General features: G+C 38.7%; 1 protein-coding gene across 7 annotated transcripts; it reads left to right on the top strand.

The window, feature by feature from the left end:
* Positions 1 to 191,798: 191,798 nt before the first annotated feature.
* On the top strand, positions 191,799 to 550,197 carry fbrsl1 (fibrosin-like 1). Of its 7 annotated transcripts, none has more exons than XM_051921559.1 (19): positions 191,799 to 191,943; positions 263,047 to 263,152; positions 281,606 to 281,641; positions 404,553 to 404,582; positions 487,915 to 487,963; positions 520,033 to 520,405; positions 523,306 to 523,571; positions 524,959 to 525,167; positions 529,289 to 529,339; positions 529,585 to 529,680; positions 530,248 to 530,319; positions 531,121 to 531,150; positions 531,452 to 531,523; positions 531,916 to 532,048; positions 535,142 to 535,201; positions 535,717 to 535,794; positions 536,369 to 536,452; positions 538,149 to 538,395; positions 547,776 to 550,197. In XM_051921559.1, the coding sequence occupies exons 2-19, from the start codon at positions 263,087 to 263,089 to the stop codon at positions 548,980 to 548,982; spliced, it is 3,159 nt and encodes a 1,052-aa protein (XP_051777519.1). In that variant the 5' UTR covers positions 191,799 to 191,943; positions 263,047 to 263,086; the 3' UTR covers positions 548,983 to 550,197. The 7 variants fall into 7 exon arrangements, with proteins under 7 accessions (XP_051777519.1, XP_051777518.1, XP_051777522.1 ...); XM_051921558.1 differs by having other exon boundaries at positions 524,959 to 525,188; XM_051921562.1 differs by lacking the exon at positions 524,959 to 525,167 and adding an exon at positions 524,656 to 524,816.
* The last annotated feature ends 26,519 nt before the right edge of the window (positions 550,198 to 576,716 follow it).

Here is a 576,716-nt window from a genome sequence, read left to right as displayed (position 1 = left end):
ACTGGATGACACACAGATAGTGAAGGACATCAAGGATGCAATAGCAGATCTGGGAAAAAGATATGCCAATGAGAGGAAGACACAGAGCATGGCATCAGCTCTTGATCCTAGGTTTAAGGATCTACCTTTTCTTTCTGAAGCAGAGATTAATGAGATCTACTCCAAAATGACTGATTCTGTGGTGGTTACTATAAAAAAGCAACATAATGTAAATATATAAATTAATAAATTAGGCTGTTTGTTTTTATTACAAACAGTACAATTTAGTTTTAATAGTTGGACTTGGATAATTATGTTCAAAAGTAGAAATGTATTCAGGGCTCGCAAAATCGCTAGCCCGACGTCCCGGGGCTATTGTGTCTTCCATTCGGGCTACCAAAATCTATCTCAGCCCTGCCCGTCGGGCTATCATACGAAGGAAAAATATATGTCAGTGCTTTTGCATTCTTTCGCAAATGTAGCTGGGTAATTATGTCATTTTCGGGCATCAATGAGCCACTGTCAATATGTGAAATATTGAAATTGCGTTTGAATTCGCACTTGTTTTTTACTTTCACTTTGCGATCACGCGAACTCTGTATAGAGAGCGGCAGTACTGATTGGTCAGTAACGGATTAATTGCACACCAATTCCTCTGACATCATCTTATCACTCATTAGCTTACTATTCAAACGTGACAAGTGAAATCTCCCGCAGCAAGCTTAAACATGTGATAGAGGTTGATTGCGCAGAGAATTTAAAAATCGCTGACCGTTATGTGTGTGCGTGTGTAAAAATAGATGGATTTACGCAGGTATTTTAGTTCTGCTGAGCCAAATAAGACAGGTCAGGGTGAAGAAGGGACAGCCAAAGAAAAGCCTACCACAAAGCGGAAGCGTTATGACAAATCAAACTATGAGGCAAAAAGAAAGCGCAGCTTTTTGGTTTCATAGACAAAAGAATTTCTGTGGCTGGAATATGACAAGCTAAATAACATAATGTTCTGCCGGGTGTGTCGTGAGTTTCCCTCGATTTCTGACTGGACAAGCGCCTTTGTTACTGGGACCAGTAATTTTAGGAAAAACCCCATCAAAACCCATGAGAAATCTCTGCATCACAAGAAATGCATTGGTGCTCAGTCTGCAGCATCTTTCCCAGAACAAACACCAATTGCAAAAAACATACTAAAAATAAACCAAGCACAACAAGAAGTCCTGAAAAAGCTGTTTAGAACAACGTACTCTGTTGCAAAGAGTGAACTACCATTGGCAAAATTTAGCAGTCTTTGCAAACTTCAAAAAGCAAATGGCCTAGACCATGCTTGCAGAGAGTTTATTGGAGCAATAGCACAAACTTCAAGAGACCAGATCGAAAAGGAAATTCAAGAAAGCAGGTTCTTATCCATTCTTGCAGATGGCAGTACAGACACTGGTATAATAGAACAGGAGTTGGTTCATGTCAGGTATGTGAGAGATAATGGTGACATATCCACATACATGACCAAATGTCAGCCAGTCAAGAGTGCAAATGCTGCAGGTATTTTAGAGGCTATTGATGAAGCAGTGAACACCATGGGTATCAGAGAAGACACATGGAAAAAGAAAGTAGTGTGTGCAAATTTTGATGGTGCTGCAGTGATGATGGGTGAGAAAACAGGAGTAGCTGGGAGTCTGAAACAGAGGATACCCCACATCATAACAATCCACTGTGTGGCACACAAGTTAGAGCTAGCCGTGCTGGATAGTGTGAAAGGCTGTGAGTACCTGGTGAAATTTGAAGATACACTGAAAACCATCTTTAAGATGTACTACTATTCCCCAAAGAAGCGAAGAGAACTGACAGAAATAAGTGAACTGCTAAATGAGAAACTGGCACATTTCAGTGGCCTGAAGAGCACACGGTGGCTTCCAAGCCGGCTGAAATGTCTGAAGGCTGTGGAAAAAAATTACACTCCCACTGTTGTTCATATTCAGAACATGGCAGGAGGAAGTGATGTCAAGTCTGAGGATGCAGCCAAGGCTAAGGGGGTGGTGCAGGAGATGAAGACTGAGAAATTTGTTCGCTTCCTGCATTTCATGTTGGACTACAGTACCATCTTATCCAAGTGCTGTACTGATTTTCAGCATGATAACCTAAACATCACACAAACAAATCAGTTAGTTGAGAGCACCACATCACTCTTACTCAGCCTAAAAACAAAACCAGGAGAATACCAGAAAACCTTGGACACAAAGTTAACAGCAAACGAGGATGGTAGCATTTGCTACTGTGGAACTCAGCTCACAAAAAGTCAGCGACCTGCTAGAAGAGGTGAGGGCACAGACAAAGACACCTTTGGTGCAGAGATTCAGAAGATTATTGACAACACAGTCAAGTACATGGACAACAGATTTAAAAATCTGTGTGAAAAGCCTCTCTCTTGTTTCAAGGTTTTTGACCCTTCCACTCTTCCCTACCCCAGAGAAGAACTGGCAAATTATGGGGATGAAGAGGTGGATTATCTTGTCACACATTTTGCCAGTTTGCTAGATGAGGAAGAGAAAGAGAAAATTCCACAAGAATGGATGGATCTAAAAATGTGGCTTGCAGAACACCGGGGTAGCAAGGTAGATAATTGCTTGTACAGAGATCTCCTCTCTGAGAATCCAGAACACCTCTCTCATATCTTGTTGCTGGAGAGAGGATTTTCTTGCATGAACCGAGTGAAGACAACGCATCATACCTCTCTACACCCTGAAACACTGAATGACTGCATGCAACTCTCCATTAATGGGGAAACAGTTGAATCTTTTTGCCCTGACAAGTCAATTCGTTTCTGGATATTTTCTGGTAAAGGTTCAAGACACCTGGATCATAAAACCCCCGACAAGAACAAAGAGCAGTGAAATGGAGGCTGATGCACAGGAAGAGAAAGCTGATGAAGGAGATGCTATGCCCTCAACGTCGAGTGGCATTTTCTCATCCGTGACTTCAGTGGAAATTTCAGATTTAGAATCTTACACAGACTGATTCATGTTCTACACAGTTCTTACAAGTTCATAGAAATTTCTGTTCAATTAGAACCAAATATTTGAGTTGATGATTGTAATTTTTATACAGTTGTAATTTGTGTTTTAACAATTTTTGATTGATGTTTTGTTTCCTTTACAATATTATACATTAAAAATAATCTCTTTTTTATTCGGGCTAGTTAAATTTTTTTTGGGCTACCAAAAACTGAAGAGTGCCTGCCTGAAGGGATACCAGGGATTTTGAAATTTTGCGAGCCCTGTTACTAGGATGAATTTGGGTTCAGAAATTAATTTTGATTTTGATATACTTTATTAATCCCTCAGGATAAATGGTCTTTTCTCATGACCTTTGGTGGTCAGAGCACCGGGTTAGCCATTGTACAGCTCCCTGGAGCAGTTTTCAAGTTAAGGGCTTTGCTCAAGGGCCCATCAGAGTAGACCCCTTCTGGCAGTAATGGGATTTGAACCAGTAACCTTCCAGATGCCACAGCAGAACTATAGACACAAAGCTGCCACTCTGCCAATACTAGTTTGATTTGATGCTGTGATGCTTTTCATCAGCAAGTCTGGTGGAGGAGATTGACCAGTCACAGGAGGCTGATCGCCCACCTTACTACAAGTATGGCTGTTCCTCCATGCCACAGCCAACTATTAAAAAACCAAGGAGCTCATGTGCACTGGCTGAGTTGTTTGGAGCTATATTTGCTCCTGCCAAAGATAGTGCTGCACCAAAATCTGCACATGATACAGCTGCAGCTGAGATCAAGAGGTTTAGAGAAGAAACACCTTTACCACTCCAAGAAAACCCTCTCAGTTGGTAGAAGGATCATGAGCATGAGTACCCTCAGTTATCCAGAGTAGCAAAGCGTTTCCTGGTACAAGCGTCTCCACGGAGAGAGTTTTCTCCACCGCAGGAGACATTGTTACCACACAGAGAAGTGTTCTGAAAGCTGGGTATGTTGACCAGCTCATCTTCCTCTACAAAAACCTTGACCTTAAAAAATAAGCACTGACCTACATACAAACTGTAATAACATGTGCAGTTCAAGTTTAAGATCTGAAAATGGTCACTAGCAATACATACGTTATTTCTTAATTTGTTTAATATTTTCTTTAGGAATCCTGCAAGCACTTTTAATTTTCACTGATATAGGCAGATGTAGTTCCTTTATTCAGATTGCAGAAAATATAGTGTTATGATGTTGGATGTTACAGGGATAATGCAAAAAATAGAAGGTGAACTTTTAAGCCGAATTTAATATATATAGGTAGTACTGTTTGATTTTTTTTTTCATTTTCTTAGTTTTTTTACCTAAAGATTCCTGTAAGCACTTTTATTTTTTACTGATATACTGTTAATAAATGTTAATTCCTTTGTTCAGATCACAGCGCTATGATGTTATGCATTTTCTTATAAACTATTTGAAACAAAGTGTGGCATACTGTAAACCTTTAATGCAGGATCAAAAAGTACAGTGATTTTTAGTGATATAGGAACATGTTAATTCTTTGCCTCAGATTGCACAGAAGGTATTGCTGTGATGTCTGAAGTTATGTGGACTGTGATAAATGCAGTTGTAGATCCCACTGTTCTGATTGCATAAAAACGTAAACTTTTTTTTACTCAGATTTTATGAATATGGTGGTGTGTATTCTTTATTCTATGAAAGCTTTCCTAAAATTAGATTTAAAAAAAATTACAGTATATCACCTTACTTACAGTATTGCAATATATTGAATCGTAACCCCTTTATTATGATACATATCGTATTGCAAAATTCTTGCCATTGCATCATTTTTGGTTTCCTTCAACATGCTCAGATTTTCATCTGTACTCCAAAGAAAAGTGTAGTTTCAAGTCCATTGGGTGATCTGAATTGTCTCAGGTGTGAGTGTAGTTTTGATTTTTCCCTTAAACAGACTAGAATCCCTTCCAGAAGTTTATGCTATACACCCAGGATAGGCTTTGTCTACCTATAACCTTCAAATTGAAAAAGTCTTTTAGGATATGGATAGATGGATGACAAAAGGCCTCCACTATCTTTACTTTGCAACCTGTGTTCTTTCTTTGTTTTTGGATGTACTGGTTGATTCATATTAAAATCATTATAGTTTGCTTTATAATACTTCTTAAATTAGAGCATAATTCTAACTCTAACTGGCAGTGTGGCCTTACATTCTAATGCTCACATTGTATAAGAAGAGAAACAATTGTACTATATAATGTCTTGGAGTGGTTTGCTTGGTGAAGTGCCAAACCGCACCTTATATTTGCCTCACTTGAATTATGCTGAACAAACATGAAAATATCTGGGGTGTGGATTTGTTAATCTTTTGTTATTTTGTTTTCCCTGTAAAGTTTCTTTTTACAGAGCATGCTGTCATTGGTGCTATATGAAATAAACATTGATAAATGGCTTTAGGGTGCTGTTGTTCCTTATGGATAAGTGCCATTTAAGATCAAAAGGATAGCGGATACAGTTCTATGAGCAAGAGCTACTTAACTATTAAATAAACATGGGAATGATTTCACAGCATATTGAAAGAACTTTCTAAAGTTTTTTTTTACATTGAGAGCAGTGGTTCTCAACTCTTTTTGCCTCTGGACCCAGTTGTATCTGCATTTGTTCAGTGATGACTCTTGGCAACATTTTCCCCCATAGCATTTTATAACAATGTGTACTGAATATGCTGCTCTGTGTTTGTATGCTTCTTTGTGCTGTTTGTGATAAGGTCAGGTTGTGGAGCTTGCATTGGTACAGCATGTTGCCGCACCCACCCCACAACGAAACACCTTGGTGTCCTGGTTGGCAACCCCCCAGGCAGACGCATGGTCTAGTCCCACCCTCCGGAAACGACCATCTATCTGCCACAGCCAGGTGTTACGTGGGTGTCCCCTTGGCCTGGTCCAGCCACTCAGATCCTCAACAGAGTGGATCCTGCAAGCCGGATCACCCACAGGGAATTGCGCCACATGGCAACTGATGCTCCCTCACAATGCAGGAAATGTGCCTCATTTGGGACTCCATAAGCAAACCAGTGGTACCAAAGGATTCTCTGAAGAACCACAGTACCAAAGAAGTCCAGTCTTAAGCTCAGTTCACTGGATAGCATCCATGTCTCACAACCATATAGCAAATCAGGAAGTACCAGGACTCTACAAACTTGGACCTTCGTGCTTTTGCAAAGATTTTGGGAGTGCCACACAACCCTTTCCAGTGACCTCATAAACTCACCCCCCTACCCACTTTCTCAATCCGTCTACTGACTTCATAGGAAGAGTCACCAGAGACATGAATGTCCCTGCTGAGTAAGTAAACCTCTGGATAAGGTCGAAACTCTCTCCACAGACAGACACACTGCTGATGGCTGTGCCCAAGAGGTCACTGAAGGCCTGGATCTTTGTTTTTATCCAGGACACTCACAAGCCCAGACGCTCAGATTCCTTACTCAGTCTCTCGAAAGCCCTGATTAGAGCCTCCATTGACTTTGCAAAGATTACAACATCTTCGGCAAAATCAAGATTAGTGAATCTCGCCTCACCAACAAATACCCCACAGCTACATGGAAGCAAAGATTGCTTGCAATGCCAGGAGGACAGCCTTATCACCAGCCTGAAGTAGTTCACCCTGGATACCACAGATCCCTGCAGCCTTCCCTACCCTCAGCTGGTTCACTCCCTGTGGAATCTCAGTGAAATTGGGTGGTTCACAGCTTACTTCAGGATCAGTGCCAAGCACTATGTACCCAGAGATGTCCGACGTCTAAACCAGAGGATCAGTGTTAAACAGCTGCGCAAAGTAGCCAGCCCAGCAGGTCACAACTGCATTTTCATCTATAAGGACTATTTCATCAGTCCTTGTGATGTTTTTATTCCTCTCTAAGCAGGACGTGGGTCACTAGCTCACAGATTCCTCTAACAAACGCCTCCTTTTCTATCTTCCGAGCCCTCACAGCTGTCCTTCTCAGTTCCCGGATCAGACTGGAGTTGCCATCAAACTGTCTGCTGTGATTCTTCTCAATGATATCCAGGGTGCCCGGTGAGATGAAACACCTTCTTCTGTGAAAATTGGCAGCATCAACACAACCCTTGGCAACCTTCAGAGTTTTGTCACAGAAGGTCTCCCATATCACATTCGGATCAGCAGTCGCACCCAAGACTGTAAGTTCTTCACACAAACTGCTTTCAAACTTGTTAGAAACAGCCTGATCTTGAAGTCTGGCCAGGTACAGCTGTATTTTCCTAATAGGTTGTAGCCTGCTGGATCTTCAGAGTGGCAAAAACAAGTCAGAATTCAGAAACTGGGCACTTCTCTAGACCCTGCAATTTTGTAAGAGTCTCCAGTGTCTGCCCATGAGGATGTGATCAATCTTCTTCACTGCACCATCAGTACTGGAATACCAAGTCCAACAATGCGGCTCAGGGTGGTAGAACCAGGACCCAGTGATCTTCAGCCCCTGACTTTTTGCAAGTCAAGTAACATGGAGCTACTTTCACCAACTTCGCCAGACCTGTGTGGTCCAACACAATCCTCATAGTCAGCCCTATCAGTGCCAGTGGTTGAAGTCACCCATGTCCAGAGGAGTGTCGCCTCGCAGGCACCCATCAACCACTGAGCGTAGTTGAGAATAAAATGTCTTACACACTGAGACATCACTTACAGCAGTCGGAGCATACTCTGAGACAACAGACAAGGCACCCAGAGAGTTTCTTAATTTGAGTCTCATAATACGTTTGTTGAAAGGAGTGACATCAGACACTATCGGAAGGAGTCGATCCACCACAGCAACAGCTACTCCCTGAGTTTGACAGCCTTCAGAGCAACCAGACCAATAAAAGGTGTACCCACCTACAGAGAACTGGCAAGACTCAGGTCTGCATACCTCAGAGAGTGCTGCCACTGAAATGTGGAGTTTATGAAGATTTTGATGGTGCCTTGGAAGTGATTTACTTATTTTGTTTAAATAAACCTTGAGGTTGTGATAATTAGTGAATTGGTTCAGTTTTGATGACTAGTTCACCCTCTCTCATCCTCTGTAGTATTCTCATCATTTTTGATTATACCAGTAATTCAGAGTTCTATATCACAAAAGGCCTTGCATACTTACAGTATATACACCTGAAGCTAAATTTTCCCCCCGAAAAAGTGATCACCCATTCTCACACCCTCAGGTCATGTATTTGACCAGTGAAGTGGCAGGTGATTATAACTTCTGGATCATGAATGTGTGAGAAGGAAAAGATTCAAGCTGCTATTTCACTGCACAGCAGGAGTTCTGGCTGTTGATACAGATCCTCAGCAGGATGCAGACGACTTTTGGAAGGTTGCACAGCAGTTGGGAGGAACAACATGAAAATCTTTTCAAGCTTCAGCTTCCCACAGCGAAAGAAGGACAGACGGAATGATTGGCAGTACTGAATGGCCCTGCAATTGACTCCATGCTGTGGTCACATGCATTTTTGCTGATGCATGAAATAAAATCTTGAGGGGTGCTTTTTTAACAATGTATTTTTGTAATTTGTTTTAAATATCCCATTAATATCTCCCATATTGCTTTAAGTAGAGTCGAGATTTCAGCACTGCATTGTCCTAATTGCCTGTTCCTTTTCGCGCAGACTGACCCCAGGACTCTATTTGAAGTACTACATTGTTCTACTCTTTTAGCTAAAGCCTTTCTTTCACAAAATGGTGCTAGCCATATAGTTGAAGAGGAGGTAATGTGACTTTAAACCTGAGAAATATTAATTTATTCATTTTCAGACTTGCTTGTGTGATATGTGGCCGGCCTTTCATCCCGGCCAATACCCCCAGGCTGCCAGGTGGAGCCCTTCCTGCAGCATGGAGGTGCCCCGAATGCCAGCAGGGAATACTAGACAATGTAGTTTTATTCTCAGCCCTGTTGGATACCTTGGGGCCCACTAGAAGACGCTGCAGGGAGGCACAGAGACTATTTGCCTTACGCCCAGGAAGTACATCAGAGTCACATGGACAAAGGGAGCGATGTGCTTCCTGGGTGAAGAAAAGAAGGATTTTTATCTGACCCAGAAGTGTTCCAGGTCACATGGACAGAGAGGGTGAAACGCTTCCGGATCAAGGACTATAAAAAGGACAGTGAAACACCAGAACATTGAGCTGAGCTGGGTGGAAGGGTGGCAACGCGTCTGGGAGTGGAGGATTGTATTGATTGTTTATTATTGATTATTGATTTATTATATGAGTATTGTGGAGTGTAGGTGCTTTGTGCACTTTATTATTGTCCAAATAAATAATTATTGGACTTTTACCTGGTGTCTGAAGAGTGGTCAGAGGGTTCAAGGGGTCGAGAGGACCTCAGACTGTCACACTTGAACAAATGCAAGATACCTTTATTTTCACTGTACAATGCACTGCAATTTGAAGCAAGTCTATAGATGCCTTAGATAAAAGTATATATGAGTAGATAATAAACTAAGTAAACTTTAAACTATGAGATGCACTATTTCTATTAACAGTTCTAAATATACACATAGTAAAGGTAAACATGTAAGCATAAATTGATAAATAATCAGGGAAGTCACAAAGATTAAAGTCAATGTAATGGTCATGAGTTCTACATGGGTCATGCATAAGTGTGTGACTATGTGTGGTTGATTCAGATGTTCAGTTCAGTCAGTGTTGCTTTCTGTTATAGGAAGAGGCAGTGATCGCTGTGCATTTAATAGGTTGATTGCTTTGTGATAAAAGCTGTTCTTCAGCCTGGTAGTGCAGGTATGGAAGGATTTGAAGCACCTGCAGAGGGCATAGGAGTAAAAATGTTATGGCTGTGGTTGGTTGGATCTTTACAAATGTTCTTTGCTTTTATGATGCAGCAGGTAGTGAAGACATCTTTCAGTGATGGTACCTGAGTTCCGGTAATTATTTGAACTGTTTTGATAATGCATAGTAGGGCCTTCCTGTTCTCAGATGTTCTGCCAGAGTACCATGCTGTAATGCAGTACGTGATGACAGTCTCTGTGGTACACCTGTAGAAGTTAACCAGAAGGTGTTGTAGGAGTTGTGCTTTCTTCAGGCTCCCCAGAAAGTGAAGCCTCTGAAGACTTTTCTTGGCATTGCTGTTGTGTTTGCTGTCCATGACAGGTCCTGTCTAATGTGGACTTTAAAGAGTCTGAAAGTTTGGACTGTCTCAACCCTCTTGGCATTAATTCTTATGGGATGGTGTCCACTGTAGTTCAGTCTCCTGAAGTCCAGTATCAATTTCTTTGTTTTCTTAGAATTGAGTGCAAGGTTGTTGTTCTGGCTGCAACTCTCCAGATTTTTGACCTCTTCTCTGTAGGCTGCTTCATCATTATTGTAGATCAGGCCTATCACTGTGGTGTTGTCTGCAAACTTTATTTTGATGTTAGTATCATGGGTAGGTTTGCAGTTGTTTGTGAAGAGGGAGTAAAGGATAGGGCTCAGTACATAGTCCTGCGGTGCCTCAGTGTTATTGATGAAGAAAAGTGCTTACCTCATGTGCATTCAGCACCAGAGTGCATAATGGGGCCTTTTGCTGGTTTAGTTTGGTTGCTGTCCTTGTCAAACCGTGCAAAGAAGCGATTGAGGTCATCAGGCCGAAACGAGTTTCAAATATTGGTTGAATAGGTATTACACTTCTAGTCTGTGATGGACCTAATGCACTGCCAAAGGCGTTGTGAGTCATAGCTGTTACAATGCTCCTCTTTTTTTTTGCTTTGTAGCAGCACTTTTCCTCCTTAATGCCTTTCCTCAGATTGGACCTAGCTGTTTTGTAGGCATCTGAGTCTCCCATACAGAAAGCAATGTCACATGCCTTCAATAGGTAACAATAGGTATCCATGGTAACAGATGTCAGAGCCTATCCTGACAGGATTGGATGAGAAACAGGAACCATCCTCTGTTGGAGCAATAGTCAAGGTTTCCCACAATATCATTTTTTTTTCCTGTTCTTTATGTGGAAGAGACAGATAGAGGTGCTTAACTAGTTGTGATATTATGACTCAAGCTCCAGTTACTTATAGAGATGAGCTCAGTTCTTTTTCCCCATCCATATGAAAGATGTGGAAATGCTTTTTTGTGATCATAGACAAACTCATGAAGCAATTTCGTCTTCCCCAGTTTATATCCAGTTGAGCCATAACTGCAGCAATTATGATTGCATCTGCAGCCGTGCTATTACCATATTGGAAATCTGTCCCCTTTGTTCTTTCCAAATTTTCGACCCTGTCTTTGTATATAGTTGATAAGACTTCACCTGAAGTATGGTGTTCGGTAATAAACTATTGTTTTATGGTAAGGCTTCATTATGTGGAGACTGAAGACTTTGTCAGACAGACTTTTGCAAGTCAGTGAAAGTATTAATAAAAACCCAGGTTGTAGCATTAGATGTTAAAGTGCAAGATTGCTGATTCAGTTCCTGCCTTCAGCTCTCCATGCAATTATGAGCAAGTCACTCAACCCACTTGTGATTAAGTAAAAAACAAATGCTTGTAATCAGATATTTTTACATTTTTTGCCAAGTATATATATTTAATATTAATCAAACAAAAGGAACAAGGGTGTGAGTTGGAATCTGTAGCATAAACACATTCCTGGAGCATAGAAGTACAAATTACAAGTTAACATTGTAACTTTTTAGTGTGTGTCTCAGCTATGGTGGAAACAGATAAGACACTCTGCAGTAGCAGAGTTTCTTTCTTCATAGCTGCTACTCCTACTATACCAGCAGACAGAATGATCTGCTTTCATTTCTTTTCCTCTCATATGCTAGTTACCGCTTTAACTCTCAACAGCAGACCTCATCTTACAGAAGCTCCTCTACTTTAGTAAAAGTTACCCTATTTCAGTCTTTTTTGTTTCAACTGCATCACTGTAACTGTAGTTCATAATGTATGTATCTGCCAAGAAGTAACAGGCAGAGTAGCCTTTTACTGACTATTGGTGTTCAGATGGTACTAAAATTTTGACTTTGGTATTGATACCAGCTTTCGGAACCTCATTACCAGTGCCCAAATAGTACTAAAGCAATTAATGGATAAGCTCAATAACTCAATAGACAGCAGAGTCCCATGGTGCACTGCATCAAAACAAGGGGCAGTTTCCTCTTGGAGTCTTGGAGGTAGAGTCCCCTGTGGAGACTTCAGCCTTTTGAATAGCAGTCGGGAGTTTTACCATGTTCAGTCTCTAGCACAGGGAACAGCAGTTTCCCTTGGGGTTTGCAGTATGTTTAAAGAGTCATTCAAAATCATATGAAGATTAACTACCTGCTTGTACAAAAACAACTGGTGATGGTAGGCCTTTGTCTGTTCATAATATGATTAAATCTTGTCAGATGTATTTGTATACACTGTTTGTTTTTGCCAGGAAAATGTGAATGAGTGCATATACCGCTAGCATTTTGGATTTGAAAGCAGCTTGAGTAATCACCTGAAAAGTAAAAAGCATGTGCAAAATAAGACATTTCCCAGAGTACTTTGCACTGAAGAATTCTGTGAGGCCGCCTGCAGCCTATGTTTGTGGATCATTATCAGCAGGCAAACAGCATTAATCTCTGAACTCCTACTTGCTGAAACACTTCCAGGCCATTGTCACTAATCTTTAATCTTTTTACAGATTGATTAGATTTGTGAGCCAAGAGTTATGGGCCAAGGAAGGGAGAAGGGGAGTTGACAGGAAATGCTCAAGTGCTGTTGGTTACAGATACAGGTAATGACTGCTTATGGGATACAAAAGTAGTAACATCACTGTACTTGGCATTTGGCATTGCTCCAGGATTATTTGAGATTTTTTTTTTTAATATCTCCCATCTACAGACACAACCATGGCTAATGTCATGTTTAGGGAACAGAATCCCTGTGTTGCACTAATTCTTCATGGATCATTATTCATTATGACCACAACATCCCTCATCCCACTTATACTCTCAACATGGCCCAGGTGCCGCCCAGAAGGCTGTATAAGTTTTCCAGTTCTTCTACTGGTTATCAGTCGGTAACTTTACTTTATATAGCACCTATCACAGAGTTGTCAATACATAGCAGAAGTATCCAACTGTGATCCTGGAGGACAACAGTGGCTATTGGGTTTCCTTCCTGTGACTTTCTTAATCAGTGGACAGTTTCTGCTGTTAATTCACTGCTTTTCCCTTCACTTTAATTGCTTTGTTTTTAGACCCTCATTTCTCCTAATTGCTTCTTTTTCCCTTAAATGACAGATAAACAAAAATGAAATGTGAAGTAATCCATCAGATGACCAGCTAAGTCTGGGCAACAAATTTCACTCCAACCGGTTTCTTAATTAGAAGATAATTTTTGTTGTTAATTACACTCTTTATTTAATTCCATAGCTTGTTAGTACTTCCGTTCTGTCATACCAGACATTTCCATATCTTCAAGATGATTTGTGGACCTGAACAGATCAACATTACTATTGATTTGTTCACTTTTTTTAATAATTTTATTTCAAGAAAGTAATATAGTATACAATCAAGCAGATAAAATTTGTATAACTTTTACAACAAATAACTTCAAAATCAATCTAAAAAACACCATAAGAATTAAAAAAAAAAATAAACAAAAAACAGGGAAAAAATAAAACCTCAGAATACAAGAGTTCAGTTTCCTCCAGAGAGAAAGAGATAGGATCCAAGAGAATAAGAAAATAAATTAACAAATAAAAATAAAAAAGCAAAACATCCTTTTCCTTTTATATGAATAGTTATTCAAAAACATTAAGTGTTGCCATGCTTTAAATACATTCTGGACAGGTTGTCTAAGCTAGATTTAGATTGCTATGTGCTAGTATTGTGGTACACCAAACATAGCTGTTAATGGGTTGGGAGTCATCAAACAAGGCTCTTTGATAAGTATTCAAAGATTAGTTCAAAATGATATTAATTTGGTGCACTCCCAAAACATGTGGCCCAGTGAGGCTGGAGCTTGATTGCGACGTTTGCAGGTTGGATCCTGCCCTTAATAAATTTTTCACACTTTTAAATGGGATTAATGTGATCAGTTAAAGATTTTAAGTGGAATTACTGAATGCTTTGCACATATAGAGCTAGAGTGTATTCTGTGTATGGCTGACTTCCACTCCTTTTCTGAGATATTAATTGAAAGGCCCTTTTCCCACCGTACTCTATGACTGTTGAAGGGAAGATTCTTTGAGATGTTTTTATAAATTGTTAAGATGCTGTCTGAATCTTCAAGACTAATCTGTATTTCCTCTGGAATAGAAATAGGTGAAAGGTTTCGAACATTGGTTAAGTTTCTTTTTACAAAATTTGTAATTTGGAAATAATGGAAAAATTGTGCTGCCTGGAAATTAACTTTGAAGAGGAATTGTTCACAAGATGCAAAAACGGTATCTATATGCCGTTTTCCAAGTAATTTATTAACAAAAGTTTTCCAGCTGTCAAATTCAGTGTAGGGTTGAGAAGGTTGAAAAATATGATCATTGTGTAGAGAAACAACAGATAAAAGCTTCTCTGCCTTGAAGTGTGTACTGGTTCCATATTCTGAGTGATTAGTAGAACACTGGATTATTGGTTTATTGATAAAAGTTAGTATTTACTGGGACTGCTAGCTGGGCGTATAAATAAGCACAGCAAGATATAATTTACATTGATGACTACGCCAGTGTAGATTCATTAATCTGTGCGGATTTTCTGGTCTTTATAGTGTGTATTGCTCAGTAATAAAATTGAAGGTTGGGTACTGCCATGTCATCTTCTGCTTTAGGTCTTTGTAGAGTTGCCTTTTGAATGCGTGGATGTTTTGAATTCCAGATAAGTGAGGTTAGAATTGAGCGTAGTTCCTTAACTCTTTCAGGGCTGTTTTTGGCCCAAATCTAAATATTTTTTCCCAAAACACTAATTTTCCTGAAAAGTACACAAAGCAATGGCTCATAAAATATTTTTTATTTATGAAAAATTTCTCTTGTGTTTTATATTCCATGAGCTGCTACACTATGTGAATTCACATACCTGTTACCTAGTAAGGTATAGTAATGTTAGAAGCAGCCAATGGCATGCTTTGCCACATTACACTGCAGTATGTGTTACACTGGTGCCATTGTTTCAGGCATCTGTTTCTGCATACTGTGACAGCTCTGGCAGCTGGGCCAGCCGTCTTCATACAGCCAGCGGCATCCATCTTTGATCGGCCATCTTTGCGCAGCTGTAAGCAGCCGAGGAGCTAGTGGTGATATTGGTCACAGTATGCAGCAACAGACACCTGAAACAGCAGCACCAGTGTAACACATAATGTAAGCAGCATATTGCTAGCAAATAGAGCCGAACTATAACTTAACAGGGGCTTTTACAGCTGATTACCATCCTCTAGCCCTGGATGTGGATTAATGTTACGATTTTTTAATTTATATAGGAATACATTTAAAAAGAAGTACAAGCTTATGAAAGATGTTTATCTTGACAATACTGGTTCTCCTTGCTAATGTGAGGTGACGGGAAGACCATCAATTCCATCTTGTTTGATTGTTTTCCATGCTGTTACCAAATTGTATTAAAAAAAATCTTTTTATTTGTTTGTGGTGTTTACCCCTAGATACTTAAAATGTTTTGATAGAATGAAAAGCTAGATGTTCAATATAGTATGGTGTACTAGAGAGTTCACTGGGAAAAGCTCACTTTTTATTCAAGTTAATTTTGAGTCCAGATGACTTTTGAAATTCTGCTAATGGGTTAAGTACTAATGGTAAAGATATTTTTAGATTTGATATACAGTAATCCCTCCTTCATCGCGGGGGTTGCGTTCCAGAGCCACCCACGAAATAAGAAAATCCGCGAAGTAGAAACCATATGTTTATATGGTTATTTTTATATTGTCATGCTTGGGTCACAGATTTGCGCAGAAACACAGGAGGTTGTAGAGAGACAGGAACGTTATTCAAACACTGCAAACAAACATTTGTCTCTTTTTCAAAAGTTTAAACTGTGCTCCATGACAAGACAGAGATGACAGTTCTGTCTCACAATTAAAAGAATGCAAACATATCTTCCTCTTCAAAGGAGTGCGCGTCAGGAGCAGAGAATGTCAGAGAGATAGAGAAAAGCAAACGAATCAATAGGGCTGTTTGGCTTTTAAGTATGCGAAGCACCGCGGCACAAAGCTGTTGAAGGCGGCAGCTCACACCCCCTCCGTCAGGAGCAGAGAGAGAGAGAGAGACAGAGAAAAAAAACAAGCAAAAATCAATACGTGCCCTTCGAGCTTTTAAGTATGCGAAGCACCGTGCAGCATGTCGCTTCAGGAAGCAGCTGCACAGAAGGTAGCAACGTGAAGATAATCTTTCAGCATTTTTAGACGAGCGTCCATATCGTCTAGGTGTGCGAACAGCCCCCCTGCTCAATCCTCCTACGTCAGGATCAGAGAAAGTCAGCGCGAGAGAGAGAGAGAAAAGTAAGTTGGGTAGCTTCTCAGCCATCTGCCAATAGCGTCCCTTGTATGAAATCAACTGGGCAAACCAACTGAGGAAGCATGTACCAGAAATTAAAAGACCCATTGTCCGCAGAAATCCGCGAACCACCAAAAAATCCGCGATATATATTTAAATATGCTTACATATAAAATCTGCAATGGAGTGAAGCCGCGAAAGGCGAAGCGCGATATAGCGAGGGATTACTGTATACAGTACTATATCATCTGCGTATAGTGATATTTTTGGTTCAAGTCCTCCTCTGATAATCCCCTTTATCTCTGATGCATTTCTAAAATGAATGGCCAATGGCTGTTGCAAAAAGCAATGGTGATAGAGGACAGCCTTGATAAGTACCACGTTCTAGTTTGAACTAGGCTGAGTTCATGATGTTAGTACGAACTGAGGCTTCTGGACTGGTATCAATTAATTTTATCCGTGTGTATACATTTGGGCCAAATTCAAATTTATGAAACATGGTGAATAGACTATATAGTCTTGTTCAAAGGCTTTTTCTATGTATAAAGATAATGAGGTCTCTGGTGTGTTCGATTTTGTGGGTGAAGAGTATATTACATTTAACAAACACAGCTTAGTGTATGCCTTTTATAAATCTTGTTTGGTCTTGTGATAATAGAGAAGGAAGCACTTTCTCTGTCCTTCTAGCTAAAACTTTGGAGAATATTTCAACATCATTATTCAGATTTGAAATTGGTCTGTATGATGCACATTGCAGTAAATCTTCATGTTTTCTTTAGACAAATAGTAATTGATGCTTGGTCAAAAGTTTGAGGTAAAATCTGTATGAATGTTGCTAATAATAATGGAGCTAACTTATTTGAATTTTGTTGTAATAAAATTACACTGAAAAGCCATCAGGGCCTGTTGGTTTCCACTTTGGAGTGAGTTTATAGCATCCAGTAGTACTGAAAGTGTCAGAGGTTTGTCAGGTCCTTCTGCACTAAGAGTATTGAGCTCTAGTATTTGTAATACATGTCTCATTTTCTTTAAACTGAGTGAAATAAAAAAAAAAAACTCCTTAAATGTGCAAGTTATATTTTAATGGACAAAACTTTTGTCTCATGGTAATTTATGTTACTGCGTTGCAAACTTCCTGTTTGTGGATTTTTAAGCTAAGTTAGTAGGCCTGTGAAAATTAACACATTAATATTTATGATTAATATGGCTTGTTTATCGCATTAAAAATATTGTCCCATTGCCTCAGCTAGAGCTTTGGTCAGGAAGGCATTATCAAAAATTTTTTTTTAAGTTTACAGTTAAGAAAGAATAAAACAAATAAGTGTATACCTAAAAAATGTAATACTTATCCTGTACCGTATTTTATATATTACCTTTAAAATTTTCTGAAATAAAAATTTCATTTAAAGGTTTTTAAACCATTTTGTATGACGTGGTTTACAACGATAACGCCATATGTCAGTATGTAGCACTGATTTTCTTTTTCTTGCTATATAAATACTAACATAGGTGCATGGGTGGGGATATCTCTAGTGTCAGATTTTAAGTCTATTATTATTTTGCAAAATAATTTGACTACAAATTTTACTGGGTCAGGACTTTCATGGTTTTCAGAAAGTTCTTCAATTCCGATGTTGTTCCTTCTCTATCTATCTATCTATCTATCTATCTATCTATCTATCTATCTATCTATCTATCTATCTATCTATCTATCTATCTATCTATCTATCTATCTATCTATCTATCTATCTATCTATCTATCTATCTATCTATCTATCTATCTTCAAATGCTACTTATTTATCCCAGAGCACTTTGCATTCAGATTCTACAGCAGTTATTTTTATTTTTATCAATGCCAGATGTCAGTTATACTGTTAATTCAATGCTAGTCATAAGCATCTGCTTAATGTCTGCTAGATGTTCACCTTTCTTTATTTTCAAATATTGCATAATGGGCAAAGGTTAGCTGGTCATGTGGTGGCTCATTTTGTAACTCATTATTGTTTGGCTGCTAATCAAGAAAACTACATCTTAAATACTAAGTCAGTTAATGCAAATGAGAGCAAAATCTTAATTAGCAGCAATAAATGATCACTAAGAAAATGGTTCAAATGAAAACCGGCAGCTGCCGCCGTTCAGGATCAGAGTTGGATACTTCTGTTATTTAGCAATATGACAAAGTTGAATTGAAGATAAAAAGCTCAGGGAAATACAGTAAGTAAATAATAAAAAAAATTAAGGAGTGTAGAATGTTCATTGGACTAGCATCCTGTCCAAGGCTGGTTCCAAGTCAACTTCAGAAAATTAACAGATGGATAGATAACAAATATATAGCTTTTGTCCTTGCTTTGAGCAGTAAGTTGTTGTTTGGACGCACTGTGTTACTTCAAAACTGTGTAAACTTAGTATTATGTTTTACAAACCAGACATCATTTTTTCAGGAAATCTCATATTTCTATTATACGAGGATCAAGCAGTGTCCAGCACAAACTGCTGTCCTATATTTGTAACTTGCATTTCCCAGTTCAAAAGTTAAAAAAAACATATCTATGAAATAAAGTGTTTAAAAAAAAAAAACACTTCAGTGAGAGAAATGAAGGTTCAAAGTTAATGCTTGTCTTCTGCATGATGATACCAACATAGTCACTGCCACCCCATTGAGCCTTACCAGAGTCATACAAGCTTTATGAATCATATATGAGGCAGGAATAAAACACATCGATACATTTCACAGTTGGTTTCAGGAGCCTTTGGGAAAAAAAGCAGTGAAGCAAAACAAGAAACAGGCTTAGCCTAGTTCTGTATGGTTTCCAGTAACGGTGTCACTAGTCTGTCAGTGAGTTGGTAATATCTTGGTTTCTCCTGAAGACTGTTCTATGTTGCAATATGATATTCAGCATCTCTGGGGCTCAGTGTGTCATTCTGAATGGCAGGTGTCCAGTCTTCCAAAACCAGCCCATCTTCTGCCAGCTAATGATTTTGTTTCTGTTTAATTGCTTATGCAGTGAGAGGAAGGTGTTCTTAAGTCTAGACAGTCAGTTCCTCATTAGCTGTTTTGATTCTTTCCAGTAGCTTGACTTTAGAGGATGCAGTTGTCTGTTTTTGTTGGTGGCCACACCATTCATAATAACTATGCCTTACTTGTCTGTCTAGCTGCTGAACAAGGTAAATGATGGCGTCCTGCCACTGTTTTATTTGTGCTGTCAGAGTTTCCCAATTGGGTGCTGCTGCTTTTTTGGATGACAAATGTTTGTCTCTGCATAAAGAAAGAAATATTTTTATTTTTACTCAGCCAGGTGGATCATGTATTTCAGAGATTACATGTAGGAGAATGTGCCCTTTGTAAAATGCTGGTTGTCATGTACATTTCTAAAACTTCTTCGCCCCCTGCTTGCTTCGCTCGCCAACCCCCGTGTTTGGTTTTCCAGATACACACTTTTAAGATTTTTTTTTCTTTGAATTGCTGCTATTTCATTAGTTTCACTTTTATTTCAGAACTTTGCTAAAAACAAAATTTTGGAATCTTTCAAGTCCCAACATGCTGAATCTTTTAAATGAGGTCCGTGAGACATGTGTTTAATGACTTTGTACCATCATTCAGGATAGGTTTCTCCGTTTGGAATTTCAGCACAGACAAAGCGATCTACATCATCAGCAGTTAATAATTTTTTTTGCAAAGTAACCAATAAATGAATGTGAGGTAAACCCCGTTTTGAAATTCTCTGACTTAAACTTCAAAGCCTTACAATATTTACGTACTTCTGACATATCACCTATGTCCTTATATTCGATCTCTATTCGCCTTTTCGTTATTTCTCCGAGTAATGATTTCTCTTTGTTTGCACTAATGCGATGTTTACTTTCTTTCTTTTGACACTTTCGTTTTTTTTCTGCTTTCATATTCTGTATCTTGCTCTGCATTTGTTTCGCACCAATGTTTTTTTTGAGTCTTTTAAATTCCAGTTTTCATTATCTCTAACCTGCTCTGCATGTGTTTGGCCCCCTTGTTTTTTAACCTCTTTATGACGTTTTACTTTGTTTTCTACTCTTTGTCTTCTATTTCTGACCTTGCTTTGTCCTGCTAATTTTTCAATTACACCTGGTCCGTGCTGATTATTTTCCCTTTTTTCAAGTAATAATTTCCTTGTTTGTGCTAATACGATCTTTACTATCTTTTTTTGATACTGTAGCGACCTCCGTGTCCGGCTCAAAAAGAGAAGAAGTAAAAAATAAAAACAGACAGACATAGTAAAGTCTCACAAAAGTTTTACTTGAACAATCAAGAAAAAGAACGCCGACTTTGTAACCCCAAACACAACCTTCTAGCACCCTCTCCAACTCCCCCTTACCGCATCAATCAATACCCCGCTATCAGTCTTCCATGTTGTACTCCGCCCTCCCTCAATTGAACCTAACAGTCACTCCGAAAAAAAAGGCTTCAACTTGCCTGGGACACTACAATACTTTCGAATCTTCCTGCTTTCATATTCTTTACCTTTCTCTGGATGTGTATTGCGCCATTGTTTTTTTTTTTTTTGAGCCTTTCCAATTCCACTGCTTTCATAATCTCTAACCTGCTCTGCATGTGTATAGCACCAACATTTTTGAACGTCTTTATGGAGTTCTACTTGGTCTTTTACTCTTTGTCTTTTAATTCTGAGCCCGATTGGACGTGCTTTTTTTCAATTCCACTTGTTCTGGGCTAATTATTACTTTCCTTATTTTCTGAATTTGCACCTCGACTATTCTTTTTATTTTTTGCATTTTTTTGTCTCCATCACTTTTGAATCTCTTTTCTCCACGCTGCTCTTTCTTATTCACTTAGTCGTTGTCTTTTTCATCTGTAACGTATTATCCTTATACGCTTTATATGTGTTGAGAGCCCTTGATCGGTGTGTGCTCAAAACCTTGACATGACTGAGTGTTTTGCTGCCCGTGGTCTTATTTGATATTGGTTGTAAGTAGGGTGTGTCTTGCAAGAATCTCATGTACTACGTCCCCGTGAGACGGTCTTGGGTCAATCTCTTGACACACAGTCTCATGTTTAAGGTCCCTGCGAGATGCTCCATGGCCAATCTCTTTCGTCTCACGAGTCTTTTAAGTGTCTTCTGTGAAGATCATGTCTTGTCTCCCCTAGTCATTCTCTCCCAAGATTTTTTTTTTATAATAGAGAGTTAGGTCAATGAAAAGGGGACAGACAGGGCCAGGCACTGGAATGACCTCATGTTGGACAACAACCAGTGAGATAGAGCATTGTGTAATCATAACTTAAACAACAGACTAGTAGCAGTAAACTGTAGAGTCACCAAAACCTAGAATACATAAAACTGGCTTCAAGACTAAGTGATTTGTCATATCTTGGTGGTTCCTTAGACTCCCCAGTAGATAAGTGAAAGTGATGTGTTACTAAGTAACAGAGTCGCTGACCTGAGGCTGTAAATCTGCTGCTTCGCAGTTGTGAGACCTGACATTGCAGTGGTTGAATAGAACTGCTGAATTTAGGCTTAGTATATTGTCAGAAGTCTAACATCCTGATGGCTCATATGACCAGTGTTGTGCTTGTCTGCTTTCTTATCTTTAAAATGTTTTCAGGATTTCAGACTAAGTTTGTTTATGTAACAGTAAATTTTATCTGAAGCACTTTACAAATTAAAAAGAATAACACATCTATTTATATAGTCAAGTGAAAAAATAAGTACACCCCATATAAAGAGTTCATCTTAATTTAAATAGTATCTTTAGATAAAGGTAATGCAATGTAACAATCATCATACATCACTTGCATTTTATAGTCACCAATAAATAAAAAATAGCTTTCTGAGAACTATAAATAGAAGATTATAGATGCCAAGAGTTTGGGAAGATATTTCAAAAGATCTCCAAACAATTGGAAATCTACCATGTCTCTGTCCAGAAGATCATCTACCAGTGGAGAATATTTCAAATAACATTCAACTTGTGTAGTCCAGGCCTCCCCTGGAACTTTGACCCAAGAGCAGAATGCAGGATGTTGTAAGAAGTCTTTAAGAACTTAAGAATCTAATCATGGGACCTCCAGGTATCTGTGGCCACTGTTCATGCCAAAATGCATGAGTCTACCATTAGAAAACAGCTGCACAAATTAGATCTAAATGAGAGGTATATCAGAAGAAATAGGACCAGGGAAAGACTAAAGTCTGCCCATGAATACCCAGGCAAAGAGTAGGACTTCTGGAAAAATGTGATCTAGACAGACGAGTCAGAGATAGAGTAATCTGGCCACAGTACTAGAGGACATCTGTATTATCCTGAAGTTGACTTCCCAGGAATGTCTATGGGTTCATTAACTTATACACAGATGCACATATACAAATAGCAATCCTATTCAGACAACGTCTTGGGTGGAGCCAGTTGCCCCTCACCCTGCAATACTCCACATAGAGTTCTCTCCACACACATACTTATAAAGATCCTAGCCAGACAAAGTCTTGAGTGGTGTCATTTGCCTGTCACTCTTCAATATTCCACATAGAATTCTCTACATAGGGATTTGCTAACACCAGTACTAACGAACATGCAGAGTTAATCGCGACACACATAAAAGTAAAACTCTTTTGGTTGTATACCACTTATTAACCAAACAGTGTCTTTTTTAACTGCAGTTGTTCTAGTTATTGTGGAGCAACCTCAATAGCCTTGATAAACCGTGTAGGAAAGAAAGTGGCAATTTTGCCCAACACTTGCCTCCCTGTTATTATTTCAATCACTCTAGATTAAAGACAATGTATAGAAACTATTAAAGCAATGTGGTAATTATTAACATATAACAATATCTAATAGAGAAAATAGATAGCAAAAAATTGATAATAACAGATTTTAAAAAGAAATCCAAGACCCATATGTTGTGACTTTCATCTTATTTTAAAATTCCTTGTGCTCTGAAACACTTGGTTTCTCTGATTCCCTTTGGCTGCTTCAGTGACTTCGGTAAGTAATATCTATGTATTTGTCGCCAGGCAAGTAAAGTATATGTGGACTGCCAAGTATCCTTATTTATGGAGGAGCACCAATCTTACCTTTTGTTATGGAACTACCCTAGTCATGAATAGGAACATTTGGAATTCGAGGGACACTGAATAGACAGGAAGGTCTTTGGTTAATATGGAGTGACTACTAAAGGCACAGTTTATTGCTGTGCTGTAATGCAAGTTAGCAGGTGAAGCCTGTCTGGTGACGATCACAAAACCATGAGAAAATGGAAAGCAGTCAATGAGCTTATACAGAATGACACAGGACGAAAGGGCATAGTTGAGAAAATGTCATAATAGCCAACTAAAGAAGGTTTAAAAAGTTAAATATTAAAAAAAACAAGACTCCATGTTAACTCAGTACCGGAATGCCTGTAAACACTGGAGCCTATATGTGCAAATGACAAGAGAATAAATGCAATTACATGGGAAGTTTGTACTTCCTATTCTGATCATGTTAATTTCTTCCAGTTACTACTAGCATCAGTATAGACCATCTCCTTTCATTGCTCCAGTAAGTCTTCTGTTCTCTGTACCATAATAGCCAGCCCTCTGTCAAAGCCACTGGACTAGTATTCTAGGCATGCTCTCCAGATTACAGGGCTGAAGAAAACACCAGTAGTTTCATGAGCCTTGGCATGCTGGAATGTGTAGTGCTTTCTTACCTTAAAAAGATCCTCCTTCTTGTCAATACTTTTCTGTGAATAAATTATAATTTGTTATCGTGGTAGTTGTAGTATTATATGATTATACAACAAGGAGACATTGCACGCTGCCATTATACACTGACTTTGTTGTGGAACACATCCAGTTTACAGAGCGATTACATCCTGGAGTGTGCAGACAGTGAACAGACTTTAAAATAACCTTGAATGTTCTAATTGTAAAAATGAGGTGAACTGCAAATGGTGCTTGAAGCAGACTGAAGGCGCCTGTATCTTGGGGGATGATTGGGTGATGCAGCACAGAGAAGAAAAAAAAATCAGTTTTCAGATGTTTCTGCAGCAGAAAGAATAATAGTCTGGCACACAGGCTACTCTTGCTTCATGTAATATATGTAATGCCGTCATACTGCTGTCCTAATGTCAGCAAGGTGTGCCACTGTACAATGTGATTTACTTTGTGAATAAGGAATATGCTAGCTGTCCAAAAGATCTGGTGGCTTTCTTCTTTGCAAGATCAACAAAGGATTCCTTGGTTTTGAATAAGTTAGCTGCTTTAGCCTTCCAGCAACAATATATGCAATTTATATTTCTCAATAATAAAAAAATATATCTAAAGCTTAAATCCCTAAATGGTTTTGATAAAAAAGGATTTAAGACCCATAATTGTCAAATTTCTTGGACTTGTACACTTTTTCTTTTAGGTTTAACACATGATTTTCTCCTAGGTAAATTACAACACTCACTCCAAATTCTCCCGAACAATTTAAAGTAAGCTGCTGTTGGTCAAAATTGAGGATATTGGAAGCAACCAGTACACCTAGATAAAGAAAGACTCCAATTGTGATATGAAATACAGTTTTTCATGTGGTGTCCGTGTAATGAAAGGTTGTCCTTGAAAGTAGAATTCATCAGCGTCAGTTCACTCAATCACAAGAAAGCATAAATTGAAGTTATTTTTCACATGTGATAATACAAGCCACTTTACTTCTGCATGAAATTTGGCACTACAGCGCTCTTGATGCCAAGATTCATGAAAACACATTGTTCTGTTCTCACAGATACACGACAACTCTAAAATTTTCATGATATAAATGAATTATGGGCATAAGTTCACTTCAGATACAATAAATTAATTTCAGTTCTGCATAGACATGAAATAATTTTAATTCCACCTTTCCCAGATTTAAGGCAGTACAAAATCCAGTTCTATCTTAAGCACGCACTGAATACGGAACAGAAGAATATACAAAAGGAGCATTAGGCTTCCAGGCAGGGTGAAAAAAGGTCAAAATAAACAGCACTTGAGGATTCCAATACAAATAAAGAAAAGTCAAGCTGAAGATAGTTGAGTGCTCTTAGATGTCTCAATTGCTTGGCCCAACCTAAATACTCACTTCCAGTGGAGTTGTTGGTCATATATCAGAGTCCCAGAACGGACAGGGCTTCAGGGTAGTGGTTGAAATGGATCACTACTGCTCACTTGAGTGTGCATTGGGAGCTGTGGGTGATAAAGGAGATGTGGTTAGTGACAGCATGTCTTTTTTCCCAACTCAGGGTGGTCTTTCTGGGTGGCTTTAAGATTTCCCCAAAAATTATGTGTATGACAGGGTAAACACAATATCCCCTTTTATGACTTGAGAATAAATTATAAAGGTATACTTGTTTATAACACAAGACAACATGAATTTCTTTTCTTTTAAACAAAGAAAACCCAAAGACTAGGTGATTTGATAAAGAGGTATTATTCATCTTTTGATCAATTTTATAAACAGTGTGAAGTCAGGATGAACTGGCCTTGATGCAGGGTCGTGCCGCATCTGGCTAAGCGAGCACACAAACATGTCCTTAATCATAAATATGCTCTAAGCAAGCTGAATTAAAGTAAGCCCAATTTTGTGAACGTAAATACATAAACTTAAAAGCCAGGTGGCAACAATAATTCCAGAAGATTTTTTTTATATAGATACAATAGTTGGGCATGAAACAATATATAGCGCTCTTTGTGATCTTATCAACACAACTAAGCAGGCTTTATTTTTTTTGTTCTGGATGTGTTATCCTGCTAATTATTTTATGTAATTATTTACTGTGAACTGTTTTTATATCCATTAATTTCATATACCTTTTTTGTGAGTATTGCATGGATCATCTTTATATGCAACACATTTTCAGTCTTTTGTCAGAATCTCAGTATCTGCTTTGGAAGTTACCTTGTAGAAGAATATGTAGCATGAAATGTAATGCTCAAAACAGAGATTAATTGTTGAGCTAAAATCGTTGGCAGCATTTTTACACTGGCCATTTTTTGTGGGACAGCAATTTTGTTTGTACAGTTGTAATACTGTACATGTTGTAATTTGGTTAATATGGAAATAGTCAACCCTCACATATTTTAAAATGGTATACCTAACCAATCTCCTGTTATCGACAGCCCTGAACAAACACCACTCTAGGCCAACAGCTACATGGGCATCAGCAGTATCTAAAAGCAACCACTAAACCACTGAAGGTACCACATCCTAAAGCCAGTTGCCATAAAATGATGCAAGAATTGCTGATGCACTCTACCACAGGATCCCAGCAGATGTAGCTGACTGTCTCTCATTTCCATGTTGTCAATGTTTCATATGGTATGTGAAAGATGGTGTCACATCATGTATACTGAAAGAAATTGATGAGGCTCTGTACACATCTCTCACATCTTCAGAAATTGACAACATGCCATAAGACATCATACAAAAACTTTTTTTTTTATCATTTAGCTGACACTTATGTCTAAAATCATTCACAAATCACTAGTACTTAGCAAAACTGCTTCAATATTTGTACTGTTGGATTTGCTAGGACAGTAATATAAGACAGTGAAGGGGATTTAACTTGCAGCCATGTGGTTTTAAGTCCATCACTTTAATTCATTTAACTATAATACCCATTTCTTTCTTTATCTCCTTTGTCCTTTTTGGAACAGCAGTTGCCTGCCATGGTAGCCATGTTTGCACAGCAACCGTAAGTGTCTTACTCTACCAATCTGCTAGGTTGCCACCATGAAAATGAGCCCCAGCTCAGATGCACTCAGGCATCTTTTTTTTCTACATTTCCAAAACTAGCTACAGTGATGGCGCTACATAGAAAGGGAAAGTGTGATTAGTGATCAATGTTATAAAATGTCTTTCTCTTTTTGTAATGGAATCAAGACAGATTTCTCCAACTAAAATAAAGAATTGCCAAAGTTAGCCATTGGAAGAGAAGAACTGCAGCATTATCCAGTGCTGCCAGAATAGGTTCACCCTACTATCATAGTGACCTTGGTAAAGTGTGAATTGTGTGAAGTGACATTTCAAAATGGAATATTAATATGCCATTTGTGTGAAAACCATTGAAAATTCTCTTAAAAGTCGTCCAGTTTCACTTTCATAAAGGTGAAATATACTGCTGACATGTTACAATGGAAATTGCAGCAGAGAGAGATGGCATTGCTATAGAAATGTCTAGGTAATGGATCCACATAAAGTAATGGTTCATTTAGTATGTTTCCACACCTTCTTTGTTTGAGAGGAAAAAAAAAATGCTAAAAAGTGAGAGGGTGTTGATGTGTTGCCCTGAAGCCATTTCGTACAGTACAGTCTTTGTGCTAACTGTTGAAATTCTGAAATTGTTGCAGCCCTGCAACCTTCTTGTACAGTTTCCAGGGCTGACCAAAATTCTGATAATCTTAAAAGAATATGGTTTTCTGTTAGTGCAGTAGCGTCCAAGTTCATTGTGCTATTTTGTTTTCTGTTTTTATGTACGCTAACACTGCATGCAAGCAGCCCACTCTGAACTGTAAGGTGTCCATAGATAGAGTCACTATATTGTGGTGATGTGAATCTCGCTCCGTAAGTTATGTAAAATATAATAACACACAATGAAACAAGCAAAAGAGCCAGCTAGTGATCCTGACATGCATCATAAAGCAATTTTTTATAATTGATTGCCACATTTTCTCTCTCTTTTTGTCTCTTACTCATTTACTATGACCCCTTAATTCAGTATCATGGTCATTATCAGGACTAGAAGCAGGACTGTCCTAGCAGCATATGGCACAAGGCAGGAACTAAAAACCTAAACTCCGGTTTTTCATTTTTAATCCATCCAGTACTTTAATATAAAAGCAGTTATGAATACTGCTCCACTTTTAACAGATGTCTTTATCTAAAACCAACTCACTTTGGTGCTCTTTACCTGGGCCAAACATTTCTGTCCGACTTCCTCATATACTACAGATGGTGAAATTGCTTCCAGATTGCTTTCTCTGCAGTGGTTTCATTTCAGTAAGCCTTTAATAGTGTCAGGACTAAAGTGGGAATACAAGACCGCTGTCTCCATCTTAGGTAAACAATAAAGCCCGTTTGGGGATCTTACTGAAGATCTGTGCTAGAAACGTGCTGACCACAAATATTCTTAAAATGCAAGAAGCTACGGCTGAACTGGTTCAAGCTTACGGAAAGATAACGCAGCCTTAGGCTTCTAGCACTGCCCTTCAGTATGTGGTATGGTGAGAGTTTAGTAACAACAGAAATGGCTGTAAATTCAAAAAGAAGCCCTTCAAGATAGATAAACAAATAATCGATAGTTTATATTTATTATTAAAATATCAGTATTACAATTTGTGAATTTCTAGCATGCACTTCACATCCATGTTGTCTTGGAGTCCATACAGGGTCTGGCAGTTCTATATGAGGAAGTCAGTTATTTGACCATTAGCACACACAGCTGCCTTTGGCCCTTACGCATGCTGTATTTCATACACTGCGTATTATTGTGCTACCTTGAAACTCATTGCCCATGCCAAAAATATGACTGACAGAATAAAAGCCTTAGTAGCCTACCCTGCATCTGCAGCAGTGCTGTCTAGAAGAAACTTATCATGGCCTTGTGTGTTTTCACTTTTGCCATTCATGCCCAATTGTTTAACATGGAGCAGGCAAGAGAAGGACCTGTGCTGAAAACAGACTAATCCTAGTCCTAACACTTTCCTTGTCATAGGCATCCTCTCCAGTAGGCACCCTATTGCCTTTCCACTGGAGCATGTCTACACAAGGAAGTGCTTTGATTTTATATCAATGACTATTCTTATTTGCAGGAATATAAAATAAAAATATATTCACAACAGAAAGACAAGATGTTCTGCTTTTTGATGCTAAAAGCGAAATGAGCGATATAAAATAGCCCCAGTGTGCAGTCTGCACAAATTGTGTGAAATAAATTTAGATTTCCAAGTGTAAGGACTGCTTACTTTCAGGATCAGGGAAGGCTCATTATTGAACATTTGGCCTAAGTGTTAGTTCACAATATTTTTACTAAAATAATTGAAAATACAATATTGTTCAGTGTGGACAGCCCACAATGATATGTGATGCATGGACCAGGATTCTGTCCTATTAGCAAGATCTGGAAGGAATGCCAATCTTCTTGCACAAGCTAAAATGCACTTATATCAGGACAGTTTAGATTGGCACATTAAACTATATTGGAGGACTTTGGGAAGCACTAAAGGAAGAAAAGAGTGCCCAGAGAAATCCACACTGAGATAGGGAGAAATGAACACCACAGAGTCAATGACTAGGCTCGGAAAAAAATTCATGTCTCTTGAGCTTTGAGGCAGCGGTAATACTAGCTGCTAGCCAATGGAATATGATCATTTTAAAGAAGAAACTGAAATGTAAGCCATTTTGTTTGCATTGTAATACCTTTTGCTTCACACAAATGATAGTTTAATGATGGGAAGAAAGCACAAAATGCACACAGAAGACAAGCCAGCTAGACTCTGAACCATATTTCATTGTGTGTTGCATAGTACTACTCATCTAACCATCTATCCATCCATCTTTGGTGTTTTTTTCAACCTGATTATCCCACTTTAAGTTACAAGGAGCCCGAGTAACAGAATGCAGGGTGAGAAAAAAATTGTGAACTTCATCCTAAAAAAAAAAAATCATATGAAATGTGTGCAATTTTTTTCTTCAAAAACACACAAAAAAATTAATAGTTGAAGGTTTATAATAAGCATTTAAAGGAGGATAACTTGAGAAGGCTGACTGAGTGACTCTATAAGCTCAACACTTTCTAAGAGTATTTCATTTGCTTTTTTGTCGCTGAATGTAAGTTGGAGAACTTGTGTTCATAAACACTCTCTTGGAACTCAGTTATGAACATCCATCCATCCATCCATTTTCCAACCCGCTGAATCCGAACACAGGGTCACGGGGGTCTGCTGGAGCCAATCCCAGCCAACACAGGGCACAAGGCAGGGAACCAATCCTGGGCAGGGTGCCAACCCACCGCAGGACACAGTTATGAACAGTTTTTGTATAAAATTGGTTTATGTAGACGTTAGAGGGGTACCATAGGTGACAATTCTTTCCCAAAATGCCTAGACCTCAGGTTACCCTCGGTTTGGAGTATGCAAGTTTTTTTCTGTGTTCATATGGGTTTCTTTTTACAAGCCAAAAAAATTCTGTTAGATTAAGTGATATCTGTAAATGATCTTGTTTTGAGTGTGTGTGCCCTGTGACGAACTGTTAAGAAGGGCACTGGCAATACTGTCAGAAAAATTAATGAGTAGTGTATGAGGTTTCATATTTACAAGGGACAAATTATAAAAGCAAATATCTGTTATTCTGTAAAGTGTAGATTTAAAACAAGGTGAACTGTCAATAGGATTTCTTTCTGAACTGATAGCCATACTGTATGTGTGGTGCAGTATACAGTATTTTTGGGACAATGAACTCATGTCTCACTTCATTCAAGGTGTAGTATCAAAGCTGCATCCATTAGCAATGTACAACGTAAAAGGCCAAAATAAATCAAGTCATTAAGAATGAATCTTTGTGTGGCAGAGCCAAGGTTCTGACAGGATACACACAACCAGGATTTATTTCCAAAGCAGGCTGACAGTATTGAATGTGCTGTAAGAGCTGTGGAACTGGAGAAAGCTGCCTGACAGAAGAATGGCTTCACAGTAAAATATGTGCAATGGTGGATATGTTTTAAATGATGCATGTTTTAAACAAAAATCTGCAGTTAGGTAGTTTGCTGAGATTTACTTGAAAATTCTACCAAAATTACAAATTTCATTTTATGACTTGGGGAGCATCAGTCGGTTCAGCCAGCAACTTGAATAAGGAAACAACTGATTAAGGGTGAGGCATTTGTTTATCATAATGAAGATTTGTGTACAGTACACACTCACCCACACTAGGTCAGTATCAACTCACAAAGCACAACTTTGGACTACGGGTGAATAAACTGCATGTAAATCACAGGGACAACATCTAAACTTCACTAAAAGTGAAAATTAATTGAAAAATGAACAACATCTTCTCAAGTGGGATGAAAATGTGGGATAACCAGCAGATCGTGTTGTTCCTACATTAGTGTTTTATTTTGTCCGTAAAGATATAGCACCATTCATAGATCACCTGGTATAACCTGAACAAATATTTTATGACTAGCAGAGCTGGAACCCAGCCTGACCTTTGCTCTGTGTAGGAATCCCATGAGAATGCAAACTTGATAGTGGAGGAGCACTAATGTTGATGAAAGCTTAATTCTGTGGTACTACACAAGTGTTTTGGTTTTATCATAAAATCTTTTGTAATTTTTTTTTTTCTTCATTATGTGGTCAACGTGGTGGCCAAGTGGTTAGCTCTACTGCTTTACTGCTTCCAGTAATACCCTGTGTGTAGTTTTCATGCTGCTCCCATATTTTCAAGGATAAAAAAGACAAATCTTTAATACAGCACAATATGGGTGATATTGCATTGCAGTGGTTATAACTGCTTCCTCTTGTGCATCATGAGGTTGAATATTGTGAATGGTTGCTGGCAATGTGGAATCTGCATGTTCTCCTCATTTCTCTGTTTCCCCACCCCTCGGATGCTCAGGGTTTGTTGTCACTTGCCCCAGAGATGCATTTTACATTAACTGGCAAGTCTAAATTATCCTTTGTTAGTGTGCTTGTATTTTACCCAGGATGGGTTCTAGTCCTCCACGATTCAGCTCTGAATAGTGTTAAATGTGTAGTGTTACAGTATAATAGTGAGCGGTATTGCAGATTGTATATTGATATTGGAAATATTTTGCTTTTTTCTTCTGCCAAAAACCTACATTAACATGAGCAAGTTTTTGGAGTTCTGTCCTTGAAATTCTCCAGTTTATTTGTGCCATATTTAGTCTTCTGACTTTTTGAAAATAATGTTTGTGAAACTCGGTACCAATTCCGGGCTTAAGCAGCATTATACATACATTTACTGTTTCATTGCATGCCTCACTTCATGGACTAAAATGATTTGCAAAGTGAAAGTGATGCCTGGTTTTTCTTGTGGTACTCTGTGATTTACATAGACACTTTTGGTCATATGCTTCACATATACAGTAGATGTGCACCCATGATACTTGGACCTTGTATTTTTTTATAACCAGCGTAATACTATAAGTAATTTGCTTATAGATGGAAGGTTTCTTATTAAATAATACTTTAACACAGCTATAGTGCTTCGGTCTTAGTTACAACTTGTTTACATATAAATCTATAAGTAGCATTTCTCTCTAGGCTCAGTTGTCTGTAAGAACGTAAAATCTATCATGCTTCATTGAGCCACTGTCCTGTTTTGTTAACAACCTAGTTGTTCACAGGCAAATGCTGTCTTTTGTAGTTTACAAGTCATTGTACTGTTTGCCTCCATGAAGACTTGATTAGGTTCTGTTACTTCTACATAGTGCATTATGCAGAGATCAAGGGCAAAACTCCATTAATTCTGCCTTCCTGCAGAATCAAAAAGTAAATGGTCTATCCAGTTGATAAAGCTTTCAACTCATGGCCAAAAATTGTTTTACAGTATTTTACACATTTTTGTATTTTTTTTCTTTTCATTTAAAACATGTACTCCCAACCTGTGTTGTCAGTTTATGCAGAACACTTGCCAAATTGCTTCAGGCAATGCATCTATGATAGAATGAATACTACAAATCACATGTGTGGCAAGATAGAAAGTAATAATATATATTGTAACTTGTATTTTATGCTTGTAATAATAAATTATTCATGTCTTTGAAGCTGCATGTCTACCATTCAGAGTTGCGGGCAACATTCTTTATCAATGTTTTACCTGTAAGTGTTGTGTAAAGTCGGTTAATCAGGTGTTATTTTATGTAAACCTCTAACTTCTTAAAAGTAGTTACTCTTCTATTCTCTGAACCGATTTATTCTAATTCAAGGTTGTGGGAAGTTGTAGCCTATCCTGGCAGCACTAGACACAAGGCAAAAACAAATTTTGGACAGTATGCCATTCTGTTGTCGAGCATACTTACACACCACAGCAACAGTGAGCCAGTTTAGACCTGCCAATTAATCTAATTTGCATGACTTTGTGATGTAACGAAAGAGAGGCTATCACGAGAAAAGGAAACAAGATACCGAGAGAATGTGCAAACTCCTTGCAGACTACCAATGACTCTGTATTTGAACTTGATCTCATGCAATGGTGAAGGAGAAGTGTCTACCACTGTGCTGCCCATACAAAAAGATATAGTATAAAAAGTCATGTAAACCCATTAAAGAGCTTATATTCTATACAACACCCAAGTCAAATACTATGTATTGTTATTAATTTTGTAATAGTACCTTTTAAAAGACACAGTAAAAAGGTCCAAGAGCAGTAGTATGACAAAATGAAAATAGTGCAAAAAACTTAAAAATGGTTTCATTATGTTGTTTTCCTTTTGAAATACTAGGGAGCTTCGCTCACCAACCCACCGGCCTGTGCTTCGCGTCTCTGCTGCTCGCGTATGTGGATTTCATTTTCACCAAACAACAAATCTTTTTATTCTTGTGGATATGCCTCTTCATTGGGAAGAAACACTACTTTTCCCTGATGGCAACACGAATTACACAATCTACAAGTCTCTCCGACTTAAAGTTTAAATTCAAACAATATATTTGATCTCTTTTTGTTGTTCCGTTATTTCACAGAGTAATACAGTAATTTCTGTTTGCGCTGATGCAATCTTTACTATCACTTTTTTGAGACTTTCGAAATTTCATACTTTCATTATCTCTAACCTGCTCTGCATGTGTATCGCGCCAACGTTTTTGAATTTTTACGACGTTCTACTTTGTCATCTACTCTGTCTTTTATTTCCTTCCCTGGGCATGGCTAAATCTCTTGTCACAAAGTCTCGTCTTGCGGGACTTGAAAGTATCTCTCTGAAAAAGTCACATCTTGTCCCAGGCTAAAAAGTCTTGTCTCGTCCCAAGATTTTTTTATATAATAGAGAGATAAATGTATTGAATGCCTGAGTCTCTTAACTACAACAACTGAATGTTTTTATGTGGTATAGATGGTGATGCCACTTAAAGCAACTGCTGGTTAAGTCATTAAAATGGTTATAAAAGAGGTTATAAAAGCCATTAATATGTGTTATTTAGGGGACTCTCTGGTTTCAGTTCTTCTTGCATTCCTCAAACTATTATCCACCCCAGCCTCAACTCTACTGTTCATGCCAGAAATTTGATTTTCCTGTGACTGTCCACTGTATTAAGGATCTAAAGCTGACACATTGTGTTGCAAAGATCTGACAATGTAGGAATGTGCAAAAATGATATTTATTCATCGTCTGCTGCATACTGTGGCTACAAACACTTCAAGAAATTACAGGCTCTTTAATTTACTACAGCATATTTATTATTCTGGAAATACTGTATATAAATGCCACCTGCTAGATATTTAACACAATTATAGTGTACTACATAAACCAAATTACAATAAGCATCTGATCTGAATATTTGAAGCACATAATATCTGCCTAAAGCTGTAAATCACCAACCCTGTCAGCATCCTACATTTGCAAGGTCAGCAGGGGCTTGTTTTTGGAATCAACGATCATGTGCTATCATGTGGAATAATACGCTTTGCATTTGTGTGTGTTGTGGTTCACTGAGAGACTTTGTGACCTCTAAAATTATAGAGCAAAGGCATTTGCACGAACAGACGAGACTGTTTAGGGCTTCAAACATGACGAGATGGTGCAATCATTAGCATAATGTACAATGTTTGCATGTAATCAGGAGCATCAAATTATACAAATATAGGAAAAAATACAGGTTTTATAAAATTCCAAACCTAAATCTTTAAAACGAACAACATGTAGAATACAGAGTGTTCTTTAAGGATAACCTTATGTTAAGAATAATACTCCAGTGCAGAGTAAGTATTCTTTTGTAACAATACATACAGTAAATATGCTACTTTAAATAAATGTATTCAATTTGCCTATGATTCTCAGTTAAGTGTACCATGGCTTACTTTGTACTCGTTATTTATTAGCTTCTTTTATGTGTGTTGAGATAACTAAGCGCTAACTTTTATTTATTTATTTTTTGTTTTTAATTCATATCCAGTCTGATGAGCAATTTGGCCATAGCGGAGGAGACTCCCAGGATTTCTCTTTTGGCAAACAACATGGTACTTCTGGATTTGGCTGTGATATAGCTTGGCCTTGTCTGGCTGTAAGCAGAGCCATTCCCTGTCTATTTTTTATGCATTATAATTTTTTTAAAATTGTGCCCACTCTAGCACTGCCAGGATAGGTTCAGGCCCCTTGAATTGTTCTAAGTGGGTTTAAGAATGTGGCTTTATGTTATGTTATCATCAGGATTTACTCCCTGTCTAACATTAGTTCTTACCTTGCACCTTGTGTTGCAGGGGTAGGCTCCAGTTCCCATGACACTGAACTTGATAAACAGTTTTAAAAGTGGAAACTTTACATGCAGTGTTTTTGTGCCGTCTCTTTTTATTTTAATTCACTGTCGATCATATACTAAACGCATGTACTATACCATATATTCCATTTATTTTTCTATTTAATAAATTTGCATTGCATTGTAACGCTTTCAGTTGCATTTTTCTGTGATTTATGATATTGCTCACTATGAAATGAATTCATCTATGCCTATCCAGTGAACACTGAGCATAAGAGAGAAGTCAGTCCTGGGAGTGACATCAGTCCACCGTAGAGGACAGTCATCTACACTAACTCATCAAGCATACCAGAAGATGAAAGGCAAAACTCAGACATAGAAAGAATGTGCATGTGACAGAGTTAATTCTGGGAGAACCTGGTATTTGAACCCAGGTCTCAAAAGCTGTGAGGCAAAAAGTGGTAACTAACCCCTGCGACTTTACTCCCCCCTGCTCCGTACATTATGTTTAAGAAAAACACAGTCATTGTTGTAAAAGGCGCTACATAAAATGCATATAATGCACTGTAATTTGTAAAGTGATTCACTGTAAAGGCACACTGTACAAAACCAAGCAGTTTATTTTCAGTGCACATTATGCAAGTTCCCCTACCAGAACCGACAGGAACCTTAAGTCATATATTCGTCATTCGGGTCGATTCGGTTACTTGGCTGCCGGTCCGGTTCGGTGTCTCTTGACACCCAGTAACAGGGTCACTTCTAAACCCTGTGTCCACCTAGGACATTGTCATTGCTATTAGATTGGGTGTCTCCTCGTGGTTTCATCCGTTTCGCGCTCCAGCGGGGTTGTACCTATTTCGTTCTGCACAGTTGACATTCTTCGCCAGCTCTCACTACTTCGTGCTTTCTCAGTTATGCGCGTGCATGCTTCTTACAGTGAGAGCCGCTCTGGCGGAAGTACGTCATCGGAGCGGCTTTAGTTTTTTTTCCCCTCTCTCTTACCGCACTGACTCTTCAGTTCGATAGAGAGAGAGAGAGACGCGAAACGAGAAGGTTGGAATTACCCCTGTCTCTTTAAGAGCACTCATCCTTAGTGGCAAAAAGAAGAGAAAGGCAAAGCGTCCGATGACAGCAGCGGACTGACACCGGGCTACACGAAGGGATTTAACACCATCGCAAACTTGAGGGCCCTGGAATTATCGTTTTCCTCGTCTTCTGTTTTTTTTTTTTTTTTTTTTTTTTTTTAATTTTGAGAGATAGACAGGCTTGTTTTGACGGGAACGCGCTCAGCAATAAATCAAGATGGGAATTAAAGCCTGGGACGTGTCTGCGTGATTGTCACTCAAGGGGGGCGTCCTCTGGACTGTTCGCGCGGCCGCTGACAGTTGAAGTTCGGCGCGAGCGGCCGTGAGATGAGCAAACGATAAAACTTGGAAAAAATCACCTGAAGGAAAGCGCGACGGCGGGAGCGACGCGGACTCCACTCTCGGACTGAAGGAGGGCGTTGAGTCCGCACGGATGTGCTTGCTTTCCTAGTGCCTGGAGAGAGTAGATCTTAAACAGCGGAAATGTGATTTTTTTTTCTCACAACCATGTTTTGTCCATTTTTACTAATGCGATGATGTCTAACCGGGGTCTTGTTGTCAAAACAAAGTTGCGGGTTGTGTGACAGACGGCGAACACACCACTCCGGCACCTGTCTGCGGCTGCTCAGCTTGGGAGACGGCATCACCTCGCCTTTCTTGGATTACTTGGAATATTTTGGCATTGTGTGTTTTCGGCTTTTGTCTCTGTGGCTTTTCCTTGTTTATTCCAATACTTGAAGGTCATCAGTGGATCTACTGGCGTGCATCTGTTTATGTACACACATAGTGGAATTACGCGCTGTTTCTGGTTCATCTTGTTTTTTAATTAGATTTCTTTCAGGGGGGCGGTTTGGGAAAATACGGCGGGAGTAGGGTGGCTGCTGGAACAGCCATCCACGATTTAAAAAGAAAAAAAAACTCTTCCTTGGTGTTTTTTGTTTGTTTTCCGTGGTGTGCAAAGCCTTTGGAAATGGATGCCAAAATGAGGCAAAGCCGGAGATCTAGGTCCCAGAGGGACAGGGTACGGAGGAGGGAGGCAGCTGGCAGAGATGCCCACAATCAGAGTCCGTCGTCTGGCTCTGATAGGGAGTGCAGCCCCGGCACTGATCGGGCTGCCCACGAAGGGAGTCTAGCCGCCTCTGCCCGCACCCCTCGTCCCCCCCGGAGAAAGAGACGGGAGTCCAGCTCCCAGGAGGAAGACATCATTGATGGCTTCGCGATCGCCAGCTTCATCACGCTGGACTCCCTGCAGGTAAGAATCAAACTTTGGGGTGGGTTCTTCTTTATTGTCTTTTTCTTGGTTTCACTTGCTGCTAAGCCAAAAACAATCATGCACGACGCAGGCAGATCTTTTGGTAACACTTGTGCGTTTTGGACACGGTCTAGTGGACGTTACTCGGCTGCTTATTTTCCTTACTGGTTTTGATTTTTATTTTGCTCATTTCCATAATAATTGAACCCTTGCAAATCGTCCGGATGAACAGGTGTACACAGTTTTGTGGTCCATGCCTCAGGGCAGGCCTTGAGTGGCTTTTTCATTGGACAGGTCTTTTTTCCAGTCTCTGCAACCAGCATTGCTTTTCATTTTTTCATTATTATTCATATAACAGGTGTGTATGTTTATGCATGACATAATGATAAATATTATTGTAGTCCTCCAGTGATAAACTGAATTGCTTTTTTGAACTGATGTTCATCAAGAAGCTTCTTGTGAATACACTTGTGATAGAAGTACCCACATCACTTTTATGGTTTATTGGTTATTGTTGGTGCGTAATTGGTTTGCTTATGCCATGTGTGTCCACATTCACTTTAAAGGATTGAATATTGTCTTTTTGTTTATTACAAAATAGTTTTGAGTATTTTATGTGTTCTCTGATTACAAGCAAACTAAATTAATATTAACCTGAAATATGTTATGGCAAAGGCATTTTGGGACTTTGTCAGGTGTAACATTAGTATATTGACAAAGCAGTTTATTTGCTTTTTCCTGTAATTGACATTTACACACTTCCACTCTTCTTTTTTCACTTAGATATATGTTCAAATTTTCCATTACTTTATATACTGATATTGACAGCAGTCTTTGAAATATTTGTAGAATCGCAGTAGTACTTGGCTACTTAACCATCTGTAGGTATAAGTTAATGTAAAAATCTATTAAACATTTTTATTTTTTGGACCTTAATTTACTTCTGTAAGCAAGTGGATTGTTTGGATCCACCAACTCATATGAATGACTTTCATAATCAAAATGTAAGCTGTTTAAGTAGTTACTGGTTGTTGTTTAATATGTTGTTACAAAGACACCTAAATTCTTTCCTCATGTATACCCTCAGAAAACCACATAAATTTAAAATAAGTTAACATAGCACAACATCCGTAACATACATTTAACAATAAAAAGTGCAGCTTAAATTATTAAGTGCAATAATGAATAAAATGTATTTTATTCAGCAGCTCTTCATTTTTAAGTTTAGTGTTTGTGTCAGGCAAGATCCACATGAAAATCATAGGGTTTTATGCAACAGCTTGGTTCATTGAGCTTCTCTAACCAGGGAGCCCAAATGTAGAAGCCAAAGATCCGGGAGAAATTACATACCTTTTGGTTAAGCCAGTTGTCATCATTACAATGTACCTCTTCATTCCAGTAAGAGTTTAAGCTGATTATCCTAACAGTGTGATCCACAGTGCAGTCCAGTATTTTTTGAATTAACTGGAACTTAAAATTTAGTTTTTTGGCCATACTTCATTTAAGATTAATTCCATTGGTGATGATTGCGTAGACTACTTGTTTAAATATGCTCTGAGCAAATGACTAATATTTTGCCTTGAGGTCTTGCTGAGTTTAAAAGTACACACTTAATGTTGTTTTCTCAAGGGGAGTAAAATTATTTTTTTATCCGTTGGGTAACCTTTCCTCTACACAAAATGCATGCTCACATGTCTCTTAGATCTAATCTAGTTTACTTCCCATTACTTATGAGAGAGTACAAATCTACATAAATTTGACTAGCGTTAAACTGAACAAAATCCCACTTGGAAAAAGACAAGTCAAAAGATAACTTCAGAACTGCAGATAATTCTGCTGGATGACATGTCTCTGAATTGCACACCCTAGGATTTGTCTCCCACTTCTGCACCGACAATGTCTTGTCCAAAGTTTTGGTTTGCAAACTTGTGACCATGGGTATTTTTTACACTCATGCAAAACTGCTTGCTTATATAGTAATTTGTGCTCATTTGCTCCTGCCTTTGCACCTTAGATGGATGGATGTTGGTTTAAATGGCCCATTCTCCTTGTCAGAGGCTGCATTGGATTCTTACCAGTTTTCATTGGTGCTGTTGATCTGTCATATAAAAGAAATCATCTGGTGTACCATTGTACTTGTTTGGAAATTAATGACTTTGGCCAACAATGTTTCAGAAGAGCTGAGGTGGAGGATGTTTCAAGGATCAGCAATTTGACAGATGTCAAGTTTTCTTAGATGTAGATTCTACATTCCTTTCCAGTTTCTGATCCAAACCTTTTATAAATAAACTTCAGTTTTCATGGTGGTTTGTTTAGGTAAGGAACAAGAGAAGCTATGTCAGATTTCAGAACATTTATAGTTCTGAGATTAAAATAAAAATATTATTGCATACTTTATCTTTCATTCCATTCTTATTACCTTATAGCCATTTTAGTTTTGACGAGAAACGCAAGTTGAACAGATTTTTGTTTTTATGTTCTACTTTATTTGATGGTTTTATACAGCCCTTTGTGATGATGTTTGGGTGGGAATAAACTGTTTTCTGAATTGTTATATGTGGCTTATACTAGTCTAGTTTTAAAAAGACTTGCAGAAAAAGCTTTTTGCTAGATACAATTTTAATTAGTTTTGCTGAACAAGTTAGTGGTAGGTACAAGGCTTTTTAATTAGTTGCTGTTGGTTAATATTGTGTGATGACTTGGTGCCCAGTTCCAATGGACTGATGTCTATCCAGGAATTTTTTCTGCCTGGCACTCTATGCTTGCTCGGATAGGCTCCAGCTTCCCCTCAGGCCTGCCCAGGGCAAAGTAGGTTTTGAAGATGGAGGGATGGATGGTTAATGGTTTTTTTTATGGAAGTAATTCCTGAAAGTAGGGAGTACTTGAAATTGTTTTATGGTGAGAGAGTTTATTGAGTGAAGACATAAGTCCCTTATAACACTACATTATTATAATCGAACATAGCTATTGCAGTTTACAGTATGTGCACTAAAGAGGACATTGAAGTTTGCACATTGTCTTTGTGATAAAATTTTTGCATTTCTAAGAAAAATTGAACCCTACTATGCATATTAGGTTAACTGGTAACTCTGAATTGTACCAGTATTTGTGTGTTGTGCATGGGTTCTGCAATAGTCTTGCACTGTTTAAATCATCTCCTCCCTTGTGCCCAGTTCTACAGGTTTGAGATTCATGTTATGTAGTTTTATGTAATTTGAGTCATTTCCTGCACGCAATAAAAACTGAATAGGAATGGAATAGATGATTTAAAAACTTTGTTATCACTCGCTTCAGCTATAGAGAGTCACCCATTGTCTTTACAGTTTTCCTACCACATGCCAGAAATCATATTAAGGTAATAGACAACTATGAATATAGCTATTAAAAATTATGATACAATTTTGTGCTAGTTTACTGCCTTGAATCTTTTACTGCCCATACTGGATTTATCATATATGAAAACATAGTAATAAATGAATTACTCATTATTATTTTTTTGCAGCTTTTTTCAATAATCTCAGTTTTTTGCCAGTTACAATGCTTTTCATCTTGCTTCCCAAAGTTGCACCTTTTGGTTTAATTAGTGATTCCAAGTTTGTCCTTTGTGAGTGAGCAGAGACGTGTGCTTTGCAGTGGATTGGTGCCCAATGCAAGGCTGTCCCTGCTTGTGCTTACTACTCAGCAAGTTAATTAGCAAGTTAAAAATGGAAAGCTGGATGGGTAGATGTAATATACGTTAACACATCACAAGAATGAGTTGATGAGTAATTGTAATAATTTGATGTAATAGCAGTTGGCTATGCCACATTGTCAAAAATAGGGATTTATTTCCTTTTCTAGAACTAGCCGAGTTGGAGTTGCTTTTTTTTTTTTTTTTTTTTTTTGTAAAATACGTGTTTCATTGCAATTTAAAGTCTATATGAAATGGCTCAGAATTACTCTCATTGTGTTGTATATTATTGTAGTTTGTCATCTCCTATGTTACTCTTGCTCTAAGACCTCTCGGGTACATGTATTCACTTAGATATTATTTGTTTTACATGTAATGTTCCATATCAGCTTTACAACTGATATTTTTTGTTCTTTAATTTGGAAGGATTAATGATGCAGTTGTAGAAAGAACAGGCAAACTTAAAAGGTCAGTCAGCATTTTCATTTGTGCTTCATGGTAAAAGTGTCAATCTTCAGAAGACTAACAAACACTAAAAAATGATATGTAATTCTACACAGCCTTTTACATGGTTTTCTGTTCTCATGTCCAAAAGACAAAATGCTACTCTGTGCATCACTTTGGTGTGTCTTTAGGTGTTCTTTTGAACTTACTTTCAAGTAGTTCACAAGGACTTCAAACTTCTGCTTTGATTCTGCTTCAGGTGTTAGCAAAAAAACAGTCATGGTGGTTTGTGGAAGTTGAGTCGCTTTCCAGGAGATGACAAGACATACTTAGACTGTTGTTCTTGGTTCCAGGAGGATGAATGGTTTATAACACTTAACTGAAGAATTAATCTTTATTAGATCATTCTCATGATTAGTATTAACATTGTCTTGTTTTGTGGAATAAGTAATGATTTTAAGGAGAACCTCTGAATGGATGTTATATTCTTTGTTTTGCTAGGCATATTTTGAAAAGATTTAGCAGTCCACATAGATGTGAAATTTGCGTGTATGAAATCCCCAAAAGTTATAACTGCGTAAATTTCAGAATAGTCCCTGATTTACTGTCACATTGCTAAATGCTTACTCATAGCTCCGGCCCACACAGTATCTGAATCGTGAAAGTTCACAGAGAGCTAGTGACACGTTTTTGTGATAACCACCCACCATGATGCACCAGCTGTTTCAGGACAGGAAGAGAGAGTGTAATACAGGCACAGATCTTGATGTTCAAGCTGGATTTTTCCATATGTTGCTAGTGCTTTGGATTGGTTTTTTTTATTAACAATATATCAATAAACTCATATATACTGTATTCCTGGAACATTTAGTATACATATCTGCAACTGATGCATGTTATAGCACTTCTCGTGACCTTTTTGTCTCATTATGTTACCAAAGCACATGGTGATGCTACCAGTCAGAACATGTTCTGTTCAGAAATAAATTATTCCTCTGGTAGCACAGTGGGTACTGCTGCCACTTATGGATCCAGCATCCTGGGTTTGAATCCTGCAGCAGGATGTAGTCTTTTAGGTTTTCATCTGGGTGCTCCAGGTTTTGTTCCACATTCACTAAGACTTGCACACTGGGTGAATAGATGATTCCAAATTCTAGTTGTGTGCATATCCCATTCCTAGATCATCTTCCTCCTTACTTCAGGTGCTTCTGAGAAGGCTCAGGCACGCACCTCTGCACATAATGCTATTGTGCATCCAACATTTCTTTAGGTTTTTTAAAGTGAACACAAAACTCCTTTTAATGTTACCTCAGCGTTGCTTTTGTAAACCGAAGGAATGTGATAGTTGATAGTTTGCACAGTTACCAGTGGTTCTCACTGTTTCAGCTAAAGTCCATAATTCACATCATTATAGCTAGGATCCCTTTTACAGTTCCATATGTCTATTTATTTATATAACAGAGAAACAAAACAATAATCGGTGTCAAGAACTTGGTCTGATGGACCTGGAAGAATAGCTGTAACCTTTTTTTCAAGATTATCTTAAGGGGAACAGTGTTGTTACATTACATATTGACATTGAACATCTTGTTTGTCTAAACAAGACATTCAAGGGCAATGCGAAAGATCAGATATTGTCATCCATTGACATGTTACTAATACAAAAACTAAGTGGGAGTTGGGGGCCTGAATTAATGTTGATGATGTGAGCCATTATCAGTCATTCCAGGAATTTTGTAGCTAGTGTTTTGAAGTATGTTTTGGCAGTGGCACTGTGTTTGCTGTCCTACAGCATATAGGTACACTACTGTACTTTTAAACAGTGTGAGCTTTTAAAGTTTTGTTCATATACAAGTTAGGCAACCAGTAGTAGATTTGAGAATTGGGGTGAAGCCCTGTCTAGTCTAGCTGCTTTGCAGATTCTTATCTTCTTAAAAGTCTTGAAAGTTGCATTCATGTGGTTCATTAGGAACTAATATTCAGCCAACAAAGAAGATAATCTAGGGTCTCTTCTGACACAGCCTGGTAGTTAGTTATCATTATTTCTGTAAGTCATAGTCACTGCCATTTTGCTGAAAAAGTCAGTGCTAGTGACTGAAAAGATGCAGAAGATCAGGAAATCACCCACCAAAAATACTTATTCATTTCTTTCACTTCTGCACACCTGCTCACTACTATAAGATTTGAGCAGTGGTGTTTTCTTAGGTTTTTGAAATAGCAATTAAGTGCTACCTAATATTGTAGCTTGAATTTGAACGTGAATCTTAGTTTTTAAATACCTGCCAGCAGAGTTTGGTAGTAAGGGAAAAGAAACTTATGTGAATAGTAGTATCAGCTTGTCTGTGTGTAATTTATACCTGGAATTTTAGCAAGCAATTAGAAGCAAATTGTTAACTTCATATCTGAAATTTCTCTCGGCTTCTAGGATGTTTAGCAAGCTATGCTGCCATTAAGCATGTGTTGATTTCTCCTTATTCACCACAGGAGGTGAAGTTAGAGGTTCATTGGGCTGCTTCAGAGCACAGATGTCTTGATTGCAAAGTGTGGGCAGCCCCCACACTCCCTGCCAAGAGAATATGACTGCTTCCTTGCTATCCTGTCACATCATTGTGTGGCCTCTGATTAAGTTAATGCAACCTTTTCCCATTGTATAATTAAATGTTCAATAAAGAAGACTTGGACTGCTAAAGGGCTTTGTAGTGTAACCAAAAGCAAATTTTACATAAAATAATAACCCTGTAGCCAGTGCCCACCCCCAAATGATCTTTGTGAAGATCAGAATTCTAAATAGCAACAAATAAGGATCCTGTGTGATCTACCAAGTGAATTCATCACAGTGTCATTCCTGTTACCAGTGTGAAAAGCTAAGGGACAGGACTGCATCACAACGGGTACCCCTCAGAAAGAAAAAAATGTCACATGAACTAAATGATCATTGAAGGAACCAGATGACCCATCAATCCTTTCTAATGAACATTCATAAACTGTCAGATTGAAAAAGGTTATATTTCTAGATAGATGAAGAGCGAGACCTTTAGCAACAGTTGTCTTTAAGGCCTGCGGTGGGTTGGCACCCTGCCTGGGATTGGTTCCTGCCTTGTGCCCTGTGTTGGCTGGGATTGGCTCCAGCAGACCCCCATGACCCTGTGTTCGGATTCAGCGGGTTGGAAAATGGATGGATGGATGGGTCTTTAAGGCAAAAGTCCTATGCTTGATATCAGAAAGATGAAGCAAACATATGTCTAGTAGTTGAAACATGTCACTAGTTTCCTGAAAAAAATCTAATTCCAATTCCTTACTTTGTAAATTTGGAAATTATTTAGTTTTTGACTTTTGTTCAGTTCAAACCACATTCTAGTTTGATGTTAATGTTTTAGTAGTGTATATATGATACTTACTGAAATATATTTTTGCTATTTTCCTTTATTTTTTAAATCCTTTTTCTCTGTATTTCCACTTGGGAGTCATTAGGCACAAGCTCTAGTTTAACACATAAAATGAGTACAGTCAGCAATCAGAAACTTTTTAGGTTTTAATTGTCAATAGAAACTAAATTAATATTTTACAACTTTTAGCAAGTGAGAAGAAGAATATGCACAGAAGATATCCCAGCACTAATATAAATCCATAGACCCAAGGATATTGAAAGAGACTGTCAGGCTAATGTAATATCATTTGGCTTAAACTGACTTTTGCCATACTTGATGGGAATCTCCTGCCCTGTGCAAACAGCAGGGATTTCCTGTAACCTTTTTTTTGTTATATGCATTATCTTTGTGGCCTGTGGTTTCTGATAAAATACTCCTTCGCTTTTAATCTGGTTGACTAACCAATGTTAAAGGTTCCTTGAATGTTTTGTGTTTGAGTGAGATGTACTGATCTGTTTTAGCTTGACGATTGGTGACTCCATTGCTACTGAATGACTGGAAAGTCCTTTGTTGTTTAGGACTGATTTTCAGTTATACAAGAGGAAAGTACCTTTGTAGGTGGTAGTGATATATTCGTTGAGTAATTTTTTTTTGTTTTAAATCTTCAGGTCAGTGTATATGTTTCTTTTGACAGTTGAAAAGAGAAGAAGTTGACATATTCTCCTCCTCTGTCCCAGAAGGTATCTTTTATAGTGGGGTGAGTTGTCCAATTTGGGATGGCTTGTACAGCCTCATGTTTGTATCGTGGGTCTTCTGTCCAGGTGCTCAGAACAACGTTCACAGAGATCTAAAATTTGGCATGACAAGATCCTTTTGTGTATATAGTTTTCCATATGGAAAAAGACTTGCAGGTTATGATTATTACAATAGCTTTATTAACTTCATTAACTAAAACAGTGTCGCACAATATGTTAAGATATAGGTTGTGTGTAACAAATAATTAAATAAGAATACAAATTAATAAATAAGAATACAAGAATAAACTCTGTGTTTCACATACTCACAACTCACAAATTAGAATTCACAAAGTGGAATTTTTGATGGAAGAAGCTTATGAATGTATGACCACTTCACATTCTCTGGTATCTTGCGAATTCCTGTGTTCTCGCATCCTCTTCTGATGTTTTTAGTAGAGTAGGATGATTACTTATGGGGTTTGTTTTTCACTTATTGGAGCTACATGAAACCTACATTAATTGAGTTTGTATAATTGGAATAAAGTTTTAATTGAATGTTCTTTTCAGAGTAAGGATTTACTTCATAATCTGAATGTTTACATTGTTCTGCAAACCATTCTGACATTTATCAACGCTTAATTGTGCTCTGCCAGTTTATTTTATTGGACTAATCACAAGTAAACACTGTAGCTTGTACATAAGCTACCACTGTAATCTACTTTGTGATACTAGCTGGTGGATGCATCATCCTGCCTATACCCTTATGATTAATTCTGACCTCTAACAGGGTTGGTTTATATGAATTTTTGAATCCAGACAACCATGACTGGCAAGTAACATCCTGTCTTAAGTTTTCAGGTCATATCAAATTTTGTGAATATTTACATTGGTTTATAAAGGCTCCTTCTTTATAGCTTCGGTTTTTAATTGTTCCTATTCTTACGTTTGTGTTCATTTTTGTGAAGTTTTTCTCCTGCCTTACTGCATTTTGTCCCTGTCTCTCCTTTTAGCTGAGCTGTTGGAGTGCTGTATTTAAAGATTCAATGAAATGTTGTTAGTGATGAGGCTTTATTGCAAGTTGTGATTTCTGATGGTGTTCTCTTAATATGAGCTCGCCTTGCACATGTGACGGCCACCATGGTCAGTGATAGGCTACATCTGTTGCAATATGTAGTGCTTTAAAATACAAAGACTACATACTGTAGTATGTACTTTCTCTGGTCCTGTTCAGCCTATATACATCGGACTTCCAATACAACTCGGAGTCCTGCCACGTACAAAAGTTCGCTATTGACACTGCTATCGTGGGCTGCATCAGGAGTGGGCAGGAGGAGGAGTATAGGAACCTCATCAAGGACTTTGTTAAATGGTGCGACTCAAACCACCTAAAACTGAACACCAGCAAAACCAAAGAGCTGGTGGTGGATTTTAGGAGGCCCAGGACCCTCCTGGATCCCATGATCATCAGAAGTGACTGTGTGCAGAGGGTACAGACCTATAAATACCTGGGAGTGCAGCTGGATGATAAACTGGACTGGACTGCCAATACTGATGCTCTATGCAAGAGAGGACAGAGCCGACTCTACTTCCTTAGAAGGCTGGCGTCCTTCAACATCTGCAATAAGATACTGCAGATGTCCTATCAGACGGTTGTGGCCAGCGCCCTCTTCTACACGGTGGTGTGCTGGGGAGGCAGCATAAACAAGAGGGATGCCTCACACCTGGACAAACTGGTGAGGAAGGCAGGCTCTATTGTAGGCACGGAGCTGGACAGTTTGACATCTGTGGCGGAGTGACGGGCGCTGAGCAGACTCCTGTTAATCATGGAGAATCCACTGAACAGTATCATCTCCAGACAGAAGAGCAGTTTCAGTGACAGACTGCTGTCACCGTCCTGCTCCACTGACAGACTGAGGAGATCGTTCCTCCCCCACACTATGCGACTCCATACCCTTGGGGTATGGTAAACGGTAACATTATACAATGTTGTTGACTCTCTCCACCTTGCACTTTTTAACTTGCACTGTGTTTTTATCAATCTTTAATTAATATTGTTTTTATCAGTATGCTGCTGCTGGAGTATGTGAATTTCCCCTTGGGGATTAATAAAGTATCCATTTGTCTGTCTGTCTCTTCATAGTTAGTGTACTCATGTTTTGTCTAGAGGTTAGCATATCATTTCTGTTTATTTTGACTGGCCTGTAATCCATCTGAAAGTTATATTCTCATGTGTTCTTTTCATTTTGTCTTGTAATCTCACAATTTCCCTGTACAATTTTGCTTGAAATATACACTGCCAATCATGAGTGAGCTTTGCATGACGCTGCATTTTTATAGTTAATTTAAAATAGATTTTTAACAGTCACAGTGAGTTGCCCGTTTGCTCAGATAAACAAAATATTTCTGAAAAGGTATACATTGTGCTTATTTAAACCTATTTCTCCCAAGGATATCCTGGACATCCTTTTATGGCATTAACAAAACAATACAAAAACTGTATTGTGATTGAAGTATCTTGCCCACATTTGTTAAGTAAAAATATAATGAAGAAAGGAACCAAGTATTTCACTGGATTACACCATACTGGTAAAGGTGCTTTTTTTCCAGTTCACAGACTTCTTGTTTAGTGGTAGAAGAGTCTCACTTTGGGTGCAGCATTAAGTAACTTTCAGATGGCTCCTCTGAATCGTGCTGTTGGCTCCTGGGTAAACAGACTAATTTTGACTAACAGTCTTTCCCACTATGTGCATTGTCATGACACCCCTTCCACTTCATCATCTGTCACATGACAGGCTTTTATTTATGTATTTATTTATTTAATGTTTTAATGGCAATGAGCCAAGGAAAACAATACTGTGCCCCTAGCTTGTGCATATTAAACCATGATGATATACTATTTGCTGTCCTTGTAAACGGGAACTCGTTGGTTATATAAAAGCTCGAATTCTGATTTTCCCACTAGTGTTATTAAATATTCTATTATTCTAAATTGGTCCCAGATATTTATAATACCCGTTTTTCTTAGTTTAAACCTTTATTATTATTAGTGAGAATGCTGTGATCTATTTTGCCATTGTAGAGCAGCTTTGTAGTGAATGTAGTGTATAAGGTACTCAGCTGATTATGTCTGAAAATGCCCCCTGTCAAAAGTATACCAGCAACACCTGTAGTAGTTTTTAAATAAAAGTACACTTTGCCTCAAGTTTAGATACATGTGATTAGAACTAATTTTCTTAGATTAATGATTTTGGCATAAAACATGAAAACTGTCCTGTTCTGTTTTGAGTCATTTGTTCCCCTTTAACGGTTTTTCTTCAGTTTAAATGCGTCAGACTTGTGTTATATTTTCAATAGTCTTTAGCAACATTTTTAGAAGCTTTGATATCATATCTAAAAGAGTGCTGAGTCTCCAGCAATACAACTGTCTTTAGGGTTTTCTGAGAGTCCTGCTTCAGAATAGTGTGACATGTTATCGCTGATGAATTTGTAAGTGGGTATTATGGTGCTTAAAGTCTTACTTGCAAGTGCTAACCAAATAATAGCATAGCTGGAAATATGACGTCATGCTTGTAATCAACAGACAGTTTGGAAGATGATTTTTGTTTAAGAAAATACGGCTTTAAAGAACTGCTCAACAACCGTTTCTTAGATAGTGTAATATACGTGGCCTTTGCAAGAGGTCAGTTTGCAAACACATTTCTAACTAACAGATTTCATGACAATGATGTCTTGTGATTAGCTGGCTATTGTGACAGCATTTGAAGGAAAGTTGACAATTGCTGAGTTTTATTAAAGACAAGCATCTGTACTTATATCATAGCCACGTGGGCTTCTGGCTTCACATGCTTCTTCTTAATAAGTCATGCTTGTGATCTTGGCAAGTCGACCTGTTTAAAACAATCCTGACTAATAAATATATTGGGCATCTCTCTGCTTCTCATACAAATAAACTTGAACACTTAAGCCTGTCAGGTTTGGTCTACCTGACACCCCAGGTCAGACAAGCAGATCACAACAGGCAGTGCTAACTTCAACCTGCTTGTCTTTCATTGATTTATCTTTTTTGTGTAATGCTGTGTTAAAACACTTTAGTTAAAGTCATTTCATACACTAAACAGCACATAAATTAGTACATTACAAAGGCACAGAATAAGTTGAAATATAGTGGAAAAAGTAGAATACATTTAAGGAAATAGACTTCTGGATTTCCATGAGTAGCTTGCTATTCATCATTCCCATTTTTTATGCTTACTTCTACTTGTCTTGTGTGTTGCAGCAATATTTAGTCAGGGTCCAAGCTAACAGAAATTAACTGTCAGGAATTCTCCAACCAGGTTTGCTCATTGGATGTTTCCTTTTTTAATTTGCTCTATATGTGTAACATATTCTGGTGAGTTTTCTTACCCAATAAAATGCCGGCAGATGGCGTTAACATGAGACATTTTCACACCTTTTTTGACTGCTTTGGTTGAGTGACTGATAAATTTGTGGTTTTGAGTTTTTTATGTTAAATTCACTTTCACATTGTTGATTTTTTAGCAGTTTTAACCGGTCTTCAAGAGCTGCTTACTTCTTCTGTGTATGTTGATGAAGTAAAGAGAAATGAGAGTCACCACAGAAACCATAAAAAGTTGCCAGATGTTTCTGTTCTGAAACAGTAATAGTATCAATAATATGGGTGAAAATGTTAGAATTTGAAAAAAATATATGAATATCCTACTTTATAGTTTTTAATATAGTCATGAACTAAAAATGTGTATTTTTATCATTTTCTAAAATGAACATGTAATGAAATAAGATGATCTGCTGTGGCAACCCCTAACAGAAGTAGCCGAAAGATGAAGAAGAAGTGCATAGTGGAAAATGTTATATTGCATTTACTTATGAATTGTGCATCTAAATAGTGAGTGGTGGACAAGTACAAATCTAGCAGAAGATAAAAGAAGTTGCTTCGTTTCAGAGTTTCAACACATTTTGTGACCAGCAAAGCTTCTTTGTGGCACATGCAATAAATATACTTTATGTGAATTACGCTTTTGAGATAAAGTTTGATTCCTTGGTAATTTTCAGGATATCTGCATGTATTGCTTCTGGAAAAGCACAAGACCTGCAGTTAAATCATAATATAGTCATGTCATGTTTTACCCTGTCATGCCTTTATCAAACATGGAATTGAAATTCAGGGTCAGGATGAAAGAATGTTCAGTGTTCTTTAAGGATGGTTAGAACAGTTGGCCTTAAATATTTAGTGCATTTTCTACATCTGTGTTGAAACTGGTCCAAGGGTTTGTTTTTTAGTCGGTATGTTTTTGGTGATCACAGCAGTTTGAGTGAATCATTTATGGCAGAATTTACTGAAATTTGGACTTATCCGTATCTAATTTTGCGACGATGTGTTCAAAGTAAGTACAGGGTAAGCCAAAAAAGAAGTACCACGTTTCAAATGTTTTTTTCTACAAAACCACTACAAGATAAAATACATTTCATTATGACACAGGAAAGGGTTTACAAAATAGATTTTATTCATTGTGTTTTAAAAATGATGGCCACCACGTAGAAGAATTATCGATACACTCTTTGAGACAATTTCTGAATGCTTGTGTGACTCTTTTGACCATTTCAAGGGGAATAGCGGCGATTTCGTGGTGAATAGCATCCTTGAGGGTTTTGAGGTTGGTGTGTGTATACCTTCGACTTCAGATAGCCCCACAAGAAGAAATCGCAAGGAGCGAGATCAGGTGAATGTGAAGGCCACCCGACATCACATCACAAGGAGATCAGCTTCCCCGGAAATATCTCCCGCAAAACTTGCATGGATCTCTGTGCTGTATGAGCTGTTGCTCCATCCTGTTTACACCAGGCATCCACCACATCCATTTCTTCCAGTTTGGGCCTCAAAAAGTTCTCTAGCATTTCAATGTAACGTTCTGAAGTGACGATGACAGTTGCTCTCCCCACCTCAAAAAAGTAAGTGCCTACAATCCGATGTTCTGCAACAGCGCACCAAACAGTAACACGCTTCCTGTGCAGGGGTTGGTTTCAGCCCAATAGAAAATTTTGCTTATTTACACAACCATTGATGCACATGAAGATGGCATCTCGATGAACGGTTTGCAGAATGTTCGCACACACCTCTCTACAGCTCTCCCAGTCTCTCTCAGTGAGTCCCTGCACTACCATAGTTTTTTTTGGTTGGAAATTAAGGTCTTCATGCAAAATCCTCCTCAAAGACGTGTTGGAAATGCGTAAGGTAGAAGCAGGTTTGCAGGCTGAACGTTTAGTAGTCTTCAAAATTGATGCCCTTACAGCTTGAATGTTTTCAGGTATTCTTAGAGTCTGAGGACGGCCTGGAGATTTTCTGTTCAATGTTTTACCCGTCTGTCTAAATTTAGCCACCCACTGAAGAATTGTTTTCCGACTTGGGACGTCACCATTGGGAGGAATGCTGAAGTGCATTTGGAGGGCACGTTGTGTAGTAATGACAGATTCGTTGGTTTTGAAGAACGCTTCGACAGTGAAAGCATTGGTGCTCACTGGACCAAGGCATGTTGCTGACTGAAACTACAAGGGATCGCCTATCAAAGGACCCCCACCACAACCCACTCAGCTTTCTCTACCTCACACAATGACCTTGAGAAATGTGGTAGCTAATTTTGGCTCACCCTGCATAAGCAAAAGCTTCCGTAATCATGGTAGCTTTGTAGCTCTGAGTCATTAGTAGGTAAACTTTAAGTAATCATTCTTAGGTCTGCTGGATAGGTCCACTGATGAAACCTGTTTGAAACAGACACCTTTTTTCTGTCCAAATATATATTTTATAAATACATCTTGTCTGAAATATGCAGTGCTTAAAGTGAAGCATTGATGGCCCTGGTAAAGAGTGCTGTGTCACCCCAGGGTGTTAGCTGAGGAGATCTTTTTAAACAGGCCATTGAAGAAACAAGTTGACAGTGGGATTGTTTATTGGTTTGGGAACCAGATACGAGTAGGAAACCCTGCCAGGCTGCTCAAGGGACAGGGCCTCACTGCAAGAATAGAATGCATTGTTCACCGGAAAATGCACAATGGGTTTTCTGTATAGATGGGCCTGAAAAGCACTATGTGAAGATCTGATGACTTACGTTGTTCTGTTCAGGGCGCCACCCAATGTTAATCCAGACAGTGTCTACCTGGCAGGCCCTGGGTGCAGCCTCTATTAGCCTGAAGGTTTTACCTTTGTTTATTTGGCAATAGTGCTGCAGTCCACATAAATGTCCTTGAACATAGCCATAGATTGGCATTGCAAATTTAATAGAATAAGACATGAAGCCATTCTGGGTATTCCATGTGTATCCCTTGCAAGCATCTTTTTGTATTTATGTCATATGAATTTCTTTATTTAGCATTTCAAATCAGAAATGCAATTATATGTGGAAATTATCTACTTTTGTTATTTTTTTTTCATTTTATTGTGTTTGATAGATAGCCAAAATCTGAAATTGGCAGGCTTTCCCAGAGAATTGGGAAAGCCAGTCAGTTTGAGATGGTTTCATTAAACATGTTACTAAAATTGAATCAAGCTGTTGAAAATACCAGAGGGAGAATACATAAAGAGATATGCTTGCATTATAATTTAGTTGCAGATTAATGTAAACGGCAAGGTATTGAAGAATATTTCCAGAGTTTACAGCATGCAGGAATGGTTTCTGTATGTAGGCTCAAATTGCTGCATTTAGAATTACTCCCACTAGGGCTTCTCTTATGAAAAATGTAAAGACACCTGGCTCACACTAGCTTTGAGTTGTGGTGGAAAAAGACTGGCTGGCTGTGGAAGTCTTAGTTGTAATTTTAATTTATTCATGTTAATCAAAACAATTTTATATATATATATATATATATATATATATATATATATATATATATATATATATATATATATATATATATATATATATATATATTTGTAGCTAGAGATCCACAAAAGGAGAAAATGATTCCCGTATCTTAAAATAGTTTTTTATTTCTAAGCTTTTCACAACCCACCAGGTGTTATCATCAGAGGAAAATGATTAGACATACAAGAATCAAAGGCAATATATAGCAGGTGTATGCTATGGGTGGAGAGGGAGGTTGTAAGGTGGTGTTTGGAAGGTGTTGGTCACAAAGTCATTTTTATTATTTAGATGTTCTTCTTTTTAAGCCTGCATATGCTGGGTTCAAATCCAAGTGTCTGTTAATGGCGTTTTCATTAGAGAGCCACGATTCAGCCAGCTCTCTGGCACTCTTAGTATTGGCCCTGAGTTTTACTTTCACAGTGCCCTAAAAATATGTGTCTGGTGGAATTTGTATGTGTATATATCAGAGACCACAGGTCTTTCCTTCAGACAGCATTGCAATTTTCCTGTATACATGTTACGAGTCTGTTTGTCCCACGTATTCCACTGGGCATGCATTGAAAGGAACGTTATAAACTGTGTTTCTCATTCCTTTGGTTGATTTTTTTTTTTTTTTTTGCTTTTGGTAGGACAGGCTAGTATAATTGTATTATTAGTACTTCAATTCACTGTGGTTTCCTTTGTGATGAGATACTGTAAATACAACTTTCCTGGTGGCATTGAACCCAACATTTAAAAGCAGAGGTTGTTCCAGAGTGTTTCCATAAAACTGTATGTGAGCTCACATTTAGCCCCTGTCAGTATATTCTGAGGCACATTTATTCAAATACATTCAAATTTATTCTGTGATTTTTGCTGTGAAATATTACTCTACATTGAGATAAACTTTTTTGATAGGCTGCCCCTTAGTATACTTTTTAATGCCTACACCCATTTTAGGTCTGTAAAGAAAATGATGTTGGTTACTTTAAAAATGGTGCTATAGCAACAATAGAAAACAGCCATTTTGTCACTGACACCCATGTCTTAATGATTTCATTGAATGTAATCTCATCATCATTCAAACTACGGCACCGTGACTCACAAATAGAAGCACCTCTCTAATCTTGTGTGGCCACTCGCCCGTCTGTCCATCCCCTCTGGAGTTTCAGAAGGCAATAGCAGACCCTGACTCCCAAGATGTGCTCCCCTTCACCTTCATGCTTTCACATTGTCGTTTTACCAACATATGTTTTGCCCTTGATTGTGGTTGTTTTTTTTTTGTTTTTTTTAATGCACGTCACATTACCTTGAAATTATCAGGTTTATATCTTGTGCTGCTGTAAGATTCAGATTGTTTCCTTAGTAACTAATCTAAACAAAACATTCAATTGTATGTCCTTTTCAGCTGGAAGAAACCATTTTTAAGTGAGATTGCATATAATGTGAAAAGCATAAACTGTAGTTACCATGCTGCCTGTCTGTGTGTTCACATAAAACAGTTCATCTCCCAGTGGTCTAATTTTGTTGAAATTTGGCACACATATTGTTGAATGAAAGGTTGTAAGGACAGTTCAGTTTTCACTGGTAGATCTCATATAGAGTGTACTGTGCACAGTTTTGAAATTTCTTAACTTTCATTTTTCTTTTTGTTAAAACAGAGAAAAATTCCATGCAACTTCAATTAGAGTTTAGTAATTGAAATTTACCTTGACAGAGGTCACTTCAACTTGTATATTTGTGTATGTTTTACTCTTTTATTTGACCAACAGCTGCTTCTGGTGGCTCAACAGGTATCTTAAATAAGATATGCTGGAATAGGGAGCACATGTGCAAGTTGCAACTCTAGTATAACCTCACAAATGCACAATACATACATTACAGTGATTCACTGTATCTCAGGTACCATACTTCATCGGAAGAGCTTCAGACCCGCGTTCTATCATGGTTTGAAGGAGTCAACAATTTTACCTTAAGCCCTCCATTGGGTACTATTTTTAAAACTGTTATCTTTAAGAAATTAGAGCTGCAGTTAGACATAGATCATCCACAACCAACAACTAACATTAGGACATCAAAATTTTACATCACTTGGTTTGGAGTCTACTGTGTGTAAAAGCTACTGAGCTTCCATGAGACTTTGTGGGCCCATTTTACACTGCAAGGTACTGTTAAAAAGAATGCATTTAATGTACCTAATAATGCATGTAATTGCATTTGGTTATCACTGTTATTTTTAATTTGACTCATTGGTAGAAAAATATTTAACAAACAAAAATGTGATAACTCTTGGAAGGAAGTAAAAAAAATGTAAATGCCTCTGCTTCTAATCAGTTCAGCAGTCTCTGAATGCACGTTAATGTATATAGATAGATACGTAGACAGATGTGCCATATCTATCTTGTCTAAAGTTTCCCATTAATGTTTTGGACATGTTAAGTGTGAGTTCACTTTCAAATATCTCCTTGCATTTGATAGGTACCTTCAGTCTCTAGCCGCAATGCTTCTTTTTTTGATACATTCAGATAAATTAGCAAAAATATAAGTTATAACTTAACATCCCTGAGCTGTTTTAAAATGTAGTCATGTCTTAATTTTTTTTTATTTTCCATGAAACCTTTGCTTTTTTGTACATTTTCCTACAATACGTAATAACCATTTGAGAGAATAACCTGACAGTCAAGGGAGAGCATGAATGTGACTGAGAGAATAAAACTGAAAAAAAAGCTAACTTTTAGAAATGCCATACATTTACAGCTGATCTGACGCTGTTCGTTTTCAAATAATATTACACCAGTGCGACAATGTTTTCTGATTGGTACAGTTATTCCCTGTTTCAGATAATAAGTAACCGCGTCAGATCTGGGGCGGGTGGGTGTTGTATCGTGACTGTGACTGAGAGAATAAAAGTGAAAAAAAAAAGCTAACTTTTACAAGTCCTATAAATTTACAGTGGCTGTTACAGACACAAATCAAATGTATGTTTTTATTGTGTAATATTAACAACCAGCAAGCCCGTGAATCGCAAATCCAAGAATGGCAATCACTTTCTGTTCCATCCGATACTTGGAGGGATGAAATATCATGGAGGGTGGATGCGTCCTGGGAAAGTTCATTTAATTAAATAAACATATTTGTACTAAAGCGATTTCTTTGTGTGGGCGCCTTCGTTCATTGTTTTTATCAATACGGGCTCGTTTACAGGTCGTAGCCATACAGGCTCGTGTTTGTATTACTAATCGTTGAGCTCCTTCCATTTGGGGGCGTGACTCCTTTGCCTCTGCTGTGTCAGAAGCGCGTTGTGGGCGCGTTCGTTCATTGTGTTTATCCATACGGGCTTGTTTTGTATTTCCATTAGTTGAGCTCTTTCATTGTGGAGCCGTGACGTCTTTGCTTCTGGTGTGTCTGAAGCGCGTCGTATGAGCCTCCGTGTATTGTTTTTATCCATGCAGTCTCGTCTTTGTTGTTCTGTGGCTGTGTCGTTAGGTAGAAGTCGTTTACTGTTAGGAAGCATACTCCAACTTACACACACTGACTGCTGGCACAGTGGATTAGAGCAGGTGTAGTTTACAGGTCGTGGTGTTTGGGCGCCACGAACTGACTCTGGGAACTACAGGCTCGGCTTTGTATTACAAATCGTTGAGCTCTTTCCATTTGGAGCTGTGACTCCTTTGCCTCTGCTGACACTGACTGCTGGCACAGTGGATTAGAGCAAGTTTAGTTTACAGGTTGTGTTGTTTGGGCGCCACCTACTGACTCTGGGAAGCCACTGGGTTTGACTCTGGGGCGCAGTGTGCATGCGCTTCGGTGCGTCCGCCGTGCATAAATTAAACTGTCGTTTAGTAATATAGATAAGAGCAGCTCACAACTCAAAACGGTAAATTTGCCGTGGAGCTGGTTTCGAACTCACGACCTCCAGATTATAAGTCAGCAGATCTTACCGCTACATCATGGAAGCTGGCATATTGTACTTGCACCTTTTATGAAAGTGTTTTTTTGATATTTGGCCTTCACACATTATACAGTTCATGACTACATTTTGTTATTTATTACTAAAACATGAAAAACGTTTCTGTTTTAACGATGTGTTTACACAGATTGTTTTAGACAAAACACACATCAAATTATTTCCCCTTACAATTCTGGGTAGCTCATTCCCAGATAATCAATCAAGGCAGGAACTGGGAGAACTTCTTGCCCGTTCTGAGGCAGTGGGGGGGATGGTATAGCAGGCTGCTTGGGCTTATCGACACATTTAGAAGACAAAAGAGACTGACAGAGAGGTGCGAAGGGATTTAAGGTGGGCCGGATTTATGAGTTTTTTCATTGGCTCTGGTAATTCTAGTGTCTTATCTGGTGTTTGGCTGTCTCTTGTTCCTCTTGGAGCAGCATAGAGAAAGAATTCCTGTTATGTTGTGGATGATGGAAGAGCAACCAATTAACTTGCAATAAAGTAAAGCTGCTATTTTAGAAGAGAATCTTCTGTTAGAACAATTAGTAATTAATATTAGCACTTATGTGCATCCTAGTGCTGAGGAGAGTGTAATGAATAAACTTTATCTAAACAGTGTACTATATTATGTTGTCCAAAGTGAGGTTGTTCAGGCTAACTTTTTTTTAATATATAATTTCTCTTTATTGCTGCTGTGTTTCACTTTCCTTGTGGCGAGACAGTACTGTCCAGCAGAACTGAAACTGTTGACTTGCAAAGCTTTATGCTGCAGTACAGAGAGGGAGAGAGAGATTGCATCACTATTTAAATATTAGTCTAAATAGTGCAATAGGAGAATTAAGAGAGTACCCAGTCTGAAGTTGCATGTTTCAACACTGTGTTTGTTTGAAAAATGGAGTTGAAAGTGATGTAAACATTTATGTGATATACCGTATATACTGACGTTTAAGTTCTCCCGCACATAAATTGGGGCTTGATTTTACAGTATAATTTCTGGTATTTTATGTCGGTCTAATAAGTCGAATGTGGAAAACTCACGCTATTGGTCCAAGAGATTATGATATGCTAACGCCCACCTGATAGAGTAACCACAGAGCACACTGCCTTTTTTTTTTTCTATGTATTGTGCTTACATGACCTCACAATAATACCCAAACTATTCCAAAGTGACATTTGTACAGTTCTGTGTTTTTTGTATCTCACACCCTCATACACCTTTATCATAAGAGCATCCCTTATCTACGATGGAGCGTTCGATCAGAAGAAAATATGAAGCTGGTTTTAAATTAAAAGTCATTGAAGTGGCGAAAGAAATTGGAAACTGTGCTGCTATATCAAAGTTTGATATGTGTGAGAAATTGTTGCGAGATTGGAGGAAGCAGGAAGATGTAAAAAAAAATTAAAATAAAATTTAAGTGTCGTATTTTTGAATGGGCATATAAGTCGGGGTCTGATTTTATGATCAATTTTTGGGGCTTCAAAACCCAACTTATATGCGAGTATATACAGTAGTGATGGCATTAATCATCACTGAGTAATGGCATTGGCTCTCTTATGACTGTTGGAACTCTGCTAACAATGCAAATAAAGACAGGGAGAGGAAAGGCTCATTGGAGACTGAGACTTGCTGACATCATCCTTGCAAATGAAGAAGAAGTAGCCTAGAATTTTTGTTTTCTGTGCTGTTCAAATTTAGCTAAAAAATACATTTTGTCCCTTAAAAATTGTTTGCCACTAAGGAGCTGTGCGCTAATTTTTAAAGTTTTTTTCCCCCTTTAGAAGGTAGCATTTGAAAAAGTTACTTGATCTTGTACGTGTGTTATTTGTATTCAAACTAGCACCGGTGAGACAGGGCAGGGCAGTAAGTAGCAGTAGTAAGTAAATAAACCTGCACTGTACTAAATATCAGAAACAATGATTCCTTAGTGGGGGGAAAAAAGGCAACAGCTGACTTCAGATGAGTGATAAGGTGCTGATTAGGCAGAAGCAGCTGTAGGAACAGATAAGACAATACAATTCAAGACAATACAAAATTAAATAGCAGATATTCAGTAAGAAAGTTTTCTAGATTGAACAGTTCTTAATGTTCAGAAAAGTACGCAGTCACCCTCTTAACTGCTCTAAAGGTTCATTAATACGACGGAGCACAAATGGTCTCAGTGGAGAGCTTTTAAGTAAGGGCCAGTTTATACTTCATGCTCAGAACATGCACGCATCATGGGTTCTCCATGTTCCCAGAGTTCATTTGACGAGTCCTCTGAGTACTTCCTCAGAAATTAATGCAACACGTGCGCGAGTTGCAGTACCAGCAGAAAGTTGGTAGGCGTAGTATAATCAAGTTGGAACATGATGTCAGAGTCTCTATTTACTGTCTACATGTGACAGAAAGCTGGTTTGCTGATCCCACAGGATCGATGTGCGTGCTTCGATTTTTGATGAATATTCTGTGACATTTTTTTTTTTTTTTTTTTGCATCTTCACAACAGCTTCAGAATGTACGGTGGCGTATTTGAGCCATAGGGGATAAAAAAAGTTAGGAACACAATGAAAAGGTATATTTTGTGATTAAATTGGAAATTTCGGCTTAAATCTTGAAATGTCCACTTTAATGTCATAATTTATTTTATCATTAAAGTAGACCGTCGTAAATGTCACCTTAAAACTGACCCAGTTGTTAATTGCTACATGCTTCTGGGGCTTCCTCCTGAACTCACAGCAGCAGCAAGCAGCATTGCCACACAGAACACATTATAATCTATATATATAATTCACTAAGCAGCCGACCAGGGCACGCAAGACAACCATGGGATACACACAACATAGCCGCGCCCGCCAACTCATAGAGCCACGCTCACCAACTCTAAGACCATGGGATGAGAATGCCTGTCTGTCACCAGCATTCACCGCAATGTACTAGAGTGTAAAAGTCGCAGCTGCTAACTCACAAACTGTCCTTATTCCCTGGCCCCCGTCCACCCTCGCTCTCTAGGCATTCACACTGCCTGCTCATGTACAGTATTTTGCGCACTGTAAGGCGCACTTAAAAGCCTTTAATTTTCTCAAAAATCCACGGTGCGCCTTTAAATTCGGTGCGCCTTATGTGTGGACTGAGTTCCAAAATCTGTAAAAATGTTGTTGTGCATTTTAGTAAGCGCTCTGCTTGATTGACTGTCAGACCATTTCCTGCCGACATAGGGACGTAGTAATACGTACACTATGAACGCTGGCAGCGATAAACCAATTGCAGAACATTACGTAAAGCCACGTACACTTACCTCCGCCACGCCTACGGCAGGTAGGTATATTGTACTACTGGTGCACTGCGAAACCACATTTGTTTGGCTAAGGACCCTGAAAATGGCATCAGAGAAGAGACATGCTTACGATGCACAATTCAAACTACAGGCTATCAGTTACGCGGTTGTAAATGGGAATAGAGCAGCAGCGAGAGAATTTAAAATCAATGAATCTATGGTTCGGAAGTGGAGGAAGCAGGAGAATGAATTGCGCCAAGTTAAAAAGACAAAAAAGAGTTTCCGCGGGAACAAGGCGAGGTGGCCAGAGTTGGAAGACCAACTTGAACAATGGATTCTTGAACAAAGAGCAGCCGGGAGAAGCGTCTCTACAGTCACCATTCGACTGAAGGCAATAACGATAGCACAAGACATGAAGCTCGAGCACTTTCAAGGAGGTCCGTCTTGGTGCTTTCATTTTATGAAAAGGCGCCATCTCGCCATCCGCGCACGAACTACCGTGGCGCAGCAACTGCCAGCGGATTACAAAGAAAAGCTGACCATCTTCCGCACCTACTGCAGCAACAAGATTACCGACAAAAAAATCCAGCCCAACCACATCACCAACATGGACGAGGTCCCTCTCACTTTTACATCCCCGTGAACCATACTGTGGAGAAAAAGGGGACCAGCACGGTATCCATACGCACCACGGGGCATGAGAAATCGGCTTTCACTGTTGTTCTTGGTTGCCACGGTAATGGACAGAAACTACCACCTATGGTCATTTTTAAGAGGAAGACGCTGCCAAAAGAAAAGTTTCCAGCCGGAGTCATCGTTAAGGCCAATCCAAAGGGCTGGATGGACGAGGAGAAAATGAGAGAGTGGCTGAGAGAGGTGTATGTGAAGAGACCGGGTGGGTTTTTCCATGCATCACCGTCTTTGTTGATCTGCGACTCCATGCGTGCCCATATCACCGCTACTGTGAAAAAACAAGTGAAGCAAATGAATACGGTGCTTGCCATCATTCCAGGAGGATTAACAAAAGAACTCCAACCGCTGGACATCGGTGTAAACAGGGCGATCAAAGTGAAGATGCGAGCGTCATGGGAGCGATGGATGAGAGACGGCGAACACACCTTTACTAAGACTGGAAGGCAGCGCCGGGTGAGTTACGCCACCATATGTGAATGGATTGTGGATGCCTGGGCTAAGGTGTCTGCTTCGACTGTTGTCCGAGCTTACGCGAAAGCTGGAATCATTGCTGAACAGCCACCCGGCAACGAGACTGATTCCGACAATGACGAGAGGGAACCCGGCATGTTTGATGGCGAACTTGCCCATCTGTTCAATTCAGATACAGAAGGTGAGGACTTCGATGGATTTGTGACAACAAACTGATCAAAAAACAATGTGAGTGTATTTTTAAATACGTAGTAGAATAAGGTTTAACTAAACTCATTGTTTTGCTTCTGTTACCTTGTTTTTGCATGCGCCGAATAATACGGTGCGCCTTATGTATGGCTTAAGTACAGAAATAAGCCCCGCAATTGAGAGTGCGCCTTTCAATCCAGTGCGCCTTATGGTGCGCAAAATACTGTACCCGGACGCAGCAACTCCCCGAACACCGCCTCATTCGCTTTCGTCTCTGCTATAGTCCATACGTACCTCTGAGCCACGTTGATTTCCGCACGTGTTCAGTCTCTCCCTGTGCATTCCCTGTGCAGCGAGCGAGCGAGAGAGAGAGCGACACACACACACACACACACACATACGGCAGAGAAGGCAGTTAAAGAATGCACCAGGCTTGATTTTGTTTTCACTTCTGTTTACTGCGATCGGTTCGTAGCGTGCGTTGTTGCAATGTTACTTTTCTTGGTGGTTTATTAAATTACGTTTTTTTCAAATGTTCATTTTTCTCCCTGTGCTTAAAACTCATTAAAAAAAGTGTTTTTACCGAGCAGTACGTAGCGCTGTAGTGGGAACTCTTGCAGTGTTAAGTTTTCTCTGTTGTTCAAGGTTTTCTCGGTGTTATTCAATCTTTTTACATTTAGTTTACTATTACGCTGTGCATTCTATGGTATAATCTTCTATCTATATATATAATTCACTAAGGCGGCCGACCATGGCAGGCAAGACGCAAGACAGAGCCAGTTTTCAGTCATGGACAATTGTATGTTGCTCTCTCCAGAGTTCCATCTTTTCATTCACTCACAGTCGTATCCTCAAACCCACCCCATTTGGACAACTGTGTCTTTCAGGAAGTGTTCACCCATCAATAAATAATTATGTGGCGTATGCTACACTGCGGGATGGCTAGTAAAATGATATTCCTGCTCTCTGCACATTTAGAATCCTTAGATTTGGTGTACATGGCCCAAGTGTCCTTTAGAGAGATCATGAGCATGCCTAAGGTGGCACGGGAGGAGATTTCTGACGAGACAGGTAGAGATAGGTGGGTCACAAGGCTCAAGGTAAAGGGTGCACAGTATCTGGGAGCATCAACCCCAGAATTGGAAGTGTCAAACCATTTTCTTGCGGATCTGGACAGTGTCTATGAAGATTCCGAGGTGGTAAACAGGCATGAGGAACCCCAATGGGCCTCCTCAAAACCAGCTCCTAAAAAGAGAGAAGTAGTGATAGTTGGGGACTCAGTCATAAGGGGATGGAGCACAGCTTTGCTCTAGAGACAGAGAATCTCACATGGTTTGTTTCCTTCTGGCTGCACAGGTGGGAGCTCCTTGGAGGGTAGACTCTTTGCCAAAGCAGTGGTGGATCCAGTGGTCATTGTCCATGTTGGAACAAATGACATGTCAGTTCTGCGATCCAAATTTAAACAGTTAGGTGCCAGGTTGAGGAGCAGAACTAACAAGGTAGTCTTCTCCAAAGTTCTTCCTTTTTCCACACCCCAGTCCAGGAAAGATTGATGAAATTAGAAGGCTTAGTGTGTGGCTCAAATATTGGTGTACTGTAGAATGATATAAGTTTAAGGGCATCGGGACTTCTTTTGGGACAGATGGGGGCTGTTCTGCCACAGCATGTAACATCTGAACCGGAGAGGCACTAATGTGTTGGGGAGGTTTATGAGTAGATTAGCTGAGGATTTTTAAAGTAGAGCATGGTGAGGGGCAGGGGGTTTAGGACGGGCCAGGTTTAGAACTGTACATAAAGGAAATCTGAAAATGCATAGTAATGTAAATTTGTTCAAATGTTAAAGTAAAATGAGTATCACATTAAAAATAGTTTGCCTTGATGCTGTAAGTATTAAAATAGAACAAGTGAATTGGAGTTGTATGTAGCAGATCATAATTATGATATTATAGCAGTAACAGAAACCTGTCTAAATAACAAAGCTGGGGATGAGTATAACATAAAGGGATACATTTTTTAGGAAGGATAGACAGAACAGAAACGGAGGTGGGGTTGTTTTTTTATGCCAAGCAGAATTTAAATGCAAGTCCTATTCATTTTGACAATGAGCCCTATCTTAGGACATGTGGCTTCATATGGAAAGCATTAGGAAAAGAGGCCTTATTTTAGAAGTGTGTTATAGACCGCCTAATGCAGACAATAATTTCAATGCACATTTTTTTTGGTAATATTAGAAAGGCAAGTTTACAGGGGGATGTTATAGTCATGGAGGACTTTAACTACTGGGATAACCTTGCAAACAGAGAAGCACAGGAGCAGGAATTTTTAGGAGAAATCAGTGATTTTTATACAGTATGTTAAAGCATCATTACAGGGTGAAACTTGTCTAGATTTAGTATTTGAATGATTAAGATAAAAGTGAGGGTGTAGAACTGATGGAACCACTAGGGTCAAGTGACCATAATATAATACATTTGTCTTTGTGGGAGAGTATGAATGCTTAGACTAAAACTGTTAAGTTTAACTTTGGTAGGGCAAATTTTGAGCAGATGCGGCAAAGTGTGAAGAGAATAGACTGAGATAAGATTTTTGGTGCAGAGACGGTTGAGGAGCAGTAGAACAGGTTTAGAAATGTTTCACATATAATGCAGGACAGGTACATACCTAAATATAGAATTAGTAGAAAATAAAAAAAAAAAATGCAGTGGCTTAATAAAGAGTTGAAAAAGAAGGTACCAAAGAAAAAACAGCTGTATAAGGCATGTAAGAGTAATAACTCCAATGTTTGAGAACATGAGAGCAACCATTAAGAAGGATATTATGGAGGCTAAAAGACAGTTGGATAGGAATATAGCAGATAAGGCAAAACTCTTTTTCAGTATGATTTTTTTCATTTTTTCAATAGTAAAAGAACAGTCAAGGAGGTGACATGAATCAAGAATAGTAAAGATGAATTAAAAAATAAAGACCGTGAAATAGCGGATGCTCTAAATTTGCATTTTTCCAACCTGTGAAAGGGACTACTAAGGAGGTACTGAGCGATTTGTAAATTGTAGAGGGAGAAGTACTGCTCAGATTAAATAGGCTAAAATCAATCAAATCATCAGGACCACATAATATTTGCATTTCAGTTTTTAAGGAGGTTAGCAAGTAAATTCTTGACACATACTTTTAGGAAGTAACTGTGCACTGGTGAAATTCTGAAGGACTAGAAATTGTCAAATATTAACTGATATTAAAATTGTGACAGGGCAGATCCAAGTAACTGTAGGTCAGTAAGCGTAACATACATCACATGTAAATTAATGGAAATAATTATTAAGAGAATGATGAAACAGAAGCTTTACTGAAGAAACAGAAGCTTTACTGAACAGTCATATGTTCAGAAGAGGCAGGTCATGTTTTACCAACATTCAGGTTGTTGTTTGTTGATGGATGGAAAATTGGCTGAGACACAGGAAGCAGAGGGTTATGGTGTGAGGAACCCTATCAGAATTGGCTGACGGTAAGAGTGGTGTTCCTCAGGAATGCAGCTATTTTTAATATACAGTTAGGTCCATAAATATTTGGACAGAGACAACTTTTTTCTAATTTTGGTTCTGTACATTACCACAATGAATTTTAAATGAAACAACTCAGATGCAGTTGAAGTGCAGACTTTCAGCTTTAATTCAGTGGGGTGAACAAAACGATTGCATAAAAATGTGAGGCAACTAAAGCATTTTTTTAACACAATCCATTCATTTCAGGTGCTGAAAAGTAATTTGACAAATTAAATAACTGGAAATAAAATGTTCATTTCTAATACTTGGTTGAAAACCCTTTGCTGGCAATGACAGCCTGAAGTCTTGAACTCATGGACATCACCAGATGCTGGGTTTCCTCCTTTTTAATGCTCTGCCAGGCCTTTACTGCAGCGGCTTTCAGTTGCTGTGTGTTTGTGGGCCTTTCTATCTGAAGTGTCGTCTTCAACAAGTGAAATGCATGCTCAGTTGGGATAAGATCAGGTGACTGACTTGGCCATTCAAGAATTTTCCACTTCTTTGCTTTAATAAACTCCTGGGTTGCTTTGGCTGTATGTTTTGGGTCATTGTCCATCTGTATCATGAAACGCCGCCCAATCAATTTGACTGCATTTAGCTGGATTTGAGCAGACAGTATGTCTCTGAACACCTCAGAATTAATTCAGCTGCTTCTGTTCTGTGTCACATCATCAATAAACACTAGTGTCCCAGTGCCACTGGCAGCCATGAATGCCCAAGCCTTCACACTGCCTCCACCGTGTTTTACAGATGATGTGGTATGCTTTTGATAATGACCTGTTCCACGCCTTCTCCATACTTTTTTCTTGCCATCATTGTGGTAGAGGTTGATCTTGGTTTCATCTGTCCAAAGAATGTTTTTCCAGAAATGTGCTGGCTTTTTTAGATGTTCTTTAGCAAAGTCCAATCTAGCCTTTATATTCTTGAGGCTTATGAGTGGCTTGCACCTTGCAGTGCACCCTCTGTATTTACTTTCATGCAGTCTTCTCTTTATGGTAGACTTGGATATCGATACACCTACCCCCTGGAGAGTGTTGTTCACTTGGTTGGCTGTTGTGAAGGGTTTTCTCTTCACCATGGAAATGATTCTGCGATCATCCACCACTGTTGTCTTCCGTGGACATCCAGGGGCCTCATGTATAAACGGTGCATATGCACAGAAATGTTGCGAACTCCCGTTTCCACGCTCAAATCGTGATGTATAAAACCTAAACTTGGCGTAAAGCCACGCACATTTCCACGGTAACTCATACCTTGGCGTACGCAATTTCTCCGCTCGGTTTTGCAGACTGGCGGCACCCAGCGTCAAAGCAGTGCTACTGTTCCTGCGTGGTCACCCTTGCTTTCTTAGCTCCACATTCCTGACGCAGCTTTATAAATACACTGAAATATTATTAGTGTAATGTATCTGATTGTAATTAACCTGCAGCAATAATAATAATGGTCCAGGGAATAGCCATAGTATTCCAAATACCATAACTGCTTTAGCATTGTAACTCTCACTGCATCTTCTTCTTCTTTTAGCTGCTCCCATTAAGGGTTGCCACAGCAGATCATCTTTTTCCATATTACTCTCACTGTACCACTCGGAGTATTTATATCACTGTATCTGAGTGATGAAACACAGCAGCAGCCGATCGGAAAGAGAAATATCGGTATACAGCATGAAGCAGACGCTGCCTGAGCCACGGCAAAATGCTTTAGAGACTTCCCAGTACGGACTTTGCGGTTTAGAAAAGGTTTCATCCCAAGAACTATAAACGCACTCAATCAGTCCATCAAGTGCTCCTTGTAGAACTGTTTGTACTTATAAGTACAATTACCCCACTGTAAACTTGCACTACAGTTATAATATTGCACAACCTGCGCCACTTAATAAAGCGCGAATTTACATATGATGACGATATTCATTTTTAAGATGAAATGCAGTAAAATATGTTGATTTTATTATACAGATAAAACTTTAACTTCATTTAAATAATCTGTATTGTTAATAATTTCACATGTGAGGACACGGTGCCGCAGTGCTAGCTAGTTCAGGGATTGTTCCTGCATTGCGTTGTATTCTTGCTGATGCTGACGCGACACTGGAATGCTAGACGGATAGAATAATTAAACACTTACTACGAAGATATTTCAATGTTCCTTAAAAGTTTTGAAGAATCGGCGTTTTAAGCTTACAGATGGCTTCACGTCTATATAGCTGATTGTGTGGCGATTGGGTTTTTGGAGAAAGAAAAGTAAGGACAGGAATTGGAGGTTAGTATGTTTGAAAGAGACAGTACTTCTGTAGTAAATTATTTCATCGAAGGTCGCGCATGGCACCGCAAGCCTCTTGCGTGAGACATGAACAAGCACTGCGCCACCGTGTCCCCATGTTTAATAACATGCTTTCATTCCTATCATCATGAAAAAGATATCACGTATACATCTCAGTATTTTAATTATTCAGAGAGCTGTAATATCACGAATGTAATGGATTATGTGTCCTGTCGGAGAAAGAGAAAGCCCGTTTAAGAAGCAGGTAGTGATTCATACATGTAGAGCACATAGAAGATCAAATACAGAACAAAGCATTTTATGTGCCACTTTAGTTACAATGGCATTTGAGAAACTAGTAAATTAAACGATTTTAAGATGAAGTTTATGATGTTCTACTTTAATGGCAAAATAAACTACGTAATTAAAGTGGAAATTTCAAGATTAAAGTTGACATTTCATGCTTTTTTCCCACTGTGTGCCTATTTTTTGGTCTGTACCCTAATAAGCTTTCATATGACACTCAGACGGTGGGCTACGACTCGCCTTTTCACGGCGACTTTGATATGTAATTTCTTTTTTATTTCGGGCACTGAGCGACTTTGTGAACTTGAGCCTTTGAGTTTCTCTGACACTCTGTCACTCGATCAACTTCCTTTTGTTGATTATACCACTGTTTAAACCAACAAATAGTACGTTTTTCTTTTGCCTCCAACAACAACAACAACAACATTTATTTATATAGCACATTTTCATACAAAAAGTAGCTCAAAGTGCTTTACATAATGGAGAGAAGAAAAATAAAAGACAAAATAAGAAATTAAAATAAGACAACATTAATTAACATAGAAAGGAGTAAGGTCCGATGGCCAGGGTGGACAGAAAAAACAAAAAAAAACTCCAGAAGGCTGGAGAAAAAAATAAAATCTGTAGGGGTTCCAGGCCACGAGACCGCCCAGTCCCCTTTGGGCATTCTACCTAACATAAATGAAATAGTCCTCTTTGTAGTTCAGATTTTTCACGGAGTCACTTGATGCTGATGGTCATACAGATTTCTGGCTTTTAATCCATCCATCATTGTTGGAACATCATGGTGCTTTGGGTAGATGGTGGTGGCGCATGCCACCACCAACAGGACACCGGAAAAGGAAACAGAAGAGAGAGTAGGGGTTAGTACAGATTTTGAATGAATAGTTATTATAATGAATTGGACATACAGAGTATCAGGAATAAATTACAGTGAAGTTATGAGAAGGCCATGTTAAAATAATGTGTTTTCAGTAGTTTTTTAAGTGCTCCACTGTATTAGCCTGGCGAATTCCTACTGGCAGGCTATTCCAGATTTTAGGTGCATAACAGCAGAAGGCCGCCTCACCACTTCTTTTAAGTTTTGCTCTTGGAATTCTAAGGAGACACTCAGTTGAGGATCTGAGGTTACGATTTGGAATATAAGGTGTCAGACATTCCGATATATAAGCCGGGGCGAGATTATTTAAAGCTTTATAAACCATAAGCAGAATTTTAAAGTCAATTCTGAATGACACAGGTAACCAGTGTAGTGACATCAAAACTGGAGAAATGTGTTCGGATTTTCTTTTCCTGGTAAGGATTCTAGCAGCTGCATTCTGCACTAGTTGCAAACGATTGCGTTACAGTAATCTAGCCGACTGAAAACAAACGCATGAACTAATTTCTCTGCATCTTTCGATGATATAGGAGGTCTAACTTTTGCTATGTTTCTTAGGTGAAAAAATGCTGTCCTAGTGATCTGATTAATATGCGATTTAAAATTCAGATTACAATCAACGGTTACCCCTAAGCTTTTTACCTCCGATTTGACTTTTAATCCTAATGCATCCAGTTTATTTCTAATAGCCTCATTGTATCCATTATTGCCAATCACTAAGATTTCGGTTTTTTCTTTATTTAATTTGAGAAAGTTACTATTCATCCATTCTGAGATACAAGTTAGACATTGTGTTAGCGAATCAAGAGATTTGGGGTCATCAGGTGCTATTGATAAATACAGCTGTGTGTCATCAGCATAGCTGTGGTAGCTCACGTTGTGCCCTGAGATAATCTGACCTAATGGAAGCATGTAGATTGAGAAGAGCAGTGGACCCAGGATAGAGCCTTGTGGAACACCATATAGAATATCATGTGTCTTTGAGTTATAATTACCACAACTAACAAAGAATTTTCTCCCTGCCAAGTAGGATTCAAACCAATTTAAGACACTGCCAGAGAGGCCCACCCATTGACTAAGGCGATTCTTAAGAATATTATGATCAATGGTGTCAAATGCGGCACTCAGATCTAAGAGGATGAGAACAGATAAATGGCCTCTGTCTGCATTTACCCGCAAGTCATTTACTACTTTAACGAGTGCAGTTTCTGTGCTGTGATTTGTTCTAAAACCTGACTGAAATTTATCAAGAATAGCATGTTTATTGAGGTGCTCATTTAACTGTATAATGACTGCCTTCTCTAGAATTTTACTTAAGAAAGGCAGGTTAGAGATGGGTCTATAATTTTCAAGAGCAGAGGGATCGAGATTATTTTTCTTAAGTAGGGGTTTAACTACCGCAGTCTTAAGACAGTCTGGGAAGACCCCCGTATCTAATGACGAGTTTACTATGTCAAGAACATTATCACTAAGCATGCCCGATACTTCTTTGAAAAAATTTGTTGGTATTGGGTCAAGGGCACAGGTGGAGGGTTTAATTTGAGAAATTATTTTATGTAAATCAGGTAAATCTATCCTAGTGAAAGACTTTAATTTGTTTATTATGGGGTACTGGGGTTTAGGAGGATCCTTAGTGTTGGGGAGATATACTATGTTATTTCTAATATCATTAATTTTTTAATTGAAAAATACAACGATAGCCTCACAGGTTTTACTGGAAGTACTTAGGAGGCATTCCTTTGAGTTACCTGGGTTTAACAGATGATCAATTGTTGAGAATAAGACTCTGGGATTACTAGCATTGTTATTTATAATCTTAGAGAAATAGCAGCGCCTCTCAAGACGGACTGTGTTATTGTATTCTGTTATTTTAACTTTTAATATTTCATAGTCAATAGTTAGTTTAGTTTTCCTCCATTTACGCTCAGCTCTACGGCATGTTCTCTTTAAATCAGACACTCTTTGGGTCTTCCATGGTATAACAATGCTAGAAGATTTTTTAACTGTCTTTTCAGGTGCAACTAAGTCAACAGCAGCCCTCACTTTAGTATTAAATCTTTCCACCTTACTATTTACATTCTCCTCGCTATTATAGTTGGCACTATAAACGGACTGATTGGTTAGAATGTTTGAAAGTTTTAAAGCTGCTGATGAGTCAAAGAAGCGTTTTTTAACAATATGCTTCTCATGAGTGTTTTCTATCATTATTTCTATATTAAATAGTAGAAGAAAATGGTCTGATAGACCCGTATCAATGACCTGCTTTATATCAACTTTTAGTCCTTTAGTAATTACTAAGTCTAACGTATGACCTGCTTTATGTGTAGGCTGATTAACGAGCTGTCTCAAATCAAAAGAGTCCAGGAGGTTCATAAATTCTTTTACTTTCTGGTCACATTGATTATCTATATGAAAATTAAAGTCGCCGACTATTAAGAGTGTGTCATAGTTCGTAATTAAGATTGACATCAAGTCAGAGAATTCCTCAAAGAAAGACGCGTTGAATTTTGGAGGTCTATACACGGATAATACTAAAACGTGAGAATCTCCCTGAATAATAATGGCGAGATACTCAAAAGACTTGAATTTACCAAAACTGATATTTTTACATTTTAACCTGCTTGAGTAAATGTTTGCTAGTCCTCCACCCCTCTTTCCTTGGCGATCAGCACGAGTAAAACTGTAATCCGGAGGCGCAGATTGGTATTTGCTGAAATTCTGATATTTCCCCCCGTGCTTTTCCCATTGTCTTTTCACAGAAGGCTATTTATATTGATTTGCATATTCAAAGAGGCGTAATTCTGGGAGGAGTTGGGGTGGGACAGAAGGTGCGTGCACGTACGTTACTTTTCACGCTGATTGGGATTTATGTAGTGGAAGAACGTGAAAGTTTGCGTACGTACAGATTCCAGCATCTGGATTTTTCTGTGCGTACGCACATTCCCGCTTTTGTGCTTACGCCATGTTATAGTGTGAGTTCTACGCACGGCGTTATACATGAGGCCCCAGGTCTTTTTGCGTTGCTGAGTTCACCAGTGCTTGCTTTCTTTCTCAGGATGTACCAAACTGTAGATTTTTCCACTCGTAATATTGTAGCAATTTCTCAGATGGACTTTTTCTGTTTTCGCAGCTTAAGGATGGCTTCTTTCACCTGCCTGGAGTGCTCCTTTGACCGCATGTTGTCTGTTCACAGCAGAATCTTCCACATGCAAGCACCACACCTCAAATCAACTCCAGGCCTTCTATCTGCTTAACTGATAATGACATAACGACAGACTTGCCCACTCCTGTCCATGAAACAGCCTTTGAGTCAATTGCCCAATTACTTTTGAGCCCCTGAAATGAAGGGATTGTGTTAAAAAAATACTTTAGTTGGCTCACATTTTTATGCAATCGTTTTGTTCACCCCACTGAATTAAAGCTGAAAGTCTGCACTTCAACTGCATCTGAGTTGTTTAATTTAAAATTCATTGTGGTAATGTACAGAACCAAAATTAGAAAAAAGTTGTCTCTGTCCAAATATTTATGGACCTAATTGTATATATGTGTATATATAAATAATTTGGATAGGAATATAAGTAACAAGCTGGTTGAGTTTGCTGATGATACCAAACTTGTTGGATTGACAAATAATCTAATATCTGTTGAATCATTACAGAGGGACTTGAACAGCATATAGGCTTGACATATTTGTGGCAGATAAAATTAAATGCAAGTAAAGGTAAAATGTTATATGTAATGAAAATGTTGAGTTTGAACACACAATGGGAGATCTGAAAATCTAAAGTTCACTTTATGAGAAGGATTTAGGAGTTGCAGTGGACTCGACACTATCAAGATAGAATCAACTGCCAGATAGTGTTCAGAATGTTAGGTTATATAGCACGATGTGTAGAGTAAACCAGTCCAAGGACGTTATATTCAAGCTTTACAACGTACTGGTGAGGCCTCATTTGGAGTTCTGCGTACAGTTTTGTTCTCCAGACTACAAAAAGGACAGAGCACAGCACTAGAAAAAGTCCAGAAGAGAGTGAGTAGGCTGATTCGAGGAATGTAGGAAATGGAGTTTTGAGGAAAGATTAAAGAAGTTGAACCATTTCAGTTTAGGCAAAAGAAGATTTAGAGGATACATGATTGAAGTGTTTCCAATTATGAAAGAAATTAGTGCAGTGGATTGAAACTATTATTTTAAATTAGTTCATCAAGAACACAGGGGTGTCAACAGTTGGAAACTTGTTATGGTTAAATTTTGCACAGAGAACTGTAGGCACATTGAATAATCTACCAAGTATTGTGGTAGACCATAAGACTTTAGAGACTCTCAAAACTATACTTGATATTATTTTAGAAAAATTAAGTGGATACTAATGGCGAGCTTTGTTGGGCTGAATGGCTTGTTCTTGTCTAGATTATTCTAAAACTCTAAAAAGAAGCTATCTTTAACATTTATCAGAGTAGCTCAGGTGAGAGCTCCAGTGGATCTTTTTCAGATACTACTATTGCAGTTTTGTCCAGGGCCTTATTTATTTTCTTTCTTTAAATGGATCCTCTGGTGATGATTTTTTTTTCTTTTTTGGCAACATTTTACATTTTGTTAGGTAAACTCAAAAACACACAGCAATATCTGAGTAACCAAACATTCAATCTGTTGATAACATTTATAATTCAAAACAGTCTTTGAAGACGTATGACAAATATTTCAGTAGAATGGTGGCAAAAGCTTATACCAATGACTATATTCAACATGCATTTTTTTTACCTACCGTTAAAATAATTATTCAGTGTTATCTTTTGTAACAGTTATTGGCCAGATATCCATCCTGCCTTTGTTGATACCTGATTTTCACCATTTTAGGCCTAAGCTCTGTGTTGAATTGTACAGAATTAATACATTTAGTTTGGTCTTTTAACAGATTTTGACCTTTTTGGATTTCAATTTTTTTAATTGCATTATATAGCATTAGTTAAAATAAGCTCCTTTACAGGTAAAACATTACTGTTTTTTCTCTCATTTGAATATAAAATGCAGTTCCTCTTATTTTGTTGTTTCCATTAGTACAGCTGAGCAAGTGAAATCCTGCAGGGAAAGGGGCACGTGATCAGTATAATTTAAAAATGCTGAGATGCATTGCAGCAGAAATGTTATCACTTAAGCACATAATCAAGTTCAGATTATACAATCACAAGTATGAAAAGCTGGAAATTCTGTAAAAGAGCATTCATTATTGAGCTGTATTTACAAGCATAGTTAGGAATAATTTTACCAGTGCTACTTTATTATTTTTTTTTTATGATAAAAGAAAAATATCCAATTATGTTTTTGTGAAGATTTTTGTAATATATAGTCTAACACAAGTTCTTGCATTGCCATATTTGCTAGTCAGTTGTTTTTCCACATAAGGTGTTTAGAGTGTGCATGCAGTGCATGAAAGAAAAAAGAAAGACGAGACCCTTTTCATATTTAATTGGCTCCCTGTCTTGTTTTTGTAAATGGATTCTCATACTTCAGCTATGCTGTCATAGATTTGCAGGAAGCATTTGCTATTGTCTTAATGGTATTTTGAACAGTAGTATTATAATGTGTTGTTAGCTGACAACTCAATAGCATGGTTCCAAATACTTAACTGTTCCAATTTTTCAATTAACAGCTTTCCAATCTACTTAGCTGTATATTTCTAGGAAATCATTCATTAAACTTCTATTCAGATGCTAAAAACATTATTTTTATACATTTTACATATTAATCAAAATTGGAAATATTTACAGAAGCTTTGTTTTTAATATTGCTTCTACTGCTCAAACATTTTGTGAGCATTTGTGTGTAGAAAAAGTGCTATGTAAAATATATTTTTTGCATTAAGAGCCCGTGTGAGTGTTACTAATTCTGGAGAGTGTATTTTTACCCACAGTCAGATCCAAAGCACATGCAATGGTTTAAAGTTACTGAAGGTTTAGCTTTTTAATATGTGTGAAGTGACTGGCATTTGGAGGTTAATTGTTTCTGGTTTTGTGGATGTGTGTTTGTGAATTTTGCTGAGTAATGTTCTGTACTCTTTTTTTTTTTTTTTTTTTTTGACAGATGTTCTTGACTAAAAATTCAGCTTTTAGCTTTGCAAGGCGATACTATCTCTAAAACATTAAGGTGTGCAAAATGTGGTTTTAGTGTAGCTTTCTCATCTCTTCCATACAGTTGCAGATGGGGTTGCTGAGTGAAGAACAGGCTGACTGGTTTTACTTTCTTTCTGCATGCCTCTAATGAAGCAAAAACAAACTTTTACTTTTCACTAAATGGTCAAGCAAGGTTGGCTGGTTTTTGTGAGTTCAGAGCTTTTAGCACACTCTGGAAACAAACCAACTGACTACACTTTGGTTCTTTCCACCATCTAAACATTAGGAGGAAATGCTTTACTCAGAAGGATGCACATATGTGATACATAACTTTTAAGACTACTTTTTCTGCCTCAGGCATATCACAGACTTCTGTTTATTGTTAAAGTCTAAAGCATCTATGATAATTAAATGTGTCTCTTCCATTATTTTCTGTCGTTCCAAGACTTCAAATGCTATTGCCAGTTTTGACCGGCCTTATTTTTGTTCATTATTGCTAATTCAGTAGACTTTTAAAGTTCTCTCAGGGCAGTGCTTTGTTTTTATAATTGTACACTTAGGAAATTTTGTATACAAGACTTTAGGGGTGTGTGATATTGACAAAAAAAAAAATATGGAACTTCAAGGATAACAATAATTAGATAATATTTTGCATCCTTTAAAAATGTGTTTGTAGAAGTCTTATTGATCCCGCTTGGTCTTGATAATAGGATATTATTTGTACCTTACTAATAAGATTGATGAAAACTAGGGATGCTCCGAACAGATTTTTTTAAAGCCAATTAGATCACCAATTTCATGTTACTTGATCTGATTTTTTTTTTTTATTATTTCGTTATGTCACTTTATAAACTTTTTACACTAATCTCCTGCATATCCAGACAAATAGAAGTCTTATGTTGTATATTAAAGTGTATTTTTATAAATAAACTATATATACTACAAGAATTAACTGTTCATTTTTTATTAACAAAATGAAATAATGTAGGATTATTGCTCAGTGAAATAAAATATTAAAATTAATACAATTTCCTTAATATACATAGAAAAATATTTATTCATAATGTATATGACATAAAAGAAAATACTTCTTATAATTACAAGCTTTAATATCGTTTAGATTTTCTGTAATGTACCTTTCTGAAACAAGGCCTAATTTAAAAAAAAAAGTAGTTTTCACCTTTTCTCTAACAAAAATTATATCAAATAATTGATTTTGTGGGAATCAGTTAATTGATATTGGTAATTAAATGTTACTTAAATGTAAATATACATGCACTTATATGCTTTAATCATTTTAAATCATTAATTGCACTGCAGCATTTTGCTGTTAAAATATGCATCTACGATATTTATACAGGTGTTTTTTTTTTTTTCTTCAACTAGACATTCCTAATTCTGGAGGTGTAATTATAAAATATGGATTACCATTTTAATTATGTAGTACTTGTTTCCAACCAAAATATAACTTGCAGCAACAAATAATAAACAGAGTACAAATATTTTTTAAAAGCCTGTTGTTTACTAAGCTGCAGTTTCAAATGTGTCTTTGTCTTTAATTTTTCCAATGAAAAGTTAATGCTGCTGCAATTTTATACACGCTCGCTGTCCAAAGTCACGTGGTATCCGTTTTAATTTAAAGAACTAAATAAAAGTACCTTTTTTTGTCATTTGTCTAGTTGCACAGGATGACTTCTTCAATTACTTTTTTTTCAGTTTATTTCTCCAGTTCCTTTAACAAGAAGGCTAATATACCAATTACCTCTTGTTCACTGACAAAACAAGCTTCCACTAGCTGCTCTTTGTTTACACTCTAGGAAGTTTGCTTTAAAAGAAAAAAAGAAGAACCCGTGCTGGTTCAGCTACTACAATACCTTGCATAAAAGAGCACTGTCACTAAATTACTGTAAATCTTAAAAAAGTAAAACAGCAGGTCTGAAAAATATCGTTTTGCCAGTCATCGATAGTTTTTTTTTTTTTTCCAGCAGCTGATTGATCACAGCATCCATAATGAAAACAGCAATTAAGGAAAACAGGTCTTGTTTATTTACATAAAAATGAAGTAAAATAACATAAAAACATTAACATCACTAGTTGAAGTACTATTGAGATCAATCAGTGCAAGTATGAGTAAACAGTTTCAAAGTGGCCTACAAGATTTACACAAATAAATTGCACTAAGACCAACAAAACTATTATAATGAGAGCATTTTAAACATACACTTGCACTTAATATAAACAAGATATGAATCTAAGCGGAATATCACAATTGAAATATAGGGCATGAGCATTACAATCTGGGGAAACATAAACTACTCTGCTATCAGGTGATTTGTGCAGCATACAAGCAAGAACAGAAATCTAACATACTGTGCTACAGTGTAAAAATCCAAAGTCCTCCCTAGTACTGCATAGGAAAAAAACTACAGCATTTGTAAATAAGTTCTGTCATATATTGCACAAAGATATCAGAAAAAAATAAAACAATTGTAAAAGTGTACTGTGGAAACTTCAAGTTGTATGACAGTAACACCAGTCCCTATCAAAGCCATTGCAAAAGGGCTGCTTGAGTCAGAGATGCAAAGATACTTTTTTTGCAAGTTTCTCCAATTTTGTTTTCCACCAATCAAGTGGGTTTGCATCACTGTCCACTTCAGGTATCATCAAGTGTCTCTTGATCTCTTTTTCAATGGCAATGTGCAGAGAGTAACATTTTTTAATTCCTGTATTGTTTTTGAAATAGCTGCCAAACGTCTTTTTTCTTTTTTGCTCCCTTCCTTGTGTCATCACCTTCTCCAACCTCTACTGTCATAGCAGTTGAGGAGCCTGGGGTAGGGCTGTTTTCCTCTGTTGACATTTCCATGAGTTCTGTGGTAGCTGCTGTTGTAATGGCTTAGATCATGTCATCATTATTTTAATGGTTGTTGAGGTGTGGGTCAAGTGTGGATGTCAGACTCAACAGCTCGTCTGCATAGGACTTGTTTGTTGAACTAGGACCATACAGGTTTTAAGTAAAAAAAACAAAAAATTGATACAAGTCGCTGACCTGAGAGAGCATCTGTGAAATTCAGAAGAGGGTCAAGTGCTTTACTTACTGCCTTCAGCACCTCAACATTTTGCTATGTTGGAACAAGATAACCTGTGCTTTTTGTCTTCAGTCAATATATGAAGAATGGCCTTTTCCTGTTCAATAAATCTCTCTATCATGCAGTGTCTTAAGCCCTGTGTTGTTGGTGACTTTGTGATGAGACTATGCTCTACAAGTTCCAGCTGCTTTTATTCATCAGCAAGTGTTTTATTATTTTTCCAGCTATTGGGAAAAGCTCCCACCACCTTTTTATGCAAACTCCAAGGGTGCTGTCTATACTTAGATCTGTCATGCTCCTGTCTGGAAAACATTTAATTTAAAAAGAAAAACATTATGAGTCAGTTGAACATTCAAAATGTGCCGGTATGTAATAATTTCATAATGTAATGTATTATTTTATTTTACATTTATATTTAGTTATATTATTTTGTCATTAACAGCTTTACTTATTATCACTGGTGCTTTTTGTATTTGTAAACTCCCTAATAAATACAAGATCAGCTTTAGTTAAATTCCATTTTTTAGAGAAACCCAAATTAGTCCCCAATGGCAATATGACACTTATGTCCAAAACAAGGAAATCTCTTCCACGTGTTAATCTGTAGTGCACTGACAACGTTAGCCCCGCTGTCTGTTGTCATGCAAACTATGTAGTGTTCTTGCAGCGGCCATGATGCCAACGCATCTTTCAGACTTTGTGCAATGATGTTGCCTGTGTGGTCTTCTGGGAAGTAGGATGTTTGCAAACAGCTGCTTTGTAATTGCCAGTCTTCGTCATTGAAATGCACTGTCAAGGAGTGGTATGGTTTATATGTTCGGCGTGACTATAAATCCGTTGTTGTGGCAAAATGTGAAACCTTCTGCAGTTTATGTGTCAGAGTTTGCCAACATGAATCATGCAATTTAGGCAGAGCTGTTTGACTGAAATGTTTTCGGCCAGGCAGTATTTATCTTGGGTCTGAAGAATTCAAAAATTGTTTGAAACCATCCCTCTCAACCACTTGAATTGGCACCATAATTGGTGAAAGCATTTGTTATGTCATGCCATCTGTTACTTTTCTTGTTGTAGAGCACTTTTTTGCAGAATTGATTCTGCTAAAGTTTGCTGAGTACTGTTTTTGTGTTTGTACCTAGGCTGATGTAGACTTGTCATATTCTTCATATTCTTTGAGGTGGTTTTTTTGCAGATGGTGAAACAAGTTAGTTGTCTAGCTGTCTTAAATAACAACCAATTTCCGATACAGTTTACAGATTGATGTCTTTTGAGCAACATCAGTATTTTCAAAGCCAAACCACCTCCACACTAGTGAGTGTGATCCATGTCTTACAACTAAATCTAACAGCAGAGAATGTGAAGCTGTTTCCTCCCCTGACACTGTTTCCTCATTCATTTTTATGCAGCTACGCTAGCTTAACTTGTGGTGCACTAACTGTGCACGCCTATGCGCGCACTTTACGCACTTGCAGTAGTCGGTCTGTTTGGATTACATGAAACACTGAATGCATGGAATCTCAAGGCATGTTTTTTATTGTGTTTTGCAAAGTGAGTGACATATTTGATCATTTCAGCTTGCACATTGTTAAAACAACAATTAAGATATTATTGTAGATGACCCATATTGTACATTCTTAGGAGATGTATTCTTAAGTGAGTTCACCAAGTCAAGTGAGCTTTCAGGAACTGTTACTAGTACAGGTCATCATTTATCATACGTGGATCTGTCTGTTTACAGTTGTGTCTTCAATAATTAAATGTAAATTATTTTGCAAGATTTTGCAATTTGCTGCAGAAAACTGCAGACAACGCTGTAGCGCTACTTAAACGGACTGCAAATCCCAACAACCTTGGAAATACTCTTGTCATTCTGCAGCTTCAGCAGTTTGTACAAGGGCTGCTGGTGAAGCAAGTTGAAAACTCTAGCTTTAAAAGTGAGTCAAAAAAAGCCGGTAGGTTTCAACTCTTAACTACGTAATTGGTTTACAATTATGCCCGTTGCATTACAGTTTTCTAGGGAATTTGTTCTTCTCCTGTGCACACTTGTTCGAGTGATTTCATTTGGGTTAGAAAACATCTTTGACTGGGGAGCATTCTCAGCTTATACAAATCTTCACTTATTTCGATATAACAATAGGACAAAACTTTACATAACTTTCAGGAGGCTATTCACAGAGGATTTCATTTTATAAATACACCACCATTATCTGCATTTGCAAAACTGGACTGTGTCGTGAGTGTCATTTGTTTTGTGCTTAGTGTTTAGTTGAATTTCATTTATATCTGCAATATGAATCATTCTTTTGTTGTTTACTACCGTACATATAAACACAACTTAATTATAATATGTTGAATTTTGTAAAAAATTAGTTTAGTACAGAGCTGCTGAATTACGCACTTCGTCTCGGCACCCAGGCTCACACAAATGAGTTGTTTGCACACTTTTTGTCTCTTATTTAGTGCAGTAAACTTAGAATATGCAGTAGTCATGGGCCCAAAAGATAATCATGAATTTTCACTGAACACCCGTGAATCACAAAGGGATGACAGCCCTTATTTTACAAGTAATTTATTATATATATTGCACAGCTGCTCTCAGTAAAATCAGTGCAGCTTCACATGTTTTGTTTGACAGAAGGATTTCTTTAGCCTCTTTAGTTGATTTAGGATAAAATATCATTTTTTACGTTACTATCCTGTATTTCTGTTACACCAGATGTTTCACTGAAGTTTATACTTTAAGTAATACAGAGGTAATTTAAAAAAAAAAAAAAAAACTTGCCCAGACTCTAATGATAGCGTTTGACCCATGTGCATTTCCAGAATCTGGACATTGGAAAGAAGTTCTGTAACTCTGTGGAACCTTCCACACATTATTTAGCCTTAGTGATCTGATGTCTTACTATTTCTTTTTTCTGTATATTAATCAACTATAGTGGTTGTGTTTTAGCACTTCTTGCTTCAAGTTTACATTTTTATTCTTGATGTTTATAACTTATTAATATATAATGAATTATGATTAAGTGAGTGTATCAACGTGTTGCCATTTGTCTTAATTCACCTGTGATTTATAAATTGCTTTGGGAAAAGTGATTGTTATAGACATGGTGGAAAGTTCATGTTTAGGGTCAATTTTTGTTCCCACTGATTGAAATCCATGGGCATTTTGGAAGCAATTAACACATTTTACAAAATATACAAAATAAAATATTACCTTATCAGAATATTGAAAGCAGCTATGTAGTATCATCAGTATGAAAGCAATTACACATTTAACATTGTGTAGATTCATTTGATTTTCATTTTTATTAAAAGAAATTGCCAAGAAAAAGAAATAGGCAAATATTCATCCAATCAAAAGATGACATTTCTTATACTATCAGTCATTGTTACTTAAAGTTTTCAAGCTGTTCACCACTTAAATCCAGCAGTCACTTGTTAGTATAATTCTACATTACACTAACCACATTTATTTTACTAAAGACATTTACATGAAAACACTAAAATTCCAATACATTCTGATGGATTTCTCTTTTAGCCAATGATTAATAATAATCTGTGGTCAATGAAGACAGCATAAAAGGCAGGCAGCCTGACAGTAATAATGCAGGAGAAGCTGTGCATGTCACTGGCTGTATGAAATTGAAGGATTGCAGTAACCACAGGTCAGCTCTGCATGCTGACGTCAAAATGATACTTGCGTTGATGCTGGAGAAAGAAAGGAGGCGATCACAGTAAGAGAAAAGAGAGGAGCAAGGATGAAAAACAATAAAGTAAAATATATTGCTGTAACTATTTCAATAAGTTGTATGCTTCTCTGTTACTAGTAGTATGAATGACTGTAGCCCCATGTACTCTCATGTGGGCCCTCAAGTTCAGTCCCATAGGGCTGCAGTAGCTGCAGGTTTTTGTTCTAGCCCAGTAATTAAAAGCCAGTCTTTACCAATAACTGAAGTTGTTATTTAACTTAAAGGCTTGTTAGGTCTTTTCTGAGAGTATGATCCAATTGACTTGCGTACCAAAGCAGATTAGCAGTTATCATCCCTTCACATTTTTATTCTCTTACTCACCGTTCCAATTATTTTATTAAAACAGATCCTTCCTGATGAGCATGTACACTGTTGTAAACTGGACCAATTTAGATAATCTTTTCTCTACTTCAGTTATGAGGGGCTCCGTATAGCTTCAGATTTCTGTTTCAGCAACTTTCATAACCAGTGATTCATTTTACTTCTAACTGATATAATTTTTAGTTAGCTTTTTTTTCCCCACTTACTCTGCTCCATTTATAAGACATTTATAAATCTTTGTGTTTTTGACATTTTTTTTTTCTTTTTTATTAATTTATCTTTTTTTCAGTGACATTTTCTCTCTTGATTTGTAATCTAACAGTGACAGTTAACAAGGAGCAGAGATAACACCAACAACCCAAACAGCATTAGCACCACGAAAATTATGAAGGTGACAAATTTAAAAAATAACAAAGACAAAGTTAACGTCAAATAGCATCAATAAATGCTTGATACATTTCAATAAAAATTTTGTCAATCCATCTTGTAAATTTTATGAATTAATAACAAGCATATCACAACTATAAAATAACAGCTTGTTTAATTAAGTTGGTTGGGACAAAACCAGTGGCCCCTAGGGCCAAAGATACGGACCCTGTCTATTATATATGGCACGGCATGCACATAGTCGATCAGAAAAACTGCAGTGTATAGATGATAAAAAAAATAATTGTGGTAACTTGGAATGGTATTAGAAGAGAGCAAAGAACTATGAACGTGGTTTTGCTTTTATATATTAACTAGTAAACCCGTGATTCGCCAGCGAATTGGATATCCAAGAATGGCAATCAGTTTCTGTTCAGTCCGATATCTGGATGGATGACATATCATGGAGGGTGGGTGCGTCTGGGGAAATGTCATTTAATTACATACGCATATCTGTAGTAAAGCGGTCTCGTTTTGTGGAGACGTGATTCCGTTGCCTTTGCTGACACCGACTGCTGGCAGAGTGGAGCACAGCAAGTTCAGCCCTGCGTCCATATCCGGTTTACGCCGTGTAGTTTGGACGTCTGGGAATTCCGTACTGTAATACTGTAATGTGATTCACATATGCGCTGAATCCTCTCGTTTTTGTTTTCTCTGTGGCGGGCTCGTTGCAGTGCGAGTGCGCCTCGATGCGCCCTGCGTCCATATCCGGTTTACAACCTTTTTTGTTTTCTCTGTGGCGGGCTCTTAGCAGTGCGCCTGCGCCTCAATGCGCCCTGTGGCCATATCCGGTTTACAACCTTCGGTTAGTAAGATGGATAATGTTCTCACTTGTTCTTTTTCATTAATTCTGTTGGCTCATTTTGATTCTTTCCATATACCCACATGCCAGAAAGATTTTGAATCACTACAGCTACTGTTCGCAAGAATATCAGATTAGTAACTAGCTGTCTTACCCGGCTTTGCTCAGGAGATTTCTTAAGACAACTGGCCTTGTTTATAATGCTGTTAGTTAATTGGATATATCAGAAGTAGTATGTGACTAACTAATTACTTCTCTGTATTATGTTTCTGGTAGTTGTTGTGTGGTTTTTTTTTTTTGTTTTTAGCCAGGAGCTAATAATATTAGGATTTCCTAAGTCTTGAATATGCTACATGTAATTGGCTATGAGTAATACATTCCTGCTAAGAGTCAAATCTTGCTTTTCTTAGCAAATCAACATTGGCTTTTCCTGATGGTCATTGGAATACGCAATTTTATGTGAGACTGTACTTTCTTGAATTCAAATAGGTAAATGTATAAATATAGTTTCTCCTGTAGCACATCCTGTAAGTATGGTAACTTCAGTCAGATTTGATTGTAATGCAGTGATCTATAATGTGCCATTACAAAGTTTTGGAGGGCCTACCTCAGGAGCAGTATACACTGAATCGTGGTTTAGTTTAGCTTATTACATGCAGCATTGACATTTGCAGGCTGCACATTTCTGTTGCTAATAGAATGAATTCTGTCCATGGGGAACCCCATTACAGAGCTGCGCAAAATTTTAAACTTTCCAAGGCCTGCCGTTGCTTCTCCTGGCTTGTGTTGTACAAAGGTCTCAAAGTGGGTCAATGCGCAGACCCATGTGCAACAACACATCACAGTCTGACCTCTAAGGGGATGTCACCATCCAAGAGCCTTTCGTTCACCACTCTGTTTTTCAAAGTACATGTATATACTCAACAATACATAGGGGACATAAGCCTTCCTTCAGTTTTGTATGTATTTTATACCACATCATAAGGAGTACAAAGAAGCCGACAGAACAAAGAGTACTGCCTGTTACCCAATAACACAACTCGCTAAACTTGTCTTCTAGGAGCTTTACCAAACTTTCTTCCAGTTTGCTTCTGGTAGCTGTAGTTCAATTGCAGAAAGCAGCAGCCCCCTCCCTCTGCACAATTTTAGCCTCAGCCTAATCAGCATTTCTTTTCTGCTGGAGGCATTCATTTGTATGAAATGCATGCCCCAGTTCTCTGCACTGACGAGGAAAAATGATGTGGTGCCTAAGAATAGCCCACTCGCTACAACATTATCACCAACAAATATTGACAAATATAAAAAAAATCTTGTCAACAAATTTCTTTTTCCCTTTACAAGTTTCAATTAAATCAATTTGAGTGTTTATGAGAATTTGGGGTATTTAGTTTTTCTGTTATGTTGGAGTTTTTCTTACCCCAAAATACTTTTTTTTAAAGTGCCCTTTTTTAGTAGAGACCTGCAGCCCCACATGTACCATCTGGGCAAATTTCAGCTTTTTAAATAATGTAATAGTGTGTTTGTTTATCAGTCAACTTTGCATCTCATTCTCATATAATATGAGAGAGAGGGTTATTATTCCATTAAGGAGTTCATCTGATAACTTTGATCATACATTATCAAATAACCCATTAATTGGTCCATGGTTAGTTAGAAAGTGAAGAATATTTGTTTATTCTGCAATATGGAGCATTTCCATCTGAAAGTAACAAAGGAGTTTGCATGTACCTTAAGAAAATGGAGCATACGTTTGTAATATCTGGGCTGTCACCTTGAAGAGTTTCCACACATAGTCACTATTGGTGAAGATTAGGCTGAGTGGCAATTCTGAATTATGTGTGGTGATTGTCTTGGCATTCCATTCAGGGACCGTTTTTGCACAAACCCTTTGTCCCTGAGAAAGTCTTCATTTGCTTGTGAACCAGTAGTGGCAATAAAATGATCAGAAAATTGGTGGAGTAATCCTGAAATCATTACATTTAGCTGTATTCTTCCCTAAACATGACCCCAGTTAGAGATCTGCTTTGGTAGCTGAGCTCTGCTGTGAAGTTTTATGCAGTGAAGAGGCATAATTCAGTTTATGTCATTCAAACATTTTTTGAATTAATCATTTTAATTATCACATGGCTGACACATTCTTTATACTAAAAGACTCTGTAAAATGATTAGTTAAAATGCAGCAGTAGGTCAGTCACTTCTAGCCAGTGATCCTGTACTGATCTTCACTGTGTAATAATGCAATGGCTGTCTGCCTCTGCTGAATCACTGAAGTCTCATGTGGGGACTGTTGTTAAAGAAGCTTGGAATATTCCCCCATTATCTTGCCCTTTCTTGTTTGTATTTTAAGTGTAGCATGATTTGGTCTATGTTTTTCTGTGATCATTTTTGTTTTAGTTAGTAACTGTTGGATTTTTATATAAAAAATAAAGTATTGCTTTTAATTGTACTTTCCTATGCTGAAGATTCTATAATATTGGCTGTAATTAATTTACGTAGCTGACCATTCATTACACATTAAAAGGGACTCTAAAATAACTAAACTTTTCTAAAATGATATATGTCATAAATGGTGATGATTTTCAGATGTACTAGAGCACTAGGCATACTTTTGGTGCATTGCACTAGAGGTTTTTGAGTGATTAACACAGCTTCTTCACTGACAAGCATTTTTTGATTTTTGCAGAAGAGTTTACACATCTTCATGTGGTGGGTCCCTCCAGGGTTTGGAGATGGTACACACTTAGTTGTTTTTAACTTAGAGCATGCAATTAACACTTTTCAGGAATATAACACCTACAGAACAGGTTGTGTTGCCCTCAGGGCATATAGAGACTCAGCTGTGTTGTTAGCTTCTTGAGATAATGATTTCCTTTATTTTTGTTTTTGGTGGTATTCAGTTTATACTCTTCGTCATCAGCTATGATCTTTCTAGAAATAACAAAAGATTGAATGGTGAGGGTTGAACTTTAATATTTATGTAATATAATGAAATTCTGAAACTTCGCACACACGGCAGAAATGTACCTTTCTTGGAGAGCAGCATGTTTTTTTGCAGTGTAGTGCTTTGTAGCACAAAGTGAAGGGTTAATTTATTTTTTTGGTATTAACTAATCCTTATTGATCTGTTTGCATTCACCTGTGTTGTTCTATGTGCTCCTGCTTTTTAAATGAGTTACACAGCAGTTTGGTGTGTCAACTCACAAGCCACCAAAGCTGATTTATAATGTAATGTATCGTTGGAACCTGAAATGCTTCTTTGCTGAGAAATCACTGCAAATTTGTGAGTCTTAATGCTGAAGCCACTTTAATTTCAAATACAAATGGTCTCTGCATATAACTGCAATGCCATGCTCAAGTTAACAAGCATGACTGCTAATTTATTAAACTAGGTGTATTTAAAAGATGTTTTGTATCTTTGTTGCTTTAATGATGACTAATTTGGAAAACAAAATGCTATTTTTAAAATTGTCACAAGGTCCAGGATTATAGGTTTGAACCTGACACCAAAAGAAGAAAATTTAAAAATGGAGGCTATACACGAGTTAATTTGCCAGAGAGGGTGTTGCACATTTAAAGTCTGCCATAACAAGGTTCAGGCATTTTTTTCCTATCCATGTCAGCAAAGTTTGATGACTTTATTTAGGCATTTTTCAGAACAATAGGTTGAAACTGAATGCAATTAATCTGGGTTCCAAAGTAGCACCATAATAGCCGAGTAGTGCAGTAGTTTAATGTGTATAATTATTTCTCTAATAATCCACAATAACTTAGTGAACTCTAGTTTTTTTGTTGTCCAGTATAGCATAACACTGGCTAATAATCTGCAAGCTATTGCATTAAACTTGCAACTGTTTATTACTTTCAATGGCAAATTTAAAGACACAGTTACCTGAGAAATACTGCTAATACAAACACACACACACATGTGCACAAATGTGTTCTAACCTCCTTAATCTATTCTGTGGTCACAGGACTGGAGCCTTTTCTAACAGCACCAAATACAATATTGCAAACTCCTTGAATAGGGTTCCCGTCCATCACAGACAACACATACACAAACACTTATTCATGCAGAGGTTGATTTACATTGGCAGATTAATCGAAATACAATTCTGGAGGAAAACTCATACAGATAGAGGAAGAGCAAATAAACTTCACACAGATGGCGACTAGATGTAGGATTCGAACCCTGGACACTGGATCTGTGAGATGGCAGCACTTGCCACTGCACAAGCATGATGCTCTTCTTATGATTCTGTTAAGTCGTAATAAACTGGGTGTGTTTTGCTGTGTATGTTCCAAGAATTGCTTATAATCCAGAATTATTTATACAAATTGATAAACTATATTGCACATTTATAGCAAACCCAGGCATTCCTGTTAGAAACAATTAGCTCTGATATTTTTATTTAATTAATTGTTTAGGAATGTGAAGTGCCCTGTGTACCAGTTCTGTGGATGTTCTCTCATTGTCCATCCATGTCTCCTGAGCAGTCTCAGCAATATGTACAGTGATCCCTCGCTATATCGCGCTTCGCATTTCGCGGCTTCACTCCATCGCGGATTTTATATGTAAGCATATTTAAATATATATCGCGGATTTTTTGCTGGTTCGCGGATTTCTGCGGACAATGGGTCTTTTAATTTCTGGTACATGCTTCCTCAGTTGGTTTGCCCAGTTGATTTCATACAAGGGAAGCTATTGGCAGATGGCTGAGAAGCTAGATTGCTTACTCTTCTCTCTCTCTTGCGCTGACTTTCTCTGATCCTGACGTATGGGGATTGAGCAGGGGGGCTGTTCGCACACCTAGACGATACGGACGCTCGTCTAAAAATGCTGAAAGATTATCTTCACGTTGCTATCTTTTGTGCAGCTGCTTCCTGAAACGACATGCTGCAGGGTGCTTCGCATACTTAAAAGCTCGAAGGGCACGCATTGATTTTTGACTGAAAAACAAACTCTCTCTCTCTCTCTCTGCTCCTGACGGAGGGGGTGTGAGCTGCCACCTTCAACAGCTTTGTGCTGCGGTGCTTCGCATACTTAAAAGCCAAACAGCCCTATAGATTTGTTTGCTAGAGATTGTTTTCTCTATTTATGTGACATTCTGTGCTCCTGACACGCACTCCTTTGAAGAGGAAGATATGTTTGCATTCTTTTAATTGTGAGACGGAACTGTCATCTCTGTCTTGTCATGGAGCACAGTTTAAACTTTTGAAAAAGAGACAAATGTTTGTTTGCAGTGTTTGAATAACGTTCCTGTCTCTCTACAACCTCCTGTGTTTCTGCGCAAATCTGTGACCCAAGCATGACAATATAAAAATAACCATATAAACATGTGGTTTCTACTTCGCGGATTTTCTTATTTCGCGGGTGGCTCTGGAACGCAACCCCCGCGATGAAGGAGGGATTACTGTATTCATTTTCTAGCAAATCCATAGCATGTTAAATGTGGTGGTTTTTATGCTATGAATTAGGCCGTTTTGTTGCTGATATTGAATCTTTTTGGTGATTGCATATATTATTCGCATTATTAGAAAGACATTCCCAATTCTTATCCAAATCCAGCAGTGCAGCCAATAAAGCTTCATAACGAGTCATTTAAATATGACAGCAAGTCAAGTGCAGTAAAAATTATTATACAGTACATATGCTAAAGGCATGAACTGAAAATGTATCCCATTCGTGGACTGACACACTTGTGAATGCAGGTTGAGCCAGTGCACTGTCCTATATTAGAGAATCAAAGTGTAGAAGTTATTTATTCCTTTACTGTAGTTCCTGGCATTATATCTTGTAGTTAATCTGTTCACTGGACTACTGTACATGCTAAGCATATACTTCCTTGCAGGCTCACACTAGATGATGAGAGCATGTGTGTGCACGATGTCACACCAACTGCAGCAAGCAATATCTTTTCAAAATAATGCTTTTTTTTCAATGCTGAGAATAAACTTCTGTAAATATCATGAAGACCCTTTCACTTATCACTGTATTTATATGCTTGTACACATCTGTATGTAGTCCTGGAAATTTTCACAATGTTACTCAAGTTCTTAATACAAATTCCAGAATTGTCCTCAAGACTCTCTTTGCTGCAGATTAGGGAGAACCAAATATATGTGTTGACAAGAGTAAAAACACTAAAGTCATTCAAGACATTCTGGAGACCAAAATGGTGACAGGAAGTGCTGTCAAACATTTTTCCTGCACAACACTTGAGAAATATTTGTAAAATGTCAGTAGTGATCTTGGAAATTTAAAATGCTCTAGTTTGAATGGGCCATTAAGTATGCCACTATGCCCAGATTTTTGTATTAAATACCAATCCCAGTGAAATTTCATGATACTCTGTCTGTTTGATATAATGGCAAAAAAAATATCATTCAGCTTCTTTTTATTAAAGGTACCTCCATTACTCAAGTAGTAGAAAGTAAAATATATAAATACTAGCTGTTACAGCAGCTTTATAATATCATGAAGTTACCTGATTATCATGTAAGTAAACCAGTGTTGGCATTCATGAGTGCAGAACTGTAATGCAGGGATTGACTTTTAATTTCATTATCTTAGGGAGATTCCAACCTAGGATCCCCTTAAGAAGGATATCATCATGGACTGCCTGATTTATCTTACAATGTGTACATTGGAAATTTATTCTTGAACATCTTCTCTCCAGTAACTAACAGATACTATTTACAGTACTAATAACAAAAAGCTAGTCATTGTTATACTGTATCTGTACTGATGAATTAGTGAATTGCAAGATAATATTTTCATTTAAACAAACTCTTTAAAGATGCTTTTCTAACAACATACTTTTTTAAATCGTCCCATTCGGTTTGTAGCATGTCAAAAACTCCTGGTGCTTTAGTTGTCTAAATCAGACCCTTTAACATTCTCCAAAATTTACTTTGTGAAATCAATCTTGTCAGCTTTACATGAATCCATTACTTCAGAACTCTTGGAAAACGACCTTTGTATTGTTGTCCTCAGAGTCTCTTACAACAGACAATTTGATATTACTTAGACTGCATTAAAATCCAGAATTTGGAAATTAACTGGACTGATGTTACTATAGTCAATTAATTGCAACAATTTAGCATGTGTTTTCACGATTTCCGTCACATTTTAGGGGTTGTACTCATGAACATTAGTTTGTCTTCAACAAAACAAATGAATGGCACAGATTTAGCATTTGCATATTTGTATTAGGCAATGAAGTATGCCGTTCTGCCCATTTTATTAACTATTACACATTTCTGTTAATACGGCCCTTGTCATATATTGATAGGTACATGTGCTTTGTTCTTTGAAGCATTGGCAAATGGATACATCGTCAAATAGCCACTTTGATCAAAACGTGTCTTAATTTTCATTAGCTGCAATGGGTGTTAGGGCTGCCAGTGTGCAGTTTCCTCTCAAACACACAGTTCCTTATGCATAATTGTGGATGCATATGCATTCTCCCACATTCCCATTAATTGTATACAGCAGTTAGAAAATGAATGCATGCTTGGACGGCCATCTGTCGATGTTATCATTGCATTCAGAGAATGCGTGCAAAGCCTCTGTTCGTTTGTTGGGACTGTGTAGAACACTGTAAAAAAGCTATTAATTTTGCACTCATATCATCTCATTTTACAAGTTTCTGACAGTATAAGATAAAAAGTTACATCTGATCAGTTACATCATTTTGCTGTCAAAGCATGCCCAAATCTGTTTCTGAACTAAGATTGTAATGAAATAAAAATGGCAATAACAAAAGCCTATGTGTGTGTTTTGGGTTTTTCTTTTATTAATTCTGGGGTTTTTTTGTTGTTTCTTTGGGATTGACTCCAACAGACCCCCATGACCCTGTAGTTAGGATACAACGGGTTGGATAATGGATGGATGGATGTTTTTTTTTTTTTTTTAGTAAATAATGGACACAGTTTCCGCAATCATGCTCTGAAATTCCCTTAGTTCGATAGCAAAGGATTTCCAGACATGGCTTCAGCTGCTTTTCTTTACAGTATGTGTTAATGCAGTGCTATAGTGTTACCATATACTGTAAGCCATTTTTATACGTAGTTTTAACTCACGCTCTTTTCATGTATTACTTCAACTTCCCAGTACTGTTATTACTATAAAAAAATAGTATTGTTACATTTTCAGAATTGTGGTATCAAAGTATTGGCTTTTGTGACACCTCAAGCTTTAAAGAGCCAGGACCGTATGACTGCCTCTTAGCTGCTCTTCCCTTATTAACACAGCTGAGACCAAGAGCACATTGGTGTATTGGATGTGAAGATGGCTTTTACTTTTTGGAATTGATGACCTATAACTTAAAGGTCATTGTGGGAACAAGTTTAGTAGTTCTTTTAGTTTCAGAGTACCTAATGGCTTTCGTAGTATATTTTAATAGCTTGTTAAGTTTACAAGTAGACTGCCTATCGGGATTCAGTAAATTGCAGAAGGGGTTCAAGTGAAACCGGTCATTCACGGAGAGCCACGAGTGGTAGATATGGAGTGTTTAGCTAAGTTTCATTTAAAGTTTATAGGTTTAATTTCATTAAGCATAGTAATTTTGTGTATCACTGCTAAAATACTGCATGTTTCAGAATTTACCATGCTGGTCAGCATCTCTTTGAGGTAGATACATTTCTGACAGTAAAGGGCACTCACATCTGTCATCATGAAGTGCTTTGAGAAACTGGTGCGGAGTCGTATCATCACCTGCCTGCCAGCAGACCTGGACCCATTTCAATTTTCTTACAAAGCAAAGAGATCTACGGAGGACGCTGTAGCCACAGTCCTTCATGCTGCCCTGACCCACTTGGAGCAACAGGGGAGTGACGCCAGACTTCTCCTTGTGGACTTCAGCTCGGCGTTTAACACCATCCTCCCACAATTACTGGTGTCCAAACTGGCAGATCTGAGACTTCCATCACTCACCTGCAGTTGGATACTGGACTTCCATGTCTGGTCGCTCCCAGAGGATCAGGCTGGGTCCCCACACCTCCACTGCTCTCAGTCTCAACACCAGGATGCCGCAGAGTTGTGTGCTCAGCCCGCTTCTCTACACATATGACTGTTTCTGGGCATTGAGTTGAAGGATGACCTGACCTGGAGCGCCAACACCAAGGAGCTGCTGAAAAAGGTGCAGCAGAGACTGTATTTTCTGAGAATCCTCAGAAAGAACCGTCTCCCCAAAAATCTGCTCCTTGCCTTTTATCACTGTTCCATTGAGAGTGTGCTTATGTACGGAATGTGTATGTGGTACGGCAGCTGCACTTCCTCAGAAAGGAAAGTGCTCCACAGGGTCGTCAGAACAGCAGAAAGAACAATTGGTTGTACCCTCCCCACTCTGGAACAAATCTACACCTCTCGATGCCGCAAAAAAGCAATAGACATTTCATAGGATTCATCACATCCCGGTCATTGCCTCTTCCAGTTTTTGCCATCGGGCAAGAGATACAGAGCTATGAAAACCAGGACAAACCACCTTAAAGACAGCTTTTATCCAAAAGCAATCATGGCCCTGAACTCAGAATAAAACTGCTCCATATCATTCACCCAAAGTGCAATATAGACCTTAAGTCAACCAGTGCAATTTGTACATTTAACAAGTGAAATTTGTATATTTTGTAAAGTACTTTTATTGCTATTCGGTTTGTTATTATTTTCTCTCTTCTTGTCTTTTTAACTGTTATGCCTCACACTGAGTCAACTGCACCTTCAATTTCATTGTTCCTTTGTAAAAGTGACAATGACAATAAATATCTATCTGTCTGTCTGTCTATCTATCTTATCTATCTATCTAAAGCAACTTTAATATCTTTTTTGTCAGACATTTTTCCAAGATGAGAAATCAGGTGTCCCATCTTCAGATAGCTGTTTTTCTCTGTCAGCTTCTGAATCAGTTCACTTATTCTCTAACATACCACTATCAATTGGGTTCCAAAGTTATTAACTTACAGGTCTCACTGCTACCAGTGTTAAGGTTTGTAGTCTACTCAACGGTTATTAAGAAGCGCTCCAAATAAGCAGTTGCAGTCATTTTCAGGTATATTTCAGTTTGTTCAGATTGATATTTTGGTTGCTTTTTGCATATTGGGAACACCCAGAGGCCCAATTTCCTTTCTGATTGTTTTGTAGTTATTTGTTTGTGTTATAACAATTCCAAACAGACTGATGGCAGTCAAAATTAAGTTACTTCTGTGATAATAAATGCAAAACAGTCATCTCAAAAGGTTATGGCACTCAACCAAATACATTGTTTGTTATTTGAACTTATTTTTGAGAGGCAAGTAAAAGTGCTTCTCTGTTTCTTAATTTTGAAGTAGTGTATCTCTCTGTGCCAAAACTTTTTCAGTACAGTTTCACTATGTACAGTTGTACAAAGCCTCTAGTATTTGGCTCTCATTGTGCTGAAGATAGTGACAGCATGCAGTTATCTGAAACATGTCTCAATGTGCCTATGTTTCTGCTGACTGCTTTGCATTGATATCTTTTACCGTACCTACCTGCTACCTGTTTACTGAAATAAATCTTGGATTGTGTCTGAATATATTAACTGTCTACAGTCTTGATATTTTCTAGTCTTCAAATGCCATTTTTCAAGAAAATATTCCTTGTCTTATCACAGGAAACTGCCCTTTAACTATGGTCAGCTTTTGAAAGCAGATTGATTTTGTACTTTAAAAATATATTTTAATGCTAATGAGTATTAAAAAATGATTCTGACATTCTTCAGAATGTTAAATAGTAAAGCTTACTTTTTTCTGCTTCATATGCACCTTGCACAGTTACATCATATTTTTGTACATCCACAACATTTGAAACAAATTTATGTATTAGGTAAATCCATCCGCTACTGAATCCACATTATCCAGTTTAGATAGATAAATAGATAGATAGATATATCTTTATTGTTATTGTCACTTTTACAAAGGAACAACAAAATTGAAGGATCAGTCGACTCAGTGTGAGGCATATAAGACTTAAAAAGACAAGAAGAGAAAAACTAATATCAAACTGAACAGTAATGGAAGTGCTTTACAAAATATACAAATTGCACTGGTTAAATGTACAAATTGCCCTGGTTAAATGTACAAATTGCACTGGTTGACTTAAGGTCTATATTGCACATTGGGAGAATGATAAGGAGGAGTTTTATTCTGAGTTCAGGGCCATGATTGCTTTTGGATTTAGTTGCTCCAAGTCCGGGACAAACCCTAATGTAGCATCAATCTGTAGCAGGTCACAGTTATATCTACACACATTTAGACAAGGACAAATTAGAGGAAACAGTTAAACTGAGACACAAGTCTGTGGGATGTCAGGGGGAAATCCTTAGCAAAAAATGAGACATGCAGTGGAACCTTGGTTCACGACCATAATTCGTTCCAAAACTCTGGTCGTAAACCGATTTGGTCATGAACCGAAGCAATTTCCCCCCATAGGATTGTATGTAAATACAATTAATCCGTTCCAGACCGTACAAACTGTATGTAAATATATATTTTTTTAGTTTTTAAGCACAAATATAGTTAATATTACCATAGAATGCACAGCATAATAGTAAACTAAATGTAAAAACATTGAATAACACAGAAAACTTTGAAGAACAGAGAAAACTTACACTGCAATATTTTGCGCTATAGTGCTAGGAACCACTGGCTAAAAACACTTTTTTTTTAATGAGTTATAAGCACAGGGAAAACATGAACATTTGAAAAATCCGTAATTTAATAAACCACTAAGAAAAGTAACATTGCAACAATGCACGCTATGAACCAATCGCTGTCAACAGAACTGAAAACAAAAACAAGCCTTCTCTACCTTATGCGTCCAGTCCTCCCTCTCTCTCTCACTCGCTCACTCTCTCTTTCGTGTGTGCGTGTGTCTCTCTCGCGTGCGCCTGTGTGTGTGTATGTGTGTGTGTGTGTATCCCTCTTTCACGAGCCTGGAGCACCTGTGTGTGTGTGTGTTTCTCTCTCTAGCGTGCTCCTGTGTGTGTGCGCCTCTCTCTCTTGCGCGCCTGTGTGTGTGTGTCGCGCTGTCTCTCTCTTGCTCACTCGTTCGCTGCACAGGAAATGCACAAGGAAAGACTGAACATGTACAAACCGAAAGGGAAACTGGCTTGTTTGTATACTGAGTGTATGGTCATGAACTGAGGCAAAAGTTTGGCGAACTTTTTGGTCGTAAACCGATTTGTACGTGTACCAAGACGTTTGTGAACCGAGGTTCCACTGTATATAAAATACAGTTTATGGTTATTAACAGGAATAAGACAGAGAAATGTTATTCAAAAAGTGAAGTCTAATTTAGAAAATCACAAACAACTTTGACCAACAGCCATGTGCTTACCAAAAATGTATTATGTTTGCATTTAAAATGTGTGGCAAAGTGGAATTGTGGTTAGCAGTATTTACTGCCTTAGGAGAGCAGTGTTTTGGTTTTGAATCCCACATTTTCTGTGCATGCAGTGCTTAAACATTCTGCCCGTTGTTTTTTTCCCTTCTATGTTCTTGATTTGTTTCTTTAGTTGTTCTCAAAGACGTTAAGGTTTCCTGTTATTATAATACCATACTATCTTCAGGCCCACTAAATCCAATCTTTGGCCATGGATATTTGTGGCCTTTACTGTATGTATAATATATATAGGGTGGTCCAGATCTAATTATGCAATTTTCATTATGCTATAACCTATTATGTTTATTACTATAGAGAATTCACAGCACCTGCCCTGCACATAGAGATTTCACTTAAAATTCCTTTTGTTGCTGTTAGATGGCAGCACCTGCCCTGCATTCCAAAATGGCGGGGAGACGGCTGTCAGTCGAACAGTTGCATAATTAGATCTGGACCACCATCTTAAAGGGAAAAATATTTTTACGTTATTTTTACATTTGTATAGCCTGACACACTTGAGTTAAGTAAGGAGTTTGAAGGGCATAGATCTAAAAGTGTGGGTGAAGTAATAAAAAACTGACAGAAGAATAACTGCTCAATCAAAAGCATGCTATCTATGTGGATGACATGCCCCCCCTACATATTGTGCAGTTTTATGGAAATTATACTAAAGTGAAAAGTGGCCTTATATCATATGCCTACTTTATAAAAACCAAAAACAAATAGTAATATGCATTGGTAGTAGTACAGCACTTACATCACTTTTCCTTATTTACTAAGAAATCCTTTTATGCAGGTCTTTAAAGAAAGAACAGAATAAAACAGTTCCCAAATTACTAAACATGCTGCATGAAGCAAAATAAACAAATTGTTGCTTTAGCCTTCTCAATTTGTGATCTTTTCTTTTTGTTGGCCTGCCTGGGTTTGCTTTCACTAAGTTGATAAAGATTTAGATTCAGAAGCATTTGTTTGGCCATACAGCGTCATCTCTTCTGCCTATGCCCCACTTTTTTTTTTAAACGAGCATGTAGTAATGTGGTTAATTTCACTAGTATGTAGTTGTGCTGTCCTAAGTAGGGACATATCAATTAAACACCAGTTCTGAAATTTTGAAACAGTTCAATACTTGTGTTCTGTGGTATTGATTCTGTCCGTATCAGATGCATTTTCCTTTTCTTTTGCCCCACATTCTTCTAGACACACATACCCACATCTCTCCTCGCATGGAGCAGCAGACCTGTCTCCCCTTACTCACTGTGCTGTTTTTCACTGTTAACAGTGAAAATTGCAGCTTCCAGTCAAAAGAGTCCTGTGGCATTCAATGCCTGTCTTGATTTAGCACAGACATGATTTTATGCTTGTTTAAATTTGGTCATCATTTTCCTTTTTGATTTGATACATGCTCTGTTTATATAGTGAATGCACAACTTCCTTTGCTATATGCACAATCTGTATTCTTAAAATAAAAATAACACAAAACACCTGCAAATTAACTAGGTGCTGTTTCTTTGAAAGCTGACAATACACTTTATTCAAAGTGTGTCCAATAATTCAGCTTTGTTCAGAGTATTTGTTTTTATCTTTAACCAGACTGGTGCACATATTGTATTCTGTTAGCAATAAAGAAGAATAATTTGTTTCTTGACACTCAATATCTCTATACTAAAACATCTAAAAGACAAACCAGAAATGGACTCTTCCACTTTCTTTAGCTGTTCTTGAAGCATTTTCTCAGGTAGTTCAATTACATGTTATGCTGGTGTGTCAATCAAAATTTTAAAAGTTCTTTGACGGTTGCTGTTGAACAACATTGGCCAAATACTGCTTTGGGCTACAATAATAATTACCGAGGATTGCACTACTTGCGTTTTACTGACTTGAATGCGTAACAATGTCTCTTGAGCATGTGCACTACTTCAAGAGCAGTATTACTTGAACATTAAACTGTTGTTAATGTTTGCAGAAGAGTGCACTACGGTTGTTTTTTTTGTCAATTTAATTGACGTGTTGAATGTGTGAACTCCTCTTAATCTTTATATTGTGGGTTTTTTTTTTATTATAAATCATAAAAATAATTGATCTTCAGTTTTCCCTTTGCCCCCTTTTTTTACCACCTGTGGTACTGAAAATAATACTAAAATCAATATGTTTCCAAGTATTGTATTGAAGTTATGGATTTCCAGTGTTACGATAACCATCGTAGGTATATGAAACTGACATGTTGTTGATAGTTTTTTTTGCCTCACTAGAATAGATTGATGTCTTGATATTTACTGTTATGTGGGGCCACTCAAATGTGTTCCTAGAGAAGACAGAAAGCTTAGAACAAACTCCATGTTCAATACAGTGGGCTGAATCTCTATCTGAGACAGAAATTTTGCTTTTCACTCCTCCAGTTCCTGCTAACATTTTTATGTTATCTGTTGCATGTTTCCTAATATTCTGTCCTCCGAGGTGAAAGAATTTATTTGCTTGTCATCTTAGTTCATAGGTGACAGAAGCAATTGAAAATGCAAATACAATATTAGGTAATATTTTAAAAACAATCAGTATAAATCAATGGAAATCATGTTCAGACTCCATAATGCATTAGTTGAGCAAAATCTGGTTAAAGTTGATAGTCCTTTAGCATATTGCCCTGCTAATAATTATGCTAAGTTTCAGTTAGAGTGAATGATTTATGTACATGTTATCATGTCCACTCACTTTCATCCACATACAGGGGCACCTAATATTTTTATTGAAAGGAATGGAAGCTGCTTGTGTTTTTTGAAAGTAATCTTCCATTTAAGAAAAGGTTTAAGTAATAATTCAAATTAAAATACCAGTAGGATTTTTTCCAATGTTAAAAGACTCACAATAGTCTGTTAGTGTGAAGAAATTATGCCAACCATTGCTATCCTCATCTACTGCATAAATTAATTTTGGATAGTAGACTGTTCTCCATAACCCAGTTTTGGGGATCACTATTCTAAATGGATATCTATCTTTGATTTCTGATTACTTATCCCAATTCTTCTGGCAATAGCTAACATGATTTATTCAATATGTGTTAAAAATATAGTCCTGCCAGCTTTCTTCCCTCTGGTTTGTTTAAATATGTTATCTTAAATAGCTGGTTTAAACAGTATTGTCTGCACATTTTCTTTGCTAAACTGATGATATGCTCGAGGGGCCAGTGGGCCTAATAAAGTGGAGCAAGCTAAATTGCTCAAGACTGATTAATTGATTATTGTAGATAAAAAACACCTGAACTATTGTAACCAACTTAAACTTATTTCACATTGAGGCTTTCTCATATAGTAAAAATACAGCTTCTTAGATCCAGTCTATATTGTCCTTTAGCCACCTCAGCCCTTTTACTTAGAAAGGTTGAGTGGAATAATTGAGTTTGCATCCAAATAGATTTTTGCAAGCAGACAGCATGTACATGGAGGTTATAACTCAGGTTATTAACTTGCCAGCATGCTTTCATGTAAGAAAAAATGGTCATTTGGAGGAGAAATGTTTTTTGACCCACAGAATTGGTCAATCAGCACAGGAATGATTAGCAATTGCTGTGAACCCTAGATGATATAAAGAAGATGACATGAGGCAGGTAGGGATAGGAGGTTCTTAGATAGACCTGTCTGGATCTGGTGCAAATGCTAGAGAGCTGAAGCATACATGTAATAAATGAAAGAATTAGATCAAACATGGAAAGTTGGATCTAAGGTTTTGTGTCAAACAAATGTGCTTTGTTTTTCACTCTGTAACTGGCATTCCTGTAGCCTGGATGCAATAGTAAAATATGTATACAATGTTAGACCCCCCTTTAAATTTTCCCAAGGCTTATAATCAGAGCGGCAGCTGTGAATGACAAGCTTCTTTATGACTGCCAGTCAGCATTCCCTGTGGAACCCCAATACCTCTCCCTCTACCTTAGGAGATTCAGCATAACTGATAATGTACAGCCTTTTCTTCAGTCCCATGTGATTTTTGGAATAACTACAACAAGTTGTGAAGAAAATGCCTGTATTAGTAAGGAAAATGGTTATAAAGAATGTGAAAAATTAAGTTCAGATGCATTAATATTGATTAAGAGGAATACATTTGCTCAAACATGAGTGTTTAAGTAACACCAGACAAAGCATTTGGAGCAAATTAGGGTGCATAACCCATGAGGGAGTGATGAAAATTCAGAGTGGAGCAGTCAGTGTTTTGTGGTCTAACAAAGCCAGAGTCTGACAGCACTGTGTGACGCCAGCGTCCCATGGTCTGCTCTTAGACCCTTGATGTACTGCCAGACAACTGTAAACTAGTCCTAGTAAATGTAAGCTTCAGGCAGCTGTGTAATAGTAACCATTTAATGGACTGAAGACTTGGTGTGACAGTCATTAGACCGGACAGATGCTGCCGCACACATAGATGTAAGCTGTTACACTGTCTTTGAGGTGAATGCTGTTTTGGGAAACCTGTGGAAATTTAACGAGACATTTATCAGTAAATGCTGGGCAAAGAAGAAATAGCTTTTGGATGTTTCAGTTCAAGTTTCTTGGACCCAGTTACTTGGACTGAATTAGGAGAGGCTTGTTTGAGTGCCCACCTGAAACAGGCTCTGTTTCACCTTTTGTTGAAGTGTCTAAGGGTTTTACAGGTCCTGGCATATTGCAAGTGACGCAATTGTCACTGATAACTGTGAGGGAGAAGTGATGAGCATCACTGAGCAGAGAGTCTGAAAACTCAAATAGTTTTTGAGTTAGTAATACCAGATTAAAATGAACTGGTTCAAAGGTTGGTGTTATTACAAATATTTCAGACAGACTTAATGGACTCAAGTAGTGGCAGTTATCCTCTTACCCACTAACACTTATACTTAATATATGTTGTCCATTTTACTGATACTGATACTCAGGAACTTGTAGAAAACTTTAAAAAGGCTGGCACATTCTGAACCATACATATTAACAAACTTCAATTCATGACATTGTGTGATGATTACGATTGCCAAGCTTTTGAGGGTTATCTCTGATATTATCTAGAGGTGTTTGATGTAGCTCTTACTTGTGACATTGTAAAAATTTACACAGGATTCTCTACGTGTTCTGGTTGCCACCCTTTTGAGACTGCCACATAACTGGACGTGCTAATTGCTGCTTTATTTGGGCTGGCATATAAAATGGATATTCTGGTTGATTTCTTGCTGAGGGTGATACATGTCCTTTGGAGGTTCACATGCTATTGGCGTATGATGAAAGGATCCAGTTGCTACCTTGATTGAAGTGTATATTCTGTGTGTCATCTATTGGTAAGCTGCTTAGGACATTACACATATTGACTGATGCATAGTATAATATGGATAACTCTTAAAGCAATTTAGTGCAGCTTGTTCATTTAGGCATACCAGTATGATGGTATTTTTTAGCGCATGCTTTTCAGCAGTGGTGTACTGCCATTTTTTTTTTTAAAGTGGTTGAAAGTTGTAATCATCTTCAGCTTATATGGATAGTAGTTGTAGGGTCTTTATTTTACAATCTTTCTAATTTCTAGACAGTTTGAAACAGCTTGAAAACCTGCAGATAAGCTTTACATTTGTGCTTATATTTGAAAAGTCTTGAGCTATTGATAAGTTGATATATTATTTCCATAGTCTCCACAACATGCTGGTCTGGTGACACATCCTGCTTGTTAATGTTTTTGGATAACATTATGTACAGATAACAAAATAACATAACAGATAAGTCAATGTTTGAATGATCATAGGGAAATAAACTTGTAAGCAATACTTGGTTAACTAAGAACAAGGATAATCGTGGAGATCAAGATTGTTTTAATATTCCTTAGAAATACCTAGGCTTTAGACCAAGAATATTTAAAGATTGTTAGATTTATGATACATTTTCAAATATTTTTCCTTTATTAGGAGTTTTCTCTAAACACTTCTGAATACTGCACTCTATTTAAGTATAATAACATAATTCTAACAATTTCTTTGATTACTAAGTTGGAACCATCAGAATAGGTTTTATACATGAGAAAAGCCTCCTGTCTCCATTTATTTATTTATTTATTTATTTTGTCTCCAAAACATGTTCACGTTTCTAGCTAAAGAGTGTAATAATGGGTCAGGTAACATTGTTAGGAGCCCTTAAAGTTTGTTCCATCGCTGAGCCTTTAAACTTTGAATATTCCATTTTCTGTTTCTCTGCACAGTATGATGCATAAATACAAACTCTTTTCCAGTAGAACTTCCTAAATTGTTGTTTTTCCCCAAACATTTCCACAGTACCATTATAAACGTTTTTCATGCTTTAGTAATACTCAGTCATACCTATAACTTCCATTTGCTGCTATTTTACCTGAAATGCTACTTACACAGTAACATTTTGCAACCAGTATTTTGACATACTGCATACTGGAACACGATTTCTGAGCTCACCTAGGATTGCTTGTTCTTTTCTATTTTTTCTGTTACATTTTTAGTTTCACATATTTAATCAGAGCAAGTCAGAGCTATGTTCACAGTTATACAGGGCAAGCTTGGCTTTTTGCTTGAAATTGTATGTTGCTGTGGTTCTAAGATAGAAAGGACATTTTGCATTAGTAAAACAACTTTAGTCTTGGGCATTGCAATAAAATTTGGAAATTGTGCTTGTGATTTTTTTTTTTAAAGACAGAAATCTCTACATTTTTTGGCTTTAACTTTTTATGTGTCCATATCCAACCTGCACAATAACTTGCTTTGTCCCTCCTATTGTATGTTCGTTAATTCCAATACCAACGTCTACAGGGTTATTTCTCTACAATCATGGTATATATTAAGTGCCAACCCTGTTCTTGTGTTTTAAAATGGTTGATTGATTGTTTGATTTCATCTTAAAATAAATTTTAAAAACTTCACTTCAGAATACAACATAATATGGGAAGTTAATATATATACAATGATTGTGGACAAAAGTTGAAACATTCAGAGTTTATCTTTAGAATTTGTACAGCAGAGCTGTCACTTTAACAATATTGCTCTGGAGGAAATGACTTCCATTTCCTAAGGGTAAATATTTTTACACCTCTCAAGCGGTGCTGACAAGTATGCATCTATTTAGCATGGGCTTACATGATATAGGATTTAAATGATGGACAGATAGAGAGCTGCCATCTTCTGTGATGACTTAGCTTGTGTTCTGATTTGGAAAGCATTAGTAGAAGAGCTTTACAGGACAGTGTTAGGTAATTAAAAGGTTCTGCTGACCCTTTATGCACATGTTCAAAAGTCAGAAATGCAATTGAATTTATTAACAAATGAAAGCAGAGAAGTAAGATTTAGTGAAATGATTGTGTGCTGTCAAAGTATTTTTGTCCTGAGGCGTTCTCTGAAACAAAGCTACAGCAAGTTGTCTGTTAGACTCCCTTGCTTTCTGTGAGTAGGATACTACTGTATTTCTAACAAAGCTTTTCAGCAGTTAGTGTAAGTGTGTTAATGTGGGGGCTGCTGTTTCTCTGTCTGCATGTTTTACAGAGGGTTGCTATGCTACTGGGAGTAGATTGTCTGTTTGACTGAAGCTTATGCTTGCTAGTCATTTGTAGCTGATGAAGACTGATATTTATAAAAACAGCCAAACTGATGTGCTTGTTTTTCTTTTTGTGCTTCTCAGCTTAGATGTTGTGTTTTCACATCAATCAAATGCCATCTTGGCCTTTTTCAGGATCCCTGTGATAAAATCACATCCTTAATGATGATTGACGGCTGTGCACCCAGTGGCTTGTATTACTTTTTAGTTGATTGCTACTTAATGGCTGGAGATTAGGAGGCTTGTGTCTGAAGTCAGGTGGCTCTGATGAAGCAAGCTTAACACGCAGATGGAAGACTATGTGCTGTTCATAGTTTACAAGATAATGGCAGCTAGTATTTTTTTTTCTATTTTCTTAAAGCACTTGCACACCTTAAATTAAGTGGCATCAGATGTTTTTTGTCCTGTTTTTTTAATTAAATTTCAAAGCATCTCTCCCTGTTTCTCATTTTGTTTCATGAATTAAGTTAAAGTCCACACACTCCAGGGGCCTCATGTGTGAACGGTGCGTACTCTCAAAAATGTTATGTTCACCCGTTTTCCACACTCACTTTGAGATGTATAAAAACTAACCTGCCATAAAGCTGCACACATTTTTATGGCAGCCTCAGAGCATGCGTTTGCACGTTTCTGCTCTGTTTTGCAAACTGCCTACACTCAACGTCAAAGCAGTGCTACTCATTCTGTATGGTTTCCCATTCTTTTTCATATTCGTATCCATGACATGGGCTTTATCAAATATACCGAAATGAATTGCATATCGTTTACAGATTTAAAGCACTTGATTGTAATCAGTCTGTAACAATGTAATGGTGCACAAAATGGCCAAACTGTTCCAAGTGCCACGGCTGCTTTAGCGTTGTAAGAATACATCGCAAGTAGAAAAATTAAAAGAGAGCACTACTGTCGGTGTTTGAGAAAGCCCGTTTAAGAAGCACTTAGCAATTAATGACTGGGTCGGGGAAAACTTAGAATACGAAGCATTTAATGTGCTACTTTAGTTACAATGGGTTTGAGAACCTCTAGTAAATAAAACATCAAGTTTAAGATGAAGTTTATGACGTTTATGAGATTAAAATGAAATTTTCGATTGTAAAGTTGATATTTCGACTTCAATCTTGACATAGTAATTTATTTATTTATTTATTTACATACGGTGGGCTGCGATTTGCCTTTACCCATTGACTTTGATATGCGAGCACTTCTTTTTTTTTGTTATTTCAAGCATTGTGAGACTTTCTGTACTTGAACTTTTGAGTGCCTCCGCCACATTGTACCACTCCATCTGTTACCTTTTGTTGCTTATACCACTGCTTAAGCCACTAACTAGTATGTTTTTCTGTGCCTTCATTTCACTGAGTGTTTTGTCAGTGTTTGTCTTTTAACAAAACACTGAACAGAAGGGGCTGTTTGCATTGAAATATTTTGCTGTTTATTTGTTTTGGTACATTGACCTTGGGTTTCAGAAGGTGCTTACTTAATAACAATAATAATAATACTGTTATTCTATTTACTGCACTGTATTATTGTTGCTTGCTTAACATTCCAGATTTTTAACTGTACAGGTTTAAATAGAAGACATTCTGTTGCTATTTGATTGCCTAATTGATTGACATGTGTTGTTAGCATACACTACTGGTGCTTCATGCATTGAAATATGTGTGTTCTCCCTATGTCATTGTTGGTTATTCTCCTGATGTTCAAGTTTTCTTCCATGCCCAAATATTGTGTGGGTTAAATGGTTATTGTAAGTTCTGCAAGTATGAATCTATTTGGGCAATGTGACTTGTACTAAACTGGTGTTGAGGTGCCACAATCCAGAAGTATGAAATGGGCCTGGAAAATAATTAAACCTTTCAAGTATAGGACATATTAGTTATGATTGTGCAGTGTTTCAGAAGTTGCCACCATCTTAAAAACTGCATAACCTTATGTGCAGAAGTGTTGTTTGGGTTCCACCTTGTTTTCAACAGATTTTACATTTTGAAATAGTGTTAACTTTTTAACGGAGTTAACATACACATTCAGTTATATTAAGCTTGAATATACTCTTCAACTGTCCACATTTATTTAGTATTTTTGAATATCTAAACATCACATTGCAGTGTATTTTTACATTTAGCAGATGCTGCTTAACTAAACACTTGGCTGACTTCAGTTGTGTACGTGTCTGGTATTTTTACTTTATACACCTGTCTATCTGTTGATATTTACACAATAAAAGATGAACTTTGTCTGCTTGGTGCTTCTAATTTTCACTCCCTTCTTTGTCTTCACCTGGGTGACAAAGTAACATTAATGGCAAAATGATTAGATCATTATTTACATAAACTGAATCTTTTAAAACCCAACAACATTCTGAGGCTGAAATAATGTTTGGTGTTTTCAAATTCTCTTAGGGTTAGAGTGCTGGCCAAAAGTAGTTGCATATTTTCAATTACAGTAATCCCTCGCTATATCGTGCTTCGCCTTTCGCGGCTTCACTCCATTGCGGATTTTATATGTAAGCATATTTAAATATATATCGCAGATTTTTCGCTGCTTCGCGGGTTTCTGCGGACAATGGGTCTTTTAATTTCTGGTACATGCTTCTTCAGTTGGTTTGCCCAGTTGATTTCATACAAGGGACGCTATTGGCAGATGGCTGAGAAGCTACCCAACTTACTTTCTCTCTCTCTCTCTTGCGCTGACGTAGGGGGCTGTTCGCACACCTAGACGATACAGACGCTCGTCTAAAAATGCTGAAAGATTATCTTCACGTTGCTATCTTTTGTGCAGCTGCAGCTGCTTCCTGAAACGACATGCTGAATGGTGCTTCGCATACTTAAAAGCACGAAGGGCACGTATTGATTTTTTTATCTGTCTCTCTCTCTCTCTCTGCTCCTGACGGAGGGGGTGTGAGCTGCCGCCTTCAACAGCTTTGTGCCGTGGTGCTTCGCATACTTAAGCCAAACAGCCCTATTGATTTGTTTGCTCCTTTGAAGAGGAAGATATGTTTGCATTCTTTTAATTGTGAGACGGAACTGTCATCTCTGTCTTGTCATGGAGCACAGTTTAAACTTTTGAAAAAGAGACAAATGTTTGTTTGCAGTGTTTGAATAACGTTCCTGTCTCTCTACAACCTCCTGTGTTTCTGCGCAAATCTGTGACCCAAGCATGACAATATAAAAATAACCATATAAACATATGGTTTCTACTTCGCGGATTTTCTTATTTCGCGGGTGGCTCTGGAACGCAACCCCCGCGATGGAGGAGGGATTACTGTATGTCACTGTTTTTCTGACATGCACAATTCAAAGGTAATGCTTTGTTCAAAACTTAAAAGTTTGAATGAGTAAATGATGTAAATAAAGCTCATTTTTATATATATTCCACAATGCTGTGATTTTTTTTAAATATGTTATAGTGTACTAATATTTATTAATAGTTTGTATTTTCATTATACTTTTTAATTGCTATCAAAAGTTATTGTACTTCCTCTAGTCGTAAAAGTTTACTAGAAATAGTTAAAAATAATAAATTGTTTAAGTCATGTTGGTGACTATAAACATTTTTCAAGAGCCACATTCTGTAATATGTCTTCATTTGTTTTTGATAAATCACACTCACATATGCTTATCAGACGGTTTTACAAGACTTATACTGCATTTAAATGATCTCTGATAGTATTTATCAGATCAGTGGATTTGCTAAACCTTTACCAAAAACTGGTAAATGTGAATAATAGAGTGGGTGAGAAGCATTACATGTATGTGCTCAGAAATATTTCTAGAGTCTTGTTTGAAGAGGAGCAATTCAAGTTCAGCTCCGTCATTGTTGACTTTGCGGCAGCCTATAAAGGCTTGGCGGCGGCTACTGCCGTCCTGGCTCATGTTTAACTTCATTACTTCCCACTAAGTGGAAACATCTGTTTGGTTTGGAAAAAGCAAACTACTTCTGAGGTACTGTATGTGTTTAACCAATGCCACATGGATAACTGATGTCTGTGAGGGTTTCCAGCAGTCTTTTTTTTTTTTTGTTTTTTTAGTTTCTTCCCAGATTTTTGGAAGCAACAGGACAGGTTTTTTATGTATGTCCATAGTGAGATAGTATAAACGTTTATTTTATAAAATTTCATTCTTCTACTTTTTCTAGAACTGGACTATGTATTTTTAGTTACTTTAACTATTTCTTATTATGGTATATTGTTCAGTGTATAATGCATTTTAGTTTAGAAGGGATGGGAATCAGACCAAGAGATTTTTTTTAGGCTAACAAGGTGTTTTGGGTAACAAGCTTTTTATAAGCTTGTTTGTAACTTTGTGTGCAATTGTAAATTGTAAACGGTTGAAGTCTGTTGCGTTATAGTTGACTGCACAGTGTTTTCAAAAATCATGTTGCGGTTAATTTGGCACACATTGCAATTGTAATTTAAACTGTAAAATACAAGTTTTAAAGTTGGCATTTTATGTTGTAGCTTCAAGGCTTAAAGGGAATAATGGCATAAATTATCACACCAAGATGATACTTGCTAATATAATTACTTGCCCAGTAAGACAGGAGGAGGGCTCATTCCTTCTCCAGACTTCGAGGGGGCGACCGCCCTGGGGACCGCGGGTACAGAGCTGGAAAGCTCGACCCTGTAGGGGCCTGTGGTCACCGCCAGGGGGACCCCAATACCTGGAAGACCCTGGACCGCAGCACTTCAGCCACACCAGGAAGTGCTCAGGAAATGGAAGGCCACAGGCACAGTTGCTGTTAAACCCAGCCGGTCTGGCAGGCCAAGAAAAATACAGGAGCGGCATCTACGCAGGATTGTGAGAATGGTTACAGACAACCCACAGATCATCTCCAAAGACCTGCAAGAACATCTTGCTGCAGATGGTATATCTGTACATCGTTCTACAATTCAGTGCAGTTTGCACAAAGAACATCTGTATGGCAGGGTGATGAGAAAGAAGCCCTTTCTGCACTCACACCACAAACAGAGTCACTTGTTCTATGCAAATGCTCATTTAGACAAGCAAGATTCATTTTGGAGCAAAGTGCTTTGGACTGATGAGACAAAAATTGTTTTATGTGGTTATAACAAAAAGTGCTTTGCATGGTGGAAGAAGAACACCGCATTCCAAGAAAAACACCTGCTACCTACTGTTAAATGTGGTGGAGGTTCAATCATGCTGTTGGGCTAGTTCAGGGACTGGGACCCTTGTTAAAGATGAGGGTCGGATGAATTCAACCCAATATCAACAAATTCTTCAGGATAATGTTCAAGCATCAGTCACAAAGTTGAAGTTACGCAGGGATTGGATATTCCAACAAGACAATGACCCAAAACACAGTTCGAAATCTACAAAGGCATTCATGCAGAGGGACAAGTACAATGTTCTGGAATGGCCGTCACAGGACCCTTACTTGAATATCATCGAAAATCTGTGGGATGATTTGAAGTAGGCTGTCCGTGCTCGACAGCCATCAAATTTAACTGAACTAGAGAGATTTTGTATGGAAGAATGGTCAAAAATACCTCCATGCAGAATCCAGACACTCATCAAAGGTTATAAGAGGTGTCTAGAGGCTGTTATATTTGCAAAAGAAGGCTCAACTAAGTATTGATGTAATATCTCTGTTGGGGTGCCCAAATTTATGCACCTGTCTAATTTTGTTATGATGCATATTGCATATTTTCTGTTATTTCAATAAACTTAATGTCACTGCTGAAATACTACTGTTTCCATAAGGCATGTCATATATGAAAAGGAAGTTGCTACTCTGAAAGCTCAGCCAATGATAAACAAAAATCCAAAGAATTAAGAGGGGTTCCCAAACTTTTTTATATGACTGTATACTCAAAGGTTTTTCAGATAATAAAAAAAGCTTACATTTTATCTTGTATGATGTATTTTCTAAATAAAATAAATGGATTAATTAGTTAAAATACTGCGGTGGGTTGGCACCCTGCCCGGGATTGGTTCCTGCCTTGTGCCCTGTGTTGGCTGGGATTGGCTCCAGCAGACCCCCGTGACCCTGTGTTTGGATTCAGCAGGTTGGAAAATGGATGGATGGATGAATTAGTTAAAATAAGTAAAATAATAAAAGACGTGGACCACTATTTTCTTTCACATCTCTTCTTCCCACTCCTTTTGTGCATCATCTGTTAAAGAATTATCTTGTTAATTAAAATGGAGTAAAGAAATCCTTGTAAATGTATTTAAAGTAAAGTTTTGTTTGTTTAATAATGTGTACACACTGCACAGTAAAAATTTCATTGTCATCTTTCTAGTACTGAGAAGGTAAATTACATATGGCTATCACATTTCAGTTTACTATAATGTATAGAATGTAAATGTTCACAAATGTTATGGATGCCATTTAATATAAAGAATAATAAGTTAGATTACATTCTGCTTAAACTGTCCGATTGGAAGGTGAAACCTGTGGCCAAAGCACAGGAATCTGGTCCACCTATTCAGTTCCCCTTCTTTGTCTGTATTAGATGTGTTGTTTGTGGTGTTGGCAATTAGATGCTTCTTATGCAGCCCCCTTTGATACCCAAGGTTTCTTTTTAGCCTAGAGCAATGCTTTCACCTCTATGATCTGCTGGGAAATGCAGTGCTTACAAACATCAACTATTCAGTTTAAATTTGTCACTTTTGTGGTGCACTGTTAAGCTGATATAAGGCTTGGTTTTTCCTGCTTTAGCACAGGTCCGTGGCTGATGAGTTGTATTCTAGTTGTCATAGTTATTTTTACCTTTTCATTTTATGTACAGTTTAGGGATGTTTGTGAGAAGTAATTGCACAAAGACAACTTGTATCTCCAATCAGTTGGTTGGTTAGTTTTCGAACCCCGTTTGTTGATGCCACACAAGGGCAGCATGTCAATGTATGACAGTGTCTGTGAATTTAATGTATGGCTCAACCTAGTTTTTGGCTATGGAGTGTTTTCTGGGTTGCAGGTTTCCACTGTAGGGTTGTGAGTTACTGTTTTATTTAATGGTAGTGGATCGCAGTGAGTTGATTAAGTGATTGACAATGCTCTGACAATTGTCCTCAATTACCCACCCATGCACTTAAAATCATCGGGGTATTTAACAAGGAATGGGTCTCCACGCCACTTTAAAGGGCAAGATTGTGTCACAGCCAAAAAAAAAAAAAACTTTAAGAAACCCTAGGCTATGGCATTATTACTTGGACTTACCTTTTTTGCAATGCAAAAAGATTTCCGTGATAGTAATAGAGTTCCATGGGTTGTCTGCAATGCTGATTTAAAGTACAATAGTTGTGTTTCAATGTGACACAGCAAGTTTAACTTTATGTATTTTGCACAATACCATGATCTGATTGATATCTCTCCAGAAAAAAATCCAAACTAATGCCAAATGACAGAAGTGTATTTTTTCTCAGTGCCTAGTTGCCAACCCTTTCCACTTTTGTACTCATTTTGTCAGAATAAACAGCAGATTAGATTATACTGTCCTCTCCAAAATGTCTTGCCATGTGTTCCATTCGTGCATTAAACATGTTCAGTACACTGAAAGCAAAACTACCTACAAATGTGTGCAGCAACTGGAGACACAGTGGGTATATTACTGGTAATAAGTCATATTTTTTTTGCAGTTTATTAATCGCACACATCCAGATTACCATTTCAATTTTCATTCAATCAGTCTTGTAGCACTAGTTACAACACTGATAGCACTTTGCATGCATGCAGAGGATATCATCTGACATATGCTGTGGCTTGTTACCCCATATACAGCAAGACTTTGATTTACAATGTATTCCCTAGTTTTGTTTCCATTTAGTCACAAAACAATTACTGGTAGTGTGTGAAATGATGAGCTTGAGACATTTAAGTGACAAATATTAATGTGTTTGTTATGCTCGCCACTGTATATTTACAGTGCCTTCAGAAGGAATTCAGACCCTTTCATGTTGTTCACCTTTTGCTGTTTTCAGTCTAAATGTTGAAATCATTTAAATTCATTTTTTTCCCATCAATACCCTAGAAAAAGAAGCAATAACAGGATTTTCAGTTTTTGTAGAAACTCGATGACAGACGGCTCTTTATTCGTGTTCTGTGAGCAGTGGTGCATCCCTTTCTGGTGTATAAAATGTGTTACATATGTGCAGGATCAAGGTACTTCAGCTATAAGTCTGGTATTATGATTTGTGAACTTTCTAAATTGACATTTAATTGGGAGAAAAAAACAATGAAGGATATAAAATATGTAATTCCAAAATGAATAGAAGTTGCTTGCTTTCTTGTTAAAATTACCTTTTTGAACTTAATTCTCATGCTTGAGCGTGGGAAAGGTGCTATATAAATAAAATGCATCACTATTATTATTATTATTATTACAATAAATCTGGGCTTCTTTTTCAAGTACCCTTGACCAGTCCTTGCCTTCATACTTTATTGAATATCAGAAGTCATTCTGAAAAGCTTCATTGCCTAGTATCCTGCTGCTTCTGTTCTTCATTTTACACGCAATATTTTCTCACCCAAATTTCAAAGGGGATTCTAAAAAGAGACATTGAGTTTTCTAAGTATAGTACTTGAAAAAGGCTGCATAACCCTGTGTACTGTAGATATTGAAGATCCCTAAGCATTCCTTGCTTATAATGATATTTGGCTTGGGCAAAACTAATATAATATGCTTTCTTAAAGATGTCTTTAGTGCCATCCTTGTCAGTCTATTTCCTGTGTTATCATTCCATGGCAACAGGAGGGAACTGCATTATATTATCTTTGTAACTTTAATGATTTAGTCAGTTCTGAAGTTTAGCTGTTTGTCTAGCAATATAAAATGGTACCTTTGGTTCAGTTCTGACTTGTCTATCTGCTCATTTTGTAGGCGTAAAGTGTGGCAGGCCTAGCTTAATGGCTTCCCAGGTTAAGCCAGTTGCCATTTACAGGTTATAGTCTAATTTACAGTACTGCTGACTTACTCATTTAGGTGCTGCCAGCCAATTCAATGTATGTCCATTACATTGTTGAAAATAATCAATCGAGCTTTGAAGAGAACTCTGTATTGAGTGTGATCACAGTTTACACAGCTTTTTGAATTGATTGTTACCGCACAGAGAAGTGTTCTGAAAGCTGGGCCTGTTGACCAGTTCATCTTCCTCCACAAAAACACTTGACATTCAAAAATTAGCACAGACATACATACAAACTGTAATAACATATGCAATCCAAGTTTAAGATCTGAAAATGTTCACATTCAATCTGTATGTATTTTCTTAATTTGATTAATATTTTCTTTAGGAATCCTTCAAGCACTTTTAATTTTCACTGATATAGGCAGATGCAGTTCCTTTTTTCAGATTGTAGAAAATATAGTGTTATGATGTTGGATGTTACAGGAACAATGCAAAAAATAGAATGTGAACCTTTAAAGCAAAATTTAATATATATACTGTCTGTATGTGTGTGTGTGTGTATATATATATATATATATATATATATATATATATATATATATATATATATATATATATATATATATATATATATATATATGTAACACTGTTTGATTTTTCTTAAATTTTCATAATTTGTTTACCTAATCATTCCTGCAAGCCCTTTTTTTTTACTGATATAATATAAACAAATGTTAATTCGTTTGTTCAGATCACAGTGCTATGATGTTAAGCATTTTCTTATAAACTACTTGAAACAAAGTGTGGCATACTGTGAACCTTTAATGCAGGATCAAAAAGTACAGTGATTTTTCAGTGATACAGGAACATGTTAATTCCTTTCCTCAGATTGCACAAAAGGCATTGCTATGATGTCTGAAGTTATATGGACTGTGATAAATGCAGTTGCAGCTCACACTGTTCTGATTGCAGATTTTATACATATGGTGATGTGCTCTTTATACTCAGTTTTCATAAAATTAGATTATAAAAAATTGCAGTATATCACCATGCTTACAGTATTGCAATATATTGAATCGTAACCTTTTTATTATGATACATATCGTATTGCAAAATTCTTGCCAATACATAGCCCTTGCTTTTAGAAGTAAGATGGTGCCATTTTGCTCAATTTATATGAAAAAGTAGCAGGCACTCTTTTTTTGTGTGTAAAATTCACTGCTGCATTTGTGTACTCTTGCTTACTTTTATGGTAATAATGATAATAATAAATGTTATTTATATAGCGCCTTTCCTATGGTAGCGCTTGATTTCAGAGAGCTGCATCTGGGTTACAAGCTGATGAGGCATGGTTATTTGGAGAGCACTTTTCTTTTATTTATAGTGGATTCAACATATTCTGTAGCTCAGTTGGTTGTGTTTTTAGTCCAATCTATGTAAGTATTATGAGAGCTGTAATGGGCTTGGATTTTAAAAGAAGGATGAGTTACAGTTGCTCTTAAATTAGATGTTACATTGAACCAATTTAAAATAATTAGAATGTTGTATTTTACTGCTTGGTTTGATGTAATTTTTAAATTCACAAAGTCGTCTGAGATAGGAACACTGAAGGATAAAGTCAGAAACTAGTGATAATAAATTAGGATTCCAGTCTAAGATAAGTAAATGCTGCTGTATCTTGGTGTTTTAGCCAGGGTTTCCCCTGCCTTTTTCCTAATTCTGAAAGATAGTATTGCAAACATGTAAAAGAAGAGATGGAGAAGCTGTTATAATCTGGGTGGAATTCTGTTTTTTTTCTGCAGGGTAACCTTAAGACTTCCTATAATTTGTTATTTCATCAACCAAACCATTTTGTCACTGCTTAAATGTAGCCAGTCTGATTGTGTTTAATTAGTATATGTCTGTTAAAGTGTCTAATGATCTTACATTTTATGGCACGTTTAATATCATACAGTATTATAAGTATTAAATACATTTAGAGGTTGTATCTTGGGGAAAATTATGAAACTTTATGCATTTGATTTCATATTAATTATTTAACATATGCAATTGATTTTGTGTAAGTTTTTAATTGACTTTCTGTTTGAGTTAGTAACAGTAAATCTGTACTACACTCATTTTATTTTGCGTTTTTCTTCTAGAAAGTCATTTATAATATTTTTATGGCAATATGTCTAATATTTGATTAATATGCTGATACAGCTCTTGTCATTTCTCAACATGAACTCAATTTTATTCAAGAACAAAATCATATTAATATGTTACTCTTGTTTCTAATGGCAAAACTGGTACCTCAAAAACCTATTTTCTCTGCCTTGAATATGTTGTTTTGATGAGGCTGTATTCATTGACAGACTGTACTTGAAGTGTTGGGTTGTGGTTTAGCATTTGTTTTGCTGTGCTCAGTGTAGCAAGTATTGCAAGTTTAGCTTGTACACTCAACTTTGGAGCCCCCACCCCTCGCCACACTGGAGATTCAATAGGGAGCATTAAACCTCATTTGCAGTTCCCTTCAATACACTTTAAAATTCAAATAGGGAACCTGTGGAGTGTAGCAAGACAGGGAGATATGCAATTGTGTGGCACAACGGGGGATGCTGTTGTGAGATAGGGAAGATATCTGTTATTTGGGTTTGAACAGTTTTAGTACTGGTATTGAGGTCTGAAAGCCGGTAGTGGTACCGGTTACTACTCAGTGTGGTTTATGCTGACTTCATTATAAAGGAGCTTTGTTCTCAGATGATTTGTTAACTGATGTATTACTATATATAATTTTGTTAATATATTGCTTTCCTTTTCATATCATCCTCATTATTTTTTCTGAGGTTTGTTGGTTGTAACTATATCTTTTTCTTATATCCTACTACACTGGCACTTGGCAATTTAAACAAATATTTTATATCAAATAGAACTTATAATGTCACAGTCATCTTCAGGTCATATGCTTAGCTTAGTTTGCTCGGCAGATTCCCCTGTAAATATTTTATTGTCTGTTGTGTTAAACAGGTAGTTGTAATGCACAATGTTCACTTTTACAACCATACTAAAGTACTTTTTAAATAACATTTTTAAAAGATTTTCAAGATTTAGCTGAGAGCTCAAACATAGGCATTTCTTATCAGTGTGAATGCTTTTGCATTTACTGTGTTTGCCTCTTGATATGATTAAGTTTAAAAAAGAATTCCCCCCTCTTAGTGGAACAATATGATAGCAAAGGGCTGATCGTACCCCCAATGCCTGGGCAAGGGAAAATAGTCATTGTTAAGGTAATTATTTAGTTGAATATCAAATTACAGCTGTTCATACTGCAACACTTTTGGATACCCTGCTGAGGGAAGCGCGGGCTTCTGTAATTCCCTCTGTCTGGCATAGCTGCGTGAAATCAACTGACTCTAATTTTCCTTGTTGCTTTCTGAACACTTAGCATCCAGGTCTCCCTGCTGATTTTATATTACTAAGCCGTTTCATTTCATCAGCCGTATGTTGTTGTGGAGATCAGAACAGGGGAGACAAATAAAAGTGTGAATTACCATAATGCACACAACGAGCGATGCATAAAAGCCAAGGTGACACCTCAGCAGAGTTGACTTTCCTGCAGCTGTGGCCTGCTGTCTCTTTAGTGAAGACTGTAGCAGTAACCAAGACAAAGCAATTATTTCTCCATTCAAAAATAAATACAATAACTAAGCCAGCAAATGATTAAGCTTTTAAAAAATACAAATCAGTGAAGTACCAGATTAAACAGTAGTTTATTAAAATGCACTCTGAGTTTCTACCCTTTGGCACTAAAAAAGTGGCAAGACCTATGACAGATAATACAGAATAATTGTGCAACTCATATTTAATTCTTGCACCAATGTACCAATTTACTCCAAAATTTGTAACAGATGTTTTGTTTGCTGTGACAAAATTGTGGCATTAGTAACGGTTCACAAACCATTTCCTGGATTACCACAGCAGCTTTAAGTTATTGTCGCTGCCACTTTGAGCCATTGATTGAATAGCTTGCCTAATTGTACTACTTGTTTGCTTGTTACAGCAATTAAAGGAATTTGGTAGGATGGACTTTAGCTTTATCCAAAATATTTCAGGTTTGTATTACTGTTGAGATCATGAAGCTATATTTATTCTACCTAGTTCATTATTATTTACTGAAAAGTAGGCAACCTTTAACTTCCAGATGCCTTTGTGATCGATGGGTGCAAATTACTACTGTCCACTCATTGAAATTCACTGTTTAATTGGAACAGTTTAAAAAGAAGCAATGATTGAACTTAAAACATTAGTGGTATTAACAAGAGTGGTCATAGCGTCTTGTGATTGTTGAACTGTAATGAAACTCTGACGTCTCTACATCTTTCTTGTGATGCAGCACTCGTTTAATTACCATTGTAAGGTTTCCTTGAAGTTTGTGAAACACACTGGCTCACTGCCCAAAAATAAAATGCAAGTCTAAAAAAAGTTAAAGATAAGAAGCTGTTGCAATTCACATATATTTTCTAAATATTTACTTGTTTCAGTTCCTATAGAAGTTATAAGGCTCATATAGATCAAGCTGAAAATGGGCTTCTCGGGATCAAGCAAGTTAAAAATTATATAATCATTTCATTGAAAATATATATAATACATTTGTTATTCCTTGCTTGTCTGTATGCTTCACTCTGCTTTCTTCTTATTGTTTCTTGATGTTTGTCACTTTAGCTCCTTTTTGCTTGACATTCTGCAGCAGGGCTATGAAGTCAGAGTAGTGGAGTAGGAATTGGAAGCAATTTTTCGTTTCCAGAGTCAAAGTTGGTAAAAGCATTCCCACTCCAACTAAATGTAAACTGAAATATAATGTGTTAAAATATGCTAATATTCATGAAGACTAATTCAATTAAAACATTTTTCTTTTGTTAAGTATTATTTTATAAATAATATAAATAAGCCACAGCGGCATCGCTACAGCCTTTAAACCCAAAGTTTCATAGGTTAGGGTGGTAACAAGTAGCCTGATAATTCACGAGGGCAGTGATGAAATGCATTGTATATTGTATGTTTTATGCTTTTAATCCACATAGTAAATATATTGGTCTAAATACAAATAAAAGAGTTGGAATTGGTAGTACTGTAAATTTGATGTCAGAGATGAATGTTGTGTGTACCAACTCCACAGTCCTGCTCAGTAGATGTTGCTGCTCTTTTTCTTCTTCCTTCCATTATGGTAGTTATCACTTTGCCATAACTACATGACCACAGGTCACTTTCCAGTGTTTTATGTACATTTAGGATGTTGTTTTTAGAAAGTAAAGTAAGGAGTTTTTCAAGTTATAGTAGATCTTGTGTGGCACATAAAATGGCTCGACATAAACTACATTAAACTCTCCACCAGTTGTTTACACACTTAAGCGTGATTCTGAATATTGCGCAAGCACACACACACATACATATATATATATATGTGTGTGTGTGTGTGTGTGTGTGTGTGTGTGTATATATATATATATATATATATGTATATATATATATATATATATATATATATATATATATATATGTGTGTGTATATATATATATATATATAGATATATGTGTATATATATATATTATACATATATATATATGTGTATATATATATATATACAGTGGTGTGAAAAACTATTTGCCCCCTTCCTGATTTCTTATTCTTTTGCATGTTTGTCACACAAAATGTTTCTGATCATCAACCACATTTAACCATTAGTCAAATATAACACAAGTAAACACAAAATGCAGTTTGTAAATGGTGGTTTTTATTATTTAGGGAGAAAAAAAAATCCAAACCTACATGGCCCTGTGTGAAAAAGTAATTGCCCCCTGAACCTAATAACTGGTTGGGCCACCCTTAGCAGCAATAACTACAATCAAGCGTTTGCAATAACTTGCAATGAGTCTTTTACAGCGCTCTGGAGGAATTTTGGCCCACTCATCTTTGTAAAATTGTTGTAATTCAGCTTTATTTGAGGGTTTTCTAGCATGAACCACCTTTTTAAGGTCATGCCATAGCATCTCAATTGGATTCAGGTCAGGACTTTGACTAGGCCACTCCAAAGTCTTCATTTTGTTTTTCTTCAGCCATTCAGAGGTGGATTTGCTGGTGTGTTTTGGGTCATTGTCCTGTTGCAGCACCCAAGATCGTTTCAGCTTGAGTTGACGAACAGATGGCCGGACATTCTCCTTCAGGATTTTTTGGTAGACAGTAGAATTCATGGTTCCATCTATCACAGCAAGCCTTCCAGGTCCTGAAGCAGCAAAACAACCCCAGACCATCACACTACCACCACCATATTTTACTGTTGGTATGATGTTCTTTTTCTGAAATGCTGTGTTCCTTTTACGCCAGATGTAACGGGACATTTGCCTTCCAAAAAGTTCAACTTTTGACTCATCAGTCCACAAGGTATTTTCCCAAAAGTCTTGGCAATCATTGAGATGTTTCTTAGCAAAATTGAGACGAGCCCTAATGTTCTTTTTGCTTAACAGTGGTTTGCGTCTTGGAAATCTGCCATGCAGGCCGTTTTTGCCCAGTCTCTTTCTTATGGTGGAGTCGTGAACACTGACCTTAATTGAGGCAAGTGAGGCCTGCAGTTCTTTAGACGTTGTCCTGGGGTCTTTTGTGACCTCTCGGATGAGTCGTCTCTGCGCTGTTGGGGTAATTTTGGTCAGCCGGCCACTCCTGGGAAGGTTCACCACTGTTCCATGTTTTTGCCATTTGTGGATAATGGCTCTCACTGTGGTTCGCTGGAGTCCCAAAGCTTTAGAAATGGCTTTATAACCTTTACCAGACTGATAGATCTCAATTACTTCTGTTCTCATTTGTTCCTGAATTTCTTTGGATCTTGGCATGATGTCTAGCTTTTGAGGTGCTTTTGGTCTACTTCTCTGTGTCAGGCAGCTCCTATTTAAGTGATTTCTTGATTGAAACAGGTGTGGCAGTAATCAGGCCTGGGGGTGGTTACGGAAATTGAACTCAGGTGTGATACACCACAGTTAGATTATTTTTTAACAAGGGGGCAATTACTTTTTCACACAGGGCCATGTAGGTTTGGATTTTTTTTCTCCCTAAATAATAAAAACCATCATTTAAAAACTGCATTTTGTGTTTACTTGTGTTATATTTGACTAATGGTTAAATGTGTTTGATGATCAGAAACATTTTGTGTGACAAACATGCAAAAGAATAAGAAATCAGGAAGGGGGCAAATAGTTTTTCACACCACTGTATGTGTATATATATATATATATATATATGTGTATATATATATATATATATATATATGTGTATATATATATATATATATATATATGTGTATATATATATATGTGTATATATATATATATATATATATATGTGTATATATATATATATATATATATATATGTGTATATATATATATATGTGTATATATATATATATGTGTGTATATATATATATATGTATGTGTGTGTGTTTTAAACGGTGAGATAATGTAAGAATTCTGATCAGAACATTAAAGTGAGCTGAGAGGCTGCCGTTTAGTGTCTACACACTTTATTATTTACTAATTTATTTCTTACACATATAACTATTGTGGTTTTCATTCTTTTGTCTAAATTTTGGTTATTTCTTCCTCTTGTACACTTTTTTCTTCATAGCGTGTGCACTTACTAGGAGTTCATCCAGTATTCTTTAAGGATATGATTCAATAGAGTATTGCATTTCCTATGATTGAACTTGAAGGTTAACCGGTCTCAGAGTTTACTAATACAAGAATTAACTTTGTCTGCTTGTGCACATCATTATGATCTTTCTAGATCCTGGCCTGTTACTAATGGATAACCACATTTCTTTGTGTTAAAACAGTAATAGTGTAGATTTGTACTCAGTTGACCTGCTATTTTATAACAGTTTGAAGTAGTAAACAATAAGTACTTTAAAGCATTTTTAGTATTATTTAGTTTTAAAGGGTCAACAAAAGGAGAGTATGGATTTAAAGCATGAGTGAGACACCAACTCCTAATAAAGTCCACCTTAATTGCATGTATGTTTGTAGTTTATGTGGTGAGAATTTAGGTAAAAAGTCTAAATGATATATTTTCATTTCTAAAACTAACATGATCTGTGTTTTTGGAATTAATGGAACCTGTCTTTTGGAAAGAAGTTGTGTTGGGGGCTAATGTATTTTAGATTGGGATTTATAATATTTTGTTATTCAGGAAAAGCCAGAAATATGCAGTCATAACCCTGCAGTGCAGACCCCATCAGACAGAATTGGAAGGGGTTATTACTGATAGTAATACAGTGCCTATATAAGGTACAACCGCCTTTTGACTTTGTCATTTGTTATAGTTTTGTAATATGGAATCACATTGGATTTAATATGGCTTTTTGACAGTGTTTAACAGAATATATTTTATTAGACTCTTTAATATCAAAGTGAAAACAAATCTCTGTAAAGTTGACTAAATTTGTTACTATTTTCAAACAAAAAATAACCGATTTCATAAGTATTTACTTCCTTTACTCTGACGCATGTTAATCATCACCTGTGTAGCCAATTGGTCGGGACGTCACATAATAAGTTCAGTGGCCATTACCTGTGTGCAGCGGTGTTTTAACACTAGAATCCTTGAAGCCTATGGAGAAAGTCGTAATTCCGGGCCACTTTATATTCGCTTGCACCTCATTAGCAGCGTCTTTGTTTTGCAAATGTGCCAATCAGCAAGCAGCCTGTTATCCCATCCCCCGCCCTCGCAGCTGAAGTTCTCCCAGCTCAAGTGTCTTTTTCTGGGTGTGATGTGCCTGGAGTTGTATAGGTTATACCACAAAAGGTATAACAAAAACAAGTGCACCTTTATTCAAGAATATTACCAAAGACAAAAAGACAAAGAAATTATTCAATTTACTTGTTGCTGTTAGTCCATTTATCAAAAGTATTGGGTGGGTTAGAGGTAACAATGACTGTCAGAGGTTGTATGTTCGATCCCAGGTTTTCCCTGCATTTTCCGTTTTGAGTTGTGAGCTGCTATTAGTATCATATAATAAAAACATACATTTGATTTAAGTCTGTAACACCTGGTGTAAATTTTTGCTACTTGTAAAAGTTAATGTTTTTTTTATTCTGTCAGTGACGTTCGCATGGTTCAACGAACTTGCCCTTCCTCTCTGAGTTGATGGTGTTTATCTCCATTCTTTTCACAAGAGCAGCGATGACCACAGTTGGTGCAGTGATTGATGCCTGGTCAGAAGTATTTTGTTGTACCGGCAATCAAAGATACGATGCCCAGTGACCTCTATCTGACTATCATGTGGTGTTTGTGCCTTGACAACAAAAACACCCATGAAGAACATGTGATAAATGACAAATTTGCATGTGCATGTGCAATGCTACTCCTTATTTAGGAAAAGATCCCAGTCGTCCCACGGGAGAAGGATTTTTCAAGACTGGTTATAAAGCCATTTCTGGACAAAGGCAGAACCATAACAACGGACAACTTTTTTACGTTGCTTTTGGTGGCTAAGAAACTGCTGCACCGTAACACAACTCTGCTTGGCACCATGTACTGGGATGGGAACTTGCACCTGCAGCTAAACTCACTTAAGTACGTGTGCAATTCTCCACGCTAGTGTATAGATCTGGCAGTGCTATGCTGACGGAATATGCACCCTAAAAGAAGTCTGTCTGCATTCCCAGTACCATGCACCATGATGCAGAGATTTTTTTTTTTCCCCGATCTTGTCTAATGTTTAAATGACAAATCATGGTCAAATGAGATAGCGTTCTCATGCATGGATGTGTGTGTGCGTGCATGAGAGGGGCAGAGGCAGATTTGATATCATTCAAGTTGTTACTGGAATATAAAATAAACACTTTTGCAAAGGTATAACAAAACAAATGTGCTTTTAATCAGGAATAAAACTGAGTTTTAAAAATTCAGTTAACCAATATACCAAGATGACATGATTCTCCAGCGTTTGTGTGTCTGCTTATATCCCTTCAGCGATATCTTTTACAAGTTGTAAAATTTTACACAGGCTGTTACAGACTCAAAGAAAATGTATGTTTTATCATATAATAGTAATAATAACAGCAGCTCACTACTCATAATGGTAAATGCGGGGAAGACCTGGGCTAGAACCCGCAACCTCTTGATTTAGAACCAGCTGCTTACCTCTACACCAACCGGTTTTTACATATTGACAGCAATGTGTAAATTGATAATTTCTTTTTTTTCCTGTTATATTCTTGAACAAAGGCCACTTGTTTTATATCTTTTGTGAAAAAGTTTTTTTGATATTTAGACTTCAGTCTTCACACATAAATTTTTACTATAACATTGAAAAAAATCGTTGTAGACACGGAAGACACATGAAATGTATGTATTCCAAATAACGATATATTATTTTCCCTGTACAATTCCAGACACTTCACTGCCAGATAAAGAGACTAGAGTTGGGAGAATTTCAGCTGTATCTGTGGGGGATGGGATAGCAGGCTGCTTGCTTCTTATGCTGATTGACGCATTTGCAAAACAAAGATGCTGACGGAGAGATACAAGGCAATTTAAGGTGGCCCTGAATTATGACTTTTTTCGTAGGTTTCAGGGATTCTAGTGTTAAGTGATTGTAGTATAAATGCTCTTCTGTATCTGGAACACCCATCTGCTGGTGAGTCAGTTTCCTGGGAGAAACTGAAGCATGAAGACAAATGAACATTCCAAACAAATTTGTGTCAAGGTTATTGAAAAGTACCAGTTAGGGCATGGATACAAAAAATTTCCAAATCTCTGAATATTCCTCAGAGTACAATTAAGTCAGTCAATTAAAAATGTGAAAAATTTGAAACCACTCTTAATGTGCCTAGAGCAGGCTATTCTCGAAAGCTTTGTGATAGTGATGGGCAATACCACTGATTTTGTTTTTGATCCAATACCAGGTGATAATGAGGCCAGTACTGTCTATACTGATAACAGTACTGATGCAGCCAGAGTGTTGTCTTGTGAGAATGGTTAATCTTCTGTAAAATCTTTGATGTGTGGACATCAAAAAAAATCAGTTTTTAAAGACTTCACTTTAGTAGAATATTACATATAGTACCAAAGATCAGACTTCTTTGCTTATTTATTAATAAAAATCATTAAACATGTTCAGTTCTTGCAAATGATTTGTGGAGCAACATCAAATTAAATTAATGGAAAGTAAAACTAATATCGAGTAATACTTTTTTTTAACAAATTCGACATAACAAAACAATAAAGTTTGAAACTTTGCTCGTTTATTAAAAGAAATTATTAAACATGTTTGCAAGATTTGAACAACAATTGTTATCAGACTCACTTCCGGTTTCACTGTATGTTTCAATTTCGCTGCCTGAAGACAGATTCACTTTGTTTTCACTTGCAGATGAGAGGCTCCTCAACATCACTGCTCGTATCACTGTCAAGAGCATGCAATACTTGTGCTGCTGAAAAATGTTTTTTAAGAGACGCCATTATTACTAGGCACACGCACGGGGAAGAAGAGAAGATGCTTCTATACCGTTGCCCGGGTAATTTTCGGAACTGCCACATTTAGCATTGTTTATACTGCTTGAGTGACTCTTGGATCTAACGCTAGGGAATGGGAAGTAAAGCTTTGAAAATGTGTTCTAAGTATGTCCATTCATCAAGCTATGTACTGTATGTAATATACTCCTCCCTAAAAACAGACATTGATTATTTTCTGCTCAAACAAATAAAACAACCTTAACATCAGTTTAAAGTACAAATGTTACATGGGTATTACCTGCCTTTCTGGAAGGCTTCTTTAAGAGTAGACTGCAGCCCTTTGCTAACCGTGCTAGGTTTTTTAACCATGAGTGTCTGTGCTCACTACCGATCACCTCCGTTGTAACTCCTTGTTTCTTGCAGCGTGACTGACTTTCATGTGTTTTACCTTCTGACATGTTGCTTCATTATTGTTCAGTGGAGTAAAATAACTCCAAATTACGCTTCACTTTCTTTCTGCCATTGCATCACATACACAGTCCCACCACTTTTGCTGGGGGAGTACAGAACTGCCAGTGTGAATGCAGAATGATGAAAAGCATGGAAGGAAAAGCAGCTCGCATTTTGCACAGTATGACACATTTAATTTAATCATGTTCTCAACATCAAATGCTTTTTAAAAATAATTTCTAATACTGTTACATGTTATAGAAAATATGTAATGTTGATACTTTTAATATGAACATTGATGATTAAATTTAAAGTATCAGAAGCATTGATTCTTTAGTATTGATCTTCCCATCTGTACTCTGTGACCATGCAAGGAGGGCTCTAGTGAGGGAGATGACCAAGAGACCATCGACAACCCTGAAGCTTCTGCCTGAGGTGAGTGAGGCTGCATACAGCAACTGTTGCCTGAATGTTTCACCAGTTGTAGGGAGAGTACTAGAAAGAAAGCCACCGTTGATATAAATCTCGTAAGACATCATGGTTAAAGTTTGCCGGAAGGCATGTGGGAGACTTTGATAACAAATAGAGGAAGGTTATGTGTTATGATAACACCAGAATTGAGCTTTTTCGCCTTCATACCAAATTTCTTTTTTAGCATAAGGTATACAGCATATCATCAGAAATGCCATCGTCAAAGTCATGCTGTTTGGGATGCTTCTCTGAGGCAGGCCCTGGCAAGGTTGTGTTGGCAGAGAGTAAAATGAGCAGAGTAAAATACAGGGAATTCCTTTAGTCTCCAAGAAAAACTCAACTTAAGAGAAATTTAGTTTCTACAAAATGACGACCCCAAGCATAAAGCCAAAGCTACTCAGGAATGGCCTAAAAACAGCAATGTGAATGTTGGGAGTTCAGTTCTCAGTCCAATTGCAAATTTACGGCTGGACTTAAAAATCATTTATGATCTCCCATGCAGTTTGACAGAGCTTCAGTAGTTTCACAAAGTAGGATGGAGAAACAATACAGTGTCCACAAGTGCAAAGCTGATAGAGAGAAAGGGAGACATGTGCACACAGACTCAAGGCTGTCAGCTCTGCCAAATGTTCCTCTTCAGATACTGACATCAGGGAGTAAATAGTTAGGCATTCATATTGGATTTGGCAAATTATTGTTTATTGGCACTGTAACAAGGAGGAGATAAAGTCAAGGTGAACATAACGGTACATTGGCTTCTTTTACTTGAGGTTTGGAAGACGTTGCCTTTTATGAGACGGGAAAAAAAGGCTCTTTCACAGTGCACATTGTTGCCTTCTAATAAATTTGAGCATTTAACAATTCAACTTTTTCATGCAGCTTTTTAACTTGCTTGTGGTTTTAACACTGGAATTACCACAGCCTATGAAAAAACTCGTAAATCCGGCCCACCTTAAATCCCTTTGCACCTCTCCGTCAGCGTCTTTTGTCCTGTAAATGTGCCGATAAAGACAAGCAGCAAGAAGCCTGTTATTCCATCCCCCACCGCCGTAGAATGTGCACAAAGTCAAAGTGAACTGTATTGTCATCTCAACCATATACAAGTATACAGACAGACAAAATTGCGAAGCTCAGGGTCCACAGTGTAACAACATGAAGTGCAAATAATAAATTAAAAATAGAATTAAAATTAAGATTTAAATTTAAAATTAAAACACAAACAAGACAAGACATTGTGCAAAGACAAGACAAAGAAGTAGCAGCAATATTGACGTGTAGTTAGCAATATGAACATTGATGCAATGTATGGTATTTGCAATCTAGATACATAAAGATAGTCAATAGATATGTAATATAATAAATAATAGATATAGTTCTCCCAGCTCATGACTTGATTATCTGGGAGTGAAGTGCTGAAGTTTTAGAGTGGAAATAATAGATCATTATTTGGAACACATGCATTTCATGTGTGTTCCGTTTCTACAATAATCTGTGTAAACACATTTTTTAAACAGAAAATTTTTTCATATTTTAGTAATAAATGACAAAATGTAGGCCTAAACTATATAATGTGTGAAGTCCAAAGATCCAATAAACACTTTTACAAAAGGTTCAAGGACGATACAACAGCTTCCGTGGCGTAGCGGTAAGATTTGCTGACTTGTACTCAAGAGTCCCCGGTTCAATTCTCACTACCTCCTATATTTACCGTTTTCAGTAGTGAGCTGCTCTTATTGTTAATATTATACAATAAACACATTCATTTGGTTTGCCAATGTAACAGCCGGTGTACATTTATAGGACTTGTAAAAGTTAGCTTTTTTTCTCATTTTTATTTTCTCAGTCACGATCATGATACATACTACTGCCAGGACATGCAGAGGAAAGAATAGTACAGAGAGGTCAGTTCAACGCTATATGCAATCATCAGATTCAAATGTTAACAGTTCACACACACAGGCAAGGACCGTCCTTCATTCATTTATGACATATGTACCTGTTGCAATGTACACACTTCTCTCTTTGCTGTGGTTTCTATTATACACCTGAAAGAAAGAGACAATATATGTGACATTTTGAAGAAATCATTTTATGACCTGAATAGTACCTATCAGAAAACATCATCGCACTAACGCAGTATTATTTAAAAGCGAATAGCATCAGATTGGGTGTGAAGGTGTAAATTTATACTGGTGCTGTTAGTTAAGAGTCAGATCAGAAATGTGTGTGTGTGGGGGGGGGGGGTTTGGGGGGTGCAATGGAGAGCTTGAACATGACTGAGAGAATAAGACTGAAAAAAAAGTTAACTTTTAGAAATGCCAAACATTTACTGCTGAGGCGGTGGGGGGGAATGGTATAGCAGGCTGCTTGGGCTTATCGACACATTTACAAGACAAAAAATGCTGACGGAGAGGTGCAAAGGGATTTAAGGTGGGCTCTGGTAATTCTAGTGTTAAGTGTAAATATATCACTAACTTTCTGTAGCATTATTTTTTATTTTTAAAAATGAAGATGAATTTTATTTTGAACATCATCTGATAACAAAAAGTACTGTCATTGTGTGCCACTGCCAAGAAAACAGCCGGTTCTACTAATGTGTTTTAGATGCTTGCAGAATTTGCTCATTTTCAGTTTTTTTGCCTAAATATAAATGCCTCACTGCAGTACACAAAAACTGTGGCTAAATTTCTAAATTGATATTGCCATTATAATAAAATAGTTTTCAAAAGTACCTTGGGGGTTGTATAGCATATAAAACAATTTATATTTTCAAAGAAGCAGAGGAGGGTTAAATATATACTGTTATGTACACAAACATATTTTATTCATTAGTTAACATAAGTCATAAATGGTTGAATGTTGTATCTTCATCTCATCTTTTCTGTGTTGTAAGGTTTGTTGTTTTAAATTTTTTCATTTATGTTAATAATTATGCAAAGTAAATGAAGATCAAGAGTCTTTTATGATTTTTCAGATGTATACAACTATAATAGAGTATGAGTTACTTACTGAAGCTCACATGAGTTGCATTAGTGCTCAGAAAGAGATTCCTGCGTTACATAAACTTCTATCATTCTGTTTTTACTTGGTGAGTTATGAATAAAAGCTCATTTCAGGTGACTGATACGGTTGAGGGAATAGTTGTACGCCCAAAGTATGCAGATACATGATGCCTTCTCAGTCAGTACTAAATGACAAAGCAAATGATCATCACTGTAGATGATGTATGAAGTGATTTATAAGTTACTGCAGAATAACAAATCTATTTACAACTATTTAAACAAAGTAAGCTTCCATCTCTGATAAACAGACTTGGGGGTAAAAAAAGCTGACATGAAGTTAAAGGAACAAGAGGAAGGTAGTTCAGGTCAGTTATTATTGCTTATTCCTAAAAAATATTCTGACACTAATAAGTCTCTCCATCTATTAGTCTAGCACTGAACGTTTCTCTACAAACATTGTCAACCTTAGATGAGTTCAGAGGGCAAGTAAATCTGCTCAGCTATCACCTCTGATGCAAACATAAGGACTTTTTTTATTTTAAGAACAGCAACTAAACAACATGAGAAGGTGGATGTTGACTCCAGGTCAGTATTTAAAAAGGCCAATCTAAATTCAGCATTGAACTGTCAAAAAGTTGTGCTTTATTATGAAGGAAATGAGCAAATACCTAGCTCATCACACATCATGGGATAATGTAGTCTCTGTCCTCATTAGTACCGTCACTCCTTGAAACATTTGTCATTTCCATACTAAAGAACACAGGGATATCTACCAAGTCTGCTCACAGTAGTGTTGGTAGAGTGTGTTAACACTAGTTCATTGTCAGTGGGCATGAAACCCATCTTTTGCTCATTGGCAAGTGACATTTTTATGACTAATGTGATTATGTATAAAGAGGAGCTTTATTTTTAAAGGAAACTATTGTATAAGTAGAGCTTTTCTTGAAAAATATAAATCTTTTTGTATTTCTATTCCTCCATAAAATGGCATCAGATTCCAAATGGTGGTTAGTTGTTCACTGCTTGTGACATTGAAATCATTTTATATAGAGCTCTATTTGTAAATGCAAGGGTAGAATTCATGTACCTCATTAGTTACCTATAAAAGTGATGAAGTAAATTAATTCAAGTGTTCTTGATGCAAGGAATGGAAAATATAGTGGTCAGAGATCAGACTGCCATTGCCACACTTGTGAGTATCATGCCACGAGCTTCCCAGACCTGCACTTGACATATCCCTGTCACTAGCTACTGAAGGTTGTTGCAGCCTTGTCTTTTAGAGGTGGCTTCTGTACACAGTGGATCACTTCTGAGTTATTCCTTGTCTTTGCTTGGCAGCTCCATTAGTTTACAAAATAGCCTTGCATCTGACATTTCACAAGGCTGTATGCAGGCCTAATCTCCAGGGGCTGGATGAAACAAGGGAGTTCATTGTTGACAGGCAGTACGGTCTGGTAGTTTCAGCTGAGGCCTTTGAGTAGTGGAGCACTGTTTTATAAAGCTCCATGGACTGCAGAGCATGTCTTCCAGCCTCTAGGTACATTTAGCCAGTATGTTTGATTTATTTTGTTATTTGTCTTGCAGTGCATATCTTAACGTTTCCCCCTAAGTGTCCCTTTGCAGCTGTTAAACTGCCGTTTCTAATCACATACTGTCCCTTTTCGCCTTGGGCAAGCCCGTTTCCTTCTGTTGTGATTAGGGAATACACATACAGTGATTTGGATCAATTTAATGTGCACAATTGTTTGCAGAGCAGAATTGGGACCGATAGATACTAGGATCCATCCAGCAAGTTTAATGATGGTAACATAAATGGAGAGGTGTGTTGGGAATTTGTGTGCCAATTATTTAGGAGCGGTTCAGACGCCCATTGAGAGGTGTAACAGTTGTAACAAACATGCACTGGAATGTGAGATGCAATGTGTTTTTATTCTAGCTAGTTCATGTTGCTTGAAGTGATTGTAATTGGTCAAATACCAGTAGATTCCAGTAAAAATTTTCAGTAACTATGTTCATCTACATTTTTGAAATTATAATTCAGGCAAGCATAAAATTGTGTCAAAACAGATAGAAGAGACAAAGTACATGGTAACATACTGGCTATAAACAAGGAAGCATGATTTAAACATTCTCCCTTCCTGGTTACATACCTTTCCTTTCATTTTCTTCATGCCTGTTCGAAATGTTTCCTTGCTTGCCAATTTCCCTCTTAGTATAGTGGTGAATATTATTTTGGGGACATTTAAATTATAGCTCAGTTTCCTCTATGACAGTATTTAATTTATTTTGGGAGCAGTTAGATGTTATTCTATCATTTTCTTTTCCTTAATCTTTCCTTCAGTTTACTAAAGCATCATTGGATTTTCTATGTTTATCTATACAGGTAACTTTTTAAAAATTTCTTTGTAAAAATGGTCATTGTCAAGACACTTGCTTCTAACAAGTGGTCATTGAGCTCAAGCCTGAAGTTCTTTGGTCCTGTGTTTCTGTCATTGTATCCATTAAGATCTCAATTCAGTGAGATTTCATAGGAAGTGCAAAGGTTATATTAGAGGCCATACACTAAAACAGGTAAACTGTACGGTGGAATAGTCTATGTGTGGAGGGCCTGAAGATCACCCTCTGATTGAACAATGCTGGCCTTTGATTTAATCCTCACAATTGTTATCGGAGTATTGATGTGGTTGCGTAATTGTGTGATGATGAGGTTAATTACAGGCATGATTAATTTATCAGGCTGCAGTGGCCCAGCTGCTCCTGTCAAAATGTCCCTGTTCTTGTGGATTTATTCAAAGTCAGCAGTGTGAGAAGATGACATTAGATGATTCTACTGAGATTTTAAAACAGCTGTTTTTTTTTTTTGTGGTAGCTTGCTTTATTATTTAGGACTACACTTAAAGAGATGATAAAAGGCTTGCAGTGTGGAATAAAGGAGAGTATAAATAGATCATCTGATATTTGTGTGTTAAATGCTGCTAGACATCCAGTCTCCTGAGTGTTCCATTTACTGGATGTTAAAAAATCAGTCCTCAGTTTTGTTTGCATAAATTGAACTTTCATTTAAATGCTCATTTTCCACAGATGAGAGCACCACAGGTTACAGTGATCGCTTTATTTCACTTATTTTCTGGTCAGGAAGAATCTGATCCCTAGTGTATTCTCTGAATGTCTGCATCACAGAGCATATTAACATTCAGAAAATCAAATAAAGGCACCTCCTCTTTAATTTGCTGAACTTGCTCTCTATTTATATTTAACACATTATTTCTTAAATTATGCTGATATGTTGCTTGTGCATGGGAAGTCCATTTTAGAGGGGCATCTATATAAAGTAAGGATATACTTTTTGTTAATGTTTGAAAGAAAATCAGAATTTGTTTAGTGTTTTACTCGAAGTTTGACTTTGAAAGTTGCTATATAAAATAATCTTATTTTACGAAGTTAACAAATATGTTCTCTGTGAAAGGAATGTGGAAAGACCTTAAGAATGGTCCTGTTTGCTTAAAGATGCACATTATTTGGGCCATTAGCTCAGGTAACACAGGCAAGGACAGTAACATGAAGCATTAATTAATAGTTATTGTGATTTTATGAAGATGCTGTTTGTATCCCAATTTGTGTTCTCTTAGGAACAAATAGAAAAGCGTGCTGAGTGTGTCTGATGTTTTCATGTTTCTCTGAGCAGTGCGATTTTATGGCTAATGTGTTGGACTGTGAATTACATTATAAAAGATTCTTGCAGCATCAGATACTACATGTTAAACTAGTTTAATTTTTTGAGTACTTTAAGATAGGTTGAAATGGTCATAACGTAACACAAAAGGTGAAATACAGACACATTAGATTCAGATGTGGTTATGTTATGTGGTTACGTTTTTAATATTTTCTGGATGTTTTTTATTTTTGACTAGTTGAACTGGCATGTGAGGTTTAGCTGCCTTTCCTTGCTAGTGGCTCTACATGACTACGTGTTTAGAGGGCTGATAGTGAAGTGAAGGGTACTACATTCCAAGAAGTAAAAGAACTACTGAAATAGAGATCTCCTTACTGCACTGCTAACTCAAAGGTGAAAGGGACGCTATTGTTGGCTCAGAATTGATTTTCTTTTCAGAGTCATTTGTTTGTATGTTTTTAGGTTTATCACTATCAGTGGTATGAAGTTTTCTACCGTGTTAATGACTTACCTGGTAATGTTCCATACCACCTGAAAGATCAGCAGTCAGTGTCATTTGTAAAGGCTATCCTTTATGCATTAGGTTTCATAATCTGAATGTGCTTAAAGGTCTTTACACTTTTTATCACAGCTTAAGACTGGAGTAACTACAGGAATAACTCTTACTGTGTCTTCTCTGTAAACAATACCCAAAATCAAATCTTCTTTAAATACTACTTATCTTATTTTTTACATAGAAAAGTTCTTCAGTCGTTGCTGGAAACTGACACAAATGACCTTTGTTTGGTCCTCTCTGCCAGATGGATTGTTGACCAAGCTAGGAGCCCAAGAACATTGTCATGGTTGCATAGGACCTCAATGTGTATGTATGGTGTAATGGGCATTTTCTGAACTTGCTTCTACCAGCACATAAAACCATTTGTATAATAAATTCAGAGTATTTTATTTCGGTAAACACAAAACTAAAAATTTTTATTTTTCTCTGGAATAACAGTAATTCCAGCTCCTTCTCAAGAGGCTTGTTATCAGCTCAATTTAAGGAAGTTTTAGATCCAGTTTCCCGGTATTGGTGTGCTGTGGAGAAAGAGCAAAATGATGGCTATCTCAGAAATGGCAAGGATCCCACAAACACAGTAATCACAGCTTGATGTTTAATTGCCCCACTGCTGCTTTGCAAAGCAGACAACTGTTGCACTTGGTGGTACCTCCTTCACAGGTCAGGTTGGATGTCAGCTTTCCTTATTAAATCCATGGATGGCATCAACTTTTCTGTAGGAAATGGATTGCTACTCTCTGCAGAATTATCAATAAAAGCCTGCATGATCAAAAACAAGAATACGCTCTCTCTCTATATATGTGGGTGCGTATTTAAATTTATAATTTGGTATTTGGCATGACCTTTATATATTTATTTAGTTGTTTTTATCAACTCTGCATTGGATGTGCACATGACTTTGTCATATGAAAGACTGGACCATGCTCAGGGCTGATTCTTGCCTTGTACCTGATGTTGTTATAGTAGGCTCCAATATTGTGTGACTGTGAAATGGACAAGGTAAAGTAGTTGATGTCTGTTTTTTTTATTGATATTGAACTGATTTTATCATTTAATATGTTTTACTATCATTTTTAAGATGGTTGATTGCCCTTCCTCTGTGTACTGCACTATAAAGAACTACTCTTATCACCTAACCTCTATTCCTTGTTACGGGTCTCTTCCAGCTGTAGTTCTAAATCCAAAGTCAATATTTACTCTACTGTGAGGCAACTTTAAATTTCTTCCTGGGATCACTGTTGAATCAAGCCCCAGAATTATTTATGAGATAAGGAACAGTCCACGTTGGCTTTGGGAACACTGGCCTTGATCCATATTTAGGTCTTAGAGGACATCTCCCAAGCTGCCCATTATTTTGATGCTTTTTAGTGAACCCTTTTGATTTTACCACTTAATAATTCCCCAGCTTTAGTCCCCATAGTGGCTTTACTTTTGTGACACCACACACACATTAGGATCTAACAGTTCCCTTTATTCACCACAGAACTGTTAAGTTTGAGGTGGGCCTGTACCATGCCTTGTGTGATATTAGTGGTGACATTGCTCTCAACATCCACAAGATTGCAGCTGATTGCCACACCACTTAGTTTTGCCTTATCACAGTGCTATGTGAGCCATACTGTGGATAGGTGACTCTTTAAGAAAAAAATAATAATAAAACAAGCTGGAAATGTTAACATCCATAAGTCTGCTGGAAATGACAACAGAAAAACAAGGGCAACATGTTATCATCACCCTCTGACATGTTTTCAGTTTGTGGGTTTTAGGATTTTGACATTAGAGTACAGTAGATTGCTGATACATTGAATAGCTGACTCGAAACCACTCTGGATTCTAGTCAGTAACTGCATTTGTCAGCACTTAGGGACACTTGTAACAAAAGAAAAAAAGAAGGCTAAAAAATTAGGAAGGTTGAATTCTTGTTGGAAAGGACTGTGTACCTTTGTCAAAGTTGTTAAAACAAAGGTAAGCGTGGAAATTGGTTGAGCCACGTCTGACTGTTATTTTCATGATTTCTTCAATACATGAATCCGTTAAAATAAATCTTAATTGGTCACATTACCAGGGTCATGAAGGAGGAAGCACTTCAGTACATATTTAACAGATCCCTAACTGTCCAAAGTAATGTCAGGAGCACACATCTTCTGAGGGGCTGTTAGGATCCAACATGAGAATAATTTTGTTGAGAACTAGCAATTGACCTAGAATAATAATCTTTTTAGAGCATGTCAAACATTTTAAATATCTGTCAGATTTGGGGAAAAAACTGTTATAAAGATCACACGAGATTAAAAATAAAAAGCTCAAAAAAAAAAAATACCAAAAGCGGGTCAGCAATTCATCTGTTACCTCCTAATAAACCATACAAGTTTGACAAATAAAGTTGTGAAAGTCAAAAGTCTGTATAAATTGCTTTATCTTATGTTGATTCAAGAAGGTCTTACTTCTAACTTGTAGTGTCAGACACCACACACAATGTTCAGGTCCCTGGTGGTTTCTTGTTCCACAAGTGCCATCTCAGTCAGATGGTAGCAAAATAATCAAATCCCACAACACTTGTCAGTACTGGATTTCCAAGAGTTCCTGTCTGCAGTTGGATGACTCTTGCGGTTTAGGGAGCAGTGCAATTTCATTAATTGAAGTTGGCCATTATTGTAACAGATTTTGTAATTTTGTCCACACCCATGGAGCTCCTCTTCTCCGTTAATTACAGGGCAGTAGCAGCTCTTTTCTGGAGTAGTAGCCTTTTCCTCCTCTCTTTTTCCCCTCAGCAACAAAGCTTCCATCTACTTCATTACCCAAGTCCTAAGTACAAATTAACCGTATCCATGTTTTTTTTCCCCTGCTTGTATGGTTCAGAGTTATTTGTGGATGTTTAAAAATGTTGTTTATAGCTTTCATTGCCATTATTATGTTATTTTCTCCCCTTTTATAATTATCTTGAAATGCATAGTATTATAATGATAATTAAGATCCACATAATCAGTGATGGCTAAGTATAGAATGGTAGGAAGTGTTCTAGTCCTTGTGCACAATTTATATGGCAGGAACAGTGTTACAGACATCTCAGTAGTTCTGGTGACTCCTATTACAGTATGTCTTTTTAGTTGTTCTTTCTCTAAATTGTTTTGGGTGTGCTCACCTTGTAAGGAGTTGTACACAGTAAAGTTCAGTTGGCACCTAATCAGAGCAAAATTTGTCATTCAGATTCTCTTTCATCCTCTTGTGGTTTTTAAATGCAAATTCTTTTCTTTTATCTTCTCGTGGTTTTTAAAATAAGACTCCTTTGAAACCAAAAAACATTGACTCCTAACATGATATTAACTGAACATTTGTAGTTTTGTCTTATTTTTACATCATTCATCTCTAATTTCCATTTGGAGACAGAATATAATTTAATGAGTGACATTATGCAGTTCCACTGCCCTTATTTCAAACACCTGCAGTTTGAAAGCGAATTAAATGTATGATATGTTTCTTTGTTATTAGAACTGCTGGCTTGGTTAGTGAAGGAGCAGTGTCTGTGCCACTATTCAGAACACAGTGTAAATGTAGCATTTGAAGGGGGTGTACTGTGCCCTGATGCTTAACTCAGTTTTGTTGTCTTCCTTGCTAAATAAGCTACATGATGGATACTTTTTGTGTCCACAGCTGTGTGACCAATTATATTACTGTCCCTCCTCGTTTTTATTATTTTTAAATATTGTCTGGGTCATGTGAAGTGAATGTCAAAATATGTACTGTTCTGTTGGAAGATGAATGATGGCTGACTATTTAAATGAGGCATATGCCTCTCACCTACTCTATCACGTAGTAGCCATTAGTTGGGAATTTCCAAACCTTATATGCTTTTAATACAATAATAACGTTTCTCAGGAAAATAACAAACTATTTTTATATGCTAAATATTGTAATGATCAGTTATGTTATTAATGTACCTTTTGGCTTTCATGTGAAAAATTTAAAAAATTAGTAGCATTTTGTCATTTTTTTCCTAAGTAATTTTGCTTTTAAAAAAGTATTTTATTTAAAACCTGTTATTTTCCTTGATATTGACTGCCATTCCAACCAGCACAGGTTTTTGTTATACGCCCAAAGCTGCTTGGATACATTGTAAACCTTTAGTGCAATTTTTGTTCTTACAAAAAAAATCTTTTACCCTATTTATTTACAGTGCTACATATTTAAAGGTAGTATTTTTTGTAACTACTGGTTTACATGTTACAGTGTTTAACCTTTATTAATGCACAATTGTTTTCATAAACTGCATTACCTCACCCAGTCTGTCCTGGAAGCTTTTAGGTCTAGTTAACTTTAAACCTGTTAATTTTTTTGGGAAGTACGTAAGTTTCTGACATATGGATCTTTTTTGTTTTGTTTCTGTATTGATTATAGTCCCTGTTTTATTTATTTTAGCACAAAGACATAAATTCTTACTGTAGGAAATGAAAAAAACACATTTGTTAACAAGTAAGAAACTATAGGCATGGCATAACATTCCATTTCATTTTGGGACTTATTTAACAGTTTTATAAGTTAGGAGCATTTTTTAATTTTAATTGGTTTACTTTATCAAAGACAGAGATGTCATATTTAGTTATTTTTTACAATATTTAAATATAGCAGTGATAATAGAGTGTGTTAATATAGTACATAAAATACTTGTTTTTAACAAAATTTTGGAATGTTATGTTGCTAAAAGTTGGGCCCAAGCTGACTTTCATAGCTTTCCAAATTTCAACTTAAGTACTGTAAAAATTGCATTTGTTTGATATGCCATTGTTAGATTTTGGTCATAAATAGCTTTTGGCTAATTGTGCTTGATATTTCTACAAAACATTTTTTTGAAAGTAACGCTTGATGAAGAATTAAAATATAAGATCCACCATGTGACTATGTTGGTAGCCATTGAAGGTGTAAAAAAGGAAATATACGTACTAATTGAAATAAGGACCCTCTATGTAAATTTGAAAGGAAAATAAATCATTAATTGAGCTTGCAAAGAATATTTCTCTTATTTTATAATGCATGATTTTGAAAATGTGCCAATGACAGTTTTTTAATTTTAGAAATTTACATGGTACACACTATAATCTGTTATGTCAAGAGAAATGTCAAAGGTTAATAAAACTTTCAAACCACCTCTGTAAATTCATGGAACAGACAATGATGTGCATTCCCTGTACTGGCACTTTTCTCAATTATTTTAATTTCTCTTGACTTTTAGAGAACATAACAGTTGTTATGGCAGAACTCTGTGTGTGTTTTGTTTGACTAAACTGTTGCTTGGCAGCGGTACTCTCACCTTCATTCCCAAGGGAGTAAATAAGGCAATGTCCCCATTCATTGTCATCCTCCTCATCATCCACACAATTGTTAATGCTTCTGAAGGCTGCACTTTTTTCTAGAGCTGCAAAGAGAGGAAAAAGAAAAAAAATCATTTTCGAGTCTGTCTTTCCATTAGGGAGTTATTCCCAGTGTTTCTAACCTCTGTTAAAAGGAAGGGGAAAAACTGCTGGTTTAATAACAGCCCTTGGAGCATGTTTGATGCTTGGTAGCACCTGAAAATTTCATCAGGAATAGTCACTCAATATAAATGCAATAGGGTGTATGACAATCAACTTTTTGTAAGTGCATCTGTTGACATAGTCATTCAGTCAGTTTGTGAAGTATATTCTTAAACAGAACAACGATGCTCTTAATATAGAGCAGTGTCAATGGCAGATATTTGTTTTGTTATGTCTTCTGGTCACATCCCAAAAGAAATAAAAGATAATACTGAAAGGTAAATCATTTCTTATCATTGTTTCATTATATATCCACATAGGAAGGGAATGAAATGCAGGCATCCTATTCACATGTTTTACATTTGGACGAGACCTGCTTATTGATCACATCCATCATCATCAACAAAGAGAAATAATATATATATGGACATTAAATTGCTTTTTTCTCTTGCACACTGTTACTGCATCAAGGTGGCTAGTCACTCCATACAAGAGAACAACTTCCTGATTTATGAAACACACAGCTCCTGGGAAATAGTATCTTATTGGGTGTTGCTTGGTTTGTTTTTCTTTTTCCATTGTTAGGGATTGAGTACCCCAGAGGGAGAGAAAGAGAGGCGTGAAGTAAGAATATTTTCCCATTCATCTGGAGATCCCGTTGGAGAAGCGCTAATGTCCCCAAAGTGCAGGGGTTGTTAAGGTTTATGCTCCATGATCCAAAAGGGAATATGCACAGGAGCTGATGTTATACATTCCCTTGACTGTTAATAAAGAGTTTTTTATTTGCATATGCAAGTATGAAGAAGAAGAACGGCTTTGGTTGCTAATTTCAGTTTGGATTTGAAAACAAGTCAAAAATAGTGAATTACATCAGACTCTCTGAAAAGATCGCTTTGACCCCAGATCCTCCTAATCCTCTGTATAAAGAAGCATGCCTTGTGTAAAAGCTTCCTGCTGCTGACTGTATATCTTTTTATGATGCTCTGTGACCAAGGCAGAGAGTATATTAAAATTCAGAGAGACCTCCAACAGGACTGGTTGTTAAATATTATCTCTTCCTGAGAAAGCATCCATATGCAGTATACAATATCACTGTGACTAAACAGGTTTCTGTACAATAACAGTGTTAACCCCACTACCTCCTCCTAATGCAGGTTAAGATTTATTTATTACATATCTGTCTGTCTCCCTAGATATACAATACTTTCTTCTTTGAATAAGAGGATGTTGTGGAAAAAATCTGCAATATTCAGCTCATAAGAACATATCTGTACTATTTTATTGTCATTTTTGTTTCAGGTCTCACACCTGCTGTAAATGGTACTATCCTTTTTGTGGCAAACTGGGAGCACTTTGATGTAGTACTAGTTGTTATGGTCTCTGTGTGTTTTCCGACATTAGATAAAATTCACCTTTATAACATTAACAATTTATGTCCATATTGTAATCCCCATTGTAGAGGGATTTCTATTATTCTCATTTCTTGAATACAGAGCTTAAGTCCAATGCCGTATGTATGTTTTTCCAAGATTTATTACTTTATGAAAATGAATGTCTGAATCCCACCAGTGACTTTTAAACCCTGTTTATTTGGTGCGAAGGAGCAGCATACAACAAAGGAAGGCCTGGAATGCCTTAGAGGTATGTGTTATACCAGTATTGAAAAAGTACCAAAAAAAAAATTTTTTTTAAACAGTTAGGTTCCAGCATTTCCCTCAACAACTCCTTCACTTTACATTCAATAGTGTATACATGTAAATACATCTGTTCTGTAAGCACGTTATTTCTTCTCCTGGGAGGCTAGATTAAAACTAAGTGGTTTTGGATTTATCCATTATTTGCTTTGAAACTGTTTTGGTACCAGTGCTGGGCAGTGAACCTACTCTTTATATTGCTAAATTATTTTGAAAATTTTGAAGATTAATAACTAAATAGAACAAAAGAAACTCCATATATTGCTGAAATTGACAATATTTGTGTCAGACAGTTTAAAAAGTCATTCATCAGCAGTGTTTCTTGGGGGGTGGGGGGGGGGGTGGATCATGAGGGAAATACTAAGGAGTGGCTAGAGTGGCTTGATTCTTCTGTAGTAGCATGATGCAACAGCCCACTTTTAGTCAGTAGTACTGTAGTCCGTAGTCTGCCAGCTTGTAGATAGCAGTGTTTCGTTCATTGTAGACGTTTGTTTCTTCAAATTCGTGCCTTCAGTCATTCTTACAACAGTTCTTTAATATGTACTATGTAATCAAGATGAAATGGTAGCTCATGTTAATCAAGAACCAACCCAAACAAAAAAAAGTTAATGTCATATTTAAGTGTGTAATCTAATAGATATGGGGTTATTAAACTTTTTAATACTAGGACCCAATTAAGAAGATCGATGCCATACTCGGATCCAAGAAGAGGATTATAATCGTAATGACAGCAGAGTCATAAATAAACAAATAACAATGGCCTTATAATAATAATAATTAATAATAAAAAACAGAAAATGTTTGTTTTATTTCAAGAATTTTTCTCTAAAAAGGTGAAAAGTAAATAAATTGTTAAATGAAACCGTAATTCTCATACTAAACAGGGAATGGATTCCTGAGGTCTATAACAGCCAGTAAATGCTTAGTGTAAGTTTTAGTAAAACTTAGAGAGAAACTCTTGGGGTGCAGGTGTGATGATTATTGTAAGGACAGTATGAATGGTCGGTTAACTTGGTGATTTGGTTAATGGCGCTGGATAAGGAATTAAACAGTCATAAAATAATTAGTCCATTCAGTTTTTTTACTTTACACCACCATTAACCATACATAGATTTTTTTCTAAATGAGTTTGTAAATAGTTCAGCATATCCTGGTTTTCATTTAATAATTCAATAAACTGATTTTAAAAAATAGTTAAATTATTCCTAAAAATAATATAGTATTTTAAGTGGGAGATAGGATAAATCTTGATGAATAATGTAAATGGTCCCCTTTTAAATTTTTAATTACTGCAGACTGGCATTGTGCTGAACATCTACACCTTTTCCCAGCCTTTTGATATTTATTGTTGTTAGTACACTTTTTAGTGGACTTGACCTTCACACTACTAGTAGACTGAAATTTATAGAAGCATTTTAGAATAGTTTGATGAGGTGATATTCCTTTTAAATTTAATGCAGAACCTTCTTTGCACCTCTGCTACATAGATTTTTGTTCCAGCATATGCCTGAACAGTAAGCACCCAATAAACTATCGACCATGGCCACTGAAACTGCTTTTAGTATACAACATATATTCCCCAATCCAATTTCACTCACTCTTCATAACACTCTAATAATTGTCACATTTTTGTGCTGCACCAGTTAATTTTAGTTTGACTTTTCAGATTAGTGGCGTGGTTCCCTCACCTTGCAGTTTCTTTGGTCATTCCATCCTCTCAGCTCTTTGTTATTCATATTTTTGCTTGTCATGTATTCACAGTTTGATTGTTTCATAAATGCTTGATGAGTGACTGTGTCGTTGGGAGTATATTTTTTAATTTTGTGCCATAGAAACAAAATTTCTCAGTGATTAATTAATGGTGTTGTTTCACACGCTAAATAGAGGGTGGTATATAATTCGCAATTGAATAACTTTGCTGACTTAACAACACAGTCATGTGGCAACCCATCCCAAACATCTTCAATCCAATGTTTAAGAAACAGTGTAATAGATTATTTGAAATGGTTTACTGAAGAAGATTATAGTAAAGATAAGGCAAATGGTAAGAACTTGTTGAATCAGGAAATGAAAATCCCAGATATCAAGCTGATTTTTGGCAGCATGGAGTTTCATGCTTGTTTACTGAAGGTGAGCCTTTATCAACTGTTTGTGTTGTGCTTAGAAATCTTTGCATATGACAGCTTAAAACCTGTTAAGCTCAAAACAGATTTAGAAGCAACACATTACACACATCCTCAAAAGACATTTGGTTAGTTGAAAATCACAACTAAAGAAAGGAAAATTTATGATCAAAAAATAGCATACTTAATATTCAAATTCAAGAAGCCTTACAAAGATGGTGCAAACCTTGTTTATTCAGCTGCTGTTGCAATAAATGCAGTTGCGCTGAGTGAGAAGTGTGCTTACGAGCCTGAAAAACAAAATCCACTTTCTGTGATATGGTTATAAGATGCCTTGATGACCTGACATTAGACATTTCCCCTTGGGATTAATAAAGTATCTATCTATCTATCTATCTATCTATCTATCTATCTATCTATCTATCTATCTATCTATCTATCTATCTATCTATCTATCTATCTATCAATCAATCATCATAGGTCCATTAACTGTTCTTTCATTTACACTCCAGCTTACTGAACTACTGACAGAAGTTTGTCTGCTAAGCAACTTGCATTTGTAATACGCTGCTTTGAGAAATTCAGTCAGTCATTTGTGAAAAAAAAACTTTCTTTTTCCCTTCAGGTTCTGGTTGTGCTATTTGTGACCTTCATATTACCAGTTTTGATGATCCTTAATGTTTATTAGAAATTTGATGCGTTCAAAAAATAGTAATCCTCATTACAGTGTATACTGACCCCTGATTTCAATTTGCTTTGTACATGCCAACATAAGCAAAGAATGAACCACCTCAATGCATGATTTTGACAGAGTTTTTGCGCATGAGAATTGCACTGTGGAGAAATTTGTAGAAAGCCAGGAATGAACATGAGGAGTGTAATTAGTCATTTAATAGATGGTAGTGAAGAACAAAGGATGATAGTTAATGCAACTTTAAATGTAAGTCTATTTGGGAAGCCTGTATTTTCACTTTGACTTAAATCAGTCTTTCATGATTAATCAGAATTCAAAGCCTAATGTTTAAAGTTGTGGTGTCATGCTAATGATTTCGTTTTATTTTGCTGCATCTGTACCTCCTATGCTAATCATTTTTTAGTATAATTATTATTATTATTACTACTATTGTCATCACATTAATTTTCATTTGCAGACTTTAAAGTGGCCTATACAACCAATGAAAAACAGAAATACTTGAGTGCACAATGTATACAAATGAAAATTGTGGGCATTTAGTAATGATAATAATTTCACATAATTCCTACTTGTTACCTGTTTCATTTCAAACAATTAAGAGTTTTCTGCGAAAACAAATGTTTTGCATTGACCAAGAAAAGTAGTATTGATTCAATGTAGGAATGTTTTCCTCATGGACAGTTAGGAGTAAGTGGCTTCAGTGACCTAGTAATCTTCTTATATAATATGCTACCGTTGCTTTCCATTTGTCTATCCAGGATTTTAAATCACCTCTGTAACTCGCAAACCGTTTGACTTATTGACCTGAAATTTGGTACACATATACTACGTGACCTCTACTCTCTGCTTTCAGGGTGATAATTTTTTATTACTCTTTTTATTTTTATTTTATTTTATTGTAGAATCAACTCTCGGCAGCATGCACCAGGGTGAATGTGCGGTGCGTGCGTACGAGCGCCGTTCTCATTCCCTACCACCTTCGTTGTCACTTCCCCTACCTCTTCATATTTTAAATCATTCTTGAGGCAGATTGAAGATTTAAGTGCCAGCTTAAGTGAAAAATTAAGAAAAATGTACTAAGTAATTGCAACACAAAAACAGACTTAATCAGTTTTAACGCGAAGAGATGCTGACAGAAGAAGAGAAGAAGCAGGCCGCTAGAGTGGAGTAAAGAAGAGCTGCTCAGGAAGCAGCAAACGCATCAACTTCTGAGCAGACGAATGCTAAACGTACAGAGAAAGAGTCTGAAAACTAGGAATGCTCAAGTCAAGTGTATTCACTGGACGTTATTGTGCAGTGCGCCGTTACTGGTATTATTATAAATTATTATTTGGTTAACACCTTTATCAAAGGTAACTTAAACATTTAAGATTCAATTGATTATACAGTGGAACCTCAAGTCACGAACGTCTCAGACCACTTACAAATCGGGTTACAACCAAAAAGTTTACCAAAGTTTTGCATCTGTTCATGACCACACACTCGGGTGACGAACAAGCCGGTTTCCCTTCCATTTCATACGTGCCGATGATTTCTGCACGTGTTCAGTCTCTCCCTGTGCATTCTCTGTGCAGCGAGTGAGCGAACGAGAGAGTCCAAGCAGAAGAAGTAAACATTACAGAAGAATTAAGTAAACATTTAGTTTACTATTACACTGTGCATTATATGGTATAATTAACTATTTTTGTGCTTAAAAATCTTTATATTTACATACAGCTTGTACTGTCCGGAATTAATTGTATTTACATACAATCCTATGGGGGAAATTACTTCGGGTCACGACCAAATCAGGTTGCGACCAGAGTTTTGGAATGAATTACGGTCGTGACCCAAGGTTCCACTGTATTACTTTTGTTTTTCAAGTGGGAGCACAGGCAGGTGAAGTTCTTGCTCATGGTCACACAATGTCAGTAGTGAGATTTGAACCCACAAACTCAGAATTTGAAGTCTTAGTTCCAGAACCTTAACCACTATACCACACTGCCTGACTATATTACCAGCTCTTGTTAAAAGAAAAAAAACATACAAAAATTGTATACATAAAAGCACCCAATTATGTGCATGGCACTACTGATCCATCCAATTAAGTGGCAGCACTATAACTGATGATCATTGTCTTCTCAATTTCCCAGTTAGAATCAAATTTGGAAAATTCGAAAACAAATTCCAAAATAGTCTGAAACAAGCAACAAGTACTCATAAACTGTGCTTTGTTGTGTATCAAATACCAGGCTCCTGGAGCACATTGCAGTTTTTAATGCTTTCTTTAAATAAAGCGTTGTATCTTTCAGTATCATTGACAAATCCTTAAACTAAAGCAAGAAGTATTGTCAATGGTAAGATGTTGAATGTAACTAAATTAAATTATTATTAATAATGTTACAATTTATAATATATGTTCCATCCCCTCTAATTCCAAAGGGTTTACAATGAAATCTGTTTTAAAATGTGACCCTTGTGGACTGACTGAAGTTTCCATCTGTCAGCCTGGCAGAGGTGGGGCTTGGGAAAGGACATGGATGGGACATGATCACAGTTAGCCATGGCTTCAAACTGTTGTTTGTTGAAATCTTTTACACCTCAGTGGTGTATGTGTAATCTAACATATTTGGATAAGCAGATCTGTTCCTGATTGTTGTGAACTGAACTGCAGCATACACATATTGTGAACAAGGCTCAAAAATTTCTTATTGTAGTTTATTTAGTTTCTAGGTGAATGTTTAGTAGTAAAGCAGCTTTTACTTTGACTACTTTGAGCTGTTTGTAGAAAGTATAGTACATTCTAGCACTGCACTACATATTTCTATAAAACAGTTTTCAGAGCTTTGATATGTAAATATGAGCCTAGGCTAATTACCATATTGAAAATCAGCCTGTGCTGCTGAACAGCATAGTGAATACAATGCATTCATAGCACCTGCATATAATATATCATTTCAACTCTTTAAGGGTCATCTTAAGCATTAATAAGTTATTTCTGTCAGTGCCTGACCTCTGAATGTATTCAAGACAAGTGGATTAAGTGACCTCTTCATTGAGCAGTGAAGGCATTAAAGTTCATTTTGCCTCTCGTTAAGTGACTGGCAGGGCTCTTTAATGCGGTGATTAATACTGGCTCAGCAAATGTGATTGAGAAGCAGGGAGGTCACAGTGGATAGGAAGTAATCATTATCTGGCAAGCTTTCCTGTGACTAGAACTGCCATGAGGGTGGCAGCTTTTCTGGTTTGAGTCCAGAAACATTTAGGTGTAGTGCAAATTGTGTTTTCTTTCCTCAAGCAGCCACCACCTCATTCTGAATTCTATATCAATATATACAGTATGGCCTGAATAGATATTTTCCTCAGTTTTGCTTGCAGGATTCAATTTTCTTTACATATATGTGGTACTGCATAATCCAAGTGCTTTATGTGGAATTGTACAGATGAACAACCAGTCTTTGTTTTGTATAATTCATTTGGGGTAGGTGACCATGAATTGGATTAAGTGGTTTTGAGAATGTTATGACTTTGTATAGTGAACATAATCCTAAGACACTTTACAAGTATAGATGTATGGTAGAACTGTTTCCATCATTTAACAGCTGGAGCACAAGTAGGTTAAACATCTTGCTCTGGATAGAATGCTGAAAATGCTGAGTTTATGGTTCAAAGTCCACTTTACTGCACCTCTGTGCTCTGCCTTTGATCCCACAACTTTTTTTCTTAACAAATTACCATGCTTTAACTATAGCTGTCATTTTTTTTTTTCCTGGCACATCAGCTCGAGGTTTAGCTCTTTAGTTTTGGGTTCTGGTAAAAAAAATATTTGGCTTTCCGAGTATGTATACACATGTGTTTACAGCATGTTTTAAATAAGCATTAAATGCTTTATGGTATTAGAGTTCATTTGTAAGACCAGAAAAGTATCTGATAGAGATGCATAGATTTGGATTTTTAAACAACAACTTCATTTATTTATCTAGCTCAAAATGCTTTACAAGATGAAGAAGGAAATGTTTTTATGAAACAAAAAAGGGGTTCCAAAGCCAAGGGACCACCCAGCCCCACTGAGCATTCTACGTACTATAAATGATCTAAATCAGTTCTCATAGCTTTCAGGCTTCACTTGACAGAATTTAATGATGATGGCCGTGTGGACGTCTGGGGTACTGCCTTCAATCCATCAATGTAGGGACTGCATGGTGCCTTGATCAGGTGGTGGTGGCGCAGATTGGAAAAAGAACAGTAGAGAATATTAGGGATTAGTTTGAATTGTGGTGCCTTGAAGAAAATGATCATTTAATGCACATATAGCTTAACAGGCATACACTAAAATATAGCTATGAGACTGCCATGTTAAAATAATGGGGTTTTAGCAGTTTTTTAAAAATTCTCCACTATATTAGCCCGGCAAATTTCTATTGGTAAACTATTCCATATTTAAAGCCAGTTCTTGCTGTTGCTCTCTCAGTCCCTGCCTGAAGCCAATTTAAGAACCTGCTCCATCCACAAGTGTTGTGTTGATGATTCAGTCTAATTCAGCCATTACAGATAATCCTTATCCTCAGGTTATGGATTTCTTTTGCCAGGTTTTTTTACTTTCTTTGTTTTCACATGCCAGAGCGACCTGATGATATTATTCTTGGTATTTGTGTATGGATTGTTTAAATGTAGGACAGAAAGCAATTCCTCAGTCACTGCTGCATTTAGTTGGCACTTTTGTTTTTTTATTGTTGCAGTTACAGTTATTTGTAATATCTAGTGTACAAATACTGAGATAATGCTGATACTTTTTACTCTTTTAAAATCTGTACATTCACAGCTGGTTGAGTAAGTTGTGTTGTGCAAAAGAAATAAGAGAAAGCGCTTTTTTTAACTCTTACTGCAGTACTTGCTAAGAATAGTTTTTTTTTTGCTTATGTTTTCAGTTAATAAGATAAAAAAGATAACCACGTTCCAAGAATATACATGCAAAAAAACAGCTAGTTTTGTTAAGGCAAAACTCTTCCACCAATTCTTCAATCATAATGTTTGACCTGATCCTTACATTATTAGTACACAATAAAGTAAGAGGTTCAGAAAATGTTAATGAAAAGATTTCAACATCAAGAAGTTTCTTCCAACTGAAAGAGAACCTGAAGTATGTTTTGCCCAACACATGTTTGAAATTTGTTCTCTTTTTGTCAAGCATCTCTTGAAATCTCTCTATTATAAAAAAAAATCTTGGAAGGAGACGAGACATGATTTTCTCGGAAAGACACTTGTACGTCCCGCGATAAAGAGATTTAACCATGCTCGGGGCCAGAAATAAAGGACAAAGAGTAGATGACAAAGTGGAACGTCATAAAGAATTCAATAATGTTGGCGCAGTACACATGCAGAGTAGGTTAGAGATAATAAGTACGAAAATTTAAAAGTCTCAAAAAAATGACAGTAAAGATCACAGCGCAAACAAACGGAAATTATTACTCCGTGAAATAACGGAACAACAAAAAGAAATCGAATTTAAACTTTTAAGTTGGAGACTTGTAGATCATCTAATTCGTGTTGCCGTCAGGGAAGAAGAAATGTAGTGTTTCTTCCCAATGAAAAGGCATATCCGCGAGAATTAAAAGATTCCAAAAATGTTGGTGCGGTATTTAGTCCCGTGAGACAGAGACTTTTAACATGAGATTCTTTCAAGTCACACCCTACTTAAAACTATTTTCAAACAAGACCACAGTCATCTAACCTCAGTCGTGTGAATGTTTTTGTCAGACACAGTTCCTGTGCTCTCAGCTCTTGTCGTGTGAATGCTTTTGGCAGACACACTTCTTGCACTCTCAGCTCTTATAAATTTTATCAGGACAATAATGTTATACATTCTAGGTGACATGTCAACAACAAAGTGAAGAAGAAAGAGCATGGACAAACATTTGAGAAAGTCATTTTATTTATTAGAGAGAAAGAAACGATATTCACTCACAGGCAGTTATACGTTACATTGTCATGATGCAAGTGCAAATACGGAATCAAAATTCAATGTAATCTTGAAGAAAAGTTAATTCCAAGTATTGTTTTTACTAAAGTTTTAAAGTAAAAGTGAAAATAATGCATATTTAACAATTCCCCATGAAAATAACAATCTCTTTAAATTGTATATCTGGTAAACCAAACCCGGGGGTGGGCAAGCAAAGGGAGCAGGGGGCAGAGCCTCCTAGTAAATAAATTAAAATTATTCTTGGCTTATTCTTAGTTTGCTTAAACAAAAATTATTACTTGCAGATCATATAATGCAGGTGTATTCAAACTTTTGCATAACCCAAAGAAACCAATGTACCTAAATCTAAGCTTAACATGATTCAGTTCCCATTCTTCTTTTTTATGGGCTATGAACAAAAACTATCATTGTTTATATAGACATAATATTTCTCTTTACATCTTTAGAGATAGAACATCACAAAATGCAAGAATTCTTGGTTAGTGAATTAGTTACTTTCTAATATGAAACATGTCATGCAAAATTACCACCATTACTTTGAAGAGCACACAATAGTACATATTATGGATATAAAACAAGTTTTAATTTTTTTTTTTGCTGCCTAGTGTAGCAGTTACATCAGTGATATACATATGTATCACAATATTGTTCTCTCAGGCAGGATTTTTGACACAAGCAATATCAGAAACAAGACAGCATCTATTGGTTAAAAATTATGCTGAATTTAACCTTCTGAATATGGTAATTATCAGCATTATAGTAGATAAAGACCAAGATGGCAAATATTCTTTGTACAGTGTACATATTGGTGAGTCGACTGCTTTCACAATGTAATGAAACTCCCTGAATACTGTTTAGGATGTAGTTTGATTTATAGATAGATAATCTGCTGTTTTCCTGCACATCTCTCATTGAAGAATTTCTTCATATCACATGTAATGTAATATAGTAACTTTATTGATCTCTAAATTTGATTAAAATGTTGAAGAAGATAGCTAGAAAGTATTTTTTATTTCCCTGTAATAATACGTAAATGTGAATGTCTGTATGATTGTAAAATTGACTACAAATTGTGTGTTCCTCATACGAACTGTGCTGAATTCTGCAGGGACCTGATCTGAACAGCAGCTTGTTCAATTATGTGGCTACATAGAGTTTGCCAATGGATCCATCCCAAACTGTCCCTAATGACTCCCAAGCTTAGTAATCCCAAGGCACTCATTAGTGAGCAGATTTACTATCCATTCCCTGACCTTCGATCACACCCCTAGGTGTGATGATGTGCCCGTAAATAACAAGTATTTTGTTTTCTTTTTATTATTATTTCTTTAATGTCATTCCCATATTATTAACATATGCCGTGAGCTAAAAAATGGCTTTCTGTGATGAGCAGTAAGATAATAATGTATATTTTAATAAAACTGATATATAAAATGATTTGCATTATTGATATGTGTTATAATGAGCTCAAATGTGAAAAGTTGTACTTTATCTTTCATGTTGTAGCAGGAGGGCCTTATGAACAGTAGTAGAGGTTCAATGTGAGGAAGTTTTTTTTTTGTTTTATTTTCTAAAATATTTGTTTGCAAGCATATTTAATGTTGTGAGTTGTACTTTGAGAGTAGAATTTCAGCCACTGCAGAGCAGTTGCTTCACTTAAAATTAAGATACCTTACAGTCTAGAACAGCAAATGATCTAGTTATCGACTGAGTGTGCATACTCTTATTATTCCAGCCTTGCTCTCTGAGAACTTGCATATTCCTTGACCTTGTTTGGCTTGTTTTAGGTTGAAAATGCTTTACTGGACAGAATTAATAATGCTCGTTTTGCTTAATTAATCAGGGAAGTGTTCTTTGTTCAGTGTTTATTCTGTCTTTTGTCCAGCTAATTGAAATCTTTTAATGTTTTTAATTGTCTTTATGCATGTGCAGTTAAGGTTGTGTGAGAAGACACCATCATTTCTAAATCCTTATTAGATAAGGCAAATGAGAAGGATGCACTTTGACGAGTTTTGGAAATTGAGAGAGAGTGCAGAAAATCTGAGTACATTAAGAGAATTCTGTATTAGAAAGTTGTTTTACATTCCTTGGGGAGCATCACTTAACTTTGAGTTTTGATAGATAGCTGTGATTGATTGGCTAAAGTATATTATCCCAAAGGGAAATTCAAAAGCATACAGCACCAAAAACAAAAAACAATTATATACATTCATAGGACAGATTCTACATCCAATAAATTAATCAATAAATAGTTAGATAAAGAAAAATAAATTTAACAAGTACGTTGGAGAGAAGAATTGAATTGCCTGATGACAGTGAGCAGAAAAAACACACTATCCCCCAACCCCCCCCCCCCGCCCCACCAGGGCAGTTCTTAGCACACTGTGGTGCAATGAGCCTGAGGGTAAGAGAGCGCCTCCTGTAGAGGATGGAGGGGATCTTTCATGATGATGTCCAGTTTTGCTGTCATTGTCTTTTTCATTGTGTCCAGGGTTTTCCTTGTGGTGGAACAGGCGTTCTTGATAAGTTTGTTCAGGCATTGTGCTTCTTTTGTGCTCCGGTTGCCTCCCCAGGAGACTACAGTGTAGAACACCACATTGGCTGCTATGAGCTGGTAGAACATTTTGAGCAGCTTGCTGCACACATCAGCAGAACTGAGGCTCCTTAGCAAGTACAGTCTTTTCTGGCCCTTATTGTACGCCACTGTGTTGTCAGACCAGTCCAGTTTGTTGTTTATGTGAATTGCCAGGTACTTATAGCTCTGCACCGCTTCCGCCTCCTCACCCTGAATGGTGACTGGTCCCTGAGGCTTCTTGGTACATTGGAAGTCCACCACTACTTTTTTTATCTTGCTGATGTTGAGTTTCAGGATGTTGTCAGCCCTGTACCACAAGGCACAGTCCTCTACTAATTTCCTGTGCTCTGACTTTTCTCCATTATTAAAGCAGCCTATGATGGATGAGTCATCTGAAAATTTCTTTTGATGGAAAGTGCTGGAATTCTGTTGTGTAGAGGGTAAACAGGAAAGGAGGCAGGACAGTTCTCTGAGGTGCTCCAGTATTACACACCACCATTTCTGACACACAGTCCCTTAGTCTCACAAACTGCTGTCTGTTGGTCAGTAAGTCCATGATCTGGGAGGTTTTGGGGTCATCGAGGTTCAAAGCTTTGAGCTTTTCCCCAGTGCAGAAGCTTCCTCATCCTCAGTTGTCCATATCTTTACAGTCCTGGTGGTATCTGGCAATCCCTGGAGAATGGATTTACTAGTAATATGCAAGTATGTATCAAATTAGGGTCCGTTCAGCTTAAAGATGGCATAGTAACTGAGTTATATGCCTTTTTATCACTGGCATACAACAAATCCAGGGGCTTGTTTTCTTTTGTTGTACAGTGCACAAACTGGTAAAAATTGGTGAGGGTGGAGGAAAGTAGACTTGGTTAAAGTCCCCAGAAATTGTGATGAAAGTACGGGGATGGGCAGTAGAGTTTACTGATTATAGTATATACTGTGTCTGATACAATTGTTGCGTGCGCCGAGGGGGTTCTGTAAACTGCCAGCACAATGGCTTGTGAAAGCTCTGTTGTCATATAGTAAGGTCGTAAGCCCACAGCGAGCAGCTCAACATTTGTGTTGCATACCTGTGCTTTAATTATAATATGTCTGGGGTTATACCATTTCATTCACAAAAACGCAAGTGCACCTTCTTTCCTCTTGCCTCTTTCCATCCTGCTTCTGTCCACCAGCAGAATTTTAAATCCATCCATTGCAACTGTGGAGACCAGTGTTTCAGTTCTAAACTATGTCTCAGTGAAGCACATGAGACTGCTAAGTTTGTATTCCCTTTGACTCCTGAACAGCGTTGAGAGCTCATCCATTTTATTCACCAGTGATCTTACATTTCCCATGATGATCGAAGGCAGATACATTCTGTACCACCTTCTCTTATTATGAAGTCAAAAAACTGCTTTGTTTCTCCCAACATTTATGCTTATATCGTAGCTCTACTGGCAGCCATCAGTTAGATCCAGTGCTCTACTAGACAAAGGGCACAAGTCCAGCATTTGCTGTCGCATATAAATGCTGTCGGAATATAAATATAACCTCAGGTCATGTCACTTGCAGAAATTCTCTGATGAATCTGCACTAACGGGGTGTATTGATAGAGGGAAATGAGAAAGAGTATAGAAGATAGGTGTTGAAAACCCAGGAACTGGCACTACACCTAAACTCTTGCTAGAAGTTATTGGGGGTCCACATCAATGACACGCTGGACTTGTCAGTAACACAGAGGAACTATATACTGTAAGAAAGGGCGGGCATGTTTTACAATTCTTCAGCGGTGAGTGTGATTTTCTGCACCTGTGGCATTATGGGCCAGTAGCATCACTTCAAGAGAAGCTCACCAAATCCACAAGCTAATTGAAAAGGCAGAGTCAGTAATGGGATGCACACTCGACACGTTGGAGTTACTACTGTATGGGATAATGAAGACAACACTGAGCGCCATTGTTAACAATGCTGCACATCCATTTTCTGACACAATTTAAGACAGTGAATTATTCTTCAGAAGTGTGGTAAGAAACATTACTGGGGCACCTTTATAATTCCTCACTGTCACTGCTTTCTTATCATTTGCCAAATCAGAAGCTTTATTCTTTTATTATAATTCTTTGTGTGGATTTTGGGGGTTGTGGTGGGGGTTGTAAAAAGCTAAATTTCACTCTTGACAAATAAAGTACTATCAATCCATCCATCCATGCAACACAAGAGCTTATCACTGCAATTCAGCAGATTAATAAATTTAAGGGAGGCCACAAGTTTTTTTGTATGTTAAGGCCAAATCAGTTATCTGGGATGAAAAGTCACAAATGCAAATGAAAAGACTCTATTGCTCCATTATAATTGGGAATGATGTCACTGTAACGGCAGTCTGTAGTCTTTAATTCACGAAGGAGAGTTCCAAATTACCTTTATAAGATAATTTGTAAAAGGCATCAGCTTATAACATAAACTATGTTTAGATAAGTGATGTTATTTTAAAGATACAAAAACTACTTTTGTCATCGTGCTTCCTGCATGCTATCTTTGTTCCTGCGCCTCATGTCATAGGTGTTAGTCCTTGTTGGTGTTAATGGTAGAAACAAGTAATCCCAATCTCTGGAAGGCTTTGCATTACATTTGCAAGTACCTACTTACTGAACACTTATTTACTTTTAGTTATTCTTTCCCACTGCAATAAAACACTGTTTTGGTAGGTCACACGCCATCTTTTTTTCAATCGAGCATTTCTATTGCTTGCTCTTTTACAAGGCCTAAGAACAGTGCAGGGGGGTCGAAAGTGAATTCACTTTGCAGCTTTACTGGGTTTAGAGAGGTCAGCTGTGAAGCAAACTCATTAAGTCAGCTTTACAAAATTAAACCAGGAAGGAGATGCCACTGTAGGCAATAGAACTTTTGGCCTTACAGTACTGAAATTCCAAAGAAATGACTCCATCTGTAGTCTGAAGTGGACAAAAACCCAGACAATATGTTTTTAGAATGACTTTTGCGTCCAATAGCTGATTTGATTATTCTCCAACAGAAGGGCATTAATGGAATTGTGTTTTACTTGTTACTAAAACATTAATAAAACAAAAAAAACTTTGAAGCAAGTTGAACAATACTTATTTTGCACAAGTAGTCAATGAGTGCTATGAAGATAAAAAAAAAAACCCAAAAACATTCAATTTACATTGAGTACTAAGAGGTTAAAAGAGGACAAGAAAGCAAAACTTAACTGTCCAAAGAAAACAAACCTTCTAGTGGCAAAGGCCCATAGACATAATAATCCTATGGATTTAAAGGTCAGTTGGCTCCCAAACTCTCCTTAAGCATTGAATCATTCATTGTCCAGTACTAAAAAAGGTAAAAGTTAGTTAGAAAAGTCAGTTAATAAGCCTTTCCGAAAAGGGAAGATTGTGAGATGCCCTTTTTGCCAGTTCTTGTTCATACAGTATATCAGGGCTGTAGCATTGCCAATACCAGCATCCAAATCTGTAGAGGAATACATAAAGGCAAACTCTGTCTTCAGTATCTTTGCTAATAGCTCAGTGACAGACACTTGTACAGGTTTCTTCAGGGAGCTGTGGTTTTGGTACCCAGAGTTTTTGTTTCTGCCATGATAGTCTCCTAATCTACTGAATTAATTGGGTGGGGGTGCTTCTAGGAAGAGATTTTGCATGTCACACAGAAGTGAAGTATCGAAATAATCCCATTAGTCTCGTACTTAGCATTTAGATATGAGGAAACCATTAATCTTCTGTTTTGGTTTTGTTGTAATATGATTACTGTATTTAGTGAGAGAGCCTTTTTCTTTCTTTTTATTACTGTGGCACAGAGGATATGATTCTCTGTATTGATGTGGAATCTTAAAGGAATAAAGCCAGTTATGCATATGAGCTTTTGGATGGTTTACAGTTGATGATGATCCATTTTAGTACATTAAATATGACCTCTGAGGCTTTCTGTTATTTTTTGTCTTTTCGAGCATTCTAATTTGAAAAGTTAGTAGCAAGTTCAGTACTCTACCCGTTTGTTTTTTGTTTTGGTTGTGTAACTTCAAAACAGCTCATTGCAAAATGGTTCATATTATTATTTAACACTTTTAAATACAGCGATTTGTAAATGGTTAGTCAATTAACTCATTCTATTCCCATCCCTCTCATTCTGTTTATGCATGGCATGAAACAGCAGCCTGTGGGTTTCCATCCTTATTTGTCAGAAAGCTGCAGTATTTCCAGAGACCACTCTGGTTGCCCTCTTTGTCAGTTAAGCATGTTGGTGAAGGCTCCAGTGCTGCTGATATCGCCATCTTATTAACTCTTGTAAGTGGATGGAAATGGGCATGCAAGTCGAGGCATAGTAAATTAGAAGTGCATTCATAATGTAGGCTGTTAAATCGATATCATAAAAAAATAAGTATACAGGTAATTTTACTATGTTAAAACCAATATTTTCCCATATTCTGATACTCTCGATAACCGTAGTCTGCATTTATTCATGATATACTGTACATGCTTCATACAGTGAAAGGATATGTTAAATGTACACCCATATTGGCTTTCATTTTGCACTCTCTTTACATATGGAAACTACTGATGGTAGTGACTTTGACCTCCACTCCCACACCCCATTCTGTGCTTCTCTCTCCCTCTATATTTTGTTGAGGAGCTAATGTTGCTGTTCCAGGCCTTCCAGTTAAGTTTTCAACCATTGTGGAATCTGTTCTAGTTGCTATAGTTGATATTTTGGGTTTAGTTTCCACCACTTTCATCTCTTCTTTTTTCTTTGATTATATTTAAGTGACATTCTGATGAGCGGGTATTTTAACAAGACTATCCTGCCTCCCAAATCCAGACCACTGCTTACAGTGTTCTGTCTATTGTTCCTTGGTAGTGGCTATTAGGGTGCCCTCTTTCTGATACCCTGAGAACTGCTTTCCCAGTACCCTGTGTTTTTTTTTGACTCTTGCACTTTTTTCTTTTTAATGTTTCTGCTCTTGCCAGATTTGTGCACTGTTGTTTAAGAGATTATTTTTTCCATTCCCTCCAGCCAACAATCTTCTTAAAATGTCTTTTCTAAACAATGTCATTCTCATGCTTTGTTGAACAAGCCATTAACACTATACTCGTGTTCAGTGGTGGACGGTCATAGAGCTCTGTGACAGAAGAGTTTAACTTTTAACATGACTGTGCTGGCAATATCACTAACATTTTTTTAAATCAGTCATTTTTCAATTTTGTTTGTGCACATCACAATGAATTCTGAAACAGCATGTCTGTCACTGTTACTATAATATAGTAGGCGATGTATTATTTTATATAGAACGTACAAATTACAATTAATAATTAATATAATTCTCAAATATTTAAATGTTTACAGCTTTGACTGGCTGGCTGACAAATCAAGAATGTTACTTTGTTTTACCCAGCTTTTCAGATTCCAGATGGTTATCATATTAATTGAACAGACCAGTTATTCTGTACACATTAGACTTTTGAACATGGCTGATGTCCCTGAGGTTCAGCTGGCCATTGTGTTTCACTCCCAGCCCGATTGTTAGTTTGAGCTCAGGGATGTGCTTTAAGATAGAACTTCTCCATAGCTGCTACTTTTTGCTATTCGATTGTGGCTTTACACCTGGTAAGTTAGTGAATGTAAGTTTTGTGGTTTCTGAAAAATAAACTTGACACGCTGTGCGTAGGTTGCAAGAAGGCTTAAGAAGGTTTTCACACGCAATTTATAAGACCTCTGTCTCACAGTGAAATGACCCAGGTTGGTTCTTTACCTATCAGTCTCCAAATTCTGGCAAGCTGCGAAAATATTTGACATCCAGCTTATCTGATGAAGTGTATGTTAACATTAAGGGTCACTCTTCAGCACTCTCCATGAATGTGTGTATTATTTACCAAACTCTGTCAACATATACTACACCACTAATGAAAAGCATACTGTAGCCATACCCATAGTTATATTCTTGAATAACCAGAGTGTTTAATGATCATCTGCTTTCCTCTTTTGTTTCGATAGACAGTCTGAACCCATGATGGTTGGGAGGTCTCATTAAAAATGTGCTTTACATTTGTTAGACCAAAAATAACTGAGCTTCTTGATCTGGTACATGGCAGTTTAGCAAATTAAGTATATTCAAATCTCTCAAGCTGCTGTATACAATATTTATTATTTTTTTCCTTTAGCCAAGAATATACATAATATATTTGTTATACTCTTTCCCTGCATTAGAAGAGGTGTCAGTACTTATTTTGTTCTGGCAATGTTATTGTTCTTATCATTGAATGTATTTTCTGTGAATGTAAAATGTCACTAATTTCCTGGCAAGCTAGCAACGCCTGCTACATTTTTTCACTCCCAAGATTGTGAAATAGAATTATAGTAGGTCTGCAGGAGTCAATTTAATTAGGTTTAATATTATATGTACTGTAGTTCAGGAAGCAAACGAAAGCGCTACTGCTTACATCAATATTAGATCATAAAAATGACATGGTTGTGAAAACTGAAAATGCTTGCAGGGCACAGTGTACTCTTTATTTAATGTTAATATGTACTTCAATAAATAAATACAATAAATACAGTATAAGGCACATATTAGGTAGAGTTTGAGTTTTGTTATTGTCCAAATCCTTTTTGCCCATTGTTACTCTTGAACCATACAGCCTACAGTTGAAATAGCCTTCAATAATTCAAATGATATAAGCTACATAATAAAGTTAAGTTCCTTTTTAGCTTAAATATGCTCGGTGAGGTTTGCTCTTCATCACAGTTTACTTACCTAAATATTAAATGGGTGAAGATTTTTCTGAATGTTAAATAATGAAGGACTATTTGCTGTCTAAAAGGGGACTCAAACCCCAGTGTATCAGCACCCATTGCCACCCACAAATCACAGTTTTCCTGGCAAAATACTGCATATGCAAACTTGAACCTGGGCCATTTGTGAGGTAATATTATAAACTGAGATGCCACTATTCTCTCCCATGTAAGAATGTGAAATGCATTAAACGTTCAGTGTGTAGTAAAGTTTAGTGAAATTTCCACAATTCATCATTGTGTCTTTATGGCAGCTGGATTTTATAAAAAGCCTTAGAGTGACTTAATTAGACGTGTTCATTTGTTCCAGGAAGGTATTATACTCATTATTTCACCATTAAATGGTTTTAATATTCTCCTTAACTAAATTTTGGGAACATATAAGGACAGTACAGTTGTCTTTGTTCTTAAAGTACTAGCTTTAGGTGTGTGACTGGTGTTTAAAACATTTGCTTCAGGTGTGTATATGGATCTAGTGGAGCCCAGCAGCCAGTTATTAGCACAACACAAAGTGCTAGAGTGAAAGAGCTTAGTTCAAGGTCTTTTGTGCCAGATAATCTGTTGCTGTGCCTGTTGTTGAATCCCTGTGATTGAGTTAAGCAGAAATTGTAAGGGGATGAGTCTCGGTCATAGGCATTATTATCAAGGCCACCCTTATCTCTAACTTGTGTGGCCTTTGTTAGAAGATCATTAATCAGCAGGTTTAAGTTTGGACATACTGTTCATTAGTACTTTAAAAAGCCATCTCTAAATCAGGGGTCTGACTTTTAGTTTTGTACTTCTTTGAGTCAATATGGCTTGTTTTGGGAATCAGAATGCTGATTATGTTTTCATCCTAAGAATATCTGCTTTTAAAGTCTTTGCACTTTGGGTTTTGTGGCCTCCTGTCTACTATGACAATATTTCAGCATTCTCCATAATTGTGATACAAAGTAGATATGTTCATTTGCAGAAATATTTTTTCTTCTTTTATAATCTGTGCAACCATTTTGAACTTGAATGCTTTCCATGTTCTTTTCATTTTCACTGTCGAACTTGATCTACCTGTTTAGTGGAAGTGAGAGGAGGCACATGCTGTATTTAACAATGTCAGACGATTAAGGCCTGTGATTGAAGGATTAGGTGACGACTGATCTGGGTTAAATTTAACACCTCCTCAAAGCTCCATTAAAGTATGCCTCCCAAGACGCTCTTTCTCCGTCTCTCTTGCTCACGCGCACTTTCCTAAGTACTGTTTCATTAATTTGCCTAATGAATCACTCGGTGCAGAAAAGGGGCTTTGTAGATCTAAGGGGAATTGTAGACGCTGCTCACACATTTCTTCTTATTAATGAAAACCACAGCTTTTAGTCTTTTACTTCTAGGCCTCTAGCCTCCAAAAGTGGTCACTGATAATGTAGTTCGATAAACAAACGATTCAAAAGCTATAGTTTTCGTGTCATGATTCCTCTAATTTATATTGTAGATATCACTTTCCCTCAGTGATCGAAAGATATAATTCATTTAGTTTCACATATTCAGTGGGGCTGTTTTATGATGTGATATTTAATGACTTGCACAAAGCAGCTAACAGAGTTTGGCCTAATAATAGTCTGATAGATTAACTAGTACTGGACATTATTTGTGTTGCATTCCAGATAAAAAAATATTAAGGCCTGTTACTTCTGTAACCTTATGGAACTTGGTATAATAAGAATTGTTTATTAAAAGAGGTTTACCCAGTAGTTACCCAGTGTCATTTAGTTACACGTCAGTGTTAGCTACAAAAAATAAACAATATGAAAGAAAAAAGTGAATAAAGAGTTCATCAGCATAGCCCTTCTTCTGTCTAAGAGTTTCTGAAGACTACAGTGGTGCTTGAAAGTTTGTGAACCCTTTAGAATTTTCCATATTTCTGCATAAATATGACCTAAAACATCATCAGATTTTCACTCAAGTCCTAAAAGTAGATAAAGAGAAACCAGTTAAACAAATGAGACAAAAATATTATACTTGGTCATTTATTTATTGAGAAAAATGATCGAATATTACATATTTGTGAGTGGCAAAAGTATGTGAACCTCCAGGATTAGCAGTTAGTTTGAAGGTGAAATTCGAGTCAGGTGTTTTCAATCAATGGGATGACAATCAGGTTTGAGTGGGCACCCTGTGTTATTTAAAGATCAGGGATCTATCAAAGGCTGCTCTTCACAACACATGTTTGTTGAAGCATATCATGGCACGAACAAAGGAGATTTCTGAGGGCCTCAGAAAAAGAGTTGTTGATGCTCATCAGGCTGGAAAAGGTTACAAAACCATCTCTAAAGAGTTTGGACTCCACCAATCCACAGTCAGACAGATTATGTACAAATGGAGGAAATTCAAGACTATTGTTACCCTCCCCAGGAGTGGTCGACCAACAAAGATCACTCCAAGAGCAAGGCGTGTAATAGTCAGCGAGGTCACAAAGGACCCCAGGGTAACTTCTAAGCCACTGAAGGCCTCTCTCACATTGGCTAATGTTCATGTTCATGAGTCCACCATCAGGAGAACACTGAACAACAATGGTGTGCATGGCAGGGTTGCAAGGAGAAAGCCACTGCTCTCCAAAAAAAAACATTGCTGCTCGTCTGTAGTTTGCTAAAGATCACGTGGACAAACCAGAAGGCTATTGGAAGAATGTTTTGTGGACAGATGAGACCAAAATAGAACTTTTTGGTTTAAATGAAAAGCGTTATGTATGGAGAAAGGAAAACACTGCGTTCCAGCATAAGAACCTTATCCCATGGTTTGGGCCTGTTTTGCTGCATCTGGGCCAGGACGGCTTGCCTTCATTGATGGAACAATGAATTCTGAATTATATCAGAGAATTCTAAAGGAAAATGTCAGGACATCTGTCCATGAACTGAATCTCAAGAGAAGGTGGGTCATGCAGCAAGACAACGACCCTAGGCACACAAGTCGTTCTACCAAAGAATGGTTAAAGAAGAATAAAGTTAATGTTTTGGAATGGCCAAGACAAAGTCCTGACCTTAATCCAATCAAAATGTTGTGGAAGGACCTGAAGTGAGCAGTTAATGTGAGGAAACCCACCAACATCCCAGAGTTGAAGCTGTTCTGTACGGAGGAAAGGGCTAAAATTCCTCCAAGCCGGTGTGCAGGACTGATCAACAGTTACTGGAAACGTTTAGTTGCAGTTATTGCTGCAAAGTGGGGTCACACCAGATACTGAAAACAAAGGTTCACATACTTTTGCCACTCACAAATATGTAATATTCAATCATTTTCCTTAATAAATAAATGACCAAGTATAATATTTTTGTATCATTTGGTTTCTCTTTATCTACTTTTAGGACTTGAGTGAAAATCTGATGATGTTTTAGGTCATATTTATGCAGAAATATAGAAAATTCTAAGGGATTCACAAACTTTCAAGCACCACTGTATGTAGTGGTGTGAATCAGGGGCCTTATGTATAAAGCCATGTGTAGAGTTAAGACTAAAACGTGGCGTATGGACAAAAACAGAAAAGTGTGTAGACACAAAAAAATCCAGATGCATAAATCTTTGCATACGCTCACATGACTATGCCTAATTCATTTTTTTTTTTTGTGTTTTGGATATAAATATTTTTAATTTGCAAGAGTAACTGCTCTAACTGGAAAACCTGTAAAAGTAGTTGATGTAATGCAAGCAAATGGTGCAGTTTTCTTACTTTTTTATTATATTCTTAATATGGCACACATTCATTTAGAATTCCAGTGTGTATAATGCATTTTTAAAATACAATTGAGACCTAAACATGCCTTAGTATCCATATGGTTACAATAAGATGAGCTGGCATCAAATATGGCAATAGTAAAACAAATCTTCCTCACAACACCATTAACTTTTGCCAAACTTGTTGTAATACACAGTCAATCAATCAAGCTCATAGGAATTAATATTACAATCACAATTTGCAACACTTTCTTCATGTCTTGAATGGGTATAAGGTAATCACTTTGTTGCAGTCATCAGGTGGGCACCATGCTTCATCTGTTTTTCGTTGATAGGCCCAAAACACCTTCATAGGGCTCAACAGTACCACCTCGTGTCTTATGTGCTCACCCTTCCACTGTTACCCAGTGCTTGTCATTTTGCTGCCCAGTTGGGATCCTTCCTCTTCAGTCATATCCAGTTGCTGCTTCGTTCAGCAGCTTCTGAAAGCTACTTGACGGCCTGTTGGAAGGCCTGCCCTCATACTCCCATCCCTTTCAGAAGCCTTTTTGTTGGTGAGCCCTTTACACCCTACCACTGTCCGGAGCACCTGGGTACACCAGCCACATTGTTCTGCCTCAACTGCTGTGTCTGCCTACATAAGAATTTTGAAACAAGGGAGGGAGGGCATTGGTGGTACATCTCCTTTCTTCCACGGCAATCGCTGGTTATTGTAGAACCTGGTTATACCTGGTGCAGCGACCTTGGAACATTACTGATTTTACAGCCAATGATGATGTCTCTCTGCCTCCTCTTGCTGCTGAACCTTAGCAACCTCAAGCTGTCTTCTCTGGGTAGATGTTGCCCTATGCCATGCGGGTTGACTTGTTCCTAACCCAAAACCACTTCTTCCTTGTTGCACCTGACCCACAATGTCTTTTGTGTCTAAGAGCAAATATTGCTAGCTGTACAGCATCAGGCGGAGTCTACTTCCACACTGTTGCCTGTCTAGGAGCAGTCACTCATATTGCAGCATCTTGAGACTCTGTCAGAGTCGAGTCCAGCCTTACTTTGGTGCATTTGTACTCCTCCGTTAGGCTTGAGACATGCAGCTCCAGTGCACCATGTCATTATAAGCCGATACTGCTAAGACATAGCAGGGGACCTAGCCCCTTCTTGATAAGTCTTCTCCAGCTTCTTGATTTTGGAAATGGGGACCTTGTAGACTGTTAGAGGCTACCTTAGATGAGGGAGCAAACTGAACTGCAGACATCACAGGTTCAGCTTGCCAGATAGTGAGTTCTTGTCTATAATAGCAAGACCCTTGATGGTTTCTTCCCTTAGTTTGTCACTCTGTTCTGAGTCTTTGAGACTTGCGTTGGTACGTGAGACGGTTGACGTCAGGGTGGTGATGTCATCCATGTAAGTAGAAATGGGAGGTAATCACTGTCCAGACTGCAGACGCTCTCCTCCTACAACCCATTTTGAGGCTTGGACGATTACCTCCTTTGCCATAATGAAAGCTAATGGGGAAATTATACCCACTTAGTCATTGCCATGGTGTTGTGAACTCTGTGGTTGTAATACAGAATTGCAAATCATGGAAGTAGTTCCTGACCAAGTTTATGATGGTCCTTGGCACATGAAAGAAGTCAAAGGATCTCCACAGGAGAGTATGGAGGACTGATCCAAAAGCATTGGCTAGGTCCAGGAATAAGACCTGTAGATCTCTTCCTTCCCTTCTAGCAGACTGGGAGTTGATGCTATATCATGCTTGTGTGTTCCAAGCATCCCAAGAAGTCTGGTATACCACCTTTCTGTACCAATGTGTCAATCAGATTGTTCTGTTTCAGGTAGGTGGTTATTCTTTGAGTAACAATACTAACGAATATCTGACGTTCAACATTCAAGAGATTGATTTGTCTGAATTGGTTGATGTTCAAGGCATCCTTTACCTTGATGATTACTACTCCCCCTGCTCTTCACCAATCTTTTGGGATGGTTTGATTCTTCCATGCCACCTTCATTAGCCTCCACAGGAACAACAGAACATTTAGAGCAGTTTTGTACAGTTGGAAAGGAGCTCCATTTGTTCCTAGAGCTGAAGCTGCTCTTGTCGTCCTCACCACTCTCTCTACATTGCTCAAGTTTGAGAGGCTATCATCCAAATGATGTTCTGGTTAAGAAATGAATGGCATATCTGGAGGTATCCCCTCCTGCTCAATTCTTCGGTTGTCTGTGAGTCTTGTTTTCAGATGGTCTTCCAGCTTCCTCTTTGGCACCTTAACTGTCCCACTGTTTTCCCTTGTAAAAAGTCCTTTCACAAATCTGAAGGGATTCTTGTAGAAGGATGCTGTTGTCCTCTCATTCTTCTTACGTCAAGTTCTAATGTTTTCTGCTCTCTGCAGTTTTTATAGGCATTCTTTTAGGTCTGCCTGCGTGAGGTTGATGCCTTCTTTATCCTCCACCAGGGATTTCTTCCATCATTTCCTCAATTCCCTTCTCTCTTTCATGAGGTGCTCGATTTCTTGCTGCCTTCTGGACTCAGGATTGTTTTTCCTTCTTTCCTGGCTCTTTTTTCCAGACTTTTCTGCACCATAAGAGTATCTCTGTCCCAATTGTCCCTGTTACCTCTCCACTGTTCCTCAGAGATTGCTCAGGTCTGAGTCGACTGATATCCATTCTTCTTTGCTGCTGGATATTGGCCATTTCACTTGCAGTCTTTGGCCTTGGATATTCTTAGACGTGTCCCGCAGCTGATGTTATAAGTTCCTTGCTGGTTTTCTGATTTGCCATAGAATTCATGCCAGAGTTGGTTAGTGTGTTGTCAGATGATGAGTCTTCTTCTGCACCTGCATTGTAGACTCATGGGATGTTTTCTTCTTTGGACTTTTCGTAGCCATGTTGTATTTCCTGGATTCAACATAAAAAGGTATAAAATTTTCAATATTTCCTGTTGATACATAGGTTGCATTTTTGAAGTGCATAAATATAGATATGGATCTTTTCTTGTTTCTGTCTGTCAAGCTTTATCCTTCATAAGCAGTGCACCCTGTCCTGTAATGAGACTTTATTAAAACTGGGCTATACCAAAACTCTATTCCAGGTACTTCTCATTTCATGGGTAACAACAGTTTGAGAAGACTGTTGAAGACTATAGTATAAATGATACTTAAGATTTTAATGTGAGTTTGGTGCCTTGAACCTATGGCTGAATGTTTAATATTAACTCCTTGCATTTTACTTGCAGTTTGCTAACCCTTTACCACTTATATAAAGTATAGGCCTTTTGAAATTGTAGTCTTGAAGAATAATAGTGACAGGGTATCTTGAAAATAATAAAGGACACTTCATTCTAGCTCTTCCTTTATTATTTTTTTTACATTTCATGACATATAAGCAAGAAGACTATTGACTTTCTTATTTAAACAATAAACCCTAAAAAAATCATTTCTGTCTAATGTTAATGCATGTGAAAACGAACAGTAGAAGGTACTGTGTGTGGGAACGATGAAGGCATCTTTTTTTTTTTTCCATTTCCTAAAACATTTACAACTATGGCTCATCTAAAATAGAAGCTGATACAACCACATCCTTTTGGAGAGTAACAGTTAGTGACAGTGAAACAACAAAAAGCAGTTCAGTAGATTACCTAGGACAGCATTTTATTGTGAAATTAGTAGCCAAAAACAATTGGTGAGCCAATATAGGCACAAGGAAGGTGCACTTTTTAGTTAACATGATTTATTAAATGGAATTTAGTAAGCACTGGGAAGCTCATTGCAAGATGCATCAGTGAATTTCCAACTCCTAAAATGTACTGTAGCTCTAGCTAATCAAAAATAAATGCTGGTATATGATTTTCTTTTTTGGTTACTTCTAAAGTCAAATGAAAGTTTGTATTATTAGACATATGTATGTCATAACACCACGTAATTTTTGTGTTTGATACCAATACCAGTGAAATTTCCCTATACTCAGTACCTACTTAATGCCATAGCAAAAACAGAAAACCCTTTTACTGGCTTTTAATTAAAACTACCTCCATTGTTCAGGTGGACAATATTGTACATTTTTTGTAATAAAACATAAAATATATAAATACTAATTGCAACAGTAAATTTAAAATGATGGTATACCTGTCAAGTAGTTACCCAACTGTCATTTAAGTAAACTAGTAATGGCATTCATCAATATCAAATTACAGTGCAAAACTTGAATTTAATTTGTGATAGACATGGGGATTCCTCCTGTGTAACAGCAAATTGGATGGGATATTTTAATCTGGGGGGACTTCAGCATAGGGCTAATAAAGAAAGATATCATGATGCACTACCTGATTTATCTTATGTGCATACTGTGATTATTTTCTGAGGTTTTCATTCCTGCAACTATAAAATACTGATAATTTCTATCTATCTATCTATCTATCTATCTATCTATCTATCTATCTATCTATCTATCTATCTATCTATCTATCTATCTATCTATCTATCTATCTATCTTATTCTTCAGATGGTGCTCAGATACTAACTGGACGACCTCCATATCTTTGTGCACAAATTAATAGTTGATTGACTAGATACTTAAAGAACCCACAACATTAACATGGTAGATATTTTTGGAATTTCTGGAATTAGCTGGTTCCATATATGCTGTAACAGTTTACTAAAGTAAGTTTTACAAGAGGGGTATTTGATTTCACTTATTTAAATAGGTTTTACTGGTTTTGCTTTTGTTTTTATTTTAAACATGGTGCCTTCTCCCATTTTACCAAACACATTTACGGCCTTGCTAAGTTGGTCGTATATCACTAACTCTTTTACTATTCCTTACAGTTACTTTACATCTTTCAAATAAATTTGCAGCACTTCTTGACCTGCTGGCTACCTTAGTTTGTTTAAGAAGCATGTGTAGAATCATGATCTATGAATTTCAGTTTAGCTGATAATGATTTCAATAGGTTCATGTAAATGAGAAGTGCAACTAGCTTGTATTTTGTTCAGAACTCTTCACTTATGAAAATAATTTTGAAATTTTATCCTGCAAATAATTGTTTACCAAATTGTCCCCCAGACTGATGTTACTCAAGTATGTTGACCTATTTTTTAGTCACTTTGGATGAAAGTATCTGTTTAGCATATAAATAAATGTAAATATCTAATAAGGGAAAATAAAATTTTATGGAAACTCTTGAACTAGTTGTCGAAATGAGCATTTCTTGTTTATTTGTGTTTTGATTGGTTAATTCATATCAAATTCAGTGTGACTTACTGTATGTACTAGTGGTATTAACAGTTAACTGTAAACTGTTTTCACTTTTTACATGTTGGCCCATTCATGTTTATAGCATTTTACACACAAAGTGAACTGGTGGACTTCTGGGGAAAATTTCCTGAAATAGGACTCTTCCCAGTTAGATCTCTGTAGGTATATTGCACTCTTTCACACATGAGTTTGACTTGATAACTTGACTTTAAATTCTGGGATAGACCGCATACAGTACTATGAAAGAAGCTAGTGTGAAACAGCAGCAGGTAAATAATGTAAGTGTTTAAGCATGGATAAGGACAGTGGCCTCCTTAGGAAATTGAATGTTAGTTAATTATAGGATTTAAGCCAAGTGGTGTATTTATTTAAATTTCATTAAAAATCAGGATTAGTTTTCCTAAAAATGGTGTAATTTCCGGCTTACCTCCAAGCCTGCCTGGATACTCCTTCTTCCACAATGTCCTTTACTTAACAGGGGCATAGTTATTTGCCTCATTGTTTAGACTCCTAGTATTCTTTGTGTAAAGAAATGCTTCTTTTGTGTATTTTCTTTTGTACTGACATACAGGACATACATAGGTAAGTATGTCGCAAATTCGAAGAACCAAATTCTTCTTACACCTTACTAATTCTTTTGCAAATATGTGATGTGCATGTGTGATATCTAAATCAGTGTTCTCTTTTTGTGTGTCTTATTTCTGTATTTTTGATCCTGTTTTATAAGATCTTTTTATACCTATAGAGCCTTTCTTCATGTGTTTTCTTCGACCTGTATCAATGCAGGGTATAATTCAGAGGTGGGAAACTTAAGTCTTAATTTTTCTGACTTGTGACTTACTTGACAATATCTACAAATTGACTTGACTTACACTTGCTTTTTGATGACTTTGGACTTGACTTGGACTTTAGATACATGATTTACAAAAGTCATAGTGCCACAATTATTATTATTATTTCAAATTGCATTTCTTTGATTTACTTCCTATTAATATACTATGAGTACTCAATACCTGAATAAATTATCAGGTCTAATCTGCATGTTGTATTTAATTTGCAAATAATGAAGTAGCAGGATTTGAGGGTCAAAAATCGCTGACACAAGAATATCTTCAAACTTTGTCATTTCAAGATTCAAAAAGAAAGAGAATTGCCCCCAACTGTAATTTATGTGTGATTATTCCAACCAATGTACCACTTCAGCCTCAGAACCCTCTTCCTATATCCTCGACTTCATATCAATTCCACTGAACCTATTTCATGGTGCACCTTTCCAATTCCAATCCATGCTCTGCTGTGCTGATTCAAGTCACTCACTGCTTACAATGGATGTGAGTGTGAGGCATGCTGTCATAAATAATATAAAGCTGACTGGCAGACTCGCTCACTTGTCAACAAAACACTATTTCCTTAAATTTGGCCGGCTACGGCTGTATGTATCCGCTAAGAAAGGATATTTTGATATACATTAGTTAGGAGTAGCATCCCCCCAAATATAGAAAAACTAAATAATCCTAAATCTCAATAACACTTTGACTGATTTAATAGAGTCTTGGTGATGTTATAGAAAATTAGCTGACACATGTTCTTTTTAGTCAGTATTTTTTGGTTAATAAAGTTGTAGCAGGTTTTTTCACCGCAGCTATGATCGCTTGGAAAACAGCTCCATTATATAAGCTGAGGCTTTACAGAAGTGCACTGGATAAATATCTGGGTTGGCTGAAGCAGTCTAACTGGCTCTCCCCATTGTTTGAAGTGGCAGTGATAACACTGGCAGTTCCTTTATCCAGTACACTTGCAGTCATGAAAGGGTAATAATGCAGCCGCTTTGTTCATAAATACTGTAAGAGATAATAATACATTTTATTTATATAGCATAAAACTTAATTTTCTGCAAGTACAAAGCATTCTAAGTTATGGGGATTGTTAAAATGAGTTAAATAAATAAATTGGAAACTATGGAAAATCCATATTAAAGTAAAACATTTATTTTAAATACCAGTTGCTGTTATTTCTTACTAGGAATTGTTTTTTCTGAGAAGAGTCTATTCTCAGTTTACATTTGAATATATGTTGCATTGTGATAATTACATTTTTTGCAGATATTTGTGAAAAGTTATTATTATGCTTAACATTATACAGTAAATGTGAGATATGATTTTAAAATTGCACATTGTAAAATAAAAACGTAATGCATTGCACCATAGTTAACATCAAGGGTTTAAAAATCAAGGGAGCGATAGTTTGGCTACATTGGTTTTGTTTGCCCCTTTCGTAATATTTTGCAGCAGCAAATCTTGTATATAGGCTTAAAGGTGTCTTGTGGTTTTCTGCTCCCATTTTGCATAATGTTGAAGTATTTCCAGACTGCACTCCAGCTGAACTCTTCGCTAGTTCAATATGTTGGGTGAAGGCTCCAACGATGCTAAAGTTGCCATTCTATTAACACCTGTGAGTGGCTGGAAACAGAGCTGCTCAGTGCTAGCGTTTTTCATATATTTGGCACTGTGATTTAATAGGTCTGCGGCTCTAATCAGATAGCCAGTTTTTAAATAAATAATCACTGCACTTGTGGCTTAAGGAGGGGGCGTGGTAGTGTGGCGGGAGCGGTTCCTGGGCACAATGCAGGCATGGGCATTTCCGCACTGAAATGCACAGGTGTGGGATCCCAAGCATCCGGAATTGATTATCGCATAGATCTTGACTCAATCTTGTGGGTGGCTTAGTGAAGAATAGTGATCCTGATGTGCTATTCAACTTGATCTCATAGTGGAAGCTTTTATGTAAAAGTCACCGTATAAAGTCAACTAATCTACCAGCGCTTATATCACAAAAAGTAAATACACTATTTTTTTTGGTTTAAACTACTGGACACATGTAGGTTAGTTGACTTGCTTAGGGTCACACAGTTAGACAGAGATAAATTGCCACTACACCATATTACCATTTCCATTATCTTAAGATTGCATTGTCCATACTATTATAATTTGATGTCATCTAGTACACTCTCTTTACTGAAAGTCTGAGTAATTTCTTACTTACTTGGATTCATCATTCTTGTAATATGTAAAGGCATCAAGCAATTTTACTTTTTAGTATCATTTGCAGCTGTAGAAAGACCATTGAGTGAATCTTCTTTGTTAAATAACTATTTTCAGTGATTTTGAAGTTGAATTTGTTTTTAGATCAAGTATATTTAGCTGTAAGCTTACAGGAGAAACTAATAGTAAACTGTGAGCCAGTTACCTTCAATGTAGCATATTTTTCAGATTAAAGCACTGTATGTGCTCATTTGCCATTGAGGTGTGGCTTTACTGTTTGACCCGTTTAGTTTCTTTTTAAAGATCCTATTTTTAATGCTGAAAATTTTATAGAACCATTGCAGGGTATTACCTAAGTACCTCTGTTCAAAAATGAGTAATTTTTTTCTGAACCTTTTTTTTAAAAGTCCTTTTCAACTTGCACGTCTTTATGTTGCATCTCCCAGTTTCTCCCTGTTCAATAAGTATGTTTACATGTATGAGTATTTTATATATATTTTTTTTTTCTAGCTTTCCTTCAGTCATTTCACTTTTAAACGTTATAACATGTTTAAACCATTTTTTATTTTAGTAAAGTAAGTTATTCCAAAGAGTTTTATTGAATATAGACAAGGCATTAGTCTGTTTGGGTCGTATATAAGCACAGTATTTTTCCTTTTTATTATTGAGTTAGACTCTTCCTGAAATGTTATTTGGAACTTGACCCAACTATGTACCCATTTAACAGCAACAACCTGGACCTGCTGTATTTCAATGCTAATGTCTTTGGATATATATCTGGACAGATCTGACCATCTTACTGCCTCCTAGAAGCCTGTTATTGACAGCAGCAGCTGTGTTTAAGGTTTTGTTGTGTGTTATATCATTTATATATACAGTGTATATTTTTTTTTTCTATGTCTCTCTGGAGCTTTTGCAAAGTTTTAAATATCTATCTACCTAAAGTTCATTGTAATTCTAACTCATGTGTTTTCTCAGAACAATAACAATAATACAATATCAACAAAAATACATACACAAAAATAAGTACATTCCATTCATTCCCAGACATATGATTTATAATGCACATTGCTTTTTACACATGAACATGGCCTATATTACTACAACTTGGCTTTTTACTTTACTTACTTTCAAAAGTGTATTCCTCAAGGAAGGTACAACACAAATTCTTGAACGCTATGCAAAGTGGGATTCATCTCTATACTTTGTGAGCTACATTACAAGCTAGAGTACATAACCAAACAAAAAACAACAGTGCTACATTAGGGCTATGAGAGGAGTGTCCCTCAGTTCAAATGAGAATGCTGTGTTGTCTTTTTATTTTCTAAGTTAAATTTACCAAAAAACTTGAATGGTTGATTCAGATAACATTGGATGTCAAGCTTTTCTGCTGTTTGCTTGTATTGTGTTGCTAAGCCATGACTGCTGTTTTAGGACATTCAGCTTAAGTGCATTAATCCCAGCAATCCATTGTTGCAATGCGTATTGTGGTAGAGAGTCAAGCCACTTGTCAGTATGCAATGATTCAGATAAAGCATTGGGTGTAATTTTTGCTTAAAACATATAAATTTGTACAGTATGGAGAAGCCCTACACAGTTTTAAGTGTGTAAATGGCTTTCAGCCCAAGTTTGCTTACAGTTTATTACCCATTTTCCTTGGCAGCCAATCAAGTAACAAAGTCCTGGCAGATCATGTTGTGAAGAACTCTCCAAAATGTTTTAACATTGCTTGGCAAATGTTCAGGTTTGTTGTCCTTTTTTCCATAAAGTTTGTTGTATATATATTCTGCCAACTGTATTTTTTTTACAGTCTAAAGTTTTCCTATTGATCCAGACAATAGTGAGTTAAAAAAATAAAAATAAAAACAAAGTTCAGTTTACCTTAAACTGAAAAATAACGTAGTTTTCAGAATTATACTTAAAAGGCCCTTTTTAGGGAACAAGTAATGGAATAGCAACATAAGCAGCTATTCTGCACCGATGGAAGTTAATGAAACCTTGGAAGCTGATGCAGACCGTTCCTACAGGTGTCCTAATTTTTGCTGATTACTTAAAAACCCTCTGCCTGTGTAAAAGCAGTGTTGGCACATGCTGTGTTGCTACACTATCTGAAGCATTATTTGGACAATATTGCACTGTATGTTACTTTCATAATTGCAAGAAAGAGGCAATTAACAAAGGAAGACAAGCAGACCATTTTAAATTTTAAAAATGTAGGTCTTTCCCCAATAGGAAGTGAGAGCTCATCAAGTCAATGTTGACTTAAATGTAATAATCAATTCTGGATAGGATAATTGACGGTTGTATTCTTCACATGCACATTCAATCGTATTTGCACTGGGCAAGTTTAAAGACCACTTTTATCCTAATATAGACAGAACAGCCATAGAAAGCCTATGTAAACATGGAGAGAGCAGATTCCAAACAGACTTTGGTGACGCTGAGTATTAAATCTAGGCCTCTGCAGCTATGAGGCAGTAGTGATCCACCTGATCTAACATGCCTTCATGTTTGGAAATTCTGGCATGACAAATGCAGCTTGCAAAAGTTGATTATTGAATATAAATATTTACTGTAGGTCTGCTACATGTCTGACAGTTGATCACTGCATCAAAAACTTAATGTGCTGAACTTGACAAACTAATGTAATATATTCATCTTCCACAGAGGCAAGTTGCTTCAACTTTTCACTACCCTTTTTACAATTTGGTTAATGAGATTTAAGTGCTGACCTGCTTATGGGACAAGACAAATTAGGCTTGCGGCAAACACAGTAATATCTACGTTCCAAGTGTGTTTTTAATATTTAACATATACTTTCTTTGTTTATTCAGCTGACACTTATTCAAAGCACAGGCAAGGTGTACATCTGTATTCATATTTTTTAGTTCAGTATAGTCGGTTGAAGAGACTACTTTAGTGCTATGTAGAGTGATGACTAATCTTGGCAGCCTTATATGTAGTTGCTTTTATTCATTGGGTCAGCCTAATAGTGGACCTGAACGATGTTACTATGCAGACTAACCTAAACACTTTCTGTCCTGAATACATTTTTTTTCTAGAATACTCATTATTAAATTTAGACGTTTGGAGCATCAGAGATAATTTCAGAGTAGTTATTTTGGTTCTAGTAGGCTTTTGGAAGTCTGTTATTCTTGTGTAAATGTTATTATTACAGCATTTTCACTTTACTTTTTTGTACTGCCATTTTGTGGTACCATTTTGGTAATCTTTTGGGTGCCAGGGCAGTAATTCTGGAAGTTACATTGCATGATGTCACCAGCACAACACTTTAAATAGATAGTAACATGTGCCTGATGTAGCCAAGATTGTGAATAGTAAAATTTAAGTGTGGTGATTTTTCTGAGTGTTTTATGGTTTAATATCTCTTCTCAGTACAAGTTTGCTTAGCATTTTGATTTAGGTGTCTGAATTTTTGGAATCCCTTTATTGATTCATGCTATATTTTTGATTATGATCCATCTGATAAATACTCTGCCATGTCCTGCAACAAGCAAAAGACTGTAAGTGAATGAAGTCTTACAATTATTTAACAAACTGTAAGTCCTTGTTGACGTTTGACATGTGTTGGCTTCAAAAAGTGACATTAGGTTATGTTTACCTTTATAAACTGAAATTCTTTAAGCTGCAGTTGAGGTGGTTGGTCTTCACATCTGACTGTATCTTTTGCTATTTCCACAGTTTTCTATTTGGCAGCACAGATAGTCATCAATCTGGACATCTGTTTTGGATTTTCTATCTTTTTTTTTTTTTTTTTTTTTGTAAATTATTTTTTTTATTATTTTGTTTCATTACAACTGTTTCTCACATGGGTGCCGAACCTTTAACAGCTTCACGAATCCTTTCTTTGTCCATGTTAGGTTACGTGATCAGTGTGAGCCTCTTCCAGTATTCATTATGAGAGGAGTAATTGTACTGGCAGAGTTTGAGCACTCGTGTTTTTTCTGTTTCAACATTTCAGCCTGTTAATAATAAACATTGACAGAAAAAGGAGTTCAGTGTGGTTTCATCACTCCTTTGTGGCAGTTCGTACAAAGCAGCACATCGTGAGTCACAACGCAGAGGCTTCGGAGGTTAATTGGATCCAAAGCCAGCGCGCAGCAGTACAGCACCTGCAGTGAATACCAGTTACAATGGTATAACTTAAAGTCGCATGTGATCGCATTCCCTTTCTTTTGTCCCTCATACTGCTTGATCACCTTCATTTTTGTGTTGAGATCATTTGCCTTTTGTTCCTTTAATTATAAGACAAATGTAACAGAATGTCGTCAAATCTGCTGCAGGTAATAATCTGAGACAGAGATGAATGAGTCACAGCGAATTATTATTATTACAGAGCATGTGTGGTGAAAACTGTTATTTGCCTGGGAGACAAGGTAGCTGTCGTAAGTTGAATGCTCATAAAGCGCATAGGTTGTAAGTCGATGACTATCTGTAATCGAATTTTGTACAAGTTAAATGAAGGCCCGGTTTTGCTTGGAACATTCATCATCAAGAAATTGCTTTGATTAAAGTGAGAATCATGTAGACCCTCATGGCATACTGGCACTGAAACTGATGAACAACCTGTCATATTACATAGGTCATGAGAAAGATTGATTTTATATGATTGATTTTAAAAGCAAAGTAGGATCCTAGGGCTCATGCCAAACAAGTCATTGTTCCAAATGTCCCATTGGATTCTGATGTCCTTTTTTATTTACTTGCTTGTTTGTTTTTTCCGTTTTAATTGCTCCCTAGAACACAATCATTTATTGTGCACCCTTCACTGCCCCCCACATTACTCTCAGTAAGTTCTTGACCTTGTTAACACCTGTATATGGACATTTCTTCAGTTGATTAGCTGTTGGATTGTGGTCTAAAGTGTTTTTCTCTTTAATGAGGTCAGTAAGGTGGTTGTGTTTTTCAGGGCAGTCGAGCCTTATTCAGTGCATGTCTCATCCCTGCAGACACTTTTTTTTTCTCCCCCTCCTTTTCATATACTTTACTGATAGTGTCATCAGACATTTCATGTCCATGAGTCTCCATCCGTTGGCTGGCAGTTGTTAAGCACAATACCAGCATTCATTAGCCAATTAGTACAGGCTGGTGCGGTTGCCAGTGCTTTCGAACTCGCAGCAGGTTGAGGAAGTCTATTCAACATAATTGCCTCATTGGTTTGTGCTTGCTTTACTGTGGTAATGAGATACTCTCAGCAAGCACTGTTTGCCCCAGTTGTTTTTTTTTTTTTAACAGATTGGGGTGATGACAGCTATATGAAGGTGTGTAGGATGCCAACTGCTAGCACCTTTTAAGATTCTTTGCTGCTTTCATTTAGGGGTTACTGAGGTTAAGAGGCTTATGAGATCAGCAGCCTCTTTTGCTCCCTTCCACTATGAGAAAAGAAGCATTGCAAACATTTTTTGGCCCGGGACTCTGAGAGTTTCAATAGAAAAGCTGCTGATCTGTCCCCTGTCTATTGTCACATGTACTGGGTACATTACGTTATCTCTAATGCAGCGCCACCCATGGTATAAAAAAAAGCTTGTTTTACCAAGGATATGGGGCTTTGCATTGAGAAAGCACACAGCTGCTCTTTGGCTTTCTCAGTTTGTCAGGTAAAGACACCAAAACACTATGGGTCTTTGTTGTTGTGTCTGGCAAAGAGCTGTCTAACAGTTACTGAGATGAAGTGCAATTGACGAAGGAGCCCTTTTGCAGAGTAGACTAGTTTAACAAGTTCATGACTTTCATCTGGCTGCTGAAAGGCACTCAGGTGTGCAATTTATAAGCAGACAATATTTCTAGGGAACTTTGGCAAGCTTTCAGGGTTGTACATGATGTCACTCAGGTGCATAAACAATATTAAAATGATCAAACTCTGAATGTCTTTGTAACTTTAGAAATATTTTATATGATGCCAGTTCCTCTTTAGATTTTGGTTCAAAGAAAAACTAACAGAGAGAATTAAGATCATGTGTGAAAGAGAGCAAAATCCATTTTTTACTTTCAGGTTTTGTTCCCCTTTTCTCAAAATGGGTGTCATTGATCTTTGCCCACATCCACTCAGACCCACAATTTCTCCAAGCACCTTATTTTATTTGCTAGTGAGTGTTTCCTCCAAGCTTAATTTCCACTTTCATGTTCAATGGAGACCTGAGAGTGTAACTCTTCTTTTAATTGCATGTGGATTCAGCACAAGCAAGTAATGCTAGTCCAAGCCTACTCATCTTGTCCCTTTTAAATGTACCAGCTCCCTACTGTTTCCTGTGTGTTGAATAAGCCACCAGTACTTATCAATGATAATGTGTCTCTGCTGCAGCTTAATCTTGTACTTAATCCTGTTACCTTCTTGTTATTGAAACCTTTTTTTAGATCTAGAAACTAGTCAGCTGCCCTGTGAATCTTTGGGTAAATACAAAAAGATTTGCTTGTACTGTTCAAATGAAAAGTTTATTCATAAAATTTAAGCACTGCATTAACTTAATTGATTACAGTTGTCTTGTAAATTTGCTAGAAAAATTGTTCTGAATATATAAAGGAAGTAAATGCACATTAAAATTACTTTTTTTTTTTTCTTCCCCATATACTTGAATGTCAGTTGCTCAGTTTTCCATATGTTCAATGAAAAGCACTTGCATATTACAAATGAACACTTCTATCAAGGGTGATTTTTTTCTTTCCAGTTTTTATGAAACAAAACTATCATTTGTAAATATATAATATAGATATCAAAGTTTTAATTTCAATATTTTTCATTTCAGCCTCTGTGACTTAAGTCAACGGTATGCACTGCATCTGCCAATTTTATATTGCCTGCCATACAAGCTTCTAGTTTCATCCTAATGGCCCTAGAGCAATGATTGATTTTCCCTCAAAATTTCCTTTGTGTTATCAAGGCCAATCCCTCAGCTTAAATGGCATCCTTTAACAAAACACAAGAGATAATTACAACTTTACTACAGCTATCTATTTAATTGGCTGACACGCCAGTGATTGATTGCATTGGCTCACCTTTTTTTGTTGTGGGACTGCACACCCTAAGCTGCTTTTACACTTGTGCATCTACCTTAAGTCACATCAGATATTAATAACCAGGCTAGATGTGTGTGTTGTCAACACTGTGCATGTATAGAGAGCTGGTACTTGAGACCTGTCTTTTAAATAAACAGAGTGTGGATTCTGAAGTGACCAATCACCAATTGGTTTTTAATGGCTTTTTGATGTATCATCACTACATGGGCAATTCATGCACTGCTGCTTTGCTTATCACATAATCTCTTCCATGTTCACCCTAGCTTTTTATGTCAAGTATTCCAAATTAGTTTGCATCTCAAAATACATAGACTGTCTTCCACCCTGGTTAATCACTTTCATGCTACATGGGTTACCACTTAGGCAGCCTTGTGATTTTAAAATAGCTCTCAAGGACAGTTGTTTAAACTAAGGTAATTTCTTATGTACTTTGTAATGAATAAACTTTCTCATGAGGTTTTTAGGGCACCAGAGGCAATTGATTAATCAATGCATCATGACTCTTAGTTATAAGAGTACAATTTACAGCTGGTGTCACTGTAGAAAAAGTCAGCTTCATTGGCTGGAGCGTCATACTCACATCCTGGAAGGCCACAGATTTCTGTACAAGTTGATTTTGTAATCTGATGCTCATTCTACCCTCTGATCAAATTCTGCTACTTTTAGATAGATAGATACTTTATTAATCCCCAAGGGGAAATTCACATACTCCAGCAGCAGCATACTGATAAAAACAATATTAATTAAAGAGTGATTAAAAACACAGTGCAAGTTAAAAAAAAAAGAAATTATTCTCTTTTTTCAAACATAACTGCGGTTTTAAAGCCACTCACTATAAGTTTTAGCTGTCTGAGATTTTTGGTGTCAGCATAAATAGAAATAATAGAATACCTCCCCGAAGAGACAGGATATAAATCTGTTAGGTCGCATGTTTAAAGGTTTCTTACTGCCATTTTTTATGCTGTATTTAGAGATCATTAATGATAAATTGGTTATTTATCTAAGGATCTCAACATTATGATTAAAACTTACTTATAGCACATCCACTGTCATCAATACAGATGTGTTTGCGCCTCCATTAAGCTGGATTACATGATTTTCTAAAAAGCCATATAGGGCTTCCTGGTACAGCAGGGTGGTACTTCCATTTTACTTTGGCAGGACTGACTAAGGGTCTAATCAGGAGACATTCCTTTCCTGCTGACTCCAGCATTACTGGGTGATGTTTTCTATGGTTTTCCTGGACTCTGCTAATAAACTGCAGTTCACAACTTGATATATTTCCGTGTTGGTTTTTGGTGGACTTTCTAATTTGTCCAAGCTCTGTCTCAGTTAAAACTTCAGAATAAAGCAGTTGTTATCAGGTTTAGCTTTTGCTGAGTGTGGATTTCAAGCTGTTTTCACACCTCAGATGTGCTGACTGGGGGACAATACTGAGCAGGTTTATGGTTTTGATTGAGAAGGTTTACTCTGATGTATTGGCAATCGGATGGTTGCCGGTTCGAATCCCATAAATGCCAATAGGGACTCTGCTTTGTTGGGCCCTTGACCAAGGCCCTTAACCTGCAATTGCTGAGCGCTTTGAATAGTGAGAAAAGCGCTATATAAATGCAAAGAATTATTATTTTGTAAGATTGCTAATTTTCTTGTTCTATATAAAACTTGACACTTTACCTGTTCCCTGTCCACCACTCCCCACAGGATCTGGAAACATTTACCATTGTGTGCAATAACCTCTGGCAATCTAGACCGCGTTTTGAACATCTGCAGTTTTGCTCAACATCCTTTTGCCAGTAAACCACAAAAATAAAAAAGACAAAGGAAAACGTATCTTGCAGAATCTTTTGTATTTACTTGTTTTGTTTTACTGACAATAACCACGTCTTTGGCTTATGTACTTTGTGGAAGTTTCAGTAACCTTTGGAAGATAGCAGTGACTTTATGTTGTTAAATTCTTTAGTCGTTCCAGAGTGGACCAACTGTCTGGCTAGATGTTGTTTAGAATAAGCATAGGGCTGTAGCCATACCACTGCTGAGTTTGTTTGTCATATCCAATGATTTGTTCAGCTCGCGGAGAAGTGAACCTAATGACTTTTGTTTTCTGAGAAGCTTGTGGACTTTATGTAGCAAGTCAATGAATTAACATTTCACCTTTAGTATGAACTGCTGTGTTTGACTGGTGGCACGTGACCCGTTGTTTGCTGCCTCATTTACCAAAGCAGTAACAGCTTGTTCTGTTGAATATTCTTTGAGCTGTTTGACCTTGCTTTATATATTAAAATGAAGGATGGCAATAGTTATTAAAAATGCATATCTTTTGCAGAATATGTGGTCCAAGGCTGTTAAAAAAAATATATCTTTTAAATTTACAGCAACCTTGTGTGTGGGAATGTCAAGTCTGGCTCAGCTTTCAGATTTTACAGAATGCCCTTCTGTATCTTAAGTCGTTCTCTCTCGGGGTTCTTTTTTGTGTGTGTGTGTGTGTGTATGGAGTTCTTAAGAGTACAAGGGTTAGCATTTGTGTCTGCTTGGTGCTTTTTAATGTCACTTATTTTTTTTATTTTTATTTTTTTTCTATAAAGCTATGAGGTGCTTTTGTCATGGCACTCCTGCTGAGCTTCCCCAGAGTTCTCTGCTGGCCAGATGGTGTTGAGCTGGGATGCCATCCAAAACTCACATATTCAAAAATGTGTTACAGTTAATTGGCTGGGGGTTGAAGATTAGGCCCCAGGCCGACCTGAAATCTGCTTCCTTGGAAATGTCATTCTTGTTTACCATTGGCACTCTCTTTGGCTTGTTCTGCCCTCACCCCAGCCATGGTCACGATTTCTATCTCTGGAGGCTGTGGAATGTAGAGATCAAATTATTCTGTACAAGAGAGCTTTGAAAAACTCAAACGGAGTTAATCCAGGTCCAGTTAATCCGGCTGAAAGGCCTCTCCCCCTGTCAAGACACACTGTTTGACTGGTGCCTGTCAGACGGAAATGGTTCCTTATAAAATATTAATAGAGCGGTATTACACGCTGCTTCAGGCTTACAGTTTGAGCTTCGTCGTGATGTGTGACAGATCTAAAGACAGATCAAATAGTCACTGCAGACAGCGAAATACACTCTTTGGGATGGCTCTGGGTATAGATGACAGAGCATGCACTTGCTCATCATTGGCAGCAAAGGAAAGCTGTGCTTCAGCAAGACGAATTTTTGATTCATTAGAGCTGAATGAAGCGAGCAGCTGCTTCTCGTGTTGCATGCAGTGGCATCACTCTGGAGAAAAGGCTCCTGCGCCTTGCCTGGCTGTCACACGTTCACTGATGCTTCATTACCAGTCGTCCCAGACAGGTTTACAGTCCAATTTGTTCTTTTGTTGTGTTTTTTTCAGTCTTGATGAAGTAATTTGGTTTGGAGAGAGGTGAATGCAGCCAGTGCTGCAACTGTCCTCAGAGGAGGGGTTTCCAATGTATAGTGGTTCCTTGGCTGTGCTTAGAAATTCTGTCAATAAAACTTATGAACAGAATCGGTGACAAAGGGCAGCCCTGGTAGAGTCCAACTTCAACAGGAAATGAGTTCAACTTATTACTGGCAATGCGGACCAAGCTGCTGCTCCTCCTGTACAGGGACTGGATGGCTCGTAACAAAGAGCCTTATACCCCGTACTCTTGGAGCACACCCCACAGGTTGCTTCAAGGGACACGGTCCAATGCCTTCTCCAAATCCACAAAACACATGTGGACTGGTTGGGCAAACTCCCAAGCCCCCTCCAGGATCCTGGCCAGGGAGTAGAGCTGGTCCAGTGTTCCACGGCCGGGACGGAATCCGCATTGTTCCTCTTGAATCCGAGATTCGACTAACGACCGAACTCTCTTCTCCAGCACCCCTGAATAGACCTTACCGTGGAGGCTGAGGAGTGTGATCCCCCTATAGTTGGAGCACATCCTCCGGTCACCCTTTTTAAAATGGGGACCACCACCCCAGTTTGCCAATCCAGAGGCACTGCCCCCGATGTCCATGTGATGCTGCAGAGACGTGTCAACCAGGACAGCCCCACAACATCCATAGCCTTGAGGAACCTAGGGTGAACCTCGTCCACTCCAAGGGCCCTGCCACCTCGGAGCTTTTTAACTACCTCGGCGACCTCAGCCCCTGTTATGGACAGCCACCCCCACCCCCACCCCCCCCCCCCCCCCCCCCGGAGTCCTTCAGCTCTGCTTCCTCTAAGGAAGACATGCTGGTGGGATTGAAAAGATCCTCGAAGTATTCCTTCCACCGGTCAGTAACGTCTGCAGTTGAAGTCAGCAGGGCCCCATCTCCACTATACACAGTGTTGGTGGAGCACCGCTTTCCCCTCCTGAGGCGCTTGACGGTTTGCCAGAACCTTCTTGGTGCCGACCGAAAGTTGTTTTCCATGGCTTCCCCAAACTCCTCCCATGCCCGAGTTTTTGCCTCTGCTGCAGCCGATGCCGCCACACACTTGGCCTGCTGATACCCCTCAGCTGCCTCTGGAGTCCCACTGGTCAACCAGACCCAATAGGATTCTTTCTTCAACTTGACTGCCTCTCGAACCTTAGGTGCCCACCACCGGGTTCATGGATTGCCGCCACGAGAGGCACCGACAACCTTGCGGCCACAGCTCCGTTCTGCTGCTTCGACAATGGAGGCTTGGAACATGGCCCATTCAGACTCAATGTCCTTTGCCTCCCTCAGAATGAGATTGAAGTTCTGCTAGAGGTGGCAGTTAAAGATCTTTCTGACCGGTTCCTCTGCCAGACGTTCCCAGCAGACCATCACTATACGTTTGGGTCTGCCTGGTCTGTCCGGCAGCCTCTCCCACCATCTGATCCAACTTAACACCAGGTGGTGATCAGTTGACAGCTCAGCCCCTCTCTTCACCCGAGTGTCCAAGACATAAGGGCGCAGATCCGATGACACAATTACAAAGTTGATCATACTACAGACAACAGTCAGACTCCTTCCCCCAACTCAAAGGCGCAGGGAAGCAACTCTCTCGTCCATCGGGGAGAACCCCAACGTGCAGGCTTCGAGCCGGGTGGCGAGAAGCAAGCCCACTCCTGCCGGACGCCTTTCACCCACAGCAACTCCAGAGTGGAACAAAGTTCAGCCTCTTTTAAGAGGAATGGTTCCAGAGCCCAGACCATGCGTAGAGGTGAGCTGGTACCTCTCAACCTCACGCACCAGTTCAGGCTCCTTCCCCGCCAGAGAGGTAACATTCCATGTCCCAAGAGCCAGTTTCGGTAACCGAGGGTCGGAACGCCAGGGCTCCCGCCTTCGGCCACCACCCATTTTACATTGCACCCGACCCCTATGGCCTCTCTTGCAGGTGGTGGGCCCACAAGAGAGTGGAACCACGTTGCTCCTTCGGGCTTAGCCCGGCTGGGCCCCGTGGTCAAAGGTCTAGCCACTAGGCACATCGCCAGCGAGCCCCTCCCCCAGGCCTGGCTCAAGGGTGGGGCACTGGGTACCCTGTCCCGAGCAAGGGAAATGCTGATCCTTGATTTAAATCCATATGGGGTCTCAGGATCAAATTAGTCTGGATCTTCACCTCAGACCTGTTTGCCTTAGGAAACCCAACCAGGAGCATGTAGCTCCCAACAACATAGCTCCAAGGATCACTAGACTGCGCAAGGCCTCGATCCAAAAAATGATGGGACAAGTTACACCTGAAATACTCAGTAAATAAATTGGTATCTTTATTACCTAAATTTTGTAGGTGTATTTGCATATAATCCACAAAGCACCTTGTGATAGCTACAGTATGTCTGTCTGTCCATCATTACGAATAAAACAACTTGGCCCCCCATGGACCAATTTTGTTGAAACATGGCCCAGTGTTGTTGAGACCGTTCCATTTTCACAGATCACGCTGTACACAGTTTTATATTTCAAAATCTCCCATTGAAATGGATTTCCAAGTTTTGACCTCGTCAGTCTTAAAATGGAGGTACATTCTGTGCGACTCCAACTACAAACTAGTGTTTCAATTTTATCTTGACAGCAGTTACACCAACTTGTACAGTAATCCCTCGCTATATCGCGCTTTGACTTTCGCGGCTTCACTCTATCGCGGATTTTATATGTAAGCATATTTAAATATATATCGCGGATTTTTTGCTGGTTCGCGGATTTCTGCGGACAGTGGGTCTTTTAATTTCTGGTACATGCTTCCTCAGTTGGTTTGCCCAGTTGATTTCATACAAGGGACGCTATTGGCAGATGGCTGAGAAGCTACCCAACTTACTTTTCTCTCTCTCTCTCTTGCGCTGACATTCTCTGCTCCTGACGGAGGGGGTGTGAGCAGGGGGGCTGTTCGCACACCTAGACGATACGGACGCTTGTCTAAAAATGCTGAAAGGTTACCTTCACGTTGCTCCCTTCTGTGCAGCTGCTTCGTGAACCGACATGCTGCACGGTGCTTCGCATACTCGAAGGGCATGTATTGATTTTTGATTGTTTGTTTTTATCTCTCTCTCTCTCTCTCTGACATTCTCTGCTCCTGACGGAGGGGGTGAGAGCTGCTGCCTTCATTGCAACTGCTTTATATGGTGGTGCTTCGCCAAACAGCCCTATTGATTTGTTTGCTTTTCTCTCTCTCTCTGGCATTCTCTGCTCCTGACGTGCACTCCTTTGAAGAGGAAGATATGTTTGCATTCTTTTAATTGTGAGACGGAACTGTCATCTCTGTCTTGTCATGGAGCACAGTTTAAACTTTTGAAAAAGAGACAAATGTTTGTTTGCAGTGTTTGAATAAAGTTCCTGTCTCTCTACAACTGGAACGTAACCCCCGCGATCAAGGAGGGATTACTGTATATAACTTTTTCACCTCCGACTACTTCTACTTACATCAAAAGCTTCCCAGTACAAGTTTATGAGACACGAGCAGACTGCTTGTGCAGGTTAGAATGTCACTGACCACTTGAGCACACACTGGATGCCAATCCCATTTTGTAAAACCCAGCTTGCTGCACACAGACATCGAACTGTGACAACAAAGACCCCATAGTCCTGCACACCTTAATTTTTTTGTGTAAAGAATGGGACAAAGTTACACCTGAAATATTCAATAAATAAATTGGTATCTTCATTACCTTCATACATCTTCATCGTATGTATGCATCTCCCTTCACCTGCTTTAATAGGTCATAACAGGTAAGTAGAATGATCTTACTAACTGAGAAATGTATAAATCTGAAGCAAGGACAACAAACTGTTAGCTACTGTAGATTTTTCTGTGGTTAATAATTAGTAAGATACCACCCAAGAGGATGCAATTATAATCTGGGGTTTGAAAATTTTAAGTTGCTTTATTAATTATCAGTTTTGCCTTCATCAATACCGGTAATTAATAAGATAATTTGACAAGGCTCCTGTTTTCTTTACCTTATCTTTCTCTGTTGTAGGAGGCAGGTGTCCGGCCTTTAGACTTGATATCAAGGTAACTGCAGCCCACTCATTTTAAGAATCAGAATAATTCAATTTATTGACAAACACAAGGATTATAGAAATATGATAACTGCATATATATGTTGACACATAAGACTGGACACAGACTAGACAGACAAACCTATAACATAGGCTGGCTGTTTACTGTTATTTATAGTTCTATTTTTTCTTTGCACAGATCAGTAGTTTTGATACCAAGTTTTTAAAGGTGATGTCCAATGTTGTGTGGAGTTGTTGTTTTGTTGTTGCTCTGGGTTCAAGTGGGGGATTCTTCATGCATTGGAGGGCACTCTTTCTTTCTCTTTGCTGCATGATCCTTGTCAGTGCTGTACTTCTACTTCTTCAGCTTGCCTTCTGCTGTCTTTTGCCACTGCGCAGAGAAAAGGCATTACTCATTCTGGCCCAAGAGTTTACATGCTAAAGTTTCCTTCTGAAAGTCTTGGCTTCTCAACCTTGTCAGGCATTGGGCAAACAGATGTGGCTTGACAGAGTGGGGTCTCATCTTCTGGCTCACAAAGAGAAGAGTTTGTCAGATTTGGTTCTCCAAGGAGGACCAGCTCATAACATCTTAGGTTTCAGAAGGTCATTTTGCATATTTCCCCCTACCTGAGAAAATCCCCAGAGTGTTCAGTAAAGATCCCAGAGAACGTCTTCAGGTTAGTGCAGAGTCTTTTAAAGGAATGTTGAACCTTCTCCTGTTTGGGTTAAAGTCGTCTCCAGTTACATAATCAGTTTCTTCTAATAGGGAGTTCTTCTCTCCATCTTAGTTGTCATCCCTTGAATTATAAGTCTTTGTCCTTGCTCAAGTCCATTTCAAGAGGTCTCCAGAGGGGCCTTTGGAGTGATGTCAGTGTAACTCTGACTTGCATCTTTGTTATCAGAGGAAATAAAGACAGATCTTGATACAAACTGGAGTTCAGTCACTTAGTTTGGAATGTAAATGGGGAAGGTGCAGCTGAATGCTTGCATTCCTGTTGATTTTTTAAAAGGCCTAGTGTGCCACTAAAGCTGGTCAGAATGGGCAGTGCCCACTTTGTCCTGCACTAGTTTTGAATGAAGTACAATGTTGCATGTAAGCCATTGTACACAGAGCAAATAAGCTTTACTTAGTACTATTTACCTTACAGTAGCCCAAGCTCACAGCTCTATTAACTGCAGATTGTAACAATCTACTATTTCACTGTCACTATAATTTTCTAGGGTGGTAAGATGTTCAGGTGACAGAGGAAGTCCCAATTTAAGGCTATGCATCTTGATAAATAACTGAAGAATATCAAATTGTTTTAACAGGCTGCCAATCTAATAAAACATTGCTCCACTAAAACCGACATCCTCACAATATATTTAGAACAGCACATATGAAATTTTAACCCATCTCCCAGTTCGATGTAATAACTGACTGGAAAAGCTTGATGAAGAACTTGTGCTAAATTTGAACAACATTCTGAGGTCAACCAAGAAGCAGACAAAAACAGACAGGGCTGTCAGTTATGAGTTTCCACTTCAAGTCCTATGTGGAATTATGTGTTTATTTATGAAAGTGTTTTTTCCTTTGCCCTGATCTATAATGTGTAGTGATGATAAGAAAAGCATGCATTGAACAAATGAGGATAGGTTTTATATATGAGCACACGTGCTCCACAACTGTCCTAGTTTGGGACTTCGAAAGTTTCTTCACCCAATAATTTACCATCAGTGTTCCACATTCATCTAATGTCCGTAATGGTCACTCATTGTAATAAAGTTTACTTTTCAGCTTCCTGTTTTCCTTAACATTTGTCAAAACTGAGTACTTTTCCCATTTCATGAAAATTATTGCTGCCAGACAAGCGCAAGCAAAGAAGGAATTAATCACTTATTTTTTTATTTTTTTATTTAGATTATGTTAATTGGTAATTGCAAATTGTCTGTGCGTGTTTGTTGTGTGTGAGTAAGGTTGGTTCCTGTGATGGACTAACCATGGCCAGTTGTTTTTAGCCTTTTTGCCCAATCTGGATGGTATGGTCATTGCCAACCCCCAAACCTGAAATACATTAAGAAGGTTCTAGAACCTGCCGGTTCAAATCAGTCCATTCAGAGCCACTGTACTTACACAGGCTGGATGAATGTACTGAGGAACTTATGTTTACATGACATGGTTGCCTGGAACACAAAATCATTTTGAAACATGTAATGTAAATTTTGAAATACACAGAAATAAAAGTGATATTCTGAAATAACTTATTTTAATATTTTCATTTCAAATTTTAATTGGTGGCATTTTTTGCAGTTTAAATATTGTTGTGTTAGGACACTGGAGACCTTAAAAATGAACATTTGTTATTAAAGCATTTTCAGTGGAACTTCCCCCTTGTATTGCCTATTAAATAAACTGTAAACATACAGTAAGTCTGATTTTCATGATAAAATTCAAAATTGGCACCTTCTATCTTTGTATGTGGTGATTTTCTTTAGACAGGTCTGTAATTGATTTGTTCAGCTCCAGTTTGGCTTATATGCACTTCTAGGTTGTCTGGATTCAGCATTCACTAGGTGCTGTGAGGTTGGATAAGCTTTCTAGAAAATGGGAGCTACCTTGTGAAAGAGGCTATGGAAATGAAAAATACACAGGGATATAATTCAGAACTCTCAGGCTAAATTCTGAAACTGAATCAAGCTGGCCAATGTAACAATGTTTTCAACAGGATAAATAAGTTAAGTAAAACCACTAGCTCTCATTGTTACTTCTCTTTATGGCTTCTTTATAATATTATATTATTATTATTAATATTGTTATATAAAAACTAAAATAAAATATGCTCATATTCTGTCAATATGAGAGGGTAGCACTGGTGTATAAAGGCTGCCATGCTTAATAGAGCATCTGTTGTAAAGCTGTCAAGTGTTCTTGCTAATTAAACAGCCTGCAGTCATCTCTGTGCAGTTGTGGGCCCCCACTGCTGTATTGTTCCCGGGGCAATTATTTTCTCACACTAAACAGCTGTAAGCAGGACTCTGTATCATATATCCATTGGGAAGGCATTAATAGAAAAGAGGCTGTTGGCGAGTAGATACTAATGGCATCCTTCTGTCACAGAAGTTACCTTAAGGAACCCCATAAATGCAGAGATGTTAAAAACCATTGAAAGCCTCTCATGATTTATGTCACGGCTTTCTGATGCAAGTGCTGGCTTTAAAAAAATGGTTCTGCAGTATTTGCTTCAAAATAGTAAAAATGTGTTTGCAATCAAAGTTAGGGATGGGGCAATGGGATTTCCTCATCACAATTTAAAGCAGAGATCTCTTTCTGTCTGTTCTGTATATTCCTTTACAGGTATTTTGTTAATATGTAGTTGGATTTGATTACATATGTCTAGCTATGTAACACCTGTTGAATGGTCCCCCCAACCCAGACACTAATTTACCGGTAGCATAAGAGTCACTCTCCTCTTCTGGCTCAGAAGGCTTGTTTGCTTTCTAGTCAGAGTTCACTTTTTTGTAAAAGAGCTCAAGAAGTTTGTAACAGAGGATTAGTTGTTTAACAAGACTTAAAATAGCAGTAGCATTTCATATTGAAGGGCAGGGTAGTTTAGAGTAGTGGTTCTCAACCTTTTTCACCTCGGGACCCAGTTGTATCTATTTTTGTTTAGTTATAACTCTTTAGTAGCAGTAATAATAATGTAAAATAGTTAACATTTTCACCTGAATGTCACATACTTACAAATAACAGTAAATACATATTCAGCATTTAAATACAGTGTACATAATAGATGAAATATGCATGTTTTTCATCCAAAAATAACTCAACACACTGATATGTAATACTGAATCAAATTCAGTGTCTATTTGTATTGTTATTAGGTAACCTGTGGTTACCTGAGTTTGTTGGAATTAGGGGTAGTTGAAGAGAGTGCTGAGAGAAATGTATGTTTTAGTTTGCTGGCATCTGACTTGAATTTCTGTCTACATATCTATGGCAAAAGGCAGTTCCTTAGATTTGTCAATTTAGGGTGCAAAGAGACAACGTCATGAGTGCCTACTGGCTTGTTGTACAAACACGCTAGAATGGTTTTTGTGAAGCCTCAGTATTTTCATTTTTTTATTTTAAAAAGTGTAAAGATTTATTTCTGTTAGTAGCATTCTTTGTTCCCAGATATGTTTATAGTTTGGAAGGTTTCGTGCTTTTTGTTTAGTAGTTCCTTCTTGCATATAAACATTAATTTATACCCCATAAAATCTGGGTTGCATATTATTTTGTCATTCCTGTATTTTTTTCAGGTTTTAGGGATGAATCTTGTGAGGGTAATATGGACTTGGAGGAGTTTGGAGTAGTTGATGCTACATGGCCTTAGAGTAACTTCCCCATGATGGTTAACTTTGTTAATAAAGTGTGTGGTGTATAACAAGTTTCTCTCTGCTCTTAACCAGGTTTAAGTCATTCAGTTTGATTCCCCAACTTGTAAATTTAAGTTGATGGCCTATCTTGGGTGTCTAGTGACCTATAGGTTGAGAAACTGGTTTAGAGTAAGTGCAACTTACTAAACCTGACAATTTCTGGTAATTTGGTTGGTTGGGTGGTTGAAATATACAGCCTCAAACTCAGGTCTGATTCTGTGGTTTACTTTGATCCTTGGTCAGCAATTTTTTTCCTTGATTCTTTTGCTCCTTTTGAAGATCATCAGTCATTTTTGTGTTGTAGTAGCTCTCCGAGTAACACCAGCTCCACACCCATGGTTGGTTTGTTATTCATTTGGTTATCCTGTTACCTATCATTTGAGTTATTGGCTTAGGACTGAGAGGATTTACAGTTTTCCCATTTAGGTGTATTCTAAGATGCATAGATTGAAAAAAGTAGATTTAAAGGCTGTTTTCACGTTAGCACCTAACCCTGATATATTAGCATTTCATTTATATACTGTGATTATATAGCTTTCAGTACTGCTTGTGGACTCATGGTTGGTCTTAGTCATGCCTACCTTTAGGCTTGTGTGAATCCAGCAGTGTGCCATCTTTTAATAAATGAAGTGGAACAGTTTTCTAAAGAACAAGCATGAATCTGTTAATGCTTATTCTAGGTTTCCATGTTGAGCGCGTTGGCACCTAAAGATGCATGAAAACAACATTTACTGTGTAATATCCACCACTACATTACCAGTCCCACTTAGTCCAGGTCAGTATGGGGGCTGGGGGGTGTTCAACTAATTCTGGCTGTACTGGATTAAAAGCAAGGACCAGCTCTGCACATTAGTGAAAGATTAAGTATATACTGTAGTATTGATTCTTCTATGGCCAAAAAAGAAAATTCAGATTGCCTGGTTATTTTGATGTGCTTGCAAATAAAGTAAAAAATGAAAAAAATATCTTTTTGATTTTGGGTCTGAAATTGAAAACAAAATGAATATTCACATATCATTTCATATTCCTTACAGCTGTTAAACTAGATATTGCAGTCATGTACTGTAAGTGAGCTCCTTTATTAAAAAAAAAAAAACCTCATAGGCAATAGTTTTGACTTCAAAGGAAGTGGTTTTGTTCACTGAACAAAAATTCATTTGACAAGCATTTACAAAATATGTGTGTCATCTGTGTGTCTCTACTAAGATTATAATGTCAAGTTCCTGTTTTAGACTAGACATTAGATAGATAGATAGATAGATAGATAGATAGATAGATAGATAGATAGATAGATAGATAGATAGATAGATAGATAGATAGATAGATAGATAGATAGATAGATAGATAGATACTTTATGAAGATACTTAAGTTAGTCTGGACAGAAGTCTTAATTCTGATACTTATTATTTTGTAACTCTGTGTGTAATTATACTGCAGGGTCTGTGCAATAAATGTAAAACAAAAGTTGATAAACTGATTTGGTGCTCCAGGAGGTTGAGGTCTGGTCCAGTTTGTTTGGACTTTGATCATTTTCCCAGTGTCTGTGTGAGTGTTTTCTCCAGTTAGTCATCATAAGCACTTGTAGATGAGAAGGATTGAAAGCTTGTGCATTTTCAGTATTCATGAGTGTGTGGGTGGATGTGTGAGTGTGTCCAGTGGTGAACTGCCATCTTCTTCAGGTTTTGTTCCAGCTTTGCTATCATTCCTGTTGAGATAGGTTATGGCTTGTGTTACTTTAAGTTGAAACTGGGAGAATCAAATAATTCATAGATTTCATCTATATTATAGCATTTCCTTGATCTTTTATTCAAAAGGTTAATTTTTTATTCTTATGTGTTCAAATTTTGAAATGAGGAGTTTGACCTGCAGCTGCATAAACTAAATTAAGACTGCACAGTAGATCTTGATGCATGAGGGTCTCTTAAAATAATGCAGTACATTTCAGTGGACCACATAGCATGGTGTACTATGTGTTAGAAAACAAACATTTAGAATATGCTGTGTCTGCAGATGCTTGCCCCAAATCCATATATGTGTCTTTGAAACCACTTCAATAGTGACATGAAAGAACTGAGCACCATGTTATAGAAGATGTGCTTCTCTGCTAGACTAATACTTAAACTAGAAACAAGGAGAGTTTTTGACAAGGACCAAGCTAAATAACTTCCAGAAGGATGTGCCAAAATAAATGATGATGGATGTTCGACTAATATTTATGTAAGACTTAGGACGTGTAAGGCATGTAAAATTTGATATTGTATAAAATTGAAAAGCTTAACGAGCGCGATATGAAATACTTGTGCTTGAAATTTAAAGGAAGCTGGTTTAAGCATTAACTGTGATAAATTCATTTTTGATTCATGACAGTGTTCTGCTAATTGTGACAGGTTGGCTAAATAAAAGTGGGTATACGAAGAATGAAGAGCAATGCCATGTCTTTAATTACTGAGTATACAGTGAAATATATACCGTAGTATCCTTTGTGAGAAGGCCTCTGTATATAATGTTAAGGTTTGCCAGAAATTGAAACATGCTTATCACATATTAAGTAACATTTAACCTTTTCCTGAGTGTGTAACATATGAACGTTTGATATAATGCGATAGTAGCATGTTATTCATTTATATTGCTTTTTTCATTATAAATGAGCTCATTCTTCGAGCTTATAGTTAAATGATCAAGGCATGATCTGCGGTATAGGGTCCCAAGTGCGTGTCTCCAAATTTGGACAAGTATTATTTTTATAGTAAGAGAAAAATGAGATTCATGAAAGTACTTGTCAACCTTTTTATGTTAATGATGTTAATTTTTTGTTTTGTTTTTTTTTTTTTGCCTGTTACGTTTTAAAGAAGGATCTTGCACTGAAGCCTCAAGATCGTAAGGAGAAATGGCAGAAGCACGCTATAAAGAGGCGGCGGGAGCCAGAGTATGAAGTAGCATCTGAGCTTGCAGAGAACGGACGTAATGATGAACATGGCAGCTCAGAAAGAGAACAGGAGCGAGGCAAAGAGAGAATGAAGAGCAAGGTGATGCAGAAGAAGTCTGCACAGGTCAGTCTTTTCTTTTTTCCTTCTTGCCCTCACTGGCTTTGTTGTAATGCTTTGAATCAGTGGGTTTTTGAGTTCAGCTTCAAAAGTCATTTGCTGAATATTTTGTTATGGTGTGTGGAAATAAACACAAGATACCACTGTGATGGTTGTGGGGGAATACCAACGTGGTACCCCCATAAACTTGAAAGCTTAGCAACAAAAGTAAACATGTTGTCTTCTCAGACGGAGCTCAAAAATTGAACTGAAAATGATAAACAAAATGGTGGTTTTGTAGTGGTGAGGCAGGAAGGGGCCAGTCCAGGAGAGCCAGAGCTGGAAGTGAAGTCATCAAGCGACATTTCCTTCTGTCAGTCTGCAGGGGAAGAAAGAGAGGACATGTTAGCCGGCAGTGCCAACCCCTGGCCTGGTGATGAATTACAATTATTCAAGCTCATAAGCTGCCTTCCATGAGCATGTGTGCGACAGGTAATATGCCTGAATCATAAAACCCTCTCCAGGGAATGCCGATTGCATCATCTGTAAGACAAGTAATATATGAAAAGCTCATAGGATCCTGACCTGTAGCAGTAGCAGAGGGCAGATAAGCAGCTTATCAGGAAGGTGAATGAGTTCATTGAGTTAACAAGGAGTTTGCGACAGTGTTCCTTCAAATCTGTTGTTTAATATAATATGGTGTAAATTTGCAGGCACTGGACTTTAAACCACAGAGTTACTGATTTAATATATGGTTTCAATGACCCTGAGCAAGCCATTTAATCTACCTGCTCTGCAAATCTGGAAAAAAAAACTATAGATAATATGAATGCAGGATATTTAGTAATGGGCGGCATGGTGGCGCAGTGGTAGCACTGCTGCCTCGCAGTTAGGAGACCCGGTTTCGCTTCCCGGGTCCTCCCTGCGTGGAGTTTGCATGTTCTCTCAGTGTCTGCGTGGGTTTCCTCCGGGCGCTCCGGTTTCCTCCCACAGTCCAAAGACATGCAGGCTAGGTGGATTGGCGATTCTAAATTGGCCCTAGTGTGTGCTTGTTGTGTTTGTGTGTGTCCTGCGGTGGGTTGGCACCCTGCCCAGTATTGGTTCCTGCCTTGTGCCCTGTGTTGGCTGGGATTGGTTCCAGCAGACCCCCGTGACCCTGTGTTCGGATTCAGCGGGTTGAAAAATTAATGGATGGATGAATATTTAGTAATAAAAATTTGTCAACCATCATTAGAGCTTGATTGGCTAAAGTAAGAATTTACAACATGCAGATGGATTATCTTATCGTTACTACAGACTCAGATAGAGAGCTTCACTTGTGCCCATTTGCTCAACAATAAATACATTGTGTTTCTTTGTGTGCAAGTATGATGTAAGATCTCGTAACTGAGTGAAATAAAGTTTTTCTAGTTTCTCTTATCATAACCATTAAATAATATATGGCCTGAAGTATCAAATATGTGTTTTAAATCATTTTTAAAAATATTTTTATCATACTTTTTCAATTGAAATCTAAAACTTTTTTCTTTCAGTATATATCCTGATTCTTTAGTCTTAACTTTCAGGTGCTAAGGAAGGCTAAGCTTTTCTCATTAATTAATATGGTCTATTAGACAAGTCTGTGCCCAGTAAATATGCTGTCATGGTGCCTTTAGAGTAATGTCTGTGTTCCCTCTCATCATTTTGCATTAATTTAGTGATTTCTCATATGCTGCAAAAATGCCACTTTTTTGCAATGAGCCTTAAGATTATGGTAGCTTTGGGAGACATTGCTTAAAATCTAAACTGAATGGCAGTGTACGCATGATTAAATTGTCTTACAGCACAGATTTCTGTAACATTCTCTTGAGTGATGTCCTTTTACTCTCAGTTTAGTTCAGTTAGGAGAATTTCATAATACATTGGTAATGTCACCAGTTTTCTATTTGAAGTATTTTCCTTTAAATCTACAGTATGTGTTCAGGCCTTATGTTTTTATTATTGTGGCATATTGAAATATATAGTAAAATTCGGTGTCGTCTTTTCATAATGTTTGTTATTTGTGCGTGCAATGTCCTGTGATAAGGTTTATGTGCTTTTCTTGTCATGGCACAGATGTACTGCTACTGCCAGCTTGTTTTATTTGCTTGTTTCAACACCTTCTGTTTTCAGCCAAGAATTATCATGAAAGTGGGCTTTCAGAGAAGTAGGGGGTGTCGTTTGCCTTGGCAGAAGGTTCATGGAGGAATGCAAGCCTGTCAGACTTTGTTGAACAGTTCCCTTTGAAAGCCCTCAATTCAGTGCTGTCCAGGCCTTGCATCCACCACCCTAATGAGCTAGCTGCACTGCAATGCAATACGCTGCTTCCTTGCTTTACCTTCACAAACGGGAACTGTCTGCTTTCATTATTCTATATCTTTTTGACATGACAGGTCTGACACAGATTCTGGTAATATTGATAGGAGCATAGAAGTGCCAACATACCTTACAAAGCTTTATCTGCCAATGTGTAACAGGCCCCAGTGTCAACTCATTGACTGGATCCAATTATGGCTCATGGGGAAACACTTAAATAGGCTTGTCTATTTTTGGAATTTTTCTGGAGCTAGCAACAGTTAATGTAGAGATTCTCTTTCACTCCTTCGTGAAGCTGTTTCCTTATTATTGCAAGGCAGTTTGACAGCAGAGGCACAAAATAACAATGCTCAGGGTCCATACCATTTACTGAATGGCTGTTCTCAGTCTGAAGATTGTTGTTGGCATGCTGCCATGAGGAGAGTGAAACGCTGCGTGCCAGTCCTGCTTAAAGGCAGTGTCATAAGTGACATAGTGAAACTGACATCAGATACTGTGTGAGTAGTGGCAGTTTGAGGGTCTAGTAGATTTAGCCAGAGTTCATGGAAAATACTGTATGATGGACCTCAGCAATGATTAATAGGTAGCACTCACTGAGGCCTTTATAAAGATGGCCATTTGTTACTGAGCTGTTTTGTTAGCAAAATGATAATCATGAAAATTTTAATGAATTAGTTTTTTACCTGGCTTAACTGTAATAGAGGTTTCATTATTAGTATTATTCATCTTATGTAAACTTCTCATGGCCACTGTGGTGAAACAGTCATTCATAGGCAAGAAAGTTTCTCTAAAATAAATGCATAAAAATAAAAAATAAATGCATAAAAATAAACTTGATGGAAGTTCAGGTCAATTGAGCAACTAGAACAGCTATATAGAGTGTTTTCTGTTGATACTTTCTCTCAGAAATTCATCTTTAAACAAAGCTTGTCTTTTATATTGTTAACCCCAGCCCTATTTTATTACCTATTCACCTACTGCTCCTCGCAGTTAGTATTGATGACTTAGCCCAGTACTACCACATTTGTCCTCCAGACCTGTTCGGCTCCTTGCTTTATTTGGAACTTTGTATTGGGAGATGCATCATGAAATAACAGACCATACATTGAGCTTTATAGATCAAACCCCTAAAACTCAGACTGTTCTGGTTTAACGGTGGTAGTCCGTACAGCCCAGTGTGGCTTAGTGGTTAATATGTTATACTATAAATCTCAAGATTATGGCTGAGCACCATGAGCAAGTAGTTTACCCTAATACTGCTTTCCAGTAATCTATATCTTGTGCAAAAAAGCACTCTTAACTAGACTTTGGGAGTTTGAGAGTTTAATGTTGAAGTAGTGGTGACCAGTCCCAGACTATTGTAATATTGGTGTTCTCAAATTTTGTGTGTGGGTACCTGAGGCTGCTTTTTTTATCCCAGTGAATCCCTGCAATAACCCAAAGATTTCTCAATATGATTTTTTTCACTATTGATGCAGAAATTTAATAAGTGTTTGGATTTTAAAATTATTGCAACTGTATGCTGTTGTTTGAAATGTTAATTTAACAGTATTTCTTTCTTTAAACTACTCCTTTCACTTAATTAGACTGTTGTCCCGTATCAATACACACATTTAACTAATATATAATTTTTTACTGAAATTACCTTTAGAAGTCAGACGTTTTAATTGATAAATACAGCTCTGTTGGTATATGATTGTATCCACTCAGTTGCTATGAACTGAGACTATCTCCTGAACCTCGCTTTTTTTTTTTTTTATCCTTGTCCACCGGGGGGGGGGGGGGGTATTGGGAACTTATACTGCAGAGATATTTTAAATCTACCAGGGAATTTCAGAAACAAGTAAATTAGAAGTCCGTAAAATCTGGAGATCAATGGAAAAATATAAAGTGGCCACTGGTTGAAGGATTCCTTGCAGTAAAAACCCTGAGCTGAGATCCCCTGACTAAGAGTGACACATGAAAAAGAACTCTGGTTTAAATGTTTTAAGGAACAGTGTATCAGGGGCATTGTTCAGCCCTACTGTTATGACTTGACAAGCTAATGTTTCATTTACTTTCTCTCAGGTATCACAGGTTTCTTGAGAATTCTTTTCTAGTGTGCCTTCATTGTGCTGTATCAGTTTGTGCTCCCAACCTCCTCCTCCTCCTCCTCCTCTCTTTGCACTCTTACAGTGTATTGGTGTTGCTGAACATGAACTAAATGTGTAATATCCTTTAAAGTTTTCTTTTGTGGTGCTAACCTGTGTTTGACTTTTCAGACTCATCATAATCTTTAGTATCTTGATCATCTCTATTATTGGTCCAACATAGTAAACAGGACGCACTAATGATCTAAAGAAGAGTACAAATGCTTTACTTGGAGGCTTTATGTTGTGTATGTGGCTGAGTTAATGTGAGTCCTAATGTAATTCACTGACCTGCTAGGTAATTTTCTAGCCTTGTTCACCCATCTCATTTTATGATTTCTCCTTGTATTAGCTTTTCAGAATCTTCAAGAAACAGATTTCAGATTTTGTGTCATTTTCCTTAAATACTCTGGTGAGGTGGTCGCCCTATTACAGAGACTGAAATTCCTGTGTCAAGGGGGAAAATCAAAGCATTAATATGTAAAGATCCTGAAGGGTCAGATCTACTTTAATAAAAAGGTGATGATGAAAAAGCTGATTCAGATTGACTCGAGTGTTGAATTTTGTCAGTGTTTTGGGCTGAGTGTTGTTAGCTAAAACCATATTCTCAAAGGAAGCGCCCCTTGGCTTTAAAACACAGGAGACAATTGTGTTTCAAAATAATCAGGGTTAACCACAAGTATGGTAATGAAAGGAAATCTTCTCTCTCCTCTCCACCTTGAACACAAGCATGAACTCCATCTTTAATGAGCCCTGTTTGAAAAGGAGTTTTATCTCCTCTCCTCAAATGCTTCACTAAAAGCCTTTGATATATTTTAGTAAACTGAAAATTAAAAGCAGGCTGGTGGTCAGGGCAGCACTTCAGCCGTCTCAAGGAGAAAGAGAAAAGCATTAATCATGGCATCATTTTAGTGTCGTTAGGCAGAGCTGTGCTCTTCTCTGAGAGTCTTTTTAAGATGCGGTCCAAATAACGCATCCTGGTAACCTCCCGCATTCCTGAATGATTAAAAAAAGACTTTTTATAGTTAGCTGAAGTGGAAGGTGTTCAACACTACAGTAAATGGTTTTTGCTGGCTAGCAGAGATCTCAGATAAAAATTAAAGGCAGTAATGTTCTGGTAGCATTGGGCTGGAGCAGAACAAACTGCGGCCAAATGGAATATTGCCATTTTGCTTTCCACTTGTGTAGTGAGTCCTCGTGTATGTAATGGAGTACTTGAAGGCTGGGAAACTTTCTGAGATGTTCTACTGCCATTTTGTTAAAAAGAAGGCAAAAATCTGTGCAAATAAATATGAAAGACTTTCAAGGCTGGCAGGTCAGTTATAGTTGAAGAACACTAATCAATAGAAATAAGCCAAATAAATGCACTTGAAAACCTGAATAAAAAAGAACACTTACCTGTTTAGTGCTCAGAAGAGTATTTTCAAAGGCAATCTGGGGTCTAATTAGAACTTTCAGGACTCATTTCCAGCATAGATATTTCCACATTCACATAACAGTTCTATTCCTCTACTCCTTATTTGTTCCTCCAATTCAGCAAGGGTTATTTCAAGTTTGTGAGGTTTCCCCACAGAGCCAACAAGAATAGAAATGCTTAAAACTAGCAAAAGCATTATGCATTTAGTGTATATTTTGAGACCTGCACTCTGTGCAGTGCTAATGAGCCATCACTTGTTCATGTTTGAGTTTCACTGCATAAATTATGAGTTAGCAATCAATTCATAAGTGACATCTTTCTTAAAGCACCTGTTTCATATCAAGCACCATAATAAGACACTTTTAAAAGTAATAAACTACAAACTATTAACAAAATTGATGCAGTATATGTATTGCTGTGAACAGCTGGGACCCTTGCCCGGAGGGGACACCTGCAGAACAGAAAAACCTTGTGAGAGAGGCAATATCTCCCCCGGGACGTAAGAGGGCAGCCCCCCTGGATTACATCAGAGTCACAGCATTGGACCTTGGAAGCTCAACCGTGTTGGGGCCCATGACCACTGCCAGGGGGCGCCTGGACAGTTCCAGAGTCATGTACTGTAGCACTTCCGCCACACCAGGAAGTGCTGCTGGAAGAGAACAATTCTGGGAGCTGGAGTTGGGAGGCAGAGGGCAGAGCTTGGGGGAGAGGAGTGGAGGCAGCATTAAAAGTGAAGAAAAGAAAGAAGGAAAAGGACTGAGCATTGTGGGGTTTGTGCACTGTGTGCATTGTGCTGTGTATAAAGAAGAAGCTAAGTAAAGTGTGTGCTTTTGGACATTGTGAGTCTGTGGTACAGGCTGGCGTCTTCACAGTATACATGAAGAGAAAAAATTCAGAAGCATAGTGGTACTTACAGATTGGTGGTAAAAAGTAGAAATAAAAACTTTTTTAAAAAAAAGGTCAAAAGATCAGGCTATTTGGCCTTGTTTTTAGGTAGAAATTGAGTGCAGATGAGTTCATTGAAGACTAATGTGGTTATTGTATAGCAGCAACAATTGTAAACTTTCTGTGCTGCATTAGATAATGTAGATAAAAGTATGAGAAATATCAAATTCATGTGAAAGCATATGAAGTGTGCATTTCAACTGTAGTCATGTTTTCTAGATGGTACATTGATGATTAGAAGGCAGCAGAGAGATTCAGTAAAAACTTTGGGGATTAGAGGCAAATATTTTTTTTTACTTCTTAGTTCAGGTCTGTGGCTCCTCAGTCATATGACCTAAACATGGCATAATGTGGATGGTAATAGAATTTTTTGGCATTTGGGCATAGCCTACATTTACTCTTATTTATGCAATTAAGGGGGGCAGCTTATCACATCTTTAGCAACACAAGAATATAGATGAGAAGAGGCATATCATTTTGCTGCTGCTCCCTGTTCTGTTACCTAAGGAGAGTCCTGCATGTTATGAACATTTAATAGTTCCAAGGTAAGCATGTCTTCATGTTTAAGCATGGAGTTTAAGATGCTGGTTACTTTGTGAAAGTTGAAACTTGCTTAAAGAAATAGAAAGAACAAAGTTTTGCTTTTTGTAATGTTACTATGTAATAAAACACTAAGGTCTGTGTGTGTAGTCCATCAGAGCAGTTTGGCTTTGGTGGTGCAACGAAAGAGGAATTGTGAATGTGAGACACACAAGGAGAAGTAAAGACAAATAAAGCACATAGAGAGAGTCGTCTTCAAAGGCGGTAAGTATAAAACCAGATATGAGGTTAAAAAGGTGGCTGGAAAATAATGACTGAGTCTGACAGTGTGGCTGTACAGGAATGCACTCTAGAGATGCAAGACTGGTGAAGAGACGTTCTCACACACACAGTTATAGAGGACAGGTGCCAAAGGAACATATAAGGCGAGAGATAGCAAATATTTTTAATTTCTCAATTACATGTGTTTGATAGGTACCACAGCTAGTCTAAAGTAATCCCCAATATTCGTAGGCCACATTGCACACTTCTTGGAGAACATACATTCAAATTTGGGGCACTTACTCCTAGAATCACACAAACTTTAAGTAGTGCCAATTAAACCTGGAGTAAAGGCTCACCTCTTTTCACTTTCATTCTGAAATTATATTCTTGATGATAATCTTAACAGTTGTACAAATTCTTACATTGAGTTGAGTATTTGGTGCTCAGTTTTATTTAGTACAGTTTTATAATCTGTCTTAATTTTATACAGCTTGTTTCACAATGTACATTTGCCAAAGTCATTGATATTGCTGAATGAAATTGTCACTCTTGCTGTACTTCATAATGATTTTTTTCTTAAAAAGTGTTAAGTGTAGCGCATTATATTTAAAGTCATCATTTGAGGCTTGTTGTGTTGACAAGCATTTTGGTATTCCAGGTGCTATACGATTACACTCTTTAGTGTGAAAGATGCTGTATGATTGATTATTCTTATCAGTAGCTGGAATTTAAAAATATTCTGTTTCTGAGGGAACTGTGACTGGCTTTTGCGTTCTGTGTGTAGAACCCAGGAGTGCTGCTGTTGTAGAATACTATTTACTATGAAGCTTTGATATGCCTTTATTACCAATTATGACCTGCCTATGTGTTAATGTTTTTCAGACACAGAATTTGTATGCAGGCCCACTCCTAATCATAACTAAATGAGCTTACTACTGTTTTGTTCTAACAGTCAGCCTTTGCAGCAATATGTCCTCTTTGTAATTTCATCTTTGATTTCACTTGCCTAATGTACCGTAACATAAAGGTTCAGGGAGCAAAATTGTCTTTCAGTTTCTAATTGTTCCTATAATTAAAAGATATTCTCAGTGAAATATATATCCCATCATTTGTCATAGCAGAATTCAGCAATGCTACAGAGTTCACCTTGTTTATTTAGTCCCTGTAATTATTATGGAACTGCAAAATTCCTAACAATGCTGAATCACATGGCCACAAGCTGCTCACTTCACGGATAGATAACAAAAGCTGTTAGTGTGCACTAAAAGTACTGCCTGCAGGGTTCAAGTCAATGTGAAGGTTCAGCCAGACACAAAGTGGGACCACTTTTGTTCTTACAGCAGCGCGCATGCTTAAGTTAAAACATGCCATTACTTGCTGAAAGTCGTTGCTTGGCTGTGAGATTTTTCCTTTTCAGAAGTTGTTTATTACCTCATGGTTAATTTTATTTATAAATATTAAGCTGTGATTCATTGACTTAAATTGTAACATCAACTGTTGCTCATAATTCAGTTAGTATAACTAAAATTTTCCAAAGAGAACAGATTCCTTTAAATATTCTTGACAAGTTAATTGCACAGTGTTGAGGTCTGTTTAACCCTTCGTTACTCGGATATCGTGAACTCTCATAAGTGCTCAGCTGGGGTGTATTGCACCCCACTGTTTATGGAGAAACGATAGTAAGAAATATTTAAAATGCAATTTAATTAATCTTTACTAGGACATGTAGTGTTCTCTGGCTTTTCATGTTTACAAAATCACTGTCTAAAATTTCCTTTTCAATAATTACAGGTGGGAATAAAAAAAGAAGTTTCATGTCTCCATACCATATACATTCATTCTGTCCGTTTCAAAAAGTGGTCACAGTTCACAACTTCATGGAAAGTTCCACTATTCCTGTGTTTGTTTTGAACTTGTGGTGCACTGATTGCAGGTTGGAACCAAATGTTCCATGCATATGTATTTACTGCAGGAATGGCACTGAAATCTTGTTTTTCTGTCTTTACTCCCTGGACATTCCTCACACCTTGCCTGTTTTGGTTTCTTTGCTGGTGGTGGGTTCACAGCAGAACTTTCTCCGGTTGTTCTTTTGAGCTTCAGTTGCATCTCTTTTCTGAGATGAGAACTTCTGGCCTGTCTTCGGCAAAGTTGTTCTTGAACAAGGTCCAAGGCAAGCTTTTTCAGGAAAAGTCTGCGCCGCAATGCATGACCTGTGTTTTCGTGGTACACCACATGAGCATTTATTCCGCCGACATTCACCAGTGAAAAGAATATAGTAAGAGGCCATCTTCTGCTATTTCGGAAATACCAACGATACTCTGCGGGATTACTCTGGTGGGGTGCTAAACACCCATAACTACGTAATACGACGTTATCAGCTCAAGGGTCCACCTCCAACTGACGCACGCTTTTGCATGCACAGTACGTTACTCAGCTTGCAGCTACTCAAGGCATCAAAGCTCCATGTCGCACCATCTATGAGAAATACGCATAACTTTGGCAACTGGGGTGTGCAACACCCCACCCGAGTAACGAAGGGTTAATAGGTGGCTGGTTTTCCCAGAATCTCACCAAAATATGCTTTTCATCTGTGAGTGACATTGTTCATTTTTCTATGTATGTATTACTTTGATTTACACTGTCTTGTAACGTAATATGAGTAAAGGAAAGGAAAGGAGCAAAGGTAAAGTCGACTCTGCTAAAGACAGACCCTGGAGGCCAGTGTCAATAGAGAATTGTCTGTGACTCAAGTACAAGACTTGGGGTGTACCAGACTGTTGTCCCTTACTTGGCATCCCAGTGGTAGACAGATTAGGAAGGCCTGATTTAACTTGTGGAATGAATATGTGCCGGCTTCTCCTAACAAAAACAGTTTTAATTAAACTAAAAAACTGAAATACTCACACACTCCCATCCCCATTTGTAATACAGGTTCATGATTTTTAAGACAAATGCTAGAAATGAATTAACTTAGTGGCAGTCAGCTTTGGGGCTGTGTTTTAATGACGTTCAACAGACATGTCTGTTAAATTATATTTATTTGTAGTCTTTCTGGGATAGGAGATTTTGATGCTCCTTGAAAGAAGACCTGGTATGAAACCATAGAGAGTATTCCATGGCAAGATTGGTTTGGTATGGTGTGTGTTAGGGCAGAGTGAAGTTTGAGTGCCAAAGGAGCTGGAACTCCATGAAATAGTAGGCTGGTTTAATAGAGTTCTAACTATATTGCAGATGTTGTGTATTGCACTTTGCACATTTTTAGGGCAAAGAACGTAAACAAGAGTATTTTACATCTCTTGTAATTGAGATAAAATCTTTTAAGAAAATACCTCATTCTTGGAAGCTGCCAAGCCATGTAGCTAGTTAGGAAGTATTCAGAAAGGCTGAGGATTAATGCATTATGTCTTCTGATGCTTTTCTTCTGTACCTCTGGTAACCTTATGTAGGTTTTGCTTATTGAAAGCCTGTGTTGTTTTGTCTTAACTTCTAACTTAAATGTATCTCTAAAACAAGATGATATCCTTAAGGCCATCACTTACAAAATGCAGCTATCCTGGAAATTGCTATTTTATTATTCAATGAAAATCTTTGCAAGTAGTTAATTAAATAGCAATGAGTAGAAAGTGATGCCCAGGACTGCATCAGACTAATGGAAACCACTTACAACTTTCAGTCACAGCATTGAACATGGCCCACCACTGAGACCTCTCTTGGTGTAAAAGAAACAAAAAACAGATTGTGTGCATACTCACAGAGGGAGAAAGCTAAAGCCCAAAGGGTTAAGCTGACCTCTGTTCTCAGCAAGGCAAACATGAGGAGAAGGCTTCAATTAATAATCCATTTTAAAATATGCAGTGCTCTAGATGGAAAAAAGAGAACATTGAATTAGAGCAGTTACAAGACCCGCTTTTATGTAATTTCTGATTCATTATTCAGGTCATTCAGGGCATTGGTCAACAGAGCAGAATTGTGTCAGGAGTATGGCTCAGGGACAGGCTGACTAATTGAGATTTCAATAACCCTGCTCATGTATTGACTGCGGCTGTAAAGCAGATCCACAAATAGGAGCTGAAACAACGTTATGAAAGAGAAATGTCACAAAGAGACAATTAGTTCAGCCAAGCACTATGCTTTGGATATAAGCTGTAGCACATAATTTGCTTACTCAGAGGAAAAAAGGCTTCAGATATGATTACTGAGCAAACTTATCTGATCACAATGTTAAATACAATTGGGACCTTTCAGAAGAAGCTTGTTTTGTGCTGTAAGGGAGATTCCAGATTTACGTTCTGACACATATTTCTTCACTTTGAATTTGGGCAGTTGAAGATAATATGCTAAAGATTCTTCTGTATATGCAGTAAATATATCCATTGATTGGAGTCTTTCTGTCTCTTTACCTCCTTTATTCTGCCAACCTTGTCTAAATGCTTGTGTTTAGACATAAGTATCAGCAGCCTGTAGGCACTAATGTTTTTTGCGACCAATCTCTGTCCTGTTCACCCTCTGCGTTTAGTCTACCTAAACTTGTTACACTGATTTTCTATTCCAGTATCTCTTCTTATGTTGTATATATTTTGATTAGTAACTTATAGCCCCTTTGCACAATTCAAATACTGTATATTGCAAGAATTGTTCAGTGATACTCACTTTTCAGAGGCTGGTAGTCCAACAAGAAAACATGCCATTAGATTTCTGTTGTACACGTTTCTTCCCCCTTTACAGCTACCACACACTGTTCACTGTGTGCTGTTCATTGCACTACCTGTATGCTTAAACTTTCTTTTGTAATATTCAGCCTTTGTTCTGAGAAAGTGGTATAGAACAAGAGTCATACAATTTATTTACTCAAGGGCCATTTACGGTGTTGAATGTTGCCAATTTAAGGCAGCATCATTCATTTTAAGTCAAGAAAATGAATGGTCTACAAAAATAACTAGTGCCCTCTTCTGGTTTCATTCCTGCCATGTGCTTGATGCTGTTGGGGTACACTTTGACTCCATACGTATGTGTGAGTCAGTTGAGCAACTGAGTGGATAAATTGTTGGATCTTTGAGTCATTTAATCATGTTCTGTGGTTGAAGAACAGTGAATAACAAAGAGGTCTTGGACTTAATTATGCTTTTTAGAAGCCGATAAATTAATTTCTTAGCGCAGTAAGGCAATAGGTTAATCAAAGTGGCATCAAGGAGAAACTGCTTTAGGAAAAAGTAGAGCAAAAGTAAAATATTTCATGATAGAATTTAAAATTTGACTATGTTAGTGTAATGTCATATTTTGGGATGTTTGTGTGTAAAGTAGGCTTTTGGGGTATACCAATACTAGAAAGTGTTGAGAAACCCACATTTTAAACTGGTATGGTACCAGCAATTCAGGATTTTCAGTATAGATCAGCTTTCCTCTTAATACCCACCCTGACACCTTCTTTTGACAGTTGCTTTTGCTATTGGAGGGGTACATTTTGGGGTCCACTTACTTGCTCATTTTCAGGCTTTCTGTCAGTTAGATTATTCCCTGTATCTCTTATCATGACTCATGAGAATCGTTATGCTTTTAATATGTTTATGCCTCACACTGCTCTGTTCTTTTGACTCTGAATCATCTCTTTTTCTTCAGGTTTTCATACTACATTCACAAGAATTCGGCTCCACTCCTTTTTCTTCTCAAACCAATTTTCCTATTGTGGATTCATTGGGTCTCCATTTGTGCTTATTTTCCTGTGTTCCCATCTTTTCTAAGTATTTCTTGTATTTGTTCTGCGTAACTTGTGTTTTTAACTTCTTGCTTTTTATTTGTTTACTTTTTCATATGAACTATGGCAGAAATATGGTTAGTCTGCCCCACAATGCCTATATGCTCACACAGCTTCCTCCTACAGTTAACCTAGCACCTATGACCATCAAGCTATTGTCAAGGATCTTAAACGTAGATTGTCCTGCTCTTACGCTGGTATCAAGCTGAATTGTTTTGCTCAAGCAATATTTGTCTTGGCTCTGTATAGACTCTGTCAGTTTTGTATCTACAGAATGCATTGTTGATGGATATAGGTAAAGAAAAAAGTGGCACATAACAGACCTAAAGTAAAAAAAGGAAGTGAGACAGATGTGGTAATGATAACCAGTGCTCAACCCAAAAGATGGTTTGCCTGCAGGATATCAGAAGCATGGCCAGATGTGCATTTAGATTAATTTAAAATGACACAGAAGTTGTTTCCAGCATGACAATAGTACATGCTACAAATGTTGGCAAACTGCAGTTTTCTTGTTTTGATACGTTGACTTTAACACTTGGACAGATGCACCTCTACGTGACTTCTTAATGAATTCTCCTTTTGCTGATTAAGTAATCAGAAGCTGTAGGCTTAGTATTTTATATGTATAGTGCAATTGGCTAACGTTTTGCTAGAATCGCATCATGGGGAAGCAACTGAAATGGCCTGCTTACAGACACACTACTTAGATTTTGAACATTTCCAGTTAACCTGTTTGGCACACTGGCTACCAGAATGTATCACTTTAACTACTAAACTTTTATTCTAACTTATCTTAACATCATGCTCTCAAGTCCTGTGCTTTGCTCTTGGATGGCCAGTAGTGATCCTAATGGCTGCCTGGATCATAAATTGTTTAACCACACACTCCACAAATCTTAGTACAAATACTTGGAGTTCACAGGTGACAGTGTCACATTCATGCTTTATTACAAACTAAGCATGATCGTTTAACATCATTTTCCACCCTCTTTAACTGTGCCCAGTATTTACTGCTTTTGTTTATGTCATGCTATATCATACTCAAAATGCAAATGTGACTGTTACAGTTTGCATGGCCTGACTTAACAGCTGAAAAAAATCAGTAGAATCATCTGCATGCCCCTACATTTGTACAATTCCTCGGATACTTTACTGTTTCCCTAATGAAGATGACCAACTCCTTTGCTGCATTGCCAGTGACACTGTTTGGAGGTCTTTTAGGGTGTCTTTGATGAATATTCAGACCTAACCAAGGTACAGTTGAATTCTCTTGTACACAAGTGGTTTTTACATTGTAGCAGAGCCTTTTTACTTGCCTGCCTCGATGTGTAAGGAGAGATCCTATTGACCAGATTGCATCTTTTGTGGCAGCCTGTGTCTGTTTTGACACTCCCACTTAGCAGTGTATAAACAGCATTCACACCCTAGCAAGAGGCCCTGAAGTGCTGTCGGCACATTTGCAGACACACACATACTGTATTTAGCTGTGCACATTCTTTGGCATACTCGCCAGTGTGCTTATAGAGAGAAACCGATAACTAAAGCTCACATGAGCAAACTTCATGTTGTAGATGACCTCAGAAACTAGCAAGACATGCAGCTGAACTACCAGTATTTCTTTAACTGAGTATAACATAACACAAAAGGAAATATGATTAATAGCAGTAAAGAGCTGCATATTTTAATTTATTTATATACAAGAAAATTGATTGCTAAATTGCCCTTCTTCAGTGAGGTCTGTGTTTAGTTCCAAGCTGGCAGTTGCACCGAGTGTGTATAATTGCAGTTAATGATCTATATACTCACACAGCATATATGTAAATTCATGAAAATGTCGCTCAATGTGTGCACAGTGTAGATTACAGGGAGTTAACCCTGTCCTGTCAAATCTTTTTCACAGTTGTATCTCTGGGAGCTGCACATGTAGTTGACCTGTCATCCCCTTTTGGTTTTCTTTTCAATCAATATTTAGTACCGACAGCTCTCACCAGTATCTCAGTGATATATAACTAATGACAAGGTGTGTGGCAAAGGGCCTTTGAAATCTGTCCCACCATGTTTCTCACTGTGAAATCTCTGTGCTCCCATGCCGGTTTCCCACATGTGCCTGGATCATACCTGCTGTTTATTTCAGACTTTTAACACATTAGATTAGATACATGTCCAATTAGAATCAGAAAGGTTTGCTTCATTCGGGAGTTGTGGAGCCTATTGTGTGAAAATATAAGTAACATAAAGCTTAGAAGGTTAAGGCTCAGGGCTATTAAGTCTTCTTCAATTATCTACAGTATGGCCACACATTAGCTTCACATGCTGGAGATTTCACAGGTGCACAGAGAACTGTGTCCCTGTGGATTTCTTTTGTGTCTTTGATTTGGCCTACAGACATTTGAAAGGCAGCCTTAAAAGGTAAGGAGGGGAACAGACTGACTGTGCCTCCACTCTCGCATCCTGTAGATGACCCAATTGGGTTCTGCAAAAGAACACTGGTTTAAAGGCAGGGAGGTAAAATGTTTCCCAGCCTTGTTGTACATTGTTGCTGCCCCACTGTGGCATCCAACATTTATTACACTATGTTCATTATTTAGAAAACAGTCTTCATGGCATTTTAGAATTATTCATTTTCAGTTCGATATTATTCAACAGGAGTTCTTCTTTGCCTCCAGTGACCTGCTTTCTCACCCAGTAATAGCCCATTAGATACTCTGCTTTTTGTGTTTGGTCAGAATAATGGCAGGAAGCCACAAGAAGATGAAGAGGTGCTTCCATTTTACAGAAGAACATCTCATTTCTTATATACTATAGTGGATTATTTCACCATCATATTCTGGAAGTTGCTGTTTTTGTTTCTGTTGGGTCTGAAAAGACAAGCACTTGAGTGGTATGTAGTAGCGTTTGAGCAGCTTGATATCATATGTTATCTTGTATTTAAGATCCTTGAGGTACATTCATTGTTTCAGTTTGGCCTTTTGCATAATGGAGACTGCAGTCTTGTGGTTATGCTCTTGTTTGGTTACACTGTTTTCATTTCGCGCCCTTTTCATATTTAGAGAAAGGCTAATGAATTTGGACATAATGCTTTCTACTTGGCACAGACAGGCATTTCATTTATGAGATCTGGTGACTTCACTGCAGAAGGAAGGTGTTTCTTTTCAGTCTTTTCTGAACAGATTCAGATGTGACAGTGTGGTTAAACATGTCCCTGAAGCAAGTTAGGTAGCTTGTGGGGTAAGACTGCCCCCTGCTGGATGAAGATGGCTTTGCATTTTGAATTGTTTGCTTAGATTCATAGAATGGAGTTTTATTTTTTTCTGTTTCGAAACTCCCAGCATTACTGTCTGCAGGTTGTTTGCTTTTCCTCTGTCCACCTGGTGTCACCCTCCTGTTTCACCAAATGGCTTTTTTTAAGATGTTTCAGGGATTGATGCAGTTTGTTTTCTTTCTTGGTAGACGGAAACAATGAAACAAATCTGCTTCCTGATTGATAAGGTTGTTTTGAAATTGTAAAACTGTAGTGAAACAAAGCCCATTTGGAGCTGCCGGGATCCAGAGCTAATTGTAGCCAGACAGATCGGCAGTCTTTTCTCAGGCATTCACAAGGTGACACTCAATCAGACAGAAACTGAAAGCAAATGCATGAGAAATAATGCAAAGTACATACAGAAGTTTTCCCAGGTATATAAATGGTGTAAAGCTTTGATATTATCAGGTGTTCGATTGTGCTGTGATCTATGAATGCATGTTATGGCTGATGCATAAGGTTGGAGATGGTCACCATATTAGTTGTTTTTTAACACTACTTGAGAGTATAACCTAGAAAACTGCTGTTAAAGAGGGGAAATCAGATGATATAAATAAATGCAGTGATGATTAGACCTGCCAAGTAAAAGGGATTTTTAACTATTTGAGAATGCTGTCATCTTGAAACTGGAGCAAATACAGCAATCTTTCCCTGAGTGACAGCAAAACCCAAGGCAATGGTTATAGACTTCAGGAAGGAGGAGGTAAAACCATTCTACAACAGAATGGATGTTGTCGAGAAAGTCAGCATCTGTACATTTCTTGGAGTGATCATCACTGATTTCAATTGGGTGAAACTCCCAGACTGTTGCCAAGACTGCTGCCTTTGACACATTACAGAAGCATGGATGTCTCCATCTTTGTTCATGATCTTTTGTAGGTGCACAGTGAAGTAAGTCCTTTATATCAGGCAGTATAACAAGCTCGAATAGCACCGGCAAATCACTATGGAGAGTGATGAAAGTGGTGCAGAATATTATTGACACAGAGCTGATTTTTCTTCAAGAAATACATAACCTCCACCTACTTTGACATCCTGAGCAGTCACGTTTCTTCTTTCTCTGTTCATGCAAACAATACAGGACTGTTCACACCTTTGCCAGTAGAATCATAGACAGATATTATCCACAGGTTATTAAAGGGCTTAGTGGCCACTTATAAAATTGAACAAGTGTTTCTTCTCTCAATTGTATTTAATGTATGCTGCTTAATTCTATATCAATAAGTTGTATTCATTGTCTTGTATTAATATTTTACTACTGAATTTCAATATACTATGTACCCATCGCAGTAAATATGAACTTGAACTTGAACTGAACTTGAAATAAACCCTGTGCAGTAGTTTGTTGTGAAGTGAGGATGTTTTTCACTCTCTTGTTATCAGATGTTGCTGTCAGTAGGGTCCTAAAGTGTAATTTAAAAGTCCCCATTTTTACTTGGAAATTGTTAACTGGCGTGCCAGTCCATCACAGTGAGGCTAATGTAATGCCTTAGTATTAGATGTACCTTGTGTAAAGGTTTACAAGATATTGATGCCACAAAAGTTGTAAAAATCTATGATAATACTGAGAATTTTTTTAAATGATCTAAATTATAGTTTTATTCAAACTGGAAGATTTTTGATTTTTCTTATTGTAGCAAGCAGCCATTGTAGAAAAAAATAAACTGCAGTTACCTCCCACAGAGTTGATTGCATTTTTTTTTTTTTTTTTGCCTTTTCTTCTGCTTACAGCACTTGAGCAAATTATCTCTTGCAGGTTGTTGTTGTTGTTGGGAGGGTGCCGCAAACAGAAAATGTAGCTAGGCAAGAGAAGTACAGTGGTTTGAATTTTAAATGGAACTGATTCTAAATGGCTCATTGTGCCATATTATATGTTTCTATTTACCTTTTAATGTATATGTGTGTGTGTGTGTGTGTGTGTGTTTACATCTACTTATACACCGACTTCCTAAATTTTTTAATGTTTTATTTCAATTATATATCATATTAGCAGCAGTTAGCAAAAAAAGATATTCATAAATTAAAGTTTCATAAAGTCTCCACCTGTATATTTTTCTTGTACTTACATAGCTACAGGTTTAAAGAGCTAGGCAATCTAACCTTATGGGGGCAAGTAGGTGCAATTTATCACTTCCCAGTGTCTGTCTTATACTCCGTGGTAGTCATATTCTCTATGCATGCTCCACATTGTGTATTATATCCCTGGCATCTTTTTGAATTAATGTATTGATTAAGTAGGAGTCAATTGACACCCATTGCATGAGTGTGCTTGGGTCCTAATTTGGGATCCTGAGGTGCTTCAACTTGTGGTGGGTGAGGCAACGTTCTGTATCAGTGTATCCTCCCCTCCTCCTCCTCCAATGTTTCCTTCATTGCAGACCTTTTCTGGTAAAACAGAATTAGTTTGTTGGCAGTAGGAGGTTTATTCCTCTACCTATTATAACATACTGCTTTAATTTTGACAGTGGTATTTAGAGAAATTAATTATTTCATTCCTTGCCTGTTGTGTAGTATGTTATTTTTGAATTTCTAGTTTTATAACATTTGAAGAGCTCCTAAATTTTCTGACTAGACACTCAGTTTAGTAATGAAATTATCTCAAGAAAATTCAATGAATCATTAATGCAGCTTATTCAAACTGCCTTAAATCCCAGGTAAAGCTGGCTTTTAATTTTAAAAGAACAAATCAATGAGCAGAGAGTGCATTTCCTCACATTTCTGCTATAACATCAAGGACCTTGGAGAATTAATTGTTACAGGTTGCCTAATTCTTGTCACCAAGCAGTTTTTTTTATGCTTGATCCTAGATCTGGCAGGGAAACTCTTTTTAAAGCGATGTAAAAATTATGATGATGTATAGAAGTTCATGGAGAATGTCAGAAAACAGATATTGGCATTGAATAAAAACTGATTGATTAATCCAGTTTGTATTTAACACTAAAATCCATGAAGGTTACGATTTTTTCATTGTCCCCCATCCCCCACCAACACAGCTGAAGTTCTCCCAGGGCAAGTCTCTTTATCTGAGTATGAGGTGCCTGGGGTTGTACAGGGTAAATAATATATCGTTATTTGGAATACATACATTTCACTTTCTGGGTAAATGCAGGATGACAGGAAATACGAGGCAAGAAATGTTGAACACAGAGGTAAGAACGGCTGCCTGTAAATCAAGAGGTTGCGGGTTTGATCCCAGGTCTTCCCCGCATTTAATATTATGAGTAGTGAGCTGCTGTTAGTATTACTATTATATGATAAAAACACATTTTCTTTGAGTAACAGCCTGTGAAAAGTTTTGCTACTTGTAAAAGATATCGCTGAAGGGATATAAGCAGACACACAAACGCTGGAGAATCATGTCATCTTGGTATCTTGTTAATTTAATTTTTTAAACTCAGTTTTATTAATGAATAAAAGCACACTTGTTTCGTTATACCTTTGCAAAAGTGTTTATTTTAAATTCCAGTAACCGCTTGAATGATATCAAATCTGTCTCGGCCTCTCTCATGCACACACACACACACACACATATCCATGCATGAGAACGCAATCTCATTTGAAAATGATTTGTCATTTGAACGTTGGACAAGATTGGAGAAAAAAAAAAATCCGTGCGCCATGGTGCATGGTACTGGAAATGCAGACAGACTTCTTTTTTTGCGCATACTCCGTCAGCATGGCACTGCCAGATCTAAACACTAGCGTGGAGAATTGCACACTTACTTAAGTGAGTTTAGCTGCAGGTGCAAGTTCCCATCCCACTCTATGGTGCCAAGCAGAGTTGTGTTGCAGTGCAGCAGTTTCTTAGCCAGCGAAAGCAACGTGAAAAAGTTGTCCGTTGTTATGGTTCTCCCTTTGTCCAGAAACGGCTTTATAACCACAGTCTTTGAAAGTCCTTCCCCTGTGGCACGACTGGGATCTTTTCCTAAATAAGGAGTAGCATTGCACATACACATGCAAATTTATAATTTTTTCACACGTTCTTCACGGGTCCCTTTGTTGTCAAAGCACAAATGCCACATGATAGTCAGATAGAGGTTACTGGGCATCGTATCTTTGATTGCCGGTACAACAAAATACTTCTGACCAGGCATCAATCACTACACCAACTGTGGCCATCACTGCTCTTGTGAAAAGAATGGAGATAAACACCATCAACTTAGAGAGGAAGGCCAAGTTCGTTGTACCACGTGAACGTCACTGACAGAATAAAACTGAATAAAAAAAACATTAACTTTTACAAGTAGCAAAAATTTACACCAGGTGTTACAGACATAAATCAATTGTATGTTTTTATTATATATTAGTAATAAAGCAGCTCACTACTCAAAATGGAAAATGCGAGGAAGACCAGGGATCAAACCTACAACCTCTTGATTTAGAGACAGTCATGCTTACTCTAACCCACCCATGCAGTTGATAAACAGGCTTCAGTTTTTTCATATTGACAGCAACCTGTAAACTGAATAATTTATTTTTCGTTGGTTATGTTCTTGAGTAAAGGCGTACTTGTTTTGTTATTCCTTTTGTGAAAGTATTTGATATTTGAACTTTAGTCTTCATACATTATACATTTTACATCAACATTTTATTAATTTTTACTATAACATGAAAAAAGTTTCTGTTTTAGTTACGTTCAACATTTCTTGCCTCGCATTTCCTGTTATCATACATTTATCCATATCATTATAGACACAGAACACACATGTAATGTTTGTATTCCAAGTAACGATATATTATTTACCCTGTACAACTCCACAGACACCTCACACCCAGATAAACAGACTTGAGCTGGGAGAACTTCAGCTGTGTCGATGGGGAGATGGGATAGTAGGCTGCTTGTGCTGATTGGCACATTTGCAAAACAAAGACGTTGATGAAGGGGTGCGACGGAATTTAAGGTGGCCTGGCATTACGGCTTTTTTTGTAGGCTTCAGGGATTCTAGTGTTAAACAGACTTCACTTTATCAAGTGGAAAGTTTCCTTTGCCCGTAAGAACTGAACCCACTATTAATTTGATGCATAAGTGTATTCTTTTTTTTTTCTTGTCGTTTGCTCACATTTGAAGAATACTTTTTCAACTGTGGAGTCAGTCAGTGTAGTCTTTCAGCTACTAGTTAGCTATCAGGATACTGAGTTATGCTCTTAATGACAGGTAGAATAGAAATTTAAATAGGTGCAAAGAATGAGTCATTCTCCAACAGTTGCCAGGAGCCTCTCAGAACACGAGTGCCTGCTTCCTGTGTAGCCCTCAATTACCTGCTTACCAGCTGCTTAACTCCTGCTGTTTTTTGCTTCCACTCTGAAAATATAAAAGCAGATTCCAAAGAAGCTTGCTTGTCATGCAGGCTCAACACTAATAAATGTGTGTCCTTTTCTACTCTAATTGCAGCACTGAAGCATGAGCTTTTAGTATTTCTTGTTGTTTCTGGGTAGGACTGTACCAAGGTGTTCATTGTATTCCTGCGTAGCACTGTGTTGCAGCATGTACCTTTGTAAAATTTTAGGAGTGGTGAATAGGTCAGCATTCTGTTTTTTTGCTTTTCTTCAGGGAAAATTTCATAATTCAGGAAAGACTTCTGCTTGAGGTGGTGTTATACTTGAGTTCAAAACATGTTTCTCTTAAATAAATAGAATTAGGGGCAAGTAAAGAGAGCCAGTCTCCTGATAGCATTAATTACAGGGCATTTCCTGTCTTTCTTATAGAATGAATGTATTCTGCTTGTTCTTATGCAAGTTCTTTTTTTTTTTTTTTGTTGAATTGTGTCATGTGTTCAAGCTTATGTTTCTAATATGCAGGGGACTGGCCTACCTTCCATTAGTCAGTCACATATGTTTCCAGTTGCTACCAGGAAGCCTGCTGACCACTATTCATAGCAGCATGGCCACAACTTGCTTAGAGCAGTGGTAGGAAAACTGTAGTTCTTTTTTCTTCTGCTGCTTATGCATATTTCAACACCCTTAATGTTTTAGAGTTGATGATTGGCCTTGTTATACAAAAGTAGGTATCATATCTAAAGGTTTGCTGATAAAATTATTTCTTTAAGTACTCAAATTAAGGACTTTTCTATAGAGCTCTGTTGCATATACTATCTATCCATCATCAAATCTGCTTAACCTCACTCAGTGTCTCAGCACAACATCTGGTGCAATGCAAGGATCAGCCCAACTCTTTCAGAGGGCACACTCCTACACACACCCACACTTGTAAGGGGGCAATTTGACAATTTAATGACCATATCTTTGGGAAGAAATTAAAAAAAAAACACAGTCACAGGGAGAATGGCAAATACAATTAGGTCAAATACTGTACATTTTGGACAAAATTGTATTTGTGAAGTACCATTTGAGGTTGGAATTTTGGATTCTCAATAGGCTTGTTTACCTTCACTGCCTCAGAGAGATGCAATAGCAAAGTACAAAACTACAGCATGTCTTTCAGAAAACAGGAACCCATAGGTTACTTTGCTTCAGTTCTGTGTGTCAGGTTCTTCTGAAAAGTTACAGTATATCCCAAACAAACAGTTTCTCTTCTCAGATTTGCCTAATTAATGTGAGGGTTTTTTGAGAATTTGTTTTAATGTTATTAAACATGAACTCTTATGTACAAAATAGACTGTTGTGTATTTTTGACAGGTACATGCTGTAAATGGTGTTTATGCTGGATATTGATTGAGCAATCAGGGCCCTAAAAAAATTAGTATTTTGTTCACTGTCCATTTTATCAGTTCAAGACCTTTATTTTAGCTGTTATTTCAGAGACCTTCTGTGTTTTGGCATTGGTGAACAATTTATATCTGCAAGTTCACATCGGTATTTGCTTTAAGAAATAATTTGTTTTCCACCTCTCTGAAATTGTTTAGTTTAAAGCAGTCTGTGCACTTGCGTTTCATTAGTAGCTTAATCAGTGTTGTTTGATTTATGTAGTACCTGTGGTGTGCATTGTCCTCTTGCAAATACGTTTACACAATACCTGTGTTCTCATGCATTCATGCATCAATCATTTTAAGTCATTTTGTATAAGTGGAGGCTGTTTTGAGTACTGTTCCATTGCCCATGCATGCTTTGATCACTTGCATTAAATATATGAAAGAGCAAGAGTGAAATCTAGGCTGCTTTCTGGTTTTTACAGCTAATCATTTAATCAGGTTGCTTTTATCTATTTAAAACTTGTACTTTTTGGAATTGAAAGTGGTTATCTGAGTATTATTCCACAGCTCAGTTTTCAAGATCATGTTTATGCAACATGCTTTATTATGACTGTGATCATCTCTTCAAGAAATGTGAAGCTTGTCACCCTCTCAACAGCATCCACACCAATGTAAGATGCCTTTGACCAGCTCCTTGGCTTTGCTGACATTAATAGTGAAATTGTTTCCCTAAAACAGCTTTAACAGCAAATAGAGCTCCTCTCTGTAAGCTGCCATACAGTCAAAATGAATAAGAAGTACAGAAGGTAGCTCAGCACTAGAATGCTTGCATTGAGGATCAGAGTGCAAAACGGGATACTGCCAATCGCCACATGCTATATGAACAATTTCTGTTTTTATCTATATGTGAGTTTTCATCATGGTAGCAAGCTAAAAAATAATGGAATGTTTGTCTTTGGTTGCAATGTACATTTGCTTAGCAAGTTTCATATTTAAAATAAGTAATGTGGAGGAGGGTGCGTCCTTACAATATTTATATATATGTTTAATTTGTATATAATTGTGTGGATTGTAAATACTGGGCACAAGCTTTCATAAGTACTCAATGACCAGTAAATATGAATGCCTGAGTTTCATTAGATCATGACTTTTTTCTCTATTTAAAAAAACTTTTTTCCTACAATAAAGATTGGAGTATAATGGTGCAGATTTTAAACGTTCTTTACTTTAACTAGATTCCCTTGACTGTAAAGTGCAAATTGTACTTAAATAAAAATTAAGTGCCCCAGATCTTTCCTGTGTAACGCCAGCTATTTCACTTCAGTGATTAAAAAAATGTGCATATGTACTTGGTAAACAAAAACAACAATCATTGTTAAAGTACATGAGACTGAATATTGTGGTCCACTGCAGCGAGCTTCCTTTTTACAATGAAATCACTTAATTGTTAGTGTTATCTCTTTCGGTGGTTTTGTTTCATAGTATGTTTTACAAATGCAGATGTATTGTTTTATGGTGAGCTGAAAGAACACATTGCGCAGACCCAATAAGCTGCAGTGCTGACATGACATTTGTTGTGCATGCTTTATAAATAATGGGACCCTAATTTTTGCACTGTCTGATCCAATCAGCTCACTTGCATTTCTTTGCATTAGTGAGTTCTTGGTGTCCCTATTTTCCCATTCTGTACTCTTTACTTTCTAAACCTAAACCAATTGTCTTAAATCAAAGTTTTATACCCTTATGCTATTTTACACTACCTTTTATACCTTTGTCCTCAAGCAACAACATAGTTAAATAGAAAGAACAGCAGAACGTTTCACTCTTTATTAAGTTTTTGTTATAGATAATAAGCTTGAATTATAAGGAAGCAGAATACAATCCATGTTGAGTACAAACCAATACAACCTGATGATGCCAGATGTGTACTTTCAAATGACACAATAAGTTGTAGTTGCTTTTGATTTTTCTTAGTCAGCTCATCACCTATACAGGCCCCAGACAGTATGCCTGTCTGAATTTGGCTGCTGAAACAGAGTGTCTTCTTCATGGAGAAATGGCAAAAGTAGAGGTGCTCTCCTCTTCATGGCGCGAGAGAGAGAAAGGTGTACAGACCAACTTAAACCATTTCAATCACAAACCCTGGACCAGTGGGTGCAGTCATCTCAGTTAGTTCATCCAATCCTTTTTCAACATGACTGGGCCAGTAGGGCGTTGCTGAACAGAATAGCCAGGTTGTAAATTGCCACATTTCGGTACTGCAGTCCTGGTTTCATATCAGCTAGGCAGTTTAAGGCCTTCCTGCAGAAGATGGTTTATAGCCTCCTGTAACGTCCAAAGAGAGTCATCCTTGCCACACTGTTTTGATATATGCCCCCAACCCCTCTGTCATAAGTTTCATATCCTGAGCTAGTATTTAATCCTACCTTCTAGAGACTCTACTGTTATTTAGGTGAGAATCAAAGCACAGCTGTTTTTATTAGTAATTAAATTTTTCATAAATAATTTGTTATAAATTTTAACAAGTACCAAATTAATTCTTGTGGGTTAAATTGGAGTTTACTGTTCACTAGTCTGTTCATAATGATTATTGTTGGGTGGAGGTTTCATGTAAATAAGGAAGTAAAACAGCACAAACCCATGACTTAAACTGTTTAGCATAATGTTCGAAAATGCCCATATCAGATGTGAAAATAAAATTAAAAAAATAATTCTTTTCCGTTTCCATTGACCACCTTATGGTTCTGGCAATACCTTGTAGCTTAGGTCTGATGAATACAGCCAAACTGAAAACTTATCTCTCTATTATAAAAAAAAAATCCTAGGAGAGAATGACTAGGGAGACGAGACATGATCTTCACGTGAAGATCACGGAAGACACTTAAAAGACCCGCGAGACGAAAGAGATTGGCCATGGAGCGTCTCGCAGGTAACCTTAAATATGACACTTTGTGCCAAGAGATTGACCCACGACCGTCTCACAGGGACGTAATACATGAGATTCTTGCAAGACACGCCCTACTTAAAACCAATATCAAATAAGACCACGGGCAGCGAAACACTCAGTCATGTCAAGGCTTTCAGCACACACAGATCCAGGGCTCTCAGCGCATATAAAGCGTATAAGGATAGTACGGTATAGATGAAACTTCGACGATTAAGCGAAGAAGAAAGAGCAGCGTGGAGAAAAGAGACTCAAAAGCAATGGAGACTAAAAAATGCAAAAAAGAAAGAATAATCGAGTTGCAAATTCAGAAAATAAGGAAAGTAATAATCAGCCTGGAACAATTGGAATTGAAAAAAAAGCACGTCCAATTGGGCTCAGAATTAAAAGACAAAGTAGAACTTCATAAAGACGTTCAAAAATTTTGGTGCTATACACATGCAGAGCAGGTTACAGATTATGAAAGCAGTGGAATTCGAAAGGGCCAAAAAAACAGCACGATACACATGTAGAGAAAGTTAAAGAATATGAAAGCAGGAAAATTAGAAAGTATCAAAAAAAGAAAGTAAAGATCGCAGTAGCGCAAACAAATGGAAATTATTACTCGAAAAAGGGAAAATAATCACTATGGACCAGGTGTCATTGAAAAAAAAGCAGGACAAAGCAAGGAATGGAGATTGAATATTTAGACATAGGTGATATGTCAGAAGTATGTAATTTATTGGTTACTTTGCAAAAAAAATTATTAACTGCTGCTGATGTAGATCGTTTTGTCTGTGCTGAAATTCCAAATGAAGAAACCCATCCTGAATTATGGTACAAAGTCATTAAACACATGTCTCACTGACCTCATTTAAAAGATTCAGCATGTTGGGACTTGAAAGATTCCAAATATTGTTTTTACCGAAGTTCTGAAATAAAAGTGAAACTAATGAAATAGCAGCAATTCAAGAAAAAAAAAATCTTAAAAGTGTGTATCCGGAAAACCAAACACGGGGGTTGATGAGCGAAGCGAGCAGGGGGCAAAGCCCCCTAGTTGAAAGAAAAATTGATCCTGAAGACTACTGTAGTTCAAACCATTTTGAGGTAAAATTTGAAGCAGGTAAAGCATTATACTAGAGCTTTAATTGAAGCAGGGTGAAAGGTAAAACCATACAGTGTTAGCACTAGAAATGTTGTTTACTAGCAAAATGAAGACTACAAATGAGTAGCTCTTATGTAGTGCAACACGGTAGTGCAGTTGTTAGTCCGGCTTCATCATGGATCTAGCATCCTGGCTTTGAATCTTGTGTCCAGTTTCTTATCCTCATGAGTTTGTGTGTTCTCCCATAGTTAAAATAGGATTTTCTCAGAAATCTCCAAAGACATGCAGGTTAGGTGAATTAGTGATTCCAAACTAGCTAAATGGGTATGTGAGAGCGTGGGTGTAAAATGACAGTGTTGTCTAAATCCTGACAAAAATCTTGCCTTAAAATCCAAAATACATTCTCAACAACTCCAGCAATCACAAAATACAATTAGACTTTATAGCATTGCTTTCGAGTGGTTTGAGTCCTATCTTACAGACAGGACTGAGTATGTGGCCTTGGGGGATGCTAAATCTCATACCCACACTGTCACCTGTGGAGTCCCACAAGGATCAGTCCTTGGGCCGACCCTCTTTAATATCTATATACTACTCCTGGGTCACATCATCCGCAAGCATGGAGTTTCATTTCATTGTTATGCCGATGATACGCAGCTCTATGTGAGACTGGATTCGACTTCTCTTACACCTCCATCAACTTTTTCCTCTTGCTTGGATGAGATTGAGGCCTGGATGTCCAAGAACTTCCTCAAGCTGAACAGCACCAAAACTGAAGCTGTTTTAATTGGCACCCCCCCATCAACTTCGTTCCTCTGTAAATTGTATTTCCTTTTCTGACCGTACCATTACCCTCTACCCTTCTGTTACAAATCTGGGTGTCAAGTTAGACTCCCATCTATCATTTGATATACATATCCATCACCTTTGTAAGATTGCATTCCTTCATCTCCGAAACATAGCCAAACTCCATCCCTACCTCTACCTCTGTGATGCGGAAAAGCTGGTTCATGCCTTTGTCTCATCCAGACTGGACTATTATAATGAACTCCTCATCAAGATACCCAACAAGAGCCTTCAAAAGCTCCAACAAATTCAAAATAGTGATGCAAGAATCCTGATGAGGGTGAGGAAATATGAACATATCTCACCAATCCTTCGGTCACTTCATTGGCTCCCTATCCATCTCCGTATCGAATACAAACTGTTTGTTTACTCACCAGTGTATCCATGGAAATGCTCCATAATATCTTAAAGAACTCCTTATATTACAATCCACTACAAGAAACCTCCGTTTTACAAATACTTACCGCCTTTGCCCCTCTGTGACCAAACTTTATACAATGGGTGACCAAGCCTTTGCAGCCGCTGCTCCACGGCTCTGAAAAGTCCTACCAGAGAGCCTAAGAACACAGCAGATTGTGGGCTGTTTTAAAAAACAACTTAAGACTTTTCTATTTAGGAAAGCATATTAACAAGAATGCTATAATTATTATTGTTTTATCTATGTTTTTATCTTGCCTTTCCTTTGTTTAATCTTTTTATGTTGCACTTTGAGATTTACTGCTAATGTAAAGTGCCCCTATAAATAAAATGCATTATTATTATTATTATTATTAAAATGAGCTACATAAGTTTATGGTTCTAGACTTGAAAGTTGTTGTGGGGAGAGATGGGCGATGAGAGTAATGAGTATAGCCAGACATCTATTAAAATGGAAAAATTTCACAATTTATGTATCCCATTTTTATCTCCCCAAAAGGACATGGTTATGTTGTTTTTTAATATCTGTGCCATCTCATGATGTGGATTATAGTTGTGGTTTGAAAATAAACGTATTTGGTTAATTGTAAGGTTTTTTTCTGTAGGTGCCACTTTAAAAGACAAGAGCAAACATACACTTTTTTTTCTTTCTTTCTTCAAATTTAAGAAAATTGCATCACTTACCAGCTTAATAGCCTGTGGCAAATCATACTGTGATTGTGCAAAATAACTTTGAATTCCAAACTTATTCTTTAAGACTGAAAGAACAGTAACTACTCATATACATTTGTGATTTTGACTTGCATTTAAGGCTTAATTTGATTTTACATTGTTAACAATTAAGGCAAAAAGTGCTCTGCTGTATGATTTTATATTACTACAGGGTGGATGGACGAACAGTTTAAATACCAGAGATGGCCCTCTTAACTTTTAGTTCCTGTTTTAAAACATAAATCTAAGGAGTGGGTCAAGGACAGGATCTGTAACAGTTAGAAGATGCTGAGAAATCAGATGTTCTAATGTCTTCATTATGACACAGATCAGTGCCACTTGCTTCTTAGGCACTAGGATGATTTTAGATTCTTTGAAGCAGGCAGAAAGTTTGCTTGGAGCCAAAGAATGACTGATGATTGCAGTAAATACTGGGACTACCTCATCAGAAGAGTTCTTAATTCTGGGCTGTTTACCGATCTGTGGGTCCTTACCACTTTCTGTTTCTAATATTCCCGCCTTATCTTATCTCATCATTTCATACTGCAATGAGTTAAGAAGCAAACATTGCAAAATAAACATACATTGAGAATGTGGCAGTTAGCAATGTGGTCAATTAGCTTTGAATTCAAGTACCCTTAACACAAGTCTTTTGAAGTTGTTTTTTCTTTTGTTGTTTAAACATTGTTTTGTGTTTTACTTGGATGTCTTTTTTTTCTTTTTTCAAAGGAAGAATGATTTGTAGGAATAAATGGAACTGAATTTTGACACACATTCTTGTCTTGTTAGGACGTTTTGTTTAGATATTTTGTTTTATTTATTTCTTTAATGATTCTGTGACATTATGTACAACATGTGATAACACTAAGGTATGTGCATACCAACATTAGTGATTGGTTTTAAGTCACACTTGTATTGTAGGTGAAAGTAGAAGATTATGTGACTTAAAATTCACATATTAGAGAAACATGGTGTTTTCCCCTTCTGCTTTATCTATGACGCACTTTTTGTGTTTCACTGTTTACCTTAGATGATTGTTTACTTTACTAAGGGTTCATTTTTAGTATTCTGCAGGTGCTTTTAAAAAAAAATGGCCAACCAGAAATACAATGCACACAATACCCAGAAACAGTGAGCTGGTGTTTGTAAGGAAAGAAAGACATGAATTGTTTTCTTTTTTGAAACTGGATAAGTTTGTGGAACCTTAGAGAGAGCACAAATTTCTGACCAAGGCTTCAACTTTGTTGTACCGCAGCACAATAAAAAAAGAAAACAGACTATAGCCAAATTTAATATGTACCATGTTGTTTGGTCGCCAAAATAAGGTGATATTAAGTTACCTAAACAAGGAAACATAAGATATGGAATGTGATGAAAAATCACGAGAGAAATATGTAATCAGACACTCCTTGCAATTCCTAGTTGTACCTTGAAACAATGAGTTTCAGTAACTGTAGTTGTTATTGTAACTTCCCGACATGAAATTTGGTTGAATCCTGTAGTGTGAGACCAGCTTGTTTAATGTATTAAAGTAATCCTTTACGGTGTGAAATACACTCCTCTTATATCATCTGAAACCATTTTCAACCATATCTTCTTTGGCTCTCAGCCATCCCCTTCCACCCAGGTTGGTGCCCCTCTTCACCCAGTTATACTCTCTGCCTTTTGATCTGCATGCCTAAACCTCTTTACTGTATCTGTCTTCAGCATAAAACTTATTGCCCCCATATCTAGTTTTTCTTTTAACATAGCATTAGTCTTCTTTTTACTCTGTAACACTCACCACATCCATCTAATTATTCTCCTCTCTGTTCCTTCCAGCTTTGTTTTATGTTTTCTTTTCATTGGCCAAGTCCCTCACACGGTTATCGTAAACTTTACCTTTAAATGCTGCATTAGTCTTGCTGAGCCGGACGTATAATAGAGACCACCACAGTTGAATTTTTGTTAATACTGGGTGGTGACAGTTAGAAGGTTCACAAAGTGTCACATTTCTAAACCCCACGAATGTGTTGCTCAAAGCCGAGTAATTTTGATCTTCAAATTGTAATGGTGCACTTGTTAACCAGGTCTGACAGATAGCAAATTTCTGATTATGATTAACTTTCTATTGCCCAAAGTCTCCTGAAAAGACCTGTATTAAACATATCGATGTCTGTCACTTGGGTAGAGAGCATGTTACAGAAGTTAAAAATAAACATAACTCGTTGCAAGGGGAACTTTATGTAACACCATATTATACTTGGCACTTGAAGACATCACTAGTGAAAGTGACTGATATACTTTGTCACAGATGATGTGTGTGTCCTCTGGTGTTCAGTTATAACAATACTGTTGAGGTCTGTTTCAGTTTAAAAGAACTGGTAATTATATGTGTGGAAATATGAATTGCAAAATATGCATTTGAAGTAAATGCTGTATCAACACCCTATCAAACGGAGATGAAAAGGACTGTCTTTAAGAGTGTTGATAGCCAAGAGCCACAGAAGATGCAGATTTTAGTACTTAAAACACACAAATCAGTAAATGTGCCTAATGACCTTCTGACTGCACATCTAAACGATTAACTAAAATAAATTTGCATTGGTGTCTAATTTGATATGTAACATGCCATGACAGTATATAAGTACAGCTCTTTAATATGTAGTATATACAGTATGTAAACCACAACGCTAATATAAACTCTGTTTGGTGTTGTTATGACTTATGGTAAAGCAATAGTCCATAATGACCAAAAGCTATCATAGCGGACAAAAGCACTTCTGAAACATGTAGAGCCCAGTAGCTGCAGTGGTCTAAGTCTGTCTGTCTCTCCTGTCGCCATGCTTATTACAATTACTGAAATGTTTTATTTAGCTTTTTATTCTCACTCAGCATGAAGCCTTTTGCACACTGCACTGTGTATGTTACTTAAGTTGCAGAACTTCCCTACATTCTCCTAACAGCTCCATTGCTAAGATTTAAATTTACATTTACTACATCATTCTGCACACTTTGTCCACACTTCATTAATTTCCCCTGTGACCAAAACAACCTTCCCATAGTACCTCAGGTCTAGGATCATAATACATTGAATTTCTTTCCATCTGTTGTTCAGTTGGGCACCCAAACGTTCTGTATGATATAGGTAGGTGGGGAGGCCCATAAGGTACCACATTACTTATGCTTTGTAAATCTCATTAACATGAAGGTATTGGAGCTGAAATTTGTAAGGGGGGTACCCTGCCTGACACCAAATTTGTTTAGTCACTTTTTAGGACACACAAAAGGAACAGTGACCTGATACTAATCCCATTTCACACAGTTAACGGTAGCCACTGGACAGAATGTAAAATCTCTATGCTACTATGTAGTGTGAGATTTGCTTTTAAGGTTTTGTTGTTTATAATATACTATTGGCTCTGTGCTTGAAAATGTTATCTGTAGCTGTTGGACTTTTCAGTAGAAGCCCATTTTTCCCTCTGTAATTCTGCAGTGGGTTTTTATTTTTGAGAGTAGGCACAATGCAGATAAATGTTAACGCACTAGGACCTTTTTTTTTTTTTAATAGATCAGTATTTTCCCAGAAGCCATTACTTTACAAGTGAGATTCTGAGCCATTGCTGAAAGTGGCTTTTGATTTTCTTTCTGCCTTTTTATTATCCTCTTGGGTGCTGCCATCCAATGGAAAAGGGTTTGATGAGAAATCATGTCAAATGTAGTGCTGGCCTTTGGAGGCACCAGGGAGAGATTCGCCTCCCTGTACAAATTACAGTGACCTGACTTCCCTGGCGAACTCTCACAGGGACTGATTAATGATAATTGGAGCACCGTCAAAAGCAGAGAAGTGTCACTAAATAGATTTGGTTCAGTTAATTGTAGACTTCTCGGGACGCCAGAGAAACACTTAGCTGCTGGGTGACAATAGAGCTTTAATTGGACTCCTTGAATGAACATAATTAGTCTGATTGCTGGGAGATGAGACAAAGGTTTTACAAGTGCCAGTTAGCTGTCAGAGCTTGGTGCTAGCACTACTGTAGGTCCCCCCAACTCCCCTTTATAGAAGTTGATGCAGTTTTTTTTTTTGCAGCTGTCCCTGCACTCTCAGCTCAATTGGTTTTGCTGGTTTTGGGCTTCCCTTCAGCCTCCGCTGAGCATGGACCCCTTTTACAAGTAGTTCACAGCAGTCATTCACAGTAACAATTGGATGCTGTTTCAACTTTCTGCAGCAACTATTGCACATTTCTGGCTTGGACCCATCCATTGTAACCTATCCTCTTGTCATGTTTGTGTTTCTGAGTGCTTAGATTTTATCTGAGAACTAACTAGGAGCATATGGAAGCACATTTCTTCCAACAATGTGGGGTTTTTTTGTTTTTCTAACTACTGTAATTCTGTAGCATACGTTAGCCTTTTTGAGTCCAGCAGGGGGCACACACTCCCTGGGAAAGTGTTCTGTTTTAGAAATGCAGCAGCTCATAATTTGAACCTGTATATATACACCCCTTCAGTAACCATGGCAGAAATATTAAGACAAGTAAAATACGGTACAAAAGAAATCATATATTTAACTTGCTTTAAAAATCTTCCTTCACTCCTAATATACATTGCAATAATTATCTTTATATAGTATATAGAAAAATAGCCAATGGTGAGTTCTTCCATTGAGGTCATTGACATTTAAAATTCCTTTCTGTAGAGTGCATTAGGCATTGTTCATGGCATGGAGTTGATGTCACATCTGTTTTATTGGCTTCTGCCTTGAGGTGCCTTGAGAGGCCTTAAGTACCCACACATTTTGCATATTTAGTGAGCTATTTGTGATTAATACTATATATGATTAGGCTCTCTAAGGCTTCATTGTAGCACGTTCTTTCCCAGTTACCGAACAGTGCATTTTCCCCAATCACTTAAGCCTGCCTGAAACAACTGTCCTTACTTCAGCTAAAAAAGTAAGTAACTTAACATAATTTGGCTCACATATCACAATTCTCAAATAGTTATTTTTGATTCTAGTTACAGTTGTCCAAATATGTTCCTACTCCCACTCTATTGAGCACCTGCCCTTCGTTTAAGTTTTACTTCCCCTTTTGTACATTTCCATACTTGTGAGTCTAAGCTGTTTTTTGCTTTCTACACATTTTACTGATGCCTCAATGCAGGCTGTGTAACAGAGATTTGTTATAAGTTGGTGTCTTTATTGCACTTTACAGGATCAGAATGTTATTCCCATTTTATACTTCAATACACCAAGATCTGAATACCATGAAATTGTGCTCTGTTTACCTTTGATAATTACAAAATGATGCATTAACTCTCTTAGATGCTTTCAGTTAGGAGTTTGTAAAGCATCTTATACTTTATGGCTTCTACTGCCAGAAAACACTTTTTGTACTGTTTGTGGTGGTTGAAGTTGGAACTGTTTTGGTAGAAAGTTCAAATGTCTAATCTAGTGGTTCTTAACCTTTTTTGCCGTAGTACCCAGTTTTATCTATTTTTGTTCAGTGATGACCCTTTATTAACAGTAATTCTAAATTAAACTGGAAAACATTACCCCTAATTGGCAGACATTAACAAATAACAGTAAATACATATTTAACATTTAAAATAGATTTTACTTAATAAATTAAATATATGTGGTACTCATTCAAAAACAACTCAACACATGGGTGTTTAATACTGAATAAAATTTAGTGTACATTTTTCTTTTTTAATGGATACCCTGAACTTGTCTAATTTTTCACATTTGTCAAAATCAAGAGTAAATGAAGAAAGGGCAGAGAGGAATATGTTTTAGTTTGCTGGTTGTGACTTGTCTAAATTTTTGGTGCACATATGTATTTCACAAGGCAAGATGAGGTGTTCTGCAGTATTTTGAACTTTCTTGTATTTGGCAATTCAGTGTGCAAAAAGACAATACCTAGGCTGCATACTGACTTGTTGTACATCCGTGCTTGAATATTTTTTGAGCTCTCAAGATTTCCTTTTTTTTTATTTAAAAAATTTCATACAAGTTACTTCTGTATGTTGCATGCTTTGCTTCCAAATGTCTTTATAGCTGAAAGCTTAATGCTTTTATTTGGTAGTATCACACTGCAGGTAATGCACACCAGTCATTGTTTGCCACACAGAAAAGCAAATCTATACTTTAAAAAATCTGGGTTGTATGTTCTTTTAAAATTTCTGTTTGGTTCAGGTTTTTGGGATTAATCTTGCAATGATTGTTAGATAGATAGATAATACAGAAGAGTATGGAGCTTGGTGATGCTTAGGGGGATTGGAGGAACTTGTCCATGATTGTTGACTTTTTTAATGAAGACTGGTGTATAACAGGTTGTCATCCCCTCATAACGGGACTTATGTCGTTCATTTCAATTCACCACTACATAGGAGCAAATGCCCCTATGGCTCAATCAGAACTAAAATCTGAAATAAGCAGCCCCCATAACATTACAGCAATGGCTGGTTTATCTATTTCTTTATTTAAATTCAAGCTGACAACTCAGCTAGAGTTTCTCACATTCTGGTCATGAAATACCGGTCTAATCTGCAGAAAATGGACAACAGGAATGGTGCCAGTGTCTTACATTTGTTGCTGAGCTATGCAGATACTGTTTTGACCATAAAACTGCTTCAGTGTTTAATTGTAATGTTATCATCCTGATGGTATGAGAATCTCTAAAAAGAAATTTGAGTTGCTCTATGTATTCAAATCTTATTACAATCTTTATGAAAGTCTCGACTGTATATATTCCACTGTCCACACTTGTAGTTAGTGTTGCATAAAACTTCCAAAAGCTGATACTCTGTTCTTGTTACCCATCTTCTGCAGCAGAGTTTCACAGTCTGGTAATTCTCAAATAATAATTTTATTCTTGGTTTCAGAAAAAAATTAAATATGATTAATAGTAAATGTCCACACATCGTCATGTGCCTTTCATTCCATGTATTTGTTGGGGTTTGTATTGCATCCTATTGTTCCTTGAATTCTCTCCTTGCTCATCATCAGATTTCATCATCAAAATTGTATGGTGAAACATGTCCCATTGAACCCAGAATGGGAAGTTCTGGTGTTTCAAATTAATCGCTTGTCTTTTTAACATACTGTATCATCATTCTAAACTTTTCAGTAGAAGATTGCACTTGCGTAGAAGTGCAGATTTAGATAAAGACCTGCGGTTGTACCCCAAAAGCACTTGCATTCAAGCCAGCAAAGTTGCTGGGATTTGTGCTACATCCCTGTAAGGCACCCCTACCACCCTGCCCCCTGAGTTATAATGATATCTATCACTTATTGATATGCACTTATAATCTCCTACCCAAGTCTGAAAACAGTCAAATAAAAAACCACAGATCTGAAGGAACAAATGCACTAAGCAGCTCTGCACAGCTGTTTCCTACATCTGCACACTGCCACAAGGGCCTATTTAAAAAGACGATGGCTGTCTTGTTGAGTGTTAGATTCCAGCTGCCTGTTTTTAATCCCTGCATAGGCTGCATCACTTGTAATTTTGTTGAGTATTTTATGGGTCAGAGCTATGGGGGCTGGAAATAGTAGCTTTCTATATTTTTTATAAAAAGAAATGTAGAGTTTTAAGTATAGCAAAAGCTCAAAATGGCAGGATTTCTTCACAATTAAAATACATCACTCAGTAGATTTTATTTTGTTTTTGTTTTTATCAAGTATAAAAATGATATACACTTCCCAGTGACTAGCAAAAACAGTACTGTTTCACATGATAGTATTAAAGCATTTTATTTTATCACATAGGGAATAAAGTATATCCTACACAGGTTTTCTAGACATGGGTAGCTTTACTGTTTAATGGTGCAGCTTTCTGTGTTTCAGTCTTTGGAGTTTTACAATTGTTATTCTTTTGTGTCTTTCATATCCCATTGCTGGATATTTTCCACCCTAACACATGACTCTTGGGCACCCAGGAACTCTCTAGACCACCTTTTTCAGTTATTATTTCCTCATGCTTCCTTCTTTGGCAATATTACATAACATATAAAAGCTGTTGTAAAAATTGCTGCTGTTGTCATTTCAGTAAGGTTGAATGTGACAGTGAAAATTCTTCATCCTAAATTCCTTTTAATCCCCAGTTCACTTTATCAGTAGAATATAAAGGGTCTTCAGACTCCAGCAAATATATACAAAATTTATTTAACAAAGCCGTCTCTAGAGAAAACCACTGAGGATATCATTCTTGCATTGCAGTTACAGATATGCTAACGATTTTTTGTTCAGACAAAGATTTTATAGAAATGAATATAAAAAAGCATCTTTAGCATATAACTGATAACACGTCAATTACAGGCAAGTACTTATTCTTAGAAAGATAAAGAAGGATTATCTAAACAGGAATAATGGTGTATATTCATGGTGCTGAGACTCCAAGGTCAGAGGCTACTTACTACAGAACTGTCTGCATGCATTAAAGCAGATAGACAGAAGTCAGCGTAAAGTACCTTTGTTATATTGTCAATCTTGTGGCATCCTTTCAAGGATAAGTTGAACACAGCTGCATCTCTTAAAACAATTTTTGCTTATTACAGATAGAATGCCACCATGGACACAATTTTGTAACTTCTAACCATACACAGAACAAAGTACTGGAAGTTATACTAGGGTGCATCTTAAAGGAAATTATGTCATTTAACCATTTTCCATGTTACATTCTGTCTTTGTTTGATGTCTATTCTTTTGTCTTAGGATAGTCATGCCTTCTCTGCTTTTACAGTATGGCAAATGAGATGAAATATGCTAGTGGTTCACATTGATACATTTAAGAATGCACTGCGGTATAGCGGGTCCGCAGTTCAAAAAGAGTGCCATTTCAAAAATCATTCTCCGTGGGTGTGCATGCTCATGCAGCTGCAGGGAGTTGGTGGAGTAATTGGGGCAAGATGCACCTGCACATGAAGGTGTGGTCTGTCTCGATTGCTTCATCATCTTTCTGCAGTGCACAATTGAGATGCTTTGCCCATGGAGCCTTATAAGAAAGAGCCGGAATGAAAAAAAGGCGAGAGAGAAGAAAGAATGAGATGGAGAGAAAGAAAAGGCAGGAGCAAGGAAAAGATCTGGTGCAAGTGAGCGGATGAAAGGCAGAGAAGGCAGACAGCCTGGAGGAATTCCCTTGGAGTATGTGAACCTTGCTCAGGGCTGATGGTCACTCCAGCTGAGTGAGAGGCTAAGAGAGGTGTCCTGAGGGTGGTGCCATGGACCACAGAGGCATAAGCCTGGCAGCGGGAGTCGGATGCTTGTTGGGGTGCCTTTTCAGGATCCAGAGACAGCTACAGTGGCCTAAGTGATGAAGGTTGGCTGAACTGCCAGTTGGGCACCTCCTTGGTTGCAAGGACCCACTCTGGGTTAAATAAACCAAGGAGACATCTGTTTTTAAGGGAATCATGCGTTTAAGGACAGCTTCCTGCACTATGTTTTTACCTAATATTAATGGATTATTTATTTGATCATTTTAACCTTCACATAGACACCTTCTTTTTATGGTTTATTTATTTATTTAACTAAGCACTTCACGTTTTGAACACTGTTAGTTTGGGCTTGTTTTAATAAAAGCACTAAGCAATTTAAACCTTCCCCTTTCTTTGTGTGAGTGTCCTCATCTTCCAAGCTCATACTGGTCATGATTATCGATGGTGTCGGGTTCAAGAGACACATGATGGGATCCGGTAGTGTGGGGAGACTGTCTCGTGCACAACTCATATTTTGAGGTCAGTTTATCAGTTTTCCGTGCAGGCAACCACAGCTTTGCTTTTAAAACTGCTCATCACTATTTTCAAAAACAAACTTGGCACTTCTGTTGTCTAGAGGAGACGTTTGTTGATAATGCAGTGGTTCTATGCCTTTATCTTATTTAATTGTGACACATTTAAGTTTATTTGTTGGAATGAATTTGAAAGCTCTTTGGTGTTATTGGAGTATGATTTGGAAATGCTCATCGTAGCCAGGAATTTGAGCCAAAATGTAAACAACCATCCATGGTGTTTTTTTTTTTTGTTTTTTTTTATACACACAATACTCACACAGTGGATGGGCAATTTCAAACCACATAAAAGTAAAACAATGGAGAATGTGCTAGAAATCCGTTTAAGTTCAAATATATTTTCATCTGTATACAATAAATTTAAATTTCTCCTTCCATAACTCTCACATATTAGTTACAGTAGTAAAACAAAAGCAGTGAGATATATGAACAAAAAGTGTGATTCTTTGGATCCTATTCCCTTTTATTAATCCTGTTCTACTGTTAGTGGAATTTTATTTTGAACAAGGACAAACAAAGCATCCAAAGGAGCTTGCATATGATGTGCAGTTTTAGCTGAGGTTTCTTTCTTCTTTCATTTATCGTTCAGTTAATCAGATTGTGAATTGTGATTTCAGTTTAAATCAGGCTTCAAGTGCTGGTGTCAGCAGAAATTAAAGAGAAAGTCTTAGTTTATGTTACTACATTGTTTCATGTTGGTTTGTCAATTTGGCAAATTGTATGTTTCATGTTAAGCTCATTTTTCTTTCTTCAGTTTGGTTTTTAAGAACCAAATTGAAGTCAAAGGCATTTAGTATTTAGTATAAAAATTGCTGCAGCAATGTAAAGGTTTTCATTATACCATCTCTTTGAATGCAAAAAGGCATTGCATTGTTTCATTCATAAACTTTTCTGCACTGCCTCACAAATTTCCATATCTATGTATCCTGTTAGAAAAAAGTCTTACTTGACCTCTATTTAGCTAAGATATATTATGAGAAAATTATTACATTTCAGTGAACTTTCTCTGAGACAGTGTTGGGAATAGTGACTATAGTGTACAATAGGGCTGTACAATTTGTGGAAAATACCTAATTGCGGATTTTCTGATAAATTAAATCACAATCGCAGTTCTCTATGAGCTTCAGTTAAATATTCACTGTTTAATAGATATAAAGCATGATGGAGCATTACCACATGACATGTCATCAAATATCAGCTAGTTTATTGTTTAATGCAAGTTTTTAATGCATTAGAACAATTATCACCAAAGGTGTGACTTGTACCTTCTAAATATTACACAATCTGTAATCAATAGAACATTTTGTAATGATGTTCAGTATTTAGCTTATAAACTGACAAAGCACATAATAATTATCTAAAAAGGATAACTAAATAAAATAATAGAAATAAAAAAATAAACAAAATTGTAGCTGGTATGCACAGGAATTTGCAAGCCCGTTTGCTCAGCCTTATAAAGTTAATATTGTGCACTGGGGCTGTCAAATTAATCAAAAAATTAGGTTACATAAACGTTAACATTATTCAAAGTTATTGTCTGTCTATATACCTGCATTGTTATCACTCTTTAATATTGTTCTTTATCAGTATGCTGCTGCTGGAGTATGTGAATTTCCCCTTGGGATTAATAAAGTTATCTATCTATCTATCTATCTATCTATCTATCTATCTATCTATCTATCTATCTATCTATCTATCTATCTATCTATCTATCTATCACACAACCGTGTTAACTGAAGAACAGCATTAACCAAAATAATAATAAAACCAGCCAATAAATGCTTTGCAGGCTTTTGAATATACTATACACATACTATATCAATTTCATAGTGGACACCAGAATAGTGCATCACCAGGTCAGACAGCACATATATACGAGTATGAAGCATAAGAGACCATGCAGAGGCTGCGCAACACACGGCCACTCCCATCTAAGCCTAGAAAGAGATCAAAGTAAAAACTTGTTCTATATGGATCTCCCTCTGTACAATTTGATTAGGATTGTCCATGGCCAGGTCATCTACAATGATCAAACTTGGCACATGTTATTAAGTCTGACTCTGTACAGTGCCTTTGCTCATACCATTTGATATCTGATTTTCTTATGTCATTATGAGGATATTACGGTGAAACATCAGGTAGATAGTCATGTAATTAAGGAGCAAGGGCAATATCTGGTATTTTGCAATGTCTGTTTTTTTTGGTTTTTTTTATATAATTAATGCAGTGTGCTTTGTAATTATTAACAGTCCACATTGGTGTCTTTGGAGATGCACGTAACCTCTTTCCAAAGGTAATGTGGAGTTACTGTCCACGCAGATGAATCAGTTTCGGTATGATATGTGATCATACTTACTAGTAGGGCACCTGTCAATCAAAAATAAATCACATAAACAGTTCTTTCTGAATCTACAGTATGTAAATTTTATACTAAAAATTATGAGTATTTTCCCTCATTAAAAAAATATTTATGGATTGCCCTAGCGGTCTGATTCGTCCCCCTGTGGAATGTCCACAGTGACGGGTTTGACTTGTGAATCAAGGAGTACCGCAGTGGGGCAGAAAAAATTTTTTGAAGGGGTCTACGTGTAAGTTTTGCTAATGAAGAAAACAAGCTAACCATTCAAAATTATGAAAAGTCAGATAGTGGAAGTGTTGTACGAAAAACAGATACTGCACCTATTCATAGCACATCTGGAGAAATATGTTGCCAAAAACAACTGTTCTTTTACAATTGAATGTCAGCTTTTGCTATCATATAAGACCTTTTCTAAATAACATTATATTTGAATAGAAACTTTTGATCTGACAGCCCAGTTGGTCAGACACACTGCATAACATATACCCTAAATCATAGTCTTTGTGATTTGCTAATCACATTGTTTCAAATCGGTCCTAGTGTACAATGCTGCTGAATGAGTTTATTGGTTTTTTGTGACTGAGTATCTTTGCTTAGTGTTATACTGTCACCCTTATTTTCAGCATCTAATGGTGTTATCATGTATCATTCAGTCCATTATTTCACATTGTGTGGTGATTATTTTAGTTTCATTTGAGGATGGTGAGGTTAAGCTTTTTCAAACACCAAGCAGGTATAGTTGAAGTAAGCAAAGTAACTTGAAGACATGCTAAGCTTTCAGTTAAGAGTCACCAATTTTAGCAAAGTGCCTAATGTGAGGTGGATTCTCCTGAAAGATGCAATGGGATGCACTTGTTTACCTCAGGTGCAGACTGTCTTATTGTATAACTGACCATCTAAGCCCAGAACTTCTTTCTTCCTTGTTTTTAACTCATTGGTTATGTGGTTTCATGCACAGCCCATTATGTGCAGTGTTTCTCAGGACTTTATACTCATTTTCTTTTTCTAGCTATGTGGCTACATGGATAGTCCATTATTTGTAGGGTGAGTGAGTTTTTATTGTGATGCCCTTTAGACACTAATTGCAGGATAGGTGTAGAGAACATTTTTTACAGCTAGCCTCATTACTTGAAAACACCTGGCCCTCCAAGCCCTGCTTTAGCCTGTTGACCCCTTCCTAGGCTTTCTATTTCAGCAGTGTGAATATGGCTGTGCTCCAAGCCTGCTGGAGAGATTAAGTTGTTTATTTATGTGCCTGACCTTTTAATAGCTGATGAACTGATAGGAAATATTGCTCACTTAGCAGGATTACAGGCTCCTCTAGTGCTCTAAAATCTTGTTTGTGATCAGTCATAAATGTTTCAGGGTGTAGTGTATGGGCTGGATTGATTGTTGCTCCCTGATAAAGTCAATACATTACGACATGTTTGTGGACTTGACTGAAAGACATGATACCTGGAGGTGGATACATTTTTTACATACTTGAACTCCTTGATTTAGTAGCACTTTTCTTATAACATGGAATGCGTGTGGTGACTCTGTCTTTCTGTCAGCACATCCTACATTAGTAAATTTTTAAGCAGCATGTCTTTGGGCAAGGTTGTCTTGCCCTGGGACAACTGAACAAAAATCAAGAACTAATTAGGTAGAGATGTGCCACTCATTTTTTGTTAGATTATTTATTTTATTTTTTTATTTTTTTTTGACACTTTCCTTTTTTGCCCCAGGTTTGCTATCATGTTAAACAAGGTGTCATAATTTCACCCTTTTTCTTGCCCTGTAACTGTAATTAGGTGAGAGTTCCATCCTCTTACCCAAGACATGTAATTGTGGCCGGAACACACATCTATTTAATGGCACAGGCAACTGACAAAGATGCCTAGGGTGATCATCTTTGATTAGGGGATGCTTGAATGTGGTTCTGGCCCATGGTATTGAAGATCTTCATAGCAGTCATAGTAGCAGCAGCAGAGTGAAAGGATGAGGGAGTTGCCTGGAGTGCATAAACTTGAACTCATAGGGTGGCCCATCAGTTGAGTCACTCCCCTAGGCCTGTAGCTGCTCAAGAGAAATAATGATGATCATAAGTGGCTGAGCAACCAGTTAGTGGTTGGCTTTCTGATTTTTGAATAATTAAAATGCTATTTGCTTGGCTTAAACTGAACCCCTTTTAATTGACCTTAATTAGTAGTAAGTTACACAGCATATTATTTCTTAATGCAACATCTTAATGTATTACTTAATATAACATATTTCTGTTGAATATTAGAGTGGTCTTTTGCATAGTTGCAAGTGGAGAGTATGCCCCGGGACCATTTCAGAAGTTTTGGATATTATTTGTGATATTCTTACCCCAAAGTTTAACCGTTTGAGGAGTTTGTAAGCGGGTGAGCTTCCTGACATACTTTTCAGGTTGTAACAATGGCTTTGTTTGTGCCCAATCCCTCAGCTGCTCAAACTCCCTAAGACGACAGGGGCAGGGCTTGAACTACATCCCTTTGGGTTGCAGAACAGCCTTATCTTCCACTTGAGCTAAAGGAGAACCTTCCACAACTTAAATTCCACAAAATAATTTAAATAACACAGTTTAGTAATGAATATAATCTGTACTTTATCCAGAAACTCTTTTGTACTGGCTTTATTGATACTGTCAGACAGGGTCCAGGAGTGAAGCACATGCACAGTTGCGAAGCTTTGTTTTAGAAGACAAACTAAACAATGAATCCCAAAGTAGCTGTTTTTAGCAGTGGAGATCCATCACATTACTTATGAGGATCTGTAAGAAATTATGCATCCATTTTTTATGCCAGCTAGTAGCTAACAAAGCAGTTTGATCAGTGTGGCAATTGCACTGGGCACAGACAAATATGTGCTGCAGCTGGTGTTATTCACACACTTTCAGTGTCATGGCAGTATACTGAGTCACACCCACACATGATCTCACTGCCTTGAGATCTGACTTCAAAGATATGGCTGTACAGAATGGCTTTCTTGTGGGGTGTATAAGCAGGAGCCATGTAAAATGACAGTAGTTCCTATTGGGGTTGGCTTGTGTCAGTTAAAAGCATGCATAATGTACAGCAGTGCTTTCAGGCCTTTGAAGTGCAGTTTTCTGTCATTATTCTCCAGTTTCACTAAGTGGATCTTATCAGCCTCGTAATTCTACAAACGCCTCGCTCTCTTCTTTTTAGAAAGGGTGTTTCTTCCATTTCTCAACCATAGTGCTGTCACCTTTCTAGTTTTGCAGGTCTGATGTAAAATTCTTTAGGTCCCATTTTCGTATCTTGTAAGTCAGAGCTTTTCTATTGTGACACTTATTCTACTTCAGGCCAGTTTTCAGTTTTGCTTATTTTTTGCCTTGCCAAGAGACAAGAGTGTGATAACTCTGCTAGATGTCACAAATAATTAATAAAGATTTGTCTCAGCTAACAGTTGTGATATTTAAGTATACAGCCAGGAATCTTTCATCACAGCTACTGTGTTCTGGTGTTGTGTGACTAAGTGAATCAAAAGTTTGAAACCATTAATTTCCCAGAATCTCCTCACAACCTTGTGTTCTTCACCAAAAGCAGTGTTCCTCTGATGAATTAAACATCTATTTGAGAAGCTGATTCTGCATTCTGTAAAGTGGAGTGATACTTCCATGTCACCAGGAAAATCATTTTAAGTTTATTGTCACATGTTCAGAATACAGTGAAATCTTTACTTGCATGTCTGAATAATGCTGTCTTGTAGACAATCAAGATCAGCAAGCATTGGTGCCTCTGAGGCTAAGGATCTGTGCTGGTATCCCGAAGGTTGCCGGTTCGAATCCCCCGTCACTGCCAAAAGAGATCCTACTCTGCTGGGCCCTTGAGCAAGGCCCTTAACCTGTAATTGCTCCAGGGGCGCTGTACAATGGCTGACCCTGCGCTCTGACCCCAAGGGGTATGCGAAAACTACCAAATTTCTAATACAAGAAATTGTATAAGGCGAAATAAAGAACAAAAAAAAAAAAAATTACCTTGAAGCCTCTAGTTTCTTCCTTTCCCACAAGAAAATTGTTTACAAAGTAAGCTTGTCTTGTTCATATATATTGGTGCCCACTCACTTTCAAAGTCTCCCTATTCATGGAAATTACGTATTCAACAAGAGCAATTAGCTTAACTTGTTTATTTTCATTTGATATCTTGCACATTTGTTTTTACAGGGAGATACATTAAACATTTCCTGAAAAGCCTGACCTTCATTAGAGAGACTGTCAGGAGTGCGATACTGCCATCCAGTGGTCTCTTCTGTAGGGTGTCACTGGTAGCTAAACGTAGCAGACACAGAACAGAGGGGCATTGAGCAGAGCTCAGGGTCTGCTGCTGAGCTGGTCATTTCTGTCGACAACATACTGGGCTTCAAGTCACAGCTAGCAAAGCTTCTGTAATTCTGCTCTGCAATATTTCTTCCTACATAACTTACTTCCTGATCGTTCTGACTCAAGCAGACCTCATGGTCGGCAAGTTGATCTGTTTGCTAATTCATACAGCACATGTCATATATTAAATTTGGACTCAGCATAGAGACATAGTGGGGTCTGAAAAATTGTATAGAGACAGACCAACTGGTGTGCTAAGAGTAGATTGTATTGGTGTTCTTTCATCTGTGGGCTTGCAGTTGCTGCCTTTGTTATTATGATGCACTGCTGTCCTTGCCATACAAGTATGAAACTAAAGGAACTTGAAATAGTTTGGGCAGATGGCAGAGAAAGACGATGACTATCCATCATGGTTACTTCTGTGCCATAGTGGTATCTTGGCAGGAGAGTTAAGTTTGAAGTGGGATTTGGGAATGGAAGAAATAGCAGAAAAATAAATCATTTTGAAGAAAAAAAAAGATTAATTAAAGAAGTAGCCATTTAACAATCCTTGGCATTGGCTTGCCATTGAGCAGATGGTGAGACCTTTAGGACACGCCTGGGCCAGTGAAGTGAGGAGACACGCAGTGAGCTGGAAAATCAGAAGCGCTTGAGCTTGCTTTTTCCCTTTTCTGTCCGAAGCTTTTGCTACTCTTTGTGTAATTGACTGTCAATTTCTTGGGCAGTAACTCTTTTTAATGTTGTTACTGTTCTTTTATATTAAAGGGCAGTGGCAGACAGGATGTGAAATGTGTACAGATGTTCTAACGGTGACATCTCATTGCAGTTAATTTGCATGAGTCTCACACAGATAGTGGAGCTTTATGAGTGATGGGACTCAGCAGGGGGCATTAGAGAGACACCTTAGGAAAAGGTTGGAGACAAGAATAGAGAAAATACAAGCCCAGAATAGAAGATGAAACATCAGTCACTGAAATCATCAGCTTTTATACCTACTGATGATTCTAAACTGCGTTTTTCTGTTCAGCTACTCGAGATTTGTGCTTTTGCATGCTACCCAATTTCCACACTTATTCTGTGTTACTCCCCAAGCATGTATAATGTAAAAGATGAGCTGTGAACTAAATTTCTTCACAACTTGTAGTGCTATTCATTTTGAAAAGCACTAAAATAAAGTTAAAAAAGTTTATTAATAATGTCACTTGAAAATGATGACTTTGAAGTGCTCTTTGCCAGCTCTTTCTCTGCTAGGTTCATCACAGAATGGTTGGTTGTGACAGTTGTAATTTTCAGTTTTTGTTTGAGGTACCTATCTTTATTGCCTAGAGTGGCTCAATGATTTGTTTACAGTAGGTATTTATTTCCTTACCTTTTATTTTTATTCAAAGTGACTTACCAATTACAAGTGCATACACATTTTGTTGTTATTTTCAAGTATGGCACACTTGCATGTTAAACACCACAAGTCTGCCGTGTTGACTGAATTGGCAGCCACGTGAAATTAATGTATTTTGTTGACTCTGTGTGCTTTTCCTACATGACAATCTTTTACAATATGCATCTTTTTTATCTCCTTCTATGGTTACTGCTTTTTCCTAACTCCCAGTAAGTAATTGTTGAAATGCCTAATGTTTGACACTTCTGTTGAATCGAGCATCATGTGGTGCTCAACAGACTAACAATATGTGTGACAGCTGTGTGGATTGGATCACAGCAGTCCTTATTCTGTTCCTTCTAAACTGATTTTAATTACAGGACTTGAAATTTGAACAAAAACACTACTAAACATTCATAGCAATGTGGTGGCAGATCATGTTTAATTATCTTGTAAATAAGGGCAGTTACTATCAAATCATACTAATATTTTAGTGGCATCTGTCTTCAAATAGAAAAAAGTTTGTTTAAGGAAGAAAACCCCAAACTCCTACCTTTCCATTTGTGCAACTTAACTAGATACAGACAGATGCTGCAGACAGAGAAACTTGAATGTGAGCCTTGGGATAATAATTTCCTTTGACCATTGTTGCACAATGCATATGTGTTGACACCCTATTTTAGTGTACAGTATGCATCATTACTTTGCTCAAAAAAAAGGTTAGATTTCATTTGCTCCCTCCTATCCTACTTTCTGATTTTAATGTTTTTAGCAGCTGAAATTAAAGACTTGAAAATCAGGTTTCTTTTGAGCTGTCTGTTTAATTTGGGCTTTTGTGCCATTGCCGTGGTGTGGTTTGGGCGATATTCCTCTGTTTTGTTTTTGAGCCATGCATTGTTTACATGCAAGGTGTGTGCCATTTGCTTGTTAGTGGGGCACATTCTCCTCCCAGGAAAATCTTTTCATGTGGCAAAGCAATCAAGGTAAATGCTCAGATGTGGTATGGCCATTGCGATTTACATGTACAGGACTTTTTTAAGTACTACCTAACTTAGAATTTACATCTTCCTTCCCTCTTTTACTTGCCAATATCCACCAAAGGTACCAATTATGAGACAGCTATAACATCTGTTGGAGATTTTTTGGTACTTCAAAGACAATAAAACTCTATGATTAAAAAAGTTTCTGCACATCTCCAGTGCAGGAGGTCAAATGTTTAGATAAGAGGCTTCGGCTGCTCCATTAGGAGTCCATTAGATTAGCTCAGAGAGCATCTTAGCAGGTTTTGAGCATGGCATTAAGATTGGTTTTAAATCATCCAGTTAATTTTTATATAACACCTTTATTGTACTGAGTATGATCAAAAAGATTTTCACAAATAATATTGTGATGCAAGATAAGTCCCATCCTGTATACTTCACTGGAATTGAATAGTATCTTGCATTTACAGATCTTCTTTAAAAAAAAAAAAAAAAAACTTAATAGTCAGTTAGTGGATGGCTTTTTCCCTAAAAACTTAATTTCTGTGCCACAACCTAAGACCTTATTTCACTTTACAATAGTTCAGTGTCCATCTTTTTAGAGCTGATATACAGTGCATCCGGAAAGTTTTCACAGCGCATCACTTTTTCCACTTTTTGTTATGTTACAGCCTTATTCCAAAATGGAATTAAATTCATTTTTTTTCCTCAGAATTCTGCACACAACACCCCATAATGACAACGTGAAAAAAGTTTACTTGAGGTTTTTGCAAATTTAGTAAAAATAGAAAAATTGAGAAAGCACATGTACATAAGTATTCACAGCCTTTGCCGTGAAGCTCGAAATTGAGCTCAGGTGCATCCTGTTTCCCCTGATCATCCTTGAGATGTTTCTGCAGCTTAATTGGAGTCCACCTGTGGTAAATTCAGTTGACTGGACATGATTTGGAAAGGCACACACCTGTCTATATAAGGTCCCACAGGTGACAGTTCATGTCAGAGCACAAACAAGCATGAAGTCAAAGGAATTGTCTGTAGACCTCCAAGACAGGATTGTCTTGAGGCACAAATCTGGGGAAGGTTACAGAAAAATTTCTGCTGCTTTGAAGGGTCCCAATGAGCACAGTGGCCTCCATCATCCGTAAAGTGGAAGAAGTTCGAAACCACAAGGACTCTTCCTAGAGCTGGCCGGCCATCTAAACTGAGCGATCGGGGGAGAAGGGCCTTAGGCAGGGAGGTGACCAAGAACTCGATGGTCACTCTGTCAGAGCTCCAGAGGTCCTCTGTGTAGAGATAAGAACATTCCAGAAGGACAACCATCTCTGCAGCAATCCACCAATCAGGCCTGTATGGTAGAGTGGCCAGACGGAAGCCACTCCTTAGTAAAAGGCACATGGCAGCCAGCCTGGAGTTTGCCAAAAGGCACCTGAAGGACTCTCAGACCATGAGAAAGAAAATTCTCTGGTCTGATGAGACAAAGGTTGAACTCTTTGGTGTGAATGCCAGGCGTCACGTTTGGAGGAAACCTGGCACCATCCCCACAGTGAAGCATGTTGGTGGCAGCATCATGCTGTGGGGATGTTTTTCAGTGGCAGGAACTGGGAAACTAGTCAGGATAAAGGGGAAAGATGACTGCAGCAATGTACTGAGACATCCTGGATGAAAACCTGCTCCAGAGTGCTCTTGACCTCAGATTGGGGTGACTGTTCATCTTTCAGCAGGACAACGACCCTAAGCACACAGCCAAGATATCAAAGGAGTGGCTTCAGGACAACTCTGAATGTCCTTTGAGTGTCTCAGCCAGAGCCCAGACTTGAATCCGATTGAACATCTCTGGAGAGATCTTAAAATGGCTGTGCACTGATGCTTCCCATCCAACCTGATGGAGCTTGAGAGGTGCTGCAAAGAGGAATGGGCGAAACTGGCCAAGATAGGTGTGCCAAGCTTGTGGCATCATATTCAAAAAGACTTGAGGCTGTAATTGCTGCCAAAGGTGCATCGACAAAGTATTGAGCAAAGGCTGTGAATACTTATGTACATGGGATTTCTCAGTTTTTTTTATTTTTAATAAATTTGCAAAAACCTCAAGTAAACATTTTTCACGTTGTCATTATGGGGTGTTGTGTAGAATTCTGAGGAAAAAAAATGAATTTAATCCATTTTGGAATAAGGCTGTAACATAACAAAAGGTGGAAAAAGTGATGCGCTGTGAATACTTTCTGGATGCACTGTATATGATGCTTTATAATTTAACTTCTGTCAGCTGAGGTTCCACATACCGAATACAATATATAGTGGAAATGACAGTGGAGAGAAAGGTTAGAACCTTCCACAGTCTGTGCAATTATAGACTTTTTTTCTTTTCTTTTCTAAGTTACCCATATCTGGCTTTGAGTTTTTAAAGATGGGCAGACGAGCAGTCATCATCAGGTTAATCTGGAAAAAAATAAGGATAAACATGTTCTTACCAGCAGTTTGATGCTCTATTTAGACACTCAATAATAACATTACTAATCATAATGCATGTAATGCGATAATTGAGAATCCGAACAATTAAACTGTGTTTCTGTTTCTGTTTGAAAGGTCTGACTTTTTTCTTGTCCAATATATCCGTGACCATTTCTCTCTCACTACTCTCATTTCTCTCTCTATACTTATTTTTACAGTTGTGGCATTGCTCATCATCTTCCACTGTATGCCAAAAGCTTTCATGCTTAAAAGAAATTTTTGTATCCCAGAGGTAGTTCTAAGATCAGTGTCACCTTGACGTGATCTGCAATTGAAGTCAGAAGTTTACATACACTTGGGTTGAATTCTTTAAAAATCAGTCTTTAACCCGTCTCCAGATTTTATACTAAGAAACTTCAAATTAGGCATATCATTTAAGACATCTACTTTGTGCAGAACGAAAGTATTTCACTTTTTATGGACTATATCACAATTCTAGTTGGTGACAAGTTTACTACATACACTTTGTAAACTGTGCTTTTAAGCAGTTTGGAAAATTATGTCATGCCTTTAGGCAATTAGACAATTAGCTTCTGATAGCCAAATAGCCTGATTGAATGAACATTTGGATGTATGTTAAGACCTACCATGAAGCTCACTACCTCCTTGCTTGACAAAATGGAATAAACAGAAAAAATCAGCCAAGACCTCAGAAAAAAAACTGTGAATTGCCACAAATCTGGTTCATCCTTGGGAACAATTTCCAGACACCTGAAGGTTCCATGTTCATCTGTACAAATAATAATACACAAGTTTAAACACCATGGGACCACATGGCCATCATACTGCTAAGGATGAGAAAAGAACGTAATCTGGCACGAAAAGTGCAAATCAACCCTGGATCAACAGCAAAGGATCTTGTGAAGATGCTGGTGAAAACAGGTAAACAAGTATCAATATCCACAGTATAGTGAGTCCCATATCAACATAACCTGAAAGGCTGCTCAGCAAGGAAGAAGCCACTGCTATAAAAGCTACCATAAAAAAGCCAGACTGCAGTTTGCTGTAGCACATGTGAACAAAGATCTTACCTTCTGGAGAAATGGTCCTCTGGTCTGATGAATCCAAGATCAAACTGTTTAAACCATAATGAAAACATCGTTATCTTTAGAGGAAGATGGGCCAGGCTTGCAAGCCAAAGAGCACTATCCCAACCATAAAGCATGTAGGTGGGAGCCATCATGTTGGGGTAGGGGTGCTTTGCTGCAGTAGGGGACTGGTGCACTTCACAAAATAGAGGAAGGAAAATTATATAATGCAGCAACATCTCAAGAGCTCAGGAAGGAAGTTGAATCTCAGCAGCAAACAGGTCTTCCAAATGGACAATGACACCAAGTGTAACTCCAAAGTTGTGGCAAAATGACTTAAGGATAACTAAGTCAAGTATTAGAGTGGCCCTCACAAAGCTCTGATTTCAAGTCGATTGAAAATTTGTGAGCTGAACTGAAAAGACGTGTGTGATCAAGGAGGCCTACAAACCTGTCCCATTTACACCAATTCTGTCTGAAGGAATTGGCCAAAATTCCTGCAACTTATTGTAAGAAGCTTGTGGGGATGCGACCCAAACCCTCTGGCTGAAGTGAAACAGCTTAAAGGCAATGCTACCTGATATTAACAAAGTGAATGTAAACTTGTTACAGACTGGAACTGTGATATAGTCAATAAAAAGTAAAATACTCTGAGGTCTGTGAACATTGTTGGAAAAAAAAATACTTTTGCCCAGCACAAAGTAGATGCCTTACACAATATGCCAGAATTATAATTTGTTAGTATAAAATTTGTTCAGGGGTTTGGATGTGAGTTTTAACAAATTCTTACAAAGTTTATGGAAACGTCTGACTTCATTTGTGAGTTCAGAAAATGGATGGATGAGCCCTGAAGTCACTGAGGAAATTAATTGGTAGCTGTTGGGAAAGCCATAGGAATTTACATGATTGTTACACCACAGAAAATCACTATATTGAAGAGCATTACCAAAAAAGCCTTTGTTTTAAACTGCACTTTACCAACAACGCTTGTCCATTCACAACCCACGTCTTCCCATTCCTTTTTAATATTTGCAGTGGCTGTAAATTGCGCCTCTGGTGTACTTGCGACCTGTTCTGACACCCTGTAATTATAGTGAAAAGAAAATGTCTTCTGTCTTTTTGACAGCAAGTAAAATATCATTTTCATTTAATTACCACCTATCACACATCTACCTTGTCAGTGTTATGTTTTGTGTGGTTTAGTAACACTTTTTAATTTAATTTAATATATATATATATATATATATACACACACACACACACACTTATGACTGAATACTATATATGGTTTATCACGTAGTCTGTAGCATAGGAGCAACTGAATTGGTTGTCAGTGTCTCACAGTGGCAGTATGACACCTTCCAGTGTCAGAAATCCATTCAGAAAACGTGTTAACAAGGTATATTTTAAGGCATCAACATTTTTTTTTCTTCCTTTCCCCTTCCTATAAGGCATAAAGCTTTCAGTCATTGCGGAATTGTTATTTTTACACAGAATTTCTTCTTGGCACTGCATAAGGATGAATACTGGTCATGAATTCATACACACTGTATGGTAAAGCAATGCTTTTGTAGAAACAAACAGAGCAGATTCCAAAGATAGCATTTTTGCTTCAACAATTTGCTTCACTTCCTACACTTAGATGTTGCAGGGAGGTGATTGTTAGCAGTTTTTTTTTCTTTCTTTAAAAACATTTTTCATATCCAACTGTTTGTTCTATTATTTCTGACATGCTGCTATGCACTTATTTAATTTGCAGATGCTATATGACTGGTTTAGCATTCCGTTTATCTGGTTCAGATATATTAAATTCTGCATATGGTGACCCTGAGCTGGTCATTTAATAAACTTGTAGGCAGTTTTTCCACATATAGTGTTGAGTTTTCATTGTTACATAGTAATTTACAATTAAAATGCTTTTTTTTTTAGTTTCATGTGAGTTATATTTTTATGTGTTTGAAATATAGTACTTTACAAATGCTTAGATTCTCCAAAAGAATTATTTTTTCTTCCTTCTACTTTCATCTTTCTGACCCCAAAATGTTAAATTTGAACTCCTCACCTCCAAAAGACATTCTGCCACTGGCAGTTGTACTGTGCTTTATGGTCTTGTGTGTATCACAATCTCTTCTGCTTGTTAATAGCTAAGAAACCCTTCTTAAAGAAAAGTATCATGTCCTACAAGACCAATTCTCTTAAGACTTGTTCACACAGTCGAAACCTGATCTTTTTTTGCCAATTGTTTTCTACCAGATGCTGAGCATACACTTCATTGGATTTCTTCTGTCCCATAAAGGATAACATTTGTATTTTACATTTCAAAGTTATTTCCTCACAAGCATGGTGTATATGCACAATGTTAAATTGTGTTCTAATGTTAAGCATTTTCTATTAATTTTTTTAAAATATCTTCTCTGGTGCCTTACAGTATAGGTAATAGTGCATAAAGCACCACCAGAAAAATAAAAGCCTAAAAACTTACCAAATACGCCCTGCTTTGAGTTTCAATAAAAGAAGACATGCCTTCAGTGTTTTCCAATGCATGCTTGTGACAACAAAAGGGATCTTGAAATAATTAATTTTATTGCATATTCTAACTACTGTTTTTCCTGCAATAAGGATGTGTTTTTTATTCACTTGCTGCACAAGTTCTCACATAAATTTGGAATAAATCAAAACAAAACCAAGGCACATAGCATAAACAATTCACTGTGAATGTGGGTCTTTTGAGAGAAAACCACCCAGGAATGGGGTGAAAGTTATTGTGAAAGACTGCAATCAGTCTACAGAAAACACTTAACTGTAGAGACACAATTTTGCGTGTCAAATACTTATATACCATTTATCTGAGGAAATAACTTAGACTTGAAAAATTCCAAACTTATACTTTAAGGAAGTGACATTCAAGCGCTATTCATCAGGTGAAGAGACAACTTTTGGGTTTTTCCATTATGTTTTCTGTCTTCGGCAGGCCCAGCTTTTTCAATTTCATCTTGAAAACTTGAACATCACGTCTTGAAAATGCAGTTTGATGTGTGATTGCTCCTTGAATTTAGCCATATTAGTACAAAACAGGATTTCATATCTGTCCAACTCTATTAGCTCAGCTATTTCTTAATGGCTCATCAAGCGTCTGTGGTTAGCATTCCGTTACATCATTTTAATACTAGTATGAATCAGCTGTGGCTGCTGGTAATATGTAAGAAATACAAGGAATGCCATGGATGCTTTAAAGAGAGATGATTGGGAATTTAAACTTGTGTTGTTTTAGCCAACTCGTACATTACCAATAAGTTTTTGGAAAACCTAAGAGAGTCCAGTTAATTTTTATTATATCAGTCCAGTTTGTATTTGTTCTACTATAATAGAATGCTATCTCTTACTGCCTGGGAAAATAACAATATTTTTTGGGTAGTCTTAAGAGTTTGCCCACTACTGTATAATGAATCAAGGCTACAGTTAATGGGAGAGGGTTGGTATTTAAATGGAAGGGTAGTACCTCTAGCTTAGTTAGAGACTTGTTTGCTTTGGCAGTGAGAGCATTGAGCCTCACTCTTCTGCTTTATGTTTGTACATCTTGCTTGAGGTAATCCAGAAACACTTTATAAGTCTAAAAGGTTTAGTTTCTGTTATAGTGATGTGTTTGATACTAGCTTTTGATTTAGACTTAGTCACAATTTTAGGCGTACTATTTGGAGTAATTTTTGTTGCATTTTGTTTCTAACTTGAGTCATATTAGAGCAAACACTTTTATTTAAGGTATTTGATTTGAAAATTGACATGTGACAGTAGTGCAGGTGGTGCAGTGGTTAGCACATGCAGTCTCACAACCTTCAGAGACTTGGATTTACGTAATTTAGACATAGTTCCTCTTTGCATTTGTTTGACTGTTTCTCTCAGTGCTCATTTTTCTGTCTCGATACAGAGGTAGATATGCATCTTATCTTAGTAGTGATCTCTCAATTGCCACAGTGGTGAGTGTTCATCGGACTGCCCTGCAGTGAAATGATGTCCTATAATTTCTGCCTTTCCTCCCCTGCTGCTGCTCCATTTTCCTGCAAACCAAACATGTAGAGTAATTTTGTGTAGCAGTAGTATAATGTTAAAGTAATTATAATAACTTTTGCAGGGCTAGGTATGCTTTTTAAACAAGGCATTTGATGCGGGCTCAATGCAAGTAGTAAGTCGCACGTTCAACACTAAGTAAGGTATTTTATTTAAGGCGAGTATAATCTGATTTCATTATTTTTATAAGTATTGTAGTTTTGTATTTAAATGTTACGTTTCCTCTTTTTATAAGACAGTATTGCTCATAAATATTCAAACTAAAAATACACTAACTTGTACATTTAGGAGAGCTGTACATGGAATATATTATTGAAGGTAAAAAGTGTAGTTGTTGGCATATATACGTTACTATTTACTGGCTTTCAAACACATTGTCTCTACTTGGTTTATTAGTCTTATCTCAGGTCATCAGATTTTCCTCTGAATGGTACAGAAAATGACAGATGACTTGTTGTTATGTATACGTTAGCATAGCCAGTCCTGAAGTATCAGATCAGTTATTTTCATTATCATTTTATAGTATTTATGTAGTATTTGGCTGACCCGAAGTAGCCATATGTGTAGTGTTTTGCTTTGTGAATCTCAGTAGGTGACACTGAGTTAAACTTAAAGAAAAAAAAATAAAATTCAGTACAGCTTGACACAAGGTCCACTCCACCCCACAACCAAATTTTAGAATTACCGTTAAACCTACCACACCCTTCTTTAATATATCTGAATATAAACTGAAAATTAAGGTTTTTTAGTGTTTACTGTTGACGCACACCTCTCGCAATGAGTATTAATGGTTTTAAGCATCAGGAGAAGTAACCACACTGTAACAGGTGTATTTCCTAAGTAGTGACAGCTCCATTGTGCCTACCACCAGGGCTAATATTTTTTTGTAGTCCGCTATATAAATTTAATTATGAATTAAATCTATCTGTTGTCAGAGATGGCTGGGGGTGGCGACCCAGCCGGGACGCCCAGAGAGGGACCGGAGGCGGGCTTGCGCCTCCTCCAGACCACGAGGGGGGCGACCGCCCTGGTTATGTTGGGGACCACGGGGTGCAGGCTTGGAAGCCCAACCCTGATAGGGGCCTGTGGTCACCGCCAGGGGGCACCCCCAATGCCTATGAGGACCCTGGACCCCAGCACTTTCCGGGAAGAAAAGAGGGGACAACCCGGAGTGCTTCCGGGATGCGCAGCTGGCACTTCCGCCACACTGGGGGCGCCCCAACGGGGAGTGCCGGTGGAAGATTGCCAGGGAGCACCTGGAGCACAATCCAGGTTGCGTTATAAAAGGGGGCCGCCTCCCTTCAGACAGAAACAAGAGTCGGGTGGAAGTAGGACGACGTCGGAGGAGGACAAGGAGGTCGGGCCTGAAGAGAAAGGCATTGTGTTGTGTGGCCGAGGACTTTGGGGACTGTGGGGTTTGTGAGCACTGTACGTAATGGAAAATAAACGTGTGTTGGGTGACATGAATGTGTCTGCCTGTCTGTGTCCGGGCCAACCACCACACAGTTTAAAAAAAAAAAAAAAACTGTGAAATTAACATAATAACTTCTCCTTTTTTGATGCCTAAAAATTTAAAAAATACTTAGCAGATTTCAAGAAGGGTTAGTATGGAAACATGTTGCACAGATTAGTTTTTTTTTTAGTAACTTTCTATTTTCATTTTCAAAGTATTGAAAAGCTAAATTCCCATTAAAAGCAGTTCATTCATTCATATAGTTATTATTATCTATTATATAAAAAAATCCTGGGACGAGATGAGACTTCAGAGAAGATAATTTCAAGTTCCACAAGATGAGACTTTGTGCAAAGAGATTATAACCACACCCGGGGCCGGAAATAAAAGACAAAGAGTAGAAAACAAAGTACAATGTCATAAAGAGGTTCAAAAACATTGTCGCGATACACATGCAGGAGCAGGTTAGAGATAATGAAAGTACTAAAATTCGAAAGTCTCAAAAAAGTGATAGTAAACATCGACATTAGCGCAAACAAACGGAAATTATTACGCGGTGAATAACGGAACAGCGAAAAGGAGATTGATTATATGGACATAGGTGATATTGGACAGAAGTATGTAGATATTGTCGGCCTTTAAATGTTAAGTCGGAGGACTTGTAGATCGTCTAATTCGTGTTTCCATCAGGCAAAAGGTAGTGTTGTCTTCCCAATGAAGAGGCGTATCTGCGACAAATAAAAGATGTGTTATTTGGTGAAAGTGAAATCCGCAAACACTACAGGCAAAATATCCGAATCTGTAATAATCTGTTCGTGTTCACATCAGTTAATGTTCAAAATGTAGATTTACACTATTCAGGACCATTACGTTATGAAAAATCTGTGGCTCGTGCAACAATTAAAGCTACGACAAGTTTAATTTCAAAGAAACCACAATTAGATGCAACATTGAAATCAAAAGAGTTGAACGGATCGGGCGTATTAGAAATTCTACAGCCAATAATGGATACAAATCCATACGTCAAAAGTAGCGCACTTTACACAAAATTTATCTGATAAACACCAGACAAAGAAGTTTTCTTGGATTTCTATATGAAACCGAGAAGATCACACTCGCATATATAATAAACCAACATGTGACGAATTGTCAGCGATAACAGTTTCGAAAGACAAAGATACCAAAGACAGTTATGTTTATCCAAAAGCACAGCACGATTCATCGCAAGCAGCAGATCTGGGGGTTGGTGAGTGAAGCGAGTAGATGTTGTGTGTGTGAGTGTGTGTGTGTGTGTGTATATATATATATATACACGTGAATATATATATGTGTATACTAGCAAAATACCCGCGCTTCGCAGCGGAGAAGTAGTGTGTTAAAGAGGTTATGAAAAAAAAAAGGAAACATTTTAAAAATAAACGTAACATGATTGTCAATGTAATTGTGTTGTCATTGTTATGAGTGTTGCTGTGTTTTATATATATAAAATACACACACACACACATATAAACATATATATACATATACATATACACATATATATACAATATCTACATATATATATATATATATATTTATATTATATATATATATAATATATAATATACTATATACTACATATACATATCCACATATCAACATATATATATACACATATATACACACACACACGCTTTATGGGTGATGATTGTTTTACTCTTTTATCTCTTTATTTTATTTTATTGTAGAATCAACTCCTATCTGCGCACAGCAGGGCAGCCGTGGGCGGATGCGTATGGGTATTCACTCCATGTTATCGTGCATTGCGCTGTCAGTGGTATTTTGATAAAGAATTTGAACAACCATATAAGAAGCGTATAAAATTATTAAACAGTAAAACATTAACATTTAAGAAGTAAAGTTAATTAAGTACTACTGCAGTGTCTTCGGGTATACCTTCATTTTTTCTTTGCCCATTACATGCTTAAATGTATACATTTTTTGGTGCACCCTACCCGAGAACACGCGACATATAACCGAGGGCGGTGGGAGAAGCATGGATTTTAAACACGCGTTGAGTTCATCTGCTTGGTCTCCCTCGTGGAATTAACTGGTAATGTTTGACTAAAATCTACAGCGAGTAAAACGACATTACCTCCTATTTTTTTTTTTATGATCTCTGAGATCTTGCTTTTTTCGGTTCAAGGCTTCATAAGCTCTTTTATGTTGTATGGTGTACTTATCCCAAAACCATCATCTTTGAATGTTGCAAGACTTTCGCCTTGTATGTAGATCGGGGTAATTACATTCATTGCATTCCTAGTCTGAATCACAATCTGATTGTATGGGTGGTTACCTGGCACTGTAGGGTTGCCACCCGTCCTTTAAAATACGGAATCGTGCCGCGTTTGAGAATGAAATTGCGCGTCCGTTTTGAATCAATACTGGACGGGATTTATCCCGTATTTTTTTTTATCATTTTTTTTTTTAAAGCAGCGTCTCATGCAAATCATCCCACACGCATTTTATGAAGATGCCTCCTTTCCTACTTTTGATTGGGTAATACTTGATGTCATCGTTAGTTTGATTGGTGTTTTTAACTGTCCAGTGATGAGGCCGTGTCTTTTAAGTACAGTCTGCAAAGTGTTGGCACTGAGATGTGGCGTCAGCGCCATAGTTGAAGCCCCTAACGTTTGCGGTCAGCAAGTCGGCTAACATCCGCCATGTGCCGTCTTTCAGTTGCGAGAAGCGATCATAGAATGGTTGAAACTGTTGCCCCTAACGTTGCGCCACGGCGTGTGGTTCGTTTTATACCTCGTGTGTTCTCATTAAACTTTTATCTCGCGAATATGTTATTGCAATCCGCAGCGGGGAGCGTTTCTATAAACTTAATTTAAACTTACGTTTTACACCGTGCTTTCTTTCCCTTATGAACATGCTTGTATGCTTAACTCGCTCCCGTTCTCAATTGTTTAATTAATTTTTTGCTCTTAGCTGTTCGCGCGGCTCTTCCTCCATTTCCCCCTACTTCGTTCTTTTTATCTCGCGAATATGTTATTTGCAATCCTTAACGGGAGCGTTTCAATAAACCGATTGAAAATAGTTTTGCATTTACCTTTTTAGTAAAAGGTGAGCTTTTAAGCCTGAGAAATCACCCCGTAAATGCACCACGTTTAATTGCACATGTGTTAATATGTTATGCTTACACAGTATTAAAAGACAGTCAAAAATTAACGTCATTTACCTTCGTTCCCGCGTGTGACTCGTGCTGTAAATCTCTTCCTTGTTTTTTAGTTCACGTGATTACGTAGGAGGCATGATGACGCGATACGTGACTCCGCCTCCTCCATTACAGTGTATGGACAAAAAATATGTTCCAGTTATGACCATTACGCTTTGAATTTCGAAATGAAACCTGCCTAACTTTGTAAGTAAGCTGTAAGGAATGAGCCTGTCAAATTTCAGCCTTCCACCTACACGGGAAGTTGGAGAATTAGTGATGAGTGAGTCAGTGAGTCAGTCAGTCAGTCAGTGAGGGCTTTGCCTTTTATTATTATAGATCAGTTTACAGTCAAAGCTAAGGATTCTTGGACAAAAGTGAAAATGTGCATGTGTCTACTGCCGAAAACCATAGCCAAACTGCAATGGAAACTTTATTCAGTTCTAGTGCTGAAGTTAAGTTTGAGTTTTGGATGGCCTCAGTTCTTAACCTTTGCAGTTCACCTTTCCGTATACACTGCAGACTGTCATAATCTAAGTTTAATGTTGCTTTGTTGAATTGCATGCCACTGTTTTTTTTTTCTTGAAGTTTTCTACGTCTGTCATAAATGTTTATGCAATTGCTCTATTCACAAACACTTGAAATAAGGAAAGGTCAACTTCCTTCAACTGACTTCAGTTCATTTGTGTATTTGTGTGTGTTTATGTGTTTTTAAACAAATTTTTTTGACTTGCAAATACTGAAGTCTTTTGCACGGGCCGCAAACAAAGAGAAAGACAGATCACCCAACGTGTTTGCATGGGAATATTTGCAAATGTTTTTTTTTCAGTGCATTGGAAGAAGCAGTGTTAAAAGACAAGTCCATTAAAAGGAAAACTGCACACTGCTTTCCAAAACAGGTAGTGGGACAGAGAGTCGAGAGGTTCCCATTTTGCATTGTCATTTTTCACAATTCTAGTCTTCCTAGCTGGTTGAAGCAGGTGTTTTTGAAAAGGCTGCTAAGAAACACAGGTGTCTGACAGAGAAAAGGAATGGGGTAGACAGAGTGATAGACAGACTTGAAAGGAGTGCTTCACTGTTTAAGAAAATTTTACTTGTATTAAAAAGTGTTTATTAGTATAAATAGTGTTTATTGGTATTAAAACGTGTGCTCTGAGCCTGTAAGAGTAGTTGTGCTTTATAAGCATTCACTGAATAAAACCATATTAATTGAAAGCCACACTGATAAATATGCTATGATGGTACTAACTGTGTCGAGCTTCTTTGTTTAGGGCAAAGCAGTTTCATGCTTTGTCAGAGGAATTGTTTTCTCCTCTGCCTGTTTTCTGTTTGTGTGAGGCAGCTTCCTGATTTATCAGTTATTGTCTCCATAAATACCATATATTTTTTCTTTTGGCATCCCCTATGCCTTTTTGTTATACCCCAGCTCATTTCTGTAATGTCAGAAGGGCCAATCTGTTGATTTTTGAAGGCAGACTCTTCTGTTTGCTTGAGGTCAGTGAAGTATAAAATAAGGTGCATGATGTGAACATGAGTATGGCTGCACCATGTAGACCTAGTTTTGGGCCAATGGGTGTAAAAATTACAAGCATGCTAACATAATATGCATATATCGACATTCAGTGCTTATGGGTGTTCTTGCAGTAAATATCAGGATTGGAAAACTGTCACATGTCACACATGAACAAGTATCTAAACCTAACAAAGACTGACAAAGAAAGTGTACCATTTTAACATGACTAACCATGATTTTGTAAAGCACAGGACACAGCACAAAGTGAAGTGTAGCTTTGGAGACTTCTTTTTATCAGTGAGAAGAAATATTCGGACTAGAAATTTTTGAGATTGTCTGCATCTAAGCTGTCAGAGGCATACCACTGAGAGGCTTGGTGTAGTTATGCTCCTGTGTCTGGAGCCTTGTTTTTAAAATGTATGACTTGTATTATATCAGCAGGGGGCGCTGTGTGTCAAGAAGATATTCTAACCCCCTCCCCTATATCTCCCCATATGCTCACCCCACACCTCACCACAAAAAGTGCATCAGACTCAAGATCATGACAGCAACAGATCAGAGTTTGTGAATGCTAGAGGGAAATGACAGAAAATCCCAATTAGTCAGTATTCCTTTAACCTGGAAATGGACCCCTCTTTTGTGGAACAGTAGGTTCTAGGGACCTGGGTGCCAACAAGCTTTTTAGGTAATTGATTGGATTTCACTCATTTACTCACAGAAGTAGACATCATAGTAAATATTAATCTTCCTCACATACTATATGACTAGTTAATACCCTACATTGTAAAAACGTTTACAGATGAGATGAGATGTTTATGTCTGTCGAGTTCTTTGGATTACCTGATGCCTTAATTGTCTCTCTCAGCTGCTTTTTAAAAGCTCTTATTGTCTTCATCTACATGAGTTCATAGTTTCTTTGGTCCTTTCATAGTCCTTTGCATGAAGAAGTACACTTGGTCCATGGTTCTCATTTCTTAACATTTTTCAGTGAAAATATATATATTTTTTTTTTAATGTAAAGAAGGTTGAAACACCATGGTACTGAAGAGGACAGACACTTCCATGATTGGGATCAAGTAAAGGGCAGCATGGAAAGGAAAACAAAATGAAGGAAAATGCAAGTCATTGGCTTGCCTGCTGCACAACCCCTTCCTGGGAATTCTAATATTATACAGTAAAAAACAGCATGTGGTGCAGTATTTTAAGACTGAAGTGAGTTGTGAAGGGGTTTGAATTTAAAGCTTGTCTCTGATAGTAATGTTTTAGATACAGTATTATGGTAGCCATTGTGGGCCCAAGTGATTATGCACTCTGTTGCCTGCTGACTTCTACAAGTGTTGCCACTTACCTGTAGAAGGATGTTAGAAAGGTTGTGGCAAAGATGGTGGCAATGGCAGTATGTCTTTTAACTGCTTACAATCATAAATTATCACATGTTCTGCACTCGTAGATCTGCAGATAATAAACCAATGGTACTCTGATACCTGCCCATTTGAGTTTTGCTCTAAAACTGAAAATAAGCAGACCTGACTGTTTATTATGTGGAAATCCACAAGTGCAGAAGAGGTGGTAACTTGTGTCCTTCACGTAGATTTGGACCTCCAGCATTCTTCTGTGAACAGCTGCTTGAGCTTTACTGTTACGCAACAACAGCTTTCATTATGAGCACTAGCAATGGTTCTTACTTTGGGGATGGTGTTAATTGTGTCTTAGTCTAGCTGAGAATTCAGACCTTATATTATGGCATACTTCTTCGCTCTTTATTTTCAAATAAGTGTATTGTTCTATCTTTTCAGTGGACACTTTTTGAGGGCTGCAAAGGGTTATGCATCTAAAAGAGTATTAACTCAGTACATACTACTAATCTATATTTTTAAATTTAAAAATTTATATTCAGTTTTATTTCTTAATGGTGATAAATTAAGGCCAGTTGGACGAGAATAGTAATAGAAAAAATAATTTGTTTTCCTAGGTGATGCTATTTTCCCCTTACTAAATTAGAAGTGGCACCATATTATGACAAGAATTGGAAAAATAATTTGTCAGGGCCATTAAGAAAACATCTACTGATGATTACCACACTGTAGTCAAGAACAAAAACTCAATATTAATTTAAAATAAGTAGCTGAACTAGCAGCTTTTATGTAAATTTCAAGTCCTAAGGCATTTGGCCTAATATCAGCAGGTTGATCTTTCCACTGTTTGAAGGCATTATAGCTGAAACTTGTTCCTCAAACAGCAGTTTTAGTTGTCTTTGGAGCTCTATAATTTCTAATATCTGTAAATACAATTTGCACACTTAATTATATGCAGGACCGTGTTCTGTAAGGTAAAGTGCTTAATGAATCTGTATGTAAAAATAAAATTTTGAAATTCCGTGTAAATTTCAATTGGAAGTTAAGGTACAGACTTCCTAACACACAACTCTTGAGTATTCAAAGCATCACCATCTAAACCCAGTGCCATCCTAATTTATAACCGCTAACGCCTTTATAGACCTCACTTTCACTTGACTATATTGATATAAACATTGACACCGAGAGAATATTCATGGCATATTTATCTATGTTGTATACACACACTCTGTCATTTTCCTAGAAGTAAATGTGCATTCACCAAAATGAATGCATGCATCTACACAATAGTATGCTCTTTTTCATGTGTATGCATGTTTTATGACTCTTTTTTCAATCAAACCATAAGTTTTCTTGTTGTCTGCTCTCTTTCATTAATAAAATACACAATTTCCACATTTATACCATGAGTTGAGCCCAGCGCTTTACAACTGAGTGAATCTGTTTTTATCAAGTATCCCAGTACTTCATGTCACGTACAGTGAAGGGCTTATTACCATTGGATAGCTGAGTTTTGTCGTGGAAAAAGCCTTTCCTCCCGCTTCAACAAAGGCTGTCTCGTAGCCAAGATGACAATGCAGAACATTTCTTTGTTTGCACAGAGTTGTGCACAAATGTCTCAGTCCATGGAGTGAGCAGTCAATTAAACAGTTCACCTGCTTTTATATTTTTTTTCTGCTTACTTCAACTCATCAAATAAATCATATCATCTAACTCTTAATATGCAGAGCTTTTTTTTATCTCCTCCAGTCAATTAACACCTCTAGTGATTTCTGACTCCTGTCGACTCTCCCATTATTGTTGTGAACTTTACGATGTTAAGAGGGGTGTTTTATGGGTTTTCCTGTTTATCTCAGCACCTGCTTTATAAAAGTTGTGTTTTGGACTATTCCATCAGTTTAGCCCTGCTTTCTTGGGGGGGGGGGGGGGGGGGGGGGGGGGTTTGTTACTCATTTTACCCTCATTCTAACCTTGAAAAAATATGCTGGTGTCCTTGTTTAAGACAGTGCAGAGACCTCTTGCACTTACAGCTGTAAGTTGCATTTAGTTAATCCTTGTGTTACACTAAGTTCTATTCCTTGTGTTTAATAGTTGTTCTGTTATGGCTTTGTATATACTGAATACTTGTAATAAATTATAAAATACTATTATATATTAAGTAAAAATTCCATAGTTTTCAGAACATTCTAATGATGCTGTCTATGATTGGTCACTTACATTACATGTCACCACTGTGCATAAGAGACAAGAAATAAGTGGATTTTGTGACAGCTCATCTTTATGCATTGTAACACATTGCAGAGTCATTATTCAGAGTCATATTCAGTTTTGACTCTAAGGATGACATGTCTTGATGAAGGACTGAATGTGGTGCATTGATTTGTAATACTACTGCTTTTAGTATACCTTTAAGAGCTGAGGCATGCATTTTTACAGTTCATGCGTCATGGTTTCAGTTGCCAAACCCGGATGTTGTTTTCTACACATTGTCTCTGTTTGTTTACTAAGCAGTGCTATTTCAGTTTCAGTTTAGAGTACAGGCAGTGTTTCTTAGTGTTACTGATGAATACTTCTACGCTATTGTTGTGCCTCTTAAAATATTTCATGTGAAATTTCATGTGAAAGCGCATCTTCAACCTGAGCCTGGAACAGGGGGGAGTCCCTGAGACTTTGGAAAACATCTTGCATCACCCCAGACCCAAAGGTATCACGTCCTGATGAGCTGAATGACTTCAGGCCTGTTCGCCCTGACGTCACATGTGATGAAGACCATGGAGTGGCTGCTGCTTCACCACCTGAGGCCACAGGTCCCACCACGCCCTCGACCCTCTGCAGTTCACATACCAGGAGAAGGTGGGAGCGGAGGATGCCATCATCTATATGCTATACGATCACTCTCCCACTTGGACAGAGGCAGTGGTGCAGTAAGAATTATGTTTCTGGACTTCTCAAGCGCCTTCAACACCATCCAACCTCTGCTTCTTAGGGATAAGCTGACAGAGATGGGAGTAGATTCATACCTGGTGGCATGGATCATGAACTATCTTACTGACAGACCTCAGTAATGTGCGTCTCGGGAACTGCAGGTCTGACATTGTGGTCAGCAGCACAGGAGCGCCGCAGGGGACTGTACTTTCTCCGGTCCTGTTCAGCCTATATACATCGGACTTCCAATACAACTCGGAGTCCTGCCACGTGCAAAAGTATGCTGACGACACTGCTATTGTGGGCTGCATCAGGAGTGGGCAGGAGGAGGAGGAATATAGGAACCTCATCAAGGACTTTGTTAAATGGTGCTCTACTCAAACCACCTAAAATTGAACACCAGCAAAACCAAAGAAGCTGGTGGTGGATTTTAGGAGGCCCAGGCTCCTCACGGACCCCGTGATCATCAGAGGTGACTGTGTGCAGAGGGTGCAGACCTATAAATACCCTGGGAGTGCAGCTGGATGATAAATTGACTGGACTGGACTGCCAGTACTGATTCTCTGTGCAAGAGAGGACAGAGCCGACTATACTTCCTTAGAAGGCTGGCATCCTTCAACATCTGCAATAAGATACTGCAGATGTTCTATCAGACAGTTGTGGTGAGCACCTTCTTCTACGCGGTGGTGTGCTGGGGAGGCAGTATTAAGAAGAAAGATGCCTCATGCCTGGACAAACTGGTGAGGAAGGCAGGCTCTGTTGTAGGTACGGAGCTGGACAGTTTGCGACGGGGCTCTGAGCAGACTCCTGTCAATCATGGAGAATCCACTGCATCCACTGAACAGGATCATCTCCAGACAGAGCAGCAGCTTCAACGACCGACTGCTGTCACTGTCCTGCTCCACTGACAGACTAAGGAAATCGTTCCTCCCCCAAACTATGCGACTCATCAATTCCACCGGGGGGGGTAAGCGTTAACATTATACAAAGTTATTGTCATCGGATAAGCGGGAGACAATGGATGGATGGATGGAAAGTTATTGTCTGTTATACCTGCCTTGAACTCTCCACCTTGCAGTTTTTAACTTGCACTGTGTTTTTTATCACTCTGTAATTAATATTGTTTTTACCAGTATGCTGCTGCTGGAGTATGTGAATTTCCCCTTGGGGATTAATAAAGATGTATCTATCTATCTATCTATCTATCTATCTATCTATCTATCTATCTATCTATCTATCTATCCATCCATCCATCCATCCATCCATCCATCCATCCATCCATCCATCCATCCATCCATCCATCCATCCATCCATCCATCCATCCCATCCATCCATCATCCATCCATCCATCCATCATCCATCCATCCATCCATCCATCTTACATTGATAGCTGACAGATTTCATTTCATGGCTGGTACTGCACTTTCATCCTTAGACAGCATATAATATTTTTCAGTGTGTCTTCAGAACTTGCCTTTTCATAGTAAAACACTACATTCTCATCTTAAAGGTTATGGTGACTGTTACCCTTTCATTTTGAAAGCATATATAATTTTATCTGCCTCCTAAAGAGGTGAATATGCATCTGCATCACACTGATAGGTGCTTTATTTAATACCATGGCTTGATTGCTATTTTTAGTAAGTTTAGTAGTAAAAATCGGACCAACTGTCAATTTATCCTTGGTCTTGCTCTTCTGTCCAAACATAAGTTACTTAACCTCCCTAGCCATTAGACCCAATCATCACTTGGGCAGTAAAAAACAGCGCTAACAGCGTTAGGTCTGAGCTTTACTCAGATAACAGTATAGGCTTGTCTTATGTAAGCATTAGCCCTGAGCATTACCTTGGCAATCGTGTAAGCATGTTGTCATAATGACGTCTGGTAAGAAACGTTCTTCAGCAGCCCAAGTGTTTCACGAGCAGTGTGATGTTGAGGAGCCTCTCAGCAACATTGATGCAACATTTGTTGACCTTGCTGCAAATAAACCAGCACCACCTCATTTTGATTTTGTGGGCCAGCCAGGAATAAAAGTGAGGGTTGACTGCCAAGATCCACTTACTTACTTGAATTTATATCCTGATGATGACATGATGGAAAGGAATCATGCTACTATTGTCCCGCTGTGACACTGGATTTTGTATTTCACTGTGCTTCCAGATATACCACACAAAAAGACATATTTTGATAGCATATACAGTATTAGCATTATTTGTGTTGTTATTATTATTCATCATTATTATTATTTTTTGTGTCACTGTTTTACTTTTCACACTTCTGACCTCGTATTTTTAGTGTTTTTAATGTCATTTTTCTATGCCAAGAAATGTAACACTAGTTACATGTTTTTTCGAGAAAAAATGTAATGCTAAGGAGGTTAAGCTAACTATGAGGTACAAGTTAAATAACAAACTCTCTAAAAGCCCACATTTCACATTTTCTTAAAGGCTCTTGATTTGTTTAAACTGAGCTTAAACATAAAATGTTTTAACAGAAAACACTTCTTCCTAACGTTTGTTTTACATTTGAATACAGGTCGGCCCCTTAAGATTCATGGATCTGCATATCGTCAGGTTTGTCGTTAATAATTAAATGTAAATATTTTTGTGAGTTTTCTGACTTATTGCAGAAAACCATAGACAGTGCTTGTAGCAGAGTCAATAAAGTTGACTGCAAATCAGGGCAGCCCTGAGAGTACTGTGCCATTGTGCAGCTTTTGCAGTTGCACGAGGGCTGCTGTGTTAAACAAGATGAAGTGTAACTTTTATGAAGGAGCCATAAGATTGTCCTGGTCTCTTTTTCTTTCAACGCTTCACTGCACAATTGGATTACAGTTACTCCCCATCAGATTGCAGCTCTCGTCTTGATTAATGTTCTCGTACTATGCCCACTTGTTTGTGTGATTATCTGGGCTGGAAAACTTCTTTGTTTGTGGTGCTCTTCCAGTTTCTACAAATCTTCACTAACATCAGCATCACAGTAGGACAAAATTTTAGATGTCTGTCAGGAGGCTGTTTACAGGTGATTTCATTTCATAACTACAGCACTGTTTTGTGATTAATGTTTGTTGGATTTCAATTGTTGTTAATAGTAATCATTTTTATTGTTTACTACCATAAATATACACACTCATTTATTACAAGTTAAATTTAGTAAAATGGTACAGTTCACTAAAGAACCGTGGAGTTGCGCACTTTGTCTGGGGGATGCCATACATCTTTGTCTCACACTTGTGCTTTGCTTGCATGGTGATCATGTTTTCTCACACTTTTTGCATCTTGCATAGTGCAGTAAACTTAGAATACTGTACAATCAAGGGCCCAAAAATATTAGTGGATTTTCGTATTTGCGGTGGTCCTGTGCCCCTAACCACTGCAAACTGCAAGGGATAACTGTATTTCTGTCATAGTTCTCTGTATTAGCATGTTTTTTTGCATCCCCAAATTCATTGCAATGCCTAAAATACATTTGTATTCTCTTCAAATTGCCTTAGCTGATGCAAGCCGTTTTTCTAAAGTTTTCTCAAACCTGGCCCAAAATGACTTGTCAATCTTTTACCCTTCCACACTAGCCCTTAAAACGCTTCTCTCTTTGTATCTGCTCCCCTGCCCCAGCTGTCCCTGGCAGCATGATATCATTGCCTGTCTGCTAGCTAAATGTTATATGCTAATCTCTTGGTTAAATGAAAAGCAATTTTCTATAGTCTTGGTCACACAGTTTATTCACTTAAAAGCTGCATCTTAACTAAAGTTTAAAAAAAAATGAATTAAAACATTACAAGTCTATTAATAAACTGAAAAACTGGCCATGCCTGGCTTCAAGGTACACCATATTATTAATCCAACCCATCATCTTTATTATGGGTTTGCATTAGATTTATTAGTAAAAATGTGTGTTAATATTTAATTGTTTGCCCAACTGTAGAAAGGCATACTGTACAAGCTTCCTTGCCTTATAGGGCCAGGTGACATTGAAGAAGATCTGTGAAATTATTTGATTTCCCTTTTAACGCAGAGGGGCTAGAAGCTCTGGAAGAGGCTGCCATTCCATAATTGATATTTACTGCAAAAGGTTAATTGGAGCAGCAGTCACCCTAATTTAGAGTCTCAATCAGAGAGCCGCATAAGGACCAAAAGAGCTAATCTGTTTCATTCTCCCAGACATGTGCCCCTGGAGCAATGTGGTAGGTTTCACCTGCTCAGGAGAAAAATGTCTATACTTGGGCTCTCAGAATACCAGACAGATTGCCTCTAGCTTTCCAAGCTTAACTTGCTTCAGGGGTTAGCAAGATTTGTATTTTTTTAACATGTCTTTTTGTTATTAAGCATTCACAATCCTCTGTGTTTAGGTCCTTGTTAAACATGTCAATAATTTTCTTCATTGTAGTCATGTGATAGGATTAATGATGATATTTTTTGTAGTAGACTTTGAGAAAATAGTTATGGGAGATTTCTTTCAAGGTATAGAAATTTAGAAATATATACTTGTGTATTGAAATTATTTTTCAGTTTCATTTTAATCAACACTTTACCTGTAAATCCTTAGATTGCTGTAGTAAGTGTTATTTGACTGTCTTTAAGGCCTGACATCAGATTAATCCAGTTTGTACCACCATTCTATATCAAGCTATAACTGACAATGAGTATGTCACTAAAAAAACAAAGAAAACATTGTTACAATTTGGAGGGTTTTTTTTTTCTTATTTCCGTTTTAAATGCAATTGTGCACCTCCAGGTTGACCAAATGAAATGGATCCAGAAGTGTTGTTGGCAATGCCTAAATATTCTCCTTGAAATTTTCTCTTCCCTCTGCTAACAGGGTGTTTGACGATGCATTATGATGTCACCATATCACATGTATTTACTTTTCTTCATTCATGCTACGTTTGGAATTCTCTTTAACCACTTGATCTAATGTCTTGCAGAGGACAGGATCTTTTACATGGACAGGAGGACACAGTGAAGATGAGTTTGAACCAGGACTTGAAGGGAACGGCAGAGCGTAACAGCCCAAAAGATCATCTTAGTGAGGTAGGTCTTCTACTGCCTGTGACAGGATGTGTTTGGGGGTGGGGTTGGTGAGCATTTGACTGATCACACTGTTAAGGCCAGGTTATACTTGATGCTCAGATTGTTTACATGCACTCATCATGGTTGCCACACTTTCCCAGCACTCTTTTGACTCATCCTCTGAGCACGTTATGAGAAATTATCACAGTGCGTGTGCGAGTTGCAGTACCAGCAAAGATTTGAATGGCGTGTGTGTTGAAGTTTTGGTACATGATGTCAGCATTGTTGTTTACTGTTAACATCTCAGTAGTGACTAACATGCCTGTCAGAATAGCTGGCAACAGATTGCTAACTCTTAGAAAGTGGGTGTGGAAACGTGCAAAATGAAATGGAAGAAAATTCAAGACAGATACATCCATGCAAAGCAGAAAATGTCAGAGAAAAAAAGTTGGGATTGGGCCATTACAAGATAACAGTGTGACAAGATCAATGTTGGTGCTTTGATGTTCGATGAATGGTTCGATGCGTTGAAACAAATCAGCAAACTTAGTACTGACATACAAAACTATTCATCTTGCTTTTCTTCATCCATTTCTTGCATAGGCAATACCGGCGTCGCATATTCCCCATCTTAATGATGCAATACATTTAAAGTTCTCACATACCATCTTCTGTATTGTTATTGCTGTCTTTTTTTGTTTTGCACCTTCACAACTGCCACCTGCTGGAATCCTCCCGATTTACATAAAGTAAATGCAAGTTTAGTAAGTACACCTGCTTGCATAGCAGCAGCATACGCATCATGTAGCATCAAGTATATCCCGGTCCTTAAATGCAACCAAAAAGCTTGATGTGGTTTGTGATTATTAAGGTACTTTACCAGTCAGTGCCTTGAATAAAAATTTCTGTGCAGCCATTCAAGAAGATCTCAGAATCTCTTAAATTAATCCAACTTCTCTGAGTGTGAATAGTTTTTGTCTTAAAAATTCATTTGAATTTCAGCAAATTATTGTTTTGCATTTCTGTAAGCCTGAATTGGAGTAAGAAGTTTTTTTTTTTTTTTTATGAACATAAGTGCTGATGGTTTGTTTTGCAAGTATGCAGTAAGGCAGTTCATAAGCAGTAATGCACATATTGAGCATTCGGTAGTATCTATAGAAAAACTAGTCTCTCATATATATTCCTCTTCTGGTTCGTCCTGCTTCCACTTCAAAAACAGTCCCGCCCACATGCAGCCAACATAGAATTTCTCAATTCATATTCCTCCTCTTGCAAACCCTTCCCCACGCTGGCCCGATACAATGCCCCGACATGTCACACCGATGTTGCTGCGATTTTCGACAGAGAAGATAGCGAACCTCCTGCCGAAAGGGACATTTGCATCTATCCCATAGGCAACTCCTGTTAACAGATTTCCACGCTCAATATGAATTGCGATCCTATGGTTTACCCACTTTTATTCCCTTACAGAGACAACGTACGTGTAGGCAAAATTATCATATTACTATCCACATTTCCAGGAAGTCCAAGATACATGCAACAAAACTACCAGGATGCCATGGCCACGTAAATTCAGAAAGCCTGATTTATTTATCACTTTCCACATGTAATCCTGCTTGGCTGGAAATTCTACATGCACTGTCGGATACCCAAAGACCAGAGCACAGACCTGATACCAGTCTTCAGCCACAGTCAGTTGTACGTGGCTTTTTCTATGGTTAGATCTTTCGACTCATTATCTGTCTTCTCCACCAGAACACCTATGCACAACTGCGTCTTTCAAGAAGTATTTATTTCCTTCTTGATTTCTGAATTCCTTTCTCACTGTTTTCCGTTCCTATTCTTACACCGCCATATGCTACGGCAGGCGTCGGCTAGTATGAAATAGATTTCATGATACCAGTTCAAGGAAACTAGAGTAGCACATTGAGAGGCACTTAGGCTGTGTATTACCCTTGTCGAAATGCAGTAGATCCAGCAAAGTATGTTAGTCCTTGTGGTCCTCTTCTCCTTTCTTTTTCTGTATTTCTCACTCTCTCATGTGGGTCAGTTCCCTTAGCAACCACCTGGGTCATTTAAGACAACAAAACAAAGTCTGGTGCCCCCCTTTTATGAGATTCATACAAGACCTGTCTAATCCTCTGGGAGTATTCCTTCACTGGGTAGACAAAACAGGCAGCATGAGACTGGTGGGTTTGCACCTTTTGTTTTCTTACTAAAGCCCAGTTGAACACTTCTGTGAGAATATGATATATGTTTATTATGTTACTGAAAACTTAAACAAGCAATCTTAATCAATGTGTAGTTGTAATAGTAATAGCAAGAAATGTCTGCACAAAGATAAGCATAATATCCTTCACTCACTCATGTTAAAGTGAGTGAAGGAAAACCTTTGGATATTCAAAATAGGTATTTTTCATCTTTAATCACTGACACTTTATTGTGATGCCCACTAGTCAAACCCCACCCCTGTCGTCTCCTCCCTCTCTAGTGATTGTGATCTTTAAAAGGTGTTAATGAGTTAAGAACAGTGTTTTTGTAAAGATGTATGGTCAGGTAAAGAACTGAGCATTGTGTGACCCTATACAAAAACTGCAGGAAATACTTGTACTAAATATTTTAAAAAGATCAGTTTATGAACCATTATCAAAATGGTCATGAGCAACATTTAGGCTGTATTACATCATAGTTTATATAGATGAGCATACTGCATATCTAGTTAATTAGATTTAATGGGCTTTTTTATTGTGTATATGCTGTATCTGTGATTCCTGTCTCTCTTCAAAATCTAAACTATGAGCATTTCCAAACACCCCAAAACACACAACACACACACAAAACAATTGTAGACCTTTGTGGGAATTGTTGTACAGTAGGTATGATATATGAAGAGTGCCACATTATCCCTACCCCACCATACCTAAAATCATAAATATTCATAACTTGTTGACGCCCACAAGGGAGGCCAGTGCTGAACTTTGAACCTTTAGCTTTATGGTCTGCTTAACAACCATAGATACTTATATTCGTATTATGTCGTTTGAAGGCAAGTTTTACACTCACTTTTGCATATTGGAGGTTATTGGCATTTCTGAGCTGTAATATTGTTGAAACCAAACCCTTAAGGCTTTGCCATATGTATCATAGTAAAGCTATTTCTGTGGACTTGTGGCCCTCATAGTGATACCAAATCAGTATTGGCTAAATAAATAAATGGATACAAAAGTGGATCACACAGATAGCGTAACAAAGGTATTTAAAGGAAATAAAACCTATTCAGATTATGACAGCTCAGATGGAGCTTCCCCCATTAAATAAGACTTTAATGAGCACTTAGCTGTATCATATGCCTTCTGAATTTCTTAACCAATGAAGACAATTTTTGTAAAAAATGTAGAAGGAAAATCTTTCATGGAGGGGAAAAAAATTGAACAGAATTGAACTGCACTGAGGTAATGAAAAATTATGCAAAATCCCAAGCTGCTAGTTTTATCTTTGACTTAAATTAATGTAAAATATTCTTCATAACTAAGCTTGTCACTGAGGCACCTCTTACTCACTAAATTCAATCAGACAGTTCATTTAGCTGTGAAAATGGCAGAAAGAACATGCTGGTAATATAAGGTCGAAATAAAATACTTTAGATTTTGGACACTGTGAAATGTAAAAATGTAGAAAGTGCAGCAGGCATCCTTTCATACTGAGAACATAACGCTACAGTGGCAAAGTATTTGTCCAATTCATCTTTAAAACTAACATATTAATCTATCCTCTCTTTGTTTTGTTTTTTTTTCGTGTTTGGTGGTGAATCTTTTTGGCTTCCACTTTACAACAATTTATTTCTTGTATAGCTCGAAATCGCATAAGGAATGTCTTAATGGGCTTTAACAGACCCTGTTTTTTGACAGCCTCCCAGCCTTGACTCCTTAAGAAGAGAAGAAAAACTACCCCCTAAAAAAACAAAAAAAAGTTGGGACAAATCCTGGGAAAGGCAGTTCAGAAAGAGATCCACTTCCATTTAGTTTGGGTGTGCAATGGGTGTCAAAATATGGAGTAGATATAATAGACAAAATAGAACACAAGATTTGGGTACGACTGCCAATCCTAATGTGATGTGGGAGACCTTCTGTGACAAGACCCCTGAAGGTTGCTGAGGGTTGTGTTGATGTTACCGGTGTTCCCAGAAGGAGGTGTTTCGTCTCAAGAGGAGTCGCAGAGCACGGCTCAATGGTAACTCTGGTCTGTACCGGGAACTGAGAGGGATGGCTGCGAGGGCTCTGAGGGCAGATAAAGAGGCATTTGTTAGAGGAATCTGTGAGCAAGTGACTCACCATCTGTGGTCTAGCGATCCACGTCCTGCTTACAGAGGAATCGAAGCATTATGCACATCTGAATCTGTTCATCGGAGAGTTGCAGTCAGGGCAACTGATGGAATGGTCCTTACGGATGACACTGCAGTTGTGACTTGCTGGGGCTGGCCTACTTTGAGCAGTTGTTCAAAGCTGATCTTCTGGCTAGGATGTGGACATCTCTGGGTCCACGGTTCTTGAGGCTGATCCTCCAATTAGCTGTGAACCACTCAATCTCACTGAGATTGCACAAGTAGTGAACCAGCAGAGGCGGGAGGAATGGCTGCAGGGATCTGTGGTATCTGGGGTGAACTTCTCCAGGCTGGGTGGTAAGGCTGTTGTCCTGTCATTGCAAGCAATCTTTGCTTCCATTTAGGAGGACTGGTCTCATCCCAACTGACTGGAAAATGGGACTTGTCGTTCCCTCTCTGGAAAGGGAAGGGTGACTCGCCTGGATTGCAGCAACTACAGGGGGATCAACACTGCTCTCTGTGCCAGGTAAGGTCCTTGCTAGGGTTGTCATCAATAGGAATCCGTGATCACTTGCTTACCTACCAGCGACCAGAAACAGTCTGGTTTTATGCCTAAGAAGTCTCCCTTCGACCGCATCCTGGCACTTAGGGTTCTCACTGGAGAGCAATCGTGAATATCGGCAGAGTTTCTTTGCAGCCTTTGTCGATTTTCACCAAAGCGTTCGACTCAGTTGATTAAGCTGCCCTGTGGGACATCCCTTGAGGGTTCTCGGGATTCCCCTCAAGGTTGCTGGATATCATGGCCAGCCTGTACACTGGTTCTGTGAGTGCTGTGCAGAGTGGAGGTAGAACCTTTGCGTTTTTCCTAGTTAATTCTGAAGTTCGTCAGGGTGTGTTCTGCTCCTACTCTGTTCAATGCTTGTATGGACTGGGTTTTAGGCAGGGTCGTGGGGTCCAGTGGCTGTGGGGCATCTGTTGGTGAAGAAAGATTCACGGATCTTGACTTTGCTGATGATGCTGTGATCTTCGCGGAGTCAATGGAGGCTCTGATCGCACTTGAGAGACTGAGCGAGGAGTCTGAGTGTCTGGGCTTGCTAGTGTCCTGATAAAAACCAAGATCCAGGCCTTTAATGACCTCTTGGGCACAGCCATCAGCAGTGTTTCTGTCAGTGGAGAGAGTGTTGATCATGTCGAGAGGTTTACTTACCTTGGCAGTGACATTCATGTCTCTGGTGACTCTACCTATGAAGTCAGTAGACAGATTGGGAGGTTGGGGGGGGGGGGGGGGTCATGAGGTCGCTGGAAAGGGCTGTGTGGCGCTCTTGATATTTATGCAAAGGGACAAAGGCCCAAGTCTTTAGAGTCCTGGTGCTTCCAGTCTTGCTATATGGTTGTGAGACACGGACGCTATCCAATGACCTGAGACGAAGACGGACTCCTTTGGTTCTGTGTCTCTCTGAAAAATCCTTGGGTACCATTGGTTTGACTTTGTGTCGAATGAGCAGTTGCTCACGGAGTACCGGATGAGGCATATTACCTGCATTGTGAGGAAGCGTCAGTCTACGTCGCTACGGCCATGTGGCACGTTTCCCCAAGGGTGATCCGGCTAGTAAGATCCTCATTGCTGGGGACCCCGAGTGGCTGGACCAGGCCAAGGGGTCGCCCACCGTAACCACCTGGCTGCGGCAGATGGTGGGTCACTTTCTGGAGGGTGGGACTGGACCACGTGTTTGCCTGGGGGTTTGCAAACTAGGATCCTGAGTTGCTTCGTTGCTGTAGTGGGTGCGGCAACGCACTGTACCAGTGCATGCTCCCCAACTTGACTTGATTATGTTGTTTAATGAACAACATTTTCCTTCTGCCCAATATTGATTTTAATCTCCCTTGCTCCCCATTGACCACTGTTTGGCTGTCTCTTTTACATCATTTCTTCTGCCTTCTTCAAAAACTTATTTTGAGTTTTCTACATCTCTTCAGAGTAGTATCTTTTAGCTCTTTCATACTTGTCCATGTTATACTTGGTTTCAAAGAAATGTATTGTTTAGTGTGCCACCCTATCCAGGGATTCAAACACCCCTGTGCTTTCTGGCGTAGGCTCCAGTAACCTGTGATGCTGCTCAGGATTAAAGAGATTTGGAAAATGGTATGGTATAATTTTTATTCTTCTGATTTTGTTTAGCAGTTCTTTCATTATTTTTAAATTATGGTCTCATTATTTACTCATCTTCTAAGTAGATGCACTATTTTTACTTGTGTTTTTGTTTAAAAAAAAATGAATAAATTTATTTAGAAGTAGGCCAACAGTGCTTCATTATGTACGTATTAAATATACTTGTATATGCGTTGCCCAGCAACTGATCTTCCTCTGATAGTACATAAAGCAAGTGGTGTTACTGTGGTGCTTGTGCTAGATTAATGAAATGTAATTTTGAACACTATGAATAATCTGTGAAGTAAAAAAAAGTTGAAAAACAGTAACAGGGCAAGTCAAGAGTTTAAAATTACCCCACAATTAGTGATAACACTGGAATCCCTTTAATGTTGTTGTGTAGGAGATAGTAAAAGTGACCCGTTTAGTGTGTCATAACTGAGCAGTGCCTCGCTTCTTAATTCTGGCAAAACAGTGTACCTGCATCCTTAAATGTAAGCAGGTGAGGCATAACTGATGTGATAGTTCTTGTTCATACCCTCTCGAAAAGCAAGATTGTTAAGGAAAAAAGATGTTTTGTAAAGGACAAACATTTCAGTATGCGGTCCAATGTTGCCAAGAAAATTTCCATTTCCAAAAATGGATAGATGGTCTTCAGATGTATAGTTCTAACTTGAAAGAGAGAGTATTAAACATCCATTTTAATAATTTTTGCCTTCTTCCTGATTACTCTATTATTTAATTACAATGGTTACATTACCTTGTGATGACTAGTGTCTTGAGTATTCTTTATTGGCAGTGTTTTGTTTTCTTTTATAAAAACATTTTTTTTCCTGGCAATTGTAGGAAAAATGCATTTTGTTTTGATGGCTAAATTCCATCTACAGTATTAGCTGATCTTTTGTGTTTTAAATAAGGAGACAGAGGACTGGCAGGCTTAACTTCAATACTGAAAGAAATGCTATTTCGTCCCATAGTGGCATTGGCTTTGTTTATAATCACTGCTGCTGTAGTCCAAAAATGTGGGCTTTATACTGTTTCTTTGTGGAAATTCACAAGAGAGAAAACATAGTTCTTGCCCTGTTCTCAGCAATCTCTTGGAACTGGTCAGGACATTTTTCTCCTCAGCACTTAATGATGATAGTTTGTTCAGTCTCCAAAGTATTGGGGGTTTGTAAATGACTATGTCTGTCATGGTGCCCACCAGTGTGCTCCACTTATATGTGGTTGCATTAATAGATAATACACTAAGGACCAGTAGAAACACCACATGGCAAAAAATCTAAAAACATCTTAATCCTCCCAGTGTTTCAACAGAAAGACAAAGATGGCGATGATTACCACAACTAATAAAAATTGCTTCTCCGCAAATCATGTATTTCTATCTTCAATCTCTTTGTCACCACTTTTATCAAATTGTGTATGCGAGTTCTTTCTTGCTGTTGTGAAAGGTGGAGTAGTATCCATCCAAAGGCAAATTGAGCCGTACAGAGCTACCTAGTAAAGCTTTCTAGTATGGTACAGTTCATTGGTGGAAAAAACAGAAATGTTTATTTATCTGGATCGCATCTTAGTGCAAATTAACTTACAAATCATAAGTGCCTATTACACCTTTGGTAAAGTACATCACTGACTGAGCAAAATTGAAAGCCCAAAATATTATAAATATTAATGAAGATTCCTGGTGTTAAAAACCATTTTAGGTGATCACAGAGTTGAGCGCATGCAGGAAACCATACTGTAGTCATTTGGATTTTAGGCTTCAGACATTAAATAAAGATTGAAATGCTAGATGAATCTGACAGTTCTAATGATGACCGGAAGTTTGTGGCAGCGCTGCCATACGGCATCTGGTCTGAGAGGTGAAATGCAGCAGACATGTGACCCCTCAGCAATGACATCAGCAGGTGTCTAAAGGAAGCCATGATGCCTGTGTTTATTCTGTCCTACCTAAAATGGTATCTTTCAGCATGTAGTACTAGGGTGTTGTACCGTGTTAGCCATTATGAATGTAGAGAAAAGCCAAGCAAAATGACACCTTTTATTGGCTAACTAGAAAGATTACAATATGCAAGCTTTCGAGGCAACTCAGGCCCCTTCTTCTTGATTACATCTTGCCTGAAGAAGGGGCCTGAGTTGCCTCGAAAGCTTGCATATTGTAATCTTTCTAGTTAGCCAATAAAAGGTGTCATTTTGCTTGGCTTTTCTCTATCTTTCAGCATGAAATTCTTTTCTTCTCAATAGACTCTCCTGGTGCTTCTTTCCCTATAGAACAAATACTGTAGTAGTAAATTACAGAAAATAAGAGTCACAGAACCCTGCTTGTACCACAGCAGGGCATTTTTAAATTTATATCTCAACTTGGGATTGTTTTAAAATGAAAAGTGTTCCAGGGGATTGAGGCAGTGAAATTCATTTATGGTTGTATTTTTTCTTTCCATTCATACTTGCCCTATTCTCTTACCTTCAGAATAAATCATCTTAACACAAGCACAGAACAAAATGTTATTTGTTTTGTAGCCTGATTATTACAAACAATTCAGGGTAATTTTTTGTGCATTATTTTTTCTTTATATTATTTACTAGGGGGCTTCATCCCCTGCTTGCTTCGCTCGCCAACCCCTGTGTTTGGTTAATCGGATATACAATTTTTAATTTTTTTTTTCCTTTGGAATTGCTTCAATTCCATTATTTGCACTTTTACTTTAAAGCCTCATTAAAAACAATATTTTTTGGAGACACATTGTGACAACACAACGTATAACTGCCTGTGAGTGAATATTGTTTCTGTTTCTCTAATAAATAATCCGACTTTTTCTAATGTTTGTCCCTGTGATTCATTGATTGTCACAGCAAAAGCTATTCTCACGGTAAACTGTAAACATTTTAATACGAATGGCATATCACGATCTCTTTGCTGTGTAATGTTACTCACAGAATATATACATTACCTTTCTTTTTGCCTATTAAAATTTGCATCGCTTCTCCGTGATCATCAATATATACCTGACCGAATTGTGTATTCTTTGAAATTTAACTTGTTGTTCCTTTAACTGTTCCGGGACCACAGATTCTCATAGTGTATGTTCCATTATTGTGTAAATCCATGTTTTGTGCATTGAATGATGCGAATGCGAAAAGACTTTGTTGTCTACTCTTTGCCTTTTATTTCTGAACTCGATTTGTCCTATTTTTTCAATTACACCTGGTTCTGATGATTAATCACCATTTGTTTGTGGTAATGCGATCTTTTCTATCTTTTCTTTGATACTGTAGCGACTGACATGATAAAGTGTCACAAAAGTTTTACTTGAACAATTGGCGACTTCCTAACCCCAAACACAACTTTATAGCATCCTCTCCAACGCCCACCCTTACCGCATCAATCAATACCTCGCTATCAGTCTTCCAGCTGTACTCCGCCCTCCCTCAATCGGACCTAACAGTCACTTAAAACCAAAAAGCCCTCCACCTGGCTGGTACACTACAATACTTTCGAATTTTACTGCTTTTATATTCTGTACCTTTCTCTGCATATGTATCTCGCCATCGTTTGTTTGAGCTTTTCGAATTCCACTGCTTTCATAATCTCTTTTCTGCCTTTTTTACTCTCCAACGCATTTGGGTCTCTATTCTCCGTATTGTCCTTATACACTTTATATGTGCTGAGAGCACATGATCTGTGTGTACTACAACAACATTTATTTATATAGCACATTTTCATACAAAAAGTAGCTCAAAGTGCTTTACATAATGAAGAAAAGAAGAATAAAAGACAAATAAGAAATTAAAATAAGACAACTTTAGTTAACATAAGAAGGAGTAAGGTCCGATGGCCAGGGTGGACAGAAAAAACAAAAAAAAAACTCCAGAAGGCTGGAGAAAAAAAATAAAATCTGTAGGGGTTCCAGGCCACGAGACCGCCCAGTCCCCTTTGGGCATTCTACCTAACATAAATGAAATAGTCCTCTTTGTAGTTAGGGTTCTCACGGAGTCACTTGATGCTGATGGTTATACAGACTTCTGGCTTTTTAATCCATCCATCATTGTTGGAACATCATGGTGCTTTGGGTAGATGGTGGTGGCACAAGCCACCACCAATAGGACACCGGAAAAGGAAACAGAAGAGAGAGTAGGGGTTAGTACAGATTTTGAATGGTTATTATAATGAATTGGATATACAGAGTGTCAGGATTAAATTACAGTGAAGTTATGAGAAGGCCATGTTAAAGTAATGTGTTTTCAGTAGTTTTTTAAAGTGCTCCACTGTATTAGCCTGGCGAATTCCTACTGGCAGGCTATTCCAGATTTTAGGTGCATAACAGCAGAAGGCCGCCTCACCACTTCTTTTAAGTTTTGCTCTTGGAATTCTAAGGAGACACTCAGTTGAGGATCTGAGGTTGCGATTTGGAATATAAGGTGTCAGACATTCCGATATATAAGACGGGGGCGAGATTATTTAAAGCTTTAAAAACCATAAGCAGAATTTTAAAGTCAATTCTGAATGACACAGGTAACCAGTGTAGTGACATCAAAACTGGAGAAATGTGTTCGGATTTTCTTTTCCTGGTAAGGATTCTAGCAGCTGCATTCTGCACTAACTGCAAACGATTGATGTCTTTTTTTGGGTAGTCCTGAGAGGAGTGCATTACAGTAATCTAGTCGACTAAAGACAAACGCATGAACTAATTTCTCTGCATCTTTCGATGATATAAGAGGTCTAACTTTTGCTATGTTCCTTAGGTGAAAAAATGCTGTCCTAGTGATTTTATTAATATGCGATTTAAAATTCAGATTACAATCAACAGTTACCCCTAAGCTTTTTACCTCCGATTTGACTTTTAATCCTAATGCATCCAGTTTATTTCTAATAGCCTCACTGTATCCATTATTGCCAATCACTAAGATTTCGGTTTTTTTCTTTATTTAATTTGAGAAAGTTACTATTCATCCATTCTGAGATACAGGTTAGACATTGTGTTAGCGAATCAAGAGATTTAGGGTCATCAGGTGCTATTGATACATACAGCTGTGTGTCATCAGCATAGCTGTGGTAGCTCACGTTATGTCCCGAGATAATCTGACCTAATGGAAGCATGTAGATTGAGAAGAGCAGCGGACCCCAGGATAGAGCCTTGTGGAACACCATATAGAATATCATGTGTCTTTGAGTTATAATTACCACAACTAACAAAGAATTTTCTCCCTGCCAGGTAGGATTCAAACCAGTTTAAGACACTGCCAGAGAGGCCCACCCATTGACTAAGGCGATTCTTAAGAATATTATGATCAATAGTGTCAAATGCGGCACTCAAATCTAAGAGGATGAGAACAGATAAATGGCCTCTGTCTGCATTTACCCGCAAGTCATTTACTACTTTAACGAGTGCAGTTTCTGTGCTGTGATTTGTTCTAAAACCTGACTGAAATTTATCAAGAATAGCATGTTTATTGAGGTGCTCATTTAACTGCATAATGACTGCCTTCTCTAGAATTTTACTTAAGAAAGGCAGGTTAGAGATGGGTCTATAATTTTCAAGAGAAGAGGGGTCGAGATTATTTTTCTTAAGTAGGGGTTTAACTACCGCAGTCTTAAGACAGTCTGGGAAGACCCCCGTATCTAATGACGAATTTACTATGTCAAGAACATTATCAATAAGCACACCCGATACTTCTTTGAAAAAATTTGTTGGTATTGGGTCAAGGGCACAGGTGGATGGTTTCATTTGAGAAATTATTTTATGCAAATCAGGTAAATCTATCCTAGTGAAAGACTCTAATTTATTTATTATGGAGTACTGGGGTTTCGGGGGATCCTTAGTGTTGGGGAGATATACTATGTTATTTCTAATATCATTAATATATGATATATATTACTATATATCATATATTACTATATGATTTTTTGCTGGGTGTGCTGTTATATGATATCTTTTGTAAGTAGGGCGTGTCTTGCAAGAATTTCATGTTCCACGTCCCAGCGAGACGGCCCTGGGACAATCTCTTGGCACCAAGTCTCATGTTTACGGTCCCCGTGAGACGCTCGTGGCAAGTCTCTTTTGTCTCGCAGGTCTTTTAAATGTCTTCCGAGAAGATCACATATCGTAGACTTGCTTTTGCTTTCCAGGATTTTTTTTTTTATAATAGAGAGATATTGACTAACATAAACATGTGTATGGGTAGCAGTATACATATTTGTGTTTATCCCTTCAGTCTCTACATATGGATGCCATTTCACATACAGAGACTGTTTGCTCTGTACTAATTATCTAAATGCTGAGTTTCTGCAATATTATTGTCTACTGACAAATTGTGATATCTTCAATGAATTATTTTGTGTACCCTGCTCACTCAATCAGTACAGTCTTTTAAGTTGTAGAGGTGTTCCTGCTGCTACTCTGAATCAGCTGCTTCCATTGTGAGGTGGGTGAGGGTAGGAGGTCTAAACAACACAAACTTTACATTTGTTTTATTTGAAGTGCTGTCAGTAGCTGTTTGTTTCATTCTCTGCAGGAATCTCCACTTACTGGGTCAGGGCCAGCAGAGAGTAGGTAGCACTCGGAGGGCTCCAGTTGAAGGGTGTCTGGTCACTGCTTATCACTTGTTTTGTTTGTTTTACTTAGACAATGGGAGGGCAAAGTGAGGATTAAGTGCCGCTGTACAAATAGAGCACTGCTTTGTGTTAAACTTTCAGCCCTGGATGTCTCTCCCATCTGCGGATTAGAGCAATGCTCCCAACTCCTTACCCTTTACAGAGAGTTCACCTTATCTGATGTTGCCGGCCAAATGTCGAGACCCTTTGGTGACAACAAAGAGCCAGGTGCCCTTTTTCAGTTCAGATTCTTAACTTGCTTATACTTTTTTTAAAATACATTTTCACATTAATGTTTTTCCACTGTTCACTGTGCCTGGAGAGCCTTCATGTCTAATTCAAACTAAATACTAAAGGGATTAAGTAGCTCTGAATGCAATTTGTCATCGTTTTAAAAGGAGGTGAGCAAGTAACATCTCTGTCATACTTGTTGACGCCTAAGTAAGCACATTTAAGTTAGTGCAGTTGTTGTTATACATGACACTTCCGGGTGCTGTATGAAAAAATAGCTACACACTTAGATGGGCTGTACTGCATGACAAAATAGGTGCAAGAAAAGAAAAATGTTAGAAACTCCAAAATAAAGTAATTTCTACCCTTGGAGAGAGAGAAAGAGAAGTTACAAATGCAGCAGTTTGTCTGTTGAGCCTGCACCCTTTGTGTCTCTACAGTCTGACAGAAAGGACACAGATTATGTGTAAAGACACTCACTTGTGTTGAATTTTGTCATTAAAAAGTCATACTGTGCTAAGGCATAATTAAATTTCATGAAGTTTGTGAGGTGTGAACCATCTAAAGAATCAGGATTGTTTCATTACCCTGTGTGAATGAGTTATCTGAAGTTTAGGGAATGAGGAGGAAGAGATAATCTTGTTGTGTTATTCTGTTTAGTTAACCTTAGCACTAGAATTCCTGAAGCCTACAAAAACACTGGTAATCCCGGCCCACATTAAATCCCTTCGCACCTCTCCATCAGCGTCTTTTGTTTTATAAATGTGTCAATAAGCTGCAAGCAGCCTGCTATACCCCCCCCCCCCCCCCCCCCCCCCCCCCACGCCTACCGCGGCAGGTAGGGCAAAAAGATCTCTCAACTCATGTCTTGTTTATCAGGGAGTGAGGTACCTGGAGTTGTATTGAGTAAATATATATCGTTATTTGGAACACATGCATTTCATGTGTGTTCCGTGTCTACAAAGATCTATGTAAGTGTAGGATGACAGGAAATGCAATAGATGTTTAACACATACCTAAAAGACAAACATTTTCCATGTTTTAGTACTACCAACAAAATTTTGACATAAAGTGTATAATGTGTGAAGATTAAAGTCCAAATATCAAATAAGCTCTTTCACAAAAGGTGCAAGTATAACAAAACAAGTGCGGTTTTATTCAAGACTATAACCAAAAAAAAAGAAATCTGGTTAGTGTACGTCGTTGTCATGACTGTTTTGGTAGTACAGTGGTAAGAACTGCTGACTCATAATAAAGAGGTCACAGGTTCGAGCCTTACTGCTTCCCAAAATAAATGTTTTGAGTAGTGAGCTGCTCTTATACTATTATACAATAAAAAACATACATTTGATTTGAGTCTGTAACAGCCAGTGTAAATGTATGGTGCTTGTAAAGGTTAGCTTTTTTTTTTATTTTTTTTTATTTTAATTCAGATTTATTCTCGCTCCCCCTGATCTGACACTGCTGTTTTACTACAAAAGCAGTCGTAACAATGAAGTACACTAATCAGATTCCATTTTCTTCGGTTTTATTCCAGAATAAAACCGCACTTGTTTTGTTATACTTGTACCTTTTGTGAAACTGCTTATTTGATATTTGGACTTCAGTCTTCACTCATTATACACTTCATGTCAAAATTTTGTCGTTAGTACTAAAACATCAAAAAAGTTTGTCTTTTAGGTATGTGTTCAACATTTCTGTCATGCTACACTTACATAGATCTTTGTAGACACAGAACACACATGAAATGCATGTGTTCCAAATAACGATATATTTTTTACCCTGTACAGCTCCAAGTACCTCACACCCAGGCTTGAGCTGGGAGAGCTTTTTGGCCTTTCTGTGGTGGTGGTGGTGGTGGAGATGGGATAGCAGGCTGCTTGCTGCTTATCGACACATTTACAAAACAAAAGACGCTGATGGAGAGGTGTGAAGGGATTTAAGGTGGGCCAGGATTACGGGTTTTTTTTTGTAGGCTTTAGGGATTCTAGTGTTAACATACATTGGCAGTCATCCTTCCCTCTTCTTTGCAGCCCAATCTCCCCAAGTAAAGGCAGTGTCCCTAAATCCTATTGTATTCTGGAGCACAGGTAAAGCCTTTAGTGATCCTCTACAATGGCTGTTAAGAGAAAGTGTTTAGCTGTTTTCTGACCTCTCGTCTTATAGGTTGTTGGAGATTTAATGGATTTTTTTTTCTCCTTTGCTAAAAGAAAGGATTCCCCTCATTATCATTTAAATAAGTCTCTCATTCTCCAACATGCACAGGAATTTCAAGTGGGTTTCCAGAGTGCTTTTTTTTTTTTTTTTTTTTTTTATAAACCTTTTCTTACTTTAATATTTTTATGTCATTTTTGGAAATTTTGAAGAAAAGGGGAACTCTAAAATCACTTTTAGGAGTATAACTCTCTTTAAGAACAAGATATGCACCTCTCACTCTTTACAACATTTGATCAAATTAAATTAAAAATAATGGTAATTCATGTTTTTCATAGTTTGTGTTTTTCATTAGTTGTCATTACCTGTTCACCTTGCAGCTCTGTGCAGGAAACCAGGGTTATGAATATTAAAATGCACATTATTTAAAATGAATTCAAAAGCAGTATTTTTCATTAGCAGAAGGAATTAGTTGCAAGTTAAAAAAACAGCTGAAATGAAAACCTTATACTACTGTGGCCCGCCAGAAACTCTGTTTGACACCCCTGCTACAATTTATTGTGTGTCACACTTTCATGTTACCAGTAGCACAGTAGTCTATAGCTTACTTCAAAAATTACTCCAAAGCAGAATTACCAGAGCATTTAGCCCAGTTGTGTGTGCGCCTAAAAAGCAGTAAAGGAGGCATAAAAATGTTTTCCTTCTGTCAATAAAGTTCTCACTTGTACTTGTTCAATAATCATTGGGCGAGTGTGAATGTTCTCCTTCCTATTAGAGTTATCATCTGCAGTTAAGTCGTATGGTGTCCTTCTTCCTCGTATTGTTAGATGATTTTCAGTGATAATTTAGTAACGTGGGTGTTTGTCAGCAGCCTACGAGCATACATATAATTTACCCACTGTGATGACTTCATTAGACACAAGTACTGTATAGGATCCACACCTCTGCCTCAATAAACAGCCTGAGTTCATCAAGGCAAGCATTCAGCAAGATGCCAAAAATATTTCTTATGGATTTTGGTCCATTCTACACAGAAGTATCACATTTACTGCAAACTTTAATTCCACGTATTGTATTTATGCTAAAAACTTTCTCTTCAACATAATTTCATAGGCGCTATATGAGATCCAGATAATGAGAACAATTATCAGTGCAGGTCGTTGGACTAAACTGAACTCATTTTCATGTTCATGCAACCAACCTGAGATGATGTGTGCTTTGTTACATGGTGAGCAACAATACTTAAGTACACTGTAACATTAAAATGACACTCAGCAATAAGAGGGCAAATGTATGCCAAGAAAGCCATTCCCCACACCTTTACACTAGTACCGCCAGACTGGTGTTGACAAACAAAGAATGTATCCATGGATTTATGCTGTTTTTATCTCATTCTGTCCTTGGTATCTGGATGTCACTGCAGAAATCAAGATTTGTCAGATTAGGCAAAATTTTTCTTATCTTAAATGTGCCATATTCTTGTGTTAAGCTGACAGGAGTAGCTGCTGATGTGGTTCTGTGCTGCTATAGACTATTTACTCAAAGGTGCCATGTGTTGCCAGTTCAGATAACTTTGTGAACCCCCCTGTAAATAGGCAGTTGTTGGAAAGTTTGTGGGCCTTTGGCTAGCTCTATCAAATTTGACCATTCTCCCCTGATGTATCGCATCATTTTCTGTAAATTCTAGAAACTGCAGAGCTTGAAAAAACCCAAGAGGGAAGTTGTTTGTGAGATGCTGGAACTACTATGTTTAGTTTCAACAATCCTACCACTCTCAAAGTAGGTTAAATGGCACATCTTGTCCATTCTCATGTTTGCTTTGAGAACACATAAACTTCTTGATCTTTATTTGCATGTAATATACAGTACATTGAGTTTCAGCCCTCATGGTGTATTTGAAGGTGCAGACTTTTTACATTAACAAGCAAGTAAATGATCACCGTGAGTATTTGTTTGCCTACTGAAAGTGGGGTCTAGTTCATAGCATCACTTTAATTTGCTTGCAGGTTTTTCAGTCAATCCAGTAGTGATTCTTAAGCAAATTAGTTGCATTATTAGCCACATCTTAAATATACTAATTACTAAACAATTTCATGTTTATTGAGAAAGAATTTTAAGTTATAGAAAAAAACCTTTGTGAAAAGTTAACATACACAAAAGAAAGTCTTATAGTACCTCCTTTTGTTTTATTAACTGCAAAGAAGCTTTTTTGTGTGTGTACAAAATTTTCAAACACGCCTGCTAGTGCTCATACCCAGTCACATTTGTATGCATTCTAAGTACACCTCCCTATGGCCTACAGGACCTGGATGTTTCAGGTGAGGCTTGGTGTGGGTAAAGCACAGTCCCAGTCTCAGTCACTCTCATACCCTTATGTTGCGTTGAGTTATTGTCTTCTCAGCAGCCTGATGAATTGTATTGGACTGGATCTGCAGGCTGCAGTGAGGTGTACATGTGATTTCACATGCTGTGGTTTGGTCCGCTTGTTATTTGTGTTGGTCGCATGTTTTCTTTCATTACCCTGAGCATAATGGCTAAAAAAAAAAAATCTTAAAAGAGCTGGAAAACTCCAAGAACGATTGAAAGACCTTTCTTGTGAATGTGAATCTTGAAGTGATAAAGAGCAGGTTATTGGCTTTATTAAAGAGTATTGAATGAAGGACTTTGTATTATTATCATTATTCAACTACTTCTTTTCTCTTCATATATTTTTTGTGTAATCTGAACAAAAATGCAAGCCTTGTTTGGGTCAGGGGATGCCTAGAAACATTTTCTGTTTAAATTAATAGTAAAAAGTGTTTGCATTACAAAAAAACTGGGGTTTTCAGGAATGGATGAGCTTGGTAAAGTGATGGCAGACTGTATTTATTAATTTGATAGTTTATTCGATAGTTAGAAGTAAACTTAATGCTCTCTCCCATAAGGCTCATTTTCTACAATGTCACCTGATAATATGCAGTTTATGGAAAGAATGTAAAGAACAGGGTCACGCTATTTTGCTCACTCCTCTTCTCTTTCTCTCCACAGAGTTCAACTCACAGTCTTTCAGGCCGGGGTTATTCGGTAAGCCAATTTGCTTTCCTTCTGTTTTTGAGGACACTTGAAACAGTGTAATGCATGCAGTTGTTTTTCTATTGAAAAATACCCCTTGTTCATGGCTAGTTTTTTTTTTTTTTCTGGGGCAGCTTGTTAACTTTCTTTGTCTAATAAAAAAGGTGGTGACTTTAGGCTGCCTTGTCCTGCAAAAGTATGCTGTTCATGGAAATATTATGAACTAGCAAAATACCCGCGCTTCGCAGCGGAGAAGTAGTGTGTTAAGAAGTTATGAAAAAAAAAAAAGGAAACATTTTAAAAATAACGTAACATGATTGTCAATGTAATTGTGTTGTCATTGTTATGAGTGTTGCTGTCTTTTATATATATATAATATACACTCACAGACACACATAAACATATATATACATATACATATATATATATATATACATATCTACATATACACATATCTACATATACATACGTATATACACATATACACATCCACATAAACATATATATACATATACAAATTTACATATCTACATATATATATATATATAGACATACATATATACATACATACATTCACATATATATATATATATATATATATATATATATATATATACTGTATATATATATATATATATACAATATATATATATATATATATATATATATATATACTGTATATAAACATATGTACTTATTGGCTCCTGTATTTAGGATATAGCAGGTTGGATAATGGACGGATGGACATCTGTATGCATAGCCGTATTTGCCGTTTTCGTTTTTTTTCTTTGTTCAGTAATATTTCAGTAAACCCGGAGCTTGTCAGTTCAAATCCTGGTACTGACACCACTGTGTGACCCTGAGGAAGTCACTTCACCTGCCTGTGCTGCAAAAAACAAAAGTAATGTAACAAATTGTACCTCAGATGTTGTAAGTTGGTGGAATAAAGGCATAAGTAAAATAGATAAATATGTATTATACACATAGGAACTATTCATTTATTTTCAGTTAAGTCATCTGCAGCAAACTTTTATAAATGAGGGTTTCTGATTTTTAGATAGTGCAAACTGTTTCTTCTTCATTGACGTTTTCTCTTGGAGAGCTTTTTTCATTTCATTGAAAATGAAAGCAGCAGCTGCCAAAATATGTAGCTTTCTTATTAATTTTTCAACATTGTGTAAAATAAATGTATAAAGTAACATGAAAGGTTTAAATACTGGTTATCCTTTTACACTAAAATATTACTAAAGAGATACAAAAAAAGTAAAATGGATATGTTCTTTTTCTTTAAGGAGATTAAATATCACTGAAGAAAGAAAAAAAAAAATTAAACAGCCAAATGGGGCTATGCATACGAACTTAAAGGTTTAAATAAACAGAAATATATATTTTATTTTTACTTGCTTAACTTGTGGAGGGTGTATCCTGTAGCAAAGCCCTAACTTTTTTCGTGAAAGCCGTTTCAGTAAATAAGTCTTAAAAACAGGTGTAAAGATATTGACAATAAGCTACGCAAACCCAGGAAGACATGGAATCGTTTTAAATCAAGTATCATTACATCTTCCTTTCTTAAAGAGAAGTAAGGCACTACTTATAAGCTTACATATTTATATATAGACATACATATATATATACATATATATCTGAAGCCGTGCAAGCACACTCTTGAGAATGCAACGTATAGTTGTACAGAAGAAAAGCAATCTTGCCTCAAATGAATGGCAACCTTTTGTAGGTCTATGAACTTAATTTACACTTTAGGTTTACACGGTGCTTTCTTTCCGAAGTACCTGCACTCATGAATATGTCTGTATGTGTCAGTCGGTCAAATCGACGCGCTTCGCACCGGCGAAGTACCGCTTTTAAATTTTTATTAAGAAGAAAATAAAACGTTTTTAAATTGAGGGGAAAATATACTAATAACAGTTTGTTAAGGATCTGTTTTTTTGTGAAGCGGCCTTTACTCGAGTGATCACTTCGACCTGACTTGGTGGCCAAGTATAAGCGTTACCTCGTAGGTAACCAATAATACAATCAGATTGTGAATCAGACTACGAATGCCGTGAATGTAATTACACACTCACTGCACTTGCTTACGGTAATCGAACCTCGGACGTCAGCGCTAGAGGGGCATAGCAGCGGTGAAGTATTGCTTTTAAATTTTAATTAAGAACAAAAGAAAACCTCAGAGCTTCGATTACCGAAAGGGAGTGAAGTGAGTGTCCGGTTACCTACTAGGTAACGCTTATGGTTGGACAGCAAGTGACGTAACATCAGCCACGGTGCCTTCAGTTGTGAGAAGCAGATCATAGAATGATTGAAAATAGTTTTGCATTTACCTTTTTATTAAAAGGCGAGCTTTTAAGCCTGAGAAATCACCCCGTAAATGCACACGTTTAATTGCACGTGTTAATATGTATGCTTACACAGTATTAAAAGACAGTCAAAAATTAACGTCATTTACCTTCGTTTCCCGCGTTTGACTCGTGCTGTAAATCTCTTCCTTGTTTTTAGTTCACGTGATTACGTAGGAGGCGTGATGACGCGATACGTGACTCCGCCTCCTCCATTAGAGTATATGGACAAAAAATATGTTCCAGTTATGACCATTACACGTAGAATTTCGAAATGAAACCTGCCCAACTTTTGTAAGTAAGCTGTAAGGAATGAGCCTGCCAAATTTCAGCCTTCCACCTACACGGGAAGTTCGAGAATTAGTGATGAGTCAGTCAGTCAGTGAGTCAGTGAGGGCTTTGCCTTTTATTAATATGTATAGATCATAATAAACAATAAACAAGACAAAAGTGGAAAGTGTATATTCAAGCAGAGCTGTGTCGGTATGCAGATCAGTGACATGATCATGTTTAAAACAGTTGGTCACCCTGAAATCATCACTGGGAAAAAAAGATTTCTTTAATAGATACAACAGAAATAACTTACTTTGAAGGTTTTTTGGTTGAATATCCATGAGACACAGAACACTGACACTTACAATGAAGATATTGAAATACAGTATGGCATCCAGCTCACAGAGTCAAAAGCTCTCACTTTACTCTTTGTATGGTGTTTTCAACCTTAAGGAACATCTAGAATAAGATACTTTAGATGTGCTATTCAGCATTACCAGTGGTGGTAGTTGAGTTGCTTGCTAGGATGTGCCTTCCGCCTGTAACTGACAGGAGAGATAACAAAATAAGCATGCCACAGTGCTGTGTGACCCCAGTGACAACGGAAAGTACTTATGTCTTTATGAGTTACCAACTGGCAGAATCCGAGAGAATTCAAACAGGATGTTGCAAGTTCTCAAGCCTTCTACTTTCTTTATCGCTGCTTGAGATCTGTGGTCTGGCCCACCTCGAGCCTGCGGCAGGATCCTGGTTTGCACTGCGAGAGTTATTTGTGCTGTATGCTGTCAGCCCTTGCTGCTGTGGTTAAACTGAGGGGCATGAGCTGTCTCAGTGAGGTTTCAGAGGTGTGCAGGAAATGGCAGTAAGGGCAGGCTTGAGAGGCAGTGCATAACGGGGGATAACTAGGTTATCTGATGGTCACCCCCCTTGGACTGATAAGCATCGCCTACTCGGTTTCTGAGAAATCTTCAGTAAGATGAAACCTTATCTTTCACTGTTGCTTGTTATCTTTGCATTTTAATATAGATGTTAACTCCTCGCTGCTTGATAACAGAAGTGCAAACCCTTTGCCACCCAGACAACGTGTTGATCTTAGGTGTGGAAAAGAAGAAAAAAAAAGACATGTTTAAGCTTCTTTGTTGAAATTATTATGTCTTTTTTTTTTTTTTTTAAGTAGGGTCATTTTATCTGTTTCGTCACTTGAGAGCAAGCACTCTTAAAACAAGACACTCTGCCAGAGCCAGTTGAGGAGGTGCCTGCATCCACAGAAACAGACTGATGGTTTTTAAACGGGCACAACAGTGTTTGCTCTTAAATATAATATACATTTTTCAGAATATTTCTTCTTTTGTCATACTGATTTCCAAATAGCATCATGTCACTGGTATCTACAGCTTGAATGTTTTTGCTGTGTGCCTGTAGATTCCTTGCAGTAGTCTTAAAATTCTCTTTAGTGATGAGCTCCATTCATGGAAATTTTAATCATAGGTAGCATAATTTGTAGCATATAATCAGATGTTATGCAGCTCCCCATTTTTGATATGAACTTTACACTTCTTTGCACGCACATGGAATTACAGGTATTCATTACCTGCTAGGCTGCCTCACATACCTCTACTTGTGCCAGCTGGCCAGCTGTAGGATCATCAGGCAAGAAACCACTTTTCCCTGATGTTTCTCCCTTTTAATTCCTGAACATCTCAGGATGGTAAAGCAGCGGTAGCGATGTCTCCCTACCATTCCATACAGCCAACCCTAGGTACCTTGTACTCCCCATTTTGCATTGTTTCATCTATGCTGTGCCTCATCTGTCAATTCTTTGTTTTGTCTGGAACCAGCAGTTCTGATAAACTTTAGAAATCCTTATTTAGATGTTCCAATGAAGCCTCTTCAGCCAACTTCTACAGGTAAGCTACTGTGTTACATTGTAGGCTTCCATCATCATCTCTGACAGTTCCAACAGGACAGTGATCTCAGCCATGATCACTGTCCTGGCACAGATCAACCACAAGATGATATCTGGTCTGAGGGTTGGACCTCAGGTGCCATTCATTTTCAGGTCGCTTTTAGGTTTCAGTCCAGGTCACTGCCTCAGGGTGATGTTCTATGCTCCTTCACATTGCCTGAGGAATTGGATTAGCCGTTGTGATGTTATGGAACTCAAGCTGTTCACTTCCAGCCTGCATTCCTCCAGGACTTCTGAGCTGAGCTTCTGAAGAACCCAGTCATGGCACCAACAATACTGACCCTAGGTTAGTGCCGCATTGCAGCCAGAGAGAATGTGTTGTACACTTTGGTTCTGTGCATCACTTAGTTTGCAGTTTGTTTCTTTTGCATACCAGAGGTGTACATTTCTGGGATTTAGGTGCATATCATATGTGGACCAAATGAGGAAGCTTAATTTTGCCTATAGGATCTTCTACATGTCGGCCCACATTATGATTCTTTTCGGCAGACCTAACCAATTTGTCCATGTCCCTTTTTAACTTTGACTCACTGCTTTGATTTTATGTCTTTCTTCTTATATATCATTTACTTCAGAAATCACCAACTCTCTACGAGCTTACTTTTGTGAGACATGCCCGGACACCACCAGACTGACACCACATCTTTATCAAAACACACATTTATTTCTCTCAACACAGTCCCACACAGCACACAGTGCTTCCCAGCACTAACCACCTTGTACACAGGCCTCTCTTTAAATGTCCGTGGGCCGCCTTTCCTCTCTCCACAGGAGCTTCGTCCTGCTCCCACTCCCGACACTAGCTCCCCGATTGTAGGGAGGCGGCCCCTTTTATTCTCACCCGGATGTGCTCCAGGTGCCTGATCACATTCTTCCGGCAGCACTTCCTGGTGTGGCAGAAGTGCTGCCCTTGCACCTGGAAGCACTCCGGGCGTCCCAGGAAGGCTCTTTGTCCATCTTCCCGGGTGTGGAGGAAGTAACTGCCTCCCGGGCTGTCTGAGGCTCAGGGCGCCACGGTGACCATGGGTCCCAACGTGCTTGAGCCTCCTTGCCCCTCTCCCTCCAGGTCCTTCCAGGCGTCCCGGCTGGGTCTGTTCCCCAGCCTCCTGTGATACTTTGTTCATTTAGACCATATATCCTCAGCATTATTCCCAGTCCAAATCCAACTGTACCTTGCTACAGGCACACTACCACCTTTTAATATAGGTAATCACTGATTTTTTTCATAGTATTCATGGCCCAGATAAAGCTGAGAAAATTTGTAGTGTTCTTATGAATTATCATTGCTAATATGACCTTGAACTGCTTAATTTACCCCATCTTACATAATTTTATGTACAGTATTTTAGATGGTGACACCCTGGAGTGGCACTCAACTCTCTGTTAAATAGAGGAAAGCTTTATTTAGTCCTCTTATCTGGGTGTCAAATGTGCATTTTAGGTAACATCCCGCCCCACTTTATTACTTTAACTAAGTGTTATCCGGCTCTCCCTCTATCTTGTCCTCTTAAATTCTCATTTGTTTTCATACTTGCATGCTCTTTCTAGTCACTCTGTGATTGTAGTTCTCATCTAAAAGAAATCAAAGGTTTGCAGTCAAAAGACATTAAACTAGGATCCATGCAACCATGTGTAAAAATTTTTAAGTACACAACATTTTCCCACAGGACTCTTGCTTGCAGGATTTCTTTTGACACATATGGTACATTTTATGTGTTGTATGTGGGTGCTGCTTTTTGTGTGTAATTAAGCTTTTATAATACTTGTGAAAATGTAGTATGATCATTTATTGACATAAATGCTGAACATAACTGAAAGATCACTAAGAAAGAAGGAGAGCGTGTTAATATAAATAATAAAAACTAGGTAATTTTAGTTATTGCCATATGACATATTTTAACACATTGCATTTCTTACATTTTCATTTGTGATTTGTGTTTTCTCAAATTACAACCCCCCCCCCCCCCCCCCAGTCAAATTTGCATGTACATTTCTATTTTAAATATAAATTGTGTTCTAATGGACAAATCTTAAAGAAATGCCATCATTTCCTTATTGTTTTAATGAAACATTAGTAGGTGATGTCATGAATTTGGGTCTGCTTTTATCAGCAGCTGTACCTCTATGGAGAAGCTTTGTCTATTAGAGGAGGTTTTTTGAACTTCCCAACGCTCTATTCTCCTTCAGCTCTGTTGCTGGATGACCTTATGTAGACTTATAATATAATAGCCCAACTGCTCCTACAGTCTTCTCACTGCTCCTCCTAACCCCCCATCCCTCATGTTTTCCTCAAGTTCTAAGTCATGTTGTGTAGCTATTCCTCACCCTATAGTGAGCGTTTTTGCTCACAGGTGTCTCTATAGCACCATCTTTTCATACAGGGCAAATTAGTAAAAGAAACCAATACCCAGCAGGCCTCAGTGAGAGGCCTGACATTGGCAGGCTTTATGGAGGAGGCTTTTGTGTCAGAAGCCCACCATGAGGCCTGTCCAGGTTTGTTTATCCCTGTGTGCGGGCCTGCTTCAGAGCAGAAGCCTGCTGCTTGCTTCACACCAGGGACCCAGACTGTTGCCTCTAGCAACAGATAAAAATTGCTGTTAACCACAGCGGGGCCCACTACACATCAATCATGTAGTCCAGATAAAGGCCTCAGGCTCTAGGGTCTATTGAATAGCTGTTTTAAAATAATTTCCAGTGGCTGCACACCCTATGGTTTAGGCAAGAGCAATTCAGTGTATTATCCACAATTTTTGCTGGAAGCACTTTGATTTTTGTTACAAAAGGGGAATTCATTTAAATCCACTTAAATAAAGAGAGTACTAGAAGGAATCAAGAGTGACATGGCAAATTAGAAGATGCTTTAACTTGAGAAACGGTCTTTGTCATCAAGCTATGAAAAGTTTATTCTTGATAGTTTCCTCATACCATGTGGTTTTGACTAGATCATCTTTGGTTCATGGTTCAGTTAACTAAGATCTCCTTGTAGCCGTCAACTGGCCACATTATATATTTCCAAATAGACCACTTTCTTTTTCTCTGCTTTTTTAGTTCTAGAAGAATAGATTTTTTAGAAAGTATGGTACTGAAAAACTTAGCTTACATTACATAGTGCAGTATTTCAGATTCTAATTCAAATCTTCATAGAGGCCAGTTTCAACACAAAGCTGGCATGAGACCATTTCAGTCCACTTTGGTATTCTAGAAGAGGCAGTAGTTAACTTTTAGTATAGATTGCTTTATATCATAAGCATATCAATGTTTCAGCAAGAGATTATAGTACTTAAGCCAAACTGTAAAAATGTAGACCATGAGCGGAGTTCTTTTATTTAAACCGCTTACTCATATTCTGGCCAGCCCACCTCTCCCTCTCTTTTCCTTTCTTTCTCCAGCACATTACTTGGGGGAGCTTAAACTACGTGACTGTGCCTTGTTATCTGCCTCCCTGTTTTAGAAAACTTGCATTGCTTAGTCTTTTAGTATTAAAGACACCGGAAAAACAAACTACATTATTAAAATATCTTTCAGTCTTTGTGCATTTGTAGAAAAAAAATCTGATGTCCCCTATATGTATCTTTTGCTGTTTTATTCTTATTTCTTTTCCTGATGTTGTAGCATGCTATTCATAATATTTTTGAGACGCTCTCTGTGATCGTACTTTGAAAGGCTTACTATATGGTTTCCTCCTTCAACATTAAAAACATTTTTTGTGATAATTAGTTGCAGAACTTGTTTCATTATGAACTGGATGGTCTATTTCAGCCTAAGGTGTATTAGAAGTACTATTTGTACACCAAGTCAGTTTGCTGCCGTAAGAGTAAGTGTGTAATTAAAATGAAAAGAAGTGATCCCTCTTGTGACCAATGTTATTTTGAGAGAGAGATGACAAAATTAAGTTGATATACAAAGTTGATATTCTACATAATAATAATTCTTTGCATTTATATAGCGCTTTTCTCACTACTCAAAGCACTCAGCAATTGCAGGTTAAGGGCCTTGCTTAAGGGCCCAACAGAGCAGAGTCCCTTTTTGACATTTATGGGAGTCGAACCGGCAACCTTCCGATAGATACTGTAACTGTCCACACTTTGCCTGCTGTGCTTCTAATTAATAATAATTTAATAAAATTCTGATTAGGGTGGTACAGTGGTTTTTGATGAAGCTTCACAGATAGAACATCCTAGGTTTGAGTCACATGCCTGGTTGTTGTCTGTGTGGAGCTTCCTATGGATCCTCTGCTTTTTCCTCCCCCATCCCCAAAAATATTCTACTTGGGTAAACTCGTAACTTCAAACTGCCCTGAGTGTGAGTATGGGCTTGAATGGACTCGCGTCCTGTCCAGAACTGCATCCTGCCTTTGTACCTGATGCTGCCAGAAGACTGAAAAAAAAGTAAATTGTATTACATCATTAGTTTTCCTTCTCCCAACATCCCCACAACTTCCAAGTGAAACAGTATGTTTACATTATTTCTGTTTTTATGACTTTTGCTTTACCTTCAGTTGTAATTCCAACTCAGATAACAAGTGATAAATAAAAGACTTGCTGAAATTGAACTTGTGACATTTTACATATTCAGGAAAATACATTTAATGATTAAAGCACTACAAATATTACAGCACAGTGTATTTTATATATTAATGGGTTATTGAATAAAAAGATTTTAAAAATATGTACTTTGGCTTATTTGCATATTTGCACACTTCTCAATTTTCCTCAGAAGACCCCTAGTATACACTGTACACACCTCTGGCCAAGCACTGGGTTAAGTATTCTCGACTTGGTAATAACATACTGTAAAGCAGAAACTTTTTTTTTCGCTGAACTGATGAGGCTGTTTAAAAAAAACAAAATGATAAAGTAGTGAATAGGAATGAAGACAACACAAGATGCCCACAATGCAATTCATATTGTAATTCAGACTTCGTGATACATTATTCCCATGGTATAACATTTTCATAGCAAAAAAAAGAACAGAACTTTTGGTGTTACTCGTTATGAGAGATTCGTAATTCAAAACACTGAAAAATAAATTCATATCAATGCACAGATACATAAGTTTTAAGTTTTTCTAAGCTTTTGCTTTTTCTTTTTCATTAAAATACATTAATCTTAAATATTAAAATAAAATATTTCCACCACAGTAGTACAAGACATGTTGCATGTTGACTAGCATATGCAAGTACAAATTTCACTGCATTCTGTAAACGCAAAAATAAAGACCCTGTAAACCTATAATATAAAGTGTACTGCAGTGCAAAGCCATCCAAATGTTATGTACATATCTTTTTCTTTTGTAATTTAAAATCAAACTTTGCTTCAGCAGTGGTTGTCTGTTTATTTCTGCTTAAAGAATTTACTAACCCATTAGTTGACTGTATCTACGAAGAACTTATAATGTAATATTTCCTTTTAAGAAAAATGAGAATATCGACACTGTGCATGAAGTTGAAACCTCTCTGCTGTGGTAATATCCCCTATACTCCCAGGGTATAGGCATAGCAGAAAAAGATGTATGACTTGACCAGAAAAGCAATCATTGAGAAATTGGCAGGTTTTACCCTCTGCCTTGTTGAAATCAATGAAAGATGCACTGCTGTATAATTTACTTCTTGCTGTTATCTACCCCTATTTCTGCATCATATCATTGAAAGGTGTATCAATGTCTTAAAGACTTGTTCTCTTGAGCTACAATAAGTGAAACTTACTGCACTCAGAAGTATTTGAATATATTGTGGGACTTGTTCCAGCAAGTTTGATTGCTTTGTCTCAATTAGATTCAACATTAGCTCATGGATGAAGTGCTGCATCTATAAATCAATGTTGCAGTTCTCCATAGCCATCCAAGGATATATAGCTCACTAAATTAAGTTTGTTTGCGAAACCCTTAACATGTATTCCCAGCCCACTTTAATGTACAATGGTGTGCAACTTGTGTGCTGAAACTTTCACCTTCCCAAAATTATGCAGATGGTAAGTAACAGTTCTTTCAACATGCAGTCAGTCTGTCATGTTATGCTTTAGTTGTAGTTTTTCAGTCATATTTCTATATTGCCTGTTTTCAATAAAAGATGTTTTCATTTCAATCATGTAGTAATGTCATGCAATTCACAGTACATGGCCACATTTCATATTGGCATTATATTGTATAATTAAATTCAATACAATGAAATTTTGTCTCATGCCTCATAATAATGAAAGTAGCTTTAATATAGTGTCTAATAATAAGTTGGTGTTTTAAAAGAATACAGGTGTCCACAGTGGTGAATGTAGGACTGGAATAGAACAGGATTCTTGGCTTCTTCTAAGACCTTTCTGCTCTTGGGTGCCAGTGTAGGACATGTCTCACACCGTATTGCTAGTGTGATGTTTTCCTATGTAAATTATTTTGCTGAACATGCTTTCCATTAATACATTCACCAAATGTAGACCTTTTCTCGTTCTGGGTTGTACATGTAAATTCTTCCAAATAGTAAACTTTGTTTTGCTCCTGAATTTGCCTTTGGTAAATCACTATATTTTTTTCTAAAAACTACTGTGGTTTACTTATGTAAATATATGGCTCAAAACCTTTTGTCACCAGTCGAGATGTTCTGCTCAGCAGAGCACATCTGATTTGCATCTTTTCCTTGGCCTTTGTTTACTTTTTGTTCAGTTTACATTAGCGTAGGTTAAGGGTGGTTTTGTACTCTCTCTTTCACATACACACAAAATCAGACAGATGCCGTTCAAGGCGCATTGTTTTCTTTCCTGTATATTTACCCAGTTTAACTGGGGTTAACAATAAATGCATACATCGCATCCGTAAGAAACCTCAGATAAATTATAACAATTCATTTTAGTGCCCTTAAGCCTTTTAACAACATTTAGGTTTTGGTAAGATAAAGATGATAAGGTGGAAAGTCCATTGTAGTCTAGCCCAGGAATTATAAGATCTTCAGTGACCTGCTCCAAAAAAGAGCAGTAGCTCAATTCTGACTGATGTTTGCTAGAGCCTGGATGACAAGTGGAAGCATGAACCAACACTTTTATTGGATAGTCACAACAACATAGTGATTAGACAAACATCGCTTGCATTGCCTGCAGCAGATCAGATCTCCATGGTTTTGTTTTTATTTTACATACTTCTTGAAGCATCACTCTTTTTCTCACCATTTAGGGGAACTTTATATCACTGCCCATTTTGGATTTATTCTGCCTTCAGTGCCCTAAACAGCAGTGAGGCTTGATATCCAGTGGGTTCATTCATTGCCACTAGGCTGCATTTCAGCATGTAATCTCTGTAGTAAAGAACAGATTTCTAAAGTTACACAAAAACCTCACATATACAGTGGTGGCTTGTCAAGATGTTGCCCAAGTTGCATGTTTACAACTGTTGTGCCAGAGTGAATGCTTAGTATGAGGTCATCAATTCCAAAGTGCTTTTTATAGCCTATGAAATCGTGATGGTTAATAGGCACAGTTAGCCTATATTGAAAGTATTTATTTCAAAAAATAAAAGATGAGCAGAGCCTCATTTGTTCGAATTTAGCTGCTGCTTTTCAAGAGGAATCTGATCGTGGGAGTAGAGATGTGCTGTGGGCTATGGTTTCATCTGCCACAGACTTTTAACAGGAAAGTTAATAGCATGTACAGCTCAATAAAATAAAAGATCTCAGCTTTACAGCTTCATGGAAGAGTAGCGATCCTGTATTAAAAATGGCGCCGATTGCCATTGCCAGAGGCATTTTATTCCTTGCCAAAGCAATGTCTTCTCCAGCCTGATTATATAGTATAGAGACAACAATGAATCAAAGGGATTTATTACATTGCTGCTTATTAATTCACTGCATTGCATTAAGAAGACTTTTTTTGCTTTAATGTATGATTTAGGGGCGGGGGGTGGGTGGTTCAGGATTGACTAAAAGAAAAGTATCTTGTCTAATGAAGCACTGTGAATCACTCTTAACCATCTGCTTTAACTAGCTCCTCTGATCAGATGGCCCAGCACAAACAAGACAAATCAAGCCACTGGCTAACAGATTTCCTGTAGAAATTATATTGCCAGCTTTTCTATTAATAGATAAATCAGTTACAGATATGCTTATATTAACTCTCTAGATTCTCTGTATCTCAGTCTGATCATTTTCTTTATTTTAAAATATGGAGATATTCCTCTTATAATATCTGCTTACTGGATGTCCAGACTAAGGCTGTGGATGTAGCCAGGACAGGAGTCACCATGATTTAGAATTAATTAAACAAGAACAACTATAATGGCTTTCTTGTCCTATTATGTTGGCTGAAGACGTATCAATACAGAAATTCTGGTCAATACCAATAACCGATATGTTTTTGTCCACCTTTGCCAATATCAGTTTGGGCACCCCCTGATAAAAATTACTGTATTAATGTATAACTTGCTAAGCTTTTGAGACAGCAACTTCATTTTAACATATTTTATACCTTATGAAAACAGCAACATTTCAGTAGTGAATTATTTTTATTGGACCAACAGAACCAGTTTAATGTGCATTTAAACAAAAATAGGCAGGTGCATAAATTTGGGCATCCCAAAGGATTAATCCCATCAGTATTTAGTAGAGCCTTCTTTTGCTGAAGAAGAGGCTGTAGATGCCTCCTATCGTCAATGACAAGTCACTGATTTCTGGCTGGTGGTATTTTGGACCATTCTTCCATACAAAATGCCTCCAGTTCAGTCAGGTTTGATGGCTTCCGAACATGGACAGCCTCCTTCAAATCAATCCATACATTTTCAATGATGTTCAGATCTGGGGTCTTGGATGGCCATTCTAGAACAATGTACTTGTGCCTCTGCATGAATTCCTTGATAGATTTTGAATGGTGCTTTGGATCATTGTCGTGCTGAAACGTCCAACCCTGGCATAACTGATACTAGAAGATTCTTGTCAAGAATCTGCTGATACTGGGAGGAAGTCATGCGGCCCTCAACTTTAACAAGGTTTCCAGAACCTGTGCTAGCCACACAGTTGCCCAATAGCATGATGTACCCTCAACCAAATTTTACAGTAGGCTACAAGTTCTTCTCCTGGAATGCTGTGCATTTTTTTCGCCATGCATAGCGCCTGTGGTTGTGACCAAATAACTCTACCTTTGTCTCATCTGTCCACAGTATTTTTTTCCAAAGTGTTTCTGGCTTGTCCAGTTGCACTTTTGTATTCCTCATGTGACTCTTCTTGTGGTGAGTACTCAGAAAAGGCTTTTTACACATCATCCTTCCGCTGAGCTGTTCCCGATGCAAAGTGCACTGGACTGTGGAGTGATGTACAATGACACCATCAGCAGCTAGATATTCTTGTAGCTCTCTGGAGGTGGTTTGTGGTATGTCTGTGACCATTCTAACTAGCTTTCGGCTGAGCCTTTCAGATATTTTTTTTGGCATACTACATCTTTCCTTCACAAGGACTGTTCCTGTGGCTTTCCATTTCCTAACTACATTTCTGACTGTGTAGACAGACAGTCCAAACCTTTGTGATAATTTCTTGTAATTTTGTGTACACTTCATAACGACGGATTATCTTAGTTTTTAGGTTAGTAAAAAGTTCTTTAGAGGTTCCCATGTTGCCACTCTCTAAGAGAGAACCAAGGACAAGCACAACTAGCAGTTACCGATGTTAAATAATCATTTTCATGATTGGTTACATCTGTCTTTGTTGTTTTAAGGTCTAATGAGCTAATCAAAGGTATTTTGTGCTGCAACTTGTCAGGATTAAATGGCTACAGACATTTTATTTTATTTCATACAGCTCAATAATTCTACACTAAGAATTTTGGTCTGATAAACATCCCTTTGTCTACATTTCTGTAGTAAAAAATGGCATATTACTGTGATCTTTTCATATGAAGACAGAGCCAATTGCCATGCAACCTTAGAGGGGTGCCCAAACTTTTACATAGAGCTGTATATATATTTTATATATATATATATATTTATATATATATTATTTTTTTTATTTACTTAAGGTTTAAATGGTTTTAGCTATGCTAAAAAATAATTTTGCATTATCAAAGGATCAACAGCAGAATGTGAAACAGAGGTGAAGATGTTTATTATTAACTTGCTGACTTTTGGAATCTCCTTTGAGGTAATGTATATCTAAGCAGCCAGTACTTTCTTGTGGGAAAAGTGGCTCTCCCTTTTCATTCATTGTGTTTGACAGGCATTCACTGTCCACACTGTTACAAGGTGCCGATAGGTACATGCTTGCTGCATAGCTTTTGTAATACTGAAGGGCAATATTATTTCTGGAAATAGGGAACTCCCCAAGATTGTTACTGAGCTTAAAGAAATGAAAAATTAAAAAGTTTACAAACATTTACCTGTACAATAATAAAAAAATAAATTATTATTTGGCTGACCAGATCACTGGTGAATAAAAAAACGACAACTCCCTCTAACAACCACGGCCATTAACAAAAACTTTTTTTTATGACGTTAGCCTTGGGATACTATGTCATATAATGGGCAATCATTATAAAGTGTTATGAACATTTAACCGCTGCAGCACAAACTATTTTAACCTACTTATATTGTAAGTGTGCGTTTGGATATTAAGAGAATGTGGTACATTGCTGAATTATTTTGTGTTAAAATTTTGTTAGCATTAAAACTGGAGTACATCTTGTTTTAAAATATTTTTACTTTTTGGACGCAGGGAGCACATCTTTCAAAAGGAACAAAACTTAGAGCTAATTGGATTTCATTGTTCAGGCAAACATGTTAATCCTTTTTGTTAAGTGCCCACTAAATTAATTTCTTATACTTTTTTCCCCCCACAGTAACTCGACTGTCCAAAATGAAAAAACCCACAAGGTGCACCACTGCTATGACAGTTTTGCCAGCATTTTAGCAACCGTGAATTGTGAACACCTGACGGAAAAGGCAAAGTGAATGTGCCTGGCCCCCACATGTCACTCTGTGGTCCTGACTGTGGGTTAGAAACTAATGTGTGATGAAACTGGTTGGATATTTGGATGTTGCAGTGTATGTTTTGTCGGTTGAAAAAAAAAAAATCCCTTAAATCCCATACTAAGGGGGATTTTTTTTTTCAGAAACATTTTGGACTTTTGGTCAGCCTAATTATTAATATCATTATTATTATTTTTATGATTCAGTTGTTTTACCTCAGCAGATGTTGAATGTGGTTTTGGATCTACATACAAAATGATCCTTAAGAATTTCTTTATACATCTCCAGCAATGACGCAGCATCCATATCTGTCCGAGTGTAGTTCTTTATCTGTTGTCCTTTGCTGTTGCCCTCTTCATCTCTGTCACCAGCTGACATCTCGATCAGCTGTTTCTCCAGTGCTTGTTGTGCTTGTGTTTTCGTATCCAGGCCAAAAAAAAATCAATCTTTGTTCCTTGAATCAAGGACAGTAGATAGATAGTACAGTGGCCCTGATAATGCACCAATGAAGCATTTTGAGGCAGCCTCTAAAAGTTTTTTTTTTTTTTTAAGCAGACATTTAAGTGCTTCAACAGAAGGAATTCAATCTGCATTTGTAGAAGAATGTCCGCCTATGTCGTTATTAAGTTATTCACATTTTTCTACAAGTCTGCACTGATTCACTGTGAAGAATGAAGGAAGCCTGTATTCAGCACCATATGCAGAAAGAGTGGGCTTCCAACCAATTAGACTCTACACTATGTAATATGTGCTGTCCAACAGGTTGGGTCAACTTGCTATAGCATTCTTCTTGGGGAGCCTAACTCTTTCTCTCAGCTGGCGGAGTGGTGGCTCTGAGGCTAAGGATCTGCACTGGTATCCCGAAGGTTGCCGGTTCGAATCCCCGTCACTGCCAAAAGAGATCCTACTCTGCTGGGCCCTTGAGCAAGGCCCTTAACCTGTAATTGCTCCAGGGGGCGCTGTACAATGGCTGACCTTGCGCTCTGACCCCAAGGGGTATGCGAAAAAACTAACAAACACTGTTGTAAGTCGCTCTGGATAAGAGCGTCTGCTAAATGATGTAAATGTAAATGTGAAATGGCAAACTCTGAGTCCTGAAAATGAGTGATTATTCATCTCCCAATGGCAATGCAGTTGGAGATGCAAAGTGTGAGCCGTGTAGCCTAAACTTTTAGTGCCACTTTCTTCCGTGGCTTTTGTCAAGTTTTGACTGTTGTCAGAAAGCATGACATGCACATTACTTCTTGAAATGTTCCACTAACATAGCTAACGTGTAATTGAAAGCTTGAGCGATGAAAGTTGCAGAGTGAGAACCATAGAAATCTTTATCTCATTGTGCCTTCAGACTCAATGTGCTCACCTCTGAGCTCCACAAATTTGTATTGAAGCTAATGCCAGAGACACTGCTTCTTAAAGGCTCATGGGTATGTGTAGCAGTCACATCATATAAAGAAGGCAACAAGACAATTACAAAGTATCGCCAGCTTGGAAGAATGTACCAAGGTTCTAAATGGTTCAGTAGCTGACAGACTTCCTTGTACTCAACTAGGGAAAGCCATTGGTCATTGAGTACGATCATCTCCATAATTTTGGTGTTTATTCCTTTAGCTCTGGCGCTGTCTTGAGGAAATATCTTCATGTTTAGAAGGATTTACTGTACGAGGCTATTGCTAGTGAACCCATTAGTATCTGCTTTTCCTTTAGTTTTGGTAGTATCAGCAGCTATAAATTCCATGTTTAATTTGTTATGTTGGTTCTTCAGATGGGTAATTAAATTTGTGATGTTGAGTGATTTAATTCTGCATCCTCCTCACATTATCTCATTTTTTGCAAGTAGAGCAGATAGCAATTCTGTTGTTTTCCCTTTTTACAGAGAAGTATGACCACACGGTTGACATACTGTTCTGCTAACGATAGTTGTTGAACAAATAAGCAACATACTCCTGTCAGCAAATCTAGGAAACTCTGTTTTATTTTGTTGCTTTTTAAATGTGTGTGTTCACATACAGTATGTGCATGCGTGCATGTTTTTTTGCTGCAGCTTATAAACAATTTCTTTTTACAATAATGTCTGCCCTGAGGTGGTGGTCCCCCTCTTTAAGAAGGGGGACTGGAGGGTGTGTTCCAACTACAGAGGGATCACACTCCTCAGCCTCCCTGGAAAAGTCTATTCGGGGGTCCTGGTGAGGAAGGTCCATCGGATAGTTGAACCTTGGATTCAGGAGGAACAGTGTGGTTTTCTTCCTGGTCGTGGAACAGTGGACCAGCTCTACACCCTTAGCAGGGTCCTGGAGGGTGCATGGGAGTTTGCCCAACCAGTCTACATGTGTTTTGTGGACTTGGAAAAGGCGTTCGACCGTGTCCCTCGGGGAATCCTGTGGGGGGTACTCTGAGAGTGTGGGGTACCGGACCCCCTGATAAGGGCTGTTCGGTCCCTGTACGATCGGTGTCAGAGCTTGGTCCGCATTGCTGGCAGTAAGTTGAACCCATTTCCAGTGAGAGGTGGACTCCGCCAGGGCTGCCCTTTGTCACCGATTCTGTTCATAACTTTCATGGACAGAATTTCTAGGCGCAGCCAGGGTGTTGAGGGGGTCTAGTTTGGTGGACTCAGGATTGAGTCACTGCTTTTTGCAGATGATGTTGTCCTGTTTGTTTCATCAGGCCGTGATCTTCAGCTCTCTCTGGATCGGTTCGCAGCTGAGTGTGAAGCAGCTGGGATGGGAATCAGCACCTTCAAATCCGAGACCATGGTCCTCAGCCGGAAAAGGGTTGGGACGAGATCTTGCCTCAAGTGGAGGTGTTCAAGTATCTCAGGATCTTGTTCATGAGTGAGGGAAGAATAGAGCGTGAGATCGACAGGCGGATCAGTGCGGCGTCCACAGTGATGCGGGCTCTGCATCGGTCTGTCGTGGTGAAAAAGGAGCTGAGCCGCAAGGCAAAGCTCTCAATTTACCAGTCGATCTACGTTCCTACCCTCACCTATGATCATGAGCTATGGGTAGTGACCGAAAGAACGAGATCGCGAATACAAGCGGCTGAAATGAGTTTCCTCTGTAGGGTGTCTGGGCTTTCCCTTAAAGATAGGGTGAGAAGCTCAGTCATCTGGGAGGGGCTCAGAGTAGAGCCACTGCTCCTCCACATCGAGAGGAGTCAGATGAGGTGGCTCGGGCATCTGATCAGGATGCCTCCAGGACGCCTCCCTGGTGAGGTGTTCCGGGCACGTCTAACCGGGAGGAGGCCCCGGGGAAGACCCAGGACACGCTGGAGGGACTATGCCTCTCGACTGGCCTGGGAACGCCTCGGGATTCTCCCGGAAGAGCTAGAAGAAGTGGCCAGGGAGAGGGAAGTCTGGGCATCTCTGCTCAAGCTGCTGCCCCTGCGACCCAACCTCGGATAAGCGGAAGAGGATGGATAATGTCTTCCTCATTGAACAGTGAAAAAATGTATTAGTATTATTCACTGAACTGATGATGCTGGCAAGCCTGAATTATCATTCAGCAGTATTGACCAAAGTTTATACTTAAGACCGATGCTGATGTCATCATTTTTAATGAATATCGGCCGATAACAGTATGGTTGCTTTATTATCATGCATCTCTGATCTTGGCTTATTACAGTTCATTTGCAAGTTAAGCAAAAAAACTAAATGTGGAAAGCCAGAGAGTCACTGATTTCCTGGTAAAATTACCATCTTGATGATGTCAAATGAAGATTGCAAACCCAGGCTTGGTGGTTTTCATGTACAAGCGATCTTGATGATTATTCTACTGATTCTAGTTAGATTGTGCCCATACACTGTATAGCATAGTCTGCATACTCCAATCCAATCAGATATTTATTTTTATTAATAGTTAATGTCACGGTTGGTAAAAATACACGTGTATAGACAGATTGAAAATGGAAATACTGAGTAGTTATTAAGTGGGTCCTTCTTTTCTGGAATATTGTGAGATCCTCTGCTGTCATTATGAAATAGACTCCAACACCACACTGAGCTGGACTTCTGGGATAAGCAATGCAAAGGTAGGTTATAGCTGCTGTGACATTTACCAAAGTCTATACCAAGCAAAGTCTATACTAGGTCTTGCTGTCATACTCAACTGCAACTTAATAGAAGTTATCACAGAGTATTAAGTCGTTGTCTGATAACATTGGAATGCCTGCAGAGTTGATAGGGTGCCCCTTTCATATGCCTAGAAGGAACTTTGTGTCTGAAGCTTGTCACCAATATGTATAGTTTATTATTCAGTGTTGTTATTTACCTAATAATTTTATACAGAGTGACAGTCAGTTCTGAGGGACATTTGTTGTACAATTCTATAAATGAATTATTGAAATGAAAAATGTCATGTCTGGATTCTTTTTGGAAGCAATAGATCTTAGATGTTTGCAGTCATCTTGGCCACAGCTGAATAAGCTTTCCTTTTGCTTATACCATGGGTTCAGTTTGTTGCTCGTTTTATTTCAATTTCTTGTTCTTAGCTTATTTGTCTATCCATTAACGCTGTACCCCTTGGTCTGCTTCTTTTGCCAAGCCCTTATTGTCACGTCTGGAGTCGTATCATTTCCAGCAGAAGTAGATCATCTGAGATTTACAGTATTTATGCATTTTTTTAATGATTATAGTTAATGACCTGTATCTTTGTCTTTTAAGGGTGGTGTTTTACAGCGTAAAAGCAAATTTTCTCCTACTGATAAATGGTATGACATTCAAGAGCCATACCACGTAGGAGTAAAGCTGATCACTTAAAGACTCCCTTTCTTTCTTTAAAACAACAAAAAAAGATGTGAGCTGTGGTTTATATATTGGAGCATACAAACCACAGCGTATAGTGTGCAGGCTCCTCCTGCGGTTAATAAGTCAGGCTATTCATGACAAGATGCAGGTCCAACCTATTTCCTGTTACACTAAGCCTTAACCACATAAGATGGGTACAAGTTTGACATCCGCTTTGGCTCAAATTTGTTAGCTTTTCTTAAATGTTTCTGCAATTACTTTATTTTGTATTTTTCTGTAAAATTCAGAGTACACAAGAACGTAACATCTGCACCTCTACCTTAAAGGATAATAACATGGTGTTTCTAAAACAAATGTCTAACTGCCTGTCTATCTGACAACAATGTTTAAATACCTCAAAATGTATTGCAGCAAATGAAAATATTCATGTTATATTTTGGCTACTGTCGTTGAGTGTGTTGTAAAATGCTATCCCATTGCATTTGCGCTTTTAAACTGTTTCACAGACCAGACAATTAGGATTAGATTTGAGAGGCACGCACCTTAAAGGAAAAAATAAAGTGCATCTTAAGAAGACCATGGGATGCTTTAATCATGTCCACTTAGTAGTCACTGTGGTTAATTATACATAATTATAATTATTAATCATTAAAATTGAAAGGGCAAACCTACAAAATCGCAGATATGGACTGCTATTCATCAGTTGTTGAAAGAAAATAACATTTAGTAATGGCAGGATGCAGCCATTACAGAGCATACCAAAAGCAGGCACTCGCATTCCCACCATTAATGGTGTGTTTCAGGCATTTTCAACCTAGTATACTGTGTAGGTTGCAAGTACTCTCTAGCCATCTGCTGCTTCTTTCAAGTGGTACTTTTTCCATTTCTGTTTCTTCTCCCACATGAAATACTATTGTAATTACTTGATGAAAACTTTCAAAGTGGCAAATTGTTTTTTGTAAATGTACCATATACCCATCTCCAACACTGACTATTTGATTAATGTTCACTTTAACTTTTAAACTCCTGTTTGTTTTTTAACACTAAGGCATGTTTTTTCCCCCTAAACATGCACACCCGTTCTTGCCACTTGTTAGAGGATATGAACATTTTTTGTTCCACTTCTTTGTCTTTTACAATTTTAATCCAGGTGTAGAAATCTTAATCAATATTTGCTATGCAGCTTAGAACACACAGAATACAAGCTCTCTGTAATATAATATACATCATAGGGATGATGGAAACTACACAATAATTTTATTATCTACAGTACACCTGACAGGTCATTGTCTTTGTAATCTTAATTGAGTTTCAACTAAACCTTATCTAAAGCTCGTGACTGGTAAAACACAAAACTACAGTCATTTATTCTGTGCATGCTGTCATTTTAAAATGATTTATTTATTTAAAAATGAAACTATGTTGTGCCTGCGTACCATTTTTCATTTACAGGCTATTAGGAAAACCAGTATATTAATTTAACATCTTTCCCTTTAAAATTAAGCATAAACTAGTACTTTAACTGTAGTATAACCCAAACTCATTGAATCCATTTCAGCTTCACTTTCACGGCACCCTGAATGGAGCAGCAGTTTTTTGCTGGGCCCTCTCATACACATAGTCTTCCTTAGTCCAGTACTACTTCCAAAAGACTCTTTCGCACAGTCCCTTCACAGTGAGCATATATAAGCAAGCCATAGTGTGATGCTCACCCACCGCTCAGTTGAGGTACTAATGTGGTGTTAATTCTCTTCTCCCCTCTTGTTCTCTGAAAATGAACTTTTTTTGTTGCATCACCTGACCTGATTGTTTGACGGGTATTCTGATTAGTAAGATGCGTGGCACCGCGGAACCATTAGATACATACATACATACATACATACATACATACATACATACATACATACATACATACATACATACATACATACTTTATTAATCCCAAGGGGAAATTCACATACTCCAGCAGCAGCATACTGATACAAAAAAAAAAACAATATTAAATTAAAGAGTTATAAAAATGCAGGTAAAAACAGACAATAACTTTGAATAATGTTAATGCTCCGTTTGCGCAAAGCATTCAATTATTCAACTTAATTTTTTTTATTGAGCACATCTACAGTGGAGGAAATAATTATATGATCCCCTGCTGAATTTGTAAGTTTACTCACATACAAACAAATGAACAGTCTCTAATTTTTATGGTAGTTTCATTTTAATGGAGAGAGACAGAATATCAACCAAAAATCCAGAAAAAACACATTACATAAAAGTTATATATTCATTTGTCATTGAGAGAAATAAGTGTTTGATACCCAAGCTAAATTTGACTTAGTACATGGTGGAGAAACTCTTATTAGCAAGCACAGCAGTAAGACGTTACTTGTAGTTGGTCACCAGAGATTTTGGCCCACTCCTCTTTACAGAAACTGTCTAAATCTTTTAGGTTTCTTGGCTGCCACTTGGCAATTTGAAGCTTCAGCTCCCTCCACAGATTTTCTATAGGATTGAGGTCTGCAGACTGGCTAGGATACTCCATGACCTTAATGTGCTTCTTCTTTAGCCACTCCTTTGTTGCCTTGGCGGTATGTTTTGTGTCATTTTCATGCTGGAAGACCCAGCCACAACCCATCTTCAGTGTTCTGGCTGAGGGAAGGAGGTTCTCATCCAAGATTTTACGGTACATGGCCCAGTCTATTTGCCCCTCAATGCTGTGAAGTCTTCCTGTACCCTTAGCAGAAAAACAGCCCCAAAGCATAATGTTTCTATCTTAATGCTTGACTGTGGGGATGGCAATCTTTGGGTCATACTCTGCATTTCTCTTCCTTCAAACATGGCAGGTCAAGTTGATGCCAATTAGCTCGATTTTGGTTTCATCTGACCATAGCACTTTCTCCCAAGCCTTTTCTGAATCATTTAGATGTTCACTCTTGAGCAGGGGGACCTTTCGGACGCTGCAAGATTTCTTTCCATTACAGCATAGTGTGGATCCCTCATCTTTCTCATGATCATTCTCACCCCATGAGACAAGATCTTGCATGGCGTTCCAGACCATGAGCGATTGACGATCATTTTATATTTCTTCCAATTCCAAGTAATCACACCAACAGTTGTCAACTTCTCACCAAGTTTCTTGCTGATGGTCTTGTAGCCCATTACAGCTGTATGCAGGTCTACAATCTTGTCCTTAATGCCTTTCATCTCTTTGGTCTTGCCCATGATGGTGGAGAGGTTGGAATGGAAGAAATTGATGCAGTGGACAGGTGTGCTTTATACACATAACAAGTTGAGGTCAGGAGTATCTAATTGATTAACTGATTGATTGATTGATTGATTGTAATCTGTGTGCCACATGGGCACATAGTCAATCTGTGTGAACCCGAATTCTGACTGGGTTTGTAGGGGATCAAATAGTTTTCACTCAATGACATGCATCTCAATTTATAACTTTTATGTAATGTGTTTTACTGGATTTTTGGATGATATTCTGTCTCTCTCCATTAAAATGAAACTACCATAAAAATTAGAGACTATTAATTTCTTTGTAAGTAAGCAAACATATAAATTCAGCAGGGGATCAAATAATTATTTTCCCCGCTGTATCTCATTTAAAATTGTCCAAAATGTTTCCAGGACAAGATTCAACCTGTGAACATTATGATCGAGCTCCAGCTTCACTTGTTTTAGGCATGTAACAAATGAACATCATTCTGGACAAATTTTTTAAAATGCCTATCAGACAGCCTTGGTGTCACAATCTGTCCTATTCCGTTAATAGCTGTGTTTGGTGTACTTCCAGATGGACTTATAATGGAGAAGGACAGACAAACTGTAATTGCCTTTACTTCACTATTGGCACGTGGACTTATTTTGCTCAACTGGAAGAATCTTAGTCCACCTCTTTTAAGTCAGTGGGGTAACTGATGTTATATACTATTTGAAATTAGAAAAAAAAAAATTCTCTCTTAGAGGATCTGTTGAAAACTTCTTTAAAACCTGGCAGGATCTAATCATAACATTTTAGAATAAGCATTTATATTGGAGAGAAGACGCCTTTCTCTCTTTACTACTCTCTTAAGTTTTACTCAGACTGTTGCCCTTTCTCATGAGTGGGGGTTGAACTGAATTTAGTTCTGTTAAGTTTGACTTGATTGTATGGAATATTGCATGCTTTTAATAAATTCAATAAACAAAAAAAGGAAATTAGCAAGTATGGCAATTTGGAACAATAATTATTGCCTCCTTTGAGATAGTTCCTGATGAAACATTCTGACATTTACGCAAATCGTATTTCATTAATCTTCAAGGTTAAGGTAATAGCTTCCCAAAAATGCTGTCAAGGAGGTTTGTGTTTAGTTTTAATAGAAGAATGCTATTTATCTCAGGACAAGAAGATGTCTTCATTGTGATGGGTAATTACCTGAGTGTTGATTTACAGGTACTTTGTCATTACCTGTCATCTTTATGTTCTGATACCCATATACATATAGTGATTCAATAAAGTTCTTGTTTAATTAACATAGAGAAAGGAATAAGTTAATATGAGGCAACTGTTCGCAAATGCTGACATACAGACAAAAAGTTGGGTGTGAATTCTGGAAAGTTGCCTATATGTATAAAATGTGAGTGTGTAACTTTTTATAAATTTTAGTTTGACCTTAGTTATGTTAGGGTGCTTACCTTGTACATGTTAAGGTGGTGTTGACAAGTTGAGGTAGCTGCATGGATGCACACAACTGCAACAGAGCAGTTGGGGTCTCGTGTTGCAAAATATGTGTCTGCCCAGTTGATATGTGAAGAGGAACCCCCACAGATTTTATTTTTTTCTCCAGCTTTCTGGAGTTTTTTTTTTGTTTTTTCTGTCCACCCTGGCCATCGGACCTTACTCCTTTTCTATGTTAACTAATGTTGACTTATTTTAATTTCTTATTTTGTCATTTATTTTTCTTTTCTTCATTATGTAAAGCACTTTGAGCTACTTTTTGTATGAAAATGTGCTATATAAATAAATGTTGTTGTTGTTGAGGCATCTGGGCCTGAGGTACCAAACTACCAGGGAAAAAGGATCCATTTAGAAAAGTTTGTTTTAGAGAAATAGAGAGAGAAAAGGAGCCCAAGAGAGATTGAAAGTGATTATTTGCTAAGAGAGACTCAGAGTTGTGGTGTCATTGGGGGATTCACGTGTATGTGATTATGGCCATGGATTTGGCCAGGTAACTGTGTGAAGCACATAATACATATCGGTGCCTTTGGTAAGTGGTGATAGATGGGTGAGGCATCATTCATGATTGGAGGAAAGAATCCAAGGAGTGTATAAGAAGGTAAGGATTAACAGCAGAGATTAACTTTGTCGACAGTCAAATATGTCATTACTGGAGAGTACATTGCGAAACTCCTGAGCAGGCTGAAAAAGAATAGAAGAAGGTGCACATACTTTTATTTATTCTCTATAGAACAGAAATGTGGGGATTAATGTGGTGAGCTGGACATTTGTCTTACTTGAGTTTTTTGGCAGAAGTCCTTTGTTCCTTGGAGTAGCCTGAAAGAAGATGGTGGGAAAAGGACTGGGATTTTTGGTTGATTTTTTTTGTTTTAGGATCCGTAAGTTCTTGGTGGTGGTCCCTTCGAGTAGTCTGAACAAGGATGACGGGAATGGGACTAGAGTAATGTGGTTTTTGTCTGTTTTTTGAACATTTTCTTTTTATTTAATTATAATTATCACATATATGAACTGTAATTTTTGAGGGGACTTATCATTGTTATTTTTTCACGCCATCTTTTGACACAAACTTATATTTTCATATCACCCTGTTTTTAAAAAAAGAACTGTTTGCTTTTGTAACATCCTGTCTGTGCCTGTCTCTCTCACTCACCCTGGTTTATCCTCAGTATGAATACTCAATGCCCAAAGGTTGAGCAATTGCAAGGTATGTGAAGGGTATAGGGCATCACACAAATCAGTATATTCAGTTATTTACGTGCATCATTAATAAATGGATTTAAAACAAATCTGACTTTTTCTTGGTATGGTAAATTTGATTTTCCTTTAAATTTTACATAAAGCAACATGATTGTTCAGTTGTTACTGCAAATTACTTTTGAACTAGCAAGTTTTCACCACTATTCAGTCTTTTATATTCATAGTTTATCCATCCATCCATTTTCCAACCCGCTGAATCCGAACACAGGGCCACGGGGGTCTGCTGGAGCCAATCCCAGCCAACACAGGGCACAAGGCAGGAACCAATCCTGTCAGGGTGCCAACCCACTGCAGGACACACACAAACACACCCACACACCAAGCACACACTAGGGACAATATAGAATCGCCAATCCACCTAACCTGCATGTCTTTGGACTGTGGGAGGAAACCGGAGGAAACCCACGCAGACACGGGGAGAACATGCAAACTCCACACAAGGAGGACCCAGGAAGTGAACCTGGGTCTCCTAACTGCGAGGCAGCAGCGCTACCACTGCGCCACCGTGCCGCCCATTCATAGTTTATGTTTCTTAATAATTTTACCATTGTTTGCCATTCTTAATTTTAAGCTTACAGTTTTCTTTTGAAACTCAATCTTTGATCTGCTTAGGCTTAGCAGCTTGACATTTTGATTCAGTGGCCCCTATAACCGAGGTATCGCCAGTGCTAAGGGACAAGCAAAAAAGTCAAGAATATCTGGATAACTTTCATACTGTTTAGATAGAGTGTAGTAACTGCAAATAGCCCATGTGGAGTGCATAAATATTTGTGTGTGTGTATATATATATATATACTATATGTTCACTTGGTGGCATTGGCTTTGCAACCCCACTCTTGAGAAATTTCCCAATGGGAAATTGCTTGAGCTAGTTTTGCTAAGAAGCTCCAAACAGCTATGTGGTTTAGAAGACCACAGAGGAAACCGGCACTGTTTTTGTGCCATTGCAGTTTCAAGTCATAAGGTTAGCTAACCACACACACCTTAAAAGGAGTGCTTCTGTTGCACCTCAAACGGTAGCAGATGTAACCTTTAGTAAGGCAGAATTTAAGGACCTCAGTGTACATTCTGTCTAGCTCTTGGGTCCATGTCAAAAAAGTGTAATTTAAGGCACATTTTAGTTGTGCTGCTTGTAAGAACATTTCAAGCATGTCCTGTAATGCACTGGTGTTTCATCCGAGGTTGGTTCTTGCCTTTATAAAAACACAGCCACTCCATAAGCAGGATCAAAAAATGAATTAATGTAGGTACTAGGTTTTCAAAATAGAGTACACAGTAATTGAAAATAGACATTGTCTTGTTTGTAAGTTTGATGTGTTAATTGCTTAATGTTATACCCACTCAAATAATAATACGTTTTAAAACCTAACATTTGTTAATTACTTTTCCAAAAGCCAGTGATGGTGTATATTATAGCAGTTTTCTTGTCCTCCTTGTTTGTTGCTCAAAAATAAAAAGAATGCACTATTTCAGTGGATTAAATTAAGAGTTGGGGCTCATAATGAATAACTAAACAACTGCAATCAAAGATCCTAAATACTTGGTAACTTGAAAATTGACTGTTAGTTTTTGAGATCCTGTGGTTGATCCTTGAAGTAACAGAAGTAGCAGGTGCAAATTGCACCTTTATACCTGTTTAGTTAAATCACTTGGTATTTTTGGGTCTCAATTAGTTTTCATCCGTTAAGAAATGGCTGCTCAGGTACATTGTGAAATAAAAGTGTATGAATTACATGGTCCATAGTTTTTAAACCCCTTACCTTAAAGCCTGAAGTAGTCGTGTTATTTCTAAATGCAGTCTCTTCTACCAAAAATATAGAGATATGCTCGTACATAAACCTACAAACATACATACAGCATTTTATCACTGTTCCTTCAGTAGGCCCCTGAGCCTGCAAATTTTCATTTAGAAAAAACTGAATAATATGTCATTCCCTACATGCTACAGCCTTTGAAACTTCACACCTAGCTATGCTTTAGTGACTAAACAACAGAGTAGAGAAATCAAGTGCCTCTGACGCTAAAGGAAAAACAAACACACATATGATAAAAAGTCTTAAAGATTGTTATCACTTTTCACTTCTAAAGAGCTGCTTAACCTTGTGATTAAAATGATAATCTTAGCAGAGAGCTGCTTCAATTGGACTGCACAGGACTTGATGAAGCTGTCCCAGTAAAACTTTGACATTCCATCTTGAGCATACAGTATTTTCAGTTTTAAAGAAGTAGGACAGCTGTGACCATGTATTTATGTATACACCAATGACGGCTCACTACACGATATCGTGCAGTGAATACACTTGACTTGAGCGTTCCTAGTTTTCATCCACTTTCTCTGTATGTTTAGCATTCATTTGCTCAGAGGTTGAAGCGCTTGCTGTTTCCTGAGCAGCTCTTCTTTTCTACACCCTAGCAGCCCACTTCTTCTCTTCTTTTGTCGCCATCTTTTTGCGTTAAAAATTATTAAGTCAGTGTTTGTGTTGCAATTACTTAGGACATTTTCCTTAATTTTTCACTTAAGCTGTCTCTGCCTCAAGAATGATTTAAGATATGAAGAGGTAGGGGAAGTGACGGTGAAAGTGGTAGGGAATGAGGACAGAGCCTGTACGCTAGCCGCCACCGAGAGTTGATTCTTTAATAAAATAAAAAGAGGAATAACCTTGGAGGTCAATCATCACCCCGAAAGTGGATAGATGACGTCACGTAGTATACCCTGTATGTGTACCAAATTTCAGGTCAATAAGTGAAACAGTTTGTAAGCTACAGGTGATTTAAAATCCTGGACAGACAAACAGACAGCCATGGTAGCGTATTATGTAAGAAGATAAATCTATTAAACTAAATTAACTAGAAACTTTGCTAGCAGTCAATGGACTCTCACACATATGCAATAAATGAAGCCTCCTTAGATCTGTTTATTATCTTAATTGCATGTCTTTAGACTGAGTGGCAGCCAGAGTATCTGCAACAAACTCACATAAACATAATGCGGACATGCAGATCCGATTTAAAATGAGCTTCACCGAACATTCCAATCTGAGTCCATGCAGTATGAAGCAGCTGTGTGCCGTGTTGTTCAGGTTCCAGTTGTTCTAATTTATATAACTTTTATGATATTCCCTTATCTTTGGCTGCAAGTCATGATTGGGTGGCACTTTGTTTCATCTTAGTCCTTGTGAGAGTCTTAGTGATCAGATATTTAATTCAGTCTTACTAGCATTGCTATTCTGAAAGCAACTTTATTGATTCCAATCAAATTAGACATATGTTTTCACCCTAATGTGAAAGGAGCCCCAAAGTCTACTGGCTTTTGCTTATGGTAAATCAAAATTAATATACATTAGTTCAAATGTTTACAGTTTCAGTAGTTCATTCATTTTGTCATCTTGTTGGGTTTCACAATGTCAGTTGTACTGCATGCCTAAAGTGTTTAATAAAATTGGTTGGTGTCTTTGAGTTTTCAGTATTGAAAAGTGCTGTTGGTATGTTCAGATCAACAAAGCAATTTGAATCCATTGAAATTGCTGAGTCTTCCTTCTTTTTCATCTAACATTTTTTTGTTAATCTTAAATTCTATCCTCTTTGTAAAACAACTATCCCACGGAGGTGACCACATGAAATTGTTTGACAATCTTAGCTGATCTTTTCATTATATAGCTGTATCTTTTTTTATTCATCTAACCATGCTTGTTTGGACTTTTCAGCATGAATGCCTTCATTCTGTTGCTGTTGCTCTGCACAAAGTATACACATATACTGTAGTTTAAGGAGGGCTGCAATATACCATTATTCTAGTAGTTAATACCAACTGTGTTTATCCTCTGATTTTTGTGAGTAGACACACTGAGAGATTCGTTCAGCATTTCAAGATTCCTTATATTTACATTTTTTGGATCATGTGTTTATATGATTTTTTTTTATAACTTAGACAATCAAAAGAAAATATGTTTTATGTCAAAAGACTTGTAATCATTGAAAATAAGTTAGGAAAGCTTTTTTTTGTGCTTCTACAGTTTTTCTGGAACTTAGCTGTTTCGGAGCAGAACTATAAGAATATTAGATTACTCTGTGCAAAGATAACCCTTCTTTAAGAGGTATGTTCCCAACAGAGTTGAAGAGGTGATTTCTTGTCATTAGAAAGCTTAGGCATGGTTAATATGGGCATAGACCATTCTGTGGCTAAAGCCTATGAGGACTCTAAGAACTGATCCAGCATATATGTAAGGCAGTGTAATTTGCTTTAGCCAGTGTTACTGGTAAATAAGTATAGTGCATTGATATTGTAGAGTACTTAATACTATATAAAGTATGTCATTGTAAAGCTTCAGCAGAACAGCACGCTAATGTCATTGTGTAAATAATGCTATAATTAAAATGGTAAAGCTTTAGTATTGCTATTGACGTTCAGATGTTTGCCTCTTAAATGTACTTACAAGCTAATTATACCTTTTCCTATTTCTGCCTTATAAATCACTCAAGTACCATTATTATGTTGATGGCTGAGGAAAATAATGATAAACTGAAGGTTTATCCTTCTCTTGGTCTCCTGTACAACCCACACAGCAAGTGTATGAACCCGACTATACACATCTAAGCTCTGTTTTATATAAATGTTATAATGCCTTGCTTGGTTTTACTTGCATTGGTAATGACAAATGTGTTTTCAGGATTTCTTCAGTTGAGAAACATAGATGTTTCAAGGTAAAGTAGTTACAGTCTGTGATATTGGCGCCAGAGTCTGAGGTTGTGTTGCATGTCATCTAGCACATGCAAGTAAGCATTTAACTGTATTTTGTACAAATGACAAGTACATAAACTGATCATTTCTTGTGTAAAATTCTTTTGTGTTGCTGTAGCAGTTTTTTTTCTAACAATTACTCAGTTAATATTTTTCATAAAAATCCAAGGGTTTGTGGCTTTGACGACAGTTTTGTTTTTATCCTGTTGCCTCACACGACAAACATCTTGTATCTGTGAAGTCAGGAGTGGAAGTGAACTGATTTCTTTTGAATCAGTCTTGTGGTTTGATGGGAGAGTGATGATTTTACAGGTGTGACTATGCTTGTCCACACTGGTTTTTCTTTTTAGAGAAATTAACCCGATAGTTAAGACACCTCATTAATGTGTTCTTTCACAAATTTTGGCTATTTGCAGCCACCTCTCCCTTGTATGATTATAGTGCATTATTGAGTTACAGCATCAAGCTGGCGTTTAAAAATATTATTTAAGAAGTGATATTACAGTGAACACCTCAGTAACACTGAACCAATTAGATATGAGAATTATGCCTAAAGGGTAATGCCAACCCCTTCTGAAGTTGTGTAGATGTAATTAGACAAATTAGCTCTGCAGACACTTGTGTTGTACTCTTAATGACTGCATGTTGCTTTGGTTGATAATTAGTGTGGAGTTACAAAACCATGCATTGTTCCTCAGGCTGTACATTTGAAACCTGACAACCAGCTTGGAATAATTAGGCATAATTCTTCTGGCAGGCAGAAGGGAAAAGGAAAAAAAAACGAGTTGTGTATACTATATTTAGACTGACTGAATCTGCACATCCAGTCTTTCATTGGTTTTGACTGAGTCCTACATGCAGCATTGAGTAGAGATCTGTCCAGTGCACTGCCTTGAATTGTTTCTGTTGGATTATTTGTTCGTCATTTTATAACAACTGACCAGCTATTTTGTTACCATCTCTACTGTTGCCTATTTTGGGACTGGCTGGCTTCTTTCACTTTCAGGGCTTTAGTAAGACAAAAACATAGTATGTCAAAGGATTCCTGCAACCTTTCTCATGTTCATGTTTTTATAATTATGAGGCAAAACATATTTTTGGCATGAGGTTTAAACGTGTCTACTGGTTTCCTTGATGTTTGTGAATAGCAAATTCTATATAGCATATATAGCAACTTGTATTGATATGATTTTAGTCTGAATGCTTCAAATGCTTTTAACAATCTTTTTTTTAAACAGTCTTTTTTTTTAACAGTCTTTTTGTGTAATGAAATAATAATAATGCATTTTATTATATAGCACCTTTCCTATGTTTAAGGTGCTTATTTAAACAACAGACTATATGTAACATTGGATACAAATATTTTCTGCATAGAACACTAAACAGATAAATACAGAATATACAAAGCATTAAATAAAATAAAATAAAAAATAAACCAGAGTAAAATACTCCATTTAATACTAAAAGAAAGCCTAGCAAATGACCTAATTTGTGATGTAACACACATAAATTATCCTGAAAATCTGGACAGAGGAATATTAAAAGAGGAGGCAGAATGTCAGGTTATGTTAAAAGCCTTCCTGAATAGATGAGTTTTCAGTTGTTTTTTAAAAGAATGATTGGAGTCAGATGATCTGATTAATTTAGGGAGGTCATTCCAAAGTCTGGGCACTATACAGCTGAAGGTCCTGTCACCCATAGAGTGCAGGTTAGTGTGGGTTACAACAAAATTACCAGAATCAGAGGATCTTAGTGGGCAAACAGTAGAATAGTGATGGTGAAGCCATTTAAAGCTTTGTAGGTTAACACTAGAATTACCAAAGCCTATGAAAAAACTCATATTCCCAGCCCACCTTAAATCCCTTCACACCTCTCCATCAGCGTCTTTTGTGATGTAAATGTGTCGATCAACACAAGCAGCAAGCAGCCTACTATCCCATTCCTCCACCCACAACCGCAGCTCAATTCATAAAGTTCTCAGTGTTTATCTTTAAGTGAATTGCCTGAAGTTGTAGAGGGCAAACAATACATCGTCATTTGGAATATACAGTATACATTTCATGTGTGTTCCGTGTCTACAAACACATAGTTAAAACAGAAACATTTTTCATGTTTTAGTAATAATTGACAAAATGTAGACATGAACTGTATAATGTCTGAAGGCTGAAGTCTAAATATCAAATAAACACTTTCACAAAAGGTACAAGGATAATATGACAGCTTCCATGGTGCAGTGATGAGAACGGCTGACTCCTAATCAAGAGGTCGCCGGCTTGATCCTGGCTGCCTCGCAAATTTACCGTTTTGAGTAGTGAACTGCTCTTATTGTTAATATTATACAATAAAAACATACATTTAGATTGTGTCTGTAACAGCCGGTGTAAATTTATGGTACTTTTTAAAAGTTAGCTTTTTTTTTTTCCCCACTTTTATTCTCTTAGTCACGATCATGATATAATATCCCCATCCCCTAGATCTGACACTGTTAGTTTTTATTTGAAACTGAGAATAACTGTAGATGTGAGTGGTGTTTTGAAATAATGGAAATGGAAATTCTCTGATCTGGAGGGATAAAAACTGACACACTAACGCTGGTGAATCTGCCTTTGTCGTATCTCATTGTCATTTGAATTTTTTTTATTCAGTTTCATTGAGTGTTCCTTCTCACTCTGAATTAGTATGCACCTTATGGTCCAGATCTCAAAGCTGCACTGACAAAAAAACAGAGACATGATATGTGGAATAATTTATTTTATGACCTGTATAGTACATTTCGGAAAACATTGTAGCACGGCTGCGCTATTATTCATATTCATTCACATACCTTCTTGTGGCTGTAATCAGTGACCACGTTTCTCCCCCAAATACGACCCATCACCCCTCCACCGTCCCGATCTTGCCCAGTCTCCACATTTTGGTGCATGGTGCTGTTTCTTTTGTATTCCAGGACATGCGGAAAAAAGAATAGTACAGAGAGGTCAGTTCTGTGCTATATGCAATCATCAAATTCAAATGTTAACAGTTCACACACACCCAAGGACCATCCTTTCTACATTTACAACATGTGTACCTGTTGCAATGTACACACTTATCTCTATGCTGTGGTTCCTATTACATTGAAGGAGCACCTAACACTGAGTTTGCTTTCCTGAGGGAAGCAGCGGTCTTGGAACAGAAGCTTGTCGATGTTGCATCCTCTTTTTATTTTTCCATCGCCTTTTCTTATAAGAAGCGATGACTAAGTTACTCTGCAAGGTGAGCCATGAACACTCTTCTTTTCTCAGTGGCCCCCATGTATGCCTTGTACAGAATATGTGCATTCATTGCGGCCAGGTCAAGCTTGTTATAGCACACAGTAACCAGCCACCTGCGTGTTCCTGCTCGCACTGAATAAGCTCACACCTTCTGGTCCATGATGTCAGTGTAGCACCGGGCAAAAAAGAAAGCGACAAATATATGTGACATTTTGAAGAAATCATTTTATGACCTGAATAGTACCAATCAGAAAACATCATCCCCCTAATGCAATATTATTTGAAAACAAACAGCATCAGATTGGGTGTAAATTTATGGTACTTGTAAAAGTTAGCTTTTTTTTTTCAGTTTTATTCATGCTCTCCCTCTCTCCCCTCCTGATCTGACCCTAACTAACAGCATCAGCATACATTTACATGAATGTAGGATGTGATAAAAGGATGGACAAGTTTCTCAACATTAGAAATGGAGACGAATGAGCGAACACAGGATATGTTATGAAGGTGAAAGTAAGAAATTTTCTTAATGTGCTTTATGTGGGTGGAGTAAAAAAGGGAGGAATCAAAAATGACACCAAGATTCCTTGCATTAGAAGGTCTGATGAAATCACTGTTTAGAGTGAATGAGAAGGAGCTCATTTTATTAAGTTGTCCTTTAGTGCCAGTTTTTGCAGGAGTTCAGTTTTGTTGCAATTTAATTTTAAACAGTTCTGCACCATCCAGGTTTTAATTTCACTGAAGCAAGTTATGAGCTGAGAAAGCCTTGATGAAGTTTCACTTTTAACATTGAGATAGAGTTGAGTATGATCTGTGTAAAAATGATAACCCAGTCCAAAGCTACGAATAATATGGCCAAGGGAAAGCATTCAGACACAGAAGACCAGAGGGCCGAGGACAGAGCCCTGAGGAACTCCTTGTGTGACTGGCGCTGAGCCAGACCTGCTGTTGCCAAGACTAACCAACTCTTGCCTATCAGTCAGATAGGCCTTGAACCACTGGAGGGCAGTGCCAGAGATACCCAGCATGTTCTCTATTCAGGACCGTAGAATGTCATGTCTGACCGTGTCAAATGCTGCACTGAGGTCTGACAGAATTAATGCTGGTTTGTCCAGTAAATGTAAGGTCAGACATACTGTTCCTTTAGGAGGTCTGGTCTAACAGTTATTGTAGCACTTTGCACTAGTGACTAACAGATAATTACCAATTATTACAGGATTATATTTTATAACTCAAGGTTCACATACCAGATATATGGTAAAGTCATATAAAGTATATATATATATATATATATATATATATATATATATGAAATCATATAGGGACCTAATCAATGACTTTGTTAAATGGTGCGACTCAAACCACCTACACCTGAACACCAGCAAAACCAAGGAGCTGGTGGTGGATTTTAGGAGGCGCAGACCTCTCATGGACCCCGTGATCATTAGAGGTGACTGTGTGCAGATGGTGCAGACCTATAAATACCTGGGAGTGCAGCTGGATGATAAATTGGACTGGACTGCCAATACTGATGCTCTGTGTAAGAAAGGACAGAGCCGGTTATACTTCCTTAGAAGGCTGGCATCCTTCAACATCTGCAATAAGATGCTGCAGATGTTCTATCAGACAGTTGTGGCGAGCACTGTCTTCTACGCGGTGGTGTGCTGGGGAGGCAGCATTAAGAAGAAGGACGCCTCACGCCTGGACAAACTGGTGAGGAAGGCAGGCTCTATTGTAGGCATGGAGCTAGACAGTTTGACATCTGTGGCAGAGCGATGGCCGCTCAGCAGGCTCCTATCAATTATGGAGAATCCACTGCATCCACTAAACAGTGTCATCTCCAGACAGAAGAGCAGCTTCAGCGACAGACTGCTGTCACTGTCCTGCTCCACTGACAGACTGAGAAGATCGTTCCTCCCCCAAACTATGTGACTCTTCAATTCCACCCGGGGGGGTAAACGTTAACATTATAAAAAGTTATTGTCTGTTTTTTACCTGCATTATTATCAATCTTTAATATTGTTTTTTTTTTTTTTTTGTATCAGTATGCTGCTGCTTGAGAATGTGAATTTCCCCTTGGGATTAATAAAGTATCTATCTATCTATCTAAGTCTGTTTCTTCTGTGAAACTTCCTAGAGGCTTCTGGTCCTGGCACATTTTGTCATTGTCTGGCAAAATAGTTTGTTTGTTTTTTTGCCTAGGCTATGTTTTTTGCTATTGTAGATTCTCTGAACACAATGTGGGTGCCTAACACTTTTTCCAGATTCAATCAGATTGCATATAAACATCATGCAGGGGATAATAGGCAGATGCCGTGATCTAAACATCTGACCAGTAAAAGTATTTGGAAGAATCACATTGTATCTGATATGTGACTTATCAGTCCAAATCATATAATTAGAGATAATTATTATAAAACAGAAGATTTAATGTAATGGATTAATAAATTAATCAATATTTACATTGCGTTGTTGTTTATATGGTTATCTGTAAATGTTTACAATTTATATAAAGGTATATATTCTGCTTACATTTTTGTCTTCAATTTTGGCTCGTCTTGAAAGTGCTATAATGTAGTCCAAACACTTCTTACAAGTCATGCTATTTCAATTCATGTGTTGAAGTTAGCCATCAGTTTGATGTGTTCTCCAAAATTCACCCAACATTCATAGCATAATCCTGGCATCCTGAGGTCATCCATGTCACCTCAGAATATTCCTTTACCCTCTAAAATTAATGTAGAATTTTGGCTTTACCTCTTTATCATTTAAACATAGTTTTTGAATAAAAAACATCACATGGTCATTTTTAAAAGCCGAAAAGCGAAACCTTTTTTGCCTTTATGTAAATTTTTGTGTTGTATTTGATTTGTTTCACTTTCACTTAGGCTTCAGGTGTTATTCATAAAATGACCAGTTGATGTAGCAAGTTTAGTGAGGATATTCTAAAGATACTAGAAGTTTAATGAAGGCCTTTTGCAGGTTATACTGCTTCATCACTCTTCTTAATTGTTGATCTATATAATGCTGTCATTAAACTAAGCCCATCGTCCATATCCTCCCCCAAAAAGTTATACAACACTGTGTGGTATGTTCACAAAGGTGGAAGCATTGTGGAAACCCTTGCCAGTGTTTTTATTTCAATATGTATCTTCATCTTTGTGTTTCTTAATTACGAGACCTGTTAATTGATATGGATTATATTTATCCAGTAAAGCCTTTGTACTCTGCAGGGACTTGGAGATACATTTGTTCAGACAACTCCTATTCTTCCTTCTTTTGTCCCTCTTGAGACAACCTAATCAGCAGTCACATTATGAATGTTCCAAATGTCACCCGTGTTTGCTATTAATTAGCTCGGTCAATGGTATGATGGACATTTAGCATGTTTGATCACCTCTAATGTCAACAAGAGAGTTTTTTTTTTATTCTGGTCAGCTTAGTTGTTTGACAGATGCTGAATGTGAAGTTCCATTTTCTGATTTGCAGTGCAAATTGTGAGAAAGGTTGTATGATTTATATTTAAGGATTTGTAAAAATTGTTTTTTAGAGCACTCTTCTTCTCAAAATAAAGTCTGCATCCCTCTGCTTAACCCTATTTTTCATTAGCAGTAATAGCTGGTGAAGCTGCAATGATATGACACTTCAGATTATTATGGGTAGTTTTTCTAATATTCAGTAATTTTATAAATGACATATTGTTACCCAATGAATTATGTCCAGAGTACAAGTTTTATTATTATTCATAACATAACTTTATTAAATCAGTTTAATCCAGTTCAGGGTTGAGGAGGGCTACTTACTTTTCTGAGGGGACTAGCCTATGGCAGGAAACAGCCCTAGCTGGGGTTTCTATCCACCATGGGGCACATCCACAGTCTTGGCCAATTTGTAATCAAAAATATCTTCAGAGATGTAGAAGAAGAACTGGAGTGCCTGAAGGAAAAGACTGCTGATCAATTGAAAATGCAGCGGAAGTTAATGAAAATTCCTTCATTTATGATAAGGGAAGCACACTACACACCCCACTATAATGTGACAAAGTACAGTACAAACATGTATTCATTTGACCGTCTTTAAAGCATTTAATGAATCAGTTTGAAGTTTGGCAGCATGACTGTTTTGTGCTTCTTTATTAAATTGATTTTGATCATGTATTTGTTAAAGTTAGATATTAAGGAACAAAATTTAATGTTTGGAGCTCCCAAAAAGTAGAAGTTCTACTAACTTCCTGAATAGTACATTTTTGAGGTTGCCATTAGTAGTGCTGAGTTTGGATCATTTGACTGCCATTAGCCAGCAGTTAAACTGATCTTCGCCTCAAAACTTTCTCGTAGTGATGCAACTCACAGTGATGCGGTGTGTTAAAATGTGTGGTTATGATATCATATTTGTGTTTTCCTAAATTTATGGTTACAAATTCATTTAGTAAGTTAAACGTTTGTAATATTTTGGTGTGTGATATGTCCTGTTTTTTCCTTTGCATTTGTAATCTTAGATGTAGTAATATTCCAGAAGTAATTGATAACTGTGTAAGTTTAAAGCCAGACAAAATATTTGTATGTGCTTCCCAACACAAACTTTGTAGAGTGTTTGCTTGTAAACACTGAAGAACTTCACAAGTAATCAAAAAATAAAAGAAAATAATAGTATGAAAGACAAATTGAATTTGGTGACAGTCCGTTATAGCCAAAAATGCTGTGTTAGCTTGAAAGTGGTTGTCTGAAACCTCGAAGTAGAATTGGTAGCTACCTTGTTTTTATTCTGAGCACACCTTTTACTCTGGCTGTAGCTGTTAACTTCTACTTCAAACCATCATGGCCACTGGCTTCTTGTCTAATTGTGCTTTCAATCATGTCAGCTTCAACCTTAATTGTATTACAATAAATGTGATTTTTTATTTATTTCGAGCCTGATTTTCCATGCATTATTGTAAACACAGATAATTCTAAATACATGCATGTGAAATTGATAAAGATGTTTCTTTACACTGCTTATCGGCTGCTACATGTACAGCAAATGAAGTGTTATCCATGTCACTAATTTCTGCAGTAATTTTCTACAGAAGTAAAATCATCATTTACCAACAGCTGTTACATCAGACCATTCACTATACTGAACACCGTACATTTCAGTGATGTGGCGCAAGAGGATGGCAGCATGACTAGCATCTACCTACTGATGCCTTTGACTCCATCTGCACACTCAAAGTATATCCTTATGTTGTTGACAGGGGTCCTTTGCCAACATTTAAAAGTCCCTGAAAGTTATGTTTTTGGAGAAGATAAAAATAACATTAAAAAAATTCCTCATTTAGGCAACACCCACAACTATTTATAGTTGAGCTTGCTTTTTCAGATTGATGCTTTATACATGCTTTGAAACAATCAATAATGCAAAATGTGTAGGAAGATGTCACTTGCATAAACTTGAGCAGTTGCTTTACTTAAGTATTTTATTGAATACAATGCACATTTTTTTTCTTGCAGGAAATATCTTTATTTCTTATTGCACAACAATGAATTGGTCACAAAACAATCAAAAATGCAGTCAATGCTAATACCATGCATACGGTATCTGTTCTGTGTTAAATCGAATGAATATCAAAAGCCATCTGTTCTTCCGCATAGATCTGAGATGTGAACAAAAAGCCTAAACAAATATCTATAGATATTTTATAAATTGCCATAGATCAGTAGCATTTATGGTTTGCAGCAGTATAATCATGTTTTTATCTGAAAAACTACCAGTTGTTAAATCAGTCCATATGTGAATCTTTGTACTATTTACATCATATAACCATCATATTTATCTGCCATTTTGCGTTCATTTATTTTTTACATTGATTGCTCTTTTTGAGATGGAACAGACTGGAGGAGTGTGATGTGGGTGGGGGAGGTTAGACATTGGGTTTGCTCCCACTGGAAGCAATCAGCTGAAATGTAAAGCCTTTAAAATTACTTAGAAGGTAATTTTGTTAATTTTTTTTTTCATTGCCTGTGTAAATGAAAACGTGTCCCTGTTGACACATTCAGTGCGCACAGCATTTTATTAACGAGAAGTGGAAAGTGCTAATGAAGTGTGAACACGCTGCTTCCTTCGATTTAGAGGAGAGGTATCACTGATTTTCATGGTTTCATATTTCCACTTTGCTTAATGTGATTTTATTACTTTATCCAGTCATAACCTAAAATTAACTTGAGCATTTATTTTCTTTCTTATACACCTGTCAAGATTCTTCTCATCATTAACCACTGAGTAGGAAGCACAATTTTCCTAGGAGGCTGCTCCTCCTGCTGTGTCCAAGTGAGCTAAAAACTGTAGCACCAGTATGTTTTGATTATTTTACAGGTTTATTAGCAAGTTTAAGTTGGTGTGAGGTGTGCATAGTGGGCTTGGCAGGCACTGTTGGGCACTTTTGGAAATATTTTGCCTGTACCTAACAGTGTCACATGATAACTAACTGCTGATATTCCATTATGCCCAACTTGTAGAGATTCTCCCCACCAATATCAAATGTTAAATGTTTTGACCAATATACTTGAGCTGATTTGTATACATATTAAATATTTATTTTGATTTTAGTATCTGTTACACATGAAGTCATTTGTTTATTTTTACTTTATTTATTTATTTGTGTATTTATCCATGCATCAATCCAATTTTTAAACCTGCTTTATCCTATGCAGAGGCAGAGTCATGGAGAAGCTGGAGCCTATCCCAGGAAACATAAAGCACTTTTTTTTCCTTTTCTCTGTGCCAATTACATATAACATAACAAAGTGTCGCCTTTGCATGTCAATATGACCCATGCAACCATGTTGGGCTGAGAAAAACTCAAATGAAATTTTAAAAATAGTCATTTTCTCACAAAATTATTAACATTTAGGTGGTCCAGTGCCATTTCCACTTGGCAATGGCAGCTGAGCATCACAGTGAAACCTATTCATTGGATATGGCAAGTTTGCCATCCAATTTGAACCATGAACTTGCATTGGGCCAGGCAAATCTCAGCTGCAATATTAAAAATGAATATTGTCACAAAGCTATGAAAACAAGGATTGCAAAATGCTGCACAATCCTCTACAGCACCTGTTAAACATCAACGTTAATGCTAGTCATTATAAATGGGAATTTCACAAATTTGCCAGTCAATTTCAACCAGGTTCTCACATTGGTCTGTGCAAAACTCAACTGCAAATGAACAAAGGCATCTGCATTTTCTCAAAACTTTGACAACTTTGGTGGTCCAATGCCATTTAGCCTTTTTCAGTGCCTATTAAACATCACAGTTAATTTCCTTCATTGCCAAGTTTGCCAGTCACTGTGATCCTTGTAACCGCACTGAGACAGCAAAAGTCAATTGCAGTTTATCAAAGGTATTAACTTTTCTCTGAAAATTAGAGTGGGTCAATTGCATACAACCTTGTAGGCAGTTGAACATCACATTGAAATCTGTTCATTAGATATATGGGCATATGACAAATTTGCCAGTCCCTTTGACATGTGTACCCAAAGTTCAACTGCAACTTAACAAAGACATCAATCTTTTTTGAAAACTAGCATAGCCCAATGCCATCTAACCCTCTCTAGTGCCCATTAAACATCTAATTCATTTCATTAGATATGGGAATGTGGCAACTTTTCCTGTCAATTTGACCCATGTACCCAACTCAGAAATAACAAGGGCATCTGTCTTGTCACAAAGCCGTGAAAATTAGGGCTGCCCAACATCACCAAATTCTTTACTGCACCCATTAAACATCAGTGTACCTCTTACTCGATAGATATGAGAGTGTACCCGTGATGGATTAGCATCACAGCCTGGTCGAACCACACACTGTTCCAGTGTGGTGCTGAGGTGTCACCCGCTGCACTCAGGCCCCAATCTAGGTGGTTCACTGTGTGTTGGGGGCGGCAATGTGCTATCAGTGCATGCTCCCAATCTCCTCCTCCTCCCTCCCAAGCCCCCCCCAAGGGTTGATTGCCCATGGACATTCACTAAATGCTGATAAGAAAAACTCCAATCCCAGAGATCTTCAGTTATATCACAAACACGCAACACCAATGTAGCAGTTGAACCAAAGCTTTAGCCCATATATATGGAGTAGGGTCACTGTCAATAATAACTCCATCTTTCCTCCTTTGTGGCACATGCGTAGTAACAAAAATCGATTGTTTCTTTCTCGATAGAGAATGCCTCGTGCGTCCAGTATTTTTGACAGCCTGTTCAAGCCTAAGAATTGTACTTGTAATTTTCAGACGCGCAGGTGCATTTTTTAGAAGCAAGCATAACTTTCAGAAGTGCAAGCATAATTGACATGTCTGAAATGTAAATTTGACTTAAATTATTACAAGTTATTTTTGACAGTGATCTTACTCCATAGATGAAGAGGACCCAGTTTGGTAAGATAACATTGGCAGTGGTAAAATCAAAACACGTTTTTTTAAAAAGTGTGTAATTGGCGTAAACTTTTAGGATAGGTTCCATTTTGAAGAGAAGCATGTACCTCATTATTTTAACAATATAACCATATTAGACCTATCTCTGACAATTTAGTATTAATTTTGTAACCCTAAATGACAACCCTCAAACAGTCATTATAAGATTGTTATTTATTATAGATTGAGTGGTAGTGACTCAGTGTCAGAGTAGCATTTTGTAAATTTGTATTAAATTGAAAATAGTAACTGGAAGAAGTGTGGTTAAAGTTGGGGAACATCTATAAAGTCTGCATGACTAAAAATAACTTAGTGCTTAGCTGACTCTGCACTCTGTCTCCAAAAACTCTGTGTGTCTGTTGAGAATAAGTTGGGTGTATGCGAAAAATGACAAATTCCTAATACCGGATATTGTAAATGGCATTTACCTATAATCCTCTGTATATATCAGTCTAAATAGATAAGTGTTAAAAAGACCATCAAAAAACATAATCACAAACTGAACTTTGCACTATACTTTGGCAAGCTCTGTAAGCCGTGCTGTTTTGTTGAAGCACATATGTGGGGCAGATTCACTGGCAGGATGACTTTCAACCTGTTGCTGCATCCAAACAGTGCCATCTTTCGCCTTTATGCCTGGCGCAGCTGCGTTGTTCTAAAGTGTGACTGGACGTTTTTTGTAGGGAAGGCTTCTGTTCTTGTTCTCCAATGTCGAATCCTCATCCTCATCTGAGGTCACCTCTGTTATAGCATGTCTTTATTTGAAAACATCCGTGTCAGATCAGGGGGAGTGTGAACGTGACTGAGAGAATGAAACAGAATTTTAAAAAAAAATCGCTATCCTTTACAAGTACCATAAATTTATACCGGCTGTTACAGACTCAAATCAAATGTATGTTTTTACTAAATAATAGTAACAATAAGAGCAGATCACTCATCAAAACTTGATATGAGTTGAGTCAGCAGTTCTTACCGCTACACCTCCCAAGCGGTCGTGTCAGCGTTGTACATTAACCCAATTTCATTTTCTTTGGTTATATCCTTGAATAAAAGAGCTAAGATACAAAGCAAAGATACTTGTACCTTTTGTGAAAGTGTTTATTTGATATTTGGACTTCAGTTTTCACACATTATCTATACACTTCTTGTCAAAATTTTGTCATTAGTAATATAACATGAAAAAAGTTTCTGTATTAATTATGTGTTCAACATTTCTTGCCTCACATTTTCCATCATCCTACATTTACACAGATTGTTGTAGACATGGAACACACATGAAGTGCATGTGTTCAAAATAATATGTTATTGTTATATAGCAGGCTGCTTGCTGCCAGTGCTGATCGACATATTTGCAAAACAAAAGACGCTGATGAAGAGGAGCAAAGGAATTTAAAATGGCCCAGGATTACAACTTTTTTTCGTTGGCTTCAGGGATTCTAGTGTTAATATATGATCCACCAAGTGAAAAGAGAGGAGGAGCAGCAGCACCACCATCACATTTTAAGTGACCAAGATTTCTCGTTCTGTCAAATTACTTGACTTGCTACTCTACACCAAAAAACAAAGTGAAGAAGAATACAGAGCGCAGTACAAGGGCCAAATGTTTTTTTAAGGAATTAAGTCTCTGCATACTTTCTAGAGAATCCTGTTGCCAAGTTGGAAAATGCCTTACATTTGGTGAAATGCTTAAAAAGCTAAATAGCCTGCACAATCCATACTAGCACAGTCCTATTTATGTCTACTTGCAGGCTCAACACCATTTCTCTGGCTTGACTCCACAGTGGGCAACATAGTTTATAAGATGAGAGTCAGCGTAACCTGAACATCTGGATTTGCTAACATTTGTGTATTATAATTTAAAGCTATTATGATGCCATTCTACTTCCATAGTCCAATATTTAAACTGCTGTTCATACTTATTAGGTAAATTTTGTTTGTCTTTCTCTCATCCCTACTTGTTTGCTGTATTTTTAGGCCAAAATAATGCATCCCAATCTTGTAGTTTCTCCTGCATTAAATCTTTTAGAAAATTACATGTGCTTTCTGATAAGGAATCCAGCTGATTGCTTTGCTTCTTTTCTTAGAGCCTTGGGCAGAGAAGAGACTCCCTTCCTTATCCCCCCAGCAAACCCCCCATTCCAACAACAGACACCTATAATCAGGGAGTAGCAAGTAAACCGCCTCAGAGCCTCTTGGGGATGGGCTTCTGAAAATGATAATCACAGTGTTTAAGAGACATGCTCAACTATAGGGTAGGGCAGCGCATCCTTCCCGCAATGTTATTTCACAGCAAACAAAAAGCAGCCCTGGGAAGGCTGTTTTCACACTGGGCTGAGCAGAGCTGATGGGAGCATTATCTGCACCGCCTGTGGATTCTGCAATTGGTAAGCAGCTTTAACTCAAATGATAGGTTCTGCTGGCAGGTGATGCCCGCGGGCGAGTTCCCTCTCCTCCCATTTAGCCATCGTGTTTTCTATAAACACCCATTATGGCAGTGAAAGAAAGAGGCTCAGTGAAAAAAGTGTGAAAAGAAGGCGATGAGAGAGAACCTGAGAGAATAGGCCGACTGAGTTGAAGCTGAGTGTGAAGTGGGGGGTTAGTCAAGATTAGAAGGAAAAGCGGCTGGTAAAAAAACTAAAAACTGAGAATAAGAAACTGGATACACCGAGGGAGATAGCACAGATCCCTTATTAAATAAAGACTGATTGAGTTTTGCCTCACAGAAACAATTTGAAGTAAGTCTCAAGAAGGCGCTACAGCACACAGCTGTGTGGTACTTGAGGCGAGTTCAATTAACTTTACAACTTAGCAACTAGGAAACTGAACCATTAAAACACAATTAGCATATCTTAACTGCATCTTTCTGTGTGTTTCATTAATCCCTAATTGGGCTTTTAATTGGCCCTTGGGTTATAGCTTATTTATTTATTTCAAGCAGATTAAAAAACAAATCATTTTAAAAATGCCTGAGCATTTGCCATGCTCTGCTATAGTGATGCCCCGATGAGACAGGATGCTCTCTTCATAACTGAACTGCCTTCAGTCCCTGTGCTTAGGTAGTTAGACATTTCTAGATGATGGGCATTAAAAGCAAGAAAACTTTAAAAGTTGTTTAAGTGTCAAATTGAAGATGAAGTGGAGCAGGCGTGCATTAGGCAATGTATACATTGGTGGAACTCTGTTTTGTCAGGTCAGGCAAATAAATCTCTTGACGGGTACTTTTCAAGCATTTAAATGGCAGAAGAGATTTCTGGAGGGGACTGATCAGAAACATGTCAAAAGAGATAAAACTCTGCACTGGCAAATCTGTTTGTTAGGGTGTGCAGTTTTGATCTCTGTCACTGCCTTTACCCGTCTGTGGATCTTCCGGGGATGTAAAGTTACTTGTTTGGATGTTGTAATGACTATCCCTAGGTATGGCATTCCTTTCATTTCTGTCTTGTTAATATCTGTCTTTCACCTGGTGAAGGGCAAGATTAACATAGGTCATTGGTGGGAAGCAGGGTGACGATTTGTTAAGCGGAGCCAGGTGTATACACTTAAAAAAATGCATATAAGCACAAAGACAAGCATGTAGACCCTCTCCCCCATACAGGCACTCATGCAGTCACACACCTTACAGACACAGAGCTCTCCTCTGGTTCTGAGTTATCTGTCTTGCCTCCACACAGTCTCACTCCCAGGATGGCAGTCTGTTTTTTATGATTTCAACACTTAGTGTCACATTGAAAGAAACATAATGATTTCTGTTTGTTTTTGGGCTGTCAAATTAAGCGGAGTGTGTTAAGGAGTGTTTTATGTCCTGTAAAGCTGGATTGATTTAACCATTACCTGTGAAGAGCTCTAGCAATTTTTAAGGGGAGAAACTTAGCAAAGTTTTTTGTTTGTTTGTTTTTGTAATTTTTTCCCTTTTTTTAAACATTCTAGAAACCCCTTTGCTTTTTTAAATTTATTTTTTGGTTCATTACCTTATGGATAAAAGTTGGAACTTGTTTTGCAATTGGTAACTTTTTATTGATTCTTTGTGTTTTTCACAGCATTTGAAATACTGTCTTGTACAGATGTTGTACATTGTCATCATGACTTAGTATTAGTTGTGACTTTTTCACACACTGACCTCTCCAGATGTGTTTTAAGTTGCAACTCTTTTTTTTTTTTGCTCACCTTTAAACTTGCTATCCTGACAACTTACAATTAGATTTTGAACCCATGACTTGGTCATAGTTGCTCTTCCTCCCAGACTTTTTTCCTGCTGCTAGAAAATTGCTGCATTTGATTGTGCATCTGATTAACTGTAACAATTCAATGCTGTAACAATACCAAGCCTGTGCACAGCCAACTGTGGATAATTTGAAATCCTTGCCTTGGCTGTTGTCTACGCTCGGCCGTAAGATAACAAAAAAAGAGAAGTGAAAAGGCAGTTATATCTGTTTAAGCTAGGTGCAAAGCCCTCAGCTGCTAATGATGGGGGGTTGAGAGATGATGTCTGATCTATGATAAGATTCATCACAAATAATGGCTCTGTTAGAAGTGATAACAGGAACATGCGTTATGGCCCCCCTCCTCTACGCAAAGTGCTGCATTAGGAAAAATGAACCAAATCAAGGTTTTAAGCACCACCTTTGTAGCAAACATCAGCATTAACCTTTCAAGTGATAAGGTATTTCTGTGGCAAAACTACTGATGCTCTGGTCCAAGATATTTAGTGTTCACCAGGAAAGAATACAGAATGGGTCCAAACTTATAATTTTTTTTGTTATGTTGCACTCCATGGTATGGCTAGAATGTAATAATATACAGGCTACAACTACAGTCAACTAGTCATTATATTTAACCCTTTGTGTCACCCAGAAATTTCTTAAAAGATGGCAGGGATACTAATAATAACAACATTGATGTAGTTTGAGAAGAAAGCTGCAGTAGTATAGTGGCACCTGTGTTAGTGCCTTTTCGAGTGGGAGCCCAAAACTGGTTCCTTGGTGGGGTTTTTTTGTTTTGTTTTGTTTTGTTTTTTTTACACATAAAAGTTCTTTGCGCCAAGCAGCCCTTCTGCTCGCATTTTTCTCTTCCTGGTTATTCAAGTTATCCAGATGTACATGAACTGTTGGCATTTCCTTCCACCTTTATTATTCTGCTTCATTTTGCTTTTCATTTTATTTTGCTCTTAAAACCAAGATAAAGTGTTTGGATGTAGATCAAAGCAAATCCCCAGACAATTTTTTCCTTCCATCTGTGAGGAGCCTCCGCTTCATTCTCCCCTTTCCTTATTCCCACATTTGTACTGACATCCCCCCTACTTCCATCTCTATAGTGCCCTGAAACAGCTGGCCTTCTGTTTGTAGTACATTCATTATGGTGCCAGGGTAATTAAGAGCTTTCTCCTAAATGATAGCTTTGCTTTGCTTTCAGATGTTGCTTAACAAGGCGGTCTACAAAGGTGTTAGTGTGCCACATTCATCATTGTCATTGGGGGCTAATTACAATGCCATAAATCAAAACAGTGACCCTCTCAGCTGCCCCGCTGGGAATGGTGGAACTCCTTTTTTTCTCATAAAATCAGGAGCATTGAGACGAACGTTTTATAACAACAGTAGTAGAAAGCAGTTTTTTCATCTAAAGTAAACGAGAGCTGTTATCATTTGTTTAACGTTCTGAGTTTAGGTTAAGAAGAAACCACTGGTATTCACTACATAAACTTTCCATTGTTTACACTCAAACTGTTGCTGCACATTTAATAGATTGTAGGCATCCATGGCTGTTAGGGCTTGTTGTATTCTGACTTCCAGGACAGGACAAAGATCCAATAAACGTTTCAACCCTATTCATGGTAATGATAAACAGAATGCTGAATGGTGGGGGACATTATAAATTGTTAATAAAACCTAAAAGATGACCTCAACATTTGTGATCTCTCTGTTCTGTTTTTTTGTTTGCAGTGTATTGTGGGAGTATGATAAGAGTCCCATGTCTCCTGCTCTAGTTAACACTAGAATCTCTGAAGCCTAAGAAAATAATCATAATGCATCAGCATCTTTGTTTTGCAACTGTGTCGATCAGCACAAGCAGCCTGCTATCCCATCCCCCACCAAGGCAGCTGAAGTCAGAAGCAAACTTCTCAGAGCTGAAGTCTCTTTATCTGGGAATTAGGTGTCTGGAATTGTATAGGGTAAATAATATATCCTTATTTGGAATACATACATTTCTTGTGTGTTCCATGTCTACAACAATCTGTGTAAATGTAGGATGATAGGAAATATGCGGCAAGAAATTTTGAACGCATAACTAAAACATTTTTCATGTTATAATAATAATGACAAAATGCTGACCTGAACTGTATGATGTGTGAAGACTGAAGTCCAACTATCAAATAAACAGTTTCACAAAAAGTATAACAAAACAAGTGTACTTTTATTCAAAAATATAACCGGAAAAAAAAAGAAATTACTGAATTTACATATTGCTGTTAATGTATAAAAGCTGAAGCCTAAATGTCAATCAACGCAAGCTTAGACATGTCTGCTTAGGTGGTGCAGAGGTAAGAACTGCTTACCCGATAATCAAGAGGTTGCGGGTTTGAGACTGAGGCCTCTTTGCATTTACCGTTTTGAGTAGTGAGCTGCTGTCATTGTTACTATTATATGATGAAAACATGCATTTGATTTGAGTGAGTAAAACCCTGTTTAAAATTTTGCTACTTGTAAAAGATATCACTGAAGGTATTGTGATGGCTAGATGGAAAGACCGGGGGAGAGAGCATTTGCGAGAGGCACTACCTCCCCTGGGACGCTAGAGGGCAGCCCTATTGGGTGGCTGTGGTACCACGGATTCCTGCAAGGCATGCTGGTAGTTGAAGTTTGGTACAGTCCTGTTGGGTTCTATGGGGACCGCCAGAGGGATCTGCAAAGCTTTACAGTGGACTTCCACCACCCCTGGGAGTGCAGTCTCTTGAATTTTTATTATTCAGTTTTTTTCTTGATTAAAAGCATTCTTATTTTATTATATCTTTGTGAAAGTGTTTGTATTCCATTAACCACTTGAATGAAGAAGTTGTCTGTTGTTACGGTTCTGCCTTTGTCCAGAAACGTTTCCATAAGCTTTATGACCACAGTTTTGGAAAGTCTTTCTCCCATGTGACAACTGGGATCTTTTCCTAAATAAGGAGTGGCATTGCACATGTACTTCTTCTCCAAGTCTGGTAGCGGTCACAGAGCATCGTATCTTTGATCACCGGTACAACAAATAGTTCGGAGCAGGCATCAACCACAGCACCAGCTATGATCATCATTGCTCTTGTGAAAACAATGGAGATAAACACCTTTAACTCAGAGAGGGAGAGTCAAATTCATTATGCCACGTGATTGTGACTAAGAGAATAAAACTGAATTAAAAAAGAAAAAAATCTACCTTTTAGTAGCAAAAATTTAGACCGGGTGTTACAGACTCAAATCAAATGTATGTTTTTATTATATAATCTTTTATATATCTTTTTCTTCAGTTATATTCTTGAATAAAAGTGCACTTGTTTTGTTATACATTTTGTGAAATTGTTTATTTGATATTTGTACTTCACTTTTCACACAGTATACACTTCATGTCAGCATTTTGTCGTTATTACTATAACATGAAAAAAGTTTGTTTTATTTATGTGTTTAACATTTCTTGCCTCACATTTCCTGACATCCTACATTTGCACAGATCGTTGTACACCCGGAACACACATGAAATGTATGTTTTCCAAATAACAATATATTATTTACCCTATACAATTCCAGACACCTGTCACCCAGATAAACAGACTTGAGCTGAGAGAACTTCAGCTAGGATAACGGGCTGCTTTCTGCTTGCACAGATTGACAAATTTGCAAAAAAAAAAAAAAAAAAAGACGCTGATGGAGAGGTGTGAAGATATTTAAGATGGCCCGGCATTACAACTTTCAGCCTGTCAGTGCTCAGACCATACGCCGCACACTGCATCAAATTGGTCTGCATGGCTGTTGTCCCAGAAGGAAGCCTCTTCTAAAGATGATGTACAAGAAAGCCCTCAAACAGTTTGCTGAAGACGAGCAGACTAAGGAAATGGATTATTGGAACCATGTCCTGTGGTCTGATGTGACCAAGATAAACTTATTTGGTTCAGATGATGTCAAGTATATGTGGCGGCAACAAGGTGAGGTTATACAAAGACAAGTGTGTCTTGCCTACAGTGAAGCATAGTGGTGGGAGTGTCATGGTTTGGGGCTGCATGAGTGCTGCCGGCACTGGGGAGCTACAGTTCATTGAGGGAACCATGAATGCCAACATGCACTGTGACATACTGAAGCAGAGCATGATCCCCTCCCTTCAGAAACTGGGCCACAGGGCAGTATTCCAACATGATAAGACCCCAAACACACCTCCAAGATGACCACTGCCTTGCTAAAGAAACTGAGGGTAAAGGTGCTGGACTTACCAAGCATGTCTCCAGACCTAAACCCTATTGAGCATATGTGGGACATCCTCAAATGGAAGGTGGAGGAGCACAAGGTCTCTAACATCCACCAGCTCCATGATGTCGTCATGGAGGAGTGGAAGAGGATTCCAGTGGCAACTTGTGAAGCTCTAGTGAACTCCATGCCCAAGAGAGTTAAGGCAGTGCTGGAAAATAATGGTGGCCACACAAAATATTGACACTTTGGTTACCATTTGGACATTTTTCACTTAGGGATGTACTCACTTTTGCTGCCAGTGGTTTAGACATTAATGGCTGTGTGTTGAGTTATTTTGAGGGGACAGCAAATTTACACTGTTATACAAGCGCTGCTGCCTCGCAGTTAGGTGACCTGGGTTCGCTTCCTGGGTCCTCCCTGCGTAGAGTTTGCATGTTCTCCCCGTGTCTGCGTGGGTTTCCTCTGGGCGCTCCGGTTTCCTCCCACAGGTGCACAGCAATTATAAATTGGCCCTAGTGTGTGGGTGTGTTTGTGTGTGTCCTGCGGTGGGTTGGCACCCTACCCAGGATTGGTTCCTGCCTTGTGCCCTGTGTTGGCTGTGATTGGCTCCAGCAGACCCCTGTGACCCTGTGTTCGGATTCAGCAGGTTGGAAAATGGATGGATGGATGGATACAAGCTGTACACTGACTACTTTACATTGTATCAAAGTGTCATATCTTCAGTGTTGACCCATGAAAAAATATAATAAAATATTTACAAAAATGTGAGGGGTGTACTCACTTTTGTGAGGTACTGTATTAAATAAACTCTGTCTTCATGATTAAATTTGTTTGTTAAATGAATGTCTAATGAAGCCTTTCTTAGCTGAATAATAAGGATTGCTCCTTTCCATTCAAGACAGGCCAGAAAGGCAGTCGGAAGACCTAATCCATCGTACACAGTTAAAATTCTCATGCCCCTAACTTCAGGGACAGTTTGTTCTCTCAGGACAGTAGGTACTACTCCACAGCCAATGACTAACATATAATCATTCTCACGTCCTCTGTACTTTTTTTTTTTTAAATTCTGTGTCAGCTGTAGGATTTATTGATCTTTTGTAACGTGTTATGCTACTTACTGCCATTAGTGTATTGGAGACATGAACATAAGAATCTCATTGTGCTTTTTAATCATGACAATAAATGTGAACTTTGACTTAGAGAATTTATCTTCACATGTTGCTTTTTGTTTAACAGTAGAATCCCTGAAGCCTGCAAAAAAAATTGTAATCCCAGGCCACCTTAAATTCCTTCACACCTCTCCTTTAAGACAGCCCGAGATTATGAATTCTTTCATAGGCTTCAGGGACTCTAGTGTTAAGCAAGTTCAGTGATCCTTTTTTTACTCACACTGATTAAGCTGGTTGAATTTGTCAGTTGAGCAAGAAGAGTTATTTTGTATATGTGATATAGTTGCAGTCACGTTAGAAAAAAACATAACAATAAAAATATTAAAAATAAAAAACCCCAGAGACCAAAAAGAATTTTGCTGATGTGGCTATGGCATGAAGAATGAAACTAATGTAAGTTATTGTAGTGATGTTTGGGGCTAATCAAGGTTGTTGTCTTGTAGCATTTTGCTTGCCGAAGTAGAGTAGATTTTGGTAAAATCAACAGTAATGAACATTTTACCAGCAAAGATGGCAGCAGTTCTCCAGGAGCAGTTTAATAGCACTGAATGCATATGTATAAAAAACTAATTATTTTCAGTTGTTCTGTAAATACCTTATTGCTGCTTTCTGAATTCCAAAATCACTTTTTTCCTTCTTCAGGCTTCTAACATTCACTTGTTTGTCAATATTTGAGGTTCATTGGAGGTCTGCTGGTGATAGCCTTGAAATGCAGGGAGAAGGATGACTTTTTCTTCACCAAATTTAGATAGACAAAGAAAAGGTATATATTGTGATCAGTTCATTAAGGTTCATTACAAAGTACAGTATGTGTAAGAACATGTCAAAAACAGTTGAGTAAATCAGGGTTCCAATGAATGGCTTTGAACTTAGAGATAACTTATGAATACAGGTCTTTGCATTTACCTGAGAGATTTGGAAAGGCCATGTGCAGATGTGGGTCAGCCTGTCCTGTTGCCACCTTTCAGAACAAATCTTTTTTAATTCTTATTAGCTGGGCAGCTCATGTAGAACTTGTGAGGTTAAAGGCTCATGATTTGGTCACTGTCATTTTACCCTAAAATTATATTTTCTGTTTTGGCACTAATCTCCATAAGCACTGCCTCATCTGCATAGAAACTCCAGTGCTTAATAAATATTTATGTTACTAATTACACTATGTGCATTATTAATTGGTCCATAATTTCTCTGAAAGTGGATCTAATTAGTGAGGGAAATTAGTTTATCCTAATAATAACCACCACTCTAATTGCATTCTCTTCAGTTTTGTGTCCTCTTTGCCCTGAACAGGGAGCCCTAGTGCATAAAGCAATTTTCTTAAGCTTCCATCTGCAAACCGGAAATGCAGAACTCTTTCCACAACAAGGAGTAAATAGAGCTTACACTTTATTGTTCTTCTTTATGTTTTCATTTAATCACTGTTGCTATTCTGTATTAACAAAATGAGTAGTTTTAGGTGTATGTTCCTTCTCTTTCACTTTCAGTGAGTCATCAGAATCCTGATGATCCAAGAGTGTAAAAGCTCCTGTATGTTCATTGTGGCTTTACTTGTACATTTCAGAGATGTTGATTGGCAGCTGTGAATTTCATTGGTGAAAAATTCTGTCCATACAGTGGACTAATGTCCATTGTTGGCTCCTCTCCTGCACCCAGTGATGTCTCCATAGGCTTCAGCTCCCCAGGTTTAGGAAATGGATAGTTGGATGTCCTGGGTTAGATGGTTTATATCCACTCACCAAATCCAGACTAGTATTGCTGTAATGGACTCTTGATTGATTGCTATATTACCATATAATGAGCCAGTTTTCTATAAGGTAATCCTGATTCAGAGCTCCATAAACTATTACAAAGTGAATTTAGTGACCCTCAAAGAGTGCATCCTGTCTATACCTATCCACCTCACTGTTTTAATTATTAATCCTAGCTCAAAAGCACAAGATGTAGTAGGATTGTTGAGCTGACTTTCATTTCAGTAACAACACACATACATGTAAATTAAATATTACAGATAGCAACATCAAAAACAGACTAAATTATCTTTGGTCAACAGGCAACCTTTGTACTCCTAGACAAGTGGATAAATGTGATACAAGTAAGAGAAATAATGGAGTGTCAGTATTTGAGCTGATAACTTCAACATTTCATCATGTGAAAGAAATAAAAACTATTCTGTGTATGTCTCCTGTTGAAATGTTTTCTTTTTTTATCTAGGAATTTTACACTCGCTCCATCACTGACTTTCACCCAAGTACTAATACAGACCTGTACATCTCTATTAGTATTTAATTTAGCAAGCTGCAGCAGTGCATGAAAGAACACACAAGGACACCCCAGTTGTGATGACAGAAGACCCCATGGCAGCACCTGGGACCCTCTTCTGGATTCCTGCCTGACTCTGGCTCACCACTGTGCCTGAGGAGCAGTTTGTTTAATAGTACTTGCACACTCAAGTAGTATCATAAAAAGAAAAAAAAAACTAGCACATAGGCTATTAGGCTGCACGGGCCTAATTGCTCGTTAATTGGGTAATTAGTGCTGTGCTTTGTTGTGTTTTTTTTTTTTTTTTATATATATAACCCCCGCCCCGCTTTCCTTTACTATAAGCTTAAGCACTCATAAAACTGAATTAGCTAAACGCGCACAAAAATAACCAGAAGCACAAAGGCAGAACTCATTTAGAGACAGGTTTCTAATCAGGCTACAAGCAGGGAAATTCTCTAAAAAAAAAAAAAAAAAAATGCAATCTGGCGACAGCTTCTGACATCCTGTAATTACAGGGTCCGGATTTAGTCTAATTTGTGTGGGATGTATTGTGCTGGTAAATCTGATATTATTTTGTGCCTGTGCTGTCTTTATCATCAGTAGAAACTTAGAATTTGTAAGATGCTAGGTAATGGAAAAACATTGGTAGGCGTGCTGTACATATGTAATTTTTTTGGGGCAGTTTAATGTTGCCGTATTTTTAAAGGTACAGGCACATTTAATAAAAACTGACTGGAGATGCTGTTTCTGAAAGTAGTTGATTGAGATTTTGGACTCCCTGAAGTAAAATGGTGGTGTTGGGGTTCCGACATGAAAGACATTTCATTAACCAGCTGGGTTTGAAAATTATGAAGGGTGTTAAAAAGTGTGTTTTCCTACATGGAAGCAGCGGGAAGCATGAAAATGCTTTTGATTCTTAGTTTTCCAAAATTGTAATGTAGTCTGTTTATCACAAATGTATTAATAGTGTCTTATTTATATTAAAGCTGCTTTTATTTTCTATATTTCGTATCAGACTAGCACAATGATCATTTTTAGAGCAGTTTCTCCCAAATAGTAGCCTGCAAATTTTGGTAGTGTAGTGTAATTGAAGCAAGTAGATAAGAAATAAACAATGCACGCCTCACACATTATATGTCTGCCCTTCCTTCAGTTTTCCCATCCACCTGCTAGAGTTATTACATTGCTTTTGGTATTAACAACAGGTTTATGGGTAAAGAGATAAGATGAAAAACACACCTGGTTATTGATTTGATTGGGGAGTTGGTGTTTGGGCATCTGGTGGAAGAGAAATGTGACTATGCACTCATAGAAATATGCTTCTGCTGCTAATGAGTTTGAAATTCTTTAGTTACAGCTCCAGATTTAACTTTTTCTAATGCACCCTTCATTAAAAATAATCTGGTCCCGGTCAGTAAGATTGTAGGATCTCCTGGATTGTATTAGAGGATGTTTGCATTCAGAAGCTCTGCAAACCTTCTTCATGGGGGAAGATACGTAAAGATGAGGAAATGGAGAGTGTTTTAAGTATGTGGTTCAAATACAGTTTTTCATTTTTAGGGAGATTAGGGACATTATATATTCTGCCTAATCATCACCCACCCACTATACCTCCCAGGAAAAACAATCCTCAGTTGAGCAGTTAACTAGAGACATTAAAATAAGAAAATTAAAAAACAAAAACACAGCAGGAGGCATAAAATAGTTCAAGCAATGCTTTATCATCATGACAGAAATTGTGCAATTATACAGCCTAACAACCTGCAATGAACCTAAATGGTGTGATCTTTATCACCACAGTAAATAGAATGGCTGGGATTTTATAAGAGTGCATTTTGTTACCTTGAGGCTGGAAGCAGATAGGCAGTGATGCAGTTCTGTTTCCCTCTCCCCTTCTGTCGGCAGTATGCTAGCACCATGCCATTTGTGGATGAAGGCATGCCATTCAAATAATTTAAAAATGAACCTGGCATTTGATAATGTTTTGACTACAGGCATGATGCTGTTTAACCCTGTGTCCCACTGCTGTCCCTTTCTGCTTGTCTTGCTCAGACAGCACTTGTCTCATGATCTATATTGGGCCACATGAAAGTCTATCAGTTGTATGCTCCATACATTTTTATTTCAGTAAGTGTTCTTCATTAATTTATGAAACATCTGATAGTTTTCACTGCATCAGTAGATAATATTGAATTGTTGAGTTTTATCTTGTGTGTGGTGTTTTTTTGTAGTAATTGTTCAGGTTTATAATACTGTGCTTCATTCTGTAAGTATCATCCCTCATTCGTGATCCCTTTTAAGACTTCAGCGAGTGCAACCTTTATCGGAGTGGTGGCTCTGAGGTTAGGGATCTGCACTGGCAATCGGAAGGTTGCCGGTTCGAATCCCGTAAATGCCAATAGGGACTTTGCTCTGTTGGGCCCTTGAGCAAGGCCCTTAACCTACAATTGCTGAGTGCTTTGAGTAGTGCGAAAAGCACTATATACATGCAAAGAATTATTAATATTATTATTGGTTGGCCAGTGATTTTAAGATTAAAATTTAACATTTACCAAATAATTCCTTTGATGTGTTCTGAAATGATCCTGAAAATAATAGCAGATCAGAAAAGTCTGTCTTGAAGGCTTTGTGTAGTTTGAAGTAAGTTATCTAGCTCAGGACTGGCATCAAGAAAATGTTGTGCTCTTGCATAGGACAGCTTTGTGTTGCAGCCACAGCCTCTTAATTTTTCTCTTCATTTGAAGTTTAATAGATTTTGGAAATGAGAGTTAGTTGAAGTTCTACTATACAACACATGGAGCAGGTGCAGTTGGCTGTTTCTGAACTATCTATATTGGAGAAATCCAAACCCCTTTCAAAAAAATCTGATATTTGGTTAGGTACCTCCTTGACTGGAAGAAGCATGCTAGAACATATTTACTGTTTGTAAAGCTTTGAAGGAAGAGGAAGGTCTAATAATACTCAGTGGTAGGAAGATCCACTGACCAGTCTTTTAGCCCAGTGTGAGGGTGAGACATGTTGATTCAGGCACCATGCAAAAAATATGAAATGCAGGATGTTCTTATGGACCCCCTGAAACTTCAGAATTAAAATTATGAGTGGTCACATAAAGTAAAATTTAAAAACTTTGGATTGGTGTTATAAATCATTCAGTGTCCATTACTGTGTTTACGAGAAAATACACTCAAATACAGGAAAAAGATTATTGTTAGTGTTTTTTATTTTACTCTGCTTTACCCTCATAATGGCATTGTTTTGCCTTCCTTGCTCTAAACTACTAGAGCTGCAGCGTTGGACAAATGAAAATATTAATTTATTTCATCTGAACGTTTTGCTGCTATTGTACCGAGCATCAGCACTGCTGCGGTAAGTGAACTGCCTGCTTACATCCCTCCACTCAAAAACATGTGTGCGTCATGAAAGTTGTTGTTCTGCATGATGCTGGTCATAAGTATGAGGCAGGATGGTTTTCATTTGTAGATTGCGTATACATGCAGTTTATCTAATTAAGACATGTGCATCCTAAGTGATAGCACTCTGCCAATCAATCAGATTTCTACGTCACTTTAAGTTGGACTCTGGAGTCTACGAAAACTCTCAGCCAGGCCGTCAGGTCTTTTCACAATAAATTTCATAGCAGGTTCTATCTCAAACTGTCTTTCCAATCCATTTCCTGATGCATTGTGCAATTAATTATAGGAACATGACATTTTTTTCTGTTTGATTCAGATAATTTTTTAGATTACTAAGTAAATGCTGGAGAATGTGATTTGAAGGCATTTTCTGAAACCCAGTCATCTTAATGTTATGTTGTCCTATGAAGCAGGGCTTAGTTTGCTTTTTTTTCCCTTGTATCCTTTGATTGCACATGAATGGAGGACTCTGTGTGGCCAACTCCAAGAATCTGAGTGTACTTTCTCACATGGATATAAGCTGGTATCATCAAGGTAAAGGGATTGTAAAGTTAGTAGAGATGTAAATATTATGTGTCAAAAGTCTGCAATTTTGGCAGTGTGATTGACACCCTAAGCTTAATTTTTAATTTGTCTGTCATTCTGTGTTTGTTTATTTATTCTATATACTATAGGATTTGTTAATTTTATTTGTTTATTTATTCTGTATACTGTATATTTGCCAAGATAAGTTCCATGCTAAATCCTACCTTACTTGGCTTCAGAGAAGGTTGTAAATATGCTTACAGGTCCAAGATGTGTTTACTAGTGCTGCACTCCTTTTCCATGTAGTTTTATTTTTTGATTAGACTTGCCAGCTAAATAAAAGTGGTTACTCACCAGGGCATACTTGATACTTTGGTCTTTTTATGTACATCATAGTCCAGGCAGGTAGTTAGTGATATACAGCAGAGATGCCTGACTGAAAAACACATTAATTAGGATTATGTGGTTTACCTTACAGAAACTTTTGCCTTTTCTTAATGAATCCTAACTAAACCTAAGAGAACAACAATTGAAATTGAGACTTGGTCACACATTTCTTAAACATAACCGGCTGAAGGCCGCAATATTCTTTTTTTTTTTTTACTTTTCAATATGCCATTCAAATGACATAATTACTTCACTTACAGCCAGGCCATCCTCATCTGACACTTGGTAAGGGCTTGCCTAACCCCATTCAGATTGCTCACTTTGCTGTTTTTGTAGTGCTGCATTTGCTTGCAGCAGATAATTTCTTCCTCAGTAAGTGACCTTTCCTTACCATTCTGGTAAAGGAACATTGCCCAGTATGTTTGAATAGTTCCAGTTCACATGGGGGTGCATGTGAGTTACAAAGATGTAGTGACCTTTTCAGCTCAACTCCTAATATTCTAGTAGTCTTGCCATTCTTATTATCATGAGGACATTTTGCAGAGTATTAAGCTCAGTAAATTGTGTTTTGCTGCTCTCACTCATTCTCTCACCCCTCATCCTCCTTGAGCTGATAACCTCTGATCCCTGGAGGGACGGCCTCAGTAATGATGTCAGTTCACGGCTTTCTTATTTTGGCAGACTGGCTTAATTGGTATGTGTTCTACATAACTGTTTGAGTATTAGAGGCACAAATGAAGGTTAGAACCTCAGTGCTTGTAATCGACTGAAAGAAATTGATTTGTGCTTGGTGCACCACGGGGAACAGCCTTTACAGATCTCCAAAGAAATGAAAGCTTCTAATCTGAGCCTTTTTTTTTTTTTTTTCTTTTTTTTTTTTTAATCTTTGTTGACATCCAGAGACAAAGTACATTGAACAAAAGGGTAACATGCACACAGCATGAAAGGAGAGAAACATGCTGCTGTCGACTGGCTAATTTAGCATCTGCTCAGGTAGTGTGAGATAATGGAATTATTGGAGTGCCTTGTGAATAACAGGCATTTGCTACAGAGGACTGGTCATCCAGTGATAACAAACCTTATGTGTTGATGTATTTAAGAAATGTGATATTTCTGGTATTTCTGTGGTGTTTAGTTTGTTTAATGGAGGGTTGTCAGTGCTTCGAATCTATTGGTTTGCTAGACTCTCTCCAGATTCTTTTAGATTCTCCTGCCTTGCTTAGGAGTTTTGCTGTCAGTTATGGTATATGCCAGGAATGCTCAGCTTGAATTTGTATGGGTTTCGTCCTAGTTTTCTATCGGCCATTGACAGTTGCAAATTTTGCCTCATCCAGGACCTACCTCTGTAAACAGTTCTGCAGAAAGACGCTATAGCTTCCTTGCTCCAAAGAAAAACATAATACTGTATAGCAATATATACCAAAATAGAGACATAATGTCATAATGCCTTCTTTTTAAGTTTTCCAGAGGAGTTTTTACACATTTTAAGTAGAATAGTCAGTGGTCATATAGGATGTTTATTCAAGTTTGCATTATGGAGAGTCTTACTGGCTCATGAATCTGTAGCTTTAAGCCCTTTGTGGACTACAGTATGTACTTTAAAAAGCATGCTTTTTCCTTCATTCCTTATTCTTCTTTTAAAAATATTTGCTTGTTGTGTTATATAATGCTTTTTTGTCACTTGTTGATCTTTTCTTTCATACTTATAGAAGCTTAATAATGTGAAAAAATGTCATACACATGGTATAGAAAACATAATAACTAGGGACCTTCAGACCTTGAAGTGCTTATGCTGGGCTAAAAGTAAACTGTTGCTCAATCCAAACAAGAGGGCATCATCCCACACATTTCAGTTAAGGTAGGAAAACTCAGCAATTTGTAATCTTCCACCTTTGAAACACTCTCCGTTAGTTGTAATTAAAAAAAAAATTGAATTCATGGCATCAGTCTTACCCTAGTAGTTGCAGCTCAGTAATTAGAGAGTGTTCATTTGTCCAAAGATGGCATCAGAAAGCAAAGTATGCACCCACCACAGTAGTTTCTCCTCACTACAGGAGAACCCATAATCCTGTGAATTGGTAGCAACAAGAATCCCTTCTTTTCTGGGCAGGTCCTAGCTATCTGACCACTGTAGGCAGCATTGAAGATTAATGATATTTTCTGTGTTACTGTAGTATGTATATTTAATAAGCTTTACAAATATAAATAGCCTGCTTATATTAATTTTTATTTCTGATTATTAATATCACCATGTTATAGGACCCCATTATCCTTTATTATTCTTTGCTTGCTTTTATTTTTTGTTCTTGTGTATAAATCCATGAGCGAACTATTTTTGGGCACTGCTGAAAGAAAGCTTGAAGAAATTATTTGCAGAGTTCTCTAGAATGGGGTGGGGGTTAATTTCCTAGTTAAGACACTGATTGGTTTATTTTATCACAAAATATTATCCTGAAATTACATAAAGAGTTAACCACAATGGGGTGTTACAACTCCACAATTGCTGGAACCAAACACATTGGAGCAGCACAGCTGCTGACCTGTTTAACCCTGGGACTTTTGAATTTCAGTCCCCTATAACCTTACACACTCCAAATGTCTGCAGTCCCTTACATCTGGAAAAGATAACAGCCAGAGTACCAAGAACATATCTGCTGAATGCTGCATTCATCTTTGTCAGCTTATATCTTGGGTCTCCCTACAGAGCTTGTTTCAGGATTTTTGTGTTGAAAGTTTCTTTAATATAAGATTAGTATAAAATTCTTGTTTGTGTCCAGTTTGATTTTTGTGGTTATTTTGTTGCCATTGTGTCCCTGTAGCCCATCCGAAGAGCTAGCACTCCCTACTGAACACAGTCACCCATATCTTGATTTTCTATCAACATCTCCTGACCTGTCTTTATTAAAAAACATGTATATATTCATTTATTTATAAATGGTAGTTGGTAGTTGTGAATGCAAAACATGGCTAGAGTAGAAAAGTTTTACTACAGCATTTATTGTTCAGGTGAGATTCTAGACAAGAAATGTGTAATCAAATGCACATTAAAGAAAATATTGATGAGGTCATTATGAGCTGCAGAACTGGGTTACTTTTCTGGCACTCAAAATCACCATGAACAAAAGACTGCATAATAGCACAGCATTCACGAACATTTGGAAGTCATCTGTGAAGTCACTGGTGTCTTTTACTCGACTGCCCCAGTTGCTTAATATAAAAATTGCATTAAACTTGAAACATTTTGCTATTTGTATGCAAATATTCATTCTTCTTACATTTTCTATGGTTTAACATTTAAAAGCATGAATATGTTAACCCTTCTTCCTGAGCTCAATGTCCTCTGACTCTCTTTGATGCTACCTGCTGCCCTTTATTACTGCAGACCTTTTAAAACCTCTGTGGACTTTATTTTTGGGAAGTGACATTTCAAAAAGCCCATTGAGCAGTGATTCTTCCCTTAAAAGTGTTTGACATGCAAATCTAGACCTCTTTTAGACATTTTTTAGCAGTGGTGCACTAACCCTCTTGGATCAGCAGCTACAGACTGCATACTCAATTGCTAAATTTAAATTAAGAACAAAGAATTTAAACAAGACAAAATCACAGAATGTAAATGGCATAGTTTTAGAAAATTGTGTGCAAGTAGTTGCTGGTGGCAGTTCTATTCTGTGAATAAAGGGTTAATTTCAGTCACATTTCGTCCTCTAGGTCCAGAGGGTTCAGACATCTGACAACAGTTATCTTCAAAAATGTGAGGTGATCAATTTGAAGACCTCAGGAGTTTCCATTTACAATTTTTAATAAAAGATATATAGGCCCATTAGTAAATGGTTATGAATCTAGTCAACTGAACCAGAGCATAATAAAAGCTTTTACATTCTATCTGCTGGTCTACTGCTACTACCATGATTATGGCTTCTTACATTGCTGCAGCCTTACAAAACGACCACCTGCATCTTTCAGTCTCTTTCATCTTCACATAGTGCTAACCTAGGTTGTGTCAGTGTGGATTATGGTGTGTTGACCCTATTATTTGTTCTCAGTTTGACAAGAATTATTTCCAGGCCACTGCACCTGTACAACAAATCTTTACACTGGAAAATAAAAGAAAGTATCTAAACCAATGGTAACATGATGTAATTAAAATATACCTTTTTAAAATATGAAAGCATACACTTTACTGCTACCTTTGGTTTTTATTGGCTTGATGCCTTATTTCAAGGTGTTGAAATACGTATCAGATACCCAGAATACCTCAATTGGCTCCTCTTGATGCAGAGGATCAGCGGCTCTTCTCCAAGCCTCTCCCAGATGTCTGTGCTTCTCACCCTATCTCTTAAGGAGAGTACAGCCACCATGCAGAGAAGATCATTTTGGCAGCTTGAACCCGCAATCTCATCTGTTAGGTCATTAACCAAAGTTCATGCCCGTAGGTGATGGTAGGGACATAGATTGACTGGAAAATCAAAAGCTTTGCATTTTGGCTCAGCTCCTTCGTCAACACTACAGATCAGTATACCAACCACATAACTGTGCCCCAATTTGTCTATTAATCTCACCATCACTTTACCCCTCAATCATGAGCAAGACTTTGCAATACCTCTTCCACTTGAGGCAGTAATTCACTTCCCCATCGGAAGGACAGTCCACCTTTTTCCTACTGAGGAGCATGGTCTCAGATTTTGAGGTGCTGCTTTACCCTTGATCCTTATCCCTACTGCTTCACAATTGCTTGTAAAATCTTCCCAGTGTATGCTGGAGTTAACTGCCTGATGAAGCCAACAGGCCACATTGTCTGCAAAAAGCAGTGACACAATTCTAAGACCACCAGACTATACTACTGGCCCTCCCTGTCTGTGCCTCAATATCCTATCCATGAAAGTCACAAACAGGTTAGGAGACAAAGCCCACTGTGAACAGTGCTGATGTTTTTCCGAGTATGCAGATACAGCTCTTACTGTGATACAGGGTCTGAACAGCCCTATTAGGGGCCCCAGTGGCCTAAAGTATTACTAATAGTAATACTATACTATTAGGGGGCCCTCTATGTTATGATCCAGTAACACTGTTGTCAAGGCCAGGCAGAAAGCTCTACTTGCAGTTTGTTGAAGGGGGCAAAATTAGGCATGGCATTTTCATTTATACACCTTTACAAGCTCCTTTGTTTGTTGAATACTTTGCATCACTTTCACTTCAGAAATTCAGCCATCCACCATCTGAAAAAGATAGTTTTATATGTAAAACTGCCTTATTCCCGCCTAAACCTACTTACAGGTGAAGTGCACTTAACATTGTGTGACACTCTGGACATTATCTTTCGTATGTGGTGGAAAAAAAGATGTTTGAGCATGCTACTATTTTTTTGTTTTGTTCGATTAAATTTAATTGCATTTTGTGTCATTTTTGTAACTGTGCTGGAATATTCTTATGGCACAAATTGAAGATGAGCAGGAACTGGTACAAATAGCTTTGAGTTCAGCTTGAATGTTGTAGAATGTATTGGAATAACTTTTGCAAGGCTGCCAATATCATAACATGCCTTATTTCATTCACAGTTTAACAACTGGCTCCCAGGTTATGATTGTCTATTACCTCCCCTTGTAGTGGTGCCCATGATGTCTGTTATTTCTGCCTCATCACTTTTTTGTGTGTCTTGTTCATTGATAGGTCTGAGTTCTGAGGCGCTGTTCTATTGACCTTCTAACCTGGTAGCTAACTCTTTTTTTTCCATCTGGTTGCTATTACTAACTGAGCATCATATCCTTTAGGAAAGTGAGTTGATTCCAACACGGGTAAATTCTGGAATGGAGTGTTATCAGAATTCAGCTGTATGCATTTTTAAAACTTTGTTGCAAACTTTAAATGTCACTGCAGTTGAATTCTGTTTGATCATTAGGACATTCAAAGTACTGTATGGCTGGTTTCTAAACCTGGGCGGCAGTTTGCACTTTTGCTGTTCTTGCTTTTCCATTGTTGAGTTTTAAACATGATGAAACAATAATTGCATGCCCTCAGCATTGGATTGAATAAATAACCAATTTCTGAGTCACCAAAGGCTCTGTCTATCTTATCTATCTATCTGTCTGTCTGTTTTTGAGTATATGTTGTGCTTAAAACCAACAAAAGAGTGTAGTGAGAGTAGGTAAACAGCGTTATTAACCAAATTAATGAAAGGAAAATGTCTTGTTAGTTTGTTTTGATGAATAATGTTATTATTGGACAAAGCATGTTGATTTTAATGTATTGTAGTGGTATTTGAACAAATGTGGGGATGATGTTTGTGCTAAGAAAAGTGTTAAAAACTGTTTTAATCTTAAAATTTAAGGTAGTTTTTTGTGTAATGATAAATCACCTTTCTGAAGGATTTTGAACGGTGATGGTAGCCTATACTTTGCCAGTAGTATTTTTGAACCTCCATGACAGCATTTTTTGTTCTAGCTTGACTAAATTGTCATAATTAGCATTTTTCAACCTCTTTCTAATGCTGAAACTGGAGTTCCCATTTCTTTGTTACTGAGGCATTAGAACATGTTCATCTATCTGTGACCTTTCACAGGAGAGTGATAGAAAGGCTCACCATTTCATTTGTTTTTGGAGGAATGAAGCGAATACCAGTCATTCTCTGGGCACACTTGCACACCTACAGTTGCTCACACTTGGCCAATTCACCTTTGCTTGTAAAGCCAGCATGTGTGCTTTGGGTTTGTGGGCTTTTGGGTATTGCGATAGTAAAATGCTGTACTATGAACATTCAAGTCGGAGGCAATATTGGAAGACGCTTTAAACATACAGTGGTGTGAAAAACTATTTGCCCCCTTCCTGATTTCTTATTCTTTTGCATGTTTGTCACACAAAATGTTTCTGTTCATCAAACACATTTAACCATTAGTCAAATATAACACAAGTAAACACAAAATGCAGTTTGTAAATGGTGGTTTTTATTATTTAGGGAGAAAAAAAAATCCAAACCTACATGGCCCTGTGTGAAAAAGTAATTGCCCCCTGAACCTAATAACTGGTTGGGCCACCCTTAGCAGCAATAACTGCAATCAAGCGTTTGCGATAACTTGCAATGAGTCTATTACAGCGCTCTGGAGGAATTTTGGCCCACTCATCTTTGCAAAATTGTTGTAACTCAGCTTTATTTGAGGGTTTTCTAGCATGAACCGCCTTTTTAAGGTCATGCCATAGCATCTCAATTGGATTCAGGTCAGGACTTTGACTAGGCCACTCCAAAGTCTTCATTTTGTTTTTCTTCAGCCATTCAGAGGTGGATTTGCTGGTGTGTTTTGGGTCATTGTCCTGTTGCAGCACCCAAGATCGCTTCAGCTTGAGTTGACGAACAGATGGCCGGACATTCTCCTTCAGGATTGTTTGGTAGACAGTAGAATTCATGGTTCCATCTATCACAGCAAGCCTTCCAGGTCCTGAAGCAGCAAAACAACCCCAGACCATCACACTACCACCACCATATTTTACTGTTGGTATGATGTTCTTTTTCTGAAATGCTATGTTCCTTTTACGCCAGATGTAACGGGACATTTGCCTTCCAAAAAGTTCAACTTTTGTCTCATCAGTCCACAAGGTATTTTCCCAAAAGTCTTGGCAATCATTGAGATGTTTCTTAGCAAAATTGAGACGAGCCCTAATGTTCTTTTTGCTTAACAGTGGTTTGCGTCTTGGACATCCGCCATGCAGGCCGTTTTTGCCCAGTCTCTTTCTTATGGTGGAGTCGTGAACACTGACCTTAATTGAGGCAAGTGAGGCCTGCAGTTCTTTAGACGTTGTCCTGGGGTCTTTTGTGACCTCTCGGATGAGTCGTCTCTGCGCTCTTGGGGTAATTTTGGTTGGCCGGCCACTCCTGGGAAGGTTCACCACTGTTCCATGTTTTTGCCATTTGTGGATAATGGCTCTCACTGTGGTTCGCTGGAGTCCCAAAGCTTTAGAAATGGCTTTATAACCTTTACCAGACTGATAGATCTCAATTACTTCTGTTCTCATTTGTTCCTGAATTTCTTTGGATCTTGGCATGATGTCTAGCTTTTGAGGTGCTTTTGGTCTACTTCTCTGTGTCAGGCAGCTCCTATTTAAGTGATTTCTTGATTGAAACAGGTGTGGCAGTAATCAGGCCTGGGGGTGGCTACAGAAATTGAACTCAGGTGTGATACACCACAGTTAGGTTATTTTTTAACAAGGGGGCAATTACTTTTTCACACAGGGCCATGTAGGTTTGGATTTTTTTTCTCCCTAAATAATAAAAACCATCATTTAAAAACTGCATTTTGTGTTTACTTGTGTTATATTTGACTAATGGTTAAATGTGTTTGATGATCAGAAACATTTTGTGTGACAAACATGCAAAAGAATAAGAAATCAGGAAGGGGGCAAATAGTTTTTCACACCACTGTATATTATCTCCAGTGATATGATCATGTACAATAATATGTGAGATAGGCAATAAACTATTCCTTACACAGAAAACCAACGTCAAACTGTTAATGAGATATCCTTGGATGAAATTAACTGTTGTATTGCATTTAAGCATCTTGTAGTATTATTCGTGGGGTGGTGTGAAGGTAGACAGAAAAAACAAGGTAGAGCCTCAGACAAAGGAGACCAGGAGCATGATTCCTAAAAGACAGAAATGAATAATGAGTCTTTCACTGGATAGAAATGGGGTAAGGGTTACATTCCTGGACAGGTGTTAGTCAGTAATGGAGCTTGCTAAGCTGATTTGAGAGAGACACTAAATTCTGCAGAATAGTTTTCCAGCTGTTATTCCCTTGCGTTGTCTGACACCATCAGACCTAAGCAGGTGTCTTAACCGCTTTTCAGTTCATGTGGATGGTCAAAGCTTATTTATGGCCCTAGGAAATGTTTTTTAGCATAAAATGTCGTGTCTGACAACTGTGACAAGCAGATTAAAAAAAGAGATTATCAAAAAAAATAAAGTGGGAGACCTGCAAAGTGGAAGTCTCCTAACCTATTCCAGAGGTAAAGCGTATAACAGTCCATAGTGCTGCTTCCTTGTAGCTTTGCTTGCCTTAATACTGTACATTGCTCTTTAAAATGATATGATGGTATTAGCATTGCAGTTGTGTATTTCATAGCTATTGGGAGTAAAAATACTCATCATCATCATCATAGGCACTCTGAGACGCTCTATTTCCGCTTCTTTTCATTTCTTGGCAGTAGTGAAGTTGAAAGCTGTGAGGGCAGGACAAAGGATCTAGTAAGAGATATAGACTTGTTTCTGGACATTCTGTATTAATTATCCAATAACTGCGTCTATTGAAAGGGTATATGGATTAGGGCAGATGATTATTATCATGTATATGCTCTCTTCACTTTACTGAACCTGCCACACATTAGGTTTTTGTTGTCCGTTTTAGTTCTGTTATGAACATTAACAAAAATTGGATGGAGAACCACAAGGTTTGTAGTCTGGACTCGCTGTATGACCTTGAGCTAGGCGTTTTACCTTCCAGTAGGAGTGTATAAAGATATTAACTAAATAAACAATTGTGCCATTGGGTAGGTGAGAGGAATTTCTGTTTTGTAGATGATTGAACTGCTGTAAGACAGACCATGTTACAAGCCTGTACTTTGAATCAAGTGAGCAATTACATAAAGGGTTTTGGGAAGGATTGTGTACCATTTACTGGTTTGCTCTTCCATAACTATATTCTTTACATCTTTGAGGTGAACATTGGCTTTTCATACTGTTAGACAGTTACTTAGCAAAAATGTTGTGTCTCATACTGCTTTAGTGTTTAGACTTGGCAGCTCCAACCGATCACAACACCGCTCAGGACACGACACGCTTTTTAATTTCTTTACAGCTAGAAAGTGCAGCACAGGCAAGAGCTCAACTAACAGCAGGAACAAATCCCCAGCTGTACTTGTAGCACTTTAAGCTATTGATATCTTATTAAAGGTGCTGTGTCAAGTACCTATGAGATCCTTGTACCACCTGGCCTGCAAGAGATGAAACTTGAGGTATACCTGGAAAAATGTGTCATTGTGAACTTACTGATTAGTTGATGTTGCCTTTCATTTCTTTTATCACTTCCATTTGGACTCTCTTATTACCTGTATGAAAGTGAATTCCCATTTCCATAAAGGAAAAGATTGTTGTGTAGAAGAAATATGCTTAACTTCCACACCAGGCAAGCACCAAGCCTAATGCCTGCCCCCTAATGAGGACGCAGCAGCCCTGGCAGGTTCCAAAGGAAAAAAGAGAGATCAATCCAGCTCCCCGGTGTGGCCTGCAGAAGAGATAATTGGCCTCTTTTAGGAGTCAAAAATAAAATGAATGTATTTCTGCTTTCATTAGGCCTTGAGAAGTCAAATCTGCTGACGAACAGGATGGCTGTGCCTTTGCCGGCCCTGGCGTCTCATAAATCTTTCGTTTGAAGTGCGGCGCTCACAGTAAAGGCTTGCTCGTTATCTCCTCGCCACGGATTGCTGTAATTAACATTCGTTTTGTAACAGCTCTATCTTTCTTAGTTTTCCTGCTAATTGCTCGGCTTTCTATGGGGGGGGGGGGGGGGGGGTGGTGAGAGTTATTATTTATTTATTTTCTTTAGACAGGCTGGGGGTCAATTAGTTTTATTTTTCAATTACCTTGCTTTGTTGGAGTGCTCCTGTTATTACCAGGCGTCCTGGCGTTTTCTGTGTCACAGTGATGGTGGCAAATTGCAGCTCCATGTTGGCACAGATTGGTTCATATGGGACTGGTGGTGGTGCAGCATGTATTTATGGTGCTAATAGAAGGGGAGGCCAGTGCATGCAGCTCACAATAACAGTAATTAAAAACTCCATGCTGCTAAAAGAACGGGGAACATTTATTAAAAGCAGTTGTGTTCCTTCAACAGCTGCAGTTTTGCTTACGATAAAATATCAGCTTATTCTCCTGCCGAAATAAAGACTGTTATTTCCACGTTGTGCCCCTGTCAAACATATGGAGAGTGAAAGGAATAGGAACTCTCTACCTCTTGGCTGGTTGCCTCTGATGCAGATGAAGTGGGATGCTACAAGTCTTTTGTCTCAGTTACTAAAGAATTAATGTGCTTTACAAATGGTATAATGCATTTTATATTTATAGAGACACCCAGTTATTTTTACTTTCTGTTGTTTGATTTGTTTTCTGTCATTTTCACTCTTTGTGAAGCCACTTTAGGAAATTTCTCAAAGAATCAAAGAAGGATGCACTTGGAATCTTGTGCTCCAAATGGACATCCAGATAGTTTAATGTTGTCAGCATTACTGATGACATTACCATTTTGAATGCAGAGGTTACTCTTGTACACATCTGAATTTTGGGTTACAGCATTTCACAATATTACTTTACCACAGGGACTTGTTCAATGTGTGTAAAGACCTTGTGCCCTGAACTAAACTGGAGGCGGTTAAGGCTGTTAATAGGAAGAGGTCTTACTATAATATTTTAACCAATTGTAACTGTTTGCTGCCACCTGTGAGCTGCTGTACTCAAAAGAAATGGGCTTTAACAGTTATTTTTCTAAAAGGATGTTAATTTTATCAGTGAACTATTAGCAGGGGACGGCAACCTGGTTTCAGAACCTCTGCTCCTAGTCATTTCATGCCTTCCAAGAGAAGGTGAAGCAGTTGGCCATGTCTAAGTGTGACTCAGAGGGGAAAATATGTGGCCAGGTCAGGTCTCCTCTTTGCCTGTTCTTCACTCTGCACAGATCCCCAGTAGGAGTTTTGTTTGACTCATGCAGTGTATCAAGTGCCCTCTGTTTATGTGTATGTGGGGGTGGAGGAGAGAGTCGTTTCAGCATATTTGACATTTTTCGATTTACAACTCATCACCATTTCCATAATCCTGTTGCCTATTCTGCTTTTGCGGATATTGGACTCCTTGTATTTCCCCAGCTTGTAACATCATCATGTTCAAACAGCAGGTGCCACTTGTTTAGTGACTGAGGCCTTTCAACAGGCTAAACATGTTCAAAAGCTGAGATTGAGTCCACTATGCCACAGCAGGGAGTGGGGAGAGTTATCAGTACAGTTTTAAAATGAAAGGAACAGTTTCATCATGTTTATTTAATAAGTATAAAAGCATAGAATTAATATAATTAATCCTAAATAATTAATATTGCCCTTATTAGAGCTGTGCAGTGTTGTTATATCTATTAATCCTCAAAAATTACAAAATGTTTCATTATTCTTCATGAGTTAGTGTGAATTCAGAATAAAACAAGGTGCTAACAAGATGCAGGTATCTTGGATTAGGGACATGTGGCTTATGAAAATATATTTTGTATTTCTGTATTTGATTTTAATGTAAAAAAATGTGGTTTTAGCGTTACACATATTTATAATCACCATTTTTTGTGTCTGTCTGTATATATGTGTGTGTGTGTGTGTGTATATATTTATATATATTTTTTTTTTTTTTTTTGTAACAAAAAATGTCAGGTCATTTCTATTGGTTTTCACTTAGTGATAGGTCAAAAAATTGATTAATGTTTGTTGACAAGAGTCATTGCATTAGCCATATCATTTCTTTGCTTTAAATATATGTTTGAAGTGTTAAAACTTTTATCAAAAGCCCCTGTTTGCAAATACTGTAAGAGTCTGATGGGCTCCTTTCCCCCCACAGTTCTCTTTATGAGAAGAGTTATGTTAAAGTTTCAGTTTACAGTTACAGTTTCAAGTGATGGAACCGGTTTTGAATCCATGGCTTTCTTAACACCATGCACACTTTTTTTTTGCTTCTCTTTTATCTATTTTGGCCAGCTACGTCTTGATCTTATAGTGTATGTAAAATTGGAAAATAAGAAGATGTTCATCCACTCTTTTATTCTTTCTTCTGAAATTAAAAGTGTAGGTACCATTTGATAATTTTACTCATGAAATTAATTGAACACACTGTTATTTCTCCCTGACAAAGTGTAATGATTGTCTTTGCTGAGGAATCACTCAGAGAGTCACCTTCCCCTCCCAGCAGCTATACATCCCGAGATGACACTGCTTACAGATAGTGGCTTCTACTTGTCAGCTGCATTGCCAGCTGCCCATTGAACTGCTTACCTGTGACAGACTTCACTGTGCTGCTGCACACGCTGTTGGTTACATTCAGAGATGCCTGTTGTTTCTGCAGAGGAGCCACTTAGAGTGCTACTTCTCATTCCCAGCAGCTATACTCCCTGTATTGGTATGGCTGGGACTTATACTCAGTATGCTGTAAATTAAATTAGTCAGTGGCTTCCACCTCTAAACTAAACAAACAAGTGCTAATCAAGTGTACTTCTGAGGCTGTGTGCATGCAGCTAGTTACATTCAGTAACATGGGCACACAAAAGCAAAAATAAATTTAAAACGGTATATACTGTACTGTAATGTGGCTTAGCATTTGAGACTACTGCTACATTTTTACCTTTGTCAACACTAGTTTGCTACATTGTTAAGGAAAAAACAAAAGTCACAAAAGAAATTGAGCTTAAGAAAGAAAAATGAATATGTGCAGAATTGCTGTAACTGAACCCAGCTGTAACCCAAGCCCTGAATTAGTTATTGTTCCCTATGATCCAGGATTTTGGGACACCATGTATATTGGCTTGATAAATGGGATACAAGACAGCTAAGACAACCAAACCTAACACAAAGCAACTCGTCCTAAGTGTTCTAATGGGTTTCTGGTTTTCTAGAATACCCTAGTTTAGTTCCTTGATTTTACTAGCTTTTTTATTGAGTGTTTTTCTTTGAAATCTTTTGATGATGTAATAGGTCATCTGTTCGATCCAGCTTTAATGCATAGTGATAGTTGAGAGGGAGATTAAGTGTTCATTCTGAGTCACGAAGTTGCTTGCTTTTTATTTAGAACTAGGGGGCTTCGCTCGCCAACCCCCGTTTGCTTTTTATGTCTTTGAATTGTTGGCATTTCATTAGTTTCACTTTTATTTCTGAACCCCTGTAAAAACAATATTTGGTATCTTTCGAGTCCCAATGTGCTGAATCTTTTAAATGAGGTCCGTTTGATGTGTTTCATGACTTTGTACCAATTATTCAGGATTGGTTTCTCTGTTTAGCATTTCAGCACAGACCAAACAATCCACATCATCAGCGGTCAATAATTTCTTTTGCAAAGTAACCAATAAATGCATGTGTGGTATTTCTCTTTCTTTGCGCTAATGCAATGTTTACTTTGGTTGTCTTGACACTGTCGTTTTTTTCTGCTTTCATATTCTGTATCATGCTCTGCATGTGTTTCGTGCCTACTTTTTTTTTTTAAGCTTTTGCATTTGTAGGAGCCTGCGTTGTTTTGAACCCGTGCTTGCCCTGCTTCTGCGGTTTGAGACGCGCGTTGTAGGCGTTCATGTTCATTGCCATGTGTCTATGCGGGCTCGTTTCTGTAGCTCCGTTAGTGGAGCTGTATGGTTTTGGAGCTGAGACAGTTATGCTTCCGCGGTTTCAGACGCGCGTTGTAGGCGCCCACGTGTATTGTGGAGCTGAATAGTTTTGGAGACGTGATCGTGACTCCAGTAGTTCTCCGTTGTGTACCGTTAGTAACAACCTCTTTATGATGTTTTACTTTGTTTTCTACTCTGTCTTTCCTTTCTGACCACGCTTTATCCTGCTTTTGTTTCAATGACACCTGGTCCGTGGTGATTATATTTTCCTTTTTTCGAGTAATAATTTCCATTTGTTTGCAATACTGTGATCTTTACCGAACTGTTAATAATGCATCATTGTAATGTGAATCACCTATGCTGTATAGTTTGGACGTGTGAGGATGACGTATGTTTAATACGGAGCGTTCGCCCGTGTCACTCTGAGGCCCCCCACTGTTAATACGGAGCGCTTTCTGAACTATTATGCGGTGCATTGTGGACCACTGCGGACTCCGTAGTGTTTCCTGTTTCACTTCGTATCTCAGTTAGTTGAGCTCTTTCTTTTTGGAGCCGTGTCTGCCTGGTTTGCGGCATTTCAGACGCACGTTGTAGGCGCCTGCGTTCATTAATTATATCCAGGCAGGCGCGTGTTTGTATCTCGGTCACTCGAGCTGTTTAGTTTTAAACCCGTGCCTGCTTTGCCTCCGCAGTTTGAGACCCGCGTTGAAGGCGTCTACGTTCATTAGATCTGTCCACGCGGGCTCGTTGTTGTAGCTGTGTTAGTTGTTGAGCTGTTTGGTTTTGGAGCCGAGACAGTTTTGCTTCCGCGGTTTCAGACGCGTGTCCGTACCATCTCGGGTTTGATGTATGAGCCTTTGTGGACTCCGTAGTGTGTCCCGTTTCACTCTGGGGCGGGGCGTTGACTGCTCTTGTTTTACTGTGTCCCCTGCATCCATGGGTATGTACCTGCTTCCATATTACTTCTCTCCCGTTTCACGGGGTGGGCTTTATGTGGCACCTGCGCACTATGTCTCCTGCGTCCATGGGCATGTACCTGCGTCCATATCCGGTTTACCATTCTCGGTTAGTAATATAGATGTTTGAGTGTTTTCTTAATAACTGAAAAGCTAGAATTATACAGTATCTGCTAAATTATTACTGACTTTGCTGCCCACTTAAACATGTGAAGGCTCTTTACTAGCTATTAACAGTTATTGCTTATCCTTACACAGGGCTATATAGACTGCAGTTGTCTTAGACCTGGGTTCAAATGAACACTGTTTGTGGTTGAGTGGCCCTCCTTTGTATTTGCTGTTTTCCCATTCCCCTTGAATTTGCTGTGTCCTTTCTTGAATATAAAAAGGTGCACCCCACATTTTAAGGGAAGGTGCCTCTTAGCTATCTGCTAGTTTGATCAGACTTCATCTCACTTCACCTGCCTATGTGACACTTGTAGTTGTATCCATCAGAGATTCACTTATGATTGCAAATTTTAAATGAGTGTCCTGTAGTTCTCACTTAAAAAAAAGTCAAAAAGTATTTAATTTGTAGACTTTCACTTTTTGCATGCATTAGCAGGAAGTGAAGTTGGACTTGAACAGAAGGTGCATATATTAACATGAATCTTGTTATACAAAGTGAAATATTTTGTGGAGAGACACAATCCAAGTCTCTGGGTGGTTCAAGCAAATGAACAATATGGACAATTCCGCAATTTGAACAATGGCACATGCGGCACTACCAGTCAGAAAAGGAAGATAAGTGCTAACTTCTTTTTCTGCTTTGCTTACAGTATGCTGTCATGTTATTGTCCTGGTAGATCTGTTGAGCTGGTGTTCCTTGAAGAAGCTTGCTTATTATCGGTCAATATCACCTTTCCTTCTCTGACTTACTCAAAATGGAATTTCTGCAGGTTACGTTTTACAACAAAAATTGCCTTCAGTAGAGAAACACTGGGTTTTTAAACAATTCCACAGCCTTTTACTCTATAGAAGCCCTGAAAGCTTAAGTACGCTTCAGGAAGCAGTACAGGCTTCTCTTTCCACCCCACATAAAAATCTGGAGTAGATTAAATGTTTTCTGTCCACTGTAAGTTTAAGTCTTTGTAATAGTGTAGTTTTTTTAAACCAAGCAGAAATAAATGTCAATGCTGCTGTAGCTTTGCCTGTTGTAGGATGGGGAGCATAAAAATGAAAAAAGAAGAATACTGTCTTAGGAGGTAGATTGTTGTGTACAGTCGTGAAGGTTTTAGTTTGCAGTATACTTCAAAAAGCTGATTTACCCAAATTAGAGCTTCACAAATAAAGCAGTCCTGTGACAGGGTGCAGGATGTCCTACTCTGTAGATCATACCTGAAGGAGACCCTCCTATCAAAACCAATTAGTTACTACAAGATGGGCAGGGAATAAATAGGTGTTTTTTGAGCTGCAGGGTCACAGAGGGCATTGGTCTCTGGGGGATAGGCTTGGATTTGTAATTATTTGCCATCACTCTTTACTGCTGTTAATTATAAAGGTCAATCAGAAACTTAAATATGGTGTTCACCTTTTGATCGCTGCAGATTGTTGAAATCGTCTGTTAATAGTAGCTGTCGAAATTATGTCACATAGAGCAGATGTAAATACAGAGCCTGGAAGCAGTTAGGACTGCTTTATCCATTTTGAATACTATGACTTTTCCAGAGCCAATCCTTTTTCTTCCATTCTCCTTTTTTTCATTTTATGCACTATTGGTTAGGTGTCAGCTGTCTTTTCATATCTGCCTTTGCTATTCATCAACGCAACATCTCCTTTGCCAAATATGGTTCAAGCCTCTTTTTATTCCTGTGTGCCTCTCCTGTTGTGTCTCTAGCTTTCACTCTTAAATTTACTGTATTTTTGCAGTACTGTTTGTGCGTTTTGGCAAATGTTCCTTTTTTTGGTCACATTAATGAAATATGTTAGTGCAATGTTTAAGTAGTTTTATCTTTTTGTTTTTTTTCATGGATGGCAGTTAATTGTTTTTAAGGTGACACATCATCTTAAAAACCTCCAACCATTTTTTTTGGGGAAAATTTGTTCCCTCTCCCCAGGCTCCTTTACCTTATTGCTGCTGGGAGTGAAGTGTCTCAGTTACAATTTCCTTTTCATTTCATGGCTGGTGGAAATAGATGTTTTACTACCATCATTAAGAGGCGCTGCAGCGAGACACACTTTTCGCCTCAAGTTGAGCTCCATGAACTGAACTATTATAAGACATTACTGCCTCACACTGCAGGATACAGTGGAATGCTGTATAATTTGATTAGTGTTATTAATCAACTGAAATGCTTCTCTTTCCTGGGCCTCCCACCCTCCCCTTTCACTAAACCAGCTACGCTTGAGATTCAGCAAAGGGCAGGAATCTCTCTTTAAAAACAGTGATTTACTGCGTTAGAGGCTTTTTGTTCTCTTTGCACATAAATCATTTCTGTTGAAAAGTTCCGTAATTGCACTTTCTGGGAGGGATTTAAACAAAATTGCACTATGAATTTTTAACATGATATTTTATTAGTGGCTGCAATATAAAAAGCCCAAATGATTTTCATAAGATTTATGTGAAGCACCAACACCTCCTTGACTGACTCCCATGATAGGAGATCCAGTTCATGTCAAAAGTAAAAATCTCTTCTGAAATCCGTTTTGGTAGGAAACTGCATGTGGGACTACGCTTAAAGAGTAGCAAAGGATAAAACATTCTGTCAGTTTCTAGGTTTATTGTCACCACAATCTGTTCAATGTGAATAGGATTAGTGATACAGTATTCATAACAGTGACTCATCTTACATGATTGAAACTTTTATCTTGATCTTTACATTTTCTGCTCTGTAGTTTCAGAATGCCATTCAGTCTGATCTCTGATTGTAGAGTCCTTGGCATGGCAGAAGCTTCCCTGTACACACTGAAGTTCAGACTGAATTTCATTCTGGGATTCAAAGTTCTTTGTGAGTTTATAACATTCATATCTGATCTTGCAATGTATACTTTGTGATTAGATTTGCAAATACACTTTTCTACAGAAAATGTACTGTATTGCAGGAAGTAGTTGTGCAAATAAATTAAATGTAGTGATGCAGCACATTATCCATATTGCGATCATCATGACTTCATTATTATTACAAGTTAGTGAAGAAGTGTTCTAGCATGGCACTATTTCTGTAAAACTTAGAAAAGAGTCCATTCTGATGGTATCCTTCACACGGACTGCCGTGCTGTTTCAACCAACCCAGAATTAAAAAAAAAAAAGACAAACAAACAAACAAAACTAAATGATTCCACAACAATACTGGGTACTAGGTATACCCTAGACGTGAAGCAGGTATTGATCCTAAACAGGCTTGGGCTTCCTATCAAAAGAATAGTGGTGCTGTCCTAATTGTCCTCACAGCAGTCTATCGGATATAATTAAAAGGCAACAGACATAAACATTGAACAGAATCCACTAGTTTATTTCAGTAATTATGATATGTTTACTTGCCATAGAAACTGGTAGTGAGTTAATAAAATTGTACAAGTATTTTTATCAAAGTTAAAGCCAGCTTTAATGAGAAAGAAAACTAGGAAAATCACAATGTTAAATACAAAGTAAGTGAGGAGTAATAGCAGGTGCAAGAAACTAGGGAGAAATAGCGAATGAGAGAGCAATAATAAAGACAAAACTTCTGTTGTATCAGTCCTTCACACTATGAATGATTAGAAAGCAAATTGCCAGCCATTCAGTATTCGTTTATAACAATAGATGGCCTTGAGATCTCTGTACTGACATAGAAATTAGCAATAAAACTGTAATTGCTTTGCTTTTTTCACCCATATTTTTTATTCATTTGGACAGTATTCTTATTTTTGCATTAGAAGTATGAATTAGCTTTTAAGAGGATGGATTTTGCCATAGTTGAAAAAGAATAAAGTCAAAGCTTCTGTAATAATGTAGTATAAAATATATTCCTTTCTACCACGTGTATTAAAATGAACAAAATAAAATGTATATGTTTATTTTTTCACACAGTAGCAGATGTATGCTTTATGATTTTTTGAAGAATGTACAATAATGGTTAATAAGGAGATGGCCTTTGACAACTGTTCAAGAGCATTTAATAGTTATCAAAACTACATTCAGCAATGATAGTTTGTATTAATCATTTGTTCATTTCTTTCTTCTTTTTTCACCTCTTTATTTTTAGATCTTCTTGTTTCTTGTAGGAGAACAATTAGGCTCTTTATTTGAACCTGTAATTAATGATTTAATTACATTCATATCATACATGCTGTGTTTGTGTGGCTTTTACACACACTGCCAACATTTTCCATAAAACAGAACAATTGTAAATTAGCATTAAATAAACAATAGCTATTAAGCACTTAGAATTCGTTTCAGAATACTCCATGTGTGGGGCAGGCACTTTGCCATTCATTTACTGATATGCACATATTTGGGGTAATTGGCATCTGTAAATTGCCAAGACCGTGGTGTGTTGTGTGTGTGAGTTAAGTGTGCTCTTTGATAGTTCCCATTTTGTACTCAGTGTTAACAGGATTTATTCCATCCCTGCAGATACGAATTGGTTTAAACAAGTTTAAGCCTGCATGGATAAATGGATGTTTTAAATTTAAGCTCTTGTCTTTTTCATTGTTATCTCTTGTAGGAAGAGAGAAGGGTCTCTGTTTCACTTTTTGGCTGGGAAACCAGAAATATGACAAGATCTGTATACTTTATGCATGAAATTCATGAATCTGTTTAAGTCTACATTAGTGCTTTCACTTTTTCTGTTGTGGTTCAATGGGGCAACAGACTTGCTTTCACACATAACCCAGACATGCATATTGAAATAAACCAAGTAATACAATTTATTTATAACATTAAGATAATAGAAAATAGATATATACAAGTGTGGGTTATATATACACAACCAGACAAAAAGCAATAACAAACAAACTGTGTGTCTGTGTAAGATGCTGCTCTGCACTTTCTTACTGGAATTAGGGTGTGAAACTCATAATAGCCGGAACTTATCCTTCACAATGTTATTAACTTTCAGTCACAATGATACCAATACCATAATACATTTACTGGCTTTGTGTTATCTATTAAATTACAGTTAACAGTTTTCATAATCAAAGTAATTGTTCTTACATTTTAAAGTAAGTAATGCTTTGTCCCCTTACTAGTTAGCATTTTCCAAAAACGTAGCAGATTCATCAGCGCACTTTCATACTTCGTTTCATTCTTCACCTTTTGTCGCACCAGAAGTGGTTGTGAACGGTACTGCAGTTTATCTTTGATGTTTTCACACACACAGTGTCCTTGGTTGCAATCAAAGTTAGCCTGCAGGATCAGCTGGTGTCAGTCATTTCCTGTCATTACCAAGGCGAACACGTGGGTTTTGCAAAGGTCTCCGTCTTTCTCTTGTTCTTGCTATTCCTCAGCAGTGGTTGGATTCTTGTCAATATTGTCCATCTCTAATACATACCCTTCTAATTTCCATCTCTAATTCCACCCTTCTAGTCCAGCACGGTTTCCTGAGGTGTTCATAAGCCCATCATTTTGGATGACCATTCGTGCAAAGTTCTGTTCCTCAATGTTACTCATCTTTGTGTTATGGGCCTTTGTTTGAACATACATGCCCTGCCTGTACCGCAAAGAGATGTCCCTGCAGTGTTGTGAGGTCCGGTATTGATGAACTTATCAGATAAGGTGCAAAGCTGCATTCCAGTGAGGGGCCCTGCGATGGAAAATGAGAGTTTCTTGCTGGCAGTTTTAAGCTGGGACCAATGTTCTAGCCATAGCACATTTACACCTTGAAATTTAGCTCCAGACACACTTGGAGTGTATATCTCAAACAGATGCATTTAAAAAGGGGTACAAAAACAAAACAGCAGAACTATCTGCCAGTCCAAAGTAACAGACCACACCTGACAGGCTTCAGGAAAGTCCATACCTCCAAAAAGGAATCCCTGCTACATTGTAAGAGTTTTCTTGGAGAAAAAAAAATTATACACCTAATACTTGCAGTTGAATTCTTCTTCTCTCCCTAAATATCTTTAATGTATAAAATGGCCGCTAGTTGCATGAGGAACATGGGAGCTGTTTATGCAGTGGTTGTGAGTCAAGGAGGGGTCCCAGCAAGGTCACAAGACATTTTTCGTAAAGAGGGTGTGATAATGTTATAATAACTGCAAACAGTGACATAGAAATCATAAATGGTGCACTGTGAAATTAACTGTGCTTCAGTCCAAAGATTACATCTGATTCCCTCAAGTCTTGTACTTTAAAGCAGCCCCACTCAAACTCTGATCTGTGCAGAAGTTGAAGAGGGTTGCTTTATGGGCTACCCTACATTAGAGCATAATTCTGATGAAAAGTGTCTTGTTGGCTTGACGTACTTGCTAGTAAATGCATAAAATAAAAATAAAGGTAAAATCATAAAGAAGGTAAAATGCTTGCATCTTCACTATGTATATTCAAAATGCTAACTGTTGTCTGTCTGTAACAAAATGCACACCATTTGCCTTTGAAGCTTAATCTTGGTCTCAGTCATAACATGAACTGGGCCCCACGGCCACAGAATTTGGCTTCAGGTCCTTCTCATGGCAGGCAGAGAGAAGGCAGAGATGCGACCATGTGCCTAGCAGCAACACAATGTGAGTCCTGACTGATGTCCTTCTCGTTACACAAAGCAACGCAGCTACAAGCAGCTCCGTGAGGTACCTTGTACAGGCCATGCTGATCATCAATGCCAGGCTACTGACACTGAAAACACTGTTATGGCAGAACAAACAGATGTGACAAATGACTCTGTAATAGGGTAGTGCCATGCTCAATGCCGTAACATGACAGAAAGAAAGTGACATCAAACCAAATTTCTACATATTTTCAAGTATTGTATGCTCTGAAACCTGCTTAAACTGTTGAAGAATGTTTGTATTCCCTCAAATGTGCTGTATGTGCTACTCGTGCCTGAAACAACCTTCATGATGTTCTCTTCTTCAACATTAGCCACAGCCACTTCATGTGATAAGCTTTCCTTGAATTATTAAATAGTTACAAAGCTACGAGAAATAATCAAACTGTAATTGTAATTCTTAGCTAATAAACTAACAAATGATGTTTACATATCATTGTCAAGTAACAGCAAATGTCATGTCATTAGACAAGGAGCAAGAACAAATTTACTGCTAAGTAGCTTTGGTCTGTGACTACTTCCTGTGGTGAAAGTAAGCTCTGGAGTTCAGGTGTATGCCACTGACCTTACCCATAGAATGTGGTAAAGCATTCACACACTTTATGTTCACTTTTAACACTGGAATAGCTCAACTATGTTTCTGATTGAGAGAACTTCATTTGAAGAATGAAAATAAAATCTGTCTTTTGTGTGTTCTGTTCTGTTGTAACAGAGCTATAATACAGTATATGAGAAAGAATATATATGTAGAAATAGCGTGTTATAAGGATCAAGACCATTTGTCTGCAACAATAGTTTTTCTTCATAATGTACAGTGGTGTGAAAAACTATTTGCCCCCTTCCTGATTTCTTATTCTTTTGCATGTTTGTCACACAAAATGTTTCTGATCATCAAACACATTTAACCATTAGTCAAATATAACACAAGTAAACACAAAATGCAGGTTTTAAATGATGGTTTTTATTATTTAGGGAGAAAAAAAATCCAAACCTACATGGCCCTGTGTGAAAAAAGTAATTGCCCCCTTGTTAAAAAAATAACCTAACTGTGGTGTATCACACCTGAGTTCAATTTCCCGTAGCCACCCCCAGGCCTGATTACTGCCACACCTGTTTCAATCAAGAAATCACTTAAATAGGAGCTGCCTGACACAGAGAAGTAGACCAAAAGCACCTCAAAAGCTAGACATCATGCAAGATCCAAAGAAATTCAGGAACAAATGAGAACAGAAGTAATTGAGATCTATCAGTCTGGTAAAGGTTATAAAGCCATTTCTAAAGCTTTGGGACTCCAGCAAACCACAGTGAGAGGCCATTATCCACAAATGGCAAAAACATGGAACAGTGTGTGAACCTTCCCAGGAGTGGCCGGGCCGACCAAAATTACCCCAAGAGCGCAGAGACGACTCATCCGAGAGGTCACAAAAGACCCCAGGACAACGTCTAAAGAACTGCAGGCCTCACTTGCCTCAATTAAGGTCAGTGTTCACGACTCCACCATAAGAAAGAGGCTGGGCAAAAAACGGCCTGCATGGCAGATTTCCAAGACGCAAACCACTGTTAGCAAAAAGAACATTAGGGCTCGTCTCAATTTTTGCAAAGAAACATCTCAATGATTGCCAAAGACTTTTGGGAAAATACCATGTGGACTGATGAGTCAAAAAGTTCAACTTTTTGGAAGGCAAATGTCCCGTTACATCTGGCGTCAAAGGAACACAGCATTTCAGAAAAAGAACATCATACCAACAGTAAAATATGGTGGTGGTAGTGTGATGGTCTGGGGTTGTTTTGCTGCGTCAGGACCTGGAAGGCTTGCTGTGATAGACGGAACCATGAATTCTACTGTCTACCAAAAAATCCTGAAGGAGAATGTCCGGCCATCTGTTCGTCAACTCAAGCTGAAGCGATCTTGGGTGCTGCAACAGGACAATGACCCAAAACACACCAGCAAATCCACCTCTGAATGGCTGAAGAAAAACAAAATGAAGACTTTGGAGTGGCCTAGTCAAAGTCCTGACCTGAATCCAATTGAGATGCTATGGCATGACCTTAAAAAGGCGGTTCATGCTAGAAAACCCTCAAATAAAGCTGAATTACAACAATTTTGCAAAGATGAGTGGGCCAAAATTCCTCCAGAGCGCTGTAAAAGACTCATTGCAAGTTATCGCAAACGCTTGATTGCAGTTCTTGCTGCTAAGGGTGGCCCAACCAGTTATTAGGTTCAGGGGGCAATTACTTTTTCACACAGGGCCATGTAGGTTTGGATTTTTTTTTCTCCCTAAATACTAAAAACCACCATTTACAAACTGCTTTTGTGTTTACTTGTGTTATATTTGACTAATGGTTAAATGTGTTTTGATGATCAGAAACATTTTGTGTGACAAACATGCAGAAGAATAAGAAATCAGGAAGGGGGGCAAATAGTTTTTCACACCACTGTATGTAAAATAAAAATGAGCAATTTCTGCTTTACATGCTCATTTTGGAATAACAAAGATATTGATTAATATAGGATGGACTTTTCTTACCATGCATTTTTAGACTGGTGAGAACTATGAATATTTTATGCATTGGACTCTTATGTAATTGCTTGCCTTGCTGCTCTGAAACTTGCTGGGCTGACAGAAACAAGACTTTGGTTACAGTATCAATTTATGCAGAACAAATATATTTCCATGGATATGACCAGCATTGTGAAATGAGCCTCATAATAAAGGTTTTATAAATTGTACAGGTAAGACGGTCTTCTGGAGAAAAATGAATTACAATGGAAAACCAGTTGGCAGTAAGGGTACTGTAAAGGTAAATTAGTTTACACACTCAATATGTCAGAATACTGTGTTAATCCTTTCAGTTTCTTCTGCTGTTAGCTCCTTTGGCCATTACACTGTAAACTCCGACACTCTTTAAAACAGTTAGCTTCTTGCGGCTCAGGACATCCCATTTTATTTACCTCTATTGTAGAAAATTGTACATCATGTGAAAAATATTTTAAATAAAGAATATATATGTTTGTTTGTGTATATAAATATATACAGGATGACACATGGAAATGGGAAATTTTGGAACTAGGTGTTGGCGAACCTGGGGCAATGGCTGTTGTTTGGGACCAATGCAACCTCGTTTAGAACCACATCCCATTAGTTAAAATGGAGCAGTGAAGTGGTGCACAGCGAGCATTCGCTGTGGAAGCCTTTTATAAGAATGGTAATAATGTGACTGCTGGGCAAGGGGAATTTCGGCGTCATTATCGGTAGGATGTCATTATCGTTTCCCATCTACTCATGTGATTACGACATGGGTGCATAATTTCAAAGAAACGGGTTCAGCCTTAAAAAGAAATCCCCATTACATACTGCCCGACAATCAATGGCAGCTATTATATGATTGTTTGGAAGGCAATGATGACATTCCATGGCCTCTGAGATCCCCTGATCTCATTCTTTGTGATTTTTTTCTTTGGGGACATCTTAAAAACCAAGCCTATTGCACACGTCCTGTAACCATGACTCATCTAAAATGGAGGACCAAAGAGGAAATCATTGGCATTCCTCTTGACATGTTACGTTCAGCAATGTTGAATTTTCACAACAAGCTGCCGGAATGTATATGGAGAAATGGACGACACCTTCACGATGTTTTCTTCAAAACATAAAATGAATATTCATTACCATCATTAATTGCATATCCTGTACAATACATTGCATCATTAAATGTGTTTTGTAATGTGTTTATTCTTGTATTGAACGTCAACTGGAAATTTCCCATTTCCCTGTGCCACCCTGTATTATATAAATATATATGAATGTATAATGTGTCAAGCAAGGGGAACTCAGTCAGTCAAAAGTATACAGTCTGTTGTGTCATTCTGATACTTCTTTTTTAAATCAAGCTGGATTCGCTAATTAAATATTTGGACAAGCATAAAACATAAAGACCCCTGAATGAAGCCAGTTTTGGTGTCAGTATATTGTATCCAGTTAGCATCACACCTGCTGACAAATAGTTCACCATATGGACTAAAACAAATAGCACAATGTTTATTTACATTCCTCTTGGTAAATACAATGATAAAAAGGAAAATGAGTGCTATGTTTTATAAAAGCCTTCATAAATTGGTGGGGTTTTTTTTTTTTCTTTGTTTTGGGTTTTTTATTTTGTATGTGTACCAAAATTGCACTTTGTGTCAAGCAGCAAAATTATCTCACTAGCTTAGATTATTTGGTTAAAGTTGAGAATGACCTCAAACTACAGAGGTGTTAATTCCAGTCGATTATCATTTTGCCATATTTGGCATAGAAACCACTGACTTCAAGCAGTTGCAGAGGAGCACACTGTAGATTAGTCAAGGTGTCTAATAACCTTAACATATTAAACACACAGTCTGTTATCCATCGATGCAAAAGACAAGGGATCCACTGCTTTTGTTCTGGCTGTAGATCTTCTATAGATAACTGGAGCAAAGGGTCTAACTGTAAAAAAAAGTATATTGATAACTCAGACAAGTATGGTAGCATATTTGTATGCTGAAGAGACACATCTCTGAGAATCTCTTCTTCTTATATACATTTTGCCCTAAAGAAAATGTCTGGTTTTCATCCATTTTTTTATTCCCATTCTGTCAGAAGAGGGCAAGAATGCAGATTCAGAAATCTATCAGCTATTACGCAGACGTTATGGGTATGGTAGAAACATAAGTAGTGTAATTACCAGAATTACTAACGTTACCCAAATTATATTGGTATGAGGCTGGAAAATTCATTGTCAATTTTGGTTTACCGTCTACTAGATGTGTACTGGAAGTTGATCCTCATTGTGTCGAAACTGCAGGAAAATGCAGAAAGAGATTTGAAGAACATTGTAGTGATGCTTGCTTCATTCTGTTAAAGCAGATTTAGAATTCAAATTCCCTTTCTGTCAATCAAGGGCACAAAGCACAAATGGGCTGACATAGTAAGAGGAATATTATTTTCTTAAATAATCCATTGAAAGTTTTAAATTTCATGTGACAAGTCTTAAGAATTCATTCGCTTTTGTCAAAATAAATTGGCTGAGAACAATTAGAAAATGTAGACTGTCCCTACTAAGACTCTTCCTCTCCAACCACTTTTAAAGGGTTTCTATTAAAGACTAACTCAGGGAGTGCTCATACAGTTCAAAGATTATAATTGATTTGTTTATTTCACTCTTTTCCCATCCTATTTATTTATTTATTTGTTTGTTTATTTTTAATCATAGCCTTAGCTTCAACAGTGAAATGTTGATTAAACATACAGTACTAACTTAACAGGACATAAGCATCTAATCGTAAGAGGATAATAATAATAATACATTTTATTTATATAGCGCCTTTCCCATGGTCAAGGCACTTACAGAATATAATAAAGAACGTCAGTGTATACAGTATATAGCATTGTACAAACCAGATAAATAAATAAAGAAGATTAAGACAGTGAATTCTGGAAAAAAAAAACAGACAACATAATTGATGGTCTAGCACACACACACAGAGGTTACATTAGCAACTTGACAGAGAAGTAAACTGAGAGAAGGGTAATAAAGTCAAGTAGAGCTAAAAGCCTTCCTGAACAGATGAGTTTTGAGTTGTTTTTTAAAAGAATTTGTGGAGTCAGCTGACCTGATTAATTTTTGGTAGGTCATTCCAGAGTCTGGGCACTATACAGCTAAAGGCCCTGTCACCCATGGAGTGTAGATTAGTGAGGGGCACAACAAGATTGCCAGAATCAGAGGACCTTAGTGGGCGGGCAGGCACATAGTGATGGAGAAGGCCACTGAAGTAGTTTGGCGCGAGGTTATTTAAGGCTTTGTAGGTTATTAGTAGGATTTTATATTCGATTCTGTAAGACACAGGGAGCCAGTGAGGACGGAGCAGGATGGGTGTGATGTGCTCGCTGTTGCTGGTCCATGTAAGGACTCTTGCAGCTGAGTTTTGAATAAGCAGGAGCTGTGATATAAGATTAGAAGGGGCACCTGCCAGTAGGGAATTACAATAATCGATGCGGGATGTGATAAAAGCATGGACAAGTTTCTCAGCATTAGAGAAGGAGAGGAAGGAGCGAACACGTGATATGTTATGGAGGTGAAAGTAAGAAAGTTTCTTAATGTGATTTATGTGGGTGGAATAAGAAAGGGAGGAATCAAAAATGACACCAAGATTTTTTACAGTAGAGGCAGGTCTGATGAGATCACCGCCAAGATAGACTGAGAAGGAGCTCATTTTATTAAGTTGCATTTTAGTCCCAATTTGCAGGAGTTCAGTTTTATTGCAATTTAATTTTAAAGAGTTCTGCTCCATCCAGGTTTTAATTTCACTAAGGCAGGTTGTGAGCTGAGAAAGCTCTGATGAAGTTCCACTTTTAACATTGAAGTAGAGTTGAGTATCATCTGCATAAAAATGATAACCCAGTCCAAAGCTACGGATAATATGGCCAAGGGGAAGCATATAAATACAGAAGAGAAGAGGGCTGAGGACAGAGCCTTGAGGGACTCCTTGTGTGACCGGCGCTGTGCTGAATCTGCTGTTGCCAAGACTAACAAACTCTTGCCTATCAGTCAGATAGGACTTGAACCACTGGAGGGCAGTGCCAGAGATACCCAGCATGTTCTCCATTCTGGACAGTAGAATGTCATGTCTGACAGTGTCAAATGCTGCACTGAGGTCTAACAGAATTAATATGCTGGTTTGTCCAGAGTCTGCTGCCATAAGTAAATCATTGGTTACCCGTAGCAGAGCAGTTTCACAGCTGTGCCGCGCCCTGAAACCAGACTGAAAGGGTTCCATCAAATTATTAAAGGTTAGGTAATTGATGAGTTGGGAAGCTACAACACACTCAAGAACTTTTGACAGGAAAGGTAAGTGGGAAATAGGCCGGAAATTGTTAAGATCGTCAGCATCAAGACCATACTTTTTTAACATTGGGGTTATAGAAGCAATTTTAAAAGTGAGCGGCACAAAGCCAGTGTCAAGGGATGAGTTTATTATTGTTGTAACAGTCGGGATTATGGCATGAAGGCAGGATTTAAGTAGTGTGGTGGGGATGGGGTTCAGTACACAAGTAGTCCGCCTCATCTTACAAAGCAGGTCACTAACAAACGCAGATGTGACTGTTGAGAACTTAGAGAAGGAGGTGGATGGAGTGGGAAAACAGGGAAAGATATAAACAGATGATGTATTTATGTTAGTTGAATTATTTAGATCGTTAATTTTGTAACGGAAAAAGTGGAGGAATTCCTCACAGACTTCATTCAGTAGAAAAGACAGAAAGGATGCATACTTATGCACTTAACTGAATGTACGTTTATGCAAATGTGTATGTCAGCTAATTTCATGATACAAGTATCATTTTTGGAAGTATAATTGTTCTGTTGCATTTTTGCTTGATTATATTCCAGAGACAAGAACAGGAATGTGGTTATTAAAATATCACTCAATGTCATTCTCTTCAAACATTTAATAGTAACTGAAACACAGTGATTTATTAAGCATGTTGCTTGTGCACCTTAAATTAGGCATTTAATGGCTTTTGAAAATCATTAGCCCCAGCTCAACCTCTTTTGCTGAAGGGAGTCCCCTCAACTTTGTCCCATCAGATATCACCTGCACACTGTGTCTTTTAAGACATGTTGGTTTTCTTCTCTCCACCAGGTAGTTTCTAGCTAAGTTCATCCTATAAATTCTGTATGCTCTTCTTTGCTGCAAAAGAAATTTACTTTTGACAAAAAAAAAGAATTTGCAGGAAGAAATTTAATTTGATTTGTCGTTTTATAGACAAACCGCTACTAAAAACTTGATTTGACAAAGACTGTCTTATTTCAAAATACTCTGTTCTGCTCAAGAATGCAATGCCTATCATGTGAAAATGCCCATGGGGTTGTTCTTAGAAATCTTGGCAGGTGGTGATGAGTGGGTGACTGACTGATGGATTCTGGAAATTATGGAAATGTGATGATATTTGTTTTAAAGAAGAGATTTGCATCCAATTATTAAAATGTTAAAAATGGCAATGATCAAAAGTGTTATCAATTAGTAGCTAAGTTTGTTCAAAGGCTCAGCCCAGCTTGACCAAAAAGTTGTACTTTTTCAGATTCCAACTGCAAGGAAGAGGATGTTTAGTAGCAGTGGGAAGCATTCTTACTGGGTCAGACCTCTCTGCTCTGTTTGAGAAGTTCTTTAGAAACATCACTCAATAAAAAACGACAACCTGTCCACACTGTTGCTCTGATTAAAGAGACAGGCTGATATGGTCACAATGGGGGGCAGGTCTGTAGCGTTAATGGATCATCCTTGGTCTTATAAAGAAGAACAAAAATATTTAAAAAGAAAAAAAGTCCTGAAAACAAAAACTTTGTTCAATCTTCTGTTGTCTGCGACAGCATAACAAATCCAGGAGGTGGGATGAATGAGGGGATTTAAAGGGTTTCTCTGAAAAGAGCCCTTCTGCTTCTTGAATGAAACTGGGCCCATCTGAGCCAGTAGGCTGTTCAGAAACCAGCGACCTTGAAAATTGCCCAGGAAGCATTTTCATGGTATCCTAGCAACCAGGCTGGGTTTGCATGGCAACTGTGCACGTCTCAACTCCCTCTTCCAAGCCCCCCCTTCCCTAAACCATCCAAAGTTTTGGAAGATGAAGAGGATTTGCAGCTGAGCCAGATTTCACAAGCAATGAGTACAAAACCTTCATGCCTTCGAAATACAGTCATGTGAGAGTAATGGATTGAGGCAAAGAAAGCTTTTATTCATGCATTCAAAATGCAGTTGCATAGCCTCTAAACCGTGTAACTCTTGAATTGTGTGTGGTAACGAAAAGTCGGTCACACTCTCAACAGAGTAGAGGTGTCCGTTTTTATGTGCTCACTATAAAAGTCAACTTGTACTGATGTTTGAAGGGAAAATGTTATGGGCTTATAATTACCCTGTGCAGGACAATATTTATCTGAATAAAACAAAACTTTAAAATGAAGGCTCAAAGGCCTTATAGCAGAATCTAGTGTTTACTTGATCATTTAATAGCAGCCTAAAAAAACAAACACCAAGCATATAATATGTCCTGGGTTTGACATTAAACTGCATCTGGCTTTGCAAGTAGTATTCCATACTTGGGGTTTGGTGGCAGGATTGGTACTCCAGCCACCGTAAAAATGTCATGCAACTATGAAACGGCAGACAGGACTCCTTTTTGCTCTCTGTGGGGGAACCTCTGTTGCAGCTGCCCATAGGAAGGCTGTTTGCATTATGAAAGAGATGGGGGAAAGCCCTCAGGAGCCTCATCCCTGAAACAGTCGAAACCACTGGGGACCTAATGAGACCAGGCCTGTTCAGGATCTAAACTGGTGTGGTGCTGAGGCGTCACCCCCTTCATGGCAGCACATCCGGGTAGGCGTGTAGAACATCTTGTCTTACCAACATGATGATCGTCTTCCTCTGCTGTTGAAGGAGCTTCATAAACTCCGCATTTCAGTTGCAGCGCTCCCTGAGGTACACAGACCTGGGACTGGCCAGATTTCTATAGGTTGGTACACCTTTTATTGGTCTGGTCACTGTGATGATTGTCATACTCTGGGAGGAGTTGTTGCTGTGGTGGATTGGCTCCTCCCAATAGTGTCTGATGTCACTCCTTTTAACGAGCATATTATGGTGTATGCTCCAGCCACAGTGACTGATATCCTGGTGAGGGACACATTTTATTCGCAACATAGCTCGGTGGTTAATGGGTTCCCACGAGGTGACACTCGTCTGATTATGGGTGACTTCAATGTGACCATTGCCACTAACAGGGCTGACTATGATGATTGTGTCGGTCCCCATGGGTCAGGTGACCGTGGTGAAAGTGGCTGTATGTTCCTTGACTTTCCAAAAGGTCAGTGGGCTGTGAATCGCTGGGATCCCGGTTCCCGCACCCTGAGTCTCATCATTGGACTTGTTACTGCAGTAGTGGTGGTGCGGTGAAGGAGATCGTTCACATCCTCGTGGACAGACTCTATAGGCTCCTGCAGAGCTGCAGGGACTACAGAAGTACCCAGATTGTGTATTCTGACAACAGACTTATTGTTGCTACTCTGAAGATCCAGCATAGGTCAAGTAGGCTACCACCTACTAGGAGAATGAGACTGGACCTGATCAGACTCCCAAGCTGAGGCTGTTTCTGTTAAGTTTCAACTCAGTTTGTGTGAGGAACTTTCAGGCTTAGATGCGACTGCAGATCTTAATGTGATGTGGGAGACCTTCTGCGACACTACCCTAAATGTTGCTGAGGGTTGTGTTAGTATTGTCATTGTTCCCAGAAGGAGATGTTTCATTTTTCAGCACATGGCTTGATGGCAACTCCGGTCTCTGCCAGTAACTTAGAAGTCTCTGCCAGTAACTTAGAAGGATGGTTGCAAGGTCTCTGAGGGTAGATAAGGAGGAGTTTGTTTGAACAATCTGTGAGCATGTGACACACGATATATGATCTAGTGACCCACATCCAGCTTACAGAGGAATCAAAGTATTACGCACATCTGAATCTGTTCCCCAGAGAGTCACATTAGGGGCAGGTGATAGAACGGTCCTTACAGACAAAGCTGCAATTGTGACCTACTGGGCTGGCTACTTTGAGCAGCTGTTTAAAGCTGATCCTCTGGCTAGGGCGTTGGACACCTCTGTGTCCACGGTTCTTGAGGATGATCCTTCAATTAGCTGTTAACCACCCAATCTCACTGAGATTGTACAGGTGGTGAACCAACTGAGGGTAGGGAAAGCTCCTTGGATCTGTGGTATCCGGGGTGAACTTCTCCTGGCTGGTGGTAAGGCTATAGACCACTTCCGTTTGGGAGATGGGCATCATCCCTACTGACTGAAAAACAGGACTTGTTGTCTGTATTTGGAAAGGGAAGGATGATCGCCTGGATTGTGACAACTGCAGGGAGATAACACTGCTCTCGGTGCTGAGTAAGGTCCTTCCTTGGGTCATCCTCAATAAGATCCATGATCGCTTGTTTACCCTTCAGCTACCAGAACAGCTTGGCTTTACGCCTAAGAAGTCTACCATCGACTTCACCCTGGCACTGAGGGTTCTGATTGAGTGCAAACGTGAATATTTGCAGAGTTTCTTTGCAGCCTTTGTCAGTTTTCTTAAAGCATTCTACTGAGATGATCAAGCTGCCCTGTGGGACATCCTGAGAATTTGCAGGATCCCCCCGAAGTTGCTGGATATAATGGCCGGCCTGTACACTGATACTGTGAGTGCTGGGCAGAGTGGAGGCAGAACCTCTGCGTTTTTCCCAGTTGATTCTGGGTTCGTCAGGGGTTTATACTTGTTAATACTCTATTAAATGTTTGGTAGGACTGGGTGTTGGGGTCCAGAGGCTGTGGGGCATCTGTTGGTGAAGAAAGATTCACAGATCTTGACTTTGCTGATGATGCTATGATATTTGCAGAGTCAAAAGAGGCTCTGATCGCGCTCTCAAGAGGCTGAATTAGGATTCTGAGTGTCTGAGCTTTCAAGTGTCCTGAATAAAAACCAAGATCCAGACCTTTAATGACCTCTTGGACACAGCTATTGGCATTGTGTCTGTCTGCAGAAAAAATGTCAACATCATTGAAAGATTTACTTACCTCAGCAGTGACAGCTTGGGGGGGGGGGGGGGGGGTTTGGGGTTTGGGGGTCATGGAGTCGCTAGAAAGCGGTGTGTGGCACTCCCAATATTTATGCAAAAGGACCAAGGTCCAGGTCTTTAGAGTCCTGGTGCTTCCTGTTTTGCTATATGGTTGCAAGACATAGGGTCTATGCAGTGACCTGAGGCAAGATTGGACTCCTTCAGTACTGTGTCTATTCAGGGAATCCTTGGGTACTGCTGGTTTGACTTTGTGTCGAATGAGCGGTTGCTCATGGAGTCCAGAATGAGGCACATTATACCTGCATTGTGAGGGAGCGTGGCCATGTGGCACGATTACCCAAGGATGATCCAGCTCATAGGATCCTGTCTGTTGAGGACCCGAGTGGCTGGACCAGGCCTAGGGGACACCCACGTAACACCTGGCTGTGGAAAATAGATGGTCATTTCTGGAGGGGATCCTGAGGTGTTTCGTCATGTGGTGGGTGCAGCAATGCACTCTTTAACAATGTGTGCTTCCTGAATTGACTTAAGAAACCAAAGGCAATGCAATATAGTGGAGCATTAAAGCAAAAATGACTACCACACTGCTTATGAAGGTTGTAGCAGTGGAAGATGTAGGCTATCTACAACAGAGAGGAACAAGTAAGCACAGTGAATAAAATCTGTGCAAGTCATTGACATAACAAATCTCATTTCTCACAAAATTCATGCAGTGTTTGGTATCATCTAATGTCATATATATTTGGCATTCAAAAATTGGAAAGTAAAGACAGAAGGAGTGGGTCTGAGTCTAGAGAGAGAGCTTTGTGAGATGTCATAGATGATTGATGATTGACAAACAAAATCAGTCACAACTCTGTCACACTTTTGTTCACTGCCATCACAACTTTGTTCAGGACAAGGATACTACTGAGTAACAGGCAGAGATGAAAGACTAGCATAATTTTTCGCCTAGTGTGATTACTGCAACAGATCCTTTCTGCATGCTGTATGTTTAAGCTATGTGCAAGTGTATATGCAAGTGTGCTGATGTATGCAGCACATGATTTTTTTTTTCTTCTTTTTTTGTACCCGCTTAAGTGTGGTCAATTTTAAACAGTACGTAGAGACACAAATAAAACTTCATAAACAGAAAATCAACTTCAGGTCTAGAAGCAAGAAAAAGACGCTCTAAAATTAGGGTGCAAAAGACATCTTGTAACAACCAAGTCAGAAAAAGCACAATTAGAAGTGCATTAATTGCTGCTGCTGAGAAGCATATGTTGAACCATCTGGAAAAGTCACCCTAAGGCCAACAGAAAGAGATGCAGCTGACATTAGCACGTAGTTTGACAGTTTTACAACCAACAGCCAGACCACCTTCATCATATAGTTCTACTCTGTCCTGGGAAAGAGTGTCAAGTTCCATCTCCCCAAAAAGCAAACAAACTTTTATGGTAAGGTCACATTAATCCATTTCTAATTACTTTCAACCTCCTGACCTGGAACTTCGCATCTGTGCAAGGGAGTGGAGTTTTAAGTAGTACATACTGTACCAAACAATAAAGCTGTTTCTTCAGACAGATCCATGAATGGATGTGTAGAAGAAAAACAGAGAGAGAGAGATAAGTGACCTCATTTTTATAAGCCAATCAGCTACCAGTCATACCAGTTTACTTCCAGTTGTTGTGACCACTCTCTTGTCAGTGGCAGCGTGTCTTTGGCTTCATGATGCACATTTGGAAGTCAAGATCTTTGAGCTCTTTGTTAATTCTGAGCTAATATTCCAGTTAGTAAGGATCTTTGTGATCTGTGTGAGCTACTTTGCATCATCTCTAATTGAGGTTAAACATGTACAGATATTTTTAAAATTAAACAGAACTGCATACAGTGTAGAAAAGAAGCCCAATATGACAGTGTGAATAGTTGCAGTATGAACAGAAATGTATAGAGTTTTTTTTACGGAACAGTGGTTTAATGTATCTGTGATGAAACTGATACATAATTTAAAAGAAGAGCTCTATTGTCTGATAGGTATCAACATGGATGATGTTTTCATCAAATAAGAAGAAGACTGTTAGCATCACCCTAGTTCAAGAAGAAGAGGGATTTCAAGTAATGGACAAATGTTAATACTGCATTTGTATGAGTACTGGAAAAATGCCAGCCTACCTCATCTCAGTTGTTCCTGTACTTTGGGTCTGTTTTCTTTAAAGTTGTTGTATCACATACTAACTTGTATGACAAAATCTTTTTAACTAAATGGACATTTGCTTGGTTGACCTGGAATGCACTAAAGTAGATTAGCAGTCGTCATCTCTTTTAGAATGCTCATAGCTGGGCATATCGTCTTTATTGGGCTGATAAGAGATCTATACATTGGAATGAGAGCATAATGCTGCCTGGTTCAGTGCTTCTCTTCGGTTCAGAGAGGTGAGTAGTTGTGACCTGGGGGCAGTGAGCTCTCAAACCATTGAATTACCTGATGTAGTCAAGTTTACCTGCATGTTTCAGTTTATTGTGGCATTCCGTTCTCTAACCATGTCCTGTCTGTTTATTTTTACCCCACCTCAATTCACAAGGATAACTGTTAAATGCCCTCAGTCTAAAGAAAATCTTTGAGAAATATCATTGTTAAGTCACGAAAGTCTAGTGATCAACTAGAGACATCCTTAGGTCTGCACTGAGCTGTATGGATTTGTAGTTGCAAAAGGGCATCTTTTGTTACTCATTGAATGCAGGACAACTTCTGACAGCAGAATCAACAAAAACAGATTATAACGTTTGCTCAGCATAGTTCAACATACAATACAATTTATGGTACCAATTTCTTCAGGTTACTCCAGAAGGCAACATTGTGTTGATTGTCCTTAAATATTGATGAGAAGGTTCTAGTAAAGCCTTATTGTTGAGGTCCATATATATATCAAGACTTTTAAAAACTCACAGAGAAAAATAATCTCACTTGGCATGGGCATTTTGTATTTCTTTATTTTTAGTGCACTATATTAATCCCTGAGGGGAAATTAACTTTTTGAATGACCTTTGGAGGTCAAAGCACAAGGTCAGCCACTGTACAGCATCCCTGGAGCAATTTTCAGGTTAAGGGCCAGAACAAAAATCCCATCATATACCAACAAATAAATCAGTGTAAGATGGAGATGGAGTGGATTCTGTTGAAATGTTTATGGAAGGGAGTAGCTTGTTGCTTTCTGGATTTGTGCATTAGAAGAGCTGAAGAAGAAACAATGGTTGTATTTGAGTCATCCTTCAGGAAGGATGAGAAAGAGAAGTTAAAACAAGTCCTGGCTGTTTCATTTGATACAGTAATCTTTCAGCAGTTTGTTTGTGCTTTGAAGTGGTTCAGGTCAGCCGCTCCTAGGATTTGTCTTACCAATGTCTCTCTTTCCAGCCCTGCTAAATCATATCCTGATTCCTCTAACTCTGCATGGGGTGATCAGAGATGTATATGACCTTGTTTGTTTCATCATTGTCTGCCTGTCTTAAAGGCAATGTCCTCTCAAACTACAGAGTGACACCACTTTGTTTAATCAGGGTAAGTTAATCCACTCTTTTGAGTCAGTGTTGCCATTTTGCACTGTGGCTAGCCAGTAGGTGCTGGCAGTGTATTTAGAAGACATTTGTGAATTGCTCACTGTATGGGGAGGTACATTAAATACTATGAGATTTATACATTTTTTATAGTTATGTCCTTGAAATTTTGTTATCTTGTGTTTGTGGTTTCTTTTTGCCAGATTGAGAATTTTCTGTTTTTTATCTACCAGGTTCAACAGCAGTTGTTATTGGCTGATTTTTCTGGGTCGTTTGAAAGGTCATTTGATTGAAGTTGGTTGCGTTTTATATTGACAAGTAATAGGTAAACACATTCTGGTGGTTTTGTGTGAACTGTTTTTTAACTTCAGTTGACCTAACAGTATATATTTTGCTTCATTTCCTTTTCATAGACTCTGTTGTAGCCAACGGCCCATTCATATAAACTTTGACTTATTATCAAATATGTATCAAAAAAACAGTTATTCTTGACAGGGGTGTGGAAATCAAATTTTTTTCTTAGAAAATCCACTTGTCAGCCAGTTAAATTCACTTGTCCATAAACAAATATTTTTTCTGATCTCTTTTATTGATACCAAAACTGCCTTCCATTTTAAAACTGAAAAAAGTTCTTTCAGGGAGTAGTATTTTGCCATCTTGCTCTAGAACATTATATAAAAGATTCCCTTATCATTTTAACTCACTAATAAACAATGCCTTCATTATAGCTACACTAGTTCTGTTTCACATACTACAGTTACAGTGAAGATTTTTATAGATATTTCATAACCTTTGGAAACCATTAGAATGTTTTCTTCTTTATTTTTAATAAACTGACAGCGCGAAACCAACTTGTTTTATATGAAATATTCACTAATCAAAAACGATCTATTGACAGCTCATCAAAATTGATGTAGTCACGCAATAAATTTCTTAACTCCTCAATATATCATAACCTACACGAAATCGCAAATTTCAGGAAAGATTAACTGCCTAACAAGCTTTGTTATGTGGTGAAAACAATTGTATTGTAAGTAAAATGACTGCATTTTTATGTAGAAACAATGAATTTCATCAATCTTCTTCTATAATACACTACCGTGGCTGTTCATTTGTCTGTCAAGGATTTTAAATCACCTGTAGCTCGCAAACCATTTCACCTTTTGACTTGAAATTTGGTACACATACAGTATACTACGTGACGTCTACTATCCGCTTTCGGGGTGATGATTTGTATTACTTTTTATTTTTATTTTATTTTATTGTTGAATCAACTCTCAGTAGTGCGCAGCAGGTCGGCGCATGCGTATGGGAGCCGTTCTCATTCCCCACCACCTTCGCTAATCATTCTTGAGGCAGATTGAAGACTTAAGTGCCAGTTTAAGTGAAAAATTAAAGAAAACGTACTAAGTAATTGCAACACAAAAACTAACTTAATCAGTTTTAACGCGAAAAGATGCCAACGAAAGAAGAGAAGCAGCGGGCCGCTACGGTGGAGAAAAGAAGAGCTGCTCAGGAAGCAGCAAGCGCATCAACCTCTGAGCAAATGAATGCTAAACGTACAGAGAAAGAGGATGAAAACTAGGAATGCTCAAGTCAAGTGTATTTATTCACTGCATGTTATCATGCAGTACACCATTACTGGTAATATATAAAAGTTATTGATTATAATGAAAAATTATCAGATTACATCATAATGTCGGCCTGAAAAAAATGACCGCATCTCCAAGCATGTAAGTATTAGGGTAAAATACTTATGTAAGACCGTAAGAGTGCTTCCCCTTTGAAAAATCAGCCGTCATTTTGTAAACAGTATTGAAGACCAATTTGAGACATGAAGAACATGCCTAAGTAGACTGTTTCCGCACAAAGTACGTACCCAAATGTTTAAAATGTGAAAGTAGTGGTAAAATGTGCCCTGCACAGCACATATAATATTTTTCTCCAGAAAATTGCACTTGTCCGCGGACAACTGAAACCAGAAAAACACGCTCGTCTGACGGTCAGGTTACCCGTGTCGGGCGTTGGATTTCCGCACCCCTGCTTGATTATGGTAGTACCCTAAAGTGTTGAATAAATTAGGGCAGGTCTATCCTTCCACCTGCCATTATCACTGTATATCCACTTTTAGCCTCAGATTTGCTACAACCTACACCAGAAACAGTGTGTTAAGCAAGAAGCAGCTGCAGATGATGCACAGTTCTGTCACAGGGGATACAAATTTGGACAGTATTTGTCCCATTGCTATGTTTTTGGACACTAGAAAAAGAGTCCTAAGAAATATACCCATGAACAAAAGGAAATCTTACAAACTCCTTAAAGAACAAACACCAGCATGTGGAGCCAACCCATGAGATTCAAGTCCTTTGAGAAACCAACACAAATGATTAAGCCACTGTGTCACTCTAGAATAATTTAGAAATTTCAATGTTTTGTTGTTTTTTTTTTTTTTAATTTTCATGAAAACCAATGTGCAGATGTTATTCGATTTATAAAGAGAATTAAATCCTTTGAAACAGTGTTAAGCACAGCATCTGAAATCTTAAGCCAATATAAATCTTGGCTGTGTCTTTTATTCTTTTGTATATGTAAAATGATTTAGATTCAATAGAAAATAAAATAAAAATGAATGAGCTAACTTTAGTCATCATGAGCTGGAGCTTTGTGAGGCATCTGTCCTGCTATTTCAAGGCTCTCAGCTGTGCAGTTTGGTGCTGCACTGCTTCCACGTTAGTAAGGGTGTTGGGACTGAGAGAGCCTCTGTCTTGAATTCATCATTTTCTTTTGCCCGAGGACACTCATTCACAGAACAGCTTTTGATCTCTTATGGAAAAAATATAGCTCTCCCTTTCTGAATGCTGTTTCTTGGCCAACTCCCAGCAAACCCCCCCACTTGTCCTTGGGCAAAATCACAAGTCAGCCGTGAGATGCATCATTGCCCCCTGGAGCCTGTGGAAATCCTACAGGACCCCCACGCTGTGGCTGCTACTTCACTTCTGGCTCTTTATTTCCTTTGAGCTCCCTCTTCACTCTACACGTCAGCCGACACGCAGCAAACTACATCTGTAGCACTCATCATCAAACTCTCCCCTGAAGAGAGAAAGGGGAGGGCAGCTTTACAGAGCAATGCCCTGGAGCTCAATCTGTTCCTTGCTGAGCAACATCAGTTCTCAAAGACGGCAGCACAGGCCGCAGGGAAAGCCTTGGCTCATTCCATCAAACTGTCAAACAGCCAGCAGAGCTGAGGAAGGGGGGACTGTAGGGCGCCCCGGGGCAAGTTCAAGTCAACATTCCATTTCCTTCCTTCCTTGGCTAATTTATCCTACACCAGAGTTAAATTTCTTCATTTATTGCCTGGAGCCTGCCGTAGTAGTGTGTTGGGAATGGGGGGTGGACCTCATAAAAAGGCGACTGCAAGATTGCCGCAATAAATCAGCAGCTCTCTGACACTTGCTGATAGTTTTATTGTGGCCTTTTTTCCTCTTTGAGTTCCAGTCTATTTTGAAAGTGTTCTCTTTGAGAGCTATCATGGAGCACCCAAGCCAGTTCTGTGTAGGATGCCCCTAAAAGACTTTACAAATCCAGAGTTTGCCTATGGTGCTATGGTTTATCACAATAAGAGTGCCTGTCCCTGAAATCAAAGCCATGCCAAGCACAGGCAGCTTAAACAGAACTAGTGCTGCTGAGCCAAAAACAACAGAGCTCAAGAGATCAGCTTTTCTTATGGCTTTGAATAGCCATCAACATTGAATTCAGTTTTTCATGTTACAAATTCATAAACTTTTTTCTAACAAGATACCTTATATTATATTATTGTTGATGTCAATATAAAACGTGTCAGGAATGTACATAAATGCCGTTGATGCCAATTGCTTACATTTTTTTTAAACATAGACTAAGACCATCCTAAAATGGCTTTTCATTGTTGCAGTAGGATAGGCAAAAGGTAGACCAATTTAACATCAGCATTCAACCTAATCTTCCTGTTTTTCACTTGAAATAAATAGGTGTATCTGAAGAAAGTTAATATGCACACAAGATATTTAAAAAAAAATGTCATAGGCAGTGATCTGTCCGGGAATTGAACACTGGACCCCAGAGCTAAACATGATGCCCAGATCTTGGATCAGAGTCATTTTTGCTCTCACTATGTATGGTATCTTTTAGAAAATTTCACATGAAGTGCTGTTTTGAAGGAAAATGAAATTCATCTTTAAGCAACAAGACTGACTAAATGTTGAAAAAGACAGTAGAACATGTTGAGTGTTATGGATCCCTCATACTGCCTAAGACCAAACACCATGTTTTTAATTTAATTACATCTTTTAGATTTGGGACACTTCACTGTGCACCAGATTGAGTGTTAGAGTTGTTCTGCCTTCATACTTCACTTGAAGTCACATTCAAAGTTCACCTTTTTCTCTACTACAAACCTTGGGGAGGAATGTTCAATAGAAGTCATCCTAGTGCTTAATTTAAGTGTGAAGATAATTATTTCAATTTCATTTAAAAATAAAACATAGTAGCCTTTGCTTTGACATCTTCCTTTTTTCCTGTTTAACCAAAAAAACAGATACAGTACCAGGTTGCTAGAATCACATCTTCCCAATGTGTGGCAGTTCATGCTTAAATGAAGGTAGTGTAGGGAATTGCTTTAGGTGTTCAGACAATTACCCAGTAGGCACATCTCCATGTATTACTGCTATATATGAAGAATGACTTGGATCCATTGGCAACTCCTCATGAGAATTGCAGATAGAATATTCCTGGCTTTAGAGTGTTTTCATGGGTCACTGGAGAGTAGCTAAGTGGAATATGGCCATCTTCATCTTCAACCTGAAAAAAACTTGTGTTCTGAAACTGAGCAGCATATGCTGTAAGTCAGGATGAGGCAGAGCATTAGTAAATGCCTTAATTCGTCTTTACTTTATTAAACACCTTTCATGGAGCACAGAAAACTTTATGCAAGTGGTTTAGCACAAATTATAGATTTACATCCATCCATCCATCCATCCATTTTCCAACCCACTGAATCCGAACACAGGGTCATGCTGTTCATATTACAACTGAAATGTAGGCATGTAAAGCAAGTCATATTGAGCTCAGTCTGGAGCCATTTGCTTTTAAGCCATACTCCCTGGTCACAAGTCCACACTTTGTAACTTTGCTGAATTTGATATTTAATAAATATTTGTATATCAATATTATGTTACAGTACTGTGTGCTGCTGTAATGAGATTACTATATAAAGGTAAACTAAACTGAATTTAATGCAAAATTGTTAGTTTGGGAGTAGTGTTTCTTAAAATTATTGTTCTAATATTGATGGCGTGAGTACTGTGTCCAGGTGGGTCCCCCTCTTATCCCACTGAAGTGCTTGTTAATATGATGGACCACTGTAAACTGATTTTGTAACTTCTGATGGCAGGATGGCAGCATATACAGACACTGCAGCTCCTTCAGGTCCGAAGAATTTGGTGCCGAATGTGTCAGGTGTTGTCTCTAATGTGGATTTTGCTACGTATATTATATGGAAAACCTACTGTTGCTATACACTGCTCACTATACATCAGTGATCACTGCTCATCAATCAGTATTACACCAGCATTAAGGGGGCTGTTGAGTAGCCTTGGCATAATGCAAAGATCAGGCAATGACAACACAGCTTCACACAAATCAGAACACTAGAGGGACTTGGCACGTGTGGCAGGGAATCCAAGCCATCACAGACCTGTCTGCAGTGATGATGCCTCCCTTCCAGGTGTTCTAAATAACTTAAACGCACAGTTTGAGTGCCTGAATGACACACCAGCGAGGAAGCCCATTCAAACTTGAAAAGAACAAGTACTGTGCATGCCCACTGCTAATGTGGGAAGAACTTTGTTGAATGTAAACCTACACAAAGCTGTTGGACCAAACACACCTGGCTAAGTGCTTGAAGAATGTGCAGAGTAGCTAATGGAGATCTTTACAGACATCTTCAAAATTCCCCTGAGCATGCAGTCCCCATGTGTTTCAAAACCACTACGATCATACCCGTGCCAAAGAAGGACTCCTTTTTTTTCGCTCCAGTGACTATCTTCCTATAACACACTGGTCATCTTGAAGTGCTTTAACAGGCAAGTCTTGAGCCACTTAAAAACTGGACTTCCCACATCACATGACCCACTCCAGTTTGCCATATCACCTACTTTTTGTCTGTCCCGGTACCATAAGGACAAAAGACACTTAAGCTAGTATGCCCTCAGAAGCTCATAGAGATGCTGGATCTTCCAAGCTACTATATTTTCCCATACAACAGGATCCTGGACTTTAAGACAGAGAGACCCCGGGCAGTCTTCATTAGTAACACCATCTCCATGATGAGCACTGGTGCCCCCCAGGGCTGTGTACTCAGCCCACATCTGTTCGATCTGCTGGCTGATGATTGTATGCTGCGTATAGCACTAACACCATCTTTAAATTTGTGAAATCCACAATGGTGGTGGTTCTCATCAGCAATGGGGATGAGTAAGCTTACAGAATGGAGATATAGCAATTGGCAAACTAGTGAAAATGAAACAATGTGTTCTTAATTTAGGCAAAACAAAAGAGATGATTGTTGACTTTTAGAAGGCCCACATTGTCCGCGCCCTAATGCATATCAACGACTCTGTAGTAGAACTGGTCAAGAGCACCAAATTTTTTGGTGTGCACTTGGAAGCTAACCTTATGTGGTCAGTTAACAGCACTTCCATAGCCAAGAAGTCCCAGCAGCATCTTCTCTTCCTTCTGCACCTGAGGAAGGCAAGACTACCTCCACACATTCTACAGGGCACCAATGAGAACATTCTGACCAGTTGCATCACTGTCTGGTTTGGGAACAGCAGTGCTTCTAACTGAAAGTCCTACAACTGATAATGCACCTAGCAGAAAACATCATTGGGACCTTTCTGCCCTCCATTAAAGACATTTTTATTAAATGCATCCACAAAGCCTACTGCATTATGGAAAACTGTTCCCACTCCTCCCACAGCCTCATTGCCCCAACTCCATCTGGCAGAAGGTACCATAACATCCAAACCAGTTCTGACAGATTCTACAATAGCTTCTATCTATTGGCTGTCCGAGCTCTGAACTCTGTGCTGATCCAGTGCCCTCAGATTTACTCCTAGTAGTTAATTTATATGCAGTAAATTTGTTACACTTGTTAGTACTGTTGATTTTTATTAGTTGTTATTACTTAATTATTACAGTTGATTTCAAATTATTATGATATATTCACATACCTGATTATTATTTGTTCATCTTTTTTATAGTATGGTATGGTACTTTGCCTGTCTTGCATATAAATATATATATGTATATATATATATATATATATACAGTGGAACCTCGGGTCACGACCGTAATTCGTTCCAAAACTCTGGTCGCAACCCGAGTCGTAAATACAATCTGGTCATAAATACAATTAATCCGTTCCGTCCGTATAAGCTGTATGTATGTAAATATATATATGCTCGCTCGCTCACACTCTCTCTCTTGCTGCACAGGGAGAGACTGAACACGTGCGGAAATCATCGGTGCATACGAACCAGAAGGGAAACTGGCTTGTTCGTCATCCCTAGTGTGTGGTCGTGAACAAATGCAAAAATTTGGCAAACTTTTTGGTCATAAACCGATTTGTACGTGGTCCGAGATGTTCGTGACCCGAGGTTCCACTGTGTGTATATATATACAGTGCATCCAGAAAGTATTCACAGCGCATCACTTTTTCCACCTTTTGTTATGTTACAGCCTTATTCCAAAATGGATTAAATTTATTTTTTTCTTCAGAATTCTGTACACAACACCCCATAATGACAATGTGAAAAAAGTTTACTTGAGGTTTTTGCAAATTTATTAAAAATAAAAAAACTGAGAAATCACATGTACATAAGTATTCACAGCCTTTGCTCAATACTTTGTTGATGCACCTTTGGCAGCAATTTCAGTCTCAAGTCTTGTTGAATATGATGCCACAAGCTTGGCACACCTATCCTTGGCCAGTTTCGCCCATTCCTCTTTGCAGCACCTCTCAAGCTCCATCAGGTTGGATGGGAAGCGTTGGTGCACAGCCATTTTAAGATCTCTCCAGAGATGTTCAATTGGATTCAAGTCTGGGCTCTGGCTGGGCCACTCAAGGACATTCACAGAGTTATCTAGAAGCCACTCCTTTGATATCTTGGCTGTGTGCTTAGGGTCGTTGTCCTGCTGAAAGATGAACTGTCGCCCCAGTCTGAGGTCAAGAGCGCTCTGGAGCAGGTTTTCATCCAGGATGTATCTGTAAATTGCTGCAGTCATCTTTCCCTTTATCCTGACAAGTCTCCCAGTCCCTGCCGCTGAAAAACATCCCCACAGCATGATGCTGCCACCACCATGCTTCACTGTAGGGATGGTATTGGCCTGGTGATGAGCGGTGCCTGGTTTCCTCCAAACATGATGACTGGCATTCACACCAAAGAGTTCAATCTTTGTCTTATCAGACCAGAGAATTTTCTTTCTCATGGTCTGAGAGTCCTTCAGGTGTCTTTTGGCAAACTCTAGGCGGGCTGCCATGTGCCTTTTACTAAGGAGTGGCTTCCATCTGGCCACTCTACCATACAGGCCTGATTGGTGGATTGCTGCAGAGATGCTTGTCCTTCTGGAAGGTTCTCCTCTCTCCACAGAGAACCTCTGGAGCTCTGACAGAGTGACCATCGGGTTCTTGGTCACCTCCCTGACTAAGGCCCTTCTCCCCCGATCGCTCAGTTTAGATGGCCAGCCAGCTCTAGGAAGAGTCCTTGTGGTTTCGAACTTCTTCCACTTACGGATGATGGAGGCCACTGTGCTCATTGGAACCTTCAAAGCAGCAGAAATTTTTCTGTAACCTTCCCCAGATTTGTGCCTCGAGACAATCCTGTCTCGGAGATCTACAGACAATTCCTTTGACTTCATGCTTGGTTTGTGCTCTGACATGAACTGTCAACTGTGGGACCTCATATAGACAGGTGTGTGCCTTTCCAAATCATGTCCAGTCAACTGAATTTACCACAGGTGGACTCCAATTAAGCTGCAGAAACATCTCAAGGATGATCAGGGGAAATAGGATGTACCTGACCTCGATTTTGAGCTTCATAGCAAAGGCTGTGAATACTTATGTACATGTGCTTTCTCAATTTTTTTATTTTTAATAAATTTGCAAAACCCTCAAGTGAACTTTTTTCACGTTGTCATTATGCGGTGTTGTGTGTAGAATTCTGAGGAAAAAAATGAATTTAATCCATTTTGGAATAAGGCTGTAACATAACAAAATGTGGAAAAAGTGATGCACTGTGAATACTTTAAGGATGCACTGATATATATATATATATATATATATATATATATAATGTGTGTGTGTGTGTGTGTGTTGTATTGTGGTCATGAGGAAGAATGTGTTGTGGGAGAACCTCCCAGATTCTTCCAAATCCTTCTGTTTTATTCTTAACTAACCAAAGAATTGTTTGATAGAGTTAAGTCTTTAAAAACAAGAATTTGAGTGGACGTCTGTTGATTTAAGTGATAGTCTTTTCACACTGTGGCATAACTAGTTATATCCTTAATAAGGTTAAATACAACTTTTTGGGGACCTGTGTTGTAACCCTTCACACTAGAATTCAGGTCTGTTATTTAGGAGAATGCATTCTCCAACCTGCCTTATGTGGAAATAAAAATGCACAAAGTAAACATGTACTGATAAAACTATAGTTCTCTAATGTATTCAGCACACTGACTGTACCATGAATCAAAAATAGTGAATGGGGGGGTGAGGTACTGAGACTTTCAGCAATGTTATGGTACTTAAAAAAAAAAAAAAATGGTAAAAGATCATTTTTTTGCCCTTCCCAGTAGATCTCAAAACTTTGGACTCCAACCACCTAACCTTTGTATAGATTTTAATTACAAACTCTGGCTCTGTCCCACAAAGTCCAGTATGCATTACTATTGGATTATTTACATTATCATTATGAGATTTGCAGCAATTTACTTAAAGTCATATTAAAATTGAAATTGCCAGCATTGGCAATAACTTCAACTACATTTCTATTCCGGGCACCAGTGCATTCATATGCAGACTCACTGGGTGTCCTTTGGAAACTCGACTTTATTATTTTTATCCTTTCTCTGTCACTCCTCTGTGGTTGCAGGCAGCTGATAACCCATAATTTTGCACAGTATTCTGAACTCCTCTTAAGCAAAAGCTAAAATACATTTAAGGGCAATTGGTGTATCTTTGCAACCTTTACAGGTGACAAATCTGTGATGCATTTAGACTTTGCAGAAAGATCAACTATTATGACATCTGGAGTCCATGTCTGTCTGTGTCCGAGGCTGGTCTTTCACACGGGATTAAAGTTTCCAAGTCACCCTGAATACTGCTGTCAGCACAAGCTTCCTTGCTGTTTAGCCTAGTTTTGCCTCTATCATTCCAAATAAAACTTGCTAATAAAACTGGTATAATTCTTTAAAAAATGGTGTTGATACCAAGAATGTTTAAACAGTGACAACCACAGTGCAACCCAGGTCTCATTGAATGCATTCCTCATATGTGAGTTGAGATGTGTCGTATCATGGGTAGTTCTAGCAACCCAAGGGAGAAAAGGTAATGAAAAAATCCAAGAATCAGACTTAGCCTGATTTGTGGTGTTAGGGAGAAAGTGCTATAAATAAACTTGTTGGCCTGAACAGTTCATTTTATTTTGTTAGTTCCGTACTGTTATACATACTGAATAAAAAGAATTTGAAAACAAAAGCTATCCAATAATTAATCTTAAGTTATAACCAACTGATATAGAATTGCATTTATATTTTCTCAATGATACTGTAGTGCACAGGGATGTTTAGTCAGTTGTCTGACAAGTCAAACTTATTATTGCTCTTTATTTGAAACCAGACAAATGATAGATATATCAAGTGAGCCTGAACTATACAAAGAAAGAGCAACACACTGACTATCAAATACAAGTTAACGTATAGATGGATGCCACCTATGAATTATAGGATATAGTGCTAGTAATGATCATACTCACAGGTGACTAATCCAAATAGAGGATAGTGGGAATCTGACATAAGACTGAAAAATCAACTTAGAGTCACAGAACACAATGTTTGACTTTCAGTTAGGTTTTTTCTTATTAACAATATTAATAATATTTTTTTTTTCCGCAAAAATGATTTATGTAAGAAGAACCACAATCTTATGAATACCTCTTAACGATTAGCATCTTACCAGTGTAAAGCTGCAATGGAAACGAATTGTGCAAGATCAAACTGGTTAAACCCAACCAGCTGGTGCGCACAAACAATTTTCTGATTATGTTTTCTAATTCAAATAGGTTTTTTTATACAAAATACATTTTTATTTTGTAAAAAAGTAAATTTCATTAGTTCATTGAAATAACACCTGATTTTTACATTGGTGTGAAGAACAAAGTTACCTGTTTTCACAAAGAACCCATGATGGTATGGATGAGCAATTTTTGACGATTTCTTTTAAGTTGTTTAGGAGGAATAGTGGCTAGGGCTACAACCTCACAACAGTAAGCACCTCAGCTGTGTCACAGTTTGTGGGGTCTGCACATTCTCTTGTGTTTCTGCAACTTCCTTTAGACTTAGTGACTCTGAAGTAGTTGTGCATAGATGTGCATTGCAATGACCTGAGTCCTCCCTTGTGTCTGAAGCTGCCCTCTCACGCTGACAATGTCATAGTAAACACAACTTGAGCAGACAGAAGGGTAGGCAATCGTGTAAGTGGTAAGAAGGGCTTGTGTAGATGCCAAGTCATTTTATCAGTTGACTTTACTTGTTCTAAACTGTTCACCAACACTAAGGCAGCTAGATAGATAGATAGATAGATAGATAGATAGATAGATAGATAGATAGATAGATAGATAGATAGATAGATAGATAGATAGATAGATAGATACTTTCTTTCTTTCTTTCTTTCTTACTTACTTACTTACTTACTTACTTACTTTCTTTCTTTCTTTCTTTCTTTCTTTCTTTCTTTCTTTCTTTCTTTCTTTCTTTCTTTCTTTCTTTCTTTATTAATCCCAAGGGGAAATTCACATACTCCAGCAGCAGCATACTGATACAAAAACAATATTAAATTAAACAGTGATATCAATGCAGGTATACAGACAGGCAATAACTTTGTATAATTTTAACATAATTAATTTAATATAATTGTACTTGGCTTTCCACCAATAATTTTGTAAATATCCTGTAAATTAGGTAGAAAATTCTAACATGTAGTTGTATATCACTAAAGAAAATATATGACATTTCTCTGCGACTGCTGATAATTCCAACATCTTTTCTTCAACTGGTTTATTCCGGCATTCCCCATCTGTTTTGTGCTACTAAAGATATTCAACATGCTTTTCTGTGTGAGAAGGATAATGTGCTTGTATCTTGATTAACTTTGTGATTTGTCTGCTACTACTGCAGCTCCATCTTTTTTAATTTACAGAATGCATAATACATTATGCCTTTGGAATGAATTTCTCTTTCAGCCTGGCTAAATGCTGAGGTTAATGGAACCCCACCCCCTGTCACATCAATTGCACAAAAAGTCCAAAGCCCCAAATCCTTCACCTTTGTCTCTCTGCATAGCTTTGTTGCCATCATCTTGTTTCACAAGTGACATTTCTCTTGATTTATAACAACATCCCCTTGGGCATGCATTGTTTTTTTGTTTTTACTGTTTGGTCACTTCTGATGTTTTGTGCAAAGTTGTTCTTGACCATCAGGGTGGAAGTTTTTCCCAGATATGCCTGCTTTCAGTTCAGCTTGCCCTTTTCTGACTGTTTTTACTTTGCATTCCTCAGATTTTCAGCACCTCAGACAACAGCAGTGTGTCAGGGAGAGCTTCATCAGTGCGTTTCATTTAAAAAAAAAAAAAGTCAGACAAAATAAAAATGCCGAACTGCAGCAGACATGCTTTCAGATATTGAGCTTGTTGCTATGCAGTCTGCTGGCAAGTCCAAAGAAGTTGAATGTGTTTGTTAGGGTTTAGGATACTGTGACACTGTAAATTGTCAGTTAAGGTGGCTGAGCTCTGCTCTGCTGTTTTCAGCCTTTCTCTGTGGTTCTTGTGCTTAGACATAAGTCAAATGTGACTTGGCTTGGTTTTCTCTTATTGCATTTCCCCCTTATTGAATTGCTAAAAATGAGTACAGGTAATGTGTATGATTATACCAAGTGAAGGATGTGCCAGAAGTGGTGAAGGTGCAATAAAGAATTAAAAAAATGTCTACAGGCACAGAGAAACAGCTGCAGAGAAATATCCACATACAGTCTCCACACTCATATACCATTTTTTATGTAAGAGTATTTTAAAACAAGTTAGAAATATAGACATGACGTGTATGACTTAGCTAAATGGTCGGAAAGCTGGAGCATTTAAAATTTTTTGTTACTTATCACATTTTTATTTACGTTTCATAGTATTCAAAATAACAGTAATAACAATGCATTTTCATGCGTTAGTACACTACATTAAATACAAGTACACTTTATTATACTTTATGGTTTCTCATAGATAAAAATTAAGCTCACGTAGGTTTATGGTTGCTCTGTAGCTCTCACAGACAGCAGATTTCCAGTGTCCTATTTTTAGTTGTTTTGCTTGTGGAGGGTCTCTGACTAACTGTAGTTCAGATTTATTAAATATAACATTCCTAAGTGGAGAGTTATAAATTTGGTTGAGGTCTCCAGGTGAAACTGTTGGCTGCAACAGCCCATCATGAAGAGTGGATCAGGAGCTTTGGTGATAAAGTGTCAGAGGAACAGTGAATCATTATAATGTGCAGATAATGTAGCCATGTGGCTGTTTTCAGTGTAATGTAAATACTGAACAGTGGTCAAATAATTCCTTTCAAGAGAAGTGAGCTGCTGTTTCAGAGGTATGGTTTGAGTGTACTGCTCTCCTGGATTTTGAGTAACTTGCATTGGGGATCAGGTTTGCTGATAGGAGTATCTGTAGGACAAGCAAAAGAGAAAAATATACAAAATACACCAGTCAGAATGAGCTCTCTCAAGGTAAATTTGAAACCATAACCTAAATCATAATTGAAATTGCACAGAATGCTTCACTGTTTTATAATAGACTAGTTTGCAAATTCTCCTCAATGTAACAATGTAATTTGTGCAGCACACTCTGACATATCTTAACATAAATGTAACTTTCCTGACAGATTTCCTTGAAGAATATGTATGTAAAATTTCCACAAAATTTGTCACCTGGGAGGTGAGTTATTTCTTGCAGACACAATGTCAGACATTATAATCACAGTAGGTGTTTTATGAACTATAAGCGAACTCACCCCCCAAAATAGAGAGCTAAATGAGCTGCCCACTGATTGATGACTTTTATATTTTATTTGAATATAAACACAGCAGTGCCTCAATGGATGCTCCCAGCCTGCCCTTCAAATGTATTACCATTTACCTCCGTGCACAGGCACAGACTCAGGGGGGAAAAAAAAAGAAATGTTAAAAATCAGTAAGGCAATGTTGATACCTACACATACAAAATAGTTAAAATGGCTTGTCCTATTGCAGGAAAAACTCTTCAGTCACTGGTTGGTATTTTTTCCTCCTTGCTCCTCATAGCAAATGGAGAGCAGCACTTTTGCCATCTGCAACAATGTCCACAAAGAAGTGGAAGCAGGCCCATTTACTGACACACAAAATATGGATTTTACAAGATGTAGCATCAGACGCCAGATGGTGGCCAGACATATGCCACCTACAACAAAGGAAAGTGATCCAAATAAGTGGAAACACATCACATTCCTCCTTGTAGAAAATGAAAACAGTCTGTGCTGTAGATAAGGACAGACACATATGACATACATTGACTGCAGTCTGGCCAAAAGCAGAAATTTTCACTCCCTGACTTGTAAGAATTCTACTGTAGCGGTTTTCACAAATGTAATCAAAAGCTGGGTATCCTATGAATATGAGAGCTGAACTGTGAGAGGGACAGCAAAGTACACTCGTTTAAGGTGGCTATGCTATAAACAGCCTTAATATATTTGCCCCTACTTATTCTTCAAAAATGTTTATTTGTCTCACATTTTAAACATGATTTATGAAGACCCTGTGGTCTGTGTTCTTGCACAATGTCTTATTAGTCAGTCATTGGTGCATTGCATTTAATCACCAGTTGGTTCTTTTTAAAACAATTAAGTATAGCCAAGTAGATGCCCTGTGATTGTGACCCATTAACACCTATGTCAACTTGTGGTGATGCATATGGGGTGTCCTTGGCAGTTTGTGTTTTTTTAGTTAAAGTGACTCCAGGGTGTTGATGGGGAAATTTTCTCATTGCACATTCACTTGCAGTTTCCTCATTGGCATAATGTTGTAGCTGCTCTTGGATTATCACGATTCATGAGAATTACTCTAATAGCCTATGCCAAGTTCCTCTGTTATAAAAGATCTTGTGCTTCAGTTCTTGCTTGGCAGCTTCTCTCTCCACACTTTGAAAAGGGCATTCTCACACGCTGCACAAAAATAATCTTTGTGTACTGTCTACATTAAGTAATATGCTTTTGCAAGTACAAGCTAAAATACTTTTATGTATCTGTATAAATGCAATATTCATATATGTGAATGAAGCCAAAAAATAACAAACATGCCTGCATAACCATTTAAGGCAGACATTACAGAGACATAATAATTATTGATTGATCTCTCAAAATGTTCTACTTCCTCTTAAGCTTATGTGTGTTTTTTAAAAAGCATATTATAGATAGTTTTTTTTACAAACCTTGTTGGTATCTATGAATATCACTTTTCACATACTAAACACTTAATGCATAGCCATTTCCTCAGTGACATTTTCATCTTCTAAAAAATGCACTGGAATGTGGTGACTTTGTGAAACCATTGTGTTGTGACACCTACTGTATCTCGACCAACTGTCCTCTCGGTTTATATGGTTGATGAACACTCCATGCTCAGTTACATTGTCTTTTTCTTTCTCTGTATTTTAATTTACAGCTTTAGAAGTAACTTGTGCCATTAGCACTTTTAAGTATAGTCATTTGAATAGCATTTATAAAGCATTGTATCTGCAACATAAGAATATTGAGAATAATTAGAACTATTTCTGTTGAAGCCATGAAGGAAAAAGCACCCTATCACACTATGTTCTTTATACCACTTTTCGGGGAAGGTCATCAAATGAAGCTTCCTTGAATGTCTTTTGTAGTTTGTGGTCCACCTGGCCATGTGAGCTATAAATACAAATAGTTAAAGGAAAATAGCAAATAAAAATTACTTCCACATTGAAAAATACTAACTTTTTTTTTTCTCTCAGATTGAAAATAACACTCACCTGCAGGATACCAGCCATTTACAGGGCACAGCCTTGGTGACTTATACTCACTCATCATAGGCTAATTAGTACCACAATCAGTCCAAAGTGGGATAAAAACCAGAATAACTGGAATGGAAAAAAGCACACATATAACATATAATCAACCAGACCCCCAAAAAAGCACCAACACATAATATGGGCTACCTGCGGTGCATCTGTTACACATTTAACAAGGCTTTATTTGTATTGCATAACAGCACTGCTAACCATTATTTAACTCTTTACTTATTTAAATATAAAACATAAGTCAGTTTGAAATTGTTTAGACATGTTCAGAGTCTTTTAGGCCCCTGCTCCCTGTGCCACTTTCACAGCCTAAAGAGATGTTTACTTATTTATTTTTTAAAGTGTGGTCAAACCCAGGAGTTTGCTGTAGTGTTGCTTATTTTAATTTAAAGGACATTAACTTTAGCTTGCTCTGGAAAATCGAGCAGTAGTGACTGAACTAAGTGAGCAAAACAAGTCACAGCTATCTCTTTGTTGATGCGATATGGCATTTCTAATGTGCTCATTATCAGTACTTTACAATCTTGTCATTTTTTTCTTCAATGAATTTCACTTAAGTCTACCTGCTACCTTTTTAACAAAATGAAAAAGGTCACATTTCAAATGCAGAATATACCACCACTTCAGGATGGCAGTACCGTGTTTGAATTCAAATATTTGAAATTTGGGTTTCCTTAGGGCTGCACGATTAATCTTTTTTTTCTCATGATAACGATATTTATGACCCACGATCAGTTAATAAATATCGTCGCGATTTTACAGTATAAAGACCAAACTGTTTTTTATGGGCTGAGTTTACGGATTGGACTGCGTCACTATGACGTTACTGCGTCTAGATTGCAAGCGCTTTCTGAAGCAGTAGAAGTCAATAGCAGCAATAACAGTCAGTCAGAATAAACATATGATGGCGGAGCAACGTGCAGAAGTGTGATCGTTAGTTCCTAAAAAGGGGTCATACTCAGTTGTCTGGAACTATTTCGATTTCGAGGAATGTGATGTTGATCAGGTACGAGTCTTGTGCAAACTTTGCTCCTGTTCCGTCCAAACGTCCCAAGGTAACACAACAAACCTCATCAACCACCTTAAAAGCCACCACAAAGTACACTATCAAGAATTTCAACGACTGAAGGCACAAACAGCAACAACAAAAAACTACCAGCCATCCACAACACAGACAACAATATCAGGGACATTGTTCAACGCAATACCATATCTGCCTAGCCAGTACCGCCGCTCCCTATACGCAGAGTACGCAGTCTGCGTAGGGCACCAACTCCCAGGGGGGCACCATCCCAGCTGCTCAAAAAAATCGTTTTTATATATTATAATAATAAATGAATATTAATAATATACATATACAAATAAACAAAAATATAAACGTATATATTGCATTTTACGGTGAACGCAGAGTAGGCTAAGCACACGTGATGACGCGCGCGCCCTCACCTCTGTACCCAAATCTCTGGATTGCTCTGCGCATAGCAGTGACACTCCCTGTAACTGTTGCCTCTGCTGAGCGAAGTTTTTCTAAAATGAAGCTCATCAAAACGTACTTGCACTCATCTATGGCACAAGAGCGCATGAGTGGTCTGGCAATTGTCAGCATCAACTCTGAATTAGCAAAGGCTTTATCATATGAAGAGCTCATTTACGACTTTGCCTCAAGAAAAAGCAGAAGTGTGCCTTTGTAAATTTTGAACTTTGGAAAGCTCCAGCAGATGACAGTGTTGATTTTATTTCAGTTTATTATTGTTTATTTTATTTATTATAAATGTTTTATTTAAAGTGTAATTTTAGTTTGTATTTTTTGCTGTAGAGCTACAATTGTAATTTATAAATGATACAATTTATTTATGTATTTACTTTTATTTGAATAAAGTTCTATTTTGGCCCCTATAGTAGGTGTTTTTTTTATTATTTTATTTTTACTTCCGTAATATGTGGGGGAGGGGGCACAAAAGTAAATTTCTGCTTAGGGCACCCATTTGGCCAGCAGCGGCCCTGTGCCTAGCTCGCAAAGACACCAGGAAATAACAGAGGCGATCACGTACCATATAGCCAAGGATATGTGTCCAATAACCACCGTGAGCAGTGAGGGGTTTAACAAAATGATCGCAACACTTGATAAAAGATATAGCATTACCTCACGCGACCATTTTTCCAATGTTGCGCTGCCCTCGCTGTATGCGAAATGCCGAAAAGAAATAGAAAGAGAAATTCTCAGGCTCAGCCTTGAATATTTTGCTGCCACGACTGACTTATGGTCAAGCAGAACTGCAGAACCGTATTTGAGCTTGACAGTTCATTTTATTGACAGCGAGTTTGAGATGAAAAGCAAGTTTTTGCAAACTTCGTTTTTCCCACAAGACCATACAGCGGAGTTTATTGCAGTGGGCCTCAAAGAAGCGATGTCCGCTTGGGGCTTGGTGGAGGAAAGACTTGTGTGCATCACAACGGACAACGCAGCTAATATGATTAGGGCAGCATCTGTGAATAACTGGCCGAGGCTACACTGCTTTGGTCACAGACTTCATTTACCAAAGGAATAATCGTCATTATTAATCGTGATAACAATTTTGAGCAAAATAATCGTGATAATCATTTTTTCTGTTATCGTGCAGCCCTAGGTTTCCTTAACACAAAAACTAAGTAATATTTAGAAAGTAATTGAAATTTACCATCAGAGTTGGTAACACTTAAGCAGACTATGAACATATCCTTGAGTTAGACCGTATTGAAAATACCCTGTTGCAGCTTCAGATTGCCAAGAGAGCCTTGAGCAGCCTTACATATGGCATGTTAAATCTTTAGGTTAATTGTGTTTTCATTCTAATAAATGAACACAACCATATGGCATAGACTTTAATAATATTTAATTGACTGCTGGTTATTCCGTAGTATAAATATAGAACATTCATTTATAGGGGCAAATATTGACAATGGTACTGGTGATGGTCAGTCAAGTGTACTCTTTTTAGTTTAAGGAAGATATACTGAGGTTAAAAAATAAAAATACCCTAGCTGTAAACATGTGACCGAATGGGCTTCATAACTACCTTTTGTAAATAAAGCAGCACCAAATGATTACAACAGCTAACACAGACTTAAAGGCATTATTATAACTGTGTGTGACTGGCCATTGCCTTCAGACCCGATGGAAACATGCTGTGATTGAAATATGCAGGCTTGTTTTGAATTGACAAATCAACAATCAGAGCAGGGATTGAGCACACCACATCACCTCCTCTGTCAGTTAGGCATCTCATCTCTTTTATTAATGTGTCTGTAGTGGAATTCACACTTAAGGATGTGAATGGCCCAGGTTGATGGTCTTTTGTCTTCTCCACACAGATTTCAACAAGTTTCTTTTCCCATCTGTACAAAAAAAAAGACATCTTTAAGCCTTTTTATTTTGACGAGCTCTGAATCCTTCCTTTTCATAAGCACAGTAGTGTGGGAGGTGAGAGATTGAGTACTCTCTTCCCTTCTGTTGTCACTTTCTTTTGAAATACCAGTTCTTTCCATATACACACACACACAAATTGTCACACTCATGCATACTTTACAGGAGGGGCTGCAATCTCTTGACTTAACATCATCCATTCACTGGATTCTGAAGAAAGGAGCGGAGGTTCCACAGTGAAGTGGCCTGGGTGCACTTGCTTGTCTTGTCACTTAATTACAAGTTTAGACCCACCACACACTCACAAAAGCCTGTCATTCTTTTGAACCACTTCCTTCTCTTGTTCTTAGCATTGAAACGGAGTACAATTCTAAAAAAAAAAAAAAAAAAAGCGCAAAAATGTTGTTACAGAAACTTCTCAGTCACTTTGAGGCCCCTCTTTTGCCAGGAATGTGCTTTCTTTCTTCTGAATGCATTTTTGCTGCAGTTTGTCTCATTCAAATTTTTACTTATAATTTGATATTTTTTCATTTTATACAATTTATATTTAAATCTTTCTTTTTCCTCAGTATGTGCTATAATTAGGCTAGGTTAGGCAGAGTTTTATTGTCCCTCAGAGAAGTATACTTGGGAAGAAGCATTGCTGAACAAAGGCAGAGTTATGAAGTAATTCCTGAAGTCTGTTTTGCTTCCCTGCTTCCTGTCTTTTGTATTTTGTGACTAAAGCTTGGTCAGGTAAAGGCAGCAGTGGGATCAGCTCCTTAAATATTAATTAACTCCAGCTTGTTGTCCCGTAGTGTGTGTTTTGTCAAGTACTGCTGACTTCACAAGGTGCTAGACAGACACAGTCACTGTTTTATAAGGCTTCCTTTGTATTATACACATACAGAATGAGAATCCTGTTCTAAATGTTCTATAACATGGCACCCCTAATGCTAGCAAGGATTAATAGTTTTATAGCTTTACTGCAAGTCTTGTAGAAACACACTGATTTAACCTTAATGTCTATGCACATCATGCAGATAAGCCTATAATTTAAACCTAAGCTTCTGATTTTGGCAAATTATGAGAGGTTATGTTAAGAGTGGTGGTAGTACTCCCTAGAAGAATGGTGTTCTTCTTAGTGCCAGTTGTGTACTTAGATGTTGCAGAATACAGTCATGGCTGAAATTATCGGCACCCCTGGAATTTTCCCAGAAAATGCACCATTTCTCCCAGAAAATTGTTGCAATTACAAATGTTTTTGTATACAGTGATCCCTCGCTATATCGTGCTTCGCCTTTCGCGGCTTCACTCCATCGCGGATTTTATATGTAAGCATATTTAAGTATATATCGCGGATTTTTTGCTGGTTCGCGGATTTCTGCGGACAATGGGTCTTTTAATTTCTGGTACATGCTTCCTCAGTTGGTTTGCCCAGTTGATTTCATACAAGGGACGCTATTGGCAGATGGCTGAGAAGCTAGATTGCTTACTTTTCTCTATCTCTTGTGCTGACTTTCTCTGATCCTGACGTATGGGGATTGAGCAGAGGGGCTGTTCGCACACCTAGACGATACGGACGCTCGTCTAAAAATGCTGAAAGATTATCTTCACGTTGCTATCTTTTGTGCAGCTGCTTCCTGTAACGACATGCTGCACGGTGCTTCGCATACTTAAAAGCTCGAAGGGCACGTATTGATTTTTGACTGAAAAACAAACTCTGTCTCTCTCTCTCTCTCTCTCTCTCTCTCTCTCTCTCTCTCTCTCTCTCTGCTCCTGACGGAGGGGGTGTGAGCTGCCGCCTTCAACAGCTTTGTGCCACGGTGCTTCACATACTTAAAAGCCAAACAGCCCTATTGATTTGTTTGCTAGAGATTGTTTTCTTTATCTATGTGACATTCTGTGCTCCTGACACGCACTCCTTTGAAGAGGAAGATATGTTTGCATTCTTTTAATTGTGAGATGGAACTGTCATCTCTGTCTTGTCATGGAGCACAGTTTAAACTTTTGAAAAAGAGACAAATGTTTGTTTGCAGTGTTTGAATAACGTTCCTGTCTCTCTACCACCTCCTGTGTTTCTGCGCAAATCTGTGACCCAAGCATGACAATATAAAAATAACCATATAAACATATGGTTTCTACTTCGCGGATTTTCTTATTTCGTGGGTGGCTCTGGAACGCAACCCCCGCGATGGAGGAGGGATTACTGTATACATGTTTATTTCCTTTATGTGCATTGGAACAACACAAAAAAAACAGAGTAATAAAAGCCAAATCTGACATCATGTCACACAGAACTCCAAAAATGGGCCGGACAAAATTATTGGCACCTTTTTAAAATTGTGGGTAAATCGTTTTATTTTAAGCATATGATGCTCGTTTGAACTCACCTGTGGCAAGAAACAGGTGCTGGCAATACAGCAATCACACCTGAAGCCAGTTAAAATGGAGAAAAGTTGACTCAATCTTTCTGTTGTGTGTCTGAGTGTGCCACACTAAGCATGGAGAACAGAAAGAAGAGCAGAGAATTGTCTGAGGACTTGAGAACAAAAATTGTGGAAAAATATCAACAATCTCAAGGCTACAAGTCCATCTCCAGAGATCTTCATGTTCCTTTGCCCACTGTGCGCAACATAATCAAGAAGTTCACAACACATGGCACTGTAGCTAATCTCCCTGGACGTGGACGGAAGAGAAAAATTGATAAAACACTGCAACGAAGGATAGTCCGAATGGTGGATAAACAGCCCCAATCAACTTCAAAACATATTCAAGCTGTTCTGCAGACTCAGGGTGCAACAGTGTCAGCTCGAACTATCCGTCGACATCTGAACGAAATGAAACGCTATGGCAGGAGAGCCAGAAGGACCCCACTGCTGACACAGAAACATAAAAAAGCCAGACTGGAGTTTGCCAAAATGTACTTGAGGAAGCCAAAATCCTTCTGGGCTAACGTCTTGTGGACAGATGAGACCAAGGTAGAGCTTTTTGGTAAAGCTCATCATTCTACTGTTTACAGAAAACGGAATGAGGCCTACGAAGAAAAGAACACAGTACCTACAGTCAAACATGGTGGAGGTTCTAAGATGTTTTGGGGATGTTTTGCTGCCTCTGGCACTGGATGCCTTGATTGTGTGCAAGGCATCATGAAATCTGAAGACTACCAAAAGATATTGGGGCGCAATGTAAGGCCCAGTGTCAGAGGTCATGGGTGTTCCAGCAGGACAATGACCCCAAACATACCTCTAAAAGCACTCAGAAATGGTTGAAGACAAAGTGCTGGAGAGTTCTGAAGTGGCCAGCAATGAGTCCGGATCTAAAGTCTATTGAACACTTATGGAGAGATCTCAAAATTGCTGTTGGGAGAAGGCGCCCTTCAAATCTGAGAGACCTTGAGCAGTTTGCAAAAGAAGAGTGGTCAGAAATTCCAGTTGAGAGGTGTAACAAGCTTGTTGATGGTTATAGGAAGCGTTTGATTTCAGTTATTTTTTCCAAAGGGCGTGCAACCAAATATTAAGTTGAGGGTGCCAATAATTTTGTCCAGCCCGGTTCTTGAGTTCTGTGTGAAATTATGTCAGATTTGGCTTTTTTTCTCTGTTTTTTTGTGTTGTTCCAATGCACATAAAGGAAATAAACGTGTATACCAAAACATTTGTAATTGCAACAATTTTCTGGGAGAAATGGTGCATTTTCAAGGAAAATTCCAGGGGTGCTGATAATTTCGGCCATGACTGTATGTGCAAGAAGAAATTGTACCAGACCGACACCTTTTCATGTCTGAACAGCAAACAGCTTTCTGTGTGCTATGAATACAGCTTTTCATAAAATAACAAATTGCTAACTTTGTTTTTTCTAGTGTCAGAAGTTGTTCTCTCAAAATCAGAAACTGAAACCAAAAGATTAGTAGGAAATCAGTCTATTAGGCAATTAGTCATTGAAGGAATACGACACCCCAAATTATGTTGTTTATGTTACTTAACCCACTTGGCGTGCGGTGGTGACCAAAAAAATTTTAATCTCGTGTTTTCGTGCAGACCAGAGATAATAAAGTGTTTGATAGAACTGGCATCTCCTGCTGATTACCTGCTCTGATTTATTTTATTTTTTTTAAATAAGTACTTCTGATTTTTTTATATTGTTTGATTTCTTTATGAAAACATGAGAAAAAGTTTTCTTGGCCATTACTAATGTAAGTTAACTGTACAGAATGTCATTTTTAGGTTTAGTATTCCTTTAAGTGACAGAACAAGAACTGTAATGAAGAGATCTGTTTATGTGGTTTGAGCGTTTGTTTTGTTTGAAGTTTGGACAGGTTACATCCAGAATCACTTGCTCTAAGACAACACAGCAACTACCATGACACATGTACACCAGCAGTACTGCAAATGGAAAAACACATCTGGAAACCAACGTGATTGTACCACAAATAATGATGTTGTCAAAATAGCATAAAATATAAACAAACATGAGGCACAAGGAATTCAAACTTGGAAAACTATATTCTTAATATCCCTTTAAGTGTTCCTCCTCCATAGGTCTTGACAGATTCACAGTCCATGAAACACCATTTACACATGCAATGTATCTTAAAATAGTTGGAATCTCTTACTTTATATATATATAAATATAAAATAGATGCTATTCTGTTGTACATGTACAGAGATTTAAGATATAAAAAAATTATGAAATGTTCACAAGAGAGGCGTAAATATAGAGAACCTATATTGTACAAGACAAGCAAAAACCTGCTGGCCCTTCTGGCTTAAGTGGCTGGACTTTTGCCCACTTCTGCAGTGCCACTAAACCACTCTGCTCATTTGTCTTCTCTCCCATCACTCTCGCACTTGATCCTGTTTTCTTTTCTTCATGCCTAGAGTCAGTTTGGCTGTGGGATGGAGGTAGCTTTAAAAGCACTCCTAGTTGAATTCCAGAATTAAGGGCAACTCTTTTTTGTTTACAGAGCTACCAGGTTTGAAAGTAACTTACATATGTCTCTAAGCCCGTCATATCTTGAATGGGCTGAGTCTCTAGCATTTCTCTTCAACTTCCCACTTTCTGCTCCTAAAGGCTTACATGGAAGGAGCTGGCCATCAGTCACTTTGCTCTGATATTACCCTAGAATGGAAAACTGGTCCTTGGATTTGCCAGGTTGGCATCTTGTGCCAGTACCTGTTTGCAGCCTGTGGTCATTTGCCAGCACAATCACCCCCACCCCCTATGACCATTATCTTGGCCTCATTTATGCCAGTGGCCCATGCCTTTGCACACTGGCAGATTGACTTACTCTGTCCTGGGCAGTGTGGGTCTCCCTGTTTGGTGGTGATTTTTTTCTAATCTCCTGTGCCACCATGGTAGTGTGCTTACCCCTAGTACCACTTGTTTTGTATGTAGCCACACAAGCGTAAAAGAAAGTTTGACTCACATGTGATTAAAACCTAGCAAAAGAATAAAGAGTTTATTGTCGCATTGTGGAGACAAAAACAGGTGATCTGTGGGTAGGCAAAGGTAAAGAAAAATTTACCTTCATTTAGATCAAGAAATAGGAATGGAAAGAAAACAAATTCAGACTTAAGATTGGAGACTCTCCAGAGAGTATAGATTTGCCCCTTTTAAGTTGAACCCAAGAGTTGTGCCAGAGCTGAAAATAACACAAGAACAAGAAAGAGTATTATTTTCTATAGTGGATTTTTCGGAGTGTTCTTGTCATCTTTAAGCTTGGAGTACTGGCCTTAGTGAGTTGCTCAGGATTGCAGAATTTCACAGTGGAGGGTTGAACCAGAAACCTTTTGTTTTCTTAAACACCATACATTAGCTACTTATTTGCATTTGACTAAAAAAAAGTGTGAGTACCTTGTGAAGTTAAAAAAAAAAAGCCAGAGATACAGTTTCAAGTAATTGTGTATTCTTAACAAAATCTGCCTGTTTCTGACAATACTTAATTGCCAATCCAACTAGTTACTAAGCCTTACACAGACAGAAGAAATGAAAAATGTTTGACGATATTCTTTTTTTTGCTATTAAGCCATAGGAAATGCATGAAGTTGCCCTATTTTTAGTTTTAGATGATATTTTTGACTTGCTTGTGCACAGAATAACTCCTCCAGTGCTCCTTACATGCTGTGCTGCCTGGAGATTTCAAGACTGTAGGACACAAAATGATGAAGTGTCACATGCTGATGGCTGCACAGTTCGAAAACTGTATAGGTCAGCCTAAAGGAGCCTTATTCTTACATCTCTTATTTATTGCCATCACAGTTACTAACTAGTAAGAATTGGGATTATCTGGGTATGCTATGTGGGAGATGAAAAACATAAATTCTGATAATTGTACTTCATTTGTGAATCACGCAATATGTATAGTGTCTGAGAAAAACTTGCTGTATTAATTACATTTATTTTAGTGCTGCAATCATGTTTGCTTTCTCTGAATTTTTCTAAAATGCACTAAAATGGTAAAATCTGTTATGACTGAAATCTCTTAATAATGAGTAGTCGCTGGTCAGTATGTGTACTGCACAGTGCATGCTCTTCATGGCATACATAATACATTGATGTTTATTTATAAATCATATTTAGATGCTTTAAGAATCGAAAGAAAAACACTCTACAAGTATACAGTATACATAACCCTGAGTGTGTATTGTGTGCTGTTTTATATTCAGCATTGTACTTTTGGGCACTGCTCTGTATTAATATGTTTGTAAATAAAGGGGTGTATTAAAACATAATGAAGCTGAGGTGATTGAGTGAGCACACCTTCACTGTCTTTACCAAAGACACTGAGCAAGGACATTTTGTGATCTCCAAGGAACAGGTGAGGTTCATATGTTGCAGAAAATGAAAGGTTTGATTAAACTTAAGATTTGCAATAAAAGTGTTTCTTTAAGTGGATGGTCCATGTGCCCGGTTCAGAGGATTTGCTTCAAGCTCACCCCCCTCTTCAGGGTTAAATATTTCAGTAATTGTGCCAGTATAGGAATTAATGTGAGGAGAAGCTTACACCATGCCTCACTGTGTGACACTCTTGTGTTTTATTTGTCATTTCAGTGTGACAGTGAAAGTGACATCGATGACAAGGTAAGGAGTATCTCTAATTTTATTTGGTGGTGTTTTGTATTTTCAAATTGAAATTTCATGGCTGCCTCCTTTTTAGAAGATTGTTTTCCCCACTGATGTCATATTTATATGTGAATTTAGTTTTTGTCTTCCTTCATTTTGTGTTTTTCAAGAGGATGGTCGTGTAATCTAATATTTTATAGTGTGTTTTGGCCAGTTCTTCATTTTAAGCACACTTTGCCTAATTATATTCACCTAAGCAGGGTTAGATTTGAGTCAGATAACATCAAATGACATTGCTCTGTAACACAGTCGTTGCAGATTTTGGATTTCCAGCAGGTAAAGGAGGGCTGTGTTTTTAAGACGTGAATACAATCATACAAAAATATTTGGAATCTATTTTTAGTGGAGAGTTAAGAGATATTAAGAGGCTTTAATGTCTGCCATCGAATTTGACACTTTTAGCCAAACTCCTAAACATTTTAACTGACCAGACTCAATTAAGAGGAAAGACACAATTTTAGCTTCCCAAGCACAGCAGATTGATAAAGTGGTGCATTGATTAAGTAGAACTCCTTTTACCTAACGATGAACATTATATGAAAAACAAATATACACTATAGAGCCAAAAAATTGTGGACACCTGACTATGACACATATATGAGCTTGTTGGACATCCCAATCCCAAACAACTGGCATTACTGTATTCTGGAGTTGCCGCACCCCGACTTTATGGCTATATCAGCCTCCAGTCTTCTGGGGAAGCCTTCCACAAGATTTTAGAGTGTGCCCATTCAGCCCAAATTTGTGAGTCCAAGAAGACCTGCCTCGCAATTGGCATTCCAGTTCATCCCCAAGGTGTTAACAGGGTTGAGGTCAGTGCTCTGTGCAATCCGCACGAGTTTCTCCACACCAAACTCATCAAAACATGTCTTTATTGACCTGTGACCAGTCATACTGGAACTAAAAAATGGGCCTTCAACAAACTTTTGCCACAATGTTGGCATACTTGTTTTTAGTACTGTGCCACAGTATTCGCTATAAACAGTAAAGTATATTGCCATCTGAGTGTTCTTTTTATTCATTGACATGTCTGAGACCTCTCCATTGCTGAAAATTTCAGAGTAATAGCTGTTTACTGCAAACTTTACTGTGCTCCTCCTCATGCCACCTTGTATTACTGAATTGTGCAAAAAAGTCTTTTTGCGTTACCTTACTTGCTTCCAGCTTCTTTTCTAAATTTTTGATTTTGAACTTTGCTGTTACTTTTTCCTAAAAGTTTAATCAGTTAATTTTAGTAATATTTGCCTGCATGAAAATATTTTATTTATTAGACTGCCTCTAAAATTTATACAAACTTGTGTTGTATGTTGTCAATTGATCCCACCATTTCTCATCTTTTTGTGTGCAGCTAAGAAATGTACTTTGTCAGCCTTTCTTCAGAAACATGCTGTCTATCTGCTTAATATTTGTTTTTGTTATTGTACTTTTTGTGTTGGCTGTCTCTAAATGGCAGAAGATTGTGAAACTAATTATACTGTGGCCACTCGTTGCTAGTGATTGCATTCCCTCCTAGTTTCTGAATTTGGTAATATGTATTGAAAAAAAAATCAATAAGGAGTTTTTCTTCAAGTTGACACTTTGATATAATCTATAGATAAAGAAAGTCAACAAATACATAGAATAATGAATGCAAAATTTCAGCTTGTTTTTACTTTCAACTGAATCGACTATCAAGTAATACCATCAAGTGTTACAGTTTACTGCTTTTTTATTTTAAACCAGTAATTATAAATAAATTGTCATCTATCAGTTTTACGTAGTGCTCATATTCTTAACGTATGTTGTATGAGTTACAGCCAGTTGGCAAAACTCTACCTTGTATTCAGTCTTTCTGATTTTGAATATTTGTTTTCTTCTGTCATGTTTTTTGAAAAATGGTTGATATTACTGTAGTTCCATCTATTTTCCGTTCTTGCTTGTTCAGTTTAAGACCACAAAGGCTGGAGTAATCAGATATACCTGCTGCTATACTATATGTATAACTTTGTCTTTTCCCGCACAGCCTGTTACAAAAGCAGTCCCAGTGCATAATAAATATAGGCCCCTTGTGCTATGGGCCCTGGGCTGCCATGTGCTACAGTCAGTATTTCAGAAAAAGGCTTCTAGTCAATTCTGTCTCTCAGTCTTGCTCCAATACCACTACTTTAAATTCCCATTCATTTAGCAGACATTTTATGGGAATTAAAAGCTGTAATTAACTGAAGGAACAACAGCAACACATCTTAGAAACTCTCCTTTAATGAGCTGTATGGTTAAGGTGTTTTTCTGGTAAGTCACTCCATTATCCTCACAATTCTGCTACAGTATGTTAACACATGGGTTTTGGAAGTCACTATAATAAATAAATGCCGTACAAAGTAATTGTAGAGGTGTCCTTCCTTGCCATTGTGCTTCTCTGGTTTGTAACTCATTGTGCTTTCGAGATCTTTACTATACTGCCCTTTGCATATAATTTAATAGTCTGCACTTGGGCTTTCTCTTATCCAAAAGCCTTTATTTATAAGTTCTTGAATTGTTTGAGCTTTCCTATATAGAGACTGAAAACATTTTTTTTTTGGATGGAAGGAGTGTCCCAACTTTTAATTGATGAAAATATTTATATAGATAAAAGACCACTTTATCTGTACCAAGGGGGAAATTTGGCTTTTTTAGAAGTTCAATAAATACATCACTGTTGTAACAAACAACAAACCCCACCACCGCCACCACCAAATGCACTCAAGAATCACTTAAAAGAAACAAACACTTCTGACTTTGAACAGCCACAGTCACAGTGAAGTATTATTAAGAAGTATTGCCGCTGGTATGAATGAGCCCCTTAGTCTGATAACATAATATTGTAAATTATATTATAACAATGATAAATTGAGACATTTTTGTGAATTCCCCAAGACCCTGAATTAGTTTAAGTATATTTGAAAATGTTACGTTAAAGATATTTTTTGTTGTCTGAATATAAGGTACCACTCAGCATAGAGCAACATCTCCATTTGAATTTGTTTACAGGATTGTATGCCTAAATATAACACTGCTGCTTAAAACAGCATGCACTGCTTCAGTCAGTCATCTTTTCTTTGTAAAGAATTGTCGATTCATATTGAGATATGTCTGAACCATTAAAAACTTCAACATTTTTCAACATAAAGACAAGTCGACAGATCAGATATCAGCTCTGACTGGGCTATGATGCAGCCAGCCAAGTGTGTCTAAAAGAGTTTAAAGGCAAAGCGCCAAGTGCCCCTGTTCCCTTGAGCTTTTCTGCAGCTATTCACTCTGACAGCCTGCCATAACACATAACATCCTTTTTTTCTGTCTTTGCTTCTGTTCAGAGTTGGTCACTTTCTTTGATTCAAAACAAAAGCCATCCTTTGTTCTTAGAAAACATCAAAAGTGCCTTCCCAGCTATTCTTAGCTTCGTCTTCCTTTCTAAATGTTCTTCTGTCATCTATGTCTTGTGTTTTAAATACACTCCATATCTCTGTCTGATGCTTACCTTCCTCCTTTTTTACTGTAACTTTTATACTTATCTTACCACACATCTTCTCTTATCCTTTGTGTCTATTTCTCCTTTTGTACTTGTTTGAATTTCAGACTGTAGATCTTTTCTTTGTAAAATGATTTTCATAGATTTCCTCCTCTGAACAAAAAACAGGTTTTTTGGTCAATTTATGGCTTCATCTTGGTTTCTACTTTGTACCTAATGCTACTGTAATTAGTTTTGGCTCTCTGTGATATTTTCTTGGGAAAAAAGTTCACAAATGAAACTGATTGTTATAATTTTGGGGTTTTGTTGTTGTGGTGATTATTAAAATATTCATAATTTTGTAATAATGACTTATAGACAGTGTAGGGGTTTGTTCACTGACCTCTCACCTGGGCATGTGACAACAAATAGGACTAGTAAAGAAGTCTTGAGTTATACAAGGGCGGCAGTAGGATACAGAAGTGTTTGCTTGTACTGGACCAACCACTGTGCCACTCTGTAGTGTGGTACTCTAAATTAGGGTGTATTGAAGGGTGCTGGGAATATTTGTGCTTTTTCATACTTTTTGCTACAGTGCATCCAGAAAGTATTCACAGCGCATCACTTTTTCCACATTTTGTTATGTTACAGCCTTATTCCAAAATGGATTAAATTCATTTTTTTCCTCAGAATTCTACACACAACACCCCATAATGACAATGTGAAAAAAGTTTACTTGAGGTTTTTGCAAATTTATTAAAAATAAAATAACTGAGAAATCCCATGTACATAAGTGTTCACAGCCTTTGCTCAATACTTTGTCGATGCTCCTTTGGCAGCAATTCCAGCCTCAAGTCTTTTTGAATATGATGCCACAAGCTTGGCACACCTATCCTTGGCCAGTTTCGCCCATTCCTCTTTGCAGCACCTCTCAAGCACCATCAGGTTGGATGGGAAGCGTCGGTGCACAGCCATTTTAAGATCTCTCCAGAGATGTTCAATCGGATTCAAGGCTCTGGCTGGGCCACTCAAGGACATTCACAGAGTTATCTAGAAGCCACTCCTTTGATATCTTGGCTGTGTGCTTAGGGTCGTTGTCCTGCTGAAAGATGAACCGTCGCCACAGTCTGAGGTCAAGAGCGCTCTGGAGCAGGTTTTCATCCAGGATGTCTCTGTACATTGCTGCAGTCATCTTTCCCTTTATCCTGACTAGTCTCCCAGTCCCTGCCGCTGAAAAACATCCCCACCGCATGATGCTGCCACCACCATGCTTCACTGTAGGGATGGTATTGGCCTGGTGATGAGCGGTGCCTAGTTTCCTCCAAACGTGACACCTGGCATTCACACCAAAGAGTCCAATCTTTGTTTCATCAGACCAGAGAATTTTCTTTCTCATGGTCTGAGAGTCCTTCAGGTGCCTTTTGGCAAACTCCAGGTGGGCTGCCATGTGCCTTTTACTAAGGAGTGGCTTCCATCTGGCCACTCTACCATACAGGCCTGATTGGTGGATTGCTGCAGAGATGGTTGTCCTTCTGGAAGGTTCTCCTCTTTCCACAGAGGACCTCTGGAGCTCTGACAGAGTGACCATCGGTTTCTTGGTTCCTCCCTGACTAAGGCCCTTCTCCCTCGATCACTCAGTTTAGATGACCGGGCCAGCTCTAGGAAGAGTCCTGCTGGTTTCGAACTTCTTCCACTTACGGATGATGGAGGCCACTGTGCTCATTGCGACCTTCAAAGCAGCAGAAATTTTTCTGTAACCTTCCTCAGATTTGTGCCTCGAGACAATCCTGTCTCGGAGGTCTACAGACAATTCCTTTGACTTCATGCTTGGTTTGTGCTCTGACATGAACTGTCAACTGTGGGACCTTATATAGACAGGTGTGTGCCTTTCCAAATCATGTCCAGTCAACTGAATTTACCACAGGTGGACTCCAATTAAGCTGCAGAAACATCTCAAGGATGATCAGGGGAAACAGGATGCACCTGAGCTCAATTTTGAGCTTCATGGCAAAGGCTGTGAATACTCACGTATACTGTGCACTGATGCTTCCCATCCAACCTGATGGAGCTTGAGAGGTGCTGCAAAGAGGAATGGGCGAAACTGGCCAAGGATAGGTGTGCCAAGCTTGTGGCATCATATTCAAAAAGACTTGAGGCTGTAATTGCTGCCAAAGGTGCATCGACAAAGTATTGAGCAAAGGCTGTGAATACTTATGTACATGTGCTTTCTCAGTTTTTTTATTTTTAATAAATTTGCAAAAATCTCAAGTAAACTTTTTTCATGTTGTCATTATGGGGTGTTTTGTGTAGAATTCTGAGAAAAAAAATGAATTTAATCCATTTTGGAATAAGGCTGTAACATAACAAAATGTGGAAAAAGTGATGGGCTGTGAATACTTTCTGGATGCACTGTATACTCTTCCCGTAATGCTCTTTACAAGATGTGGGAATAAGTGATTGCCACAATATCTATTTGTTTGAAGTGATGTGGTAAGAACTATGCATAAGACACCATATGCTGTGTTCGCCAGTGACCTTGTATGCCAAATATTTTCCTGGAAAATTGCAGTGCAAAAAAGTATTAATTAATACAGTATCTTTCTTTCTTCTTTATGGAATAAAAAAGTGTGACGCTTCAGCACAGATATGGTAAACAAAAAATACGTTCCTGCTGCACATGGACCCACAACTTCAAACAACAGAACGAGCCAGGACCATACCGTTGCTTAATGGCATGGCCAATGTGTGCCCCAAGAGTTGGAGGTCTGTTAGCACATTGATCTTTATTTTATTTACTTATTGCTAGTTTGTGGCTATTTCTTGTGTTTTGTTGGTGGTATTTATTTTGTCTGCATTTTGTTGTTTGTGGTACAGTGGCTTAGTGGTTAGCACTGCTGTTTTACAGCTCAGATTACATGTTTGGCCAACATAATCATCCAGCATAGTTGGCATACTTCTACCTAGACCTCAGAGATACTTAAAAACCACTGCACAACTAAATAATCCACACAAAACTAGTTCAGTTCCTCCTTCCCCATTGTTGAATTTAGTGTAGTTCAGTGAATTTCACAAACATTTCCATGATTTCGGCGAACCTGTGACAAAGCGAATGGGTTTGCTCAACACTAGTCAGCAACAAGATGATGTCTCAAGATCCCCTAAAGCCGTTTGCATTACTAAGTTTGAAGGCTGGTTACTGTGTATTGCTCATTATTAAATAAACTAATTTCTGTTTTTTTTACACAACATATTTTTCAAAGAACCTAGGCTTGAGTAGCACTCATGTAGCATATTTTTTGTCAAACAACTGATCATAGTCTCAGCCTTCATTAAGATTTCACTAACTTTGCTCAGTCACTGGTGGCTCTTGACAAACATAATAGACAGTTCTCACATTAAGGCTTGTCAATTTTACCCCCCTCTTCCACAAGTTAGACATGCTTAAAGGTACTCATGCATTGCCTACCTAGGATTCTTTACCTTTTCAAGTGTCCCAGCACCAATGCTTTCATCTTTCCCCACTTTAAAAATAGCTTTCCTTTTTATTCATAAATGTACACACTTTTGTTTGAGGAAAAATATATTTTCAAAATACAATATTTTTGAAAAAGTCTAATACTGTATACTGTATAATGTGTTCTCCGTAAGAGAAAAAAAATGGAGCTACATTCTATGGTCAGCACTGACTGTCTTCTGTGCTGCATTTTTTGCAGTTTATTTTTCTCTACTAATGTAACACAAACAACAAAAATGAAAGACTAGAAGTTCCCCAACCCCCTGCTGCTGAACTTTAATGAGCCGCCATGCAATGCAGAATTAACAGTTGGCTGAGCCACCTGATCTGCCTCCCTTTCCTGTCAGTTTACCATGGAGCTTAACTCAACCCACATCTTCGATAATAAATACCAGTCCTATGACAGGCCTAATGGATTTTATAAAAAAAAAAAAAAAATTAGATGGATTTAATGTTTCGACACAGGCGATCATCTGTCCTCATCTCTTTAATGAAATTAGATTAAGAGCACCTGGGAAATCGCTGAGGAGACAAAATGCCTAGCCGCCTTCTTTAATTTAAAACCAATTTGTGGGGAATATTCTCTTAAGCCGGGATGCTGAGTGAATTTAAAGAAAAAAAATCAAATCGTGCTGCTTCTGACGAGTTTAATTCCAGTCCCTACAGGCGGTGTAAAATTATAACTGACAAATATGATGGTGATTTTAATATGCAGATGTCAATTTTTTTTCCTCTTTATGTGTTGTGCTGTAGAATGGAACTCTGTCTATTAATATTAGGTTTTGCCTCTGTGGAAGCTGATCAGGTTTATTAAGTGCCATTACAATTCATCTTGTTATGTTCAGAATAAAAATGATATTTTCTAATTTTTTCATATTTACCAATGGATGTTTTTGGTGGTACCAGGTGTAATATGTAAGCAGAAGGGAGTCACACTTTACTCTTGTAGGAATATTTGGGGAACATATTCTTGTTTTTTTTCAATAACTATTCTCATGCTATCTCTTATTTTTCCTGGTTCACAAAGAGCTGACAAGAGATATAGAACCCTAGCAAGTTTGCCTCAGTTTCTCTTGTGGTATGGTCGTGCTTCCTTCTTCTGCAGTCCAGTCCTCTATTGCATATGCTGTTTTTCATTCTGCCCTCATTTATCTTGAAGAAAATCTTCTGTAGTTTTACTAAAGCAACTCTTTATGTCATACAGCTAATGCCTTACTCTTCTAACAAATCCCTGGTGAATTTGAAGTCTGTGGTTCTCAGCATTGATGTACCCGTACTTGTGCTGACACCTGTTTGTCTCACATTTACAAGAAACTCCGCTCTTTATCAAAAATGATAGGTAAATAGCTATAATGTATGAAGAATGCAGCAGTGAAGTGGCAATCACAAGATAAGACAAGACCCTGGCAACAGTAATGTGCTATATTTTAGTATGGGTGAATTGGACAACGCACTATGCCATCCTCACAGGAGTTCATCATACGGCCTCTGTCTCAGCAGGTTGTGTAACAGGGGCCTTGTCCTGAAATGGTGTCACTGTTTCTAACAGTCACTCACAGGCCCCATCCACACTAATGTGTTTTCTTTTAAAAATGCATTCATTTGTGTGCATTTTTTCTTTGGTTCACACTACCCTGTCGTTTTCGACCCCTGAAAACAAAGGCTTTTAAACATGCTCTCCATAGCATCAGCGTTTCAGTGTGGATGGATGTAAACATGGTTTTCCAAAAACGATACTGTATGTGCCCTCTGGTAGGTTTGTGCTTATTTTGTGGCCAGTCATTAATTGGTTCATTATAACAGCTCATTCCCTGACTGTTCACCCTTCATGGAAGAAAAACAATTTCCAAAAAAGCAGGCAAAAAAGAGTTGTTTTCCCTGGTCTTGCTAGTGCTGCTTACCTGTACATCTAAATTTCATTTTGTAAAGTTTGAATGCAGCATACATGCATGAAAAGAAAACTATTTACTTTTCGTTACTGTTTTACATTAAATCCTATGGCCGACGCTATAGTGAAAAATTCAGAGCTCAATGAAAGTCAGATTGTAAATATCTCAGTTGACGACCTCTAATCAACGTTTATTACTTACACTTAATTGATTCAGTAAGCAGGAGTGCATTCTGAGGCAAAATTAATAACGAGACACTTAATGAAGTGGATGGGTGTAGAATTCAGCCGAGCTCACAATGTTACAGGGCAGAGAGAGACAAGAAAACACAATGCAGTAAAGCAATGATATACATGCACACACACTTTATTTATTGAGTCTAGTTTTACAGATGTTCTTTGGTACAAGATGCCCTCTGATTGCCGTGCACTGCTTATAATCAATCATCTTGCAAATGAACATAGAGCTAAGCACTTTTTTTGTTTGTGTCACTTTAATATTTGCATTTGTTATATATATATATTTAATGAAAAGACGATCGTTGCCAGTTTTGAAGACTGTTACTTTCAACTGTTGTCATCACATTGATTTGAGTCGAGAACTCAGTTCACTGCAGCTCCTTAAAGAATTTCTTTCTTTTCATATGCTGTGAACATGTTTTCAGAGTTCTGCCTGGTCTGATAGTTTTAAAAGTGCATAAAGTGCACAGCAACAGGGCGCCTAATTTTTCCCTTCACTGTCCCTTAAAGAAGTTCAATGCCAATGTGTGCATGCCCAGTGTAGGCGAAGGTCGCCATAATATGTAAACAAAGTGAAAACGCCAGTGTGGACAGACAATTGTTTTCATTTGAACTGTTAATCTTTGCTTATACATGCTACCTTTTCAAGTTTTGCTCAAGCTGACTTTGGCCTACCTTACATAGGACCAATACATTAAATATGACTCACAAGAAGCTCTGATTGTAGAACAAGGGAAGGAAATCAGGGAATTTGAAGTGCAATGGTTGTACATGCTGCATTGAATGTTGCAATGAGTCTGAAAATACCCATGATGTGCCAGCAGCATGCAGAATGTGTTATGTTTCCTTAGCTGTTATCACATGTCAGTATAGTCAATCCATCCTCAGTGCTCTGTGAGAAATCGCTTTAGAAATACTTAAGAGAGCCCAAACTGATGAAAATAATGGCATTACTGACAGCACTACTGTCAAAGTACATAAAAATCACTTGGATGATATTAATAAAATTGCACACACAAAAAAGATAGATTTGCATGTTCTCCAAATAATTCATCTCACCATAAATATCGTATGTGATAGTAAAGAATGGATCTGTAGATACCGAAGTCAATTTGTTCACAGCCTAAAACATAAACTTTGAAATTAGCTGGTCGCAAAGAACTTGTTAGTATACCTAAAACTGATCATTACTTGCAGTACCTTTTTGCTCCAGTATGCCAAAATTTACAAGTCATGCTGTGTTTGGACTGTTAACATTAACATACATACGTATGTCGACAAAGCCATGCCATCTTCTTCACTTCTAAATGAGGGTGCACATTGTTTCCATTTACACGATACTGGTTGCTCAGGGGATCACAACATGATAAAACACAAAGGTACTGAGAAATGGTCAAGAGAGCATTGCATTTGTTAGTGCTGGTCATGAACCGAACTGAACTGTAATTCTGTGTCTACACAACATACTCACACTTCATTGTCTCTGTAACTCAGAAAGCAATGACGGACAGTGACAAAGAGCTGATCCTGATAACATATACCAAACAGTTTAAGCACAGTGCTATACTAAATGTAAAGTAATTTGTGGTATAGTGGGTCCACGGCTTCAAAAAAAAGGGTCAGGTTTTTAATCCATAAAGCCATGTCACTCTCTGTGGGCACGATTACACAACCACGGGGAGTTAATGAAGTAGTTGGGTCGAGTCGCACCTGCTCGTGCGGGTGTGATCGTTCTCAATTGCTTCATTGGCTTCCTGTGGTGGGTGATTAAGGCGCTGCGCTCACGGAGACGTGTGTGAGTGTATATATATATATATATATATATATATATATATATATATATATATATTATATATATATATATATATATATATATATATTTCCCAGCACAAGAAAAGGAGAGAGGAATCTAAGAAAAGGAGAAAAAAAGGAAAGAGAGGTTAAAAGACGTGAAAGGCAGACTTAGGAAGTCGATCTGGACACCTGGAAGGTGGAGACAAAATACGAGCTGGTGCCCCATGAAGGAGCGTTGGCTGTGGCGCTCTAGGGGCTAGTTCACCCTACTGAATATTCGGGTGGATTGTGACGAGCAAGGCAGGTGCCCTCCCTAGGATTCCGAGGTGCGACCACGTGAGTGCGAAGGAAGAGGGGAGGAGAGCTAGGTCAAGACAGGGGTTGGAAGAAAGGAGCTTGTGGCTGTTGAGTCTCCACATTCTACACGGCCAATGGGTTAGCCAGGGAGAATGAGAATGAGTTGGGCTGAGATCAGGAGGAGTTAGTCTGCATTTTAACCTTGGATTTTTAACGGATTTATTTATTGATTTTTTTTTTATCCTCACTTTCACAATGATTTTTATGGATTTATTCATGTACTGTTTTAGAACACTGCACAATGGACATTTTTTTGGTTTTACTTTTGTTTTTTGACCGTTTTTTAATAAAAGCACTTGGGCACTTTTTCCACCATCCTATGGCTTCATCAGAGAATTGTCCTCATTTGTCAGCTCATCTCGGTCATAACTATCGACGGTGTTGGTTCAGCAGACTCCCATGTGGGAAGAGGGAGTCTATAGGGGACCAGCATTGTCACACAATTCAGTCCCTTCTGAGGATCATTGCTTTTACAATGTAATTTCTAGAAAAAGCAAGGCTACACTTAAATCAAAAGTACAGATTTCAAATTCTGCAGCATCAGAGGCAAAATAGTTTGGAAGAAGCCAACAGTAAGGAAAAACATTTTACTTAATAGCAGCATCCACGAAAGCTTAAAAAGGTATGTGGCTGTGACACATGAGAGTGCATACATCACTGAAATCTGTGAAATGCATCTGGGAGCTGATACACAAAAACTGTCCTGGCAAACACTTAGATGGAAAATAGAAATAAACGCCAAGATATAAATGGACAAATCCACTACTGTGCCATGTTTTAAACCACCAGTAAAGCACTGAATGCAGATCTCCATTCCCGCTTGTACTTCTGAATTGGTCCAAGCACTTATGCCTGTACACATTCTAGGAGACAAAAGGCCAGATGTGTAGTGCAAAAGCCTAGTGTTGGAGCACTGGAGACTGAACTAGACCATATCAAGAATGGGGTGTCCTGCAGATAGAACTGTTTCTGACCAGGGAGATTCATCTGTTTTCAGTATGTAGTATTTATTTTTCCACTGTGCCATACAGTGTTCCCTTAGGACACTAGAGGCCAAGCAACCCAAAAGTTGCCAGTGATGGATGGCAAGAGGCTGCAAGACCTCGTAGCTAACAGTTTGCTGCACAAGGCTACTAGCTGGGGAATTTGGGGCCTCATTTGTCCATCAGAGGGTCATTCTAGGAAGGACTGATAGAAGGACAGTACTCCTCTACCTATTCACTAGAAATCATATGGTTCTAAGCCTAATTATGTAGGACTGTCCTTTCCCTTTAAGGAATTAGTGGTTCTAGGCTGTTGTGAAGGTACAGATTTGTAAGGCTTCTAAAGGTGTGGGGTGCATGGACCCAAGGGAATTTAAGCTTCATGTCTTTGAAATGATTCCAGGGCTTGGTTGGAAGTGGCTGTAACAAAGTGGTTTAACACCTCTTCACAGCCAGTGTGCATTTGAGTTTCGATGAGATTGGGCAAGGGTTTACTGGCAGTAGTCTTGAGAGCGACATAAAAATGGGAGATCTGCAAAGGGAACACTTTGTGGGACTTGAATATTAGCAACTGACTGAGCCCATCAAGATAGAGTTAAAATACTTTATGTTTTCAGCAAACTGCAAAAAGTTAGAGAAAAGCTAATTCGTATCAGTCATCCATACTACAAAGTATAACTTCAGAAGAAGTATCTGACTCTGAAAAGAGTGTATTTGGTGGCTACAAGTTTGAATCATAAACAGTTATGCAATGCCTAATGCACCAAAATTATTTATTCACAATTGTGATGAGTTTTTATATCTTACAAATAATTATGTTTGTCCATTTATCCACATGCTTTACAGGAAAACTCCAGCCAAAAATTATTTTCATTTTTTATGTGTTACTTACACCATGCAGTTATAAGTGATTGTTGAGGAAAATTGTAATCTCATGCTTTTGCAAAGAATGGCGAGATCTACATTTCTAATAGACTGGGAGTCTGCTGTGACCAATGCTGGACAACAGCAAAAAATAGCAACTGTCTATGAAAAAAATCTTCCTTTACTTGTGTCGCATAATTCACATGTGAGGTCATCCAATCATATGCTTACAACATTCAAAATGTGTGTATTTCTTTGCTAAAATATTGTTATATGAATACTTCAAAAACGATAAAGTCCACAAACAGGAAGACTCTTCACATGCCAGCATGCTTTTGAATTAGAGACCCGCTTCTTTCATTGGTGAAAAGTCTTTTCATTATTTCAAAAGTATGAGCCTTTGTTAACAGGCTTCTTTTTTTGTGGACTATTTTCATTTTCCCAAGGTTTTATTTAACAGGGTCCTAGTAGTTTCCACTTCTGAAGGTCCCCAACAACTCCTTCAGTGGGTATTGTACCCCAGATCCCCAACACTGAGGTACAGAACACATAGCTTGAGGTGATATATTGAGCAAATATGGGCATTGCCCTTCATTGATTTGAGGCTCACCAACACAGGCGCTGTTCATGTAAATTACCAGAAATTTCACATCTCTTTCCTGACTCTCTCACTTGCCCTGAAGTGTGTCTTCCTCTTCTTTCTATCTTTTGTGTTCCAGCCATGGTCCTTAGTGAGTAAACATTTCTGGTTTCTTGTGGGCAGTTTTGGGGTTATAGAAGAAGAGAAAAGTTTATAATGAGCAGTTGAAAGAGTCTCTAATACTTTTAATTGTATTTGTTTCATATGACTTTCTGGCTCTCATTGCTGTTAGTTAACAATGGGCCTGGAGCTTTGTGATTCCTCTGGAGTAGAATAAAACGTGACACCAGCAAAATTTTAATTGGTGAGGCAATACACCCACAGACCAGGGGTAAAAAAGGGCCCCAAATGTAAGTCTATGTCTGGAAATTTGTTAAACCTTCAGCGGGAGCAAATGCCATCTTAGCAAGCCTGTTTCAAACTTTTGTAGCATTATGTGATTATTTTTATTAAAGTTAGTGTTTGAATTAAGATCAACCACTAAAAACATTTTTCCACATCAGTAATAAAAGTAAATTTGAATCCATATTGCTTGCAGATGTTTTCTGTAAAATAACAGTTTTCTCGCTTGATTTTAATGTTTCTGATCCTGGATAAACATAAAGCTTAAGTGCTTTTTATTCAATAAACATAGCTGGTCTTTAATTATTTGCACATTGGCAAGACAGAAAATGGAATCCAGTGTTTGTTGCCTCCTCTGCAAAGAGCTCTGCAAGAGTAGCTGCTGAGTATGGCAGCAGAGCAAGAGGCACCACGTTCTTTACCAGCCAAACACCACATAGCTGGTAGGGCAGATGTCTTGTTTGCTATGAAAAGCACATAAGATATATTTAGATTTAGAAAATCAACACCTTTGTCCATCTGTCCAGTGAGTAGCAGCCTAGGGAACAAACAACCATCATCAAAACCTTTAACCATTTGCCACACAATTAGCATGTTTGTTTTCTCACTTGTAAGTGTTGTCAACTCAGTATAAGTTTTGAATATTATGCACAAGAAAACCTGACTGATCACAGGTCTGTCTTATAGTGAAGGTAATATTGGGAAAGGTGAAAAAAGACCCGCAGTCTGAAACCCATGCTTAGGTCTCAACATTCAGGATTATCTGCTTGATGCTGGTATTCCTAACATGAGTTCTCCTTTCGGCATGTAGCTTTTGTACTTCATATTCAAATTCAAAGCTATAATTTTTCTAAGGAAAGTTTTTTATATTAGATGATATACTAAGAAGATGTGGTGGCTGTGCATTCCTTCTCTGTATTTTTGGCAACTTAATCTATTTCTCTGCTTTTATCCATCAACAAGAAGTCATTTCTATCTCCAATCTTAATACATAATTTGCCTGCCTCCTCACTCATGTCCGTCCGAAGCCAAATGCGCAGTCGCCTTCTGCACAGCTGCCCGAAAAACCTTACGAGACCGACATCCAACCCCAACATCGCGGCAGGCGGCGGATTCACGGCCGCAAAAATTCAAAGAGAAAGGCGACTTCGATTAAAGCTCTAGAGGCCTGAAAGGCGATTTCGACTACAGCTCGAGGCCTAATTACGCATTCTGAATTCAATTACGCATTCATTCAATACACCTATATCAGGTTTGTGGCGCATATACTTATTGCTATTCCATATTGTACTGGAACATTCATCATTCAATATTATACTATAGGCCTGGAAAATTCATCAACTAACAGTAGAAGCCTGTACAGTAATGAGTAAAGTGGACTACAATCATTACAAAACAACTTCTTCATTACTTATCATTTGTTCTTCATACACTGCTGACACAAACTCGTTCCCGTTTCATCTTACATTGTCGAAACGGGCTCTTTGTCTAGTTCATCATAATCTTCATGCATGTAGTCATTTTTATATAATAATGTTAAGGCCTTCAATCTTTTTTCCCCCTCTTCTCCTGTTTTTTGTGGTCAGGGTGGTACAGATTGCCATTAGTATGTGTACTATAAGCCAGCCACCATCAAGGCAATGGGATTGTTTTCAATATTGTAATAACAGTTAGGTGTTTTGTTCAACCTTTTATTGTGTCAGTGCTCGTTATCTTAATGATGTAGCTAATTCTAATTATTTCCAAATGTGCCTAACCATTATTAAAGGAGCACTGTAGTTGTAATGAACAAGTTGAACCTTTGAGGTTTGATCTGATGGTTTTCAGTTCCACAGTCTAATGCCAATGAGAAAAAGAGGACTGTGATAGTTGGGCAAATAACATTGCAGTGGTACTGTATTTGTGAACAGAGGCTTGCTTCTTTAGAAGGTGATTTATGTCAATCACTTCAAAGTGAGAAGAGGTTGATGAAAGGCCCACTAATTAGTTTTTTTTATCATTTAAGATTTGATACTGCTCTGCTGAAGCTCTGCCCATGGTTTGATTCTCAGCTTGGGTCCAGTGCTACTGGCAGAGATGTTGACACCCACCAACTCTGAACTGGACAGGTGGGTTAGGAAATGGCTAGGTGAATGAAAGATCAAATCTCATTGAGGAAAAGCATGTAATGCAGTCTTGTGTTATTCTTTTTCTGGTGCATCCCCCATATTTAAGAAGGAAGAGTTTCATTTTCACACTCACACAGAAATTTAAACTTCAAATCTTAATTCACATATGTTGGACCTTTGCACAGGAAGTGTCCGTGTGGCCTATGTGATGTGGGACTTGTGGTAAGGCAAATGTAATGCAGCCACTCTTGAGGACGGCCAAAAGAGCAAGTCATCTGCTTCCAATTAACTTGAAAGGCATTTCTCAATGAAGCTTTGATCCCTGGTACTGAAGGTGCAAGACCTGAAAGTTTACAGGAAAAATAATGAGAGTTTTATCAAAGAGCCCATTATAAAATGTTATAGCAGTTTTACCAACTCTTAGGATGCAGACAGAGGGTGGAAAAAATTATACACTAGTAAACTTTCCATTGTCAGTCACCTAGTAAAGAATATCTGGAAGTGATGTTAAAATGTTTTTGGAATGGCTGTTCTGTTTTTGATATAATTTCAGTACTTTCACATGTCAAGTGCCACTAAGACCCAGAGGGACACTACTCTTGCCTCATTTACATTGCCATACCTGTCTTTTAGTCCTTTTAATTTTCTGAGAGTGACCAAAATGTTCTTAGGCTTAGACGGCAAAGAAAGGAAAATACATGTAGTTAGTGTTTATTTTGTAAGTTAATTCAGATAATTCAATCACAACTTCAACTGTTTAATTCCAGCATACCCAGTTTTCTTCAATGATTGCTCCTTTTCTGACCACTGTTGGTAAAGTATTTAAAAGAAAGCTTTGCTGAAATAGGAGTAAATGTCTGAAGCAAGAAATGTCTGCTGTGTGAATTGTCCATAACACATATTCAACTGAAATTCGCTTGTATTTTGTAACATAAGATCTACCGTATTTACTCATGTACCATGCGCTCTCGTGTAAGATGCGCACCCTAATTTTTACATAGAAAATCGCGAAAAAAATTTGCCCCTTGTACAACGCGCGTTGTGATTGTATAGGAAGTGTTTAGGGCACTTTTTCTGCGAAATGCACTTCTCTTTTTGTTGCATGGCGAGAGAGAGAGCGCGCGCGTGAGCCCAAGCAGAAGAAGTAAACATTACAGAAAAAATTTCATCGTGTATGACGCGCACCTGACTTTCTAATGCTAATTTTCGGGGAAAAATGTGCGCATGGTACACACGTAAATATGGTATTTTGCCTCATAAAGTCAGACAGGCAAGCCAAGCTAATGGGGAATATAAAGAGAACCCTTCAGATGAGAGGTGTGCCTCACTGTCCAGTCAATGGATTGTGGAAGAAAGAGAAATCCTCTCCCTAAAAGGACCTCATATAAGTACTGTAGGCTGCAGTTCTTTAGTGTTTCTTAATCATCTCATGAAGGTGAAATGACAGGTTATGTGGCATCAAAATGTATTTTAACTAGTTCTGTTGTAGGATGCAAACAGAGACTTAATGCTCTTTAAGTGCATATTGGGTAACCTGAGTAATTCAGCTCTAGGGCTAATAAGAAAGGAAACCTTGCTTAATAGAGTTGGTATTTCTGTTACAGAACAATCCATACAAAAAATGGTCCCAAGGTTGCCAGTGGTTGCACTGCTTGGTTGAAGTCTTTGGTAAACAAAATAGTTTTCCAGGTAAGGTTTAACTACATAAGCCATAACTTCTGTAGAATGAGGCATAAAAAAATAATGCATGGATAATGCAATGCAGAGATATTTATATTCAGCTTTTGTCAGTTTATTGAATTTTTTAAATAAAAGCACTCTGTTCTTTAAAGTAAGACCATACTTTCTTCATCACACTAAGCCAACACATTTGGGTGTTGCCAGTTCAAAGCTCTAGTGATAGAAAGTATTTTGGTTCTAGTCTGCTAGCTCTGGTTATTTAGAATCATTTTTCCTTGTGTAAGACCCTCCAGTACTCTTTTCTTTGAACTTAAATCAGAACAAGGATAGCAAAGACAGAAGGGCGAGGATGAGCCTTTCCTGCTTTTTTAGGCTTTGCTCTGTGAATTAAACTGGCCATTTAGTCAGTGCAGTATGCAAGACCCTGCAGATGTTCTTGCTGTTTCTGATTTTTGGGTTCTTTATTTCTCCTGAATGCTATAATATTGGTCTAGATAGTTTTGTCCATGTTGCCATGGTTTTCAAGGAAACTGTCTGTAACTGTTATAAAGAACTAAACAGTTCTAAACAACAAATTTATACCCAATTGTGACAGGCGGCTGTTGTTGACAGAGTCACAGAATTTTCCTGACACCTCCGCTTCCCAGCTTAGCTCAGTACAGATCTGCAGTTTCTTTTCATCTTTCTCCTTACTGGAATCTGCCAGATGTTATTGATTTAATTGAGATTAAGCCATATGAGTTGTGTTAAAATTCCAATCCAATTATATCAGTTCATGACATGAAGGCTAATTTCACTTGCCAATTTCTCCAAAAGAACCTGTAAGTAAGAAGAAGCTTCTCTAAAACTTAGTTTGCAAGAATCTTAGCTGAGTTTGTCAAGTTCATACACATAGTGCAGGGTGAGAGCGCACAACTCAGCTTTATCTTCACCCAAGGTCTGCAGACTGGGAGCGCCTGGTATATACTGACAGCTGTATTTCAGAAGGTGGAATGACTATCGATGTCTTTTTGTGGGTCACCTATTTGAAACAACCATCATTAATTTAAAAATGCTGTCTTTGCCAGAGTAAACATTTTCCCATTGTACAGAAATTAAGAATATTTTGCTTCTGTGGTAGATTAGCTTTGGTTGCAGGCATACCAATGACTCTCTCATGAAACGCCCATCTGCTGAAGGGACAGATAACATGAAAGCTATTCCTTTTTTAATTAACATAATGTGTTGAAAGTTTCCTTTTTCCAATGTGCTTATTAGATTAATTGGCAACTTTAAAGGTGTGTGAATGTCTGCAAAGGACATGGTTGATTCCTACCTTCTGCTGCCAGGTTAGGCACTGAAGCCCAATGGATAGATGGAGCCCTAATGCTGATTTCAGTTATAAACCAGTGCTTTTATTTAGCAGTGACGTTGTTATTAAAGTATGTATTTAAGTGTAGTTCTTTGAGCTGCTTCTAGGTTACCTCCTGTGTCCTAATTGGACCTTCTTAAGTGAATGGCCCCTGCAGTGAGCTGATATTACTGCCAGTAACCAATCGAGTCCTGCCTTGCACCTACTTCTGATGTCACTGCCTCTTGTTCTCTGCTACTACATAAAAGAAGAAAGGGGTGACAAATGCATAGCTTTAGCGTACTACGTTTTCTTTTGACTGGCATGCTGTACATGAATTATTATTCTTTAATTTATTGCAAGTTGACTTTAACAAAGATAAAAAGCAAATCATATGGTTGGGCAAAGGTAGTTCAATCATCCATATATGTGTCTTTATAAGTGTACAGCAGAAGGACACAAAGCATATAAATTTAGAATTCAACTTTACCCTTCCTACAAATATTGAAGGGATTTTTGGAAAACTCAGGCATATGCATCACAGCCATATCGACTGCTACCAAAACCCAAGGTATCTTCTCCACTCCTTGAGGCAGAAATGATGAAGTGTCAGTTTGAGTGCATCTGCCTGTGGGATCAACATCCAGGATCAAAATGCACATTGTTAAACACAAGGCAAGGGTCTTTTTGGTGTTAGTGGTTTGGGGAAAAAAAGATTTATCTTTATTGTATTGAAAATTATGGCATAGAATAAAGTGCCTTGTTGAAGGTATGCTCTGCAGAGTGCACTATATAAAATGTAGATTGCCTAATTTCAGGCACGAGTGAGTTCAAAGCTCTGTTTCAGCAGGACTGCATGGAATCAAAACTCAAAGTCATCTGTCTTCTAGATGTGACAAAGCAAGCAGAGCGCATATGGCACCTTGGATTTCCTACCAAATATGCATCACCAGAGATGAAATCTCTTTCCCCTTCTTCATAATGGTTGAAATGTAACACTTGAAGGATAGAAATACATTCAGCTGGTTAAAAGGAAATAAGGGACGGCCAGCTTTCTATAAAAAGAAAAAGAAAGAATTTAATAGAATGCAGCACTGCCACAAATTACGGAGACGGTATCTTTCCAGGCTGTGTTTTTGCAGTGCTTATTAAATCAAACTAGTATAAATTCTCTTCATTTTTATTTCAGTATCACTGCTGCCATTGCGTTTAATGTGACTTGTTTATCAGTCACTAACCAATGAGATCCAACATACCTTCAGCTATCTGTAGCCACTGACTTACTGGCAAGGCAGCACAGGTTTCCTCCACCAACTGACAGAGTAGTATCTATGCCCATACAAGCAATACCAAAAAAACATTGTGCAATGTTTAAAATCATTTGAGCAGCCTAGGAGTGTATCACCATTTAATACGTACAATAGGTGGATTTAAGCACAGTGTAATCCTGTAGGTGATTGTTTATCATCATGCTCTCTTGTCATAAATGCCACAAAAGGTTAGCTCCTCTGACGATGCAGAGATACAATACAGTAAAGTGTTCCCTATTTAAGCATTTTCTTCTATTAGCAGGCACATTGTATTTTGCTGTGTAGCATGTCCAATCAGGGAAATGGAACTGAAACAAAAAGGGCACTTTAGGGCATGAGCTGTTCCCTCTGTCAGGGGAAATATGTTTCAAACTCAGATTTGGCCAAGATGTTGACGGTGGCAATTTATCTGGGCAAGTGGGTGCAAGACCATATCAATCCCACACAAACTCTGAGAGAGAGAGTTTTTAGAAACAGTAAGCCAGTTATCTGGCACTGAAGAGCTTCCTGCATTCCTTCACCAAAGTATTTAGTTAAAACTGCACTACCACATACAGATATCCAAGTTCCAAACTTGTCAAAAATTCCCACCTTTCATAAAATACCCACATACAATACAACATGAAGCAATAATAGTAAGCAGTTGACATCGGTAGGCTGGAATACAGAACAAAGAGCAGTTAGGCAAGACTCATTTTGTACTGATTTAACTTTTGGCAATTTACAAATCTCTAGTACATAGTAAAGTCGTTTCTATATATCTGGGGTTTCAGCAATAGTAGGCTAAATGACCAGGGTTACAGGGGAAGCAGTAGTGGAGGCAGAGATGGCAAAACTGCCCACGACATAGTTGTAGATATTTGCTGGGATGAGCACTAAAACTCTGTTGTGAGTACAGTAGTTTGGAGTACATTAATTTACAAATTGTTATTAAGATGCATTATTATTTAGGATGCTAGATTTTCTGGGCAGGTGAAAAATGAAAAATAACAGTATTTTCAAACATGCTTAATATAGTTGAGCAGCATTTGGGCACAAAATAGGAATTAGTTCTGGAGAGGGTGCCAGTCAATCATTGTAATCAATCAGATGCAGATTTCTACACCCACCATCACATAGGCAGCCAGTCTAAATAATATTCATGTCCTTCAGTATGTGGGGAGAAAACAGAGTACCCAAAGAAAAGCCTCCACCGACACATGGAGAACTTGTGGGGTTCAGTCACTTTGTTATTGTTCCACCTGTGGCAAATGATACCCACCTTGAAAACACAACTCATAAGCTAATTACTGCTGCCAGGCTGTCCTGAAAAACATTAACCTGCCTACAATGTGCCTGGCATGTACTCGTCTTGCTGCTGTAAAGGAGTACAAGACTTGTTTAGGTGGTAACAGAAGCCCATTGGGTGATGCTGTCACTGTATGCTGCTCATCTTGTATGCTGTTTATTGCATTTAAGTATATTTTCATATTGCGTGGGTGAGAGGGCACACAGTATCTCACATTATGCATAGCAAGTAAGCATCTCTTCTTGTTTAACAGCATGTAACCTGAAGCTATGAACTAAATGCATTTTGTGAGTGTGAGTTGCCCAAAGTAAATGCAAGCAACAGCAGTCAGTTTTTTTTTCCTCTCCCCGATACTATTGACATTTGCACTGCTGAAGTTGTTCCCTTTGCTGCTGATTAACTGCTTTGTTAAAAATAAAAGATTAGAGCATGTATCTTCAGTCCAAGTCTTGTTCAGCAGAGTATTCTTTCAAAGTAACATCCACACATATAAAAAAAAATGTAGTTTAAAAAATAAATTGGCTTAATTTTGTCTAGTAAACATTAGGTTTCATTAGCTTTTATGCTAGTTTATTAAATACTGCCTTTGTGGAATAAGATGACATATAATAAAATACTGGAAGATACTGAAATAAGTAGCTTCGGTAAATGAAGTGTGCAACCACAGAGTGTGAATACAGCGCGTATATCATTACACACCCTGGGTTTTATGTATTTCCCCTCTCGTAATTAATTCTATTGATATACGAGTAAATTTGTGAGTGCATTTTTTTTTAATATAATTTCTTTTCATGAAGAGACTTTTTAAAGGGTGCGCTTGGTATCTTCATGAGGACAATGACTAGGATTAGAAAGTTCTGTTGGGTTTAGGCTGTGCTGTCATATAAAAGCCTGATGCTCAATATGAATGTTGTGTGTGTGTTTGTAATGTTTAATTATAAAAGTGAGCACAGTATGTTTCATTGCTTATCACATATTAAGCTACACACTTCAAACCTTCAGTTTTCCAAAATTCATTATTAGAATCAAGGCCACTGTCATCTTTTGGAAGACCTGAGTGGCAAGCATGCATCAACAAAGTACAGTGTATTGTTTTCTTTTGTTCATGACAGTACCATTTATTAGACTGATGTGACAACAAAAAGACTTCATTTCGAGGCAGCTCTGAATGTGCTGAAGGCAATAATGCGTATTCAGTTCTATTCTGGAGAATAATTAAGATGTACAACAGAAGGTCAGGGAAGAAAAGTAATGGCAGGACAGTTCAAATGTCAAAAATCTAAAAAAAATCGGGTAGAAGGTGCAATTAGAAGACCTTTCAGCAGATTCCTTGCAGCATGGCTTTTGACTTTTAATTTTGAATAAATGTCCCAGCTTAACTCTATATGAAATCCTCATCATTGCTGACTGTTTCTGCACGACTCCCAGAGCTTAAAGGTGTCAACGGGGGACGTCTGCAGCCACTGGCCTTGGAACTAGCCAGAAGCAAAAGCTTATTAAACAAGAGGCCATCCCAGCAGAACTAGGCTAGCCTGAGGGCAAAAACGTCTTTTTGCCTGCTGTTGACAAGAGAGTGCTTTGATCAGAGGAGTGTCAGAAAATTTGTTTCACATCTGTACAGAGAAAACGAGCTGTAAACTGCCAAGAGCCATTTTAATGATGGTTGGATTAAAAGGAGAAAAAAAAACAAGCAGTATCATCCAGATGGCCAGCATTGCTGAAACTGTGGTTGGTGTTTTAACTGCTTTTTTATTAGAAAAATATGGGGTGAAAAATTGCGTGGGGCTTATTAGACACCCTGCTGAGGTTCTGCTCAGCTGGACAATCTGTTCACAGTGGCCCTAGTCCAAGCTTGCTTCTATTAATTTTTAGCAATGCTTTAAATCTGCAGCTTTATGCTTGTTAAAACACCCCCTTCTCCCTCCTACCGTGTATGTTAAATGCAAGAGACCTTTAGCTGAAAAAGATGTATGAATTAAGGTGAAAAGCAGGACTGAGATCAGGATTCATTGTGTACTTTTTTTTTCCTCCCTAATACCAGGACTGCCGCCCTTAATTATCCAGTGCAGCTGAACTTATGCCAACAGGGTCACACCTAAAAATAGCAGCTTGATGGCTGGCTAGCTGTTGGAGTCTGGCTAAGCCTGCTAAATCAGCAGCCAGTGAAAATGACAGCCCACTTTTAGGGGCTTACAACTGTATAAACAGCTACAGCTGATAATTACTCACCCGGGCATGACAGTGAAATAGAGGCAGAGGGAGTGACAGAGTGATAGAAGTGCCATCTAGGGAGCCTACATCTATATCAGCAGTTAGAGTGGATAATTACTCACCCGGGCGGGCAGACAACGGCACATAGAGAAAAAGATGGAGTTGCCAAACACAGGACTTTCATCTGTACTAGCAGCTAAAGCTAATAATTATTCACCAGGGCAGGCAAAGAGAGAAAGAGTTATAGAGGTGCCAAACACAGGGGTTGTTTACAGCCGATAATTCACCTGCATAGGCAAGGAAATGAAGATAGAGTGAGAACGCCAATTCACATCTAAATTAGCAGCTATATCTGCTAATATGTGGCCATGATGGCTTACCTGGAGAAATATGGAGAGCCATGGTGTTCATTCAAAGATCGGGCCTCATATTACAAACTGCTGAATGCATGGTAATTACTGATTTGGCCAGGGCAGGGGGAGACAAAAAGAAAGTGACACAGATTAACCATTTGAAAGATTTGTATCAGTCTGAATAGCTGGTGAGAATAATTGGATGACGTCGACCAAGAGGTCAGGAGAGAGAAACACATGCCTTGTATTAAGAGCAGTAATGACTGATCTGGAAGAGTGGGCCAAGAGAGAGGGTGGCAGGCTTCTACTGTTCTTTTATGAGGCTCTCAGAAAATAAAGATCTTCCTACAGAATTTAATTGGCTTTCAGCATATTGCAGTTTTTATGTACAGTGGACCCTTGACTTACGAACTCAATTCGTTTGCGAGGGCTGGTTGTAACTCAAGTTGGTTGTAAGTCAAGACTGTTTTTCCCATAAGAAATAATGGAAATGCCCTTAATGTGTTCCGAACCACCCACAGCAACACTTACTTAACTTTTTTTAATAGAAAAGATATGTATAATGTGCATAATTTACCAAAAACACCAATACGTTTTCTAATGTACTAACCAAAAAGTTATAAAAAGTGCCTAGCCTACCAGAAACAACAATTTCATACTGTACTCACTTGACATCTTTAGCTTGCAGGAAGGAAGGAGGAGGAGAATGAAATGGAAGGTGGTTATTGTTTGGAAGGAGTTTCCTTATGCAAATCTTTTCTTTGTAAAATTGTTGAGATGGTGGATTTCGACATGCTGTACATATTAGCGAGATCGGTCACATGGACGCCACTCTCATATTTCCACACAATTTCCTTCTTCGTTTCGATTGTGATCGCTTTCTTTACCTTCGCTTCCTTCCTTAGCAATTGTTGAAATAAATTTAGAATTTATAAGGACTGAATTAATAAGGACTGTCTTCCTGTGCCTGGTGCTTGTTAGGATAGGCTTCAGTTTCCCCACCACCCTCCTCTAGATAAGTGAATTTGAAGATGGATGGTTTGAAAAACTAATTAGTTTGACTGGACATAGATGCTAAATCAGAATTCACTGACAATATTCCACCAATAACTTTTTTTTTTTTTTAGAATTCAGGAGAATGTGCAGACATCTCATCTTTTTTCTCTTAAAGACACCAGACAGTACAAGCATATACAACATACATTTTTTTCATAAACTGTGAAAGGCACCCACTCCGTATACATGTAACTCCTTCTTAACTCTGCCTGATGCTAATAAGGTAAAATCAAACTGAGCAAAAATTTTCAAGCTGATGATGGAACTTTATGTTCCTCTCAAATAAAATGAAAAAGGAAATGTATACCAAATTACAGCCACACATATCACAATGGATGGCATGCTCAGTGAATGTAATGCAAAATTTTGATTTACATTAGCTAAGTAGCCTGTGAATCCATCTGATATGTTGGGGTATATTAATGTGTAGATTATCTCCATTTTTTTTATGATAAATAAGGAACCCCAGTCTTTTTCAGAGAACAATTAATGGATTAACAACTACAGCTATTCTGCACCAGTAGAAGTGTTCAAGCTTTAAAAGTTCTTGCAAGCAGTTCCTACAGGTGTTCTAACTTTTTGCTGATTAATTACAAACTTTGTCTGCTAAATGCGTTGCTGGAACACACTATGTTGGTACAATTTTTGAAGTATTATCATTATGACAAGAAAGAGGCATTTTACAAAGGAAAACAGACAGACCATTATAACCTTTAAAGTGCAGGTCTATCCTTTAGGGAAATTACAAAGAAAGTCAAGCTGCCTGTTTTGCAATATAAAAGTGTCCACGAAAGGCACTTTAATCTCTTAAGGTCTTTTTTATTTCGGTGGTTTAGTTAATACAGGAAATGCCTATATTATTAGCCTTGATTTACATGGACAAATATGACATCCACTTGCCACTCATACCTCAACAACATAAATCGAATCAAGCACTGCGGCCAAGGCTGGCAGCCTTAGCTTCAAAACAAAACATGCAAAAATAACTTTACAGGGGCCAAGGGCGTATTGCTGCCCCAGGGTGCTTACCCTGAAAAGACTACACTTCAGAATACCTTTGGTAAAAGCCAGGAGCCACTTCAAGATCTGCACTCCACCTTGGACTTAATAGATAACCTATGAAAGAGCTGCACAAACAGAGCAATAGAGACTGGCGACCTCAGTTTCAAAATACCTTAGTGGGGTCCAGAGAGATGCCTATAGAATTAGAAAGTTTTTATTGTCATTGTAACATAATTACAACGAAATTACAAGCTCCACTCCAAATGGGTACAAAAAGCAAAAATGACACTACTTTTCTTGAAACACAACCAATGCTACAACACATAATACAAGCAAGAGAAAAAAATATCAAACCATAATATTATAATTAAAAGTATAGTTAAAAAGAAACAAGATAAAATAACATTGGAACGAATAGTATTACAATGCACAAGAGCAGCAAAAAAATTATTTTAAACCACCATAGTTTGCTTGTTTTTGTTTCTCAATCTATCAGTCCATACTTTCAGTCATCTAAAGCGCCAACCAGAGGGCGACAGTTCAAACAGGTGGTGACCAGGGTGTGAAGGATCCTTAATAATGTTTGTAGGTCTGGTCAGATAGCAGGAGTGAACAATATCATCCAGGAAGGGCAGACAACAACCTGTGATTTTTTTTTTTTTGGTGCTGTGTTAATGGAGAGGCTTCTTGTCTGTTGCCATGCATGTGATACAGTATACCAGCATGCTCTTGATGGTTGGACAATAAAACTCTACCAATATTTTTTGCTCCAAATTGTTTTTCTTGAGCTCTCTCTGAAAGTGCAGTCTCTGCTGTAATTTTGTGACCATTACTGTGGTGTTCTCAAACCAGGAAAGGGTCTGTGAAATATGGGTTTCCAAGAATTTGAAAGTCTGTACCCATTCCACATGGTCTCTGTTGATGTAAAGAGGAACTGGTGCTGTGCTATGCTTTCTGGTCCAGAATGAGTTGCATGATTTTTGTGGTGTTAAGTGCTAAGTTATTCACTGAACACCATTTTGTTAATCAGTGCACCTAGTCCCTGCAGTCCAACTCATCTCATTTTAATACAAGCCATATTACAGTGGTGTCAACTGCAAATTTAATGATAGTATTTGTGGGATGGATTGGGGTGCAGTCATATGTGTACAAAGACTAAAGTAGTGGACTCAACACACATCATTATGGAGATCCTGTGCTGAGCAAAAGGGAAGAAGAGAGATGAGGGCCAAGTTTAACTCTTTCTGTGCGGTTTGTCAGAAAGTCCTTTATCTGTGCAGGTAAAGGAGGGATGGCATAAGTCTGTCAGCTTTCTTAAAAGTATGTCAGGGATTATTGTATTAAATGCTGAACGATAGTCAATGAAGAGCAGCCTCATTGACAGCAACATGTAAACTGAATGATTTCTTTTTCTTTGGTTATATTCTTGGTGATTGACACATTTGCAAAGAAAGACATTAATGAAGAGGTGTGAGTGAATTTAAGGTGACCCGGCATTACGACTTTTTTCGTAGGCTTCAGGAATTCTAGTTTTAAAATTTGCTGCACCTAGACAAGCCCAGCACAACTCCTTCTTCGTCTGCCTAGCTTATCCATTGCTTACTCAGTTGGCTGAGACTTCAGCAACTGCGGTCCACAACCACTCGAACCCCGCCTTGGTTGCCTGAAGTGATGGCAGCCAGACCACTCAGGGTCAATTGTCTTCCCGTCATCCTTCTCACTTGCTCCGGCATTCCTCAGATCCCTGGGGAGGACCCCAATGTGATCATCCACACTCCTCTACGATGATCCTTTGCTCAGCCATGGGGCTGATATTCGCATTGCCTTTGCCATATTGCGGGCTGGCTTGCTTGTTTTCTCTGCCTGACCACCTGAGCCTGCTCTCATGGATCTTCCCTTTCTGTCTAGAGCTTCTTTTTTCTCGTGCCAGCTCATTGTTATAGGCCTCCGTGGACACCGTGCCTTAATCGCGCACCTCAGGAAGCTGATGAATTGAGACAGACTGTGTCTCACACCAGTTACTCCACCAACTCCTCACAGCAGCATGAGCATGTACACCCACAGAAAATGAGCTGGCCAATTGATTGTTTGTTTGTTAAAAACTGACCCCTGATTATCAAGCTGTGGACCTGCCATACCAGAACGAGAGGCAGGACATAATATGCTGTAAAACCAATCTCTCAAAGCACTTCATTACTACTGGCGTGAGTACAGCTGGTCTGTTAGCTTTCGGTGGCTATTTTTTTTTAAGGACAGGAATAATGATTAATGATTTTAGGCAGGGTGGAATAGTGGCTGATACCAGAGAAGGATTAAAAAATTTTGTGAAGACCCCGGCAAGCTGATCAGCACATGCTTGGAGTAATCAGGGCCAATGGCTTTCCTGGGGTTCACCGTTTTGATCACCTCTGTTCTTGCAGAGTGAGTGTGTGGGTTCTGGAGGCTGGTGTGGTCATATTGGGGCTCCTTACCTCAAACCTGGCAAAGAAATGGTTTGTTTCTTCTGCCAACGAGGCATTGGAGCTGACACACCTGGGGTTACTGTCCTTGTAGTTTGTAATGTGTTGAATTCCTTTCCACACCCGCCAAGGGTTGTCCTCTGGGAGGTGGTCTTTTATTTTCCTCTTATACGCTTCTTTAATGCGTCTCCTCAGGTCAGTTCTGGCTATACTGTACAACACGCTGTCACCTGACCTGAAGGTGGTGCTGCATTTTTTGAGAAGTGTCTGTACTTCTTTTGTCATTTAGGGTGTAAGATTTGGAAACTCTGGGATCCTTTTTGTAATAGTGACATTATGAGCACAGCTCTTAATGTAGAATAGAACCGTTTCTGTATATTTCTCTAAGTCTTGCTGTTCAAACACATGCCAATCTCTGAAAAACAGCCCTGTAGCTGAATGAGAGCACTGTTAGGTCAACTATTTGTGATCTTCATTACTGGTTTTGTCCTCCTCCTGAGGATTGTGTATGCAATTAAAGATGATCCGACTGACCTAAGTGGGCGAGGGGTGTAGTTTATAAGCAAGTTTTATATTTGAATACACATGTTCAAGTGTATTTTCCCCCCTAGTGGAGTACAGTTCTCTCATGGTTTCCTCTGAAAGGACTTTACAATTTTACCAAAACAGGCTCACCTGAATCAACATAAAAGTCATACTTCAACAAGGTCAGATTGCTACCTTTGAAAGAGCTAAACAAATAATGAATCACGTGAACAAGCACACTGATACCATGAAATAAGGCAAGTTTCAATGAAGAAATATTCAGTCATTATTTATGTTTATTTGCAAAGAAACCAGACATAAATACTGGAAGTCAAAAGTAGAGGAAAAGGTGCAATCTTTCAAATCAGTGTCTAAAACAGGAAACATTATAGTATAACCAGCATAGAGATGTCCGTGTAATTTAAAGAGTCTATTCTTCATAATCCATCTAAGGCGTTCCTTAAAAACATGCACCATAAAAAAGTTGGATTAGTCTGCTTGCATTTTCACATCGCAGCTGGCACTGCACTTTTGTGCTTAAACAGTCTGTCGTTTTCAGTGCATCTTCATAACTTCAACTTTTATAGCAGTTGCAGTATTTTCACATTAAAAACCTAAGTCATTCCTCCATTTTGAAAGTAAGCCTGTTGTCTGCTTCACGTTCACGTTTGTCTCTCTCCACAGCTGAATATACATCTGTGTCACACCAATGGGTGCTTTGTTTTATATCGTGGCTTGACAGCTAACTTTAGTAACTGACATTAGCCAAAAAGTGGACACTTGAGAATTTACACTTGGTCTTGGTCTTCTGTCAACCATAGTTACTTTAAGCTAATTATGAGGCACAAGTTAAATAACACAATCCTTAAAGGCCCCCCATTTCACATGTTGTTGCAGGCATATAAAGTACATGCTGGTTTGCTTATCTGAACTTAAACATAACAGGTGATGCTTCTTCCTACCATCTGCTGAATATTAGCATATTTTTCCTCCCGGGTTCTCTTTATTACCATGTATATTTGCAATTTGTTTATTTGGTGGTTCTTAAGAATAACAGATCTGATGCACCCTTTTTCTAAATTTCTTTCATTCTTGGCTCTTGATACTTTTACCTTTCTCGTTAGCCCCTCAAATACCTGCCTTCATTTACCTGTATCTGCTCCCCACTCCCCTTGCAGTCCCTGTTAGTATGATGTCATGACCTGAACCACCTGCTTGTCAGCACTTCCTGTCCTCTGCTTGCATTGAACCTTCTCCATACCTTTCTGATAAACTCTTGGTTATATTCAAATAATTAAAAGCAATGCTGTAGCTATAGTCTTGATTGCACAGTCTATTCACTTAAAAGCTACATCTTATCTAAAATATAACACACAGAGGGAATATTTCAAGTCATATTTAATAAACTAAAAAACTCCAATTTTTAAACCTTTGTTACAGTGTCTAAGTGTAGTTTCCACCATCAAAAGTAACTGGAGGAAACTCTGACAGGAACAGGTCTGGCAGTCACAAAGTCACTACAGAGTAAGAAGACACATTTCTGAGAGGCACCTCACAGGACAACAGCTTAACAGCAGAGCTGTATCCGTATCTCCAATTGTTTATGTTTTCTGTGCTTTACTTTTAGAGTACATTGAGACTGCCAATAGTTGCTGGCCCAGGCAAGCCTCTTTTTCTTATTTTGAATGTAGATTCCTTGGTCAAAAATGGCAAATGTAGCCATTTAAGTTTACAACACAATAAAGTGTGCAGAAAGTGAAGGGATGTGAATACTTTCTGAAGCCTGGTGGTATGCCAATCAGTCACAGAGCAAACATGAACGTGCACACACACTCTCATGTAGGACTAATTTGGAGATGCCAGTCTGCATACCACTTCATACAGTGTGTGACTAGGCAAGGATTTGAACTTGGGACTCTGGAGATTTGAGACAGCTGCATTCACCACTATACCACCATGCTGTCCATAAAAAAAAAATCATCTCTTTCAGTATCTCCTTTTTCTTTTCCCTGACAGCGTTCTGAAATATGTTGTAGATTAAGGAAAGGCCAGTAAGCTCTCCCTTAGCATAAGAATCGAGTAACTCCGTTAGCCAGTTCCCAGGGTGCCCAGTCGGCTGTCATCAGTGCCTTTTAGCCCAGCACTTGTCCACCCTGTCCTTTTGTTTTTATCATAAGCGTCGTCAGAGACTGCTCCATTCATCGTACAGTGCACTCAGGGAATATTGAGCCCACAGATTCATTTAACTGAAGCCGACAGACAGGTTTATTTGTTGATAGGAGCCAACCCTCCCCGCTACCCCCACAGCTCCGTCTGCCATGCTGTTTAGTGCTTCCTGCGTGGCTCTTAATCCATCTCTCACCGACATGAGATGCAGCATCACATCCCATTATTAGTATTGCTATTTCTGTTTAAGTGCAATTCACCATCCTGCGTTTGCTTCCCTCGCACGTGTGCGGGCAGATCTTTACTAAGATGACAGGAATTCTCTGAGGCCTTCTTCACAAAGAACAGCTAGAAGGCCACAGCCGACAGCTTAATGGACTAATTTGTAAGTGCAAGTGGGAGAACGGAGATGTTGGACTTGTTATAATTTGACAGAGACTGGCAGCCCAGCGGCAGAATGTGATATCTAAACTGCTGCATTTTTATCTTCTTTCCCCCTCTTCTCTTCAAACATGGCTTTTTTTTCTTGAATTTGTTCTCAGGGCAAAAAAGAATCATTTACATCCTTCGATGCTCCAAGTGCCTGCAGAGCTTACTTGTTACTGGTTGTGGCTGATCCATGGGGATGTTCTGCCATCTGAATAGAGCAGTACTGGGATCCAGTGAATGTTTTAAATGAATAAAGCAGCAAGGCAGATACACTCTCCTAGCAAACTTGAGTTATTCATGATGGCTTTAAGAGAAAGTGAGCCACTTTCTGAATTCAATTGTGAGTTTGATGACTTCAGAAAAATTAAAACAGCTGGCCAACCTAGATGAAAGACTTCTTTTGGATGTGGTAGACATGTTTGTGACAACCTAGTTGATCCTGCTTTAGATGCCTGTTGCCTGTCCTTTTGGGTGTCTGTTGGTGACCCCGTCACCATGATGGATGCTGTTTTGTTTAAAATTGCATCCATCATTATTTTTGCCCAGTATCACAGGTATTTAGTGGGTCCAGGTCTTGCTCCCTTTTCATTTGCTTAATGGCAACTCCCTCCCATGTGCATCTGTGACCCAGTCCTATCTGACTGGCTAACAGTGTATTTTGGCAGCAAGTTTGTAAGCAACATGGTAGTAAATGCCTTCTTCCTTGCCTTAGTGGACTGCAGTCTTTTGAAACCCTATTGAATTCTAAGCTTGGAATTTTTTTGGGTAAAAGTAGCTGGAAATACAGTTTGGAGAGTTTCAGTCATGTGCTCTGGTCCATTGGGTAAATACATTTTAAAAGGGCTCTTGAAACATAAATAAGAAGAGTTTGATTGATCGATCAGTCAGGGAAATTTGGCTTTTGTTTAATTAAATAAATAGTGTGTGTGTGTAAGAGTGAGGGAGTTACGTGTGCTCTTTGATGGTCAAAATCTCAGTGAGACATTATGCAGACGTATTGCTGCTAGTATAAAATAGCCCCCGTAGCTTTTCTTTACACACCTCTGTTGAGTACTTTGCTGTCTTAATGTCGTCAGCGTTAGTGTGTCAGAGAGAGAATGTGCAGCATTGTTCATAATATCACTCAATTTTATTTTCATTCTTGTCTCCCCTACTACTTCCAGGGGAGTGTGTCCCATAACTGAGCCTTCCCTTTTAAGTAGCTTTCTGATTTGGTGAGTTTCTCTTGAAGTGATGTTACTTGCCAAGAATACCACAGCGCAGAAAATCCCACTGGCCATCACAGAGTTGTAGAAGTGTCACTTTCCACTTTAAAGTATCAAAGTCTTCTAAGAAAAAATAGTCTGCTCTGCCCTCTGTTATACAGTATAGTTCTTCTGTGTTATGAGACCTGCTGAGCCCGTCATTGACATGGACCACCTCTACATCCACTCCCTGAATAGTGACCAGACATAGAGGCTGTTTGTTGCAGCCAAAGACAATCACCAGCTCCTTGGTTTTGTTGATGTTAAATTGTAGACAATTTAGTCTGTACCAAGAAACAAAGTTCTCCACCTGACCCCTATACTCTGTCTCATCCCTTATATTGATATACCCTATAAGTGCAGAGTCATCTGGGAGTTTGTGCGAGTGACTTGACCTGGCGTTGTATTTATAGTCAAATTTGTACAGAATGAAAAGAAAAGGAGACAGGACTGTTTCTTGTGGTGCTCCAGTGTTGCTCACATGAGTTCCAGAAACACAGTCCTTGAGTTTCACAAACTGGTCTGCTGGACATGTAGTCCATAATTCAGGACACCATAGGCTTATCCACCTGCATATCTCTGAGCTTACCCCTTAACAGGGGTCACTGGATGGTACTGAAGGCAATGGAGAAATCAAAAAATCATCATCTGCACAGTTCTACCAGCTTTGTCCAGGTAAGAAATAGCCTTCTGGAGCACATGGATAATTGCATCCTCCACTCCAACCTTTGTCCAATAGGCAGGCTGCAGTTGGTCCAGGGGATCTATACAAGAGGACTCGTACTATATATCTCAGGACCAGATTCTCAAAGTTCTTCATGATGTGACATAAAAGTGCCTCTGGATGAAATTATTTCTCACACAACGTGAACATACTTAGTAACAGTGGGGTAAGATAGCTGATATACTATACTTTGAATTTTCAAAAATTTAAGATGTATTCGTACTACTGAAAGTTTTCCTGTGACCCAATTTTAGTTCTGAACTGTACAGCTTGTTGCCTTTCAAGCCACCATCCTAGAAGGTGCTGATGTCAAAATTCTATAATATTTTTGATATTACCTTCTTTTGTTTTGCCATTAGGAAAGAGTTTAATTCTGTACACATTATATTCTATTTTTAGCTCTGTGTTTCTACAGTATATTTAGTCCCAGCCACAATCTCGCATTCAGCCAGACTGGCTGGCCTTCATGCTAAACGGGTGGACAAATTAGGTCAGAAAGCATATTAGATTGGATTGACAGGCCAGGTTTTCAGGTGGTTTCCTCTCTTCAGAGGGTGTTTGAGCTTCATTGATTCAGAAGTGGTGGCAAACAGTTGAACAGCTGCTGTGTGCAGGGCAAAAATGTAGAAATGGAAGCTTTTGATTTAACTTGGCCAAATGTAGCACAAAGGACGATGCGACACAAAGTAAAAAACTGATTGCAAAGAGAATCTTAATGCCCTGTAAAGCAAGGTATCTAATGAAAGACTGCTGAGACCAAGTCAAGAGATGAGCTGCTGGCAAGAAGCACGTCTTGTGCGGGTCTGTCAGCAGAATGTAGTGTACCACTGCCATCATGGAGGGGTGTGTACATTTAAAATAAGCACTCAAGATTAGGTGAAAAATCTGGTTGTTGATTAGATGGAAAGTAACAGCCTGTGTCATTCATCAAGCAGTCCTATGTTATGTTTTTCATATTTTGTCATTGTTGGACAGCACTTGCAGAGATTGTGTCCAGAAATCACATCTCATACAAGAGTTTTAGCCTTGGAACATTAGGAAACCTTGCATCTCTGCACCCTGTACATTTTTTCATGGTAAGGGCATCTTCTTATCAGTTATTAAGCAATTAAAATCTTATTCACTGATTTAAGCTCATGTCGTGTTACACAACTTCTAGTCAAGGAGTACCGTATATCAGATATGCCAACCACAGTCCTGATCTTGTTACTGGATCATGTCAGTGTAAGCAACTGAAAATTGCTAGATGCATCACTGACGCAATCCTGCTTGCCCCCTTTTCGTAATATCTAATGACGTGTTGTCTGACTGAGCCGACATTATGTGAAGGGTTAAAAGATACAGCAAATTCAGCTGCACTCTCTGGCGTTTTTCTTCTTTCTTCTCATTGTGTTTTAGTAAAACACAAGTCATCAGAAAGATGAGCATTTCTTCTGTTTGCAAGCATCAAAACACCCATGTTCCTTATTCCACATCTCTGTTGTCTACGCATTCATTGGCTGTCACCTCTCTTGCACACAGAGCCCCCCCCATATGACTAAAGACAAAATCAAACCTCTCCAATTGTATTGGAGCGAGTGGGTGGCCAGTTGGAGTGAGTCCATGGGGTATGTGACATTAAGTGATCGACTTCACAGAAGTGTGCCACCAACTGTCTGACTCACTTAGATTATGTAAATGAAGGCTATTGCTGAAAATCACAGGAAAAGTCTTGTAATGCTACTCGTTACTGTGAGCTTAGTAGCAATCATTACACTCTAACAATGAGTTTAACACGGGAAAGATTTTCCTCTTAACATGACAGGTGCAGATGTCTTCTCTGGTGACATCACCCCATGATCAAATTCAACTATATCACATTTTATGGAACTAGAGGTGTCATTTTCCACCTCCAAATTAGTACTTGGAATGTCTTTTTATGATTCAGAATCACATTTTACTAAAGACAGTCTCAGGCAGGCTACACCTATTTAAAAAAAGAAAGAAGCACTGAGGAAAGTGTCTGAATACTTGTTTCAATAGGATATTTCAGTTTTTATTATTTTTAATAAATTTGCAAAAATTCCTAATATCCTGTCATTCTGGGGTGGAGTGTTGTTTTATATGTGGTAAAATGAATTTAAATGATTTTAATGTAAAAAAAAAAGTGAAGTACTTTCTGAATCCATTGTGAATGTCAGTATCACATGAACTGACTTTGCAGATATTTTTTTTAGCATTAAAGGGTTTTCTGAAAGCTAAGCTGCTATCTGAACCAAGAACCGTTGTCATTTCAGATCTTTAACTTGTTCACTGTGCTGCTTATTAACAAAACAAGCTAGTGAAGGGATGGAAGGACACACTGCTTTACCTGTTTGGTAAGACAGCTAAGAACTGCAGACTGAGAGCCAGAGCTTGATCTGGGATTTGAACTGAGCCTTATACAGCTCCACTGGGCTTTACTTATGGGAGACCAGTTAGCCACTGTATTTCTGAAGGGAAGCCACCTGCCTTTAATTTTGAGGCAGACTGTATGCCCCTAGTGGAGAAACTAAATCTTAATATTTCTACTTGATCTTTAATAGCACATTGTTAATCAGATTGTTAAAAATAATAGAAGAAAGTCCTGCTGTATGTTTCTGTACTGGCCTCTAACAGAAAGTGTAATGACTGGAACACTGATCGCAGAGTTAATAAAGGGCAACAAATTACATGGCAGGTTCATTTGCATTAATTGGTCTGTCTGCAGAGACTTGAGAGCATCTGTTAGAGAACATGTCTGCTCTCCACATAATGAAATGCACTGTCGTCTACCAGCTACCTTGCTGTTTCTAATTTTCCACTTGGAGCAGCCCCGGGGTCTGTGAGGTGGTCAGTAGGTTGAGCTGCAGTTGGCTTAAAATCTTTTTTGAGGAAGAGAACAATCTGATTTGGATGAGTTGGCAACCATGGCCACAAAATGCATGGCATGCCATGGCTAGTGTGTGGAGGGAGGGCTGACATGTATTGTCAGGAACGTTTCTTTTAAATGACCTTGAAATTGACCTCCTTTGTAATAAATTAAGTTGACAGCGGTGTTATTTCGTTACCTGTTTCTTATGCTGTCCAGTTTGTACAAATGAACGTGAATAATAGTGTTGTTGCTGAACAAATACACAAGTTCCTTTTAAAGATTTGGAACATCTTTTTGAGTTTACCACTTGGGAGTTTTCAAAGTATAAGTTAGCCATGACTGTAATGGTGGCCAGTCTTTTTTTGTTTAATGAATGTAATGGTGGCTTATGACTGAGGGCTGATGTGCTGCTGCATTAAAAAATACAAAGAAATAGCATATTTCACACAAATGACTTCTGCTTTTTAAAACTTTTCAGTTGCTCTTCATTCTTCAATGACAGTTCTGTGGCCAAAGTCAACTTGTAACTTTTTAGAACAATGAACACACTGATGCTAGCGATTGAGGTATACATATTGGTCTTTATTAAACACTCTAACAATACCACACATCTTTGGTGGGTTTGGGTGTGATTGGATTGCTTCAGGTAACTGAACAGTGTTGTGTAATCTTTGAATACAAATATACATCTCTAACAATGGATTACCAAAAGGCAGAAAAGCAGGCCTATGTGTTTTCCCTTGAGTAGTAATAGACAAGTAAGAATCCTTTGTCATTCTTAAAGGAAAAAGTAATAATACCGTGTTCCCTGTAAACCCCAGCAGAGCGCCAGATGATTGACAGTGTTGATGCACTGACAAGCTTGAGCATTTAACAGCTATTATTATAAATAAACACTCAAGACATCCTCTGACTTCACACTTATGCACATGTTTGATATATCAGCTGTTGGCAAGGGGAGACCCCTGTGGTCAGCACTCTCTGTAACATCACTCTGGCACACATCACCAGTGTCTTGACAGTGACTGGCTGCTTGGCGTCACCCCAGGCTCTTGCTCTGCCTGGCTCCAGCTCACTAGATCGAGTGTCAGATAGTTACATGGGTTACCTTTAGAATTTTTATTTTCTGTCGTTTCTACTCCTGCCTTTTCTTACTTTACTGAAGGATGAAAAGACTCTGCAGTCCAATATTTTTTGTGCCATAATTTGATAATTTCTGTTATCTTTCAAAATTATAAGTTAAATTAATGGGATTTTATGTTTTGTAAGAACACAGCCAATTTCAAAAACTTCACTAACCACACACGAGTCACAAATGAGGGAGACAACAGCAATTGCCAAAATGTGACCCCTAAGGGGCCAACCTAATATTGGCCAATGCCAGGTGTCATTATGTGTGGAAAACTGCAATATTTGTGCCAGCCAACTGTGATTTCTTGGGATATTGTGAGTGGGGCATCACAGGTTTTAATGATTACAGCATCTCACCAGAAGAGCTGTGGCATGAACAAAAAGCGAAACACATAGGTAAAAGCTGGCACTTATCACAAGGTAAGGGAACAAGAGGCACAGATTAAGGGAACTCCTTTAATTAAATGCCTTTGATTACTATCAGACAATTTAAACAGACCACTTTATCAGGAATTAGCAGAGCACTGGACAGCATCTTTCATTCCATCCCTAATTAAAATGCTTCTGAGACTGTCCGAAACCAAAGCATGCAAATGAATGTCACCCAGCTCAATAAGTGCAGCTTCAGGCACAAAGATTTATCAGCACACATAAGCTTTCCCCAAGGCTGTGGGAAGAAACAATAGATGTCGATTCCCATTCCTATTTAAAGATAAAAGTGGCAGATGATGGAGCATCCAGTTTGTTTTGCTGTTTGCTGGGGTGACATCCCTGGTGATGCCTGTCAGAGAACAGCCTCGCTCCTAGCTCTCCTCTGCAGGCGGCCGTCAATTGAGAGAGCCGAGTTTGCTACCCCTCTGTTCTGCTGCTCCCTTGGGGCCTGTTTTTTTTTCTCTCCCCCCCCCCCCCCCCCCCCTTTTTGGGGGCGTGGAATAACAGTGTTGCTGCAAGTTGGGTATAACAAGCATTAGATTGTTAGTGGCAGGCAGATACTTTAACACTTAAACCTTAAGATTTGATTTAATCGCAAGCCTGTCATTTGTTATTTGTCTGCCTCATTCCAGTGGGGCGTCTGCTGATCAACCGGCTTTTCCCAAGAGGTGCAACCCCCCACCTCCTTCAGTTGTATCTGAGCTCTCGATACAAATAGCAAGACTGCTGATTTCCCCCCGGGAGAAGTGGGAGGAGGGCTGCCGACTGCCTGCGGGCCACAGAAGATCATTAATAGCACTGTCAGTGAGCTCGCCACTTGGTTAGCGTCTCATAAATAAGAAATGAATCCCCCTCTAGTTCATTAATAATGACTGCTGCAGTTATTTGGTTACATTGTACCTTAAAGGAAAAGAGAGGTGGCCTATGTTCAGCAGTAATGTGATAAGACATGTCTCCAAATTAGCACTGAAGGTTTGATACCACACCACAGACTCAATTACTTGCATAAAGTAAAAATAACAAACAAGGGATAGGGACGCAAGTGGGGGGGGGGGGTAGCGGAGACTTCTGTAGTGACACGCGGCAGGCACTGATTTGCAGGGCTCTTTTCCTTTTTTTCATTTTAGGGATTCCTCTTTCAGAGCTGTCCCATGGGACATGCTCTTGAGCCTTTTGTTGTGTGCTTTTTGGAAGGATAAAGGAAAACATGCTGGGTGCAGGAAAAAGTCATTTCACACAGGTAAAGATGATGCCTTTTAATTAGTCGAGCCCACATGATTATTTTATAAGGAGTGCTATGCTTCATTTGGTTACAGACTGTCCTTAATCCTTTCTTTCTAAATGATACAGGGTTCATTTTTCTTAACGTATCTGTTTTTATGAGATTGGCATCATAAACCTCTCACCTCAGTTCACAGTCATGTGTTAAGTTCTATTCTCTATTCTATTGTTAATAGCTATTTCGATTAGAATTATTCATGGGGCTTTTAGGGCCTGGTGATCACACAGATTTCCTTGTTCTCACAGTTCCCCTAAACTTGAGTGTTCACGTTGAGTCTAAAATTCAGGCTGTCTTGGTCATTTGACTGTTCACTCCAGATATCCAAGATTATTTCCTAGCTAATCTGTTTCCTCATTTAAGTCTTTTTGAAACAATCGATTATGTTAGAGGTCACCAATTCATGAGTAGAAACATTCATTTTGTTGAACAGCATTGTATATAGTGTGATATACTGAACATATTTACTGTTATTTCCTTCTTCTGCACATTCTTATTTAATATATTTTTTAATCCTTGGCAACCTCCTCTTCTCTTTAATTTAAATTGAAGAGGACCTGAATCAAATGAAATTAACCACGTATTCCTGTACTTGTCTTATTTGTTTATTTTATTGGATCGATCGCTCTCCACTGAATATCACTTGCTTTCAAACAGTGCATCAACCAAGACAGTGTTCAAAGAATTTTTCTCATCTACTTTATCCCAGTATTATTAATCTCCAAAGTGCTTGGCCTCAGGTGACCTCTTTTTGTATCTGTTGGATTAGTCTTTGTTCAGCGGTCTAGTTGAATGTGGCTCTCAGGAGGTCATGCTGCACTGGACTCTTCCTTTTCCTACATTTCCAATTCCCATTCCATCTCCTGCCTCCTTTACTCTATCCCCTCAATCATCTTGGCTTTGAGAGCTAGAAAATTATAAGTCATACCACCCGAGCCTCACTTGCAAATTACAGGAAGAGGACTTGAGCGACGTGTTGAAATGTTTTAGATCAAAGCATTTCCCCCTTAACTCTGCCTTTAAAGGCCAACATCGCTGCAAACAATTTATGATCTTTCTCGAAGGAAACCAGATCATCCTCTCTGATTTGCAGCCATTCCTTTATTACCCTGCCAAAAGGCCTGATTTGTAATCTCTGGTCAGAAGAAAAGCTCTCCCGAACACACACATATGTTGAAGGGATTTTTTTCCCTTTTAACTTGACCTAATACTGACTGCATTCGAAGAGACTGCAGATGTTCCCCTTTAAGACCAGGGGTATAATTTCCATTGTAACAAACAACCTTCATATGAGTTCAATTATCCAATGCTCCCTCAGGACCTTCTTGGTGATTCCTGCTGTACAGGTGATTCATTTTTGATCAGAGCCATTCACCTAATCTGCTCTTGTGATAAAGTTAAAGTCCATTTTATACCATTCCTTTCCAGATCAAGGCCTAAATGAGGCCAGGGTGGCTGCCACTCTACTTCTTAATTGGCCTGCTAGATAAGAGCAAATTGCTATCAAAACACAGGACAGCTGTGTTGTTGCTGGCAGATCATCCCAGTTAATTATTCCAGTTTAGACTGTGAAATAAAAGACGACCAAAGAGTTGTCTGGTATAAAGGCTCACCTGGCAAAGTGGACTTTTCCTTACTGATGAACAGGTCTGAACAAATGTATCAGACTTTCAAGAAAGGCATACATAGCATGATGCTTCAGGCACACATAAAAATAAAAATCATTCAAGAACCACTAATTTAAAGAAAATCTCAAAAGTGGTTCTGTCTAAATGGTTAGTTTGGAATATAGCAATGTTCAAAGATGTTCTCAACAAACAAATGACTGCTTACAGCCTGGCGAAAAGTCCAAAAATGAAATGGTTCTGTACCTGGTGTCTGGAACATGCTGAGTAAAAGATGCTAAAAAATCTTTGGAAAAAAAAAAAGGATCTAAAAGATTTTAGGTTGTCATTGTGCCATACACACCCCATGCCGAGTTATTTCATTAATCTTGGGATAGACAGTTACAGAAAACACTTATTATTTTCATTTCCTTATTCCCTCTGGGCTGTTTTTTTTTTTCTTTTTTTCCATACACAGTCACACAGACTACCACCGTGGTCTGACCAGGTCAGCAAGCAAACAGAGAAGAAAGTTGTGTGGCACTGGAGATGGTGATAAAGTAACATCGGCACTGCCAGTTTACTGTGTTTGTACTGTCAAGTTCAGTTTGTGCTGCAAAATCAATAGACCTGCAGAATGCCACCATGTAAAAAGTACTAAATTGTCTTTAAGTGTCATTTTGATAGCTTTGGTAGTCCTAGAATGTCGTGGCATGTGTGTCAGTAGGTCATATTGTGAAAAGGAAGCTAACCTGTAGACAGTATACTTAGAACCGTGAAATATGTAAAGTGGATCTTTGTATTGATTAGCAATTTACAGGCTTTTGGCCTTTTTTCATCCCACTCTTCACTTGCACTTAACTACAAGTAATTATTTTGTACAGGTCTCAAACTGAAATGGTCTCTTATGTTTCCATTACTCACAGGACATTGTACGAGATAACTATTCCTGTCATGATAGCATTTAACTATTCAGATGCCTTTGTACACATCAGATCCCAGTACCCTTCCAGATTGGATTTATGGAGCCTTACTCCGTTTTAACAATACTGAGAATTAACTTAATTTCCAACTCCATACATAATTTGTCAGACCAGCAAAATCTAACTTATGGCAGGTTGCATTCACCGGAGTGTGCTGGAAACATGTGGTATTAAAACACTGTAGATGGAAAAAAAAATGTCATTGTTGTTTTTAAGTTGCCTCACATGCCTCTTGGTGTACTCCGATATTGTCCACCCATTATTCAACCAACTTAAATCCAATTTGGGACTGTGTGACATCAATGCTGCTCTCACCTGCTCTGGGTAACGGGTAAACACCGACACTGCAGTGTGCCAGTCTATCACAGTCACTTACTGTAGGTCACCAGTTAACCTAACTTGTGCACCTTTGGAATGTGAGAAAAAAACAACAGAAATGTCCACATAGGCATGGAGGAAACATGCAAACTCCCAATATATCACCAGTTTGTTACATAAGTGGTGATGTGAGCTTTTCATTATGGTTGCCAGCAGATACACGATGTATGTGTTGTTGGGTTAAATAGACTGAACCAAACCTTTATATGGAACAAAACTATAGTTAAGATTTCAAATGTTTCTCCACCTTAACGGACACTCCTTGACCTCTCTACCCAACTGGAAAAATGATGACAGTCCTAAATTCTGAATGTTCAAGTGGTGTTTGAAAGCTTGTTGGCTAAGTAGTCAGGTCACATTGTCTAAAGTCAACTTTGCTGCAGCAGAGGAAGATGTCTGCATTCTGGCTGGGGTGTATTGTGGAGTAACAGTCCATAGCACAGACTGTTCTGCCTGAGTCATTTTCAAAGCGTGTAGTAGTTACTGGGATTTACTCTATAATCCAGGCTTCTGCCCACCTACACCGTCTTCCTGTTTATAGTCTGTGATCTGCTTGAGAGTGATGCAGTATTGCTTTGTCAATAAAGCCCTTTCAGAAAGCCAAGAGCAAGCGCTGCCCGTGTCAGATTTACTAGATAATCAATAAGGCTAGTGTTTTGCCAAGAAGCCTATTGAGTTCATGTGACTGGAGCTTCATGTTGGCCATTTTCTCTCTGTGCTTTGGTCTATGTTTGGATCTTTTTCAGGAGTGATTAATGCTACAGTAGGTCAGAGAGGGGTTAATTAAAACCAAGTCTTTCGCTAACTTTGTCATAATATTTGATGTACACATCAGTGGTTTAACAGCCAGGGTTCTGGCTATACATGTCCCCATTTCTTAGCTGGAGCAGCTGCATTTCTCACAGAACCATGCATGTATGATTCTCAAGCAATTATGCCCTATTAGTCAAGATATAAATAAATATAAAACAAAAATGGGATTTCAGTAAAGAGCTGCATAACTTAAATGTGTATCTGCTTATCTGGATAACAAGATCTGCCCACTGCTTACCCAGGAATTACATGAAAGCAGAACACCTTCATAAGGAGACTGCATTTACTGTCTGGTTTGCCAAAAAAATTCAGTCAGGAGCTCATGTCAGCTTGTTCAGAATCTCATTGGCGCCTGCCTCAGTAGGCCAGTTAAGGCTGCTCTTCTAATGGTAAAATGGCAAATGAATGATAATGTTGATTCAAGAGCTTTCCACCCTTTCACGTTTGCCCCATACATGGCCAGTTTATACATTTATACTTGCATGTGATTCATTCATTGACAAAACTCTTGTGTTTTTTATTTTTGTTTTGTTTTGTTTTTTTTTTGTTTTGTTTTGGATGCAGATGAGAGAGTGGGTTTCAAAACGTTCTGTGCATTTCCTACTGGTGTGTCCAGTTTGTGAGGTAGCCATATATCCCACTCATCCACTCAATCCACCAGCTGTTAAGGAAATGCCAAGAGGCCCTCCCACCTGGGTATGGTTCTAATTGAGATCTGTGGCAGTATCGTCACCAGAGAATTGAATTTCCTGTTTAGCGGGAGGGTCAGCCGTGACTTTGAGGCCATGAAAGGAAGTGAGAAATTGGAACCATAACATTGGCAGACATGACTTGTTTGTAAGATGGCTTTGTAATGATTTGCTCGAGGAAACAGCCCAAGATTTATTAATAACCTCTAGTGCCATAAAAATAGCTCTAGTGATTTCCACATGTGACCCCAAGGGAAAATGGGCTGACAGGTCCTTTCTAAGCTGATTAGGTTTTCAGGGTAAATCAAGCAGCTGTCCTGGGCAGGGACCCCTGCTTGGTTAAGTTCTTAGCTACATGCTGTCTGGGAGCGGTTCTTTCAGCAGGCCAGCTAACAAAAGTAACACCCTGCCAAATGAAATGCTTGAAAAACTCCTATTATTTGTATGATTAATCCTGTTTTGTGGTCTTGAAGCATAGGTGTTTTTATAATAGTAATAATAATTGTTTACATTTATATAGCGCTTTTAACAGCCCTTTAGAGAAAGGTGAAAGAATTTAAATTACAATTCTGGATTTAGGACCCAAGACCTTCAGAGCATGTCAATCAACGCTGACTTGTAAAAGTTGTAGGAGCAGCTGATCTGGCAAAAGCTTGTAGATAGCATTTACCTACTTTTCAATCTTTGTACTCATCATAGATAAGACAAGCAACAGATTTCCTGCACCTGCCCTCATAACATTTTCATGGAAGCTTTCTTGCCTTATTCTCTTCAGTTTACAGGTCCCTTTTATTTAGATGAACAATTCATTGCATTTTGGTTGTCTTCTTATTCCAGAAGAAAGAAGTACAAAAGAAAGACAATAAAGTAGTCAGCACATTGGTTAGTGATGTAGCCACATGACTGCAAAACCTTGTGTTTTTGAGGACTTGGTGTTTTCTTTTTTTTTTTTTGCCTCTGTGGATGTTCAGCCATCCCTCATCCCAAGGACATACAGCTTAAGTTAATAGGATCAGAAAACATCCAGAGCAAACGAAATTCACTTCATAGGCCACGGTATTTTTCTTGAAGATGAGTGGTCTGTAAGGAATTTTTAAAGAAGAAAGAAACAGGCAGACATTTGTATTGATTTGATTCAAAATGATTAAAAGAAACTATACTGACTGCAAACAGTTGGACTGCCTTGCTTGACTGCTGAGGCAACCACTTGAAGCTACTCTTAAAGTTGACATTGAGGGTCTACCAATTATCCTTTTCAGTGGGCTATCATTACTTTTACCCACCACCAATAAGCCTTGAACCTTCTACAGACTAACCAACCAGTTGTCCTTTACGGTGTGTGTGATAATGATGTGTACATATTTTTGCATACATGTTTTTTTCTATATGAAACTGTCTCTCCACAGCTCCACTCTTAATGTTTTGATCATTTTTTTCTAAATAACTTGAAAGGGTATCAGCTTCTGTTACTCTTGTACAGCATAAGCCTTTTTCCACAAAGGCAGCCTTTTGCCAAACTCATTTCTGCATTTTGCCTGCATCACTTCACATTCTAAGCCTCTGTTCATCCCCTCAACCATTTCACCAACTGTTTTATTCTGGTATAAGTACCAGATCCTATAACAGCAGGATTGACATAGAACAAGCAAGATGTGGTGCGAGTCTATGAAATGACACACATAATTATACTTACTTATGTCAGACCAGTTCACAGGTTGAAGTCAGACAATTTAAATTAAAACACGTATCTTTGCTAAGTGGAAAGACACTAGAGTGCTACCCATAGAACAAAAAAAAAGATGGTAACCAGGCCAGGAATGACACTCGGATTTATGGACTTGGGCAGCAGCATTAACCACTGTTACACTTTTTGAAGTTCAGTTTGTTGTTATGGATCTCTTCAGTCTAAACGTCTCTAAGCTTTTCATTAGGTTCATCATGTTTGTCCTCTTTTTATAAGAGAGACATGGAGTAAGATTTTCTAACAATAAAATGTGGAAAGTAGACTGCTAAGAAGGATAAGGTATTAACTTCTACCACCAGTCTTGCCTCTTTTCCAAAGCTCATACGGAAAGCAGATCAGCAAATAGGGTAGAAGTCAAGCTGGGTTCTGTGCCAGATGGAGCAACATCCCTGGTGAAAGAGGCTTTGATGGCATCATCACAGATCCCTTTGGCTGAAGTGTCTAATCCATATTAGCTCCTAACAGATATGGCAGATTAACAGATGTCTTTGTTAAACCGAGTTAAAACCCCTTATTCTCAAAACTCTGGCCATATTAATAGGGTCCCAAGCTATAGGAGAGCTTATTCGCACTTTCTTCTTACTTGCCCTGTGGCCTGTCCTTTCCATTACGTTCTTCCATCATTTTCCATATTCATCACGTGCACCTATGCCACCATTGTTTGAAACAAAATGCAGAGGGACTGTTTCTCAAAAGGCAATTACTCTGCTTTCTTCTCACAAAATCAGCCTGCAGGGCCACAAACCAGGCACGGACAGGGCTGGAGTTTTTCCCAATAATGTTTTCTTTATTAGCTACATTTGCATATAGTGCCATAAGCACCTACTGAAATTGCCTTGTCTGCCTGCCCATCTGCATGAAACAACTTGGCCCCCCAGTGGGCCAATTTTGTTGAAATGTGGCACATTTTCTTCAAGTAAATTTGTTGGGCAAGTTCAACTTTTGTTGAGATCATTCAAATAGAGTGTTCTGTAAAATATGTCGAGTTTTAAAATTAGTGACTTTTCAAACTTGTTTATCTTAAAGTAGAGAAACACTCTGTGTGACTTCATTTATGGATTCATTACCTTGTAGATATTCCTCATTCACTCATCTGACAGGCACACTTGATGGCCAACTGATCAAGCTGTTTGTACACACGTTCACTTCTCCTGTTGCTTCAGCTAATTTAACTATAAAAAAAGCAAATGTCACTTAACTAGAAATGAATGTAAGATAAAAGACATTATGTGTCACTCTAACAATAAAGTGAGCAAATATGTGATCAGTATTTATATTTACAGCACATTATACTAAAAACAATAGCTGCATTGTCTACACATTATAATGATTTACTTTCTCTGATACTTTATTTTATCAGTAAATCTGGAGCCAAAGTTCCAGATTTGCTCTTCACCATGGGCTAAAGTAGCCAACAGTTTTACCTGGAGATTTAAACAGATTTTAAACATTTAGGTTTAAGAAATTAGAACTACACTTAGTAACAAACAGTCCACAACCAGTAACTAGCAACTGGACAGCAATAATGTCATTTATACAGAGCTGGAATCTGCTGTTTGTGACCTACTGAGCAACCACAAGTCTATTTGGGTTCCATTTTAACTACATTATTGTAAAGTGTACTTAATGAAATCTACTACCACATGTAATTGCATTCTGTTATCACTGTTATTTTTAAATACTAGGGGGCTCCGCCCCTGCTCGCTTCGCACGCCCACCCCCGGGTTCGTTTTACCGGATATACAATTTAAAGAGATTGTAAGTTTCATGGGAATTGTTAGTACTAGGGTGTTGTACCGTGTTAGCCATTATGAATGTAGAGAAAAGCCAAGCAAAATGACACCTTTTATTGGCTAACTAAAAAGATTACAATATGCAAGCTTTCGAAGCAACTCAGGCCCCTAATTACATCTTGCTTGAAGAAGAGGCCTGAGTTGCCTCAAAAGCTTGCATATTGTAATCTTTTTAGTTAGCCAATAAAAGGTGTCATTTTGCTTGGCTTTTCTCTACATGGGAATTGTTACATATGCATTATTTTCACTTTTGCTTTAAAACTTTTGTAAAAACAATACTTGTCCTTTATTTCCAGCCCCGGGCGTGGTTAAATCTTTCTCGCAGAATGTATAATGCTGTTCATGTTGTGAAGGAGGGGCAGCTGAACGCACGCTAAAGAGATGCCGTCAGATCAGCTGCTGTCTTTCTGCGGTTACTGCTGGCGAGCTGCGTGTTCTGCTTGTCGCTTGTCGTTGTTTTAAGAGCTGGGAGCACATGAAGTGTGTCTGCCAAAAGCATTCCAAATACTGCTTGATTAGATGTCCGTGAACTTGTTTTAAATGTTGTCTTGCGGGACGTCAAATTGTCTTCACGAGAAGATCACGTCTCGTCTCCCTAGCCAATGATACAAGCTGGGCTATCTGTAGAGATGCCTCCTCTGTAGACACAAGTCTCTCAGAACCAAATGACAATTTTCTTGTGTATGTGTGTTTTTGTAATACATTTTTTCTTGCTTTGCACACTATGCGACACTTCAATTCCACCCAGGGGGGTAAACGTTAACATTATTCAAAGTTATTGTCTGTCTGTATACCTGCATTGTTATCACTCTTTAATTTAATATTTTCTTTATCAGTAAGGTGCTGCTGGAGTATGTGAATTTCCCCTTGGGATTAATAAAGTATCTATCTATCTATCTATCTATCTATCTATCTATCTATCTATCAGCGTTAAAAAAGGAGTGGCAGGTTTCAGCTGACTCCTTGCTGTGACAAGGTTGATTATTTGGAGGTTAAGAATGGGTAATTGTGTATGGTGTATATCTTATAGGCAGCCTCCACTTCAGGATGCATGTGGTAACCTGCATAGTCCAGAAAATAGTGTGTGTTCAGGAAAAGTAAAATATGTATAAAGAAAAGAAGTCTGCACTTGCCAATCAGTGTATGCCTTGAGAAGACTCTGCTCTAAGTTGTATAACAAAATGCTGCAAGGTTCAGAGAAGGGCAAGATCCAACCCAAAAATCTTATATTACTGCACATGATGTTTCTGCATAGCTGAGTGGCATACATGCAACTTGTTAGTTTTGAAAAGTGAAATCAAGGCAATTGTTGATGACCTCAGAGGGCACCATCTCTGTAGACTGTTGCAGAATCTGTCTGTTACTCTAGCAGGCAAGTATGTCAAGCCCCAAACCTACAGGTGCCTACTACAATAAAATGAAATGAAGATGGCGAGTCATGTCTGCAAGGGTTTTAGACCAAAAAAGCCAGTGTGGAAATCAGACCAGACTAGAATGTCTTGTCTGGAATGTCCCCTTAAAGGCTGTCATTGTTGAGATTGCATTAACTGCCCTGAGGGTGTCTGTTTTTTTTGACCTGATTGAACTTGATTCTGCTCTACAAATATCCAGATTCATTCTCCCTGTGCATCCGGGTGCTTGTGTTTACAAAGGGTAACAAAATGAGTTTACCCCTATGGCAGCCACAATAATGGAGCTTGACCTTCAAAAGTGTGACCACAATAGGCACAGAGCCCCAAACACCAGACACATCTCCACCAAACACAGATTAGGGATGAATAAAAATTTACCGTTTTTGTTGTTAATAAAGCCTACCTTTTCCTCTTCCATCTCCTTTCACTCCTTCTCATGAGCTTGTCATCCATGCTCTCTCTGGATGATGCAGAGCCACTCCTTTTATGTTGGACCTGGGAGCACTTCCGGTGTCATGGTATTTATTGCATTGCCGGAAGCATTTCCGGGTCATACAGAAGCTCTCCAAAATAGTGATTTCAATTCTTCGCAGCACCCAGGAACCCTGACAGGATCTCACTGTGGACTACAATACCCAGGTAACCTTACAGGTGTCCATACTGGATTCCAGCCAGGGAAGCACTGCCACCTTTCATGCTGGGGGAAAATAGCTTCCTTGTCCTTCCGTTATTTGATCACCCTGACTGATAAAGAAACTGAGGGCCATCCCGGCCAGGTTGTGTCTCCAATCTTGAGTTCCACTCTTAACTGCCTCCTTGCTCGGCAGGTAATCTTTCTCAACCCCAGTTGGGATGCCAGTCCATCCAGTCTGGCACTTAAACTGTTATGTAACACTGGTTCAGCCTTTTCCTTTAATTATATGTTGGGGAAATTGACTAAATCACATTGACTTTTTTCTTTGCAGTTAAACTGTGTACATTTAATGAATGAGTAAAGAAAAATAAAAATTGTTGAAAATTAATTGGCTACTGTTGATTTTGATGTTTGCCTGCACAAATGTGGACAGTGATAGACATACCCCGCCTGCTCTCCCCCTAAGCATGTGTTCCTGTCTTATTCCCAATATTGTGAGGATAGATTCCCACCCGTTTGACAATGAAATGAAAGAAGGCAAGATTAGATGGTGCATTTTATCTCTTACAAATATTTTTACACAGGGAGGATTTCTGTAGCTGAGAGTCTGTGATGGTGAAGGTGGAAATAACCATGATGTCATATTTAGCTGCATTCTCCTGTCTTTGATGTTTTGTTTTTTTTTTTCATTTTCATATTACTTGGCAGCTGTTACTAATTCTGCATATTTCTCTTGAAAAGGCCCACAGCTTCCCTGGCTATTTTTTTAAAGTCTTTCACAGTTTGGTATTTTGGAACCATTCCCAAAAGAGCAAATTGAATCAAGTGGCCTCCGCATTGTAAATGACTGATGTGCCATTTGTGGGCTACGAGGTGGACTGGAAGACATGTGGAAGTTCAGTACCTGACCTGTCATGTTTTAATTCCTTTCCCCACTTTGTTTCCTGCTCTTTAGCCTTGCTGTCTACTTTCAAAGTAAAGTAGCCTATCTTAGAGTGGGGGTGGCTGCTAGGTTATTTAAAAAAAATACCCCATGCCCTTTTTTAATTTGTCAAAACATCTGCTGCACCATCCCCTTTCAAATCTCCTGACACCCCCACCCAGGACAGTCCACTTGTGTCATCTCCAAATTAGGGAGGATTTACATATTTGACACTGCCATCCCCACAGGGAAACATTGGCCCTGATGTACAGTTTCCCTACCCCCATGTGTGAAAGTGTGCCATATGGCAAGCAGGCATTGCAATCCCTACAGTGTCATTCACCAAATGCTGTGAATCACCCAAAAAGTGCCCTTTGCCTCAAGCACTGACCCCCATCACAGAACATAAATACTGCTCTCCGTAATGATGAGAAATGGAGTCATAATGCTGGTCCTTCAACCTCGGCCTGCACAACAAATGTGCTTCTGAGTTGTTGCATTAGTCTCTGAATGGATTAGGTATTTGCTCTAGTCGCCCACTATTTAATCACATTCTAGCCTCTACTGGGCAAGGCACTATTCTTCTTCATAACAAATGCTCTGTCATTTTCTATTTCATGGCTTTGCTGGTTACGACTCCCTCTTGCTTGTTTATTTATGTTCTCCTCTCTGCACTCGATTGCAGAGTCTGACTCTGATTTGATAAAGACATTCTCTAGGCTGGAGAAGAGGAGTTTTGTTTGCTGTCCTTGCTACACCAGACCTGTTTTTTTCCTCCCCATCTTTTCTTACATCTCCAAGTTTGACTAACAATATATCAGGAAGCTTTGTATGCAATTGGCAGTTTCATGATGGATAAAATTAATTAATGCAAATTATCGTAAAAAATACCCCATAGACCTCATATAGCATGTTTAATTGGTTCCAGAGGTCAGTGCGTTAAACAGAAATGGTGTTAAATCCCAAAGCCTCCCTGGTGTTTTCTTACATATAAATTCAATACATGTCATTACTGTACGTGAACATTCACATTTTATCGACATCACTGTTTAGCACAACACAGTCAAATAAAATACGCCAAGACAAATGATACATATTGATCACTAACCAGCAAGGAGTCCTTTATCATCACAGATGGTCAATGGGCAGCAATAATGAAAGGACAAGTTAGTCCTTTGAGGATTTTCTCACTTTAATCCACTGACTGATTACATTTGGCACAGTTAAATACAGTAAAATAAAGAGCCTTTTAAAGTGCTTTATAACCCAAACTCAAGGATCCCCAAAGGGAGAATGCTGCATAACTGTTTGGGTTTTATGTTGTTGTTAGTACAATTTCAGGATACAAGTGTGCAACAATGATAGCAGCACTCATGCAGAATGGAGCATCTTGTGACATCCTGTTCAACACAACCCTACTTGTGTGCGTTCTCTGGATGTGGCTCAGCTGGCCATTATCTATCTAATAGGGCACTAAGAGCAGATCATGGCGTCCTCTTGGTTCTGTCAATTTATTTATGTTTATTTTATTTGTTATTTATGTTAATGTTTATTTGTTTATTTTCTCCATGGCCTCTGTTTAGTAATGAGCTGTACCTATGAAATTCCTGTTATTTATAATAGGTTGAAATGGCACTGTATAACAGATTTTGTAGATATCAACAACTTTCTATTATTTATTTATTTATTTTTGTTAGTTTAGTATAGGATTGTACTGTTGATACTATGTTGGCCAGTGAAATATACTGATTGTTTTGGACACTGTTGTGGGCTAAATGCTAAAAGTGTACACCTGTCAGTTGGAGCAGTGGTGGCTCTGTGGCTAAGGATCTGCACTGGCAATCGGAAGGTTGCCAGTTCGAATCCCGTAACATGCCAAAAGGGACTCTGCCCTGTTGGGCCCTTGAGCAAGGCCCTTAACCTGCAATTGCTGAGCACTCTGAGTAGTGAGAAAAGCGCTATATAAATGCAAAGAATTATTATTATTATAGTTGGTTGAATCTGGAGTTTGAATGTCTTACCAGTTGATCATTTGACTATCTCTACTATCTGGCTATAATACCAGCAGAAATCGGTTGTTAATATGAATAATATTTTTGGCCAGTAGTGCTTACTGCTTTATTTTTTATATCCTATATTTACCGTACATGTATACTGTATTGTGATCCTTTGATAGGCCTTTTTGGTGGCAGTTTGGGATGGCGTGTGGGGAATGGGGTTTGCAGGGTGTTTGCAGTAGCGTCTGCTTTCACTTTCCCATCTTTCATTTATTATTCAGTACGTTTACATGTGCTTTCGTAACCTGGTTATTCACAGAAACACGGTTTCTAAAATACCATGTAAACCCTTATTCCAGTTAGACAGACTGGGTAAACAGGTTGGGGATAGAAAAAGAGGATTGATGTTAATTGCCTCACAGCACATGAAGGACTAAGTATATTTATAAAACACAAGAAAATGATCAAGTTTGACTCTGTTTTTGGTTAATTTCATGAAGGTCCATATATGGCCTTCGGATTTCATAAAACATGCTGGTCATCCAAATGTGCAGTTTTCATACAAAAGATGCAAAAGTGATAACAAAAGTAACGCACTGTTTGTAACACCTTTCATTTTATAATTAGTAACTATGTAACATGTTTATTTACTCTTTTTTTAAGTAATGAGACCGAGTTTCTTTAAAAGTAATGGTCCTCATACTGCTTGGGAGACACCGGCTTCATGCTTCCTTTCGGACTTACAGCAGCCACTGATTCATTTTAAAGCTTTTTTAAAAGCTTTTTTATGACATTGGAGTGTTTTCCCAAAGGAGAACTCTCTAATTGGACTCAGGTGTGTAAATGGAGGATTTAAGATTTGTATGTGCATGTAAATGTGTTCATTGTTGTCCAGAACATTAAATACCCCAAACGCATGCAGTTTTTTCAGCGTGTGCTGTAACTAGTCTGTGTGCCTTTGAGCATTAGTCAAATATAGCAAGTCTATGGACACATCCCAGTTCATTTAAATGTTATAGAAAACCTGATTATGGTCACTGGGACACCAACAAATGTATGTTTTACCTTAGAATTAGGCCCTTTTTTGGGTGTCAAATCTGATCGTTTGGCCACTGGTGAGGGTGACAGTTAATTGCTTTTAGCACTCTTTCTTTTGATGGCTACAAACATGCAGGCAGTAAAGCTGACCATCAGTCACATGTATTCCAAGGCCCTGGTAAAACACACACCACCACTGCAGGTGATAGATGGTAAAATGCACAAACTAAAACATCTTCCTGCAGATGTAAAGTTGACCAAATTTATGAAGTCAGAGCGCCTTGTGGCATCTTTGTGTCCCTGCTCATTTGTGCTTCACTCACTTCGCTTCAGCTATATATAGTGCTCTAAGATGTATTTATGTGTTGGCGTGTTCTTTGTTTTGATAACATCAGTTCTGTAGCTGTCTTTGCACCCAGTGTGGTTTTGTGACTTTTAGATGCATTGCTCTCTCTTTGACAGATACCATCTCAGCCACATCTTTTCCATGTACCTTATGACAAATGCTTTGAGGGTAAAAGGTGCAAGAACAGGTTGTTCCCAGTCACCGCCTCTGTGTCTCAGAGGGTTCCTCATTTTAACAGTTGGTTTGCCCAGGTTGGGAATCCATAGTGGCTGTGTATTTTGATCACTTTGATTCTCAGTGCAGTTCCTGACTATGGGACCCTGAGCAAGTAGTTTGATTTGCCTGAGCCCTATTTGTAAAAAAGATGATGTGCTTAAACAAATGTACTCTATTCTGATCTTTTAAAGTCACTTTGGATAAAGGTGTCAGCCAGATATAAAGAGAGCAGTGGGTGGGTGTCCTTGCTTGTCACCAAAATCAGCCAGAGCTCCTCTGTAGATGGTAGTTTTAGGATCAAAGCCTACTGGTTAGATTTAATTCCTGTTGCCTTTTACAAATTCTAACCCAGCTGCTTGCAGAAAATCCATTGAATACAGCGGCCAGGTTTGCCATGCCAGAGACATCATCGACGCCGTGTGTTGCCGGGATCTCAAGTCACTTCAGACACATAGCCTTGTGGTTTATAACACTGAACAATCTACCTGCTTGGCTCCCAGTTCTTCATTTACTGTGATTAGCCAGAATTTAACAAGATTAAGACAAGCTCAGCTAAAGGCCCCAGTTGAGTTTGGAGAGTTGACGTATGTTGCCTTTGAGCAGCTGGTTTTGTTATCAAAGCTGGCTGTTAATGAGAAATGTGTAATTGTGGTTCAAATGTGCAGAGAAGGAATTGTGTTTACTTGCTGACTAAGACAACAGAAGGTTAGTGTGCTATAGCGGGTCCGCAGCTTCAAAAGAATGGCCAGATTTTAAATAATTCATTTTGCTGTGTCAGTCTCCGTGGGTGCGATTGGGCAGTTACAGGGAGTTGATGAGGTAATTTGAGCGAGTTGCACCTGCACCTGAGGGTGCAATTGTTCTCATTTGCTAAATCAGCTTCCTGTGGTGCACGATTGAGATGCTGCTCCCACAAAGCCGTATATGCACGGGCCAGCACAGAAGGACGAAAGGAAGCTGAAAGAAAGGAATGGCTTGGAGAACGAGAGCAGCGTATGGGAAAAAGAAAGTGGATGAGCCAGCCAGCTGAATGAGAGAGGTCAACGTGGTCAGGGGTCCCGTGATAGACCGAGTGATTGCACCCACTGATTTTGTAGAAGAGTGGGTTCGATTGTGGAGGAGTTCACCCTGGGGATCTGAGGGACGACTGCGTGCGCGAGAAGGAAGGTGGGTGGACAACCGATCCCAAGCAGTCTGGCAGCCAAGATGGGGGTCGGTATTGTGAGGACCGCAGTGGCTGAAGTCTCTCCAGCTGAGAAAGCCTTGGGTGAGCTGAAGATACTGGGAGGGAGCTGTGCTTGGCTGGTGTGGCCCCAATGACTGCTGCAGGTTTTAATCTCGTTTTAGCCTTGTTTTAATTGTTTTGGAATTTTTATATTTTTTATGGATTATTTATTGAAACACTTTGTTGTGCTGCACTATTTATTGGGACCCTGTTTTGGCTGGTTTTAAAATGAAGCACTTTTGCACTTTGCACCTTCCCCATGCTTTGTTTGTTCTCATTGTCTAGCTCATCCGGTTTCATTACCGACGGTGTTGGGTTGTAGAGGCTCTCAAAAGGGAAGATGGAGCATGGAGCAGACCTGCATCGTCACAGTTAGGCTTCATCTTTAAAATGAGATGTACTATTCGCTTGTGGACTGAATGATCTTGTCTTTGCGTGTAATGTGAATGTGCATCTACAGTACTTCTACAAAGGGTCATATGCTTGTTGTGTTCGTGCAGCTTCAGTACTGTATCTTTCTGGCTGTTTACTGAATTTATAGTTTTGCAGTTCACGGAAAAGACCTGAACACAAAGTGACACTCTGCTACACACTTGTGATTGTGGAGATAATTAATACACAGCAGAGACATCTCATTTGAGTGAGTCCCAGGCATTGGCATAATCTCCACACACCTTGATTAAGGTCTTCATCTCCAGGGGGATTCAAAGGCTCTTATCAGCCCTGGCTGCCCTGCACCCCCATTGATTTCCCAAGAAGAGAGATGCAAATTGCTGTGCTAGACTCCTGGCATGTTATCATCAATGGAGAGTAATTATCCTCTGCTACGACAAATATTGAATTGCTCAGCGTCAGGATAGCATGTTGTGCAAATCCTTCAAACAGACCCTCTCCTTGGGATTTAGTGAGCTTTTGGGAAGCCCTCTGACTATATCTCTTCAGCACTGACAGTGACATCTCACACGTCAGCCATTGCTAGTCATGGGTGTGCTGACATCCACAGACTCCCATGAGTTACTTTTCTCAATCACTGATCATGTGAATTTCCCATTGGGATTAATAAACTATCTATCTATCTATCTATCTATCTATCTATCTATCTATCTATCTATCTATCTATCTTCCTTCCTTCCTTCCTTCCTTCCTTCCTTCATTGGTGAACCACTGACCCCATAGGAATCACTTAGTGATGACTTAACAAGAATGTGAAGTAAAAGGAACACATGGTCTCTGTTGTATTTGCCTCTCATGTAGGTGCTCAGGATGGGAGATATTCTGCCATTCTCAACATGTTTAGAAGAGGCTGCGGCGAGAGAGCAGCACAGGGGCACCATACCAGAACTGAGGAAATGGCACAGTGGCAGAGAGCAGATACAGGGCATCATGGGGGTGCAGATGGCACCATTCCACTGTGGCAGAAGTTTGTGTACAAAAGAGACATTATGGTTAGTTTTTGAGTCTGCTTTTTAGGTGTGAAATATGTGGACACTCACTCACTTTACAAAAAAACTTTGTTCTCTCAAGGTCAGCTCTCTAATCACAGTGGGCTGCAGTTCTCTTCATGTCGGATGAAGCAGATTAAAAATGTATTGATTTTAATGTTCTGCTGATAGGAAAAAAGCATTCATAATTGGAGTACTAACTCTCTGTGAGGAGGAGAAGCAACCCTCCAGTGTGAGACGAGATTTGCTGTAACACTGGCATGCTAATATTAGAAGAGGACTGCAGCCACAGAAAAGAGGAACGAGGCCCCCCCGCCAATTGCTGAAAACCGCAGGAAGATAAATAATACCGAAGAAAAAATATATAATCAAAATGTAATTTTGACAAGAGTTTGCTCAAGGATAAAAGAAATATTGAATCACAGATGGCAGCCAGATTGAGATATAAGATTCACGCTGTTAAAATTGAAAGCAGTACCTACTGTAAATAAATGGAGAGCGGCTTTATTCTAATCAGTGTGAAAGAGAAAAAGAAAAAAAAAACTGCTGGCTGGAACTGCATGAGCAAATTCCCCAGCATCCATGTTGCTGCAGCGCCTTTTTTTCCCCTTACGAGAATCCTAGGCCACAAACCTCCGATTTCCCAGCCCTTGTACCACTCTGGAGGGATTTGGTGACGGCAAATCTTACAATGCCTTACAATATATCGGGGAGAGCAGAGTGACGAGTACCCATGTCTGGCATCTGGATATGATTATTGAGGATTTTTTTTTATTTTTATCCCCCATAAAAATCCTCCTGTCTTCACTGCAAAAATCCATCTTTATTTTACGCTTTGCCTTATGTAGGCCTGCATTATATTTTTGAGTCTGTGAGTTGTTTGTTTTTTCTCCTCTCTCTTGGTTGGTGCCTCGTGTTTTCAATAGGAAGTCTCCACATCTGAGGGTGACCCATAATTACTGTCAGCTGGGTAATAATTACAAGCCTGGCATTGCAGACACAAAAGGCATTATTAACATTGAATGGCGAGCACTAATGTGGACAATGCACGTCGGCACTAAGAAAAAAGTAGCTGGTCTCCCTAGAAGATCTGTGTAAAAGAGTCTTCATTTAATGTGGTGCCATGCGTACTGAGCATAATCATAAAGCACTTTACAATGCAACTTTTCCATATTGCATTTCATACTATGCACTGTCACAAATTGTATATAATGCCTTTCACAATTCAGAAAGCAATTTTAATAGTATATAAAGTATATCACTTTTACACTGGCTAGATCGCAGTTAAATCCTGGTGCCATCACAGTCTTGTTGTATGTGTCACAGGGTCCTCCCTACCACACCCCAGTGATACATTGATTAGGTGGACTGGTGAATACAAATCCCCCTTACCAAAGATGATCCTAGCTCCCCACAACTTCTGTCACTCCAGAGAACCTGTACTGGTCCCAGATTTCAAAACAATATATCATACTTGGGATGCACTGAAAATGGTGGTTGTCAGCATAAATATGTTGTGGGGACAGGAGCCTATCCCATTAGCTTCAAGAGCAAAGTAACAAAACATCCCTGTAAAGGAATCCATTGTTGGGTGTCCCTACTCACACTGGGCTCATTTAGAACCTTCATTTAACATAACACACTAAACTGGAGCAGTCCAACAGAACATGAAACATAATTTCCTTAAAGCTGTGGTTTGATGATTCATTTAAATAGTTAGTCAAGATGGCCTCAAATTAGCAGTGTTCCTGAGTATACACTAGTTAGCTGTAATAACTAAAGGCACAGAGCTAGAATTCTAAAATGGGGACAGTGGACTCCACAAATAATTATACAGCAAATGTGTCAAGTTATTTATTGAAAAGTAAACATCTGTTTTGGACCCTTTCATTTGGACCAAGGTTGAGAAGAACGCTGTAGAACAGTGTTTTTAAACTGTGGGTTGCAGACATGTTTGTAATGGGTTACTACATGATGGGCTAATAAAAATTAGCAAAGTTGGTCCAGGCTGAAATTTTGTGACAAGTGTTATAGCGCCCTCTACTTAAAGTACTATTTATTGTGGTTGTATGCTATCTGAGGCGTTTCCTCTATGACAACTCTGTTGACACATCACCAAGAGCTTCCTTGTCTATGGTAGGAAAATACTGCATAATAAATGGTATAAATATGTAAATACTGTATAATAAATGGTATAAATATGTAAATAATGTATAATAAATGGTCCACTTGGTGGCACCACCACCACCACCCCAATGCAGCTAATGAAACAGTCAGACTGCAAAGGCAGATAGAAAAGAGGGGAGAGAGCAGAGAATGACAGACGAGCTTGTGAAGTGAAGAGAGCTGGGTGGGTTTATATATATATATATATATATATATGAGTGTCGCGAAAAGGGCCATGAACATATAGCCACTGCCTTAATGTGTGTTAGCAATCATTACATTGAATTCAGACCTGCAACAGAGGGGTAAAGAAGATTTTTATTAGGTATTAAACCTAAGCACGTTAAGTGCCTTTGTAATTGTGAATGTTTTGTTTGTTGTAACACTGTTTTAAAGTTGCTTGATAAATTTAAATGAACTGTTTGTGAGAAGGATGTGTTTGTTGGAACACAGAAAATTGTAAGAACACCAGAAAATCTGCAAAGGGTGATACAAGCTGTGGACCTTCAGCACGCTGTCAGTCAGTAGTGTGTGTTACTCAGCCGCCAGCTGTGCTTTTTTGCGCAGGGTATTGAATTGTTAAATGAAAATTGGAATACAGTACACTGAACAATTTGACAGCTCATTCAGTGGCCATTCATACTCCCCTTTTAAAAATCCTCACAGTGCACTCATTTTAAAGATGCTTTACTAAAGCTTACATTAAATATTTACACTGGCAGTGATGTACCTCAGGAATCCATTCCCTTTATTGAATGATTATTATTGATTATTATTTTATTAGCAGTGTTTGCTTTCCCCTTTTTTAGCAGTATTCTAGTGGCGAATATGCTTCAAAGGAAACAATGTATTATGCCTGTAATACTTTTCTAGGGTCCCAGTTTGGTATCAATGTTCATATTTGGGTCATCAGATGACAACGTTCAAGAGCTCCTGATATAGAAAGACAGAAAGGAAATGAGGTCGGACAAAAAGAATCGTGCAGGGAGGTGGGTGCCGTATATAAAGTTAGTTCAGCGCATTGCTCTTTGATTTATATTACTAAATATCTTGACTGTCTGGTCATTATTACACATTATTAGGGAGGGTGTAGCAAAGAAAAGGCGCATTACAGGTTCAGGTTCACTGGGGTAGCCGAGAGTCTTGTGCATGTATAGCCAACTGCCCCGGTACGTGGTGGCGTCTTTAAGATGTAATGAACTGGAATGTGGCTCCTCTATGCCTGCTTTTACACGGCTCTGCAGTAAACACTACATTAACAGTTATCGAACATTTCTGAATTGGCAGTTTACCCCCCGATAGCAGTCTCTGCCACAAACTGAATTTGTAGTAAGCCCTCCGGTTAAGCAGTCCGTCTTTGATCGCACGCAAGGGATGGCGCGGCTCATAGATGTCCACCCCGCACTCTTTCATCGATTGCTCACGTCTGGTCCCTCTCTCTGCCGGGCGCGCGCCTCCCAGCCACTCCTCCCTTCTCCCGCCCCTTCTCCGTGCGCCTCCTCGCTTCAACTCACCTCACCTCATCTCTGCCGACTGTTCTTCTCATAGATCGTTGTCTGCGCGCGGTGCAGCGGTAATGCAGCACAGTGTCAGTACCGCTGCCACCACCACCACGACCATCGGAGTCTCGGAAACCTGGAATATATATCGTGCTCGGGACCGTCACTGGAGGGCTGCGTTACAGGAGCTGTCAGCGGGACTAGGATCAGCACTGGCTGCCTTTTGGAGTTGAGGAGCTTGTCCCGGATTTGTTTTCGCTGGCGGAGAAATTCGTATTGGACAGATCGCAGAAGCTGGGTTGCCTCCGTCCGTGGTGTGCCACAGATTCCAGCGCCCGCTTTCCTAGGATCGACTTTGTTCGTTACCGAATAATGGATTAAATGATGTGGATATTCCGTGTGTGCTCTGTTGCGATCTGCCGGCGGTGCGTCCTCCTCTTGCTGCGAGGATCTGGGCTGCGGGGTCCCGGTAAGAGTCGCCGCTTTTTTTCTTTTGTGTCACCTTTGTGCGACGATCTGGCCCGTGATTTCATATTCGGGAGAGGGTTCGATAGAGAGGCGTTCGATGAATCGCAAAAGCCTCTGCACATTTGTCTTTGTTGACTGCCAACCCAATATCCCCCCTACCACCCCACCCCCCACCCGGCTCGTGTCATTGAGCGCCTTTTTGAATGAAGTGCCGAGGTCTCGATAGGCTTTTATCACATGGGGTGCTGGTTTGGACGTTTCTAACCGGACGGATGTGTCAGTTTTGCGACTTGATGGAACTATGCTGTGCGGCAAGCGCATGCCATCTGTATTGCCTAAAAGTGTCCCCAGCAGGCCACATGTCATCTTTCACATGGAACAAGCCATGACCCTGAAAATGCAGCCAGCTACCCTCCAGATTGCTGTGTTTCAAAGACTAGGCTGTCTGCCCCACACAGTGGGTGATAGGCTTATAGAGTCGCTAGGTGTGAGACCCCATTTTTAGGTGCATTTGTCCTTGTTGTGTGGTGTGGTTTTTAGAACAGATACATAGAAGTTGGATCTAAGTTTACAAATCTACAATCCTTCACACAGGTTTTACAGCCTGCCTCACAATTAGTCCATCGCACAGTTCAAGAAGCGAAGGACATGACATCAGATTCTCCTTTTGCCATTTAAAGATTAATAATAGCTTCTAAAAACTCACTTGGTGCTTGCCAGATGCCCACAAGGTTTACATCACGTGAGCTGTATCTGTTACATACTTTGTGCTTCTAAATAGTATGTCTGGATTTCAATTTAACTGCAAGAGATCTTGCATGTTGTACGCACTGTTGGCTCTCATCAAAAGTGCACGTCCATTTATTGCAGTTATTTTATTTATTTTTTTACCTACACCAGCCCTTAGGTCACTGTAAAATTTAAATGCAGGAAACGTTTTTGCATATCTCATATATTCTTTGAGACAGCAGTGAAAGGTGACACTGAGGTATTCAACTCTGTGTTGGCTGGTCTTCATGAGGAAGCTTTGCTCTCCAGCTGCATAACAGACCTCCGAGTTGGATAAGACCGCCCACGGCAAAATAGAAGAAGGATGTGTTTTTCAATTCTGTGATCCAGAGGTAACAATTGGAAGGATAATTATGTTTAGAGTAGTCGGACCCCAAGTGAGCAGCCACCTGTTATGAGGCACTGACATACAAAAAAGGCAATTTGGGGCCATTATGAGTACACACAATACAGCTGTCCACAGCTTCAGAGGCTCCTTACCAACCTGAGAGTCTACTAAGCACAACGAACAAAGCGGACCACTCTATATCTTCATTGGGCCCTGACAGTAATTCTTCACTTTTCAGATCTGTGCTGTTCAGTCTAGCTGGCAGTCAGACCTTAGACCACTGATGCAGCAAGTGGGAATCAAGTTGGTGTTGTACTAGGTGGAAAGCATGCCCAAAAACAATTGGGGCACTTTTGTTAGGCTGTGACAGAAATATTTTAGCAGATGTTGCAGCCTTGTTGTGGCTCTGTAATAAAATGGACAGGCTGGTCCCACTTAGTACAGGCATTCATGCTGAGTGGGCTGGCTGACTAGCTCTGCTTCTTCAGACTTCCCCAAAACCTGCACCCTCCAAACAGAGTAGCAGAAGCAATTATATGTAATATGCGGTTGTGTGTAATATACAAATCTATAAGCTCATCTGTATTAAAGTGGTCTATGCTGCACTAAGAAAACAACATTGAGGGAGTGGTTTCTGTTTTAATCAGAATTTAAAAATAACTCAGTCCTGCACTTCTCCAATATTTCTCACTTCGTTTCTGCCTCCATACTATAGCAGATGTTTTTTCTTAAAATTTGATACTTTGTCTAACAATGTTTTACTGTAAAAGTGTGAGTAGATGTATATTATCCTCAGTTCCTCACTATTCACCTTTTGCAGTTTATTCACAAAAAGAATGGTAGCTTTTTGCCCTTTTTGTGCACCCTGTTTGGTCGGTTTTAGTTGTCACATCTGTGCCTTGCCATTGCTTATTATGGCTGGTCATATTTGAAGCCCCTCCCTTTGGCCCCTTTAGCTTTTATCATTGTCCATTTCCCCGTGATCCAGGCTTTAATCTTTAATCTATTGTCGACACAGTTGTGGAATTAGCTTGTGAGAAGAGAAAAAAGGTCTCTTATTCATATCTTCAAAACCTCGTTTATATTATCTGCAGCGGAAAGCAGATAAGAGCAAGAACTGCTTGGCAAGGCTGATAACAGGGTGAAAAATCTTAAAGCTATTTGTAATATAAGAGTTTGTGCCGATCTCCATGCGGAGAGATAGAGGCGCACCACACCAAGTGCATGCTGGCTGCATCAGTCACAAAAAGGCAGCAAATTGCATTCATAATGAAACCTCATGGATGGCAAGCGATAAGAGTCGTAAATTCAAACGGAGGTGTTTGTGAAAGAACATTTTCTCTCAGTCACTCATTCTAGACCGCTGCCGCCTTCCAGCACAGATGCAAGCTGATAGCTGGGAGTTTATTATTGTGATTATTATTTTAAACAGTTCTGCCCGGCGCCTTTCTCTGAAATGCTAATTCATAAATATAATGTCAGGAGCGAAGGGAAAGGGAGTATTTATAACCGTCGTAAAAATGACAGACGATATGTTTAACCTTCACCCTCAAAGAGCTCTGGTTACTTGCAGTAGCCAGAACAATAAACCATATTAGCATTTGGATATAATGACTACTTATGAAGAGGAAACCAGCTTCTTGTGTTGCTCAACTGGGGATCTGTTTTGCACTTGTGCTACCTGGTAAAGCCATGGAGGCATTTGGCTCGCTTGGGGAAGTGCATGTTGGAAGGCACAACATGTTGTAGGTGTCCTGTGAGGGAGCTGAGTGCTTTGCTTGGGCTCTGGCTTGCAGGGCTGTCACCTAACCATCTAATCATATCTGTAATCAGATCTCGTCAAATCTCAGAAGTGGCCTTCCTGGCTTGAAAGGGTCCTGTTACCATCCATCAAATGCCTGTGACTTTAATTTGTGCTAGCTCCAGCTGCTGTGGCACTAACCTAATCTGCTGTACTCATTTTTGAGTATTACAACACTGCAGTCGTTCAAAGTAAGGATATATTCCTTAATGTCTTGCTTTGTTTCTTACGCACCACAGATTGGCAGAGTTGATTATTATTTGCAGACCCTTTGTCAGTGGGAATGGACTAAATTCTTGAGAGTTCATGTAGGATAGCCATTTAAATATTTATCTCCTCCATGTGTCTCTCTTCATTTTATTTTTACCATGAATTTAGAGTTGGCCTTTTACTTGATATCTCAGCTAAACAGTTATCCAAGCATTAAAATGAAAGTCATAGAAATTATTGACACAAGACTTCCTGCTACTTGGCAGGGTGGGTCAAGGGGTTACCTGAAAGGTTTTTGACCCTTCTGCAAAAGTCACTTGTGAGTACACAAACCAACAGAGGCACTTTGATGAAGAAAGCATCTGGGAATTAATTTGAAACTGTGCAAGTTAAAAAAAAATGGAAAGGCATTGTGCTTCTTATAGACTAGAGGCTCTGAAATATGAAAGTAAAGGTCAAAATAAAGAGCACGTCATGTATGAGAATGATCTCTGATCCCAGGTGCTCAAGTGGTTCTTTCACTAGAGAGTGGTGGTGATGCCCATGAGTGTGGCAGAGTGCCATCTGCATTTCAGTCTGAGCGTGTGCAGGGCACAGAGGTTTCATGGGTACCTGGGCCTGTCCTGTTCATTTAGAAGAAGAGAATGACTTGTGCTTATACTGCCACGTGTTCGGCTATTTAACCAGACTGCTAGTTCGACTTCACCTTCTGGGGTACACCGGAGGCATGAGTGCTTGGCAGCTGAGTTACTTACTAGACAGAGTCAGCCACTCTCCTACAGAAAAACATGTTTACAGCTCTGCTAAAGACTTATCAAGATACCTGAACACACCTCTCATACGTGCATTGTGACCAGGAGGGGGGTAAAAATGTCAAGTTCATGTTCACCGATGGTGGAAAGAAATGATGTTTTGACAGAAAGCAAAATCTAAAATGACTTGTGTTAGGTTGTTCATGCAGTGAAATGTTTAAGATAAGTACATCCAAATATTGTAGCACCTCCACCTTTAGTCCTCCCCTGAACAGGTAATGATTTTGGAGAGCGGTTGGTGTGCATTTGTGCATCACAACACAGGGCCACGATTGGTGCCTCCTGTGAAGCTGCCGTCCACATTTGAAGTAGAGTGTGTCAGAGCTTTTGTCAGAATCTTCCTCCTTGAGTGTAACACTCTGTCAAATGTCTTGTCAGGATTTCTGAATGGAACATGGCAAAAATGTGCGTAGAGATGCCTTCCTATTGCTCTTCTGTGCCAAAAAATAATTAATTGATTAATTTCCCATTAGCATTCTTGGAAAAAAACATGTTACACATCTCAGAATCAGGCATTGTGGTATAGTGGTTAAAGCTTTGGACTTCAAACCCTGAGCTTGTGTGTTCAAATTCCTTTGCTGACACTGTGTGACCCTCAGCAAGTCACTTCACCTGCCTAATTAAAAAAAAAAATCAAAGTAATGTAACCAATTGTATTTCAGCTATTGTAAGTTGACTTGGATAAATGTGTCAGTAAAATAATGAGTAATAATAATAATAATAATAATAATAATGGGCTTTTGAGAAGCACCCAGCACTAAATCGACTCCTGACAGCTAGCTTGCTAACACTATTGGTTGTACAACCGTCTTTACGTTTTTGATTGGCTTCATTCTAAAGTGCAACCTTTTAGGGAGGGGAAAAAAACAAACCGTTTTGTTACCTTTTAGAACAGTAATTAAGTACATTTGCCATGGAGCAGCAGCTCCCTGTGCCCACTTCTGGCTCCGGCTTCACTGCCATTAGCCAGATGTGTGTTTCAGCACTAATGGCTGAGAGCGATGGCATAAATGAAGGGCCCCAAGGCCCTTTATGGCGCTCAAGTGCTCTGCACCTGCATGTGTGCACATTTCTTTGCACCTTGGTGTGTGCTTTCTTAACAGCACTGTTGACAACTTTTGTAATTCTATACACCCTGAGGTAGAAGATGAATAAAAACTGAAGGAGAGGCACAACTGACTGGCACTCTGAGAGAGAATATAAGAAATTAAGAAAAAAAATCCCTGCCCTTAGGAGTTTCATTTTAATGTTCATTTCAAGCTGCATAAATCCAATGATGACTTCTGGATCATACTGCTAAGAGGCTGATTTATTAATTGTCTGTGTTTGTATTCACGGGAATGCCACATTGTGGGTTTCTCAGTGGAATCATTTTTAATGAAGTATGTCATTTCCTTGGCTTTAGAGAGAGAGAGCATTTCAGAGGCCAGGCCTACCTTGAAATATGGTTTTGAGAAAATTCAAATGCATAAACACATACTGTAGTGCATTAAAATGGTGTTCAGCAAGAGTGTTGGCTTATGTTTTAAAGGTTTTACATGACGCACACTTGCAGTGTCATTTACCATCATGCAGAACACCATGTCACACTCACAGAAATGTGAGAATCAGGCGCCATATAGTTTGTTAGTCCCCTGCATTGTGTAAATGAAAAAGGCAGGTACTCGAAAAGCACACCAGTCGTTAGTTAAACTGGAGCACCAACATGCATTTGGGCAGTAGAACCGAGTGTCAACAGCACAGCAAGCGGGAGGAATGGCAAAGGGTTCGAAGTACAGCTTTCCACTATTTTCTGTAAAAAGCCAGAAGCAGTTTGTTAGTGGAGACCCAGCGAGCGGCTGCTCACATTAGGGTAATTAACACCGGCACAGATTGCTGAACAGCTGTGAAGTTTAGCGCTGTGGCAAAGCTACAGATCAGGCACGCAGGAGCCTTAACTCCTTTCACACCAGACGTCCTCTGTTGCTTTTTAATGAGAGCTTCTTTTTTGCTATAATTTTAAATAGTTTTTAGAGTGCCATTATTTTTTTCTCCTTGTGTGTTGAGTGTCCACATAAACTGGTTATTTTAAAAAGGAGGAAGCTGTAAACATACATGTTTTGAACAGTTGCAAAACATGAAAATTGAAACGACCACTCCTAAGTGCGTTCATCTGACATCCTAATTAGACCAGTAAGCCAACATGGTCCAATCACTGTCGTGTGTATAATTCACATTCACTGTGTCTTTTCAAAAACAAGATGGCAGATTAAGCCTGGCGGCCCCAAACAGCCAACAGCTGACACTTTCACTTTAGAAGCAGCCACATCTTTGATGACATATGCTAATCATTTTGATAGCTTAATGCATGAATGGCTGGACAGCCAAAGTGAAAAAATGATAATGCAGCTTGTTACGCAAAGTTTAGTCCTGTGACTCACAGAAAAGTGACGACATTCAGTCCCTCACTTCTCTCCCTGTTTCCACTGCAGCCCTGCTTCTAGCATACTTCAGCTGCACCCATGTATTCCAGGAGATATGGTCAAGCATAAAGAAGCTCAGCTTGATCTCCAAAACACAAATGGTGAAAACAATTAAGCTTCTTAGTACAAAAGTGGGGCTGCATATTATGTGGGCTCATATCAAACAACACAAAGGACGCATCTGTAGCCGCACATTTGCTCTATGAGTTTAGCTTTTTTTTTCCTGTTTATTTAATTATGTAGAAACAAGAAACATGCAGAAGCCCTTTACAGTGTTATGTGCCCCATGAATGGCAAACAATCCCAAGCAGCAACCTTGATTGGTTGCTTTAGAGAAAGTCTGAGGTGTGTAGGTTATGACAAATAGGAATGGAAAGGTAGTGAGAAAAGGAGAATGACATTGAATCGAAAACCTAATTCTTGAAAACAAAGGAAATCTGAGTAGTATTTTGGTTTCAGTAATCTGATTCAGGTACTGTGTGTATTGAGCCTGTCAACCATTGTGTCTACCACCCAGGGCAATGCAACAAATCTGTTCATTTAAAACAGCACCACTAGCAACAATAAATGATGAATTTTTGGTCCTTTCAAAGAAAAAAACACATCTTGGACTCCTTTGAAAGCATCAATTGCACATGCATTTGCAAGTACAACGTATGAGAAAAGCTCCCGTAGGCACAAGGAAATAAATTACCGATGCAATCACTGTCCATATTGCAGGTCTGACGCAGTTGTACGCAGGCCTGGCGTGCTGCCTAGCTAAATAAATTCAGCTCAAACACAATGCCATTACGCACACAGCCCTCCAGCACAGACCCATGTTCATTTATTGACCATACCTAGAGCTTACATAATCACCCCAACTTTTAGCTGAAAGGTAACCCCACATCCCAACCCAGCGCTACACAGGGATCAAAAGAAGTAGTACTCTGAATGTCAGAAATGAAAGAAGCCTTTGAAAATAACCCCGACAGTCCTGGATGCCATTGTGATGCCTTGAGCACTAGCAGACAGCGACTGCAAGCACTTAGGTAGAGGGACGCTCCAAATACAAGGCATGAAGATAGTTTTAAACATAGTCATGGTGTTGTTCTTTCTAATGCTGGGTTTTGGAATACTTCAGTTTTTTAGGATTGTATTTTTTTCATTTACATATTTAAACCTAAATGAGTGGTTTGTTAATGCTACAGAGATTCAATACGTTTGTCATCTGTTGGCTTTTTGTACACATCCCTGTCTTCAGAAATTATTTTCAGCCATGTTGTTTAAACAGATTTCGAATAGTACATTGAATGCAGCAAAGCATCAAGCACCCAACAGGTGATATGGTGGACTTTTTAGTGTCAGAAGTGGGGTGCCACTCTTTGTGTATGCATAAGCCTTTGTGGAGCAATTGCTGACCACCATAGTCTAGTTGGACATTGACTGACTACCCCTTTTCTTTTGGGTTTGAGACACGAATTTGTCAACCTTGAACTTTGTCAAAAGTGATGTCATGGTAGGGAATTGTGCCATGCTGTTTTGTTCTTTATGGACACAGAAAACAAGTGGGACATGAAACAGGGCACCAGCTTTATCTCCAGTAGGTAAGACAAAGAAAAAGCCACGGGAAAACCTTTTCTTTAAGTAAACAATCTTCAGGTGGTCCTTGTTTCTTTTTTGTCAGGGCCAGTTGTCTGAGTTGTCTGTTTTTCTTTCTTCTTTCAGCACCAGGTCTTTCTGCATGTTGAGGTGGATCAGTTTTTTGAAGGACTATATAGTGTCAATGGCAGATAATCTTTGGTATGCCCGCTGCAATCCCTAAATATACAGAGAAGGCTATCTAAGGTCCATCCTTTGTGTTTGTTCTGGAGCAGAATTGTAGGTGGTCACTTTCCAAAGATCCCCACGAGACAAGGGGGTCCATTCAATGGGATTTTCTGCTACTCGCCACTGACTATCACTATGAATGTGACAGGAGACACTACCTTCCATCGGCTCAGTGGCACAGAGTAGAGAATGTGAAGAAATGTTGGAAGACGGGGAATTAAACTCGGCTCGTTTCCATTTATAGTTGGGCTCCCCCGTGGACTTGTCATTTGTTTATCTCTCGCCTTTCTGGATAGGCTTAGCTCGAGGGGATGGAGGAAGTGAGCGACATGTAAGGGATGAAAAATATAATTGAGATGGGCTTGCTTGCTGCTTTCAGCCTGACGTGAGCAGCGGTTTCCTCCCTGATAGCGCTCTTGGCTGCAGCCAGGCAGGCGTCTCTGCTCTTTCTTTATCTGTTGTGATATGCATTAACAAGTCAGACTTGTCATTTTTATTTACTACAGCTTTACTTTGAACTGCAATAGTCCATATTCTGGGGCTGGTCATTTCATCACTGGTGACTGTCTCTGAAGACACCATAACTGGGCATACAATTTGCATGAAGAAACACTAACTGGAACCATATGCCATCATTTGAGGCTTTTCTAAGGAAAATGGCAAGATCATACGCTTCCTGCATGATTCTCCCCGTGTACAACCTGCTCCAGTGCCTTTCCCCCATGCTGGCCTCAGTGTAGTATAGCATGGTTATGACCCCAGCGGTATGCTGGAGCTGTGCAGAGAAGAAAGAGGCATGCTGGGCACACAGGGCCTGGCCTGCACCTGGATTAATGCTGTCATAAAAAGAGTCGAGCAAAGGGGTGGGGGGCTACCAAAAAGGAAAGTGCTTGAAAGCTTCCCCCTGGTTGTCACAAAGCCCTCAACGCTTGCACGGACACCCCTACGGCAACACCCTCCCCTCTCAGACAACCCCCAATTATCTGTGGCAGCTCTCGGCAGGCGTAGGCGGAGAAAAACGAAGTGAAGCCTTTTGGAGCACGTCTCCTCCCCACTGGGCTCAGTGCTGCGTTTTCACACCTCATTTCATCCCCGCTTTGATAAAGCTTTTAGTGGTTCCAGGGGAGCTGCCTTTTGAGGCCACACAGTGCTTTGCTCACTAATTTTCTTTTCCCTGGCATTCGGCTTTTTCTCCTGTTGGAAATTTGAGGAGGGATGTTGCTGGCAGATGGAAGGGTTGGTTCATGGGAGCAAGGTGTGTGTGCAAGTGCGCATTGGGGATTTCTCATTTAAGCTCACTTTTCATTTGTTGCAAAATATCTCACTCAAGCGACCCTTGTCAGATGTTCAGCTTATGCGCCACTGCTGAATTTAAAATAACGTAGGGATAAAAAAAATGGGGGGGGGGGGGGGGTACATTGATCAGTGGTCAGATTTGTAATTTTCTTAAGAGTTATGTACTTCAAGCCATGAACAGTCTGATGAGAGAACTTTCAGCGTTAGAGTGATAAAACTCCTCAAATGTGCAGGCAATGGCAGTAAATTGCTGGGTTGGGGGCACAAGTGAGAAAAGCTGGAGCTGAGTGTCTTAGAAACCTTGTGTTCCAGTGCTGAAGTGGCTCTGAAGTGGTGAGTACTACCCACCGAGCCTGGCTCCCACCAAACATAACTGCACGACATTTGCTTCACAGCCAGTTCCATGGTGGTAAATTTGAAGGAGCAGCAAGTTTAGATGGCAGTAAAGTGGGTGGTGTAGTGCACACCTAAGGCATCTAAGCTTTTTACAGTTTTCTAACATGATGACACAATATTTTTGTGCAGAGAAAATAATTCTCTATAAAATAGTAGCAGCAGAAAAAACTCACAGCACCTGAAAGTGAGTGTGGGACATTTGGGTAATTTTTCAGATTCCATTCTTATTACTTGGAGCATCTTGTAGGAAAGCCATTTGTCTAGCATGCTCCCTGATTACTGGAGCTGTTAGGGGTTGGCATAGGAAAAGCTGAAGTGTGTTACATTTAATAAAATGTTGGCCACTGTACCTCCTTCTCATCAGAGCTCTCTTGTAGAATCTTTATAGTCTTCTTCAGCCTTACTGTATATGAAGTACATTTTTCAAAGCATGCATATTTTAATTCTTTTATCAAGTTGTGGGTCACATAAGCTGTGGTCTATTCTAACAGCCACTGGGCACAAGGAGGAAACCAACTGTGGATCGGCAGACAAGCACACTCACATGGAAGGACAATTTTTGAATTACTAGTTAACCAAGCACAGGATGTTGGAGAAAACCCATGCAAACACAGGAAGAACATGCAAGTCCCATGCCGGCAGCCTAACTTAACTCTTCAGTTTCTTCTTCTAATGGCTTTGGCAGTTTCTTTGAGGAGCTAACTGGCAAAAAGAGGTTTGGATCTCTTGTGAAGTGGTCATAGGACCTTGTTGAGGTTTTAAGGAATGGATTGAATTTGCTGATGCCATTATATAAAAATCAGCAATGGCAGCTTGTAAAAGTCAAGCTGTGAGGCTTGGTTTAATGTATTAGGGCCTGAAATTACTTTTGATACAACAGATGTCTCTGAGACGGTGACTTACCCAAACTCGGGCTCCTGCTCACCCTTATTGAAGCATGTGTTAAGCTGTGTACCTCCACACACGGAAAAAGAGATGGGGTACCCTCTTTTATCGTACACTGTGTATTCTCTGAATGTATAATAGAGCTGTCAGTTTGTATGTTGGTATTTGAATATCATTCCGATATATTTTAAAGAGCGAAAGCTGACATTTGAATGTAAAAGTATTGTTGTTTGTTTCACCCGCACTAATTTTGGCATCCTATTATTACAGACACACTATGCAAAGCTGGAGTATTTTACTGATCTGTTTTTGTGCTTCACTTCCATGATCAGCCTTATTGTAATTTTGAATTGTTAGCCTGTTGTCTTCAATAGTAAAGCTTACAGCTTTACTTCAATATACAAGTGTACCTAACCGTTTTTGTAAACACTTCTCCTGTTTCTGTCCCATTCTCTGTTAAATCGGAGATCCCCAACTGCTTAGTGCTAAGACCTTCTCATTAAAACAAGTATTAAAATAACGGTCGTAATTCTGGTTACCCTGTTTAAAAGAGCCAATACGCTGTATCCTACAATTAGCCTCCGTCTTACATGTCTGCTGGTTTGACACATATTGCCTAAAACAATGAGGTGTAATCAAAAATAATCATATTGTTGCATGCATTGCAAAAGAGAAGAGAGTAGGCAGATTGTGCGGACCCTGACTTGCTACTGTGACAATCTCACTCTTCCAGGTGAGTCCACAGGTGCTGACTTGTTTTGATTCTATGCAAACAATCTCCTGCCGCTGCCCATTGAATTCTTCCAAAATAATAAAACGAGCCCAACTCTGACTTGCCGGCCCTTTTACTTCACTCGCTATTCTCACCCTGTCACGGTCTTACTAACTGACCCATATATTCCTCTGGATCCTTGTCAGGACAGCGAGCCATAAAAGCAGCCTAACCCTATATGAGCCACACATGCTGCCAGCACTCTCCACTACATTATTATTAGTATTTTTTTACCTCTGCAAATCATGAGGTGCTTATGGTGATGCTGCATAGTCTTGTAGCGCTCATCTGGTGTAGGTAAACGTATTGTGACATAAATTTAAATGACAGTTGGCCAAGTACTGCTTTTGTTGCTGGTGTTTGTTCTTCCTCCAAAATGCGGCTGTCACTATAATAATAAATATAAAAAGGGTACATGTGTAATGCCGAGAATCATCAACCTAAGTTTAAATATATTTGAATATGTATTTATTTTTAACTGGAATACTGATTTAACAGCCCTAATGTATACATAATGCAGTGTGTTGTTTAGTTCCACTTTGTTGTACGATTTTTATTGTTTCCTACGAAAAGAGAACTCAGTAAAATAAAGATGGCTTGGCTATCTCAAAGTACTATTTAAAGGTCCAGCCCAAGATGGGATTTAACATGGCGCCTTGTTATTTTACTATTAAATAAAGACTGTGACCTTCAGCTGGATAAGTGAGTCTGAATTACAGTTTGGTGGACTGTCACCAAACATCACATCTGGATAAGAGGAAATCGACCATCTAAAAAAGGACCCCGACCCCTACAACAATCAATGTCAGTATTAACAAAACCTCCATCAAACTAAAATAAAAAAACTGGCCTTCTCTTTGCTTGGCATGATTTGGGCTGGCACCAGCCAAGCTCCAAGTGGAATGTACTTAGTTTTTTCCCCTTTTCAGTTGGATGAAGATTAATCAGCCACTTAGAGGTAGTGACATTTTCAAGCACCAGCAGTTTAGTGAACAGAGCAGACGTCTGCATCCGCTGAGGACAGAGCCGTGAAGTAGTGGATTGCACAGAGAGGCATCAAGGAAACAGTCGAGCAGTGTTTTATTTACTGGCAGTGCTCCTCTGCAGACATGTCGCTTTTATTTTTAGGGGAGCGCTGAGTAAAAGGTATCAGCGGTGCTGGCAGAAATGGTTGGCCAAACTGACAGGGCTATGAAGGTGCATGTGACTTTCAACTTAACCAAAGTGTAGTGCCCCAACTGTGACTTCATGTGATTTTCTGCCTATTTAGTGGATACATGTTGGCTGTTTTAGAATTGGTCTGTTATGTGCTCATGTGACTGTAATGACTACTTAGAAGTTCTGTGTCCCTTAACTGTCCCTGCACTGGTGGCCTTTCTTTCAATGTGACAGGATCTCGTCCTTCTCTGTGTTGTATGTGAGTTTGAAGCTCACTTCACATTTTAGGATCAGGATTAACATTCTGTTTTTTAATTTGCTTTTGTTCTGATCTTTTAGTTCCCATTTGTTGAAGATTGTGCTTGCCAGTTTGAGACAGCCAGGTGCAGTGTGGATTGTGAATGTCCCTGTTGATCTAGTAAATCAACAGAAGTAGTCGACGCACAGAAAGCACACGACTGAAGTTTTCTTGGATGAACTTGTGCTCTTCCATTGGCAGCTTTGGGAGCATTTTTTCATCCTCCGTCTTGTGTCACATGTGTATTCATACACCAATCAAAAATGGTGTGCTTATTGTAAGGCAGCATTAAGAAAAGGCAACCATCACACAACGCAGTAGAGAAAAGAAGTGTTGCAGAACAGCATGAGCTGCCACTCCCATCCTCAAGTCTCCTTAAATGCAGTAGATATGCGGGGTGCAGCTTCAGTCATGCAATGCTATGGCCACGTCAGTACAGGCCTCTGGATAAACAGCTCTGATTGGATGAACGAGAATGTGATTTTCAACAGTGTATTAGGAAAACAAGTATTAAATGTCACCACATAACCAGTGAGGGCTTCATTAGTGTTTGCCTCTGGACACATGCTGACATTGGTATGCTGAAATTCTGTGTCTTGTCAAGTGACAGTATTTTGATGGCGCAGCAAGGCAAACTCTTCTTGCTTTGATTTAATGCAGCCATCAGCCAGGCTGCTTCCATCTGTGCAAGCCAGTCCTCATCCATCATCATCAGTGCAGGCTCAGATTACAAAGACATTACATTAGTAAGAAGAGACAGAGTGCTGCGTGTTTAAAAGCTCTAGTCTCTGAAAGCAGGTGAAGCACATGCTGAGTGGAATCACTCTTCACCTGCTGTTTTCCTCCAGTATATCGACCCTCAGCCATGCTCTTCAGTTTTTAGTTCCATACTACTAACTATATGCCAGCCAGCCTGTTCTTGTGGATGATCTCACCTGATAGCTGAGGATCTACTGTGGCCACTGTGACTACTTAGCAGAGCTTTTACCAAGCTGTGGGTGATAAGCCTATCTGACTGCACAAACCACATGGATTGGCACATGACCAGTATTTTTGCTGTCTCAATGTGGTGACATAGTGCTAAGAAGTGCTGATGTGTGAGTTTTCAGTAAGAGGATAGAAATCCTAACCCAAAGATAGAGAGGACCAATCCCTTCCGTAGCTATTGGGAGTATTAATGCAGTACATCATTTTATCCTTTAGAGTACTCTTCACAGAATTCGCACTGCTTTACCATTACGTGACTCAGTGGTTTGTCCCAGAAGTCCAAAACACTTTTGAGCAAAGAAGTTCTATTTCCATTTTAATGCACTTTTCTCTCATTTCTGGTCTGTTAACTTCATTTTTGCATGTGGGTCCTAACTACAATGACAAAGTCCCAGTGTGACAGTGACTGTGAATTTGGCGCAATGATGACTGGATTCTTGTGTATGGCCTCCTGTCTGCTCCAAATACAATAGTGTGCAGCCCGGCCCCCCAAAGCTGATAGCACTGGTGAGCGCTTGACCATATTTTTTGGAAGAGTTCCGCTGTCCTCTATCCATTTCAGTTGAAATTGTGGGCTGCAGTAGTGAAGTAGTTGATGAATTTGATTTTCTATCTGCTGAGGGTGACAATGTCTTCTGGGTGCTTTCATCGTTGCTGTACATAAACTACAGCTGAGAACTGGGCAGCATCATCTCACTACTCCTTGTGCCCATTTGACACTGAAAGTGAAGATGTTACTTGTGTGCCATACAAGCATCAGCAGCACTGCCTTAGCTGCCCTTTCCCAGCTCATGTTAATTCACAACTTCCACTCAGTAAAATGGGCAGCATGTGGCCATTAAAAAGTGTCACTTGGTGGGAAATGTTGGTGGACAGACATAGTGATTTTACTCCAATAAGCCAGCCACCTCCATTCCAGCTCATCTTCCTGTACTGCCTATTTATCACTGAGGCCTTTCTGGCATCGTGGAGATGTTCACTTTGATTGTTTCACCTTTCTTCTTATCAATGTGCGCTGCTGTTATAAAGATCTTGGTATTTAACTTGATGCCAGTGTTACAGCACCGTGGCCAGTGTGCTTTTTTGACATTCTTTTTTAATTTTATCTTGGTTTTAATGTTAATAACTGGGTTATCAATTCAGGCTTCATTTTTTTTAAAGGTACTTTCAGTTTTGCGTTACATTCGCTTGTTAAGGAAAGAAAAATCGAGCTCACAGTTCTTTTGACTGTCTTGTCCTTGTCTCTGGTTAGTTGGTATGTAATGCTAAGGCCCCATTTGTCTTGAAGTGAAAAGATAAGTGGAGGGAGACGGTAGGTGGTACTGGGAGGCAAGTCTCTCCGGGGGTACGTGACGCACACTGAACAAGTGCACCAAAGCACCGCTGCTCTGTCTGACCACCTGCTTGAAAATGTTTTGCATTTTGAGATGCCATTTGGCCTGCAGGAAGGTGACCTACATCCTGAGCGGCATGCTTTGCCTCACGTCTCACCTTTCTGTGTACTTGGCAGTGGGTGGCAGTGATGGTTCTGCACAGCTGGGTAGCTACATGAAGGGATACCATTGAACACTGCCTGGAAGCCTGGTGATATTTTCATTGCACTTCACAAGTTGTTTATTTGCTTAGCCGTCACAGGCCCATGGGGAAGGCCAGGCATACTTCCCGGCTGTTCTTGTATAGAGACAGAGCTGCTGCTCCTGCAGAATTTGACACGCTCTCTGATTTAATTTCATTTCCACACCACCAGCTGATAAGTCTGCACTGGTGCCACAGAACAAGGTGCTGGGCCAGCCAAATGTCTTTCAATGTGAGCCCCGTGACCTGTGTCCCTACTGTGATAAAACCTCTGAATTAAGGCATGAGCCAAGCCTGGAGAACAGCCTCTAAAAGCTGGAAAGGGTTTGTGCAAAACTGTCTTTTTGAACAGCAAGGCAGTTTAATTGTGATCAAGTGTAAAAGCATGTGATGGCATTCATTTAAAAAGAAAAACAATGGAAAGATAGGAACCTATCTGAGGACTGGGCCAGCAGGACCACATCTGGCACCATGACGTGGCCTTATTACATAAACATCACAAAAAACAGTGGCTTGTGGTCTTTGGCCAGGGTCCCAGCTGTCAGTGACAGGAGTAGGGGAAGCAGGCTCGTCTGCCAGCACACACGCTCTGCGTCTCACTGACCGCTTGCTGACAGCGCCGCCTTTGCCGGCACCTTGCTGGTGTCATAACAGGCTGCTCAACCTTCCAGACATAGTTTGGCTCTCGTCTGGGATTGCTCCATGCCAAAAACGGCCTACTGCTATACGAGACATAAGCAGGCTGTAATGGGAAAGGATCTTGTGGTGGAGTAACTTCATATTTAAGGGCCTGCACGTGGCTGTCTCATACCTGACAGAGCACTCGTCCTTTTGTGTCCTCCTTAACTCATTGGGTTTCAGCTGAGGAACTGAAGGCACCACTTTGTGTCCATATTTGACCCCAGGTTGTGCTACTAAATGGCTAACATCTGAGGGTAGCTTCTTTCTGTGGAGCAGAAGTACAAACCTCAAAACATCGTGTTTGCTGCTCACCTGCCTGTTTGAAGAAACAAGTCTGTGATGATATCATTCAGAGATGGAATGACATGTCTCTCTCTATCTCGATCTTTTGGTATTGACACTAGATAAACTGCACCTGAAGGAGATTGTCACACTTTGACCAGATCAGGTTTGTGTTGCGAGGAGACACATTTCACTAACGTGCTCTCCATTGGCCCCATCCGACATCATCAAGAACATGTGAGAAACAGGAGAGCCCATCTAGATAAGAAGCAAATCAGGATGCTGTCCCTGCTGTCACCACTGGATTTTTCAAGTATTACCTTCTGTGTAGATGTGTGAGGGAGTCAGCTAATGATGATGGTAACCTGAGGTAATAAACGGACTCCTCCACATAAGAATTGTGTATTCTCCGCTAGGCTTATGGGCTAGTGGGCTCAGGGACTGAGAAAGGAAATCTCTGAGATATGCTTTGCTTTAAAACCAAACAGCTGAGTGTAGTTCAGTTTGTCAAATGGTATTATTTACCTTTTTATTGATCTTCTGGGAGACTTTGCAGTGTGTTGGTGGGATAAATTCCAGCCCCTCCTTTCCACATAAAACAGGAGGCTTTAGCAGCTGCTTCTCTGAGCCCTGTGACCTCCATAGAGCTCTGTCGTTTTCCTCAGGGGCCCTTTTACGACGCAAAGGAAGCTGAATCATAAAGCTTGCTAATGAATGGTGTAGAGAAGGAAAGCCGAGGGCCGCTGATGGTCCTCCAGAGGCAAGACTGGGCCCAAAGCCTCAGGCTCAGATAGCAGACATTCTCAGAGGTTGGGCTTCCTGCGGTACTCTTTGAGGGCCTAAGCCTCTAGCAACGTGGCTTACATTTCCTTCATTTAAAATAATTGTATTTCCTTGCTTCCTTTGGAAACAAAAAAAAAGAGTGCGTTTATCTTTTCTCCACCCAGCCCCCCACTTACATTTGAAAGCTGCTGTGTTACAGAATAAGGAAAGTGATTTGATAGACTTGGACACAATTGTGTTTTGCAGGAAATTGGTCCTGAGGGTGGATTTGGTTGAGACTGCTAAGCAGCTAATTATAATGGCTTCATTCCTTTATAGACTTGAATGGCACAGTGTATGAAAGTCTGACTTGAATGACCTTTCAACAGTAACAGGTTCCTTGACGTGAAGGCTTGGGGTTCTGTGTGCACAGGAGCCGCTTACCCCCAGATGTTCACTGTGATACTGCCATTGTTCTATAAACAGTGAATGAAAACTGTTAACACAAACGCATTCCAACAGGAGGCCTTCAGATGAAGGCAGAGCACGCCTGGCTCTTTGTGAGTGACAGCCAGCTTTCTGAAGTGTGCCGAGGCAGGTGGGCGCTCACTTATGAAAGAGAAGTGGACCTCCTGAAAGTGCAACTAGCAAAGGTATTCTGTGTGCACTTTGACAAGTAATCTGTCTACCAGCTTTCAAAAAACGCATAGGTTTGGGAGCCACTTGGAGGCCGAGCAGCAAATGTAAAAAGTGGTCTGAAATGTAATCATGGCTTAACGTTCTATTTGTAACTATGAAGAATCTTTATGGAATGACTGCTCAGAACTGCTGGGTAGACAAATGGGGTGCCTCAAAAGAGTGGCATATCTACTCTGCCAGCAGACAGTGACGACTGCTGCCACTCCAGCTGCTGTGGTGTGACGACTTATGCTGGCTATCCATAAAAGAGTACTTGGGAGTTCATTTACCTCATTTCCGATACCATAAAATGAAGTCATAAAAATGTAATGGGTCCCGAACGAATAAATTCACAAAACAGCTACATCAGTGTGTGTCCACAAAAGGAAGGATCACAGGAGTTAATTCAGTGCTGGAAAATTAGAAGGCAGCTGAGGGAGACAAAATTGTCTTTCTGACTTTCTACTGTAAGAAAATGCACCTGTTTTGCACTAAAGCGTCATTTTTATATCTAGCAAAATACAGGTGTTTGTTTGTCTTGGAGTGAATTGGCGTTCTGCTGTTTTATGGCATTATACCTCTGTTTGTCTTCATTTATTTGTTGTTCTGTATCATGGCGTCAGTCTTGTAAGGACACACCGCATATCAGATGGAGTGGAGTTGCCAGGCCCATCTGTGCTGCTGGCCTGGGTGGGATAACGTGTAGTGTGTAGCAGTTATTCTTTTGCTAGTGGGGTTACACATTCCCATAGTTGGAAGACAACTCTGCATCACCATTTAATAATGGAGAGGGTTATGTCCATTGTGGCTTCTTGACAAAATTCTTCATGCCTGACTTTTTTGAATTGGTTTGGTAAAGTGAACTACCCACAGTAGTGGTAATCACTGAGCCCAAGAGAACACTGAGCAGTGTCCCTGCATGCATGCCACAAGTTGATTGGATGGAGCAGATCCTTTGTGGTTGTGTTAAATCATAAAGGCATTTGGTGGAGTCTTGCTGTCATCTCAGCTGTGTACTTAAGTGATTGCTAAACTGTCACTGTTGCTTTTCTCTTAATACAGATAATTAACACAGCAAAGGGTCTTTTAAGTGTTTCTGTTCTGACGTGTTGCATGCTGATTAGCACATGCAAGTAAGTATTTCACTGTACTCTGTACACATGACATTAATGACCTTAGAACAGAAGAAGTCCCATCTGAGGAAATAAGTTAACAATGGAAACAGTAGAAGGTGGCGGTGCAGCACCCTATTAGCCAGGTCAGTGTGCTGTCAAGTCTGCTTCAGTCCCACTACTGGCTCATTTTGTGATCTGGTGCACACTGGGTAGACGCTGTTTAGTACCAGAGTGGTGCTGTCTGTTTAACAGTGCATGGGCAGATGAATGAACAACAGCGAACAACTGACACCCATCTGTCCATTTTTTTAAGTCAAGTATAGGGACACAAGGGAATCTAGCAGGAAGATAAGAGATAAAGTGCAATGGCCATAATTTCATATATGATTGAAAACAAAAACTACAGGAAAGTGGATTGACAGTATGGAATCAACACAATAGGTATCAAAGAGTCATCTGAAGAATAAACGGGCAGGGCCAATCAGAAGCAGAGCAACATGAGCCTCTAGAATAGTGAAACATCTAGCATCAGAGAACTTCTGATGCCTGTTAGGTTTATATCTATCAGACAATAATGACAGGTCAGTTTGTTGTTAGGACACCCAAAGCAGAAGTAACCTTTTGACAGTAATTCAATATTGGACATTGAGCTAGTGGTGGGATAATGTGTTGATAGGACAAGGCTGATAAGGGAAGTCTGGAAATCCTGTAAAGATATGATGGGATCACAAAGTAATTCCTCAGTGCAAAAGAGGCAGAGTTGGACTATAGAAAAGCAGACTGCTGCAATAGTGCCATCTTGGAAGAGCAGTTCAGGAAGGCTTCAAGGAGGTTGGCTGTGATCAATGGCAGATGTTTCAAAGAATTAAGATAAAGCAGAAGAGTCCTCAAAAGCAGTTCAACTTTCTTAGTGTTGCATTACATTTTGCTTAACTCTGTCGTTTACACTTAGTGGACATTTTATTAGACCTACCTATCTAATGGTCTCTGAATGTTTTCAGGTATAAATTCAACAAAGTTCTGGAAATATTCCTTGGAAAGTATGGTCCATGCCAGCTTTGTAGCATTGTGCAATTCCTGTAAATTGTTTTGGCCCTGCATTTATACTACAAACCTCCCTTTCCACCTCATTCCAAATGGTGTATTGCAGTCAAGTCTGTGGACTGTAGGAGCTACTGGAGTAAACTGAAGTCACTGTCATACTGTGAAGTAAAAGTGTGCACATGGTCAGCTATAAAGCTGGTACTCAGCTGATATTAAGAGAACTTGTGTGCCCCTGGAAGAGTAAAATGAATGGCCTTGTGGAGGAGCAGGCGATATGTGTTAACATGTAAACACCACTGCTTGCACACAATGTCATGGTAAGAGTCAGTGATATGTTCTACAGAAGCCCGACCTGGAGAAAGGACACAGGAATCTCTCTTCCATGACAGTCTTTGAACAGGTGTAGTCTTAGAATATAGAAGCACATTCAAATAAAAAGGCAGGTGTGTCATATTTCAAACACTTGTCTGGCCTGAGGACATTCCTGGAAACTCTGGGCCATACAGGTGGCGAGCCATGCAGAGCACAGCACTGGCATGAGACACACCACTGATCCTGGGAGTAAAGAGTTAAAGCAGCAGCAAAGCTGCAGGAATCCAACCCCTAATCAAATGTAAAAAAGAACGCAGATCTAGAGAGGAAACAGCAGATGTTACCAATAATTAGAGAACCAAAGACGAAGTGCAGATTGTGTCACAGGAAATTATATTTCCAACACTGTGAGACCATAGATAAACAGAAGTACATGGCGGAAAGTTTACATTCTATTTTATAAGGCGAGATAAGCCCAGCCATTCAGGAGTTACAGTATGGACCATCTGGTACCAATCTTGGAGCTTTGTTTGATTTTTCTCTTTGACTGCATCACTTGTGTGCCTTTCAGAAAAAGCCTGAACTTGAAAATAAACCTGCTCTTATTCTGTTTGTGTGTTTAATGGTATTGGAGTTTGGTTTTTTTTTCCTATTGTCTGCATTTTTGACAGGTTTAATGACATGTCGAGACCTAAGTGTGGTTATTGTGCCATGGGCCACATGATGTGAGGTCAAAGTTTACAGAGGATAACCACACAGAATGGGGGGGCTGCTTCTTAGTGAGAACTACAGTGATTTCTTCATGGATCCTGAGCTAAACAGATACAGGGGCACAAATACTTTAAGGGAGAGCACCTCGCCTTCAAGTCTGTTCCCTTAAGTGCACTGACTTTACACTGCCATGGTGCCAGTGGTGTTAGATGGCAGTGGCAAACCCTAAAAGAATTTGTACATGCTCAAGCTGGCATGCGAGGGTGCCTTTTCCTAGCCCAGCACCACTGTCTCCATGGATAGGAAGCCAACCTACCATCACATTGACGCAACTAATTGGCAATCGCCAGTCTACCTAAATAGCACGCATACAGGGCTGTGTGTTGAAACCCTATGCAGATACATTGGGATTCGGACCTAGCAGGCGGCACTGGTGGGTCAGCAAAGTGGAGAAATAAATATTTGCCTGCCTTGTGTAGCATGTTTGATGCATGCCTCGAACTGATCCATTTCAAGATCAGCAGCGGATTGCCACTCGGGTCGAGATGTGTTCCTGTAGTGTGCTTATTAATGCCACGACCTCCAGCCCCACGTGGTTCAACTGACTGGCACAGGGCGAGCTGTTTTTTGTTCCATGTCTCAAACTAATTTGATTCTTTTAAAGATACACCTTTAAAAATATAGCTGTTTGAGTTTTCTACTTTGTATGTGTTTTACGGGGGCCGTGAGCACACTTTTGTGATTGACCTGTAAACGATCTATTTATGCTGGTTTTCTGACAGTGATTGTTCTTTTCCTAAAATTGGTACCACCAGTTGTTTGTTACACCTGAGAGACTTTGTGTTTGTGTACAAGTAACGTTGTCATTTGTTTGTCAGTATCAAGGAGCAGCTCTGTTGTCATAGTGGGGTTACTGTCTCTGTTTTTATGATTTCTTTCTGAATTAGTTTTGTGGATTGCATTCTATAGACCATGCAGAGATGTACAAGCTTGGTGTTTTACTTAATCAGAATTGAAGATCTGCTGCCCACGTTTCTCTCATCTTTGTGCTTCCTTTTTGTTGTTTTTTTGCAGGCATCTGATGTTGGATCAGAGAAGCTCTTCTCTCCGGCTCCCAGCAAAGGTAAGACTGAGTTTTTCCAGACTCCAAACTGTCTTGCTGGCATATCACATTGCATTGTTACACACTTCCTCCTCTGTATTTTTGTTCTATAACACAGTATATGGAGAAGATGATGTGGCCAGGACATTAGGTTAACAAATGCACCAGCCACTAGTGTACTTGACGGCTTTTGTCTCAGTTACCCAAACATTAAGGTCTTCACACCCAGAGATCTAACCCTTGCAATGCCATCTTAATCTGAGCTGGATAGCTGCCCTTTAGTTCAGCTGGGATGGATTAAGTGGGAGTTGAGGAGAGTGGGGGTGCTGGTAGATTGTAACTACAAAACAAGGAAAAAATCTCTTTCATTTCACCAAAATTTCCAGGCCCTCTGGATCAACGCAAGGCACAGACTGAAACTAGATGTAACTTTTTAATCCTGAAGAGGCTTTATTGTGGCTTTTTGTTGGCCGTGTCCCCGTTCTTTGAAAGTGGGTGCAAGCTGTTCCAGGGTAGGCCTCAAGTATGCAAGACTGCATGTTGTGTCAATAGAAAGACTGCCTGTGCAGCCCAGGCCTCAGGCTCTTCAAACCTTTGTGCTGTCAGTGATCATTTGAGGCTCTCCGTGCATATTGTGGTTTTTAGATGAAGTAGATGTGCTTCTGCGTCTTCCCTGATGATAAAGGTACTGTTGGACCACATCTCAAGATGTGACACATGCAGAGACAGGACCAACATGAAAGACTGTATAGCAAGTAGTGTGATCAACCACATGTGCAATCTAAAAAGAAAAAACACTCTACAGATTTTTGTCACGTGATTCCTTGCTGTTTTGTGGTGTATTCAGACATTATCTTTGGGTTTGTGTCCCATTGTGCCAGGAACTCTTGGTGTGATATATACTACTAAACATTCAAGTCCGTATGCTCATCGGCCCCACGGAGTGAGACGGCACTCCTTAGTCCATTACTTACAGTTCTCTCCCACTGATGGAATACGATATTTGTTCTCAGTCCTTGTGGTTACACCGTTAACTCCTTGGGAGACAGGCTAAAATACTGTAGCAGTTTTAGAAACAGAAGGAACCTTGTGTATTTATTTTTTCAGTGGCAATCTTTAGAACTAAATATCAATATAAATTCCAATATATTCTTTGCAAACTGGAATCTAAAAAAAGAAAGAAACAGGAGTTACAAAATGAATGAAGCCATACAATTGGAAGTTTGGAGATGTGCTAATATACTGATGGGACTATAGTGCCTGACTGTGTGTAAGGTGACTGTTGAGGTCCGTCTTGGGCCCCGTCCACACCACTGCACTTAAGTTTAAAAACGCAGATACTAGTCTCCGTTACTGCCGAACATCCACACCATCCCGACGTTTTTAACCCATGAAAATGGAAACTGCATTCCTGAGCTGCATACTTCTGAAAACACAGCCTCAGTGTTGTAATGTGGATGCATGCAAACAAAGACTGTAATCGTGCTCGGATTTGTTTGTGCTTATTTCATGGTCTTAGATCCTGGTGTTTACAACTTCTCATTCTCTGATTGGTCGCTCTTCACGGAAGAAAACCACATTCCAACATTGCTGTCAATGGTACTTGTTATGTTGCTCACTTGTATCCATCTAAGTTTCATTTTTGTACAATTTGAATGCTACGTATGTACGCAAAAGGCAAATAATTGACCGGTTACTACAGTTCTGCAATGACACCACAGGATTTATCTCCCCTTCAAAGATCGGCGAGGACATGCCCAGTGTAGGTGAACTGCTATATCCTGTACGTTTTTGGTTGTTTTAGTGTGGATGGAGATATTTTGATGAAAGATGAGAAAGTGCTTTGGTGGGAAGAGATTATGTTGGTTTTTAAACACGAATTTTAAATGAAAATGTAGAAGTGTGGCTGTAGCCTTAGTTAAGAAACATTTTTGCTCACGTTTTTTGCACTGGTGCTGTGACCCCCGTGCTCAGTAATTTGGTTTGTCACCCTGAGTAGGAGGTGTTGATTGATGAATTAGGCAGATGCACTGCACTCCTCTTTTTTTGAAAAAGTCACCTCACATATGCTGATTTTTACATCGCTACTCCTTTCAATTTGCTCAACAACAGTAAGCCTTTACAAGCTGGGTAACCAGAACTGGTGGTGAGCTGAAGACGATGAATGCAGAAGCCATCTTAGTTGTTCACATTCCTTCGGCCAGATCCCCTCAATGGCTGTGGTTTGCAGAGATACCCTGATTTGTCTGAGACATGTATGTGAATTCTTGTAATTCCACCTCGGTGCCAACAGTCAGCAAGAGACAGACTCGACTGAGGATAAAAGCAGTTGTGGTAACTTGGATGTGGGCAGGGGCATGCTGTGGAACACAGATGTTTCATTTGATCCTTAAGTAAAAGCTGGAGGGAAGATTTGGGTTTTGGAAGGCCTGTGAAGCAGAAGTAATGAATAATATTTTAAAATAAGAACAATGGGAGCCTTTCCAAACTCATGAGGTTGCTAATGTTAGTGGATGTGCATATGGCAATGCTTGCCCTTATCTGAGTACAATGTGCAGCATCTGAACTATTCCACCCTATCTGATCATTTGGCATTTTACGAACATTTGGTTAAGAGAAGAGAAAAGGGCGCCCACACTTGTCTGTGTGGAGATGTTAAGAGATGGCGAAAGTCTTGCCTGATGTTTTGTTGTTGTTTTTTGTGGCCTGCTTTCTTCTGAGCTCCATTTCGCTTAGTGGACTTGCCAATGCAGTAAAACAGCAGGGGTTGGGGGACAGTGATTTTTATATAGCTGGTTTGTCGCGGGTACCTGGAAGGCCACCTTTGGGACAGAAAAGAAAGATTGCAGAAAACCCATTTTGAAGTGGATTTGTGCCCTTGTAATCCTGATTAATTTTGACCCGTTGTGCTCATTTTAAACAGCGCATTACAGCGAGCGTGAGCACAGCAAGCTAGAGGCGAAACGAAGGGCTTAGCGGCTTTGCAAGGCTTAGCAGCAGATGGCATTTTAAGCCGGACTTAATAAATTGTTTCCATTAAACTTAGCAGCCCACACATACAGGATTAGGCTAAGGAACAAAGAAAGGGAAAGAAAGAAAAACTGCCATAAAGGCGAGTAGTATCACCAGCAATAATTTCAACTGTTCATTAATGGCTGAAGCCTGAAATAGTGTAGCTGTTGGACCACATGAACCTTCGCCCCCCCCCCACCGTCCAACCCATCCCAATTTTTTTTTTCTTTCCTAAAATAACTGGTGCTCACTGCTCCTCCTTACAGGCTTTCTCTAGCGCACAAAGGCCCCTGTGCTTTTGCCACATTTAATCTGCTGTGTTTGATCAGTCAAGTACAAGTGTAGGGTAGAATCGAGGAGTGTTGCAAATCTGGCTTTTGAGTGAGTGTCTGATCTGTTCACTCACAGAGTCAGCGTGTCTTCCTTGCTTCTGTGTTTTTGGCATCGATTTAAACGTCACAAGCAAGACTTGCACTTTTATCTGAACCAAACCACAAGATAGAAAGCATGCAGGCCGCCTGTGAAGGATACAGGTGGGCAAGGAGTTGGGTATACATGCTCCCTGTATACTCCACAGAGTGGTGGCTCTGAGGCTAGGGGTGTGCACTGGTAATCGGAAGGTTGCCGGTTCGAATCCCGTAAATGCCAAAAGAGACTGCTCTGTTGGGCCCTTGACCAAGGCCCTTCACCTGCAATTGCTGAGTGCTTTGAGTAGTGAGAAAAGCGCTATATAAATGCAAAGAATTATTACAACACTACTTTTTTTAACAAATTGAGCTTAATGCCAGCATTTTTTCCAGCATTTAACAAAGCTAGTTGCTTGTTTGTTTATCATCTGCTAATTGAAAAAGCATCACCACCTAATTGTGAGCAGCATTTTTAGAAATGAATCAGTATAATTAGGTAACAGCATCTATCGACTTGCCTACAGCAATTAAAAAGGCAGCAAAACAGAAGGAAGCATTTGCCTGCTTGGCTCCTTCCCATTTGCTTATCGTCCAGTTGGGAATTTTAAACAACTGGACAAAGTGGGCCTTATGTTTGGCAGGGTTAGGATGTGTTTGGCCAGGTGGTGATGAGTGGAGTAGGTGCTTTGGATAGGAGCCCACGGTCCAGCTCATGGCAGATGAAGGTGTTTGTCAGTCATAAAGGGAGGAAGTGATTTCTCACCCTACATACACCCTTAGCTAGTTATGTCCTGCAGTTAGCTGGTGAGTTGTGATCGGCTTACCTAATGATTTGTTTTGGTAAGACACCACTGTGTGTGGTTGTGTATGCTGATCCTACTTGATATGAAATAAAAATCTTTTAAGATGTATGTATTATTTTATCCTAAATCAGCTTTGCAACTACCATAGCGCCATTCAGCGAGGACAAAATAAATAGCATACAGCGGCAGATAAAAACTCTTGTTTAAATATTAATTGAGCCATCACTGACAGAGATTGCTTTTTTGATTTAAAGCTGGAAACAAGCTGCAGGAGACAAAAAGCAATTACTGAAGTGAGAAAGCAGTGCTCTGTCTGTACCCCTGTAAACCCCCAGCCTCCCGCGCCACTGCCTGCTCCACAGCACATGCACCTGTTGTGACAAACCAGACACGGCGCACCTCGGCAGGCCACACAGCCAGGAGCCCAGTCACATTTCTTATGCTGTTCTTTAAGCGGACAGTAAATTAGTGCTTTTGCTACTTTGTGACTAAACAGCAGAAAAGCTGTTTTTATGTGATGGGATATTATTTAGCATATGTTACCTAATACATAGCAAAGTAAGGGTAGCAAGATGGACTTTATTCTGTGATTGCTCAGAGCACATTCTCCCAGATGGTCGTGGCTGGATGCCCATGGGTGTTTATGGCCCATATTCACCCCTACTAACTGTAAAGAACAAATTCAAGCCAAACCTGATGCCTCTTTATGTGTTCATTTTAATTTGGGAATGCTAACAGCAGGTTACAGTCAAGTCCATTGCAGGGGTTCATGTTTTTAATTGGGTGCTTTCGTGGTGTTGATGGAGGGGAGAGGATCAGTGCATTTAAAACTCAACGGCCTTGGCAGCCTTGCCGTGTGTGGCATAGTGCCTGATGAAATTTTGTGGGTTTTGATCACATGAACTCTTGGCTTTTGTTTTAAGTTGCTTGTTTAACACCACTGAGCACTTCTGTGCTTTGTTGTTTGGGGGGGCTTTCACTTCCAGCTAGCTGCATCTGAATTCTTAAAAGGCAGTTACCTCTGTGTTTGGGCACCTCTTTTCTGCTTGTGAATGGTAAGGATGCCCTTAGCTAATATTTCAAGTGAATGGTGCGCTGCTTTTTTATAGCAGGTTTTCTGCCTGTGATGTGTATGGTGACATATTGCCCGAGCCCCAGAAGGACAGACAGTCAGAGCTGCACTGATTCACAAAGAGCGTGACGGTGCACGCTCGCTGATTGATTTCAGATATGTCCAGTAATTGCTTATTCTCATAGCTAATCTCCTCTTGAGGGGAAAACTGCAATGGCTAAGAACAGATTTCTCTTTCTTAGGTTAGGGATTTCTCGGGTCCTGTTTCTAATGATTTTTACACTTTAGACATTTTTTTTTTTTTAAATATTACAAAGATCTTGTAATATCTTGTCAAGGTACAATGAGTCCACTTCTTGCTTTTTTTCCCCACATATTCATCTTTATTGCAATTTTCACATTGCCAATTTGTGGAACTTCTATTTTTGTATTTTCTAATGCTTTTTCAAACTTTTGGAAGCACATTTGACGTACGTGAAAAAAAGACTGAATCAGAAAGCGGTCTGCATGCCATACGGATGTCTCTACTGTTTGCCTGTCTGTCTTGATTTAAAGAGCAATTTATTCTGTCATATGTGACACTGTATGTTTTAGAGGCCACGCAATCTAAATGATATTGGGGCTACCTGATCAGAGAGTTCTTTATTGTTGATGGAGAGATGTTATCTGGACCAGGAGCTTTATGACATTTATGTCTGTTTTCGTAACTTTTACAGATTTTTAGAAAAGCATGGTTTGCCGTTATTGTATCTGATAATTGTTTTAGATGTTATACAGATTGCCTGACAGAAACTTGTATATGAAGTAACTGTGTCCATATACTCTCCTAATCCATCAGAGGCATTTGTGAGTCTTTCCACAACTTCACTAGTCCACTTCTGCACAGTTTTTATTTCTGGTTTAGCTGATTTCAGTTTTTGACTATATGAGGGGACAAGAGATATCATGGCATGGTCAGAGTTGCCCAAAGAGGCTCATAAAAATGCCATGGTAAGCATCAGAAGCAGTGCTCTAACAGCGGTCCTAAGTTTTCTCCACTCTAGCAGCACATTTCACCAGCTGTTTGTATTTGGGGAGTTTAGATGCCAAGGTGGAGGTATTAAAGTGACCCAAGATAATACCTGTGGAATGTATGTATTGATTTATTTATTTTTAGTAGCTAAGACCTGTTCAGCTAAAATCTGTATTGCTGATGTGCTGTTTGATTGAGGCGGCACATAGTCTCCAATTAAAACGACAGACGTAAATTCTCTAGGCAGGCAAAATGGTTTGTAATGAATTGTCAGAAATTCCACATGAGGTGAGTAGCTTCTTGCCAGCACTTCAACATCATCTCTTATATATATTTCTCTTCTGGTTCGTCCTGCTTCCACTTCAAAACCGGTCCCGCCCACACGCAGCCGACGGCATTTCTAGATTCCTATTCGTCCTCTTCCATGTCATGCACTATACTGTCCTGCTGAGCCTAATACATCCAACAAGTACTCGAGGTGCTGCCACAGCGGTAAAGTAGCTTTACCACCTTTGCGGGAGCCACCTGTGTCTTTACAACAGCTTCTTACAAAGCAAACATCAGAAGCTAAAAATTATCGTGAACACATTTGAGAATACAACTCTTCTCTCACGTTTGCTTCCATGGGTGCACAGATAACTCAACCTCCTGGCCACGGACCATACTGTTTTAAAATACACGGGCAAATTTATCACCAAATCTCTCTACTATACGTGAACACTTCTACCTCTCCAGGATATGGACAGTTGTATGTTTTTGACACAGCGCAAGCTACTTAAGTACGCTTACAAAATAAAGCAAACTCTGCATGCAGCGAAAATGTACTTCTCCAGCTAGATTCCATGCTCAGAACCATCAACCCCTTCGCTAAATCATACACATGCATGAAATCGCTCAGTCCAATCCAACAGCATCTGTATGAATGGTTTTCAAGGAAAACCCTAGGCAGGATTTACGACGATATAATGCCCCGACATGTCACACCGATGTTACAGCGATTTTCGTCGGAGAAGATGGCGAAACGCCTGCCAAAAGGGACATTTGCATCTATCCCATAGGCAACTCCTATAAACAGATTTCCACGCTCAATATGAATTACGATCCTATGGTTTACTCACTTTTGTTCCCTTACGGAGACATTGGCTGGCACAAAGATTTACAACATGTTCCTGATAAAAGAACTGCCAAGCGAATAAGGCTTACTCAATGCCAATTTTACACATACAGATTAGCAATGAGGAGTACATTTAGTATTTTGCACTGCTGTGGCAAACTATTCCAACAGTACGTTGTAGATGCATATGTTAAAACAGAGGGCGCGTGTCTCAACTATCTCAGATTACATCAACAAGATCTGCGCGTGGAACAATACAAAGGACTATCAGACGCACTGCAAGCAAACGCTGAAATATTACCATCCACATTTCCAGGAAATCCAAGATATATGCAACAAAACTATCAGGATGCCATGGCCATAGTACGTAAATTCGGAAAGCCTGATTTATTTATCACTTTCACATGTACAGTAATCCTGTTTGGCTGGAAATTCTACATGCACACTGCATCTTTCAAGACGTATTTATTTATTCTTGAATTCTGAATTCCTTTCTCAGCGTTTTCCATTCCTATTCTTCCACCGCCGTATGCTATGGCGGGCGTCGGCTAGTTGTTAATAAACAAACATACTCCACCACCTTTTTGTTTGTTACAGAGATCATAACGCTGATCTGCTCTAAAAAGGTTGCATCCAGGAAGATTGTCAGCCGTGTCGTGGTTAAATCAGTCAGCCAAGTGTCAGGATGGCGTAGCTCTGAAGCGAGTGAGCAGCCATTTCTAGAGCTTTTAAGTAATCAGTGCTCATCTGTTTTATTGCACAACAGTTGGATGTTTGAAACAAAAGCTGCATCTCCTAAAACGAAGAGGGGGCCCAGCTCTGTGCCCCTGCCTTCTTCCATTAGGGCGGTTTATGCTCCAGCTGAGTCTCCACCTTCCTACACGATTCACTCTCCTGTCTCACTGAGGGGCACCTGTGCACCCCTCTGCTTCAGTCTCCTGCTTCAGTAAGATCAAAAGTGTGGCTAAAAGTGCTGATGTTTAAGCTAGAAAAACTGGCGAGAATCCATTCAGCATTAAAAAGCAATAAATCAGCTCAGAAATAAGTTAAATGATGAACTACATTTACAAACAAAAGCGTCAAAACTAACAGTGACAGGAACACCATGTAACTTTCTTTCAGTGCCGTCTTATTAGGAGAGTGGGTTTTATTCTGAAATTTGTTCTTAATTTTGCTTAAACACCAGAAAGAAAAAATATGAAAATCTTTCCCTTTCGTGATTCATGTTTTTCATGCCAAATTGAATTTTGCAGACACAGAAGTATCAGTTTCGCTGTTCAAGTTCTTACAGGGTCATTCAATTTGTTTTTCTCTTTTTCATCACACTTAGATACATTTATCTCACTGTAGATGTCATTTTAACGTAACATCTTCCCTCTAGCCTCCCACTGACCAGACTAGTTTTACGTCAAAGCACCTCTGGTGTGATTCTTAGTACAGCAGGTTTGTCTCTTAAGATTTTCCTTTTCTTTCACTTAGTCTGACTGTTAAAACCGATGGCGTTACATTGATGGTACCTGTAGGTCATTTTTACTTAAGGTCTGAAGTTATGAATTATGAAGTTTTAATTAACTTAGAAGGATCAGAGGACCATCTCCACATTTTTGTGTACTTGGAGGTACCCATGTTTTTATTATAAACTATTTCAGGAAAAGAAATGAAATATGGCCTTTTCCTAAATCTAAATCACCACCTTGAAAATGAGAAAGGCACGAAACACAAATAACGAAGCACCAACTGCATCTTTGTTGTCAGATGCTGAGTTTGTACTGCCTGTCACTCGTCCCAGGCTTTAATGGAATGAATGCTCATGTGCCTTTCAAACAGCAATTTTGGATTGTATGGAGCTGGAAAACCAAGAGTAAGCGCCAGAAAGGCAAAGAAAGCATCTCTCCTTTACACTCCGTGAAATGCAATGGCACTTGTTGCCTCTCGGTTTTCAATTTCACAGTAGTAAAGTGCAAAGGGCTTTTTTAATTTAACTTTATCTCGTACGTACATAATATTTTCACGTATGAATGAGATAAGGGTTATCCCATAATTTTTTTCACTGTGTGCTTCAGAGCTTCCATAGTAAAGTCAGTCGCCAGTTTTAAAATACAACAGTTCCATTTCCAAGGTTAGACAAATGTCACTTGAGGTGAAGCTTCTTCTTTGTTGTCAACTTTACTGGTTTGTCACATTTTGACTTCTCCACATTGAGCTCATCGGGTTCTGAGTTATGTGGACTGTTTGAGAAATGAAAAGTTGGGTTTCAGACATCTTATGTTGTTGAAATATTTAAACTCTTTGTACTTTTATGTAAATGACCATTGGCAAATACCAAGAGAGAAAGCTTTCAGCACTAACCACCAGGCTTACTGTAACACTAAAGTGTAACCAGTAATTATTTGAGCATGAAAAATTAAATGAAATCAACAGGGTGTACCCCTGAAATGCTGGATTGTCTTGTTTTCATTGACCTACAGTAAGTTCTGTTAATCCTGTGCATTTAACATACACAATGCTGGAGGCGGGCAAAAAGTCTATTGTCTGACATTGGAGGAAGCCGTGTGTGTGTGTGTGTGTGTGTGTGTGTGTGTGTGTGTGTTTTTGTAAGCTGTAGTTAATAATATAATAATAAGAGGAGATGTTTTAGGGCACAATGGAATAGCTAGCAGTGAATGTACTAAACTGAATTTCAAAAAGACAGATTTAAAATTGCAAAGCCTTAACAACTCAGTTGTGACGAATTTGCAGACGTGTGGACAGCCTCGTGGTACAAGTATAGCTCACTGCATGCACTGCAACTTTAGAGTGAAAGTTAAAAGCAGGAGGAAACCCACCAGAGGTTAAGGGCATTGGGTGTGCAATGTAGACATACAAACGCAGACTGAGAAAAGCAAAATGAAACAAGACGGCATTGTAACACATAAACTGTGAGGCCAGTAGTGTACTTGAATTAAAGAAATCCCTCAAATAATAACAACTGCTTTAGAAAACTTCTCATACAGAAAAAAAATGTTTATTTATTTTTGTATCCCCATAAAAGCTGAATTTTTATGGTTTTGAAGACCAAGACTGAGACAGTTTTCAAACACACACCACTGATGCTAATGCCCAGTCGTGTCTGCAGTCACTCCACGTACACCTCACTGCAGCATGAGGGGCTGAACTCGGCTTTTGTGTGGGACGGAGTGACCAGTACTTGTGCACTCACATGTTGTACTTCACTCTGCACACTGTGTGTCAATCAGGACCCCAGAAATGTCATGACATAGTCGGAAAAGTTCAAAGCAGACAAACAGAGCCTCTCTGTTGCACAGTCAGTGGTCTTGGGTTTAGCCAGAGTGTGTGGGGCTCACTAAAGTGCTAAAATGCTGAAGCTTCTTAAGTCAAACCCCAAAAGCAGATATTCATTTTGGAGTGTGTGCCATTAGCTTGACGGTACACACTGTGAATAAGATACTTCTAGGCTAAACGTTCATTACACCACACCTTATGAGAAAGGCTAGGGAATCCTAAAGGTCCAGCCCCGTCTTGCACAGAGATCAGCACAATCACAGGGTACAAGCCAAAGAATGGTACACTTGGGATACAGGATCTCAGCCCCTTGGGAGCCCACAGCTGCCATTCTCAGTGCAGCTTTGCTCCCCATATTGCACAAAGTAGTTAAAAGAAAGTCCAGAGATGAAGAACTGTAAAGCTGATTCCAGGGATATTAGGGACTAGCTGTGTTACGCTGGGGAATTTCCAGAGACGATGGACCTCAGTTAAGTGCCGTCAGTTAAACGGCTATACCAGAAGTGCAACGTAAATATCAAAGTACTTTTCTGTTGGCAACATTTGTTAGCTTCCTAGCAATAACTAACATTATTAGTTGGTGTAGCGGTTAAGGCCTTGGACTTCAAACCTGAGGTTGTGGGTTTAAACCCACTGCTGTCACTGTGTGGCCCTCAGCAAGTCACTTGACCTGCATGTACTCCAATTGGAAATCCAAAGGAAATATAATCATAAATGTTGTAAGTCACCTTGGATAATATTTATTAATAATATTTTTAGGTCGCTAGAGCTACTTACCGTATTTTAGAACATTATATACACGATTTTCAATAGGAAAACATTCCTGCATTGGATCAATTCCTGCTTTTCCTAGCAAATTGACCTTAACTTTTGTTGATGGTCACAATTTCACGGGAAAGTAGATTCTTTTGGTTTGAAATGGGTTAATAAGTAGGAGTGATGTGAAATTAGAGTAAGTGTTATTATCATTATTAGATTTTGTATGATTTTCATTTGTGTACGCTGTTCACTCAAGTGCAGTATTTCTTTTTTGTGTTTTTCATCAGTTTTGAAATCCGCCGGTATTAAAGTATATTGTCGTGTTTGGGCTTCTGACTTACATAGACAGACAACCAGGAGGGAGCAAAGAGACAAAGAGAAGGAAGAGTAGTGGAGCTTTATTTATCCAGACATGTAGCAATGTGACAACTTCTTCATTGTTTGTTCCAGTGGAGTGATGGATAGCCAAGATGAGAGCCGTAAGCATCTGAGAGTGCTGGTAGTCCACAGCAAAAAACAGCGTTTGCTAACCACTGAGCTTCCTTGAACTTTGTTGTTCCATTTTACAACGTGATCCTGTCCAGAACGCCACCCCGTCTTCAGTCGTCTCTCCACCTTCTTGGATAGTGGGGCTATTCACATTTCATTCATTTACATAAAGCATGCCTTTGCATTACCATAAATATCGACGCGTCACCAAATTTCAATCAAACCAGTCAATACATTTTTGAGATTTTGGGGTATTTACTTTTTATATTGTAGGGCATTTTTACCTCTAAACACTGATATATCAAAGTGTGCTTTCTTATCAGAGATCTGCTGTCTTTTTAATTAAACGATAAGTAGTGGCCTTGTTGGTAGGTGAGCAAATTAGTCCGTCAACTTTGCAATAGATTAGTAATGAGGGAACTTTTAAAGGTATGGATCTTTTCTGTTTAAGCAGTTAAGATTTGTCTTGAAGGGCATGAGTAGGATAGATGCCGCCTTTTACCTTAAAATCATCAATGAATATGGCAGCACAGATGGAAGGTATTGCAGGGTGAAATTAACACAAATGGCAGGAAACATTTAGTCAGATAGTGCAATTGAAGATATGTGGATCAAGTTATTAAGCGGTGTAATTGAAAGAGAGGCTGAAATGTCAAGGTGAAATTGACTTGGCTTGTCAAGTGAATTAAACACAACAGGCCATATAACAGACTGAATAGCCCGTTCTCTACAATGCCGGTTAAGGCATCACACCAAACAGAAATGTCTCATTCAGGACGTCAAAACTTTGCTGTCCAGCTTTGGGCATTCACATTTGTTTCCCAGCAAGTTAGGACACAAGACAAGTAGTCTTATGCTATAAAACTTGAGCAGGGCTGGCAAGAAATGACCGAGTGTCTTTACCCATTTCATGTGTAATTCATATCCAGATTCAAAGTATATTTCAGTATGATCCAATACTATACACATACACATCTAATTTACCTGGTTGGGATGTTCAGCAATCCTCAGTGGTAAACCTCATGAAAATTTTACAGAAGACATCCAACACCAGATTTGCTCGAAGGGGCCCCATTACTTGAAATTGTGAACTTTGACTGAGGGACGAATAGGCAAGTGCAGAGATGAGAGAGGGCTGAAGGGGTTTTGGGCATGTGAAGGGACAGCTGGAGAATGACTAGATGAAGACAGAGGGGCCATGGAAAACAGACAGACAATTAGGGAAGCAAGAGTCCTTTCGGAGTAGAAGAAGCCCGTGGCTGTTGGAACAGGTAGAGACAAGTGATTGTTGAGTGAAGATTGGTGCTTCTACTGGGTGTCCAGTGCTGCCTGCTCTCAGACAAACTGAAGTATCAAAAGAAAACATCTTTAGGTGTCTTTTTGTGGATTGTCTTTCTTTTTCTGCTTCATAACATAGGTAAATATTTCAGGATACCATGGGCCCCCACTGATCTTGAGGTGCTGGTTTCCAGTTGGAGATATAAAAATGTGCTGTTAATTTGAAAGATTAGACATGGCAGACCTAAGTAGCTTCTGTACTTCCAGGGAAGTGAGCTATAAAAGAAGCAGTCCCAGTAAGCACATAGTAGTTAATGGTAGCAGCTCTTTTAAACAAGCTGTGTGTGTGTGTTTTTAACCTGAGATTTTTCTGCCTCATCTCGAAGACATTTTGACTTTAAATTATTCCCATCTGGGTGTTTGAACTCGTATAGCGGAGTGTATCCTACAAAGGACTGGACTGGCTGCTGGGGTGGGCACTGTCCTCCCAGAGATCATATCTGGCTAGCTGGATGGCAGTAACACTGAAGGTTTAAGACGTGTGGTTAGTTACCTTTCCTTGAAATGTGGGGCAGCAGAACTTCTCATGTCTTTTTATGGCCCTTTGTCTTAACACTGCAATACGCACATAACTGCCCATTGCAGTCCTTTTCCTTGCATGAAAGCAGGGCTCAAGAAAGGGAAGCAGATTTGTGAGTTCACTGTGTGTGATATTAAATAGTGTAAAAAATGTAGAAATGCAAAACACAAGCCATGCCCTGAAGCAGCATATAAACTTGAGTGAAAAAAGGACAACAGTAACTGGTGGTGAGCAAAGAGGATAGGAAAACATGGAGGAACAGCGTGATCAACGGTGGAGAGCGTAGTGAGGAACAAGAGCTAAGGTTTGGGTCGAACAGGCACAGTCCTGTAGGTCGCAGGTCGTCATATGGCCCCTGCTACAGTTAGACGTGAATGGGGTCAGCCAAAGGGTTAATGTCGTCGGAGCTTGTGCTCTTTTTTAAGTAATGAAGCCTATGGATGCTTTAGTATTCTATCTGCCTGTTTTTTTGCAAAGCAATTTCAGGTCTTGTGGTCAGCAATGATTGTTTGATATACAAGAAATGGAGGCAGCCCTTGAGAGCCAGGAGATCATATTAAGGCCTGTGTGCCAGATTAGACACTAAAGAATACAATAACGCTCTGTTGATCTTGTAGCAGGTGCACTTCAAGAGAAAACACTTGGATATTATATTTAGTACCACAAAGCCATCTGTGTCTCTGCAGAAATTGTTTCCAAAACTTTCACAGCTTTCCCTCGCCTGTGGTTGAAGTGCTGCTCTCTCTCCAAAGATCTGTAACTGAATTTATCCTTCTGTCCTTCCATGAGACGAGGAGCAACTACTTGTTTTTCCTGCTGTCAGAAGCGGCTCTGATCTCATTTGTGAACTGCAGCCAGTTAGGAATAATGTGCTTCATGGCTTTGTGTTGAGGAGAGCTGACTAAATCTCAGCTTCCTCTGCAGAAAGAGGGGCTTGCTTTGTGCCTTTTGGTGAAAAGAACATTTTGGCTTAGCTCTTGCACGTCAGTCTATAACCACGAGAGACAAAGGTAGCAGAACGTCATTCTGCAGATTGTGTCTTTCAGACGTCCTAGAGCGAGCTTACTGAAGGAATGGGCCTTTACTGTGTGTACAATGGGGTGACGCGAGCAGACTTCTTATATAAAAACCAAGGGCTCAAAGTGCTAGGAAACAGGCATATATTGAGTCAATTGATAAAATACATCCATACATTAAGCTGGCTTTCAAAGTAAACCAGATAACAAAAATTGTAATTCATTGTCATAATGATGTCTGTCACCTTCTGCTAGATGACTGTTCGTGGCCCTGAGGTTAACTTCATCTTGCCTCCTTCTAAGAAGCGTGCCCAGTTCTGGAGTGGCAAAGCAGAGAGCTGCTCTGGGGGGATGCTGGTCTGTCAGAATTCAGCCAGCCAGAAATTCTGCATTTTGTGTGCCCAACATGAGTGTAGTATGACAGCATGTGGTGTGAAAGCAAGTTGTGCTGTCGTCGTGAGTGGAGCCAGCAAGCGAGTGGGAGTCGTGAGAGGAGGCGGAGGAGGAGGAGGAGGAGGGGGTGGACGAGCTGTACCTGGCCCCTTTTTAAAACGAGGAGGAAAGCCAGTCTGATTCCTTCTTGGCAGTGTTCATATAAACTGTAACAGAAGCACTGGCACTATGCTTGGACACATAATCAAGTTCAAATTGTAGAATTTAATGTGTGAACAAATGAATGCAGTGTCTGTGCAAAAACAGCAGCTGTTCAAGCAGCACGCAAAATATCAATTATTGTGCTGAATTTACCCGCACACACCAGTGACAAAGTTTCTGCTCATTTACCATCTGAACCGTTTTATTATCGCAGTACATTCAAAAAGGTTTATGCGGCTATGGTTTTTGTTTTTTGCACACCTGCGTTGTCTTTGCCCCTTTGACTACACGTTAGTCATTCTAACGTGTGTGTGGTCTGATTTACTGTAAAACGGACGATGCTGTCGGCCACATTGGCTTAGTGAGTCAGCCGTGTTGCACTTTGTACAATGTCTGTGAATTCTGCTTAAAACGATAGCTAGTGGCATGGCGCCTGTTCTAAGTGTGGCTGACTCCAGTTTGTAATCCAGCTCGCATTTATCAGTCACATGCTGACAGCTTTTAATGAATTTCTGACAAAAATCTTTTGTTTTTCTTAATTATCCTCTGCCAGTTAGACTGTTTCAAGAAGCTAACCATTAAACTTTTTGAACAGGCCCAATGCATGGACTTGACGTGTCTTAAAATATCCATTGTAATTTAAACATAGATATTATAATTACTGTTAGCTGGGCAGCGCTGAAGACGAGGCACAGTCACGCCATGCAAAGAGTGTAGCCCGTCTTGTGGCAGGGCCTGGTCGGGCGGCTGCACACAAGTCAATAAGCAGTAATTGCCTCGGCTGGCAGCGAGCACTGAACAGGGATACGGATTACAAGCGCCAAGGTCGCGGGTATTGATCTTTAGGCAGTATAAGCGGGTAACATTGAGTGCCGAGACCTGCATTTATGTTTTAATTGGAGCAATTAATATCTTTACTCTCGAGTGAAGAAAGAAATCAATAAGCTCTCCAGAAGAAAGGATCTTCCTTCTCCTACCCCTTCCTGGAGCCGCACTGATGCATTTTAAACCATGGGATTTTGGTTGAAGTGTTTCTGGCCGTGGCACAGTGTTTTTAATGTTCCAGCAGGGCTTGTCTTTTGTTGTGGCCGGTGACAAGGAAGACATAAACATGGGACTTCATGGTGGGAGTAAGTTTGTGATTTACATGGCCTCTTTCCACAGTTTTTCTGTGCAGCTAGGAGACTTCCAGCTATGAGTGACATTGGGATAGCTGTGGCATCTTGACTTTGATTACCACGGTGTATTTGACTGGTGTTTCAGAAGTCACAGTTTACTTTCCTTGCCATGTAACATACAAAAACTAAATGTAACACAAAACACTGCTTGACATCGGTACATTTGGGTAAGTGTTGAGTATTCTAAAGGTCAAAACCTAGCGGAGGCATCCATGAGACCACAGTGTGATGGCTGGTGTATGGAGCCCAGCTGTATTGAAGTTTTTTTCCAGATGCCGTACACCGCTGTATTTTGTGACTGCCAAAGGTTGGAGGAGCTCCCATCTTCTGTAAAACTTCGAGGGAGGCATTCGTTTTACTACTCGGCCTTGCTAGCTACTAGACGAGCTGTTGCTTCTGTTTACCACACTTGTGAATGACACAACTGCAGTGTGTTTGTCATCTTGAGGACTTAACAATGTGGACGTGTCTTGGACACTGTCACACTAAATGTGCATTAATGTAGCTACGTTTAGAATTGTGTATCTTGTAAGAATAAAATATGACATTAAAATCCAGGAAACTCTGGACTTTCCGTTCAAACGTAAAAATATCAGGATTTGATTAAATCAACCGTCGGGTACTTGTTCTGTGACTCCCTACTACATCGGTTTATGATGAGGGCACGTTTAAAGCAAATCCCTACTTGGACTGAGCATTGTCATTCATAGTGTACGTTCCCAGCAGTCTCTGTCACTGAACATTTCTTTTCTCACAATTCTCCACCTTTAGGGCTCACCTCCTTCCTGTGTTCATTGAAAAGTGGACAAAATCAGGCAGGTGACATGCTGTACGCTAACTGGGTTGGGGGCTACAATGTCAATAAGAATGAGTCTTACAGGAAGATCCATGAAGAGAGAAGGCAGAGAGCTTTCACAGAGAGGTACACAATGGATAAGTGGCCAGCGGTAAAGCAGACCTGTGCCTGGAGGAGCAAGCTGAGAGATGTTGTGCACATCACAGTGGCTCTCAGATTAAGAGTTGATGAAGGTGTGACAGAGCATTTAGAAGTCGCACTTCAAAAAGAAATAAATGTAAGTTATTTGTAAGGGTCTATGATGTGAAAATGCATTGTAAATATTCTAAATGGCTAAGCCTGAAACTGCGTCAAAACAGAGTGGTACGTGTGAAGGAGTGCCGTGGTAAAGCTACGTTTGAAAAGTGAAATTTGAAAGACATGAATTAAATTACAGTTGTGTTTGTACAGAGTCACGCCTCCTGGGCACTCTGGGGTCTCTCACAATCCAGTGCTGACCCCGCTGTGAGAATACCATTGCTTAAAATCCTTCCCAGCTGGGTCTGCTTCTTCAGGATGTACAGTTAGTTGAATTTGGGGTGCTTATACAGGGAGAAGCAGAACAAGTAGCAGTTGATTTTATATTTTTCCAGTCCAGAATATCAAACTGTAAACTGTTGATGTTGTGAATCAGAAGCAAGAGACGAGGACTGTTGTTTACTTGGCTAGCTTGCTAGGGTGAGCCCATGAAGGGGTCTGAGCACAACTAAACCAAATGAACCAACTGAAACGTGGAGGAAAGTCAAAGTCACGGGCACCTGTATGAGCCTTTAGAGAGACAAGAGAGCACTGAGATAAGGACAGAGGCTTAGAGAGCTGCTCTGTGTACTCCCTGATGCCACACTGCGTAAAGCTTCACTGTTGGTGCGCTCTGGCAGCTTTAGAGACAGCACCAGCATGGCTGCCGGAGAGCCACTCTTGTATGTCTGTCCCTTTTTTGTTCTGCAGATGCTGACAACAGGTAATAAACATTTATGACACTGTAACAAGCTGCCATTAATTATTTGAAGAATCTACCGTACATGTGTGCTGACAGAGATTTTGTAGTGGGCTTCAGTCTCGAACAGTGCTGTTTAGATTGGCTGTATGCCAGTACCATCTTACTGATTCTGCTGTAGCATCCGCTAAGGCCATGGCCATGTTGTAGGGTGACATGAGCAGCTGTTAGCTGGCACTGCTGTCATTTTAATCCATATTACACCAGACATTATGTCACAGACTGTCACTGAGCAATCACAACTTTTTATTGGTAGCATGAGTTATAAACTACTAGAATGTGTTTTCAAAGGAATGAGTCTTATCAGTGAAGTATTTAAGGAGTCCAGTCACACTGTTTGTTAGTACTTTACACTGAGCCTCAAAAACGTGTGTTGTGGCTGTGGTTATAAATCTTTTCCTATTCAACAATCCACTCAAAAACAGTTTACAGTAAAGTTTAATCAAATTCTTAAGAACCAAAGATCATTAATGCAACGTAACTCCACTAATCAGGAGCCTTGCTGTTACAAGTCATACAGTAATGAGGGAAAGTAGCAGAAGTCCTCATCTGTGAAGACATTTCTTCCGCCTCTACTGACCCTTTTATTATTTTCTCAGCATGCCACAGTTCTGCTTTGAGGGCTGCGGTGTAACATTTATTGGCATCAAAAGGACACTTTCAAAAGAGGAGAACTGCTTCTTTATTGTGTATGAACTTTCAAAATAAGCAACGTGACAAAATTGTGGTGCTGTGTGTTAAAGGCCTATGCCTTTTTATGGGCGTCCTCTTTATTAAATTCCTGTTAAAGCCCAATTTCAAGCCAAGGCTGCGTGTTAACTGTGTGGTCTGTGGTTCTCGCTGCCATGCCTCCAGTGCTCCTCTTATATGTGGCCACCATGCCAGTGTCAGTAAACTTGGCTGGTTACACAGTGCCCTTCTCAAGACTAGTGACTGATAAGGGCATCAGAACAACATGGCTATAGGAGATGATAAGTCCAATATGTTATGGATTACTAATCTCCTTCAAGCTTAGTTCACAGAGGGAGGCCTCGTATGCAATTGGAGAATACAAACAGATCAGCATAAGATTTACTGATCTGTTTGTATTTATGTCACTGCTGTATTTTGTTCTGTTTATGAAATCTGTATCTCATGTAGTGATTTGTAGAAACCTTGTTATGCTATTATCTGTCTCTCTAGATCAGGGGTGTCCAAAAATTTTCATTCCAACTCTTTCCCTAATCAGTGACCAGTTTTCACTGCTAATTAACTCCTTTTCCCTTCATTTGAATAGCCCTGTTTTTAAGGATTCAGTCCTCTGAATTGATTTGTTTCTTCTTTAAATGACAGCCAAACAGAAATGAGATGGGAAATGAGCCAACAGATGACCAGCTAAACTGGAATGTCAAACTCCAACCAATTTCTTAATGAGAAGCCAATTCTTGCTGTTAATTAAAGCCGGTATTGAATATCCTGACATGTTGCTGCTCTCATTCTGCCACAGCAGACTGTTGATTTTCTGTTTTTTCTAAGACCAACATCCAGATGTTTTGGTGACCTGAGCAGTCCAATATGACCGAGACCTTCACCTTTCTTTATTTTTAGGTTCAATTGGCAGCTTGTTTTGTGTCTCATTATTGTTTGGCTGCTCATTAATGAAAAAGAAACAACTAAGGAGTCTGAGTCAAGTTAATTAAAACGAAGGCCAAACAAGTTAATCTACTGCAAAAATGGCTCACTAATTAAAAAGATGGTTAGAATGAAAACCTGCGGCCCACCAGGACCAGAGTTGGACACCCCTGCTCCAGATTATAGATGACTGACCCCATTTGAGAAGCTGCAGTATTTCTGCAAAATGCACCTGTTTCATTTTTATCTTCCTGGCTCAAGTGTTTTTTTAACAAGACTGAGCCGAAAGCTTTACAAAATCTCAAGGGTACTCCTGTCCGAGACTCTTCTCTAACAAAGGCTGTATTGTTGTAATGGTTTTTGGCATATCCATTACTGTTCAGATTCACAGTAACAATTTGTTATCCGTTGTTCTGCCTCCCAGCAGCACTCCTGCACATTTCTGTAAGTCACCTTGCCACCTTATAACATCTTAACCCTTCTGTCCATTCTACAGGAGTTCATTCTGACCAGCACTCTTTATTAAATTCATGCTGTTAATACTCCCGTTATATTTAATATCACATCCATAAGTCTCAGGGCATGCAGGAAAGGTCATTGTCCTTATTAGGCCAAAAGTTCTCATCGGTTGACAAGGCCAAGGTCTGCTCCACACTTTCATGTTTCCACAGCCTCACCTGGCATGCATGGCAGTTAAGAACCGTGCCACACAAGGCCTCATACACAGAAGGTGCCTACCTCAGAAAGAAGTCATTAGGGCATCAGAATACACTAGGGGTTTCATTTTCTGCTACACTGAATCTTCCAGAACACAACCAACTTTGAGAACACAGTAAATGTACACAGTTGGGGGCTATAAAGCCCTATAAATCACATTATGGGCATGAGACAATAAATGCTGAATTTTAAAGTCAAATCATATCCATCCTGTTTTAATACATTAAAAGAAGTCTTGCTTGGGGAGTGTATTGCAGTCTAATGGATAAAATGTGCCCACCTGTAATCTGGCCTTGTGTGTGCCTATCATTGTGACCATCTCATCCCACCCACAATTTTGGCCATGCTGCTTCGCTCAAAGCATCGCCCTTTGTCATCTAGGAAAATTGTGCTTTTTATTCTACATGCAGTTTGTTGGGCCCACTTTGTCTGGTAGACCAGAATCCTAAAGAGTGGTCTGTGTCTGTAAAGACAGATAGATATGAGGGCAAGCAGGCATGTCAGGTGTGATTAAGTATCCGTTTTATGTGTTGGTCTGTGACCATGTTTTCTGTTAGTGCACTTGAAGAACAGAAGAACAGAATCTGACATTTCTTCTAGTTGGTGAACTTGTTGGTTGGGTTTACTGCACAGTTGGGTGGCATAATAAAAGCACAAGGTAACAAATGTGCACAATTCGTAAAACCTATGGGGTTAGTTACACATGAAGAGGGTACTTGTATTGTGCAGCTCTGAAAGAGACCCCCGTCGATGTGTCTGTATTAACAATCACTTGATCTTGTGGTATATTTAGACATGTTGACAGGGAGTCCACTGTCCAAATAACTGCTAACTTACAATGATAGAGATACTGGGTGGGTTCAAGGGGGCTCAGGTAATGAGCTGAAGTAGCTGATAAAAGTTACATACATTACTACCCAATAAGCTACCAGTTAAAGGACAAGTTTTATTTTTTTTAAGTCACTGTTATTTCTTCACAATCACAGTATATATTGATTTGCCACATGAAATTGTGGTCTGAAGATCTAGCTTACACTAGGACTTTAAAATGGAGGCAAAGGGTACTGGGGTTCAACAAGAAGACTAAAGCCCCAAGACTTGTTGAACACATCCACTCTGAGGCAGCACAGTGTGCCTCCCGCGTTTGTAAGCTGCAAGTTATTGATTTTGTCACAGATTCTCTTTATTATTGGCCTGAGATGATAACACATTTCCTGGACGCCTATCCGCTCCAAGTAGAGTGCACACCTAATTCTGGTACACATACAGAGTTATAAGGATGCGTACTTTCTGCCAGTCAAGGGGAAAAAAAATACTTACTTGTCAGTAATTTATGCATTATTTTGCAAAGGTTTTGCCTGCTCCCAATGCATGTCTCAGTAACGTAGTAACAGCATGTGAGATGGGGGATGAGCAGGACATTCTAGGTGTGAAATTCATTTTTATCAGGCTGAAGTTTAAAAAAACTGAGTACAGATGTATTACCAAAAGCCAAGTGGTGGCACAGAGCTGTCATCTCTGCCTAACAGTGCCTGGGTCTGCATGGAGTTGGACGTTTGCCCCATGGGTTTATGGCTTGATTGGTATTAGTCAGTCTGCTAAACTGTGGAGGAAAATATGTTTAATCCTTGTTGTGCTGTGAGGTGAAGCACATCCATCCTCTTTCTCGGGTATACAACTTACCACGTACAGTACGGGAGGAAGTGTAAAGACTGTCCGTGATGGTGGGACATTTTTTCAGTGTCTAGTTGTCTACTGAACAGAGACAGCAATGCACATCTGGGTATCAACATTCCAGAATGTCCCTAGCTGTGCCTGGAGACGTGTCTTTGGAAAGTAACCTGGGAGGAAGATGAGTAGAGAGGTGAAGCGCACAGCCAGTCTCTTTTTAAAATGGCTGTATCTCACAAAAAATGTTTCGCTTTCTTTTTTCTTGGCCTGAAAAGTGGACATACTGTATTTTGTAAGTTTAAAGACCCCAGTGTCCTTAACCTCTATTTAAAGTGTGCAAGCAGAAAAAAATGGTCTCATGTTAAAACACATTATCTTGTGACAAATTAACATATACCATGATTGTGAAGATATCGTTTTGACTTCTCCTTTATTTAGCCTTTAAAAATGCAGGTCTTTACATTGTTCAAGTTACTCACACACACAAGCTTCAGCGGCATATTCGGTTGTGTGGACTGTGCTCACCAAAGCCTCCTTAGAGACGTGTGCAGTGTGGGCCTCCTCCTCGCTTTATACCCTGGATATTATTCCAGAACTCCGAGTTCCTTAGAACAGAAGGTAGCTGATGTGTTATTTTCCATATATAACACACTATATACCCTGACATCAGGCATTTGAAGAACACTGCCAAAAATGCAGCTGATTTCCTCAAGTGACCGACAGCCCAGCTGAGTGCAGACAAGAGCCTGTGGTGTCTACTTCCAAAATGTCTTTCTAAACTGCAGTGCTCAACAGTGCATGCACTGCCAAAATCAGTCAGAGAGCACCCTGTCTGTGTGCCAGTGTGCTGGGTGTGACAAGACTGAATCGGGCACGAGGGTGTGGACCATGGCCAACTAGTGCAGGCCAGCTGAATTTTTAGGAAACCTTTCTAACACTGTATGTTAGAGACACTACAAAACATACAAGCAAAGTGAGCAAATGTCACCAACATCACTGCTGCAGGCGAGGGGACAAACAAACAAATACACAGGCACTGGACAATCTTGTGGACAGAGAGCACCAACTCGGTATATAGTAAGTAGGTAACGGCACCCCGCGCCACCTGTGAATCCGATGCCTGCATGACTCCTTTACGTGCTTATAATAAAAAAGGAACTATTTAATGAAAGCTGTTTATTAACCATTTGTATATTTAGAGAGACACAGCAGTGACTTGTCATGTGTGAAGATGAGTAGTTGTTAATTTTTTAAATTTTCAAAGTGTTCTTTGTATTTTGTACAGCTCAGATACCAATAAAGGAAAATTAGAGAGCGTGTACAATGAGCATGAAAGTGCTTTGAAAAGCTTTTAGTTGCAGTGGCCTTCGTAATGGCTGGTGCTAACTTTCCACGTCACATGTTCAGGAGGAATAAAGTGACGAAGTGGTACACTTACTATGGGGGCTTGTTTAGTTGGGTTTTTCTTTTTTTTTCCTGTGCCTGTGTCTACTCCTTTTGTTGCTAATGTCATTACTAGAATATAGAGAAATTGACAAAAAGGTCAAATGAGAGTTAAGAACTTAATATGAATATTCTAAATTTCTTATGAATGTAAATCTCACACTGCTGGTCTTTCCTAAATGCAAAATAAGCAAAGAAAAACGTGCACATGTCATACGTGTGTGATTTGCTCTATCCATCGTTGACCTCATTTGTTTCACTATAAAGTACTGCACAAGCCCAGTGCTATCCCTCCTCCCTGTGTTACCATGTACATGCTGAGCCCTTTAGTGGAGCATTGACACTCTTTAAATGTGTGTCCTTAAATGTGTTTTGCTGTGTGACTTTTAATTTCTGACAGGTCAGTGGTAGTTGTCACCAGTGATCAGAGCTGTTAGAATTAGAATTAGAATGCTGACTTGTGTTTTGGGTGTCACTTGTGCACACAATTGAGCAGCGGACTGGGGCTTAGTCATGTGACAATAGTTTTATGGTAAAACTCAGTATTGCCTGCTGAATGGTGGAGGGAAACTTTGTCAAAGTGTGCAGCGTTTTAGAACGGGACATCTCTTGTCCCATGACATGTCTTCAGTGAGGTACTTTAACCATGTTTTAGTGGGCTGTAATGCATGTATGTTCTTTACTGTTCAGATGTAAATGTTAGTGAGGATCCATGGAAACTGATTGAAAGTCATTTTTAATTAAATAGGTATTGTCATGGGATCATGAGCAGTCATTAGTGCAGACCTGTGCAGATCCCAAAAAACATTAAAGCTCCTAAAGCCGATGCTCATTTCTTTAAGATCTTTAACCACCTCACTGTAGGTGTATATATAAATGTAAAGAATTATTATTTATTAGGTGCACTTTTCACTGCTGGTTATCAAATCCACTACTTTTGTATTGTCGACAAACTGCCCCTTTTAGAACACAGTCATGCATGATCTTGGGCTGAGGGCACACGCTTGTGGTGCACCACAGTTTGATGTACAGGCCTGACCATATTAGATTTTCCATTCTGCCAAGTCCAAGATGAAGGAAAGCTGCAGAGGCTGCTGTTTGTCCAAAGAACTGTTCAGGGAGATCATTGTGATGGAATCCAGGTCATGTGAAAGATATATATATACATACACACAGTAGGGGGCTCAGTCCCCTGCTTGCTTCGCTTGCCCACCCCTGGCTTTGGTTTACCGGATATACAAATTAAAGAGATTGTTATTTTCATGGGAATTGTTACATATGCATTATTTTCACTTTTAATTTAACATTTTTGTAAAAACAATACTTGTCCTTTATTTCCGGCCCCGGGAGTGGTTAAATCTCTTTCGTGGGATATATAACACTGTTCACATTGTGAAGGTGGGGGGGCTGAACGCACGCTAAGGAGTTGCAGCCGGACCAGTTTTGCTGTTGCTACTGCCAAGCTGTGCGTCGATCATTTAAAAGCCTGTACAGCAGCCGTCCTTTTGCCACTTCGTGTCTCTACCGCTCACGTTGTGAAGGGGGTGGGGGGGACTGTATGCACACTAAGGAGATGTGGACAGATCAGCTGCTGGCTTTGTGCTGCTTTGGCCAGTGTGTGTGTTCTGCTTGTCACGCTGTGCGTCGATCATTTAAAAAGCCCGTACAGCAGCTGTCCTTCTGTCTCACTGCCTTGTCTGGCACAACGTTTAAGTGTCTCTCGCTGGATGTCAAAGTGTCTTCCGAGAAGATCACATCTCATCTCATCTCCCGCCCAAGATTTTTTTTTATAATAGGGAGATAAGTGTTCCCCTTGACAAGGTGACTTCACGCTGTGTGGGTGACTGTAGATTTATTTGGCACTGCCACAACGGTAGTTGTCTTAAAGCTGGTAGGTACTGTAAATGTCATGAAAGATGGTTGTCATCTAGTTCGCACTTAAATGCATATCTGGGGATGCTGCATGGACCTGCAGTTACATTCATTCACTCTCTTCAATCTTTGTGGTTACTGTGAGAAACTGGTCAACTTGGAGAGTCATGGTGTTGCTGTCTGCTGTAGGACTTTTAGGTTTAAAAATGACTACAGAAGGCATCGAGCTCTTCTTGAGAGGAGACACCAGCCTTGAGCGTGTCCATCCTTGTTGTTGTGGTCAGGAATTGTTGGCATACCTTGACAAATTAACCGCGGCTCTGTGTTGGTACTGAAAGAGTTTTGTTTTTTTGTTTTTGTCATTGGGCTTTGCGGTTTTGATGTTGGCTTTCAGGCACCTCTTGAAGCAAGGAATCAGAAGGAGAGGAATTGGCCTGGTGCCTCATGGTGATGGTTGTGTACAAACGTAACTCTCCCCTCACCCACTTTTCCAAGATTAGCTAGAATCTGCTTGCAACACAAGTTATGCCATCACCTGGGCATACAGTAGTTATCACTCAGCCTTCTTCATCTCAGTAAGTGAACCTTCACCACTCCATCTCTGACACTGCTGATGCTAGCAGCTTGTATTGTGACGCTGTGAAGAGCCAACTCACACTCCAAGGGACTGTTTGCATGTTTGTAGAATCGTTGAGCTCATGTAACCCCCATACTCAATACATAGGACAATAAATCTTACAAGCGTGTTTTTGGGAAGTAGGATAAAAACATACAAATCATTCTCTTAAGAAATTAGATTCAGTAATAACCTCCTTTATTTGGAATTTGAAATATCCACACATCCAGAGGGTGACCCTACAACAACCAAAATCGGTAGACAGCATGGCTCTGCCTAATTTGTAATTTTATTACTGGGTGGCAAACATACAAGCTATAAAAACCTGGACACAAATAGACGAACACACACAGGCTTGGTCTGCAATAGAAATGAAATCCTGCAGCACTTCTTTATACTCCTTGCTTTGTGCCCCAGTAAAGAATATGGAACCCATGTAGGAAGCACTTCAAGTTAGGGAATATTTTATCTGTGGTACCTGTACATGATAACCACCTCGTTCCACTCTCTTAAACTTGCACAGTTGTTAATGTTTGGAAAACACAGAATTAAATCATTTAGAGATTTGTATGTAAATAATGTCTTTGCATCCTATGAAGAATTACGCTCCAAATTTAGTTTCCCATCAACACAATTTTTCTACTATCTCCAAATTAGAAACTTTGCTAAACAAAATCTGTCCAGGTTTCCTCACCTCCCACCCATTTCTATTGCAGAAGAGATATTGATCAGTCTTGGGGACTCAGATAGCATTTCTAGTGTATAATATATAAAAACATTTTGAAGTCCCTTTCTTTTAAAGATCCCAGAGCACAGTGGGAAAAGGATCTCTTACTCAACATTTCAGAAACGGAGTGGAAGGCAGCCATGCACAGAATTCACTCGAGCTCCATTTGTGTAAAGCATTCAGTTATTCAACTTAAAATTTTTTATCGCACACATCTATATCTCATTTAAAATTGTCCAAAATCCTTCCTGGGCAAGATCCAACCTGTGAACGTTGCCATCGAGCTCCAGCTTCACTAGGCCACATGTGTTGGGCGTGTACCAAATTAACATCATTCTGGACAAAATTTTTTAAGTGCCTTTCAGACAACCTTTGTGTCACAATCCCTCCTAATTCAGTAACACTTCTGTTTGGTGGTCTACCGGATGGGCTTAAAGTGTAGAAGGACAAACAAACTGTAACTGCTTTTACTTCACTAGTAGCACGTAGACTTATGTTACTCAACTGGAAGAATCCTAACCCCATCTCTGTTAGGTGAGCGGGTAACTGATGTTATATACTATTTGAAATTGGAAAAAATCAGTTTATCTCTTAGAGGATCTGTTCAAAACATTCTTAAAACTTGGCAGGATCTAATCAATAATATTTTAGATTAAGCACGTATATTGGGGAGAAAGACTCCTTTCCTTCTATACTACTCTCAAAAGTTTGACTCTGGCTGTTGGCTTTTCTCTGTTTCTCATGGGTGGGGGTTGAAATGAATTTAGTTTTGTTAAGTTTGACTTGATTGTTTGGAATGTTACATGCATTAAATAAATTCAATAAAAGATAATAAAAAAAAAAAAAAAGTAGTCCGAGAAAAATATAGCATGTAAATAAAGTAAGTAAGTAAGACACTCAACACAACATACCGCAGTTCTCCAACTAGTGTTGGATTGGAACAGAATATCAAGACAGGTTTTCCTTTATGCTATAAAAAGACAACCTGTGAGTTCACTTCCTGTAATACTTCATACGTCTGCCAGCCCACAATCTCAAGAAAAGCATCAAAGGGCAAAACAAGTGAACAGCAAAGCAAAAGGAGACTCCTAACACCGCACACCCATGTAGCTGTGGAGCCATGCTGACCCAAGAGTACAAATGGGGACCTGGGGTAGTTTTTTGCCTTTTGGCTCTTAAGCTGCTTCTATGGCTTGTTTCACAGAAAATGACATCTTTGTAACGAATGACTACAATTCTGAATAGCAGCAGAGTACGGTATCTGTGCCTTATACCGAATCCAGATATTGTAAACGAAAACGGCCCTAGGAAACAAAACAAGCTGTCCTGACTACCCCATCTTGGCCCTGTCTCTCAGGTCATCCTGTTAGTTAAGTTAACAACCTTGCACTTGACCTTCAGCGCCAGCTTGTTTCTTTAGTCTTTCTGGACAGTTTACAAATCTTCTCATATAGGGTCTACAGTTTCTGGTAAGGGCTAAAATGCTTTAATCTATGTGTCTAAATAAAGCAAGTTGAATGACAGTATTTGTCATTATAGCTGAAATGACAGTGATGTTTGTATATCTTGGTCATTGCTAAGGTGAATACCCTTCACTGGTACCACAATAAAGCATCTTAATAGCAGACATGTCTCACTATAAAAATCCTGGACATGACAGTTTTACATGACAGTCTACCAGGTACCTGTGGGCTTTGCTAATCCTTTTTGCATTAAAATACCAAAGAAGTATTTCCACCTTGCCCATAGGATCCCCAGCTATCAATGAGATATTTCCTTGAGTGATTTTCCAGATGAGTGGTTTTGATCCAAACGTATTTTTTTGTTTAGCAAACATTAAAATGCTGGATGCCCACTTGCTATCAGTTTTTTGCTATTAAATGTCACTTCTGGTTCAAGTGTTTCTAAGTGATGCAACTGTGCACCTCTTAGTTATTTTGTGAAACCTGTTTTTTCCCCTCAAGTTGTTTTAAACGTTTGTTCAATATTTAAATACATCTCTAGTTCTGAGTTGAATTTTATGGTCATCATGGAATTTATGACATGCTAGCAAAGACATTGACATGTCAGGCCACTTGCTAAGTAAGGCTGTTCAGGGCACAGTGAGACTTGCTGTGGCTCCTGGACTGTCATGGTCCTCATCCGCATCTCCTCCTGCTCCCTTGGGATTTTCTGGATACTGAGTCCTTACCCAGTGTCCCTCTCTGCTCTGTTTCTATGTTTGCTCTGGCAGTGTGTGCACTTGCATGTATCCACTTTGCATTCTCAGTATCTAAGCTGGTTGCTGGTAGTTCATGTTTAAAAGTAAAGACTAGGCCTCTAAAAGAAGCCATTCAGAACCTACAAGGGCTGCCTAAATGCAACTGTCATTTTTACCTTTCTTGCCTGGTTCTGTGTTACTCTGTGAGCTTAGCTACAGCTGGAGCTTAGCCCTCCTCATCTTTCTGCAAGAAAGGGAAGAAAAGACTAAATAAAGTTCACTTGATGTCAAGCATAGACAGGACTGTGACAGCTCACTTCATAAACAAGTATTTCAAGGTAGAATTAAGGTTTGGCTCTGGTGCCTTGTACTTTAGGGCATAGGAAAGGAGATTTTTATAGAGCTGGGTCATTTTAAGACTCATACATGCCAGTGGCTCATTAGATCTAGACGCCCAACGTGAGCGCACACGCACCTCCACCTCTGAACTTGAGCGGTTTCTTTAATGAGGGTGGCAGCGCATTCTGATCGCCCATTCTGCTGTATTAAAGTCCTCGTCAGTGCTACTGTCACTTCACTTGGTTTAGATTAGAACAGGAAAAGGAAGTGATAAACTGTGGAAGGAGCTGTAGTTTGACATGCAAAAGAGGACTGGATGTTGTTTATTTCATTGGTTACCTTCCCACATTTGTCTGAAGTCTGAAAATGGTGACTGGCCACTTGTGAAGCCACTTTGCTGCTGAACATTAGTATTGTAGGGCATTTCAGTCGTGCAGGTCAAGTCCCTCATTAAAGTGCCATCTCTACAACTTTAAATGCACAAAATGAAGAAGGCAGTCCAGTGGAACCATTGAGAGCTGCACCCTGGTCCTACTGTCTCCCTAACCCTAAATGTACAGGCAGCTCTGTACAGTACACAAGCCAGTAGAGTGCCAGGCTTTTGCAGTTGATGCTCAAAGATGTGGGAAGAAAGGTTGAGAGGATAAACAGCAAGGGGCCATCTTGTCTTTCCAAACCCATTTTAAGACATAATTATGTCATGCCACACTGTGTGTTCAGCAAAGCCCTGAATACAAAAGGCATTTATCTTTAATTAGGCATGATTTATTAAAACTGACTTGACCACGGTGAGCGAGAGGATCAGCTGAATAAAGTCAAGCATAAAAATGACCTGATTAAACACTTGATAAATGTTGAGCAAGTAAGCGCACGCGCCAACCAGTCAGCAAGTGCACCTTGGGTGAAGAGAGCACCAGTCTGTGTGAGAGCCTGTGCGCAGATAAGCCAGACAATCGTGTCGGAAACCCGCCGAGAGTCAAACACTTTAGATTTTATATCTGTTTGTGGGGTTGGGTTTTTTTTTGCCTCACAATGATTTTCCTATTTTTAAAAAATGTGATTCAGTAAATGCAATAAATACAAAATCTCAACACAAATAAAATTGGAGTATAATGTGATTAATGCCAACTGGTAATATCTGTAAAAATGTGTACATAGAAAGTAGCAGTTACACCCTGTCATGAAACAAGAAACGTGCACTGACAAGTAAATTGTAAAACAAACCCTTTTTAAAATGTGTTTAATTTCTGATTACGGTTTATTTGACTTTATTCTGACAGGATAGGCAACCTCACTGGCCTGCTTTACGCAAAAACATGACATGTACATATTATGGAGAGGGGGCTGTCCGGTGCAGGACACACACACACAGGGTGATGGAGAGAGAGATGTGGGCCATTGAGGACTGGACCAGAGATAAAGGGCAGCACAAAATCACCAAAAACAACAAGCTGTTCACGTAGCTTCATAGGCACTTGGTGACTGGTGGTCACTGATATGGAGGCTCTTTGTGTCTAATTTATACTTCTGGCCTGCCTTCCCTCAAGATTGTACACAATTTGTGTCTTTTTGTCTTCCTCCCCTGGCAGTGGCAGGTTCAAAACTAGTTGGATTTGCTCATTTCTTTGAAATATTTGCTTAACCTGATAAAAAAAATGTGACCACCAATGAATCTCTGCTATATTTTCATGGAAATCCTTCTTCCCAAAGTCCCAGATAATAATTATTTAAAAAAAAAAAAAAAAACCTCCTGTTGTAGGATTTTATCCATTTTTCTTTGAGGTGACTTTGCATTGCTTCTGTTAACATTAGCGAATGTCAGCCCTGGCTTTACATCTCTAGCAGAAGGCACTGTGCCCTCATGGCTCCTGCTAAGAGGATGTTGCTTTCCACACATCCACTTTCTAGAAAGCCTATCCATTACACACTTGCAGTATCTGAAAAGTGTTTTGTATAAAAAGACCCCTCTTCTTTGTCCATTCACTTTAACCCCCCTTCCATCTGCCTTCCCCACTACTGGTTAGGTTCACACACAGATAGATGTGCAGAGTGTATGTTCATGTAGAAGAGTGCAGCTGCCGATGCAGACCAAGACGGAGCTCAATCTGGTTTACTGTATTACTGTATCAGTTTCATAAATTCATAGTAACTGAAGGATGAAGCAGCCATCAGGATTACTGTATGTTAGCACGCTCTTCTGCTCTACTGGATATTCTGTGTTAAAGAGCACTATACACACAGCCATGTGCTGGCAGGGTCTTGAGGACTTGCCACTTGTCAGAATAGGTCTCTTTAAACACATAGCACAAGAAGACTGTCTCCTGCTTGAATTATGAAGCGAGACTTAACTTGGGTTTATCTTCACCAATTGAGAGAGCACAGAATGTAACTAATAATTATGGTTAACAGTTACAGTGAAGTCAGCCTTGCTCCGTTTATCACTGATATCCCTTTTTTCCCTCCTAGGTCGTAACTTGAATGAAAGTCTTGAGTCAACAACTGCAAGTTCAACCAAAGTCTCTGGGCTCCAGCGCAGTCAAGAACAGAGCGCTGAAGTGCCCTTTGCGCCACCTGTCACCACCCCCACCCCTGCTTCTCCTAACATTGGATCCACAGCACCCACTGCCTCTGCAGTACTGCCTCCAAGTGCCAGGATCAGCAGCCCAGCACCCCCAGTGAAGGAGTCCCAGCCACAGTCGGCACCCCCTTCTCCCCAACTGATTGCCCAATCACTGCCTCAGCCTGAGCTGCGAGTTCCACCTGTCCAGGCGCCTTCCTATCCTCCAGCCATCCATCAAGTTCATCACCAGACCCAGTACAACGGTCACAATAATATCAGGTACCAGCTACGTCTTTGTGTGTCAGCAGAGCCGTTCGCCTCAAGTAACGGTTGAATTTTATTAGCTGCCCGATGTAGTCTTGTCTTTAGAACATTATGCCCTACACTGGATCCAAGGCTTGTGTTTACATGAACAGAAATTGAAGCAGACTACTTTCACAGGTGCAGACAGTCGATCCAAACCCCACCCATAAAAACTCTATTTCTAGCCAACCCCACCTGACTCATGGGTAGCTCGTATGTTATTCCTGGCGACATCCATACAATAGATTGCAATTTGCTGAGACACATCAGTGTGTAACTAACAATGATTGCACAAACTGGCATTATGTACATTTCGAACACAACTCCAGTCTTATTGGAGAAATCCAGAAGCTATCAATTTCTAGGATCAAACAGATGCAGTTAAAGTAGAAACTTGAAGAAACAAAAGTCCATTACAAGTAATGGAACTGTTGTTCACAGTGTTCAGTTATCAGAATGACATGCTTGCAGTTCTATCAAAAGGGTGACAAAGTGGCATAATGGTTAGTGCTACAAGCTTCACAGCACCAAAATCCCGAGTTCAAAGCCACCCTTGGACACTGTCTTAGGGTATTGTGGTTTCTTCCCACATCCAAAAGGCATGCAGGGTAAGCTGACTGGTGACACTAATTTCCCTGTGCCACAGGAGCTATACTTTCACTCCATCCAGGGTTGCTTTTTGCCTGACGTGTTTATTGCAGCAGTCCAATATCCTTGTACTTGAAGAAATAGTTTGGATGCATGTATTTAAAACGAGAGATAGAGAGCAATATAATGCAGATGTTTGGGCAATAAACAGCATGTCCTCCCTTTGCAAGCCACCTCAACATGATAAGCAATGTAATCTGCCTAATAATGCACCACTCTAGAGGTCTTGCCTTCATTCATGCTTGTAAGTATGTCATTACAGAATTGTTCATAGCAGTAAACCCTTGACAAAGCCCATGGCACACAAACAAAAATAACAACGTCTAGTTCTTTTGCCAAGGCTTCTTTCAGAAGACCCATGGAAGCTTTTCCTGGACGCTGGGTGTTCCATTTTTTTCAGCAGTCAGCTGCAGTCAGTGCCACCTGAAAAGCACATCGCTGCTCGTAGATGGCAAGAATTTGATTACGTTCAAAACAGACAACATGTAATACCAAAATTACTGTGCTACAGTTTTGTGCAAGAAAACTTTGTACAACTGTGTACAATTTAATATCTTATTTTAATAATATTAAATGTTGGTGCAAATTAGGACTGACAAAATAGCAGTAAATATTTTAATATATTCAAACCTAGGTTAAAATTCTGGATGCCCCTCTTTTATTATATATGCTATTATATATATATATATATATTATATATGGTATTATATATTATATGCTATTATCATATCCAAATTATTATTAATAGTTACTTTTTTTTGTCATGGTGCAATTGTAAATCTGAAATGAATGTGACACTTGAAAACAAAACCCTTCACAACAGCACAAAGTGTGTAATCCAGGAGAAGGCAGAAGTGGGCACACTGCATCCCCACGGTGTGTAACTCTTCAGAGACGTTTGTGGGGTGTGATAGCTGTGCTTCTGCTTTTTTGCTCCCGGAGGTCAGTAGAGGTGTAATTGCCCAGTCCTCTTTTATATAAGTCACTGTGAGCCTAGCAGAATGTAGTCGCTGGACACAACTTGGCACTTGGCAGGTCAGGACACCAAGCTCAATGCCATGGGTAGGAGGGAGCAGTCCATTATACTTGGGAGTTTCTCAGTTTTTTCATCCAATGTTTTTTACAGCAAAAAATGTAACATTGGTGACTTGAAAATGTGTTTAAATTACACTGAGATTGTTTTAACAAATGTGCATCAGGTCAGCAGCTTACTGTGAAGTAGAATTGTATAATTGCTTAGATGTGCCCTCCTTATACACTTTTGGCATGTGTTCTTTTGTATAAAGGGTCCTATGGTGACCCTCTTTTTCCCTTTATACTCTTTATTCTATAGACGTTCATAAAGTGTCTAAAGCTCGATACACTTAACTTTGTGATCAGGTACTTTAACACTTACCTCCACCCTTTTCTTCTACATCTGTAACCCCAGGCAGTTAGAGCAAGTAAAGAAACAGGCAGGAGTTAAGCTTCACATTAATTATATATTATTAATAAAAATGGCCAGAAATGTTAAGGAAGCAGCAGTGCATCATGCATCCATAGGCGGCTCTCAGCTTATCTTCAGTCCAGCTTGCTTTGCTTTTAAATGGAGTATTGAAACAGGCCATACATCTGTTTCAATATGGCTGCCAAGACAGAGTTGTCTTCATCATGGTCTTCTCTTGGCCATATGGTGAGAGAGAGAGAGAGGTGACCAACTTTATACCAGTCTTACAACAAATCACAAACCAGTGGTGCATCGTGTTTCAAAGCCATACTTTAGACCAGTAGAATTCAGGTACACCTCATCCCCTAGTTGTCCTCCTGCAGGTGATGGCTTATAGACTCTAAGGACCACACACAGTCACCATTGCCTAGCTGGTCTGATACTCCATCCCCTTCACCATACATTCCTCATCCTGAGTCAGTCCTAAAGGCCCATGGGCATGGTCAGCAACAAAGCACCGCTGTTCTATTCAATGAAGTAAAACATGTCTCCTGAAACACTTGTCTAATATTACATTTGCTTTGTCTACTGTACAGATAAAGACTTACAAATATTTATCAACTTGTATGCTAGAATTCGGTCCACCACAGCATGAAAATGTGGATCTAATGCAAAGGTCTGCCATTGTGGTCTGGGGTCTACACCAAAGCATTTTGTCTTTGTGGCTGTCCTTTTGTATTTGTTCAGATCCTGTCCTACACCACAAGTTCACTCATGGTCTTGTTCTTTTTTCCTCCAACAGCAGAAGCAGCAGTGCCAGCAGTACTACCAGTGTCAGCCTTCCAAAGCAGCACCTTCCCCACTCTCCTCTCCACTCTGCCTTACCTCCACCTCCACCTGCTCTGCCTCTATCCATTGCCAACCTCGCTACCTCGCACTATTCGCTGCGACCTCCAGCACACCACCACCCGGCCATGTTTGCGACTCCTGCCTCACTGCCACCTCCACCAGCCTTAGCAAACAACAGCCTTGTGGTACCCGGACATCCTGCCGGAGCTGCTTACCCAGGTGAGTTTCCACCACCAGACTTGTAGGCACTCGACTGGTTATACAAGGCTGACCAGCACAGCATATTCTAAGAGGTCAGGCCATGAGGTTATTTGGGACTCTCAGTGTTACAGTAAATTGCCCAAACAGATGCTTCTGCGTTCATGTGCTGTCGGACTGAATGGCACTCTGAGTTGTGACATTTCTCCTTCCCACTTCAGTTTATTCTCAGTTGAACTGTTCAGGAAAATGCAAGGTCACTGTTCATTTGTTACTTGGTCTGTAATTTAAAAAAAAAGAGAGGAATTGAAGATACATTGCAAAGTAAACATTGAAGAAATATCACTTTGCTCCAAATTAAAAAAGGCATTTCAGGCTAACTGTGTTTAAACAACTCCGGTAAGGTGAAAGGTCAGTGTTCCTTCACATCTTGTTTTGTCCGAGTTGTAATTCCAAGTTAGTTGAGTGCTCACATGTTATCTGTGACTCCACGACTCAGACTTACCATCAGTCCAAGGGCATGTGAATGCAGCCAGAGCTCCCAGAATGGCTTCTTACTTGGCACAAGGCAATCAGTTTGTATTCTGTATCACAATAAATGCCCCAAATCAGTCATTTTCTAATAAAGGCCAACAGTCTAAAATGCAGCCCTTTTTTTTGCTCTGAAATTAAATATTCTGTATGACAGAAGCATATTTTCAAATAAATAACTGGTGGTTTAGATTTGTTTGTGCTTTGAAAAGCTTTCACGTGAATTGCCCAGAGAATTGAATGAATTGCCCATCTTGGTCAAGTCTTGTAGTCAAGACAGCAGTGACGTCCTCAAGTGTGGAGTTTGGGACAAATTAAAAGGAGCTGGCCTCGGCCACTAGGAAGTAGCTCAGGTTTGGAAGTCGGGCCGGGGGTGGTGGGGTGGGGTTGTACTTTACTGTGCTCACTGGCTTTACCTGCAAGCAGACTTTGAGGGTGGGGGTGGACTGTATTACTAGACAGAACTTGGGAAGTGGTTAGAACTTGGTCTGCTACTACAAGATCCTGATACAGGGAGAGATAGTGAGTCCATGTTTTCTGCTGAGATGACTCTGGTGTTTTTTCTTGTCTTTAGATACCAGCCTGTTGATATCATTCAACCAACCAATCATGTATTGCCAGCCTCACTCGGGGATTCTGATTGGTACTTTGTCACAGGCAACTCTCTTACCACCACCAATGAGTCCTCACGTAGAAAACCCTCCCAGCATAAACTGGAGAAGCAGGGAATGCCAGGTGACTACTTTTTATCTATTTCTTGGTTTTAAAAACTGACTGGCTCTGTGCCTTTTTTGTGTCTCTCCCCGTTTCCCCTTCCCCCTTTTTCTCTCTCGCTCTCCTCTTTTTTTTTTCTTTCTTTTTTTTTTTTTTTTTCCAGAACATGACCTCTTACGGCAAGAGCTGAACAATCGTTTCCTGATTCAGAGTTTGGAGAGAAGTGGAGCAGCAGTCCACACGCCCTTAGCCCCAGTGTCTCTTCTGAGGGCTGAGTTCCACCAACACCAGCACACTCATCAACACCGACATACCCACCAGCACACGTTCACGCCCTTCCCAATGATTGCTCCTCCCAGTGCACCCAGCATGGTGCGTAGCCTGGCTCAAAACGTGAGCATGAGTATCTGCCCCATTGTCTGGCAGGGCTTGGCTGTGCTAATATATTCTGCTCTATCTGGCTCACCATCTACAATATCTAATGATTGTTAGATTGTCAGCCATATCAGTGAAAATGCAACAGACAAGGAAAAGGGGAAAAAATAACAAGAACCATAAATAGTTAGAAGCCTGTGGGTGTGAAAATCACGTAGATTACAATAACAGATGAACATTATTAATGAGATTCCTTTGGGTAGCTTTATCGGCCTGATACGTAGTTGGCGGGCTCCGAGATGAAGTAAAGATTCCTGTTGCTTATCTTCGACAAGCACCATTACTACAGGATATTGCAGTCGCACTGAACTGACAAAGCAGATTAAAGCTGAGTGAAAGAAATATGGCAATCTTTGTCATCTTGACTCCCAGCTGCCCGTTCACCTCTGGAAAAGGAAAAAAAACAAACAACAAGGAATGCCAGGACTCCGTGCAGGAAGGCAGCATTTGCTCTCATTTTGGAATTGGAGTTTTTTTTGCTTTAAAACAACTTCATTTTTTTGCCTTGCAATCCTGGGCCGAGCCAGCTGTGCTCATATTCAGTAATTAATGTTATTTAGCCACTCCACAACAGCCCTTGACTAATAGCTGTAATTAATGAAATTATGAATCTTTGCATTTGTTTGTGGTTGACGCCCCTGAGCAGCTGTTTCTACCAAATGCTCCCAGATTAAGGGTTTTTCATTGTTGGGAGGCAGGGTGTGGACGTGTTCCGTTTAATCTGCCTTGTTTGGTCATTTTTCTGTTAAACGGTGATACAGCTGCAAAGGTTTGGTTTAAATTTGAAATATGGCACTCTGATTGGTCAGTGTCGTTTACTATAAACCCAAGCAGAGAATGAAGCTTAGAGTTACAGATACGTCTAGACAGCAGTATTGTTGGGTACGTGAGCAAGGTGACGTCTGGTTTATGTTTTGTTTTTTTTAAAATATGATGCCAAGCTTTGGCAGTGTTGTTAAACTGAGTACGGCTTGACAACAATGCATATGAATTATTTGTTTTGCACCAGTGAGTGGAGGATTGAGGACACACTAACATTTACATTTCAAACTGTGTAATAATACAGGAAGGAAAATGTGCTTTAGTCGTGTGCTCATTCAGCAGCTGCCGGCCTTAAACTGACCTGCCACTCACAGAGGCCTATACAAAGGGAGCCACTGCTAAAATAATTACAAAGAACATGGGCTAATAGTGTGTGGATTGTGGGCTAGGTATGAAAATCCAATTTTAGAAAATGCCAACATTTATTTATGTACCATTTATTTTGGTTTATGCCACAAAAGAATTTTTAACTTGCTTGTCTCGATGTGAACTATCCACAGACAGTTGACAAAAATGTGACACTGCAGCATGGTGGTTCATGTTGATCTCATTCCTAAAGCGCACATATTAGGCTGACTGTTAGAGAATGTCTCTGTGGTGGAGTAGTGCTGTGTTCAGGGTTGTTCCTTGGCTTGTGCTTCCCACAACATGAAGACGATAAGCAGGTTAGAAGATGGGTAGGTGCTTTTTATGCAGAAATCAACCCCCTGCAGCAGTGACTTGAGGGACAGACAAGGCATTGACAAAGTGAACCAATCTAAAGTTGTGTGTGTGCTACAGCAGTGTTCCCTACTACACAGATGTACATCTGACCCCCCATGTGGAATACCCACTTCTTTCCTCTTCATCTTCATGTGGCGTTGTTCACTGTTAGACACAGCTGAGCTCATTTTATAGAAAGGTTAGGCGCCTGTAGTTCTTCCACAGAAGTAAATGGCACCTACTGTACTGCATCACAAATGTTCATGAAGGCTCTGCAGAAAGGAGCTGTGTTTCTTCTTTGTTTCCCACACATCCCATGGGGAGTTCTCATTGTCATGCACAAGAGACAAGCGGAACTGTATGTTAGTCAAGATAAGACATGACTGGTCCTTGAAGTCCTTTACACAGACCAGGCTACCTTGCCATACAGCATCTTGGCAATAACTCTGTATCTGAACATTATGATTACAGATACTGAGGACTGATTTTTCTTTGCCGTCATGTTACATTAGTTGGAGTCTGCTGATGATGCATTCACCTTTTGGCTCCATCTCTCCACAAATGGCTGTTGCTTTGTTCCAGGATTTGCATTCCTGCGTTTGTTACTGTGTGCACACTGAGCGCCAGGGCTGGCCAATATTAACACTCACAAATGACAGCGTATGTACTCCCAGGCTGGAGGTGTCTGAAACATCTTCATTATAGTGTGCACCATGTGGAGAGAAGGAGAAGATTCAGCCAATAACTCTCTATCACTAGATTTTAGGTATTGTACCCATGAACAGCACATAGAGAGTGTGGCCCCACGTGGTGTTAGAGTGTGTAACACTGTATTTGTCTTGACATCTTTTTGTAATCCACTGTCTAATCCTGTAACCTACCCAATCTTTCACATTTAAAAAGGATTTGTTCACTTGGCGTAAACCATTGACTAAGAAAATATGGTGTGTTTTTTGTTTTTTTATTCGACACTGACACCGTAGTTTGCTCACTAACTGTTTTAGCAAAGTTGTCCAATAATAATAAAAAACTTGATTGATACAGCATCCTTTATCCATGAAATGCAGCTCAAAGTGCTTTACAGATTAAAAAAGAAATCAACCACAAGGTTTAAAACTAAAAAAAAGTCATGTAAAGTAAATAATATAAGGGACAATAGAACAATAAAATCAAGAGAAGGATTTATTTAAAAAGCCAAATAACAAAATATGTCTTTAACAATCTGTTAAAAGCAGTAAGCTTCTCTGATTTCATCTAGTAGTGTGTCCCATAACTTGGCTCAGAATTACTCGATCTGATAGTCCAGTGGGAGTGTATAAAGTCAGAAGGTCGCTCCGTGCCACGTGATGCTGCTCACCCATAAAGTGCCTTGGCACTGTGTAAAGGAACTGTCACCTTTTACAGAGACGCCTCTTAAGTGTTGTCCTCTTACAGTTGCTAGTAGTTACACAGTTAATGTTCCACTAAAATATATTAAATTGCTTCCTTATATACACACCTATTCTGAAATCACCCTAGATGAACGTATAAAAGGAGGACTGGGCACACAATATTTTTATTCAGCCCTCTTGATGGGCCACACTCGCTTCTAACAAACAGCACCAGCATGACACTCCTAAGTACCAAACTTATCAGCCAGTGAACACTGAAAGTTAGACGGGCGTACCGATCAAACACCCCACGAGCACCGCGGACGGACTACGCTGGGCTTTCCCTCCCAACGGCACAGCCTGACCTTGCTCCTTTCTGACTTGGTCATTGTCTGCACAGTTAAAGTCACAATACTGAAGTGGCGAGTACAGCGTTGCCCCAGTGTCGGTGTGCAGTTTTGTGTTGATTCATTTCTTACCAAACTTCACTCAAACATCTCTCTGCCAGCTCGACTGTGAAGGTGGCTCCCCTGGCACACGACTTGTGATTATGACATCCCAGTCTTAGTAGAATCACAGATGTCATTCAAGGTGTAAATGGCCTCATGGTGCCGCGTTCACATTCAGGTACTTGACGTACCGGTAGTGCTTACATATTCAGGCGTGATGCTTCAAACATGACAATCTGCAAACACTCTTCTATGCCTGCATTGTTTTTTGAGGGACAACTAACTTGTTTGTATACCTTATCTACCAGGAAATGTAATTATAAAACATAAAAGAAGCTGCACTGTGGAACGTTAAGAGCTCTCAAGCATCCATTCTCTCTTTATTTGACGCTTATTTACGTTTCAGTGTGGACCGTCTATAAACAGATTTTAATGAAGCTTAGAAAAAATGCACTTGTTATAAGAACAGGTACTTGGACAACAAACTGCTAGATGTTTTTGTTATATTGATTGTCAATGTCTTAAATCATTCTTTATTTATTTATTCTTTGCATTGGGCACCCAATTTAAAGTATCCTCTCAGTGTCAGCACTGTTCATTTGTCAAGTTCCTGTGGCTTTATATATTTAACAATGTAAGAATGTTGTTTTTATTTCATAAATGTCTGGAGAGTTGGTCATTAAACTCTGGATTTCTCATTGTGTGTCTCTTTTAGTTTGACAAGTACACATCCAAGCTCGACAACCCCTTCCTGCGACACTCCAGTGTAAGTCCTGTGTTTACTTTATTGTACCATTTGATGATTGGCTAGTTCTCTCCTGCTTTGTGAACAGACATGCGGCACTTTTGTGAATACACTACACATTCTGCTGCCTTTTGCTGTTAGAGTAAAGTTTAACAAACGTGAATTATTATTTTTTTGTCTCATTTTACCTAATAAAGAGGTACAGAGTATAAAACCCTGGGTGCCCTAGTAATGCCTGTGATTTGTGATTCTCTCATCTTGCACAGTTTTTCCCATCGTACCCACCGCCAATGTCTGGCATGGCTCCCCTTCTTCCTCACTCAGCCCCCTTCAGTTCTCTGCAGGGTGCCTTCCAGCCTAAGGTTAGTTTTCAAGTTGTACTTTTCAAGTGTTGGTGAATGGTGATTTTGGAAATGTCTGCCCTCACTGTCAATAACGGTGGCTCACTTGTTTCTTTAACATTTGAGGAGCTAGCCCTTGTGATGTAATGTAAAGTAGTGTGTGTAGTCCGGCAACACAACACAAAACAACACAAGTTCAAGTTCATTTGGTTGATGCAGTTGATGGTGTCCATCTGTAATGTGATGGTCACTGCAGTCTGTGATTTGGCAACATCTGTACCTGTATCTGTTTGACCCTCAGTAGTCCACTGACCACCCACCATGCAGACTCCATTACATGAACAGGATATTGTCCAGATCTTATTTTGCCCACTAATGTGTGAGTTTATTTGGCCAGCTGCTCTTCTAACTAGCTGGTAATATTTTGTGCAAGCCTAGATGTACAAATCAGTTGTTTCTGTGAAATGTTGTGAACGTTTTTGGTTTTTGTGAGTGTCAATATTGGCATGTGCCACATTACTGAAGAATATGATTTTGAAAGTACAAACTGTAAAGACTAATGAATGATTTCTTTGTATCCTTCTGTAGGCTTCCAATCCAATAGATGTAGCATCTCGCCCTGGTGGAGTTCCTCACACACTTCTACAGAAGGATCCACGGGTAAGCCACATACTACTACGGTAATCTGAATGCATTTATATAGTACAGTACATGTGCCTGCCTTGAATGATTAGCATTAGTACAGTAATGTCTGACACACTGTGTTGTTCAACATCAAAATCACCTGTCCTTCTAAGACTCAACAAAGCTGACAAGGTACAAAGTAGTACTTTTATAATCTTTGTTTCAAAATGCACTTGGTGTTCTTATTGCCACAAACAATAAGGTTGTTTCACTCACTACAGTCGTCCATTGAGTCCAGTCTGGACTGGCGACGTCTCCAGTGTACCAAAGCACGTCCCGTGAGGTGCAGACATTGGCCACACTTTAATCTTGACCTTGCTCTATTCAAAGTGTTTGTGCTCATCATTAAAGGGGATCGGCGCAAATGATTTTTTCTTTCGATCTAATAGCAAGAATATGCATAAATGAAAATGGCATGATGTCAGACGGCTAGATCTCAATTATCAGTGTCACCTTTTGACTGCAGGGCCCCCCAATGCACTGACTTGTTTAAAAAAAAAACACAGTGAGAGGGTGCAAAGGCTCAATGTGCACTTTGATTATTTTGAGCTGTCCATTCCCATTTTAGATTTTTCTTGAAAAACTAATCTGATTAAGCAATTCACCATTGAAATGCATATCACACTTTCTACATTTTGTAAAATACTAAGTGCCGAGATTCCACTGTTATTGGTAACTTGACATTGTGAATGTGATTGTATAACTTGAAGTAATGGAATAGTTTCAAACAAAAGATGCAGACTACAGGCCCTTCTTCCTATACTTCTCATCCAACAGGTGTCTGATCCTTACAGAACTTCTGTCAGAGTAAGTGGCCTCTGTGTCTTTGTTAAGATGTCTCCCATGCATCATGCCCAACATTGTGCTGTGGTTCTCTCACACATCCTGTGTTCCTTTTTTTTTAATCTCCCATCCTTTCTGCCATCTTGTTGCCAACCAAGCTCTACCCAGTTTTGTAACATGTAATGCTTGCTTCCTCCCTCTAACTCATTTCATGTTTCTGTCCTAATTTCTCTCTTTTTGCCTCCTCTTTCACAACATTCCCCATTTCCTTGTTATTGACATCTGTCCACTTCTTCAACTAACCTTCTACAACTTTTTCTTTCAGAAACCAGGTAAATGGTGTGCAGTTCACGTTCAGATTGCCTGGCAAATCTACCACCACCAGCAAAAAATGAAGGTACTGCTATGTGACGAGTTTTCCTGCAGGACCCTTCCTTATACTGACCAGACTGTTTTACTTAAGTAGGAAGACAGAACAGGCCACATGTTCCACCTAACCAGTCAATGACATTTTCTTGTTTCTCCTTTCCTGGCTCTACTTTAAGTCAAGTTTAAAGTGGCGATATAACTGTCAAGTTCTCCTCACATATCAGGCGGCTCTTCTCATTGTGGCCCTGACATGATTTTATTGCAGTGATCCACCTTGAGCAGAGCTACATGTGCCTACACAGTTTTGTGTTGTGGTGTACAGAGAAACGTTTAAAGTTAGAGTACAGTGGTACAACAGTGGTAAGAGTGCAGCTACTGTGCACAGAGCTTAAACCTCAAGCTTCTGTCTTTTTTTGACAGCAAATGCAGCTGGATCCACATAAACTGGATATGAACGGCAAGCTGGATTTGTTCAGCAGACCACCAGGCCAAGGCCTCTTTCCAGGATTCCCATACCCCCATGACCTTGCTAGGCCACTCTTCCCAGCAACTGGTGAGCAAGCAGTTCAGATCTTTTTTTTTTGGCGGTAGCTGTGACAGTGCACTTGTAATTTAAAGGAAAATACCGACTAGGATTGTTTGCCATTAGGAAAACGTGCTTCTTAGGGCAGCTACAGTACATTCCAAGACATTGGATAGTAACGGACTGATGAACATTATATCTGGATGTTCCAGGGAAGCTTTACAAGAGTTTTACAAAATGGGAACTGGCAGCTTACGTAAACCAATGAGCTGACGTCCGACTCAAACGTGTGCAGCTTCGTTCAGTCCATCTTCTGTTGCAGGCTGTGTGTGCTGACATGTTCCTAAGACAGTGGGGTAAAGGTGAATAGGTAAACACTGTAAATAATGAAGCTTACAGTGAATGCTTTTTAAAAATGTTATGCTACTTCCTTTAGAAGTGGTCTGAACAGTAAACCCATTTTCAGAAGTAGTTTCATGCTACTGGCTGAGTTTTGTTGTCCTTACATGGGTTTGGGTGCAGTTCCAGATTTTAAAAATGCAGGTCAGTTTTGGCCAATACAATTAGTTATACAGTAACAACACATTCCTGACACACATGGTCACACACTTTTTGCTTTTCTCTCTTCTCTCTGACACTGCAGCAGTAAAATTTGAGCCTGTGCTACAACTCTTGTGTGGCAGCTTTGGCAGAACTTTTAGGAAAGCCACTTGCCTATCTGTCACCATCATTGTGAAACCTGGTGTGACGACCACATCACTGGGCAATAACAAATGATTGATGATCAGTCACTCACATCACACACTCGGTAGGAGAACTGATTCTAAAATAACATCCCAGAAAAGGGGCTGGTCTGTGACAGTCGCTCCATGACTAGTACTTTGCTTTGCCATGAATGTCCAGTGACAGTGAAAAGCCAGAGTGATTTTCTCTGTCAAAAGCAAACTAGAATCCCACCCTTAAAACCATCCAATAACACCTTGTTTATTTATCGTGAATGGCATACAAAGAGACAATAAACAAAACTAAGTGGAGTATGGTGGGAGGGCAAAGTAAAGGAAAGGACGCTTAAGGATACAGAAGGGAAAACTACTTGAGGACATGAAAGAGGGCAAAGCAGCAAGGAACAGTGGAGGACAGAGGGAAGTGGGATTTCTATAGAATCTGAACGTCCTAAATGGATGGGAGAACATGCAGCATGGCGTGGATGAATACCCCCAGTTCAAACGGTGTATCGTCATGTCTTTGTCACACCAGAGGCCCAGTGCCAGTGTAGATGACACCATAGCACATTTATTTCAAGTTCAAAGGGACTGCACATATCTAAAGTAAAATATCATTGGGCAGTGGAGTCTTTACAGTTGTGATGTACAGGATTCACATAAACTGGTCGGCTGTCTCCATTTCTGTCCTAATACAGATGCAGGGAGGTGATGTATTTTTAGAATGTGGAGTGATTGCTAACTTCACAGAGTCTGTTGTTGGTCTTCAGTTTGGTTCCAAACAAGTGTGAGGTGGCAGTCGGTTGCACTTCACTGCACTGCAGTATCCATTCATGTTTATTTGCAAGGCATGGTTTTAGGGTGGCATCAGCATCAGGTACTGCACAAATTAACACAAAATAAAATTTAATAACCAAAAAGAAGAGAGAGATGGACAGAAGGCTGCCATTTTCCAATTTCCAGACAATTAATTAATCAACAAGCTATTTATATCCTCTTATCTTTTAAATTATTAATAAAACATACAAACTATCACATAAAATGCAATGTCAGAGTAGAAGCACAGAGAGACATCTGGAAGTCCTGCATCCTGATGAAACCAAATTAAAACTTGATAAGCCAAAGCTGATGTAGTGAGGTGACTGCAATTTGTGTTTGAAAGTGGATATTAAATGGCAATGACACCAACTTGGTCCTTCTTTACTCCTGTTAGAAATTCACACTGCTTCAGAACTGTGTAATCTGAGGGGTCTCCTGTACGTCTGGAATCATAGAGAAAGCATTTGGCGAGTCTGTCTCTAGTCGGATGAACAGGCGACACTTCCAGCCATTAAGCACATCATATATGGCTTTAAAAGTGGTGCCCTCACACACTAAGAGGCTTCAAGCAACTCAAGAGATACAAATCCAAAGGGGTGCATTAAGAGCTGCTCACTGGCCACTTTGGGTTGTTTAGAGTCTCAGTCCTGGGGGCCCACTGTGGCTGCAGGTTTTTGGTCCAGCCACATTCATAGTCACTGGCAACGACTGGTAACACTCATCTCATTTAATTAGCTGGTTTTATTGTCTTCTTTTCTTATTCTATATTCAGAAAAGCACAGCAGCATGATTTTTATATTTATAAGACATTTAGAAATATTTCTATTTTTGCTATAGATATAAATGCTGAACTGTTGATTTCTCTGTGCCGTTTGCTCCATTCACCTGTCAAGCTTAATAATAACAATTAGAAAACAAGCAGAGCAGACATGCAGGCAAACAACACTGAATCGTGAAGGGCTGCGGCTACTTGAGCGTCTGACCCACTCATTAGTAAATGATGGATTAGTTCAACAATTAGAACAACTGGAAAAGTGCAATGAAAAAAATACACATTATTTCCATATAACTGCTTAGTACATTTTAATAATTGTTGGGTGTTTTTTTTTTTTTTTTTTGTTTGTTTTTTTTTTTTTTTTACCAAACTTACTTTTCTAATTTCAATATTGTTTCCAAAGCACAGAATCTGGGAAATATCAGTTCACTAAATTAGCCCAGGAGTCCAATTAAAAACAGAAGCTGGTTGGAACAAAAACCTGCAGCCACAGTGTGTCCCCAGGACCGAGGCTGAAAACTTCTGGTTTAGAACATCCAAAGTGTTTGCCCTATGATTGTAGACTTCTGGGGACACCGAGTGTTGTGCTGCAAAAGGAGACGGGGGGGTGGTTTAGTTTAGTTCTGAACAGGCGGGGTTCTCTGGGTAATGTATTAGTGTGGCCTGTGTGCCAAGTGCTCTCCCAGCTAGTAGTTTGCCATATCCAGAGGTATCTCCCTCTTTTGGCCTGGAGCTGCACAAACATTTGTCAGCAGTCTGCTTTCAAAACGTCCCTCATCTGTTACCTTCCACTCCCAAACCTCACAGGAGCAGCAAGGCGGCAGACACCATCAATCGTCCAGCTCTGTCTAAGGCCTCCCACCAAAGGTACACTGTCCTTTTCTGCCCTGCATCTAATCCCTCTGCTGTGTCCTGTTAGCAGTCATGAACATTTCATCTTCTCTACGTTGTATATTGATTGTTTTATTTATGTTATTCATAACAATAATGAGAAGAGGTTCTACACTGTGTTGAAGTGATGCTGCCTCAGCTTGATCCCTGGCAAAGTGAAATTCTGCAAGAATGCAGCCGAACTGTGGTGATGCACAGTGAAATGGATTTCATGAGCTTAAATACCCGAGCAGGGCGGGCTGTTTTCATTTGAAGTGAGACTGCCTGAGATTCTAATTGAAGTGCAGCTCGTTTAGTTTTCTCCAATCAAAAGTACTAAAGGGTCTGCTGTATTCTTAATGGCAGTGACCTATCTCTAACTTTTTGTTATAAGATTAGCCATTATTGGCACTGCCCATCATATTGTCTCTTTTCTTGGGTAAAGTTTAGAAAATCATTTCTCCGTATAATACCTAGGTGAGTAATGCTGACTGTGAATGACACTTCTCTAGGTGCTGGACACCCTGCGGCATCACCTTATGGACCCCCTTCTCATCACAGCAGCTTCCTGGCTACAGGTCACCTGGCAGGTACGTGTGAGTAACATGTCGTTTTTGCGTTGGGCTCACACCAGAGCTGTCCATGCAGAGCCTTCATTAGACCCCTACTGATGCCTCCTAGCCACTGAGTCTACCCTCTATGAGACAAGGTTTGCTCAGCCCAAGACTTCATGAAGCTGTAGAAATTTGGAGATATCAAGAAGTAGTTTGCTTTTAGCAAAGGAGGATTTTGTGTCAGTAACTGCAGCAGTTTGTGGAAAAAGTTTGTTCCAAAATATGGCTACCCAGTGAATGGAAGAAGCATGTGGTTGCTTTTAGATACATCCACAAGTGTACAAATCTTGTGATCCATCTACAGCATTAGTGTTGACTGTGTCAGGTCTCGTCTACACAGCCAACTTGACTTATCATTTTAAAATGACAGCTGAAAGGGCTTTAGTTGATTCCTTGCTAACGTTCAGCCTTGTCCGCTATAAGGTGGTTGGCTCTTGTGGCATCGGTCAAGTCCTGTGCTTAACACCACAGACTCTGCTAATGAGAGCAGCCAGCCTAGGAAGTGTGTAAGTCACTGGGCCTCTCCCTAACCATTTTTTGTCCTTTTCAGATCCTTTTAACCGCTCCAGTGCCTACAGCGGTCTTGGAAACCTCACGTCCAGTGCCTTTGGAGGATTAGGCAACCCTTCACTCAGTAAGAACAAACATGCGGACCATCCTTGTTTTGTGATACCCACCAATGGTTATCATTTTTTTTGGAAGTCTTTTCACATCTACTGCCATCTTCATTGTTTTTATATGCATGCTATAACATATGTTTCTAAAAAAGAAAAAAGTTCAGATTGGCTGGGACCCGGGTAATATGAATGATAATTACTTCTGATTTTGAAAATACAGTAAAACCTCGATTATCTGTTAGTCTCAGTTAACTGTCAGATCCCAAAACAATCCCCAACACGCCAGCGCCTCTCTATTACTGTACTTCTACTGCTGTGCAGAGCGCTCTTAGCTTTGCACACAACTTTCCGTTGTCCTAGAGCGTAGTGTTCTTCCCCAGCACCACAGTGTCAGTTACGTTCCTTCAGTTTTAATAGTGGTTCATAACTTTTCTCTTTTGTTATAATTAATCTACTATACATTGTTATGGCTGATAAATATATGATATATAGATATATGGTGGTGGTGTTGGAATTGTCACAAAATTTGAAATTATTAAACATTAATGAAATGGCGAAAGTGTTTCAAGTATGGCTTTAATTTACAGAGTAGGAAGAACAACAGTGAACGCGTGATGCAGACAAAATTGAAATATGTGTCGCAAATGGAAATCACAGACAGTAATGTTCTTCTATATTAAATTTAATGTTTTTCTACTTTCTTTTTAAATTCTGTTATGTTTTGTTAATATGTTGAGACGTGCAGGCAGTTTGTGATGCGCTGTACGGGAGCAGAAAGCATGGAATGAAAGCTGCAAGTGATGGGACTGGGTGAAGGACTTCTGTTTTGTAAGAGGCGCCATGAGTGGCAGGAGAGGTTAGGAGAAATAGAAAGGTGTGGCAGTAGGAAGTTTTGAGTAGAGACTCGGGGAAATAATAAGCAGGAGTGTTTGTGATATTGAGAAAAAAAGAATGTAAGTGGCAGGAGAAAAACTGATTGGTAGGGAAAGCTCTCTTTTATATTGTTTTGGAGGTGTGCGCCGTAACTCAGATAACGGCATATAAGACCGTTGGTAAGGAACAAAGTCTTCAAGTAAAAACGTAGAAAACTCCAGTACCTCTGAGTTGTATTTGCTTATTCTGCTGGTCGTTACAATATTATAGGAATTAATTTTGTTAATATGGTTTTGTTTTGTAAATATAACTATTTGCTACTCTAATTTACTGTATATAATTGTTAAAGTAGCTGTTCTGTTATCCATCTCTTCTCTTATTCGTCTCAGCCTTTGGTCCCAACCCCTGACGCATAATCAAGGTTTTACTGTACTCACAAACTGCTCACCTGTCTCACCAACATGAGCCCTTTTTTGTTTACGATGGAAGGTATTCACCATTTGGCCCTGACTGCGAGTGATGCCAAAAGGCTTCTATTCCAAAATCATTATTCTGGAATGGTTTCTGCAGGAGCACATCTTATGTTATTTGTTTTTGCCTACAGTTGCTTACTCTGCTAAGAGTCCACCAGGTTGAGCAGGGTATGTGTTACATAATATGTAAAAGCTAATTATAAAAATATTTCAACTTTGTTACACCTTGTTGGTGTTAATGTAAATATTTGGATTGTTTTTGCTATTAATCAAAAAAATCTTTTGAGACAAAGTTAAACCATATTTCAAGAGGTCCTTGTGAATTGACCCATAAAAATGCCATGTTCTTATATTTTAATAATTTCAGCTTCCAACAGTGTGTTTGGACCCAAGGAAAGTCATGGCCTGTCTGGATTTAGTAGTCCCCACCATGACACATGGAATCGCCTTCATCGAACACCACCCTCTTTTCCCACACCCCCCCAGTGGCCAAAGTCAACTGACAATGAACGCAGCTCTTCTGTGACCAACCACGACAGAGAGAAGGAGAGAGAGCGCGAAAGAGAGCGGGAGAAGAGAGAATCCCTCAGCAAAGAGGACAGAGACAAGGACAGGTGAGTGAATCACAGCACAACAGCACGCTTTTCAACATGGCATAGCACTCATGACGTGTGTGTGTACTGTGTATATATATACATATGTGCATATAGGCAGGCTTTGGGTTACAGCAGTCTCCTGCAGGTGCAAATGAGAACATTAGACTCCAAGAGGTAGACTAGTTCTGACACAGGTTCAGGAATAGTACTGTAAACGATGGAAATGTCTCCCCATATTTAACCTGCAAGTCACTGGCAAGCAGCTCACTCTACACCTGAGTGTTTGGCTGGCACTGTGGGACACCGCTGCTCATACACAGCGTGCTCAGTGCCCCTCCCTGGCATGTAGTCGCACAGAGACTGAGGGTGCCTGTGACACTTGGGGATCATTCTTCAGTTACTGCTGGCTTTTCCACTCAGAGCTCTGTCTTTTTTAACATACTTAACATTCTAGCAGTTTTCATTAGTTCACATTGTTTATATTTGAGGATTTAAACTATACTAATATTGTTTCATTATTTTATTAAAATGTCTGCCATGGTTTTTCTGTAAAAATAAGTAATAAAGCAAGTACATATTTTTGCCAAAATATCTATTTATGGACATTTTAATCTCCAAACTAAATAAAAAATTAAGAGGAATGAAACTTGTATGTAACCTGAGGACTGCATATATATATGTATGTATGTATGTATGTGTATGTTTAAGTGCACACACACACACGCACGCACACACACACACACACATATATGTAGTGCCTTCAGAAAGTTTTCTGACCCCTTCAGTTTTTTCACATATTCCTATTTTGCAGCCTTTTGCTATTATCATTGCTATTTATTTGTTCCCCTTTTATCAAACAACACTCAGTACCCCACAATGAAAAAGCAAAGATTTTAGACATTTTTGCAAATAAAAAAGTGGATTATCTAATTGATACAAGTATTCACACTCTGCTCAGCACTTAGTTGAAGCCCCTCTGGCAGCCTTTGCAGCTTGCAGTCTTCTTGGATTTGACGTGACAACTTTCACACACCTGGCTTTGGGGATATTCTGCTGTTCTTCTCTGCAGATCCTGTAAAGATCTGTCATGTTTTTGTTTTGTGCTTAGGGTCATTGTCTTGCTGGAAGATGAATCTTTGGCCCAGTCTGACAGGTCTTTGTACTTCACTCCGGTTTGTTTTCCCTCAACACTGACTAGTTTACCAGTCCATGTCACTGGAAAACAACCTCAAAGCATAATGCTTGCACCATCATGTGCCACCATAGGAATGGCATTGCACAGGTACCTGGTTTCATCCAGACATGACAGTAATCTTTGTTTCATCAGAGCAGAAAATCTTCTTTTTCACAGCCTGAGCGTCATTTAGGTGCCTTTTTGAAAACTTCACTTGGTGTTTAATTTGTCGTCAGCACAAGTGCTGAAGTGATGGCTGCCCTTCTGCAAGTTTCTCCGAAGCTCAGCTAGAGTGACCTCCTGGTCCCCCCTACCCCTTAATTGCTAAGTGTAACTAGGCACCCAGGAGAAGGCCAAAGTGTGGTGTTTCAAAGTAGGCCACTGTGGTCTTTTGGGAACCTTCAATGCTGCGGGAATGTTTTTGTAGACTTCCCCTGATCTGCAAGCAATTCCTTTCTCTCCCCCTCCCCAGGCAAATTAAACATAATTAGGTCTGCAACCAGCTCTAGACAAGTGTGTGCCTTGCTAGTCACGTCTAGTCACTTCAATTAGCAACAGGTGAACTCCAAATAATTGTGATTGACAGAATTGGAGGCGTCTGAGTCAAATTTCAAGTGTCACAGCAAAGGGTCTGAATACTTGTGATATTACTTGAATAATCTGCAAAATTCTTAAATTACAAAATAGTGTTTTTGCTTTGTCATTCTGGGGTATTTAGTTTTTTTGGGGGGAACTGAAATGTCTAAATAATTTATATTTATAATATATAATTAGTTAATTAATTTATAAATTATATTTATTTATAATGTATCCACACATACAGTCCAAAGTTTTCATTCACTTTGGGTGAATTCATTAAATCTCACTTTTTAACCCCTCCACAGATTTTATACTAACAAATTTGGCGTATTGTTTTAAGACATCTACTTTGTGCAAAGCGAAAGTATTTTTTTGTAATAATGTTAGAGTATTTTACTTTTTATGTGTAAAATGTGTATGTAAACTTGTTACAGACTGGAACTGTGATATAGTCAATAAAAAGTAAAATACTCTGAGGTCTGTGAACATTGTTGGAGAAAATTACTTTTGCTCAGCACAAAGTAGATGTCTTAAACAATACACCTATTTTATAGTTTGTTAGTATAAAATTTGTGCAGGGGTTAGGAAGAATGTGAATTCTAAAGTGTATGGAAACTTCTCACTTCAACGTTATATATCCATCTAATCATATGTGTGTGTACTTGTGCATATGTAATTTGTTTTTGCTGTGTTCTGAAGATACTTGTGTGTGAGATGAATAGAAGAAGAGAGATCAGAGTTTCAGATTTTATTCCCTGGTATTTATATCCTGATATGTTAAAGAACATAGACCAGAGCACAATGTGTATCAAACCTCTCAGTTTTTCTAAGTGTGCTAAAGTATTGGAACATAATTTTCACAAGTAAAATAAAGTCAAAAACACTTCATATTTGGTTGCATATCCCTTGCTCACATAAATAATACTAGCCTTTATAGTCTTCAACCACAGCATTATTTAGTTGTCTGATTTGCAGGATTCTTCAGGAGGTAAAATGCCTGTTCAAATTGGTTAAGATCTGGGGCTTCATGTATAAATGGTGCGTATGCACAAAAATGTCGCGTAAGAACGTTTCCACGTTCAAATCGTGATGTATAAAACCTAAACTTGGCGTAAAGCCATGCACATTTCCACAGTAGCTCATACCCTGGCGTACGCAAGTTTTGCACTCGGTTTTGCAGACTGGTGGCACCCAGCATCAACGCAGTGCTACTGTTCCTGTATGGTTACCCTTTTGTTTTTAGATCCACATCCCTGACGCGGCTTTATAAACACACGAAATTAACCGCATATTGTTTATTAGTTTAAAGCATCTGATTGTAATTAACCAGTAACAATATAATGGCCCAAGAATGGTCCAACTATTCCAAATACCATAACTGCTTTAGCGTTGTTCTTCTCACTGCACCTTGTTCTTCTTCTTCTTCTTCTTCTTCTTTCAGCTGCTTCTGTTAAGGGTTGCCACAGCTGATCATCTTTTTCCATATTACTCTCACTGCACCACTCAGAGTATTTATATCACTGTATCTGAGTGTGAATCGCAGATCTACAGCAACTGACTGGAAAGAGAATTATTGGTATACAGCATCAAGCACACGCTGCCTCAGCCATGCTGTCTATTGAACTGCTCTCATATGGCAAACGCTTCAGAGTGTTTCCTGTACGGACCTCGCAGTTCAGAAACATTTTCATCCCAAGAACTATAAATGCACTCAATCAGTCCATCAAGTGCTCCTTGATGGTTGACTTCTTTTTTGGGGTAGGTTTGTACTTAGAAGTACAATTACCTCATTGTAAACTTGTGATACAGTTATAATATTGCACAACCTGAGCCACTTTATAAAGCACGTATGATGATGATGTCATTTTTAAGATGAAATGCAGCAAAATATGTTTATTATATTATACAGATAAAACTTTAACTTCATTTAAATACTCTATATTGTTAATAATTAATCATGTGAGGACACGGTGCCACAGTGCTAGCGAGGAGCTGGCTGTCCGTTCACGGATTGTTCCTGCCTCGCGCAGTATTCTTGCTGTGGCTGGCGCGACACTGGAAGGATAGATGGATAGAATAATTAAACATTATGAAGATATTTCAATGTTCCTTAAAAGTTTTGAAAAATCAGTGTTCAAAGTTTACAGATGGCTTAACATCAATTTTTTCTCTGTACCCTAATAAGCTTTCATATGACACTCAGACGGTGCAGGGCTACGACTCACCTTTTCACAGCGACTTTGATATGTGACAACTTCTTTTTTATTTCGGGCACTGTGCGACTTTGTGAACTTGAGCTTTCTAGTTTCTCCAACACTCTGTCACTTGATCAACTTGATTTTGTTGTTTATATCACTGTTTAAACCAGCAAATAGTAGGTTTTTCCTTCCCTCCACTTGGTATTCACTGAAATTTTTCTGTTGTCTTTTCACAGAAGGCTGAGCTTAAGAGCTATTTATATTGATTTGCATATTCAAAGAGGCGTAATTCTGGGAGGAGTTGGGGTGGGACAGAAGGCGCGTGCACGTGTGTTACTTTTCATGCTGACACTTCTACACATGGCGTTATGCATGAGGCCCTTCCATTTTGTTACCTCTGATGAAGTCCTTTGTTGAGGTGGCAAAGTGTTTTGAATCATTGTCTTGCTGCACAACAAACTTCTTATCAATTTAGTTTGCATGCATTTCTCTATACATTGTTTTTGAGTTACATCGTCAACAAAAATTATTGAGGCTGTTCCAGAAGAGCAGATCCCTTCCTTCTCCACACTTCAGTAGAGGTTAATCTTTGTCTGATCAGTTCATAAAACTTTGTTCCAGAAGTGCTGTGGCTCCTCTCTGTACTTTTTTGTGTTCCAAGCTGTATTTCCAAAGTTTAATGCTAGTGAGTGATTTGTACCTTGCAGTATGGCCTTTATAGTATATGCTGTCTAAGAGTTCAAAGAGTGGACTGTAATTATTTCCACCCTGCTCTTTGGGGGTTGTTCATGATGTTTTTTCCTTATCAGTTGTTGTTTTCCTTGGATGACAGATTCGATGTTTGTTGTATACCAGTGGTTTACTTCTTTTTTTGGGCATTGGCCATAGATAACACCACAATGTTTTTGAAATTCCTTTTTGATGGAATTTCCCCCCTAGCAAGCTCTTCTATCCTTCTTAACCTCAGATGCAAGATAAAACTTACATTGGGAATAGCAATCTAACACCCCTAATGATTAAACATTCAATCAAGTTACAATTCTTGCTTGAAAAGTGTGTTGGTTTGATACCAAATGTGCTCTGCTGTTTATAGGTTAATGACAGAAATAAAAGTTGTAATTCTGATCTTACATTCATCTCACAGACCATGGTGTTCAGCAAAAATAAAGGCATTGTGTTTGTCTGTTTTCTTTGGGGGGAGGGATATGTGTATATATATACATATGTATATGTATATACATATGTATATACATATGTATATGTATATATATATACATATGTATATACATATGTATATGTATATATATATATACATATGTATATGTATATATATATATACATATGTATATATATATATACATATGTATATGTATATATATATATACATATGTATATATACATATGTATATATACATATGTATATGTATATATACATATGTATATGTATATGTATATATACATATGTATATGTATATATACATATGTATATATACATATACATATGTATATGTATATATACATATACATATACATATGTATATGTATATGTATATATACATATACATATACATATGTATATATACATATACATATGTATATATACATATGTATATGTATATATACATATACATATACATATGTATACATATGTATATGTATATGTATATATACATATACATATATATACATATGTATATGTATATATACATATACATATGTGTATATATTGAAGAGAAGGTCTGTAAGACAGTTTGCAGCTGGAAAAAAAATGAATCAAGTAGTTTTTATTCCTAAACCCTGCCACCAATCTTCATCAGAGGATAATGCTTAAACTTACAAGAATACAAAGGCAATATATAGCAAAACTGCTTTATGCATATGTACATATATATATATATACACACACATACAAATAATAAAACCTGGTCAAAAACACACATACTTTTAACTACTACAGCTCACCCCTCAAATTAATTTGTATGTATTTGCATGTACATGTGTGCATATATATGCATATATATATGCATATATATACATATATATATATATGCATATATATATATATACATATACATATATATATATATATATATACATATATATATATATGCATATATACATATATGCATATATGTATATATGCATATATATATATATGCATATATGTATATATGCATATATATATATATGTATATATATATATATATATGTATATATGCATATATATATATATGCATATATGTATATATGCATATATATATATATGCATATATATATATATATGCATATATGTATATATGCATATATATATATATATGCATGCATATATATATATATATGCATATATGTATATATGCATATATATATATATATGCATATATGTATATATGCATATATATATATATATGCATGCATATATATATATATATGCATATATACATATATGCATATATGTATATATGCATATATATATATATGTATATATATATATATATATGTATATATGCATATATATATATATATATATGCATATGCATATATATATATATATATATGCATATATGCATATATATATATATGCATATATATATATATGCATATATATATATATATGCATATATACATATATGCATATATATATATATGCATATATATATATATGCATATATATGCATATATATATATATATGCATATATATATATATATGCATATATATATATATATATGCATATATATGCATATATATATATGCATATATATGCATATATATATATATATGCATATATATGCATATATATATATATATATATGCATATATATATATATATATGCACACCTCTCCCCCTCCCCCCAAAGAAAACAGACAAACACAATTCCTTTATTTTTGCTGAAGACCATGGTCTGTGAGATGAATGTAAGATCAGAATTACAACTATGCATACACAAAACAGACTATGGTTTTAATTAGAACAACAAAATCAACATTTTTTACAATGCATGGACCCCACTCCTTCACTCTTCTCCTGTATCCTTAATTTCATTGTTCAAGCAAATCTCCATATACCTAAATTGAAACAAAATTAATTATGTTAATTGGCAAAAAAAATCTTCTAGAAAGTACATTGGTGGGATTACCTCATTTCATAAACATTTCCATCTCACAGTGACTCTGTTATCTGAACTTAGGTAACTTACATACTCTACTTCAGTGCTATCCCTCAGACTTCCAGCAACTAAGTCAGACCAGCAAGTTTGCTTCACACTTTCATAAGGCAACAGAAGAACACAGTGACTCAAACCAAGATGCTATGCTTCCAGTCTATCCATTCACACCAATGACTAAGTTCTTAGGCTGTAACATGCACATCCAGAAGCACAAAGATGATAGCATTAATTTTCTAAGAGAGGAATCTCAATTTGAAATAGTGCTAGAGTTTTTGAGTACTAGTTCACCTATCCACAGAGTATTCATGTGACAATCAAGATCAAATTATCCAAATGCATACTGTAGAAAAAGGAACAAAACAATGACCAAAGTGCTTAGACATCCCAGTGCAGAGACTATGCATATATATATATATATACATAGAGGGTGGCACAGAAAATGCCATTACCCACATAGAAGAATGACCCAGTTGGCATTTTGGAAATATGTTTATGTTCTGATAAACCAAGACACAACTTTTTGTCCCAATTTAATAACACTGTAATACTGCCACAGCGGTAGGAGTATTGCACTGTAGAGCTATCACCAGGGACTAGGCAACTGGATACAATGAATGGCAGTATATATAAGTGTATATAACTGTAATTAAGTCAATTTATGTTTGTGTAACACTCTTCAGAGTGTTCAAAGGCAGAATAAATGACAAAATGCACACACATAAAAACACAAATGAGTTTACATACCCAGTAGACAATGCAGTTTCAAACTATACAGAACAAACGGATTACAACAGTATGCGCTCATTAAGGTCTGCAGCATCCCTGGTCCATGGTGAGTTATACTGAGCAATGTCAGACACCGTCACAGTTCCAGTGCCCTTGGCCAACAGGCTGCCTGACCCATGCTGGACATTGTAGAGTCTTCCATAAGTTTGTGCTGGCTAGTCTAGTAAGGCGACAGATTCTTTCATCTCTGGATTCTAAAGCTTTGAGTAGCTGGTATCCTTCACGCAGCCGTGAAAATGTAACGTACAGGTGACTCAGAGAGAAACATGTGAACATCCAGTCAAAACCCAGATTTCACTGGCACAGGGAGACTTCAACAACTGTGGCACCCAAGTGTCAACTGAATAACCTCAACAACTTGGAGGAACAGGCCAAAGTCCATCTGAGCAAAGTAGGCACAGACTTGCCTCCAAAGACCTGGGGCCATGATGAGATGAGTGAAACAAGGTGGTACTATAAAGTTTTAAACGGGGGGTTTGGTTACTTAAGCAAACATGATTTCTCCTTTTTAATAATTTTTTGCATTTATATAGCACTTTTCTCACTACTCAAAGCGCTCAGCAATTGCAGGTTAAGGGCCCAACAGAGCAGAGTCCCTATTGGCATTGACGGGATTCGAACCGGCAACCTTCCGATTGCCAGTGCAGATCTCTAGCCTTTTTAAGACTGTTTTCTACCACAAAACAATATCATAGTTTAATTGTCTCAAATAATAATACTACCTGGACCAAAATGTCTGAGTAGGACATGTTAATCAACAGGGGGCTTGAAATGCTTTTGTCAGGCACTCATCTCTGTCTCCGCAGTCCATATTTCACTTAAAGAAGTGGGCTAAAAGGTCACAATGGCAGACTCACACTGTCACAGCCAAAACTAATCCAACCATTGGTGATTACTACCACTAACACACAGGTGAGGCAACATGTCCTCTACAAACGCAGCCAAGCAGCAAGGCATGTATGTATGAGTAATTGACCTAAAATTGCACCCGTGCTTCAACATTTCCCATCATGACCTGGTGCTTTCTAGAATGCTTTATGTGAGTCCATTTGAAACCTGCTGGAGTCATACCAGCCACTGACAAAAGACAAGTACCAACCCTGGACTGCGAAAATCCTAAAAACGCACAGTTTTTACAAATCTCTGTTTCCATGTGACAATCAATCCAATGTTTGATTGATAAATAATTGGTTATTTACAAAACAATTTCTCAGATTTGAATTGTTTGTTTTCTTTTATATAAACACTCTAAGTGGGCTTTACACAGCCAAGATGGCCTTTTGACAGTCTGATAAGCTGCTAAAACTGTCATTGGGATTCCATCTCATAGTGGGCCAACCTTTGTCACAAGGCCATCAACACTAGCTGACTCCATGCTTTGTTTTCCTCTGGCAGACGACTTGTCTACTCGTCTTTAATAAGCAGTGCACACACTCAGACCAGATGAATGTGTTCGTTAGTAGTGAACACTGATTTATACCATTTTCCTTCCTAGGGATACACAAGACAAGAGCCGTACCTCCAACAGGTCATCTCCTGCCTCAGCTCCAGTTGGATATCAAATCAGCAACCTAATCCGTAGCAGCAGTATTGAACGGACACGGGAGGGAGAAAAAGAGTCAATAGAGCGCCTGAGAGAGACATCCCTGAGCACAGACATTAAGGTTAAAGAGAGCCACTCTCCGAGCAAGGAGATACACGAGCGGCGCCAACCGGAGGACATGAGCAAACCTTGCCTTCAGCCACCATCTCCATATGGCAAGCCCATCCTTACTGAGCCAACTCTCAAGATCACAAGCACGCCAGGAAAAGATGGTGACACAAAATCGAGACAGTCCCCATCTGCTGAGCTACTACAGAAGGTGAAAAATGATGTCAAAGTCAAGGAGGAACGCAAAGAAGAGCAGGAGGTAATGTTGGTGAGCTCAGAACCAGCTACTGCCACAACACAGCAGCACCACCCAACAGCTCATCAGCCTCCCTCTAGGTGCACAGATCTACCCTCCCCGGCCTCTCTTCATAGTGTCCATCTGCCTCACTCAATGCCACTGTCCTTAAGTGGTGTCAATCAGGTCAACAGTTTCAATCTTTTGGATCGTACTCGAGTGGCTCCATTCATGGGCATAAGCCCCTTATCTTCCACAAGAGAGCGTTTACCCCACCCAGGATTCACCTGGGATCCTTTAAGAGATGCCTATCGCAGCCTGGATCTGCACAGGAGAATGGACTACCAGTTGCGGGCAGAGCAGAGCCATCGCTTCCCTGGGATATATGAACATGAGCGATCGTACAGGGAGCGGGAGCCTCATGACTACTCTCACCACGAACACCTACTTGAGGCCCGCCGGGAGCACGAGAGACTTCGCCAGGCGGAAGAAAGGGAGCGGATGCATATCCGAGATGAGTTAGACCGAGCTCGCTTGCACCAGCTTCACCAGTCGCCCATTGAGGGTCATTTGCCTCATATGCCACCGTTCATGTCCCCACTAGGAAGCATGCATTACCCGAGGCTGAGCCCATCAGCTGCCCACAATGGAATGCTAAACAGGACACCGCCAACTGCTGCTCTGAGTGCGCCACCACCATTAGTTCCTACTGGCAGCACCAGACCAACCTCTCCCCGAAGGACTACCCCCTTGGCGTCCTCGGAGCCCAGAGAGTACTCGCCCACACACAATCCCAAAGAAGTGGAAGCCCGGTAGCTCTGAGCTGGACATGTAGTACATACAGCGGACATTTCCTATCTTGTGCACTTTTGAAAAAGAAATCAAACAAAACTAAATGCACTGCTTTTATCAAGACAGAACAATAAAGGGACTGTACATTTGTTAAAATGAAAAGCACATGTCATGCTTTGTTGTGTGTTTGGGAAGGGAGTGTATTATAGAACTAAATAAAGATGCAGAGTATAACATTCTTATGTTAAACTTGAGATTAATATATTAACGAGATTTCTTTCCCTCATTTTTAGCATTCAAGTTGATATTTTGTGTTTGCCAGTTTATCTGCCCTTCCCTTCCCGTGTACGAAAAATGATGACTTGTTTACATGTTGGATAAACTGGGGGGGGTTGGCTTCCTCTATGACACACACACACACACACACATATATATATATAGATATAGATATATATGTTTGTATTTATCACAGTTCACTGTGAAACTCTGAGCATAGGCCAGATAAACAAAACCAACTTATTTTTAACAATGTTTGGTACCAGAAAGAGACTTGAAAACTTTACATTTCATTTGGTTTTGCTTTGTCCCTTATCTGTTCATTTTCTGTACTCAAAACTAATGTAAATAGTCGGTTCATATTCCTAGGAGATGACAATTGTAAATTAGGCTTTTTAAAAGTTTTTAGGTGGTTTGAAATACAAAGCAGAGCCAGTGACAAAGTTTCTTCTCCTAAGATTGATTAAGACACTGAAACTTTGTAGAAGAGAGGGAGTCTCTTCACCATTTTAATCATCAATCTATGCAAAGGACTGTCGACTGACGGAGCGACCGAAGGAAATGCACTCAGCTAGGAGACACAAATGAAGTGGTTTTACTTTTTTAAATTAACAATAAAAAAGGGAAAAAAAAGAACAATTCTTGAACCCTAAATATTACTGTTTGGCAGGTCGAGATGCCTGACCACAGAAGGGAAGGCACTGTTTGTTTGGTTTTTTATTTTATTTTTTTTCTGGCAGCAATGGACAGTGTCCAGCCTGTGCTCTTGTGCAGTGTTTTTAATAGACTCTTGTATACAAAAAAATCAGTAGGGTTTTAGACGTGCAAAAAAAAATAAAAATTAAAAAACAATGAGCTCTGATTATCTATAGTAAGTCATGTCCATAAACAAATGTTTTGGTTTTGCTATGGTTCTGCCTGAGCTAAATTTGGTATGATTTTATTAAATTTTGTTTTATTTAATGTTTTTGTTATCCTTGTCTCCAATAATACTTTTTGTTTATTTGATGAATGAAGATGTGCTCGGTTGTCAATGCTTCTAGGAACTTGTATACCACCAGCTTACCATCCAGTTATGTGATGGTTCTTGTTTCATGTATAAAGGAATCTGGAACGTGCGTACGTAAGTGAAGCTGAGCAATGGGAGAGATGGCTAAACTTGAGCAGCAGCGTGGCCACAAGTTAACTTTTTACCAGCCCGACCGGAGCTGAAGGTCGAGTGCACAGGAGCGTCCATTGGTCAAGTTGTGCTTGAATGGCAGTTTTTCCTTCTGCTCAACACGTCCCAACGGCACTAACATAGCTGCCAGTGTTTCAGGTTGGTTGTTACCAGAATTCTGTACAGTAAAGGCCGCGTTTTACTCAGCCTGACCTGCTCTTCCTCTCGTTAACAATTCTATTCATAACAACAGAAAGCACTTAAAAGCAGAGCGATAACTGTGAAGGACATTTACACATCTGGACAAACTGTGGAAGATGTGTTGTGATATTAGAAAGTCGAAACAAGGTAATATGGACGCCTTTAACTGCACCCATAAACACGCGAGGACATATGTGACACCACCACTAGGATGTTCATCGGCATTTCCAGAGCTGCAATCTGGATTAAGGGGCTTGAAATTGTTCCATACATTTGAACACTACTTTTAAACAAAATACTGCGTGAAGGAGTACGTTAAAGATGTGCCAGCTTGTCGTCCTGCTGGCTGCTCAGATCTGTTAGTGAATTGAGCACCAGGCCTTCTGGCTTTGGCACAAACTTTTAACTTTCACAATTCCTATGACAAATGTTTTTGAAAAGAACCAAACCTGGAGTATTCACCAAAACTGGTTAATATTACTCCCTTTAAAAAGGATACTAAATCTTCTACTAAGATCATTTTGACACTGACGTAATACTGCATGGCTACTCAGTCTTAGTGTGCGGCTGTGTGTGTGGACACTACGGTGGGGGGAACAAGTTTTGGACACATCGATATTATTTTCAGTAAATATATTTCCAATGAGGCTATTTACATGAAATTCTCACCAGATGTAATTTGAGAAATCCACAAATATGAAGAATTCCCAACATTGAAGGCCATAAATAAAGGTATGTGTGATAAAGTGGATTGACACAGGGAGTAAGTACTCAACAGTCTAATAAATATAATAAGAATACTCTCAGCTTCAAGACGCTTCCTCAATGAAGAAGCCAATCACCTGCCGTGTGACTGACTTTAAATCTCGCAGGTTCAGCGGGGGGCTCTTGTGGACCCTGGTCTTTAGCTCCTCCCATGAATGTTCAATTGGATTTAAGTCAGGTGATTGACTGCTCCATTCTAACAACTTGAGAGTTTCCTTCGCTCTTTGTATTGCACCGTCGTCCTGCTGGAAGGTCCACCCACATCTCGTCCTCATCATCCTGATGGATGGCAGTAGATTCATTCAAAAATCTCTGGTTACATGGCTCCAAGAAGGGTAGCGTGACATGAGAAACAGCCCCACACACACCATGATGCTTCCACCTCCAAACTTCACTGTTGGTGTGGTGTGATGTGCACTGCTACGTCTCCTCCTCCAAACATGGTGTGTTGTATTACCAGCCATAAGGTTGTCTTGTCTGGCCAGACTATCTTCTCCCAGTATTTCATAGGCTTGTCCAAATGTTGTGTGGCAAACTTTAAATGAGCTTCAGCATGCCTTTTCTTTAGTGATGGAGTCTTGCAGGATGAGCGTGCACAGAGGCCATGGCGGTGGAGTGCATTGCCCATTGTTCTCTCTGTAACAACTGTACCTGCTGCCTCCAAGTCTTTCTGAGTGGTCCTCGGCTCTTGGGCTACTCTTCTGGCTATCCCTCTGACTCCTTAGTCAGAAAGCTTGCAAAGAGCTGCCGTGTGGGTCTGGTTAATGGTGGTGATGTTCCTTCCACTTGCAGATAATGGCCTCAGTGGTGCTGACTGGAAGACTCAGAAGATCTGAAGTACACCTGTAGCCAGTTCCATTGATATGGTTTGTGAAGGTCCTGGGAGAGCTCTTTGCTTTTACCCATCATGAGATGTTTCGCCCATCATTATGTTATACATTCATTATTATCAGCCAGCTGATATCAATTTGCACAAAAGGAGGTAGAATTTCCAAGTGCTTACAGATTTCAGCTTGTTCCTTGCTTTGGTGTACACCCTGAACACTTCACTTTATCACACTCACTTTTATTGATGGCCTTTAAAGTTGTGAATTCTTTGTATTTCTGGACTTCGTGAGTTAATACCAACGTTAGGTGACAATTTCATGTGAATAGCCTCATTGGAAATATATTTACTAAAATAACACACAATGTTGACACGTTCAACGTTTATTTCCCTGACTATTTCCAGTGCCACCTCGTGATGTTGTGCTCATTTACATACGCCAGGGAAAGGCAAACATTTCAGGAGTTGACTCATTCAAGACAGTCCAAAGTTACAGACCCACAGCGTGACATCACAGTGCTGGTGCTGGAGAGAAAGCAGCCTGGTCAGCAGCAACTGTGAAACGCCGCACACTCGAAGCACGTTTCAAACAGCGCCAACATATAAGAACCCTTAACAACAAATCAAAGAGCTAAGACAGACTGCTGCACTGTTTGGGACTGGTTCCTGCTTTGTGCAAGATGGCTGCCAGTGTAGCTCCAACTCCCCGTGAATACACAAATACCAAACAGGTCGGTTAAGCCTGACCACATACAGTGGCAGGTCTCCTCTGGCCCACTGCTGCTCGAGCACACCACCACATCTCATGGTCAAGAATGCTCCCATTTGACTGAAACACAAGAGGAGATGCCAGGCCGTATCCAGCGGTAAACGGCCTGAACATTCAGCTGCAGACCAACTGTCAGACGTGGCTCAATTTCCAGATAAACTTCCACAATACGACCACAACGGTGCTGTGTGCATTGTTATGGACTTGGACAGACAAACGTTGAACATTCTGTGCCTCAACAAAGTCAAATCTGAAAATGCATTACATCTGCTTAATGGCCACTTCAAGGATAGAATTGCAAACATGGAATGGTGATTAAAAGAAGCTCTCAGAAAATGAAGTCTGCATCACATTCAGATGCATGGAAACAAAGTCAAAGTAAAACGTAAGTAATGCGTGACAAGAGTGAATCACTCAGAAATGACTGTAATTACACGACAGCATTTGAAGTGCCCTGCAGCACAACTTTTGTTTTTCCGTTTCCTGTTGCGGAGCCCCATGACAAGGCCGGGTCACGAGCGCCAGGCCACTGAGACGCTCCGCTTCAGCACAACGCTGTAAGACGCTTTACAGAGAAGACACATGAAGGCTGGCTGGCTGCAGCTTGAGCCTCCTTGCTGGCCCAAAGCTCTTTTTTGCTGTTCATTCTTGCTAACAAATTGGAGAAGCCCACCTTACCTACACTCAAATCACAAGCATAAGCCATTAGCAAGCATTGGATCCAAAAGGGTCTTTTTCTTCGACCCCAGAGTACCATTCCACCAAATTGCCATTTGCAAACCGTTATACTGGTTATACTTAGCTGTAAATAATTTATCGAAGTTTAAACATGAAGCAGAATGTCAATGTAATGAATGGGTGTCCTTTCACACAGGCTCTACTGTACTGCTACGGTTCCTAAAACTCTTCACCTGCTTAGACGCCATTCTTTTACAAACAGAACACTACAACAACTTTTCTGGATCAGCGTTGCCATTGTGCAAAACTCCACTGATCTCACAAGCCCTACAATTAGTGCTCCGCTTCTTCCTTAGCCCCTTACTCATCCACTGCAGAGATGCATCTAAATGTAACGATTCTTTGTTGTGTATTTTGTGTTTTAACTCCCCACCACTCCACAGTTTGCCACGTCTGCCACACCAGCAGCACATCTCACTCTTTTACCTTTCGTATCTTTTAGCTCTGCCAAAACACAACTTCACTAAACGAGTGTGAATGTCCTGCTGCAGTTGAGAGGGCCCTCTGTCACCCTCCATTTTCACTGGCATCTTCAGTGATGAGGTTGCAGCATTGACGCCTCTGCACCTCTGGCTTCTCTTGACCGACAGACAGACGACAGACTCGGTGGGTGTCTGCCTTTGACCCCAAGTACTCTGACCGTTCGTGTACATTAGTTTACATTCAGAACAGTTCTTCCGCTGCAGCTCTTATTGTAGATCAGCATTGGCACTGCCCTCTTTTCTTTGGCACTGCCCCTTAGACAACACTTGCAAGATGAGATCTCTGCTGCGACTTTTTCCAACCCCCACCTCAGACAAGGCTCAATCAAGAAGTTACAACAATAAAAGCTCATTTACAAAGTTAAACCGATGAGTTTCATCTCATTAAGATAAGGTGTCACCCTGCTATTTTCCCACCAACATCCAAACTTCGACCAGTCATCTGCACAGGAGACCTCATAATACAGCAACTGCTGCCCAGACTGACACTGCAAGATACAAGGAAACCAGGACAATGAAGACGAAGCACACTCACGGGACTAGAAAGTGCAGGACAACAGGAACTGGGCATGTGACTTAATCTACGAATAGGAGCTTCTGAGGAACAATAAGTACACGAGCTCATCTCCCAGGTTTAGGCAGAGTCTCCCAGATGCCTCCATGCCAATACAGTCGTCCCCCACCATATCACGGTTCACCTATTGTGGCTTCACTGTATCGCAGGTTTTTTAAATATATATTTATATATATATATACACACTATTGGCTGACGGATGGTACTGGTGAGTACCCATATAGAATTTTAAATGTTGTTAAAATTACGTAACTTAAAGAGTGTATAAAGTGTTTAAGAGCATAGGAACGTGTTTATAAGAGTGTGGGAAAGGTTTATAATGCCTTAAAATATATATAAATAATTAAATAAATATAAGGTCGCTACTTCACGGTTTTCACCTATCGCGGGGGGGGCTCTGGAATGTAACCCCCATCCCTGGATGACTGTACACACAAACCCCAACAGACTCCAGAGCAGTCGCTGCAGAATTCATAAGTCTCACCCACCTCTTCAGTAAACGGAGCAGAACTTGCTGCAGCATCTAAATGTCTGCTAACAAGAGTTAAATTCTAAAAATGTAGAGACGCCAATACATTAGGAGCACACGAGAATGAGAACACATGCCATCTTCTCTGGACGGGCCGCCGTCTCGTCACTCTGAAGGAGTTTTTGCTGCTATCTGACAAAATGCCAGCATCCAACACAACACAGTAAAGCAGGTAGGGTGGTCCGGTGGCACCCTGCCCCCGCAAAAATAACAGCTCCCAAGTGACAATTAATGGCCGCAGTACCCCCCCCCCCCCCCATCACACAAGTTTATATAAACTTCAAGTTGCTCATCAGCCAATACAAATATACCGCTGTGACAGCAGTGATGGGAAATTCCAATTACAAAATTGAATTTTTAGATCTTCTACAATCATCGATATGTCAGGAAGCAAACTTGCACTGCAATCCTAAGTGTGAAATATTTTGTTTGTACAACTGAGAAGTTATTTTTCTTTCTTTCTTTCAGCACACCTTTTTAATATGAGCACAAGTATCTGAAAGTGTCACCTCCTCCTCATCTACTACTAATGACCAACAACTGTAATCTTGATAAAATCTGGAAATGTCTCAAAGCACAGACCTTAAACTGTTTGATATACTTTGCCCGATGGCAGCCGCCTACAATTCTACTTCCAGGCGTACTTTAGTGGTCACTCGTCTCTGTTTGTCAACTGGTTCATTTAGATTTATGTAAAAAGGCCTCAAGAAAATGCTACAAGGAGAAGACTAGAACAACAAGTGAGGATTGGATTAACGAACGCGTCACTAACAGGCACTAAAACCTGGAGGCCATGGCAGCCGTAACACAGCTAATGTAAAATGAATGCTACGAGCGGTGAATTAGCACCTGTTTGTCCACAGTTGCAGCCTACAGTAATATCATACCATCCATCTATCCATCCATTTTCTAACCCGCTGAATCCAAACACAGGGTCACGGGGGTCTGCTGGAGCCAATCCCAGCCAACACAGGGCACAAGGCAGGAACCAATCACGGGCAGGGTGCCAACCCACCGCAGGACACACACAAACACACCCACACACCAAGCACACACTAGGGCCAATTTAGTATCGCCAATCCACCTCATCGGCATGTCTTTGGACCGTGGGAGGAAACCGGAGCGCCCGGAGGAAACCCACGCAGACACGGGGAGAACATGCAAACTCCACAAAGGGAGGACCCGGGAAGCGAACCCAGGTCTCCTAACTGCGAGGTTTGGAAATATCATACCAGCTTTCCTTATTTTCAGATATTCTATAATGGACGCGGTTGGCTCATTTCATATCTTATTATTGCTTTGTGTTAATTATGAAAAAAACAAGAGGTCTGAGTCTTAAATATCATGTCAATTAAAATATAGGCAAAAAAACACAAAACAAATGGTCACTAATACAGCAAAGAGTGAATGAAAACCTGCAGCCACAGTAGGACTGGGGTTGGAAACCCCTACCGATGCCCTTCTATCCTACACCAAGAACTGAGCCACAAGTTAAGCCTTCTTGTCTCCTCAATCCCGCCTGGACTGACGTGTGGCACAGAAAAGTACCTCACCAGTTATGGTCTTCATCCTGGTGCCTAACTCTTAAAATCTGGATTTCAAAACCGACCGCCTGCCCTTATGTATGTCATTTGTTCCAACATGGGTAACAACAACTGGATCCAGCCCTGCTTTGGCCAAGACTCTATACACCCTGCCAGGAGGTCTCACACCTGACACTGTCTCTGGGGCAAAGCTGTGCTTCAGTCCCACGAATGACTGAATCTTTCACTATCACAACCTGTCTCTTTCTGGACACTGGTTTCGAGATGGCCCATTGGGAATCCTCATGCCTGCCTGTCTGCCTGCCTACCCCCTCATAATTTTCACAGCTCCACAAGGACCTAAAAATAGTCTGATACTTCCAAATCTGGGGTTGATGCCCCGAGACAGTGAGCACCCTGTGCCTTTGCAACTGTGACCCACATACGAGGGGCGTTCAAATATAAACAGGAATTTATGAGCTCTGCTTAATTTATTGAATACAATGAAACGACTTCCACACTGTTTTTCTATCTAGTCTCCTGCCACTGCAATCCACTTGTTCCAGTGCTCAGGAAGCTTCTTAATTCCTGAAGAGTAGAAGTCTTTTGACTGTATGTTGACCCCTTCTTGCACAGCGTCAATGACCTCCTCATTTGGCTTGAATTTCTTCCCTCCTAAAAATTCCTTAAGTGAACCGAAGAGTTGAGAACCCGTCTCTGAATGACTTGCACCAATCAGACGCTCTAAACTGAGAGAGAGGCACTCATCCCCAAACTGATTTGAAGTCTCGAATAACTCTGAGATGGAATGACTCCTTCATTTGTCAAAAACTGAATGATAATGCGGTGCTCAACACTACTGTGTACCTCCTGCTCCGACATGTTGGGTACAACTGACAGGAAGGGGCAAAAGAGCAGCTGGCACTGCTAACGACAAGTCCATGTATGCGTGTGTTTGTCCGACGAGTCAGGTCTACCTGCACTCTTTATAAGGACAGAGCAGGACAATTCCTGTTTGTAGCTGAACGCTCCTCATATCTTTACCTGTTGGGTCTGGAGTCTCCTCCCACGCCCCCTTAGGGGTACACACTCTCTCTCTAAAGGATACCGGGGCCAGGACCACCAATTCTGTACTACAATGAAGGCCCACCAACTCCTCCGCCAGTTCAGCAACCTTTGGTGCTGATCAGCTGACATCTCCTACAGACAAAGCCTTCAAGGACAACTGAAATAAGCTTCTTATCTATAAACGTCTACGCTGCGTCTGTCTGGGCCGGAAGTGAGAGGTGGAGTCGGGGTAACGGTGATAACGGGGTAACGAGGCCAGCACGTCGGCAAAGTGAAACCTCTGAAGAAGGAGTCGCCCGCTTAGCGAGGCGACAGACTGAGGAGATCGTTCCTCCCCCACACTATGCGACTCTTCAGTTCCACCCGGGGGGTAAACGTTAACATTATATAAAGTTATTGTCTGTTTTTACCTGCATTATTAACAATCTTTAATTTAGTATTGTTTTTTTTTTTTTTGTATCAGTATGCCGCTGCTGGAGTATGTGAATTTCCCCTTGGGATTAATTAATAAAGAAAGAAAGAAAGAAAGAAAGAAAGAAAGAAAGAAAGAAAGAAAGAAAGAAAGAAAGAAAGAAAGAAAGAAAGAAAGAAAGAAAGAAACAGACAGACAGACAGACAGACAGACAGACAGACAGTCAGTCAGTCAGTATGTATGTATCTATCTATCTATCTATCTATCTATCTATCTATCTATCTATCTATCTAGAAGCGAGGCGAGCACATCAGCAAGACCTCCTAGGAGACAGACGCCCAGAGTAGCTCCTTACATTTCAATTTTTTTTCTGACGATTTCAATACTTTCCAGGGCCCCGAGCTTTTTACAGCACAGTCTTTTTTTAAAATGTGGAACTTTGTACCTTCCAGCCAAAGAAAATCCAATATCTTTATTTTATTTTTGTTGGTTACTTTGAATAAAGGTGCAAAACAACAATGATTATAATAATTACTGATCATTACAAGATGGTATTTACTACATTCAGTTGTTCCATTTCTGAAAAAATAACGACTGACTAAAAAAGAGACATGAAGAGACCAACAGTGACATTACATGTTGTAACCCATCTAGCAGACCATCTAGAAGTGAACTCCACTTTCCTGTATACTTCATCCTCTCTGTGTGCCACATAGCACAAAGCATTTTTATTTCTGTTTTCTCTTTAATTACTTTGTGCTTCTGGTGTGCCTGAAACTTGCCATTGCATTAAGTATAAATAAGTCTTTCAGCTCCACCGTCATCAAACTGACAGAAAATGTCAAGCCAAAATATCATGGAGCTCATAAAACACGCAACATTTAATAACAACAATAACTCACAACATTTTTCAATTCAGTTTTGAACATTCAAACTATAAAACATATTCAATTGCACAGTCAAATAACACCATATGCGTACACAGTTTGCACAATTTGCATTTACACACCAAAAAAAACACCTAGGATGCAAGAATAAACATAAAATGGATAACAAGAATATACATACAGTATATGCATGTAAGTAACACTTCTAAATGCAGCACATATCTAGCAAACTTGAATCATCTCTCTCTCCAGGTTACCCATAGTTAGACATTCACAGACACATTAAACGTTTTCTTAGTTATTAAATTCCCAACAGCAGCAATGTGGCACATATTTTACCATATAAGGAACACTGTAATAATTATTTAGGAGTCACAAGCATCTTCTTCTTCCTCTTTCGGCTGCTCCACAGTTGCCACAGATCTTCCATATCTTTCTGTCCTCTGCATCTTGTTCTGTTACACCCATCACCTTCATGTCCTCTCTAAACAACCTTCCTCTTTTCCTCGTGCCTGGTAGCTCTATCCTTAGCATCCTTTTCTCTCTCCTCTGCAGATGTCCATCTGTTGACATGCACCTTTAACATGGTATTGCTCTCTTCAATACTAGTTACAATCTTCTTCTTCTTTCAGCTGCTCCCATTAGCGGTTACCACAGTGGTCATCTTCTTCCATGTCTTTCTGTCCTCTTCATCTTGTTCTGTCACACCCATCACATGCATGTCCTCTCTCACCACATCCATAAACCTTCTCTTAGGCCTTCCTCTTTTTCTCTTGCCTGGCAGCTTTATCCTTATCATCCTTTTCCCAATATACCCAGCATCTCTCCTCTGCACACATCCAAACCAACGTAATCTCGCCTCTCTGACTTTGTCTCCCAACCGTCCAACTTGAGCTGACCCTCTAATGTCCTCATTTCTAATCTTATCCATCCTCATCACACCCAGTGCAAATCTTAGCATCTTTAACTCTGCTACCTCCAGCTCTGTCTCCTGCTTTCTGGTCAATGCCACCGTCTCCAACCCATATAACATAGCTGGTCTCACTACCATCCTGTAGACCTTCCCTTTCACTCTTGTTGATAACCTGTCATAAATTACTCCTGACATCCACCTCTCCAGGGTCTCCTCAACCTGCTCCCTACTCTCTCTACAGATAACAATCTCATTAGCAAACATCATAGTCCATGGATACTCCTGTCTAATCTCGTCTGTCAACCTGTCCATCACCATTGCAAATAAGAAAGGGCGCAGAGCCGATCCCTGATGTAATCTCACCTCCACACTGAATGCATCTGTCACTCCTGCCGCAGACCTCACCACAGTCACACTTCCCTCGTACATATCCTGTACAACTTTTACGTACTTCTCTGCCACTCCAGACTTCCTCATACAATACCACAGCTCCTCTCGAGGCACCCTGTCATATGCTTTCTCCAGGTCTACAAAGACGCAACGCAATGACCTTCTCTATACTTCTCCATCAACATCTTCAGAGCAAACATTGCATCTGTGGTGCTCTTTCTTGGCATGAAACCATAACTGCTGCTCACTTCTTAACCTAACATCACCTCACTTCTTAACCTAGCTTCCATTACTCTTTCCCATAACTTCATCCTGTAGCTCATCAATCTTATCCCCCTGTAGTTACTGCAGTCCTGCACATCCCCCTTATTCTTAAATATCGGCACCAGTACACTTCTTCTCCACTCACTTTCCAAGATTCCATTAAACAATCTGGTTAAAAACTCCACTGCCATCTCTCCTAAACACCTCCATGCCATGTCATCTGGACCAACGACCTTTCCATTTTTCATCCTCTTCATAGCTGTCCTTACTTCCTCCTTGCTAATCCGTTGCACTTCCTGATTCACTATCTCCACATCATCCAACCTCTTCTCTCTCTCGTTCTCTTCATTCATCAGCCTCTCAAAGTACTCTTTCCATCTGCTCAACACTCTCTCCTCGCTTGTGAGTATGTTTCCATCTTTATCCTTTATCACCCTAACCTGCTGCACATCTTTCCCAGCTCAGTTCCTCTGTCTAGCCAGTCGGTACAGGTCCTTTTCTCCCTCCTTAGTGTCCAACCTTTCATACAACTCATCATACGCCTTTTCTTTAGCCTTCGCCACCTCTCTCTTCACCATGCGCCTTGTATCTCCTTGTACTCTTGTCTACCTTCTGCATCTCTCTGATGATCCCACTTCTTCTTCGCCATCCTCTTCCTTTGTATATTGTCCTGTACTTCCTCATTCCACCACCAACACCAGCTTTTCCTCCTTCTTCTGTCCAGATGTCTTGCCTGTAGTTGCCCAGCTGTCTGGTAACTCTTCACTGCCACCCACTGCCTGTCTTACCTTCTCACTAAACTCAACCTTGCAGTCTTCCTTTTTCAGCTTCCACCATTTGATCCTTGGCTCTGCTCCTGTTCTTCTGGATCTCCAACGTCATCGTCCAGACCACCATCCTATGCTGCCTCTTCTGCGCAGGATATAATCTTCCTGTTTGCATCTTCCTCCACTCCTCTATGTCACCCTGTGTTCCTTCCTTCTACTTAAAATATGTACTCACCACAGCCAAGCATATTAAAAACATAGTAAATGAAAGAGAAATCTTACCTTTCTGTCGAAATGTAAAGGTTCAGCAAAGCCATGTCTTCATGTCTGCACTACAAATCTAAAAAAAAGAAAGAAAGAAAGAAAAGCATAAGTTCATAAAACTCCTTTATCAGCTTGAACCTAAATAAATTGCCAATTATGGTTCTTAAATAGCACAACTGTAAATATGAAAACGTATATTACTTATTGTAATCTTAGGGATGAAATGGATGGCTTCTGTCTAATATTTTTCATAAAAGAACATGCGCTGAAAATTACATAATAAACAGTTGTAACTCTAGGAATAGGCATCCTCTGCTAATTTCGTATGTGGTACACAATATTCAAAGGTTAACTGAATACTTTATTAAACAAAATGAAAAATGCACTGTTGTGGAACAATTAACATTTTTGGTTGAAGTTTGCAGTTAGCTGTTTTCTGACCACCGGCAGAGAACTCGTGCATCGTTTCTTAAAGAGAAATCACTTTGCTGAAGAACTGTCATCTTGCAATGAGAAACATCTGACTTTTAAATGAAACAAATTCATTCAAAGAAAAACAAAGCCCTCATCAAGAAATAAATATTTTTAACAAAAACACATGTGCCACAATTGTTGAAACCCTTGGAAATTAACGTGATATAATGTAACTGACGCATGTTTTCCATTTAAATTGGACATTCTTAAGTTGATAGAAGTGTATAGAAACTTTCCAGCAGAAATCAATGACTTCCTGAATAACTGGAATACAAATGAGAGGAGAAACAGAACCAAATTTCCTTAGCCAGAGGGGACTGGGTGGTCTCGTGGCCTGGAACCCCTGCAGATTTTATTTTTTTCTCCAGCCGTGTGGAGTTTTTTTTTTTTCTGTCCACCCTGGCCATTGGACCTTACTCTTTTTCTTTGTTAACTAATGTTGTCTTATTTTAATTTCTTATTTTGTCTTTTATTTTTCTTTTCTTCATTATGTAAAGCACTTTGGGCTACTTTTTGTAAGAAAATGTGCTATATAAATAAATGTTGTTGTTGTTGTAGCCTACCATCATCATGACAAAGAAGAGAGAACGGTCAATTCAAATGAGGGAGAAGTATGTTGCCCTTCATAACTCAGGGAATGGTTATAAAAAAAACAGCCACTCGCCTGAAAATGCCCATTTCTACAGTTAGGACAAAAACAAAAAAGTGTTCATCAACTGGAACGTAACAAATTTGCCAAGAAATAAACCCAAGTTTATTTTACCCCCACGTACAGTGAGAAGGATGGTAAGAGAGGCAATAACAATATAATTGATTCAAGGATCACTATTGGGGAATTGCAAGGAAAAGTAAAATCCTGGGGTCATCAGGTCTCCAGAATCAGACAGCATCTCCATGCCAACAGATATGGAAAGTATGCCAGAAAGAAGTCTTTGCTGTTATTTATCCACAAACGTAAGTGCCTGGAGTTTGTATAACATTACTACAACTTTGCCTGGAACTGTGCGCTATGATCTGATTAAACAAAAATTGAACTTTTTGGCAATAAGCACGCAAGGTGGATTTGGTGTAAAATGAAAGATGGCTATAATGAAAAGAATCTTGTCCCAACTGTGGTGGAGGTTCTGTGATGTTGTGAGGACAGGGAAACATTGTTAGGGTACATGGCGTCATGGATTCCATTAAAATATCAGGAGATTTTAAATCAAAACCTGGCCGCCTCCACCAGGAAACTAAAACTGGGTCGTCACCAGATCTTTTAGCAGGATAATGATCCAAAGCACATGTCCAAACTGTAACCCTAACCCTGACCACAAAATCAGAGTCAGAACATGGCCATCTCAGTCCCCTGACTCACCCTCACCCTATTGAGTGAGCTGAAGAGGACAGTAGACAGGAGAGGGCCTAGGACCCTGGACCATCTGGAGGGAATATGTAAAGAAGAATGGTCTAAGATGCCATGCTCTGTATTCTCCAACCTTATAAAAGGTTACAAGAGAAGACTCCATGCTGTTATATTGGCAAAGGGAGGTTGTACAAAGTATTAAATGCTAGGGTGCCAACAATTGTGGAATGTGTGCTTTTGTTAAAAATATTTATTTCTTCATGAGGACTTTGTTCTTCTTTGAATTAACTTGTTTCAATTCAAAGTCAGATGTTTCTCATTTTTTTAGTGCAAGATGACGGCTCTTTAGCAAACAGTTTTTTTTTTTCTTTTCTAACCCTTCTGACTAATTTTTACTAAGGGGTGCCAATAATAGTGGAGGGCACTGTATATATACACACACACACACACACACATACATACATACATATATATAATTATACCTTGACTAGTCGCAATTCTAATTAGAGATATCCGTATTCTGGCTACTAAAACATAACATTTTTCCCACTGATTACAGAGCTTTTAATTATCAAAATCTATAATAAAGAAACATTTGCCTAACAGGTTCATTTAGAGATTTATAATGACTTTAACTTAAACATATCTAAAACTAAAATATTAATGCCTTACTTTGATTATATTCTGACAATTCAAAATTAAGTTGATATTTTGAATGTTAAAAATGTAATTATAGATCTATAAAAGGGAATTAGAGTGAAACAATAAAGTTTAATTCTGATTAGTCAAAATATAATTACACACATATCAAACTGATCTAGCAATCTCAACAGAAAATATCCCTCACTTGTACAGATGGTGAAGTATATGCTACATATTTCCAATTCACAATTCACAATCTCTATTCTTTGTTTTTCATTAGTCAGAAATATCTTACAGTATATCTACCTCAAATCAAATTCTAACTGATAATACCTTGGATATCTTAAATATTATATTGACTCAAAAAAATTAGGAATAGACAAAGGACGGCACTAAAAGTAAAAACATCTTGCCATTCTAGTGTTCCTCCCACAGAAATCTGAAGGTTCACATTTCTGCAAAATGTGCTCATAACAAGTTACAAACCACGTCCCTGTGTTCTCACTGAAGAATTTTATTTAACACTAACAGCTGGGGTTCATTGTACAAATTAATTTTGTACATTTACACACTTCAATCATGTCACCTTTTAATCTTTGTTTGCTTGACCTGAAATTGAAATCTCTCTTCATAGCTCATACCGCTCAGTTCTGCTGCTCTCCCCTGAACTTTCTCTAGTGCTGCTATGTTCATGGAGACCAAAAGTCTACACAGTACTCCAGGGCAGGCCTCAACAGTATGTCATATAATTTAAGCATAACCTCCATTAACTTGTACTCCATACATCGTGATACATAACCCAACATCCCACTGGCGTCTTGATCACTTCTGTATAATAATCTCTTAATTAAGATAGTGATGAATCCACAATGAATCCTAGATCCTCCTCATAAACTGTACTTTTGAAGGTTCAATCCTCCCATTGTCTATTCAAATTGAACATTTCTACTTTCTACATAATTATTATATTATATTATTATATTAACACTCATTAACAATATTATATATATTATTATATTATATACCTTACATTTTGTTAAATTTAATCTTCCACAAATCTGTCCTAACCTGTATGCTGTCAAGGTTCCTATTGTGGTGCAAATTTTTATATACAAGTTGATAAATATTTTGTATGCCTTTATTTGTAAGTCAGACAAAGCAAATGTAATATTAGTGTTTCACTTCATTGATATGCTTTCATGTCTAATCCAAGCATCTTTAGGACTGACACAGGAAGTGAACTTTATGACAGGTTTAAGGAATTCCATTCAGGACTTTCTCAATCAGTCCCCACAGGAAAGCCAAACTACCTAGCTGGCAAGCTTTATTCAACAAATGGTTTTTTGGGGGGAGATGTGAAAATAAGCCAGTAACTGGGGGGGAAGTGTCACAACAGAATTCTATTGGTCTAAATCTGGCTGTTTGATTTTGAATTAGAGGCCATTCTGTACCATGACACCCTACTGGTGTAAGGGTTTGGGCAGAGAATTGATAAATGTGCTTGCTTTACCCTCCACCCCCTCTCTTTCTGAACATTACCATGAAAAGGAGAACACCATGCAGAGCACCCCTCAGCAGCCATATTGAGACAGGCATGTGGCCTGTCCTGAAGAAAGCTAGAAATGATGACTTAACTCAGCGTTTCTCAACCTTGAAGTAATTGCGACCCGAGTTTTCATAACAGTTTTAATCGCGCCCCCCTAACATTTTTTAAAGGAGCCCACTAATACCAATTTGTTCTTTTTTAATTAATGATATATCATAGATGCATATTTTATTATACCTACTTAACTTTTATCGACATTTGTATAACTCTATATTTATTTTTCTAGTATCAGAATGTAGTTTAAGTTAATTTGTTTTGGTTTCAATAGATGTATTTTTCATATTTACGATTCTTGTTTTCTTTTTTTCACATCTTTGTGCCCCCCTTTTTGTTACTTCGCGCCTCCCCTAGGGGGGCCCACCCCACAAACTGAGAACCACTGACTTAAGTAGACATTTAAGGAACTAACAAGTGTGTGTGCCACCTGAAACTACACATTAGCATTTATCAAATTGTATGGTTACCAATATTCATTTGTACTTTGCTTATTGTTATTAATTTACGAATATTTTCAATGAAACATTATTTAAAGTTGTAACTTAAATCCTGCGTGTCTTTTTACTCTATCTAATTGCCTGATGTTATATAAATGTAAAAGGGAAGGTGGAGAGAAGTTATAAAATAAAATACCTTATAAACAGTGGTAAGTCTATGGGATATAAGGCATTATGACATTAAAGAATACAAAAGGGGAAAGCTGAGTAATATAGAACTCTACCAAGACAAAACAGTTCCTCTGTAACAGTTTAACTGATTGTGTATTATTTGACTTTCTACCTAGTGTGGTGTCATCTGAAGACTTAACCACCATGGTGTTTATATTATAATCTAAATGACTTATTGCATATTAAAAAAGCAGCAGATCCTGCACTGATCCCTGAGGACCATCACCTAATTATGAAAAAGTTCCTCTTTCTTAACACTTTCTTCCTTTGTTTGAGCCAAATTTTACCCACTCACACCATACCTGCTTTTCTTAATTTAATAACTATTCTTTCAAATGGGAATTTATCAAAAGCCTTTTGAAAATCAAGCTACATACAACCTTTTGTTGCTTGCTCACAGAATTCCATCATATTACTGAAACATGACTTTCTCCATGACTTTCTCTGCTATTTGCTAATACACTTGTTCTTGACATGTGCTGCTCAAACTTTTCCTTCATACTTGCTTCAATTAATTTACCAGTGATAAATGTTATGCTTAATTTCCTATAGTTATCTGGATCAGCCCATCTGCTAGCTTCTAGTATTTAGGAGTTTCCTCAATATGCAGAGATTTTCAAAAAATGTGTGTCAATGGTTTATATGTTCTCACTAACCTCCTTAAGCACTCAAGGAAACATGTTATTAGATCCTGGTGATCAGCTAGATTTTACCCTATTTAATCTAACCAATATATCTCCCTCTGAAATTTCCAAATCACCAACTGCCTTAAATTAAACTTCTTTACATGGGTTAATTTCAGAAAAATTCAAGTTCTAAGGATTTGCAATCAACCAATCTGTATAATTCAGTTCAATCTTACAGTTCCTGATACACTTTACCTCCTCCCTGACTGTTCTTTTACTAGTCTTTGGGTTATCTTTTGCCTTTTCTGCAATCTCTCCATTCAACGCTTATTTCTCCTCCATAAACTCAAACTATTTTAAGTAGACAAGGACCTCATGTTGTCCTTCTATCGCAGTATGATCCAGTCTGTGATCACTTTCAGTTTCATTGCCTGGTTTAATAGTCTGACAAACCAAAACTCAAAAAAGCTCCAGCAGATTATGAAGTATGCAGCTAAAGTTATTGGGGCTGATGTAGATGATTTGACTAGTGTGTGTCAGAGGGCAATGCTAAAGAAACTGGAAATCATCTCAACTGATGACAGACATCCATTACATGTAGAACTAAACTTCAGTAAATCAGGAAGGATAGTTGCTTTGAAAACCCACACAAATCGCTCCAGAAACTCCTTTCTTCCTAGTACCATACGACTTTTCAATAAGAAATATCGGAGATTATGTTTAAGGTTTTGATATATATCCTGTAACCTTTTATTTTTTTGGTGTAAATATGTTTTATCTAACTGCCTTACCTTAACCTTTCTTATTTCTATTTGTCTGTTTTATTTCATTCTGTCTGTTACCTGTTATTAGATGCAACTGAGAAGGCAAATTTCATGTTTTCTTGTGTAAACATGACTAAATAAAGAAACCTAAACCTAAACCTAAACTGCCCTTTAGCTTCTCTTATATCAGAACTTTGCTTTCATACTCCCTACAGTTAGTGATGGAGTTAGATATCTTGTACACAGTACACAACAGTCTCTTCCTTTGTAACTTCTTTCTTAGCTCCATATGTATCCACCAAAGATAATGCGTCTAAATTTTGTGGTAAAATTGTCCTGCAGTTGAAAATACTGCCCCTTATCTCGTCAACTATCTTCAAAATTAACAGCCTATATTCAGGTCACCGGTATTACATTCTGAAGCAAATATAATGGGGAAAAAGGGAAAAGCTTAAGTTTTATTTAGTACTGTATATTAGTTATTCCTTGAATGTCTGTTCCCGCCTGTAGTGCCGAACTGGCATCCTTCCCTGAAAAGTATCAAGCCATGCCCAGCACACATTTTCCGCCTACACTTCTTGCTCTTTGCATTAAAATGTATCTTTGTCAACAATAGTAGTTCCCTTATAAATATTCAAATTAATTTTCACAGATTTTTTTCTAAGACCTCTGAATAAAGCCATCAAATAAATAATTATAATTTTAAACATCAATTAAAATTCTTGATAATACCACATTAAATAAATTCAGTTGTTTCATTTGCAAAACAACAACAGCCTCACAACTGAGACAGATGCTCAAAATTTACCCTACAAAAATTAAATAGAATCATTTTAATTTTTGAACATGTTCCCTGCTAAAACACTGTGAAATTAAATGTAAATTCACTCATGATTGAATCTAATGGTTCAATCACATCTATGCCTTGACTCCTATCCTGACTATTACTGAATATTATAATATTTTAGACATGCACCACATGTTGGTGCTTTAAAATGCTGCATTGAAAAAAATTTCTTATTACACATTATATGCTCCAAATCTTGTAAGGTAACCCCAGTTAACATGTGGGTAATTAAAATCCCTCATTGACTATAACATCCCCTCTAAACATGACTTATTAATATTATTAAAAAGGTGTATTTATTATTTACATTAGGATATCTATAACACATTCCTAAAAGGAGACCTCAATCTCTAATGCTTTTCAGTCAAATCGCAACATCCTCACTAAGATGTAGTTCACTGTCTATTTGAAGATTTGTACTAAAATCCTGTTTTAAATAAATGGCCACACACTGAACTTTTCGGTTTTGCCCATTATTCCAAAATAGTCAATATTCATAAATGCTCTAGCAAAACTTTACACCAGCTGTTACAGACTCAAAGCAAATGTATGTTTTTATTATATACTGCTCAAAAAAATTAAAGGAACACTTTTTAATCCGAGTATAGCATTAAGTCAATGAAACTTCTGGACTATTATTGATCTGGTCAGTTAAGTAGCAGAGGGGGTTGTTAATCAGTTTGGTGCACTAGATGGGCAACAATGAGATGACCCCCAAAACAGGAATGAATGGTTTAACAGGTTTAACAGCCACTGACATTTTTCCCTCCTCATCTGTTTTTTCACTAGTTTTGCATATGGCTACGGTCAGTGTAACTACTGGTAGCATGAGGCCATACCTGGACCCTACAGAGGTTGTACACAGTCCAACTTCTCCAGGATGGCACATCAGAAGGTTTGCTGTGTCTCGCAGCACAGTCTTCAAGGGCAAGGAGGAGGTTCCAGGAGACAGGCAGTTACTGCCATAGGAGGACCCACCGGTATCTGTTCCTTTGGGCAAGGAGGAACAGGATGAGCACTGCCAGAGCCCTACAAAATGACCTCCAGCAGGCCACTGGTGTGAATGTCTCTGACCAACAATCAGAAGCAGACTTCATGAGAAGGGCCTGAGGGCCCGATGTCCTCTAGTGGGCCCTGAGCTCACTGCCCGGCATCGTGGAACTTGATTGGCATTTGCCATAGAATACCAGAATTGACAGGTCCACCACTGGTGCCCTGTGCTTTTCACAGATGAGAGCAGGTTCACCCTGAGCACATATCACAGAAGTAAAAAGTTCTGAAAAAGCTGTGGAGAACGTTATGCTGCCTGTAACCTCATTCAGCATGACCGGTTTGGTGGTGGGTCAGTGATGGTCTGGAGAGGCATATCCATGAAGGGACACACAGACCTCTACAGGCAAGACAACGGCACCTTGACTGCCATTAGGTATCGGGATGAAATCTTTGGACCCATTGTCAGACCCTATGCTGGTGCAGTGGGTCCTGGGTTCCTCCTGGTGCACGACAATGCCCGGCCTCATATGGGGAAGAGTCTGCAGGCAGTTCCTGGAGGTGGAAGGAATTGATACCATTGACTGGCTCCCACACTCACCTGACCTAAATCCAATAGAACACTTCGGGGACATTGTGCTTCGGTCTATCCAACACCACTAGGTTGCACCTCAGCCTGTCCAGGAGCTCAGCGATGCCCTGGTCCAGATCTGGGAGAAGATCCCCCAGGACACCATCTGTCATCTCATTAAGAGCATCCCCCAACATTGTCAGGCATGCATACAAGCACGTGGGGGCCATACAAACTACTAAGTACGATTTGGAGTTGCTGCAATGAAATTTCAGCAAAATGGACTAGCCTGCCACATCATTTTCTCATTTTCAGGGTGTCTTTGAATTCAGCCCCCTGTAGGTTGATAATTTTCATTTCCATCAAACGATGTGGCATCCTTTCGTTCCTAACACATTACACAGTCCATATCAGTAACAACAGAAGCTGACTACTCAAAACGGAAAATGCGGGAAAGAACCAGGCTCAAACCTGCAACCTCTTGATTTAGACTCAGCCATTCTTAAGTCTAACCCACCCATGCAATTGATAAAACGGGCTTCGGTTTTTACATATTGACAGCAACATGTACATTTCTTAAAAACTCAGAACAGGAAATAATCTGAGGGAGCCAGGTCAGGACTGCTAGAACCCACATTCTCTGATGGCAGCCTGTGATTGATGTGACATGTGAACCAGTGCATTGTCATGAAGAACCTTACTTGATTTACACAAGGACTCTCCTACCATCCTGTCTCTTAGAATGTTAGACTCGCACTGAGCCACAGCTATGCATAAGTAACCTTGAGACCTGTCACAACACAACCAGACTTGTTTCAACACGCTTGCTACTTTCTTTCATACTCAGGTAGATAAATTATTGAACACCTCTCGTATAGTCTTTCACATCCTACTTATATGAAAAAAAACAAAAAAAACAGTAAGAACATACATACACACACACGGAAATCAATACTACAGAATATTTCTAGGTAGTAGTACAAAATGCTGAAAAGACTTCTCTCTTGTCTGCCAGGAGCTAGCAAATCTGTATATGATTACAAACCTTATCTTAATGTCACTAAATATACATTAATGTCAAAGCTAAAATGTTCAGAAGCTGCTGATCAGCTTCTGAAAAGAATCCCAGAGCTGACAATTCTTGGATAAATCAGCACAGCACTTTGTAAACATGGAGGCCCATTAGATAGGGTAAGTGGATTCATTGTCAGCAACAGGCTTGTGTGCTGACACTCTGCAATGCAAATCGTACTCTTTAAGTTGTGCTTCTTTAATATGCAGCCTGGCAGGCAGCTTCAAGATTATCAAGTCAGGTCTGAATTTCCAGACTATATTCTGATTTGCAGTAAGGCAGAAGGGCAGGCTGAGATAAAGTATCAGCACATGTACTATAAACATTTCCAACAGTGTTTAGACAACTAAACCAATCAGTCCCAAACAGTATTGATGTAGAAACCAATGAATCCAAAAGCACACTTTCAAGATGCAAGCAAATGGTTGATTCACCAGCCTTTCAAATGGGGCCTCCATTATATTCATGAATAATACATTTATGCACGTAAGTCGAGATGTAAGGTTCGGCTTTCAGATGCTCTGAAATCTGTCATTTGGAAAGAATCACATTTTATGTATCTTGGAACAGATTTAAATTACAGTGTACCAACATCTAAAGTGAAGGGAATAAATCAGCCAAACAACAAAGGCAGAAATCGGTTGGTAGTCCCCTGAATGCCAATCATCCTCTATAAAAAAATATGACAATAAATGTCAGCAGCATTTAAGCATGGCTGTGCTCTGACTGTAAGCATTCATTTGTTACTTGATTTCCAAGTTACATGTCAGGGAGGAGAGCAGACTGTCAGCTGTTTGACTTAACTCCCTGCGTCATCGTTGTATATAAAGTTAAAAAGAGCTATCATCATTTCAAATAATTTTTCCTAAACTGAAAACTCTGCCAACGTATCTTAATTTAAGGTCAGTATACATGGCTCGCAGCCACCACCTCCAACCATCAAGAAAGAAAAATGCAAAAGAGCGAACACATCAAATATATATTTGATCTGCATTCCATAGACAAGTCATTTTGTGTGACATAATTAAAATTTGCTTTAAAACCATCTAGTAGAAAATCTCCAACCAATTAAGAATAAACAGTGACTAGTATCCAATACAAATTAAGCATGAAGTAACTACTTTTGTTTGATTGTACTGTATATGTTCTTTATTCTTTTAAGTTTATATTAGCTACACTGGAACAAAACATTTCCTGTGAGAAATTTTGAGAAATTCCTGTTGGGTCAAAGTAGTTACTTCAAAAAATGACTACGGGTGACAACAGCATGGTCCTGTTAACTGGACAAACTTCACTAAGTCTCAACTGCTTCAACACTAGATAATGTTTAAACCCAGCACTCAAGGCTGTATGATGGTACAGATAACAGCATTGATGCCCCTGCCCATGTGCACTGGGGGGCATTACAGTACTATTCAGTCTAAAGCAGCTACCAAACTAACTGCTAACAGATCCTGGTGTTTCTAGCGTAACTTTCACCTTTTTTCTTTTCATTAAGTAACTGCAGAGAATATTTCTTTAACATGTCTATTGTTCATGTTTTAGTTCCTCAGGTACTGTTTCTGGGTGTTGGAGAACTAACATTAGCATCACCACTGCAATCTAAATGTGATGCCATGTGGTTTCATTTTGGAGAATACTAGTCCTTTTTAGAAAGAAAAGGAAAAACATAAGCAAAAGAAAACTATGCCTCAAAACACATCCTATTCAAAAGGTGTGGTGGACGGCTGGGGCTCCTGCCTAACCTGGACACCTGTAGAGAATGGAAGGACCAGGAAAGGGAGAATACCTCCCCAGGGACACAAGTGGGCAACCTCCCTAGTTTGCATCGGGGCCACGGAATCAGAGCTTAGAAGCTCAACCCTGTTGACCACCACCAGGGGGCGCCCGGATCGCTACGGAGCCATGGACTACAGCACTTCCACCAAACCAGGGAGTGCTACAGGAAGGTCATCATGGAGCACCTGCAGCACATCCAGGTGCATTATAAAAGGGGCTGCCTCACTCCATTCGAGGAGCCGGAGTCGGGAGGCAGAGGACAGAGCTTGCGAGAGAGGTGTGAAGGTGGCAGTAGAAGAGGGAGGAAAGATGAATAAGGAAAAGAAAAAGATTACTGTGAGCAATATTGTTGCTGGTTTGGGCACTGTGTGTTGTGCACAAGACTGTAAACAATAAACGTGTGTGCTTTTGGACATTGGGTGTCCTGTGTCTGTCTGTAGTCCGGCTGATCTTTCACAAAGGATTTCCAGAAAGCACTTGGGACACAATGGTTGGTGCTGCTGTCTCAGACGTCTATTATTATCTAACAACTGGTCATTATATGAATGGCCTTGAACCCTGTGCTAGCTAGGATAAGCTCCAGCACTCAGTGTGACCCTGTGCAGGACAAAGTGGGTCAGAAAATGACTGACAACTCTCAATTGACCCCGTGCAAGTGTGCATGCATGCGAGTGGGCCTAGAAATGAACTGGCACCCCACTAAGGGCAGCTTGGCGCCTTTGCTGGGATAGATAAAGGTGACCGGCAATCCTAAATTGGATTAATATTTTAATGAGAATTTTAACTCTTGAAATATTTGCTGTTTTTTGTTAAAATAAAAGATACAGTACTTCAGTCTAATGTAACATCTGCTGTCTGTTCTTTCTCTATTTGGAATTCTGTAAAGTAGATTTGCTAACCACCGATACTCAATTATGTATGTATGACCATTCTTTAAGGACAGATATACAGTATCTGGTTGTAACCATCAGCCAACAAACTGATGCAAATCCGATAGCGCAGGACAAAGTACATGACATTAACTTTTCACAGGTCAGTAACCTTGCAAAAAAAAGTATCCTGCAGTAAGTATTCCTTCAGACAGACCACTCACCACTACTGACAATAATTCTACAGGTTAGACCAACCTCAAAAGACGTACAGAATGGATAGACTTCATTTCTAATCTCTGATTTATTGTACTTTTTTTTATCTGTTCTATAGTGTCTTTTCTATTTAATAAATCAATCAATCAATCTATGTCATTTTACTTTTAATCTTCCTTCTGACTAAAAAAGAACATTTGTTAAAAAAAACTCTTATCCAAATAACTTCAGACATTTTGTAAATAACATAATGGTTCTGTTTTTTGTAAATGACATTTTCTTATAGTGCAATTAATTTATTGACTGCATTTACTTTACCTTGCAGAAAGTAACTATTAAGAAAGACTTTCACTGAAAGATTTGGCTGAATGATGCTAAGGAGGCAGCTGCTGCAAATATTGAGGAATTGTTATCCTTGGCCATCTCTTTCACATGAGGTAAAAAACGAAGCAAAACCAAATGAAAGCTCTTATATCTTCTCAGAAAGGAATAACTTTGAAAGACTGGGTTTCTATCTCATCCTATCCTCAGCAGCATGCAGCTTGCTTTGGTGCTTTGCCCAGGCGTTGATGGTAAGCTATTTAACACATCAAAACAGCAGGCAAGCACTATCAAACAGGCTCTCAATGGAGTTTGTCCTACACTACTGAGAATGTGTCTTATCTTTCATCTCTGTTTATTTAGTTCCAGAACAGATGCCCATATTCTCTAGGCATACAGAGTGTGATCAGTTAACAAAGTGCTGAAAGATGGGGGTGGGAGTGGGGAGGGGATATGACTGAAGCCTCTACTCCAAAAAAAAAAAAAGATGCAGAAAAATATATATTTGATCAAAGTATTAAGAGAGAAAAATAACACTTCTTAGGAAAAAATGACAAAATACAAAGACAATATTGTCGAGCCAATTTCACAAATGCAAAGAATTTATGAAGGAGGCAAAAAAATAAGTATCCAGAATAGTTTTCAAAACTGAGATAACGTTGAATATTTTGACATGTATTATATTCATCACTGCTCTAATGGAATCAATAGAGACTTATAAATACTGCAAGCCTGGGGATTTTATGGTAGTTTAAGGAGAGGTAGGACAATACTCCAGCAGAAAGTAAGGTTAGGGAAACATTGACCTCAACTAGCAGTATAGTCATAAGATCTAAAAGAATCCCTTTAAGAACCTCCTAACACCAGCAGATAAACCCTTTTTGAAAGAGACAGTGCCAAAAAGCATCTGATAAAACTGGGTTCTTTTCTGAGGCTATCGTCATTTTGGTGGTTTAAAACCTTCAAAGAGAAGAGGCTATCTATATGGATGAGTTATTGTCAAAAATGCTGAAAACATTAGATATTCAGCTATCTGGAATAATAAACATATTTAATATTGCATTACAGGCAGGAACAATGTCCTAAAATGGCAAACGGAGGGGTTGGCTATTATTCTAATTAAATTAGAAAGTGTACACAAGGCGTAATATTTAGGTGCATTTGAGCTCTGTGCAAGCACTGTGGCCTAGGTGTGATTCAAGTCCATCACAGGGATTTCTCTCACTCACAAACAAATAAACATTCACATAAATACACCCACCCGATATTCAAAAACTCTGAGAATAACCTGAATAACAAAAATTTAAGTAACACTTTAGTTTAGGTACTGCAAAAATGAATCTATAACTCTATAACTATTATGTAATAAGACATTAAACAAGACATCTTTGGGTCTTCGTAACACTTACAAAGCACTGGTAATGTGTTTTTCAGCTCAGCAATAGGACCTTCTAACAACACTTCACTTTGGAGTGATCTGAGGTGGCTTAACTGACTTACATTTCTCTTGATATTACATATTTAGTATAAGACCTGTGGATTCTTCATATTAACAAGTAATTTTACCATCAAGTTAATATGCCATACTGCACAAAGATGAATAACCTATCAACTTTCATGATGATCAAAAAAGATGCCTTTGTTAAGGTCTTGTTACACAAGAGTAAACGAGTGACAGATACATTTTTGCAGACCTAAACTAAAGCGTTACAAAATATTTCATAAACTAGATATTAAGCCCGTTACAATAACGGGCGCTAGAACAGTAGTGCATCCTCTTTGAGAATTTTCTTCACGCTCATTTTCCTGTTCCTCTATTCCTCTATTTGCTCTTCTGAGTCTTTCTCTTTTAGCGTTTTTCTGACACTCATTATCTTTTTCTTCTTTTTTGGGTGGCATGTTGTTAGTAGATAGTCACAGTAATATAGGCTTGTACGTCCGTAATATTTTCTGCTACAGTAATACTGGCTTATATGTGGCTGTAATATGCGTCACTGTATTGTGTGCCTTTAATTTTCTCTCGCAGTAATACTGGTTTGTATTTCCATAAAATGTGTGTAATTTTCTCTGACAGTAATACTGGCTTTGATATCGTAATATGCATTTAATTTTCTGTCACAACAGTGGGCAATCAGCAGATTTTCCCCAGCAACTGATATAATGT

This window comes from Erpetoichthys calabaricus, chromosome 18 (genome assembly GCF_900747795.2).
Source record: "Erpetoichthys calabaricus chromosome 18, fErpCal1.3, whole genome shotgun sequence".
NCBI lineage: Eukaryota > Metazoa > Chordata > Cladistia > Polypteriformes > Polypteridae > Erpetoichthys > Erpetoichthys calabaricus.
The sequence above is the reverse complement of the archived record's forward strand: the minus strand, read 5'-3'. Positions and strand labels throughout refer to the sequence as shown.

Coding starts and splice junctions, on each gene's coding strand:
- fbrsl1 (XM_051921558.1), top strand. CDS start 263,087: ATGAGTTTGAACCAGGACTTGAAGGGAACGGCAGAGCGTAACAGCCCA. Junction 404,583..487,914: donor AAAGTGACATCGATGACAAG/GTAAGGAGTATC, acceptor GTTTTTTTGCAG/GCATCTGATGTTGGATCAGA. Junction 487,964..520,032: donor CTCTCCGGCTCCCAGCAAAG/GTAAGACTGAGT, acceptor TTTCCCTCCTAG/GTCGTAACTTGAATGAAAGT.